This window comes from Lagopus muta, chromosome 3, assembly GCF_023343835.1.
Source record: "Lagopus muta isolate bLagMut1 chromosome 3, bLagMut1 primary, whole genome shotgun sequence".
NCBI classification, from domain to species: domain Eukaryota; kingdom Metazoa; phylum Chordata; class Aves; order Galliformes; family Phasianidae; genus Lagopus; species Lagopus muta.
This window is the reverse complement of record NC_064435.1, coordinates 9,405,399-9,982,114: the sequence shown is the minus strand read 5'-3', so window position 1 is coordinate 9,982,114 and position 576,716 is coordinate 9,405,399. Positions and strand designations below refer to the sequence as shown.

At 40.0% G+C, this 576,716-nt stretch overlaps 2 protein-coding genes across 6 annotated transcripts; both read right to left on the bottom strand.

Moving 5' to 3' along the window:
• Positions 1-284,113: 284,113 nt before the first annotated feature.
• On the bottom strand, positions 284,114-357,653 carry CYRIB (CYFIP related Rac1 interactor B). Its single transcript, XM_048939837.1, is given in 13 exon segments — positions 284,114-284,915; positions 287,307-287,377; positions 288,156-288,282; positions 289,851-289,930; positions 291,054-291,170; positions 291,265-291,342; positions 291,961-292,097; positions 292,683-292,788; positions 294,426-294,547; positions 313,174-313,210; positions 326,320-326,399; positions 357,355-357,413; positions 357,415-357,653. Coding segments are annotated over 13 exon segments (1,302 nt in total). The 5' UTR covers positions 357,639-357,653; the 3' UTR covers positions 284,114-284,851.
• A 26,225-nt stretch (positions 357,654-383,878) lies between these two features.
• On the bottom strand, positions 383,879-552,200 carry ASAP1 (ArfGAP with SH3 domain, ankyrin repeat and PH domain 1). 5 transcript variants are annotated; one of them, XM_048939832.1, is made up of 32 exons: positions 551,777-552,200; positions 545,243-545,389; positions 503,007-503,093; positions 492,065-492,194; positions 450,641-450,713; positions 441,563-441,708; positions 438,851-438,925; positions 438,431-438,480; positions 436,024-436,153; positions 435,218-435,303; positions 432,820-432,895; positions 431,952-432,038; positions 428,640-428,740; positions 428,168-428,237; positions 426,511-426,598; positions 425,409-425,457; positions 420,274-420,437; positions 418,613-418,746; positions 417,215-417,306; positions 416,238-416,424; positions 414,932-415,017; positions 413,692-413,807; positions 411,390-411,457; positions 409,708-409,815; positions 408,270-408,498; positions 403,288-403,341; positions 399,155-399,316; positions 396,643-396,709; positions 394,100-394,158; positions 392,654-393,153; positions 388,624-388,746; positions 383,879-386,689 (listed from the first exon to the last, which is right to left on the bottom strand). In XM_048939832.1, exons 3-32 carry the CDS (start codon positions 503,063-503,065, stop codon positions 386,615-386,617), a joined length of 3,444 nt encoding a protein of 1,147 aa, XP_048795789.1. In that variant the 5' UTR covers positions 503,066-503,093; positions 545,243-545,389; positions 551,777-552,200; the 3' UTR covers positions 383,879-386,614. The 5 variants fall into 5 exon arrangements, with proteins under 5 accessions (XP_048795789.1, XP_048795788.1, XP_048795790.1 ...); XM_048939831.1 differs by lacking the exons at positions 545,243-545,389; positions 551,777-552,200 and adding an exon at positions 522,440-522,728; XM_048939833.1 differs by lacking the exons at positions 403,288-403,341; positions 545,243-545,389; positions 551,777-552,200 and adding an exon at positions 522,440-522,728.
• Between the last annotated feature and the right edge of the window lie 24,516 nt (positions 552,201-576,716).

Genomic DNA, 576,716 nt, shown 5'->3' with positions numbered 1-576,716 from the left:
ACATTCTTTACTGTGATGGTGATGAGACTCTGGAACAGGTTGCCCAGTGAGGCTATGAATGCCCCTCCCTGGCAGCATGCAAGGCCAGGCTGGATGGGACTTTGAGCAATCTGGTCTAGAGGGAGGTGTCCCTGCCTATAACAGAAGGGATGGAACTTAGATGATCTCAAAGGTCCCTTCCAACCCAAACCATTCTGTGATTTTATGATACATGTGGCACGTTTCAGGACAGTTGGTATACAAGGATTCACTACTGACCAGGAGTTTTTGAATATAGCATACAATTGTAGGCCATACTTTCCAACATCAGTTCAGTTCAATTAATGACCTCTTTCTTTACTGTGCAGATGCTGAAGAAGCACAAGATTGGTTGTGTACACTGCAAATGCATGAATTACAGACCTCCTGGTGGGGTTGTATCAGCCTCTGCCTGTGAGCCTTGACAAATGTTGAAAGAATTTTGAGGTATGAAAGGACAGAGGCAGTTATTTGGCATGAAAAATGAATTGATCAAAAGGAGCAGTGATTTTCCTCTGCTTCTTGTACAGTTAATGCTTCAGACTTTGTACAAAGGCTCCCACAGCAGACAGAGCATTTCTCTCTCTCTCCATATGTAAGTCTGGGAGGGAGGTATATAGGAAACAGTTTGCCTAAGAAACCCTTTTTTGTCTGTGAAAGGAAGTGTTTGAGTTAGAAGGAGATCGTTCCAAGGATAAAGCATCAGGGACAAATTTATATATAGCAGTAGAAACTGCTCTCTGAACTTCATATAGGAAGGAGTCTGAGATGTAGATTTTATAAACAGACCCCTTTGGATCTCTGGAGAGAGGATTTGAAAAGTCAAACACATTCAGGCCATGCCTATAAAAGTAGAAATTACACTGCCCAGAGCCTTTTAAGCAACAGACTTATTTCAAACAACAGAATACTATGGCTGTTATTCTTTTGCGCGCTCTCTCTCTCTCTCTCCATATAGATATACACTGGCAAAATTAATCCTGCCCAAAGATGCTGTTAGTTTAGAGATTTTATCCTTTACAGCTGTAAGCCCCATAGCTGAAACCTGCAATGAAAGGGTCACTCATTGAAAGCTGATGAGTAACAGGAAGACAGAAAAGTCGGATCTCAAACAGATGAAGGCCCTTTCCCTTCCTGATAAAAGGGTGCAAACTAGATGGACCAGTTATCATCTGCCTGTCACTTAATTAACAGTTTGGATGGCATTCCTTCCTTTAATGGAAGAAATAAAAGGAATTAACTTGAGAATGAATAGAGAAGAAAATTTATCCAAGACAATGGAGATGTAGGGTTGTTGCAACCTGCATTGGGTAGAGGTTGCAGACAGCAAAAATAACCAAGAATGTTGAAAGGATCTGTCAAAGTGAAGAGCAGAGGCTCTTGCTATGTCAGCTTCCAAAAGGATGGGGTGGGATGAGATCCTGTAGGACCTGATGAGATGATTTATGAAAAGATTAAACGGGGTGCCAATTGATAGTAATGACACTGGGCAATACTCACTAAAATGGCAATACAGGAACCGTAAACAACAGATGCTAGGAGAGAGATCATAGAAAGTATTTTCCCAGTCCACAACATAGCACATTCTAGTCTTATCTTCCTACATGGTCCAGAGCTGTGAATTTTACCTGCAAGAGAAAGAGTTTGATTTAACCCTTTTGAACTCAGTTTGCAAATTTTCCCATATGAGTATCATGAGAGTATTTATGAGTTTCTGAGGTTGTAAATGAACTTCTATGCATCTGTGTTGTAAGTGTCCTAAGAAATAGAGCACAGCTTCATGAATACCTATGTATTTTTCCTCCAAACCTCTTAAAATCAAGGAAACATCTGCTTGTGTAAGTATGCAATTAATATTTAAATTAAAATATGATACTTACATGAGAAAAAACTCCTGGTAGGACTGACAGAGAATTTAAAACAAGCTCATACAAGTAAAAGGTCTTGGTTATTTTGTCACATTTTTGGTATTAATATCTGTGCTCCTGGCCATGGCAGAACAAGCGAGGGCAATGCTGAAGCACTGAGATGTGTCTGGTGCTGTCAGTGACTCTCTGAACTTTGCACCAGAATGAGATAACTTGAAGAAAAGATGAAAATTCCCTTTTCCTTGACCCTTTCCTCTGTTTCCTTTTTTTTTTTTTTTTTTTTTTTTTTTAATTGGAGGAATTTTAAAGAAAAGAAAATTTTACAAATGTTCCAACAGCATCAGGAACTGCTGCCTCTCCTCCAGAAGGGTTAAGGATGCATGGTCCTGACCACTTGTCAGATTTGGCATGCTACAGCCAACAGCTGGTGGAGGTAGTTAATTAGTCCTGCACCCTGCCCGAAGTTCAGCATTTATTGGCAGGCAAAAGCAGGCTGCACCAGCCCACTTTCCTCTTTCAATTAACAAAGGCCTATGCCATCAGATTACCTTGGCTACATGCCACTGCATTCGTGTCATTTGCCTGCCTGAGCTTTGCCATGGCAACAGGAAAGCTAACGTTGCCAAAGCAGCATCTGGTCCATGGGTGGCAGATTACCTGCCAAACAGATTTACTAGCTGCAAAGTGCTACTGACTGCCCTCAGAAAAGAGAGGAAGGGGAGTGCACTGTAACAAAATGATTGCTATCAATTTTAATATTTCTTTCTAAGCAAAGGTTTCCGGATATCTGTCTGCTGATGTATGTGTGTAGAGCTTGTCTTTATTCTTTCTGGGCATGAAAGCCATTGAATGAATTAGGTTTTATCTTAGTCTCCAGGTCCTTTGGGCATTACAAAAGCAAAAGTCTTTGTTGAGGACTAATTTTTATTATGCAGCATCCAGGCTGATCTTGACAGAGCACTGCTGGTTTTTCATTTCATTTTATCACATCCATTTTGCTGTGTTGACATTAGAGATATGTGTGATCCAAAAATCATGGATCCAAATGCTCATAAACTGCAGGGAAAATCAGATCTGAATGTCAAAATCACATCTAGTTCCAATGGCCTATAAAACACATGGGCATACAGTAGCAGATTCATGAAACTGTGAGATATTTCCAGCGGACTGTTGGCCCTCAGTAGACAAGGAATCCTTTAGATGAATAGCAGGCAGAGGAGGAGGCTGCAAGCCATGCAGAACTGGCTTAATTTCTACTATATAATGCTTTAAAATAAGCCATGATGCAGAGAAATTCCATGAAACAACACACAGTTGTTTCTTTCTCTCTGTTCTGGGAGACAACTACTTTCTGATTCCACTTGTTGTTCCCTAAACTCTGAGTTGGCATAACAAAGGTAATATTCACAGCCTCAAGATTAATTTGAATGCAAGTGCAATATAATTATGAGTATGCAGCAAGGAGTGAAAGAACAAGGTTCCTTTTCAGTGACTCCTGGGTGGTTAGTAAACTCCTGAAATATGAGATTTATCTGAATCAACAAATGTGAACAAGGAAAACAATGATCAAAACTCATTTCAGCTCCTCTTAGAAATCTAAGCATTTTCTCATAATCTTTAATTTCTTATTCACTAATGCCTCCATTCCGTTTCCTGGATCTGTAGCATTTCCACGCTGAAAAATGTAATGCATTGAGTGGTGGTAGTACAGGTGGAGAAAGCAAAGAATTAATTTGTTGCAGCAGTGAGAAATTAGAAAGTAAGGTTGGTCTCAGGAAGAAGTACTAGAAAATATTTTGAGGAATTCAATGATCTAAATGCTTGTCGTCCCTTAGGTTTGTGTTCCTAAGTGATAAAGCACACTTGAAAATCTGTGTATGCACGCATCTTTCAATGTCGTGCATAACTACACTATGCTGAGTGAGTAAAATCAATAGCTATATGAGCATGAAACAAAGCTCACACGTTCTTGAGATACTCTAGGGAAGAAGATGGCCACATAGATCAGAATATAAATAACCATAGAGTTGACCTTTTGCATCTTAAACAGCAGTGAATGTAACAAAAAAAGCAAAATAGATCAGAAAAATTAAAAAAAAAAATAATTTGGCTGTTAAGCATGGTAGACGGATGGCACACTTACATCACTTTACCACACTGTTTTTCTAACCAGACCTTTCAAGTTTTCCTGTGTCAGTGTTGTAGCCTGGTGCAGTACATCACCTCCAGCATTCACAGAGTTGCTATTGAGTAACACCTATAATACATGTATTGAGTAACGCTGGGCTCCATCAAAAGAGGGGTGGCCAGCAGGGACAGGAAGGTGATTGTCCCCCTCTACTCTGCTCTTGTGAGGTCCCATCTGGAGTACCGTGTCCAGGTCTGGAGCCCCCAGTATAAGAAGGATGGGGAGCTGTTGGAGAGGGTCCAGAGGAGAGCCACAGAGGTGATCAGGGTACTGGAGAACCTCCCTGTGGAGACAGGCTGAGGGAGTTGGGCATGTTCAGCCTGGAGAAATGAAGGCTGCAGGGTGACCTCATTGCAGCCTTTCAGTACCTAAAGGGAGCCTACAGAGGGGAGGGGAATCAATTCTTTGAAAGGGTAGATAACAGCAGGACGAGGGGAAATGGTTTTAAGATGAGGGAGGAGAGATTTAGGTTGGATGTCAGGGGGAAGTTCTTTACAGAGAGAGTGGTGAGGTGCTGGAACAGGCTGCCCAGAGAGGTTGTGGATGCCCCGTCCCTGGAGGTATTTAAGACCAGATTGAATGGGGCCCTGGGCAGCCTGGTCTAGTATTAGATGTGAAGGTTGATGGCCCTACATGTGGCAGGGGGGTTGGAGACTCATGATCCTTGAGGTCCCTTCCAACCCTGTGATTCTGTGAACACATCACATCATTCAGCATGTTTACCTGGTTCTGATAGGCAGCCATCACAGAATCTCAAAAATCACAGAATCACCAAGGTTGGAAAAGACCTACAAGATCATCCAGTCCAACCATCCACCTATCAACAATAGCTCTCACTAAACCATGTCCGTCAACACAATGTCCAAATGTTCCTTGAACACCTTCAGGGTCAGTGACTCCACCACCTCCCTGGGCAGCCCATTGCACTGCCTGACCCATGAAAGGGGATATCGTGTACAGTAAGGTAAATGAAGGTATAGAGAATCAAATGACCTTCCCGTATTCACAGAGGAAGTTTTCCAGACTGCATGCTAGCTCATGACTTCTAACTCAGCATCCTAACTATGAATTGTACCTTCTTTTGTCCTTCTGGCTCTTCTTAATAATGAGCATAACATACTGCAATAGAAATCAGAGAACTGAAGGCTAAATACTGCAGTCTCTTTGTAGCTGACACACAGATACTCCATATTTCTCCTCTTCAACTGGATCAGTTATTCCCAGTTAGAAGTAAATGGACTGCAGCTTGAATGTAAGTAGTTGTGCTTCTGGGTAATGAGCCAGATGGAGGTTCAAGCCTGCGTCTGCTAAGGCACACATCGCACAGACATGTTACTATACCAGGCATCTTGCAATTTCCTTGCCCTCCCAGGATGAGGGAAGAACAAAGTACTTCCAAAGATGGAGTCCCATCACTTTGTATTATTTGTGGTCAAAAGGCCAGGATGATCAGGCACACTGATGAAAAACCTTGACTTCAGCCTCTGATGAGTTCACAACTCTTTTCTAAGTCTCAGACAGGCAGGACTTCTGTATGCAAAAGGCATCTGAGGTTGGCTGAACATACTTGTTTTCTCCCAGATTTCAGTATTGGTCAAAATGAAAATAAAAAAAAAAGAAATTCAGTAAACTCAAAAAATTGAGAGTTTCTTCCAGTTTTGGAAAGTTACCAAAATGCCCTGAGGTTACTACAGTGATCCTGCTAGGTTCTGTGAGTTCTATGGCCTCTGTTCAAAGGCACACTTGTCTCAGGAGCTGCGTGTGCCCTTTGCAACATGTGATGCCTGGGAAATGTGGTGAAGGTGCTAATATGCAAACACAACTCTTGGTTATTATTTTGTAAAGAAGACATTAATATTAGTGTCTAAGCAGAACTGAGATCTTTCTGGATCACTCATCTTCAGTGTCTAGCTCAAAACACTCTGTGCTTAATAGTAAGAAAGTCCTGCTGATTTTTGTGGCCCTTCCCTTGTGTGATAAAATCAGGCTCCATCTCTCACACGTGGAGTTTGTAAAAAACTAATCAGTAATTTATCATCTGAACTCTTTCAGTTCAGTGTCAGGTTATAAAACAGTAGCAGATTGGCTTGTCCTCCAGGTAAGTATGTTTTTTCCTGTATGATGGAAAGCTTCTCAGTTTAGTCTTAAAAGTGGCAGCTCTACCACAAGGGAGCAAAAGAATTAGCAACTAGCAAATCAATCACTATGTTTGGACTGCTTTTTTTCTTATTATTATTTTTTTTTAACCCTAACTGGTAACCCATAACAATTTTGTGACAAAAGAAGAAGGAAGCACACAGACTTCTCATTTAGCCATCTATCTGCAAACAGAGGTAAATGAATTGCAGTAGTTGCTTTAGAGTAGAATTGATCTGAAACTCTATCACCTGAAATATACTGCCGGGCTATCCTAGGAGATCCCAATAAATACTTCTGGCTTAATTGCTAAGCTCTCAAGGGAAGAAGGCAACAGCAGAATGCTAAATGACTTTCAGGGTGTCAGGAAGTCTAGGAAGTAAAACCAAGTATTTGTTCTCACTGAAAGCAGATCATGCCTGATCAGTGTGGTGGCATTCTACAAATGAGTGATGACACTGGTGTACCAAAAGCAACTGATGTTATCTACTTGGACTTCTGCAAGGCCTTTGACATGATCGCATACTACATTGTTATCTTTTAATAGGAGAGATATTAAGGGTGGACTATTCAAAGAATAGATAACTGGTTAGATGGTCACAGTGAGAGGGTTGTGGTCAATATATGATTTTATGATTAAGACTTTTTTTTTAGAGACTTGCTTCTATTACACTTTATAAGAAAAGCTTTAAGACAAAGCAATTGTTTCATTATTTGTTGACACGGAGATTCACCACAATGGAGTCAGCTTGAAGTCACACAGGAAAATATCTATCAGTCTGAGGAACATTTTCATATGCAGGACTGAATATTTCCCTGTTGTCTGAGAACACAATTTTACTTTAAATAAAAATACTGGCACTTCTATAAAACTCAGTTTGAAGCAATCTTGATGAACCTGTTCTTTCCTAATGCTGAAAACCGACTGTGCAACCCAATGTGTTATCTCATGTTAGGATCTTAGATTAAGAGCCCCTTTCTATAATGAAGTTTACTGCTTGCTGCCAAGAGTGTGCCCTGGACACCTTCCTCATTACCATCAAAGTTTTAATTCAGACTTAGGTCCAATCTTGCTACTGTGTCATTAAGTATTAATGTGCTTTAATTATCAGACTATTTTTAGAGGATTCAGCATTTTATAGTGCCAGGAAGTGAAGTGGAGCAGAAAGTAAAATCCAAGCAGAACACTTCACTCTTCCTGAGATAGGGATATGGATTACTCATCATTAATGCTATTAACAGAAAACAAATTATGTTGGTTCTAGGTTTACAAGCTGAACGTCAGCATAAAGAATTCACCTCCGCAACTATTGCTTCTTGTTTGTTTACTTATGTCATATTTACCGAATCCAAACATTACTGTCAAGTAAGAGAAGTTTCCAGTTAATCCTCTCATGCTATTTGTTTTATGTCCTCCTTTTCCCCATTACTAGAGCAATGAAAATACAGATCATTTTGATCTTCAGGTTCTCAGGAATGTTTTCTTTTTTGACTGCACTCATATGAATAGAACAACTTGAATTTTCCTGGGCTGTTATTCAGTTCTGTCAATAATTACAGTGATTTAAATGAGCACCAGCTCCCTCAGCCTCTACTTCAGACAATTCTTGTGTATTACAATGTCTGAGAGGAATCATCTGGAGACCGACTTTAAGTAGCAATTTGGTGGTTGATGCTGAAATATTCAATAAAAGAACATGCAGATACCTTTGAAGGTCCGGAGCCATGGACTTAGCGTTACTCATTATCAACTGCAACTCCTAACCGTTGTTCATTTCTATCTCATGTACGCGGATCAAGTTCTAAACTCTGACACGTATTTCTTGTGCATGAACTTGTCATCTGCATTCTCTATCCTCCATGTATAGCATAAGAAAAGCAACACATTATACACTTCTAATATTTCTTTATGCGGTGTTTGACAGTCCTCAGTACAATTATCAAGAATAAATACTCTTCTCTCCTGAAAGGAAAATAATAAATGATTCCATATCCACTTCTTAGCATGCTACCTTTGATTCTAGGCAAGGCATAGTCACTGTTGATTGTTTTCCAAGAAAATGGCAACTTCAGTTCAAATGAATTATTTATTCTTTTTTATTATGAAGCAAAAAGGGCAGTGTGGAATAAATTTGAACAGAATACAAAGAGAAAAAGAGAATAGACCAAAATGAATAATCCAGCTATCCTATATGTTCAGCCCTCTCTTTCCATCCTGTCCATGGGACAGCTGCAGAGATTCTCTTACACTAGAGAAATACTCGTCTTGCAGTTGTAAGAATATTGTGGTGAATTTCAATTTTACTTTTATTTGAGTGGATTTGCTGTCTCTTGCCAGTTTATTGTGTTGTGGTAGCAGGGATATTTGAACAGAGCAGAGTTTTGTAGGAGCTTCAGTGGGCTCTTGCTTACTTCATGTTCTCATTCATTCATTCAGTGAGTCAGAGCCTGCCAGCTCTGTGGGCATGCAGCCAGTTTTGCATATACTACTGGGTTTGTGCTGGCTGCCAGTCACAACGGATGGTGATAAATGGATTCAGAAGCACCTATTAGGATTAACTGAAGGCTTAAATTCACTTTGAACCTTCTTAATGCCAAAATTAATTATGTTAAAATTAACTACTCCATTTTATCCACTGAAGAACAGGCCACGGTTAAGGAAAAACTTACCTTAATGTTTAATGCAGCCTGGAGTTTAAGTAGTTAGTGGAATCTACAGGACATGGAACACATCACATCTACTAGAATCATAAGTATAAAGTATAAATACAAGTTCTTTGTAACTGACTCTTTTCAGCTTGTTCAAATTTTGGTTCATGTTGGCTTTAGTGATTCAGGTCAGACAGAACAACACCGGCATGGTCATCCCGAAAGTAGCTTAGAAAGTAGGACTGTCCTTGTATTTTAACATACTGTACTTAATTCACTGATATTTGAAAGAAATACATTAAAAGAAATTTCAATGATATGATTTCTTTACAAACCAAAGAGATCCTATTCAGCTGGCCCATTGATTGCAATTATTCCATTCAAAGTTGTGTTGAAGAACAGCTGCTGAAGAATAACATGTCATTTGAAAGCTCTAAAACTCTCTGCTATCAAAATAGAAGATAGTCAGATATGTGATACTGTAGAACCTACCATAGTGACAGACGTGATGAATAACCTCAGTTCAGTCCAGCTACGTCCATGAAAAGTCACATTTAGAACTTAAGAGCAACTTTGTTGAGACAGAGGTCCTTTGGAACTTTGGTCCTTTGGGATTTGGAAATTAGACACCAGTGTGAGCAACACTGGCAGAATCTGATCAAGGCTACACTACAAGCTGTACATGTAATGCTGATGTAATAAGAACAAAGCCATGAGAGGCACAGTGTCTCAGTAAATGAACTGACTCTTTCCTTTTGTTCTGTCTTCTATGTTCCTACATGCTATTAGGACCATCTTTGACTTATAGGCTGTCCAAATTACCTTGATCAGAACACTTGTCACTGAAGGGAAGAGCATCAACTAAAAAGATGGAGAAAATAAGGAGGAAAAAGTCAAATGAAAGCAGGATTTTTCAGATGTTTTTTTTTAAATGAATGGCATATTTCCCCCTCCTGCTGCTTCTTAATCATTAGATGGAAGGAAATCATGACTTCTGACTACTTCAGGCTAGGACCTGAGTCTTTTATCCTTTTCAAAGAGTCCTCTACAGTGCTTATTACTAGTGTAATTAAAAAATCAGCCACTGTGACTTCACTGTAAAATTCAGTAGTTACACTTTTGGGCTATCTCACTCTTTCAGTACATGTCAGACACAGGGATATTATCTTTATTCTTGTTCAAATTCCAGACAATTTTCTGCTTTTGTGCTGCTATCTATATGTCCTGAGCTAGCAGAAGTTCTTGCTTGTTTCTCCTGCAGACAAATGAGGTGAGACATAGAAAACTGAACATACTTAAAATTAAGTTATACTGCTCTGCCTACTAGTTGTGCCATGTTCAGACAGCTTCTACAGAGCATGCATTGGTTAAGAAATTTAAAAACTGCTATTCATTAGTTGTTGTTATTATAAAGGTAGCTTTTCAGCCACCCTTAAAGTAAAACTTCTTTTTCTTTCTTATATGTTTTACCAATAGAAAAAAAAAAACAAAACATTCCAGTTAAGCCTAGCTAGTCTAAGGATCCATATTCAGGCCATCTAAATAAAAATGTGTACCACTGTTTGGAAAGAGGAAGCCTGATGGGAGATTTCATTGAAATTTACAAAATTCTGAGGGTTGTAAACAGGATGAATGGGAGTTCTTATTCATTAAATCTGTAGGTACTAGAACTCTAGGACATCACTAATACCATTTGTAGACTGCTTAAAATTTCACTATCATTTTAAAGATTGGACTGCAAAATTTTGGAATTTTTTTTGGCCCACAAAGTTTTGGAAATGGCACATACTGAAAGAGAATAAACAAAATAATGAACAGATCCAGAACAGGTACTATAAGCAGTCAACAGGGATGTACCCTCCAAAATCCTTAATCCTCTCATGTATGCATACATAATGATCAGAGAATTGAAATAAAAGCTTATACTCATGTGAGCCCATGTATACACCACAGAGATATGAATAGCATTGAAGTCCTTCCTATACTTTGGCTTTTCCTTCTTTTTAATGACACCAATGTCCAACTTTTTACTGTCCTTGAAATTGTGCAGCATTTACAGAATTGCTCTAAACACATCGCTGGTCTGACTTCTTTACACGTGGCCTATTTTTAAGTTCTTGTGATATTCATTTCTTCATCTGCTTGCAACTTGTCTGAAATTTGTTCAGAATTTTCTGTGAGTGAATGGATATGCCTTGATAAGGTGTTTTGGGAAGGAAACTGTGCAATACTTGAACAGATTAATTTCAAGATCAAGATAACAGCTTGGTACCTTGAAAAAAATCCAGGGAAATGATCACCCAACATTGCCATGTATAGGAGGTAGGACTGGACTATGCCCCACAAGAAGACAAGAGTAATAGGATGCAGATTACTGGGGACTGTTTGTGGCAAGGGGTGCAATTCTTGGAGGTCTTTTCTGCGAAGCCCCAAATTTTAAGCAAGGCAGCAGGGGTCAGCTCATAAACTCCCTGCATGTTGTCACAGTTCAGAAGAAAGAAACACTATAATACTCAGCAGGGTATAATGGAACCTTTTGGTTGAAAGCAGAGCAATTAGCAACGTAACAACCAATTATGTACAATGCCCAGTTAACAACAACATAAATATAAAATATGACTGCAATATTTTGAGTCAAAACCTCAGAGAGAGTTACCACTTGATCTTACATTTTCCTCTCTACAAATAATACATTGTTAGTAAAGTTTTATCCATGTGTTTGCCACTACTGTTTAATTGCACGGGAGACACTTTAATAGGTCTATTAACAACAGCTAACCACAGAGCAAATATGATTATAGGTAATTACAGAAAGGAGGTAATCTGCTAATTCATAGTGATTCTGAGGTCTGAGAGAGGAGTTCTCAATGAGATTCTCATTACTGGAAATCAGGATGTTACTGCAGTGAGTCGATACGATAATTTATCTTTTGAAGTGTGAGTTTTATAAGCTATGGATTACCTTTACTAAGAAACAGCAGGATGAATTTTATTTTTTTTGAACATTTCACAGAATCACAGAATCACAAAATCACAGAATCGTAGGGGTTGGAAGGGATCTCCAGAGATCGAGTCCAACCCCCCTGCCAAAGCAGGTTCCCTACACCAGGTCGCACAAGTAGGTGTCCAGGCAGGTCTTGAACATCTCCAGAGAAGGAGACTCCACAACCTCCCTGGGCAGCCTGTTCCAGTGCTCCATCAACCGTAAAGAAGTTCTTGCACACATTTGTGCAGAACTTCCTATGCTGCATTTATCTGAGATCAGCTCATTTCCTTATTAAAAAAAAAAATAATAATAAAAAATGGGAGGGAACATCAGAAGCTATTGAATTGTGTAAGTGCTAATTATAGAATCATAGAATGGTTTGTGTTGGAAGACACCTGAAAGATCGTAGATGTTCAACTCCCCTGCATTGGCAGGAACACCTTCCACCTGACCAGATCACTCAAAGCCCTATCTGATTCACCTTTGAACTCTTCCAGGGATGGGGCATCCACAGCTTCTCTGGGCAACTTGCTCTAAGTTCTTACCACCCTCACAGTGCACACTTTCTTGCTTATACTTATCTGTATCTTTCTTATTTTAAAACCATTACCTCTTCTCCTAATACTACACTTCCTAATAAAGAGTCCTTTCCTATCTTTCCTACAGGCTCCTCTTTAGGTACTGAAAGGCCCTCGCAAGGTCTCCCTAGAGTATTCCCTAGTCCAGACTGAACAAGCCCAACTCTCTGATGCTCCAGACCTATGGCCATCCTCTTGGGCCTCCTCTGTACCCACTCCAACAGCCCCATGTCCTTCTAATCCTTGGAGTCCCAGAGGTGAATGCAGTAATGTAGGTGGGAACAAGGGAAGAGCAGAGGAGGAGAATCACCTCTATCTACTAGCTAAGATACACTTTTTTTGATGCAGCCTAGGATACAAGAGGCTTTCTAGGTTGAAAGGGCACATTGCTGGCTCATGTTGAGCTTTTCATCCTCCAGTACCCAAAAGTCTTTCTCAGCAGGGCTGCCCTCAATCCATTCTCCATCCAGCCTGTGTTTATAGATCCATGATCTTGCACTTGGGCTTTTTGAACTACACATTGTTCACATGGGCCCATGTCCTGAGCTTGTCATGGTCCCTCTGAATATGTGGCGTGCCTCTTTTCCAGAGTATTGACTGCACCACTCAGCTTGCTATCATTCGCAAGCTGGTGAAAAATGGAGGATGCGCTCAACCCATTATTTTTTCCTGGCACACAGGTGAGTCTGACTGGCCTGTAGTTTTCCATGTCTTCTTTTATTTTTTTTATTTTTTTTTCTCCACTCTTTTTAAAAATAGGGAAATTCTTCAATATAGAATTTATTCCAAGAAAACTAATAAACATGAAAGATTTTCAAAAAAATTATCACATTTCCTTACTGCTTAACTCCCTACTTCAATACTCTGAAAAGAAGATTGTTCATGTCAAAAGCACACATTTCTCTGTCTGTCATATATGTTAGGGTGGTAAAATAACTCAGCAATCCAGTGTAATTGCATAATGCTCATAAATAGTGCGATGTATTTCTTAAACATTAAAGAGTAATATGATCTGCCATTCTACTAGATTTTTTTCTTACCTTGCATATGCATGTTTTTTCTGAAATTCACTACTACGTCAGAAATCCTTAGTCCAGAAATGATCTTTTCTCAAGCATTTCTTTTGGCTGTTGTTGATCCCTTTCCTTCATAATCCATTTTTAAATAATGTCTAGCCTGAATGCTTAACCTGCACATTTGAAAGATAATCTGTATCCCTTGCAAAGCATTGGTTTTTTGTTGCTGTTTGTTTTTTAATGTGGAAAAAGGAAATGGAAAGTTGTTATGTGCCAGCTTCTAGCTGCCCTAGTGGCAAAGCAAAATGGGTTAAATTAAACCACATTAAACCCAATTACTACCCTGGCAGGCAAGAAGGTATTCTTACAAGAGGAAAAAAGCCTGAGACACAGCTACTTTCCAGATGTTGTCAGTACAGATGTTGTCAGAATTTCAAATGTGGTGAAACTGTTAATAAAACACCTCTAAAAATTATCCCATTTATGCTCTTCAAAATATCATTCGAAAAGCTTGGGCAAGAGCAGATCTGCTAAATGTTATTGTCTGTATTTTTTATTCTGGAATTAACTTTTTCTACAGTCGATACCAGGCTTGGAAATCATAGAATCATGGAACTGTAGAATTGCTTGTAATAGAAGGGACCTTTGAAGGTCATCTGGTCCAACTCCCCTGTAATGAACAGGGACACCTACAGCTTGAACAAGATGCTCAGAGGGCCAGCCAGTCTGACCTTGAATGCCTCCAAGAATGGGACATCCACCACCTCTCTGAGAATGAGATGAAAAATCTTAATTTCAATTTCTATTATTTGTACTTCAAAATAATTTTTTGGAAGACCTTGCTTACAGGTACAATTTCCATTTTAATTGTTTAATGCTGTTTTATTTAAAAAAAAAAAAAAAAAAAATTAAAAAAAAACAACAAACATAACCCAATATTTTAAATTGCTGGATGTTTCCTAGCATAAAGATCTTAACTTCCATAGGATTGAAATGCACAAACTTGTAGCTTTTTTAGGATCAAGGTAAGTCACCATAAGTATATCTCAGCCTACTCTGTCATAAAGTAAATAAACAGATAATATACTTAATTTGTATGGTCTGAAATTTATTGGTTCCTTTTCCTTTTTACAGAACATTCAGCACCCTGACACAGAAAAAGCATTACATTTCTACTTGCAAGAGTTGCTGGGGAGGAATACATCCCATTGTAATAGGAATTCTGACAAGTGAGTGAATACATGTTGGAAAGAATCACTTACCTCTTACTCTCTTATTGCTGGTGCTACCTGTGAAGCCCTAAGAGATATCTGATGCATTTTATATCAACTCCAAAGTAGAAGTAGGAAAAGCAGTCTATGGTCTGCATAAATTGTAAATGTAATTCACTCAACTGATGTAGAATGGATTCTCCAGGATAGAGGCCATCGAATGCAGCAGGCAGAGCAATATATCTTGGACTGGTATTTCTGCCAAGTTCCAGGGAAGTAACCCTACCTGTAGAAATCACTCATACTGAAACTCAGGGCAGATAATACAGTTTTTCACTAATCACATTTTCCTCTCTAAGTACTGGAGATTCTATTTAAAGGCACATTTAATGAAATTTGTCAGTATAGGGTACCTCCCAGAAGCTGAGCATTTGTTGATATACCAGGACTTGATAGACCAGCCTGCTATAGTGCTCTTATGAACCTGAGGCAGGCCTCATCACTCATTTACAGAAAGGGTTGTTAAGCACTGGAATAGACTGTCCAGGGAGGTGGTTGAGTCACCATCCCTGGATGTGTTTAAAAACCATTTGGATGTGATGCTCAGGGACATGATTTAGCAGAGGGTTGTTAGAGTTAGGGTAGTATGGCTAGGTTGCACCTGGTCTTGATGATCTTTCTTTTCCAACCTAAGCAATTCTACGATTCTATGGTTCGATACGGACTTACGGTGTGTCCTCACTTTGTACTTTCCAAAATATTTAACACCTTAACAGTTAAGAAGCTCTCTAAATAATTTCTGATGAACATTAGGACTTTCTGGGAGGACTGACAAACTTCAGAGAACCCAATCCTTTAGCTTGGGTTATGGGGAATGATGGGAGTTTAAAGTTTAGACTCATCATTATTCTTTAGTAGCATTTTGTTTTCCAGAATAGTAAATTCCTTTTGAAAGATTCACAAAGATCTGTGCTTTATAAAGGAATTTTTCCACAGTGCATTATCCCTCTACTTGGGTATAAACACCCAATACAATAAATACATTTTATGCTTTGGAAAGATAGCATTATGGAGAACTGCTTTTCCTGTGCTGGAGAAATGAGAGTAGGACTGGTAGTTTCCAAAGCTAAAGTTAATTGAAGTGGAGAAAATATCTGAGAATTAATAGAGCGATAGGATAAAATACATGATATAGGATAAAAACTGGACAATGGAACTACAGAAAAGATGGAGAAGAAAAAATAAAATAAAAAAAAATAATCAGTACAAAAACTACAATCAGAGCACAGTTCTTTGAATTTAGTGCATGGCTTCCTCATAAGTTAAACCAATTTCCGAATAAAGTGGATGCAACAGGATTGTTTCAGAATATACTGAAGATTGCCTGCCAAGCATGCTAGTGATTGTACTGATAGAACTAAGCTCAAGGGACTGAGTTCACATCCTGATAACATAGGGCTGACATCAGTGGAATGATAAATGGATAAATGTATTTTCAAGAAGGAAACAAACGAAGATCAAGGTGACTACAGGCCAGTCAGTCTTATATCTGGCAAAGATATATATATAAAGTGTCTGGAAAGATCATAGGGCATATCCTCCTGAAGACCCTGCTAAGGCATGTGGAAAATAAAGATGAAGTGATTGGTGGTAATCAACATGCTTTCACCAAGGGTAATTCATACCTGGCAAATTTGATGGCCTCTTATGATGGACTAACAGCATCAGTGGATAAAGGAAGAGCAACTGATATCTTACACCTGTACTTGCGCAAAGTGCTTGACACCTTCTTGAACAACATCCTATTCACCAAACTGGAGAAAAGTGGATTTGATGGATGGACCATTTGCTGGATAAGGAATTGGCTGGATGGTTGCACCCAGAGAGTTGCAGTCAATGGCTCCTTGTCCAAGTGGAAACCAGGGACAAGTGGCATTCCTCAGGGATCGATGCTGGGACTGGTGTTATTTAACATCTTTGTAGGTGACATGGACAATGGGATTGAGTGCACCCTCAGTAAGTTTGCAGATGACAAAAAGCTGAGTGGTGCAGTTGATGTGCTAGAGGAAAGGGATGCTATCCAGAGGATCCTGGACAGGCTTGAGAGGTGGGCCCATGCCAACCTCACAAATTTAAACAAGGCTAAGTGCAAGATTCTGCACTTGGATCAGGGCAATCCTGAGTTCAGGTAGAGGTTGAGCAGAGAATGGTTTGAGAACAGCCCTGAGGAGGGGAAGGATTTGGGGATGTCAGCTGATGAAAGATTCAGCACAAGCAGAGAATGTGCACTTGCAGCCCAGAAGGCCAGCCGTGTCCTGCCTTGCATCAAAAGAAGTGTGACCAGCAGGTTGAGGGATTTTATTCTGCTGGCTACAGATTCTGACATTGAAAATTAAATAAAGAATACAAGTTCTCATTTTAGCACCCTTGGAGGTAATAAGAGAAAATGGTCACTGTTGCAAAACAAGTAATTAGATTTTCTCAAATGGAGATTATTTATTTTCCCCTTCAAACCTAGTTTGTTGCAGTTCAATAATGGATGATAATACTACATGCAGTTTTTGTTTAAACAGTCCCTGGGAACTCCGAGAGATACAATTAACTGTTTTAAAAAATGAGGAATGCTTTAAAGCTGCAGGCTGCTAAAAAATACATTGGTTATCCCCAAAAATCTAAATGGTGGTTTGGCTCTCTTCATGTTCCCTATGAATCTACATCTAAGAAATTTCAGTCTCTACCACAAGAAGTATACACAGTCAGTAGGCTTTTATTCACTTACTCATTATTTAGAGATAATGTTCTTGTTGAAATTAACAAACTCTTTCCTTTTTCTTTCTGTTTACATACTAATATATACAGATGAGTTGTGTGAATAATAGATTCTTCGGTTCTCCATTTTTTTACACATATTTTTTGTCATTTGTGATGTCATTTTTAATTGTGATGAAAATATTAATTTAAAGAGACAGTTCAGTGTTCAAATAATATTTGGTATTTTCTGTATTCTGGCATAATTCACTGAGACTGATTAGTATTTCCTATTCTTTTTTCAAAACAGCAGGCTAGTTACAGAACCTGCTCAGAAATAAGAGGCTGAGATCAAATCACAAATGTAACCTGCATGCTACTCATTTCTTGACTTAGGTTATGCAAGTCAACAGCACAATGAGCACATCGTGTTAACCAAACTTATATGCTAACTTTGAGTTGAATTCACCACTATTTAGGTTATCTTTAAAATTGTCTTTTTCAGAAACTTGAAAAAAATTCACTGTGTTGTTCATTACATTAATGTAATACGATCCAAAATCGAGCCTGGGTGAAACAACGCATTTCCTTTTTCCTTTCCCCTTTTCCCTGGTAAATTTTGCTCTGGGGCATCCCAGGAATGTTGCTTAGGGACTTCTTTAGCTTTTTGCCAGCTGAATGATAATTGTTTCCTATCTCTAAGCCTTGAGTTCCAGGCATCCCTCCTCCCCATTATGCACTGAACTGAGGCACTGAGCTCCCTGTGAGGTCTTCAAGATAACCCCAAGGGCCTCTTCTGCCACCATATGTATTTAATCACTAAGTGAAAACTTCTCTACCTCTTAAAACACAGAGCTGCCATGTGAGATAACTATCTACAGATATCAACCCAAAATGGAAAAACATTCGGACACATCCTTTTTTTTTTTTTATCATTCTTCTGTGCTTTTTTTCCTTTCTTTCAATGTTTTAATAATTTTTAGTCATTGTATTTTAGAATTACTTGGACAAAAATGTATCAGTATTCAGTAAAACGGACAAAGATAACCCACCTCAGGAAGTTAACAGCATGCCAGACCTACAAATACTAAAAAACTTGCCCCACTGCTTAACCATAATCAGTTTAACAAACTGCTAAACTGGAAACCAGTGGAAGCTGTGTAAGCTAAGCTGTTATGGGAAGGATCTAAATTGTTTTGTCTATCTTATTCACACTTACCTAACATCATATGAACATATTTGCAACACAAGGGCTTAAAAGCTCTGAATGATAATCAACACCTTCCCAACTTGAGCCAACTCAAGTACCCACAGTTAATTTTGAAGGTGTTCTGGAGCCTTGTATCCAATTACAAGGATGTTTCTGTTCCTCACGAATCAGCTGCAGATCCATCACAGTTAATAGTGTGATGTTGGAAAGTGGTAAGAAAAATAAAATTAAACTGGTAATAATTCAAGCTACAAAAAATGAATCATTTTTTTTTAAAAATGTTGAAATAAATTTTTTTGAATAAAGTAACTATTGTATGTCTTCAACCTTTATAATTAAGGCAATGTAATACAGCCAATCTAGGTACTGATTCCAAGAAGCACAGAATAAATTAACTAAAATTAGAAAAATAAATAAGATAAATAAAAAATGAATTAGTTTAAATCAAGGCCAAAAGGGTAGCATTAACTATCCCTCAAATTTAGGAACCTTTGTGTTTTTTTCCCAGTAAATAAATAAATAAATAAATTGGATGCATCTGTGGGGACAACACTGTTCCTAGAAAAAGGAGATTATACTGCCTTTGTGAAAGACCTGTGATAAGTCAAGCTGAGCCAGATTTAAAATAACTTCAACTTCCATTCCTTCTTTATTCAAATTCTCTTAACTTGGAGTAAAAAAGTGGAGTTCCCATTGTTTTTTTTTTTTTTTTTTTTTTTGCTTTTGCTTTTTTTGATTATTTTGCATTGTTTTTTGCTTTATTTCTCCACAAAAAAGCATGATACTGTATTAAGACCTTAAGAAGAGCTCATGTTTTAAGATGTGTATTGCTAGTTCCACTGTAACTCATACTAAGAAAAAATTTCACTGTGCAAAATGATGGCCTCCCCAATGACCACAGTGCAACTTGCATTGCCAATGTAATGTTAAGTATATTTACACTTCTGTCATTTTCACAACATGATTTCATCAAGCATGTGTTTTTTTCGTTGTTCAAAATGCTAGACATGGAATTTTTTTGCTGTTTAACCCCCTTCTCTCCTCCTCTCCTACCCAGAGGAAAAGCAATTTTGCATGTTTTTCCTCTCCTCTGTATTTATGTCAACATTTTCCTTTAACAGCTTTGAAAACATATGCTTCTCATGGAGTTTTTTTCATCATTACAAATGAGTGATGAAATGATTAATGAATGTTGATAACAAATCAGATTCATGTGTATAGATATTGTTTCCCAGTGATAAGTAATTTGGTAATGAAATTGTACATTAAAACCATATCAGATCCAAGAACAAATTTCAGTTTGGGATAATCTGACTTATAATCAGATGACAAATTTTTACTGTAATAGGCAACTTGCCTGGTATACAAATAGTAAATGCTTCTTCACTTTGCTTCAGAATGGGCTATTTAACTGGTAGATGTTACTTCCAGCCGTGTGACAGTGACTTTCTGTAGGTCTAGGTTTTCTTGTAATGCAGAAATCTGAGGTGGGGTGGGAAACTGGACAAGCTACATACAAAATTTCTTCAATGATACTCCAAATAAAAGAACTTCATTACTTTGGATTTGCAAAACTGATGTAAAAATATGACCAGTGTTTGTAATCGTTCTGCTAATTTGAAGTGAGAGAAATGGGTATCTCCTGTTAAAAAATATTCTGTAATTCTGTAAGGACATTGATTAATATGAAATCCCAGTAGTTGAAAAGGGATTTTTTATGTATATAATCTCACTGAATCCTCTGAAGGATAAGTTACCAAAGCACATTCCCACTTGAACAACATTAGTTTGTTGTCATTTAACTAATCTCCCCTTATCTTCTATTTAGCAGAAGAAATTCCTCTCCCAGTTGGAAATGCAAGGTTTTTCTTACAAATCCTCCTGGCAGAAGAGATTCTGAAAGCTTAAATTCCACAGAGTGTTTTGTCTTGCTAATGACTTCAGCACACAATTAGATGCCCAACCGTGCATCTTTGTACCTCAGCTGGTTTGGGACTCATTTGTTCGCAGAGGGAAAGTAGACAGCTACAATTATGTCTCAGGGAATCTTCCTTCAGAGTATGTGGGGACTTGAATACTGCAGGTTTAGCAGCATGTTTTCTCTGCAAAAGGCTATAGCTGAAGAAGGGGGTTAACAATAGGATGAAAGGTTTTCTCTGAAGTCATTAAACTGTGAGGAAATGGTGATGGTCATGAATTGTTACATAAAAGGAATTAATGGGCATGAAGTGGAAGGTAGAAGTATTAGTGGATTGGTGACACCTAAGTTATAAAGTAGTCAAGCTGTTGGACTGATAGGATTCAGACAGATGCATTTCAACGTTTGTGAGTATTTCAAAATAGTTTTGACCAGTCCTACAGCAGTAATTGCTTATATCTCTTAAGACTCTGAAAAATGAAAAACAGCTTAATCACACTATGCATCTTCACATACTTGTCTGTAAATATCTGTTCCTATTAATGACTTCAGGAAAACAAGTTCAAGGAGTAACCTGAAATAAAAAGGGCCATCTGTTAGCATTAATTATACAAAGAAAAAACTCCAGCAAGATGAGTGAGACAGTTAGTGAGGAAGGAAGATAAGGAGTGCAAATGGATAAGCACAACACTATGGACTTAAAATGCAAAATTGGAGAAGAATGTGGATCAACAGTACCCACCACATCTGAAAAGCTAGCAGTTAATCTCTGTGGAGGTGTGAAGATACAGGGAACAAACTGTCCCACAGCCACCAGGAACTTCTGTCCAGCTAAGACTCCTTGGAATGATGACAAAATTCAAAGTTTGGAGATAGACCCTGAAATGTGTTATCTTTAATGGTAAGCATAAGAAACAGGATCCTGTGCTGGATAGTTTATCTGGGGACAGAGGTAGGGGGAAGCTTGGACTAGCAGGGCTGTTCTGTTTTTGTCAATTCCAAACACACAGACTGCCAACAGAAGCAAAATCCCCAGGATGTATATAATCTCCAGCCAAAAAGATGCAGCAATGACTACATTTTGATAACACCAGTTGGGATACATCACAACCATTACTGATTTTACTATTACTTGCTAATTTGCTTCTGTCAAAGTATCGGTGCTGGAATATGTTCATTTTCCTTGAAGACTCTACTTAGCTGCAGGCTAATAAAGTTGTTGAATACAGAGCACATTTATTATTGTGACTTGAAATAAGATTAGTCAGGCAGGATATTTATTTTAATTTCTTCCAGGTGGCATAAAGCCTCAGTTAATTTTTTTCCCTAATTTAAGAAAGGTTGTGGTTTCGGAATTAAGGGCTTAATTAAACTGCATGTCAAAAATAACAAAATGCCAACACAAATGATTCCTTCTGACAAAATAGCCTTTCAAATCTGGCATCACAAACTTGTCTAAGCATTAAATGTCATTTGAGGAGCAGCTTGTCTTAAAAACAAACTATCACTGAAAACTCTAGCGTTTCAACACACACCAGTCTACTCCTTCATACACTCTTTCACCACTAGTATGTATAACAAATAAAAATAAAAATCACTATGTGAAATTTTTGTAACTGTTTTCACTGTTTCGTATGCTGTAACACAATGTGTTTGAGAGATGCAATCTGGGGGTTTAAAAATATAGTGTGGAATGTCTGGATAATAGCTGTGACGACTGCTTGCACAGAAGAGCATGATTAAGAAGTTCTATGCAGGCAAATGGTGCAATAAAGTCTTAGCCTCTAGCTTTTGCACTACAATAACTCAGTTCTTTCATTTGAGCTAGGGCTTAGAAACTTCGATTCAGAAGATATAAAACATTCCTTTCTCAGTGTATGGAATAAGTAAATTCTTAACTGATGATTATCTTCTGCATCCTGGCTTTCCATGGGTTGCAGAGGAATATGTAAGTGAAAAACAGATACTAGATTTCACTGATTTTGAAACTTTTGCCATTTTGTACAAATTCACGTACAAATTCTCTGATGAACGATGTGAAAAAATAAAGATTTTAACCATGATTTATGAAAGAACTGGGCCAAATCCTGAAGGTTTTGCTCAGAAACTTCCTAGTTTACTTCCTGACAGGAATGTTAGGGTGTAAAGGAAGTAAAAGATGGGGGGCTATAAATTGGAGCAAATATTACAAAGTGCAGAAAGATACTGAATAAAAGCATTAAGCAAAAACATGTGAAGACAAATAGTATTACTTTGAAGGAAATTCTAGAAGTTTGCTTTGATGGAACACAGATTTTTGCTGTATAATAGTCTCTATAAAAAAAAAGTGAGAATTTTATTTAAGAACATCCACTCAGCTAGGATTTATGCTAAGGAAAGAGATGCTGACAATTAGTGGTACTGAAACATGTCTGAGATCTTGCTCTGGCAATGAAATTTGTAGGAAGGCTGAATTAAATTTACATGAAGTAAAGGTTTACAAAAAGTTTTAGGATGCATTTTCTTACAGAATCTAGTAAGGCACAAAAATGGAACAAATCTGGATAGGAATCCCAACTTGTAGTCAAATAGTAAATGGGTTACTATCAAGTTCCACAGCTGCAAAGTTATTAGGTGCCTGAGGTTGAAGGACTTCATGGAAATAATTATATCTAATCAAATACTGTTATGGTGTCTTTCTCAATACATGGCTTGTAGAAACACTTTCTTGACATCCTAAGTTCCAAAAGACAAAATATGATGGTTTGGAATTAGCTCTTAGTAAAACACAAGAGTAGATTCAAAAGTAAATTAGCTTACTAAACATTAAGGGAAACATGGGAAACAACATGACTATTTAAGATCTTCTAAAGATAATTAGGTAAAAGTTTCAATCTCTATTAATGCAACTAAATTAGGTCAATTACATCATCTCAAACACAGAGCGGTGCAAGAATTCACCTTCATTTGAGTGCCTAAGTGCAAGAAACAACTCCTCATATGCAGTAAGACACTCAGAATTCTAGCTTACAAGATGTCAAGTTTTCTAAACGAGAATTCTTAAGTAGAATTTGTACTCTCCTTAGAATTCTGAAGAGCTAAGTGGGTGCAGGGAAAATTGTGCATGTTATACTGAATTTTATTTATAGAAGAAAACAGCACTGGATTGTTGTTCCTGTTTCACAATCAATCCCAATGGTTCTTCTTGCATGTTTGGGTATCACTGTATTTTTCTATTGTCTTGTTTTTCATTTATTGGATATTTCACTTCTTATTCATCAAAAAGCAATGACTTATAAACAGTTATTTTTTTTCCTTTGGTATCACTTTCCTGACCTTCAACACTGACCTTCTCTGAGATTTTGTATCAGTCATTAGAAAAAAAAAAAAAAAAAGGCTCAGTTTCTAGTGAAAAAAGAAAACTACCTGGGGGCAAACAGCTATTCTTTCTGTTAGAAATATCCCTTTTTTTAATACAGGATTTTCAGAACTGGTAAATACCATAGTTAAATCAAGGCCAGAGATTTCTGTAAGAAATTATTCACTTTTATTCAGTGCTAGGTTTTAACTCATGCTTCAGTTTCATCCTATTCTCTTTGTTATCTCCTAGTTAAATTTATGTTAGTTGCATTTTTTTTCCCCTTTATTCACCAGAAAGATGTTAACTCACTTTCAGTAGCACCTCTCAGTGTCTTCATTATGGAACTAAATTTTAGGTAGTTTGTTCTATTTTTTCTACCCTTTTTTAAAGAACTTTTTCGATTTCATTATTTCACAAGGATCAAGCACTGGGAAATACCGGATGGAGTGCTGACCTGAGGATTCACCTTCCTTAATGCATTCATTTGCTGATAAATAAATAAATAAATAAATAAATAAATGCTTTGGACATAATTAATTTCTCAGGAAAAATGAAGCAGGACTTTTCTACTCTCCTGTGATGTCAGTAACTTCATTTTCTAAGAACTGCAAATATCTTAAAGCAAACATTCTATGGGGAAATTGCAGAGAGGTCTTTTATTTGCTGGAAACTCTTGACTTGGTGCCAGCTTTGCTATCTTCTCACACTCCTCCCTTAAACAAATGGCTTCTTGCAAAACTTCAGATGACATCCTAGGAACTACTCAGGAACCACTCTGCACAGTTCTGTGAATGAGGCAGATATGTGAGCCATGTTATTTAAAACATGTGCTCATTATATTGCTTTGGCAGTTGTACAAGCATTTCTCCTCATTTTATTCTGTTTGAAGCAGAAATGGAACTTACGTGGATATAGTGGCTCAGCATCTGATACTCTTAGAAAATTCACACTGCTGTAAAATAACTTTGGTTCTTACCAAGGTGACAACTATGGCCATTTTAGAAACAAGAAAACAGGAACCAAATCAGTTATGGATATAGAGTATTTTCTCAGTCTGAGTGTAGCAGGCATCTGATGAGATGGGAAGAAACAGTCAGTAATTACTTGTAAATGGAAGCTTTTCCCAGCTTTAACAGGCTTAGCTGGAGCTCAGGTTCATACAATTTGGAATGTCTCCATAGGTAGACGTATATGCTTTTATATATGTTTATATGTCTTGTATTTGAAAATTTGGACATCAACGTTAGCACCATAGAGATTTGCACAAAAATCAAAGGAATGATGGGATTAAAGCTAAAAATTTGAGGAAGGATGCAATTACAGTCTAACCTGTGTTGTTTCCCTCAAATCTCAGGCAAAAGTGCTCCTGTGCAACTGGTCGTTATTTAGTGTTTGTCACCAGGAAAAGAAAAATGAAGAGCATATACCAAGATCAAAACTTTTAATAGGTGCAGTTAAAATGAGAGAAGAGTTAGATTTAATGTCATTGGACTTGATCATCATTTCATCTTTCTTGTGGAAATTCCAGTCTTGGGTAGTCAACAAAAAATAGGGAAGGGAAAGAAATCACCCATCTGGGGCAATATTCCTTATCACTCTTCACACAGACCCTGGAGATCACGTAGGCCTGAAATGCAGCTTCAATTTTTGGAAAGCAGCACTAAAGCCACTGTGTTTTTTGTTTCAGTACATGGTAATGTGGAGAAAAAGTAGTGGGCAGGAAAGCCCGAGGCAGTAATTACTGTTTTGAAGCTATTGTGAAGGTTTAAATTTGGAGATGGTTGAAAGGAGGACAGTGGAGGGACTGAAGAGGAATGAAATGTCAGTTGTCCTGTCACAGTCTGACCCCTTTGGCTACTATGATAGATAGAAAAACAAAGAGATCAATGAGTTAGTGAGCTGACAAAATCTTTTTTTTTCTCTATACAGAGTCACATACTATTTTTAGGTATATGATGGGTGGGAGGCTCCATACCTGGAGCCCTTCTTTTCCCTTTTCTCTGAAGGAACTGTGTTGCAGTTATAGGATGTTCTGTTCTATATTTATTTGAATGTTTTTGAAGTTAAAATAAATAACTAAATAAAATGAGCACCAGAGAGTTTATACAGCATCTTATTTCATGAAACAGCTTTTTGCACTTTCCATTTTAAATGTGTTATTTATTTATTTATTTATTTATTTATTAGATATGGACCTGTTCTTTCCTGAAATAAAAATTCCAAGTTAGGAGATTCTGCAGAAGAAATAGCAGTCTTCTCCTCTTTCCACATTAATTTACATAATCAGAGCCTTAATACTTCAGTATCATAGAATCATATCATAGAATCATAGAATCACAAGGTTGGAAAGGACCTACAAGATCATCTAGTCAACTGTCCTCCTGTCAGCACTACTACCCAATAAGCTACTAAATCATACCATGGTCCAGACTTGAACACTGCCAGGGATGGAGACTCCACCACCTCCCTGGAGAGGCCATTCCAGCGCCTGATCACTCTTTGAGTGAAAAAGTTTTTCCTTACACCTTATCTAAACCTCCTCTGGCACAACTTGTGGCTATTTCCTCAGGTCCTGTTTGTTGCCTGAGAGGAGGCCAAACCCCTCTTCATCACAACCTCTCTTCAGGAAGTTGTAGAGTGCAGTGAGGTCTCCCCTGAGCCGCCTCTTCTAAAGACTGAGAAATCCCAGCTCCCTCAGCCACTCCTCATAAGACTTGTGCTCCAGACCCCTCACCAGTTTTGGTGCCCTTCTCTGGCCACATTCCAGGACCTCAATGTCTTTTTTGTAGTGCGGGGCCCAAAGCTGAACACAGTACTCAAATTGTTTCCAAGTATAATTGTCTCCAAGTAATGTAAAGACAGGGCAATCTCTTAGAGCCCTGGATGCACTTAGTCTTGTGAGAGAATCACAGAATCACAGAATTGTAGGGGTTGGAAGGGGCCTCCAGAGATCATCGAGTCCAACCCCCCTGCCAAAGCAGGTTCCCTACACAGGTCACACAAGTAGGTGTCCAGGCAGGTCTTGAACATCTCCAGAGAAGGAGACTCCACCACCTCCCTGGGCAGCCTGTTCCAGTGCTCCGTCACCTCACTGTAAAGAAGTTCTTGCGCATGTTTGTGCGGAACTTCCTATGCTGCAGTTTCCAGCCGTTTCCAATTGTCCTGTCTCCACTCACCACTGAAAACAGTCTGGCCTCGCCATTCTGCCCCCCACACCTTAGATATTTATAGACCTGGATCACATCCCCTCTCAGTCTTCTTTTCTCAAGGCTGAACAGACCCAGCTCACTCAGCCTTTCTTCATAGGGAGACATGCTTCAGGCCCTTCACCATCTTTGTGGCCCTTCGCTGGACTCTTTCCAAGAGATCCCTGTCTTTTTTGTACTGGGGAGCCCAGAACTGGACACAATACTCCAGACGAGGCCTTACCAGGGCAGAGTAAGGGGGAGGATCACCTCGCCTGGAGTACTGTGTTCAGATGTGGTGTCGTCAGTACAGGAGAGACATGGAGCTTTTGGAATGTGTCCAGAGGAGGTCTGCAAAAATTATCTAAGGGATGGAACACCTCTCCTATGAGCACAGGCTGAGAGTGCTGGAGCTGTTCAGCCTGGATAATTTAAGTCTCCGAAGAGACATAGTATCAGCCTTTTGTTATCTAAAGGGGAGCTACAGGAAAGAAGGGAACACACTCTTTAGCAGGGTCCATGGTCATAGAACGAGGGGAAATGGTTTCAAGCATAAAAAGGGTAGATTTAGGTTTGATATAAAGAAAAAGTCTTTTCACAGTGAGGGTGGTGAGGCACTGGACCAGGTTGCCCAGAGATGTAATGGATGTCCCATCCTTGGAGACTTTCAAGGGAGGCTGGATTAGACCTGATCTAACTTTTCCATGAACACCTGGAATTTTCCAGAGGTATGAGACCAGAATCAGATTTTCTTCATGCGCTGATAAATGTGAAGAGTGAAAAGTTGCTAGTGAAAAAAAGCATGTTTAACAAAAGACATAAAGTTTTGTTGCTGCTGTTTTATTAGTTTGTTTCTTGTTTAGCAAAAAACAAATGTTCAGACATACCCCAGAAGAACTGTATTTAGTCTTCTTTTTCTGTCTTTTTTTTTAAAAACTGAACTAAGTTAAATATGCTTTTGTTAAGATGACTGAAATGTCTACCATTATTTTATATACATTGTTAGCTCATTTAACAGAATAATAAGTAATAAAATCCCATCCTTAACATGGGTTATGTCAACATATTTCAGGCAGTTGCTATTCTATTGAGAAGATAAGTAATAAAATCACCTATTATATAATGAACATTCTGTAAATAACTCTTCATGGGGTATACCTGTGGGGAAGATGCTGCAGAAGTCACACTGTTTGCCACAGAACTTCTGCATGTATCCCCTTTTCTGAAGACCTACTTCATATCCTTGCCTGCAAAATACTCTGGGATAACTTCACAGAAGTTGGCCTTAAGGATGTTGGTCTTCATTCACACTAAAGAACCTCTCCCTGGGGAAAGGGTAGAAATTTCAGATGGCAACATTGCTTGCATTCTCAAGCACTAAAACTGAGGCTTTGATGTTCAGCTTTTTTAAACCTCTCAGATGTATTGTTTCCTCATTATCACCTCAGTTGTGTGAGCTTTCTAGTTTTGTCTTTCAGAAAAATGTTCTAGTACATGAAGAATCTAACTTCCCTCTTGCTGTTGTTTTAAACACAAGAGATTGTTTTATGTGACTTTTTATTTCTAATTCTCTGTTAGGTATTGTTAGGAAATAAGGTCCAAGAGAGAGTGAACCAAATTTCAAGCTAATTTCTTTAATTGTTGCCACACATTCATGCGGTGCTTCATGTAGGCATGTCTATGTTCCACCATGGTGGAAGGAACATAGATGTGTTTCATATGAGCACTGGTGTTTTAATTTGCTACACAGTGCAAATTGCAATGAGAGCTGACATATTCTCAACCAGTCTGATTGTATGGAGGAGAGAACAACCAGTATCTCAGTGAGAAAGAGCATCTTTCAGATCTGCTCATGCATGATTTCACTTGAGGATATGAACAAAGGCAGGAGAGTTGAGCTGATAAAGGAGTTAAAAGGAGTTGTCTTACAGCTTTTGCAAAACTTTATCTGAAATGCTCTGTTATCAGTTTTAGTCTAGAAACAATGTTTTAAAATGCATTAATCCTAGGAGGAAGTTACAAACAGAGTTTCTTTTTAGGCTATAGTAGAGCTACGCATCTCAAAGAACAAACAGGTTTTCACATGACAAGAAAACAGGAATCTGTACACTGTATGAGATACAATTGGTTAAGCATTAAACTTTTCACAGACTAAAAGTGTTGAGAAATAGTAAAGAAGAAGAAATTCTACCTTTTTTAGGAGAGAGAAATAAAAGATGGTTTGAAGTTAAGGATCAAATTCCAAGCTATGCCTTGTTTAAAGTAACTGAAATTCAAGCCTCAAATTATTCCAGTTATTCTTCAGCCAGTTTTGTGGGGAAATTAATGATGGTCACCAGTTTTTTTTTCCCTCCAGATTTCACAGACCCATTCACCCATTTACTCACATTTTTAACAAGAGGTTTTCCTTTTAGACCTTCATACATAGAGGTTATTAGCATACTGGATATGCAAGGAACTGTGGTTTATCATGCCTGGTTTTAGAAAGGACTGTCATAGTACAGAGATCCTTTTTTGCATCAATTTATGATGTTAACCAAGCAGGAAGAAAAGATTGCTTTAATACTCAGAAATTATTCTTTGTAAGACACATTCTCATAATTCTGTTCTTCATAAAGAAGTAGACAAGACCTTCATCGATAAAATTTCACTACATATTGAGTCAGGAACAGTTTGAATAAAGGAAGTGGTAGCTTAGTGAATAAAGAGCAGGCTTAAAGCTCTGAAGCTTAGAGGAGAAAGACATGCCAGTGGTGAAACACATGCTAGATTTCATAGTTGGCACAGTGTTAAGGAAGTCAGAATGCTGTGAAATGTGAGCTTGTAACTAAACACACTCATTACTATGCAAACACTGTAATGTATGCATAGTATGTATGCAAGCTACTTCATCTTCTTGTGTCTCACCTATGGATCAAGATAAATATTCTACTTCTCAAAAGTTGGAAGAGCTAATGAGTTAAAAAAACATCAGTCATAAAGAATTGGTACAGCTTCTAATACTGTTTTGTGTTTACTCATTTACTTTTGAGATCTTTCCGTGAGGACAGTGGTATGGGAATGATAGCAAAAAGTTGAGTAAGTACTTTTGTGCATGATCTGCTAAAGAGTTATAATCATGAAGGCATTCACATCCCTGTAGCGAGCAGAGATCTTTTGGATTCAGAAGGTTTAGTTGAGGTATCTCCAGGTTTTACCAGTTCATATAGTCAAATTTATGTCAAATTTCCAGTTTAAATCCCTCCTCTCAACTCCTTTCTTCTCAGAGGATTTCTGTTGCTCTCCCAACGATGTAATTTGATGGCATTTTCACCAATTCTGAAAGCGGTGAAGATGAATGTACTTTTGTTTCCAGGTCGTTATCAATGACCTGGATAGTAGGATTGAGCATACGCTCAACCAATTTGCAGATGACATCAAGCTAAGTGGTGCACAGAAGGAAGGGATGTCATCCAAAGAGACCAAAGAGGTGCTGAACCGGGGCTGGGGCAATCCCAGCTACCTGTACAAACTGGGAGAACTTCTAAATGGCAGCTCTGCAGAGGAGGACTTCTGTGTTCTGGTAGAGAAAAAGCTGGACATGAGCCAGCAGTGTGTGCTTTTAGCCCAGAAGGCCAATGGTATGCCGGGCTACATCAGAAGAGGGGTGGCCAGCGTGGAGAGGGAGATGATTGTTCCCCTCTACTCTGCCCTTGTGAGTTCCTATCTGGAGTTCTGCGTCCAGGCTTGGGGCCCCCAGAACAGATAGAAGTGGAGATGTTGAAGCAGGTCCAGAGGAAGGCCATGAAGATGATCAGGGGGTTGGAGCACCACTTCTATGAAGAAAAGTTGAGGGAACTGGGCTTGTTTAGCTTTGAGAAGAGAAGGATCAGGAGAATTTACTGTGGCCTTTCAAAACTTTAAAGGAGCTTATAATCAGGAAGGAGATTGACTTTTTACATGATCCAATAGTGATAGGAGAAGAGGAATGGTTTTAAACCAAAAGAGGGAAGATGTAATTTAGATGTTAGGAGGAAATTTTTTACTCAGAGGGTGATGAGGCACTATCACAGGCTGTCCAGAGAAGCTGTGGATATCCCATCTCTGGAGATGTTCAAAGGCAGGTTGCGTGCAGCCCTGGGCAGCTTGATATGGTGGGTGGCAGCCCTGTCTATGGCCGGGGGGGTGGAAATAGGTAATCTTTAAGATCACTTCCAACTCAAGATATTCTATGATTCTGATTCTATGAATTCCCTCCCTTTTGTCCTTCTTCAGTACTGGGGGAAAAATATTGTTGCAGCATTCAATTATCCTCTATATTTCCCATTATTCTAGATATGAAGCACTAACAACAAAATACAACTTCTTCATGTTGGGGAGAGTTGGTTGCCTGATCTTGCCCCTCCACTAAGATGTAGGAAGTACCTTAACTAAGGTTAGATGCTGCTTTCTTCAGAACTCAGAAGTGGCCATATCTGGGAATATTAAAGAAAATTTTTCTGTGAGCTCATATAGGTGATGAAGTACCTGGCCCTAGATTATTTTAAAATTCTCTTCCCTTTGACAGAGTACTTTTCATAATTTTGATTTTCGCACTTCTTGTTGATCTCTGAAACACTGAAACGGTGTTACCAAAGGATCTCAAAATGCTCAGCCATCATTGGACTGAGAAGCCTATTTGACTTTGAAAAACTGCACAAATAAGGTTTGTAGACAAAAAAAAAAACCAAAAAAAAAAAAACAGTTTGTAAAGTCTTATTCTTTGACCCTCCACCTGCTAAAAAACTTTTCTTTCTTTGATAAGTGATCAAAAATTTGTCTGATGAGCTATTTGGAGATATAATTTAAAATGACAAAAAAGTGCATTTAGTTAAAGGACATTGATCTCTTTTGAAATCAGATGCCGTTTATTTAAGTTATTACTTCATTTTTAATGGTCACATTTGATACATTTAAAACACCCAAGTCTTGCAACTATATTTGCATTAAAGTGGCCATTCATGCAAAAATGACAACAAAAACAACATAGTAGCTTACATGGAAAATTTGTATTTATTGTTGAAGTTTTTTTGTAGGAAACTGGGGAACGAAAGGGCAATTTATCGTGTGAATCAAAACTATTATTCCTCCTTTTGATATCTAGTCTTTTTTTTTTTTTCAAATGTTTTATTGTTGCCCTTTGTCTGTTTTGCTTTTGTAATGACCCAAGTACAGGAAAGTTTTAAAAAGTAGAAAAGAAATGAAATAGAAGCTACAAAAACCAAACAAATAGTAAAATAGGAAATACACACCTTTTTTTTTTTTTTTTTTTTTTTTTTGGCAGAATTTTGTGTCTACTACAGTATCAACATTTTTAATTTGCTTTCCTTCTTTCAAAATTCTTGGTACTTTTTTCTATTATGAGTGATCTAACACATATTTCTGTAGCTTATGGCTCCAATACAGATTGCATCTTTACTATCTTTCCTGTTTTTTGTGCTCAGTGCCTTTTACAAGCAGCATTCAGTGAGTCATTACTGTAGGCCTGTTCTAGGGGATGTATTATTTTACGTGTTTCACAGAAAGAAAACAGACCAAAATATATAACAACTGTGATGTTATGGCAGAATTTGGTCATCATCAGAATGAATCATTTCCCTCTTAGTTTTTCTTATTAATCTCCCATTTTGGCAGTCTGAGATCCTTGTACCTGGTCTGGAATATGAACTTCAGCCTTCCTGATTAATTCCAAAATTGGTCTTTAGCAGTCATCATCTGCAGTCAATTTCCAGAGCCAGGCCTTTTTCACACGTGTTCACACTCTCCTGCTCATTTCACACATCTTCTGAACCACAAGTTCAGTTTAGCAGGCTTAGTGTTCTTGACCTCACTTTCATTATCTTGAAAGTTGAGATCCACATCTCACATGCAGTCTCCTTTTGCTTTCTTTGATATACTTTTGTTATAACTTGCCACTGATTCTTCTGGATATTGGCTAAATAAAATGGCAAGACCACAGTGTGTTAAAGTCCAGCCAGTTATAAAAGTCTATCACTTGATAATGAGCTGCATAGGCATTTTTCAGTAATTCAGAGCAATATAAATATTTCTAGTAGAAGCTATAACTTATATGGTCAGAGAAAAATGGAAGATAGATGTATTTGGGCTTGGTACTCAGCACTATTGTTCTGAGAGTAAACATTTTACTTTTCCCTGCTCCCAGTCCACAAGCAAAATAGAAATGCCTTGTCTAAAATTAACCAAAGAGGCTCTTTTATCTTAAGAACATTTAGATTTGGTATTTCAAGTAAATGCTTTAAAAAGAATCATTTTGTTTTACAGCAGCAATTGTTTGGAATTTCTGGGCTGCATGCCCTTGGCCAGATCTATGTGAAGTCTTCGTAAGTGGGAAATGATCTTTATCTCTATTTATCCTTTTTTTCTTTCTTTCTTTCTTTTTTTTCCCCTCCCTTTAATTTAAAAATACATTGGCTGCAAAATGCCATTTTAAACTCTGTGATATGTTGTCTTGAGGGCTGGTATGTCTATTAATAGGTAGGACTTGAACATGTGTTCCCACATCAAGCCTCGCTGTGGGGACAAAAATGGATAGATGTAAAGTAGAAAAATGAAAATTTCAGCAACAGTTCATTTCAGGTTCTAATGTGCACTTTTCAAAACCTCTTTCTGAATGACAACAAGTTTTGTTTCCTTAGAAAACCACAGCGTTTCTTGCCGTAAAGACTTCAGAAAGACAGTCTCTGTATATTCAAATATACATGCTTTTTGAAATTCATTTTCTCAAGAAAGGAAAAGCTGCAAGGCTTATTGAAAATACCTAATAGCCCGGCTTTTGTATCTGTAAAGGGAATAGTAAAGACTGTCTTGAATCTCTTGTAAGTAGGATCAACTTCACAGATAGCTGAACAAATATTTATCAGGTTAAGAGGAGCCTGGTAACACCCTCCAAAATAAAAGTTGCAATTTTGCCTTCATTAATAACTTCCCGTTCTCACATGTTAATAAATTCCTCATACATTAGCCTTTCTGGCAATTCTCCATGCTTGGTGTCTGTCTGAAGGTGGTGTGCTTATTTGGAACAAATTCATACCACACTTTTGAGTAGGCAAGCAGCCAAAATGGTGGAGATTTGTTGCTTGGTCTAGAGGTAACTGTCCTTGAGGACTAGCACCTTCTCCTGTATGGGAAATAAATAGAATTACCAGAGCAGTTAAGTGATTTCAACATCATATTTGATTCAGTGTTGAATATTTTTGGAAGTAATTTAATGATGACTTATCATAATATTATTGTTTTGGTTTTTTTTATGTCTGAAGAATGTAGTCCACTTAAGAGCTGTTAGGGGTCAAGAAGTAAAAGAATTCATTCTTAGTTTCCTTATTCAGATAGCTTCCAGAAAAGTTGTCCTCCTTTACTTACATAAAATAGAATGTATTTCTTTTTGTATTGAGGAGAGCTAGCCATAAAGACTCTTCCTTCAAGTATTGAACAGGCTTAAAAACTCCACAGACCAACATACTTTTGAGCACTTCGAAAGGGTACAAGGCTTTGTGATCAGTTCTAAAAGGTTCTGATCTTCGTTAGCAGCAATAAATGAAGTCAAAGGTACTTGTTTCTCCTTTGTTCACTGCAGACACTAATCTGAAAGCTGTGAGTACACAGCTTTAAAGAGTACATAGAGTATATTATTTCCTCATTCCTCATTTCTTTTTCCCACAACAGGAGTCCTGTCTTCAAATTATTATTTTTTTTTCTTCTGTACACTACCACATCTATGTATATGATAGCAATTCTAAACTGGAATGCATGGCATTTCCTTGCTCCCATACAGGAATCAGAACAGGATATTGAATCAAACGGTCTGTAAAGCTCTCTCTTTTTCCTTACCATGTGGTCTAAGTCTCCTATACGTGCAGTGTTCTGAATATTGCTGGATACTGAGAGATTGTGGTAAGAGAGTATTGAAAAGCCTAGGATCTTTTTTTTTTTTTTTTCCTCCTGGCTTTTTTTTCTGCTATTTTGTTAAGAATGTTGCCTTAATCATCCATTTCTTCTTTCTTTCTTTCTTTCTTTCTTTCTTTCTTTCTTTCTTTCTTTCTTTCTTTCTTTCTTCCTTTCTTCCTTTCTTCCTTTCTTCCTTTCTTCCTTTCTTCCTTTCTTCCTTTCTTCCTTTCTTCCTTTCTTCCTTTCTTCCTTCCTTCCTTCCTTCCTTCCTTCCTTCCTTCCTTCCTTCCTTCCTTCCTTCCTTCCTTCCTTCCTTCCTTCCTTCCTTCCTTCCTTCCTTCCTTTCTTTCTTTCTTTCTTTCTTTCTTTCTTTCTTTCTTTCTTTCTTTCTTTCTTTCTTTCTTTCTTTCTTTCTTTCTTTCTTTCTTTCTTTCTTTCTTTCTTTCTTTCTTTCTTTCTTTCTTTCTTTCTTTCTTTCTTTTTTTTTTTTCCACTCATAAAGTAAATAAAAATACCAAATGGCACAAATAGAACAATCTTATTCAAAAAAATCATGTTTACAGTTTATAGCTATGGCATGTAACTGAATAAAAGGGCAGCCTTAGGCTCAGAAGGAGTGCACAGGTGTTCTGTCCTTTAAGGACAGGTACAAGCTCTTTCCAAAATATCAGGATATCAGTCAATTCTAATCCAAAAGTGATGTGACCTCAAGGTTGGAATGCTGTGTCAGAATTTTTCTGAAATAATTTTCTGCAGTTGATTACTCGAACCAGGCAACTATACCATCAGTATCACACTAAGTGGATGGAGATGTGTGGAGTGAGACTGGACAGCATGGAAAAGGTTAAGAACTGTCTCTTACTTCTCCCTAAAATTTAGCCTAAAGAATATAGAATATTCTTTAAAGAATTAAAGAATTTGGAATATGTCTGTAATAATTGGTTGGGTCATCTCTAAGCACTGTAAGACCCCCCTGAACTAATTCCTGTCCAGGTTAAAGCATACAGGGGGAAGTAAATTTTAGACTTACATGTAGTGTAAAACACCACACGTAAACACCGCACGTAAGTCTAAAATTTACTTACCCTGTACCTAAACTCACTAAGCTTGCCTTCATCCCATGTGGTTCATTGTTGAGGATGCCCATCCACACAGTTGAAAATCAGCTTGAATGTAAGGAGAACCATACACTTAAAAGTGCACCCTCTTTTCTCAATAAAGGAGGCAAAACAATGAAATTGGATTGTATGTTTCCACCGTGGATGTTTGTATTTGGTCAAATTATAGCTTTTAGTAAAACCAGGACACATGAAAAAAAAGGTAGCACAATATTAGAAAAGAAATATGTCCAGGCTTCTTTTACAGTTTACTTTTTCTGGAAACTGCTTACAATACTTAGCATTTTTTGAATGATTTTTTTCCGCCTTGCTCTTTATCCATCAGACTGTGTTAAATCTTTTTGTGCTGGACAAAAGAGGCAATTATGGAAGTTTTATTCTTGAAAAGGTACTAAAAGACTGTAATCAAGTCATTGATAAAATTTTTCTTTGATTAAACCAAACAAATGCAGATCCCAAACTTCTCTGTAAAGTTCTTTTTTAATCCTTTAATCACTTCAGTGTCTCTCCTCTGAACTCCCTCCAATTTAGCAACCTGGAGCCAGAATACTATGCATGATCTTTTTTTTCTAATTTTTTTTTGCATCATGAAATCCACTGACATCCAGCTCTTGGATCTGTTCCCACCAAATGCTGATATCAATCTGTGTGTTTGCAGCATGCTCTCCTTACGCCTCAGTGGAAGTGTGTTAACATGAGCTCAGTGTTTGGCTGCCTGCCTGGGTTGACATGAACTTTCCCCTGCAATCACTGCACCAGGACTCTTACTTGCAGTGTCAGGGTTTGAGGCAACCATAGTCTGAATGGAGAAAGATGAAGAATGGGCAACTGCAGCCATGTGTCTATAGCATCAACTAGTGATAAAGAATTGTGCCTGTCTCACCAGTAAAATCAAGAGGAAAAGTAATGAAACAGTTGCCTGCAGTTCTTCTTCTACACAGAGAAACCTGAACAATGCACAGAATCACAGAATCACAGAATGGCCTGGATTGGAAGGGACCTCAAGGATCATGAATATCAAACCCCCTGCCATAGGAAGGGACACCAACCTCCAATTTAATACTAGACCATACTGCCCAGGGCCCCATCCAACAGGGCCTTGAACACCTCCAGGGATGGGGCATCCACAACCTCTCTCAGCAGTACAGTCCTACATTGATTGTGTATAACATTCTTAATTTATGTCTTTTAATGTTCAAACAGCTTAATAGATTAGCCACACTGCCCTCCTTCCTATCATGGGATGTTACTTTTCATCATCTTATTTTTTTAATTATCCCAGTGATTCATAAGTGGCAAAATACATCTCCTAGGAAAACACTCCAGCTCAGAGAGGAGCACGGTCCCTGTAGGTTTCTTCTGCAGTTAATGGAAAAATCTAAACTTCCTCTAATGGATGATCCCCCAAAGGGAAGATATGAATTACTCTCAAGAGAGACATAGTATTATAAGATGCAAATTTGGCCATCTCACGTAAATCCCTACAGTAAGACAAAGTTGGTCTGAACCCTCATCCTGATTTGAAGACACAAAGAGCTTTTCCATTTGGAAATTTACTAATGGTTGTCCATCCTGTCATTTTGTTTTCTGTCTAAAGTATCTTGTCTTTGATTTTCAGCCACAAAATCTGTTTACATATTTATTTAGTAGATCAAAAAGTCCTCTATAACCAGTATTTTACTCCTATGAAAAGATGAGATTTACCACAGGATGGTGAGAAGCAGTGGAAGGGGAATGCAGCCTGCTCTTATTAAGTGCTAGTCTGCCAAATATAATATTATACAGCTGATCAGGGAATCTGCAGCTTCTGCCATTTACTGTCTTGAAATCATTAGGTAATATAAAAGCATACCACTGCCATCCACTAATAATTTGTGAGGTGTTACTTGAGAAATTAGAAAAAACAGCCTTTGACCAGAAACTGCTGAAAATGAATGTGGCCAACACTGCTTGTGGTGACATTTAGGGTCATAACTTAGTGGCAGAACTGGTAGTATGAGGTTGACTATTGGGCTTCATAACAATGTTATTTCCAGCCTACATGATTCTACCCTTTCTGCTGTTGTGAAGTCATTCCTAAGTCTCAAAAGCAACATACTGTATTCTCTTGGCATCCCTTTTTTGTCTCTTGCCCATGTCTGAATATAACTTTTGGGAAGATGTGATAGGCTCTTAATAGTTTTATTTCTGCTAAGAAATAAGACTGGTATCAAGTTAACTCGTAGTTCACAGCAGAGCTACTGCAGAGACAGGCAGAGGCAAGCTGAGTAAGGATGTGCCTTGAGATCAGACTTGACCATTTATTTGTATCAATTCTATGGTGTTTTCTCAGGGAGTCAGAAAATATGGTGCAAGAAAACATCATATTATTGATGCTTAAATTCCATAGTTTTTCTGCAGATTTTGGAATATTCTCCCTCAGTGTGCCTTTGAGTTGCATCCATCACTTCTGAAAATTTTCTTGATTCTTGAGTGCCAACCTATAGCGTTTGAAATGCCAGATATCCTACTTGTAAGTCCCTGCAAGCAGAGGAAATCAACAGCAGTGTCTCACAAGTTCTGATCACTATTATCTCAGTGAATTGTGCTCTAGGGACATGTGAGCAGCCACTTCGTTCATTCTCCTAACAACCTGCTGCCTGAGTGCACAGTCATTAACATCACTCTGGCACTCACCAGCTGCTACTTTGAGCAGCCCATGAATGAAAGGGTCAGCTGTACATGATGGAGTCAGCTGAGTCAGTGATCCTTAATCTAACCTCCCATTGAAATGCAGCTCCGATGCACATCCTCCGACTCAGAGGAGAGCCTACCCTAAACAGGTGCTGGGCAGCTCAGTCTGAAAAACTGCTGTTGGAACATGCACAGAGATGATCCTACGAATCCAGATACTTGGAACACTTCAGAATAAGTAGATGTTTTCATGAGACCAGATGCATGCGTGTATATGCAACATATGCTGGTGCTCTACAGACTAGAAACTATTCAATGCAATTAGAAAAGAATATCTAAAAGTAACTTTTCAAAAGAACTTAAAGGTGAAGATTGCAATGGAGAAATAGAGCATGCTAATAATATTTTCAACTACAGTCAATATTTTTATTCTGAAGTCAACATCATTTCCTCAAAAATCAGCATAATGTGCATCTCTTTAACAAAGCCAGCTTCTTCTGAGTGAAGATGCACAACATTCATAATGATACGAAAACACAGTATAATGCATAATCCATACCATAGCCAAGATATTTGTGTACCAACATTGGTTGGACTTATTAAAAATGTTATATTAAAGGGTATTCATATAGATCAACCTTTTTATCTGTCCATCATTTTCTAGCTCTTTACAAACTGCTGTTGTCTGAACAGATTGAATGCAACCTTCAAACACTGAGAAAAGTTAAACATTTGTATTTATTTTTTTACACTTCAAAAATTGTAACATTTCTTCACCTACTTCATGGTCTTCAGAAGTATTTCTGGGAAGTATCCACATAGTGTTGAATGATCTTTTTGGAAGGGGAGATGGCTGGAAGTATCTATGGAAAGGGAAGATCTTGAGGATGAATTATGTAGCAGCTACCAAGAGAGCAATAAATTCTGAAGAAAAGTGATATTTGTTCAGACCAATTAGCTCTGAAATTGTTCTAGTGCTTATTCAATTTCTGGGACTTATTACGTAGCTAAGAAAAAAGAACAATCTCTTAAAAAATTTAACATTCATGTTCGCTATAGCCAGAAAATTCCCAGTCCAAGTATCTGACTACGTTCTGTCAGTTAATATCTCCAATCAATCCAAAGGATGGCTTTTGCCTTTCGTTCTTCATCTTCCTAAAAACAAATTAGAATAAATAATTTATTTCTATTTATAGTAATAATTTATTATTTTCCAGGAATTCCGCTGTAGATATGTAGAAAGTCTCCTGGTTCCTGCAAGGATGAGGTTTATCTAACAAATTGTTTTAAGACACGAGGAATATTTAAACACCGTTAAGTGTATGCATACTGTGATTAACCTTTTGACAAAAATGCTTAGATTAGGGATGCAAATCCTAGTTTGTGTCTGGTCTGTACTTTGCTGTACACAAAGCAGAGCTGTATCTCCCTACATCTTCTGTAATACTGTCATCTTCTCATGAAAAAATTTCACCTTCCACTGTTTAACTGCTACTTCTTCTGTCAACTGGGAACCATGCATATCTCAGCTTATCCAGTTTAAGGTAACCGTATTGTATCTTATTTTTAAATGTAGGAGGAACGTGCCTCCTTCACCATCACTGTCTGTCAATCTGTTTCCACAGATGCGAAACATTTCAGAGTGTTTCTTTGAACCCGTCGGGAGGACAGAGAGATGCTGTGTTGGCTTTAAACCATTGTGCTCCTTGTTTCTGGGACCTTCTAGAGCAGTTACAATTTTGCTGGCTTTTCCACAAACAGTCTAACCAATCACCATTACAGTATAGTACAAAATAGGCCCATAACTCACTGTACTGAGATTTTCAAAGGTGTCCTACATAAGGCAGTCTCATACTCATTTTCTTTAGTTTAGAGAAACTTTGCTGTAGCAGACAGAGATGTAAGGAACTGCCTTATGTCACTTTTGCATAGCATAAATAAAGTGCGACAGGATGGGTAAAGAAGCAAGAGGCATTATCCTTTGCCTTTTGCACTTCACCAGTCAAGACTAGGCTTTCTGATCTACCTATACGATATAGTTCATCAGAAATAAGCATTCAAGTATACAGGCAGTTTAAAGAAAGATTTAAATATACGGTGTGTACAAAATTTAGTTTGATATAGTCTCTAAAGATGAATCAGATTTGTTCATGGTAATATGGAAAGTAAGTTAGAACACTGACTTCTCAGAAGAAAGATGAAGAGGGAGGCAAAAGAAAAAATTGAAAAGGCAGCACAAAGCACAAAAAGAAAGGCAAGGAAAAATGGTGTAAGAAGGAAGCAGTATGAAGATGAAAGAGAATAAAGGAAGGGAGAAAAAAAAGAGAGAATCAAGTTTGGGCAAAAGGGAAAGATTTAAGGTAAGTAAAGTGCACCAATTTCTTTGTTGTCAATAGCTCTGGGCTTTCGAGTCCAGTCAATTTGCCTTCTTCTCTTCCTTTCCCTTCAGCATTTCGCTCTGCATTCCCTAAAATCTATTGATATGAACAATTTGCTACTGTGGTGTGACTTAAAGGCAATGTGTATGGTAGGAAGTGTTTGCAAAATTAGGCCCCTATAATAGGAATGTCTTCAGAGCACAGACTTGTTTCTCAGGTGGTATAAAAATGAGAGTTCCATTGAATCCCCTTGCTCTTTAGTCTTGTATTAAGTACCAACTATGCTAGTGACAGAATAATGACAAGAGAATCTCCTTTTTAACTCCTAGAGGCCCTACCTGGGTCCCTGGATTGAAACTTTTTGTCTCTTTAGAAATTTAAACCGTATTTGTTCCATTCTTACATCCACTGGAATTTGCAACATATCTGCTTTGTAGTCTGGATAAAGCTTGAAGATTTCCCCAAACACAGTGTGAATCAAACCACACAGGAATATTTGTAAAGAACATCTTGGACCCTTTGAAAACATATTCAATTCTCAGAAGCACTAATGCATTCCACATTTGGTCATTAAACACTAATTGGTAACATGCTGTGGATGGGTTCACTCTCTAACCAGTCAGTATTTCCTAGGTCACAGCATTGCAAGACCTCAGTGCCCTCCCGTGACCTGCCCTTTCGAACTTTTAATCCTTCAACTCGTCAGAGAACATTAGCAACTCAGGCCATTTTGGAAACCAGGGGCTTATTTTTCCCCATCTCTTTCAAAGTTTGCTTAGTTTGCTCTCCATCTTTCACTTCTCACCCCCTCCTCACTGATGATTCCAGGATGTTTTCTGGGGGTCTTACTGAAGACTTCAAAGTGCCTGATAGTTTATTATGAAACTATTGTCCTTGGTAAGTGTCACGGGACTCATTGTTTTTATATTTATAACCTTTTCTCCATTAGTCTGCCACTTCCCTGAGAAATTATGACCTTGGATCCATCAATTTAACTATGCTGATTTTATATATAGCAAGTGTGTGTGTGCAAAAAAAAAAAAAAAAAAAAAAAAGAAGGGATGAAGGGAAGTTACCAAATGGCTTTCTATTAAAACAGTGCATGTATTGGTCCCTCCTAGAGATTGTTAAGCAATTTAACGGCTGTGATAAGGGAAGACATGAGGAAACAAATTATGCCAGATATTAAAAACTCATATGGCATCTATGACTGCAGTGGACATAGGCAATAGATTCTGCTTGTTGTCAGGTTCATTATTTAAAATGAATTTAACCTGATGTTTCTTATCAAAAGACACGTCTAGGATTTTCTACCCTTTCAATGTCATCCTCACTATTTGAGTGTCCACATTTCATCTTCAGATAAATTTAAGTCACTTTATTTAGCTAAATAAAATTTTTCATAGTCTGAACCTCATGATAGATTACTTACAAACTAAATCTCATCCTTCACAACAGCTCAGAGGATAACATCTGTTGGATTTCTGCAAGAATTTGGGACACAAATTATTTAGGCACACTAAATGCAAGATTCCAGGCTGGGATGGATCACATCATACTTTCCAAGCAGTAGTTTCTAGACTTTTCTAAGAGATCCTCCAAAAATAGCTAAAAAAAAAGGACAAGACTTTTGCCAGTAGACATATATCTCAAATACTGAAGTTTGCACCAAATCTGGAGAACACTGTGTGGTCCGTGGCTACTACTTTCAGTCAAGTAGAGATCCAGAGCCTTGTCTCTACTGGCAAATGACTCAGAGTCAGGAAATGTTCCCAGACGTGGTGACACGACTGTTTATACACTAATATAGTTGTACCAGTTGTGGTATGTTTGATTTACTAGTACAGACTCAGCCAAACTACTTGAGCTCTGTACATCTTATCTTGAGTAGATTGTTCTCTTACTTAAGAAAAGAACATACTCAACTGACATTGGTCCTTCTTGCCTCTTACTGAAGTGGGTGAAATCAAATTCATCAAATGTCTGATTTTGAGAAGGAGAATGCTAAGAAAATTAACTTTTTTTTTTTTCTTTTTTTTTTTTTTTCCTCTTAGGAATACTCAGGATGAGGGAGGCTGAGAGAGCTGGGCTTGTTCAGCCTGGAAAAAAGAAGGCTGCGGGGTGACATAATTGCAGCCTTTCAGAACCTGAACAAAGCCTACAAACAGGAGGGGAATCAACTCTTTCAAAGGGTAGATAACTGCAGGACAAGGGGAAATGGTTTAAAGTTGACGGAGGGAAGATATAGGTTGGATGTCAGGGGGAAGTTCTTTACAGAGAGAGTGGTGAGGTGCTGGAACAGGCTGCCCAGAGAGGTTGTGGATGCCCCGTCCCTGGAGGTGTTCAAGGCCAGATTGGATGGGGCCCTGAGCATCCTGGTCTAGTATTAAATGTGGAGGTTGGTGGTCCTGCCTGTGGCAGGGAGTTGGAGATTCGTGATCCTTGAGGTCCCTTCCAATCCGGGCCATTTTGTGATCCTGTGATTCTGTGAATACTCTCAAAAACTTTTGTGTTAAGGATTGGGAACCTTTTCAGAAGATTATGTTTAAGATTATAAAGTTGACAGTTTTGAAAGAGAATACTTGCTTCTTAGTACAAACTGACCCATATATATTGTACATATTGTTATTTTTTTCTCCACATCAGCAAGGGCAGAATCTATCCTTTCTTTCAAGGATTTCTCCTCTTGCTATCACCACTCCCACATGTCACTGGCAGTATGTTAAGCCATTAGAGTCATGTTCTTGGCAACAACCCCACTTTACAATGCTTCGTTCCCAATTCCCACGTAAGGGCTAACAGAGTTTGGTGACCTTTTGCATCAACACTTGTTTACTAAAATTAGATTTTTGCTTCCTGGCATACTATCAGACAGATTATACTCCTTAACCTGTCATCCATGTAGGTCAGGCAGCCCCAGAAATTGATGATACTTAGGAAGAAACTTCATGAAAAGGAAAAAGTGCTCAAGGGGAAAAAATATAAGAAAAAAGATGCTTTAACGGTTTGTGTGCATCTATCTTCAGTGAGTACACATGCACATAAGAGATTAAGTGATGGTGTCAGCCACAAAAGGTTGGAAGGTTAGATACAGGTCAGATAAGCATCTAGCTATTTAGATGTGCCTTGAAAGTCCATTTGAATTTAGGATTCATGGAAGGCACTAATAAAGCTCTCATAAAATTGAGCATTTCAGGGTTAGTGCAAATTTTTAGATGGCTGGAGACAATATTCAGAGAATCTGAATTTCCTTATATATTGCTGTGAATTCTTGTAGCCTGAAAGTGAAAAATAAAGAGAAGATTTGGAAAGGAAAACCTTCTGTACGATATTCTGAGGAATGAGACGGCTCCGAAGAGAAATGCTGCTTAATATTTCAGTGTTAATGAGCCCTGAGAAGTGTGCTGAATAGGAAACATTCATCTTAAGTTGAGAACTATATTACAGCTGGAACTATATTACATCTAGATTTATCTTATTTTAAAGAACTGTGGTCCCATGTTGCTTACCAGTGTATTAGAACATGGGATGTAATCTCTCCTACAAAGTTTATGGTCAAGCTCATTCTGAGATCCAAAGTGATATATAATTAGCAGAAAACAATGAGAAGATTAACATGAAGTTCTGGTAATTTGGGGCTGGCTGCACAGAGAAGTTTTTTCCTTAGCAAGTAAGCATTTACTTAAAGAGTAGGCTTATCTTTCTATGAATTAAGATGACATTTAACTTCTTTTGAAGCTCGTGGTCTGTATAAACCTGTGGGTCTCTATTATCTTTCTTTTCTCATTGCTCACATCCAACATGAAACTTGGTGCTGTGTGCTGCTTCCCTTAGTCTGTCAGTGTTTCAGCAACTCCAGAAGAGCCAGGCACTGCTTTGTTGGTTGTTGCACGTCATTCTTCCTTTAAGTCACTAATTCTGGGAATTAATTGAAAGTGTACTAACTATATCCTTCTGTACTGGGCAACATGTAGTTTTTAATGTTTCCATGAAATGATCTGTAAGGTCACCTTAGATATCTTAAAGAAAGAAACAGGCTATATTTTAACTGTCTATATACCAGTAGAAATTATGAGATGCTAACACAATTACTCTTTGTCTAAGTCACACATACATGCAGGATGTGGTGTTTGAAGGTATGTGTAAAGGGGAAGCGAGGACAACACTGTCTTTCCAGCAGGGCAGTGGGTCTGATTCTGCTGATTTTGCTGTGACGTGTAAGCAGCACTATCCTACTTTCCTCTCCTGTATGCAGTGCGTTGCTCGTGTGACTGCTCTGCTTGGCCAAACAGCTCACATGCTTTCCTATGTGATGCTGGGGAAAGTAAAGTGTAGAATGAAGTTTTCATTCTTTACATGTGGTTATGTTTGCAGTTGTGACATTGCAAGTGACGCAAAGGGAGAGGAAAAGACTGCTTTCTTAGCAAGATGCTAACACAGAGATACTAGCCACCCACTGATTTTAATCTCCTTTCACAAATCCTCATGTATCACTAGATTCAAGCCACTAATGTCATGCCTCCTTCTATAGCCCTGCTATCAGGTTTCTTAGTTCTGGATGGGTTGGGAAGGTCACTGCCTCATATTCAATTTAAAAAAGAAAAGAAAAAAAAAAGAGAGAGAATAAAGAAGGACATTATATGCTCCTCACGCTGCATTTGCTGCAGTATGTTCATAGTCCCTGGAGACACTATTATAGAACCTTAAAATCCAGCTGGCCGTTTACATTGCTTCAAAATGTAAGAGTGAAAAGTGGGAACCTTAACTAGGGAAAGAAGAATTCTGATCTTGTTCTGTCAAATTAAAAGGAAAAGCAGTGTCAGCAATATGCTAACATTCTTGCACTGGAAAAAAAGATGATGAAACGGGTATCAAAGGAAGAAAATTCTTTCTTTTTAGATATAAATAAATGTTTCTTTTCCTCTTAAAGTATGGTTTTCTTGGAAATGCTTCTTTAGTTATAAAAAAATAAGACCACTGACACAAAAATATCTCCATCAGAAAAGACAGAAACACTGCTCTGTGTTGGCTGGCTGAAGCCCTTCATATTTCTTCACCTCCTTTTATACATTCTCCTCAGGCATGTAATGTGTCCACATTGGACCTTCTTCTATACTCAGTCATAGTCCGATCTCCTTTGCATCCTTTCCACTCCTTAACAAGAAGATCATGGTTCATTAGAGAAAAGGCCATCAGCCAGAAGGGTTAACTTACTAAGGGAAACATTCCAGTTCCCACAAGAAACAATGACCCTCTCAGTCTGAATATATGTTATTACTTCTTTACTAAAAATGTGAGCCCTCCTGAGAAAATACCAATATGCGCTATTTTCTTTGAAAATACTTTCATGCTCCTGCATGCTCGTGCTCCTCCTTTCCATAGGCAAGGGCCTGAATGTTCTCTGGATTTCTGCAGTGTGTCATTGTTTTATTTTATTTTATTTCATTTCCACTGAAAAGTTCCAGAGAGAGAAAGCACCAATGATGATCTGTTTTCTGATCATATCCAGCCAGCAGCCTTGTGGCTGTGATTAGTATTTTCCACTCAGTTTTTCCAGTGGGTTTTTTACCTGTATTATAGAAGGCATTAATTTTAAGCAAATTCCATTTTATACTTATATATCCATGGTCAACAAAATCAGATGAATCTTCTCCATCTCTCCATTGTATTTGAAAAGTTGTGGCTGTCAGGTGAGGTCCCGGATGACTGGAGGAAGGGTCACGTCACTCCCATTTATAAGAAAGGGAGCAAGGAGGACCCAGGGAACTTCAGGCCAGTGAGTCTCACCTCTGTACCTGGGAAGATGATGGAACAGATCCTCCTGGACCACATGCTTGATCACATGAGGAATGAGCATGTGATCTGAGACAACCAGCATGGCTTCACCAGGGGAAGGTCATGTTTAACCAATCTGTGTGTGTGTGGCCTTTTATGATGGAGTGAAAGCATTGGAGGACAAAGGAAAGGTGACCTATGTCATTTACCTGGACTTGAGCAAGACCTCTGACATGGTCCCCCACCACATCCTTATCTCCAAATTGAGGGATGTGGATTTGATGGGTGGACCACCCGATGGATAAGAAATTGGTTGAAAAGCTGCAGACAGAGGGTGGTCATCAATGGTTCCACGTCCAGGTGGAGGCCTGTAATGACCAGCATCCCCCAGGGGTCTGTCTTGGGACCAGTGCTCTTTAACATCTTTATCAATGACAGCGATGGCGGAATTGAGTGCACCCTCAGCAAGTTCGCTGACGACACTGAGCTGAGTGGTGCAGTGACATGGTGCAAGGAAGGGATGCCATTCAGAGGGCCCTCAACAGGCTGGAAAGGTGGGCCTGGATGTACCTAATGAGGTTCAACACAGCAAAGTGCAGAGTTTTGCTCCAGGGCCGGGGAAATCCCAGGCATCTATACAGACTGGAAGGAGAGGTCCTTGAGAGCAGCCCTGCGGAGAAGGACCTGGGAGATGAAAAGCATGACATGAGCCAGCAGTGTGCTCCTGCAGCTCGGAAAGCAAATGGTATCCTGGGCTCCATCAGAAGAGGGGTGGCCAGCAGGGACAGGGAGGTGATTGTCCCCCTCTACTCTGCTCTTGTGAGGTCCCATCTGGAGTACTGTATCCAGGTCTGGAGCCCCCAGTACAAGAAAGAGAGGGAGCTGTTGGAGACGGTCCAGAGGAGAGCCACAAAGATGATCAAGGGACTGGAGCACCTCCCCTATGAAGTCAGGCTGAGGGAGCTGGGCTTGTTCAGCCTGGAGAAAAGAAGGCTGCGGGGTGACATAATTGCAGCCTTTCAGAACCTGAACAAAGCCTACAAACAGGAAGGGAATCAACTCTTTCAAAGAGTTGATAACTGCAGGACAAGGGGAAATGGTTTAAAGTTGAGGGAGGGAAGATATAGGTTGGATGTCAGGGGGAAGTTCTTTACAGAGAGAGTGGTGAGGTGCTGGAACAGGCTGCCCAGAGAGGTTGTGAATGCCCCATCCCTGGAGGTGTTCAAGGCCAGATTGGATGGGGCCCTGAGCATCCTGGTCTAGTATTAAATGTGGAGGTTGGTGGTCCTGCCTGTGGCAGGGAGTTGGAGATTCGTGATCCTTGAGGTCCTTTCCAAATCCAGGCCATTTTGTGATTCTGTGATTCTGTGATTCATCGAACTCAATGAAATTTTGGGAGCATCACATAGGAAAAATCTTTATAATGAGCAGAACAAATCAGGAGTAGAAGGCTCTTCTCCTTCTACCAAATCAGAAACTTGTATACTTAGTCAGGTATTCTCCTTTTACTACTTCAAAATATAAATGTAAGCTACTCAGAACTTGCCGTCTTTTCCCATACTTGCTCCTTCTTCTCAACTGTTTTCTGCAGTTCTTTTTTGACAGCCCCTGCTCCAATCCTGGACCATTATCAGCCATAATGCAGGCATGGTCCATACAAACAAGCACTTATTTCCAAGTATCTTTCAGAAAAGCAAATATTCATTTGCTATGCTTCAGGTTCTTTTTGAAAAAAAAGTATATATATATGCTCAATATCGATTGCCCTTTCATAACATACTTTACAAAGATTTCGCCTTGCTTTCCATTTTAAACATGATATCTGACGTTAGCAATGTGTTTTTAAAAAGTCTTAATTCACCACATGTATGACAATTGTTTTTAATTTGGGCATTATTCTTTCTCTTATTTTTTTTTTCTTCCTTATGAGGGGCACTTCATAGGTGAGCACTGATTGTATATGGTGCCTTTAATGGACCTCAGCTGAAAGAAAGTGGAAGCTGTGACTGGTCCATACCTGTAAGGAGTGGTTACTAATTTATGATCAGCCTACAGAGAGCCTTAGCATTGTTTGGTTCATGCAGTAATGAATCAGAGTTACAATGAAGTCAGAAGTTCTGAATTTCCTGAATTCAACTATTTTCCTCTTCATGAAAATGGAAGGTGAGAAAGAAATATACTGTTTTAGTTGAGCCTCAGTTTAGTGGCTGACTGAAAAGTATAGAAATCCTCAAAAATGTAACTAGAAGAGCAGTAATTGTTAGTGCTTGACGTGTTTTGAAAGCATTTCATTTATTTTTCAAGTTTTGATTTTATATACCAACCATGGATGTAGTTTGCATTCACTGGTTGCTAGGTAGGAACTCACAAGACATGAGCTCAAGGGTGACTTTACCACAGGTTTCCTGTGAGATTTTCCACAAGATGGTTATGCTCTTCTTTTGTGATACTTTCTTTCTTCCATTGAAATAAACCAGAGCTAAGCACTGAACTCCTTTGCCTTAGTTTTTCAGCTCAAATAATGGGCTTATTTTTTCTTCATTTCTTATAAATAAATGAAAATAAATGTAAATTCTGAAGATCAGCTTTTTCAACTGATAGAAAAATTTCCATTGTTGTGTAACCTACTATCAGTACTGCTCATTTTCAGTGCACATGTCCGGAGTGATTGGACCTCCTACTTTGCTTTATGCAGAAAAGTATTGCATTGTCCAATGAAGGCAAGTAAATGACAGCTTTGCAGAGCAAAGGAACCATTTCTACAGAATAAAGTAGGAGCACTGCATGGGGAAACCAAGGCACTGAAAATGAATATTGTGACATGAAGATATGTAGCTTGCTCCAAAAATAATGTCTTCTATTTATTACAACAGATATACAAAAAGCACAATATTTGTTACAACAGATATACAAAAATTTGCTAGAACAGATATACAAAAAGCACAATAACACTATTTGATAGAGCGAATTCTCAACCACAAAATTCCATTTTTCAACATAGTCACCACCATTAGCTGCAGTGATGAACAAAAGCCTGCATGCTACGATCGTAAAAATTGTGGAAATGACCCATCGTTTCACAGCTGCTTTATGGTGTCACTGCTAGGAGAATGTTGTTTGTGAAGTTCATCTTTAATTGGCCTGATCAGATGGAAGTCAGAAGCGACCATATCTGGACTATAGGGTGGATGTGGTAGAACTGCCCAGCCAAGATTGGCAACATTCTCCATGGTCTTCAAACATGTACAAGGCCTTGTGTTACTGTGTTTCAAGAGAAAGGTTGTCTTCTTCTGCGGCCTAACTTTGGGAGTTCAAATCTTCAGCTTAGTCAGTGTCATGAAGTAGCAGTCAGAGTTGATGGTTTGTCTGCATTCCAGGCAATCTGGAAAGATCACCCCTTTCATATCCCAAAAGACAGTACACATCCCTTTAGCCATTGAGAACTGCATCTTGAACTTTTCAACAGGAAATTCACATGTTCCTACTCCATGTACTGCTGTTTTGTCTGTGGCTCATAGTGGTGATGCTACGTCTTATCACCAGTAATAATGTGAACCAGGAAACTGCACCTTCAGCCTCGTATTGGTTCAGTAGGTCCTGACAATCTTGCGTACGGGGTTCTTTCTATTCCTGTGTGAGCACTCATGATACCCAACTGGCACAAACTTTGTGATATTGCAGTGTTGCCAGCATTATTTCCAATGCACTGATATTCATCTTTGTACACAGTTCCCTGATTGTAATCTGCCAAATTACATGGATGATAGACTGATCAATGCATTCTTCATTTTGTGGCGTGAAAGCTGTGCATGGCCATCCAAAATATGGTTTTTCTGTCATGTCACAGTCACCACTGATAAAACACACCTCTCCTCGGTCTGCATAAACTTTCAGCAAGCATCAGTGAATGTTTTTTTTTCTGCACGGAGGAATTCAATTCCACACCTTTACTTCATACACACATCCATGTCAGACACCATTTTGTCAGACTGCCCTTCTGCTGCCATCTGTCTCACAGCAACAAAACGTAATAGAATATTGGTGGGAATATTCAGCTTCTACTGTCAATACCCACCTCTGATTTTGTGGGCCAAAATAATAAAATAGCAGGCATTACTTTCAGAGCAGAGCTCATATTTCTTACTGAGCTTTCTCTTAGATAAGTTTTGACTGAAAGATTATCTTATAGTTTTATGAAGGGGTCCTGATTTTTTCTTCTTTTAATTCTTTTCTCTGAATGTTGTATTATCGACACATAAAAGAATATTTTGCTAAGGAGCAGTTTCTTTTTTTTTTGTTTTGTTTTGTTTTTTTTCTTTATCAGAATTGTACCAGACTTTGTGAGCTTAAAAAATGGAGAATAAGTTTTTTTGTTTAGTTAGTTGGCTGGTTTTTCTCATGTGATTTTAAAAGGGCAATTTATTCTCACAGTGGATTTTATTGCTTCCAAAATATCTTCTCACTAAAATTTTCAGTGATGGAATTTTGAGGAGAAAAATGTTTTCAGGGAACAATGTATTTTCCTGACAAAATTACTATCCTTTGAATCATAGAATCATAGAATCATAGAATCACTAAGGTTGGAAAAGACCTAAAAGATCACCCAGACCAACCATTCACCTATTCCCAATAGCTCCTACTAAACCATGTCCCTCAACACAACATCCAGTCTTTCCTTGAACACCCCCAGGGTCGGTGACTCCACCACCTCCCTGGGCAGTCCATTCCAGTGCCTGACCACCCTTTCTGAAAAGTAATACTTCCTCATGTCCAGCCTGAATCTCCCCTGGCGTAGCTTGAAACCATTCCCCCTGGTCCTATCCCTAATGACACGAGAGAAGAGGCCGACCCCCAGCTCACTACAACCTCCCTTCAGGAAGTTATAGAGAGCAATAAGGTCTCCCCTGAGCCTCCTCTTCTCCAGGCTGAACATTCCCAGCTCCTTCAGCCTCTCCTCATATGGCCTGTGTTCCAGACCCCTCACCAGCTTCGTTGCCCTTCTTTGAACACGTTCCAGGGCCTCAATATCTTTCTTGCAGTGAGGGGCCCAAAACTGGACACAGTACTCGAGGTGCGGCCTCACCAGTGCTGAATATAGGGGAACAATCACCTCTCTGCTCCTGCTTGCAACACTGTTTCTGATGCAAGCCAGGATGCCATTGGCCTTCTTGGCCACCTGGGCACACTGTCGGCTCATGTTCAGCCGAGCATCAATCAATACCCCCAGGTCCATTTCCTCTACGCAATCCTCCAGCCACACCGCCCCAAGCCTGTAGCGTCGCCTGGGGTTGTTGTGGCCGAAGTGCAGGACCCGGCATTTGGCCTTGTTGAAACTCATCCCATTGGCTCCAGCCCAGCTCTCCAGCCTGTCCAGATCCCTCTGTAGGGCCTCGCTACCCCCAGGCAGATCCACACTTCCAGTCAATTTGGTGTCATCTGCGAATTTACTGAGGGTGCACTCGATGCCCTCATCCAGGTCATCAATAAAGATATTGAAGAGGACAGGCCCCAGCACCGACCCCTGCAGAACACCACTCACGACCGGTCGCCAGCTGGATTTGACTCCATTCACCACCACTCTCTGTGCCTGGCCCTTGCTAATTTTTTGTTGGTTTGTTGATGTTGTTTTTCTGCTGCAGCCTTCAATTTTATTCATACAATGCAAAACCGGATAGCCTTGCATCACGTGCAAGTAAGTGTATTGACAGTTTGATTCCTGGCATATCCAGGTTTTCAGCTATGATATTGCAAAAGATGACCTGTGTAGTAGTCTATGTTGAGAAAAACAAGATCTCTTTCCCAAATAGTTGGCAGCCTTAAAACTGAAAACGGTAAAGAAGATCACAAATCAAGAACAAAGTGAAGTCTGCATGGAGAACCTGTCCTAAGTATTTTATGAGAAGAAGGGGGCAAAAAGCTGAGTTCAGACTGGAAGCAGCTCTGCAGCCTTGGAATAAACAAGTGGGGTTGCAATAGAGGGTCAGTAATCAGCCTTTTATGTAACACTGAACAAAAGTACATACTTTCCTGTGCTACACTTTCCCCCACTACAGGTGAGAACTGATACAATTTCTTCCCCTTTGTGAAGCATTTTGTGATGGATATAGAGCCTTCAATTGCCAAGAAAAAGAGGCAAACAAGATAGCCAGACCTCCCATCTCTGGTCATCAGGAAAGGTGCCCTCTTAGGCAAAACTCTGGCTCAGAAACTTACATTTCCCCAGTTTTCTTGATGTGCAGTGGAATTTGAGTTAAGAATAGGGAGATACAGTGATTAGAAAACACTTTCCCTGAAAGTCTTTTGATCTCTGACCTCCAAATTGTAACAACCTCATCCCTTCTGAGAAGAAGCTGTTATATTTCTTAGAAACAACCAGCAGTGAGATACTTATGAACATGTGCTATAATGGAGAAACTAGCAATGCTCTAGTTAAAGGTCACAAGGTTTACAGGTTTTTGTTTTACGTGTGGGAGATTGGTGATTTTTATTTCCTTCACTCTGCCCCATTTTTTGTCTAGTCAGTACGAGGAACAGATGTGGGCATTCATCCAATGCTGTGTAACATGATAAATATGCATTCTGAGTTTTAATGTCTGGCGCCATGTACTCTGGAAGTACTCTCGAACAATGACAACTATACTTGGCATTTGGTGGAATCAGCTGGACTATCTAGGGATCGTGAGGTCTGAATAGAAGAGCTGCAAGACCAAGAAAGCCTTTCTCCAGCATAGTTCTTCTGACATATCTGAAATATTCTGTCTATTCCTTGTAGTTATTAGACAAAAACAGTGAACACTGTAGAGGGAGAGCTCGGAGATTAAGCGCTCTTAAGAACTTTTCTTGGATAAAGGTCATTTTGTGTGCCAATACAAATTTATATCTTGGAGCCTAGCAGAACAATGAAAAAAGTGAGAACTTTCCTTTTAACTGCATTTGCAATGACTTATACATTTGGCATTCAGACCACTTGGAAATGAGCTTGTCAGATGCTGGCTGTGAAAATGATGCTGAACTAGAGGAAGTGATCTGGCTATACACCTAAGAGGTGAATCATGCTGCATCAAAGATGTATTTTTAATAGAGAGAAGGAACATAACTCCAGTTTTATGTGTCACTCCAGCTTCTTGTGGAGTGTTTGGACTCCGTTTCCCAACCACAAGTAGCTGGCTGCTGTCTTGACTGACATAACATAGATCTAGTACCTGGCTGCCCTATTATTTCTTGGATGCATTTCATGCTTATCTGGAAAAAAATGCAAGTGACTCACTATTCCTATTTTTCCTTTAAGAAATTATACATAATAAAAGTTCTCAGGAAGGAATCTTTATAGTATCCTTATCCTGTGTTGACATCCAGACTCTCTTGTTCTTTAAATGTAATTTCATTGACTAATAAGTTAGAAAATTTTGCACTTTCCCCTCTTACTCATTGCTTCCTGAGCCACACTAGTTTATACTTTAGCATGTGTACAGAAGCAGCCCAGGTACCTAACTGCTACTTAAGCAGTGCTGAAATCCAAATAGGAAGTGGCATACCACCAAGGCATTTGATTGACCATGGTGTAGCTGGCATAAACCCATCTTTGTCTTCAGCAACATCCTGCTGGGTTATGCAGCAGTAAAACTTCAGCCATCTGTGAAAACATACAGCTAAAATAGGAGACATCCTCAGAGATTAGATATACCTGCTAAGCAGAACTTTCCAAGTTCTTTAGAACTGGGCCTATTTAACCTCCAGTGGTATCTGATCTACAGCATGTAGATCTTCCTTTTATTTTTCTTCATCAGTAACCATATTTCAATATATACAAAGTTTTATGTGATGTAAGTGCCAGCTATCTTTGAAACAAAAAGCTGGCCTCATTTCCAAGGATGCTCATCACGTATGAGACTTCATCATTGATGACAATCCAGATTTGTTTAATGGTGTTGTGACTTATGAGCTGGGGAAGCATTTTCAGATGTTCAAGAAGATTTACCCAAAGGAAATTGCCATTAGTATTTCTAAACTTCTCTATTCCTCTTCCAACAGAAATACTTACATATTAATAATTTCCATATTTCAGATCTTAGAGGTTTTCTGGAAGCAATATGAACTTCAGACAGTCTACAATACTGATGAATTGCTATAGGTTTGCTTTCTTTTCTACCAGAAACTTAATTTCATACTCGTACTTATTTGTCAGTGATTACCATTAGAGGCAGAACAAGAAGTCTTACAACTTGATCCAGTCTGTCCAGTCATACATTCCTGTTCTTAGCATTATACATTAGTACTGGCTCTGGAATATGCAATTAATTATATCAGTTCATATTAGAGGATACGAAAATTTAATTTTACTAGAAATGGAAGATTATGTCATTGAAAATTTTAAGGTGGCAACATCTGAAAAAGCACAAGTAGTGAGAAGTTTTTCATAAGCAATATGTTTAAGACTTGAAGAATGATATTATAACTTACTCTTAATGTAGAATGAATTCATTTTCCTAATATTACATCAACACTGAAATCAACGAATGTTGTCTCAGCTGGAGTAACACAGAATGCCTACTGAAACAATTTAAAATGATGAGTATTTTTGCCTACTCATTAAAAAGCAACAACAAAAACCCACCACAATTAATTAGCTGATTTATGTATTTTTCAACCAGGAAAAGAAAAATATTTAATTAATACTACTGGATTAAAATTTTAGGTAGACTAAATGATTGATGTGTGCTTGCCATTAAAAAAAAAAAATACAGATGAGAGAACTGTGTAGCAATCAAATCAAATTTTCAATCCATAGGTTATATTTTATTTAACTATTTAAAGGCTATTATATTTATATTACATAGTTATTACATAAATTACATTTCATGAGTCTATTGCATACTTATTTAGCCTTGTATACTATAATCCTGTATCTACGTAACAGAAATGAACTGTTTCTTTTATTTAAAATTGGTATCTTACTTTGTGTATTTTCTAGAATATAAACCATTTACATTTATTACAAGTACGTAACATATAACTCTGTCCTTTCGCCAAAGAATTTTACTCACTTGTTTCTTAACTAAAATTCCTGACAGCAGGATGATCATAACCTTAGCAATTTAAGTTTGAGATTCATTTGATACGACTTGTTAAAATTAATTCTCTCAGTATGCTCAGACAAAATGTTCTTTTGACAAATACACAGACAAATATCTGCATCTTAATGCATTACTATATGTCAGAGAGTTTTCCAGGTTACAGTTCTGATCTGTGGGCATACATCTGCTCCATGTCATTACACTTTCCTTGTTTTCTTTAAGCCTCTTTGGACACACTGGATAAGTTCTAGGGAGATAAATAGACATGAACTTGTTTCATTCCTAATGTCAGAAAGTTCACTTCTGTATTTTATGATTTTGTAGCTGCTTGATCAAGATTATAATCCACATGAGCTATCATTTCAGTGTCCATTTTGTAGACCACATGAGAGAGAACTGAAATGAACTGGTCTTGGATATACTCAACTGGAAGAGAGAGCAACAGATCCCTTCAAAGGAAGTTCCTGTTTGTTTCTTTAACTAACAAGAAGAGCACAAAATTAATAAATAATACAATCCAGTACAATACAATAAATTCCACTGTAATTTGTTTTATATGCTTTGTTAGACAGATCTTTAGCGTGCCTATTGAGGCATTTTGATAGAAAGGTAATGGCTTGACTTACATTTGGTTGAATTTCTGTTACCTTAAACTATTAAAAGTGTTCAACAGTAAGTAATAAACATTTTAACAGTATTCAGATGAGTTTCAGTGCTGCAAATTTTGATTTAGATGAGGTATCATTTAAGGAATATTTGCCTTAAGTCAAATGCAGTTACAGACATAGATATGAAAGTTTGCTAGTTTGTTTTTTTGTTTTACTTCGACACACATGTATGTGTGCAAAATGTATATCAAACACTGCAAAAATGCTTACTATCTGTTTAAACCAAATGAAATGAAATAAGAATCTGGACTTGGTTATCCACGAGGAATGTTTTTTTTCCTTGGAAAATAGAGTTTTCAACAACCTTGTAAACAGAGAAAGAGCATCACATGGTTTGCATTATAATTTCTCCTACTAGCTTTAGTCTTTCAGAATGAAGTACTCTAAGATTTTATGTGGTCAACTTAATGTGATGGAGAAATAAGAAGAAAATATTGGAACTTCTGTGCCTATGATTAGACCAAATTAAGTCTGATCGACTAGAGCTTTAGGAATTTCAGTTATGTTTCAAATCTCCCATCAAAGGTAATGGAGAAAAAAATGAAGGGGAAAAAAAAAGAGGACAAAGGGAGAACGATCTAATGATCTCGTATTTAACACACTTGATTTAGATCTTGGCTCAATTTCTTCCTTGGTTGAATGATCTTACAGTTTAGCTGGATTTAATCTTATTGAGACTCAGTTTCCCATTATTAAAACAGGCAGTGATTAAAGTCCTTCCTCTGCTACTCTCAGTATTAGTTATAAATCTTCCTGAGCGGGAATCCATCCAGAATGAGTGCACACAAAGGAAGCTCAGAACACTTAATGTATTTTTGAAAATTGGTAATATATTTGCAGGTGCATGGAGACCTCTCCAAGCACGGAGAGACGTGTGCCTCTCTCTAATTTTGCATTCAAATTCTTTTACATGGAGACTAAAGACTAAATCTACAAAAAAATAGTGGGTGCCAAAATCCTGAACTGCAATACTAATAATCTTCTCCAAGGGTTACTTGAATAGGTAGCTAAAGCCTGCAAGAAGGTGAGTTATTAGCAGTCAGGTGAAGAAAAAGGAAATAGGATCTAATGAGAGATGGAAACAAATCTCTGGTATTTAACCTCCTTTCTAATAAATCTAAGTCTATAAAGTGTCAGACCATGCTTAATGTTCTACTTTGCTGAGGTCTGCAGATCCTCCTTGAATATGCTGGATATTTGAAATGTGTTGTACAGATGTACATGCTGTTCCAGATTTCGCTGCAAATCTCAGAACCGAAGTTAGATATCGCAGTAAGCAGATCTGACACAACTTTTCTATGAAAATAGAATTCTTTTAATTTCAGTGAGGGCAGACTAGTAAGTCCTGAAAGCCGATAATGACTTTACTGCTTGAAGAACAATGAGAGCAAAGCATGTCATCATTCAGGCTACTGGTTCATGGAGATGAATGAAATGTAAAATCAAACTTAAAATTTTGAAGGTAATATGCTTTCATTAGAAATAAAACTCTGGTTCTATTCATGTTATATCATCTGGTTGTTATTCTGGTTGATATGACACCCTGTTCATTGCAAAATACTCATCTTGAAGAATGTCTGGAATCACAGAATCATAGAATCACAGTATCATAGGGGTTGGAAAGGACCTCCAGAGATCATTGAGTCCAACCCCCCTGCCAAAGCAGGTTCCCTACACCAGGTCACATGAGTAGGTGTCCAGGCGGGTCTTGAACATCTCCAGAGAAGGAGACTCCACCACCTCCCTGGGCAGCCTGTTCCAGTGCTCCATCACCTCACCGTAAAGAAGTTATTGCACACATTTGTGCAGAACTTCCTATGCTGCAGTTTCTGGCCATTTCCCCTTGTCCTGTCTCCACACACGGCAGAAAAGAGAATCATAGAATCATAGAATCATAGAATTACAAGGTTGGAAATGACCTATAAAATCATCTAGTCCAACCGTCTCCTCATCACCATTGCCACCACAAGCACTAAACCACATCACACAGCACGTCATCCAGACACCTCTTGAACACTGCCAGGGACGGTGACTCCACCACCTCCCTGGGCAACCATTCCAGTGCCTGACCACTCTCTGAGAGAAATAGTTCTTCCTTATGTCCAATCTAAACCTCCTCTGATACAACTTGCGGCCATTACCCTGTGTCCTGCTTGTTGCCTGGGAGAAGAGGCCAAATCCCTCTCCACCACAACCTCCCTTCAGGAGGTTGTAGAGTCCAATGTGGTCTCCCCTGAGCCTCCTCTTCTCCAGACTGAACAATCCCAGCTCCCTCAACTTCTCCTCATAAGACTTGTGCTCCAGACCCCCCACCAGTTTTGAGCAGAGTCCGGCCTCGCCACTCTGCCCCCCACACCTTAGATATTTATAGACCTGGATCACATCCCCTCTCAGTCTTCTTTTCTCAAGGCTAAACAGACCCAGCTCACTCAGCCTTTCTTCACAGGGGAGATGCTCCAGGCCCTTCACCATCTTCGCGGCCCTCTGCTGGACTCTTTCCAAGAGATCCCTGTCTTTTTTGTACTGGGGAGCCCAGAACTGGACACAATACTCCAGATGAGGCCTTACCAGGGCAGAGTAAGGGGGAGAATCACCTCCCTCGACCTGCTGGCCACGCTCTTTTTAATGCACCCCAGGATGCCATTGGCCTTTTTGGCCACAAGGGCACACTGCTGGCTCATGGCCAACCTGTCGTCCATCAGGACATACAGGTCCCTCTTCACAGAGCTCCTCTCCAGCAGGTCATCCCCCAACCTGTACTGATGCATGCAATTATTCCTCCCCAGATGCAAGACTCTACTTGCTTTTGTTAAACCTCATCTGGTTTCTTACTGCCCAGCTCTCCAGCCTGTCCAGGTCTCGCTGAATGGCAGCACGGCCTTCAGGCATGTCAGCCAATCCTCCCAACTTTGTATCATCAGCAAACTTGCTGAGGGTGGCCACTATCCTCTCATCAAGGTCATTCAAGACCGGACGCAGCACTGACCCCCGAGGAAGCTGACCGCGTTACTGGTCTACAACCAGACTTAGCACCATCAACGACAACCCTCTGTGCTCTGCCAGACAGCCAGTTTTCAACCCACCTCTCCCTCTCACACTGTCTAATGGTTCTTAATCTCTCAAATCACCACTGGAATCACCACAGAATCACAGAATCACAGAATCACCCGGGTTGGAAGGGACCCCAAGGATCATGTAGTTCCAATCCCCCTGCCTAGCAGGGCCACCAAACGTACACATTCAGATCAGGTTGCCCAGGACCCCGTCCAACCTGGCCTTAAACACGTCCAAGGACGGGGCATCCACAACCTCCCTGGGCAGCCTGTTCCAGGGCCTAACCACTCTCCTAGTAAAGAACTTCCCCCTAACATCCAACCTAAATCTTCCCTCCTTCAACTTAAAACCATTTCCCCTAGTCCTGCTGTTGTCAGCCCTTTTGAAGAGTTTACTCCCCTCCTGGGTGTAGGTTCCCTTCAGGTATTGATAGGCTGCAATGAGGTCACCCCGCAGCCTTCTCTTCTCCAGGCTGAACAAGCCCAACTCCCTCAGCCTGTCCTCATAGGGGAGGTGCTCCAGCCCCCTGAAGAAGATTTCACCACTGGAGAAGATTTCTAATCAAAACTTTCCATCAGTGGAAAGGAAATAATGGGACTAAGCGTGTGTGAGAGGGAATGGTAATTATCATCTCTGATCTGCTGTGAAGGTGCATTTCAAGAGAGGGATTCTTAATGTTCAGGTTTAAATGGTTAGGATGGAGATACGTACACGGGCAGAAGGTACAATCATGAGCCCCCTTTTTTCTTGCAGGACATCTGTGAAGTTCTTGCTTTTCCTTTATAAATCTTAACCAGAGTTTTTAAGACAAGGTTCTAGTAGGAAGCAAAAAGCTAATGCACTTTCCAAGTGGTGTAGAAATAATCTTGTCTTTAAAGATATCTAATTTCTGTAACATAGAAGAGATTATTTTACACCATATGGTAGCTGTCCTGTGATGTCATAGTGATTAATGACAGGATCAGTTGGATACTCCAGTGTCATAACAAATGACCTAGGTTTCCCGTAATGGCAAAATGTACACGACTGTCCTAGGACTACAATTAACTGATTTCTACTCTCTGCACTCCCTGGATTTAAGGTACTGTAAAATGAATGCAAAGTCGACAAGCAATTTCATGAGGATGTAGGTCAGATATTCTGTGATTTTGGCAGATCCTTTAGTCTGAATAACTGCTTCTCCCATCTATAAAACTGATGTTGTAATTAGCTGTTCACAGGCTTGCTGTAAAACTAACTAGTTGAAGGTATGTGAAGCCTTCATAGAAGAAAAATAGTAAGTAGAAGTACCATATTTTAAGAAAAACATCTGTGTATTTCTAACTCTGTATCACAGGATGAAGAACCTGCCCAAAGTTCTCTCTTAAACAGTTTAATTGGTCTCATGATTATCTGTCAGAAAAAAAAGGAGAGGTCTTTGTTAAATTTTTTGTGCTCTACTTTCCTGTCAAAGATTTTTTGGTTAACCCTTTCTGAATTAAGTCTGGAAGTAGATAAAGTATTCCTACTGCACTGAAGCAAAGTAACAGTCAAGGAATAATACACTTTTCACAACACTACACTTTATTGATAGTGATGATTCATTCTAGCTCTTATTTTAGGTGATGGGTGAAGACATACATGATTTGCAATAGCTGATTTTATTTATTAAGGCAAGAAATCTGAAAAACTCTTTTTCTTTTCTTGATCCAATCTGTATCTCTGATGTTCACTCTTTTCCTGATCTTTTGGTCAAAACTACCATCTTTGACATATGCTCTATCTGGGATCCAGTTCTGCTTATACCAATCTTCTGAGACTCTTTGTACTCAGGATCCTCAGGAGACATATATTTTTGGTTTCTCTTCCTTTGTTTCTATTGATAGAAGTAGAATGTGTATTGGTCATTTCATCATATTTCAGTACCTTCTTTCCACTTCAGGTTACTGGATGGTGCAGTCAACAACTGTAACGAAAAAGACCCTGTTGCTACTGGTTTTACAAAAAAATGCAGTAACATCATTTTGGTTTGGCTTTGATTATTTTGTTTAGCAAAAAATGAAGTTAGTGAAGTTATGAATGAAATGCTTAAAGGCTGACTTGTTTGTATTCTCAATGTAGCATTTTGTGATTTTCTTGATTTAATCACATCTCTGACTTGATTATGAATCTTGCTATGAGGTAGCAATGAGATGAGGTAGCAGGAATGAATCTGAACACATTATCAATGCAATGCAGAACTAAACTTGTTTATTAGACCCACATAACCCACCATTTATAATGGAAACCCCATGTACAAATGCTCACTTGATCCAGGCTCTCAGTATGCTCTGGTGATCCAGAATTGCTCAATACTGTTACAAAAAGGAAAACTTTCTTCATGCCATCTGGTGGAGCCAAGCTTGAGCAGAGCTAAATTGCTACAGTTTGCACTGTTCAGCAGATATCCTGAACAAAGCTTTCCCCAAACAGAGGGGAGGTGCCCTCAGACTGAATTACAGCCAGGAACGTGGCTGGAAATATAAGGTCATAGGGTTTGTGTGCTTAACCCAGATTTCAGGTTCTTTTTCCGCTTGCAACAAAAGCATGAGCTCTCTCACTTTGTCAGCGCTGGGATGTGAAGGCAGAGGGAAAGGAACCTGTCACAAGTGTAGTCAGGAGATGCCACAGGTTCAGGCAAAGAGCCCTTGTCCTTAGTTCCTGGTAGGCACAGTTTGAGCGATGCTCCTGACGACTAACAAAAATGTTTATCCATTTATCACTTTCATTGCAAACAGGAGGGAATTGTGCGTAAGAAATCAGGGAGAATTTCCCACAGAAAACTTGGATTCAGTTTTTGTTGCTGCTTGTCACTTCCTGATTGCACTGAAAACACCATTTATTGTGGTCCTGCCTGAGCGTCCATGAAAATGATTTGATTCAGGGCCAGCAGTAACTTGGTACTTTTTTCCCATGCAGCTTTACTTGCAGAGTCTAAAACTCTGAAGGGTTCTACTGCAGAAATAATCTTAACTCTCAGCACTCAAAAGTTTCTAATTAAGGACCCTAAAATTGTGAGACATGCTTAAAATTCAGAGATTATATAATTAAATGATGGCTGATAGTACTAAATATTGATCCATTTTGTGTCATCGGTTTTTTAAGACTAAATTGTGTATATGAGCGATATTTTAAAACTTCACCCGTGGAGACAAGAAAGAAAGAAAATTAAGATTCTTTTATACTTAAATTCCAGGATTTGGGAGTTAAAGAGCAAATATTAAAGAAAAAAAAAAGTAAAACAAAACATGACAATGCTTATTCATTAGAGTATCTTATACCATAAACAATAAAGTGCATTCTTTTAGCTCCTTCATCTTCAGTAAGATATGGAGTTGAAGGCATTTCTCAACGTTACATAATTTTCAAACTAATTTATTCTGTTAAATGCTGAAAAATCATAAGGATTAACATGGAGACTAACACTTTCATAAAACAGGGAGACAGTGATCTGGGAAGCAATGTTGCTGTTGAAGCAATTTAAAGGAAATCTATAAACCAGTTACTAACTGCTAAAGGTTTAGAATGCCCTTCCCTATGAGAAGACTGTTTTCCATTTATCGCTTGGAGATTTCTTTCATCAGTTTGAGCAAGATAGAGAACTGTTCCTGTAATGTTGACAGAACCCAGCATAGCAATTGTAAATGCCCCAAATAAAATGTCAGGCAGATACTGGCTGAAAGACTGAGTCAAAATCATTTGCAGATTTTGGAAAAAGTTAGATGTTTGTTCACTTCCAGCTGGTAGCAACTTCTGCTATCAGCCAGGGCAGAGACCAAATAGCATCAAGCATGAATAAATTCTACTGCCAAACCTGACTTTCTCTAACAGGCTCGTGATTGTTTTGCTTAGATGTGTTTTGTACAACTGAACTACTTTCATCAAAGAGCATGATCAGCCTCTGCTGAATTACAGGAGAATATTCTTCAAATATACTCCAGCAAGGCAGACTAACAAGAAATTTCCTTATCTTCAGAACCACTGAAATTGCCCATTCTTTGCACTGCTCTTCTTTTCACCTCTGCTTTTGTTGATTTATTTTCTTTTTCATAGAAAGAAGCTGAGTATATTGATAATTTCCTATGTACAGAGATCTAACTCATACCTAAAGTAATGGCTCCGTCCTCAAGGTAGTGTGTTGTAGTGGTTATTAGGAAGCCTCAGAAAGGTAAGCAGAGAAAAAGTCACGATAGATGAAAACAAATGACAAGATAATCCAGTGCCATGGTCAGATTCCTGGTCTCCTGGTCTCATTGATTCTGGTTGTTTAGAAGTTCATGAAGACATAAATGGACAGCATTCAGAATTAATATTCCAGCACCTTTTTTTAAAGGTTAATCCTTGTTGCTGTAACTGAAGCAATGCAGTATTGAGAATATCTGAGATTCGTAAATGGGGATACATTAAGCAGAGATAAAGAGACCCCAGTCCTCTGCCCAGTATAAGAAACTCAGTATTCTTAGCTCAGTAGTTCAGACTGGGAGCGACTGACTTATCTGCAGAGATTTTAAACTTGATGGTCCCTTTTTTGATATATCCCAATATGGACAGTATCCTTCCAATATTGTGAAGAGGTGCTTGTGTGCATGTGATCCGGGTTTGCCAGCTGTGTGTGGGCATGTGTATATCTGTCAGCTACTGACTGCCCTCTGCTGCACAGAATCACATCTTCCTAGCAGCTCAACAACCAAAAACCCCAAATCAAAGACAACATACTCATGCTTTTGAAGATGGAGAAATTATTTCCCTCCTGACAGCGCAATGTTCTGGAAGTCATTCATCATGCTTTGCTCTGAGCCTACCATGAACCTTTTAGGAGGCCATTGTTTTCTTGTAGAATTATGGAAGCTGTAGTGGTTCATGCTATAACATTTCATTTAAAAGAATCCAAATTTTAAATATACCAGTTTCTTCATTTTATTCCTTAAGCTGAGAAGTAGGATGAGAAATAGTAGCTTTAAGTTGCACCAGAGGAGGTTCACTTTGCATATTAGGAAAAGTTTCTTCTCAGAAAGAGCGGTGAGGCATTGGCACAGGCTGCCCAGAGAGATGGTAGAGTCATCAGGGGTGTTCAGGAAACATGAAGATGTGGCATTTGGGGTCATGGTTTAGTGAACATATTTTGGATGGACCGGTGTTTGCACTACATGAACTTAGTGTTCTTTTCCAACCTTACTGATGTCTTGAAATAGAAGGAGGTCGTGCCAGCACTCCTGCTCATCTGTTACCACACCATGGGCTTGGTTTTAGTTTTGTCACTACTTCATGCAGTAAAGAACAACAAAACATGAGCATCACTTCTTTTGACAGAAGGATGGAAGGAATTTCCTGCCTCACTGGAGATTGTTGACAGAAAATACATCATCTTCAAAGAGCTCCCTCAATGGCTGTGTCTGTATGACTAAGGAGGTCTCCGGGGAAACTCAGCAACCTGGGAAATCTGCAAGTCTTAGTCTAGGTGTTAAGAGAAGAACATGTATGTTTTATTAAATTTGTGTTTTTGTCCGTACTTGAAGACAAGGAGCATAATTCGGACTGTTTGGAGAACTGTGAGGGATGGGAGTGTTGCATATAGAAAATATTTATATAGTACTCCTTTTCTGATTCAGATTTACATTGTCCACCTGGGGTGAAAGTGTGAATACCTTCAGTACAGAAAGTTTTGGCTGAGGCTGAAAAAAAATGGACACTCCCCAGACTACAAGCCAGCAGAAGATCTCATGGTCTGCTCTCTACTGCTCATTCATGAGTCTGCAAGAGGTTGCAGCCCTTGTAGTTCTGCCAGCCTGTTTGCTCCTATGAATGCACCCAAGCTTAACTCAACAGCAAATAATTTCACTTAGTGGAACTGTTTAAAACAGATTTACTTTCCTGGTTCAATTTTATTCAAATAATTTTGAATGAGTGAATCTGTTCTGAGCAACAGGCTGGAAGAGGCAAAGGTCAGTGAAAAATATCAAAGGTGATGGGCTAAAGAATGTCAGATTTGTTTGAATCTCAATTTCAGTCACAACAGGATATCCAGCACCCAAGTAATGTAGTAAGAATAATAGTCATACTATCCTCTAATCTATTACATTCCATAATGTCTTCTGATATATTACTTCCATAAAGACATTTATATGCATATTTGTTAAAGTTTACACATACAGAAAGAATACACACACAAGCCACGTGCCTGGACAAATGAGGGATTATGGAAAATGAAACTGTGTACAGCTACACCTTGCCAAATCTTCCAAATTAGTATGCTTTTTTGGTTACTTCAGGGTTGTTGTTTTTTTTTGCTTCAGATTTTCCAAATAGAAACCAGAGATATTTATCTGATGTGTGCTTTTCTTCTTATCACCTGCTCTCCCTTCAAATTATTTATAAACACAGCATCTGGAATTGTGAATACATTTGAACTGCATTAATGCAGTTTGGTGATAAGTATAAGGAATAAGAGTGCAAAGTCAGATTTTCTTGTATTTTCCATGTGATTAAAACAGGTTAGGATGGTCACATACAGTGGGAAAAAGACGTATTGCGGCTTTGTGAACATACTGAATTACTGATTACACATACAGCATAGCACTCTACTTAAAAGCTAAGGTTAAGTTCAGGTTGCCAAATGGAGCTCAGGAGCAGATAAGTCCTTATAGATATTCACTTCAAGCATACACAAAGGTGCAAACATGCATGCAAACATACTCAAAGGTGCAAAAAATAGACTCTGGAAATAAAAAAAATTGAAATTATATAAACAACACCCAGCTCACACACACTATTAAGAGAATATGTTTTTGATGATGGCAGCTCAAATAAATCACTCTTACTGAGGTTATAGTAGTAGTATACAGTCTGAATCTCTTCTCTGAATTAAGAGAAGCTAGAGTGTTTTTTGTGGGTTTGTTTTTAGTTTTTATTTTTATTTATTTATTTATTTATTTATTTATTTTTAATAATTGCTTTTGCTAATGTAAGGGTTTTTTAAGCTGCTGGAAAAAGAAAATGGAGAGGATGAGCATTATCTCTATGTGGAAAATTGCCCAGCAGACTGGAGTTCTAATCAGCTAAAGTGGTGATAATAGAATCTGTTTAGAGAAACAGGAAGGATGATGCTGTAGTTGCTGTGAAATTGTTTTTACAGGCTGTGTGTGGCTCCATGAAATACAAGTGTATAAAGAAAATTTTACTCATTTGTAAGACATCTATGGGAAGCATTAAATGCATGGACACTCTGTAATTATGGACATATTTAAAGGGTGGAGATACAGAACAGTTTTTATACTAGTGAATTGTACAGTTGTTTGGTTTTCATCTTCTCTTCATCTGCATTTGGCATCTCACTTGTGTCTTAGGAACATATTACTTGGCATCAACGGGTCTCTGATTTAATACAAACATTGGAGTATTACTACTTCGTAGGAAAAGAAATGCATCGCATCTGCTAGAAAGTTAAGCGCTGGTTACAGTTTTCTCTTTCAGGCATAGAAAAACCTTTTGATAAGTAATAAGGGAAAAATGGTTTTATTGTACCAACATCTTCCCTTCCCTTCCCTTCCCTTCCCTTCCCTTCCCTTCCCTTCCCTTCCCTTCCCTTCCCTTCCCTTCCCTTCCCTTCCCTTCCCTTCCCTTCCCTTCCCTTCCCTTCCCTTCCCTTCCCTTCCCTTCCCTTCCCTTCCCTTCCCTTCCACTTTCCATATTTATTGGTCCAGCTTTCAACATTTCAACTGTGCTATGTACTGTGAGAAGATACGTAAGAAGCATCCTCCACTGAGCTGTGTACATAAAAATCATTTCTCACCTTATCACTTATGTGTCTTTGAATCTACCAGATTTCTGCTGCACATAATAGCCCTTTCCAGTGATAATAAACTCCCTAGAATTCTATCCTGAATACATATTTTATATTTAGGGATTTTCAAGGAGACTAAACATAATTCAACATTGTATTGCTTATTGCTATTTGTCACTATGGAAATCAAAATAAAGTTAGTATGAAACACTACCACTGGTTCTGTAGCATTACAAGACTGAATCAAAGTAGTTTGATGTGACCACACACATTGCACTGAAGCAGGAGAGGAGCCAAGTGTTGGTAGCCTTTTGGTATTTCCTAGTAATGTGCTGGAACACAAGTTTCTCTTGTCTAAGAAGAAATGATGTCACTTATCGAATAATGATGGTTTGCATTTATTTATTGCTTGCCATGTAGAATTAGAGAGTATATTAATCTGCTTGTTGATGTAATTCTGATATTCATTTGCGTACCACTGAAATGCAGCCACCTCTGGGGAGATGTGTGGCAGCTGTGAATAACTTAAGGCACTGCAACAGTGTGGGAAACAAGTGCAGAACTGTGATTTAGTATCAACCTGGATTTTTTAACAGTTACTGCTCAATAAGTTCTTTGAAATGGTGATTTTACTGCCAGTTGCAGCAGCTGCTGGACTCTCGCACTCCCATACAGAGAAAATTAGAAATATCTAATTCCTACTTGATGCTTTGTTATTGCTGCTGCTTTGATTAAACAGGTGGCTAATTTTTCATTTGTTTGTTTGTTTGTTTATTGAAATAAAGACATTATAGCAGTAAAATATCTAGGAAAATAAACTATTCTGAGCTTCTAAGTTGACCCACATTTTGTGGTTATTCATTGTTTGCTACCCGCCAACTCTCTTATAAAATTATTCTGCAGCTACTCTTCTGCTGCAAGCATTCATCTTTCATTGTTTCTGCAAAGCTATATTCTGCTTGTTTCTCACAATAATCATTTACCTGATCTTTAGTTCACCATAGCTGATTATTCACATACTGCTCTATCTTTTCAGGTTCAATATTAAGAGAAAGATATTCTTAGAAAGAGTGGTAAGACACTGGAGTGAACTGCCCAGGGAGATGGGAGAGCCGCTGCCCCTAGAAGTGCTCAAAAGGTTTTCAAGAACTGTGGAGATGTGGCATATGGGGACATGATTTAGTGGGCATGGTGGGATGGGTTGATGTTTGAACTAGATGATGGTCTAGATGAATGTAAGATGGGCTTAGTGGTCTTTTCCAACCTCAATGGCTCTATGATCCTATGATCTTCTAATAAACCTGAGCAGCTGCAAATTGAGATACATCATACCAATGGAACAACATCATTTTCACCATAAAATTATTTGAAGCAGAATGATCAGAGTCCAACTCCTTGTAATAAAAAGTGTCAACAAACATAGAGTTTACCATGTTATATCCCATAATAATAGTTAAATATAGTCATTTGAGCTTCCTGTTGAAAAAGAAGTGCACCCAAAAAACTAGATCCCCACCAATGACCAACTTTGGATATTCTGCCATGGAATAGAATCCACAGACTGTAGGAGGTGTCTGTGCTCACATACTCAAAATCTAGAAAAGCTAATGACAAGGAAAAAATTCAGAAAGATTAATAAGCCATGGGGAGAGAGACCTGAATCTCTGATATTTTTTAAAATATCCAGTGAGTTTTTAAATATCCAGCAGAAAGATGCTGCAATTTCAGTGAGGGAACTTGTCCTTTTCCATCGGACTTTAGGGTCCATAAATTTGCACTCCCTTCAGAAAACACTCAAACTACCAAGCTGTAAGTCCACCTTTCCTCATTCAAAAGAGGAAATTTAATCAAGGTCTAAATCTTCACCAGAATACATTTGAATACAGTTTTATTCTCTAAGAAGTCCCATTACAGAAAATTCAGACAATTTCTGAGGACACAAAAGACCCTGCAGGGCATTGGTCATAGCACTGAACCTGCTGGAGTTCAAGAATTGTTTGGACTACATTCTCAGGAATCTAGTTAGAATTTTGAGTTGCCCTGTGTGCAAGCTTGGAATTGGATTTGATGATCCCTGTGGGTCCCTAATATTCTGTGGTTATATTGTTATAATTACACAGGTGCACATTAAAAATCAGACAGAAGAGCCCAAGACTCCTATCTGTATACAGAATTAATTAACAACCTGCAATATATTAAAATAGTCAGAAAAGAAAATTTCAAACACAGTTAGGAAAGGAACCATAATTATCTGAATTTTATGGGTGAGAAAACCAAGACATATTTTGGTTGACAGGTCTCAGCAAAAATTGTAAAAGTCATAAGCAGCACCACATCCTAGAATCACAGAATCACAGAATTGTAGGGGTTGAAAGGGACCTCCAGAGATCATCGAGTCCAACCCCCCTGCCAAAGCAGGTTCCCTACACCAGGTCACATGAGTAGGCATCCAGGCAGGTCTTGAACATCTCCAGAGAAGGAGACTCCACCACCTCCCTGGGCAGCCTGTTCCAGTGCTCCGTCACCTCACTGTAAAGAAGTTCTTGCGCACATTTGTGCGGAACTTCCTATGCTGCAGTTTCTGGCCATTTCCCCTTGTCCTGTCTCCACTCACCACTGAAAAGAGTCTGGCCTCGCCATTCTGCCCCCCACACCTTAGATATTTATAGACCTGGATCAGGTCCCCTCTCAGTCTTCTTTTCCCAAGGCTGAACAGACCCAGTTCGCTCAGCCTTTCTTCATAGGAGAGATGCTCCAGGCCCTTCACTTCCTAAATCTCAACTCCACTGTTCCATGCTGAATCTATGTTAGCATTTTCTCTAATGTTATTTGAAAAAAAATTTTTTTTATGCATTTGATGATTTTCAACTAAGCTAGAACTAAAGACAAAATGTCTGGAATCTAAACAATATTAAAAAAAAAAAAGATTTCTTATAAGAATTTCTAATGAATTCTAATATTCAGTAAGAATCAAATGTGATACTCAGTTGATGTCTTTCGGTTTGCATTGGTTTTAGCAGATGATCAGAGCAGTTCAATCTATGCTGCCTACCATTAGATTTGAAGTCAGTCCGTCCTTTTGTGAAGGAAGAAAGCACTCTTTGACAATTCAGAAGTCAGAATATTGCCACAAGTAATCATTAGCTAATGCAACATGTTGCATAAAATCCATATACAGGATGTAGCCCGTAAGCAGCACTGTTTTCATACAGCCTCAACATGCGATACATGAGAAAGCACAGAAGGAATGAGAAGAAAGCTTTGTGGTTGTAGATTATTATCGCTTAAGATTCTGGTCAGTTTTACAGTTCTTTTATACAGCAAATTCCAAACATAGTGATGATTTGATTTGGTTTTGTTTGTTAAAAAAAAAAAAAAAAAAAAAGACTGAGTGTATGGGGAATGGGAGAAGAGGGCTTTTGGATGTGAGTTCAGTTTGGATGGAAAATGTGTATGAAGGAAATTTTACGGCGAGTGCCAGTGTCAGGAGGCTGTCCCAGGATGGTTGTCTGTCCAGTGAGGCAAGTTCCCATTGCTTAGCAAGGGATTTAAGCCTATTTTACAGCTTCACAGCCTCCTACGAAGGACTCCATAGTAGAAAATTATGCTTTTGGAAAAATATAATGTTCTGAAATTAAGAGTTCAGTGGAAATTGCTTATCTAGTGCATTTCACTGTGCCTTTCTCCTCAGAGAAAAGTGCAATTGGCCATTACATATTCAAGCAATACCTAAATCAAAGGATGGGAGGAAAGAACCACAAATGGCTACTCAGCATTTTTATTCTGCTTAATAAAGGCGATAATTTTACCAATTCTATTTATGTGTTTGAAAACAAAGGTAATCAAATAATAAATTTTAATTTCCTATATCTTCATTTTATTCTTCACAAGGCTGGTTTTGAACTGAGCTTTCGAAAATATTCTAGGTGTTCTATGAGAGATTCCCATGGGTTATTTCCTGACTAAATAGTGTATAATTCTTCACACATAACTGATACCTTTCAGAGATTACCTTTGGGGAGTGTAAGTTGTTACTGCAGTAGCAAAAGCAAGACACAGATTTATAAGATGAAGAAACTCCTGACTCAAAGTTTCCAGTTTCTCCATAGACTTTTCCATATTATATATATCCTTTGGATGATATCCTGCTCCCACTGAACACAGTGGGAGTTTACCAGTAGTTACCACAGAAATAACATTTAACCTAAAGAATTTTGGAATTGATGTAAGCCATCACTCTTCAGGACAGCACAGCCTCTAACACTAGAGCTAGGAAGAGAATTTTCACTGTGGACAGGTCATTTAGAGTATGGTAGAGCTCCAGTCTCCATGTCGCAGAACATAGCCACACAGATTGACTTCAGTCCTAACAGGATTGAAGGAACACACAGCGGTGCTCCAACTCAACTGCCTCATCAGGATCAAGAAATATCCTCCTGGTCTTTGAGAGGTAGACAGATACAAGCCTCATTGAGGGCTGACTATGGCTTTTTTAAACATGCCATGTCATCATCCTATCAAATCATCCTATCAAGGATGATGATGATAACATTTGCTCCCTGTTTTCTGTTTTTTGTTTGTTTGTTTGTTTGCTTTACATCCTTTATTTTCATTTGTTTAGTCCCTTCTCAAAACAGAATATTAGACTACGTAGACCCCCAAATTTAGCTCCATATCATTCTTGGAAATGTTTAACCAGTGTCATGTTTGAGATGTGGGAAACATTTCTTATTCTGTGACATCAACACCAAACTCTATGGTGGTAGAGAGTTATTATCAGCTCTGCGATTCTATGTTTCTCTGATCTATATCCAATTTACACATTTTATCTAAGTGTCACCTAGAATCATAGAATCATAGAATGGCCTGGGTTGAAAAGGGCTACAATGATCATCTAGTTTCAACCCACCTGCCATGGGCATAGTAGCCAACCACTAGACCAGGCTGACCAGAGCCACCTTTTCCCATTCTCCATCTCTCCAGCATTTCTCTTCAACTAAGTACAGGGGCTGGAGAAATTTCTCCTGCTTGACTTATTCTTTATTTAGGACGGATTTCAGTTGTCTGTTCTCAGTTAATGCATCTGACAACTCTAGATGCTTCTCTGTTACTTCTCCAACCTTCTGGTGCTTGTAGCGCCTCCTAATTTAGCAGTATCTGCAGACTTAACAAATGTGGTGTGTGTATTAATAAAAATTTTGAATAACACTGGGCTAAATCCCATCACCCTAGAAGTTTCCTATGCATTGGTGCTTTTACTATACAACAGTGAGTATTCCACTGCATTATACATCCTAGTGCTGAGGATGTGCCACAGTGTAAAATCACAGATCATAGAATCATAGAATCATTAAAGTTGGAAAAGACCACTATGATCATTTAGTTCAACCACCAGCTCATTCCAAAAACCTATCCACCCATTCCAAAGACCCAGAAAGAGCATACTAGAATATTCTGATGTCTTGGGCTGAGTTAAGTTGCATTTCAGAAGTTTCCTTGTATCTTTGAAGCTCAAAGTGCAGGTGTTCAATGTCTTAGTAGACAGAGGAGTCATATTAACAGGTCTGGCAAAGCTTGGGAATTATAGATTGAGCCAAATGTTTGACTTTGGGAAAATGCCTAATGTTTTATTAGCATTTCTGCTTCTTTTCAAGAGAAGTCAGTGGTCATTTGGGAGGTCTGATGAGAAATGTTTCATGAACAGAGTACTGGCGTTTCTAGGGAAAGAAATTAAACTCATTTTGTACCCCAAAACATGCCTTGTTTACAAGTACATCTCATTCATTCTGAGCTGTAGATGCAGTCATAAAGTGCACTATGAGGAGATTGCTAGTGTAATAGCCATCCCTTTCCTCTCTAGGCACTTCAGCAATGTGTAAAGCTAAGTAGCTGTTCCTAATAGTTGACTTTACCTGGGATTTCTCAGTAAGGTCAACCTCTTGTCAGATAGCTATTTTCTGAATGCAGCCTAACAGAGAAACTTAATGACCTCTATTTACTTCAAGTAGAAATCCATCAAAGGGACAATTAGCTAATTTTAAACAGAAATTGGCTCCCTGGTGAGAAGCAGGCTTATAAATAAACCATTCCATTTGTTCACTGAACTAGACTGTCATGCAAGTGAAATTGCTGACTCCAAAGCAGACAAGTGATTTGAAATGTTTACATGAATGACTTCAAATTGGCAAATTTTCTTGCCTTAAGTGCCCTAAGAAAAGGACTTAGGAGAGGTAACTGCAGGAAGCAGCTTCCTTTACCACTGCTGTTCTGAGGGCAGGTGGCAGCCAGGCTCGGACCTGCTGCACCTACTAAAATCTCTGAAAGCAGCCCAAGCTCCCACCAATGGCTCTGCTATGAGACAGAGTCGGAAGGCAGACATGGTTCCTCAGTTTCCCAGCCTGCACAAAATTAGTTTGCACCTTAGAACTACACACTGAAGAATGAGCAGGTTCATGCTCCCAATCAGACTATGCAAAAACACGAAGAGTCTGCAAGAATGCTGAACTGACTACATGCCGATTTTCTCTCTTACATGTTCCCTGTCACCATAGTATTAAAGTATTTCTCATCTCCGCACAATTATTTTTCCAGTACAAAACAAGTTCCTGAAGGAATGGAGAGGTTGTTTTATAATAGTGTTATTTCCTAAGTGATGTATTTAGTGGGAGTTCAGTTTTTAGAAGAGAGAAGCAAGGAAGAAAGGTTTGTGTCTGAGGAAGCTGCTTTCTGACACACATTGCAGTCTTTCATTTTTCTTTGCAGAGCAAAACTCTTGAGAAACATCATGTACATTAAGCCTGTGTTGCCAGTACTCACCATCACCGTATTTCCGCAATATTAATTTTGTTCAAGGGATGAATATATGAGAATAGCCTGGAGGTATTTAAAAGATGATAGATAGTGCAACAGAGAAAAGCAGAGACACTGCAGACCACTTTCCAGTCTCATGAGATATGGGGACTGTGAAAATGTCTGAATTCTCAAGCAGAGAACAGGATAGAGCCTTCCTAGGTCAGATGGGGGACTCAGGAGGGAAACTTTATAGCTGTCTTCACTCAGTTTGAATAGAGGTCTCCAGTCTGCTGTGTGAAATGTTATCAGCCCAGAGATTAATTGCTTCTAAAGGCAGCCAAGTTACTGCTAAAGGCAATAAAAAGGGGAAGAAAGAAAGGATCCTTTAAGTAGAATTTAATGACCTTCTCCTCCACATTGTTTTACTTTGCCAGATTAATATATACTTGCTTGTATAAATTCAAGTGTGTGTGTGTGTTCATGCATGCGTGTGATACTGTGTGTGTGGTGGAACTGTACTGGCCTACCCAGTTTGCTCACTTTTTGCATTATTTTTCCTGAGATGTACATGCCATGATTTCATCATCAAATCTCATTGGAACATATAGATAAGTTCCAAGTAACCAAGATGTACAATTGTTCTCACAGCTGGGAAACAAAAAGCTTCTATTCTGAAGTAGATTTTATATGGTCAGTAGACTTTTGAGACCTTCATCATACATTTGAAACAGATGGAAGTAAGACCCAAACTGGTACACCTTGCTTTGGTCTTCGAGTCTTCCAAACTGACAGAAAGGTTTACTCACATTGAAGATTTCTCGCAGAAATTATATATAACCTTGAAGGAATTTTATGGGTCTGTATCTCACATATTAACACATTTACATAATTTACTAATTTTGTGACTGGATCTACTTCAACAATGATACTAAGGTATCAAAAGTATTTTCAGCTGTTTTTACTATAATCATTCAAATTATCATCACAGGGCAAGAGACTTCACTAGAAAAACACAATAGGCAATTTTCCCCCAAAGAGATCAAACATAAAATTGTACTGTCAACATAGCTTATTTAATACCTTATTTACTACCTGTAAATATTCTTAATTAAATATATATTTATTTTTATATTTTTATGCACAAAGGGAAGAAAGAAGGCCAATGAACAACTGTCCTACTGTTGCTAGGATATTTCCTGGGTAGACAGTTAAGCTTTCTCTTTCCTTGATCTTTGCACAATCTGAGTTGATAAGTGCCATTACTGAAATGAATAGTCATTCTTCAGAAGTTGCAGATGTGATAGAAGAAACCAATAAACACAATTAGTTCATTCCTTATCTCACTCGCACCAACATACATCAGACTTGTAGTTAATGGAGTTACCTCCCTTTACAAACTATTTACAGATACAATCAGGCACAAGAAACACCATCACTGATTTTTTTCTTCCACTTAATCTCAAAGACAGAGAACCCTTTAGTTGAAGCACGAACAAGTCTGCTACAAAAATGAGGCTAAGAATAGAACAGAAAGTATGCTTGTTTAGAAGAGAACTCATGCTCCCAGCATTTTGTGGAGAACCACAGCTGTGGGTCAGCACACATTCCCATAAAATGGTTATCAGATGCAAGTATGCAGTTTCCCAGCAGTACTCTGTGGTTCAGAGTTAGCAGCTAGCAATTCTCACCACACAGCTGAAGTCATTTCCCTGGGTTTGCCTGTTTTTTAAACAAAATGAAACACACCACAAATTCTGGAAAGCTGAGGAGATAATTCATGAAGCTAATGCTCAACTTGGGAAATAAAGAGGAATTTTAAGGACAAACATGCGCATAGTAGGAGTAGCCATATTCTATCTCTCAGTTTATCTTCATTGTGATAAAACAAAACAAACAAAAAAAAAAAAGTAAAAAAGATCAGTTATTTTCTCAAAGGCACATCATGCATGCCATCCTATTCTAGTCTGAAAATTTTTATCTCTTGTTCACATATAGGAATGGTTGAGGTATTTGCATTAGGTTCATGAAATGTGAAAAAAGTGCCTGTCCACCTAGAACATTGTCAGGGTCTGAAGGGGTGCCACAAGAAAGGCTAAGGCCCTCTTGAAATTAAACCTTGCAAAGGATTACAAGAAAGGCTTCTTCAAGTATGTCAACAGGAAAAGGAAGATGAGGGAAAATGAAGTGGGTGCCTACTAAATGAAGTGGGTGCCTTGGTAACAGGGGATGCTGAGAAGGCAGAGATTCTGAAAACCTATTTTGCTTCAGTCTTTAATGCTAAGACTAGACCTTGGGAATCCCAGACCCTGTAGGTAACTGAGAGAATCTGGGGGAAGGAAGACTTTCTGTTGCTTGAGGTGGATCAGAGTGTCTAGCCAAAATCATCCATGGGCCCAACGGGATGCACACACGTACTGAGAGAACTGATAGAGGTGATTGCTGAACCACACTCTATCATCTTTGAAAGATCTCTGCAAATGGGTAATGTGCCTGAAGACTGGATTTTTAAATATCTGAAGGGAGGTAGGATGCAAATGGATGAGGCTCTTATCAGTGGTGCGTAGCGATAGGACAATGAGTAATGTTCTAAAACTTTAACATAGGAAGTTCTGCACTAACACGTGGAAGAACTTCTATACAGTAAGGGTGACAGAGCAGTGGAACAGATTGCCCAGAAATGTTTTGGAGTCTCTTTCTATGGAGATATTCAAGACCTGTCTGGATGCTTACCTGCGTGAACTATTGTAGGGTACCTCCTTTGGCAGGGAGGTTGGACTTGATAATCTCTTGAGGTCCCTTCCAACCAGTGCTACAGGACCTCTGTTAAAGCAAGGATTAAAGCAAGGATAACCAATAGGATGTTCCCAGTATTTAGAATCAACTTTGATTTTAGTGGGAAAAAAGTCTGCCTCTCCTCTGTCTCCTACTATTAGTTGATTTGATCTTGCATTTGAAGGATAACACCTGAAGAGTACCATATGAAGATGAATTGCCATCTATATCAAGAGTTGTCTTAGACCCTTCTCAGGAAGCTGAATCTGAACTGAAATAAAATGCAAATCTTATCAAACTCACTGACAAAATAATATAGCTTCCAGAAGGGAAAGTGGTTCAGCTTATAGTGATGGAGAGAAATGGTAAAGAGTTTAAACTACTCTGGTGCAATACAAATGTAGAAAACCACTGCTTTCTTGCAAAGAGGTCAAGTTGTGTTGGGCCTTTTTTGGCATCGTCATTCCCAGAAAGCACCCATGCAGGGAATGCTAAAATTACAATTTCTGCTATGTCACCTTCCTAGGGAGATGTTTAACCTATTAGGTTGTTTTTGAACAGAAAGGATGCTGTCAACACAGCAAATTGTTTGTTACAGTGGCAAGAAAAGGAGGAAAAAAAAAAAGAAGCTTGCTGCATTGGCACCAAATAGAGCAAGTTAATTCCTCCAGTTAGACTTGCCTGGCTATGGCTCTGGTAAAAGACAGAACTGCATATCTGGGAGCCAATTCAGGATAGTTAAATGAGGCTTCTGTGCAGAAACAGCTTCTAGAAGAGTCTCTTCTTTTATCCACTGACTACAGCATGAGAGACTCTATCTCTGTTTGGTAAGGTTAATACCTCCTGACTGGTAGTATCACCAGAGGCAAAGCGCCGTAAGATCACAACTGCTTCTCTTTTCCTGTACACGTCCTGTACTTCACTCATTTGCCCACACAGATTCCACTTGTGGATGAACCATACGATCCATGATGTTTACAGTACTGGAGCATTTGGATTCATTTGCCAGATTTACCCTCAAGACCATTAAAAAAATACAAAAGCTCTAGATTTCGTTATTTCCTAATGAATGTATTAGTACTAAATCTTGCACCACTCACAACAGAAGGAAAGCAGAACCTCATACATGTAGACTATGAGATCTGTTAAGAAAAAAAGAATATCTGAGAAGCTATCTACATATTCTAGACTATTAAAAAAGTGAGGAAACTACAGAAGCAAGGAATTAGGGAATGCAAATCCCACAGACAAATCCCAACATCTACACTTTATTTTTGTGTTTGCAAACATTATTATGTGTTTTCTTCATTTCTAAGGACCTTCAGTAACAAAGTAACAAATTATAATTATTACCTAAATCCCAGGTAACACTTATATCCATTAGTTTCTATCTACATTACCAATAAAATAACATTGTTTTTCATTTTCCAGCCTTAGGGACAGGACTTTGGCAGAGAGAGGCAGAGGGACTTGGTCGAATTTCCCAGCAGATCAGGTTGGGACAGGACATTCATCTGGCACATCAGGTTACTCAGGTTATACTTGATAACCTCCACTTTGCAATTGTTCTCTTACCTGCAGTCAGTTCTGAAGCTAATTTAATTAAAGTTTGAGAAGCCTAGTGGTTTGGAGATGAATGAAGCAATGTACACTAAGTGCACGGTAAATATTTTATGCATTGTATCTATAAAATATCCAAGACTGCTATATCCTTGTTCAAAATACAAGTAAGTATTTGCTTGACAGAAAAGCAAAAGTGTTGTTTCGTGACAAGTTTGTATATCTTGTCAGCAAATAGATTTTCCATCCATGGGGAAAAAAGAAAACAAAGTCATACAGAATTCTTTTACAGAAAGGTATGCTCTTATTTCAAGTGAATGAAAACATTTTATTCTGATAAACTGAAAATACTCACTCAAAGGAAGACTTTAATGGGTCCTTTCAAATTAAAAATATACTTTTTTAATATGTCTTTCTTCTGACTTAAAAACAAAACCAAACAAAACAAAACCCTCAAAATTGATAAGATTTCCCGCTAGGTTATTCCTTCTCATAGATCAAAAACTGTCAAAGTTTCCTGGCCCTTTTATTCTCCACTCTTCATATTTCAGGTAATCCTTGCTGTTCAACAAGGAAATAGGTGATGGGTATTTTTTCACTTGCAAAAGAAGCTTTTGCACAATGCTGCAGACATGTTGACTGGGAAGATTTGCACTCTGTCATTATACTTGGGTGTGAGTGGAGGAAATTTTTTTAAAAGGTGAGAAAAATGCTGTTTGTGGGAGGATGGATGTCCAAAGAGCTTTTGAGAAGCTTTTGGTTCTACCCTTCTCACAAAGGTCAATAGACAGAAGTTGTGAAGAGACTGTGTTTTCTCAGGTATATTGCTTAATTCCACCAGGAAATTTTGTCCCAGTGTAAACTGGTAGTGCATACAATTTATCTGAGATTTGTGGATAAATGATAACCTATTAAAAAGACTGCAATCTGACTCAACTGATATATAGCTGGAAACAGCTGCTTCTCCAACATGCAGATCAGCTGTCTTACGGATAGTCACTGGACTTCATGTTAGATCATGCAGAAGCTTGTCATAAAGTGTCATCACCACAATTTATTGCTGCTCACTCCCTTCCCAAGTGACAATGTGCAGCAGAAGATATGAGACTGACATAGATTGAGAAAATTACTCTCTGAAATACTATGCTCAGACACAAAATCTCTAAGTTCTGGGCAGAAACAGCAAATTGACATCATTTTAGGCTTGCAATTAGAATAGTTAGACTGTTTCAAATATATCTGGAGAATTTTTCTAAATATCTGTAAAATAACTTATCAAGTATTTCTGAATATCCTACAGAATATTGTAGTAGTGAGCAAAAATCTAACTAAAACATCTAGTGGCAAGCCTGTTTCTGTTTCAAAAATCATTTGACAACTTGGGTGTAGAAAAAGTCTTTTGCCACTGTATATGCAAATGCTTGATTTTTAGTATGTGCTTTTAAGCACTCAGATCTGCCCTTTTACAATAGTTTCTATATTATTGCTTCTATCTCTTTAATATTTTTACAATCAGTACTGTAATCTTTTCTTATCAATGCACTGTAATAATTTACTCAGTTCTAGTTAATGACATACTTTCCTTTAACTATATTTCAGGAATTTTTACTGACCTAGTTTCTGTTTAACAGTAACAGTTGTAAGTGAATCCAAGTACATTAACATTGCTTATTTGACCTTGAATCAGTGCAGCACTGATTCAAAAGTAATCAGAATTAAGCTACATGAAGCCTTAATGGGAGAGAGTACTCCATGGAGTTGCATTTTTCTGACAACAGAAATTTCTTTCCATATTTGCTGAAACGAAAACTGCTACAGTGGGAATCTCCAGACACTAACAAAAATGATAATTGGTAAATCCCACCTACCTAGTCCCTCAAATGTTATTACTGTCTATTTACATTATCTGGTTACTAAGCCTGTGTGATTTAATTTTCTGTGTATTATGGCAAGTCACAAGAAGTAAAAGGCAACAAAGAATTGCGATTTTTAAAGAAATCTATTATTATCCTGTGTCTGACTTCTGATACTTGAGCACTGGAGTTTAACTACACTGCTATGTCTTTTCACTAGAATTAATCAGTTTTCTCTTTTGGACAAGTACTCTGAATTAGGAGCTGTCAACCTTGAAGACTACAACGTAGACAACATAGACTAAATGTTTTAAGTTTCCATTTGCCACAAAGTGGAGATCTACAATAATCTACTCAGACTGAGCTTTTCCCCTTGGGATGCTCTGGTTAAGTGCCTGTTCTGCATTACTGTTTTTGCATGTAATGGTTGCAAAAAGGCTCACAGGCAAAAGTCAAGTGGTAAAAGGAAACTTTTCTTAAAAGCAGTAGTTCAAGGTGGAAAAGAGCTAATAAGGCCTGGCTTTCAACAGCCCTGTCTGATAGCTAGTAAAATATGTTTGTCTTTCCATCCATGGAGACACCAGAAGTAAATCCCTTTTTTAAGAAACTGCCTACTTTTCTGAAAGTCTTTTGATAGTTGGGATTTCTACTTCATCAGATTTTCTTGAAATTAGTAAAAAATCTCAAATGTTACCAAGGTCAGACAGATAGACACATGCACACACAGAATATGGTCAAATAAGCCTCATTTCCTTACAAGCCTGAGGTAAAAATAACATTTTGGAATTTCCACTGCCAGAGTTTGAGAACTTCTCATTACAGGATCAGGAATGAACCTTGGCACTGTTGACTGGAGCCATTTATTTTAGACAGCGGAATTATTGTTTATTTTCCAGCAAAATGTTTCCTGCTTCTTCCAGACCTCACGTGAGAAGTAAGTTGCTTAAGAGCAGAAATCTAAATCCCACCATGGCTATCAGAACTTTCCTCAACTTTCGGAGGAGCACCAAAGGAGTCATGCGTGCGGAATAGTTGGTTTGACATGCTTAGTCTATTCATTGTGCAAGAATATGTGTGAGCATGTTGCAGTTTCCTTACATTAACTCGTTGATTGGAGATAGTTCAGTTACTGTCAGCCAGAAATAATAGAATCACAGAATCAAAGAAACATATTATTATAGAATGGTGTGTGTTGAAAGGAACCTTAAGGGTCAGTCAGACCCAACCCTGCCATGGGCAGGGTTGTCACCCACCAGACCAGGTTGCTCAGTGTCCCATCCAACCTGGCTTGGGGCATCCGCAGCTTCTCTGGGAAGCCTGCACGAGGGCCTCACCAGCTTCTGAGTAATGAATTTCTGCCTCACGTCTAATTTAAATCTCCCCTCTCTTAGTTTAAAGCTGTATCCCTTTGTCATAACACTATCATACCAGATTAGGAGTTGATCTCCCTCCTGTACATAAGCTCCCTTTAAGTACCTGTAGGCCACAGTGAGGTGTCCCCACAGTCCTCCCTTCTCCAGACTGAACAAGCCGAGCTCCCTCAGTCTGTCTCTGTAGAAGAGGTGCTCCAGCCTTCTGTTCCACAGGGCCCTCCTCTGGACCCTCTCTGAAGTCTCCACATCTTTCCTGAGCTGGGGGCCTCAGGCCTGGACACAGTACTCCGGATGGGACCTCATGAGGACATAGTAGATGGGGACAAGGGACAACTAGCTCCCTCTCCGTGTTGGCCACCCCTCTTTTGGTGCAGCCCAGGATACTATTATTGAATCATAGAATGATTTGGTTTGGAATGGACCTTCAAGATTACCTAGTTCCAATCCCACTGTTGTAGGAAAGGACACCTCCCACTAGACCACATTGCTCAAAGCCCCATTCAGCCTGACCTTGAACGCCTTGAGCATCCACAACTTCTTTGGACAGCCTGTTCCAGTGTCTCATCACCCTCACAGTAAAGAATTTCTTCTTAATATCTCGTCTACATCAACTCTCTTCCAGTTTAAAGATGTTTCCCCTTCTCTTGTGCTACACTGCCCTTTTGAAAAGTCCTTCCCCAGCTTTCCAGTAGGCCCCTTCATGACTGAAAGGTCCTTGGAGCCTTCTCTTCCCAAGGCTGAAGAGCCCCAACTCTCTCAGCTTGTTCTCACAGAGAAGGTGCTCCAGTCTTCTGATCATCTTCATGGCCTGCCTCTGGACCTGCCGCAACAACTCTCTATCCTTGTTGTGTTGGGAGCTCCAGAACTGGATGCAGTATTCCAAGAAGGAACTCACAGAAGCAGAGTAGAGGGGCAGAATCACCTCCCTTAACCTGCTCGTCATACTTCTTTTAATGCAACCCAGGATATAGAAGGCCTTGTGGGCTGCAAGTGCACATTGCCTGCTCATGCTGAGTCTTTCTTCAGCTGACATCCCCCTCGTTGCTGATCTTAAACCATTCTTTACCCAACCTGTATCTGTGCTTGGGATTGCCCTTACCTAGATGCGGGACCTTGAACTTGGCCTTGTTGAACTTCATGGGGTTGGCATGGGTCCACCTCTCAAGCTTGTCCAGGTCCCTTTGGATAGCATCCCTTCTCTCTATTGTGTCAACTGCACCACTCGGTTTGGTGTCATCTGCAAACTTGCTGAGAGTGCACTCAATCCCATTGTCCATGTCACCTACAAAGATGTTCAATAACACTGGTCCCAGCACAGATCCCTGAGGAATGCCACTCGTCAGTAGTCTCAACTTGGACATTGTGCTATTAACCACAACTCTCTGAGTGTGACCATCCAGTCAATCCCTTATCCAGCAAGTGGTCCAGCAATCAAATCCATTTTTCTCCAATTTGGTGAATAGGATGCCATGTAGGACAGTGTCAAATAGTTTGTACAAGTTCAGGTAGATTACATCAGTTGCTCTTCTTTTATCCACTGATACTGTTAGTCCATCATAAGAGGCCACCAAGTTTGTCAGGCACAATTTGCCCTTGGTGAAGCCATGCTTATTACCAACTGTTGGTCTTCCCAGGCTACAATGCACGCTGCTGGCTCACTTCTGACTTTTCATTCTCCGGGACCCTCAAATTCTTCTCCACAGGGCATGAGTTGAAGCTGATCCTGGCATGATATCAGCACAGAAAGCTTTTGCAAGAAGGTCTGTGAAATCCTAACAGGCGGAAAAGGTGAATACAGAGAAAAGAAATCAAGGGCTCCCAGTGTAATCTGCAGATAGCAACACTACTACCAAAGTTAATAAGAGGACAACCTTTTTCACACATATTGCACTTTCAAAGTTATAGTATACATAAACATAAGAAAAGTCAGTCACGTTTCAGTGAGATCACCTATCCTTGTCCTGTCCTTTCTTGCACTATATTCCTGCCTCCTATTTCTGAAAAAAATGTGTCTCTCTCTCCATCTGGTTATACAGCATCTCTTTAGCCAGATAAGGTGGTAACTAAAGATGGATACAGGTTGCTCATGAATAACATCCAGCTATCAGACAGCAGGATTCAGTGGCTTCAATGACATCAGAAACAGCAACTGAATTCAAGATGGAATTTGTGGTCTCTACTTTGCAATGGTGAAATATGAGTTTAACACAGGAAAAGTCTGTGATTATGGTTATTGCAGAGAGAAATACCTCCCTTGTGTGTAACATCCCAGTGAAATGGTTTTGCCAAGTACTATTGAGGTGTTCACTTGAACAAGGATCAGTGTTAATAGCAACTGTTCAGGCCTACAAAAATACAAATCAGAAACTTTCAAGGTGACACAAATTAGTACATACAGTTATAAAGCCAAAGTCATCCAAGAATACTTGTAAAACCTCAGGCAAAGAGATGCCTGATGTCTTCTTACAAAAAGTGATGAGCTTTTCTTTAATTATCACCAGCCTAAAAGTAAACTCAAATCTTGTAGAAAGTAGTTTATACTTCATTGATGAATTCTCTTGTGTTTGGAAACCCTGTAAGAAGCACAGCTGATAAAGCAAGTAAAAGAGGATTGATTATTCCTAGTACCACACATCTGGAACAGAACCTTATGCTTGTTTCAAGTGATTTTTCTAATTGAAATCCTTTAAAAAGCATGAAGGGGTGCCTCTTGAAATTTAGTCAAGAGGTATTTTTGTCAGATAACTGAAATGTATGTGTGGATAATAATGAAGAGCTATATTGAAATCCGTTGGAGGGGGAGTTATTCTCAAAATTGCCTCATCTTTACTAGTGGAAAAGCTGGCAAAATATTACTGAGTTGGAACCTGTCTGGCCATTTGTAGAAACTGGATTAAATTACTACAGTCATGTGGCAATCAGTAATTATAGGTTTTGATCATTTTTACAAAACAAAAGAAAAATAGAGAAAAATTTAAACTTTCTAAGATAAAGAACTATGGAGCATTTTCAAAAAAAAAACCTTGGGTTGTCAGTGACTGTAAGAATGTCAATTAAAAAAAAAAAAAAGTTTCCCAAGCATATGCAGGCTGAACTAAAGAAGGAAGATCATGCCAACATTTCAGAAAATTGATCTGATGGAACTATGCTCTATCTCCTAATGCCAACTGTGAATATGAAATGGTATGAAATGTGCCAAAAGCAATGATCTTTTCAAACACAAAATCTGGCATATGCTTTAAAGCAACCAAGTTGACTCAATTTTGGTAAGCATGGTTGAAATTTTGTGTTGCTCTCCCATTTTCTAAAATTGTATCAAATTATAGCACTATTTCTTCATCAGGCAATAATTTAAAGTGTGCTCATGCTGCCTCATACTACTATTAGCTCTTTAATGAATTTTTGTGGTACCTGATGAAGTAAATTATGCACAGATGTATATGAGTGTTTACATTCAAGAAATTTGGTCTTCAGAGACGTGCAGTTTACCTCAGACGAACAGAATTTAGAATCATTGAATCATTAATGTTGGAAAAGACCTATAAGATCATCTAGTCCAACCACCTACCAGTGTTTCCCACTAAACCATATTCCTTAGTGCCACATCTACAAATTTCTTGAACATCACCAGAGACAGTGACTCAACAACCTCCATGGGCAGCCTGTTCCAGTGTCTGACCTCTCTTTCTGTCAGTAGTATGTAATATTTTAGCTACAAAATTCAATCACCACATTTTGGAAGGCAAAATCCTAATTTGTTCTTTAGCAAAAATCAGGAGAGAAGGTTAACTTTGCAGGTATTTTTTTGGTCAAGAGACACAGTTAAGAAAATATCTGAATATTCACTGCTGGCACTGGAAAGGATAACAACCACTCCATCATATTTACCTCTTGATTACAGCCTGATAGCCCTTTCCTACATAGGATTAAATCTCTAAATGGAGATCTGTATCTACATCTTATGGAGCAGATTGTCTTGAAGGAGATCATGCGGCATGTACAGGGTGACCGGGGGATCAGGCCTAGCCAGCATGGGTTTATGAAGGGCAGGTCCTGTTTGACCAACCTGATCTCCTTCTATGATCTAGTGACCCATCTGGTGGATGAAGGAAAGGCTGTTGATGTGGTCTACCTAGACTTCAGCAAAGCCTTTGACACTGTCTCCCACAGCATTCTCCTGCAGAAGCTGGCAGCCAGAGGCTTGGATGGGTACACTCTTGGCTGGGTAAGGAGCTGGCTGGAGGGCCGGGCACAGAGAGTGGTGGTGAATGGAGTCAAATCCAGCTGGCGACCGGTCGTGAGTGGTGTTCCGCAGGGGTCGGTGCTGGGGCCTGTCCTCTTCAATATCTTTATTGATGACCTCGATGAGGGCATCGAGTGCACCCTCAGTAAATTCGCAGATGACACTAAATTGGCTGGAAGTGTGGATCTGCCTGGGGGTAGCGAGGCCCTACAGAGGGATCTGGACAGGCTGGAGAGCTGGGCTGGAGCCAATGGAATGAGTTTCAACAAGGCCAAATGCCGGGTCCTGCACTTCGGCCACAACAACCCCAGGCGACGCTACAGGCTTGGGGCGGTGTGGCTGGAGGACTGCATAGAGGAAATGGACCTGGGGGTATTGATTGATGCTCGGCTGAACATGAGCCGACAGTGTGCCCAGGTGGCCAAGAAGGCCAATGGCATCCTGGCTTGCATCAGAAACAGTGTTGCAAGCAGGAGCAGAGAGGTGATTGTTCCCCTATATTCAGCACTCGTCAGGCCGCACCTCGAGTACTGTGTCCAGTTTTGGGCCCCTCACTGCAAGAAAGATATTGAGGCCCTGGAACGTGTTCAAAGAAGGGCAACGAAGCTGGTGAGGGGTCTGGAACACAGACCATATGAGGAGAGGCTGAAGGAGCTGGGAATGTTCAGCCTGGAGAAGAGGAGGCTCAGGGGAGACCTTATTGCTCTCTATAACTTCCTGAAGGGAGGTTGTAGTGAGCTGGGGGTCGGCCTCTTCTCTCGTGTCATTAGGGATAGGACCAGGGGGAATGGTTTCAAGCTACGCCAGGGGAAATTCAGGCTGGACATGAGGAAGTATTACTTTTCAGAAAGGGTGGTCAGGCACTGGAATGGACTGCCCAGGGAGGTGGTGGAATCACCGAGCCTGGGGGTGTTCAAGGAAAGACTGGATGTTGCGTTGAGGGACATGGTTTAGTAGGAGCTATTGGGAATAGGTGAACGGTTGGACTGGGTGATCTTTTAGGTCTTTTCCAACCTTAGTGATTCTATGATTCTATGATTCTATCTTTCTTGTGTTCTTTCACCACCTAAAAACAATGTACCATGACATACTCAATTTCAGATCCCAGCCAAGTTCATCATCTCCCTAGCTGCATTTTCTATCATTATTTCATCCTTTTTAGACATAAATAGTCCCTTTCAAACAATTGATCTCCCAGATTATAGCCTTGTGAGCTCTTCACATCAGATTGACTCCTTTCTGGATGCACGCTGTAATGTGTACTAATTTCTCAATTTTAATCTTATTCAGTTTAGTCATAAATTTGCTTATGCAGATCTTGTCTTTTTCAGTTAAGACTCTCTGGAAGGCTGTAGTTAACATCATTACAGCAACATCTTAGTTATAGTTTAATGTATCTTCAATTTGTCTTATTTCTTGGTGCTTTTGAGATCCCCTGTTCAGTTTGTGATATAGTCTGGATTTCAGCATCACCTCCCTTTAAGACAACAATTCCATAAAATTAAGGTATTAGAAATTGCTGCTAAAATGACATAAGCAGCTGACTACTGAAAAGAAGCTGCATGAATTCCGTAGATAGTAATAGCAGACAATCCATTAACAATAAAATATTTGGTCTTCTGTGATTCTTCCTTGCATAATAAACTTATTTGTCATATTAAAATTTCTTGTGGGGCATTTAATATTTTCCAGCTACAGACAGTATGAAGACTTTTTTTGTTTCTGATCTCATGTCTCATCCACATCACAGTTACTGATGGAAAATCAGGCACTGTTGTAAAATATTTACTGTATGATGCTGAAATCTTCAGAAGAAAGAAAAAGAGCTACTAAACAAAACAATGACAAGATTGCAGGTCTTGAATTCCATTAGGAAGAAATTTATTTATTTAATGTACAGTAGAACACAAAATAATGAACTGAGTTGTACAGATCAAGAGTTCAGATTGTGGGTAAGGTGTCTGAAGTTAAAAGGAATGAAATGCCTCAGAGGCGCTACTTCAGACAGCATATTTTTAGCCAACTGAGCAAGAAAAAAGAAAAGAATAAGGCAAATATTTCGCAAAGATGTTAATTTTTGCATTATCTATTTGACTCAATAAATAGAAAATACTTAGAAATAACCCTGTACACGCTTATGCTCTAAAATAAGGGGAGTCTTATATGCAGCCTCTTGGCATAATTACTCAGGATCTTGAGATTACCCATAGGCACTTGTGCTGGTGGAGTATTTTATTTCACAAGAAAAATCATGAGGACATCGTTCTTTTTTCAGTTTTTAGTAGATCCACAGTCAGGCAAAATTTGTACTTGAACTGAGCAAAGGTTTTTAAGCTTAGAAGCCAGTCAGAATCAAAATATTCCATATTTAGGGGTGAGCTAAAAGAAATCTTATATTCCCACTCTGAGAACACGGTGTGAGAACATACGAAGAGCTGAATCAGGTTAGACCAACTCAGTGGCTGATATGGATAGTGGTGTATTTGAATATAATAAAAAATCTTCTCTTTTTTCCTCTCATCATTTTTTCCAATCAGTTTTGAGACCACTGAAGCTTCCAGCATCCACAATGTCCAGGGAGCAAGAAGTTTTTCACATCTGAGTGAAGAAAAAATTACCTTTCGGTCTATGAACCTACTGCCTGGTAGTTTGATGTACTAGTTGTTGTACTGGAAGAGACAGTGAACAATAATTTCCTATTCACCTTCTCCATGTCATTCATGCTTTCACAGATCCCATTCCATCATCTAATTTTTCCAGACTGAAAAGTCCTGGTCAATTTATTTGTTCATCATACAGAAGATATTTTTTGACTCTGATTATCTTTGTTATTCTTCTCAAAAACTTTTCTACTTTTACTGAATCCTTTTTGAAGGAGTAGGGGGAGGAGTGGAAGTAAAGTCATCCTAAATTGAGTGCAGTAATGAAAATGTAGGTGTACGTGGCTTTATGCAGTAGTATGATGCTTTCTGGTTTGTTCCCTATTCCTTTCCTAATCCATCTTGGTATTCAGTTTGTCATTCTGAGGACTTCTGAGTGCTGAACTAACATTTTCATCAGACTATTTATTGTAACCACTGAATTTTGTCTCTTGGTCATAATTATCATTTCAAAACCCATCACTCTATCTACAGAAGTTTTTTATTATTGTTCACCTTTGCTGTGTTTCATCTTAAAGACATGGAAAGATCTGAAAAAGTAATCTTCAGCTGTGATACTGCAGAGGAATCAGGCAGTTATTACTATATGACATGCCACATAATCTTCTTCCTTCACTCTCTGGGACTGTCTTGAAAATTTGCCCAGGATTCATATCTGTTGATGATGGGAATGAAGGATCCCATTTCGTTCCGCATTCCACCAAAGTCTGGGGAAAGAGGTGGACAGCTGTTCCCCCTCCCACCAGGCAACAACAGCATTTATGAGGGTGAATGAAAAAAACAATCTCTGGATCTTCTTATTGCACAACATTTTATGTTCAATTGTGAAAAAGGAGGCAGGTGAGTAACAAGCACCATTTGAAGTCCATGAAAGACTTTTGAGAAGAGGAAGTTTCACCAGTAATTGTGAGGTACAGAAGTGAAGTGTTGATTTAGAAAGTGTCTGTGTAATAATTCACTGTTTTATAACTTGAGTAACTAAGCTTCTACCAAATGCATATCACCTGTTGTCCCTTATTAAACATGCCTCTGATGTTTTTCTGATGATGATGATTCTGATGATTCACTTAGTACTTTCATTCCTGACATATAAAACAGCATTGGTAGGCCTGGTGTCACAAAAGCAGATCATTAAAGCCCTTGGGTCACAGGAAAGCTGCAAAGATAAAGGCCTTACAGGTGTTGTTGTTTTTTTTTTTTTTTTTTTGGGGGGGGGGGGGGGGGGGTGTTTTTTGTTTTTTGTTTGTTTTTTGTTTTTTGTTTTTTTAAAGAAAGAAAGAAGGAAGGAAGGAAACTAAAAAAAGCCACATGATCTAGCACAGGAAACAAATGTAATGAAGGAATGCCTTCAGCTTTCACAGGAAATTATTTTCATTTTCTGCCATTTTCTGCCTCCATAAAAAGTAACAGATCTGACCTCTGTGCTCCTATCTAGACTTTCAGCATCAAGGACTGGAGAGAAGTGTTGTTTCAAACAACGAGTTGCTAATCCACTGAGAGTGTAAATGGGAACAGATTTTTTCATCATGGGCAGCTCAACTGTCACTTCGCTGACACTGTTTTCTGAAACTGAGCTTCGTAAGAGAGTGGGCAGTATGCACTATTTTGTAACCAAATGGAGATACTTAAAACATGCTTTATTTCTATAAAGAGCACTGAACACTTCTGTTCTGGCAAACAGATCCCAACCAGGGTATTGAAAATTGACAGCTCTTCCTTAAATCTTGATACTCTGTAATAAGCACTGTAAAACAAGGCTGTAACAGATTACTGGCAGCTGTTAATAAGTTTAACTCGACGCATTTTGTCATATGCACTTGCTGATACTGTTTGGTTTTGATTTAGAGCAGAAGCTGAGATAATGTTTTCGTTTCATCTCACTCAGTCCACACCTTACTTCACTTTAGCCTTGTGAAAGAGCTAAATATCTTCCTGCACGATACACCATGTACTCATATCTTTATGGGATATATGAGGTAGAAATTGTGTTAGGTATAAGCTGCCTCAAAGAAAAATAATCCCAGATTATCCTCAAGTTGCTTTGTTAATGCTAAAATAATTAGCATTTGAAACTTTCATGTTTGTTTTCTCATGATAGAAAAGCTCAAGAAGGTACAAATAATAGCCATAAAACTTCCGGATATTAAAACACTATTTCTTAAAGTGGCTTCTTCTGGAGATAATTTTACAGAATGCTTTTTGTAAGGGTAAGGAGGTGAATGGCCACAGCCTTCCCTTTTGTTAGTTAGACATGCTAAACTACTAAAAACAGTCTCATGGAGAATCGATGATCACTCTTAAAGAAATAACTTTATATGCACCACATTCAGTTTTTCCCTAACTTATTGCAACTCTGAAACTAACATGACTGCAATGAATCTTTGTAAATGAGTGAGTTTAATGAGCAAGCAAGTATCAATCAGTCTCCCTTGTTTCAGAACCACTAAATGAAGCTTAAACCAAGTGTACACCTCTGAGTCACAGCCTCTTGCTAATAGTATGCATTTCTCTTTGAAGAGAATAATTAAATCATCACCACATTCCTTTTTCTCTGTAGAACTTCCTGTATGATATGAATTGAGATCTAAACATGCCCTTTCTCCCCTAAGGGTTCTTTGTTGTATCGCTTTGGAGAATGATTTCACGAATGACTTTTGTCCTTGAAGGCATACAAATCAGGCAGGGAAGTTAGCAGTGCTGATTGCCTGAGCCTCAAAAGGACTTGAAAAACCAGTTACACCCTAATATTTTACAACTATGTTAGATAACAATGATCTATGCAAAGCTTGCTATAAAGTATAAGCTGTAAATATGTAATCACTGACATAAGCAGTACAAAAGGTAGATTAGCTCAGCAGTAGAGAGGTGCGTTGACAAAACAGGCATATTTGAAATAACAAAGAACATCAAGAATCAATTTAGCACTGTAATATCCGACTCTTAAATACACTGAAATTGAATCTAGGTCAGTGACATAGGAGATTGAGATTTTGTCATAAAGATGGTGTAAGACTCTAAGAAAAGTAAAAATTTAAACGAAAAGTGCATTAGAAGTTCTCTAGGGCTGCAGAACATGGGTCATAAAGAAAAAAAATATATTATAGCTGGTTAATATTTCCATTCTCCAGATCGGGTAAAGGCTATTGAATACTGAATGTGGAGAAAGATCAGAGGCTACCAGCTCACATAAAATGGTGATAATGTGTGACCTTTGTAGCCAGCGTATAAACTGGTCAAATGTCACAATGGGAAAAGGTTAACAGAAGCAATTTCTTGGTACCTGAAACGATTGCATCTTGGAATATCTATTAACCTGCTGTATTTCCATTCACTGATATGTTTCTAGTTCAAACAGGTAGTGTATTATTATCAACAGCTGCATATCCCATGCAGTTACGATGAAGTTCATGGAGTACAGTTAGGTCAGAGCATCAGGAAAATGAATAAAGCACAGAAACACACTTAAGGTGACCTGGTTTCTGTTCCTTATCCTACCAACGATTTGCTGAGTGATCTTGAATTTAAGTTTGTTGGCTTCTTTGGGCTTTCATCTTGCCATCTGTAAAGCAGAAGTATTGTCCACTCATCAGACTCAGGGAAGTAAAACTCACTGCTGTGGAGAGAACTTTGAGGACCTCTAACAGAAATGGTGGTTAAAAGTGTAAAACATTGCTACTCATGTTAAACAATTATTGTTCATGGTCTGAGAGTGCCTCAGAAAGATGTCATCTTTCAGCAGATGGTCTACATCAGCAACATTGTCTTAAATTAGACTAAAAATATCATGACTGAGACCAAATACATGAAGTCCACTCAGCTATTGACATCATGGCAGATTAATCTTCTTTAACAAGGGAAAAATATGCTCTTACTTCAAGTGGTGACGGAAGGAGTTTGAGAAGGCTCAGCTTAGTGTCAAGAGTATCAGGGAACTATTTCCATGCTTGCTGTGGTGCACAGATGGAGAGAGATGGACATCCTAGCTTCTTGTGGGAAGGAATCTGGAAACCAAGAGCTTTAAGTTCCTCGTAATGTATGATTCAAACCATCAGATGGTCAACAGGTTTTCTTCTCCCACACAGAAAAGGGACCCCTTTATTTGACACTAGAGTTTTACTGTGGCTGCCAAACCGTGAAGTTATACCCAAGCAATTTTTATCTTCAAGTAGTTTATGAATTGCCCCACTTTCACACTTTCCTTCTATGTTTAGCATGTTGACTTCTGATTTCTGTTACTGCAATACATACAAAAATAAAAACTATAGATCTATCTTATTATTTCCATTTTATTAATGATTTCATAGTAGAAATTCAAAATATGTTTGTTACCTCTTATGCATATAGCTTTTAATTTAGCAGTTGAAATATTAGTGAGTGCAAAGTAGTAACCTCCCACAAAATGGATTGCACAGTACATTATGCTATTTGACTCCTTTTCCTTCTGCAACTAGCGCCAACCATAGACATACATTTTTTAGAGCCTTTAGTTTTGAAATGTCTATGCTAAAATTCAATTTAGTAAATTTGTCTTTCTGCATCTTGAGCCAAATTACCAAAAGACAGCCCTGATTCATCTTTGACCACAGACAATTAATCCTCTTGCTGGATGTGGTTTAGTGCAACCAGAACCCGTTCTGGGGAGAAGAAACATTGTCTTTTTCTGGGCTATTGCCCTGGGAAAGGGGGAATTTTTCAGACTGGTATGCTTTTCTCTGACGAGTGTCTTTACTGTTTAATTACATTTAAAAATGGAAGAATTTATAAACAAATCTTTTAAAGATGGGCATGTTGAAAAGGGATTTCAAATCTATTTGTGATCAGTTCCTACAAAAAACGCATGTGTGCTTTGTGATAACTTCTGGCCAACACTCTGCTTATGCAATTCAAAGCTCAAGTATGATCAGATCTTTCACTTTGAAATAAAAATATTCTCATCTTGTAGAAGACTGATGCCAGCGGAAGTTCAGGTTGGATATTTGGAAAAATTTGTTCTCTAAAGAGTGATAAAGTATTGGAACAGACTGTTTAGGGACATGGCAGAGACATTGGCCCTGGAGGAGTTGTGATGTAGATGTGTCAATGTGGGAAGTGACTTAGTGGGCATAGTGGGGATGAGCTGATAACTGGACTTGATGATTTAGTGATCTTTTCCAATCACCATGATTCTGATTCTGTGATTCAATGAAGGCTATTGCCTTCATTGCCTATTGCCTTTCCACCTACTGTTATATTTTATTGTAGGAGGCTAATAGTAGTTGCCCCAGCTGGAAAATAACACATAAATTTACAAGACAAAGATTAATTAAAGGTGCATGTGTTCAGCAACAAACACATTTCTACATATGCAGGTTAAACTGCAAACATTTGCAAAAACTGTAAATGTTAAATTGTGGATCCAACTCCCTATTTGTTCCAGTGCAATCCCAGAGCCCATACTTAATTTGGGAATGTACTTGTCCAAGAGTTGCTCTTTATGCTACAGTTGTATTTTCTATACATAATCAAATTTGGAACAATAATGAATGGGCCAAATACAGGGGAAAACCTGGTTGCAAAGATGAAGTTCATTCATTTCTTCACGTATGTATGACACTCACAGGTGTGAGTATGACACTCACAGCCACAGCGCATGATCCAGTGTTCTTCTGGGACATGGCTTCAAGACCAGAAAGTCAGACAGTCTTCAGGATAATTAATTTGAGCACTGTGCCCTGCTAGTTATATTGATTCCTTTGTGCTTGGACAGATGTTGAACCCAAACACTTCGCTGTCAGAGATGAGACCCAGGAGTTTCTATCACCCCTCACCCCTTTCTCAGAGCTCTCAGACAATGAGAAAGATCTCTCACAGCTCTCTTTTCAGATGTGTGAATGGGCTCTACAGAAGTTGGAGAAGTTTGCAGCTACCCAAATGGGTCTATGTAAGAGGTTGCACTTAGCATCAGGATAAGTATATTTATGAGAGAATATAAATATGATGCTCATAAATATGTTTTACAATCACTATTCAAAGTGTGACTGCTCTTTAAAATATTTAGAGATATTTTTTAATATTTTACTGAATATCCCGATTTACAAGTAAGTGTTTAATAACCCCACAATGTAATTCTTAACGTTTTCCTGCCAATTTCTCTAGCTTCTTATGTTTCAAACAGTGTGTTTCAGCAATAATATCAGCACAGCTTATTCAACTCAGCTTGCATCTTCTGTAAATGATATGAAGAGACAGAATGAGGATTCCAGCAGAGCAATGCATACTCTAATACTGGCTGAAAACCAGAAATCCTTTCCCATTAAAAAACAAAAAAAAACGAACAACAACAACAAACAAAAACAAACAACCACACACATTTTCAGGGAAAGAAAAAGTCATGCAGTGGGATGTGAAGACTGAAATTTTGCATGCAGACTGGCTCACTTCTCTTCATAGATATTTTGTGTTATTAATTATTCACAAGGGAAAATTCTGTAATTTAAGCATTGCACTCTTCATTCTGTAGTCTAATTGTCAGTTGAGAGGGGTTGCATTCTGTTTCAATGCCTCATATCTGTAAGAAAACATCTCAGGAAAAAAAAAGGAAAAAAAAAATCTTTGGTTTACAGTACAAAATAGCCAATGGGGAAGAAAATTCACCGGGGAAACTACAGAAAGTGAGCTGATGTTAGCATTTCTTTAAATCTAACTACTTCTTCACTGTTTGTTTCTGCTGAACAACACAATCTCAGTAACTACTTGCATGTTTTACTGCTATGGTGTAGGAAAGAGAAAAATGTATTTTACTTCTGTAATAAACTCCTAGGATGTGTAAGGTGCTGCATCTCAGAAATGGTTAATTCTCTTTAAAAGCATGCTAATGCTATTGCAAGTAACCAAAGTAAGAGGGTGAAAACAAAGTCAGAAGCCTTTTGTGATGAAATCTCTGTCCAGCCAACAGCATCAACAATGTACACCAGGAAATTTTCAGAACAGCAGCCAAATTTGAGTATTTCAGATCAATAAGTATTACTGGCAAATCAGTAATTGTTCCTTTTTGAAGTCTTGTTTTAATTTCACTTGCATTTTTTTAAATCCAAGTGTTTGCATTAGGGTTACAGAATCACAGAATCACCAAGGTTGGAAAAGATCATCCAGTCCAATCATCAATCTACTACCAATATTTCCTCACTAAACCTTGCCCATAAACATAAACATCTAAACATTTCTTGAATACCTCCAGGGGCAGTGACTCAATCTCCACCCTGGGCAGTCCATTCCAGTGCCTGACCACCCTTTAAGAGAATAACTTTTTTCTAACGTCCAACCTAAACTTTCCCTGGCACAGCTTGAGGCCATTCCTTCTCATCATATTGCTGGTTACCTGGGAGAAGAGGCCGACCTTCACCTCACCAAAACTTCCTTTAAGGGAGTTGTAGAGAACAGTAAGGTTTCCCCTGAGCCTCCTCCTCTCCAATCTAAACAATCCCAGCTCCCTCAGCTGCTCCCATAAAACTTGTGCTCCAGATCCCTCACCAGCTTAGTTGCCCTTCTCTGGACATGCTTTAAGTCCTCAATGTCTTTCTCGTAGTAAGGGGCCCAAAACTAAACGCAGTACTTGAGGTTCAGCCTCATCAGTGCCAGGTACAGAGAGACAATTACTTCCCTACATCTAGTGGCAATATTATTTCTGACTGAAGCCAGGATGCCATTGTCCTTCTTGGCTACCTGGGATCATGTTTAGCTGAGTGCTGATCAATACCCCCAAATCCATTTCCTCTACAGAGTCTTCCAGCCACTCTGCCCAAAGCCTGGGGTTGTTGTGGTCAAAGCACAGGACCCAGCATTTGGTCTCACTGAACTTTGCCCCATTGGTCTCAGCACAACAATTCAGCCTGTCCAGATCTTTCTGAAGGGCTTTCCTATCACCAGGCCTATTGATACTTCCTCCCAGCATGGTGTCATCTGCAGACTTACTGAGGATATACTCAATTCCCTCATCCAGGTAATGAGTAAAGATATTAAACAGGACAGGCTTTCTAGGAAATACCTCTCATGATTGTTAGTTAAGACACAGTTAATTTCAGCAACTTTATCAAAGAGTGGACTGAGATAAGTTAAATAGAAAGGTGAAAGGGACAGTCAGAGATTACAGAGGATTTCTAATGAACATCAAGAAGGTAGTTCGGAGATCTTCAGCCTTAAACAATGATGTGGAAGAGACACACTTTCCAGCTATCAACTACCTTTCTGAAAATGGCTTTGGAATGTTTTCCAAGAGAATCAAAATGAAATTGAAAGGACTCCATGATGTCCTTCAACACTCACACTTTGGAGAACTAAGAATATGTTTTCATAAATGGTTACTGACCTTCTCAGCTTACAGAGAAGTAGCATTTTTTCTGCACAAGATCATGGAATCGTAGAATTATAGAATGGCTTAAGTTGGAAGGGAACATAAAGATAATTCAGCTTCAAAACCTCTGTTGCAGGCAGGGTTACCACTTTCCAGATCCTGAAGTACAACCTCATTAAAGAAAGACAAACAAACTGCATTACTCTTTTCTCTTGAAGGTTACAGAAAAAGCAGAGGTGTTTTTGACTGCCTGTCCTTTCCTCCTCCACTTACTCCAGTTTCCCACTCAGTAATGTACTTTATGTTTTTTATCACTAAGCAAAGATTCTTAAGTGAATGTGGGAAGAGAAGAAAAGCATCAGTCAGACTGCAAACAGTAAAGGTACTCCAAACATTAAATGTACTCCACTCTGAGTGAGTATCCTTAAAGATCAACACGGGATGTGAATAACAAAATCTATGTTTTTAAAAACGTTAAAGATACATCGAGCCTAAAGCCAAACTCTGGAACTGGAAACTTCCATAGTGTGGGTAAGACCTCTCCCTAAAATAAAACATTTGACCTCCATTTGCTCTCATCGTGCCCTCGTCTCAGATGGCTGTGGCTCCTATGCTTGTTGTGGCACATTGATTCAGAACAATACTGTGGCAGAGAGCTGTGAGATGATGAAAAGTAGAAGCAGTAGGAATCTTCTTCTAATGTGTTATTCTGTGGCAAGCTTTTTCATTAGAGCCTGAAAGAATTTTAAGTAAACAACTCAATGTTGTTAAACTATTATGTCTTATCTATTGAATCAGACCACAGTAACAATAACTGAAAGTTTCAATGATGTTTATTGCCATTTGCACACAAATTATCATGATTACTTTACCAGCTTTATTTTTATGATGGTCATCAAGATCTGTTGCTGGACATTGCCTACTGTGATGATTAAATTAGCAAATTTTCTGTTATAATTTACAAAGGGCTACAGTGATTTTTCACTAGCTGGTCTTTGCAGTTCCTTCCAACCCAAGCCATTCTATGATTCTGTGATTCTATAATCTTGCAAAAACAATACAAGATCAAAGACAGTCAAAAAGCTCCAGATTTTCACTGAAATCTAGTTATCTATAGCCTACTGCATGCCAATTGCCTTACCCAAGGCCAGAAAGTTTTGTAACAGAATTGAGACCTAAACCAAATTAGTGCCCTACTCAATAGAACATTTTTCTTGTTAACCTCTATAATAATGAAGTTAAAAAAAAAAAAAATTAAAAATAATAATACATATTTCTGTCACAGTAAAGTTCTCAAGGAACTGAATACACATACTACTACTTTTTTCATTCCCAATGTATAAAATAACATCATTTACAGACAATGACCCTTTTGGATCATTTGACAGTGTAGCAGGAGGGGAAAAAGCAAATCATAAAAACCCACCAGAAATTAGCAGATTCTAGAGGATGCTAAATAGTTTCAGAACACGGATATAGAAAGTCACATGGTCAGCAATGTGTCAGATAGCTCTCTTAATCTTCATTTTATATGCTGGAATGATTACAGTTTTGGTTTGTTTGTTTGTTTGTTTTTTCCTGATATCCAATTCCTAATTTATCTGAATAACACACAACAAATTCTTGCTTACAAGCAAGACAATGAAGTTCTTGCTTGTAGTTCAGACAATGAAGCTCTGAGCACAGTGGAGTTGTTATCCTTTGTGCTCCAGACATAACCATAATATCTGTCTTGATTAATCTGTTGCCTTTGTATGGTTTATTTAAAATGTCAAATGAATTCTTAATGTGGGAAAACATTCTGGGCCAAATTCATCTTCCAGCTACACCTGTGCTGCCTAAGCAAAATCCTAGGCATACTACAGCTGTGAGGGGATCAGAATCTGTAGCTGAATAACAACAAAAAAATACTCTGTTCTTCATTAAATTTGCCAGTTCTTGCTAGAGCTGAATGCCATGAAATTGTGTCTGTCATTGGTTTAAAGGAAGTTCATGAAAGTTATAAGAAATCTCACAATTGGAAGCTTGTTGACTGAGATTTAGAGGATCAAGATTATTCCTTTCACAATGGCTTCATACTCACAAACACCAGGTTCTACCTTTCACTTTTTCACATGTAGCCACTCATTTTTCTATTCACTTGTAAATATCTGTATTTGCATTTTTCTTTGTCAGAAACATTTGCATAACCACTATCCTTTCCACCTAAACTGCTGAAGGAAAAGAATAATATAAAACATTCTATGTAAGCAAAGATCAGTGAAAAGAGAGTAGAACATCAATAAAGATGAAAAAATTGTGAAATTAATTCAGATTAGTAACTGATGTTCAACACTTGTGGAAAGAAAATTCAGCTTTCCATCTCAGACAATGAAAGTTATATCATCTTCCAAGGTACTTCAGTTTGAATGAGCTACTTTTGGTTATCCAACCTAAATCTCTCTCTTTTTTTTTTTTTTTTTCTTTTTGTGTGTGTTTCTTTGTTTAATTTGTCATAAATAGTGGCTGTATATGGCTGTATAACCATAGCTAAGGTCACAGCACTGGGTGTCTGAACACATTACAGTTTTTGCAATTCTTATGTGCTCATGGTCTTCCAGGAGCTTTTTACAGATGGAAAAGACAGAAAACCTCTCACGCTTGAGGTAGCGTGAAGAAGCCAAATAGGTAGTGGAAACGATCCAGTTAGAGACACACATAGCTCCAACTAGTTTAGAAATAACATCCATAGACTCATATGATCCTGTACCTGAACACTATCAAAGCAAGAAACTGAGGCACACTACACTGAAGGCAGGCAAATAAGATTTCACACTCCCAGGACTGTCACTAAAAATTAAAGCTAAACTTAGTATTATGGGTCAGTTACTTACTAAATAGATGATCTTTTGGGCTGGCTCAATATTATTTTCTTTAGAGATTGTTTTGAATATGAACATTTGCTATTCTCAAAGATGATGCTGGTGAATTGCATCTCCAAGCATCCCTTTTAAAAGCATCCCAGGAGGATGTGAAATATCATGTTGTAAAAAGCTGTGAGCCAATTGTCCATTTCAAAGGAAGGCATTCCTGCTGACCCAGCAAGCTTTATATGCAGTGCTGATTTACACTGACAGGGATTTGTATACAAGGGGTGAAGATGTCTTTCTTTTACCATCAGAGAAAGGCTCTGATGAGCATACTGCTGCAACCATGATCTAGCTACTTAGATCCTACCAGCTCATCTTCACCTTCAGCAAAGAAACCATAGATCAGCAATCCAATTACTGGTCAGAAAACTTTGCTCCAACTTCAAAAACACAAGCTGTGTACAGTGCAAGCAATATGAGGCAAATACTACACAAAGTTCATAGAGAAGAATATTAGAAAGACCCATTTTGAAGGTTACCCAGAGAAGTGGTAGATGCTCCATCATAGAAGACCATGCTGGATGAGCAACCTGGTTTAGATGTAGGAGTCCCAGTCTATTGCATGGGAGCTGGACTATATGACTGAGATCTCTTTCAATTCAAATGATTCTTACGATTCTCTGATTCCATGAAGGACATGCCTTTGATAGTCCTTTGGTTTGAAGATCTTCCCTTTCTCTTGGAGGTTGTCCTGTTTGAAAGTGTTTTTTAGGCCAGCAGTAAGCCCAATACAGCAGGTTTGAGTGACTCATATTGCATATATGGGAACAGTGTGAGACTGGCAACTTTTGAACTTTCTGCTGTGAATTCTACCCATGAGCAGAAGTAGATGCAGTGGGGTGGGGTTTTTTTTGTTGGTTGGTTGTTTTTTTTTCTTATGCCTGGTACAGATTATACATATGAAATCTGCTCTTTTGTTGATGCCTCACTTATTTTGTAATCTTCCTTTAAACTACAAGTTCCAGGATAAAAGATGAAGTTAGGAAGAAACTGTTTATTTATTATCATTGATCTTCACGTTGTACAGCGCTGTCACTCCATTTGCTAACCTATTGTTCATACAGTAAATGGAAAGATTCACTGCTTTCATATTCAGTGGCTGCATTGTAGTTTTCTCCTTTTTTTATGTTCTCAGAAAATACTAAACTGAATCTTTCCAAGTCCATATACACTGTTTTTGCACAGAGTTTATCATCTTGCAAAAAGATAATATGGTAACACATCCGCAAACAAAACTGTTATCTGAAAATAAGAAGTAGTTTGAGTTTAATGTATTTAGAGGTCTGAATGTGATACTTTTTGAGATCCATTTCTGCTTTAAGGCTTGACAGTGTGGATGCATGGGACACTTGCTTGTTGCTCAGATTGTCTTTTCTCCATCAGTTGGTGATCTGGGTGTCTAAGCTCTGAGTCCAGAAAACTTAGGCCTCGCAAGCTGTACAGATAGAGAAGTTAAGATCCAGCAGAAAATAAACAGGAACTTAACTGAGATTTGAGGAGTTGTCATACAGACAAACCTGTACAGAAATACAACCCTATTTAATTAGATAACTAGGAGGATTTAAACACTGGTTTCATATGGAGAGTGAGCTTTCATATGGAGATGGATCTTTTGCCCTGAAAGCAATGGGTGACAATGTCAAGGAGAATTTTCCAGCTCTGCCTTCCACAGTGGCTCCAGGCCTGATGAGGGGGTCAGAAGGACGAGTTCAGACTCCTTTGCCTTTCAGTCCTTGGGCTGCTATCTAAGGCCAACTTCAGGAATGTTAATGGTGGTGGAGGTTTGTATGATGTGGTGTACCCTCTCTGCTGCTCCAAAATGGTCTGTGCTTCCCTTATTCTCTTGTATTCTTGGAAATTCCAAGACTTTTTCAAAGATCTTACAAGAGAGTAACCAGAAACATTACATAAACCAAGAACATTTTTCCAGAAGTGCATTTTGCTGCCTGGTTTACCCACATTGCCTCAGTGTCTAACAACAGTTGGCTTTTGAGGTTGTGTTGCTCAGTGTGCCTAAAGGTGCTCAGTCATGTGGTTTCCTGACCACTGCAGTCCGTAGGGACTGATGAACAGAATCAGTTCAATACAGAATTCAGTGCTGACAGGAACATAAATGCCCAAGTTCGTCACTGCATGTAAGGGAATCCTTAAATCACACAGAATTTAGTGCTATTCAAGCACGGTTTTCTTGTCAGCCGCCTTTGGCTGCATTAGTCATCTCAGCCGCTTTCTATTAGCGAGGCACATTCTTGACTGCAATTTGAAGACCCCAGAAATGTGGCCTGTTTAAAGATCCTCAGGGCACAGAAGGGATTTCACCAGTAGGCAATATAGCAAATATTGCAGTGATTGATAGGTGGCGTGGAAAGCATTAGCTCATCACTAGGCAGGCAGAGGCAGTTTGAAGAGTAGATACAGAATCATCAAAACCAGAGAGGGTGCTGCTAAAGCAATTTTTATAAATGCCCCCTCCAGCCCAGTTTTTTCTAGGTATCCAAGGTAAATTACTCCTGTCTAATTCACTTCTGCAGCAAAAACAGAAGTATGGGATTTTACTTTTTGTTCCTACTTCAATTACACTGCACCATAATTTATTGGTATGGACTCCCTAATGATTTTTCTCTTAGAGAATATTAAGAAGTCACTGACTCAGAAATATAACTGACTGCAATGATCTGTTCCACCACCCAATATACTTGCAAAGGCATTTGTTGTAGTAGTTCAAGAGAATTGTCCTTTGAGAATGGCATTTTAGAGTGTTCACCTAAATTACAGTTGCTCCATAAATATGACAGGTTTAAACTAAGGCAGCTGAGAAATTACATACATGAAAAATTACAGGGATACGATCTTTTTGCACTGGTGCATAAAGATTTAATCTCCTGGGTTAAGTACCCAGAACACAGCAGTTGTGTCAAGATAATAGTTAGAAGGATGCTCAGAGAAATGCTTCTCATGGTTATTTCTCAAGACCTTCGAGGCATTCTCTGAAGGAAATACATTTTGTGGAGTTCAGGTGCAAAGATCTTGCGGTGGCTACCGGATGAATGCGCTTCTTGGGAAATGCTGCAGTTAAACAGTAGAGGCAAGTGATCACTGTAGGGCTCGCCCACACACCAGTTCTTACCTCAGCCCCTCACATTCTAAGAATAGTTTCACTTCACTTACTACTTGAAACCATAATAGTAAATACCAGGAAAATGGTAGCATGATTGCAGAATTTGGCAGAGATTAGGTCAAGAAATGCTAAAAAATTCCCCTGAATATCTGCAGTTATTCCAGACTACCCTAACAACTCTGGGATAGATCTAATTATTCTGGAAAATGTAATATGTTGAAAATCCAGGAAAATAATAGGACTGTGACAGGAAATACCATTTATTTTATACATCTTAGAGTAGATATTTTATAGGTCCTCCCCCTTATACCCATTGCTATTACTCACCTTAAAACTTGAGTATGGTGGAAAAAATTTTAATATGTGTTCAAGTGCAGATTTTGGTGTGATATTTGAGCTACCTCTGTTCGGCATTCTGGCAAAGCATTTGCACTACATGACATCAGCACAGCAGATAGGAGCTGACAGTAGATGTGAAATTTTCAGTCTTACATGGTGCTGGGACGGATAGCACTGCATGGGGACTAGACACAGTCCTTGTATTATTAAGCATTTTGATCAGTAATGGGGAGGATTCCAAAGCTATACCACTTACAAAAGGCCTGCAGACCTCTCCTACATAGAGAAATGTCTGAATTTAGGGACAATGAAAAGAATCTGAGGGGCATCGAATGCGAGCATCACATTCTTTCCATGACAAAATATGTTAAACCATCTTTAGCATGCAAGTGAAAAGTACCAAGCCAGTAGAGTGGTAAGCATGGTCTGTGTGTAGCACAGGCTTCTGCTGCTCTCTGCAGTATGATGCATACTTGTCTGGTGACTGCATCTTTCAGTTGCTGTAGAAAAGCCAGAGAGTGTTCAGAAGAAAGCTTCAGACATCATTTTGAAAATGATGAAAACTATGTCCATAAAGAGACTTAAAAGATCACAATCTGTTTATTTGATCATAAAGAACAGTAAGTATGAGCCATTTCCCGAGGAGAAGAAAATGGGTTGTATGAACACTCTCTGATGTAGCAGAGAAAGGCATCACATCACACAAAAAGTTAGGGGCAAATATTTAATGGGAACTGTTAATCACTATTACAAACCACTGACTAAACTGGTAGATTATCTTTCTGGAATATGTATTTAAACTGAAGTAGAATCAGAAATTATAATTTTTATATAAGAGTAAGTAGGTGATAATTAAAGGCCTGTAATGCATAGGAGTTCTGGGTAAATATTCCAATGGTACCTCTTGGCTGTAAACTGTTAATTCATTTCTCTCGGGAACACAGTTCGTCTATTTCATTCCTACACAGCTTGCTGTAGTAAGACGTCATTTTAAGTAATAAAATTCAACCACGTGAACAAAGTCAGATCCTAAAGAAATGTAATTACACAACAACAAATGTTATCAAGCCTTTCTAAAAGATCTCATTTCAGAAATTACAACTATAGTTTCTTTTCTTTTTTTCAGACAAAAATGCTGGGCAATTTCTTTTTAAGTATCTATGATACTTCTCATAAACTGTAGTTGATATTTCTAGTTGTTGAGAAATTGCTACTGAAAACAAAATTAGATAAGAGCTGTTGGGGTTGGAGCCATCCTTACTTAATAGATTCTTCACAACATCATGTGGTGCAGGCATGTGCCCTACAGCTTTCATTTCAGAGAGAATGGTTTTTTGTTTTGTGGAATGGTTCTCCCAATGTTATTTTGGATAGACTAGTGTACAGAATTCAAATCCAGATATAGCATCACAAATATGCCCAATCAATGTGTTTTAAACTATATAAATGGTAAAGACAACTCTTTAAATTTCATGTTGCAAAATGTCAAAAATGAACTATGAACATACAGTATTTACTAGAAAAAAAAAAGACAAAACTAGATAGTGTATTCATCTATATTCTCTGTATGAACTCTGTATGATTTATTCCCACATTTATACAGGAAGAAATCTGCACAGTTTTGTCCAAAGTAACCACATATATTACTGCTGAAGCTGGGAGATATCCTGAATGTTTGTTTGCTACTCTGCCTCCATGCAACTTTATAAATACTTTCGTTTTATGTTTATATGTAAAATCTCCCTCCATTTCAATAAATCCTTTGTTCTTAAATTTTTTTTTCAGGTTGGGACTTTCTCAAAGATTTCTTTCCTGTATGTATTTGTTCTATGCATACTGCTGGCAATGAGAGGCGAAAAGCTGGCCAAAATTCAGATATTTTACTGTACATATGGAAGCTCATTTTGCAGACCTGGGGTGAAATTCTGGCCCAGCTGAAATTAATGGCAAAACTTCAGTGGGGCAGAATTTCACCCCTGAGAACTAAGTTAAAATATTTCCTCCCTTACAAGCTGAGAACAGAAACTTGCTTTCAACAGGACATAATTAGCTACTACTTATTCCGTAGCAGTTCTAAAGAGAGTTTTGTATTCAGTCCAGCTAGGTGCTTAAAGGAAATAAGAATAAAAAAGAATAAAAATCGTTGTAAATTCCATTTCACTGACTAATTTAAACAGAGACCAATTAAATCATGTATGTAGAAAAATCATGACAAAACCTTACACCTATGTTGCAGAGATCTTTTTGTTACTGTCTGAGTGGGGCTATTTCTGTTAACCTTCCAATTATTCTAGATTACACAGAGAGATTTATCTGGACTGAATTTGGAAAAGTTTACTACTTACAGTAATAATTCAAATTAAGTCATAGAGCCCTCTTACTAAATCATAAATGAACAGATTCCAATTCCAAAAAAAAAATGTCTTCAAAACTTAATGAAAAAAAAAAAACAAAAAACAGAAAAGGAGTAAAAGCTCATTCTTATTTCAAATAAATGTTAATTCAAAGCTAAGTGGAAAGAAACACCATAATTGCCTGTAAGGCTTATATGGCTTGGCCTCACTTGTATGGAATTTTCCAAAATCTTTCAGTACTGAGGAGCTAAAGTCATTCTGCATCTATTGTCTGGATGTAACACAGCATTGATATGACACAAATTTTGGTCTGTACCATTAAAACTGAAAGAGGACATAGTAATTTGTCCAGGCGCTCCTTTTTCTTCCATTTTAAAATGGAGACCAAAAGGATGAGCACCATGAGATTGAATCCTTCTTTTGTTTTTGCAGAGAGTGAAAGTAGTGAAATTTTTGAAATCAGCCCAAGAAGGCAGTATGCAACAAAACTGATCACTGTCCAGGTGATTAACCGTGCAAATTCACAGGAAAGACTTAGGATGTAAGATGTATTTTACTGCAGTCTATTAAACTGTGTTATTTTCCTTTTACAGCTCCTTTTCTTTTTTTTTTTTTCTTTTTTTTTTTTCTTCTTCTTTCTTTTTTTATTTGTATTCTCTCTGGTCAGGTTCCAAGCCACTCACTTCCCTGCTTCAGACAAAGCATTTGTCAGGTGGTGTTGTCCTAGTAACCTCAGTTAGTAATTGATTCACATATATCACTTTCTTTGATGGCAGTACTAAGATTACTCTAGGAGATACGAACAAGGAGGGCTATAAATTACAGCAGCACATTTAGTAGGGATGTGGGATCATAGCATAGCATAGCATAGCATAGTTGGCTTTTTGCTTATGTCCTCACAGCATTTTGAAAAAAGGAGATATAAGTACTCATCATGTTCTGAGTGATTCAAACATACTAAAACATCATGCTTTGAAATGCATTAGATACCTGCCGGAAGGGCTAAAGTTGGCATATACAACTTTTGGATCAATTTGTTTCATACAACATTTGGATATTGTGTGGATGCTGGTAGAATGAGATTACGCCATTGTTACAAAGTTCAAGGGGATATAAGCAGAGGGATGTGGACCTATCCAAAGAGCAGTCACCAGTGTCCCAGTCAACGCTTTATTTGTCAGTCTCTATGAGGTAATGTATAGTGTTTCAGTGTTCCAGTTCAGGTAATTGGAATCAAACAATTGAGAATGTTCAGAGCTAAACGTACAGGTCTCTACAACAGGGGACAGACCTCAGAACAGCTCAGCTCAGGCTTTATTGTGGCATTTCTTCAGCCTGATTTTGCTTCAGAATTATTTTAGGATTCTAATATCTTTTTTTGCTTTTTTTTTTCATTCTGTTTGCTTATCTTTCCAGTTTTCCTTTCTTCTAAGTCTTTCCCATTTATGATCTCCTCTTTGCTCTTTCTCCTAACACTCTCTCCATAAGTAATAGAATCATAATCATAGAATCATAGAATCATAGAATGGCTTGGGTTGGAAGGAACCTCAAGAATCATCAAGCTCCAATCCCCCTGCCGCAGGCCTCAATCTCTATGTCTAATACTAGACCATACTGCCCAGGCCCCATCCAACCCGGTCTCAAGTTATTTCAATTGATTCAGTTACTGTGTTTTTATTTTCAACGCATTCTACTATTAATAATGTATATGAATGTCATTCAGTGTAATTCATTTTCTTCTGCTCCCAGCTTCCCCACCTCTTTGCCTATCTTCAATTAATATACGAAATACAGAGGTTGTCCAATCCTGGAATTTGGAGTAAGAGAGGGGGATTTAGATTTTATGATAGCTGGAGCTGTTTGCTGAGAGAGCATGATTCAGTTGAGGCATCCAAGTTCTGAAGAGAGGTAAGTGCCAAACACAAGTCATTTTATGAAGACAGGAGATAGTTGATAAGAAATGCTTAAAAGAAATCTCTTGACTTCTCTTTCTTTGACAGCAACAGTGCATTCAGACAGGTAGGGAGATGCCTTCACAAAGCTGTAATTAAGAAACTCAAACTGCTTCCTTCGTTGTGTATCTGGGAAGGAACAATTGGGTTGCTGTTCTGGTGCCAAGGCAGGTGGTCCAACTCTTGCACTTATTCCTTCCCAGAACATGCTTTGAAATGGCCTGAGGACTTGGAAGGATTGAGGAGGCTTCAAAGTATGTCTACATTCAATTATTGAAGCTCTGTGTCACTTTAGATGAGCATTCTGGGATATGCGTTTTCTTAAGTTAAGATGAAGAGAAGGCAAACTGACTAACAGTTTAAGATTTTACTCAGACGTTACTATTAAATGGGAATATTTCATCTGGCTTATATGGCAGGACTTGACTCACTGTTTTGCGTTCAGTGATCAACATTATCCAAAATGGAGTGGGTGATCTTGTCCATGGTTTACACATTTTGAGAGCTGGATCCTAGTAGGCACTACTGACTCCTCTCATGTGGCTATGAGTGAACAGATCATATTCAGCATGAGATCAGGGCTCATGCTCCTCACAGATTCTTGCTCTGTCAAAATAAAGGCAAGAAAAGCTTTCATTTGGATATAGCTATGAAGACACATCCCCATAATTACCCAATTGTCTGTACAAAGGAACACCACACTGAGATCTGGAAAAGAATTGCATTTTTGGGAACTGTTTCGAAACAGACCAAATTTGAATCAGTGTCCATCTGATATCACTTAGTTGTTGTGGTAGCATTGTTTGAAGTGGTTTCTTTCAGCATTGGCTTGGGCTCATAAAACAGTCAGCAATGTTACATGCTGCCACCCACATTTAACTCAGATGCAAGCAATGCACAGCTGGAAATAGTCATTGCTCTAGAAACAGCAATAAGACTGGAATGAATGTAGAACTTGCTGACTCACGTCCTTGGCTAGCTTGGTTTTTAGGAATTTCATGGTTTATGAAGGGATGAAATCTAGAACTGCCTAATTATACTGGCAAAGATGTCAGGATCCTGTCTAAAAATTGTCAGTCCAAAAATACTTGCTGTTTTCTACATATAGCATTCACAATGTTAAGTATTCATCGGTGCAGAGCTTCGTGAATTTTCACTTTAATTTAGAAAGATACAGAATGTACATATGCTAATTGTCAGCGAGAACTGCTGAGATACTTAAAGAAAAGGTAGCTTTATGAAAAAAACTTATCTGCAGTAAATAAGCTGAAGGGTGAGGAGTGAAGTTTTTGCTGAAGTCTAATAACAACACAACAGAGCAACAAGTAGAACAGTGCAGAAAGCAGTCAAAAGTAAATGAAGCATAAACTAAAAAAGTGCCAAAATCTATACAAAAATAAATAAATAAATCCAGTGGATGAATGACTCTATCTCCTTTTCTACTACAGCACATTAAAAGGAATTGTGAAGGTATAACAAATATCATCTATTTAAGTTTGTTTATGTATCCCCCCTGCAGTTTTCTAATAATGATTCCTGCAACTTGTTTCCTATTTTCATTACAGTGATAGCATGGTGGATATCAGAGGAGATTGCACTCTCACTTTAGTGGGTTGTTCTATGCTAGTAAGCCTCAAAAATTAAAACAAACAAATAAACAGAAACAGACAGCCAAACAGACACAGAAGGAACACATCAACAAGGATGAGGAGGGAAAGGAGGGGTCTCCCTAGTTTGAAAATGGAGCAGTTCAAAAATATTCCATTCATTTCTAGATGGATCAGAATGGTCCCTCAGACCTTTTGACTTCAGTCATCACAATCAAGGTTGCAGAAGGGATAGGGTATCTCAAAGCTGAACATGAATGCTCAAAGCAGGGAAGGTAGAATATAGCACTACAGTTTCATATAACTAATAAGAAACTAAATTAAAAAAAAATGGAATCTTCAAATGTGATTTCATTCCTACTAAAAGGGAAAGTGAAACTTTTCAGAATTTCTCACCAAAAGCAAATGGGATGGAAGGTCAGGAAGACTTAGCATGGGATGCAAGAGACCAGGTTCACAGATGCTCCAAAGTGCAAGTGGGAACTTGGACTAGAGTGACTTGTGTTCCCTATGAGGGCCTGTAACTCTGAATCAGTCCATGTAATCGTGCAGTCATACTCAGCCTGAGAAAAACGGCCTTCAGAATTGATGGGACTTTTTGGCTTTAATAAAGAGTCATTTTTCACCAGGCAACTGTTCCATAAAACATGTTTTTTTCACCTTCTCAGGGTCCATGTTTGCGAGGGTGCAGTGAAGTTTGGCAGCAAATTTTTGCTGATAAAACTTGGTAGCATTTTGCTGATAAAACTTTTGTGCAACAACTGTTAATAAATATAATGTATTGGGATTTGAGAAAGACAATAGAATTGCACCACAAGATAAAACAGAACTGCTTTCAATGCTAACATCTCCCAGTCATTCCCAGTAACATTTACATCTTTTATTCCTTAAATGAACTTTAAACGTTTTTCCTGCAAATGAATTATGGAAGGCTGACAACCTGCAATCACTTTTCATATTACCAACTAGCCTTTGTTTTTACACACCACTCACTCCAAAACTAACAACAAGAAAGGTCAGGTAGGTCACGCTTAGCTAGTCCCAAATGCCACAGCATATTATCACAGAGAGAGAATATAATTATCTTTTCACGAGTGGCAATTAGTAAGAATACCCTCCATCAATTATGTTCAGCATTCAACATTGGCAGTGTGGCAGAAGCCAAACCATTAAAACAGCAAGGCCAAGTTACCCTAATAAGCTTAAAACTAACATGAAATTCTGAAGGCTTTTGTGTCAGCTGAAACATTCAAAACACTGAAATTTGAAGAAAATACTCTTGCAAAATGTTTCTGTATAATTCTCTATTGTGAAAATATGCATTTGGTTAAGATGTTCTCTTCACATCTAAGGAGATCTTACACCTGTAATGCATAACAAATAAGTAGCAAATCACTTAGTATTACTATGAGGTAGAATGCTGAGAGTATTATTTCTACAGAAAAGAAGCTTTTTATATACAGGAAGTAAATTCTTTATCATTAAACCTATTTATTTGGTGTAGGTTAAATCAGAAGTGGTGAGATGTTAAGTCAGCAGTTAGGAAGGAGATAGTTAAAACCTGGGATACCTCTGTTTGCCTGATGTAAGTACTCAGGATTATTTCCTGAAGTTTTCAATTGTGGTCTGGCTTAAGCCCTGATCTCCTCTCTCCCAGGTCTGTGCTTTAGCCACAAGACCATTCCCCAGCCCCTCTAGAGCGAATAAAATGAAATTATATAGATAATGAAAGTCTTCATTTTGGTATATATGGACTAACACTGAAAGTATCCTGGATCACCAACAAAGAGTTCATACACTACAAATGCTTATTTCCTATCATGCCATATCCACAGGACTGCTTTTCTGCCAAGTTAACTTTCCTATATGTAATGGTCTCCAATTTCAGCAATGAATGAAATGGTCTTGGACTTGAGCATCTGGAACTTTTATGCTGCAATAGTTTGAGTGTATCTCATTGTTTTTTTCCAAGTGATGTCTGGTTTTCTGCTATTTGTCTCAAAATTATACAATCCTTTTCTGATGGATTCACAGCTGAAAATCTCTGAACCTTTCCTGGTATTGTCAAAGGGAGCAAATATACTCAGTCTGACACCAAATCCACAGAGAATTCCAATAATTCCCACAAAATTTAGCCAGAAGGCATGGTCACGGAAATGCCCATGGGAGGGAATGAACTAAAGCTCCCTCACTCCTTTCAAACCACTCAAAAATACAAACTTTCATTTTTCAGAGTACATGGCCATTTCCTGACAGTAAACCCAGCGTTCAGAGCAGACTTGAACCATACATTGAATCCAGGAAAATCAGCTTTCTGTTTGTTATCTAGTGGCATAAAAGTCATCAGTTATTTGAGAAAGGAAATACAAAGGCAGGATGATCTTCGTTCCTATGTTCTTTCTTGTCTAAAAAGTACTGGTAAAACCACAGAGAATTAATTGGAAATAAATGAAACACCTGTAGAATAGTCATTGTTATACAGTGCTTGAGAAAATATGAAATACTTCCTCTTCAGATGATGATGACACTTGAACTAACAACACAGGGTTAAGGGTTACAAAGCACTAATAGATTTATGCACTGCATAAATTATTCTCTCAAGCATTCCATAAGGAATCAGCTCTAGAACATGCTCACACATGCAGTTCTGTAGACATGGGGATGGCCTCTGCCAGGAACTAAGTAAAACACACTTGATTAAAAGCTTTATATATTTTCACTGTCACCCAAGAAAATTCCAGGTTTTCACTCAGTAATTAGCAGAAAATTATGCAGAATATATTTTTGCTGGTTTGGGGTCAGTAGCCAGTAGCCCATAACAGACATTTCTACCTTCTACCATAAAGACTAGGATAGTAACTCAGTGTCCTTTGGCTTATCGCTAAATCAAGGCCTTTCACATATCACATTCACCAAGAAATTGCTTTCCCTCCACAGTATCTGATAAGAATATATATCATAACTTCACTGACATGGTTTAAAGAAATCATATTGGCCCTTAAGAATGAAGAGCAAGCCAGAAAAGTAGTCCCTTGACTACTTACAGACAGAGCCGCTTGTTTAGCATCCTCAAAGCTTATGAATTCTTGTCACTCCTTTTGCTGTTTGATTATGTTAGCACATGAGAGAGTACAGTCAACTTCAAGCCCTATGTCTGAGACCTGAGGAGCTCATGATATAACTGGCAAGACATCATACAATAGGTAGGAAGCAAAAACCGATAGATTTTTATATGCATGGGCTTAAGACAGTGGGATATTTGCCTCGAGCCACAGGGAAAGTCAGCATCAATGTCAGGATCTGAGTCTTGGACCTGCAGGTACGTTGATTTAAACTCTTTCCTTGTAGTTGCAAACCACAAACTCAAAGGAAAGGGCTGTTCAGTGCTTACCACTGAGAATCTAACAGAAGTCTGAGAAAGAACCAGTTAGTTACTAGCAGTGACCGCACTTTGACCCTTATTTCAAATGCATGTAACATTAAACATTAACCAGGCAAAGAACTAAAACCTTGCAAGGGGCCAGTCTGAAGCATGAATCAACAATAGCATGCAGTGTGCTAGGGACAGACATGCAAACGCCAAAGATGCTCTCATCTGATCTATTCTTAGGCATTTGGCTTTCACTTAGATATCTTTAAATACACATAACCTACATCTCTGTCCTTCTTCGCCTCAGATTACTACAAAAGGCAAAAGGAACTGCACAGCAAAATAAATGGAAAACAGTGGAATTCAACAGGACAGTTTTCACTGTGAGCATCACTGATGGCACCATTTTAAAGCATAAAGGTGAAAGAACTTTCATTATAGCTGCCGGAAATCCTGGTAACACACTGTCTTTGTTTCCAATTGACTGAGGCCAGAAAAAACCTTGTCTGACTTCTTTATGTACAAACGTATAATGTCCTTGTTCCTGGCTCACAGGAGGCACCTCCTAATGCCCCCTGTCAACTCATTTGTGATGCATAACCGTAGTTGAGAAGTGGCTGAATTGCCAGTGTTGTAATGCACGCATTGTTCAAAATCATCTAACAGCATCAGCCTGTGGGAAGAGGATGGCTTCAGGGTTCTAATTAAAAGAAATCATAGGCGATTAAGTCAAGTGCTTCCTATTTGGTTTTTATTTAATAAAGAAGGAATGACAGAGATAGTATTTCCCCCTGCCTTGCCTATTCGGTAATGGTGGGGGGAGCAGTGAGCCCTTCAAAGCTCTGCAACAGCTGTAAACAAGTCCCAAATCGATTGCTATCCCCAAGCTCCTTCTCTGAAGGCTTAATGGTATTTTCACATGGGATCCAAAGCAGGCGGTCTTCAAGGAAAGTTATTGCATCTGGTGAAAAAAATGAAGTTGACATTTTTTGACAAGACCCTTAAGTACGCCTCTCCCTAGAGGGTTGTAACATAGAAGAGGCTGAGCAGGTGGTAATAATCAGCATTACATACATTTGAGCATTTTCTATAGCATGGATTACCATGGAATTCCTTCCTCCCCCTCCTCTCCTTGGGGAGACTTGTACAAATTGCAAGCATTTCCAATGCCCTTTGATAAGCATTTCTATCACCAGTTTCACAGCTGTATCTGGATTGTTTAAAGCATATAAAACACTGCATCACTGGCCCTCTGAACTTGGATAGGATAGGATGGGATGGGATGGGATGGGATGGGATGGGATGGGATGGGATGGGATGGGATGGGATGGGGTAGGGTAGGGTAGGGTAGGGTAGGGTAGGGTAGGGTAGGGTAGGGTAGGGTAGGGTAGAGCTTTCTCTCCCTTTTATTCTCAGATCCTACTTAGCCTATTTTCAAAGTGATACCTAAAAATATTCTACTCATGGGGTTCTGAAGGTGTTAAGCAGCAAGAAGTCATTGTTTGTATGCTTAGGAGTGGAGAGGAGATGCACAATGACATCTCAGAGCAAGTCAGTGAGGAAAGCTAAAGGTAATTAAGTCAAGCTTTGTGTGTTTTATAAGAAGCCAAGATCAGCCCCAGCTCTCTTCTTGCCTATGTCAGAAAAAAAGTAAATAACAAAAAGATTTCCAGTCTGAGGAAGGAAGAATCCTACAGGGAAGTCAGATGTGATGATCTTCCTCAAATTTATGTAGCTTCATGCAAGGTCTGCACTACATGTTCTAGGGAGGTCAGCTTCAGATGGTAAGGAAAAGTTGTCTGCTCTGAAGACCTTGCTGTTTAAGGTGAGATAATAATGCTAATATGTGTGTGGTATTAGTAGCTAACACTAATAAATGTTTTTATAATTAGAGATGGATGATGCATTTTCACTAAGCAGTGAATTGATAAAAAATGCAGTTTCTGGAGGTCACTGAAGCAATTAGGAAACAGTGAGCAGTTTCTGCAACAAAAAGAGGGAAAATATGGTCAGTGGAAGTAAAGGGTGGAGGAAGAACCTTTAAGATAATGAATTTCAATTCAGAAATTATAACCAGCTTTTAATTTTTAATTTCTGAACTTTGTTTTGATATATTGAGTTTACAGTTTTTGAATTGATTTCCCCCCCCCCCCCCCCCCCCCCCCCCCGCCCGATAAGCATAATAATTGCTGGAGAAATAAAATACTGGCTAAAGTGTTTAAATAAAATAATCTTTTCATAGTCAACATAAACCAATTAGTTTTGTTCCATTAGAGATATCCATGTCTACTTCTTCATGTAATTCTCTGTATCCCCTTTAGGTGTAGGATTTTTTCTTAAAAATCCATTAATAAAACAGTTTCACCTGCAATAGAAATATATTACACATCTTTCTCCATTTTATACTATTTCTGTATCTTTGTAGTTTATTTATGAATTTTTGTCGTACTGATCTTCAATACTTGAGCAGCGATACTGAAAGGGACTTTCTATTCTATACTAACATTTATGTCACCCTGATGAAATAAAACTTCAATATGCATGTTTATTAAAGGATGTAAAGGATTCTCTTTTACACCCTCTTTCTTTTTTTTTTTTTCAGAAAAGTTTTCATTAACTTTTCAGGTAGCTACCAGATTTATTTCTTGTTTTTTTACTATTATTAATAACCCTGAAATTTCTGATGCTTCTTAGCTAAAAATCACAGACCAGGTTTTTTCTTTCATCACAGGTATGTTTACCCTCCAAAGAAAAACTCAATCAGCTGCCTTCTGGTTTCACACATGGTCATCTTATTTTCTGTTTTTGTTGTTTTATTTTTACCAGAAAGCTGTGACACATTTTCATTTTACTTAAAATCTAGAAGGGCTTAAACAGACATAAGCCTAAATAAAACCACAGTGTGCTCTCCCGTGGTCTCCTCTGATTGGATTATTTTCATGTCTCAACACAGTGAGGGCTTTATTTCCAAAGCACACAAGCAATTTACCCTGAAGCCAGAAAAAATAAATGATAATTTTACTGGTTGATTTCTATCACTTGCATTGCAGCTATGTCTAACAGCGTGATTAAGACCAGCTTATTAGGACAATATATTCTTATATGAAGCAAGTTAATATCCGTTTTTGCTTTAAAAGATCGTTTTGCTAATGATATTTGAATTGCTTCATGGAAACATTAGGATATGTCCAAACCAGACTGTGTGTGTGTATGAGAAAGAGGCCAGGGAGAATGTAATTGGGAGAGTGTAGCTCTTGGAAAGTGTACAAGATTGTCTCCTGTGTTTCCACATCTCTGTAAATTTTTCTTGTATTTATGCACTTGCATACAGGGAAGAAAACTGGATTATCATAGAATTATAGTATTATAGGATCATTAATTTTGGAAAAGACCACTAAAGTCACCCTGTCCAGCCATCAACCCATTCCTGTAATGCCCCCTGAACCATGTCCCTCAATGCCACATCTCCACATTCCTTGAACACCTCCAGGGATCTGACTCCACCACCTCCCAGGGCAGTGTCTTCCAGTGCTTCACCACTCCTTCTGAGAAGACATTTTTCCTAATATCCAGCCTGAAATCAGATATCAATGTGGACTCAATAAAACAAAGCATGTCCAGTGAACTTAGAAAGAACTCTCCATCAGAAGCCAGATTAAAATCTCAATCACTGTAATTGCAATGTATACTGTTAGTGTAAAAAATGCCCTGCAATTGTTCCGTGTCTCTTAGTCTTCATATTTCCCTTGAGTGAGATATATCAGCTATGTTTAAGCACCAGCTGTTACCCTCTGGAGTATTCTTTACTGCCATCCCAGTTTTCAAGAATGCTTTGAATGAAAAGTGCAACTCACTCAGCCCTACCAGTCTCATCTCAAGATTTGGGAAAAAAACTTGAAGAAGAAACTCCAATAGTATTAGCAGCTATATATATCAGTTTTCAGGAGTCTCTAACTTCTAGGATCAGTAGCACCTCTGGGTAATGGAGCCATAATTAATTAAGCCAATTAGTGGAAGAGCTCTTCAGACTCACTTACTTCTACTTCCTTTTACCTTACTATACAAGAGCAAGTCCCTTATTAGGCATCTTGTTCCTGCTTGATTTCACCTGAAGCCTCTGCATAGCCACAGCAGGACTCAAGTCTCTGATTTCCATTCACATACAAAGTTCCTGTATATAACAGGGGGGTTGTGAGATCTTGGACATCAAAAGGGGAATACAGGGTAATTTCACAACTAAGAAAAGGGTGGCTAAGAATGTGACCTGAATTATCATGTCATTCCAAAATGCTGACTTTGGTTGTTGTCTGTCTATTGGTACAATAGTGCCTAGCAGTAAAGAAGGCTGATCTATATTTACAGGAATACATCCAATGATGCAGCTGTCATCATTGCTGCAGGCAGTGTACACACTACCAAAAATTTGCCACGCACCACACATTGATTAACATCTGATCAACTGAACTAATGATTTTATATTAAATCTCTACTCTGGAAATACTTCTGAGTCCAACTAATGTCAGTGCTGATAATGAATAAGAGAAATGTCAAAGTTGGCATTCGACTGCCACCATAATCTACTACTTTGCAAAATTAGGTAACTATAATGTATTGAACTGAGATTGGACCAAAAAATATTGCAACAGTCTGAAGAGTTTAGCAATAGAGTTTTCACAATCCACATAGGGTAAATGACGCCTGTATGGGTTTCATGTTTACATGTAGAATTAAACATTAAAATGCATGAGGCATTTATTGTTGTAATGGTACGGCCCTTTTAAAAGACATTTGTGTTAGTTTCATCTGGAGTAAAACTAGTACAAATTTGTGCTCAACATGTCAAGATGTCTTTCTAAATTATAATGGATATCTCATATAGGAGCAGTGAGTTTCATTTCCAGGAGTGACATAAACCAGCTTTTGGAGTTGACTTCTCATTTTACAATTAAGAAACCAGATTTGATACTCTTACAATGCTAGCAATTTGTTTTTGCAGTGCTCAAGAGTCTATTCTGGACAAACAATGAAACAAATTCAGAAAGATTTGAGTATGCTATGGAAAATATCCCAGCTAATGATGTGCTGGTTGAAGATTCCTCATCTTTTATTTTATGGGATGTATCACTTGACCGAAATGAAAAAGATATGCTGATGCACCATTCATGCAGAGAAAATAGTTTATACTCCCAGTTTGCCATTGGCAGAGATTCTCCTTTTCTTTCTAGCAACATAGCTGTCATCCACAGAAATGCTGATTTGTAATTGTAAAATGGATGGTCTAAATGCCATTCATAAGTCTATGGTGACTCACAAGTTCTAGACATTTTCAGACCATTGCCCTAAGCCAGACAGGAGGCCCAGATTCCTTTAATGTTAAGTGTGATTGAAGAGAGCCTTTACCCTGTTACTGGAGCTGCTAAAACCAATTGCACAAGATGCAACATAAGGCATGTTTAAAACATTTCAGGAAGAGATTAGCTAAATGGCATACTGGGCCTTTTCCACCAGCTGGGCTCACAAGCAGTGATAGCAAATCCAGACTTTTCACTGAGGTTGGTAATTAGCTCTGCTTCACTCCCAAGAGATTAATTCTCTGCAGAACAGATTATTACAGTCCAGCTTCTGTATCCGTGGGCAGACTCAGTCAGCAGGCTGATTTCAATTAGAGAAATTAAGTGCTATTGACTTCTTCAGTGAACAAGAAGAGGTAGGCATGGGAGTTGGGAGCCAGATAACAAACCAGATTAATGAGTTAATCTTACACTTACAAATATGAGAAAGAACCTTACTCGGTTATCTCTTACAATATAGGTGAAGACATGCTTTTTCATTGCAATCAGCTGAACTCTTACTAATGATGACTTGCAAAGGAAGAAAAAAATGTGCATTTTTGCTCTACTTTTATTTCACTCGAGATGAAAGAAAACACAAATGCTTTGCATCAGCAGTTATAGTCTTGGCTACGTTAAAACACCCAATGGCAGTGGAGGACTGATGGAGTAATAGCCAACTAAGAACCAGAAAGCTGAGGTCATGGTTTAGTGGTAGAGAAGCTCAGGCAGCATTCATGCTTTTCCGTTTCCTTGCTGCTGGTGACACTTTCCCACACTGTTAGTACAGAACACTGCCCCTTATTTGTGACAGGAAACAGTTTCTCTTTTGAAGTATGTGGTTAAAGAGAGGTTGTGGGCTCCCTGAGTTACATTACAGTTGGACCAAATGTCAATACATTTGTTGGCATTCAGCATTTTTATCAATTATCTGGGTGCAGGAATTGAACGGATACTTAGCAAGTTTGTTGATAATAAACTGGGAGTGCTGTTGACTCTCTCAAGGGATGAGGCCTCGCAAAGAGAGTGGAGCATTAAGCCATCATCACTGGCATGAAATCCCCACGTACTGGGGATTCATTAAACACAGCATAGTCAGAAGGTCAGATGAGGTGATTCTCCCATTATATTTGAGCATGTCCAGAGGAAGACAACAAAGCTGGTAACAGGGCTGGAAGGCATGTCCTGTGAGGAGAGGCTGAGGGCACTGCTTTATCCGACTGGAGAAAAAGAAGCTGGGAGGTGACTTCACTTCTCTCTGCAGCTTTCTGAGGAGGGAAAATGAAGAGGGAAGTGTTGGTCTCTGCTCATGGTAATCAATGACAGAAAGTGTGGGAATGGCACAAAGCTGTGCCAGGGGAGGTTCAGACTCTAAATTAGGAAATGCTTCTTTACTATGAGGACAAGCTTCCTAGAGAGGTAGCTGATGCCCCATGTCTGGCAGTGTTCAAGAGGCATTTAGATAATACTCTTTATAAAATACCTGAACTTTTGTTTAGCAGAAATGGACAGGTAGTTGGAGTAGACGATCTCTGTAGGTCCCTTCTAGTGGAGCTATTTTAATTCTAATTCTAATTCCAATTTGTTCTCCATAACAATCATAGTCAAAGCTGGAATATGTCAAGGGGGAAATCATTGCATGTTTATGAATATGTATCTTTTTTCTTTGGCCTTGTCTTGTTAATGTGTCCTTCCTGATGGTTTAAAATGAATACACAATTAATAACTCTAAGTGAAGCACTGCGGATGAGTGAGCAGTAGATTTTATTTCTACTGTGTATGAATCCTGCTGAAAAAGAAAATATATTCATTTTGCTTTTACACCAGTAATCAAAATGTTGGTGCTGCTGCCCCCTTTGTACATACTGAGGTGATGTATTCCATTGCATTTCTTACAACATCTATCCAGGAGGTAAGAAAAATGTTCTCAAAGGGGTTCACACAGTCTCTATATCAGAGAAGGCAAGGACAGATGTAGAGGAGGGGTTGATGATATTTAGTGCACTGTTTCACTTTGTTGCACTGGCAGAAAAGCCAAATGTTTTCTGTTTGGTGACAGCAGGGGTTGCTGAGCAGGTGGAGAAAGATGTACAGGTGGGGAGATCACACAGGTTTCATGAGCTATTTCACATCTGTGTGCTCAAGGTCCCTCTTTCATCACAGCATTTATCTCCTCTTTTGAGCACCCTGACAGCAGGAGGTTTTTGCAGCTCAAGAGTGGTGCACAAATAACGCATACCGTTTTGTCCCTCAAAATCATATACAATCAACAATTAATTCTCCATTAAACACTCCTATGAAGTGGAAAAGCACTTTCTGTATTGTTTGCAAAAGATGAAGGCACATAGATACAAAGAAGTTCAGTTCCTTCAAGACACACATCCAGATATTGGCAGAGTCTGGACTGCAGCTTGGAAAAGCATAGGTAACATCCCTACAGAGTACTGCAGCATGGCACCAGAAACAGACAACACTTGTACACTGATATCTGCGTTGCAAACCCAAGTTTGACTCCAAACTCAAAGTGTAGGTAACACCATCACAAAGCCAGAGAAGTTTTGCTTTCTACAATCTCTTTAAAATTCCTTGGGTATAACAGGCAATAAGCATGATAAAGTCATCGTTACTGACTCAGAGGAATTACAAGAACTACAGTAGATAATTGAAATTATCAGGTATGAGAATTGCTGAACACTCACTCAATTCCTAAATTGTTTGATTTATATCTATTCCAGTAATTCCTAGTGGTCAGTATGACTACAGTCACTCTGTGTGCTAAGCAATTCTGCTATGAATAACAGTTCCTATGCCAAGGAGTTTCCCTTCCTTAACAAAAGCAGAAATACATGTTCTGCAAAATTCAATATAGTTCTTCTAAATTAAAGCTGAATTCTAAAATACAATTGAAAATAATTCCCAATAAAGTAATTCAGAAAAGATTTTTAAAATATATTATTAATCTACTAAACCCATAACATTCAGTATAATATAAAACCTATCTTTCTATTGCAGTTTGTGTTTTAATGTTAGAACAAAATTGAAGGTATTAAAATACAATCAGCATAATTTGTGCATATATCAGAAAGACGCAGTCACCTTATTAGGATGAAAAAGTTTTTTTTTTTTTTTTTTTTTTTTTAATATTTTTACTCCTTCACATTACTAAAATTCACACTGTCCAATTAAATTCCTTTATATTGGTCAGAGCATATTTTCTTACCGTGGTCAGTGAAAATGTTCATTGTGGTTCTACATCATACAAGTGATGAAATGTAACAGATACATTTGATGAGGCAAGGCTCACTTGTCAGACAATCTACTGGATACAAACAGCCAACTAAAAGTGACTATTACAAAATTTCTCTTTGGGGACATTTTGTTCATCCTGCTCTATGGACATGCACACCCATGTTCATTCTCAGCTGAGGATATCACATTTCCTTTTACATTAGCCCCTTTCTGGTGCTGACAGAAGATGATGAGTGCGTATGTTTATATCAACCACTTTACTTTAAAGCTAATAGAAAAAGCTTTTGTTTGTTGAGTAGGAGTAGAACCGCCTTACTTCATCATGGTTACAGGGTATTCTAGTCCATGAATTTTCATTTCAATTTAAGAAGAAACACTTGGCATCACGCAGACACAAAAATCTCAACTTTCTAACTCTGTAATAAGTTTCTGTCAACTGTCCCAGTCTCTCACCTTCCTGCTCCTTTCTCACCTATTATTCAGAAGATCCTGGAACTGTTTGGTCAATATCTATCCTACCATGCACCAATATGGGGTCATCGTTTCTTCAAAGGTAACCACTGGAAAAGGAAATCCATGAGGTTTTAAACTCAACTAATAATCTCAGTGCCTAACTCATGACCTCAGAAGCTGGCAGTAGTGATAGACTCTTCTCTGTGTCTATGTATTTGCAAGTCCTTCCTGTTCCCCTGAATTCATGGTGCCCACTATTTCTACTCAATTCAGAATGCCACTAAGATTTACTTGGATTTGTGATCAAAGCAGGATAAGTATCTGGCAATCAGCCAAAGTCAACCTGCCACATTGAAGTGCCATGATATTATTCATTCATTTTCAGGGGCATCTTCTTCCTTCCTTCATCAGTGAAGAGAAGGAGGGTCTTCCAGAATGGTTTACTTGAATCAATATAGAGTGCCTCAGATATTCTGAATTTCCTTCCAGGGGAGAGGAAGAGACAGTGTATGTCTCTCCAAACACAGAGAGTTTAAAAGCATTAATTCCTACATTTAGGCAGTAAACAAAGTACTTAATGACATATACTGTAACATTGAAACAATTAGGGTCATATTCATATTAGTTAATGCAAATGGCCTTTGGCTCCCTCTATTCCTTAAACAACTCTCAACATTGTTTGGAAGAGACTGAGTTGTCTCAGGCCAAAACAATGCCAAGTGCAATTCTAACAGCACAGCAACATATGAAATCAAGCTTTATGGCCCAAGAATATTTTTGGTACTGTTCAGTTTACTAATTCAGGCTTAAGGTCACATTTTCCAAACTTCAATAAATACAGTGAGTCAAAGAAGTTTTGCAGAAGGCCACGAGGGTGTGAATCCCACATGTGACACCAACACAAATTGCTCTCCAGGCTCACATCTGAAGTTCTGAGGCTGCTCAGCCCATTTCTTACAGTGGGTACAGTCCCAGGTTTTGTTGACAGCTGTCAACATCTTCCCGTCTGGGAAAGAAAGTGACTTCACAAGATGCTTCTGACCTGCTCTTGGCGTCTTCAAACTGCCTCTGACATTAAAGCAGATTGGGCTAATCTTGCAGCTCTGAAATCTTGATTGTTTTCATGTGTCAAAAATTACCAGTAATGCATTGAGAAACTAAAGAACGTCTGTCACAAAGGCTTGAAAACTGTGTTCTGTGTCTCTCTTGTAAAAGAGAACCTGCTTTCATTCAGTGTGGGAAGAAGCATGAAGATGATTTACTGATTTAGGAACTGGGTGGAGTAGACCACGAAGAAATAAACTGAAAACATATGGTGTGAATTATTTGCAGAGGAGGCTAGTGAGAGGGGGAAAATTGTAGATCTCTATAGATAGATTTGGATATATAAGAATATAATGCAGAGTACCAGCGAAACAAAGCACAGATGATTAGGCCAAACCAAACATTCACATTAAACGCTGCACTTGGCCTCATTTCAAAACAGGCAGCAGCAACAGCAGGGAGAGAAGACTTGCCAAAATTGCATCAGACACACATTAGGGAAGGAGGAAATGAGTTTACTTGAGCCAGCTGTGACATCAAAGGGGCTGGTCTTGAAATGGATTGTGGGAAAGGGTTCCCCCTTTGGTAAAGTTTGCAAAGTTCAGCCAACCCCTTATAAAGTGACCCAATTCGGAAGAGAACTTGAGTTTCTTTTTTTATTATTTTTTATTTTTTATTTTTCCCCCAAAGGAAAACAGCATTCTTACCCAGTGAGAAGTGTGAGGCTGGGGGCTACAGTAAGAGGGGAATAAACCACAAGAGAAAAGGTGGAAAGAAGGTAGAAAGACTTGTTCTGAAAGAAAAGGGCTGAATGCTGGTTGGAATATTTCTCTTGCATATTAAAAAAAAAAAAAGCCTTTAGTAACAAATATTGCTCAGTGTTAAAATGATTGCAGTAACTTTTCTTATAAATGGTTTTACTGAGATGAATCAGGAGGCAGAAACTTTGAGGAAACCGTTCACTGGGTTGGTAATTTTCCAGAACTGCAGCCAGCTTCATGGAAACTGTAGATAAAACTTAGAAAACAAAACAGGGTAAGACAACAACTGGCATCACTGAGATCAATGTCAAAAGTCACACTGGCATCAGGGAGGCAGCCACACTTCCATCTACCACAATCCTGCCTTAAGGCTTCCTGCAGATTTTCACATCTGTAATTGCTGCCCAAAGACGTCCTATTAAAGGAAGTCCTGATCCAGTCTAACCTCACTGATGACAAGTGCTGCAAGATCACTTCAAACAGTACAGCTTCATACCCAAAGCCACATGGAAAAAAGGCTTTGGTTTAGTTGCACTGTCAAGTTATAAAAGTCATTATTATTATTTACTTTTGAGATCTTCAGAGACAAGCAGTTAAAATACTGTGCACATGCATTTATTAACATTGCAAAGCTCTCCTGCCAATGTTTTAGCAGTTAGATACAAAATTATGTAGGGGGCCAAAGCAAGGACAGTAACCAACATGCATCGTAAACATTATAATAAATATAAAGAGAGAGGATGATACAGTATAAATCAAACATGCAATGTGAAGTGCTTGAATGTATTTTCACTCTAAGAATATAACCTCGTGTAATTGTTACTGATAGTTTCTCTGAACTTCCTCACTTGCGAGTTTTGTGGTCATCCCTCAATCATAAAGGTGAACTGACTTCCACATACATACAATAATTACTAAACATTTGTTTCCATTATTGGAGCTGGACTATAGACATTGTAAGAACTTGACAAAATCGAGACTAAACTGAACGCATGGGTAATGGAGAAAACTTGATTTGAGGCAAAAGTTTCCCCATTCCTTACCCAACTATACACTTTCAAACAATTATCACCTCACTTTATCTTGCTCACTTTTACTGTTAGATTGTAGCTGGCCCCATGAGAAACAAAAGTTCTTGTGCCTTTTAGAGTGTCACAATAAACGGAAGACAGATGTATGCTGGTATTGTACTATCCTCACATCTCATTCTTCAACTTTTGACTCAACAGTAGCCTCTGTGTATTTCTCAGATGTTAGAAGTTAATTCATCTATCCCTGCTTTCTAACAGGTCTTCCTTTCCTTAAGGCAAGAGCCCCTGGCAACAACATATGGTCGCAGACACAGACACAATGGTTGTTTCTTTGGGCATAACCTCTCCTTCTTAATTCAAGTTGGAGAAATACCCATGAAATTTTATGTCTTTCAGGCTTTCCCTGTAGTATTTATTTTTACAGAAACTTTTATTCTTGGTTCCACATTATTCTTGGGAAGCAGGACACTACATTTCCTTAATAGGTTGTTAACATGAAAAACTGCATTCAAACATGGACAGAAGGTGAATCGTGTCTTACATAAAGACTATCAGAAATCATAGTGATGAGGTTTTTAAAGAAACAGATATATATTTCATAACCCTAACACTAAAATCTGAAGCTAAGATCTTGATTTCTTTTCAAATTTTAAATATTCCTTCTTCTGTCTTTGTTTAAAAATAAGTATATTTGCCTTTGCCCTCTGTTGCGTAATTGAGATATTTTTTCCACTCCATTTAGTGAGCATGGAAGCCTGGTATATTCCTGAAGCAATTTAAATACAATGATGTCTATAAAAATGTTGTACTTCATTGCCCTCCTCTAATCATCAGTTTTGAGTGAGAACTTCAAATCCTTGCTGCGAAGATTGCGTCCCAGTAATACTAAAACACACTGAATTTCTTCTCATGGTACTTTGTGTGATACAGAGTTGCACCTGGTGAAATAACCTATCACTTCACATAAAAAATGCAGGCGATGAAATGAAGCTTCTGTGCAAGTGTTAACTTACCTTTTTATTTTCCATAATCAACAGGCTGATGACTGTTCTGCATAGTGTATAGGTCTCAATGTTGTAATACCACCACTGTTTCATGGTCATACTTGTTGAGACAGAACAGCAGTGGAATTTACAGCTAGTCACTTGAGCCTGCCATTAAACCAATGTTCTGCAAGTCCAGAGAAGATGTCAAAATTCTTCTGTAGGATATAAAATCCATGTCAGCAATATTACACTTCATCCCCATTCTCATTGGTCTAAATGGATTCCCTGAAATCTGAAAGAGATGTTTGTATTCATTTGATAATAAGGTTCTTTAGAAGATATAGATATACTGCCCAGTACTCTTTTAGAACTGCAGCTTTATTATGTGTCTTGACTTTAACTATGTATTGATCCTAAGATGGCTTATGTTATGCCTGGGTATACTGGTTATATTAACACTACCTAATGCAAAGTATGTGATCCAGGCATTTTAACTAAATATCATTATTTGAGCAGTTGAAATACTTTCCCATTGTGTAAAAGAAGCTGACTGATTTCCTTCTACAATCTGAAGTGACTTCCATCTGTTATAGACAAAGAATGAAATGTCCTTTAATTTCATTTTCTCAGTACACGTTTCAAACACTAATGTAATATGGGTGTAGAGGTGGGAAACTGGCTTAGAATCGATGCTCACTGTTGTTAATAATGTCTTTTCCATTTATTGTGAGCAATTAGGGCCAGACATGGAGACCAGATTCTGTGTTGCCTATCTGAAAGCCCTGAGCACCAAGTCTGAGCTACTGGTTGACTCCCTTGTATTTTGTTTCACTTCACGTACAGGAGCAATCTACTTCTCCTTGACAACAGTCTGTGTTCAGACAGTTCTTTATGTTTTCCTTAAAGCCAATGAGAAATGCAGGCCTCTCTGTAGAGCTTCAAAAGAATTTCAAACTGAAAAAGCCATTGAGACTTTTTGAGAATATTCTAAAGATTTTGTATCATAGAATCATAGAACCCCCTTGTCCTATCACTATCTACCAGCATAGAAAGTCATTTGCCCTCCTGCTTGTAAGTACCTTTCAAGTACTGGAAGGCCACAATGAGGTTTTTGCAAAGCCTTCTCTTCTGCAGGCTAAACAATCCCAACTCCCTCAATCTTACATCATAGGAGAGGTGCTCCAGCCCCCTGATCATCTTCATGGCCTTCCTCTGGAACCATTCCAGCAGTTCTGCACCATCCTTGTACTGGGGGCCCCAGGTATCCAGAGCAGCAGATTCTCAAACCTCAGCTTACCCTGGATGTTGGTCTGCCAAAGTGAATACCAAAATAACTGGGAAATAGTTCTTGAAATATCTTTACTGTTTGTCCCTCAAAAATAAATTTTCTAAGTTGCAATTCAGAATTCTGAACCTAGTGAAATCCCAGATAAGTTCTCAGGAATGGAAAGTTAACTTTTAAAACATAAAACATACTTCTCTGCTCTGTGTGAAGTGAAACCCAAGAGCTTTATTTTCCCTTTATTTTCCTTTTTCCTTGGTCCTGATCAACATAGTTCACAGGAGGAAAAAAAAAAAAAAAAAAAAAAAAAGCAATTTATTTATATGCTATTTTAAAATGTCATCACTAATTTTAACCCTTTGAGTACACAAATGAAGCTAGTGTCATTGGCCATTTTGCCATATGTTTGCTAGAGCCCTGTTGGAGAGGAAGCTGTCACAATGAGACGGCATCTGTGTAGGAGGGAAATTTCTAGTGCTACAGTAGTAAATGTTGAACTGTTTCTTTGTGATGAAGCCTGCTAGCATTTCCTGATTAAGTTGGCTTCTTAAAAGATACTTAAGGACAGACAATGAGCACATTGTCACTGTGCTTACTTGTACCACGATTTTTGAAACGATTTTAATGTCTCTTGCCCAAGGTTAGTATTAATATTTATTCCATCTCATAAATAATGAAAATAACTTGGTAATGTAATGCTATACACGTTTAAATTGTTATTATTAACAAATTAAGATTTGGTTTCTGGAGTTACGCCTTTATTTTTGACTAAAAGGTAGTTCAGCCAAAGAACACATACAAGATCTACCACAAACATATTTTCTTTACAAGAAATAAAACCTCTCTTTTTCTCTAAAGGAAATTGGGAGAATTTTCCTCTTTCCTAGCTTCTCAAGGGCAAAATACAAGAAAAATGTATTCATTTCAGATGTGAAAATCTTATTAGGAACATCTGTGCTAATCAATGTTTATAAAAATGTAAATAAATTACACAGGAAGGGAATATTAGAAAAGATAGTTGTTCGTTTTCACACTCTTCAAGATATTTCATAAATAAGAGCTGATCCTCCATATCTGAAATCATGTGACTGATCTCTTTGATGCTGATGGATTCACTGAACTGATGTGAATAAATTGCTACTTTCATGACTCAGAACTTGGATCACTGAAGGTCTGATATAAAAAATTTTCTGTCTTGTGCTTTGGGTTTAATAAATCAGCAAAAGTTACTTTTCATTTTTTGAAAACTAAGAAATCAACTATAGAAGAGTTCAAATTTGTTACTATTCCTGGCCTCTACTTAGGCTCCAACCCTAATGTTGCTCCTATTTCAGAGAATAATGGAAGTTTGGACACTGTCCAGTCACTAGAATGAGAGTGGAGCATTTTGACACTTTCTTCATTTGACCCCAAACATCCCACATATTAAATGACATATAAATGCCAGCACAGTTAAATCAAGGAAATCTCTTTGTGCCTAAGTTTTATCTAGCCCTTACAAAAGTAACCATTTTGCAAGTATAACTGAACTTTCCTTGCTAAAATTTAGTTGTGTTTAAAGACAACTATATTGTTAGAATTTTCAGAAAAACTGGGAGATCCCTCACCTAAAGTGTCCAGTTGGACATTTTCATCTTCCTACACTACCCAAGAACAATTTGATCCCAAAATATGTGGTACTGAAAGAAATGTTCCTAACATCCATCATTCCTTGGACAATTTTACTAATCTTGACTCAAGCACATAAAAATTTGTCATAAATTCTGTAGGATCTCAAAAAACAACATAATTTGACCTGACAATTCAGAAAGTTTTGCTTAGGTGGACTGACAAAATACTTACAGAGGTGTAGCCAATATGATTCCACAGGCATCCAATAGGATACGCTAGGCATACAATTTGGATTAAAATGATGGTTGGATTTGAGACACTATTTCCATCATTTTCCTTCTGCCTAGGTTTTTCTGACATGGATGGTCACAAGTGTTGCTAAACATGAGTATGGATCAGCTGGTGAGTTCACCAGCAAAAGACAGACCTGTTAAATCAATTCACTGTCTGTAAATATCAAAGGTCAATCATTGTTAAAAGGCATCACTTAGTAGACTACCTCAACATTTTGAAGTGTTTCAAGTCACTAGATTTTTTTTTTTTATACATAAGCCAAGAACAACATCAAAATTTTGTGAAATTTTTGTGTTTCAAAAAAGATTTTTTTCCACTTGTCCTTCAGATTGTAATACTTGACCTCTGTTAATTTCTATTTTAAGGAACTTCAGCCCTATGATCCTAAATTACTGTTTCAAATTGAACACTTACGAATTTCTAAAAGGAATTACTTTACAGAAATATTCAACTATTCAGCAGTTGTATGGTTATAGTAGGTTGTTGCTGTGATTTCACTGGATACTTGTGTTTAGCTGGCTTATCTTGGGTTTGATTTTCCAACCAGCATTTAACAATTTCCTTTTTCAAAACAGGCTATTGGATATTCCCAAGTCAGACATTCAAAGTAAGTCGTGACTTTTGATAATCTGATCACCAGTTCTTACATTTTGTGCTTTCCACTACGGATGTTACTGGTGTCCACTTCTAAAACAGAAAACATATTTGAATCTCCTTGTCTCCTGGCTTTTGACCATCAACAGCCCTTACTTTTGAGAGCAGCTACACAGTCAGGAGAATTTTATTTTTTTTCCTCCTCTTACGTCATCACTCCAGTTTCCGCTTCTACTTCAGAAGTGCCAAAGAAGACAATTGGGATGTTGCTTAACTCACAAGAGCACGTAGCTCTGAGGTTGATGGTACTTCATAATCACAGTACATTCACATTTGTGATACTTATTCTATGCATGTTCTTCACTTTTGCAGAGAAGTATATAGCCCATGTTGTGTTCATAAATAAGGTAAGAATACTAGAAGCCTGATAGTAAGGACTTTTAAATCAATTTTATTTACAGGCAAGTAACGATCAGCTATTATTTATGAAGCTGTATTGAGGATTGTTGAACCTTCTTAGAATATAAAAGAAACTATAATCGGTTACAGTCCCACTCTGGAGCTTCCAGCCAAGAAAGTTTCAAGCCATGTGATTTGCCTGCACTATTTGTCAAACATGTTTCCATGCCTCCTAGAAACAAATAATCTTGACGCAGTGGAAACATAAGAACTACTCTAAATACAAAAAGGAGGAAGGCTGCTTCAGCCAGCTTCATCCAAGCTGTGAGCCTTTTCAATAGACCGGTTCTGTGGTGTAAAAGAAAACAGGGGTTGCACTGTAAATAGGGTGAAAACTCGCTCTTGTTAATCCCTGTGCTGCCTATGCAAAGGGACTCAGACTCCTTCCCTCCATGGCCTGAGTCCAAGGGCTCACACACTGGGGAGCTGTGAGGTGTTTTGGCCCAGTGCTCCTACTTCTTTCTTTTAAAATAAAAAATAATGATTGTGGTTTTGCTTAGCGCTTGAAACCCTCTGGTAACCTAGTAAAAAAATAAATAAAATCCTTTTTAGCAAGTATAACACTTTGTTAAGTAAGTTTGCTAGAGGAAGAAAAAGATCTACTCTGGCTTCCCCATAGAGCACGTGATGGAGCAGCTGGCTCCAGAGCCTTTGCCTGGATACTAAAGGGAGTGAACAGGACGAGAGCTGCTCTCAACTCCTGCGTCTGAGGAAAAATCCATCATTAGCTATACAGTCGAGTCTCCCCTGGATCCCCTGGTAAAAGTCTGCCATAAATCAATTGCTTTACTATGGCAAGGATCCCAAGACTTCTGGGAAGTGCGCTCAAACAGCTGTTGTGCCAGGGAACTCAGCAACACTTTAGGAATGGATGGTGAGCAAGCTATAATTAGGATGTCGACCTACTCATGGTTGTTTGCTCAGAAATCCTTTGGAAATCTTGGACAATAGAAAGAGAGTTGCAGTGTACTTTCTATTTAGGGACAGAGCACTCCCACTAACCTCCTTCAAGTGTGAGCTAATGATTACTTTCTCATCTGGCCCTTTGCTTTAATTGTCTTGCTCCCTCCTTTTGCTATTTACACAGTTTTTAGATAATTCTCCTACAAGACAGAGCTATTCAGAAACCAATTTCCGACCCTCCTTAGTTCACTGTCTGTCCAAACAAAGCCTGCTTCCCTGCAACTCGACATCAAAGTCCTCTGACTTGTTTACATGTTTCTCGCATGTGCTGTGGTTGTTGTTTTATCCCTTATAGGCTATTTTCCCCCGTTTCTTATTGGATGACTGCATTTCCTATTAATCAAATCTCAGAGGAAAAATTTAATGAGCAAAAACTGACATGATGTGCCTTGAATCAGAAGAATTCTCTTTTTCCACTAATACCTCCCTCCTAACAAATGACAAACCTGTAAAGGAAGAAACGCTCATCGCTAGTGAGGTAATTCCATCCACAGCAATCCTAATCCACTGCAATATTTCTTCTACTGTTTTTCAGTGGATTTTTATTAAACGGAAGGGCACAGGAAAGCATTCTGACAGAGTTTACAAAAACAAGAAGCATGATCTGTACTACACATCGGAAGGCAGAGAGGCCAGGTAGAGAGCTGAGAGCATCTGAAGTAGTAGTTACCTCACAATGTGTAAAATTTGAGGTGGCATCTCTGAGTCTCATCCTCTCAACCATCCTTTGAGTGGCAACTGAAAAGCCAGACTATCCTCGGCTCTGGTCCCACCTGTCAGCCCTATTTCTGCTTTGCCTTCAATCTGAGAAGCCTTATGCCAGCTCTTGAGAGAAGTTAGTGCTGGGAACAAGAACAAATCACTTTGGTGTGAGTGTTCCCAGCACACAGTACTGGGCTTTGCAAGGCAGTGTAATATTCACAACACAACAAGCACCCCAGAAAGAATCACAGAATCATAATGCTGGAAAAGACCTCTAAGATCATCTAGTCCAACTGTCCACCAACCACCAATATTGCCCAGAAGGGCTTCTCAGGGATATGTCCAAAGTACACAAGGAAAGCTCTTGCTTTGGAAATTTTTTCTGTGGGAGCCTGACTCTTTCTTTTAAATAAGGTGGAATCCTAGAGACAAAGATGCAATAAAAGTTGTAGGAAAGTACTTACAGGAAAGTATGGTATCCTTGTAATGTGTGTCATTAATTTCAGCAGGGCTACATGCAATAAGATCCCAACCAGATTCTAGCCATAATAATTTACACAGTTTTGATGGTTCAGGAAGATTTAGTTAGTCATTATAAACATCTTTAAGCTAGCAATAGCCAGCATGTCTGGTTGGTTGTGCTAGCAAGCAATTTCAGTGTGTGACCTTTACCTGCTGCTCCCAAGGATATGGTGAGTTTGTATCCATTTCAAAGATCAGATAATTATTAGATGGTTCTCTAGAAGTAATTCTATAATAAAACCTTTGGTTTTACAGCTTAGGGGCATGACTGAGGAGATTAGAAAGTAGTAATTCACACTCTTGATACCCGAGATTGATCTTGAAATGAACAGCTGTTCCTCCCGACCCACCCCTCAAATTAGACACTTCGCATGTATATCATACTGCTAGGTTTACCCTCAGCAATAGTTTCCTCACACATGTTCTAAAGAAATCGTATTGTCCATATTTCAGCTAGGAATATAGTGGAAAAAATAATAAAATAACACAAAAGTGAGACATTTATCAGTCAATTTTTCAGAACACCGAATCAAAGCCCACAATTCAAAGTTCACAAAAATAGTTAGAAAAGAGTGATGAAATCTGCTAATTCATCATTTTCATTCTGTGAGATTGTTTCTCACAGTGTCTTTGATAGTGCTCTGGTACTGTCTAGACTTACATTTCATAGAGAACAAAATGACTGACTGTGTAGAATTGAGACCATTTTTGAAAGTACTTGCCTATAGATGCCAAAAGTATGATGATTTCTAGTGTTTGTCCCACTAGTCTTCGTAGTGAAGACAATTTTGTACGATGAGAACACAATAAGGCAACAATTCTGAATAAACATAAAGGTTTGAATGTTCAAGTTTCTTATTTTATGCTTCACTGCAAATATTCTGAATGCTTCTCTGACTTGCATCCTGGAGTCGAGGGGTTACAATATGAGTTTGCTGCATCCTTCAGACGGGAAAAGACAACCTCTGTTTACATTAAAGGTCCATACAATTTACTGCTGAGGGAGATTCATCTCTGAAATCCATAGTCTTACAATAAGATGATGATGTCCATTAATTCTGAGAATTTAATTTTCCATGAAATGGTTACAGAACATTTTCACTGTTACACAAAGTAAGTTCCTTGTTGTCCTTGTTCAAGCTACTAGCATATCAAAAGCATTCACTGAATATTAATTTTAACAAATTATTTTCCACTATTAGGGAACTTAATTTCTTTTTTATGTACATGATTTGTACTTGTCTATCATATTGCAAGAGTATGGAGGGCAATGTGTAAGAATCCATGTTGATGTCAATATAAAGATGATTCATATTTCTACATGTTAACTGAGAAACATATTTTAAATGTTTTCAACTATTAAATAATGTTCCAGCTTCAGATTGGCTTCACAATTGCACGTGATTTACTAATTATGTATGATGAAGCTTCTTATACTGCTTATATTTGGTTCTGTAAGACTAGGTTTTAGTGCTCTTGGGTACTGAACAAGATGTAATTCAGTCCTGACAGTGGATATGGGAATTCCTGTATCCCTTACATGTCTGAGATGACCAAACTTGCAAACTGAAATGTCCCAGCCTACTAACTGTGGTTTTAATGGTAATCCTTGAGGATAAAAGTCCAGTGAAAGAAAACAACACACTGATGTTGGTATAATTCCAAGGGCTGGTAAGAAATAAGTCATCTGAAACATTATTTTATTCATGCTGTTATAAACATTAAAAGCAAACCAGAAGAGTTAAAGCAGCAGTTTCCATTACTACTAACTGGTTAGAAGAAATAAAAACAGAGGCCACAGGATCTGCTTAAAACATTCACTTGCACAATTCTGTGGATGTTGATTATATTTATGTGCAACTGCAAAGCAGGACTAAGGTTTTGCCTACTCCAAAAGGTATTTTACCAAATAATAGAATCATGAAATCACAGAATGGTTTAGGTTGGAAGAAACCACAATGCCCATCTCATTCCAGACCCATGCCATGGGCTGGTTACCACTCACCAGACCAAGCTGCCAGGGCCCCATCCAACCTGGCCATGAGCACCTTCAGTGACAGGGGCATCCACTACTTCTTTGGGAAGACAAAAGACAAAAATTAAGATGACGAAATTAAGAAGAGTATATTTTTATCTATATTGGGGAAGGACTATGAGGTGTTTTCATAACTATCAACATAACTATAAGAGAGTGATAGCATATATTTTCAGTTGTTATCCAAGATCTCTGCTATTATTCTGAACAGTTTTCTACACTAGTATCCAACTACTTCAGCACTTGCTTGGCTGGAAAACACTGCTTGCACAATGTTGAATTAATTGTGTTAATTGAATGAATGAAAACTTGATGCATATGCACATTTCACAATCCAAATGTACTTTGTTATCTGGAATTGGAAGCCCAAGAGCCCAGGTCTCTGATGATGACTGGCTATTGCAAAATCATGTGCTGTAAGAGGATGTTCTGCTTGGTGACTCAAAGATTGAGGAACAGAGGTAATAGAGATAGAGCCACTACAGAGCCTCCTCCCTTGCTGAACTCACTGGTGGGAGGACAAGCAAGGAGGACAAGGAAGAGAAGGAAATACTTGCCAACTTCTGCTTGACTGGGAATAGTGTGTACTTGCTACGATTAATGAATATCCGGAATCCGGACACCAGTTTCACTGCCCTGCAGTGAAGTACTTCAGACATAGCTGCCATTAACATTTCTGTCACCAAGTGGATGAATGACACTGCTGCTCTCCATAAGAACGGCCATCTTTCTGCAAGCATAGTCAGCATGTGAAAGGAAAAAGAATAGAAAATCTCTATGGAAGATATACACGTTACCTTGCCAGTTTTTCAGCTGTTGGCGTCTGCATCATTCTCAATAGCCATTTGTTTGCTATGAAATGGAGTCATTGCTCCACAAAAAAAAACCAAACACGATGTCAGGAGCAAAATTACTTCCCCAGTGGGCTCTAGCCTATAGTTAGTGGGATATTTAAAAAAAAAAAATCTACTTTTTAGGGTTCAAACCTCAGAGATACAGCTGTCTCTCATAACTCCTTGCAAGCCAAGTGGGGCCACCAATGTCTTCTGCTTATTTAAGCAGCATTACACCACCTGTGTGTGAGAGCTATTACCCCGAAAGCCATGTGGACATCAGTACTGTTGCAAACTATAGATCCTAGAGCTTACCACGACCACGGACGAGTTCAGAGGCATGCTCTGAAATTAACAGACACGTTCTCTGATTGCAAATCTTCATTACTTTCTAAGTAAGCCAATAAACTGTAAAGCAAAATGGCATTATCACTAATGAAATAAGATAATTACACTAATGGCATGACCGGTGATGCTAGGTTCACATTCTACAAGTTGTAATGAGGCTTCTGAATCAATAAGCAGCTCTTTGGCTGGTCACATCAGGCACACAGGGTATAAAATTTGCAAGAAAACCCTTAGGAAATGTACATAGTTAACCCCAAAGATGCTGAAACAATTCTACTTAAAAGTTTGTTTTTTTTTTTCCCTACTAATTACAGTTATCTGTCTTATTATATGTGTCATTAAACAAAGTGATACGATTCCATGTTAGAAATGTCAGCAAGTTTAATGGTCCTTGTTTTCTCACATTACTTGAAAATTATGAATGGAACCATTTATTTATTTATTTATTTATTTATTTATTTTCATTGTTCTTTGGAAAAATTAAGCACTACTATTCAAACAGGAATAGAAAATTCTCTAATTTTATTAGTAAAGTCCTGTGGATGGGAACTTTCCCAAATGGTGAGATATTTTTCAGTGTTCTTCCATGCTCTTTTTTAAAAAATCAGTTAAATTGTACTTCACTGGCACATCAGATTAAGTAAACAAAGCATTGCTCTGTGCCTCTGCCAAGTGCCACTGCTGTTGGGCAGGAATATGAAGAAAAAGATAGTGTAATCTTTTGTCTGCCTATTTCCCTTGGTAGTAATATTTTTCTGTTCTTTCAGTAGATAAATTCTGGACAGTCCATAAAACTATGTTCTCCTGCAAGAGCAAGGCAAGAAACAAATAAATATCTAAAACAACTGGTTGGAAAGTAGTTTTGCAGCTGTCCCTGCTCCTACAGAAGAATACCACAGTGGAGACTCTGTGCCAAGCTCTGCATTGCACCCTGGCAGCAACACAAAGGGGATATAAAGCCAACCATCTTGTCCTCCTGGGATTTTCCCTGGATGTTCTCCATGAACACTTAAAGATTCACAATTACAGGGAGAAAATGGATGTGGAAGAAGACAAACCATCTGAGCATAGGAACTGGCCCTACAGATCAAGATGACCCAACATTAATCAGACAAAGAAGCCTCTAGGCTGCTTTAGCTGTAGTTCTTAATGGTCTCAGGATACAGCTATTGATAGAAGTAATATAAATTCCCTTGGCAAGTCACTCGTGGATCTTCAGGACATTCACAGATTTTATGCTCTATTTCCACCCCCCAAAATTAACAACAAAAATAAATACAGGGTACAACTAAAGAGCTGTTAGTTGTTGGTTTTGTTGTTGTTGTTCTTGTTTGACTGAAGACCTTCACAATATATTTCCCATGAAGCAGAAAAGTTTACAATCTGCCTGAGGAAAGTGATGCTCCAGACACTGTGTTAGGGTTTCTTGGAATGCAGGAGGCTGAAGCCATAAATAACTGCCAACTTTACTTAATAATAAACTAAGATAAGTTCAAGTAATGTTTTAGTTCATTTTCAAGACTTTATTTGCTATTATTCAGTTGAGTTGGAAGATGATTGCTTAATTGCTGTCCTGCTGGGCCTGAGAAATGAGATGTATATCTTACAGTCTATCCTTTATATCTGTGCTTTAAATAAGTTCCATGTCAGCTAGGAGATTTAGCTGTATAATGGATGCTGGATAACAATACAAAATGAAGGTGATGGAAAAACTGAGTTTCCAGTTTTCTGAAAAAATTCTTTCATAATTAGATGTATTTTCATCCGGTTTCAAAATATTTTAGTGACAGGCAAACAATGAATTTTTTTTTAATTGCACAGCATTTTGAATTTAGAATTTGATTCAATGTTATTTATATTCATCTTCGTCATTACAGGAAATTTATAGTTAATGATGATTGCTGTAAGTGGAAAGAAAATTTTTTCTCAGATCGCTTTTATGTTCTGTGCAAAGAGTTTGCTACAATTTAATAAAAAGGAGGAAGTTTGGTCTAGAGGACAAATATTAAAACTTAAGTATCAATTCCTTAGTGATTCTGATCTAAAGTTAAAATAATATAAACTGTCATTACAATAAGAGGCTGTAATTAAGTGATATAACATAGATGAAATTTCCAAGTGGAACTAAAAATATCAAGAATATTTTTTTTCCCAAACAATTTTCAGTTTAATTTTACAGATTTTCCCAGAGGACTTTGAACTGAGATTGAAATGCTTTCGAAAAATTGTTAATTTCAACAAAAGCTATTTTTCAGTAGAAGATATAATTCCCACTGCTATCAGAGGCACAAACCATGGCAAGGCCCATTACATAAGATGCATCATTCTGAGGTGTCGTTCTGCTCTTCTTTGAACCAAGAAAATCACAGAAACCAAGAAAAAACACTCGACAGAAGAGCTGAGACTTTGCTGTGTGTTATTACCCGTGTCATACCAGAAACTAGTTTTAATATCAACAAACAAAAAAGCAATCTTCAAATTTGACAGAAACAGCATAGCATAACATTTCTAGATGCAAACACAAGGTCTAAACTCTCTTTGTGTTCTTCACAAAAGACATAAGGGGTAAAACAGGTAAAAAATGTCAGCCAGAAATTTTATTATTTGGACAAAATAATAAAAGAAGTTTTGGACTCTCCCCCTATGGTTTGCAAAATGAGGCTGGAGTGTGTTCAAGATGAAAGCACTGTACAGAAGGACAAGCTTGTTGTCTATCTGAAACATGCGTTATATGGGATGCTGGAAAGGTGGTTATTTATTAGGTTTGTTTTTTACTAATATCAAGGAGAAGATCAGAACAATCGCATTTTTCTAGACCAAAGAGAGGACCAAGAATCAAATGTTTACCTTCTTACCTAAGCATTATCTCTAACAACTACAGCTCAGCTAAAGGCTAACTATATACCTATTTCAGCTAAGCATCAGCTTAGGCTTTTTGTGTTTTTTTTTGGTTTGTTTGTTTTTGAATATTCAGTGATACTTCTTTCAGGAACTACCTTTCTGAAGTCTGTGTCTTAAAGGTTTGTGTTTCATAGCTCTTGAGTAACTTTTTCCGTGAATCAAATTGAATTTTAAAGCAATTTTGACTTTGTCACCCAAAACCCATTTTGTCAGCCAGAATTTGTAATCAAGATTATCATTACACTGACATTCAAAAATTGACTTATTTTCTCCACATAAAAATTTAAAACAGAAAATTGTCTTAAACGGACAATCCAAAATTTTTATTTTTAAGCCCTCAGTCTTTTTTAACTCTTCCTTCCTTGCTAGAAGCTATTGCATAGACAGCCAGATGCCAATGGCAATTCCCTCATGCACAGTATAAATCTATCAATGTGAGCCATCTTAATAATTTTTTTTCTCAAATTGTAGTCTAAAGAATTCCGAATGTATCTACCATTTCAGTTATCCTTATTAACTGTATTCACAGTGGAAGCTTAATTCAGGAAATGGGAATGCAAAGCTCTATAACTCTTGGTAAAGTAATTTTTTATTTGAGAAAAAAATCTACTCAGGTCTCAAGTGAGAAAACTAGAATTGGTCTTGATTGAAGGGCGCTAAGCTAATTACATTCCACAGTTATTGAGGACACTAAAAACATTACTTATAAAGTAATAATTGTGCAGATTATCTTATTGAATCCATTTGCCAATCCCTAATTATTTTTTTATTGCTGATCAGGGGAAATAGCTTTGCTATTGGCATCAGCTTGTCTCTGCAATAGATTTTAGCAAGAAACAGTTAAAAATCCATATTGATCTACCAGGCTTTTCTTCTACAGACATTTCTTAAAAACAAACAAACAAACAAACAAACAACAAATAAATAAATAAATGAGATTTTTGAGCTTTAGCCTCCACAAATGAATTAGTTTTATTCAAATCCTGATGTCAAATAATTTTCAAGTGTTTGATCTTTATCATCTTTTAAGTGTTTTTTTGTTACATATTTTTAGATAAACTTATTAATGTTTATGACAGCCGGGATCAGGAAGCTGAGAAAACATCCTCTTGTGAAATACACACAGATTAATGCAATCTGACTGGTTACTGTGCTACTAAATCTGGTGTTTCTATTCCCATGGTAACAGGAGGAGTTACACCTAGCAGCATCTCTCACTGTGAATGAGTTGGAGGCAGCCTCTTGCACCGAAGTAGGTCTAACCTTTTGTATTTTGAATGTTCTGTATTTCCTGCAGTCATTGCAAAATGTTTTTCTTCTTTTCTGACAGACCAGAAAGATTTCTCTGTGATGGCAGATTATTGTGGAGGGAGGGTGGTGGGATGAGAGTTTTTAGTTTTACCCCGAATTTTCTCTACAAAATCCTTTACTGTCACCAGCAGGTTAATTCCGCCCCTTGCTTGAGTTTGTCTGTCTTGCCCCATGCTGTGACTTCTTCCTTCCCCATGAACTCTGACTCCCTCCCACTACCAGCCTGGCCATCCCTCCACCCAAAGGAAAGAGAGTATGCATGGAGTTATTGCTCTCAAATCCTCTTCCAGCTGTTCAGGAACTTGTTTGATTTGTCTTACAAAGGTTATGGTCAATAAATAAGTTATGGCTCAGTGGCAGTTAGGATAGAAGGCAAAAATTCCCACTACAAAAATGCAGAATCCCAGTTACTAAATTTAGTGAAAAACCCTTGATTACCTCTATTATGGTGGACTGGTTGGTTAATATTCTGTGTCTACTAGCAAGACACATCAAAACACGTGAACAATATATTTACACAATAGCTGCAAGTGACCTCTACTGAAGGAGGCAACACAGACTTTGAAAAATCCTGTGTTTCAGAGGAGCCTGAGTTCCAGGAACCAGTTATCAGATCTAATTAGCTCAGTGAGAGAGAGACATGAGCGTCATGCTTAGTTAGACTTAACAACAGAAAGAAAAGCATGAACTGAATAAATCCTAGTTAGCTACATATACATTAAACTCTATGTTCTCTGTATTCTGCAGTGAAGGTCTGTAGTGAAGGTTACCTAAGTTTGCCTAATTGGGAAAAACAATGCAATTGTGCAAAGCAGTCTGTATATCAATGACATATGTATGTTTCTTATGTCATTTGATTTTAGAAGCCTTTCAGAAAAGCAAGTATCATCAATCAATCCACAGGAAAAGAAAAAAAAAAAAGTATTAAATGGAATTGTAAATAGGTGAGATATGTGACTCACAGCTCCAGGAAATGGGGAAAAATGTACAAGGAAGCAAAGCAAATAAAGGATGTAAAAATTATCTTGAGTGACAGAGCTGAAAAATTACAAAGGATGCCAAACCTCAAGAAGCAACTGCAGACTAAAACCTGTCAGCATGATGGAGACATTGGATGCTAGGGTTTTCAAAGCCATCTAGGAGATTTAAATGTATGGCAACATGAGATTATTATGACTTTTGCCAAGGGTTACAGAGACGTGCTTTGAAAAGCAGCAGGGACTCCTGAGAGTATATTACCTTACCATTCAGTCTCAACAGGCAGTTTGAAAGATCCTGCAAACTTTCCCGTGAGTGATCATCACGTTTTAGTGAATGGTACTTAGTGGAATAGCTGGAGGCTAATTTTTAAATCCCTCCGTGTCATGGTGAATTGTGCTGCTTGTAACTGGTAAAAAGAAAATATACGGAGCAGAGGCAGGACTGGTACATGAGGAATTAGTAAGACTTACAGTGATTTTATGTGTATTGCATCATTCTAGTTTTCTTCAGCATTTGTGGTGTCAGTAGTTCATTTTTAACTTTCTTTGATCTGTTTGGACTTAGGGTGACCCTGTGTGGTAACATTAACTAAGCACAGTGCAGGATAGCTTTTTATGAGCTAAGAGGCCAGACATACATAATACACTTTATCCTACAATAACAGCAAAGAACAAAGAAAGAGTCACTTTCCTTCCAAGGACGAACAAGGAAGAACAAAGGAGACCATGCATAGCCCTCGGGTTTACGTTTCTCCATTTTTTACTATATGCAGAACCTTTTTAATTATTATTTTAGATCTACAGAAATAGTAAATGTCTCCTGCGAGAGGTAATATTTCTGGAAGCCTAGAGAAACAGCCAGTAGCTGCCAGGCAGTTTATGTGCCTTTGGTTCAGAATGGCTCAAGTGTTTTTTCTTCTAATACCTATCTAATGCTGCTGTAATTAGAAGCTTCTGAAGACAGCAATATGGTCTTGCAGTGGTATTTGCTGGGTTCTTTCCCATGTTAGTCTGCTCCCCAAATTTGACATCTCATTTATATTGCTGTTTTTCTGATTCTACCATGCAACATTATTTTGATCTATTCTACAGGCCATAAAAAGCACAGAAAGGTTGCATGTACAAGTTCCTTTGAAAACATGGAAGCTGAGCTTGTATCATGCCATATCCTCAATCTTGAGTACATCTGACTATTTTGCAGTCCTGGGTGGCTGCATTGCATCAGTTCTATAAGGAAATGCATTTTTACTTCTTTGATCCCAGCAAAATGCTTTGATGCAAGGTTGCCTTATTTTCCCAAAGCAATTGTATAGAATGGAACCTGAAACAGATTTGATGTTAATATCAAAATTAAATGAATCACAGGTTTTGACTTACAACAATCAATTCACACCCTACCTATAAAGCCAGCCTTACTTCGCAAAGGACTGTATGAGATTCTTACAAATAAACTAGCAAAATAAAGTCAAATAACAATCTGGCCAAGCTGTTGATACAGTCTTTGTGCATAAAAAGGAAAAATTTTTTTTGCATACTTTGATCTAACAGCTTTAATGTGAAAAAATGGAGAGGAAAGACCTAATTTGTTGGTTTAGAGAAATAATGCCACTCATTAATCAGAGCACTGGAGAGGGAAAACATAAAGTGACTTGAGCTGGCTTTTATCACATAGGTCTGACGATGAAATACCCACATCTACTGGGAGCCACACTATCCCAGTTTCACTGAATACACAGTAATTCAATCATGACTAGGAATAATTTATTTGTAACAAGGAAAGCTTCTGTTTCTCCATAATGAGTTGATTATATCTTGTCAGAGGAACCTTAAACCCATCAAATGTCAAATGAATTATATCAAACATATTATTTTCATAGCAGCTGGATATGAGTAACTGATAAAACTGAGCTCTCTATTTTCATTTTGCACTATGCATGAGAAAATATAGCTCATAAAATGGAACCTGTGACACGAATTCATGCAGGCCCCTAATTTCCTACTTTAAAAAGGTCTGTTTCATAACTGTGATCTATTCATTTCCTCAAAATATTAAGCCATAATTTGCTGGGCAAAATGTACATCAGAACATTCTTCTATAAAATATTTATGCTTTTTTATTACTATTTTTTTACATCCCAGTCAAAGTAACCCCTGTTCATGACACATGGTCTGATAATGCACTTAGCCCCAAATTAGATTTGAGATAACATTTAATCCCACCTATCTTTTAAAAGCTCTTCCAGGAAAAAAGGAGTGCAGCACCAGGTCTGCTGCAGGGCCTGAGGGTGGGAGGCGGTTTCTGGGTGTCCGTCCCAAAAATCCAGACGTGTGGGCGGCCCGCAGGGATTGGCTGCACCTCAGAGCCCAGACCAGGGCTTTAGAGAGCCTGCCTGCACTGGCATGTGGCATTTGCCTATGGCAAGACCGCTTGGACCTGCCTTGCTACCCCGACTTGCTGAAGCAATCAGCGTGGGGAAGACATAGAGGAATATGTTTTCTTGTAGGCAGAAATGGAAGAAGAATAAGATAATGACATCAAATACTGAATGCTATCTCCAGCAGCTGTCAGTAGATTTTACTAAAACAGATCCCATCCACTTTCAGAGCCATGCATTCATTGCTTACTGTTACATGAAATATCTCACTTTGCTAATACTTCTGTTGCATCAGAGACCATCTGCTTTGAAGGGGACTGGGTTCAAATACCAAAAAGAAGGAAGAGACTGCCAGATATTTGTAGGGAACAATTTCACCCATAGAGTTGGAGAAAGCAAGAAGAAAAGGATGTCTCATATCAGTGCAGTCTCAGCACTCCTAGCTAATAGGTAATGAATGCCAGCATCTTGCTTTTTCTTTCCCTGTTAGATGTGTGCAGAAAATGTTTGGTCACATTTGAAGTAGAAAAGTCCAACACTTTTTTAGTACAGATTTTAGCGTTTAACTTTTCAGGAGTGCTGTGACACAGAAACTGTAATTCTTCTTTATGACTCTGGGAGTTGTTTATTCCAGAAAGAATCACAGAACCATTGAAGTTGGGAAAGACCTCCAAGATTATCTAGACCAACTATCAGTCTGTCTGCCATGCTCACTAAACCATGTCACTCATTGCCACATCTATGTGTTTCACCTCCAGGTACAATGACTTCACCTCTTGCCTGGGCAGCCTGTTTCAATACCTCACCAAACGTATCCATCTCTACCTAAATTTTATCTCTCAAACTAATAGGAACTCAGAGACGGGGAGGTAGCAGGACCAAGTAGGGTAAAGGAAGGGAGAAGAAGGACCCTTTTTGTGTTGTAGGAACTGATAATTTTCCTTTGGACATATCTCCAGCACAAGTTTAGCAATGAAATTTTCTGAAAACGTCTGGACAACAGGAGGTAGCACTGAAGATGCTATTGGTTCCACTACAGATGACTGCAACAAAACTGACTAAAATCAGTAAGAATACATTCAGTATCAGCAAAGCTGAATAAATTAATCATTCCAGTAAATGCAGTTGACTCTGATGGTGATTTAAGCCACTCTTCCAGAAAATACAGATCTTGACTGCTTGGACAATACTAAGAGCTTCAAAATTGTGAGAATGTGGCAGAGGAAAAAAGGAAGCAAATGGATTCTTCTTCCAGGAAATCCACACCCTAGTATAGGAAACTGAAATAATGTTTCAGCATGCTATGCTACTAGATCCCAATGCACTTCTGATTGATAAAGTATTTCCTTGTTTTATACAGAATTCCTGTCCTTATGTCTTAAAGAAATAGCACTTCTTAAGAGAATGTGGGGGTGGTATTTCATTTCCTTATGTTTTGTTGGTTTTTTTTTTGGGGGGGGGGGTGAGTCTCACGCTAATGGCATTTCTTTGTTTCATATAGAAACGTAGGCATTTTGAATTTAACTGTTATTGTTTTGCATAATGCTTTCACAGAAGTACATATATTTTGTTGTACAGTTAATTGATAAAAAATATCCTATTTTATTTATATGATCACACTCCAATAGGTCTAAATGGTAGTAAGTTTAAAGAATTTGTTGTTATCAATAGATTTTTTTTTCCATAGCCAGCTTTAAGAAGCAATGAAAGGCAACATGAAGTTATTGCCCAACTCTTTCTGTACTCTTCCACCTTAATTTTGGTGAAGTCTTGTGGCAGATCCCAGAATAGGAGCAAGAAGGTGCCTTGCTTCGTCAGTTGTGTCAGAATAGGGGCAAGAAGGTGTCTTGCTTCATCAGTTGTTTGTTAACATACTACTTTCTCAGTTTACAGGCTTTACTCCAATGTGTTGTAAAAACAATATTTTTTACTATTTCCAGAATTTTTCATGTATGTTGTTCTATAAGACCAAACTACCCATCTCAAGAGACAATAGTTATGAAGGTATCTGATATTTTTTATTACACCTGTAGACTTGAATTCTTCATTAGGACAAAAAAAAAGAACAAGCCTGTAGATTTCTGTGAGATCTTCTCTGTTTCCTATACCCTGAAAGCAAAGTGGGCCTCCCACTTGTAGAGTCAGCTCTTCAGGAAGCCTAGACACCACTACATTTGAACTGTCTCAAACTAACTGAACTGTGGTTATAGTCAAGTATTTAACAGCATTTCACGCTTCTACTGTCATCTGGATTACATAACAATGTGCTGATTTTATAAACAGCAACTACTCATTTTTGTGGTTGAGTTTTACTGGATGCACAAGAGAAACATCTGACTAAATAAAGCTGGAGACAGGAAAATTGAATGCAGAGGAAGGGCAGGCATTCTCAGGCACATGCAAGACCAAATGGTGCCAGGATTTGCAGACTGCAGTGCCACCATGCAAGCCCCCCACATATATTTCCAGCCAAGAGACCATAAGAACTTACTTTCTTGTGGTGTTGAAAGTGCTTTTGCTTGGCACGTGCTCTTAAAGACCCTGCAAATGCCACTTATACTATTAAGTGCATAGAAGGAAGGATATTTAACTATTCAACTGCAGGAGGTTATTGATGCCAAAATGCCTTAAAAAATCAAAAGAACCCACATGTATAAACACAAATGTTGGAAATGTAATAAAACCAGTGAGGCAGACATTCAAGCAGTGTAAATCAGATGGCTCTACTGGCTCCAGTAAAGCTATGTCAGCCTGTATTAATCTGGGCTGTGCTTTGGTAAATACCTCCAAAACAGACACCTGTATCTGTGCTCTACTTGGGCTCTGCTGAAACATCTCTCTGCAAGCTATTGTTCTAAATGTGTGCTGTATTACCTTTTGTGATTGCTGTTTGAGTTTTAGCACTATGCATCCATATGGAAACTCAGGAAAACCTTTTCCTTCTCTGCTTTATACTATAATGAAGGACTTTTATTCCTATGTCATTACCCTGTGGAGATGGTATGGATATACCTTTGTTGGCTACAGGTCAGCTGAGAAGAAGCTGGAATGTATTTACAAACTCTGCTTCTTCTAAGAGGTAATGAACTACCATTTCTGCAGATTCCTTGAAAATCTTATGAGCATTCTGAATTTGAAGCAATTTGGAGTCTGTGCTTAGAAATCATTGATACAGATAAAATGTTCTTTTTTTTTAGACCGATAAAGGAGACCATTTTAATTCCCAAGGATTAGACTGTGTCTCTTTAAGATTAATCCTTAAAGATATAGAAAGGCCCTAATACGGTTTTCATGTCTCCCAGAACTTTTAGTGGTTCAGAGCTGATGATCTGGGAAGGCACAGGCTGGCTCTTGTCAATGGTAGGACTTGGATAGTGTGGGTGTCATCTTCATACTCATACTTGTGCATGTGCATACCCATACATAACAATAATACACCAGCAGAGCCAATTCCTCATTCACTTGCACACAGACTTGCAAGTAGCATCGCATACACCCCGTCAGTAAGTTAAGAGGACTGTGACATTGGTGTGGCATTCATCTATCTAACTAACGGTGTGCGCACTGTAGGTATCCGTATCTGAGAAAATAATCTTGGCTCCCTTTGTAGTCATCAAAGATTCTGCCACTAGTTAATAGAGTTATCTCACCTTAAACAGACGTTGATATGGGTCACATGAATGCCAACCAGCCTCCACTGGCTGTATTGATTTCATCTTAATGAACTTTAGCAGGAGTCAAGAAGGCAGCTCAGAACTAACTCAAGTGAAAATGACCATATTCCAGACATCTAGAGAGAGTTGAAATTAATCTCAACTAAATATTGTAAAAAAAACCTTTAAATTTATGTAGTTTAAGGGGAAACACCTTTGTCCTGTAGGCTCAAAATTCAGAGAAGAGTGGAACTGAGATGAAGCTTCTGCAATGTACTGCTACTGTAATAGGTAGTCTGTAGATCATTTTGGCTCCATTGTTGGCTCCTGTTTCCCATTACTTGACTTCCACGTCAGGATGCAACCTCAGGGACGCTTCACTGTCCATTCCCTTCTCTTATTAATCATAAAGCTTGAATCTAATTCACATTCTCACATTGTAAAAACGAGTACCCAATTCAGTTTCATGCATCCAAGGAAACAATATCAAAACTGAGTTTTCTTTCCAGAAGCATAGTGGTGGTTCTTTTAAGGTTCAAAAGTGGGGGCTCCAGAGTTCACTCTGGACTGGGCAACTTAGACTCAGACATAATCTTCCCATGTGGGAAAGCTATTACATGTCAGTTTACACCTTTATGGGACAGTGGAGTAGGAAATGCCTTAAGGACAGTAGCACAGTAAGACAGTAATTCTTGTGTGAATCTCTAACGCTTACTGGATATTGTTTATCTCTAGAGCTCGATTTAAGCTGCTACATCCAGACCAAAATTCTTAAAATTGACGCAGAACTCATGCCCTGAGGCTTTTCCTTTCCTTGTTTGTTTGTGACTCATTGCCAGACAACATGGAAATGTTAAGTAATCTCAGGAAAGCTTATAGGAAATGTGCCGCTAGGAGAACTTTCAACACAGTAGGAGGGGAAATTTTCAGCAGAAATAAGCATCTCTTTTTTGCTTTTCTTTTTGTTTTAAACAATACATGGCTGAGCTTATGGAAAGCACCCAAGTCTATGATAAATATGTGCAAGAGACTTCCACTTGTTGTCAATAGATTTCTCTTTGTTACAGCTGTCTGCAGCTTCTTATCCTTAAAAAATAATTTCTTTTGTTGCCAAAGTTTTTGGCTGTGAGAGAAGTTTCACCTTGTTACAGTAATTTAAAAACACCTGTTGTCATATATTTTCATATGGCAGTTAGACTGGAACTAATCCCCCCATAATCTTCTTAGTACAAGATACTATGTGCTTACTTTACTGTTAGGGGTTTTGCATTTCATGTCTCACTACATTTAGAACTATGTTTTACTTCTGATACTTTTGCATTATGCCTAAATTCATCTTTCCTTGCAATATTTGCAGTTGCTTTTCATCAATTTTATGGAAGAAAATTAAACACTGCAACTTTGTTATTTCTTTCAAATAATAATTATTTGCCCCCAAGTGATTAGCAGTAATTACTGGGCTTCCCTTTAACCTGTTTGAATCCCAGTCTTGGTAAGCAGCTCGATTCTTCCCACTTGCTCTCAGTGTTGAGATGTGTGTGTTCAAGCAATCATATTTGCACAATTTCAAGGGTAAAGAAAAGCACTTAAAATCATGGTTGATTTTAAAATGAGTGCTCTTACCCTGCTGATAATAAGACACTTTCAGTGTTATATAAAAGCAAGTAAACAGTGAGATTACAGACTTTAATTTAGAAAACAATTTCCAATATGTCATTTTTTCCTGTAATAGTAATGTACCATTATCACATTAAAGTTGTTTATTCAAAGTCCTTTTGCCTTCCTTCCTGATTGAAAGTCATCAGCCATTTGAACTCTCACAGGCATAATTTTATCATGCACACCGTGCATTTTTCACGAAAATCCTTATTTCATGTTCATGCTGTTTTGTGGATTTAAACCACTAGTTTTCTCTCTTTTTTAATTTTTTTGTTAGATATTTGGTTATCTAAATTTTTTATTTATTTGTAGGTCATGATTATTTCCTACCTGTGCATGGTCTGAATTCAGAAACCCAGATAGTTTAGAGATACGTGCATATTTTAGAATGCATAAATACATTAAAACCAAATCTTTGATTTAAAGAATAATGAAGTGGAAGATTTAGTAATTATCAGTTAGGAAATGCCATCATTAAGGATGAATATACAGATTCAGTTAAAATTTGTTGTGTGCATGTTATTAAGTAGCCTTTAATTATATAATGACAATTTATTTTTTTCCAGTGCCCTCTTTACTATGCAAAAGCAATGATATTCACTGAATACACATGTTGTATTTTCTCACTTTAAACTCACTGTTCAGTATCTGCTTTCATGCTTTGCTGAGCACATCATCTTCCAACACTGCTCCAAGTATAGCTTGTCAGGCTTACATCTGTGTTGTTTTTTTTTTTTTACAAACATCAGGCTACTATATTTTTGTGAAGGTTGTTAGAAGGCATATCCCAAATTGTGGATTGAGATCCTATGAGCAATACTCAGACTAAATGCCAAATGGAATAATGCTAAAATTTCTTCACTGAACAGCTGTTAGAAGAAGAAACACTAATTCTTCTTCAGATAGAAATAGTGATTATAGTTTTCATGGTATACCAACCTCCTGGTGCCCACCCTTGTCTTTATACCCAAATCTCTCCCAGACCCTGAAAACCACTTTCAGTTTCAGATCTCTCTCGGGAGTATTGGTTTCATTCAAACATAAGAGTACGTCTGAGCTCCAGACATAGTTCTTACTCATAATGCTTGGAATGTAATGACAGTGGACATCATCGTCCATTCTCTTCAGCACCTCGCTCAATTTCAGTGAGAGGAAAACCCAATCTATATAGACTAGAGGACAGAGTGAGGCACTCAAAGCAGGCATCTGATCTGGAAGGGAAGCTGAACCGCAGGGGTTGAGCTCTTGAGCACAGAGTATTGTTGAACTGCTCATCATTTCAGCTGTCTGTCCTGCAAGTCTTATTCTAAATTAACAGCTTCTTGATGAGCCCTAATGGCTCTTTAAATAAATGTCAGGACAACTTCGTTAATTTACCTCAAGTCTCCCTGGGTTGCTTACCTAGCAGGAAGCAGCACTACAGGTTTCAAAGAATCATAGAGTCATTAAGGGTGGAAAGGACCACTAAGGTCATCTGGTGCAACGATCAACACATCAACTAGCAACCCTCCTTTTTTTACAAAGGTGAACGGTGACAACACACTGCAGCACTTCATGGTCAAAAAGAACAGTAAGATAGATAAGGAAGAAGAGCTGAATTTCTAGGAAAAATAAGAAATATCTATATATATATATATATTGTTCACTGACCAAATTCAGAGTGGCCATTTCCTTAACTATATTTATAACTCCGGAGACATTTCTTGTACCAGTATAGTGCCCTCGTTTCTCTGTTGGTCTGTCTTTCATCCCACTTGTAGCTAAAAGAAGACATTTGCCTCTGACACCATTCCATGGTTCAGACCACAGGAGGGGGGATCACTGCTGTCAGTGCTGATGCACGGTGACGAAGGATTCTAGAGCAGAAGTTGTGGGGAGAGGTGAACTCAGCTCCTGCTGTGCCAGCATAGCATGAGATCAGTGAGGAGAGAGCCTTTGGAAGGTCACCTGCCCAAAATAAAATTCAGAGCATCTGTTAACTAAGATTCTTCATTTATTTATAGCCTAACTACTTATGCTGAGATTTTCAACTTGACAGCAGCAAGAGATGTAACACTCACACACTGCCAAATTTGAAACACTTATTTCCAGAACTTGGTCACTATAATATGTTGTTCAATGGGGACAAAACTTACTTTTTCCATTATCTTTTTTCTTGAAAGCATATGAACTTCTTTTTGTGGGAACTTAAAAGTAAATCCCTCTGAGATGTTCTCACAAACTGTGTCGTCTGAAACACAGAATTGTCTAGCAACAGAAAGAAAATTGCTTACCTTTGGCAAAGCTAGAATGCTGAAATCAGAAACTTATATTATGAACTACCAGGCAGACCTGACTATATGTTTCTAAACAGCTCTTCCTTTACACCCCATAAAATGCATATGATATACAGTTAAACGCACACACATCCATGAACATGTGTACACTTACATTTTTAAGTTTAAACTGATCCTTTTCTTTCATGGTTTCTGTCTTTTAAAGTGCAGAAAATTGTGTTTCCAGCACAGTCGGAAATGCTGCAGATAGATAGATGCTTCATATCCAGGTGTGTATATGGCTCTCATTCATTTTATGGCATTGCTGTGCAGGGAGGAAGGGTATGCTGGCAGTCTTACTTGAAAGCCATCACTCCCCTGGAAGACAACTAAGAGCTATGAATGTCATTTCAGCAAATGGCCACAAATAAATGGTACTGGCTTCTGTAAATATCCAAGTACCTACTATTGATCACGTTATACACAAGCTGCAATGCTTAAGCCTTAGTTTTCACTGGAAATTATAGCCTTTGTAACAATACATTGCCATTTTCAATCAGACCACTAAAATAAGGACCAGTTACCACCCTCCTCACGTTTGGATGTCAAAAAAAAAAAAAAAAAGCCAATGAAATTCAAAGCTAAGAATGGCACTACTACTTTCTAATCTGAAGAGCACTGAAGACCACGACTGGTCTGAGTTCAAGATTGTGAGTGTGGACCAAGGGCAGATATAGCACACAGTTTTACAATTTTGGCTTTGTTTCCCTTTATTGCCAGGGTCCTGAGCACATACCTAGGGCTAGAATTGAGAGTTGTCCCTCCTTTCCCTATAGAATCGCTTTTAAATTGTGGCTTTCTCACTGATCCTTGCCTTGTATGAGCCCTGTTCTTTGGTCACAGCAACCTTGTGCAGTGTTACAGGGTTGGGTCAGAGTGACTGGAAAGCTGAACAGAGGAAAAGGATCTGGTGTGTTGGTCAGTGCTTGGATAAGCATGATCCATCAGTGTGCCTATGTGGATAAAAAGGCTGATGGTGCTGCCAGCAGGAGCAGGGAGGTGATCATCCCCCTTTATCAGGCTCTGATGAGGCCTCATTTTGAGTACTGTATTCAGTTTGTGCTCCTTATTGCAAGACAGACATTGAGGCCCTGGAGTGTGTCCAGAGAAGGGCAACAAAGCTGTGGTGGGGTCTGGAAACAAGTCTTATGTGGGACAGCTGAGGGAACTGGGATTGTTCAGTCTGGAAAAGAGGAGGCTCAGGAGAGACCTTATCACTGTCTACAAATCCCTGAAAGGAAACTGAGATGAGGCCTTTTTTCCCAAGTAACAGCAATAGGATGAGAGGTAATGATTTTATGTTGTGCCAGAAGAAATTCGGATTAGATATTAGGAGAAACTTTTCTCACAAACAGTAGTGAGATATCGGAACAGGCTGTCCAGGGAGGTGGTGGAGTCACTGTCCCTGGAGGTGCTCAAGAGCCATGTAGATGTGGTACTGAGGGACATGGTTAATGAGCATGGTGGGGATGGGTTGATAGTTGGACTGGATGATCTTAGTGATCTTTCCAACCTTAATGATTCTTTGATTCTGTGCTACATTGCAGGGGCATTCCAACTATGTTTGTGTCAGGTCTATCCCTTTTTTCCATTCACTTTCTTCACAGCAGCTCTTATGAGCAGAGGTAGGCTCAGTTGCATGAACTCCTTAACTCCTGAATGGGGATAAACTCATGGGTTTGAGACTTAGCACATGCACACATTGCAGTAAATTAAAGGAATGGAAGAGTCTCATTTTGCAGTCTGAAGACTTTGTTGATTTTCTCAAGCTCTGTTTATTACTCTCAGCTTCACTGATGTTGTGGCCTTCCTTGACTTTACTTCAAATTACTCACCCTTTATCTTATCGCTAAGTGAACATTCCATTTGAGATATCCATTGGTCTTCCAGAACTTCATTACAGTTTCTGCCTTCCTCTCCTAACTTTTTTTGCCTGCATAACTAAAGGAACGTCAGCTCTCCACAGTAACCAAGGTATTAAATTTGCAGGTCAGCAATGCCTCAGGGTTTTGCACAGTTCGGTTTTGTTTCTGCATAGCATATTTTATAGGAAGCTATTTACTCTGGCTGTAAAGTCTAAGCCATTGGTGATTTAGAGCTATAACAATATTGATGCAGATGAGACTCTGCGGAGATATTTGATGACATTATGTAAATGTAATCAATGGGCTCAATAAAGCACAACAGCAATAAAATATTTTTCCCATTATATATAAATAAGTGCACATGGACACACGTATATGCTTCCTACATAATTACAGTAACTATGCCTATTTATGTTACTGATTTTTCAGCTATCTATATGTCGACTCCATAGTGTTTGTTTACACAGGCTTACTGAATCCATAGATCTAGCTAACTGATTAGGATCCTGACTTATGCCAGAAAAACATAAATCTTCTAGAAAAAGGTGAAGGAACCTGAAATTAGGGTAACTGCTGCTGTTCAAATTTTTCTACTATATCTTTATAAAATTAGAGATACTTCAGTATTTATTGTGATATTCTGTCCACTTTTTTAACTTCAGTTTAGGAAATTGAATTTCTAGTCTTAAAAAAAGAGAGAGGAGTAAAGAGTAAGATGTTGTTGAAGAGGATTTTTTTTTCCCAGACTATTAAGACTCTCTGATCTAAAATTTCTGCAATGAAGGGTTTGATCTGAATTATCAGGAAGCATAATATCTGGGTACATGAAGGAGAGAAAGAATGGAGGATGCTCACACAGACTAATGCCAGACCAACTTCAAGATACCTGTTATCTGAAAAGGCTTCTGGAGAGTATAAGGGCAATCAAATGTTTATGTGTAAATCCTAATCTCACAGCATTATATTAGATCTCCCAACAATACCTCAGTTCCTTCACATTCCTTGCTGTTAACTACTTAGGCCCTAGTTCCATGCAATGTGTATTTTCATCTTTCTGCTTCTCTTTGCACTGGAGCTGATTAAGCTTGGAGCTTTAGCGGGGGAATAGGGGTGGGGTGATGTTGGGTGAAGTGATTTCCAGAGGTCCTTTCCAACCCCTATGATTCTGTGATTCTGTGATTAATAACTTGAGTCTCAGTGTGATCATAACTAGAAGATTACACAATGTGTATTATATTATGAAAATGGCATTTCTCAAAACATATGGTGTGATATGATTCCTATCATGAAGGTCATAAAAAGATGACAGCCACACAATACTACTCTTGGGACAGAAGTGCAGGAAAGCTAGTCTATTGATTAAGGCTGAAACATAAGAAAAGCATTTGGAAAAATGCTGATATTTCCACTTTTGCTTCCATACTGCTTCAGGATATGTTTTTTATAATACGCTGTGAAAAACCAAGAACACACCATCATGATTAACTAGATTCAAGGAATGATGACTTTCATTTGGACAGCACTTCTGAACTGAACTCCCGGGGACCTTCTGAATATGAATTCATAGGGTCTCCAAGTGCTAGGTGATCAGTGAGGCTGTATAGCCAGTCACGCTCTAGCCTAATTGAAATTTATTGAGCAAAATGGAACAGGTCCTAGAAAGAGGCAGTGATCACAATCCTACTATTAAAGACTCTTAGGTGGAAAGTCAGAACACTTATTTGCTCTGTAATAGCCATGGAGTTTGCCCAGGATGTCTTATGTTCCACTTTGAAGAAAAAGTACATGTTGGCACAATTTTATTACAACAATTTGGCATATTCCCAGGTCTTTGTCTTTGAGTTATATGAGTTCAACTACAACCTCTTATTTTTCTGTAGGTATTTTATAATAGACAGGGGAAAGCAATAGTAGCTGACAGATCTAAGATTCAGCTGGGCCAGGTGAGTTTCCAGAGATAATTATCTCTTTCTGATAGCTATTTAGTGAAGTGGTGTTGATTATACTCATAACTTAGTTGTCTCCTTTTGGTGTAAATGTTCTCAACAATGATTTTCATCTTTTCTCTTTAGTACTCACTCCCTGACAAGGATACTAATAACAATCAATGTAAAAATGAACATGAAGCAGAAGATAGATGCTGTTGTTTCTGTACTGGTATCAGAGCAGAGGAAAAGAGAAGCAAAGTATTAATGTGGGGAACACATCTGAAATGAACACTGAATATTATTATGATGCAGGACAATAAAAAAAAAGTGTAATTCAGAGCTAAAAAGTTTACTGATTTCTAACTGAATAAGTAAGAGCACTGAAAAGGAGAAAAGCTGAACTGGAAGTAGGAAATTAGATGAATCACAGATGTAGGACAGTGCCCTCAGTCTGTTAAAAGACAAGAAAAAAAGACCGTATTCCAGTATCACTTCATCTTCAAGTGCCACAATGAACATAAACAAAGGAAAGTGTTAAGTAAATTTTCCTCCCTTTCCTCCAACCCCTGCAGGAAGTATTTGGGTCAAATTTTAGGTGAAGATCTGGATAAAACTGTTCTCTACCCAAGTGAGTTGCTTTTTCGTAGCATCAGTTTGAATACCTGAAGGTAGCTCTGTTACTATTATTCACGTTTATATCCTTTTCTTTCAGAGCTTAAGTATCATGGTAGTAGCAACTTGGTACTTTATGTATATCTCAAGGTAGAAATTACTTGAGAAAATTTTGGTCCTGTGACTGTACTTTCTTTAAAAATAATAACAATAATAATAAAATGACAAGGAAGAGAGAAAAGAAAGCCATATGAGTCTTTGAAACAGATGAAGTCAAAGGAACTGTGCTTTCTCTAATCGTCCCAATAAATTTTAAAGATGTTATTACTCTGTAGTGATTAAGAAATGGTAAAAAGAGATTTGATACTATAACATCAAGGCCATCAAGCTTAATAGTCCTTAACTGATTGTCACCCTGCCCCAACAAAAATAGACATGCTGCTTTCTCCCTTCCTGTCCCTCCTCCGTTCCCTTCCCTCCTCATTCAAAGGCTTCTAAAAGCACCTCCAACCAAGCCAGGGGGAATTTATACTTCCTGCAATAAAATCCAAAGAACAGAACAGCTGGCAGCTGAACTTAAGATTGCTAAAGCAAACATTGTGACATTGATGTGGGGTGGGATTTGGTTATTATTACAACACGGCATGACTGATTCTGCAGGGAAAAGATGCAAGGAGAGATTTTTTCCAACATGCAAACAAATGACTTAAAAAAATAAAAAGCAAAACAAGAAAAGCAGCACAGCACTAATTACTCTAAAAATACCTAGAAGGAAAATAAAATAAAATAAAATAAAATAAAAAGGGCAGGATTCACAATACTGGCTGCCTAAATTTTAGAACTGAGAAGACTGAAATTGCATAACATTGTTCCACAGAAGCTGTTATAAATAAGCCAGACAGGATCACTATTTATTCATCTACTCTGACATGTACAAAATATGCAAATGAATGCATTGCATCATAGCATTCCTATAGATATCACACTCAATGTCTCCCTGTTCTCTGTGATAACTTAAAGACGTCTTCCATAAACCTTGGCATAATTTGAACTTCATCAAACAGCCCACCACTGTCCAAATTATGGTAGTGATAGAGTGAGAGTGATAATAATTCATCAAAAGTCTGACTGGTAACAATAGTTGGTAGAATTAAAACAATAATAAATTGATTAATAGCAATTCCTCCAAACCTACATGAATTTTTTCATATTATTTCACAGCAGAATTTCTTAACACAGTAGATCTCGATGCAAACATTCTTGTTTCAACAAGGCAAAGGACATGCTGTAATGTTTGTTTTGCTCCAGACACCACAACTAGAATTCCCAAGGCAGTGAGTTGGGAGATATAGATTCCTAACTACCATCCATCCCCACTGAGGTTAGGAAACCAAATTAACGGTCTTTTTATTAGATACTAGATAAATATGATCACACTTCACAGATAATTCTTCATTAAGAGCAGTGACAGACTTTCTCCCCAAATATGACACTTTGTATTGCTTACTTCAAAATCTGATGATGTTTTTGTCTGCAGAATCCTAACATAAAGAGCCTAATAGCTTTAAATACTGTGTGCAGGGTTAAAGAAACAATCTAAGTTATCTTGTTTTTGACAGTTGCTATTCTTTTATCCAGTGTGAAAAGTTACATTATCTGGCATAATTTGCACTGAGTTAAATCAGTGCGCCTGGATGAAATTAAAAGTTTGACGTGGTATTGCAAGACTGTACATGCTGAAAAAATGTAACATTAACAGTGTAGAAAATTACCAGCCATCCAAAAAGGTATGAAATAAAATGTTTCCTTTTTTTGGTGCCTGAGAAAATGTGTTCAGGTTACAGTTAATCAAAGATTTAATCAAAAATGTCAACATCTCAACTGAAGAGAGATAAAGAGTATGTGAAATACAAGTGGCTATTGTTTGAAATGCATTAAAACCAAAACAAATGAGAACAAAAAAGAATTCTTCCCCTCCACATGCACATGCTTCTTTTCTAAGGTCAATCTGTGTTTGTTCACTTCTATCCCAAAGCTAAGCTGGCTTAGCAGAAAAGGAAATGTTCTGCTTCATATTCCAGCTATAACATCCTGCTTGTTTACCCCCATCTTCAGTTATCGATTCTCCACCCAGGTCACTGCACATTGCAAAGTCCTCTTCCTGGTAGATATGTTAGATGACAAAGATAACTTAATCTCTGAATTGTGCAAGAAAGGAGTGGTGGAACATACTTTAGTAGCCTAGGAAAAAAATAACACCTCTACTTCCTACTTGAGCGGTGAATCAGCAGTCCCCACAACTCCAGATGATGCTTTTGACACCCAGATGTTCCCTTGGTGGTTTTTACCTTTTCCGAACAGGTGTGAAATATCTGTCTGATGAAGAATTGCACTTCAGTTTTCAGTTAAAGAAGAGAAACCCACTGGTGCTTTATCCCCTGAGAAGCTTTGTCAGGGACATTGACACAGCCCAGATATTAACCGCATTATCTTCCAAGTTCATTGTTTAAAATATCTTTGTAAGCTTCAAAACAAACATGTGAGGCTGAAGTAAGACACTTCAAAAAACAATTCTCAGACTCACTATGATTTAGAACCAGCTAGCTGCAATGCGGTCCTGCAAATGTTCACACAGAGAAGGACACATGCCATCACACTCATTGGTGCCTTTGAAACCGAAGTTTATGTACTGGTTTATCTTATTACAAACTTCTATAAGCTTCAAGGTTGGCATTAGTTTCAATGGAGCTTAGCATGTGCAGGAAGCTGTCTACAGATAACTGTCTTTCTGAACTGTAACATAACACAGATATCCTGAAGTATATAGCTTTACAATCATCATAGCTGAGCACTTTTTTCTTCTGAATCCAGACTAATTTTGTGATTTAAGTACACAAGAACAGCTACATAGGCTCATACCAAAGGTCATTTTAGCCCCACTGTAGATCCCCATGGAAGATCTAGGGAAAGCATTCAAGGATACTTTCCCAGAATACTGTCCCAGCTGCCAATAATTTGCAATTCAGTGATGTTTTCAACCAGACCTAGAATTTCTGCACTTAATAGTCCTCAGAGGATTTTTCTTTCATGAACTGGTCCAGTTCCTTCCTGAACACAGATAATCTCTAGCATTCCCTGCATCCTGTGGGGAGCACTCCTACAGCTTAACAATATGCTGTGTGAAGAGCTGCCTCTTGGTCTGGTTCCTGATAGTTATACTGGTGTCCTCCTGCTATTTTCCAACAGGCAATGAAGAATCATTGCTTTTTCACATTCCCTGAATTGCTTAAGATTTTACAGACTTGTATTATACTGTTCTTCAGCTGTCTATTGTTTGGACTGAAGAGTCACAATCCCTAGTAGTTACCCAACAGGAGCTGTCCATACTTTTTATCATTCATTCTCCAACCTGGTGCTCTTCTACTGCTAAAAATGTGATCTCAGATTAGAGTCAAACTGTAAAGCCGAAACTGCTCTGTCAGAAAGATGTTTTAGCACTTCAGCTGTGACCTTCCTGTAAAATACTTGCTGACTTTGATTCTTCTGTGGAAATTGTAAAACTAGTGGTACTCTAGCTGAAGAAGTCTTTACTGATCATCATGCTCTATCTTCTGCTGGGATGAGAAGCAAAAATATTCAGACCTTACAAACTAGTTCTGTGGGGAGAGGGAGGAGATTAGACCTTGCTACCATAACATGCTTAAGAATATTCATAAGAATGTTTAGTTTGTTGAAGAATTTGATATGGAGATGGTAACATATCTGCTTAAGCATTCTGGTTTGGATTGCAACTCTGCTGTTCAGAGGAACAAAAAAAGAATGATCCAGATCCCAAAGAGATAATTCTAACGTAGAAGACTGGAGATAGACAGTTGAAGGCAATCAAACTTACATGGATAAATTAGTACATGGAAACTACTTTGGAAATTATCTATAGGAGATCTCAGCAGCAATGTTAAAGTGAACAAGATGTGCAGCACTAAAAAATGTCTCTACTGCAGTCCTGGGTTGTGTTGTTTAACAGGGGAAAAGCTGAAGCTTCTTTAAGTGTGTTTAATAGAGGTCAAGGAAAAGAACTGTTAAAATACTGAAGATAACTTCCTAGCAGAGATCCTTGAATTGAATAAGCCTTGCTGGATTGCTTGTCCGAAGACAGAATTTTTGCATTAAAATTTAGTGTTTGTTCTTGTCTTGTTCTTGTTTGCAAGTAGCAGACAATGTCAAAAAATTTCACCTGGTCAGGACAGTTTGTTGAAGAATGACTAGCCACTAAACTTTCTTAACAGTGTGTCAGGACTGTATCTTACTGACACATGCCATAAAGGATGAGCTGCATCAGCCAGAAAACTTCTTGGCAGATTTCAGAGAACTATAAGTGCAGTAATTGTGATTCTGGCTATTATACATAGTAGAGTTTCACTTGGGGAGTGGTGGTTCAGCCAGATGAGTGAGTGGTTTGCAAGAAAAGTACAGCAGCACCAGCTCTTCATCTTAGGCCTACTGCATTTTTTAGACAGCTTCAGTCAATAATAAGGAATGGGAATGGGGAAAGAGGAATAAGATTGGTTAATGGGATTCTGAAGAGCCCTGCTCATGAACACAAGCTGAAAAAGTTCTGCATTTTTTAAAGTTACAGTCAGTTCTTCTTACCAGACATTCTGGAAATTTTCTTAAGCCATTTACCATTTGAACTCAGGCTATAAGTTTATTAAGTAAAGGTCAATGTCTAATTAGGTATTCCCTCTTCAGGGTTATTGAACAGTATTTTTAAAAAAGTGATAAATTATAAATTGCAGAGGAAGCAGGCTTTTGAATACGCTGATTTTCAGCCATTTCATCTGAGTTATCTCTGCATAAATTTGTTTGTGAGAAAGTTAACATTTTATCCATCATAATATCTTCCCCTTTCAATACACAAGGAACCCGTTAATGGAGATTATGACTTCCAGAGGAGATCCATATAGCCATTATTATAAATGGCCTCCAGAGAGCAACCAGCAACACACAGGTAGTCTTGTGTGACAGAGGGAGAAATGTCAAATGAAAAGTTAAACCCTTCTAGATAATCTGGTCACAAGGATTTGTTTCATTTCTCCCTCTGCATTAGTGGCCTCACAGGATAGTTCATTAGGGTCTTACAGGATGGCTTCTTGTGGTGGGAAAGGAAGGAAAATACCTTTGTAACCTTTGAACTGTAACCCTACATACTCAGGGATCACTGGACTATCATCAGGCAAGGAACCCTTGTTTCTGCGGTTATTTTCACTGGCATGGTTTTGTTGTTACTTACCTTTGAGAAAAAATCAGTGAACAAGGGATGTTCCACACAATCATGAGGAAATATTGAATATAATTTTCTTGTAGTGAACTTTGAATTAAAATTTGCTGAATAGCTTATGTAAAAATAGAATACTTAGAATTCTACATTAGAATTTATAACACAATCATGATGAAAAACTTCTTTACTTTGAGGGTGACAGAACACTGTAACAGGCAGTCTGGAGGGGTTGTGAAGTCTCTTTCTCTAGAGATATTCAAAGTGCATCTAGATACTTTCCCATGTAACATATTGCAGGGAACCTGCTTTAGCAGGGGGTGGACTTGATGATCTCCAGAGATCCCCTCCAACCCCTACAATTCTGTGATTCTGTGATTATTTACCTGTTTGTTGGTTTGTTGGTTTTTGTTTTTTGTTGTTTTTTTTGTTGTTGTTGTTGTTGTTGTTGTTGGTTTTTTTTGTTGGGTTTTTTTTTTTTTGCTGAGAAAAAATTATCTTCAGTATTTTCAAGCCAAAGCCTGTGCAGAGGTGTTAACACTGATTACTAATTTCAATTAATTTTGTGGTAAGACTATCAGTCTGTGAAACACAAAAACAGATGAAGTGGTGCATGTTGTCTACTTCTGCATCTGTAGTGTCTTGTAGATGTCCTGCCATGTAGGCTGACCAAAACGTGGCAGGATTGGAGACTATCCTGAGGTTAACTGTGACTATAACCTTTTAAAGTGAATGCATTGTAGCCTAATTGTGAAAGCCCATCCTTACTTCCCAGTACCATTCACATGCTAACAGTTTTTAGGCTTCCATTGGATTTCTCAAGTGACTAAACTGGTTTATCTTTGTCAACCAAATCCTAACTTCACAACTCCCTCTTGGAGGCAGGCCAAATGAGGATCCTAGTACAGAGCTAACTGCCATGCTAAGTTCATTAGCAGGGAGCCTTGTGCCCTCCTCCCATGTTCACGTAGCAGTCATGGTGCTGTGCTCATGAGCCAACATGGGTTGTTGTTGGATTAAGCCAGTTATGACAGCATATTCATTGCCAAAACAGGTGTCCCTGTCTACTCTGAGTGGATTTGTTCAACAGATCAGAGCCAACCAGCAGTCCTCCAGCTCACCACCTTGACTTAGACCTTTGAAAAAGCTCCATCTAGGTAAATAAGTGCTGTATTATTCAGTAGAAGCTCTGATCTGCAGATATGAACAGAAAGGCAGTTACTTCTAGGCTCAATTGAAATTTAAGATATGGAATCATATGGAAAGATAGATCTATTTCTTACACAAAAATCAGGAAAATGCATGAGTACTTCTAATGAAAAGAAGATATAAAATAGTCCCTCCTGACTAGAAAGCAAAAATAAAGTGATGGGAAACATTTATTTATTTATTTATTTTTTCCATAAAAGCTTGCAGTTTCTAACCTGCTGGGAAGAAAGAAATGCTCTAAATTCTTCCCTGGTTAGAGTGTTGCAACAGAAGGGGAAGATGCTGACCAAAGGGACATGGAAAGTCCTGCATTTGACATTTATGAGTGGAAGTCAGCATTACCAGATGTTCATAAAATGCAGCTTCCAAACTGAGTTCCATGAAGACAAATATCCCGTTTCATTTGGATTTCTGTTTCCTCTATTGACTAAGCTACAGCAGAATCTACCAAGAGTATAATCCCATTCTGCAGGGGGTTCGGCAACCAAGAGGGCTTTTCCATCTCTGACTGCAGTTAATCCTCAAACTTTTATGTGACAAAGTACAGGAGACCTCAAGCTGCAGATGGATGCATCTTCATATATGACCTATGTACAAGTCCATGGCAGCCAGTATGTGATCACATCCCACTTGGAGAAAATCAGCTTGGGTCTCATATCAAGTCATACAATATTTTTCTGGACTTTTGCCTATTATCTGGAGTGGGGCCTGTGGAGGGATTGGGCTTCACACACTGCACTATAGGTAGTGCCTCCTCAGCAAGTATCTGTAGCTGTATGCCCTCCCTGTCTGGGCTGCATGTTGGAGACACCAGTGCTTTGCAGATTTTGTGTAAGGAGCAAAGGCAGTCTAATTTTCTGGTTCTTAGTCCACAGATCTGTGCCCTAACTGTCAAGAATGGCAGCACATTAGTTCTAGGCTCCTAAGTTTCTCTTCAAATCTGGCCTTAACTAACTCTGACATCTAAATGGTAATCTTACTGATAAGCAAAACAGATGACCTCATTATCTTTTGCTTCCCGATATGTGGTATGTGAGGGATCTATTAAAACACTTGGCATGACTTTGTGTCGTGTGATAGCAAAGAAATAATACCACAAATGCAATTCCACATCCATAAAATCTAGAGAAGCCTTGTACATGGACCCCACTATTTCCCTCACCTTTTCTCTACCTCACATATAGAGCTGAACAACACATACACAACACAAATCTGACCAGACTAGTTGCCTTGGTGTTAATATGATCCCAGATCCATTTATTGTATAGTCTGTTTCAATGAAGCATGTGTACATTTGTGCATGCACATGTGTATGACATAATGTGCTTGAAAATGTCTTCCTTTGTGAATTATTAGTCCCCAGTTAAAAGATTTAAAATATCTCTTCTGACTCTTTAAGCAGACACTGTTCCCTCTCATTTTTTCTAACAGCTGTGGCTGCATCCTGCCAGCTGTTTGGTAGATGTCTGAATCAGCTGTTGGGGCTGCATGTCGGCTGGAGCTGGAACAGGGCCTCTTGGCTCAGCTACAAATGTCCTCACATATCATGGTTAGAGCTACTCCTAAACAAGCTTTGCGTTAGCTCTCAAGATTAAGGGGAGAGTTTTGAAGTGAATTAATCATCTCCATGGGAAAACAAGGAAAGGAAAAGAGTTGCTTCAGTGATGGATTACTCAGAAAGTGAGTTTGGGTTGTGTGCATATGTGTCACCACAGACAGATTTTTTTACATCTGTGCAACAAATGTTATATATTTCAGGTAGATACTCTGGTTTGTCAAAACCCAGCAAAACCAATTTGGTGGAGATATAGTGTTGAACTTTCATAACCAGGTAATGATAGCTTCAAATTCCTTAAATCGCCTTTAATTTATTGTATACAGTCTTCACAAATCAAGATTGCAGTTCAGTTGGAGAATGAAGAAGACTAGCCAAGGCAAAAGTAGAACTCTTCCAGCTTTAATCTGCCAACAAGTATAAAATCCACACCAGAGCTGTAATTACTAAGAGCAGAGACGAGGCAAATCTGCATCGTGCCCCCCATGATACTTTTGGACTCCACCACTGTGTAATTCATCTGATAACAAGACAGAATACGTCATTGCACAGGTTAGTTGGGAAACAAATATTGGAGTACGAGCCAGGATGATGATGGTTTTCTGAAGACATTTTAAATCCCAACATTCTTAATAACTTAACTATTTTGCCAATACTTCCATTCAATGTACTTTTCCTACAGCTGCAAACTGATTCCCAAGGCGTCCTCATCAGCCTAAAGCATTGGCTGTTAACTTTTCAACTGTCAAATCTTATATCTTCATCTCTGACGGCTTCTTTGATGCAGTTTAAAAAATGTCAGTGCAAAACTGTACGACGTTGGAAAATGACAATGCATGGACTGCAAAAAATAAGCTCAATATTATATGGACATCAGTAACCATTTACCCTGTCCTTGGAGACACTCAAGACCAGGCTGGATGGGACTCTGAGCAGTCTGTTCTAGCTGTAGATGTCCCTGTTCAATGAAAGGGAGTTGAACTAGATGACCTTTAAAAGTCCCTTCCAATTCAAACGATCCTATGATTCTGTGATTCTGTGAGTTACTTCACAGAAAGATGGAGCTCAGAATGAGCAAGCCTGGGAGGGTAGGCTGGATGTTTGCCTTCTATTCTTCCTTCTCCCTTCCAAATGCGTGCTTGCATGGTGCTTGCACTAGCAAATTGCACCACTGAGCAGAGGTGACAGATGCAGCAGCTCATTCTCAGCTGTGTGTAGTCTGTGTTGATGTGTATACTCTGTGTTGATGGGATGCATGTCTTCTCTGAAGACTTGCATTTAGGAACTGTCATCTGCTAGATCCTCTCCATATTTTTGTCACCAGTATCAGTCAGTCAGACATGCCAACTTGACCTTTCCTCTCTTTGTTCACTGTACAAGGCAGATGTGGCATGAGGCCCCACTGCCAGGGACTGCTTTTTGCATGGAGAAAGCAGGGCAGAGCATGTGTCTGCACAGCTGGATGGAGACGTGGTGGGGGATGGTTTGTACAAGTCAGAGTAAAAGAAAGTCTCTGTTCAAAATCTGTGTGAACTTCGTAAGTATTATGCAAGCAGAAGAGGACCTATGGAAAACTGCTTTGGTGGAAAGCAGGATACTAGCAGAGCCCACGCATGTGGCCAGAAGGAAAAACAAAGAGGCTCAGAGAATTAAATAAAGCCCATTGTCTTTCTTACACCAGAAGATTTTTTTTCTTTTTCATTTGTTTCTAGTGGCAAGCACACAAATGTGTGAGGCAACCTCAGTCTTGTCACAAACAAAGCCTCTGGACAGAGATGAAGGGAATGATGACGCCTCACAAGAAAGTGCAGTGGCAACTCTTGACTTACGAGGAGAAGTCTTAAGTCTAGAGAGGTTATGTACTTTTGCATGTGTGGGTGCACATATGACTAAGAGAGGTTTCAGGTGCTTTCCTTTATGTAACCATGAGCTCCATCCAAGTGCCTGCTGGAGCAGATCCACCCAAGTGCATAAATGCAACAAGGAAACATGCAGAGGATGATGCTTTTAATCCTGGGAAACTTTCCATTGTTTTCAATTTCTCAGCTCCAACCCCTCCCAGCCAACATTTATCCACTTATCTTCTGCTTCACGAGTTTTTCCCCACTTCTTCAAGTGTCAACCTTCTCTTCCACCTCCAGAGCCTAACTTTGATCTTCAAGCTCTGCAAAGCTCTCACCCAGACAAAAGTGCTTTCAGAGATGTCCATACCTGCTCATGCCTTAAAATCCCACATCTGTTTATTTCATACCACATCAGCTGTATTTCTCCCTCTCTCACTGCCTCTTTCAGAGCTGGCACTCCTCATGTTCAGCACACAGAGCACAGCTGAACCAGTGCTATGATGACTTCATGATTGTAATGCCTGCACACTGTTGCCATTTCTCCCTTTACTTACCAGCACTGCTTTTCTGCAAACCCAAAAGGAATGGTTATGGCATGCTCGGTCCCTCTCCCTTCCGCACTACACATGTGCATATTGTCACTTAGGCTTTGAAATTTGGGTGCTAGGTCAATGCATGTCAGGAACAGGAATCCACAAGCTTTTCAAACAGGGGCAAGGAGGATCTTGTACTTGCAGTTGAACAGTTTGAATAGAAACAAACAAACAAAAAAAAAAAAATCGGGATGAAAATGGATATCTATCTATCAAACATCTCTGGAAATGTTCCTATGTGTAAGCTCCTTCCAAATGAAACACTGTCTAAAAGCAGGTAAGGAGTCAGGAGCTGATGGCCTAATCCTTTAGCTGTTTCTTCCAAGTCTCCATAAGTGTTCATGCCCCTGTGGCTTTCACAACTTTTCCTTTGAGACTAGTCAACAACCTGGTAGCACTTCAATATCAGGTAGTTTGTTTTCTGTTACCTTCACAAGCCACAAGAATGGGTTTTCTTCTCCTTTTCTGGTTGTATGCGCCTTACAGATACACTTGTTTTTTTGTCTGTTAAAGACTGGCAGTGGCATACTTTAAGTGCTAGTTTGTATACCTTGGTTGGCCATTACCTAGTGAAATTTTGCTAATGAAAAAAATCACCAAAACCAGAATTATTCAATATATAGTCATTGTTGTTATAGTCTTCCTATAACTGCTACTTTATGACAGCTTCACATCCAGTTTGGAGGGGCTTTTTTGGTCCATCCTCGTTTGCTGTCCTGTTTGCATACTGACTCCCAATTTCAAGATCAATCCTGAGTTTGTTTCTCTGCTTATTCTCAGATAGCCTTGCACTGTATTTTCCAAGACTTCAGGTGACACAATCCGCTCAACAGCTGGACTTTTGAGTGCACTTTAATTTAGAGTGTTTTTCCAACTGTTATGAATAAAAAAACAAACAAACAAACAAACCACCTTTTGCTGGAAGGCTTAGGGCAACTTTATGCAGCACTGTCCCAATGCCATCTCATTTAAAAATAAACAAAGATCAGACTGAATACTGAAGTGTTTTTACCACTTTTTGGCAGCTGTGATAATGAGGTGTTTCCTTTAAACATTTTTGCAGTCATTTCATGGGTTATCATGTTGTGGCTACCAATCATCAGTCAAATACTAATCAACTATATTGATCTAAATCAGAGTTCCATGCACATTTTCATTTGATTTTCATAGAATCAAGGTTGGAAAAGGTCTTCTAGTCAAATACATCTCAACCATTCCAACTAAATCACATCCCTTTTTTTCTCCTAGAAACAGCTACTCTTAAGCAGACCAGAGACTTAGTTTCATCTCTTTCTTTTCTTTTATAGAATGCTTCAAATAGTTTGACATTTTAACATTACTGTTTTCAAGAAGGGAGATAAAATTGCATAAATAAAATTAGGAGATTGGTTGTTTGAGGACTTAACTATAAAATGAGTATTTCCTGACTAGCTCCAGCTCAATCTACTTGTGAGAAATTCTTGAGTTGAAAAAAGCATTTTGGGTTGAAAGAAGTATTTTTGTCTCTTCAAGAAAAACACTATAATGAAGTGAACCAATAGATTTTCACAGCTATTGTGTGTGAAATTCTGTACTTTGGAAGTTATCAGAATACACTTATTGGAGTCATAGAATCATAACTGAAAAGGCATGGAGCAGTGGGCTCCTGTTGACCAGTTCTGTCAGCGGTGCTGGGTTCCCACAGACTGCTTGCAGTAGGCAGGATGTATCACCTGGCTGAGTAGGAGCCAGCGGAGCTCTGATGGGGCAGGTCATCAAAGCAGCAGGGAGGAGGTGATGGCTCTGGGAGAAGTCCAAGCTAGAGTTTATTATGCCTATGCAAAAAGAGCTTAACTCCGGGGTGAGATTGACACTGAAGTGGCACAGATGAGTAGCTGGAGTCTTCTGAAGCAAGGTGGAATTTTTTTTTTTTAATCCTCTTATGCAAATGCATAAAGGAGAATGGTGTTGTGGATCAGCTGGCAGAAGGGCAGTATTACTCCCAGGAGATCCCACTGCAATAACAGAAGATACATTTCAGTGGATGACCAACAAGAAACTTCCTCCCAGGCTGTGACTAATCCTTTATAGCCCAAGAAAATCTTCCTTGTTTATATTTAACTTAACCAAATACTTTCTGCTTATCAGTGGGAAAACAAAGCCTCAGGCATCAGCTGATCTTCTGCTGAAGACGACACACTGCACTGTAGCTGGGGAGCCAGGTACAAAGTACAAGTCTGCCAAAAAAGTCAAGTCAGAGTAGTCAGGGATCAAAGAGTTAAGGACACTTCTGGGAGCACCCTACTCTACAAATCATGCCAACCTGCACGCAGAAGGTGGCCCAGAATCAGGGAAAGACCTCTGCAGGAGGAGTTGAAGATTTGCCTTTCCCTTGACTATAAACCATTGTAACACTTCGGGGATCTTTGATCTCACTACCAGGCATGGAAGGGAGGGAAGTACTGGGAGGACTCTTTGTTCTTCTTAACACTATCTCAGCTCTTCATCTGAGATGCAGAAACAAGTTTACTTCAAAGACAATTTGTGTGAACTCCGTGTACGCTCCTAGCCCCAGAATCAAGGATATTCTCTGATGAGAATAAATTACAAAGCACTAAGGAAAAAGGGAGTGAAATTTCATTGCTTTTAGCAAAGTTATAACCCGATAGTCTTTAATAGACTCATATTGTAATTTCTTCTCAAAGCTGCTACTTTCAGTGCAGACAGAGGACAGACAAGATGGCTTTTTAATCTAGCCGTATCCCCCCTGGCATGATGGGAGTGACTGTGATGTCAGTATAATGTCATGAATAATAATAATGAAGATTCAAAGGAAAAAAACTGTTGTGACCATGGCTTGTGACCATGGCTGTTGTGACCATGGCTCCTCACCCACTGTAGAAACTCAGCTGCAGAAAAGGAGGAGGAAAGGGGTTTGCTGCACTTTTTTGAGCCTCTACTCAAGATCATGAAACCAAAATGTCACTAACTTAAAAACTGGATGTATGTGAAGTGGAACAACAAAGTTCCTCTTTCTGTTCCTAATTGTTCCTGTGTGAACTTTGTAACATAAATCAAGAGGATCAGGCTGAACCCATCAATTGCATTCACATATGCAAGTCATGGAACCATGTTTCCTCTTCACACACTTTTGCAGCTAAGGCAAAATTTAATGAGGCATACTGTGGAATAGTTTATGCTCAAACAAAGCCAACCATGAGATGCATCTTGTGGACGGTACAATGGAATCAGTGAGGAAGAGATACCAAGCTGCATTTCATATCTGGTACAGGATTCACACTGCAAACTAGTGCTGTGGTCATCTGACCTTACATTGGAAAGGAATTATTTCACATCTGGAAAAATATGTGTGTACATACTGTAAACATGCTTGAAAACAGACTCATTGCTAATAATCTTGTTCTCAATAAGGAGTGCTGGAGAAAGGCAATCTGGACTATTAGCAGGACTTGGTAGGAAGCAGTGGTTTTATAAGCTCCCAGTTTTACAAAGTGTCCTGAATTCCACATGATCTCAGCTTCTTCAGTTTCTGCCATCTACTGAAAACATAGGATAATTAAAATGTGCAAAAAGGGCTTGGTGTGATTCAGTTAAACAGATAACATTCCTTAACATTTGTAAAGGTTTAATTCCTGTCTAAAACTATAAAATAACTCAGATCGAACCTTATTCCAGTTCTTTCATTCAAATGCTGGAACTCTAGAAGAGAAATGTGTTGCTTGTTTCAATGAAATCAATGGAACTGTGATTCCAGATGTGTTCTAAAACTCAGAGATAAAGGAGGGATATTTATGGTACCAGATTTCAGGTATCTAAGTAAGATCCTTAGAGGAATGCTCAAATTTTCATTGACCACAGCAGCAGCCTCGGCTCCAGAAGCATAGTAAGCCAGTGTAAATTCCAACACATGTAAACTGCCTTAAATTAACAGAACTTTGCAACCTACAAGGAGCACAAATGAAATCATCCCCAGTCACAGATATACTTATGCAAATCTAACTTCAAATCAACATTTTGCGCTTCATGAGAGGCTGCTTAGCTAATAACAGTTACTGAGGTCCCGGGCATGGGACTTGACTTGTCAGGAGAATAATAGTTGTTGATGGGGGGGAGGAAGTGTGCATAATTTTAAAAGTCACTATAATTCTCCATTCTCCCCTAACCATACAAAACATACTGTAACTTGCTGGCAAGTACCTGGAATCACTGGAAGACTCACAGCCAACATCTGGTGCCTTTAGAACCTATTATTCCTTTTGCCACCTCTGCTGAACTAGAGCTTTCTGGAATAGCATGAATTAATTCCCAAAAGTTGTAATCCTGTATAATTCATTTATTCATGTGCCTGTAAAAGACATAAAAATTTAAGAGTCTGAAATAAAAATGAGTGTAATTGCACCTGTTTTTAGATTCCTTCCCATTCCACTCTACCATTTCACTTTTACTGCCATTTAAAAGGCTCTATGTTTAATTGATAGCTCTGAATTGCTGATTGCTCTTACAATGAGACTTCTCAGTAGGGAAAAATACACCCTTTGTAAATGATGTGGAAATGAGGTAGTATCTTCACTATGTATAATCTGAGATATGGATGTGGAAAACCAGAATTAGAGTTGTAACAGTGCCCACAACTTGTGGCCTAATGAAGATTTATAGGGCTGATTTTAGTGAGCAAATTCTGAGCACCATGAGAGCTCTGATGTGTACAGCACACATTTCACCAGGACTCTTCCCTTTCTGGGTTAATTAGCAATCAGTAACCTTTAGAGATTTGTTCACATATTAAACCATAACACTGAGAGTCAAAAACAGAAAATTTCTTCAAAAATGGAATTAAATTTTTGGTATGTAATACAACATTAAAAAGCACTTCATAAAAGGTGCTATGACCAAATTAGCTCTTCCTTAGAAGGTACAGGAACACAAAGATGAAGCCATGTGAGAAGTCCAGTGAAATATCCATGAGCCGGGCGTTATATATATACGTTTATACACTGATTCCAATTTTGCATCTCCAAGTAGTTTGAAACCAATGAGAAAGGCTTTCTCAACAATTCAGTGGTCTGTGGATCAGGCTGTTTTCTGCCAGATATCAACTGTGGTGAGAATTTCAAATGCTTTGGAATAACTAGAGATAAATTGTGAAGAATAAGACTTAAAAACTACTCTTAAATCAGAAGTATCCAATAGGGACAACTGGGATAAAATACGCCCTGTTTGTGGTCAGGAATCCCCGCACACTCCTAAATAATGGAACTGCTTGGGCTGCTTTTTAACTTCATTTCTAATCCAAAACTTCTGCCAGCATTTGCAAGACCAATAGATACCTGAGCTCTATTTCAAGTTGGCTCTGACTAGTTTTTGGTTTTAATAATTCCATCATCTTCGCTAGACCTGTCAGAAAAAAAAAAAAAGAAAGAAAAAAAAAAGGCAAAAATTCGATACATATTTTTTTGTGTGTTTTCCTTTTAAATTTAGAAACACTGGGTTCACCTGAATGGAAATCTGACGGAAGAGGTTACAGGGGGTTAAATTTCATGATAATATCTCTAGGAAATAGAACCACTGATACTTTCACATAGCTCTAGTTTCCAGCCACTGTTACGTTTTAATGATATGATCAATACCCATATAGATAGAAGGGACATTTCCTACCACACAAAAAATAGCTTGAAACATGATAAGTGGTTTATGCATCCCTTTAACTGGTGGTTAACCTCATCAAATTACTGCACCTGCTAAGGCTGTGAGAACTAAATACAGATGGTGTCAGCATCTGGCTCACTGAACCCAACCCTATGTTAATTTGAGCAGATCTAAAGAACCACATGGTTGGCTCCAGCACAATGTGTTGTGACTGTGCTTCATCACAAGCTAGAGTGATTGGTCCCAAGGTGCAGAAATCAGGCCAGTTAATTGCTTCCCCCTTTTTGCTGAATCCAGCATTGCAAAACCCTCCAAAATAAAGGCGTAATTAAGTCTGAAGGGGGTCATGTTCAGGAAGAGTCAGATGACCAAAAGGTCCCGTTCACCTCAAGAACTCTCAGAATGTTTGAGTCGTCAGCAGAAGCAGAGACAAGGAAAAGACAAAGGCTCTAATCCCAGTCCAAGGCATCCCCAGATCAGAGGTATTGTGCAACCTGTGCATAAAAAATAAAGCAAGGACAGTGAACAAAGTCAAGCCTGAAAAAATGTGAAAACTAAGAAACCATGGTCTTGAAATCTAGCAGCCAAGGAGAATTTTGAGAATGAAAGTATGGAGAAATGATATACTGTGAGGAGACCTATATGAGATGCCAGATTATGTTCCTGTGTTCAGTATTGTTTTCTTTCCAGGAAAAGATTAGAGGAACTAGTTTGAAAACAGCAACACAGTGAAGGAGAACAAGAGGAAAACTCCATTTCTTTCTATCTGTTACCCAAAACATTTGACCCATACTGATTTCTTGAGTGACCATTTCATAAAAGACTGAGTCAGTGATTAATCCCTTTATATAAAAAAATTCTCCTGAACCTCTTGCACGATCCCAAGGGTCTCTTGATTGTCCTAAAGCATGAAAAGAAGGCCAGGAGAGGGATACAGATCAAGATAAACCTTTATTCTAGCCCTGCATGTAGTTCAGCTCCCATTGACTTTTCTGGGAGTGGATCATGTTAATATTTCTTGAAGTCTGGAACAGGAACTTCTCAATGAACATAAGGAATACAGTCAACCTGTCACTCTTTCACCTCTGCTTAATTTCCTACATTATTTTTTCAGGCTTTTTGTACAGTTTTAAATGGCATGAAGTGTAAATTTAAAAGATCTCCAAAGTACTCTTAGTTCTACAGCAACAGAGGGAATGAAGTAAGTAATAAAGGACATTTACACAGCAACTTGTGCTCACGAAACATGCAGACACATACATAGGCACGTAATGCCTTCTACTAGATGGTAAGAATTACATGTTTATCCATGAGATGTACTCTTTTATGCATGTACAGATTATGCAGAAATATAGTCATAAATTATACAGACCCACAAACAAGCATCATCAAATAAATTCAGATGAAAGCAAAAAATACGGTCATGGACCGTATGTGTTGACGTGTTTGCATTTTTTTAAGTTTCTCAACTGAGGCCACTAAGTCATCTATGCATAACTTTCTTCCTCTTGCCATGTGTACAATAGGGAATATGCAAAACACGGATGTGAATCCTTATTGCCCTTCCTCCCTCTTCTCACAGAGTCCCATGACTATATTGTTTACAGATTACTCAACAGTATTTTAAACTCTAATTTAAGAGTAGAGGATATACTGAGGTTGTACTCACTTCATCAGAGCAGGAAAATCCTCAGGATTATACCTCAGATGGAAGAGATGGAAATAATTGCAATATGCACATAACATGACACCTAATATCAAGAATGTTTTTTTTCAGAGATTGCCATGGATAGGTCAAGAGAATGTCTGTATGAACTACAGGACACATATACAGGAGGACACATATGATGGGACTCGATGACATCTTAAGGTCTTTTCCAACTTGAATAATCCTAGGATTTTGGGTCCTTTGACTTTAGGAGCTGAACAGCTAAGCTGGATGACAACAGAATGATAATAAAAGAAAGAAGCCCTTCCTTGACTATTTGTCTCTTCTTGAGTCTCCCACTGTTTTATTCAGTCTCCTTTTCTTGCAAAGTAGCCTTGCAGGTTTACTTAAATGAGATTTCTCAGGAGGAAGAGACCTGTGAGAACTGGAGATTTCATCATGTGTTTATTGACATCCTGTTTCTGTTAACTGCTGTGTCAGAGTGAGTTCAGCAGTCAGAAATCAGGAGTAGAGCCAAATCCTCAGCTGTCCTTTTTTCCTCCTCATGCTCACATTTGGCATAGCATTAGTATCATCAGTGCAGAAAGCAGCTCAGGTTTCTCCACACTACAGATGGCTCTGTGTCCTCCTTTCTTAGTTGACACCTTACCAGGCACACCTATGTTTGATCTAGGTCTATAAATCTCAGCCACGTATGCTGGTTAGACCACAGTACAAAAGGAAGTGTACAATCATGGGAGAAAGTCAGATATTCTGGAGTGTTTCCAGAAAGGCCATAAAGAAGTATAGTGTTACAGCCCAATTCATTTAAGGTGTTTACCAGCAATGCAAGAAACCGCCCTGCTTTAGAACAGGTTGGCATTAAGCTGTTTGGTGAAAAACTCCAACATTTTTCTGTTACAGGGGTTTCAAATCTGTCAGTTTCTTCTGAGCATGGAAGCACTTATGTTGTTGTTGGCATTTTTTTTTTTTTTTTTTTTTGTGTCTGTTTTTGTGTTTGTTTGTTTCTGAGGATCTTATTCAGGGAAGCCCCGTTCAAAACCGTATTCCTAAGGCTGGTGCTGTGCAAAACGACGTGGTGATGTATTAAAACTTATCTGTGTTGAGAATTTATGTACTTACCACTCTCTGTCCCCATGAATCTCAAGCTGAAAACTTTGAGCAGTTTGACGGCTGAGTTGATGCCCTTATTATCACCCATGACCCACTCATTACAGGCTACTTGTATTATAAGAAATCTGCTTTTCACTCTTCAAAGACAATGTAAGAAGCTGGTATCATGATACAGCTCAAGAAGATTTCTTGAGTCACTGGACTGTTATTTTCTCCTCCTGAGGCTGTGTAATTTTGTTTAACGGAGGAAAATATCCAGGAGCCCATAAGACAGAGACTTCCTATCAGTTGTGTGTGGTCTTTCATTGATATAGGCCAAGATTCTGCCAGGGTGAAGAGTAATTCTACATTAAACGAAATTCTAGAAGGAGGGAGATGGCATTCAAGCCCTGCTTCTAGTCAAGCAAAGGTTGAATTTGAAGCTCCCCTCTCCTCAACAAGCTAATTTGGCCTACCTGGAGAAAAAATATATATATATTTCTCTTATTTCTGGCAGCTGATTTGGAGACACAGAGTTTACACTACTTCTTAGTATCTTTACAACCAGCTCAGCAGCTGGCCGAGTTGCACACTGTGCTGCCTATTCCTGTTCACTCACTCCTGTAAAGAGAGCAAGTGTATGAGATGACCTCAATTCTCTTTTGCAAAGGAATAAATCCTAGCAAACTCATGCCTTTCATGGATGTTGTGAAAGAAGATAGAGACATGATCTTACACTGTAGTAATGAAGACTGTATAACTATCTAAATGAGGAAATTTCCCATGTTTCACTGTACAAGGAATAAGTAATATTACCTGGTTGGATCCTTAGATAGTACAAGTTCAGACTAATTTAAGACAACATCAAACTGAATTCATGGTAATTTAGGATGTCTGTAGTATTCTGCAAGGAAATACTGATCTGTAAAGAAAAGGAAAGTAGAAAAAAGTCCTTATCAGATAACAACTATGAAATCTTGCCGTAATCTTAGACAGTTATTGATTAATCTCAAAATGATCCAACATTATAATTTCACTTCAATTTAACAAATGAGTTGTTTAGTTTTGTTTTGTTTTAATTTTATTGTCCTAATCTGTAACTGAAATATATCAAGGTACCTTTTGCCAGAACTGGATTTTATATAACAAAGTTATTTCCACACAAAATTCCTGTCCAGTTCTGTACATAAACTAGGGACATATCAGCTCTCCATCAGCAGAGATATCTCAGTAGCTTAGTGGCATGTTCAGCAATATTAATCCCTTCTAGACCTGTCTCTGGCATAAGTCTGAGAAGCTTCTTGTAATTTTGGATAATAAGAATTCCATCTATAAATGAACTTGTCTATTACACATTTTTTTCCTATGTGTCACATTAGAAAAAAAAGATAACAGCAATTATAAGAACTGCTATAAGTTGCATTTTAGTGCTGTCAGCATCTGGTATAGCAAACAAGATAGTCAAGGATGGAAACATCATTAAAATAATGTTAGTAACTTTTCCTGGACTAGTCTTTTTCAAATGCCCCAAAGGTAAAGGATAGTTCCTACAATACTAAGTACTAGAAAAGAAGAACATGAATTTGTCTTTTTTTATTTTTATTTTTATTTTTTATTTTTTAAGCAGTCAGAATGCCATTTGTTTTGTTCCAAACAGTAGTTTTGAAAGAGCTATTATCTAAATACAGGTAAAAATATTGTAATCAGAGCTTACATTATAGTAAGTTTATGGCTCTCGAAAAATACCTTGTTCAGGGATTTGTTCAGAGCATACAGAAGTTCTGTCAGAACAGATGGGGAGGGATAGTAAAAGCTACATGAGGAGACTATAAAACAACAATATCACTGACTGTTAATGTACTTTAAACTCCTGTCTTCTGCAGATGCCGCCTTTATTCCATATTGCAAAATTTATCGATTTTACAGTCCAGTCTTGTGCAATAAAGGCAATTCTACATGATCCAGTAACACGGGTCAAAATGGCAAAGCCTTTGAAAGACATTTGCCAAGTGTGACTGCCCAATCTAGTCAGCTTTTAGGTATACTAAAGTAGCATTTCGAGCTGTACTTGCAATTATAAGTGTCTGCATACAACATGGTGATGGTCTCTGAAGATGAGGAAGACGAAAGGGCAGAAAATGAGTAAAAAAGATCACATTCAGACCTCCTGCTGAAGGTGCCAGAGTTGGGACTGAAACTAATTCCTTCTTGACTGATTAGGGAGCAAAGGTCTGACAGTGCTGGATAACAGACAGCCACAGCAGCTCATGGTGGAGTGTAGATGTCAAACTAGAAGTGATAGAGTTGTAACACGCTTATAGTAGGAAGTTTATATGCAGCCTATGTAGCCTGAAGCTGAACTGTGAAGCAGCCTCCTGCTGATTTCAAAAGGAATATTAAATACTTTGGAAGTGCTGAGCCTAAATGACTCCACCAAAGTCACAAAAGAAACCTCTGGCAGAACAAAATTTGGATCACCTTTGTCTTCATGCAGTGCCTTCATTCATGACCATCCTTCTTCTTTAAAGATGATCACTGATAATTGAAGTGGTGAAAAAAAGTTAATAGCAAGGATATGTCACGAGCCCTAAAGATTTACAATCTAAGGACCAAATGCTGCAGTTAGCCAAGACTTTTTTTCCTAAACTTTGTTTCAGTAAGTTCATCCTGTGTGACATTGCTCACACTGACCAATAATTATAACACATCTTTGGAAAGATGTGCCGTCTTCAAATCAGATGTTGAAGAGTCTATCGAAGAGCACTTGAGAGCATTCTTGTGGTTGATAGAACCCTCAGTTCTACACAGACATTTCAGCTGCAAGCTTCTTGCTTTTAATATATTTGTTATACACTCTCAGTTGTAAAGTAATATGGTATTACCAGATAGCCATGTCCTCTTATAACCAATAAGCAAATCTTTTTAAGATGGCCAGGTGAAGATTTTTCTCATTGCAAAGACTTTCTCTATGCTTTAAACAACACATAGTTATCTAAAAGTAAGCATTGAATCTAATCATATTATTCATATCACCTCTACATTTGGTAGATAAAAACATTTCAAGAGAATTTTCCCTTATTTCTGGACAGCTAGATAATCGCTTTGAGGGATACCAATCTTTCCAGTGACTGTATTGGAGCCTGACCAACAGATTTTGACTGAACACTACATTTTTTTCAATGAAGATAAAGCCTGTCCTTTAAGTGGTAAAAGTATTTCAGTGGTAGCTGAAATTCTACTGTGATATCCCATCTCCCAGTCCTTTCCAGAGCAGCAGACATTATTTCCCAAAGAGATCGTGACTGGCCCTCATTTCCTAATAGCTCGTTCTGGCAGGAACGCTTGTTTCCAGCCATAGATAAAAGACTGAAGCTGATGGAGAAAAAAAAGAAAGAAAAAAAACAACAACAGCAACACACAGGCTGCTCACACAGCCTTTGTGAGGCAGCAAAGTTAATTGCTATGTAATTACCAACCAACTAAATTGTTTAATGTGGTAAAATGTGACCAGGGTTGTTACTTCTGTTGCAAGTAGTGGCTCGTGATGCCATCTGCAACCCATCAAGATTCACATAGTGAATTTGTTGCAGATGTAAGGCAAACTCTCGACATCTCCAAGCATGTTGTTAAAAACCCCCATCAAGTGAATACTAACATTTCTGTTGTTTCAGATGTCATTGTGGCTATTTACACAGGGCTCAATGATGCCGCACTTGTTCATGTTGATGAGGGAAGAATATGGTTAGTTAAGAGAAGAGCAGGTTGGCAATGGCTTCTGAGGTTAGAAACAAAAATAAATGAGAGATAGAAGGCACATCAGTGTTCAGCCATAATTGGAAATCCAGCTCGGCCATGTGGAGAGGAAAGCAATGAGGGGGAAAGGAATGTGGTCTGTCATGAAAGCAGCATTCTGACTGTGGGATCAGAAGCATCTTGTATAAACAGCAGGCAACTGCTGGATCAGTTACTGACTCCTGGGTGTGGCACACTCAGTGCCCAGTGCCAGTTGGTGAATATGCCAGGTTAGAGTCACAATTGCAACAGGTGCTGATGCTTTGGGCTGTAAAGTTGGGATAACGCTGTGAAATCTGGGCTGTAAAGCTGAAAATAGATTGAAACCCAAGTGCATGGAGATTCTCTGAAAGATGCTGCATAGCAAGTAGCTCGCAGATCTGCAGCATCTTCAGCAGAATAGAAAGAGTAGGATAGGTCTCTGTGAGAATCATAGGGTCTGAGCACAGTCTCCTGCCGCCAGCATCCTGGGGACTGCCACTGCATGCGGAGAGAATCGTCATATGTTTTTTAACAGTCTTCTCCATTATCTTAAATCTCCAATTCAAAAGTTCATTGCAAAAAACACAAATAATGACACTTCCAACCTGTGCTTCAAAACATTGACCTATTTCCTGATGTCTCCTCACACTGTATCACTTGTCACATGTAAGCAGCTGGGTTTGTTTCTTTTGTTTTTAGATTTTTATTTATTTATTATTTATTTTACAGAAGCGGCTCAGGGATCCAGGAAAGCCTTTTGAGCTCCTTGGTACCTGAGATGACTTCAAAAATGTCTCCCATGGCTCACAGTAACACAGATACTCAACAAATCTCATTTGAAGCAGAAAGTAGAGCCCTAAAAAATCTGTTCCTCCTGCTGAAGTGTATCTAGGATTATCAGCACACATTACTTCATGAGAGAGAAATACTTCCCAACTCCACTGGTTTTCACACTTTGAGCTATCATGTCAGCGGCTGTAGCCTCGTTTTGCTCTTTTGGTTATTTTACACAGAGTAGTAAGGAACATGAAAGAAAACAACCAGCAAAACAGTTTTGTTTTGTTTTGTTTTGTTTTAAATCCAGATAGCTGAACTTCCCTAATATCAGCTTTATATGTCAGGTGTTGTTGCTGAGCTTGTTGAAGAATCTGTATTAGTACAAAATTTGGAGGCTTCTCAAGCAGATGTGTTTGACTCTATGCATCCAGAACAAATAGGCTTCAGTATATGCTTGATACATGCTTTGCAGGAGCAACATGCATGTATGCTTCGAGAAATTGACCCACAAGAACATTTTGATCTCTTAAAAAATGAGGCTGAACAAAATGAACATACATATTTCCAAGCTGTTTTCTTGTTTTCATGGAACAGATGAGCTTGGAGGAAGAACTCATATGCATAAAGCTGCACCTTTATCACTGTGAGCACTGTGTCTTAGCCAGAGAGTGTGAGACAGAGAGCAAAAGAAAGAATAATTATCACAAGTTTTGAAGGATAGCAGCAGCAGCAATGAAGTCCAGTCGGTGGAGCAATGTGGCATCCTTAGAAGACCTAATTTTGGTCCCCAGCTTTGTACACACTGCATGAAACTAGAAAGCACAGCACAGGGTGATAATGGCTGACATACTCTGAGGACACTGTGACTTCAGGCAATTGAGATCCATCATGTCAGATGCTGCAGAGGTTGCAGAATCATATTGTCGACTGGCAGTGGTAAAGAGGTGTGAGTCAATCAATCAATCTGTTTTACAACATTTTATTTCATCAGTGGTCTTTAGGCTTTTTCTATTTACGAAGACCAAAATGAAAAGCAGATATTTCAGAATTCCACATAGATTGTAAATTCTAATTTCTGAAGACAACTGAAATAAATGAATTCAAGTGTCATTTTTTTTCCTACTGAAAATATATTGGTTTTGCTTAGAGTGTAGATCATTACATGGTGTAAATAAATCCTTACAATAATAATTTTGAGGAAGAACAGAAATAAATAAAGACAGATATGTTTATGACATCCTCATTTTCCTTTCAAGAAACAACAACAAAAAAAATAAAGCCTTCATAGCTGAAGGCCAGTTTTGCATTCTATTTCCTCCCAGATATCATTTTAGCATTTATTAAAGTTCACAAATCAAGGCAAGGTCATTTTCTCTTATTCTCAGTAGGCAAAGCATAGGGTTTTACTGCAAGGGGAAAAGGGCAGCAAGGTTGATCTGCAAATCTCTTACTTGAGCCTTAGTAATTTTAGACAGGTGCCCTTTGCTTAGCAATATTTTTTCTTTAAAAATGTGTCTTGGCACAAAGAGGGAAAAAAGTAATTGTAGACATCTGGCCTTTAGAAAGCCAATGGCTTACAAATTAATTTTATTGGAGGCTATAGCAATGATAGGACTTGATACTGCCAGCTGGAGCTCACCTGAACCTCACTGCAGAGTACATTCTTCTGTCCAGGCTTCTTTTCAATATTCTGAGGAAAATCTGTAGATCCTAACATGTTCTAAAAAAAAAAAAACATCATGTTTCTTCTCACCGTCAAAGGGAATCCATCTCCAGGTCATTGTTGGTATGCAGAGCCCTTCAGACGTGGCTGCTCCTTACGCTGGAGATCATCTCTTTATTTGCAACTGCCATTCTTTCTTTTGGCCATCTACTAGCTCCAGGGAAAAGTCTATCAGTAAAGATCAGAACAAGGGTGCAATTTCTTCTCAAAACTATGAGAGACTGACAGTGATCTGAGAACAAATCAATAACCAAGAAAACTGTATTAGATCTGTCCTCTGCCCAGTGATCACAGCAATGCTGAACTCTTGAGTGCCCAAATTTACCAGATACGGGCACATTGCCTGCTGCCTGCCTTTTGCACAGTAGAAAGAGAAAACAACAACAAAAAACAATGTCAAAGGGTAGAGGGTCTTTTTCTGTATAAAGCAGAGCTTTTAGCAAAGCCATGAAGGATTTCGTATGATGGAAAAGAACATTTCCATCCATACTCAAATGCTAGCACATTTTTTGTTGTTGTTGGAAACTTAAATTTCTCAGATGTTGAGTTTCCTGTTACTTATATGACACCTTGGCTTCTTAAATTACCTTCCTGTGAAATGTTTTGCTCTTCTTGTTGTTCTTGTTGTTTTTAGCAAAGAAACCTTAAATTTTAATAAGAAATAAGAAATAATCCACTAAAGAAGATAGCCAAGGCATGTTGAATTAAATGAGGTTTATTTTCCATAGAAAATTTTATTTTGAGTTAATATTCCATACTAAAATCCACACTTAAGCCTAGTTTTCTCAAATAATTGAGTTAATATTAAGGGAACTGTCTATCTGAGAAATATGTAAGATATCATTTTTCATTGTCTAAAGGTTGCTAAGATGATAACTGTTTCTGTATGAGCATAGGTCCTGATTCAGCTTCTGTGGGAAACATGAGATTTTGCTATTAATCATTGTTTTACTGCTACTCAGTTTCATCTATTAACACCCAGAAGGCTTAAAGCACAGGGAATCTGACTGCTGCTGATTTAAAATCACCACTAAGAGGATGGAGTCTAAAAGACCTGCAGCAATTTGCCAAGATATTTAGCAGATAAGCAGAATCCAGATGGTAAATAATTCTTAAAGGTTTTGAAATTTGTGGAAGTAGTTATAAATTCTCAGCATTAATATTGATAACATTATTACAATATCTTATAGAAAGATGCTTACACTCATAACCTGACTGCTTTTCAATAGCAATGAAATCAGCAGTGGCCTTGAATCAAAATTCTGGATCTATATAGTTTGAAGTAATGACATATTCAAAATGCATCTCATGATGTTGATCCTTCTGTTCTCTAAACTTCAGATTAATTTTGCCCCATTGGCGTCCCAGATTGAAACCTTATTTCACAGAACAGCCATCCCATGAACACAGAGGAAATAGCCGAGCAGACAGCATTGCTGTGTTCTGCACACCAAGGCAGACAAGAAATCTTAAACTCTATTTCTGAATGCTTACCTGGCCATTTCTCAAAGGAAAAGAAAATCCTTTAAATCAAGAACTGCATTTTTCTTCATACATTGAATCATATTAAATTGTTTATGTGTAAGTGCTGATAGTAATATCACCTGCATCACAGAAAACCATCCACATTTTTTTGTCTGCTGCCTGGCTACCATAGAGTTGATAACAACCCTGGCCTGAGGTGAGATCCAGCACTTCCATTTTAATGGGAAAGAATTGTGTTTGGAGTAGGAAGGAAAAGATCCCTGAGATATTCTTTCTTTTAGGTGAACCACTCTGATGCACATTGTTTCTGCTCTCTTTCACTGCACATCATCAGACTTTCTCATAAACATTGATAAAGATGCATTATACCCTTAAAGGAAGATCCATCAGCTGTGTCTTCCTTGGTTAGGAGTAAGGAAGCTGTCATGTTAGCTGGAAATGTCCTTGCAGAAGGTCAACCAGGAATTTTGTGGCTGGTGCTGAGACACTGGAGTGTGCTCACCTTAAGCAGAGCAAATATAGAAATGAGTAGGTGGTCCCAAAATGAAGCAAGGGTTTCCTTATGCAACCTTGTATAAAGCCAGTGAAACTGGGGACATGTTCCCACAGAGAAGGAGACACATGCTTAAGTGAACTATTCCTCATCCCTTCATGAGGCCATACTGCAGAGTGTGCTCACCATCACGCACTCAGGCAGAACCCAGTGCTCCCTCATACTGCTCTGCACTGCACCAACACTGCGCTGATCTCCTGGCCTTCACCATTAATCCAAGCAAGACCTCAGTAAATATCTTTTGGCCTGCAGCTTTGCAGATGAGCAAATCTGAGCACATTCATAAAGTAATTAACTTCCTTACAAATTGCTTAGATTTGCTTCTCCAATCATAAAATCCACAAAATACAAATAACACTGTCTTTTTCATTACAGAAATGACCCTGTTGCTATACACTTTGTTGTCATTCTGCTTAGCTAGGCTGTAAGGATTAACATTTGGAGTCATAACCATAATTCTTCATTCACCCCTCCTAAAGGTACACTTCTGAGACAGATCCCCAAGTTCAGGGAGACTGTGAAACTAAAGTAATGCTTTGTTTCCACGGAGAGAGAGAGATAAAGAGAGAGAAAGAGAACAAGAGAGCAAATATTACTTTGTTGGCTTCAAAAGCAACTGACTCTTCTTTAATAAGAATTAACACAGACCAATAGTTCATTTTCAGATTTGATTGTTGATTGCTGAATGAATCCAGAAAGGGGATCTCCAACTTGAAGACATTAATAAAAATTATGCAGGTAAAGCAGTAGATTACCAAAAGTTAAATATAGTGTGTATCCACTGTTTTTATTGAATACTAACACAGACTTGAATAAATAGATTGTTCAAAGGAATGGATAGGAAAAGATAAGGAATTAGAACTAGCTTTTCCAGATGTATTTTGATTGCTTTTCATAAGGGTTTCTGTTACAAGAGTTCATTTAAAAGTCATATATTGTGAAGTATTCTGAATAAAGACTCACATAAGCATTTATATTTATGTACCAGTTGACTATAAAATAGAATTAATAAAACACGACCTTTATGTCACATGCGTGTCAATTTTTGCCATGCTTATTCCAGAGCTTTTTTCCTTTCACTATGATTTGAGTTACAAGAACCTAATGAAAGTATTTATTTCCTTTTCACACAGCTCTCACAAAGTTTCCTGCTTAAGTTTCTGCTTACATTGTGCCCTTTATGTTTCAACTTCAAAGCCATGCTCCATCAGTCAAAAAATTATCATTAGTATGAAAAGACAACTGGATGTAAATGGAATGATCATTGCTTAATAGCGTTCTTAAATAGAATTTTACACTCTGAGCTGTACTCAGCACAGAGCCATTTCTAGCTGCATCATGTCAGAAATACCCTGCTGAGACTTCTGTGCTACTAACCACATACATCTTTTCAAAACAGGACTTCTCTTACTTTCGAGATTGGGAATACTGATATGGAGACAGGAATTTTTGTGTCCTACAGCTGGAGCTGGCAGAATTCTCTTCGCTCTGCATTTTCATCAAGTTTTATTTACATTCCACCTAAGTGATAGAAGTCTGAAAAGCAATGAGTTCTGGAAAATTCCGTGGGGATCAGAGGGAGAGTGGGGTGTTACTGAGTAGATAATGGAGAAAAGGGTAAATAATCCACATATTAGTTACAGTACAGTATAGGTGCTATGCAAAATTGCCCCATTGGATCTTGGACAGTACAGGCAAAGTTCAAGAGAGTAACTCAACATTTCAAAGAGAATGAAATAGTTGTAAAAATAGAAAGGTTACTAAGCATGACTACTGGATATTGGATACCCATAAGTATATTGATTAAATCAATAAGCACCTTTAAAAATCAATTAGAATATCATCACTAAGTACAGCAGACCAGATGTTCAAGACAGACAGGCATAAAAACTGCAACAGAAAGATTTGTGGGATTGTCAGCAAAGATGAATTGTATCAAAGTCCTTATGTGCAAAAAACATATGTATTTACTAAAAATAGTGCTGTATTAAAGATGAGACAACATCATCTATACACCATTATTTTAAAAAAAAAACCTCTTATATTTACTAATGCAGTCCTAGCACAAGTGATTGAAAAGAGAATGCAGGAAGTATCATAGAATCATGGAGTAGTTTAGGTTGGAAGGGACCTAAAAGATATGTGAGCCCCAACCCCCTGCCATGGGCAGGGCTGCCACTCCCTAGATCAGGTTGCCCACGGCCCAACTAGGGCTTTTATCCAAATCCTGCTCTGCAATACAGTCTCCCCAACTTCAAACTTCACCAGAATTTCAGGCTTGTATTCAGCCATGATTCTGATTTGGAATGAGATGAAAATGGTAGGTGGAAATGGTCTTGCTTTACATACAGTGTCACTTATCTATTATTTCATGTGACTTGATTCTGATCCTAGGATAACGAATAGTACTGAAGGATCTAAAGAAAAAATAGATGTCCGAATCTCACCCTGCACTTCCAAAAATCTTCAGATTGCATTATTAATCCATTCTCAAAAAAATCATCTTAGAGAGTGAAAATAGTAAACACAAACATTCCTACCAGATTTACAGTGCTCTTAACTATTGTTGCACACATGCTTGACTGTGATAAGAGTCCTGTTTGAAATGTACTGATTGGACCATCAGAGATAAATCACAGTGCTCTGCAATTAACTCAAGATTTATTAATTTATGAAGATTCTTGAATCAAGCATGTCTAATGGCCTTCTTTATTAATACATTCAAGAATGTTTCACATTTTAATGCCATTTAAACAAGAGTCCTAATAAGATACAGCATCAATTAATGGTCCTGTTAAAAGTCAGATGGTATTTTTACAATAGCCACAGATTACTTTTCCACACAATAAACACCATGGAGCAATCATTAAGGCTTGTGGTTTTGTTTGGAAAGGTGCACTGCAATGACATGCTGCCAAAATTTAACAAGCATCTCCTACGAGACACTTCTTCCTTAAGATGGTTAAAAAAAAAAAAATAAAAAAATCCTTAGTTATGTCTTGCCCAGAAAAAGAGAATGAGGAATTAGAAATTCCATTAGAGCATCTTTTAAAAGCAGTATGCTTCTCCAAGTCCCTAAGGATGTAAGCTCCCTACAATATCATATTTTTATTTCACTTGGTTATTCAAATACGTTGATTTTACAGTCTCCATTCAGTTTTCGTGATTTGTTTATTGTTTGTTTGTTTGACTGTTTGTTTCTATGAAGATCATCAACTTGGACCAAAGTGAGATTAATATAGATCTCCATTCTGATGCTTCTCACTCTCAGAATTCTCAACTTCAATTTGGATGATTTTTTTCTTATTTGTTGATGTTATAGGTACAACTACACTGTTGACTACAGCGTCAGCTAAAACAGTGGCCTATAATGTGAACAGTGCACCACAAATATTCTACCCTTGGTTTTATATTGACATTCGTCAGGACACCCACAAAGTAATAAGGCCAAATGAAGCATGATGATTTAGCAATGAAGCTCAATTTTTACTTCAATACTGGCCAATAAACCCATATATTTACTTACTAAATAGACTTAACTGAAAGGATTGATATAAAATTTATGCATTATCTACAATAAGTAAATATTTTGATTTTCTTTGTGAATATGTCAAATTTCCATAAGCCACTGAACAATAAAGAGCTGAACACAAAAAACAGAAAAATTACTTGGTCACTCGGGCACAGTGAAGATTATATTCAAGTACTACTAATACCAGGAGCTTCTGTTTCAGAAGTAGTAATCTACTATACATTTCATGTACTGAGAAAGCCATTTAAAGCACAGAAGATCCCAAATTTGTCTTCTCCTTCCTGCTTCTGGTTGTACAGCAGACTCTTTTTGCAGAGATATTAGCGTAGACAGACTAGCTGATATTGAAGGAGGTAAATCTTATTAATTTCTTACTCCATAAAGCAATTGTTCCACAATTGCTAAAGGCATTCAAGGCCAGGTTGGATGAGGCCCTGGGCAGCCTGATCTGGTGGGTGGAAATCAGCCTACAGCAGAGGGTGGAAATTAATGGGCTTTCATGTTCCTTCCAATCTAAGCCATAAATATGATTGTTAAAATAATTTTCTCCTGTGGATTTTACACTAAATGGACGGTACTGCCATGGGACTAACAACTACTTCAAGTGGAGACAATACTGCACTAGGTTAAATAGTTACTTGATTTCTGAGGCTTCACAAACCTACATTTCCTTTACCCCTTCTCCCAGAGGTAAAGAGAAGCAAAAACAAACTACTTAGCTTAAGGAGTGACTTCTGCTGTTTTAAAAGCCATTAAAGAAAACTTAGTGATCCCCTTATCATCCAATTATGACACACTGACCTGTAGAAGGGATTGACTGCCAGAAACACTGTCAGCTTTTTGTAACTATTTCAGCTGCTCTAAGACTCTACCTCTCTCTATAAAATATGCTTCTTGCATCTCTCACTCCCACCCATACCAGCTAGCTCCTCAGTTCCATAAATAAAACCACAGCATTTCCCTGGGGCTTTCTCCAGTGAATGAACCTAAGTACTTGACAGGATATGATCACGCTTTCCCAAGTGATTTTTTCACTGTTTTTGACCACTTGTACAGCATTTTGTTTGTTTTTGCCTTTATTTCAGATTATTAAGGCAAAATAAATAATATTATTAGCTGATAGCACTTTAGATAGGCTTTTAGATTATTTCAGTTTATTTCCTTCAAGGTCATACCTGCTTCTGTGAAACTTAGTCTTAATCCTTCAAATCCCCTTCAGTAAGGAGGGCATAATAATTTCTCTGTCAGTCTAGTCCATTTGGATTAACACCCTGCAGAAGCCCGAATTTTTCCCTGGCAAAGAAAGCTATACTTTTGCCTGGGGCCTGAAAGGACCTTTACAATACTCACAATTATTAATACAAGCTTCTTATTTTCCCTCAGAAAAAAAAAAAAAAAAAAAAAAAAAAGAATTTAGATTTACAATTATTATTGAAGTTTCAAGTCTTCAAAAATTTTATTTTGACTATTAAGATTCAGCATGCAAATTAAACTTCAGAACAACTATTTGTGGTAGGGACATGCTAATAGAACCATGTATGAGCAGGAGAACATATGCAATTTGATTCTGAACTCTGATACTTCTTCAGTGTTGTCTTTGCTATACTTAAAATGGAAGCAGTAACAAGTACCTTTCATATTAATTGCTTTGGACTATAGAAATGTTAACATCCTCTGAAAAGCATCTCCCTGGCAGCTTCACAGCGCAGGTAAGCACCCAGGTTGTCCATACTTTGAAAGAGAAAAGTCACTCATGGAAGAAAGCAATGTGATTGGCAAGCTGCCTGGGTTAGCTACCACTGAGCAGCAGAAAGATGTGGTTCACATTCTGCTGGCTACTTCATGGAATTATCATCTTACTTCAAAGCTATTCCAATTCTAAACCCTGCTGAAAATTGTGGGGTTTTTTTATTTTTTTTTTTTTATTATTATTTTTTTTTAATTTGGGGGTCAACCATAGAGATTTTTCCACTTTCAGGTGCTATAGCTTCTGTTAGAACTAAAGATTTCCCTGCAAACTATGGAAGTGATATTTTTAGTGTAAGTGCTAAAGTGTGCTTTGTTTGTCACAGTACATCTGAATGTGAAACTTGTAAAAAAATGCTGCAGCATTATGAGGATTTCACAGAACAAACTGATGAATCAAAAATCTTTTCCACTCCTCTGTGAATCCCTGAACATCCCTCCGCCAATGGATACATTTTGTCCAAGTCCATTATGCCTTGGCAAGAAGAGTACTTTGGTTTCTACGCTCTCTGCTTTTTCCAGAGTTTTTGTGATAAGAAATTGCTAACTCTTATGACAGATACCACAGACTGGAATGGCTGTAGATAGGGGCAAACCTCAAAATTACAATGAGTGTCTCCAACCCTGCCCACTTATTCTTCACATAGCCATTTTTTGAACCAGCAACATCAGAGCAGCAGCTAATTGGAGCAGTCTGTACTTGATTCATGGCTGCCTAATTCACACACAAAATTTTGTGGTCAGGAGAGCACTCGCTGGTCATTCTTACGATGATGTCTTGTAATGATGGCCTGTCCTCAGGGTATTTGATGGGAGGAGAAGAGTTGATGCCACTGACACAATTATGTCTCACAGGAGTTGGGATGCTCTTCAACACAAAAGGGCTAAAAATATTCTGCTATTTTCCTTATATCATTGTGCTGAGGGTAAGCTGTTCTGTTCATTCCAGTGAGAAGTAGATTATGTCAGTGCCAAAGCATTGCTCAGCATCCATTTCAATCCATTATTAGTAAAAGAAAGTCCATGATGAATAAAATTTTGAGAGTCATTGTAACCTAGTGGAAGTTGTGGAAAACCATCAGCAAGTCAGTAAATACCTTGGCATATATTCAACATAATGAAAAATGGTTAAATGTCAGTTTCTGATGTTACTGCTTTCAAAGATCTGTGCCTCAGAAGTGTTTAGAAACATAAATAAGTGAACAAATGGCTATCAGTAGATCTACCACAGCAAAAAAGGACATGAGTCACTGCACTGTCAGGTGCACTAAGATATCCTGGATATCCACTAGGGTGAACAGGTATAATGCAAGACTTTCAGTAGACCATGATCTGAAATGGCCCTGACACTCCACTCAGAAAGCAATGAAATGACAAGAAGCTTTCCTGTGGGAGATGTTCCATGCAACAAGAGTGTGTGTCTTCCTTGAGAAACTTAAAACAAAAGAGCTACATGAGGAGTGAGGGAAAAGTGATTATCATACTTTTTTTTTTTTTTTTCGCGTAAATAGGAAGAAATAAATAGTTGTTAGCTTAAAGTAATGGCAGAAGTCTATGGTTCATAAACCAGCCTCATTCTGGTGCATCATTCATCAGACCACGCTCATATAGTCCCACTACAGACACACCGTAGGGATGTGTCATTTGGCAAAGGGGTGATGACTTACCCAACTGTTTCTGAAATGCTGTAATAGGACTGTGTTTGCAAGGGAGCATACAAAACAGAGCCTCTTTTGGGTCATCCAAATTTCACCAATGAGAAATTATGTCAAGAGGACAACCTAGAACAAAGAAAAATAAATATAGCCTTAAGACTGCTTGGATCCCCTCCCGGATCTGTGTCAAGTATCTCTGACACAACATGAGAATTATATCCCTTTCCTCCCTATTCTCCTCCTCAAACAGTGATGCTCCTGTGTTGCTTTTAGGACACTGCACATAACTGTCAGGACGTCCTGACTCAGGCTGTAACACAAGCTCCCATCAGACAACATTTATTTGTGGTTAACATGGACACAGAAATGCTCTTCTACCCAAGCCAAAGAGACTAACTAGCTAATTATTTCTTTTCCTTCACAAACTTCCCAGGGAGATAAATGGCCATGGAAGCTCATGCCATTGTTTGGACTTCACATAGCAGAAGACATGGTTTCTTTGAGTCCATTCCCTCAGGACTCTCAAACCCCTTTCATGAACTTGGCAATGCCCTGCGGACAGGACAGATATTGATGGATTGTGGATCTTCAATGAGTTATTGAAATCACTTATCCTTTTATAATAAAAGATTTTCTCTCTTTGAGTTCGAATTTACTCCCCTGCTAGACATAATTTTGCTGTTTCACATACAGCAGTGAGTTTGCCTCCAAGCAGCACCTCCCCTTCCAGCTGCCTCCTCCCAGGACTCACAGTGCATAAGATCTCTCTATCTGAGGCAGCAATCACTGAAGAGCCTCAAGAGTTCTCATTTCACATCCTCCTGCTCTGATGCATTGATTATCCTCTTGTTGGATCGATAGCCCACCTGCTTTTGGAGTTTTCTAGCATTCTGATGGTAAATTAAAGCACAGATAATCAATCCTCAGTTAATTTCCCCAACCAAACAATTTATATCTCTCTTCTGAATCCTTATGATGTGAATTATATAATGCTGACATATTATCAGGCTTCCCAGACAAAGTAAGTGCTTCAATAACACTGAATTACCCTCTTTATTAGTAACACTCAAATGTGACAAACCAGCAGATTTATTTTATAATGTTGTCTAGATCTTGTTTGAACTCCCAGCTATTGTAAAGGAGTAAATTGCTAATTAACAGTGGGTTTTGCTTTTTTTTTGTTAATGGACTTTGGGGATATATTTCAGACTTAGATTAAGATTAGTGCAAAACAGAGTTCTTAATTATTTCAAATTGAGTGTTATGCTAATGGTAAACAATTAGTTCTTTCCTGACTGAAAATTAATGTTCTATAAATAATTACAAAACTAAGATGCTATGTGAGTCCCAAAAGGAGCTGCCAGACTCAGTGGTTAACCCACAAGAAAGAGGCATGGATCTTTTCCATGCTCTCACACTTCGTGAAAATTAAGCATGTGCTTTGGCAGTTTCCTTCTGCCCTGACTGAAGTCTACATATGCATACATACATACATACATACATATATACATTATATAATAATATGTGTGATATGTGTGATATGTGTGATATGTGTGATATGTGTGATGTATATAATGTATATAATGTATATAATGTATATAATGTATATAATATATAGCCTGCAGAGGGTGTTTTTTAAGGCAGAGATGTGTAGTCTTACAGTCTGTTGATTCTCAGGTAACTTCTGAAATCAAAGTATAATCAGCATATTTGCATCTGTCCCAATGAAAGTTTCTGCTTTGTGATGCTTTGTAATCACTTTTGCACAATGAAAAATGGGAAAATAGAAAACTGAGTTACCTTAGCTACTCCCAGGGGAAGTTCCATGAGGTCATTGTATGTTATATTCTAGATCACCCTTTTCTCTTGCTGAACTCCAGGGAGTTTATATTTTCCACTTTATGGCTGGAAAACTTTGTTTTTTTACACATCTTAATTTATATTACCTTATGATAATGATCCTGAATTTTTCAGTGCCTTAACATGACCTTACAAATCCCCTCTGCCACCAGCAGAAAGAGACAGCCATCCCCAGTTCATAAATCTGTAAAAGGTGGGATTCCTAGACTCACACACAATAAGGAATTTCTTCTCAATGAAGGCAAATATTGGCAGGAGAAACAAAGCAGCGCCACTGGGCATCTTCATCACCTAAATAACTCTGGATAAAAGCGAACAGAGCCTATTCTTTACAGCAGTCTACCACAGTCCTGCACTACCTGTCCCAAACCCAACCCTGAGCCTCAGTCAACAGGGCTCACACCATTCTGTGGGGTGAAGGAGTGATGGACGTTACTTCTTCCACACCTCACCTTCCCTGCAGGTGCAACCCTGCAATATGTCCAGTATGTTTTCAGTGTGGGAAGGTGAGGGCTAGGGTGGCAAACCTAGGGGGTGAGTACATTAGCACTTAGTGATGCTCGGTGTTCACTCTCTCCTACTGCACTTCCATGCATGCTGGGGAGTCACAGAATCACAGAATTGTAGTGATGGGAAGGGACCTCTAGAGATCATCTAATCTAACAACCCTGCCAAAGCAGGCTCCCTAGACCAGGTTGCACAGGTAGGGATCCAAGCAGGTCTTGAACGTCTCCAGAGTAGGAGACTCCACCTCTCTGGGCATCCTGTTCCAGTGCTCTGTCACCCTCACTGTGAAGTTCTTACACATATTTGTGCAGAACTTCCTATGCTTCAGTTTGTTGCCGTTTCTCCTTGTCCTATCACCACACATCACTGAAAAGAGTCTGGCTTTGTCCCTTTGCCTCCTACACCTCAGATATTTATAGACATTGGTCAGATCCCCTCTCAGTCTTCTTTTCTCAAGGCTGAACAGACGCAGGTTGCTCAGCCTTTCCTCATTTATAAGGCACATCTGTCATCTATCCAAAGCCCGAGGATCATCCTCTCCCTCCTTTCTGCTGCCACCTTCCTCCGCTTTGAGGGAAGGAATCAGAAATCCCTCAGAGCAGATGTGACTTTCTGTTTTCTGTCATCTCCTTTCTCCACCCAGCCTCCAAAAATTCCTCAGACTGGACTGTGCACCTCATCTCTTGCCTATGTATTTATCCAAGGAAAATGTCCCTACCACCTCCCATAAACCAGCACTTTGGAGTGCTCAGAGCCCTCTACTAAAGTGCTGTTGAGTCTCGATGTGCAAGGAGTATCCAAACCACAGAACCCCCCTGCCCCCCTTTCATCCCCACATCCACACAGCATTAATTTTGAGTTCCATAAGCATGTGTATTTTCCTAACATTACTACAGTACCTCTGCAGACCTCTTCTAAGCTTGAGTTCTTGGAGAGGTAAATGACTTCTCTCTGTCCTGCAAATAAAATAAGATTTCAATTTGCTGTCAGAGCTTTAATTAAAACACCTATAGATCAATTTTAGCGTGGCAAATTGTCTACACCACTACTGCTATAGGAAGATGAATGTTAGCTGTGGAAACAGGCGAAGTACACTCCCATAGACTAATGAGTAATTTCATAGCCATTGATTTTTGACTTTGAAAATTCTCCCATATGCTTCTGGGAATTGGACTTGTTACAGGTGATCTGGCAGCAGATTTTGCCATTTTTTTAATTTTTAATGAATGTGGAAGAAGAATCATTTTGCCATTTGTGTTTTTCCATGTGAGGCAAGCACCTATAAGCACCTATCTCCCAAATTCTGAAACACAGACTAATTGTAGTGTGATTACCTTCAACAAATAATACATAATCCATACATTTTATTTCTATGGGATACTGATAAGCAACCACTATCTACTGCTGTAAAACTAAGGATCTAATTCTGCATTCAGTCTGCATGTTAACATTCTTTTGGGTAATAATGAAAAGTCAGATTGTATATCAGGCAAAATCTAATTACTGGAATCAATCTACTTATACCTGTGAGAAGTATTAAAAAAGAACAGAATACAGGCAACTATTACTGACTTGATGGCAAGTGTATTATTTAGTATATAACAATCTATTTGCAATGATCACATAACTAAATGGGCGATTTTACTATCAGAGTTAGACATTTAACCTGGATAAATGTTGCTGTGCTTTTGGTAAATGCTGACCATTTGAAATCAGTCAGTGCAGAATCTGAGTACCTCACAGCCCATAAGGCATTGTATTTAGATCACTTACTTGGAGCAGTTATGTTAAATGTGGTCATCACTGCTCTCCATTGGCTCTGCTCTACACTCAGCCCATGCAGCAAGAGGGGGATTCTCAGCACTTCCTTAAACTTGGGAGGCACAAGTAGTCATGAAGATTAGGTTGTGAACAAACAGTGTGAGTCATAGACAGGCAGACAATTTTCTAGGGGTCTTGGTTCTCTATAGAACCTGCTCTACACCCCATAAGGAATCAATGGAACAGCAACAGTTTTTGTTGAGATCCTGAACCAGTTTTTTACCAGACAGCTGAGCAAAAACTCAGTTTTCAGGTTTCTTCTGGGACGCAGATCTGTCATCTGCTCCATCCTGAACCTTCCATAGGGTTCTCCCAAAAAGGGAAGATACAAGGGATGAAGACAATGAGAATTAGAGAGACAGTGAGAAAGGCAAAGATTAATCCTTACTAACCAGAAGAAAATGCAGTTGGGACTGTTCATTGTTTTAGATCTGCGCCACAAAGCTGTACAACAGAGATGGGACCATTTGTAAGTGATGGTAATTCACACATATATCCTGGCAGTCTCTGTTAAAGTCCACCAGTTAGACCAGAAAATACACAGACAATCAAAGTTTGAATCAAAGAATCAAAGTTTGGGTCAGGTATGTTGTTGCTCAGGGATGCTGGACCTGGTAAAAAGAGAAGAGTTTGTCCTTTGCACAGCTCACAGGACCCTAGGCAAGTGAAATAAGAGGAATTCTAGAATCCCAGAATGGTTGCAATTGGCAGGACTTCTGGGTCCATCTGGCCCACCCCCTGCTCAAACAGAAACACTCAGATCTGGATGGTCAGGACCATGTCCAGGCAGTTTTTGAAAATCTCCTGGAGGAGACTCCATAGCCTTTCTAGGCAACCTGTGCCAGTTATCCATCATGTGCACAATATGGAAGTGCAGTTGCCATACCTCCAGGAGTACCCACAGCCCACATTAACCCTGATTCACCTGAGTGTTCCCTAACCCAGGTCTCCATTTCAGGCCTCCCAGGACCATCAGTTCCTGCCCTGGCAATGCTGTAGGACACCAGGTCTCTGACTGCCCACTGTCATGGACTCCCACAGCCCAGTGTTCTATCCTGTCCTCAGTTTGTACCAATCCCCACGCAGAATTCCAGTTTCTGGGGCTCTGCTGCCTGGCCAGCGAAGGTTCCAGTCACCTCAGAACTTCATCTCTTATGCCCCAGTGAAATAACAGTGCCTGAAGAGCAAATTAAATTTCTGTCCTAACACCCATCAGACTTACTGTAACTACAATTATCTGAGTCAAGAGAGAAAAACTGTGCAAGCGCAGACATCACCAGAGCCCAACAGACTACAGGAAGCTGGGAAGACAAACTGGTGCACAGGCAGCAATATCTGCCATTATCTGGTATCCATATCCAATTGAGTTAACTGTGTACACACACCAGGCATGCAATTCCATTAATCTCATCCATTTACTTTATTTGCACACACAGCTTCAGTAGCAATTTTTCCCTTTTGCTGTGGAGTTGTCAAAGGCGTTCTATCAGTCAGTATAAGGACTTAATTCCAGCTCCTGATGAGCAGGAGCTGGGAAACAATGTGGTTTGATTAACCTAGTTCCTGTCTATGTTGTCAGCTGAGCCCCTTCTTCAGCAAACATAGTCCAGCTGTTTCTTGTGATGTTATGCATTTAGGTTTGCTACTCTTATACAACAAATGAGAAATCGAGGTTAAACAAGAAGGTGAGGGCTTTATTAAGCTCCTTTACTGTGACTACTGCTTCTATTGGCATTTCCTTTGACTTTTGACCTTCCCTGATGCAAAGGTTCTGGTCTCCTTGCAGCTATGCTGCGGCTTTCTCTGAAGTACACGGGTTGTAATGTGATACCTGCGGATATGGTACCTAGGGTAATTAAGATGTTTGTTGACTTTGGTTCGGCCCCCATCAGTGTATAACTATGTTCATAGGAAACCTATGTTTGCTTTCTGATGAAGTGCCAAACATTGGTGCATAAAGTAACCAGAGTTCCTAGTTTTTAACATTTCATGCTTCTTCATTACTAATTGAATAATGCTGAAGTCAGGAGTCTGGCAAAGAACACATGAAGGTGTCATTTTCAGTGCAGGAAACAAACATTTATAAATTGGTTATACAGTGAGTGCAGTACTTGGCTTTCAGTCTGAAGACAAAAGCCTAATGCATCACTTCATTATGCAGATATCTATGAATGGGACCAGATACAATAAATTTGGCCAAAATCAGTGGTTCCTACTAGTTCACACTGCACCCTAAATTCTGCTAAGGTTACTGACCATTTCTCCACTGACTGCACAGGAGCTAGCCTTCATCTAGTCTGATGTCTGATTTTTCAGTTAAAGTGATTTTAACCCACTCTATATATTGTGGAAATTTTCAACATCATGTTCTCTTTTCACTGCTCAGTAATTGAGTTCTTACCATAAGTGAAATAATCATAACTGGTTTCATACCATATGTGAAATATCCTACTAATTTTTCATGAAGCAGATGAAATTTCCACTTTCCACATCTATTAAATTCCTACCTCAGCCTCTCCGTTTCAATATCTTCCCAATAATTCCATATCTCCTTCCTTCAATGGTTTGCACTCATCACCAGCTCCCAGTCTCTAACGTTCACACCAACTCACAACCTCCATTTCCCTTTCACATCCACTGTAATGACCGCTTCTGCCACTGTCTCATAATTCTTCCAATCCTGGTGTTCAAACCAAGAAGTTATGCAATGTGATCCAGAGTCATGAGAGGGAGAAGAGGATATGGAAAACATAAAGAAAGAGTTCTCCTGTTTTCTGATTCAATTCAAAGATCCAAACGCAGGGAAAATCTTGCCCAATCCTGGACTGCAGCATGTCAAGGATACGCTAAACACAATTCAGCTGCCCAGACATTCAGACTCACACCACAGACTTTCAAAGCGATCCTAGGATACCTTCTGAAACTGGCACATATATGACACCTGTTAGAACAGATAGTTTCTCTGAGTGGTAAGAGAGGGAGTTTTTATCATATGACCAGTGGGTCCATGTTTGCAAATTCAGACAGTTCTGCCCTTTCTTCTAGAAATCTGTGTCACAAAGGTGTATGACTGTTGTGAGTTTCAGAAAGTGTCACGTAAAGTGTGAACTGATGAAGGCAGTCTGAATTTATCTCCTGACCTAAAAAGCTGGGTATCAGACATTAGAGAATTTATCGCAATATAGGTGTATTGAAGATCTGTTCTTATTATGATTATCTTCTTTTCTTAATTACCACATACATAGAAGTCACTCTTGCTTTAAGACATAGGTGTCTGAAAAGTCTATTGCATTTTTACTATGCTTTGACTGATAGTATTATTCCACCTTCCACCCAAACCATTAACACAGATTTCTTATGAAAACAGTATCATAAACAAAGAGTGAGATACAGAGCACAGAACATAATCTGCCCACTTCACAACACAATGTGGAAATCTCTTCCAGACCACTGTTTTGTATGTAGGATGGAAATGTTTCCTGAAGGGAAAATTTTGGAAATCTCAGGACAAAACACAGTGGAAAAAAAAGTGCAGAGAAAGTACTATACTGTATTGATACAATCTGTCAGGAATGGGGCTAAATAAATGCTACATGGTCTTTCCTTACCCCTGACTCCAAGCCTAGTCTGAATCACCAACATTATGTTTGCAGTCCAATGTATCTAATTGTAATGGCACCTTGGGGTATCTATTCACCATCAACAGGATCCTACAGGTCTCAAAAAGAAAGGAACTATGGGTATCAGGAATGCTAAGAGTGGTTAGTTAACTTTTATAACACCAGAAAGATCCAAGATATTTAAGTCCTTCCTTTGAGGCACAAAACTACAAGAAATAGTTACAGTTTTTTAATTGCTCCTGGAAAGAAATATTACTTCAGAGAAATTAGACAGATTGAAATCTTACTCACATGTGACGACCCCAAGGTGCTACTGTTTGGCCGAAGCATGACTATTTCTGCAAACTGATAAGACAATACCTCTGAAAATGGACAGCTTAGGAGATGGATTAGTTAGACAGTGGCTTACTCATAGTGTAAATGATAATGAGATCAGAGAAAGGCAACTGTAGAAATGGACTTGACATTGCAAAGAAAGATTATATTAAGAGGTCAATTCAAAATTTTGCTTTTTCAAATGAAAGTTCAGTAAGACCAAAAAGATTTGATTAAAAATGCACGTCAAAGTGTAAAGATGGGCTACAAAGGTCATCAAATGGCTTGGACTTCATTAACTTGCAGAAAATGTGGCATTAATCATGATAAAATGCAAAGGGTTCCAGTGTGAGAAGAATGTGGCCATGCAGAGAATACATTCAGCTTGCATCCATTGGATTCACTTTTCTATTTGTTCTTCCAGGTGCTCCCACAGGTTCTGTTTAATTGCTTGTCTAAGCTAACCATCAAGAATTTGTTTATCACCTGTGGAGAGAAACAGGCTCATTTGGGCCATATTTCATCTCACAGTGAGGTAGACATTCAAAATATATCAGAGGAAAAATGTTTTGGAAGTGACTATCTCCCTCCATTGACTGAAGAAAGCCATGAGTGACTGACACATACTTGTGTTTCTGTACTGCAGGCAACTATAATCGTAGAATCATAGAATATCCTGAATTGGAAGGGACCCATAAGAATCATCAACTCCAATTTTTGTGTGACAAGATGGGTGTGGTTAGCACATCAATTCTGTAATGAAAGGTTGCATAACCCACACTGCACCTAAACATTGCAGAGCTTCTGAATTTGTGAAGGTAAGGATTACAGCGATGTCACCACACTGCTCAGGGGATGTTTTTTTTGTTCACATGCACACAGAACTTATGTAGCTCATAGGTTCTGTTTGTAATCTATTTCTGGACTGGAAATGCCTACATTTACGTATAATGAGTCTTCTCAGCTCCACCTCTTTTACTCTCCACGTGACTTCCACGGGAGGAGGAGGATTCTCTATTCTATTCACCCCCCTATTTCTGGGGGTGCATCTCTATGGCCTTTTCTGATGTTTCTGTCCAAAACATTTTCATCTCTGCTAAAACTCACTCCATCTTTTACAGTAAACAAGTCTGTACACCCTGAGGTATAACACTACGTAGAGCAATTCCTGTAGCCTTGCTACTGCACTGCAGCCTACTAGTGAAGCAGATGTTGTCCAGATAATTCCAGACTTGATTTTTACCTACCAGTCGTACTTGGGTGATCACAAGTTTAATAAGATTTAGTGATAAAGAAGATAAGCAGTAAATTACTGCTTTTCTAGATAATCAGCAAATCTACTTTTTCTAAATTTTTCATTGGGATTTTCAAAGTTTTCATTTAACACTCTAACCAAGCAGTTCAAATGTGTATTTAAGAAAATGAATGAGGAAAGAGCAACATGCAATGCACAGAGGCAAGAACATAAAATGCACAGACGCTTATCTGATCGTACTCACAGAAGACAGTACCACTAAGTCCAGTGCAGTTAATGAAGGTGCAGGAGTGCTAAACCCAACACTGATAAATAGAATCTAGTTCATGCTGTTTCAACATCACTTCAAAGTGACTGTTGCCCAGTCATATTTGCTGGGGAAAACAATCATGTGCTTAAGAGAAGTAGTATGCGCTGGTTTGGGCTAAGCTAGCTAAAAAGAGAAGAGAACAATTGCAGCCTCCACTCCCTTTGAGTACATAAGCTCATTCCAATCACTGACATATGGATAGCATATGTGGTCTATGAGGCTTCCACTGAGAAATGTTTCTAAGAGGCTGATAAAAAGTGTAGCAAAAAACGCACCAGATCCAGTCCAGAGAAGACTGTCAAATAAAGCTCATAGACAAAAAGGGAGCATAACCCAGGAAGTGGAGAAATCATCAGAGCAAATAATGTGTGGGGCAGGTAGTGTTTGAGCCATTGACTTTAGGAATCTCTTTTAGGAGATCTGATTTCTCTATTGAGAGTCTATCCATTGCCTATAGAGACGTTTCTGGGCTCCACCCAGGTGTGCGTACAGGCAGAAGCTGAATAGTTTGTCTTCCCAAGGAGGCCAAAAAGGCAGAGACTTAAAGTGAAACATTGTGAGTGCTCCCAGTATCTCTTATTGATTCTACCAATAAGGTTGTGACAGAGAGAAACTTGACATATCCCTAGTTTCTCCTTTTAACTGGAACAAGCAGTAAGACTGAAATTTTGTCCATTTCTACTGTCAAAGATGGACTCCTTACCATGAATGGCAATGATGCTTGGCAATAAATGAAAAAATAAATAAATAATGCCTCACTAAGAAGAAAAGAAGTAGTGAAGAAGAATGAAGGAAAAAAGAATAAAAAAATAATTCTTAATAATGGTGGTAGGTGGATAGATGAACTAGATAACCCTAAAAATCCTTTCCAACATTAGTGATACTATGATTCTCATCTAACTGGGAGGGTGTCGTTTAAATTCTGACCAAAATAATTTTTAAATAGTGCAATTTAAATTAAATTATCCCACAGAACTATGATTAAAAGTATATATTTCTCCCTTTCTATTTTTCTAATCAGTCTTTGAGACCTGAGTAATTCAGCCCACTGACATGTAAATCTGTAGGAAGATACCTTTCCCAAGTACTATATAAAAATCCCCAGAGATCAGCCAAGAACTGTGTTTTGGCAGAATAATCTCCTCCAAAGTGTGTTACAAACATAGAGGACAGATGCAAATGATTTACATGTTCCCAAAAATTGTGATCACCAGGCTCTCATTCAGTCTGAAGTATACTTCAACCTTTTGATAAAAGACTTTTTATAATAACTCTCAAGCTTATTTGGGTTAATTAAACCCAACTGTCTGATGATCTTGTGTATATGAAATAGGTAGGTGTTACCATACTGACAGATGTGACACAGAAGTAACAGTGAACTTGTGCCCTTGTCAAGCATCTGAAGGTCAAGTGGGACATGGCAAAACATTTGAAAAGTCCCTGGATCCCTATATTTAAGATAAGGACTGAAGTGGAATACAGGTAAACTGAAACTTCTCCTAAGCAAAATCCTTCTGTGCCAGCAAAGATGATTCCCTGTATCCTACACGAGGAGCTTAATTTTCACCCAGGACTCCATTTAGAAGCACATCAATGGAGAGATACCCCAAGGAAGATTTTGCTCTTTAATTGGCCGTTGCTACCATTTTGTCTCATAATTACTCTCCATAAGCTGAAGACATATCAGTGGAAGATATAGGTAACTCCCTTCATCTGATTTTCACTGAGTCAAAGTACAGCCTGGAAAAGACCATCTGGACTGTAATGGCCACAAGCTTTTAGTTTAGTGCCTGAATTAACTATATAAACCTGGGTGGATAAATGCAAGTATTAGAGCTTACTAATATTAGGTGAGAGTGCTATGTCCTTGAGAAATTTTGTCCTTTTTTTAATTCAGAATTGAAAATAGAGTAATTGTAAGGTATGAACATATATCTAGAAAAAATATAGTCTGAGACTGAATTTCTGTTTCTCTTAACAGGTACTTCACAAATACACCCACCTCTAAGGAATCGATATCTGTCAACTGATGAATGTGACTGGAGTGAAGATTGTACAGGTTGTGTTGATGGGTGTGATTAATTGCTGAGGGTCAGCTCAGATATGTTCTGCAGCTGGGTAAAGGTGGCACTAATGCAAATTGGTCAGTTGGGATTAAACATCATTAATTCCAGATAAACAGCCAGTGGAGCAGTATGCATTTACAAAGCATCAAAAGGCTAACTTTGTAGAGTTCATTCTAAGAAAGCAATAAAAGTAATCAATTAGGATTTAGACAGGTTCTCAGAGATATGATGAACCAATTGAGATAAGCGGTTATAACATGTACCCACAACCTTACTTGAACCATCATAACACAGTCAGTCAGCAGTAACTGGCACTGCAAAGAGGAAGGCTTACATTGCACACTTGGACATCAGCAAATTTTTTTTCCACTGGAAGCATGAGAGATTCAATAATATATCAATAATAATATAATAATAGTAATAATCCCCCAAAACATTCACAGGTCTGAATGTCCCTATCCACTCATTCCCAGAGGACAATGTATGCCATGGACAGTGGATGCCAACTATCCAGAAAACCTGATTTATATGGGATTATCCTGCCCATCTCTTCTCCTACTGCTGAGCTCCCAGCTCAGATGTAATACAGAGTACTTCCTTGTCAGATGTCTGTGAGAGCAGCCGAACATGCTTCTGCATTTCCAGACCATTAGGCAGCTCATCATCACTTCAGATTCCAAAAAGAAAACTCAAAATTTTTGTGCAAAACTTACATTTTCTCTAATGTGAATTTTAATTCTGCAAAATGAGCATCTTCTGATAGGAAAGTTCAAAATCATCCCCATACAGAAAGAAAAATTCTGGGAAAGAATTTTAGCCCCTCTCCCTTGGACTTCTGTTTTTTATTTCTCCATCAGTATAATCCCTAGGACACATGCACTGAGTCATGGCTGGAACTATTAAGTACATATCATTTGATAAAAAATAATAGTTTCCCATGGGTAATAATTGCTCTCCTGCAGCATGATCATATTAATGTAATTAGTGTAATTCTGGTTGGGGGTCTCATCTTAGAACAAGTAATAAGGCAAGATGTGACACTGAAGCCTTTCACACAATTCATGTCTTTCATTAATCTCTCAAGAGTTAACTTGTTTGTTGGGGTCTTAAACATTTAAAAACAAATTAAGCCTTCTAGTACTGTCCACATGATAACTAAGCCTAATTTGCTACTAGAAGTCAAGCACAATTGATCAAGATCTCCGCACAATTAAAACATATGCCATCAGCTTGTTTAACTCGACATACGTTTTGCAAAGCGTATGCTACCACTATCCTGCATTTACAGGACCCACAACAGAAGTACTCTGGTCCATCACTGACCTCCAGATCACCTTTGCTTTCCATCATAGCTCTGTACTTAAATTTTTGTTGATCTGAATGCGGTTATTTTGTAGTTGGAGTATACTGACAAAGTTGCACTTGTTAGCACAAACTATTTTTATTTTGATTCATTTTGTATTAACTGACTGTTTTCCAAGTTCTATAAAGCATAAGAAATGTGGTTCTGTAATAGATCTTTGACTCAGCTGCTTGAAATTGGAGAGACCCGTACTTACATAGCAATTGAGCGATGAACAGAGAAGCCTCTCCGTGCAGCCCTGAAATCGCTATTATCCCATTAACATATTCCCATCTAGGAATGTGCACCTCCACTCGATATCAACATATCAAAGTAAACAAGCAAATGCTTTACTGGGGATGGGAACAATTTGTCATATGGAGTTTTATATGGACTGGAAGTCTCTTGTTCTTTCTCTAATCCTGAAAACTGATGATTGAGAAAAGACAAATGGTGTTTTGCTTTCCCTCGGAAACTGTTGCAATTGCAAATAGAATAGTGAATGCAGATACTCAATTGGATCTCTTTGTCCTCCTCATAACAAAAATGAAAGAACTAGTTCCCTTCTGAAACCTCACATTCCTACCTAGGTTTATAATCAAAAATGTACAAAGAAATTGTGTTTATTCTATTCTGCTTTGAAAAAAGCCATATCTACCATCTTTCCCTGTATTCCAAAAGGGTTTTACAGATTTTATTTACCTCTAATACAGATATAGATATTTGATTTCTAAAAACTTTACAAGGAGAAAGTAAGAAGGAAGTCTATAGCCATGTCAAAGACTCTTCTGTTTCCTGCACAAAGAGGAAGTCTAAAATATTCTGAATTCCAAGAAATAGATATAATAAAAATGTCACTTCAGCTGACCAGAGGCACAAGGATGAGATTTCTCTTCCCTAATTCTTTCTGTGATACATGACTTTTCATCTGAGCAGGCTGTCCAGGCTCTCTTTCTGGACAGTTTCGGGAGTGCAACTCTTCTGATCAATGTGGATGACCACTTCAGAAAGTGCCTTAGGATCCTGAGCTCTGCTGACAGCTCTCCACTGATTGTCAAGGCAGTCCATATGACTAGCTCAGATATAGATGCTTGCACTGAAGACAACCACTTTAAGCAGATAAATCCCACCCTAGAAGGCCACACACTGCTCTGAGGCCCTGTACTTCTGGGAAGGGGTGGGAAGACAAAGATCTTGTGTGAAACAACTGCTTTATAGAACTTTAAATATCTGCGTCTTCTAAGGGATAAGATATTGAGAGGAAGCTTAAAAATGGTCATTTGTGACTTTGTCATAGGACTCTGTCCAGGTCGTGGCCTGGACAGAGTGGATCTGGATTTTTAAATTAGGTGGGAACTGTGTAGTCAAGGGTAGTGGCGTTTGGAATGGAGGTTATAACTAGGGGTTAAAGAAGAGTCCTTAGGGCTGTGATCAAGTTGAGAAAGGGAGAAGGAACTAATGTGGAAGGGGAATGAGGCTGAAAAAGAGAAATGGATTTAGAGACAGATATTAGATAGGTTCAGGGAAACAGCTGCCAGAGAATGAGCAGAACAACTTGCTACTTGTAAAATAATCAGCAGCCCTGGGTCCTGCTTGAGGATTCTCTCACTGTCAAGGTAAATAAGTAAAAAATAAATACATAAATCAATAAATAAAAATGGTCTGCTTTCCACCTTGCTTCAAGCACAAGTAAAAGCACCCAAATGGCCAAATGGCCAACTGCTGGAGCAGCACCCAGCTGCAGGGGAGAGACAGCACTTTCCAAACACATATGGTAAATCAATGCCTGTTATTTCACATTTCACCTAATGAGAAATCTCCTTATGAAACTCACATATGTCACCACTGATCCCCTTCTCTTCCATTATTGAGGCTGGGATTTGCTCTTTTTGTGTGGCTGATTCAGTAATGCAAACTGAAGTTGCACTGGAAATTAACGACTGTACAAGCCTGCAGCAACCATTGCAGCTTTTCTTTTGTTCCAAAATTAGGGAGAGCTTGCCATCTAGAGGGCAAGTAAGTCAGAAATGTTGACCCGTAGAAGAAAGCAGCTTTCAATTTGAGTACAGGCAGTTCTGTATTACAAATTGGGCAGCACGATGACAGACTTGCACTAAATAAGGAAGAGAGTGGTTTCCTTCTGACTGAGTCTGGAAGGAATATTCACTTTCTTATCTAAATTGTGCAAGCTAGAATAGCCAGACAGTTTAATTAAGCTAGTTAGATCAATACCATTAACACCCAGCAGAGTAAAAACTTTTCTAGGGCCATAGGGCTGTACTTTGGGGGCCAGTATGCCTCATTGTGTGTGTAGACAGAGTTGGGATTATAGCTGGTGGTTAGAAGCTTGTCTCTGATGCAACCAGGTACAGTTCACAAAGTACTGCTGATCCTCAAACTTTCATGCCACGGAAGTGGAAGCCTTCCATTTTTGCAGCCAGGTTACAAAGAAAATGAATTACTTTTTCCTAGTCCTACTGCTTCCCCAGTTCACCAAATGATCTCCATGATAGATGTTAAAATGTGTGCTTGCTCCCATCCATACACTGGCTTTGCACTTCACTTGGCAATAATCCTGCTCCCTGGGGAAAGAAGGAGCATACGACCTCCAAAGTTCCTTTCTACCCACCACTTTATGGATCCTATGAAGCACAGGCAGAATCAGGAGTGGTGCCTAGTCCATCCAACACAACATTAAGCATCTTGGCCCCATGCTGAACTGGGTTCATGGGTCTGCAAATTGGGGATGGTGGTTCAGTTAGGCTAAAAGTCTGTGAGGCACCAAACTGCTGAATAAGCACCACTTTTGTAAACTACTTGCAAGTACTGAGGTGATCAAAGACTTGTTGAATGGGGCTCTGGGCAGTCTTATTTATTAACTATTTAGTGATTGGTGACCCTGCCTGTGGCAGAGGGGTTGGAACTAAATGACCTTTGAGGTCTCCTCTAATACAAGTCATTCTATGATTCTATGATTTTATGATTCCACAATTCTATGATAGAAAAGGCAAACACGAGACAGTGATCTCATCAGCCACGTAGAAACTATATATTAGAAAAATAAGTTTGCACAACAGAAGAAAAATAGCTCTTCATACAGGCTTCAGCTTTGTCCTACTCATTTTTACAAGTTTTACAAACTTGTCTTCACTTTCCCCATCTCTACTGGCACTCAGTTCAGTGTGCTTATGGGCTATTGTGGGCATTGCTGTCATGACCTGTGCAGGAGTAATGAAACCATCTGCTGGGTCAAGCTGTCATTTCACATGCCAGTCCAGGCTCTGACTGCATGAGATCACACGGGCAATGCAGCCAAAGGCCTCACTGCTGCACCTCAGATGATTTTAGGAGGCCACTGAGCTACAGGTGTGCTACTGGATGGGGCATTACGCTGCTGTTTGGAACGCTTCTAAGCTCTAAGGATCACAAATTGCTTTCTCTATTGAAAAAAGCTTAAGTGAGATATCTCACTTCTCACTGAAGAAATATAAGTTTTGTCTCCGTTTTCTGTCACATAGCACAGTAAGCTGCCTTCTGAAGTGCATCCAAGGCCTCCTTCTGGCTTATAAAATGTGTCCAGGGACAGCTAAATGAGATAAAAATATAGCTGTTTAGATCTTTTCCACCTACTACCTACACCCTTGGACTTGGGTGCATGAGTGAATTCAGGCAGTTAATCAAGATACTGATTATCAGTTAAGCCTCAGCAATGGCTGGTGCCTGACAGTGCATGTCCTTAGCATGAAGGAACTGCAAAGTAAATTGTGATAGCCTAGATCCTAGTAAAAACAGAATCCACTGCAGAGACAGTTTAAACACACACTTCTCTCTGGGTCAAGTTCATGAACAAGCTTAGTTACGAAGTTTGATAGGATGGGCCTCTTTAGTAATTCAGTTTTTTCCTACCATGTGCTCAGAACTGGGAATTCCTACATTTGGAATGGTGATGTGAGGGAGGATTAAACTGGCTGTAACTGGTCTGCATAAAGGATTTGCATAGCTTTAGTTACGTCTACATGTAACCTTAACTAGAGACGTGGCAAATTCATTGGAAGTCTTTTAAATGAAGACTGAGTTAGTCTCTCTAAAAATACACAGGCACTCAAACAGAAACTATGAGGCTGGTGCAGAAAGTTTGATGGAGCATCTTTCACCAGTGTGACACAGAAGATCAGCCTGGATGGCCACAATGGCATTAAAACTTATGCAGTTAGGATTCCCTGTGGTTCAGTAAGGAATACCTCACAGATAACACTGCCTTCCCATCCTATTGGCATCTGGTCTGCTGTGCTGCAGGACTGTCAGACAGCAGTGCACCTTCAGTCTAGGACAGATGAATGGGAGAACCTGATGGCTTTGCAGAACAATGCTGAAACACATCAGCTTCCACTCCCTGATGCACTGGTATGTGGAACATTAAAGGCATTTAAAGCACAATCCTCAGCTCACATATCCTCTCTGAACAGCAGAGCAGCATTTCCATTTCTTGCTGCATTGGTGACTTGCTCAGCAGTATCACATCCAAGCTCCCTGACACCAAACTCCGTTATGTCCATGCTATCCATCCCTGCTCCATTCCCCATGTTCTGCCCAAAGTTTGCACTGGAACAGCATATATAGGAAGTAGTTGTTATTTCAAACAGAAATATAACACAGAAGTAAGCGTTTTCAAAATTTTACAATAGGAGACAGAGGCTGGGAAGTTATTCTTGTGTCTCAGATTTAAAGGAATTTTCTTTTTACTACTAACGTTAAGCTTTACAAGGACTATGAAATGAACTCAGTTTCTGCATTTTAGCCGGTATTTTGCAATTTTATCCCCAGCCTACTTTTTTTTTTAATTGAAACTTTCAGAACATACACTTTCTGTTCAGCTTTTGCAACTTCCTGCATGAATGAAATATCCCCTAACCCTGACCAGAAAACCCTTCCACATCTCTTTCAGAAATTCACTTCAGCAAATGTAACATCCCCACCAGAAGGAAACACCAGCTATAAAACATGCTGCAGCCTTCCTTTCTGTCTGGCTTGCTTCAGACTTCATTCATTAAAAAAAAAAAAAAAAAAAAGAGAGAAAAATGACAGTTGATTCAGAAAGTTGTAAGATGTAAACATTTGTCCACAGATGATGCATGGAGGTTTGGCGTTGCATATCTCTGGGGACAACATATGCCTGTCTTTCAAACTTGTCAAATCCTAACGGCCATTGTTATCAGCGTGCAGAAGCTTCCAAATTCCTACCTGTCACTGAAATTCTTAGAAAACAAGAAACCATAACAGACTGAGAAAATGTAACTATGTTCTGCCCTATCCTGCTGCTCGTGTCCCCAGCGCTGACCGCAACCATTGTGCTTACTCACAGAGCCATTTTATTGATACCCTCACAATTTCTGGTTCCTTCTAGTGTTCACAAGGCCAAGGAAAGGTTTTGCTCTTTCCAAAGCCTGCAGACACCGTGGTGGGTTTCATCCCTGTCACCTCAGTGATATTTGTGGCAGCTTCTGGTCCTCCACAATTCTCAAGCCTTTCCTGTTCTAACCCACCCTGCGTGACAGAGAAAGAAAGCGCTGTTATTGATAATTCTTCTAATTATTACTATTAATGTTTCCACTTTACAAACATGTGAATGAAGGAAGAGCTGCCTTCCTCCTCAGTCCTGCTCAGGATCAGAGAAGCAAAGTTTTGCCAAGCTGCCAGGGTCAGCACAACTCTCCTGGGACAGAGAAAGAAAAGAAGGAAAGAAGGAAAGAAGGAAAGAAGGAAAGAAAAGAAAGAAAAGAAGGAAAGAAGGAAAGAAGGAAAGAAGGAAAGAAGGAAAGAAGGAAAGAAGGAAAGAAGGAAAGAAGGAAAGAAAGAAGGAAAGAAAGAAGGAAAGAAAGAAGGAAAGAAAGAAAGAAGGAAAGAAGGAAAGAAAGAAGGAAAGAAAGAAGGAAAGAAAGAAAGAAAGAAAGAAAGAAAGAAAGAAAGAAAGAAAGAAAGAAAGAAAGAAAGAAAGAAAGAAAGAAAGAAAGAAAGAAAGAAAGAAAGAAAGAAAGAAAGAAAGAAAGAAAGAAAGAAAGAAAGAAAGAGTCACTTTCTCCTGCATTTAAGACCTCTCTGCCCATCTGCCCAGCAAATTTGCAGAATTAATTTTTACTACACTAAAGGCTGAAAGCCTGTGTGCATCCAGCCCTGGAGTGAGATTTGTAACTCTCCAGACCATTTCTCCCACCGCTCCCTAGCTCTATCTGTCCCCAAATAGAAAGGAATTCCTGGCACAAAGTGCACAGGGAACATGGGCCACTGTGAAGGTTCCCTGCAGCCTCCCTGCCGCTGGCCCTGCCTTCTGAATGGGCTCCGTGTCAGCAGGCAGCAGGAATTCGGGGAATGCTAAACTGCAGGGCAGTCCTCTTGGGAGGATTAATAAGGCACATGACTCACAGACAGAGCAATAGCCCTAAAGGCCAACCCAGGCTCCCCAAGTGAGGGCCCTGCTCTGGGCAGCAGGGAGGAAGAAGGACTGCCTTCCTCACACTGAGCACTTCCCATTTCTCATTGAGAAAAATGAGAGTGCGGTCGGTATCTGATAGATTATCTCTCCACAGGCAGAAGATGGGGCCAGGAGATGGGTAGGGACAGGGGAGGTATTTCTTCAATGAATTCAGTTTCCCACTGCGTGTGAAGGTTACTTCCCTCCATCACCTCCCTAGATCCTGTCACAAGCTTCCCGCTCTGAATGAAAAGCAGAAACGGCCTTTCTGAATGAAACCACTTCTTGCTTTGTCGTGCTGTAGCAGCTGGGAGCCCCTCCCCAACACTGGCCCTGCCACAGAACTTTTCAGCATTAAAATTCTCACATCTTTCTTGGAGGCAATGAGGAGGCAGTGTTTGGGAGCTGCTAAAAATGTCAGTTGAGCCATGCCGTGGAGGCCAGATTTGTTGGATGGTGCCATGCTGCGTGCACCCTCCAAACCACGCAGTGGAAGAACGTGGCCTGGTCCCTCTCCATCTCTCTTTCTTGATAAATCCCACAGCCCTCAGAGTGGATGTGAGGTTAGATGGTTGCACTCAAAGAGATATCTGAACAGCACAGGGAACCCCAGGAGTCAGTCCCAAGCTCAATCTTAGAATCACAGAATCATCTGAGTTGGACCCTAACAGATGATCTGATCCAAATCCCCTGCACTGAAAAGGGACACCTACAGCTAGAGCAGATTCTCAGAGCCCCATCCTGCTTGACCTTCCTTGATCGTCTTCAGAGATGGAGCATGCAACATCTCTCTGGGTAACCTGTTCTGGTGCATCACTAACAGCTTGTGGCTACACTCCAGCGATGGGAATCATCCCACCAGGTTTCAGGGATGGCAACTATGTCATGGAAACATCAAATTCCTCAGCTGCCAAGGGCTTCCCAGCAGGGAGGAAAACCTCTTTCACCTGATAACAGCACCTAAATTATTCAGGGTGATTGTGTTTATTAACACGTCATGTATTTGGGCCAGCAGTAGATGCTGGCACTGCTTTGAGAAGCTCTCACATGGTCAGGTGATGACCAGGAAGAAAGCAATGCAATCAAAGGTGCTGGTCTTTTCAACTGCAAAACATCTGTGGTAGGGGAGGTCATTTTGGTTTGTCTGTCCCTTTTACTTAAGAAATCATAGAATCCATACAATGGCTTGGGTTGGAAGATACCTCAAAGACCATCCATTCACAACCACCTGCCATGGGCTGGTTACCACCCACCAGATCAGGGCCTCAGGAGATGAGGCATCCATAGCTTCTTTGGGCTGTCTGGTATATTTTTTTTTGTGGAGCATTCGCAACAATAGTGATTCAAAATTTGCTAATTGCCACTCAGAGGCTAACCTGAGCTACCTGCAAGATGGCAGAGGACAGTCAGGAGGAATCCTTTTTTGCTCTGCTGCTTCTGGCACCAGGGTCCTGCTGAAATACCATGGCCTGACCCTGCTCATTGACACATTGCATCCACTAACCGCAAAAGAATCATCCCCAGTTGATCCCCATGTAAAGAAAAGCATATTCACTCTCTATATATTCCCTGGAGATTTTCAGTTACATATATTCCTTTGTACAATAAATAATTAATTGCAATTAAAGCCATGAACTAAGGAGATCTCCTTTCTCCTTCTCAAGCTCTTGGTGTCCAAAGCTGAGTACCAGTTGGAGTAAATGCACCGGAAGCTTAACATAGCTGCCCTTATCTGTGTGGTGCAGAACTGGATAACTTCACATTTGTAAGCTAACACCCAAATCTTATTCTTGCCTGACAATACATGACCACACAGCTTGGCAGATAAGCAACTACATTTGCAGATGATAACGCATGCACAAAGTGTGACAATGCATATGCTTGTGTTAAATTTCATTCACAAATTATTAAAATAATGCTTAAGAAGAGTAGGAACTTCTGTTCTGGATTAGACTTGAAGTCTAGCAGCTCTATGTGCTCTCCTGAACTTTAGCCTCAGGCAGATTAAGGGAAAGACTGAGTGGGTAGATTAACCTTTGAATTAGAGAATAGGTTATGCTAAGAATGATCCCTTTTCCATCAGTTAGCTGATAGCATCCTTCCTGAGATCATCATATAAAATAGCTGTCTCTATAGCCCCTGTCCATAAGTTATCTAAGACTTTTCTTCTTTTTTTAAAGTTCCTTTAATTTTTTACTTCCATAACATCCTCTGGCAGTGAGTTCTGCTGTTCAGTTCTGTACCCTTTGAAAATAGTATTTTCTTTTCCTTGCTTCAGATTTAAACCCGTAACTTGACAACCCTGGGCTGCAAAAGAAGCTCAATGGAGGACGTGCTGCACTGACTGAACTGAACTGTCCAAGATGGCACAGAGCTGTAAATATGGCAGGGGATCTAAGACAGAAGACCTCTTTTGCTGCCATTTAATTAATGGAGTTGATTTCCCAGCAGCGTGGAACTGAAGCAGGAGGAAGTTTTGGTCTAAATGGCTGCATAGGTAACTTAACCTGGCACTTCACGCTCACTGTAAACCAGCATAAACCAGCACCATGGCCAGAAGAAGCAGTCCCGGACTTTTCCTTGCTGCTCCCCAAGATCTGCTGAGTCACGACCTGCTTGTACGGATCGGTATGGGCAAGACAGGAAAAAGCAGAGCTGCTGAGGGATAGAGATGGGTTGATAGTCGGTCTAGATTATCTTAGTGGTCTTTTCCAATCTCACTGATCCTGTGATTCTATGATTATCTTGGCGGCAAAGTTAGCTCTTGCTAGCTTACAGTAAGCTTGGAAATGCAGTGTCTGCTTGGCTGTGTGCCCTTTGATCACAGAGAAGCCCAAGGGTCACCCCACTGGAGCAAATGGACAGGCTCTGGAAGCCTTCCTGATGACATATGGTCCATGCAGAGGCACTTGCTCCCCTTTGATTTGTCTCCAGCAGAGTTTTTCCTCAGATCTTCGGAACTGCATTTTGAGCAGTTAATATACTTATTAGGAAATAACTGCTCTTTATTGGCACTGAATGAACCTCTTAGCCTGGCTGAGACTTGGGAATGTAATATGTCATTTACAAAGCTGTCCCAAGAGAGTACAGACAGATTACAAAAATATGCCTTGTATTCGCTCCATTTAAATGAGTAAAATGACAGCACTACGATTATGCATTGAATTTACATGCTGAATGGTCACACTTAGAAACCTGACAAATTGCTCTGGAAAATGAAATAATATTACCTTAGAGCAGGGACACTATCAAGTGTAGGAAAAACAGAAGAGTAGAAGGAAAACTGCACATACCGAGATAACCTTATCTGCTCCACAGGAATTGCACAGTTTTAAGAATGGTGATTTACAGGTATACAGGGCACAGCCCTCTGCTGCAAGTCAGCCAACTCCCAGCTTTGAGATACTAAAAGGAAACAAGAAAATTCATTCCTTTTTAAACATTAGCCACTGATCTGAATTGGGCTTAATAAGCACGGGGATCTGGTTACACAATTGTTCCTGTCCGTTAAAAAAACAGCCCTCGTGATAGCTGACATTTTTAATTCAGCCCATGCACATTGAAAACAATACCCTGCATATTGCTTCACAGAGCTGAAATACATTCCTACACACTCCCTGTATAACCCATGCTGGGTCTGCAGTAATTCAATCTACACCCAATTTTAGTATAAAATACGCTATGTGATATCATTAGCCTGGAATAACACTGGTGACTACACAGTGACAACATCTAACTAATCTCCACACATTTCTCATCAGAAAACAAAACCTAACAACATGCCATTTAGGAAAACATCCACCAAATCCACTGAGACACATTGCCCTGAGCCACAACCGTGACATTTCTTTTTTACAAGAAAAATAGTTACAAGTCAAAAGCAAAGGTTAACTACTGAGTCAGATGCTTGAGTTTGCTAAGATGTTGGTCCCAGGCCTTTGTCCTTCTCCACAAAAAAGTCCATCTCTGATCTCATTCAGAGTTGCAGCCTCTAACTTCTCTGGTCTCAGTTACTTCAGTTGTGATGGAAATGAGAGCAGGGTCAGGATGAGGGAAAAGACTGATGCCCCAAACAAAGTGCTGGGGAAATGACAGAAGCAACTTAAGTCAAAGCTCTTCCCTCCTTTTTTAATGTTGGTTTACAGAAGGCCCATAAGGTTTCCCCAGCTCTCCTAGCCAGCAGTGGAAGAACACAGGGCCACTGCAGTTCGGCTCAGACATCTTTCTCCTGTTGCTTACAAGAAGGCCAAAGAAATGAAAATGAAGTTATTTATTTACTGAGGACCCTTAAGAGCTGACATGATTGACAGCACGTTGCAGAAAGGTGCCAACTCATGAATCAATTGACTTTCCTCCCTGCACCGCAGTTCAGAGCAGGTCTGGAGAGGAGCACAAAGGTGGTTGTGGCTTGCTAGGGCAACAGCACCCTCTAATGATGGCTGAGTTCTTCGGAAGCAAGGAGAGAGCCTTGCTTCAGTTTAGGAAATGTGTCAAGAAGATCCAAAGGAAGCAGCTCCTCTCCGTGTAATCTGGCACCCAGATGGAGCAGGACCCTCCATTTACTGGTCAGTCCTTACTGACAACTAGCAATAAAAGATATTTTAACAGGAGGAACAGATTAGGAGTTGAACTGCTATAGTCACACACATGCACGTTTTTACGACAGCCTTAGCAGCTAGAGCTGACTTTCCTTTAGTCACTGATGGATGTCACCCCTTTACCCACACAGAGAAAACTAAGCAAGCAGCAAAGCTCCCTGTGAAATGAAAGAAAAAACAACTGCTATAGTGATTTCATAGAAGGAATTCTCATTGCATACACTGGAGAGGGGAATTGCTGAACAGGCTAAATTGTTTTTTGACCTAGCTGCCAAACAGTATTCCATCTTCAATAAACGCTTTTTTTTCCCCTCTTTTTAAGCTCTGCTCACAATCTTTACAGCTCGATCTCACATCTATAGTAATCAGCAAGAGTAAGCCAGACATGGTTTTTGGTGGTCCAGGTGTGGGGCCTGGGATTTAACTCAGTGATCCTCATGGGTCCCTTCCAACTTGGAATATTCTATGATCCTATTATTCTATTTCTAATGGCCTCAGGGCTGACAACAGTTCTTCATTTACATAGCCAGGGAGGGAAATAACAAATAGGTAGAGCTGGAATTGATGTTGTGAGTAAGGAAGACTAAACAACTCATCACATGCACAACAACTTCATTGGTTTTCAGTCTTTGCTTTGTTAATGACTTTAGCTATTTTACAAGGTTCCCTTTCTAAATTACTTTCGAACTTTTAACATCTTGCTCTATCAAGGTTTCCAACTACACAGCACTACTACTTTTATCTATATTAGCAATTGGTATATGGTGACCACTTATAATTTAAGTGGTCTGAGATAAATAGGGTGCTATTTACCTATAGGAACTCAGTTAGGATGACTAAGTCAAGCTTTTCTCCTTAAATTTTTGTCCCCGATCAGCTAAGTAAGATAACCTGTAAGAGCAGAGCAGGCCACAGAAACTGCATTCCTAAGTCTGGTGCCAAAAGGTAGCCTAGATTAATTGTGGTCTGTAGGTCGCATAGGGTCCTTTACATCAGATTATGGTGGAAGCAAAAGTTTGTGATTGCAGTCTGTCAGAACACCAGCACTTCACATCACATCTGCTAGAGACCATCCATTGGAAACCATCATGGCCTGCCAGGAGAGGATCTTGTTCAGCAAATCGCCTCAAAAAAAAAGCTCTCCTATCTGAGCAACAGCTATCTGTGTTGAAGACATATGAAACCCAAAGAAGTTAAAAACAGTCTCCTGAAGACCCCATGACCTCCACTTTGAAGCAGATCTTTTAATAAATGTCTGACTGTATAGAGACTGCAGGAGTAGGGATTCAATTAGAAATTGTAAATTCCCTAGAAATAAGCGAGTTGTGGGGGAGATGCTTGCTTCTAAGATGTGTGGAAACCTCCAATCAAAATTTAAGGGCATTCTTTGTAGGTAGTTTGCAGCATGTGAAGGAATTTTTGTCCACCTTTCAAAAGAAAAATGTATGTAACAATTAAACATGAGCTTCACTCACCTGGTTTCCAAATTCAGTCTCTTGGTTGGCTTTGGAATGGAAATCAGAATGTGAGGATCAGTCTTATGTAGAGTAGTGTTTGGTTCACTCACAGAGAAGGGCTTTTAATAAACTGTGCAACAAATCCTTGAAAGAACAGGGTCAGTCTTTATGATAACAGTACTTTCTTCTTTCAAAATCAATGAATCCTAGAAAATGCGATCATATCAGTCATGTAGCTAGTGGATTGCATGTTTACCTTGCACATCATTTAGAAAATCAGATACAACTACAATGAGCATCACTGCACAGAAGGCTTCTACAGAGAAGGCAAATGAGCCAACATCCTCTGTCTGTTCCTAAAAAACAACACAGCTCTCAGCGAGCACTGATATGGAGGTATGAGGAAAGTGAGAACAAATAATGAGCAAAGAATGTAAATACCAGGCAGTCAAATTGTAAAAGGGAGCTGGTTTCAACAAGCCATGTTTTGACTGGAGTTGTTGGAGGGAAGAGGGCATGTACCTTGAAGAAATCACGTTATCACAAATGGACACCAAAAAGCAACCCACAGTTACTGCAGCTATTTTGAATCATTCATCTCAGCAATTCAGCTCCTCTCCTTAAAGGAAAAGGCTAATGTGGAGGTGACAGTCCTACAAGGCTTACATTCACCATCCCAGCTAACACCTGTTATATCTTATTGTGCATGTTTAGTATCAGGCGGTTTTGCCATCCTAAAGAAGTAATGTGAAGCTTCAGTAGAGACTGCACTCACGGTATTGCCAATTCCTTCTGAGATCACTGAGCTCTGCACAGTGTAAGAACTTCCTTTCTTAACTCTCCTTGCTTCTGAGATGAAGATGCAATTAAGAAGGTTATATCATGCACCTCTCTGATCCCGACCAAAATATTAAGGTCCAGAACATTGCCTAGTATTTATATTCATTTTTCAGTTCATAAGCAACAAAAATCATATCTTAATCTGTGTATTTAAAAAGGTCAGTTAATTTTGTCTCGTGCTGGATATCTGCCTGTGGGAGCATCATCTTCCCATACTGTACTGGGAATAAACTTTGAGTTTGTTCCATCCTGGGACCCAACCAGAAGTAGTTTGTGCTCAGCAGCAGTTTCATGAGATTTTTCTGTGTGCAGGCCCACACACAGTGGTGTAAGTGGAGCAGTAAGGAACCACCTAGAAGGGGAAGCCACATCCCAAGGGGCACAGCATCAGAGCATCTCATCCAACAGGAGGAAAGGAAGTCAGCACAGCACTGAAGGTTGAAGATACTCTCAAAAGGGAGAACCACAGTGAATAGACATGGGAGGTATCAGGTTAGACATGTCTGAAACAAAAGGTAGGATAACAAGAAACAGGGCAGATTTACTTCTTTCTGAGACCTGTTTGGCTTAAGGGTCAGTACTGCTATTGCTTTTGTCTTCACTGTAGTGAGAGAACTCTCCTAGGCGGTCTGTGGAGCTGATTCTGCAGTGGTAATGATAGCTCCTCATGTTTATGAGCACTTTTAAAAGCCCAGCCTAGCAATGCCAAATCGCTTGTCCAGCTTTGCTGCAGACAAAATAAAATAGCTCTAGCAAGATAAGCATATCCTGGAAGGCTGGAATTTTCCAACAGAAAGGTCCAAGTCTCCGTTGGTGGCAATTGGCAGAGCTGTGCTCCACTCCACAGGCAGATGTCAAATGACCACAGCAGAGATTTTGGCTGTAGAACTGCAGTTATAACAAATGACTCTACGAAGCCTTATATGCACTTCATCCAAAGTATTCCAGCCTGCCCTGTCCCTCCAGAGCACTCCAGAACTGTGGGATTGCTCTTAGTAGTATGATGAGCCAGCAAAAATCACATCAAGAAGATTCACTGCCACCCTCAGTGATATGAAAGGAGCAGCAAGGAGAAATTGCATCTACCCTTTCCAGACAGATCCCATTGCTCCAGTTCCTGAAATGCCAGCCCAGGGGAAGAAACCATATGTCTGGATTGGGCCTCTCATGGGGAAGGCTGGCATAGCGATGACAGCCACAACTGAGCACAATAAAAATATGAGTAGCTTTTGTTCTTCTGAGGGCTCCCAGATGGTTATGCTTTTCCATCCCTCTGGGAAATCAGTGTTTGCAAAGAGACAATAATCACAGTGATTCATCACCAGGCGTAGGCTCACCAAAGGATGCTAAAGAAGCTGTAGCACTTATGGGTATACATGGCTTGTGCTTGCGCTGACGTATTGGAGGAACAGTCATGCTGCTCCACCAACTCATTGCTAGTGAGGCTTCCTCTTCATACAACATTGTTCTGACATTTCCTGTGCTCAGGTGTGGTGTAGGCCATGTTGCTTTCTTCATTAAATCCCTCTGCACTGTGTATTACCAGATTACCTCATATGTTTGGCCTGGGTATCCTGGATTGGTTTGTTCCAAAGGTACAAAAATACACAGATCCAAGAAGAATTTTTCTTCTCTGTTGCTGACGCAGTCAGCTGCTACTGTGTTTGCCTGGCAGAATGGGTAGTGGGGAATTGAGCAGGAGTCAGACTTGTCAGTACTTGGCCATTTCATGAGTTTGCCTTAATATGTCAATTCTAAACTGGAACTCTCTGAAAAGTACAAAAATAATGCGCCAATGTACCTTTGTGTGGTGGAGCATTATTGCCTTCTATCAGTTAGTTCTTCACAGCCCAATTATACTAAAAATATTTCTTTGATTCTCCAGTTGCCTGGTCACACTTTCAGCTGCCTACCTGCTCTTAGCTGTCTGTTCCCAGCATCCTGTGAAGGCCAGGTTCACACACAACGACTTCCAGCATGATTTTACTGTATTATCCTCAAGTAATCTCTGCAGGAAATAAAGAGCCATTCCTGGAACCAGATCATTAGCTGGCAACTCAAACTTCACAGAAAGAAGCAACATTACAGTGGTAATGAAAACAAGACAAAAACAAAAAACTGTGAACATTTTTATTGCCACTGGAGCCATCAGCATCCACAGAGCATACACAGAGCTGTCAGCAATGCCTCTCCTCATTTGGGACACAGTCAAAACAAAGTTCCAAGTTAAATTTCTTGCCTGACCATTGCATCAAGTTTTAGTTTCATTCTCAGCAGTGGCCTGTCACTGATTACATTATGAAATTCACTAGGGAAGAGCAAATTGCAGTTATTTCCTTGATGGAGCTGAGTGGTGCTATTGTAGAATAGCCAGGAGCAACCAGGGAAAACATGCCCATGAGAGCCTAGTGTAACTCCACTGGGATCACAGCCAAGTGGTCACAGGACAAAGCTGCAATGTGAAAGATGCACTGACAGATCACGGGGCAACTTTGGAAACAGAAGGGTGTTTTGCAAGGCCTGATCTTTTGGGTCATATGGAGAAACAAACATACGTAAAAGCCTCAAAGAAATGAAAAAAAAAAAAAAAAGAGAGAGAGAGACTAACTATACTAAGAGCTTCTCCTGCTGTAGCTGTGTGTTATAATAGAAGAAGCTGGTGGCATCTCCTATTGCTATTAGTGGTTTAAAAAGGAAACATGCCATTTCACATCACCCAATTCCCACCTCCCACTGCCATTAACTGGTTCATTTCTTATCTCCTCACAGTAAAATTAATGTCAGAGCAATTATACAAATGTGCAGAGGATGCCGTTTTTTTCCAGAAAGCATTATGTGGAAGAAGGTGCCAAGATCTTCATTACAGACTGCCATCTCACATGCTAACAGAGGAATAAAAGAAAAAATTTTAAAAATCTCAAGGGAAGCTATGCTTCATTCACACAGAGTGGTTGTGATTGAGCACATGCAGTTTTCACAAAGCAATGGTTTTCTTTGTGGGAATACTTTGAACAGTTTCCCACAGAAAGGAGCCTCTATGCCGGAAAGTTCGAACCCGTAGGCTAAGGAACCCAAATTCAGAGTACAAAATGTGCATGCTCTGGTCCTGACTGCATTGGATAAGGGCACAGCGTAATTCTCACAAACCACAACTGACAAGGTGCACTGGAAGATTGGAGGGAACTTGTTTCTTCTGTTAGTAACCACAGGAGTTTCTTGTGGTCGATAATTCTGAGAACAGGAAGCTGGACAAGCCGTAGGTACGGGAGATTCTCGCTGCCTTTTGGGTTACCCACCCAGCCAGAGCTCAACTGATTAGGAGGGTATCGGGGTTACATAATGGCATTTCTGGGCTGTTTTACTGTAAAGATGTGGAGGGCCTCTTAGAAGCGAGGATTGGGAGTTGTAAATAGCAAAACCACAAGAAATTGAATTGAAGTGGTAAAGAAATTTCATTAATTTATGTAATATAGAACACATAGTAAAACTCTAGTTTAAGTAAAATATTACAAGAAAGTATCTAAAACCTTCTGAATTCATTGGTGTATTTAAACTATGAGTTCTGTTTCTTAAATGCCTGTAAAATTGGATCCCTAGTGATCCATCTCTCCTAACATTAGACGTCTGAAATACTGACATCTATCTCTGATCTAATCTCTGAGAAATCCAGCAAAAGAAAATTAAAAGCCCATGAAAAGAAATGTGCACTTTTAAAATGTTCTAAGAATGACACCTTTTGATAGTTTGCGTCAAAGTCTTCTCTGGTATCCAGTGACTACCAGGAGCATGTGATTGCTAGCCCAGGTGTAGATATCTGTTCTCTAAACTTCTATAATTACCTAGAGATATCCCATCCCAAATGTCCTAACATACATCTAACAAAAACATCATAATGGTAACTTTCAACAGTGTTACTAAAACTGATTCAGCTTCCTATAGGAAGTCCTTTTCTGAGTTTTCAGAAGGCATCAACAACCTTCAGATTCCTTGTCAAATTGATGCTTTGTGCAATATGCAGTCAACAAGGCCACAGAAGTCATGTTTCAGTATGCCAGTAGCTGTCAGAAGACACTGCCGTCCCTTCCTGTGGAGGCACTTCATATCATTTTCACAGCAAGGCAGTGGTGTAGCTCAAGTGGATTTGCAAACACAGTGGTGAACCACAATCAACTTACAGCTAAAAATGACTATGAACTATCAAACTACCAAACAGGTCAGAGGAGAGTCAGGCTTCATATTCATTCCTGACTCCTAAAGCCAAGTGTGGCAAACGTTTTGCTAGTGTACCTATCTTTTTTCTTTTTTATTTTCCTGATAAGGATGACTTTGAAAACACTCATATCTTCAAATGAGCACCCAAATCTCAAAAAAGGGCTGTAAGCTCTCCAGTGTGTCTCTTTCCTGCTACGTCCTTCGTCTTAAAGAAGTCTTGTTTAATATACCTCCTACAATATTAAAATGATATATGTATTTCAGATAACAATATCTACTCACATCAATATGAAAAAAAAACATCCATAATCACACTGGATATTGAAAAGCTGCAACTGTTTGGAGATTTTGTGTCGCACTTTGAGAGACAAAACTGTTATCCTCTGAGCTCGAAAGCTATTGAAGAGATTTTTCTGACGCACTCTAAAATGATTTATTGTAGGTCAGAGGGCAGTCACGAGAGAAAAAGATCAATCACAGAGGAAGAGATAAGTTTTTCCCTTGATCTCTCACTCTCTCTCTCTTTTTTTTTCCCCTTGAGCAAACATCTCACTTGTAGGGTTCTAAGGATTACTTTAGGATTCTAATTTCTACAGTGATCACATATTTTAGGCCTTGCTTACAGTTATTTTATATAAGAAGAAACAAAAGGAAAAATTCAACTGATGCACTGTAACAAATAATCAGTTGAGGTACTATGAATACAGCAGTGTTAGTGACTGGTAAAAGTTCTATGTGGCTGAAGAGAAAAATATAAACTAGTTTGCAGTTTACTCTGAAAACACAGCCCAAATGGATTCTCATAAAAATGCACGTTATGGCCCCACAGATGCCACTCGAATTCATCATGATTAATGTTATCACAGGCAATCCCAAGGGTTGTGGTAATGATTGGCTACTTTTCATGAAGAGCTGTGAAATGGCTTTTTTGCTCTGCATGCTAAACACAGAAATCATTTAAGTGCAATAGATTGAGCAAAGACAATTACCTTCACCTACAAAGCTTGCAAATGTTTTCTTCCTTCTTTCTAGTGTTAACAAAGAGCATTGTCTTCCACTTCTCGGGGAATTAGACATGTAGATCCCCTTGCCCATCAGGAGAACAGTGTGTCTGATTCCTCAGTCACTATATTCAAACATAACTCCACCTGATAATTTATATGTGTAGTACTACCATATTGCAAATCTCATATGAATACAGTGGTTTTGTATTCATCACAATGACATCAACAAATGGGAGGGCTTTTATTAACCAGATGTTATCAGCATAGCTGTAGCATCTAAAAGTCACAAACAGAACTGTAAATGAAATTTCAAGAGACAAAATCTCTTCCGAATTGTTTTAAATTCAAGTCCTCAGAAGAGCCTTAGTGTGGAAGGTGTCACAGAAGCCACAAAAATGATGCACCAGCCAATGACAAAGACAGTCACATAACATCTGCCTCTAGCAAGGAAGTGGATCTGCTGTGTTAGTTACGATTCTGGTAGTGCTTCTAATTCCTACTTTTTCTTTACATGTTAGGCATCTGGTGCTATGCTTTTTGTGGCACAGACTGATCTCAAAAAACATTTGAGAGCGCTGAAACTGTGCAGCACAAGATCTGGGTAAACACTTTTGAAGAGATGGGTGCATTTTCTTCTCTGAAAGAGTGGTCAGGCACTGGAATGGGCTGCCCAGGGAGGTGGTGGAGTCACCGACCCTGGAGGAGTTCAAGGAATGTTTGGACGCTGTGATGAGGGACATGGTTTAGTGAGATCTGTTGGTGATAGGTGGATGGTTGGACTGGGTGATCTTGTAGGACTTTTCCAACATTGGTGTTTCTGTGATTCTGTGATTCTGTGATTCACCACACAATGTAATTAAGATGGATAAGCATCAGCATAAGCCTGGAGCCAGCCTAAAATTCTCTTCCCAGATCCATAGAGGAATTCTTCACTTTTGGCCCATACGACATTCAGACAGAGCAATCCAGAAATAAATTCATCGTTTTCAATCAGATGAGTTGATAACAGAGGCAAAAATACAGATTACTAAGACTACTTTATGCACTTAAATTGCAATTTCAGGTGCAGTATCATTAGAGTCTCCACTATTTTTGCTCTAGGAAATGTGTGGTACATATTTGTTGGCTTGAACAACATCTGACATGGAACAAAATCACACCCTCACCAAAAGCAGGAAGAAATTGAGATTTTTTATGCAAACCAGAATTTTATTCAAAGTTCAAACTGACAATCATCCAGAAAAATTATTCAGGTCCACTCTGCTGGACTGGACATTCTCTGAAGAGGACAAAACATCCTCCAAAGTGGCTTTTAGTCTATAAGTACTAGGAGTCATTGCTTTAAATATGGACAAGAAGTGCAGGCATATATAAAATTTATTTTATTTGAATCTTTGTGAACAGTGGAAATATACTGAATGGCAGAGTGAAAGGAAGACTTCATGAATGCTCGTTTTCAAAAACAATTTTCCCCATGCACACACACAAAAAAAACGAAACACGAAGTCTAAGATTTTGTTTCACTAGAATCAACCTAGGAAGAATGGAGCCAACAGTCAATAGTGCTCTTCATATTTCTCTTACGGGATGGAAAAGTATTTTTCCTTGTTTTCCAATTGTACAGTATATCTGCAACAGCAACTGCTATCAGTGTCTCATTTTCTTCATGATAGATCATTACAGCCTTCCAGGAATGTTTCTTTTTTCTAGCTTTTTTTTTTTTTTTTTTTTTGGTTGTTTTTGTTGTTGTTGGCTTTTTTTGTCTGCTGGAAAATACTTGAGTATATAATTTATTCTCTCAGATTTTCAGTAATGAAATAAATAATTAAATATAAGCTAGTAAAAGACTTGTCTCCTGTCTCTGAAATGTATTGTACACTGGCTGCAGGTATAATGAAATTACAGCAAAGTCAGTCCTCATCCATCAGTGACCATATTCTCCTAAACATGGTTGTGCTGCTACTCTCTCATCGCCTGGCTTTTGGAACATCAAACACGTCTTTTGATAGCACATCTATGGTAACTCAACTATTCCACTTTGTGGTTGATTTCTTATGGGAAAACTAGGGACAATCTTTTCAATGTAAAATTCCATTAATGTGTTTCCCCAGTATTACATGATGTACATCAGGCAGCAAGTCTGAAAGCACTATGAGATGGTCAAAGGGAAGGGAAGAGAGCCAAGTTAGTCACAGTCCAAGAGGAACCCCTGCTGATCGCTGGAGGGATAGCAGTGAGTGCTGAGAAAATTCAGTTCATGCTGAGACAGGCAGAAATTGTGTTAATGTGATTTAAACAAAAAAAGAGATGAGAGTTCAAAAACAGTTGGAAGACTAATTCAAGTGCATTCTTTTATAAGCCATAACCTAGAAGACATATTTGATCCAGTGATCATTTGATCTTTACCTTCACTAACCACCCAAGTTAAATATTACTCACTAGACAGACATAACAAACTAAAAGATGAACATTTGATGATTTAATATTGACTAGATAAAACTATAGGAAACATCACTTGTGTATAATGATTTCATTTCCTTGATTTTCTATATATTGCTGTTTGAATACTCTGTACTTCTCTTTCTCCTTTTTAGTTCTAACACATCTCTTTTATTTCATTATAATTCCTTATGAACATATCCGAGAGCTTCTGAAGGCGCATTTCCTCAGCACTGCAAGCATGGAACTGGACTTCTCAGATGATACTCCAAAAAATGTTCTTTTTACATATAGGCAGAACAATCTTGATTCTATTTGCTTAGGACTCGTACCATTCTGATAGTGCACAAAAAGTAGAAAAATTATGGATTTATCTAGTCTGTCTGAAAAAAAAAGAGGGATTCAACTGTGCTTCCTCTTCTAGCGACTAAGATCAAAAATGAAATCTGTGCCTTAGGAGAGAATAAAGCCTGGTTTCCATTTCAGCGAGCTCAGTTCTCCCACAGGGCCACAGGCAGTATGTGACTTTTGTACCTAATGAAAGATACACCTGTGCTGCCACAGATGATGTAGTGCCTAAAGGATCTTCAAAGCAGATGGATAGAATAGAAGCCATGGTGTTCTTCAGACTCCCTTGCTTCTCACATGAACTTGAAACATATGGGTTTATAATCAAGATAAAACGGAGAGCATCACTGCATTTACATAGTCATCACATCATCTCATCACTTGCTTACACAATACCTGTTCCATCTAAACATTATTGCTCAAGTATACATACATTCCACTATCTGCTGGTTAAAAGACTACATGATCATAGAATCACAGAATCACAGAATCACAGAAATCACAGAATCTTTAGAGTTGGAAGGGACCTCTGAAAGCCATCTAGTTCAACTCCCTTGCAGTGAACAGGGACATCACAAATAGATTAAGTTGCCCAGGGCCTGATCAACCTCACCTTGAATATCCCCAGGGATGGGGCATCCACCACATCTCTGGCAACATGCTCCAGTGCCTCCCCACCCTCAATGTAAAAGACTTTTCCTTATATATAACCTAAATCTACCCTTTTTGAGCTTGAAACCATTTCCTCTTCTCATATCACCAAGACCCTGCTAAAGAGTCAGTCCTCTTCTTTCCTGTAGATACTGAGAGGCCATTCTCAGGTCTCCCCAGAGTCTTCTCTTCTCCAGGCTGAATAGCCCCAGCTCTCTCAGCCTGTCCTCATAGGAAAGGTATTCCATCTCTTGGATCATTTTTGTGGCCCTCCTCTGGATGTGCTCCAACAGGTCAATGTCTCTCCTGTTCTGAGGACTCCACATCTGAATGCAGTACTCCTGGTGAGGTCTCACCAGCACAGAGTAGAGGGGCAGGATCATTTCCTTCACCCTTGATAATTCCTTGACCGAGTTAGTTTTGATGCAGCCCAGGATAGGGTTGGCTTTCTGGGCTGTGAGGGCACATGGCTCGCTCACATCCAGCTTCCCATCTACCTGAATCCCCAGGTCCTTTGTGGCATGGCTGTGCTCAATCTTTTCCAGCTTGTATTGTTAGTGGGGGTTGCATTGACCCAGGTGCAAGACCTTGCACTTGGATTTATTGAACTTCACATGGTTCACTTGGGCCCACTGCTTACACCTGTCTAGGTCCCTCTGGATGGCATCCGACATGTTGACAACACCCCACAGCTTGGTGTCATCAGCAAATTTGATGATAATGCCTTCAAGTGATGCAGTACATAGTTTAGGAAAAAGTAACAGGAGATTGTACAGGTAGTGTAACCAGGAGGGATTGTAACCATGGATTAGATACAGACTATACCATCTTTTCAAATTTTGCAGGTAAAATTCAATTTATTTTTCCTGCAGGTGAAATTGAAAACTTTATTAAATTTGAAGTTATTAAAACTTCATCGTGGAAAAACCTTTAGAATTTTCCTAAATAATATGCCATATTACCACTGCTTATAAAACAAAATAGAACAGAAAAGCTAAAAACTAAGCACATTTTTTTGTATATATTTTTAAATCAATATCAGTAACCAACTCACCTTTCCTTAGTCTTAATTTATTTTCTACTTCACTTTCACCTCTGAAATAAAAGCAAACTTTAACTTCTCCTAGGGAATGAAAGATCTGTTTCACTCAATTCATGTCACTCAAGTGTGCCTAAGCTAAAATCCTAAAATTGCAGAGCACATTTCTGAGCGCAAGGAGATGGGTTGCACAACCTCAGGGCTCACTTTATGTGGCCAGAGTCCAGTGGGATGTAAAAGTGCAATTTTCATAAATAAATAAACTACTTCTCTTTAGACTTCTGCTTGTTCTTATAGCTTTACACCAACTAAGCACTGAACAGAGCAGGAATGGCCTAGGCACCCAGAACTGTTGAGAAAGTCTCATGATGTTGGAAAATCTTAAGCGAAGTGGAAAATTTTGGACAAAAATATGTCTCAGAAAGTCAAATCTGAAATGAATGCAAAGATCTGGGAGGAGAAAGCCTCTGACATCAACAGCTGTTCTTTGTTCTTGTTGAAGTATAAGGAAAGTATGTTTATGGATAGATGTAATTAATGTACAACTCCAGCTGTTTAAAAGGGAACATGGAGTTACCTTGCATATCCTTAACAAGTCATTTCTTGTGAAACAGCTGAACCTGGATGTCCTTATCCTCAGGAGAGCCAGTGGTAAGTGTACTCAGAGCTAGCCAAACAAATGTGAGCTAAGGTCACCTTAGCTCTCAATAGGAGCTTCTGTCCTGGCATTTAGTTCCACTTATTAAACCCATTTCTGTTTCAGACCTTTCTTAGTTTTAGATTCTTCTCCTCATCTCCTGATATCCTGTGGTCAGGGTGGGGACAGGAATAGCTTCAGTGAGTGAAATGCCATTTAACCACAGCCTTCTTTATCCTATTTGTCCAAATTTAGTAACACCCATCCTATTGCAGTCTCAATGTTAACATTTAATTCGTGACCCTTACTCACTTTATTAGTGTATGATCAACAGCTTTGGTTTCCAGTCTGCTCTAGCTGTATGAGGTTTTCTCATGACATACTGCATTTATGGTATTAGGGTCTTTGCTAAGACTAAGGAAATTAAAGATAGACTTTCAATGAGAGAAGCAGAAACCTCATTTGATAATATGAATATAAATTCAGAGCAAGCTGGAGATGAGATTGTGATCAAGACAGCTGAAAAACGTCATTCTTCTAGATGAAGAAAAAATTTTTGTGAGATCTTGTGATGATGACAAAAATATCACATGAGAACTCAAAAAGATGGGAAAAAAAAAGACTGTTGAGGTTTTGAGAACAGAATTGTGACTGTTGAATCAACTGTGCCATTTGGAGGGCTTATGGAATCCTTAATTTGAGGTAAAAATTGTAACAGAGAGCCAAAAGAAATAACAAGATTGCAGAAAAGATTCTAACTTCAATTTGGGAAAGGCAATTAGAGCATAAGTGGTGAACATCACTTGCTGATTGAAAGCTCTGAAGGAAAGCAGATCCCGTTCAGTGGATTGAATTATTCAAAGGAGCAAGTTGAAGAAAACTGAAACCTCAAAAAAGAACAGGCAAGCTGCAAACAAATGTTTGAAGCAAGGAGCGTGAGGGACTACACAACAAATGGAAGGAAATAATCCAAACTGATATTTAACAAAATAATTTTACAAAAGCCTGCAGAAAAGACAAAATATACCAAAGATGTTCTAAAATACGTTACTTCTACACAAGCAAGGATAACTTGTTTTGAGAAGGATTCAAGACATAAACTGAGCAGTTTTTCACCAGTAACACCGCCAGATCCCTTGTAGGTTTTAGTTTGATGTTATTGCACAGATCAGTCTGATAACTGATTTACACTATTGAGGGTGAAGGCAGAACAACTCCCATCAGTGTTCAGCACAGACAGGGGACGGCTCATAAAGAGGTGGTGTGCAGGCTGGAGAGGTAGGGTCAGGCTGCCCAGGCTCTTCCCTGCGAGAACAGTATTACCTCAAAAACTGCTTCTTTGCTTTTAGTAAAATCTCGACTTCTTAGATTAAGAAATCTCACTTTGGATAGAAAGATTGATGCTTACACATAAGTCTCTCCTGGCCATGTCCTCTGTTGTCCTTGGGTTTCTCTTGAAAGGTTGTTCTGTTTCTTTCTTAGGCCTATCGAACTCTTCATAGTCTTGGCAAATGCTGCAGCATAGCAAAAGCCACAGCCTCTGTATCCACCTATGCCCTGGGTTGTTCCTGAAGGAAGGGATATGAAAGGGCCCAGGGGTGAGAAATGTATGAAGACAGTCTCCTTTTTAGATCATAAACATACCTCTGACAATCAAACCAAAATGAACACCACTTGCCATGGTGTAAAAGCTGAGCTAAAACAAAACTTTTTAAAATAGAAGTTTGGATTTACTTTAGGAGAAGCACCTGTAGTCTATAATACAATATCACTGGAAGAGTAAAGATCAGGACAGCGGGGGAAGGGGAAACAAGAAAAAGAAAAAGAAAAAGAAAAAGAAAAAGAAAAAGAAAAAGAAAAAGAAAAAGAAAAAGAAAAAGAAAAAGAAAAAGAAAAAGAAAAAGAAAAAGAAAAAGAAAAAGAAAAAGAAAAAGAAAAAGAAAAAAAAGATAAAGGTTAAATTAATTAAAATTTAATTTAATTAATTTTAAATCTTTTTAAAAAAAGATTTTTTTTAAATCTTTTTTTAAAAAAAATCTTTTAAAAAAAAGATTAAAATGCAGAAATTGCAAAAGAAAGAGCAAAACTCAAAATATCCAACATGTAGACAGATGTCATAAAGAAAACAATGCAAGCTAAATTGCACTGAATAATGCTGTTAGGAAGAGGCAGCTTAAAAAGACTAAAATACTCAGAATCAAAACAGCAGTCTAAAATTATAACAACATAAACTTCAAATCCACAATTCAATACTTACATCAATTCATTTGTATATACTGAAAAAAAAAAAAAACAACCCATGTATTCATCCTAGATTATTCCTCCATTTATCTGTAAACAGCATTATTAGAGAACATAGCTACCAGGAACACGATCTCATATTTAAAATCCTTCTTTGTGAGACACAGTTGCAGTAATAATAGGTCATAGATCACAGTTGGCATGACTGTTCTGCAAAATTACTTTATTTCAACTCAGAGGATGTGTTCATTTTATTGCTGCTGAAAAGAAAAAAAGAAAGGGAGAAGGAAAAGAAAAAAAATGTAGCAAGAGAGAGAAAGTGAAAAAGAGAAAAGAAAGAAGAAATTCAGAAAGAGAAGGAATGTAGGAAGGGAGGGAAGGAGGGAGGCAGAAAGAGAAGGCAGGCAGGCAGGAAGGAAGGAAGGAAAGAAAAATACTGAAAAGGTTGAAAAGGTGCTTGAAATAGATGAAGAATTAAATCTAGAACTTTATTTGATGCTGTTTGATTTCAGAGCAGTAGCCTCTGAACAGGACTATCATCTGCAGAATACACTTCAGCCCATACTGGCAGATTATTTCAGGTAGTAATGCTAAATGCTGGGGCTTTTATATGAAAAAATGAAGAAAAAAATCTACTGTGATAGTGGATAATGTTAATTTAATGGGGCAAGAGGACCTCAGACTAGTGCATTACAGCAGAGGACAGTAGTCTCTGGTGAAGTAGCCTCCCTCCCATGAGGTGATCATTAATGGAAGACAGACCTACAGCTTTTGTAACAAAAGGAAGAAAGAGAAAAAAACAATGAAGCATGAACCATTGACATCAAAAGCAGAATTAAAAAAAAAAAAAAAAAGAACAGGCTGAGCAAAACAGGGCTAAAACTCATGAGATGTTCATGTTCCCACTGGATAGATCAATAGGTTCCTCTCAACAAGTTTAGTTCAAGCTGGGCCTTGGCTTTCCTGACTCCATCCCTACACAGCCATTTCCTTATACTCTTTCCACAGTACCTGTCTCTGTTCCTACTGCTTGTGCATTTTCTTCTTGCTCTTTAGTTTGACCAGCAGGTCCCAGTTCAGCTATGCTGGTCCTCTTACCTCCGTTTCCTGACTTGCTACACCTGGGGATAGAGAGCTCTTGCACTCTGATGAAAGCCTACTTAACCACAGATCTGAATCTTCATTGCCTTTGCAGTTTATTTCCACCTATGATAAAATGGGTGTAACATACTCTGTTGATAATTACTTACAGTGCCCTTTGAAAGGGTGTAAGAGATGAGTGTAAATGATTGCCAGTAAAGGGTGTGGTGAGAGATGCATTGACCAGGTTCCAGCACTAGAAATAGCTCTTTCTTCTTTGTAGGTAATAACTTCCCAGAGGAGCATGCCACTCTCATTACTAGTCCTGTGAAAACACATTTTAAAATTATGATATTATTATGTATCACAAAGCTATTTTGCATCATTTATTATTTATTCACTGAGGCCTTGAGAGCACTTGAGTTTCATCCATGCATGCAGAAAAGTCCCAGTCCCAGTCCCAAGAAATGAATTAGCTAAGACATTTGCTGTAACTAAACTTGCATCAGATTTACTTAACAGATTTCTAAATTGATTTCAGTAGTGCAAACCATGCTGCAGACTATATAAACTTAGTTTTTTCAGAAATTTAGTATTCATGTGTAAAATTGAGTAAGCTGAACTGAGACTCTTAAATATAAGGGTTTTATTATTGTTATAGTGGAGAACTATCTAACGTTTGCAAATGAATCGCATGCAAAAACTTGCAAAGGCAATATTTATCTAAAAAAAATAATTTTTGAAAGAAATGATCTTTTTTTTTTTTTTTTTTTGGTCTCTAGAAAATCTTCTGTAAAACATTAACCAGATTTTATCTCATCATTTTATTGTTGGACTTCATTCTTAGCTACAGCTGCCCGGGTTTTTATAACCTGCTAGTAAATCTAACCATATTATTTTTAAATCACTTGTCAGTTTTCTCATTCAGGCTGTATAGACAAAATCTGTCTGGGAAGTTCTTGGCTGCCATAGAGATAGGTATGGAAGAAAACCCCTTGATAAAGATATCTAATTATGCTGTAACCAAAAATAGCTTCTGCCTATATTAAGGGCACACACTGAATGGAAAATCTGAAAGCAAAAAGGTGCTCTGCACCTGTGCTTCATGCTAATCGGAGCCAAGCCAGAAGTGGTTTGTAGCTATGCAGCCTCTCTGCTCCTCTCTGCTCTTCTTCATACACAAATTTTGGTAGAAGTGGAATGGACTAAAATCCCCATGAAAATTCCTCAGGCCCAGTTTCTATTGCTCTACACTGAAAAATTGATCTTTCTTAAGAGATAAAATAAAGCAGAGAGAGGAAAAGAAAGATTAACCTGATTAGCTTAACCTGCATGGCTTCACCAAGCGAAGGTCCTGTCTAATCAATTTTGTTGCTTTTTATGACATTATAATTGCTTCAGTGGATGGGGAAGAGCCACTAATGTCATCTATCTGTATTCCTTGACACAGTCCCTACAACATCCTTCCCCCCAGATTGTAAAAATATGGATTTGATGGGTAGACTGATCAGTGGGAGAGAAAATTGTTGCAAAATTGCAAACTTGGTTGGGCTGTGTTGTTCCTGTCTGTTACAGGGGAGTTGGACTAGATGACTTTTAATTGTCCCTTCCAAATTAAAAGATTCTGTGACACTATGATTCTATGGGGGAGTAGTCAAACAAGCATAGGTACCAAGGGTAGGTGATGGCGGGAGAAAGGAAGGATATAAATTTAGTACAACAGCCTCTGTCTTAATAGGGACACGCTTTGGACAAGGTGTATAGAAATGCTACTTCTCTACGTGAAAAACATGAATGAGGTCTATGGACATTCCCCAGAATTTACTGGTGCTCACTACAATGTCCCAGAGAATCCCATGTATGGGTAGCCGAGCTTTGTCTTGCAACCTTAGTCTTAGTCCTCTGCACACATCATTAAAGGAATCAAAGGCCTTTCCACAAGCCAGGTTCGTAGCTGCAAACTGTGACAGTGAGTAATACCTTCTCCTGTTTGTACACAGGCATGGGGAGAGGTACATTTGTGTTAGTCTATGTTAGTCTACTGGTGGTCTGCTTCTTGATAATGAGATTTGTGGATTTAATAGCAGTTTAATAAACTCCTTTTTATATTACCAAGTACTTCAGTGAAAAATATTAAAATTAGAAAATGACTGTATCAAATGGAATTTAAGCACCAACAAGGGACAAAAAGTGTACAAAGAGTGCTCAAAAAATATTGCTTTCTCCTTTATTATGTTTGCCCACAGCATCAGAAGTGTTTGTTGGTAGTAAGGGATAAGAGGTTGAACCTTACCACCAAAGTTCCATTACATTTTGTTGCTGTATAACAGATGGCAAAATAGCTTCTGACATGGAAGTGAGTATGAAGAAAAGGTGTGTCTCTGAATTTCTCCACGCAGAAAAATGGCACCCACTGACATTCCTGGACATTTCCTGAATGTCTATGGAAACCAAACAGTGGATGTCAACAGTGAGGCAGTGGATGGTGCAGCCTAGTAGTGGCAACAGCGACAGTAGGTCACCTCCACTAGTACAGATTTTTACACACACAGTATGTAGGTTCTTGTTCATTGCTGGCAAAGTTCATAGATAATTGTGGTGATTATACTGAAAATGTTATTGAAAATAGTGCTTTGCATCTGCAAATTTACTCTATCAAATAGTGTAATTCTGCTATTTGAATCTATTGCAATTTCTATGGAAATAAATAGAGGCATTACTTTTAGAGTGGCTCACATGCAATTTGGAGAGGCAGGGTTCAGAACGTACTTACAGAGATATCCTGGCCTGATTTTTCTCAGTGCCTTTGTTTCACACTCCAGACAGCTTCTGCATTAATCCTTGTGCTTCTGATGGAGCCGAGACTCCCACTACCCAGTTCCAGTCTCCCTGCCCAGAGCCATGGCCAGCAGGTTGCATGGTCTGCTCATATTCCTTCTCTTCTGGAGGACATGTGACTCTTGCACTCACTGAGTGCAAAAATCAAACTGCAAAATGCACCCTGTGCCCCACCTTGTTGCAAATGCCCTGGATGCCTGCTGAATAAAAGTTTGCCTGAGGCATGAGAAGAATAGATCCCAGTACCCCAGGGTGAATGTGTGGGAGTGACTGGCTGTCAGTTTGGTCTCATGTGTCAAACAAAAACACTGGCTGATGAAATAACTCAATAAACAGCCACAGTCAGAGCTGTGCAAACTGTGAAATGGCACAATTCTGCACGTGTTTGTAGCATGTTTTATCTGCTTATCACGTAAACCTTTCTACGTTCTGTTTACAGCAATGGAAATGGCTCCAACTCTCACTCCCAGGTTTATGGCAGGGGGGAGGAGGGTGGAGTTGGGGAGGAGGGCAGCATATTCATGGAATGAACATCAGCTGTAAGAAACAACACCCTTGGTATTTAAGGTTTCCTACTGAACAAGGAATATTGAAGATAAAGTAAGTATTCAACAAATGTACAGCAATGGCCATACAGGTGAGCAGCTCCCTTGGGCTCATGCTATCTGCCCCTTTGCACTTCCATAGTAGGGGATTGATGTTGCTTCCATTAAGAAAGATGGAAAATCTCCAATTGCTTTTGGTGGGAGCAAATGCCTGCCTCTATACGCTCCAGCCTCCTGGGGTGTATATATTGTACTCTGTATTCAAGCTACGTGCCTGCATGTATTTCCTATGCAATTTCAGCTTTTATAAACCACTGGAGTTTGCAGTTTTGTCAGCAATGACAATGATGAGTTTTGTTCCAACTGGTGTGTTCCCAGGGAAAGTTTTTGTTTTAAAGAAATGTCACTTCCCAATTGAAAAAAAAAAAAAAGAAATCAACTGAAAAATTCTTCATTGGTTCTGTATTTTGAGTTAATTCTCAGGTTTCTCTTGCCTTCAAGTGCTTTGCACACTCAGGAAATATTGAATCTGTAGTGACCATACTGTATGGTCCATCTTATGACAGAGCTGAAAACACCAATGTGGGTCCCCATTCCAGTTGGAGAGGGACAAGAAACGGTCCCTGCTCATTTACTCTTGCTCATCCTGTACATGGAGTTTATCACAGGCTTCCAGTTCTTCTGGCTACTTTTTGAGGCAGAAGTTAGCAACCTTCAGAAGGTCCTCTACAGATGCTGCTGGTTCAGCTCTGGCTATTTCTGGACTCTGAAGTTCAAAGTGTAATTCAAACGGCTTTCTCTAGATTTGCATTCTTGTATTCCTCTTCATTTGCATTTGTATTCTTGACTTTGTCTTCTTCTACTTATACTGTTCAATCCTCCATGTATTTCTCAGTCTCTGGATGCTAATATATAGCATATGTTCCCCATTTAACTCTTCCTTAATTCTTATTGGCATCGTTTTTGTAACAAAGGAGAAACAAAACAGTTGCTTTGAGAGAAAATATTTACTTGAAAAACAAACTTTTCTTTGTATTTACATGTGAAAACACGCAAAGCCTTTGTGCTCTGTTTTATGAGTGTTACCAGGAAGAATATCTTTCAAGATTATACCACTCAAGATAAAGCAAAGTTCATTTTTTAGTGCATCTTATCTAATGAAAATTAAAAAGCACATGTGCAAAGGTATGTTTATAGTCTTTTATGTGTTGTGTGAATAGAATCAATATCTGTAATGATAATCTGGAATTACAAAGATGGAAAAAAAAATTATAAAATAAAAATAATTGTTCTGCCCACAATTTAATTTTTGTGTGTGTTTTTTTGAAAATGTTTTTAGCTATGGTTTCAATTTCCATTACTGATTTGCAAAATACAAGTTTACATCTCTAAGTCCCATGACAATTAATCCTGCCTGGACGGCTTCAGAGAGGATCAAGAGCTAAGGAGAGAACTGTGCATGCTAAGTAAGCATTTGTAAATCTCAACCAGTAGAAGGGGAATGCATGTATTCAAGAAAAAGAGAAAGGGAAAGGGAAAGGGAAAGGGAAAGGGAAAGGGAAAGGGAAAGGGAAAGGGAAAGGGAAAAGAGAAATGGAAAGAAAAAGAAAAAGAAAAAGAAAAAGAAAAAGAAAAAGAAAAAGAAAAAGGAAAAGGAAAAGGAAAAGGAAAAGGAAAAGGAAAAGGAAAAGGAAAAGGAAAAGGAAAAGGAAAAGGAAAAGGAAAAGGAAAAGGAAAAGGAAAATGCAAAGGAAAAAAAGGAAAGACCTACCACCAAGTAGAAAATGAGACTGGAAGAGTTTAGAATAGATTTGAGACTCTTTTTCTCAATGGTCATAAGCATATACTGTTGAATGATTGCATGGTTTTGCTATATCCTATAATGGATGCTGATACAGACTAAATCTGGGATGTTGTTATCTGGAAATAACAATCTAAGTGTTGCAGGTGCTTTTTACTTCCCCAAATCTGGACAAGAATTACATTCATTTCAGAGGAGGAGTGTTCTGGTAAAAATACAAAAGAAGCATCAAATGCACAGGTATATGAATTACTTTCTTTTCCAGGATTAGATAACACTCTGGAAACATGGCTCTATCTTCTTCTGAAGGAGATCTTTGTAGAAAATGCTGGTAGAGAGTTACTGTACTTCAACCCTCCATACTCTTGTCTTCACAATATTTCATGATGCCAAGCCAAGGAGGGGTAGTGGGGTCTCTCCAGGGGAATGAAGGGGGACAGCAAGCTCTCAATTCAGTTAACGTCTGCAGGAAGTGGTTTGTCAGTTTAGAGGTAGTCCCTGCTCAAAGCCAGTGCTCTTCTCAGAAATGAACTTGCAGTTCTCTAAAGATAGATTACGCAAAACACCAGGGGACCCTCGGGAACCTGCAGCCACAATTCCCCTAGCAAGGAGATCCAGAACAGCAGTGAAATGTCCCCTTTGTGCAGCTGCTTTGTGGACTAAACCAACGCTCAGTGGAGTGGGACTCTTATGCAAGTTCTCAGGTTTCATATCCGCAGCGAACAAACTTTGTTAAAAATATGACAACTACTCCTGTCATTTTTTTCTATGTAATTTTAACCGTAACTTCAAACTGCAAGTGTATTGTCTGCCCACCAGAGATGGCAAAGGGAGGTTTGTGAAATGGAGAGGGCTTCTCAGAAGTTGCCAGCTTTGGTGCTAAAGGGGTACTTGGAATAACTCACAGAATTAGACACAAGAGTTTGTTAACTATAGCAAGTGGTCAATAGCTGATATTCAGAGCAGACTAGTCAGGCCATTTTGAAAGATAGGACTCAGTTGGGTATAATTGCAGTGAAACTGGTAATTGGGAATAAAATAAGATGACACTTCAAGGAATAACTCTCACTGAGTACCTGATCAATGTAACTATAGAGTACCAGGGTGTCCCAACCACATTTCCAGAAACTGTATAATTCCTTTCTTCAGAGCATCTCACAAGTCCTGTAATACCATGTTATTCAACTTGTAAAGAAATACTCCAGCTAGACTAGCTGAATGACTCTATTTTGTACTGAATTATCTACACTGATGTCAACAGATTGACAGAGTTTAACATCCTTGCAATTGGAGAACAGATTTTTTGCCTTATTTTCAATGCAGCAGTCCTCATTTAATTTATGTTCCTTTTGTTTTAACCAAAACCACAGAAAATGGCACAGAAGTGAACTGATATAACCAAATATAACCCAATCTCCCACCTCAATCAGAATGAGAAGACGTCCTAGACTCTGCCCATTCTTCATGCCCCTTTCCTGGAGGCATTCAAGGCCAGGCTGGATGTGGTGCTGGGAAGCCTGGTCTGGTGGTTGGTGACCCTGCCCATGGCAGGGAGGTAGAAACTAGATGATCATTGTTGTCTTTTTCAACCCAGGCCATTCTATGATTCTATGACACATAACCGCAGGCCAAACCTGGCCACACATCATGCAATGCAGCCATGTAATTGGTTTCATTATGGTCCCATTGCTATTGCTACTACCATCTCAACAAGTACGTATCTGTCCTAAGGCAAAACTGTAACTGTCTGGTTGTCCCAGTCTCAGTAGTGGTGGTTATAACTCAAGAGAGGAACATGTCAATCCATCACGACCCAGTCACTCTGTTTCAGGGGTGACTTCAACAGTGACCACTTGTTTATTATTTTCTGGCACAGAACTATTGTAGGACGAATGCTTCAAGAAAAAAACAAAACAAAACAAACTAAACCAAAACAAGCAAAAAAATGACAACCAGGATTGTGCTTTTTTCCTTTTTGGGAGTTGTTTTTGATAGCTTTTTTTGTTGTTATTGTTAGTTTTTTGTTTTGTTACCAGTAGGATCTCAAAATGCCATATGGCAGAGAGAGATGGGCTTGTTTTGAAGATTTTTAGACAGAAAGTTAACAAAGAATGGCACTAGCTCTTCCTCACACAACTCAAGCTGGAGAACAGCAAACACACTTTGCTGTGCAGACACTTTGTGTTGCACCTGTGCAAATCCATAGTGCTCCTCCTCTGATGAAGGCAGAGTTCACCCTAATAACAGTCCTTAAAGTAAAAGCAGAGGTCTTCTGAATTCTTAGCTTCATGTTAGTAGGAGTATGTTTCATCTCTAAAGGCAATGTACCTCCCTAATTGCTCACTGTCCTGTTTCATCTCTTGATACGGACCATATTGATTTATTTCCCCCCATTTTATGGGTTGCCACTTGATTTAATTTCCTGTGGCCGCAGCACCATGAAGTCTCCTTTTCTGCCTACTAAGGCTGGTGACATGGTTCCAGGAACCCACCGAAGGAATTCTGCAAGGAAAAGGAAGAATGTGCAAAAAATAAAAAAGTCAAAAAGCATAGAACAGAAATCAGTTCATTTTGAAAGGATATTCCACAACAAATGATGAAGTAAAACTCCAGTTGGATTATTAAAATATCTTTTCTCCATAGGACACATACCATCTCAGTAAATTCCCAGCATCAAGGGCCTCTCATGTTATCACTGAGTCTCTACATGCACTTCTCAGCACAGGAAAATGTTCCAGTCTTGGCAAAGGAGGTGGTCTGAAATGGTGCTGGTAGACTCAGGACCACAAAAACCCAGGTAAGTTATGGTAACAGCACATCACACTGTCACTGTGATCACTTCCCCAAATATTGTTACACAAAGATTCCATGCATGTGCTCAAGTGTGCTCCACACACTTGCCTGATCTGGTACATGATGCAGCTAGCAGATGTGCCCTTGAATCATCGGCTTGTTTGCTACTGAACCCTTCCCGTGCACCTCCTGCATTCTTTTAATGGAAAACATTAGCTTTTAGGACAACTCATGATCGTGTATAGACCCACAGAGGAAGGGAGTCTGCTGTGCTCCCCAATGGATGAATCAGTCTAGAGAATGAGTGGGCTCTGTCTTTCCAGTTTCCACTTTCCCACTCATGGCCGGTCCTTGTGTTCCTCACTTAATGTTAAATTCCCACACTGGGGCTTTCTTGTGTAATTTAGACTGAGATTTTCTCCCCTTTCTTTTCCCTCTCTCCCCTCCGCCCCCCGCATCCTCTGTACAACAGAGCTGGCCACACAGCAACAGAGGAAATGAACAACATCTGGTGAGATTGATTCCTTGCTCTTGTAAGCAGTGTGAGCTAACAGCTGTGTCAGGCATTTCATCCAGCTCTGGAGTAGGAAAGAAATCAATCATGCATTCCCCTTTACCACACCTCCTCATTCTGGCATCTGCACTGGTCCTGCAAGATAGTTGCCTGATTCACTTTCCTGAATATACACTGGAATCCCACCCTCTGTACAGAAGACACTCCTTTATGTTAATAATAAAATGATTCCTTTAAAATGCAAGAGAGGGAAGGGGAAGGACAAGGGAAAAGGAAGGGAGTTCACAATACTATGAAAGGTTATGTTTGGATTGAAATGAAATGATGTTTTTTTTTTCTATGTATTTACATGTCTAATCTCTATTGTATCCTATTGCTCTTGGTGGTACTTAGGCTCTAAGAAAAACTGCTTTAAGGCTCTTAGGCATAGGCATGAGCAGTACATCATGCATAATCTTATAGTAATGATGGCAACATATTTTCTAGGACTTAAAACTTAATGATGACTTTTTAGGAATTCAGAGCACGGAGGCACATGTAATCCAAGGCAGTAGTGGCCACAGGATGAGCAGTAACGGTAGCAGGAGAAGGGTAATTTTCTTATAATTAAAGGGTGCCTGAGCCAGCTTTGGAGTTAAGTATTACTCTCTTCTTTATGAGTGATCCTGCTGACACTGCAAAAGAGCTGCCAACTATCCTCAATTGCCTGAACAGTTTCTGTGATGTAAGCATCCAACTGCTAAGAACTCAGCAAAGATCCACTATGAAGGCTTCAGTAATAATTATTGTCCCACAGCCTCAGCTGTGACCAGAGAAAACATAGCACAGCTCAGGGAAGAGGATTCCGAGGTAATTTTTAACAGTCTGGGACAATTGAGCATCTGGTGACTCGTCCTGTCTGTCCCACAACACTCATGCCGATGGTCTTGTAGATAAGCCAGCAACAGAGCTCCAGGCAGATGCTATCTTTGTTCTAGGGTGCCATTCACAGGCGTGCTGGTTTTTATTCAGTTTTACTGGGATTTTGTCAAAAAGCAAGGCTTAAGTGATGTAGAAATAGTTGACTGTTTATCATCATTCTGCTCAGATATTTGATCTGTAACCAAAGCACAAATGTGGACCCTTCAGCAGATCAACTGTCAAAGGCTTCATGCTGGTCCTTTCCACCAGGACTGAAGCAATCTGTACTCCTGCTACCCAAGTGCTTTCCTTTGGAGCCCTTCAGAGTAGTGATCCCCATCTCCAGATATGCAGAGATGCTAACTGAGGATTCTACAGCATTAGCCATGAGAACTTGAAAAGAATAGCATGATGCTGAGAAGGACAACTCTGTGTGATACTGCATGCAGCAAACTATCCTGAAGTTCTGCTAACACTGGAACTTAAGAAAACAAAAAAGTAGAAAGAACATTGTTTGTTTGTTTGTTTGTTGTTTTAACTCCAGGTTTTTCTAGGGGCATCTCATGCCCCAGGTTCAGTCAGTGATCTTTGCCACCTTCAATCCTGAAAACACACTGAGCAGTAGCGAGCATACAATCCCTATGTAAAAAATGCAAGACATTTGATATTTTTGAACTTGATGCTCTTTAAGGTCTTTTCCAACCTGGGTGATTCTATGATTCTATGATTTTTTTTTTTTTTTTTTTTTTTTTTTTTTGCCGACCATCTGCATGTAAAAAAGTCCTCAAAACAGTGAGATTCACTACTGTAAAATGGCAGAGAGTTTGGAAGCAGAGAGAGAGAGCAACCTAAGAGAAAGTGGGAAACAGACAATAAAAGACATTTGTAATCAAGGGAAGCAAGCTGCAGTGCTAGGGGTTTCCTAGGGGTTGAAGATTTTCCAATAAGCAATGTAACAGAACAGATTTATGATTTCACCATAAAGTTGCATGATACTATTTAATGAATTAAACATTCGCATACGGGTTCAGAGAAAATATTACTGACTGGGAGAGCATGAAAGCATTGGGACATTCTTCACATTTATTACTCATGAAAAGCTAAAGAAAGAAAGTAATCACAATAGCAATGAAACATACTTTTCCACCCACGTAGCATCTGATCAAATATTCACAGATTAAATTTATATAGAGATTGATGGTAGGTTTTTTAAGCTGCAGTTGTAAGTTAGATTCTGCTAAAATCCAAATACACACATATATCTCAGGTATTCATAGGAGTCCCATCACCACACTAATTGAGCACTTCACCTCTTTTAATGCATTTATCCTCATAACATCCTTGGAAGGGAAGACGGGCTACTGTTCCCAACGATCAGGTGGGAGCTAAGGCACAAAGAGGCTATGGACAGTAATGTGCTTTTGTTGCCTTCAAGTTTGAACATTGAAATTCCTAAAAATCAGGCATTTAGCCGCATGAGACTGCTTGAGAGAGCCAGAGCCAGACAGCTTCTTAAGCAGCCAATAGCAAAGACTCTCTTAGACAGAGCAGAGAGAATCATCTAAAATAAGATGAAACCCTCTGGGATGTTTACATTTCCCTAGAATTCAGTTCTCCTGTCAAAGCTGCATGATAATAGCATCTGGCAGTGTGAGACGCAGAGCCTGGGCTCCTCTGTTAATTGGGCGAGGCATGTGCTTAAAAACACAAGTGTGGTTTCAAGCCCTATTCACACAGCAGAAGAACCAAACAGGTGAGAAGCAGGAGTTCTGTGCTAGTAACATCAGCATTTTTGATACAAGTCAGATTTGCTCATTCATTGGCCTAGAGTTGCCTGGTCAACATGCTGTGAAAGAGTATTAAGGAGGACCATGATGTTGGAGTTCAACTTGATGATCCTTATGGGTCCCTGCCAACTCAGAATATTCTATGATTCTATGATTCTGTGGCCATGCAAACATACCCACTGTAAAATAAGGAAAATGGGGTTAACAAGCCAGAAGGACTCTTTGAGGTCTCAACATATCAGCTAGGATTCTTCACCAAAACAGATCCAGCAGATTGCAAGTAAAATATGGCTAATGAATATATAGATGCAGAAACAAGCTGATTTTCTATTATTTTTTTTTTCAGACCACCTCAGCATGGTCACTGAGATCACTAAACTCCTTATTGACCTTAAATTCTGCCTAGGTAGCCTCTACGTATGTCTGCTTTAAAACACTCACTACAGGTGAATGAGGAATGCTGTGATGAATTCTCAGGCTCCCAGGAGAATAAACAGCCCCATCAGACAGAATGGAAAAAGCACAGAGGTTACGATCACGCCCCATCGCCTCCAGTTCCACACCATCACACCGGTGCCTTCCTCACACCAGCATTCAGCCATGCAGGAAACGGCTCGCTCGAGTGACCTAACTCAGCTCATTCACATACCTAAGTGTTTTCCACTCTGACTCTCGGTCCAAGCAGGTCCCTGATGAAATATATTTATAGAAGTGGCAAGATTGATATTTCTGCTGAACAGGAGCGAATAGCTCTCCTTGTACAGCTTCCAAAGTCTTGTTCTTTGTTTAGTCCAATGTCACTGACTTGAAAGCATCTCATTTGAGCATGAGACAATCTTGCATAATGTGAACTAGTCTTTAGAAGTATAATTCACCAAAGTAATAAGGCTGAAAAGAAAATCTGAGAATCAAGAAGTGTTGCTCAGTTGGGTTCATACAAAGATGAGATTCAATTCAGATTCATTGCACTGGGACATGGCCTTGCGCCTACAAATTTTGTTCCAAACAACAGAAACCCATAATCTCACAGGGAAAAACAGCCCAGAGTATCCAAAAGTAGTAACTGGCTCAAAGCACCGTGGAAACAGGCCAGAATTACATTTGCTTCAGATGTGGTGGGAAATCATTCAAGCCTTAGTTTGTGTTCTGGTTGGTTTGGAAATCTGGGTAAATTTGACACCACTACTGTGTTGAAAACATTCAAAAGACTCTTTCCTACTCTTCTCCCATCCCCACCTCTAGAAGAAGAGCTCAGAACTGCTCAAGCCTCCAACTTTGAAAAGGGATATATGTGTTACCTAAATTCACTTTGACAGCCAAAGATTAAAGTGTCTTTCTGCAGCAAACTCCATCCAGTTCCCAGTTACCAAATGGAAGTTATACAGAAAGATCTTGAAAACACACAGGCAGCTGGCTAGAGTACTGTATTCTCACCTCCCAGAACAAGGGCATCCTATTCAATCACTAACCAGTCTGCTATAGGGAGATAAGCACTGATACACTAGGAGAAAGTACAATTTTGATACTGTGAGGTGCTACAAACTCAGTTGTGATTGAATTCATCTATAGTTGATCGTATGTTCATAGTTGGCCAATCTTCATCCCTGCTGAGTTCAACTTCTTCAGGACAGTGCTTCAGAGACAGATTTTTTCCAGCACAATCGGCCCTACAAAAGCTTGGACCAAGGGTTTCATGGTAATTGGCAGGTTAAGCAGTTTGGGGACTGCCAGCTCTGCCTGTTTTCTAGAAACTGCTGCACTGCAGTAGATACGGTCTGTACAGATACAGATACTGTATTGTGATGCAGTTCCCAACTCCAACAAGGATGATTTCTACAGAGCAAGATGCAAATGGATGTGTTCCAAAAGTTATCTCACATGCAATTCAGCTTCCGTGTAAAGGAAAGAAGCAGCCTCTGGGAGAGGAGAGGAATGAAATATTTGGAAAGACAATTATATCTGCCATCTAGGTTTAATCTTCCCATTCTTGAAAGTCAATATCTTCAGGAAAGAATCCATTTGGAGCTTCCAATGATCCTACTGAAAAACAATCCATGTGTTATTTTTTTTTTCAGCAGTATAGCTCAGTGCATTATTTGTGTCATCTTATTTGTTATTCTAATTTTATTTTTCTTGAGTGAAGAAGAAAAACCTCCAGCTTTTTTTTTTTTTTTTTTTTTCCAGTTCATTGTTTCTAGACTGAAGTTGAATATACAGAAATTAGTTCAGCTGGTTTTTGTCATTATTAGAAATAAAATAATGACTTAATGACTTAGTATCACATGGCATTCAGATTACAAAAGCAGTACTGCACAAAAACCAATGCAGTACATATTAAATTGGTTAAAACTTAGCTAGATTTCTAATACTGACTGTCTGATGTGGTTACTTGAAATAGTTAGGGATTAGACTCAGTGACCCGGGAGGTCTCTTCCAGAGTTGTACTCCTAAAAAGTAATTGTTAATAGGGAATCATCATCAAAGGGGCATATTTTCTGCGGGTCCAACAGAGATCTCCTTTTGTCCAGTGTTATTCAACATCTTAAGCCAGGATGGTACATTTTTCAGAGGACACAAACATTTGAAGAACAGTAAACAATAATGGGAATGTGTCAAATATGCTCATAGCTTTGTAAACTGCATTATTTTGAACATCACTCTGCAGTCAAATGCAGTAACACAAAGTCATTTTTAGACCATATTCAGAAGTAGGCACTCCCAAAAGCCTGATTTGCTGTCCTGTAAAACAGAATATGTGATTCTTGGTTATACAAAGAGCATATTGTACCAAAGCAAAATGTTATTATTACCTCTGCATATGCTGCTGGTGAGACTATTAGTGGAATAATATGCATAATCCAAGAAGGCAGTTGAAACACTGGAAAGGGATCAGAAAAAGACTGCAGGAATGACTTGATGTCTGGAAAAACTGCCTTAAAATGAAAGACTTAAGAAACTTGACCTCTTTAACTTGTCTAAGAAGAAAAGAGTCAATGGCATCACAGTCTGTATTAGGAGAATGGAAAATATTTCTGATAATAAAGAATTGCTCAGTTTAACAGACAAAAGGCATGCAATGTCTGAAAATTCCTTTCAAACTAGGTAACATATACATTTTTAATGACAAGTTCAGATAATCACTGATAGAACTTATCAAGGCAAGTGGTAGATTTGTAAATCTCAGGAAACTTGAAAGGCCAGGTACCTTCCATAGTAACACGGCCTGGCTGAAGCATGTATTCATCCTGATAAGGGAATGGCCTTGCTGAGAAAAAAGCAGTAAGAGAGATCCAAGTCCCTTTACTGATTTTAAAACCTGAGAACAAAGTGATCTGACCATTTTTATGGACCATCACATACAGCACATACATCTTGGTCGGAATGTAGAATCTCATAGGAATCTCCCCATCCACAGGGCATGCTTATTTTGGCTTCAGTGAGCTACATATTGGGCCTTTCTTCTTTCTAAATTTTTCCACTACTTGAGCTCTGTTTTCATATCTTCATTTAATCCAGTGATTCCTCTTGTCTTCCCATAAAGTTGTCATTTCCTTCAGCTGCTCAGACTGATGAAAGAGCCATCCTGAAATAAAAGCTAAACGAGGTGAAAATATATCCCATAAAACCCCCCATTAAGGAGTTTACAGAGAAATTTCCTAGTTTTCTGGCTCAGATAGCCATATTTTATTCCTTTTAGGTAACAGAAAACCCTTAATCCCCTAAGAATGCAGACAGAATCAAAGAGCACGAGGAGGCATTAAGCTGCAAGAAGAGAAGGAAAGAAGGAAAAAAAGGAAGAGAGAAAGAGAAAGAAAAAAGGAAGGGAGGAAGAAAGGAATGGAGGAAAGGAGGAAGGGAGGGAGAAAGAAAGTTATGGTTGTCTCTAGCAGAGTTTGAATGAATGGACTATCAATGCAGCTATTGTTGGGAGCACAGGCAACAAGAGGAACAGAGAAGAATGAAAAGTATGATAAATTGGGAATCTACACAAATTCCATGGTCAGATAGCACAAGGCTAACATAGCGGAACAGACCATTGAGCCCTTAAAGAGCCAAATGCTATTAGAAAAAAATATTCTTTAAAGAAAAAGAAAAGAGAGAAGAAATTCATGATATGCTTGTGTTCAGTCATGATTAATTAAGAAATCAAGAGAAATAGTATATTTGATCATTTTTTATTGCCTAGATAAGAAACTTAGAGCAATATATATTCTATCCCCAACCAACTCTTAAGCTACTGCTTCCCCTTGCTTGCTTGTCCTGCGTACCATAAATGTGTGTTTATCCTTCAGTACTATAAATTGATCACTGACCAAACAAGACCAGCAATGATCTGATATAACACCTCAGATTATGAAAAACTAGTGCTTTGTGAATGTGCCTAGTAGCAATAACACATCCTTTCCTAAGGTTGTTCTAAGTAGTTAATGACTTTGTAGGCTATTTAATTTCTACTTCTGATTAGGGTATCTTATGTGTTTCATTTTTTGTTGGTCTACATTTACACATGTGAGGTAAATATAATTCTCTTCTCTACACTTTCCTGATCTTCTCAAGTTATTAAGAAACAGAGGGATTAAAACAGTATCTTTATTAAAAAACAGAGGGATTCAAACATTTTCTGTACTTCAATGAATCAGTGCTTCACTATACGACAGATGCAGCTTTTCCTGGACATTTTTACACATTTCTGGGACAAATGCTGCCTGAAATTCTGACACATTTGTTCAAGTTAAGTCCAGCACTGTATGGAAGACACTTGTCATCAGGATTTGGGCTTGTACCATGTAAACTACTTTTCCCAAAAAAGGAGTCCTCTTTCTTTTTTGGAATTTTTCTTTGCGACTGTCAAATTGCTTCTAAGAGACAAACACATGGAATTCATTGAGCACACAACAAAACCCACATTCAATTAGATATTGATTGTCTGGAAGGATAACAGTAATAAAACACGACCAAGGGGAAAACAGTTCATGGGCTGTAATATACTGACCCTCCATTGTGGGCAGAGGAGAATTTTACATAATCAAAACAACAAGGAATGGCATTGTCTCCTCCACTCCCTGTGATCACAGCAGTGTTCCTGGAAACAGCCTAGCCTTTTGTGAGAATGACTCCTTGAAAATCAAGCCTCCAAATTTTCATACTGCTTTCAGTCATGCGGACTACAGCTTTACCTGAACTGAGTCTAGGTAGCTGTCTGCCATGAGCAAAACACTTTCTCACTCCATCTTCCAAGCTCATCACAACTATTCAGAGTGCAGCAAACCAAACTGCCATCTGTTGACTTTCGTTCCATATGAAATCACACCTTTGGCCCACACAATACGGACTGACTTGAGTAGATTACCATGCTAGGATCTACAGATAACTCTGACTTCTAGCATAGCTTTAAGTGGTCTGTTTTCGGCTGTTTATCCCATCTAAACTTTTTCTATGCACTCCACGTAGGCAAAAATGATTTATTTTAAATCAGTTCATCCCACCCAACAAAGCTGTCTCAGAGAGATGCCTGACTTGCTTCTTTGATGACAATGGGCACTGACTGTGCAGATGACTGACTACATTAGGTGGACTGAGTTATATCCTTACTTTCTGACTTCAGTTTTCAGTGGGTGTGACAGTAAGCCTTCTGAAATCCACTTTATTGGCTTTGAACCAAAGCAAACATGAGCTAAGAGCATGAAGGAGGATGCTTATCCTCTGTGAGACCACCAAGATCTCTACCATTCACTGTCTACACTGGTCTACAGTTACTAGAGCCCTAAATGAGACACCTCATTTGAATGACTGATATGAGATGAGTTTAATCTCTCTTTCCTGACACTCTCTGCAGTTATTTCCTTGCAGCACCCAGATCTGTCAGCTGTACAAATTCTGTAATATAAATTCTAATTAAAGTCCCAATCCTTTGCCTGTTTTTGCAGAGATACATTCTCCAGAAAGAAACAGCAATAACACATGTGATCATCAGGACTGTCACTAAGACTCACGTACCTTAAAGTGTATTTTCTTCTTCATTTTCTTCATCTAATTAATCTAGTCTTTTCGTCCCTCTGACACCTTCTATGTGTACAGATGATGATGTTCCCCTGTCAAACTCCTTCCTCCCACTCCTTTGCCATGCCTATAGGAAATGTATGTTAAAGATTTCAGCACTGTTGTACTGTGGTCTGAATCACACAGCACTCATAAGGAATGTCCTATGCAAAATACTCCCATTTCTTATAATTCAATCCCAATTTCAGTATTTATTTGCATGGAATCTTTTCTGTGGAAAATTACAAATAATTTTATTTTCCTTTCTCCTATCTTAACACTGCCATTGATAAAAACTATCAGTAATTCCCTTTTTTCTTCTCATAATGTGTCAGATCTGTACCAAGAGGAAGGCAAGCAGGAGAGGAGCTGAATTTTAAACAATCTGATATTGATAGAACAAGGGGGGATGGCTTTAAACTGAAAAAGGAGAGGTTTGGATTAGATGTTAGGAAGAAATTCTTTACTCAGCGGTACTGACAAAGGCTGTCCAAAGAAGCTGTGGATGCCCCATCCATGGAGGCATTCAAGGATATGTTGGATAAGGCCCTGGGCAACCTGAGTGGGTGGCAATTCTGCCCATGGCAGAGGATTGCAACTGCATGCTCTCTAAGATCCCTTCCAACCAGCCATTCCATGATTCTACGATTTATTCTGAAAACAGCAGAGAATTCACCATCACACAGGTCTTGCTTTAGCATCTCAGGAACAGGATCACTCCATTCCAGGGATGTTTTGTGGTGCTGTTTTGTCTCATTTTGGAATGAGAACATGCTCCAATTAAAAGTAACGCGTTCTATCTGAATGCATGTCTGCTTACAAGTCAGTGTAACAAGTCCTGGTCTTTGCCAGCTACTGCTCCAACACAGCTCCAACACCAAGGACTCAGGTGAAAGCTGTCACCTACTGCAGAAGAATTTGGCATGTCCATTCCTTTTAACAGAGATTTTTCAGGTTGGGGGTATACATTGATTGATACACATACATTTCACCGACATTCTGATCTCATCCATAATTTTCACGAAAGCTAATAGACCTAAGTCATAAAGCTGAAACACTTTGAGGATATTAGCCTAACGGAGGTGTGTGAAGCTCTTCTGCTTCAGATTCACCATTGGAAACCACAATGTCTCCCATTTAGTTTCCCAGTGGGAAACTACAGATTCTGCATCATCCTAGTCTACAAACCTGGGACACTGCCAATAATTTCTGCATTCTGCAGTTTATGCAGATGTTCAATGTGTGCTCTTCTCTGCAAATCTGTGCTAAGGATGCACAATGCAGTTTGCATCAAAAAACTTATGCGGACTTCTATCTTCCATTGTAACAATCTATGGCTTTGGTGTGTATGGAAATGCAGACACAGAGCAACCACCTTGACACTGGAATCAGCTGTGTTACTCCAATGCTAACATCACTTTCTAATAACTTCCTACTGTACTATTTCAAGGAGTGCTCTAAATACCAAATAATTACAGAATAAGAATGCTGTGGGGGATATAATTAATCCATACTGGAGTAGCCTCATTCCACAGTTACAGACATAAGGCACACAAATGGCTTTCTTGTATGTGCAAGTTACCAGCAACGCTGTCTTTCGCAAGGACAAGACAACTTCAATGTGCTCCACAGGCCAGGCACTTCCTATTTAAAATCAGTGGTAGGCACTGCTCACACTATTTGCAGCACATATGTCTGTTTTTAAATTTCCTTTCGCCCACTGAGATATGTAACTGCTTCTTCAGGTTGTTCACTATTTCTGTGAGGTAGTGTGACATCTCTGGTTTATAAACGCTTTCTAAGATGCTGTGACGTGTAGCTGCTTAATGAGATCAAATAATCTATTTTAATTTACTCACAAAAACCTGGATTTGAGGCTCCAAACAACTGGTTTTCACATGTGATCACAGAAATACAATTACTCACAAATGCATATCAAGAAATCAGGGATGGCTCAGGCTGAATTCTAGTTTAGCAAATTGAACTTTCTTCAGGTGCTCTTACTTCTCTACATCCAGAATCACATGCTAGCAGACAAACGAGCATTCCCTGACAGTATTAGCTAACAAATGACATTTTTGAACTGCTACAGGTGAGACCAACACGTTCCTTGCCTTCTGAGAATTTGGACATTAACAACAGGGGACAAATGTCCTAAAACTTTGCAGCTAGACCCAGGGAAGTCTCATTTGTTGGTCTTTCCTTCTACAGATATTTATTTTCTGAAACATATGGAAATCTACCTATTAAGATCAGCTGTCACTGAATCAAATTTTATGAAATGCTTGCATTTCTTCCTTGTGTTATTATTTCTTCCAGAGCACAAGGGAAACTTAATCCAAATCCCAGTGCGTGATGAATCTGGGGAACCAACACTTCTTTCTTTAAATGTCTTTTATCCTTTTTGTAACTTTGCATCATGTTTCAAATCTTAGAGAGTGATCCTTCACTGCTATCACGCCCTTCTTGCTGCCACTCATATGCCATGGACAGTCAAAGTAACGCTGTTCTAAGACACAGAAATTGTCCTTCTCCCACCAAATCCCATCTCCTTCCCACTAGCACTGGATGCAAACCACCATGCAAATAATTAACATGCTTCTCTCCCTTTGGGATGACTGATAAAATGGAATCAGACACATGAATTTTTGGTCTCCACTGATCTTTGAGTGCCCCGTGTTATGACAGGGTGTGAGGTGACATGTCAGATAATGTATCATGTCACACTCCATGACTATTTGATGCCATTTAATGTAATGCATCCTGGCATGCCATGATGGGATGACACAAAATGAGAAGGAAGCTGAACTGGAAATACCAATTACCCACTCTTAACCCTGAGGCAATAGGGGAAAAATATGCCTGTGTCTGGGTGACCCTTGCTCTGCTTATTGCCTGAGCTTCATAATTCAGGGGGTTTGTTTCGGGTATTCCATAGTCTGAGGTCACTGCTATCCATTCAGACGGCCAAAGTGTCTGTAACCTCCGCCTTCATCGCAAATCCAGGAGAAGCAGCGGAGAAATCAACTGGAAAAAAATGTAAATCACTGTTCCCAGAGTGTCAAGTTGAGCTGATATTTTGTGTCTAATGAGCTGAAAAGCCACAGGGTACAAAGAATAAAGAAAAGGCAGGAGAGAGCAGACACAGCACCAGCAGTGAAGTTGAGCCTGAGAGCAAGCTTACAACCAAAGGCTGTACAGGCAGCCAGGGTCAGGGCTTGTGTCGTGTCCAGCAGAGTGAAACAAGTTGGAAATAGGAACAAAGTGCACTATTCTGCTGTAGGTCAGTCCTGTGAGAAAGTTTATCTCACAATATCCATAATATCTCACTGTCACCTTTCCCTCCATCTGAAGTCATTGCTCCTCATCTGATCCACAGCCAGCCTGCCCAGGGAATTACTCCTAGACTGATCTGCACAGATGACCCACATCAAAGCACAGCCTCATGTTCAGATCCTTGGGCACAGAGTGAGGGCACGATTTCCCGTGTGGGTACACTGGCAGACATGGGACCAGTAACATCCCACGTCCCGATATGTGTTACCAGTGTGATCAGAAGTGCTCAAAATATTCCTGGCTACTGGCAAGCATAGAGTGATGCAGACTCTTTGTTTCATGACAGCTGAGCTTATTCCTACTGACAAGACAGAAGTCAGCAAGGTTGCAGAAGTTTTCACTCTGAGAATCACCTTCCACCTTCACACCTTCGTGCCTCTCTGCTACACATTCCTAAGAGCTACAGTTTCCACTCACGTGTCAAAAACCCAGATTTCAAATTCATCACAGCAGGAATGAGCTCAGAACAAGAATACTGCTTCTGCTTGATACAAAAATAGTTTACTTCTTCCCTTCGTAATCCTGTGTGAGGTTGTGCTTTCCAAACACTCCTCTGTCACTGTTAGTTACCAGGCTTTTCCATCCCAGTACTTTTTACTCCCCTATAACTAATTCCTGGGAAACAATATCTACAAAGTCCCCCTGTTATACCACTTTATGTGTCCATGTATGGTTAAATGTACCCAGTTACCATTCGCCTATCATTTTCCCAAAAGCCATTATGATGGGTTTGCTATGGATACTTGATTCTTCAGATTTTTTCAATGGGAAGAAAAGAAAGTCAAACATTTGCATGTCATAAAACACATACTTTGTTGAACACATACTTTGTTGAACACATACTTTGTGTTTCAACACATACTTTGTTGAAAACTCCTAAAAAAAAAAGATCTGTGTAGGAGAAGTTATACATTACTTTATTCTTGGAAAACAAACAAACAAACAAACAAACACCATCATGATTCAAACCAAAATTATGCCTCTATGAATAATGACATAATGATTCAAGATCTGCCTTTAGAATGTCCATCTGAGGCTGCCTGGATCCGTTCCCACGCAGCCTTTAGCGCATTGGAAATAAACTGCTTAATGGCATATTTTCGTCAGTTACCTCCATGGTTCGAGAAACACTACCCTTACAATTGAGAACTATTTTACTGTGAGAAAGATGGAGAAATGCCTCCAGAGTGCTTTCCATTAGAAGTGACAATGAGCATATCTTGTTATATCATTTAACAGCTGGCAGCTACAAATATGATATGGCAGATCATAACTGCACTGGACTTACAGATGGACAAAAAAATCCACATTGTTCACAGATAAGCAAAACTGGGAGACTCTTTATGGTAAAACTAAGAAAAACACTGCATTTTAGAGGGATGTGTATTGTAATAATTATCTTCACTTTACTTCAACTTATTATTTTTTAAATGTAAGTTCCCCTTTTTGCATAAGAGAAAAATGCCAACCAGTCTCACAGGGCAACAAAACTGAACAAATTTCAAAATCACCATGGCGTTCCCAGAAGAAAAGTGCTAAAATGATGCAATCAAATTCCAACCAGATGGAATGCTGGGGGAAAAATAAAAAATTAAAATAAAATCAGACATCTGAAGCTGCTACATCTAATCAGTGGGGCAACTGGGGGATTTAAGATAACATCTCTGTGTTAGGTCCTGAACAAATGGTTGCGAGCAGGAATTCAGATATAAAGCACCCTCAGAGACATAGGCTAAGCCGTGTGAGTGGTACAACTCAAAGCTACAAGATATATATATATATATATTTAAATATAATGTACCTAAAAGTCTTACACAAAGTCCATTTAGGACAGCAATGAAGGTTAACAGAGAAAGGAGCTGCCTGAGGTGACAAATCTGTGCTAGCCCAGCCCAAGCACCTATCAGTACAGCATGCTTTCTGATGCAGTGTACATATGAGTTAAAAATGGTTATTTCATAGAATCGTAGAAACATTTCAGTTGGAAGGGACCTGTAAAGGTCATCCAGTCATTGACATACACACGTAAACATTTCTTTATAAATAAATAATTGAAGCAAGCCTCATCTAGCTCGTCCTCTCTTCCAAAGCATATTTAAATATATTCGCATTTTTCCTTTTGACTCCAGACCTTCCTGTGTTCTGATTCTCCTGCAGTTTAAGCAGAACAACCCTTGTGCTTGATGTATAAATTTTACTCTTCACAGGCTACACAAAATATTGTTAAACCATAAAGGACAGCCACTACAAGAATAAGAATAATCAAAAAGCTTCCACAGGAGCCTATCAACTGCCTTAATTTCTTATTTTATTGCAGTAAAACTGTCCATGATTGAGTCATTCTATCCTCAGCAAATTGGTAACTGCAAATAAACAAAATGCTTAAACAGCTTGGATGGTGATCAAAATCTCAGTCCTCCATCGATTGTATTTGTGTTGTTAGAAGTGTTGGTGCAATATTGATGCATGAAAATTCATTCAAAGCAGAAAAACAGAGAAAAGACATTTTCTGGTCTGTTAATGAGCCTTTTTCTGGCAACTGCTACTTTTGAACATTTTTTCCTCTTGAAAAATCTTTCCTTTTTGTCTATCACTCAGATCTTTATCTGTTGGCATAGACAAGGCTCATTAACACCCAGCTCCAAAAACTACAATAACTCTGCAGTAACACTGCTCACACACATTACACTGAACTTTGTCCATGAGGTAATTTTGTGCACTTCAGTGAGAAGGAGGTACGAGATGTGGTCTCAATGTCTGTGTAAGAATGGTTCTTCCTAGAGCATGAAGCCTATATTCACATTAGCACAGCCACTGGGGATTCAGCAAAAATAAAAAATGGAATATAAATGCCAGAATAGAAGAGCTATAGTTCTGTCAAGAGCTTTTTCCAATCTCGGCGTCACTAATCCAGTACCTGCTTCTGAGTTTTCAGTTGGTACATTTTAGAGAAGGGCTTGGATTTCTTTTAAACCAATTAATTTTCCTCTTTGTTTAAATCAGGAGTAGAGCAAAAAAATTGTGCCACCTATACATTGTAGCTGAAAGGGTCTAAGTTACTTGGTTTGAAAAATCTAATCCCAAAGTTTATATTTCTTTCTATTCTGGCTCATTAAATAAATAAGGATTAACAGAACCATGTTGTCTGTCAGGCAGTTCTTCACCAATAGCTTGAACATGTCAATCTGCATCAATCAAATGTGGGAAAGGAGTCACAAGCCTCAGAGGTGCTGCATTCCTACAGATTGTCTGGATACAGGAAGCTAAGTGGGGAGTAAGACTTATTAACAACAGCAAGGTCAATAGGCAGTAATTTATTTTAGATGCCAAAAATCCACTTCAACAGTAACTCATACCCTTCAATTGACAAACACATAAGAAACTAGGTTTCCTTAGTTATATTGTTCATGTTTTCCTCCACCTGTCACGCAGTAGACAATACTGAGAAAGATCAAAAGGCAAACTGTCTTTTACGTTAACCCAAAGCTGAGCGTCTCCCTTCTCAATGAAATTTTATAAACAGAGGAAAAGCAAGTTCAAGATTGTATCTTGCAATGATAAGTGGCTTTTAACTCAAGGCATCGTGTGATATTGCAGCTACCATCCACACCCGACTGCAGCACATAGTGAATCCCCTGGAAGAAGATGTTATTCAGTATTCAGTCAAATATCAGGTACTGACCCACAAACGATGGCATCACCGGTAATTGTTTTATATAGGCATAATTTCTAAATGAAGCCATGTGCACTATGGTCTTGATAATTCCTGTACGGAGTCCTATCACAGATGAACCACAGACCACAGCCATAAATATTTTTATATAACAAGTTTTAATTGAAATATTTTCCACTGCAAGAACAAACAGCCCTATCTAAATTAAGAAATACTGGACACAAAACATTGTTACTCAGTGAGAGAACTCTCTATGTAACATCACCTGGATAATTATCAGCAGCACCTCTGTTGCTCAGGATTTTAGCAGAAAGATATGTACAGGGGTATTTGTACCACTCCTTGATTATGTTCTGCAACAATATTAACTTGTTAAAACAATACACTACTGGAAATGCAGGACATTCTCACAACAGCGATGTATCAACTTGCACCAACGGCAGAGTTACCTGCAGCTTCACAAAGCCCAAAGCACTGTGCATGTAATCCTACATGTAGGTCTCTGATGCAATATTTTCTGCCCAAACCTGATGATCTGCAAAGCATTAGGCCAGCAGAAGCCCATCTGCATCTTTTCAGATGTCAGTCAGGGCTCGCCAAAGTGACAGGCCACAAACTCATATCAGAAGATAACAATAAGATTGTTATGTGACAATGCAGACACCTTGAGGCATTCAGAGCAGCCTTATTCTTTCTACAAGGTTTATGAAATACCTACCAGGGAGGATTCTGAATTTTGACTAGGTTCATTCACTAATAAACAATATGTCACAAGAGTGCTTAACAGTTCCTAATCATCAAAACACTTTTTTTCTTTCTTGTTACCAGACATCTACATGCAACATTGCAATATGCAGAATATTATTTGACTCTGGAAACTTTAGATCAGTGTTGAGCATTTTCCCAAAATGATATGCACTGGTTGCATGGTGCATTTGATTGATGAAGTCTTTGCTGGATGATATGCTATGAGCTGTGCTATGAGCTGTGGCACAGGACTTTAATGCACAGAGTCTGGTTGGGTTCATTACTTACACCATAGGTTGGCAACCTCAGAGTTGGCTCAGATCTACACATGCAGTTCTGATGAAATGGGAAGCCATCATATTTTCTATGGGCACAGTTTAGTAGGATGCTGCTTTATAAACAATCTGTGTTATACTAAAAGAGAGAACATAGCCTGCCAATGCGACTCCTTGATGTTACACCACTTCACAGTAGCTGGTAGCCTTACTGGATACTAATAAAACCCAGAACTTTGTGCACACAGCTGAGAAACAGTGTCTTTATTACTTATCAGTACTCAGCTGAATTTTGGAGACTGCCCAAATGATTGCTTATGCACAGAGATGTGGAAAAGTAGTGTAATTTGAATGCTTTTATGAAGTTTAAGATAAGAGACTTGACCCCGTAGGCCAATAGCACGTGCTCTAAAGGCTCCTGGCCTTCAGTGTACTCAACTGCCACATCTCTATTCTGTGTTTGAGCTCTAAGACTACATAGGTTTGATTTAACCTGCTGGATCTCTATCTGAGATCCCAGTGCAACACAGAGGTCCACCTTTCCACACCTTCCAGCTCACCTATGTAAAATCACAGATATCAGCTTTGATTTTACAGAGATGGTAAAGGAATCTGTAAACACAAATATATGTCAAGATAAACCAGGACATCCCAAAGAAATCATGTTGTGCAACTGTTAAGAGCTAATGATGATCTACAGTCAAGGGTCTGCAAAAAACATAACAGCAATTAGAGCCACTGCTCTTTCTGTTCCCCTGAGCATTAGAAAACACATCAGATACGCAGCAAGAATTATGTAATAGGAAGCAATAATTTCCGGCAATTTCCACATCAGCATATTATATAATGAACACATTGATGTGGAACTGACCAACGACCAAGCCACAGAAGGATGTAACTTCAGCAAGTGGATTTATAACTCTCCAAAAAAAAAAAAAAAAAAAAAAAAAAAAAGAGAGGAAGAAAGAAAAAAGGTGTTAGCTCCAATGTCACGCTTTTTCAAATAGAAACATTCCGGGCACTCTGCAAACATTGTGCAACACAGTTCTATGAAGCTCCAAGAAAGGAACTGAATGGGTACAACTGTCCTCATTTCATATTTGTGTAAAGGAAGAGGAGGATTGGAAGTTGTGAGATACTGGAATGAGACTGCAGGAATTTCTACTCTTGTGCCAGTTCAACCAGAAATACCCAACCTGACATTAAGAAGGCTGCTTTACTACAAAATTCAAAGGCATTTTAAAAACTTTGAGTATCCAGTAAGATCTTCAAATACTGCATAGCTGGAGTTTGTTGGTTTTAAGGAAATTTAGTGCAGAATCTTTTTAGGAATCTTTTTAAAAAATACACCTTTGGCATCTCCTGACTCTGGCACTGGTGCTTAGCCCCAAGAGTATATGGGCATTTCATATTGTACATATGCCAACCTGAGGTCTCACCAAGTTTGTACTTAGATCTTTCTTTGCAAACTTGAGTAGCTAATATTGTCTGCTTATTCAGTCGTCTGTTTAGGTGTTAATCTTTCTGAAGCAAGGACAGTCAATAATCTACATATTTATTCCATGCATAAAATTTATAAAGAAATAACAATTCTATAAATAATTAGAGGAGGTAACATTAGAAAGGCGAGTCTTGTTGTCAGTCTTTAAAGTGTCAACGAATACAGACTGTGAAAGCGGGGCCTCACGATCCTTCTGACTTTTTGGGTTAACTTAAACATGCTTATTTTCTGACTCACACAACTTTCCCCAAGGTCTGATTCAAAGAGAGGGGAACAGCAGAGGAATAGTTAATATTTGTATATGTCCTCTTATCTCTCTAGGATAGTAAGAATTCCTAGGATAGATCATAGGAAGCACAATCACTGAAACCTCAGTCTCACATAAAGAACAGTTCACTGCACTTGATTAACATATGCAAGAGTCCTGGCTCTTCTTCTATGAAGGAATGGAAGCTTTGCCACTAGTGCCAGCAGCAACCAGCCAAAGGAAAATGTCCTTGGCTTTGTGCTTTTTTAGCAATGATTTCTACAGCCAAGACACGATGAACCAGAAAAATCAGTGTATAAGTATTTATTTTGAAATGACAGCATCAGGTTTGACAAGTGACAGACTGAATGCAACAAGTCTTTGATTCTGGCAGACCATCCTTTATCCAGAGTCCTGAAGGTTACACAAACTAAGAGGCAATCATTTTTATATTCAGTCTACAAGTCAGAATTCCTGGGAAATTTTTTTGTTTTACCTTAAAGTCTTTGGAACATTAAACTTTACAGACATATTCACATCTGCTTCCACACTTCTAAGACATTTACAGGTGATCCAACCCCTTTTCAGCCTCATTAGATTTACCAAATAATTGCAAGCAAACAATCAGACCCTTTTGAAGGAGAAAAGTATCCAGACTATGCAAGTAAGATGCATTCTTAATTGGTACATCCATGCACCACTGAATATTGCTTGGGCTCATTGCCACTGTGTGATTTAATGCAGCAGTCTGTACTTCCCCCTGTCTGATAGTAACGTGACAAGGGATTTTAAAATGGATGTGTCTGGGAAGCATAATAAAGTAAAAATACTGGGGAGAAAGCAAGGAAGGAATGTATATTTATAGTAGGTTTTGTATAAGCAGAGCCAAATCACACTTCTATTGAAGTATGAAACTGGGAAGAGGGTATTCTGTGATTCTATGAAAAGTACATGGCGAAGGAATAAGAGAACCTGTGGATACTTAACCCCACTGAAAATGAAACCTAAGAATTTCAAACAGGGAACTTAAAATACAGGAATCCAAAAACAGAGATTGTTTGAATATAAATTTTGTCCCTTGCGACCTTACACAGCTGAGAGGATGTGCACAAAGAAGTGAAATTCAGGGCTCTGTAAACATTCCCAGTTCAAACTGGCAATGTTTCTACACACGTTTCTCTCATGCCATAGAATCATAGAATCAGGTTGGAAAAGACCTTAAAGATCAAGTCCAATCACAACCTGACCATATTACCCTAACAACTCTCTGCTAAATCGTGTCTCTGAGCACAGGAGGTGATAGCAGCAAAGATATCCATAAAGCATCCATTGCATCACTGGAGGGAAAAAGATAGAGCCTGGAGGAAAGGAGACATCTGAGCAGGTGGGAGGCACACAGAAGCAGTGCTCCAGGAGGTATGAAGGAGGGGACAGAAACATGAGCAACTCAGGCTCATTGTATTTAAGCTCTGGAATGCCCTTGCAGTTGAAGACTCAAAATACCTTAAAATTTCCTTCAGCTCTCGTGAGGACAAAGAAGGTTAACAGCAAAACTCTGGGAAACCCACACCCAGTACTTTGAGTTAACAAAGTTAGCCTAAGTTAACAATATTTAGCCTAGAGCAATAAGAAGAAAGAAAGGACTTTCTCTGTTTTATGGGGATGAGAAAATGAGGAATGTGAGAAATATTTAATTCAGCGTAAGATCTGGTGTCCTATCTTGGGCAGCAGCCAGAAGCAGGAGATGGAGGAGCTGAGAGGACCAGGCTGGTCCATGGATGTGAAGTAACTTGCTTCCTGCAGGCCACGTTGTTCTCTGCTTTCTAACTATGCAAATGCATCACAAATCAAAACCTGTTCCGAGTGCCAGAGCATACACTTGAATAAATTCCATCTTTTTCTCTGATATTACTTCTAATTCTTAGGGGATTTGGTGGAGACAGTCACAACTTACATTTCTTCTTTTTGAAAGTGAAAGGTCTAAATATGACTGCAGTCAAAAGGAGCTTTCAGCCCTCGGTGGGATCTGGAGAGCAAACAGCAGAATAAGGCTTTATTTCAGGGGAGACCCAGCAGACACACCGTGACAGTGATCAATGGGTCCCAAAGCAGAAAAAGAAGAAGATCAGGAATACTGATCTCATTTGGCATGCAGACAGCATCTTCATTTTGCTGCATGTCCTGCTCAGTGGCAGAGCGATGAGTAAAGGTCGCCCTGGTGACCCCAGTCTGGATAATGTCCCCATATGGTGCACTGACACACAGACCTGTACAATGAGCTGTCAGGAGGAAAGACTGGACACTTCTTCACATTCAAATTGCACTGTCAGAAACTTCAGACAGAAACGTATTTTCAGTCTTAAATCACACTGCTCAGCACATACTAAAAAAAAAAACTTGGTGCTTGGAAGGCTTTTTGAGGACTTCTCTTAGTAAAAGAGCATTTTCCCTCACAGAAAAAAAATATTAGAGCTGATACAGTAAGATTAATTGGATGAGATTATGCAGAAGTATAGCATCATTTATATAGATTACTCTTAATAATTACTGATTTACTCCAAGAATGAGATTCTTAATAGGGGTTCCTGAAATCATCCAGGAGAAGTCAATAACAATACAAATATCAATTTTTCAGTCACATAGGACAGTCAAGGAAACACAGAAGATGCTAAAATCATTCTTCTTGCTCGCTGGGAAAGGCTCCAATTATGAAGACATGTGCATGGTGGCAAGGGCTTATGGATTTCACCGTGAGGCAGTGCTGGCAGGGAGAGGAGCAATGGAGGATTCAGGGTGCTTGGAAAACCTAGCCGGTTTTTCCAGAAAGCACTCTTTAACTCTGGATGTCCCAGAAGAACCATGGGTTCTGGGGAACCCATCTTGCGTTCCTGCCTGGCAAGCAGTGGCAGTACCTCTGTCTCCTGTAGGCTGGAGAAGAACTCTGTGCCCAATAGCACCAGCCAGGACATTTCTGTGGGAAGAGGAGAATTCAGGGCATTGCACCATGGAAGGTTTGAGGACAAGAAGCAGTTTCCAGCCTATCTAAAATGTCGTCTGAATTGTAGCAAGCCATCTAGCTGCTGGCACACAAGGGAGAGAAAGGTCCCCTCTGTGTCTTTCTAAACCACTGGCAAAATCTTCCTGGGAACAGGTCCTGAAAGAGCAGGCTGGAGCCACTTGCACTACATGTTCACTCTTCATGATGATTAACTCCTCCGTCACAGAGAGGGACACAAGCATCCATCTCAGCTCGGCCAACTGGAATCAGTGGCCAGCACACCCCACGCCATTTATCACCAGTACTTACATGGGAGAGACTGACAGCAGGTGCCATTTGTGTCAACATCACTGCGTGAGCCAACTGATGAATTAAAGTCACTCGTCCCCTGGGCTGCCAGGAGGGCGAGGAAGAGAAGGAAGGATAGTTTGTTAGTTCTCCCTTAGCGCTTGCTGTCTCCTTCAAAGGCCCTTTGGGTAGAAGCACTCAAGCCCCACAGTGTCTTGGGGTCATGGAGGCAGGCAGGGTAAGCCCCGTGGGGAACAGATATGGATGTTTGTGGATGTCCATATCCAAGAAGGGACATGTGGGCTCCACAAATTTATCCCACATCCCATAGCCATAAACATATGGCTGTAAAGAAGTGTCAAAAAGGAAAAATAATCCCAGAAAACACTGTGATGATTAAACAATTGCCTCACATCCTATTAACCAGGAATCTTTATTATTCAAAGACCAGAGCTGATGGATGCAATAACATTTCTTTTTGTTCTCACAAACACAGATGCATCCGTCCGATTTCACACTCTCACACTACACTCAGTTCAATCAGTCCCAGAAAATTTGGATAGATACTGATGCAAACAAGACCATCACCAGACTCTCACACATCTCTCCAGCCTGTTCTGGATGGGTTCTAAGTGACAGTCCACTTATCCCCAGGCTGGGTAAATGACTGCAGGAATCACTTCTAAGTGATGTGTCACCTAGGGTTGCACAAAAGAATGAAGTCATATCGGTATGAGGCAGGTCTGACTCACGTAGGATAAGACACACATTGCACCAGAGCATCCATTTGGGACTGTCGTTCATTCCTGAGGTAAGGACTCACACTTGTGCAGCATAATGTCCACGTGGGACACAGAGTTCATCAGCACCATCAAAAATAGGGTTCCCATAGTTCCTAGGGGCAAACATCATGGAGTTCAATATGGAGCACTGTGTTCCACTCATGGAATCCCTGAATCTGACAAAGGAGACATGGCTCAAACAGCAACAGAGGCTGAAGCACTGGTGAAGAAGACTAAGGGAGACCCCACAACTTGAGTCTAAAGCCAAAAGCCACTTTTAGAGGCACAGGACCACAGCATGGATGAAGTTAGGAAGGTAGCTTGGCATCCATCTGGCCCAACCCCTGCTCAAGCAGGGGGCCCAGGACCACGTGCAGGCATTCTACAGATCTCCAAGAAGGAGACTCCACAGCCTCTCTGGTCAACCTGTGTCAGTACTCTGCCATCCATGCACTAGAGAAGTGCTTCCTGATGCTTCCAGACAGAAGCTCTTGTGTTTGTGCCCATTGTCTTTTGCCCTGGCACTGGGCACCAATGAAAAAATCTTGGCTCCATCTTAGAGTCATAGAATTATGAAGGCTGAAAAGATCAATAAGATCATCCAGTCAACCATCAACCAATGCCTATGACTCTAGACAATTTCACTCAGTGCAACATCTACACTTTTCTTGAACACTTCCAGGGACTGTGACACTACCACCTCCCTGGGCAGTCTGTTCCAGTGCCACACCACTCCTTTGAGAAGAAATCTCCCCTAATACCCAACCTGAAGCTCCTCTGGTGCAGCTTAAGGCCATTTCTTCTTGTCCTACCACTGTTACCTGTGAGAAGAAGTCTTCATTGCATTCTCCCTCCAGGACAATAATTATGTACTGTATATGCTTAATATCTGCATATCCCATTGGGCACTATCACTGAAGGGGCCCTGGGCAGCCTGGTCTAGTAATGAATGTGGAGGTTGGTGGCCCTGCATGTGGCAGGGGGCTTGGAGATTCATGATCCTTGAGGTCCCTTCCAACCCCCTGGCCATCCTGTGATTGTGTGTGAAGATGGGGGAAAAAAAAGCATCACAAATACAACAGCAAGATAGACAGTTTGCTGTGTGTTCTCTGCAGTCCCTGAGCAGCAGACAGGACCTTGTGCACCTGGGAAAAGGCAAAGCCCTCCATGATGCTCTATGCAGTGCCTCACTGTACATGTGCCAACACACTGTGTGCAGGTTTGGGTGCTATAAAATCAGGAAGACACGCGACTATTCGAGACTGCCCAAAGGAGGGTAGAAAAGATGGTGAAGAGTCTAGAGGCAAAATGTATGAGGTCCCTTGGTTTGTTCAACTCTGGCCCCAAGCTGCCAAAGTTCAAGAAACATTTAGACAACACTTTCAGAAATGTGGCTTGAATTTTGTATGCTTCTGTGTGGAGACAGGAGCTGGATCCTTCTGGGTGCCTTCCAGGTGAGGATGTTCTACTGTCCTAGGATTCTATGAACAGCAGCGCAATTCCAGGTCGCACCTGGCTTACCCGGGCAAGAGACATCCACAAAATCAGTGCACTCTGTCTTTAGGACGGGCTCTCCTCGGTATCTCCCCATGGCCTCAGCGCAGCCCACCCCAACTCTGCGCCCTCCCATCCCGCAGCCTCTGCTGCCACCTACAGCCCCTCCGTTCGGGGCCGCCGTGCCCCCGCCGCCTGAATAATTCATGGCAGTGATTTAGCTCGGCCAATTCGCCCTTTTTTGTCTGCAGGTTTAATCATTCGGAGATAAATCGCCCGCATCCCCAGCTTCCCGGACGAGGAATCGTTAGGGGCCAGACCTGCAATTCATTATATTTCGGCAGAGCGAAGGTTTAACTGCTGCGGGGTGGGGTGAAGAAGGAAGGAGCTCTCACAAAGGCCGTGAATTACTGCTGCTAAATACCGCTAATCCCGTGCCTTCACAGGAGGAGACATTTCAGTTTTGTGAGGAAAGAGGAGAAACATTCGTTGTGTTTGTTTTTTGGTTTTTTTTTTCTCCTGGATTCCTGGATTTCCTGGTGTTTTTATCGTTGATAGAATATTTCATAGGGATTGTAGTCATCACCTCATTAAATATAGTTTGGGTTAAACTCTTTGCACGAATTTCAATCAGTGAGATACAAGAAATTGTAACTCTCCTTTCTGGCTGCTCCTGCATCGTCCCTTAGCTGCTGCCCTGTCACTGTCAGCAACACAACCTGATTCTCTCTTTAAATGCCATACTTCACTCCGTTACCTGAAAGATCACAACAAAAAGAAGAAAGTGGAAAAAGGCACTTAAAGGGTCTAAAAGAGGAGAGAAGAACCCCAATCTCAAGGCCATGGTCCTCACCATCATTAGAGCCCTACCGTGTCAACAAAAACGTCAACAGCTTCTGTTTGTTGCTGCCCCAGCAAGGCGATGTGCCATCATGCAGTACTGAATGTAGGCAAAGACCAGTAACTGAAAGGGAGGTGAAGCCAGGGGGAGGAAAAAAGAAATCTCTAAGGAATGACACTCAGCAAAGTGTATAGATCTTGGAATTGGGGCTCTCCCCCAATGAAGAGTAGATGGACAAAAGCAAATGCTTTCCCTTCACAAAACAATACCAGAAGTAACATAAAAAGTGAGGTAACTTTGCTAGAGGATCCCTCACACTTGTCTGGCCCTTACCTGATCACTGCACACTATCCCAACATGAGCACATCTCTGTCAGACTACAGTAACCATCCACTGCTGTCACAGATGTCAGCACTGAGATATCCCTTTGACAGTGGCCTTTGCTTAAAAAACTGCATAAGGCAATTCCCTTCATACCTGTGTCTGTATCTCCAGAAAATGCTTTCTGTACTCTCCTTTTAGAGTAGGGCTTGTTGCACAGAACTATCTCCCTTGTACTTCTAACCAAGACTGCAAAAGCCACAGGCAGCCATCGGATCCTGGGAGATATCCATCGTTGGCAGCCAAGCCCCCCTGAGAGCAGCTTGAATCTGATCCCAGCACTTGTGCTGATTTGGCCTGAGCTGGGATCTGGATCCAGACACTTGCTTATGTCTTTCTTTTCTCCGACGAGAAACCAGAGGAGAGGGGAATTTCTTGCCAGGCGCCCCAAGTCTCTCTTAATGGCAGCTGAAAGGCATTAACTGCTAGCTGATCCGATGAACTCTGTCTTGTCCATTTTGGTGTCTTAGGTGCCAGCAGGAGATTCTCACCTTTGCAGAGGAGCAGTTTCTGGTTTCTCAGCGGTTCTGGGGAGGGAAATGGGTGTCATCTGTGGATTCCAAAGTGTACAAAACAGACACTGCCTACATTCAATAGTAAGAGCAAAAAATGGATAGTTTTAAACACAGTAGGAAAAAATTGGGAATAATGTGTAATAGCAACACCAGCAGCACCTGTCCAAATAGGTGTGCTTAATCCATTCAACTGAAAAAAACAAAACAAAACAAAACAAAAAACCACTAAAAATCAAACAGAGTAATCGCTGAGTATATGTTTTATGCACGATATTTCTGGGACAGTCAAGTTTTCCCAAGTCGATTCACAATAATGAATTCTTTGGTTCCAGACACTCATCTCCTGTAGGAGGAAAGATTGAGTAACCCAGGTCTGTTCAGCCTGGGGAAAAGAAGACTGAGGAGGAATAAATGCTTATAAATGTTTATAAATATCTAAAGGGAGGTAGGAGGCAAATGGATGAGGCCAGGCTCTTCTTGGTGGTGTGTAGTATTAGGATAAGGAGCAATGGCCTAAAACTTGAGCATGGAAAGTCCCATACAAACATGTGGGAGAACTTCTTTATGGTAAGGGTAATGGAGCACTGGAACAGATTGCCCAGAGAGGTTGTGGAGTCTTCTTCTGTGGAGGTATTCAAGACCCATCTGGACACCTACCTGAGTGACCTGTTGTAGGGAACCTGCTTTAGTGGGGGGGTTGGATTCAATCTTCTGAGGTCCCTTCCAACGCCTGCAATTCTGTGATTCAAGTTCTCATTCAAGCTGCAGGTGATCACAAAGATCATCAGCCAAGTATCAGATTACATGAGTTATCTTCAGCTTCTACTCATTAATGTGAAATAAAGACTTCAGGGTCAGTGAAAAAGACAACAAAAGAACACATTGACCCATCTGGCCATATGCATGTTGGCATTTGTCACTTGGCTATGTATAGAAGATGTAAAGAAGAAAAGAAAGCTTTAGGGAAACCAGAGTTATGTTTAGTTGTATATAATGAAAATGCTGTGCCTAAAATACTAGACTTCTCAGATCTTCAATTAGCACAATCATAACTTTAGCTGCAAGAAATAATTTCTCTCTATTGGAGGAAAAAAAAAAAAAAAGCATGTTTTGAACTAAGGGAAGAAATTCTCTCTTATGCTTCTTCTTTGCCAGTTTAAAGAGGCAGAATTAAGACTTCAAACCTTGGATTATCAACAATGCTTGGTATTTATGGAGCCTTTCACTACATCTAATTCAGTAATAAAGCTGTGTGTAAAATACCATGATAAATCCTTTGCTGATGTAAATTTTCATCACTTCATTAATCCCATTTTAAAAGAGGATTGCCTGATTTTCACTGAGGAGAATGACTGGCCATTTGCTTAGCTGGTAGAAAGCTGGTGGGTCAATTGTAGGAAATTTGTCATGCCAAATAGTAAAACTGGAGTAGTGAGAAAGGCAGATAAAGGCATTTTGCACCTGTAGTGACACTAGTCTGGTTTGTAATTTAATTAATTTATAATAGCAGGTACTCTGCGCTCTGGAAACCAGGCAAAAGTAAAAAGTAACAAAGAAAAAAACATTTATCTTAAGCATCACATCTAAGACTTAAAGAATAAAATGTCAGCATTTGCAAGTGGGAGAAAAAAATCTATCATCAAGGAGGAAAAATGTTTACCCTAATTTTCCTCATTTTCAAACTCACATTTGGGCAAATCAAATCACATGACCCTTGGGCTCTGTAGAAACTTTCTCTGCCAAATACAAGAGCAAAGGTTCCCTCACTGGAAAAGACATTTGAAAGTGAGCCACATCCACCTCAGCATTGTGGAGTTTTGCACAGGAGTCCCACAGCTGGAGGGCCAAAGATATCTCAGCCAAGTATTTTCACTTTGGCACAGTCTCTGAGATTGTCTCACATCTTGCTGAGGATGTCACGTCAGAGCTTCAGTATGTGTACTTGCCTAACATCTAACCTAAACCTCCTCTCTTTTGGTTTAATGTCACTCCCTCTTGTTCTACCACTATTAAACCATGTAAAGTCAGAACCTTTCCTGCTTGTAAGCTCTATTCAAGTAATTGGAAGGCCGCAACAAGGTCTCATTGAAGCCTTTTCTTTTCCAAGCCAAACAAGCCCAACTCCCCCAGCTTTCCTTCATAGGAGAGGTGCTTCAGCCCTCTGATCATCTTCATGGCCCCTCTGTACCCACTCCAAGAGCTCTGTGTCATTCTTGGGCTGGGGGCCCCAGGCCTGAACACAGTACTGCAGTTGGAGCCTTACAGTCAACAACAAGGAGCATTATGATGCTGTTCTCACAACACAGTTCTGCCCTGTATGTGTGTATTATGTACCCTCAGGAACATAAACTACAATAGAACCAGATATGAGTGTCACTGCTGTGTGGGAAAGAAGCTGCTGAAGGATTAAATATTCACCTTAGCAAACGGGCAGATCACTTACAAAGCCCAAGGCTGTATATTCCATTGCAATATAGAGCTCTTTCCTTGTGGAGAGGGAGGCAAAGTCAGTGTCATACAGGCACAAAACCTATAATCTCTGCTTTGACCAGCTTGTCAAATATTCGTCTCCAAGGCTATGATTATTATTATTGGCTATTTCTGCTATTTGTTTCCCACATCTCCTACAGATGTCAATGGCGTTTAGCTCTTGCTGGGATGTTCTTGCTTGCAGCTCCAGAAGATTCTAACGCAGCCTCCCTGGTGACGTGAGGAGCTCCCTACACATCTTCCTTCAGACACTGAACCCACAGACCGACCCAACCCCCCATCGATCTTTGAACCGAGTCCATCCCTTCGGGGTTTGCACAAACACGTGTGCACGAGAGGGCGGAGGAGCCCGGGGGAGCGAATGTCTCCCTTCACACACGCTCAGCTCAGAAGGGGCTGACAGAGGCCTGCGTCACTGCAGGAAACAAGCAGTGGACCACAACAAACAGTGCGGTCTGCCATCCCCTTGGAGGTCTTGTGACTTCCATCTTCCCCACGAGGCGAGAGTCCCCTCTTTGTGCGTCTGCCCTGTGCTGCCGTGGGGGTCCAAGGCCTGATTCAAAGGCCTGACAAGTGCGCAACACAAGCACGAAATATAAGCAAGAGCTGGCAGCGATCCAGGGATGCGTCTGGCGGCTGTGTCAGCTGTGCCAGTTGGAGTTAGTTACAGAGGAAGAGCTGCAGAGCCACCGCAGTGCTGACGGGGCTGGAAGCATCATCCATGGCGTAAACAGGAACTGCAGTGCCTCAGCAGGGCCCTCTTGGTGGGGAGAAGATATGGTGCAGTTTGCTTGGGCACGCTCTTCATCCTGGAAGAGAGCATTCAGGGACTGATAATGCAGATGGTGCTGGGGTAAAAAAGGAGGCATTTAAAAAAAAAAAAAATCCATAATTTTTGTCATCTTATTGTGAAGCAGTGAGCTTCTTTCCACCTGGTTCGTCTCTGACTTAGGCCAGCTCTCAGGTCTAGAGCAGCCACAGGTGTGGGTGATGGACAGACTAGATGGTCTTAGTGGCCTTTCCAAACTTTAATGATTCTATGATTCTTTGCCTGCTCTTTCAGGCAAGGGCATCAGGTTTGGGATAACAAGCCAAAAACAGGTCCTGCAAACTCAAGGTTCAGTCGTGAAACTATTTTTGAACCTCAGACCCGCATTAATGCCATCCCTGAGAGCTGCCAGCACCTAGGTATGCAGACAGTTTCTGGGGGTGAACCATCATCAGGTTTCACTGAGGTGGGACAATTCCTTGCCCTATACGCAGAGATTCTGTGAAGTCAGTCTGATTCTTTATGGAAGGGGCAGCTAGAGTCATAGAATCAGACTCATTTGAGTTGGAAAGGACCCTCAAAGGCCAGCTGATCCAACTTCCCTATACTGAACACCTACACCTAGAGCAGGTGCTCTGAGTCCTGTCCTGCCTGACCTTGAGTGTCTCCAAGGATGGGGCATCCCCCAGTTGGTGTAAGCAGGAACACATGTTCTCTGTAAACTCCCCTAAGGCACATTCATGTGACTTGCTGGAAATGTTCCCAGAGTAGACAAGAAGTGCTGAAGTTTCTTTATGCCTACCTTACTGCAGCATCATCAACCTGCAAGCAGCCAACCAGCCCAGATGTGATGGGTGAGATGCAGCTCTCAGACAGCTTTTAGAGGCTTTCTTCAGGCCTAAAAACATGTGCCCTGCAGATTCTAACAGTACTCATATGCATCACCAGCAATCATGGGCCAGTGTGAAAAGGAACACTTTGACCTTCTAGATGCTTTAAACTCTGGGCAGCAGCAGAGAAAACATATTAGTCAATAATATGATCTTCTTGGGAGATCTAAGATGAAAAAGAGTAAAATGCACCATTTAAGTCTGACAGTTGTTACCAAACCTACACATCTCTCCTTACCTCCCTGCCACTGATTTATGAATCAGATGCCTTGTCCTCAGACAAGCACACATATGTTTCACATTGACACAGGTTTTCTTTCCCACTCGTCTCTGCTGCGGATAGTGACCATTTGAACTCATTAATTTACCATACAAAGTGAGTGTGTTCTCGTAGCTGGTGCCCTACGGAGCTCAGGTTAAGGGCAGGAGAGTGGAAAATACTCTTGGTTTGAGGAAGAACAGGAGGAGGGAAGAAAACACGCAGAAAGGCAATACTTTAACCCAGAACAACTTGCCTTCTCTTCAGCCACAGCATATGGTGTACACATGACTTGAATGCAGCAAAATATCTAGTTGCTTCACACGAACCAAGTCAAGCGTGTCTGTAGCTCTGACAGTAGATCTCTTGGTCACCGTGAGCTTGGAGATGCAATCATCTGCAGCTCTTCCTTACCAGAGATATCTGGATGACTCCCAGAATCTCACATACTGCTGCTGCAGTTGTATCACAGGCTACAAACTCTGAAAGCAGAGGTGGCTCAAATCAGCCAGATGAGAACAGATTTCCCTTGGCTTCACCCTTTACTTCTCCTCTCCCTGTCACCCACACACCCTCAGGAAGTCCCACTGATGGGACGCTGGCAGACTATGAAGAACAAATGAGGCTGCTTCACTCTCCCCTCTAACAGCACACATTTCGGTATGAAAAAGGGGAGAAATTGTGATGGTAGTGGAGTGTAATGCAGTGTCAGAGGTGAAACAGAAGCTCCTGGCTGCCAGGACCCCACTGCTTTCTGCTTCACTTCTCCATGTCCACAGCCCATCTGAGATCCGTCAGCATGGTGTCTGGGTCCACATAAAGGGCTTTTAATCATACAAGAGGCTAAAGGTCACTCAAAGATCATGCATGATATCCTCCCTTCTTCCCGGAGAAGTTGGTGAAAAAGCAGCATATTTGCACTAACTTCAGATTTATTCTCAGAAATCACTGATATTAGAGGTTGGGAATGAGTGTACTTGTGGCCAGCAAAGTAATGGAGGGGAGGAAGCAGCAAGAAATAATTAGTGGGTGGATGCCCCTTTAAGGAAATACATGTATGGTTAAAAGTAATTTCATGGTCAATAAATCATTTTTTCCAGGAACTTCAGAGTAGAAGACATGTTCACAAAGAACCAGGGAAACAGCAAAAAAAATATGTGCATGCACGTCTTTGTTAAAGCCCCTAACGAGAGCAAACGCCCAGTGAACTTTGGGGTTCCATGTCAAACTTCACAAAACAGTGTCTGCCACCTCCAAGAGGGTTAGAAATGAATGGCATGAAGATGTTCCATGCTCTTGATTCCCACTGCCTGAAAACCAGGCCATAATTATTAGCCATATGCTGTGGACGGAAAAAGATCCTGCCAACTATTACTAGAATGTAGTAACGTTATTTCCAAATGATTTTGAGATACATCCAGAGAGAGGCAGACCTGACGCATTTCTTGTATTTTGTCTTTGGCAGGAAGGAGTGGGGAAAAGGGGCTGGACTAAAAGGGCGAAATAGCAAAAGAACAAGACAAACTTGCCATGATGAGCTGGACATAGCAGGTCACACTCTACAAAGCATGCAGGGAAATCACTTGTGTCTCTTCCTCACCGGTTCACAATGCTGAAAACCTCAGATGATGTAAATTATCCTTTCTCCTCTGACTCCAGTGGCATTGTGCCAGTTCACAGCAGCTAGGGATGTGACACAACCATTTCTGCACTCTGTGAACATTGACAAATTTATGCAAAAATTCAATAAAAAGCATTTGAAAATTAACTGATTGTGAATTATGTCCTATTTAGGGAATTTACTTTTAAACTCCACATAAGAATTTGAGGTCTAACATCCTGCTGGAGTGATGCCGCTGGTGGCACTGGTATTTAAATGAGCCCATAAAATAGGCTTTTAAAATCTTTTTTTTTTTTCCTGGCCTTGTGTTTAAGGCATTAACAGGGGTGGGTGATAAACAGGCAAATAAATTGTTATAGTCAACAAGCAAGGGACCATCAACGCCACACTGCTGCCGAGTTGGGTGTTATCTCAGGCAATCAAAACTTTAAAGGGAAAAAGGCAGCTGCAGCAAAACTGCAGGCTGTGAAAGCCGCCCTGTCCTCACACCCATATGGCTGCAGCATGCAGAGAGAGGAAATGCCTGTAGTCGCTGCCACCAGCCCACACGGGCCCAGCTCTGCTGGCACAGCTCTGTGTTAGGAGGAGTGGTATGTGTCCTGCACAGCCCCCGCAGATGGAAGATAGCCTCTTGGAGAGAAGGGTGGCTGCAACCTTCTGGGATAGGGTTGGCTGGAGGGGCTGCAATCCCCATCCTTCCCACTGCCCATGGCCACTCCTTCTGCTAATGCTGAGGTGCTCTTAGCAGAATCATAGAGTCATTAAAGTTGGAAAACGCTATCATCTAGACCAACCATCAACCCATCACCATCATGACCAGTAAACCACATCCCTAGACACCACATGTACCTGATTCTTGAACACCTACGGGGACAGTGACTCCACCACCCCAGGCAGCCTGTGCCAATACCTCACCAATCTTTCTGAGAAGAAACTTCCCCTAATATCCAACGTGAACCTCCCCTGACACAACTCGAGGCCATTACCTCTTGTCCCATCGCTGCTACCTGGGAGAAGTTGCTGACCCCACCTCACCACAACCTCTTGTAGAGAGCAAGAAGGTCTCCCCTGAGCCTCCTCTGCACCAGACTGAACAATGCCTCAGCCTCTCCCTTGCAGCACTGGTCCCAGAGATGCCCTTCTGAACGAGAAGGTGAGCCCAGCACACCTCCCTGATTGTTGTGGTTAAATCACACTTGAGAATTCAGTGGTGAGGAGCTCATTGAAACATCCCAGAAAGATGCTGGTTTCACCATGCTGCAGCACTGCCTTCAGTGCCTGTATTTCTGCAGCCAGACAAATGGGGACTGAGTGGCGCATTCCTGAAGTGGGTCAAAAAATCTGGCTTTATTTTCCTTATAAAGCAGAAATCATAGGGATATAAAAGTGTTTCAGTGAACAGTCAAAATTGGATAGACTTCTGGTACCCTCCTCTAATACTCTATTGATGCAACTCTTTTCACCACCTGCAAGTGAGCACTTTCTCCCATATTTCCACAACCTGTGAACTGGAAGCAAAGCTAACCACAGTGCCACAGGAGTTCACACGTTAGCAACAAAGTGGCAAGAACAGAGGGCTCAGTGCAATAACCAAGATAACAGTAGAGGCTCGAGGGAAATAAAAACCGGTAGTCCTTCCTTCCCTCTGTCAATGTAAAAGGTATTTCTGTTGTAAAGCTTTCCTTTGTACTTCTGCAGTATCCTCATACACCTGTGAAAGAGTTCCAGGAAAAAAAATGATTCACAAAATTCAACATCAATTGTGTTATCATGTGTCGGGAGCACCAGTGGCCCACCCCTAACATCTGGAAGGGGTAAGCCCTGACTTTGTATACTCACTTGAATCAAAAGCATCCATCCACCCATCTACATATGCACAGAACAGTTACTTAGGAAGAAGGGAACCCCTAGCACTTGGTCTTTCCAAACATCCCTAGTGTTGTTTGTTTGTTTCTCCAGGGGCACAGGTTTCCTAGCACGTTACCTCCTTTAGGATAAAGGGAATTGTTGGAGAGCCGCCATGTGAATGAGCATCCATTTGTGGATGAAGAATGCAAAGGGCCAGCACCTCCAGCCGGCCAGGCGGTGGCTCAAAGCACTGCAGGAGGGACATGAATCCAGCCCCAGCCTGCAGCCAATGATCTGCTGGGCACTCTGTCCCACTTTGCAATTCTGCAGCCATACTACCTCCTCACTGCAGCAATTTCTCATCTCTGGCTTTCTTGTTCTGCATTAATGTCAGTGCCAAAACTCCTTCTCCAAAATCTCTTAGACACAGCCACAATACTTGCCAGATGTCTGGGGGAGCCACTGACTTCATGTGGTGAATACACAGCAGAAATTCTGCCTTTTTAACATAATGTTTAATTTTAAAATGTTGTTTTTCCTCACATCAGCTGCATGATTTCTCAGCTGGACAAAACCTATGCAGCTGAGACAAAACTGCTGGACACATGAGATTTGTGTGCAGAACCCAAATGCAGTGACAGCAAAATGCAGTGTCTGAAGGGCTGGGGAGGCTGCTCCATCCCTGGGTTTTCTGTTTGCATCACCATCTCCACTCCAAGGCCTGTATCCTCAGCCAGCAGATGCTTGTTTAACTCATGTCAAGATTTTGGCAGGCAGTCTGACATTTTCAGAAGATAACTGCAGTTAATAGCACAGATCTACTTAATCACTTCAGTCGGGACAGAATGACCCAGTGTCATCTTCTGATCTGATTTATGAAATGATGGCATCGAATGGTAGAAAGGAACTGGCTGCTACAGTGTCAATGACACGATGTTTCTGCAGTGCTCAAACACATGGGGAGAGGCAGGAGGAGAGCTAATGAGGCTGCAGAGACAGACGGTCACATCTTCCTCAAGAGCCCCAGCCTGCCACATTAACATCACAAGAAATAACACTTAGAAAACTTTTGCTCCCCACAGGGAAAAATTTTACTTTGGAAACTTGCATCACTATTCTAAGGGAAAACCTGAAGGCAAAAATCAATAAGGGTAGAGACGATGTACTAATTGTTTCCAGCCCTTCTTTCCTTTTAATTCTCCTTAGCTACTGTCCATAGGACATCAACCCCATTGTGTTCAGCTCACCATCATCCCACTGACGGTTAATAAACATGGTTGGATCCTCACTATGGGGATCATGGTCAGACCTGCTCCTTCACAGAAGGGACCCCGTGAGCTCTTCCATAGACTTAGAGATCCTCATAGATAGTGAGTTGGAAGGGACCCTTAAATGTCATTTAGTCCAACTCCCTTACAGTGAACAGGGACACCTACAGCTAGAGGTGATCAGAGCCCCATCTGGCCTGACCTTGAGTGTCTCCAACAACAGGGCATCCATCACCTTCCCCTGTACTCAGCACTGTTGAGGCCGCACCTCGAGTGCTGTGTCCAGTTTTGGGCCCCTCACTGCAAGGAAGACATTGAGGCCCTGGAGCGGGTTCAAAGAAGGGCACAAAGCTGGTGAGGGGTCTGGAGCACAGGGCTTATGAGGAGAGGCTGAAGGAGCTGGGAATGTTCAGTCTGGAGAAGAGGAGGCTCAAGGAAGACCTTATTGCTCTCTGTAACTACCTGAAGGGAGGTTGTAGTGAGCTGGGGATCAGCCTCTTCTCTCGTGTAAGTGGTGACAGGACTAGAGGGAATGGCTTCAAGCTGCTCCAGGGGAGATTTAGGCTGGATGTTAGGAAATACTACTCTTCTGAAAGAGTAGTCAGGCAGTGGAATGGGCTGCCCAGGGAGGTGGTGGAGTCACTGACCCTGGAGGTGTTCAAGGAATGTTTGGATTTTGTGTTGAGGGACATGGTTTAGTGAGAACTATTGATGATATTTGGATGGTTGGACTGGATGATCTTTAAGGTCTTTTCCAACCCTGGTGATTCTGTGATTCTGTGATCACATCTCTGGATAACTAGTTCCATTGCCCCATCACCCTTACTGTAAAAAGCTTCAATTTATTTCCAATAATGTAGCGTGCTTCAAGCAGCACATCCATCCTTGGCTGCTCAATACCATGAGAAGCACAGGGCAAGCTCTGCAATAGCCTTTTGTTGGCAACAGTCAAGCAGCAAGACGCAAGAACTAGGAATACATCCCATCTTCCCAGAACACCATTGTGCAGAGATTTCCTCATAATTGGCCTTTATGGTTTTTTTATTAAACCGTGATTAATTTTTACTGCCTTTTTTTTTTCTTTTTTCTCTGAAAGAATCAGCGTTTTGCTAAGCACACTGAAGTGTTTGGAGACCACAATCACCAGAAGATTATTTAAGTGCAGTTCTGAATAATGAGAGTCATGCTGTTGCAACCACTGGCTATTACAGAAATATAAGACAGAGGGAAAAATATTTTTCATTCCAGTTCAAATGCTGCCCTAAAATGTGGAATGGCCTTTTTGTGTTCTCGTTTGCTGAATCTTCAAGTTTCATACCATAGAAAACCATGCGACGAAGCCCCTGAACAAGATGCCAGACATTTCCAGGCAGGCTGTACAGACCACAGTGTCATTAATTTAATCTTCCACCACTCGACTCTTCTCCTGACTGAAAAATCAATGCTAATAAGGAGCTTTGGGAAAAGAGAGTGTTGATGTCTGATCTCGCATGGACTAATTTTAACCTGCTATCAAATGACTAAGTGGCTCTAAAGAACCTATAAACCCAACAAAGAGATTTTTTAAATGTCTCTTTCCCAAACGGTGCTCTCTGCTGATGAAGACATCTAAATGCATGAGGAAAGGTTTATGTGCTCCTGCAGCCTCTCCGTCAGGAACGTGGGGAACGAAGACCAGAGCTCAGAGCCTCGTCCCTCAGCCGTGCCAGCCCTGCGCCCGCGTGCATCCGACACACAGCAATTTCAGACAGTCACAGACACTAATAGCATCTGAATCAGCTGTAGCTGGAAGAAAAGAGCGTGCTGCTATTTGCTCATTTGGATAAATTGCCTGCCAGAGCAATAACGGGAGCCTGAAGAACAAGTGTGGTTTTAAGCCATAGTTAAGGTGGGTTAAATAAACTCAGTGTGAACAGTCTCATCCCTGAGCATCTCCCTCAGCACTGATGTGCGGTGTCTGCCTTTCCCCACAGGGTTTCCGGCAGGCATCCCAGGGGTCACAAGGCATCCAGCAAACAATTTCCCAAATCTGGGAGATGCAAGACAAAGCTCTGCTGGGTCACACACCCTTTTCTCACCTTATAGCAAACTGCCCAGCAAAAGTAGCCACCCGGCTCATTACCCTGCCTTAAATCATGCCACACCACCTGTTCCACCTGCAGACACAAAGTCACATCCAGGAGGCAACAGTGAGCTGGATGAAGATGATATCTTTTCTGAAAAACGCTCTTCATTTTACAGCCAGTCAGTTCTTCCACTTCATTTGTCTCCTCTGCTCTACCCTGCATGCCAACGTGTAACCACTGATCATGTTGATCTGATCGCCAGAAGAGCAGCTCTATTTCTTACCGCTTTCCACAGCCGCTAAAACGATGAGGGCTCAATCTTTAAATCGAAAGTCGTGAGGTACTGCCTGAATGCAAATAAACGCAGACACTGTGAACAGATTTGTAGAAAGACACGGCCAGTTTTGTTTTCTGAATATGCACTTACTGATATTACAAACACAGGAAAGTGCCGTCGTATTTTTTGAGCAAATGCAAGGCCACTCTTACGGTGAATGGATTATTCACTGAATATTTAATAAACTTCAAAGTTGGATTAATTTTCTTCTCTTTCCTCTTCAGCAGCTTTGACCACAAAGAGAAGGGAAAGGAGAGATACAGGTATTCATTCAGCCAGAGAAGAGCACAGATCCTGTTTCCCTCCTGGCAAAAGAGGCCGCCCGCACCCGGTTTCACAATTCCCTCCTGATAGGGTACAGAATCACAGAATCACAGAATCACCCGGGTTGGAAGGGACCCCAAGGATCATGTAGTTCCAACCCCCCTGCCTAGCAGGGCCACCAAACATACACATTCAGATCAGGTTGCCCAGGACCCCGTCCAACCTGGCCTTAAACACGTCCAAGGACGGGGCATCCACAACCTCCCTGGGCAGCCCGTTCCAGGGCCTAACCACTCTCCTAGTAAAGAACTTCCCCCTAACATCCAACCTAAATCTTCCCTCCTTCAACTTGGATCCATAATAATGGGTAATGCATTTATAATATCGCTTGAAAATAATATGAAAATAAAAAGAAGAAAGGAGAGGAGAAGAGAAAAGGGAAGGGAAAGTGGAAGGGGAAGGAAAAGAAACATTGTGGAATACTGTATTTTATCCCAACTAAACATCAGTGCCTGAACCTCTGCAGAGAGTGAGAGGAAGACACTACATCAAGCTAGCTTTTAACACTGAGATCCCTCACTGATAACAAGCAAATAGTTCATTAGCAAGTTCTCACCCGTTCCAAACATGGAGCCTACGATGAGGTTATCGTCCCGACAGAACCTGACTTCATTTTCCCTGTGTCTCTCTCTCATCCCAGTAATAACAGTTCTGGCAGCGACCAGCCCAGACTGCACAGGGTTAGGCCCAAAGACGGAAGGCTCCTCAAAGGCTGCAGTTGTCTTTTTTCTGCTGCTACAGTAATTACATAGTATAGAGAAGAACTACATACAGGAAAATTTGGTTATTCTCTGATTATTTCCCCAAACAGTTACCATTCTTTTTTTTCAGTCATCATACAAATCCTTGCTCTCAGCCACCCTTAGCATCTTCATGCAGCAAGAAAAATGGGATGAAGCTGAAATATGACAACACTTCGGCAAGACTCCAACCATGACTGGGCATTTCAATGAGTTATAAACACAACCAGAGTTACAATACTAAATATCTAAATTATTTTTGAAATGAAGTCTCCAGAAACATATAAACTCTTATGATGTGAGGCATTAGCTAACCTCTAATTACAAAGGGAATGGGAGGAATTGAAACTTTTCTGAGATAAGAGGTGACCTGATTGCTTGCTGTGTGGTTTCTTGGAACATCTCCTAACAACCCTGTTCTGGTCATTGTCAAAGGCCTGGGCTAGAAGGCTCACTGCTCTAAGATGTTCCTCGGTTCCTAGAAAAGCAATTGTAATTTACATTCTACTTTCTATAAACATTGATTTTCTCAATGAAAATACAGAAATATATGATTAGATATAGGAGATGTTTTGCTGCAGGCAAATGATTACCATAGCAACTGTTTTTTCCCTTTGGAGCTGCAATGAATAATTTGTCCATGACAAACATCTGCTTTTTATTTATCTAATATATACATGTTATATATTTATATAAACAAAACTAGATAGTGTAAAATATTAGTGCATATAAGATAGTTTTTAGTATATGAGACAACTGAAGTGTAAAAACAGCACCCCAGCACAGAACTGAGCTCAAATACCTTTATTTATCTTCCCTGTACAATTTATCTGTAGTCCCTAATATGTAGTGATTTACAACATGACCTATTCAATCCACCAAAGCTCTTATAATAAAATCTGCTTTACTTCTTACTTCTCCGTGTAGTTTTGGAGCCATTTATTGTTTCATTCTAAACTTTTTGGAAACTTACTTTCAGTACCGATTTTGTAATAGTCATGGCAGCTAATACAAATGTCTCAGAATGAATCTGGTCAGGTCTTGGGATGAAGCCCACCAGTGTCTATGATGCCAGGAATACCAAGGCCAGGACAAGACAGATAAAGCAGAAGTCAGCAGAAGGCAGGGAATGAAAGAGAACTCACAAGTTCAGCAGCAGCCAACCAAGAAGCAAAGATCAACTCAATGGATTACCTGTGATCACAGAATCCTTAGTCAGAAGGGACCTTTAAAGACCGTGTAGTCCAAATCCCCACCAATGAAAAGGGATACCACAGCTACATCAGGTTGCCCAGAGCCTGATCCAGCATCACCTTGAAAGTCTCCAGGGACAGGGTATCAACCACATCACTGGGCAACCTGTTCCAGTTGCTCAAGCCTTCTATAAAAGGGGTCCAAAAGATGCTTCTCACACCTGGGAATATTGATGGTGATCCTCAAATCAGCGTTTCACCACTAGTCCAGATGTGCTTTCTCTCACTGTAGCAAGCCAAAGGAATTTAATGGTCAACCACAAACTTCAATTCCTCAACATCTAATGATCTTCTGGTGATCATAGTATGATCTTTTAGGAATGGTGAGACATTGGAACAGGCTGCCAGGGAGGTGATGGAGTCACCATCCCTGCAGACGTTCAAGAAAAGAGTGGATGTTACACTGAGAGATATGGTCTGGAGCAGTCACAGGCACGGGCTGACGGTTGGAGTAGGTGATCTTAGTAGTCTTCCCAACCTTAATGATTCTATTAATCATAGTGAGCACACTGGCCCAGGAGAATGGGTAGGGTGAGGAACCAGCACTTAAGGCAGGAGCCAGAATAGACACGCATGGCCAATGAGCACTGGCCCTGTGTCACAAACTAAGGTTTTCACACTGATGAGAGGCTGCACTGAGCTGTGCAAGGCCAGGCTGGATGCGGCTCTGGGCAGCCTGGTCTGGTGGTTGGCAACCTGCCCATGGTAGGGGGGTTGAAACTCGATTATCATTGTGGCCCTTTTCAACCCAGGCCATTCTATGATAGTATGAGCAGTGCTCAAGTGGGAGTAAGTCAGCAGTGGATGGGCTTGCCATTGCTGTTCACAGTGAGAAGCTGCCTACGAAAAACTCAAAATGTTCACCTGGAACACTTCCTCTGCAAGACAGTCAGCAGCATGAGACACCTCCTATGGGATGGGAAGCAGCATTTATCACCTATCAGTACTCAGTGCAAGAAAAAGAAGAGGACCACTAAAGAAATATCGCCCCTTTCACCTAGCCTGAATCCAAACTCACTATGTGTAACAAGAGATTCACAGCATCCCTAGAAACTCCTACAGTGCAAGTTTGTCTGTTTTCCCCATTTACAGCTCACCCCACACTCCGCAGCACGTGTTATCCTTGTACAAAAATGAGCTTACAAAGAATGCCCCAAATTGATCCACGAGATACGCACATGGACATCGCTTGGATTTCAGCTCCTACAGTCACCCTCCTGCAGCGGAAGCAGTGCAGACTGCCCAAATTCTGAACCTCTTACGCAGCCCCAGAGCTGCTCTGTGCAGCCCAGCACACAGTTTGCTCCAACACCCAGCCCTCTGCACACAAGAGAAGCCAAGTGTCACTGAGAGGGAGATAGCACTAACCGGGCTAGCTGGGCCCAGTATATTCTCTGTAGTGGGTATAGTCTTAAGCTGGGTCTGTTGTTACTGACATATAAAATGTAAAGGAAAAAAATATTAGTTTGGGGAAAAAATGAGGCCAAAGTTCCAGCACAGAGGTGGGGAGATGCAGCACACTGCTTGCAGAAGTCACTGGGGTGCACAACATCAACCCTCCCACATCTGCAACAGAGGTTTTATTGTAAGTTTAGTGCTTATGGCAGGCTGTTTAAAAAATAATGATCATATATATGTTTATACATGTGTGTGCACATAAGTACATAGGCATTGCTGTTCGCTGCATGAGACCCTCTATCAAAAATTCAAATTATTTCCATGCATTTTCCTGGAGCATTATTCCTCAATGAGACAATCAGCAGTACTCACGGACTGTATCTGTATCTGTGTATACACACAGTGTTGCAAGAGGCAGCATCCCCAACACCTCACTGATGAGGCAGCCATCTCTGCTAGGGGTGTAGGGGAACAGACATAAAAGATGTAGGTGCCCTGTGAGGCTGAAGGTCCTACAGCAAAGCGCCTGATCAAACCTCCCCTGAAAGAGCTTCCCATGCCACGAAGACCAAGACAGCAACTCCCATAAGCAAACCCATTGCTTATAAACTAATTAAAATATTTAATCAGTCTCTGATTAACAGCATGTTTCAGAATTAGAGACCTACAGAGGCTGAATTTGGGTCGGGGCTGCTGGTGGTGTACACGCATTCCTTGTTTCGGAGCAGACACGCAATGACACCACAGCACCAATCGTCCCCCACCTGTGAAGGCAGAGGGTGAAGCAAGTTGCGTTAATGTGTCAAAGGGAGGGGGGAAATAAAGAGAGCAATGGATCAGCACAGCACGCCTTTGAAGGGAAAAGTAATATTGCAGTAATTTATAGAAGGGAGAGTTGGTGGGTGAGACAGCCGATCTCAGTGACATTCGGCCAGAAAACAAGGCTCGGTTGGGAAGAGCATCACTGCCACCTTCAGGACGGACGGGCTCTCTTTGCTGAGATGCAGCAGCTTTCCCCGGGCATCTTTTTATTTGTGCAGTACCATAGAAAGCATTTCCTGCAGCTCCTGCCAATGTTCCATTTGTTGTTATTATGGGCACTCTGCAGGCTTGGTCCAATGCCTCTCTGCTTCTGAGTTTTGACACAGAGGAACAGAATCAGTTTCCAGTGTAAGCTTCAGGTTACGATGGAAGGGGCTGATCCAGCCCGTGTCAGCACAATATTGCTCCCTAACAGGCAGCCCTCATCTTTTATTCAGTCTTGCTGCAAGATGCTTACAGTAGTGTAAGAGATGTGTCACAAAACTTTTGACACCGGCCACCATTCTTTCCCTTGGTTTTAAGCCATATTTGTTTAGCCTGAGCACAGCTAGCCAGCTGGTGAGCACAGAACGCCCTCCTGGCCTGGGTCTCTAAGAGGCATCTGCCCAAAGCAGCTGTGGGTGCCCCATCCCTGGAGGTGCTCAGGACCAGGTGGGATGGGGTCCTGAGCATCCTGAGCTGGTGGGGGGCAGCCCTGCACTTGGGAGGGGGTCATTACTTGGGAGAAGACATGAAAGGAAATAAATTGTGATGAAGAAAAAAGTGTTTTGCTTCCAGGTAGGGCTGCAGCAAATATTTTTTCTTTTTTAACCTTACAGCATTTCCAACAAAGCATACTAAAGCAAGGTGACAAGCAGCACTGCCTGAGTCAGCACTGCAAAATTGCTTTTTTATCAAGACACCTCTGTGCTGAACACCAAGAAACAAAACAATGTATTTTTTATTTTATTCTTTTCTTTTTTGAGTGGTAGACAACTAGAAAGGAATAGAGAGTGAAGAGCTGTCCCTGAAGAATGGACATGAGGAAGTCTAAGCAATGTAATGTACCTTCTACAGGTATATCATATCAACCAGAAAAGGAAAGTCTAAGAAAGCATACCCTCTCCCCCCCTAAACAGGCAGGATGATTATATGGAGAAGGCTGATGTTCTCATAAACTTTTTTGCCTCAGTCTTCATTGGTGGCTGCTCTTCACTCACCCCTGAAGCAAATGGGTTGGAAAGTGGGAACTGAGGGACCAATGTCCCTCTTACTGTACGCAAACATCAGGTTTGTGATCACCTGAGGAACTTGAGCATCCGTAATTCTATCCCAGAGTCCTGAGGGAACAGGTTGAAGTAGTTGCCAAGCCACTCTTGATGATATCAGAGAAGTCATGGCAGTCAGGTGAATCCCTCAGTGACTGAAAAAAAGCAAGTCACATCCATTATTAAGAAGGATAGAAAGTACGACCCAGGGAACTACCAATCTCACCTCAACTTGCTGATCTCACTACAGTGTCAGGGAAAGTCATCTAAGAGATCCTCCTGGAAGCTATGCTAAGGTATATGGAAGAAAGGAAGGTGACATAGGATTCCAAGCATGGTTTTGCCACGGGCAAGTCGTGCCCGACCAACCTTATGGCATTCTACAATGGCACAAATACATCAGTAGACAAGCAAAGACCCACTGATGTCATTTATCTGGACTTCAGTGAGGCTTTAGACATGGTCCTCCACAATAAGCTTCTCTCCAAATTGGAAAGATAAAGGATTTGATAGGTAGACTGTAAGATGAACAAGGAACTGGTTGCAAGATCCTATCCAGTGAGTAGTGGTCAGTAGCTCAATGTCCAGATGGAGATTGGTCACAAGTGGCCAGTGGTCTGTACTGGGACTGGACCAATGCCTTTTAATATCTTCATCAGTGAAATGGACAGTGGAATCGAGTGCACCCTCAGCCAGTTTTTGAATGACACCAACATCTAACAAGTCCCCATGCCTTGCTACCAGGCTACCACACACTTGAGTACTGCCACTGAAATAACTGCAGCCCTCTGAAAACTTTAGTCTGTTGCCTGCCCTATGTTCAGGAAACTGCACCATACGAAGCAGGTGATCATCTGACCTTCCAAGTTTCCTTATACTGCAGCTGCCACCAAAGGAGACCAGAACATTTCACTATTCAGACTCAAATAACACAAAGGATCAGATTTTACCTGGCTAGATTTGTTCACTGAGTACAGCGTTTCTTATGTTTTAGTTTCATGGATGTGATAAGCCTGACTGGGCTCCTTTGTTTTACAAGAACAACAAAACCAACCTCCAGAACACTATTAGCAGTGAAGCAGGAGGAAAAAAAGACATTTTCCAGATCCACAGCACCAAGCAGGATGCCATCACCCAGTTTCAAATACCCCATGTGACAGCAATTCACTACGAAGTCACCTGTAAGCATACCACATTATGTTTGCATTATATGCCAGCATATATGCTGCCATTGCTTTATTTCTTGCTTTGCTAAACCCACATGGAGAGCCACTGCTGTTGATCAGCAAACAGACATTAGACTGGGCAGCACATCAGGAAAATGGGAAAAGGTATGGAAGAAGTTTGGGGACAGTAAAAAAGACCAAGATAAAGGCCACAAGCAAACAGTCCTGCAACAATAATGCAGGGTAACTCAGATCAGAGTTGTTTCCACACACACTTTTGAAATTTGTACTAATTGCAAAATCAGAGAAGGCACTCAGGCTGTAAATTTACATGTGAGAGAACATAGCAATAATTCTTCAAGGTACTCAAAGAAAGAACATAAGGAAAGGGTCCACCCAGAGCAGCTCCCAGGCAGCTGCACCAGCCTGTATCAGAGGAAAACAGCTAAGTAGAGCGAAGCATTTATCGAAGGCACCTCGTGCCAGCCATCCTAATGCTCTCAGTCTCCAAGCTACGAAAAATTAAAACACGGGAGAAGATGAAAGAGTGCTTTTGCAAGGAACATGCAACTATGCTCAAGTATCAAACACCCAGCAGTGCTAGCCCAGAAACGTGAGCAGCTGATACCTCACGCAGCAAAGGCCTGATCTTCTTCTCTTGGAAGGCTCACATGGGGAGAAGCTCGCTGAGTTGCAGGCCAGCCAAACAGAAGGCATGCCAGCTGTAATCTCCTTTCTCAGCTGTGTACACAGAGAAACTGCAGAATGCAAACACTGGAGGAAAAAAAGGAAAGCTCCAATTATTCTCAGACCACAAGAACAACCATGTCTAAAAGCAGAGATATTGGCAGGACAGCAGAAAAGAAGAGCTGTCCAAAACAGTCAATGTAAGAAATTGTATTGTTTTCATCCATAGTCACCGAGGCAGACAAAGAAAAGGAAATCTATGTTGCTAGTCCTTCAATAACCAGTCTGGATTTTCTGTCAAATACCCAACTTATACTTAAAACTTAACCTTTGGAAAATACATTTTCTCTAAAAAGCTTTAAGAACAGGACACAACAACTGCTGTTCCTGCAATTATTAATTTTTTTTTCCATAATGAGGTTGAGAAGAAACATCTTTTTCCCCCCATCAGCAACGAACTCAGGAGGCCAGTTACCCTTTCAGATACACACAATGGATAGTTGCATGCAGAGTTCAACATTCATGCAATTCTGGGAAATATATAATTCAAAAGAAATCAAACCAAGTTCTGTCCTATCTCAGACAGTTCCAACTATGATACTGCCAGAAGGATTAGAGAGTAGTACCAGGTCTAAGCAAGAGAATTTTATTCCTGCATGTAACACAGCACATGGTTTGCTTTTTCTTTAGGCAGGACTTCTAGAAAGAATCCTTTACATTAAAAAAAATGAAAAAAAAATAAAAGGAAAATCTTTCCTGATGGTGCAGAAGTGTAACCACAAGGCATTCAGCATGGTCATACTGGTATGTTAAAGTTGGAGCAAGCAGGAAATTTACATCATTTGTCCAGCAAATAAAGCTGAGAGTGTTCTTGTTTGCCTGCAGGTTTTAAGACTCCTTTCCAGAATGCTGACAACTTGTTTTTAGCATAATCACAAAACAGACAAGGTGCATTAAGGCCCACTGATGCAAAACCGTGCCATCTTTCAGAAGAATTCTCTCCAGCAGTTTTCATTTCTCGTTTCCCCATTCCAGCTTGATTTTCTTCACCAAGCCTTAACACTTATTTTGGAAAAAGACTGCACTAGCACCAAGGCAACATCATTTAGTATGCTCAGACAACTCAGAATTCACACACTGTTCCAGTATCTACAGATTTGTAAAAGTTTACAGTCGTATAAACCAAAAGAGAAACTAATCTCCCCACCACAGGTATGGAAATAGCCAGACTGGTAGCCTGATCTGGAACATTATTCTGATGGCTATGCAAGCCAGTATGGGTAGTCAAAATGCAGTTTCTTCAGCAATGACCACTGGGACCTATGTGGATTGGACAGTATTCTTCCCCTCTCAAAACCTGGTGACAAGGAATCAACAGGAAAGAAAGTAAGAGCCCTGAAATGTGCTAGGTTTAAGATCAGTGCACTAGACTCTAGTGGTTACTGGTAATGAAACAGCAAAGTTTTCACTATATAAAATCTATAAATTTATTTTTTGTAAAAATCCAAAGAGCACGAAGACATCTCACTCAAAATACTGGCAAATCAAACCACACTTAGAAAAATGAAAGCTGATTTTATTATCTTATCCACAGCCAATCATTTGACATGAACATGCATACGTAATTTTGCTACGCACACACCACAGTTTAACGTTAGTTATTAAAGGTTAAACATACAACATACATCCTTACAAAAATGAGTCAAAATGCAAACGTAACTTTTAAACAAAACTGTTTTTACTCATTTAAAAAAACCTTTGTGTCGGGTACCATTTTGTACAAACACAGTTAATTTAAACAAATCTGCTTTTAGTTTCCTCATGGTTCAACATGAAAATAAGCTGCAATAGAAAATGAAGTCATCAAGGGATTTTTAAATAGCAGAAGTAGGCAGTCTTGCCATGCAGAAGAAGCAATATTAAATATTAGTTTTTCAAAAAAAGAAAAAACCACAAGTTTAAAAATATTTAGTTCAAGTCACAAATCTTTCCCCAGTACAGAGAAATCCAAATACAACGCATAATTAGCTGCCACTTAGGATGGCTATTCTGAAATGTAGAAACTTTCCAGAATTGTAATTTTTGATTTGGCACAGAAAAGAAGTCTGAGCTTACTTAAGAACAAGAAAGTGATTTTAAAAAAAAAAAAAAAAAAGGAAAACAGGAAGAGAGAAAAAAAAATACAAAGCAAGAATGAATGAGATAGTAGTTGCAATCACTAAAAAAAAATCTGTGCATCTCAGTCATTGCAGAATACTGTCTGTCTACAGCAGGTGCGAGTTCCAGGTAATTGTTATTGCAACATGGATTTAATTTGCTTGGAGGTAGTCTCATCATTCAAATGCTTTGTTGTGTACCTAAGCAGAAATAAAAATCAAGTTTAGAAAAACACAAACTATTTTGTTTCGGTACAGACAGGCTGAGGCATAACTGAACAAACTGAGTTTATGCTATAGAAACCCCTACAGTCACTGATCTACACCTATTCCTATTACCAAGAATAGATTTTCTCTTCTGGAAGTGCTTCTGTTATCAGATCTATACTCCAGCAGCCTTACACCAAGATGAAATAAAAAAGCCTCAGGTGGATGGTGGCTCATTCTCATATGCCACTTCACAGCAAAGTCATGTGCAGTTGTGAAAGCCAGCTGTGAGCACTGATTGAGTTCATGGGCAACACCTCCAACTAAAACAATGCCTCTGAAATCTTTCTTCCCAACTTCCAATAACTAAACTGCTTAAAGATCCCTCAGAGGCAATGGCTTAATTCCCTGTTTACTTAGCTGTGCTAATGACATCTTTAAAAGGTACAGATACAAGTGTTTTCTCCTTTCTTTTCCCTCAAAATTCTCTAGGGTATTTTTTTTTTTATCACCACAAAAAACTTTGCCAGATCTTATTTTAAAGTACTGTATACACTCCATATTGCAATCCGTGCACAGTTCCTTTCCCTGATCTTATTAGAGAATCTTATTCTGTAATTCAAATATTTAACGGGTTAAAATTAGCACTTTGACTGTGATCCGTAACTGCACTAATATTTTACATGTTCACTAGCAGAATATACAATGGCTTAGTTTTGAAAATCAGTATCAATATAGATTTCAGGACATTTTGGGAATATATAATTCCCACAAGAGCTCCAAGCTTTTCTAAAATCTAGAGAAGTTATTACACTTGGTATTTTGCCCATGTGAAAAAGTTGAACATGATTTAAATACTTATAAGAATTTAATTCCAAACAGCTGAGATCTTTCCAAAATCCATACTACCTTCCATCTGCTTTTAAGAGCCATGATTTACCTCTCAGAAAAGAAAACTTCCAACCCAAATCCTCCAAAAATCAAAGAGTCAGATTGACTTAATTTCTCATGACATCATCTTGAACCCCCTTCCACCATGCAGGCACACAGCAGCTCAGCATCACTAGTCAGCAATTGCAAATGTGATTTTAAAAAAGGATTTCAATATCTTACCGCAATGAATCGTCACATACATGAAAAACCTGGATTGTTGAAATATCTATGTATGCATGAAATGGGTTAGCGTGGCAAAATGTCAGCATGACAGCACAGCTCAAGTTCACAGAACTGAACACAATGGAGTGAGGACCTGAACAACATTTTGTGTACTTTGCTGGGCAGAAAATAAATATTGTGTTTTCTCTTTAGAAACTTGCCTTCTTCTACTGATTACCATCACAAAGACTGATTAGTATCACAAGAAGTTTCAGAAATGAGTAACCAAACCATGTAGGTATGGAAACACTCAAAACTTTCCAACAGATTTTTTTGCTCTCTTTGGCTAATAATCTGGAAAAAAACTTGCCCAATTAAACCACCTATAATACTATATTATTTCCCTTCTTACTACAGCTGGACATGAAGAAAAAGAAAATTAAAGCAGTTTCACTACTGATAAGAAAAAGCCAAATGAGCAACATTAACTAAAGCTTCCACATTTCAAAAGCACAAATAGCCATACAGAATTATAGTTAACTTGTACTAATAAATAAGGTACAAAAAGCACATAAGCACAAAAGAGAGGCCTCCGCTTATCTATTATGTTTCATTTTATCTTGCAAATCCTCCGATGCTTGACATTAACATGAAGAACATGAAGAGATGTAACTGTATGACCAATAAGCAGTTTTTAGGCTTCTATAGTGAGTTACTTGCTCTTTTTCATCTCTCTAATTTATGCATTAATACTTGTCTTGTATATTATACAGCAAACGCACTGATACTCGCGCTGCAAGTACCTCTTCATAAATACTTTGCAACAGCTTCTCGTATGTAAGTAGAAACTGCTCCTCTATCTACCCTGTATGTCTGAAGCTACCTGTGAAACATGAAAATTGCGTTAAATTACTCTCAGACTCTGCTAATAATACATAAAATCATTAACAATATCAAACCACACAGCCAAGGATATGGCAATACTATCTTATTAGTCAACAGTTTTGCCTTCAGGTACAGCTGCTGCTCTGTCACACACACCTTTTCACCCACTCTTACCCTGTGTGCAGCTGATGCATGTAAAAAGCTATCTTAGAGCAAATTTACAACATAGCCTCGAAAACACAGCAGCTTCTTCATGTGTCCATGTGTCCAAACACAGTGGGAAAGAAGCCTGCAATAAACACATTCGCCTTTTACCTCCAGCACTAAACACTTCACTGCTGAAAGGAAGACCCTGGATAATTTCTGGAAATTTACAAAGATTTCAAATAAAGAAAAAAAGATTACCTGAGAGCATTTAGAAGGCCTTCTACACTGTTAGGAGGCTGGTCTTTAAGAACTTTGATGCATCCTTTCATCTAGGAGTCAAAAAACATGATTTTTTTCACACAAATACTTTGTAAGCTTACAGAAGTGTTATATATTATTTGCCACGGTGAGAAAATTACTTAAAAACTGCAAGAGTGCACTTCCTTGATACTGGAAAGGAATTAAGCTTTCAGTATTATGTTTTCTTATAACTGAATAACTCAGATCATTCAAAATCTGCTTATCTTTAGACAACACAAAATTGATGTGAAACTCTAATGTATCAATATTAAGAATAAGTAATTGTAAGCACAATCTTTGCCTACAATTGATTTACGGAGAACAATTCAATTCAGCTAGTGAAGTAATGACAATGTGACAACTGGATAATACTCCATAACAAATAACCACTAAGCAGCATATGTTAACAGCATGCATTTCACAGACTGCTACCAAACAAACCAAGTTAGAGCTGAAGACTAGCAAAGAATGAAGCATTTCACAGGAGTGAGGAACAAGTCAGATGCCACCATTGTTTTCAGTAGTTTTGATTTGTACCTTTCAACACAAATGACTGTTCACAAGTATTACAAGTCACCACCCAAACTCCATCACATTTTTAATGGCTTGACAGTAACCACTATGTATCTAAACCACTATGTTTTAGATTTCTCACTGCTTACGCACTTGTTTTGTTCCCAGTTAACACTACCTTTTCTCTATCAAACCAAAAGGCACATCTGCTACTATTAAAATCCACACAGAAGAAAAATAAACCTACAAAACAGTTCAAATACTCAAAAGATTACTCAGTAACAAAAAACTTACATCAATTTTAGAAGTTTTGGCAAAAGCGCCCACCGGATGCACGTGGTCATAGAGTATGATGACACCCACCATTACTCTCAGACAGAATGATACTGTTTCCTCATTTGTAAACCTGCTTCTATATTCACTGTAATTGAAAAACAGGGAAAATTATTCAAACAAAATAAAGATAATCCCTAATAATGCCCAAGATAAGTTTAAAGAGAAAAACTATGCACTCTGCTTTGCTCTGGTGCATTCTCATCTTGAGTACTGACTGCAGTTTTGGGTACAACATAAGAAGGACTAAAACTATTAGTGTCCAAAAAAAGGCTGCAAAGATGGGGAAGGTTTTACAGGGCAAAACACATGAGTAGCTGAAGTCTTATGGTATGTTCAGCCCAGAGGAGACTGAAGGGAGGTTTTGGTGCCCTACAGCTCTCCCACAAGGGGAATGGAGCAACAGGACCCAAGGAAATGGCCTGCATCTGCACTAGGGGTGGGTCTGGCTGGGTGTCAGGAGGAGGTTCTTCACCAGAGGGTGATCAGGCACGGAAGAGGCTGCCCATGGCAGTGGTCTCATCCCCAAGCATCCAGAGTTGAAGGAGAGTTTGGACAACACTCTCAGACATAAGGTCCGAAATTTTGGGTGGTCCTTGCGGAACCAGAGGCTGGGCTCAATGATCCTTTTGAGTTCCTTCTAGAGCAGGATAGTCTATAAAATCCTGCCATAAATCCTCAGAGAAAGAACAGTTCTGAGAGTTTTCCTTTTTCCTTTCAGCAATCTGATCACAAAAGCAAATCCACTGCTTAGAAAGCAATAGCTGGAAGTTACAGATTCTCAAATCTAAAGTAGCACCCTGTTGCTATGTTTCAAGCTTCTCCCTCCCTCAGAAAAACTTAAACAAAACACACCAACTTTCCTTTCAGCATGCCTTATCCTTTCTCCCTCTGTACTCCCTAAAATGCAAGCAACTCAAACTTCTGATGTGGGGACAGGACGGAAATGAAAGCCCAATGGTACACTACTTTCTTGAGTGAGATGACCATTACAAAACAGAGTAATGGTATAAACACAGGGAGATATTAATGTATTTCAAAACATATATACTGAGGTATTTGATCTGATCTTCTTTTAATTTGACAGTGTGCCTCTTGTCTGAAGAGTTTTACTACTGGGAAATGATTTCCATCACAGAAAAAATACAAAGCTCATTTTGACTTTGTTTATACTCCCAAAGCCTCCCAAATTTGGACTAGACTATAGACTGTCCTTATGCCTGAATTCATCTTATCCCCAGGCAAGGACACTGTAACTTTGTTACAGCCTTCAGCCAAGTCAACTTGCAAGGAGACACCATTAAGCACAGTTGCTGATAACCTCTCTTCTAGGAGGCCCTAGGCAATCATGCTCAAATGGTGTATTTTCCTGAATTATATATGAGAAAACCATTTATAAGTACCACCAAGAGGTTGTCTAGCTTTCATAGCTGTTCTATTTTAAAATATTAATTTGTTCAGAAAAGTAGACCATATGATTTGTGTGGCCAGCAAAATAAAACAAGTTAGCTTCATGTCAAGATTAATAACTAAGTTGGTAAAAAGATAACACCAAAATTCCTAGTTATTCAAATAGTTTTCGTCATTATGAATCACAAGTCACATCTAAAAACATGGATATGATTAATACACAATATTAGTACTATTAATACTCACGGGGTTTCCAGCATGACCCTACACACACTGGCCATGGTGCTTAAACAATCTGTAGTATTCTCTATTGGTAAATTTTTATTCTGCAAAAGAAGATAAACAGTTTTCAATTTTTGTAAAAGATTATCATATAAAACATAAATCAAGTCACTGATCTGTTGGCATGGCGATATGGAAGATTTAAAAACTTCAGTACAACTATGGTAATATTAAGTTCTTTTGCACTGTTCTGTTTTGTACTTTTGCTTTTGTTGTTCTGGGTTTTAAACATTACATTGAAAGCTGGCAACCTAAAGACTAAAGTCTACAAAATTGAAGCCTACCATATCTGTTTTGCTTGCAGAAATGCACCAGTGAGACTATTGATGCTTAGGAAGTTCTAAACGAAAAAAATCTAATCTGTTCTCTAAGGACAGTCTTCTGTAGCCAAATATGTGCAGCAGATGCATGTCTTTCTCTTCGTTGAAGACTTATTGTTTCAGAAGAATATCTCAATCTCAAACATTTAACACGACAGGTAACTTTTCAAGGCATTTCAAGTGTAAAGAAGAACGAATAAAGAATTTATTGAAATAGAAATAAGACTTTGTATTAGTATTCTAACACACGTACTGTTTTTTAAATTAAAAATGGTGTATTCTATTTGAGACAAAACATAATTATCAAGTATCCATCAGAACACAATCACTACAATTAAAGTATCATTGATATTTAGATACAGTGAAACAGGAATGCTTTACAACATTGGAATACTTTTCAGGATCCATTCTCTCATTAACGAACCTTAGTTGACTTTAAACAGCAAAAGACAAGTGCCTTCAGAAGGAGAAAAGGAAGACGCACTGCAATTCCCTCTCTATTTTTAGCACAAAATCAAACTGTTTCCCCTGAAATTTTATGAAGTTCCTGATTCAAGTACCAAAAAAAAGCAGGGCAGCATGGTATTCTAGGTATTACTAGAGGAAATCTTTCACTATCAGTGTTGTATTACTTCCTGCTTATTTTTTGCAATGCATCCACAAGGTGGCTAGCTGACACTGTTCACCTCTACAGCTTCTAAGAAGGGCACATCCTGTTTCTTGAGGTTCCAAAAAAACAAGTTGGATTTCTGGATACAAGAATAAGCCCGACAGTTCTGTTTTCAAAACAATGTCTGGCCCTGGAAAGCTTGCGTACGCTATCCAACCCATAAATGTATACTCTTACCTCTGACACAAATTTTGTTGTAGCATCACTTAAGGTTTTCAACATCGGCGTTGCTTCAGCATAAAATAAAGACATTCTGTTTGCCAACTCGTTATTTACTTCATTTTCTCCTTCTGCCTAGAAAGCAGGAAAGAAGAATTCAGTTTTTCTTCATATGGAAAACTAGGTAGTAGCACAAGGTGACATTTCGTACCATCTAAAGGTTACCTACTGGGACATTATTAATCCTCATACGGCTCAGAGTTCTTCTGTAGTAGCTGAAGTCATTCTGTATAGCAGGATTTGTCATCTATGTAGATATGGAAGGAAAAGAGTTAAGACAAACTTCTCAAGAAAAATATAAAGACAAGATTTCATAAAATTTAGTACCAAGAAAAAGAAAATACTTAAATTCCTGAAATAAAAGACTTGTGACGCTGTAAATAGAGATACATAGAAAAAAATCTATCTTATCAGATTTTTCAGAACAAGATCTAACAAGAAAAGGAGGAGGTTTTGTAATAGGAATTTGAAATTAATGGGTTGAAAAAGATGTTTTTGTACGTTTGATTCCAAGGATCAGATCAATACATTGGTATTACATATTACGAGCTAAGTTCTTTTCACATCAGTAAGAAAGTACGTGCCCAGCTATTAACAGTAACACCAGCATCATCCCAAAAGATGTACCAAATTCAAGAAGAATTTGAAGAAACACGACTAAGATGAACTCAAATGTAACAAGTGTCTAAAGATAACATTTCTTCTGTATTCCAGTTTAATCTAACTGTAGTTCATGTGAACAAGCCATCCATAGCAGACATTTGAATATTTCCTAAATGCTCTGTTCTAGAACAGAATGCGATCCAAACTTCACAGAGTTGTTTTCCTTTTCTAACCTACTTATAAAATTACACCAAGTTCTTACCTTGAGCTCATCAAATCGGAGGGTAAAGTGAAGAATTTCTGCGAACTGCTTAGCAAGAGCCTGCTCTCGCTCCAGGTGTTGTGTTGGTGAATATGGAGTGCTTGTCAGGGCTCCCAACAGACCTCTCAATCCTGCCTCTTAAAAGAGGAGAATGTTTCACATTATACAACTGCACCTGCTTCTTGTGCCCAATGCTCTACACACTAGACTTAAAATATCAATCTTCCAAAACACACGGCAATTAATGATAGACTTCGGGAATGGTTTCTATGTGTCAATTTTATCATATTTACTTACAAACCACTATGGAAACTATGCCTAATCAGCACTAATGACAGTGATGAAATGTTTTTCAAAAAGCTTTATTCCAGCTTTGTGCAAGTTATCTTCAAGAAAGTAAACCAAAATTCAAGATTGATACCTATCACCAGAAGTCATGTTTTATTTGTCCGTTTTTAAGATAAACTCACACTCAATATCTTAGTGCCCTCCCAGGTTAACTACAGGGACAGGAGATGTCAAGTATACTCCTATCCTCTCTTCTCTCAGGTATCCACTGAAGTAAGTTTACTTTCACATGAAAAAGGTGGTATACAAAAAAAAGTGCATGGAAGGAACCGTGCAATAAGAGCTTGTAACAAATGGTTGACCTGGATGTGATCTGTATTTCAAGTGTACAAACCTAATGAAGACAAAAACTATGTTCATACCATTCAACTTACCTAGTCTTTGAGAAAATTCATAGAATTTCTTTAGTTTGCCTACTAATGGAACAACTGCGCCCCATGCCTTCTCTTGCAGTTTCTCATCATTGGGATGCTGTATTGCCTTATATTAGGAAAAAAAAGAGGAAAAGAGTATGTTTAGATAAAGAATATCTGAGACTTCACTGAAAAAGAGAAGTAATCTAGCTTTCTAAATACTGAGGACTTTCTAGTAATGAGATAACCGAAGACTAACCAAAGACTGTTCCAAAAAGCGCTAAACATTTGCGTTGAAAGTAAGTATCCAGCATAGAAAAGCAAAACAAAAAACACCTTGAGAAAGTATAAATAAATTGTTAAAAATAAAATTACTCAGATTATGAAACTTTACATAACCAGATGTAGTTAATTGAAATTAACAACTTCACTTGCAAGCAAAGCAGGTCAGTGATCAAATTCTCTAATATTATCTATCACAAATTTCAGAAACGATGAAGAAAACAAACCACAATGCATTCCCTATGAAATTCAGGCTAAATATTACAGTAGGGACATTGTGATACAATCAGAAACATAAAGATATGTCATATGTCAGAACATTAAGGCATATATGTGTAGACCTCATCTTTACAGTAAGTTTTCAAGACAGACAACACTTTGAATTCAATCTCTTCAAGTTTTTAAGACAGAAACTTCTGACTTTTCTGCAACTGAAATTTATCAAGAAAACAGAAATAAAAAAGTTTGTAACTCCCTAGCTCCCTTCTTCAGTCAAGTCCTTGACTCCAAAATCCATTTCAGTCAGCTCTGGGCTACAGGTTTTAGCACACTTCTTTCTGGCCCTTAAAAAGCTTCCTTCTGCTTTGTCTACCTCCTCTCAGCTGCAGGTCTCTTTCTGCACAGGAACTTCAGGCCTTGGTGCTGTGACACACATTACTGCCAGATCCTAGAGCCTCTGCTTGAACATGCTCTTTCTTTAAAGAAAGAAATAAGCTATCTCCCCTCCCAGGGCTGTGTGTGACACAATTACCATTATGAAACCTAACTTACCACTTCAGAGAGACTGAATAAAAACACATGGTACTTATGAGCTGAATAGCTATGAGTTTCTCCAATTTACATGGAGCGAGCAGAGACTCGTGTCTAGTAAGGTTTCTCAAAGAACTCTACAGTGGGAATTCTCCTCACTTTAGGAGCAAAGCAGTCCCAACTCTTCCATCTGAACCAGAAGAAGAGGGAACTGAAAGACTATTTATTCTACTTTTCCTTTAAGTTAAGTAAGAATGGAGTGACATGCTGTTCAGAAACCGTTTCCATCCAAACACCTCCTTCCGTAAATAAAAGCCACCTTGAAGGTACTGAGAAGCCTTTCGCATTAGGATTCTCACACATCAGACTTTTCCAATCAGCACACAAAAAGATGTTGATATTATTTAACATTGCATTGAAGTCATGCTACGAGCTTGTCAAATGACTACTAACTTAGGAAAAGCTAACGTGGAAATATAAAGAAAACCAACTGCAACAATTCCATAAACCTCTGAGAAGTGTGCTATTACACGTGTGCGTTAATACTGCTGAAACAAGTGACATCCATTTTGCTGTTAAAAGGAACATTCCAAAGGAGAATTTCAAGACAGCAATTTTAATAGGCAACATGCTCTGCCAAGACAGCTCCTGCAAGCAAAGTTAAATTCCAGTGGTACTGTTAGGATCAATGAACAATCACAGGCTGTGCACAATCATAACGCTCTGGCTCACCTCTCGTATTTCATGGCCAGCTCCTCTATATGACTGCAAGTCTTCCAGTATTCCTTCTGCATCCTTTAACACTACATTCACCTGATTATAAATTTCCTTTTCAGATTCTGTAGGTTGGGCATCTAAACAGTAGAACATATTAAATATATATATATATTTAACAACATAATGGAATTCAAGAGGCACACCACCACTTAGGGGACAAATTCTTCATACAACTCTAATTATTGCTATGTATTAGGAACACCAGAAGAGAGCAAATTGCATTTGTTTTAGTAATATTTTACCTTCTTTTAGCACCCCAAGAGATCCCCCTGGAGTCTACTCTGACTGATTTACTATTAGATTCAAAAAAGAAACATTGGCAGGATACCTTTATGAGTGCTGTGTAATGATAACTGATATTCACCATAGGGTGCACTGCAAACTCAGTGTACAGTAAGGGACTTAGCACGCTCACTGCACATGTACTAACAATGGAAATGAACACCTGAAGGTTATCTAGGATTACTGCATAAGCTTATTTTTCCTCTCTTCTGCCTCCCCTGTTTGTTATTGGTAGGGAAAAGAGCTGCTGTATCTTTTACTTCTATATAATTAATTCACAACACATTCTTTATTGCACTAATTGCAAAACCACAGTTGAGAAAAAGATCTAGTGTAAACTTGTTCTCTTCCTTTTTTTTTTTCCATTTAATTTTAAGGATACATTGTCTTACCAGCAGTATATTCGATTTTATTTCAGAAAGCTCTATATAGGTATGCATCTAAAGAAATGTCATTCAGTAGGAAGTATGTTTTGAGAAAACCAAAAGGCTTTAACGTTTAAACATAACCACTTCAGTATAAATATCTCAGACTTGTTTTACCTTACTTTATCTTTTAAAATTCTGATGAAAGCTCTAAAGATAGGTCCTCTTAGACTAATACAAAAAAGGTTAATTAACAAAGCTGTTAGTGCAGCTATTTACAAAAAAAAAGTACATTCATCCATTTAAGTGGGCAAAATACGATATTAAATAAATATCAGGATATTGTAACTCAAGGGTTTTCAATAACAAAAGTCAAGGGATTTATTGTTAATACCCTTCTACAGGGACAAACAAAAGCTGTCTTATGGGCAATACAGCATCATGATTTTATGCAGTTTAAAAAGCCCAGAAAAAATCTTCAATGAAAGTGATTTCTCTATGATCGATATATACAACACTCACTAATGGTGATGGAAGTCAGAGACATTAAGTTGAAAAAAAGAAAAAATCCCAATATGAGTGTTACACAATAGAAAATCATTATAAAGCAGAGTTTGCATTAGAAGAAATTAAGTTTCACATGCATTGCCTGTCTGGATTTTGTTTTAATTTTTGCATCATATTTCATAATTTTATGGTTCATCAGATAGACAGAGTAGGCATTATTAGCAAACATGCCCACACAGATTTTGCAACAGTTTAACTGTGCTATTTTGAGAACCACCAAGAATTATCATGGGTAAAATTAAGCAGGTCACGCCTTTAAAAAAAAAAAAAAAAAAAAAAGCATCTACAAGAGCACCACATTGATTAGGCATCGAGTAAAAGTGGCCAGTGCTTTTCGGATCATCACAAAGGTCACATTTATAATTTTGAAAGCTGCTGAAGACTGCTGTAAGAAATGAAGACAAAAAAAAATGAAGGAATATAGCAGACAGGTAAGCACAAGTTGACTGGCAGCAGTTCATGCACAAACATGAAACGCTATAGTGAAATACAGACTACAATGTGAAGCTCTGTAGCATTCCAGATTGTGTTGTTAAATAATGCAATCAAGACTTGCCACTTGGATTGTCTCACGCTGAGAACCCCTCTTGCCTTTTTAATTTTTCATGACATTTTTTCTTTACCCTCCCTACTAAGAACAGTCATTTTTCAGCACTGGGGGATGAGGGGCTGCACAGCAGAAGGGCTCACAAGAGCTCTTCCTTTTTTCAAAACCAGCAGACAAGCAGAACAGATGTGATACTGTGACCTTCCAAGTTATAATAAATGACAACCACCCTCTGAATACAAATTATGAAGTCTTTGTTGAGTAGCTGGCTATGTATGGCAACCCCTTTATCTCCACAACTCTGCTTCACTTTGGATGTAAGGCAATTACTGTACCTTGTTTCCCTAGAATGTTTCAGGAAACCTAAACCAATGACTTTATTTGTTGGGGGGGTAAACATTTTATTGTTTATAAGTAACAAACTCCTAGATCCACATTTTAAAATCCAGTAAAATCCATTCTTCTGGCATGTATCTTATTTTGGTACACTTTCAACAGACAAAACTATATCTTGTTTTGTCCCAACTAAGCTCCTCTTCCATCTGTAATTCTTCATTGCCAAGACATGCAATGAAGAGCTACATTTTTAGTTAGAGAACAGTGCAAATATAAAAAGTAAAGCCCATAGGACTGTGAAGTGAATGTAAAATAACTTAAGATGGATTAAGATGGGTTTAAAAAAATACAGTGTGGAAAAGCTTCAAGCTGTGGTGCAGCCTGGCTCAGAACAATTGGCCTATTGGCTTTGTAAGACACTGTACTGTGAAAATTTATAGATAAAAAGGGACAGCCTGACCTCTCCAGCGCCCCTGGAAACTCCAATAGATGGAGGGAGCATTTGCACACACTTGTATGTACGTGAGGACTCAAGCTGTGGGGACTTTATTTGAGTCACTGACTGTAAAACTTGTTTTCCTCACTATGGAAGACACGGACCAGGAATGATAGACGTGCTTCTGGAACTTGTCTTGATAACTGAGAATGAACAGCCAGCAATGCTGGGCATCCAAATGGCAACATGAAGGTGGTAACTTCAGGGATTCCCCCTTTCCTCTTACAGAGAATGTAAATTCATGTCACAACTGCATGACAATGCTTTACTTTTACCTGGCAAAAACTCCCATTACAAGAGCAAATAGAGCAAGCACAGCACAGCTTGCTGAGCGGTTTTGAGGTTTGACATTGTTGCCAAGGGAGCTAACCCCTGGTTATTCAGGGCAGCTTTCCCATCTTTAATCCAATAATAAGTGCAGACTGATGTCCTCTGAGCAAATGAGAAGTAAATTTCACATTTAATTAGAACATTGCACTGAATGCAACATACATTTAGAGTTCATAATGCTCACACAGTAACATGTTAAAGACAAGAGACTGGACTTAAGCAACGTACAAACGCTGCCATGTGAACTAAACGCTGTAAGAGTATGACAACGTGTTGCATGCTAAAAACACACATTTTGTGACTACTTAAAAGCATCCTGGTTGGCCTACAGAATAAAGGAGGGACGGAAAATAAGAGTTGACAATTAATGTTTGCTGTGTGGTATAAAACTGGCATTTTTCTCAGGGAAGAACACATTAATCCCAGAAACCAGATGGGATTCACCAACAGGGTAGAAATTCCAGCCTGCTAGAAATGAACAACCTGGTGTGGAGGGGGGTGACCCTGCAGAGGGATTGGAACTGGATGATCTTAAAGGACCCTTCCAACCCAAACCATTCTGTGATTCTATGAAATGATTTATGTGTCTCTACCATAAAGACTCAGGAACAAACTGTCTTTGTGGCTTCTCTGAAACCTAGCCAAGATTTTTGGAGGTAATGCAGAATACTTTTCATACTGTTAGCTTGAGATCACCACCTGCAAGCAAAAGTACTCTGCAGCTTAGCTACTATTCACACCAGTAAGTTTGAGAAGCATTGCACTGTGACAGCAGTGGCATCAATATAAGCTTCCCATGTTGTACCTGGCTGTTGAAGTGGCACTACAAAGATCTGAGTAGAATATTTTAAATAATTATTTGTTTCAAACAGCTGAATTGAATGACCAAAGAAAGCAGGAGCTTAACCTGCATTAATGCAGGGAAAAGCCCACAGCCCATTGCATCATTTTTTTGTCTGCGTTCTGATAGCCAGTCACTGACATCACTGCAAACTAGCACCAAGCTAAATATCTGAAAGTCCTGGAAACCAATTTTAAATCCTTCTACATTCAGCACCTGTATTCCTATAAAGCTTTTCAGAGATTAGATTCTGTTGCTACGGTATTGTGCTAAGGAACATTTAACTGGTCTGCTCATTCCAAGGACATACCTGGATTCAAAAACAAAACATCTAGGCCTGTGTATTATTGAGCCAGGCAGGTAATACAGCACTGGGAATTTTGTTTTTAATACAGAGCTTACTTGCTCTTCCCCATAAAAACATAATCTTAAGTATCCCAAGATTAAGTGCCAAGTCTTGAAGAAAGATCTTGACTGTGTCAAAGTCAAGATTCTGTCAAGGCAAGCTATCTGAAATAGAGTAGAAAGAAGTATGGGTACATAGTACAGCAGCAGAAACACACATAGGACAGAGTTAAAAATGAATAAAGAACAGTCTAACAACTCAGCCACAGTGTAAGTCACTTAATTTGACTGCATGTATAAACATTTCATGTCAGCAACCTCCTTACTCTCATGCCAAATCATGTTCATGCTCAAAACATGCATTTAAAAAAATGTGATGGATAAAAACTTTCAAAAAATTAGCAGCAATTGTTATCACAAATGATTCCAGAATTATGCCTCATGTATTCAGCTACCTTGAACTAGTGGATAATCCTATTAAACAGTTTGTATTTGCAGACTGAACTGGATTTCCAGCGCTCCAATATTCTCCTGCACCATTTCTCCCTGCTTCACTACCTCACATCTATTTGGAGATATGTGAAACTTGAAATGTTCTTAAACAAATCTTGTTTTCCAGTTCTTGAACACAGCCCTTGATTATCTCCCTTTCATGGCTAACTTGTATAGCTACTGTCATTCAGTAAACTAAATGTTAGGAAAAGACAGATGATGAAATCAACACTACAGGATGAGGGTTTAGAAACATTCCAACTTCAAATGATATTAAAGCATAACCATATCTCTCCAAGCATTCTCTTTTATTTTGCAAATAATAAAACCAATTGGCACTATTTCACTGAAAAATAATTTAGGAGAAAGAAAAGATAATGAATCTTGTATTATCTATATCATAATATTTCATGGTAGGGCTTTGATTTCTTTTTTTTTTTTTTGTTATAGTATTCCAATGTATTTTGTTGCAAGTTAAAATGCACTTTGAACAATATTTTTCTTATTTTATGCTAGTTGATGCACAGCTGGGGTAAAGCACATCCCAAAATAAAGTGATTAAACATGCATAGCAGCAGCCAAAACCACTTACCTGCCATTCTTAGGCTACATTATATCATGCAACAAAAACTAAAAGCAGAAATACCAACAGCACGTGAACCTTCCTGAACTCTTGGCATTGATCAAAGGTTTGCCTCTCTAATCTTCAAAAGCAATTTCACCTCTACAACACTTGCTGAGCCTCCATTTGAGGAGGGATGAGGTTTACTGTCAAATTTCAATGCCAAATCAAGTAAGGTTCACAAACACACCTCTACCATTGCGATGTTGGAGAGCTATGAAGAGCTGTTGTGAGCCAACCAGTATGCGCTGCATTCAGCATCTAGAGGCATACTAGAAGTGCACAAAGAAGGAATTAGATTTCATATTTTGTCCTTCTTTAAGACACACAACCTCTAGCAATTTCAGTATGTCTTCAAAGAATTCAAGTTCTTTTAAAAATTATTTTCAAAGTTTTGGTTAAAAAGCAAACAGAATTTTGGTTTTAAAAAGGAAACTATATCAGATTCCAGCCACAAAATGCAGTTTGAAAGTATTCCTGGAAACAAAGATTTTACTTTTTAGAAATTTGGGTTATTTTAAAGGAGATTATTACTTCTGTCAGAAGTTCACTGAACTTTTCATAGCTCAGGCATGCAAAGCTGTTAGAAAGATGGCAAAGTGAAAACATACATTTAGTACATGACAAATGCAGTCTACTGCAGGCAAAGAGTAATAGATATATAAAATCATCTTCTCACTTTCAAAATCAAGGAAAAAATTTGGCCCCTGCTCAAGGTCTGTGCATGTCAAAACTTTAAGAAGGTTCCCCATGTTAAGGTACCTGCCAAGACAAGAATGAGAGAAAAGAAAATTTTCCTTTATAAGAAGGAACAGCCCAAATATAGTTGATTGAAGTGGTGGGGAAGAAGACCAAGGAGTTCCATCAGGCATGGACCCGTCCTTCAGGTTCCCTCTTTGCCAGGGGGAGGAGAGCCCACTTCGGGGCCGTCCAGCTGGTGATCCCAGAGATGCAATGCAGCTTTCCTGTCAGAAGTGACGTACATCAACATCTTCACAGCCTCCCCTTTGAGAAAGGGGCACAACTCCAATTGGAGGTCTTGTGACTAATTCTGTCCTGGTACACCTTAGCACCAGTGTCCTGAGCAGGAGTACCATACTGAGGGCTAATACCACATTGGCCAGCACTGACATGGTAGTAACACTACAGGATTTTACCTGATGGGACAACAGAGGAAAAGTGTTTTAATTTTGTCAGCTCCCATAATTTTGAGAGATGATCATTATAGAAAGCTGAATCAAGATGCATCATTTCATTGTGCAGAAAATGCCAACACAGGTAATCCCCAGTTCTCTTGCACAAGGTGCCTAGAAGATTTGAGAAGATCACACAGTTCTACATCGGACTTTTAGATGTAAAAATATACATTAACTGCACCATGAATGAATAAACCAGAAACAGGAATAATTTAATACTTGCTGGTATATAAGATAGGATTACAGACAACAACTGCTCAGTACAGATTACCATGGCATACTGACAGAATTTTTCATCGTATGATTACTTGATTTGCAGGCAGATGGATGGAAATCACTGACCACAGAGACCCAAAATGACTAAGCACAAGAAAAGAAAATTTACACAGTAGCATGATGGTGGCTTGGCTCCTACTGAGAAAAAAAAAAACAAACAACAAACAACAAAAACCACAACAAAAACACAAAAACAAAGGCAAAAAAACAAACCACATGCAACCCTTTTTCAATTTGCAGATTTGCAACTGAGTCCCCTAGCCTTCATTGCAGCAGGTATAAGCAACCCTCTTCATACCATTTCAAATGCACCAGCTGTGAAGGGCTGAGAGACTTACTTTCAAAATCCAAGAAAAAATGTGCTGCATTGTGGTCTATGTCCCTGGTTAGCACCTTAATGAGATTACCCATGCCAGCAAACCTAAAAATAAAAATGGCAAAATAATTTAGTTCCAATAACCATTTCCTATTTTCAGTACACGCCTGGGTTAGCTGGAGCAGGGCTTCCATCCAGGTTTGCACACTGCAGATCCATCACCTTCTAGTGGGAAGTAGTGGATGTGCACTATACAGTGCATTTCTTCTCTTCTTCTCATTGATTATCGAAAATATGAAGAGTAATAGTTTTGGCAAAAATGAAGTTCTGAATTGCCATCTCCTTCTTAGCTTAAGAATTATGCTACCTATGATTGTTTTGCTGCAACCTACAGCCAATAAAGCCATTGGTACTTAGGAGAACAGTGACCTCAAAAAGACTAGAGCTGTTTTAAGCCTGATTTTGACTCTTCCCCCATCACTCAAAACAAAACTTGGGAAGTGTCTCAGTAGTAGTTATCAGCGGCCAACAAACAATTCTTCCCATCAAATGAGGTAAAGTTACAAGTCCAATACAAGTTGAATGCTTTCAAAAAAGAAAAAAAAAAAAGAGAATCAAGTTGCAACAGTTGTTCTTATGTTTGCTGTCACACTGCAGCTAAAAAGAAATGAGAAGTAGAAGGAAAATTACACTGTCCAAAATTAAACTAGGTCAGATAAGACATTTTCAAACATGAGTAAGTTTCCAAAGTAAATAAATACCTTCAGTAGGACAATGAAAATAACACTTCATGAAGAGGCAGCCTTTTCAATGACTCTTCAGTGTCTCACAGAAGCTAAAAATACTTAAAATCAGAACCCTGAAATATCAGGAATTCAGCGAGGTACTGCTGCAAGGCAAACTAAAGGTATTACTGATTCAAAATCTTTTAAGAATAAGCCATCAATCAAACATTTGGACTCCAGCATAAGATCTAAAAATCAAGCTGCAAATTAGTCTAATTATGTCAGTTGACCAGTGTCTTCTCTTTGTCTTCTGCTTTGAAAGCGATGGTTACTTGGAGGGAAGCAATATGTAAGAATTGTGAGTTTATGAGGAATTAAAAAAAAAAGGCGATGTGATACCTAAACAAAATATTTGGCAGACCAAGGCTTTACAACTTGTGCTGCCAGATTTCTTGAGCTCCTTAAGGAAATGCAACTGGTGTAGAAGAAATACCAAACCATCAGAAAGTGACTGATTTTTTAGGATCCAAAAGCTGGAGAATCAACAGTGAATTAACCCCAGTAAATTCCTGAAAAATACTCAGGGCTAAATTAGTAACATTAGTAACATAATCTAACAACTTCTGCAGAATGACCAAGCAACAGGTACAAATCTAGATTTGTAGAAAAGCAGCTTTGATTACAGCGGCTTCTGCTTATAAAAGTTCATCACTGCATGTGCTCCTTTTTGTGCATTCAACTTCTCCCTTGAAATGTCACAAAAGCAAAGTCCTGTTTTCAAATTACTTCACTTCATCCAGAAGTCTGATCAGATCTCTCAGCCTTTATTTAAGGAAGTTTCAGGTTAGGATGTTCAGTTGAGACTCATCTTAAAAATAAATTACCAAAACAAGTGCTTTTCTACAGCTTTCTTTTCCAGAGCTCTGTGCCAACAGTGCATAAACAAGCAGTGCCAGAAAGCAGACAATCATTTTTTTTTTACTATCTCACAAGCATATTCTGAAATAAAGGACTGAAAGAGTCCTTTGGCCCACACCTCAACAGGGACGTTCATAAACTAGAAAATGCTGAAATAAAGACATTCTTTAACACTTTCAACAAGGGCACTACAACAGCAGAAGTACAAGTTGCCTAATGCCAGCTGAGCCTGTAGATTCAGACTCAAGAGCCAAATCTCAAACAGTGCCTTAAGCATCACAATTCCAATGTTAACAGAAAAGTAGCAAATAAAAGTAAAGGGTATTAAGAGCCTATGGAGAACTTCAGCTACACCTAAAATTACAAAGTATTGGCACATTCCAGTTTATCAGCTGCAACATCTGCACATTCACAAAAATATTTTCAATACCTCATAGGAGTTCTTCTGTGTAGTTCTGCCTTTATTTTGATATTGACCAGTCTCACAACAGTTTAAAGGGTCATACACAGGGTTTAAACACTGGGTAACATTACTTCTGAATGTCAGATGGGGAAGATTAGTGAGGTTACAGAAAAGCACATAGCTAGTGCAGAACAGTCTGTTTAATTGATTCCAATTCCTACCAGTTCCTAAAATGGAGGTAAGGGGTCAGGGTCTCAGCTTTGCCAGACAAGTACTTTCATTCTGACCTTCATCTCCCAGAAAAGTTTGCTTATGTTCAGATATCATTTCTTCTCTAGGAACAAGGTTAACCAATACACCAAACCCTACTGTGAAACAACAGATATAAAACAGATTGAAGCAAAAGATGTAACTGATCTACCTGATGGCAACAGTTCAGTGAAACATTTCTCTCAGAACAGGAGAGCAATTGAAAGTGAGAGTAAATTAAACTGTGACAGCAACAAGACGACATGCTGGAAGAATACAAAGGGATGTAAAGCTGTACATAAATGTCTTAGTAATAAAGTTCTTAACAGATCTCTCTTGTGCATTAAGCATACTCAAGCAGTCTGAAGTCTATATAGAGGCAAAAGCCAATAGCAGGCACTACTACTGACTGCACTTTCTATCCCGCAGTTTGGCTTTGCTGCAATGCCTAACAGCTGACTTAGAACTGGAGGTGATTTTTGTGGGCATTAACACTTTCTGATCCACAATCATTCCAGCATCACTGGAACAAAATCCACGATTACATTATCAAGAAGGAAATTTGCTCATTGAAACCATAACATCAAAAAGTCCAGTCCAAAGTACAGCTTACATCACTATTCTGAAGCTGTTCTTCTTCAGACCTTCAAGCTGAGTCAAGTTTTGTTACTCTCATTCAGAACACAGTTCGGTTATAAACCAGCAATTTTTTTTCCCCTCAGGGGTCTTTATTAACTTTCTGAAGCACACTGGTCAAATGTTTCCTAACTCATTAAGAAAATCAGCAGTGTAAGATTCAGCAGATCAGACAACTGAAGTTTCCATCACCATAAAATCAAAAAGAAAACTACATTCCTCTTTTGGGTCCAGAAGCTGAGCATCACTGTGAAGCTGCCCAGGACCCGCCTGGCACGCTGTGTGCGCCAGCACAACGCATGAGCCACGTGGAGCAGGTTGTGGGAAATCAGAGCACTAGCCAAGAACATGGGTTAAACTTGACCTACTTGCACAGAGTAAGACATACGGAATGCCACATTTGATTACAGTGATTTGGCCCATTACAGCCTTGTGGGGTTGTATGATTTTGAGCGTAGTGTCATGATCAGACAGGCGGAAAGCAAAGGCATATTTTCAAAACAAGTCTTGCACGCATGCCCTTCATGCTGAAAACATCTCTGACACGTTTCAATATTTTTTTTCCCTAATCTAAGCCCAGGGGAAATTTAATAGAAATCCACAATGCAACTTAATTCAGGCAAGCACTGAAGACATTTCCCCCTCTCACCTGAAAGAAAAAGTGTACATTAACAAAGATCTTGTTTGCAACTGGTGAACAACTGGAAAACTAACTGACTGTTAGATGTAAAATACTAGAAAGATGATCATGTGACATTTTGGATTTTGCTTTGTTTTCTGTTAGACAGACAGCATGCTTCCAAACTAATAAGAAATTAAACATTAGAAAAAACACATTTGTATCACCAAGGAATGTCTGCTACAAGAAAATACCTGCTCTGCTTTTGAAAAAGCACACACTATTCCCATTATTTCTTCTAATGAAATTTACAAGTAAACACTCAGAGCACCAAAACTGTACGCTGTTAAACCTTGTATCCATGCTCTGGAGTTCAGAAGAAGTTAAGCACAACATCATATGCGAAGAACACAAAGCGCAACCATTTTCTTACACAGATACAGGATTTTCAACTGGATGTACGTGGTACAGAACTCTCATCTAGGAAGATTTTTGGTAAAATTTCAAGTGAAAGGCACAGCGTGAAAAATATAACATCACAACGTGACACTAAGTGCTATAAATGAGGCTATAAACTTAATGCTACCTCAAACTAAAACCTAACTAGATGTCTCTCTGTAGTGTTCCTCCAGAATAATAATCCCATTAGCCCAGCAATTGCTTCAAGGTTTACTGAACATTCCCTGCCTACAGTATCTGGGCAGTAACAGGAAAAAGCCAGCAAATAAGTGGTTGCCCACAATAGTGGAATTAAAGGAAGCCCTCAGCAACAACACATGAGATTGCAAAGCGGATGGCCCATTGGATCAAGTGTTATTTTCTACTCCAATGAAGCAGTTAAGCCTTGCAGTCAGCGAGAATACATCTGCCCTCAACCTTAAAAGCCAGCAAAGGCTGCAGAGCTGGAAACAGACTTGTGTACTACACCAAAAGTATTGCTCTTTTCAGAAAGTCTGCATATTTCCCTTGGTTCCAAAGCTAGTGCAGATTTCTTTCTTTTCTGACTAGTGCCAGGGAAGTACAGATACCTTCTGACACAATCTAATCCCCACTACAGTTAGTGATCAGAGTGCTTAAAGTAATTAAAAAACCTGGCTTTAAACAAAGCCCCAAAATGACATTGTCCAGACAGTAAATAATTAATGAAGTAACACTCATTATCACTCAGTCTGGAAAAAAAAAAATACAACAAAAAACATGAAAGGGAAAACTATCAGGTTTAGACTCAGAAGTCTGGTACTATTCATGTGAAATGAGCTAGATTTTGAAGATGGTTTCATATTCAAGATTCCTCATAGCTATATTAATGTTATTAATATCCGATGTATCAGTTTGATCCTCACATCTGATTCTCGCTGTTGAATCAAACATACAGAAAGTGCCACTCCAGTCACCAATTCTACATAGAACAAGCTATTTCATTCACCACTAGACAATCTAACTAGAGAGCATTCATTAATTTTATACAGACCGTTGCCTAAGATAGAAGAGAGCTGCAAAGATCCATGTACTGCTTTTCACTCCTGACCTCTAGTGGAGATCCCTTAACATATCACTCACCAGTGAAATAAGCCAATTTTGTTCCCTCTAAGAAACTGAAAAGGAAAAAACATACAACACTGAACTTCTGGGGTTTGAATAACCATAAAACAATTTGTACTAACAAACAGAATTGTATTTATTTATTTATTTCGTATGGAAAGTAAGTATTCAGGCCATTCAATAAAAGCACAACTAAAAAGGTGTCCAGGGCTGCCTCTGACTTCAGGTTTTTAGGCTAAGCTGACTTTGGTACAATTAACTACTTCAGCTAAAAATGAGGCTACTTTCTGAAGATCACACATCATCAATAAAACCTGTTTTCTGAACAAAAATGAGTTAAAAATCTGTCATATCAGGAAAACAGAGCCCTGCCAGGGAAAACAGTCTAGTAAAAAAGGCTCACATTCCTTGAAACCAGAATTGTAAAATATGGTCAGGTCAGTGTTTATTCAGTCCATTTTTCCACTTGGAGGAAATTAAGGGAAAGGCACTGAAGACTCTGCAGTTACTTTAGAAAAATCACCCTTAAAGTCTTGTTAATTCAGGAAAATTCCAGCAGCACAGCTGACACTGAATAACTTCGTTATTTTATCATAGCTCACATCAGGTAAACATGTCATAAAATTTCGCAGCCAGACCTAATTTGCTTCAAAATATTAATCTTATTTTAAAAGCAAACTGGACTGAAAAGGGGAGTGACCTGGCTCTGGAAAATCTGCCCTGGTTTACTCTTTGGTAACTGAGCAATTCTTCCAAGAGAAAGGCTAGAGGTAAAAAAAAAATAAAAAAATCATCATTATCATTAGATGTGTTTTCCTTTTTCCTCATAGAATCATAGAATGGCCTGGGTTGAAAAGGACCACAATGATCATCTAGTTTCAACCCCCTGCTATGTGCAGGGTCACCAACCAGCAGACCAGCCTGCCAAGAGCCACATCCAGCCTGGCCTTGAATGCCTCCAGGGATGGGGCATCCACAGCCTCCTTGGGCAACCTGTTCCAGTGCATCACCACCCTCTGCGTGAAAAACTTCCTCCTAATATCTAATATATTTTCAATGTAAATCAGTCTGCTTTCAAACTTAATTCTGAGAAACGCCACATTTAATTTATTTTATAACTGTTAGAAAGAAAAAAGACTTTCTTTACAGCTATTTACACTTGCGCGCAATTTACACTCTGCTTTGCAATCTTAGAAGTCTTTTGCAGAGCTGCAACTCCTCCAACAGAGGTCGCTGCCATACAATATGATCTGCCAAATGAAGGGAAGCTCCTAACAAACGCGCCCATACCGTCTCTGCTTTCATGTCAAGCAGCCAGCAATTCCCTTCCAGCCCAAATATTGCACTTAACCAGCTGGGACTGCTACAGCCCAATTGGCTGATGTCCAAGTTTGTTTGTTTGTTTAAATCTCAGCTTTCTTATCAAAAAGAATGTGAAAGGTACATAAAGAAGAAAAAACAAAAATCCACATTCAAGGAGAGACCAGTAAAATTTACAAACTTATTTTACAAGGCAGTTTATTGTACATAAGATGGCATTAAAACGGTGCTATACTGCCATATTACTGAGTTTAATATTCCAAAGCTACCATCCTTTAGCCAATGTAGTTCAAGAGCTACTAAACTCCCTCCATCCTCTCTCCCTCCTTCCCGCCCCCCCAAAAAAAAGCAAAGACCCCACACAACTAAAACACATTCCATGCACTAAGTCCTTTTCCTGCCAGATTTTCATCTGAGTGTAAAGTAAAAAAAAAAAGCACTACAGAAACACCAAATCTGTAAACCTTACTTTTTTTTCCTGGACACTTAAGATATTTTCCATCTCTAACTTCAAAGTCCAAAAGAATTGAGTCACCACATTTTAGTGTTGCACTTGTGAAAACACACTCCGCTGTGATCCTGTTCTTAATTGGGAAATGTATTTTCTTTCAAAGTAACTAAATTCCCATCTATGTTAATCAGACTGCCATAGACTGCAGTAACCAAGCTGGATGATTTCCCTTGAGGCTCTATCAAAGAGCCTGGCTACTACTGCCATCTAATGTGCTACTGCAAGGAGTGCACTCAGCTGCACTGCTCTTGAAGTTCCAATTAAACATTCTGCTTGAGCTTGACTCTGAACTACTGCACAGAACCCCTTTAGTGCCTTGGCTCACATCTCCTACACTAACAATGTTATGATATTACCTATTACCATATTACATCAAGCTGATGGATATAAATATTCTTTTACATATTCTATCTGAAAAAGATTTCTTGGGCATGTCAGTATTGAAATGCAAATCTTGTGTGTATGGAGCCAGTGCTGACTGTCAATTTGATAACTCATTTCAGTGACACACTTGCTCTGGGCTCCCGAGGAGGAAGAATCCCTCTGGCCTTCCAAATCACATAACTGGAAAGACATTTCAGGAAAGCTTTCTGATCAGCCTATAGAGCTTTCTTTTTCCAGGACACCAGTCAGACAAAATATGTTTGACCAATATGGAAGGCTATTGAAACACATCAGGACTTTTTCCCTTATTAGAAAGCAAGCGTGAAGATATAGATCATATTTGGTCTAGATTCCTCTAGCTATACTTTTTCACTGCACTCTCCAATCACCTCTTGGCGTTGTCTGCAGACGTATGTCTGCTATTTTCTGGTGATATTGTACAACTGGCAATCCAGTAAGATCAGTACAGATATGCAGAATTCTACGTACTGATCTGATTCCTGCACCAGTTCATCAGTGAATTCTTCAAGCTCACACCACCTTGCACCACAAAAACATTTGCTCTGATCTACCTGTCTGACTGAAAGGGAACTGAAGTCTCAAAATCAGTAGGTACTTCAGAGGAGGCCCTCCTTGGTTTAGCTATGAGAATGCAGAAATAATTTAACCTTTCAGGGAAGGACAACAGATTACAACAAGATCTGTTCTGGTGATATGACTACAAGGAAAGCTATCAAAGTACAATTCATTGAACCAGTCAGTAATCCAACACAAATAAACCATCTGGATTGCCATTTTGTTTGAATTACTCAAAAGACGGCTTTTAAAGCAAATGAAGAGAAACTGGAATGAGAAAGAAGATCTTTGGATAAACAGTTTGAATGAACAAAGAAAAGGAATAAGTGATCAGTTCCCACAGCGGAGAGGAGTCAGCGGAGGTCTGCAGGAATGCCATCCAATGTACTGGCAGATAACCTAAGAAGGATCAGAGCAGCAGGAAAATAACCAGCAGGCAAAATAGAAAAGAACCTCACAAGGCTAGTGCCACTCGACAATAAAACCTAACTGTGGAAGTGTGAAGTGATGTATCAAGAGAAAAACAATCTTAGTTTCATGCTTAAGATTATCAGCTCCGAGCTGGCTATTACAGTTCTGGAATGAGACCTTGGAGTCATGTTCAATTTAGATAAGGTTTGCATATAATTGGGCTCATGAGCAGCTAAAAGAAATACCAACTACATGTTCAGAAATAAGGAAAATCATTAATCAGCAACACATACAAGGAAATTCTGGTCCCTAAAGCTCCTTAAGGATACGGAAGAACAGGAAAAAAGTTAATGAAGGAGTACATTGATGATTGAAACTATGATATGACTTCTACACAAGAAACAGCTTGGCTGTCTTTCACTTCTCATCTGAAAAAGAAATATTCAGAATTGAGAAAAATACAGAACTACACAGTCACTGGAGATATGGGGAACACAAAGATGTAAAATGCAGGCTTTTAACGTGTGCCAGTTTCACTGAACAGAACTAAAAGAAATTAGGCTAAAGAATAAATAACAAGCTGATGACTCTTCCTATGCAGGTCGATTTGCATGGAAAGGGTACTACAAGCCTGCAGCAATTTTAGGGGAAAACAGGGACATATCTTGAACTGACAAACATTAGAAAACTGAATATAGTTAATAATTACATCTGACTTGAAAATAATACATTAGAACCATCACAAATACATTTTCTTCTCATTTCTGCTTTCCTAGACATCTGGTTACATTAAGGGTTCAAGTTTTACTAGATTTTCAGCTTCAACTTTTAACCTTATTCAGAAAGAGCCACCTGCTCTCATTCTTTGAGGCTTTCCACAATTTCCAGAACTTTACCATTGTTATCGTATTGGTGTTTTCCCACTGAAAGTCTTGCTTGGGTAGGGCTTCTGCCAGTCCCTTCAAATCTCTTACTCTGCTGATTCCCAGCTGGTTTAAGATGCTGTCAAACATGGCAGCTGTTTTGTCTCAGCACAGCTGGAATAGGTTAAAACAACAGACAGAGAGCTGTTTAGGGCTGCTGATGTGGCCAACATCTCCACCTGTAAGGTATTTCCCTTCAACACCAGAAATATTGATGGTTCAAAGAAAACAGAAATTTCTTGCCATATGATGTAGCTGTTCTCTGGACAGCCTTCCTCCTGAAGGCAGTACCATTTTCAGCATTGCCCTGGAGCTTTGCGAGATGCTCACCTTGCTGAGCAGCTGAAGCACAATCCCAGCAGAGTAATAAGTGAGTGTGGAAAAAATGAGCAAAAGCAAGAGCACATACCCAGAGGGAAGTAAAAGGGTGATTCCTGAAGAAGGCATACTTGGCAAGATAGTACCCATTGCAAACACACACATACTCTAAAGGTTTGCACTAGTTGAAACTATAACTTTGCTAACATACTTACCCATGACTTTGGCTGTAAATGCTACTGAATGAACCTGCTACTACTGCTAGCACTAAATGTTTTTCCAGAACTGGGAAAGTATTACAGTATGCCTGCCCCAATCCTAGACTCATTCTGTACCTCCAAAGAGGCAAGACAGTAGGCTTGAGGGACTGTTTTTCTGATGTAGCATCACGATGAGCTCTCCTAAGAGCTACAACAAAAAAATTGATAAAAATCTCAACAAAATCAGTGATTTTGGAAAACAATTATTTCAATATATACATCAGGTATAAAAATCAAGGGCAATTATTTTAGTGACATCTATAATAGCTTATATTCTTCATTTCTAAATGGGTTATTAAAAGTTTTAGACATGGAACTCCACATTTTCCACCACTGTCAACAAAACTGACATGTCAACAAAAATGACAAATCAATTTAATCATCTCCTCAGAATTCAGAGAGCTTTTTACCGATTCATCAGAAGTGTAAGGTAAATAAATACTACTTCACATTTGGGAGCATTACCTTTCCAATGTGACAGATGAAAGATAGCTCTGCTTGCACAGCACAATAAACATGAAATATAATACAAACTCCATGAAGTAGCTTAGGTAAGCAGAAATAATAAAACTATGTAAGGGAAAAAACTTCACATGAGCATTTGCCACCACTTCAGACTTACAAACCTTCTCAGGGTCTTGGTTTCTGGTTCAAGGCACATGGTTCAGGAAAGATTTGAAGTTAAATAGTAACATTAATACAGATACAAAATCAGTATTGGTAAAAAAAAAAAAAAAAAAAAAAAGTCACATTATTTCTGCATTCAAATTTCCAAGAACTTTAAACACGATCTTCTAAGATAAGTTTTAAATAACAGAATGGCTTGTGTTGGAATGGATCTTGAAGATCATCCAGTTCCAACTTCTCTGCCATAAGCAGGGACACCTTCCACCAGATCAGGCTGTCTGGGTCCCCCAACCAACGTGGCCTTGATTGCCTCCAGAGATGGGGCATCCACAGCTCCCCTGGGCAGCCTGCATCTTTAACCACAGAGAGATATATACGGCCACGACAACGCCAGGGAACACTTCAGGCTGGGGCAGAGTGGCTGGAACACTGTGCAGAGGAAACAGACCTGAGGGTACTACTGGTCAATGCTAGGCCAAACATGAGCCAGCAGTCCAGCAGTGTGCCCAGGTGACCAAGAAGATCGATGACATCCTGGCTTGTAACAGAAAAAGTGCACCCAGCAGGAGCAGGGAGGTGACTGTCCTTCAGAACTCAGCCCAGGTGAAACCACACCTCGAGTACTAAGTTCACTTTGAGGTTCTCACTATAAGAAGGAGACCATGGCACTGAGGCCCCAAAACGTATTCAGAGACAGGCAGTAAGGCTGTGAGGGCTGTGGAGCACAAGACATATGAGGAATGGCTGTGGGAGCTGGGATTGTTCAGTCTGGAGAAGGCTCAGGGGTGACCTTGTACCTGAAGGGAGGCTGTGGTGAGGTGGGAGTCATCCTCCCACATAACCAGCAATAGGGCTAGAGGGAATGGCCACAACCTGTGGCAGGGGAGATTCAGGTTGGATGTCAGAAAATACTTCTCTGAGAGAGTGCTCAGGTGCTGGAATGGGCTGCCCAGAGAGGTGGTGGAACGTTAAAGAAATGTTTAGATGTTGTACTGAGGAACACGGTTCAGTGGGAAATACTGGTGATAGATGGACAGTTGGACTGGATCATCTTATCTGTCTTTTCCAACCTTGGTGAGTCTATGATTCTACATTGGCCTCAAAGTCTTCAAAATAAACATAACAGTTCTGCAGAAGTAGCTTTTACAACTTGGAGAAAAAAAGTACTTGAAAAGAAAACTGCTGGTATTCAGCATGGTTCATTTTCCTGCCCATATTACACAGTTTTAATTCAGGAGAGTTTTCAAGCAGGGTAAGTTTCAGTTCTTACCTACAGCCAGTGCTGCACTCTGTTCTTGGCCTCCACTCTGTTTCAAAAGAAGAACAGATTATAAAAATACATTCTTTTGCACCTAAAGTCTTCAGTGTAATGCTATGCAGCCCTACAAAAGTAAACACACATCTGTTTCAGACATTGCACCCTTCTTCAGAATCTACTTCTTAACTATAGTTCTGGACTCATATGCCACTGACTTTAGAACAATTCTGCATTCTTGTTTTTTAATGCAACTTTCAATCTCAAGGCATATAAATAGGGAACATAATCACTGAGTCAAGAACTTGCTTCTAGGAAAACAGGCTGCTGGTGATAGGTAATTTGAAAGAACACATACTGTAACAAATTTAATTACTAGAAGGTCAAAGCTACAATAGAAAAAACACATTTAGATTCCCCTGAATTCCACTTACCCTAACTGGATAACCTTACCAATATTTTTTTCCCCTCCCCATGACAGTAGACTGCTAAATTCCTATTTTGAGACAAAGCAACTAAAAACAAAACTGGAAAACATTAATTATGTACAGGTCAGGGCCGAACACAGTGCATGTTGTTAACAGATATCAAAACAAAAGACCCAACAATAATACACCTTCAAGAAGCTCCGTTCCTGAAAGAAGAGGAAAACGATATAAAAATCAAATAGATGAATGCTAACATTTAACAACACAGAAGTTTCTTCCTGAAACCAGACTTTTCTGTAGTCAGTAACACCAATTAAGATGATTCTGACCGAAAGTTAATTAAGTTCATTGAGCTATTAACAATCAGTACAAGTCCAAAATCATTAGAATGACTACACTATATAAATAAATATGAAAACAGTAAAAAAACACAACAGCAGCAAAGGCAAGGATTTTTAAAAAAAGCTTTTCCAAAAGCATTAGTTGATTGTTATACGCACACCTGGAAGCTTCCAACTGATAGAATTATAAGAAAAATCACAAACTGATCAGCTCTTTACATCTTTTCAGACAGAATATTGCATTTATCATCATGAGCACTTCATACTGTTAAGAAAGGCATGCTGATGCTCAGATAGTTTGTCCTGAGTGAAAAAATGAGTGAAAGCTGATTATAAACACACGCAGTCTTTCCAGGACTCTTATGCTAAGGAAGGCAGAGGACAGACGTTTAGAGCCATCAGGCAGAAGGGAAACAACTAGGAAAGCTCTAACTCTGTTAGATCAGTACCAAATAACAGACAAAAAGATGCTAGTACAGGAATCTACTAATTGGATTCCCATATGGACTCATTTAAGTTGAAACAGACCTTCAAGATCACCAAGTTCCACAAACAATCTGACCCATGGAGTCCCATCGCTAACTCATGTCCCTTAGTGTCACATTCACATGCCTCAGTCCAGGTATGGGGACTCCATCACTTCCCTGGGAAGCCCATTCCAACGCTTGAGCACTTTCTCCGTGAAGGAGGGAGTTAAACTGGATTCTGGGAAGAATTTGTGGCCATTTCCTCACGTCCAGATACCCTCTTCACTGCAGCCTTCTTTCAGGTAGCTGTAGAGAACAACGAGCTCTCACCTCAGACTCCTTTTCTCCAAACTAAGCAGCTTCTGCTGCTTCTCCTAATTCTTGTTCTCCAGTCTTTTCACCACACTGTATACGATCGAGCAGCTCCACATTCTCCTTTTAGTGAGAGGCCCAAAACTCAACACAAATTCAAGGTATGGTCTCACAAGTGTCACATACAAGGGCACAATCCCCTCCCTAGTCCTGCTGGCCAAGGTATTTCTGCCAGGATTCCATTGGCTTTCTTGTCTACCTGGGCACAGCGCTGGCTCACATTCAGCTGGCTGTGCACCAGCATCCTCACATCCAAATTTAGTACCAATCTGTATGCCTCCATGCAAAACAGACTGAGCACATCTGATGCTATGAACTTTGCTTACACTGGCATGCTGACAGTAATGAAATCGTATAGTGCAAAAATCAAATATCACATAATACTCTAAGTTTTAACGTTTGCACAAAGCTATATAATAAAGCATCGTCTAAATTAGTAAGGACTAGATTTGTACATCCCTAGTTGTCAGTGAGGAATCATCACTGAACATCCATTAAAGTGACAGGATGTCAGATTAGAGGTGTGATGGATTTCTTACATGATTAAATTTGTTTTTCCAGAAGCACCTCAGTTCAGACACAAGAGTATCTGAATAAAGAACCAACTGTCAGCTTCAGAGGGCATCACCTCTGTTGTCCCACTTAGTGGAGATGACCTGTAATATATGAGCTCCCATCTGATTGTGATTCTCAAGGTTTGGAATAATACTAACAGGCATAAAACAAGGCATCTACTACATAATAAGTAGTGAAAAAATAATATTTTTTCCTAGATTTTGCAACTCTGATTCAGCCAAGTACTGAATGTTATGTCGCAGAGAACGCAGAAACACAGAACTGTAGGGATTGGAATGGACCTTTAGATATCACTGAGTGCAACCTCCCCTGCAAAGCAGCCCCCCTACAAAAGGGACAGATAGACGTCCAGGCAAGTCTTGAATATCTCCAGAGAAAGAATCTATAAACTCCCTGGGCAGCCTCTTCCAGTACTCCACCACTCTCACTGTGAAGAAGTTCCTTTGCATATTGGTGCAGAACTTCATATGCTCCAGTTTATGGCCATTTTCCCTTGTCCTGTCCCCACAGACTGTTGAATAGAGGTTGGCCATGTCTCTTGGACTCCTACACTCAAGACATTATGAGCATAATAAGATCACCTCCAGGTCTTCTTTTCTCAAGGCTGAACAGACCCAGGTCACTCAGCCTTTCCTCAAAGGAGAGATGCTCCAGGCCTTTTATCATCTTTGTGGCCCCCAATTGGATGCTCTCCAGGGGATCCCCATCTTTTTTGTATCAGGGAGCCCAAAACTGGCCACAGTACTTCAGGTAAGGCCTGACCACGGCAGAGCAGAGGGGAAGGATCACCTCCCTTGACCTGCTGGTCATGATCCTTTCAATGCACCCCAGGATCCCACTGGCATTCTTGGCCACCTGGCTCATGGCCAACATGTCATCCACCAGGACTCCCAGGTTCTTCTACACAGAGCTCCTCTCCAGGAAGTCATGCCCCAACCTGTACCGATACTTGTGGTTATTCCTTCCCAGGTGCAAGACTTTACACCTGCTTTTGTTAAACCCCATCTGGTTTATTGCTGCCCAGCTCTCCAGTCCATCCAGGTCTTGCTGAATGGCAGCACAGCCTTCAGGCATGTCAGTCATTCCTCCCAGCTTTGTATCATCTGCGTACTTGCTGAGGGTGGACATAACCCCCTCATCAAGGTTGTCGATGAAGTTAAAGACAAGCAGCTGCTAAGAAAAACTGCTTATTATTCAACAGGTTAACAGCTCACGGATTGTTTACTTTTTTAAATAAAGAGACAAACAGCAGAGAAAGTAATGCATCTCATTTCTGGAGCCTTTATTATGCAGAGGCATAACACCTCTTGGTCTGCAACCTAACTTCAACACAGCAGAAAGAGGCTAAAGCACATGTGCTAACTTCCGATGCCAGCTAGAAACTGAAATAGTTATCAGGACAGTTGGGAAATAGATGGGGAAAAGCACTGACAGATTGAGACAGGTAGTGAATCACCCAGTCAGTAAAGGCCTGGAGCTGACTGAAGTCAAACATTACTCAAATGTAAGATGAACTAAGTAAACTTCGCATCTTGTGGACAACGGATTTTGAAAAGACTAGTAACAGGCCAGCTGCTGAATAAACTCTAGGTTTGGGGTATCCATCTCAGATTGGAACTGATACTGCTCAGCATGGAAAGATTTCAGAAGAGGTTCACCAGTAACTTCCAGTAAGGAATCAACATCATCTGCTCAGCTCCCATGGAACTTACCGAGCAGTCCCCACACATAAGCACAGCTTTGGCAGCAAGCATAGCAGATTTTTATGTATAAGAAAGGTGATTTTGCAGCTCTTCAACACTTGCGTGTTACTGCCTATTAAGAACTCCAAACATCAAGCACAAAGAAACCAGTTTTCTAGTAAGAACCTAAATTACTTTCTTTGTACTAGATTGGTACACTACAGCTCATAAGGAAACTTAAACAAAAGAATTACCTCATGAAGCCATAAAGCTTACAGAGCTGTCAAAGAAAGCTCACACAGAATCCCTGTACTTCATATGAAGCATAAGGCACCCAGGCTTTAGCATTCTTCAGAGAATAACTCACTTTGCTACCTTCACAGAGAAAAATGTTTAAATTACTCACTTGAAGTTCAAGATCACACTGGGATCTCCCCTGCTAAATATTGCCAACTGGGGCCTTGCGCGAGCCAGAGATGGACCATGGTAGGCATATTCTGAGTCACATCACAGTGATGAGAACAGGACCTAGCTTAAAAACAGCACTGCTCAGGCATTTTGCACATACTCCTGCTCTACTGCTTCAGATACAAGCTTGAAATTAACTCCAAAAACTGGTTACTCTTAGAACTGGAAGTACACACTGAAAATATGAGAACAAGCCCATTTCAATACAGAACTGCAAGTCAAATACATCCCACGTGTTGTGGGTATTAAAAAAAAGAACAGTAAGAAATTTTTAGCAATAAAACTTGATTTTTTAACTCAGTAAAAATAACAGATGGTTAAGCTACAGAAAATAAATCATAGCTAAGATCACGTTTCACAAAGTTTCAGGGCATCAGCAGTTGAACCAAGATTCAGTGCTAGGTGGACACAGACTCCCATACTAACATCTGTGATGCTAAAAAGATCCTGCAAAAACTGCATGGCAAACTGCAGTGGTAGTGTATCACTGCTACAAATTCATCCCGGTTCTTCTGACAAAGCAAACCCAGTAGTAGCCTGCTATGAAAGTACCTTTCTGACCACAGGCTGGAGAAAGGTCAGGATCCTTTTTCCTCTGCTGCCTTCCTATTACCCTTCTAAAGCTAAATTGTATCTTTATAGTTCATGTTACACTAAGCCCTTCACAAATGTATGTCATTTCTCAATACTGTTTGATACTATTACATATTACTTGCTACACTCAAAGCTGTACTAAGCATATTTCAAGGCCAGGCTGGATGGGGCTTTGAGCAACCTGGTCTAGCGGGAGGTGCCGTTGCCTATAGCAGGGAGTTGGAACTAGATGATCTTGAAGGGCCCTTCCAACCCAAACCATTCTATGATATAATTTTACGACAAAGATGGTAGTCTGATATGAAAGCTTTCTTGGACTGTGTTACACACCTGGCAAAAGCATGTGAAACTTTATGTCCTCTGTTGGCTGAGAAAAATGCATTTACATCAACATAACTGACAGGCTGTGCAGCTGTATTAGCATTCAGCACTTCATCCAAACACGCTGTTAAGCTCAGGCTCATATGTCCATCTAGAAGCTTAGTTAACTACTCAGCATCTCAACTTCCTTAAGACTAAGCCCAAAGACTTGGCTTCAAGCAATGTGGCAGAGAGCTATCAGGTTTGCTTTGAATAAAATATTTCAAGGAAGTAGAAGTGCTGCACTACAGACTCAAAAGGGGGGAGGGGAAAGGATGTCAATGTTTACTTAGGAAAGAAACCTAAGTTGAAGTCCGAGTACAAAGAATCTTTTACCCAAATGAAAAAGTTAATTTCCAAACAACCCTTAAGACTTCTCTAAGCAAGTGAGGATATTCACTATTAGACAATGAGAAAACCAAGCCAGGGCTTTTAGGAAAAGAAATTGGCCTTTCAGAGAAAAAAAAACTGAGTTGGGTGTGGGGGAGCATGGCGTAGGTCACAGGAGCTGTTATATTCCAGGCTGAGCATCTACATGTTTTACTGCAAAAAGGGAGGTTAAAAAAAAGGCACGCAGTAAGTTTTGAAGCAAGTCCTATGCTCAATATAGTCAATTATACAAACAACTGAAGTGCTCATTCTGGTGGCATATCATGTCCTGCATTTCTTTCAAACTATCCTAAGTTTAAATTCTGAAGAGTTTTAGTACCACATACTACACCCAAGCAGAATTTTGAAGAGATATCTAGCATTTGTGTTTCCCCCCCTCCAAAAAGTATTCAAGGTATTCATTACCTTTATAACATTAGGTGATGCTGCTATCTACTGCACATCTAACTTCCCTATAGCTACTTAACATTGCTATTTTTCTGCAATTAATGCTTCCTTTGAAGTTACACCGTTAACACCCATTTGTGAAGTGTTTCTGAATACCGGCCAAGTGATTCAACAACTCTCTATGTGAGCCATACAAAAGATGCAGGTTTTTTTTTTTTTTTTTTTTTTTTTTTTTTTTTTTTTTTTTTTTTTTTTTTAATATGACAGTTACAGAGTTCTGACTCACCAATGTCAGAACAACAGAACAAAACCCCAGTCTGTCCCAGGAAGTTTGCAGTGATACTCATACACTTGTATATTAAGACAATGGAAAACATTAAGGAAAGTGGAAAACATTAAGACAAAAAAAAAAGTCAAGAAAGCCTTTCCTTTCAAAGCTATTTATTAGCAGCACATTATCAGATCCAAGCAGCCTAAGAATTTGTAGCTCCATTCAGTAACATTTCAGAACGGCCCTTAAAAAAAACAAAAGTCACCTAGACTTTTCTTACTCCAAATATAGAACTACACTGCAACTATACATCAACTGTAGGGAACCTCTTTTTACTGACTGTTTTCCTTTTGATGAATTTTAATCTATAATCCTCAGTACAATTAGAAATTGAGAGCTGAAATGACCCAATAGGTAGAACTGTAGGATGAATCCAGACCAAAGCAGATTAGGCTGGAACTAAAGTACCAGAGGCAGCATGCACAAGCTAGAGGCAATACCATGCAGGAGCCCAACCACGTGGCACAGCCCTGGAAGAGCAGTCTGTGGTGCGAGCAGTGTCCACAGCAGCTCCACCAGAGCAGCTGCTGCACTATGCTTCAGCCTGGAGAAGTGACCTCATTGCAGCCTTTCAGTATTTTAAAGGGAGCCTTCAAACAGGAGGGGAATCAACTCTTTGAAAGGGTAGATAACTGCAGGAGAAGGGGAAATAGTTTTAAGTTGAAAGGAGGAAAGATTTAGGTTGGATATCAGGGGGAAGTTCTTTACAGAGAGAGTGGTGAGGTGCTGGAACAGGCTGTGGATGCCCCATCCCTGGAGGTGTGCAAAGCCAGGTTGGATGGGGCCCTGGGCAGCCTGGTCTAGTATTAAATGGGGAGACTGGGGGCCCTGCCTGTGGTGGGGGCTGAGGGGGTTGGAGACTCATGATCCTTGATGTCCTTTCCAACCTGGGCCATTCTGGGTGATTCCACATTGAGAGTCCCAAGAGCACCTCTGGTCTGCTCAGCTCTGCCTGCAGTTCCACCTTGTCTTCTGTACTGAAAGAGCAACTGAAAGTAGCAACTGTTTCAGCTAAAATTAAAATAAAGGAAGCTTATCAGATCTGCTGAACAGTAATATTCTACTAGCAGAAGATCAGGACCCAACAAAAAGAAAAGCAGGCAATCATATGCCAGTAAACACTGATAAATGAGAATACTCGAAGCAATCATATCAATCACATTTGTACAGAAAGGAAGAATCTAGTCAGATCATTTTAACCTGTGACCTCAACTGCTTATTGAGCAGCACTGAAGATGAAAGCATGCACAGAAGTTGCATAATGCAGGGTAGCAAACATAAGACAGAATATGGGAATACTGAAGCCTGGGTTTAGCTTCCAGGGACCGTTACGTGTATTAAACAGCTTTATCAAATAGACAGGGAAAAAAACAAGGAGCCATAGGACAGGGTTATAATTGCTGCACTGCAATTTAATGATACTGAGCAGAACATTTCTGCTCAGTAATTTCCAAAACTACTTCTAAGATGAGATTAAAAAAGGAAAAAAATAAAACTGCAGTTGTGGCAAAGCATTAGGCTGAGCATTAACGCACTCAGAAGGAGCACGTGTGAGCAATCCAGATCCCTGTGGTGCTTTTAAAAAAGTAAAAAACATGTAAAAACTAAAAATTTCATTTAACAAGCATTTAGAAGGTCCTCCTGTAACTCAGGAAGCGAAAAAAGCAACATCTGACATCAGCCTAATAGAACAGACCCTATAAAACGTAATGTGAAATCTCAATCACCAGTATCAACAAACAGCTTTTCATTAGAGCAACATTTGGCCCGAGAAAAGTTTACATATTTTGCAGGTCTGTTTAAAAGTGACTTTTTGAGAAGTCAAAACAACCCTTAAATTAATGACTTTGATTTGAAAGTTCATTGAACAAACAGAACCAAACAGTTGGTGTTGTCCTGAGTGATTATTTACAGGTGAAGAAAAAGAGCAGCTTTTCCTACATAAACAAAACAGCACAGCTCGAGGCTCCAGCAGAACACGGGGCCTGCTACAAGACTTTAAATCAGATTCAAAACTCACCTCTTTTTCAACTTACTCGACTAAGTGATGAAGCACAACTGCTACATATAGTCAGAGTATTCTGGAACAGCCCTATGGTTGATGAGTCAAAACCCTGTCACTGATCATTTGCAGGTTATTACTACCTTCATTCAAGGTTTTAAATAATTCTATATCTGCTGTGAGAGAAAAGATACCATGTTACGCTGCATCAGCAAGGCAGACTATTAATATTCATTACTGATGGGTACCTGTTAAGACTTTAACAACAGGATTGCACAGAAGATTTAAGCCTTCAATCTATTCCCATGCTATTGGAACCAGCCATATTAAGCCACATGAAACAAGGCCTATGATAAAACCCAGCAAATAAACAGGAGACAGCTCAGTTAGACCAAAAGGCTGTCAGCCATTCCTCTTTCTTGCTTCAGACAGCAGCAGTAACACAAAATAAATGCACGCTGGTAAAACATGGTAGAATTCCTGATTACTCTATTCAAAATATTTTCTAAGTAAGCAATACCAGAAAAGGTGTCTTAACTCACCATCATTTTCTTGGTAAAACTTCAACAAACCCACTATCACACAGACAACAAATCAATTTGAGCTCATCTGAACTGCAATTGGTAAGCAAACCTACCACAGTATATTCAGAGCAACACTACCAACAGATTTTATTCTTTTTTTTCAACTTGTGGCTCAAATGGGAAGTAAAGGTGGTTTCAGTTGTCAGAAAGACATTCATTTTTCTTTCTGTATTTACAGTGTATGACCTCATTGTGATGGATCAGTCTGTCATCCTGGTGGTTCTCACCCTGTCCTACTGCTGCTATCTGGTAGTTCTGCAGTGAAAGCTTTTCTTGCTTGTAGCACTTGTAGTTCCACTATCTCTAAATTCATTACGTGAGGCTGTCCCAAATGGAAAACTTTCTGAAAGAGCACATTAAGAGCTCCAGGTTGGTTTTTTTTTTTTTTTTTTTTTTTAAACACTTATTTCCTTGTTTAGTAGAGGAAACATTTGGCACTGACCAAAACAGAACAGAACATTGCTTTCTACCTCCAGCAGTACATTAAGTTTTGCATAAACTTCCTGACAGTCAAAGACACGCAGAAGTCTATAACACTACAGCCTAATTCAAGAAAAATCCATCTTCTGGATCACATCCCTCACTACTAACCTTTCGTAGGCACACAGGTATTGGGACAGTTAGAAAAACTTCCCCTGTTCAAGTCTAGTGCTTTCCTGCTCTACCTACTGTAGAGAACCTGCATTCAGCAGGGGGAGATGCTCAATCTCCAAAGTCCCTTACAACACCTATGTATGATTCTATGATATCAAGGGATTTACACTTAACAGCAGAAATAATTACTGAAGGAATTTTAAAGACTCTACCCACAAGCAAGCAGAACATATGAAATTATGTCACCCAGATAAATGCTACTCTTGTAAGAGCTATTCAAGCCACAACAAAGCGTTCTCAAAATTAATACTAAGGTGACACGTAGGTATTTGCTTCCACTTTGCAAACAAAATACTGAAGGTGTTTCCAAATTGATTAAAATTAACATAAATGCAGAACCTGTTAATCCACAAACAGTGCAATATCAGTGCTGGGGCAGACACCACAACACACCGAACACTTTACTTGAAACACCTCCCCATTGTCATTCCACCATAATTACAGGGGAACCATTCTAAGTTGCACAGAATGATTTTGATGTTTTCAAGCATGTAAACAAATTCAAGCTGCAGGTGAGAGAATGCAGCTATAAATTAAGAATGAATAATTATCAGAGGTTACACTCAGAAGTAGGAGATAGATATCAAGATTTGTATGAGTGATTGGCGCTCAAAAAATAATCCTTTATAAGGTAACATTCTGAAAAAATTACCACCAGAAAAATAAGGCAATCACTAAAATGTTAGATGTCTTTAGAGTCTGTGATAATGGACTTCTGAAACATAGCCAAAAGAACATGTGTATCTAGAACAATATCTGGATAAAATAGGCTCATGTGCATCTCATAGGGACACTTGGTCTCCCCCACACTACGAAATATTCAGTCAGCTGCAGCTTGCTCAGCACCAAGATCCACCAAGATCCAGCAAGATAAAGGCACTCTTCCCCAAGCAACGTGGTTTTCATAAATCCCATTCTCTCTTCAGCATATTCCCAGAGATGGGGGCTGAGCTGAGAACTGGGTCAGGCCTAAAATGTGCTACAGCTCAGCATGTCTCACCTGCTGTTCTCCCAGACTAAAACTAATGCTGGAAACAGCGAAATCAAGTTTAACTTGATTTCTCTACTACCTCTACACTACCTCTGAGCTAATAAATCCTGCCTGGTCTTAAAGGTCCATAAATACTGAAGGCAGATGACTATTCTACCACAACTGCAGACAAAGAGCTCAATTCTGGAACTACTCAGTTTCACTCAACCGTTTTAAGTTCTCTTGGTAAGAGATGGGAGTGACGGTGTGGGAAGGGAAGCAGAAGTGAGAAAATGGACAGCTGGCCCCCAGCAATTCCTTCACTGCTAGGCCAATGAGCTTTTCAGTTCTGTGTATATGCCGAGCTGTACACTCAAATTTACGTAGACATGCATAATTCGTTCATACCACAGAATGGCTTAGGTTGGAAAGGACCTTAAAGATCACTCACAAGCTGTAAGCAAGGATGCCAGCCACCAGACCAGGCTGCCCAGGATCCCACCCAAGCTGGCCTTGAATGCCTCTAGGGATGAGGCATGCACCGTCTGTCCGAAAAACTTGCTCCAATGCCTCATCACTCTTTTGGTAAAAATTTCCCCTCCAAATCTAACAAAAAGCTCCTCTCTTTTAGTTTAAAACTATTTCTGCTTGCTCCAGTGCTATCTGTCCATGTAAGGAGTTGGTCTCCTCGTGATTATAAGCTCCTTTTACAGCATTGGAAAGGCCACAATGAGGTCTACCTTTCTTCATAGTAGTGTCCAGCACTCTGATTATCTGCATGGCCCTCTTCTGGACCTGCTGCAACAGCTCCACATCCTTCCTGTAATGGGGGTCCCTGGCCTGGACACAGTACTCCAAGTGGGGCCTCATGAGGACAAAGCAGAGCAAGACAGACACCTCCTCACCTTGCTTATGGCCATCCTTCTTTTGATGCAGCCCAGGATACAGCTGGCTTTCCTGGCTGCAAGAAAGCACTGCTGGCTTAATGATTATAATCTGATAATAATAACAGTGCTGTTCAAAACTGGTGGTAAGAATACAGTGTTTCAGTATCTCAAGCTGTGACTGCTACAACTGCAGGTACCTTCTGTGGTAAACTGAAGGGACAAAGCTTTAAACTGGGAGTATGGGAAGAAGTTTCATACACATTTTAGAGTCTATTTTTTTTATTTAAACACAGAGCTAGGCAGGAAAGTTCAAAGTATAGCTCACAAATAGCTGTAACATGCAAACCATCTTTATACAAAAAAAGAATTACATGAAGTCAAATGTTTTCACTGTTGTTTCCACCAGATGGATATGCATTAATAATACCAAACTTTTAAAGGCATGTAAGATTAGTAGAGCAACAGAATGAAATACGTTCAGTCAACTTTGGTTATTAGCACAAACTACACAATACAACTTCATATTAGCCTCAATTGTTAATAAAATTTAGGTAAATTAACTCATATGGAAAGCTTAATAAAGCATCTGTTAAGTATTTGGGTCATAAAAGCTTACTGTTTCCTTACTGGCTAATATACTGCTTCTTTTCACAATTTGTCCTTGGATCCATCTGCCCATGCCGAGATAAGAAATGTCTCCTGGTTTACTTAGCCCTATACCTCAAAAAGTAGGCTTAAACTTGGATAAAAGGTATATGGGAAGGGGTAGCTGGATGAAAATTGAATGCAGGTTTAGTTTACATCTTGTGGATATTTTCCACGTATGCTAAAGACTTCATTCAGTGAGTATTTGAGAAGTGAGATGCAGACCTAGCACCACCCAAGGATACATACATGCTATAGCTATGTTAAGCCAGATGTCCTAAATTCTCCCATTTCTTTGTGACTGGCTTGTAACAACATGGCTCAACCCCTCAACTTACAGAATGATAAACTGTTAGCAAGAGGTTATAGTTCTTCACCAACAATTCTTTCACTGTTCTGAACCACAGGTAACCTACATGTAGCTTTAAATGCCTGTGAATTAGGGTACATCTTCAGTTACATTATCATGTATTGTTTCCAGCAAAAGTGATGCCTCACTGAACACCCTTCAAATAATTTGAAGAACACTAATGACATTTTCTAAAGCACCTGGAAATTTTAATTAGCATGCTTAGCATATTCAGCTTCTAAATCAGCTTTCTTTAAAGTCTTCTTTTTTCTCTCCCGCAAAGCTCTGGAGAATAACAGTTGAAGTTTCAGTGTTTGCACCATTACTTCAAGTAAATAGCTCTGGTACAGTAAAAAGGTTCAGACACGCATTAATCTCAATGGAAAAAGCAAAAAAAACCAATGTTTAACATTCCACCACAGGCAAAAGACTCCTCTTTTTCCTCTACTACAGAGAGAGCAGGAATTGAGTCACAGTGTATTCTGTTTAAATATCTGCATGCTGTCCAGCCAATATTGTGCCTTTTGTCTGGTATGCTACTGCTAAGCACAGAAGAACTACTGCATGGACTACTTTCTACTTTCAATACATCAAAGTAATCTGTACTTCTTGTCCTGGAACATCACAGAAAACAGACACAATTGACAAGCAGACATCTGAAAAAAATGGTTTACCAGTTGGTAGTATCTTCTTGCAGTCTTAACAGAGAACTCCTCTTCCCCAGGTTACCGATGCAGCAGCTTGTCTTCAGAATCTGAACAAACAGGAGAATACCATTAAAACTAAACAATACACAGCACTTGAATTACATCAGTCAGTGCAGGAGGTAAATCAATGTTAATCCTGTAATGCCAAGGAACAAATGCTGTTCTTTAGGAATCCAAACAAAACAAAGCACTTGTAATTTTATGGAACTGACAGCGCAAGGAAATAAAGAGGCATCCTGACAAACTCTTCTGTGAGTCAGCAAGGCAATTAGCTGTGATCATAAGCATCAGAAATAGAGCATTACATCTCAGCATTACTGAGCCAACTTGCATTTAGTTGCAGCAGAGAGAAGGAGGTCTCAGTTTATATACACTACCACATATTGCACATAGAGAAAGATGGTTCATGAGTACAGTTTCCAACAGTTCAAGACAAAAATGGTCAATGACAGCATTTACCCTTTGGAACTTAATGTAATTTTGAAGTAAGATATGTAAGTAAAGCTTTTGGCTTAGAAATTCAGTCTTGTGTAGTACAACAGAAAAGCATTTCCCTGCGGTAATTTTCCATTGAGATCTACTGCAAGCATCTTTTGGTTCATCTGGAATAGGTTTATAGAAACATCTTCCTTTTTATACTGCAGCAACTGGCTGCAGTAACTAGCTAAAGTGAACACCTTACCACTGTTGTATTACATAAGTTTATTCCATCTGGGATCTGGAAGGCTTCTTCCATTTCAGGGTTTTCAGCAACTGTAAATGTTTAAGTGTTTTCACTTCACCTGCCCCCAGAAAACCCACTTTAGCTCCTACCGCAGGCTCTGCTCCTGTTACCAGAATCCACCTTATCAATATTTCACATTGGGTCTTTTTTTTTTTTTTTTTTTTTAAAGGAACAACCCTCCTATTTCATACTTCGCAAAACCAACCTCATTCTGCAGTGCATCTGTTTTTAGAAATTAGTTTACAAATTGTTTTTAGAAATTAGTTTACAAATTGTTTTTAGAGATCTGGTTTAGAAATACAGGATTCCTGTCGTGTCAATGACTTCTGCAGATCCAGCTGAAGAGGCACAAAATACTCAATGTTCATTTGTACTACTTCAGCTACCAACAGCTCCTTGAGGTTACATAATCCTGATTAATGAGCATTTAGCACAAAAATACGCTGCTTTGCAGTGAAATTCCCAATCAAATAAAACACAGTCCTACCAATTTTCCCCTGCTTGAGAATGAGTGAGGGAATGGGAAGTTCCCTGCAACATGGAGGCTCTGGGATGATTTTAGTTTTACGAAAACTATCATCAAGAGTTCCTCCCCTTTTCCCACAGAAGAATCCTGTATCCCCAACAGCACCATTAGCAGAAGACAAGGATTCCAAAGATCAAGAGACCATAATGCAAAATGTAACTGATAAGTCAAATGATCTTACTCCCATCCTGCAGCAAGTCTGCTGCAACAGACAGTTCAAATGTTAAAAAAAAAAAAAGAGTAATGTCAATCAATGATAACTTTTGCCAATTTGTGTCAATGGCAAAATGAACAGGTGCCTCAGAACTTAATGTTTTTGATTTGACTGATTATTTTACTAGACCAAATATTTGTTACACTTCCACTGCATGAACTTACAATTCAGCACATTTCCAGTTTCATCCATTCAAACTTCACTTTTACCTGAAGCAGCATGTAAACGTGCTGAATTTTGTTTTAACAAAAGCTACATCCAAAGCTGCACAGAGACCCTCCTGTTCCCCAACCCCATGCTTTCCCTGCACAGCCCAGCAGTGTTGCCCTCTTGCTCAGCAACTTCCACACCATCCCTGATGAGCCATGCCTGCATGCTGACCCCTTCAGCAAGAAGGGAAAAAAGCGCCAGGAGCTGGAGCTCAAGAGCAAGCCTGGGTGGGAAATGGCAGAAAAACCAACAGGTACTGCAGAGCAGACAGCTCATGGAAACATCTGCTTCCATAGGAACTATGTGATCTGCTGGGGCTGGACAAATAATGTCTGGTGTCATGTGAGGTAGGGCACTGCTGAGGGTGTGTGTGCCTCCAGCAGCTGTGCAACACACAGCACAACAGGGGCTGACGTGGGGGCATACACAGAGCTACAGATGTCTGGCCCCTACAAAAACATGGAAAAAAACCTCCAGTTTTCAATGTAACAATCCTTCACTTGTGTTGTGTTTCAGTTGATATAACCTGTTAAGAGCTCATAACTGTGATATAAACGATAACACAGGAGAATTAAGCAGTTACCATCCTAGCTTTTCAGTGTTGATTCAAAAATTAATTTTCTTTATTTCACCAAAGTCTACTGAACTAAATTAACACTGTTTCTTTGACAAGCTGATTAGCATAGCTAGCAAACAACAGAAGAATTTGCGCACTCTCAGAAGACATTCCTGCTTACTTTCACATGCTGTGTTGGCACAGCTTCGTAATGATGAATCCAAAAGGACACAGAGCATAAGCCTAAATTAGGGAGACCTCACCTATCCATTACAGTGATCATCCCTTCATTTGTTTTGTCACCTAAGGAGAAGGTGGAATTTAATTCTGCAGTACAGCACCTGACTCAATCTTGTTCCCATTCAAAATTCACACTCAAGAAAAATAACCACTAAGATGCAAAGAGCCTTCCGTGAGTTGGACCATGTTTGTTTTTCTCTGGTGTACGTGTTTCAACAGGCACACACTCAGCCACAGCTTCCTTAGCCTCCAAGATGTTGCTCTTAGCTGAGCTATAAGGGACAACACTTCTAAGATTAAGGCAGCATTCTCAGGAGAAAACAAGCAACAGCATGCAGAGGCTAACATCTTACTGAAAAAACTGAGAGTTCCCTATGCAAGATAGTTTGCTGAAATACTATGGAAAAACAACTCTTACTGCCAGACAGAGCAGTTTCTAGGCAGAGATTTCATGTTATCCCTACAAGTTTTTCCAGTCTTTGCTACTATTAATGCAGGAGTCACAGATCAAGCACACTCTGTGTCAGAGCAGGCTCCAAGTGCTCACAAGCAGGTAGCAGGGATGGCTCAGGAGCAGAGGGAAGGTGAAGTCCAAGTATTTCCTTCAATTCTGCATAAGCTGAGAGCTGCCAACACAATCACATGTGCTCCAGTTCTCTGCCTTGCTCTGGTTGGATGCTCATGACAGTACTGAGCTGACAACCTGCAATAGCTTGAGCTGCCATTTCTGTGATTAGCAGCTTATGCAGCACATTCAAGAACCCACAGAAAAATAAATTTCACAGCTTAATGCAGCCAAGTAATTGTAACTAAAAAGCTTTGTCTAAACTATGTTTAGGAATAACAGCAGCTGGCATTAACCTATATACCCAACGCTATTGTACATGTATTGCACATGAATCACATCCAGAATCACTGTGCTGCACACATCTGAGTCTGAATTTGCTTAGGCCCAAATGTAGAAAGCACAGGAGACAGCAACGGAGATTTGGGATGATGCATCCTCCCCAACATGGATCTCAACAGGCCTGAAAACCCATCAACAGCATGTCCAGAGAAGGGCAACAAAGCTGGTGATGGGTCTGGAGCACAAGTCTTGTGGGGAACAGCTGGAGGAGCTGGGATTGTTTAGTATGGAGAATAAAAGGCTCAGGGGAAAGCTTATAGCTCTCTAGGACAGGCTGAAAGGAGGGTCTGATAAGGTGGGAGTCTGGTGAGCCTCTTCTCCCACTTAACAAGGATGAGAGGTAATGGCCTTAAGTTGCACTAGGGGAGGCTCAGGCTGAATTTTAGGAAAGATTTCTTCTCTGGAAGTGGTGAGGTGCTGAACCAGCACCAAGGAGCTGGTAGAGTCACTGTCCCTGGATGTGCTCAAGAAGTGTCTGGATGCTTTACTGCAGGACATGGTTTTGTGGGGACATACCGGTGGTAGGTGGACAGTTGGGCTTAATGATATTGGAGGTCTTTTGCAATCCTGATGACTCTAAAAAAAGAAAAAGCAACGCACTGAGTCCTGTAAAAGCAGGAAAATCTTTACATGCTAGAATTCATACAGACAGCTTTAACTGAAAACAAAACATGAGAACTCTATTGGTCACTTAAATAATACGAAGTTGTGCGTTTTTTGTTTGCTTGTTTTTTCTCCTTTCCAATTTACTTCACCAAAACAAAAGTTTATAGTTGGAAGAGGAAATTGTCCTGTAAATTTATGAATTGCCTGCCAGGGATCTATTACAATGTCCCCAGTGGTTTGCTTCTACACAGCTGAAGAGTTCTCACTTCTCTGCTTCCAGGAGAGTAATGAAACTGGATAAGATCAAAAGAAAAGATACTAAATGTCAGTAGTTACAGCTTCAACCAGAAATCGTGCAGTCAGTAACAATGGTGCTAAGATGCAATACATTGTAGGTGAAGATTAATTTATCTTCACAAATTAATAAAGTTGCGAAGGCAGACAAAAGACACTCATACAACACCTTCCATTGCTCCCACAGCAAACATTTGGCACAGGTTTCAAGCATTATCAATCCAAGACAATGCTTTAATTGAGGTGTAATTTACCACACTTACACAGAACCCTGATCAGCTTTTCCTGTTATTTACTCTAAAGTCATTGAAAAGATTTTAAATGTAAGCATTTTCTATGATTGTCTCTCCTCTTAGTGCTATTTTTCTGTTTTCAAATACCACACGACATTTTGAGCTCAGCAGAGCTTCATGGTTTATCCACTTTCCTTTAAAATACAAGTTCCCAAAACAACTTGAAGTTGGAGGATCTTAACAGAATAACAACACATCTCTCCATTTAGGGGAACAGCATATGCTCAAGATCCAAGAGTTTGCTCACACTTCAGAAGATTCAAATCTGTAAGGAACGTCTGGATTTTGTGTTGAGGGACATGGTTTAGTGAGAACTACTGGTGACAGGCGGATGGATGGACTGGGTGATCTTGTAGGTCTTTCCCAACCTTGGTGTTTCTGTGATTCTGTGAAATCAGATCTTTACCTTTAAGCCCTCATTCACTCACTGTCTTGGAGTTCAGGAACTTGTGCCAAGATTTACAGTAAATGCAGCAGTAGAAACAGAACAGATCTCGAGCTCAACATACAATTGAAACTGTAAATATCAATTTCATCTAACCATACAATGAGCATGTTTCTCTGTTTCACAAAGAAATGTGGAACTGTAAGAACAATTATACTGATAATCATTTGAACATTCTGACATAAGACTATTTAACTAGAAAAAACAAACAAACAAACATCAGCAGTATTTCACTGTTCTCCTTTAAAACAGTTACTCCTCACAGAGCAACTCAACTCCTTAGTGTCCTACTCAGAAGAAGACAGGCAGAGTGGAGATGAAGCACTCCCCAACTTCCTTACAAAACAGGTTTCAGTAGCAAGATGAACACAGCAAGGTTCAGTTATACAGACTGAAACACCACAAAGACACACGGAATCATAGGGGTTGGAAGGGACCTCTGGAGATCCCAATGCTAAAAGCAAGTTCTCTCCAGTAAGTTACGCAGGAAAGCATTCAGGCAGGTTTTAGATATCTCCAGAGCAGAAGACTCCACAGGCTCTCTGGGCAGCTTGTTCCAGTGCTCTGTCACCCTCAAAGTTCTTTCTCGTGTTTGCATGGAACTTCTTGTGCTTCAATTTGAGGCTGCAGTCCCTCATCCTGTCACTGGCACCACTGAAAAGAGCCCTACCCCATTCTCTAAGTGTTGGTAAGATCCCCTCTCAGATGACCCACAGTAACTGTGCCCTATGCCATGTTTTCTGTATGCCACCACAGAAATAATCTTTTCTACTGCTGTTGAAAGGATGACTCTTGATACAAGGCAAAATAGCAGGACATATAGGATGAGAAAACCTTGAAGATTTCTTCATTCTGAAGCAAACCTGTCATGTCTTCATAATTCAGATCTCAATTACTATGTTTGCTCTTCAATTTTATCAGACCTGGCCAGGGGACCCAGTAAAATACTCTGCTGAAACCAGGAATTAGTCCATGGGATGAACACAGGACTGACCTTAATTCTTCTACTCTCTGAAGACGTAAACTAAAAGAAACTCTGTACATGACATGAACCAGCAGACCAGCACAACTGCTACTGACTCTACCTCAATGATTAAATACATAAGCAACCAACGAGAACTCTTCCTAACTAAAGCTTACAGCAAGACCACCGCAGTTGCCCATCCAGGCTCCAAAGAAAAGTTTCAGTTTTCCATTAAACAAAGATCTACTGTGAGTTAAGACTTAAAACCAGGACTTACCTGTGCCATAAAAATTCCTCCTCACCAGGCTGTGCTCAGCCTTTCCTGGATCCACCCCTCCAACCTCTATTTGCAGAGCACCCCAGCTGAGTGAGGCACCCGCCTGGCTCACACACCAATACTGATTTCAGGACTCCACAAACAGGTCGGAGTCAGGCTTCCCACATGCTACAATCAGCAGGCAACTATGCAAAAGAGCCTTCCTCTTTTCCACGAGGTGCAATTTAAAACTCTTACTACTGAAAGCAGGTAGCAGGGGATAGAGAAGGTACTCTGAAGCCCTATATGTGGATATCTGGTGAGTATCTTTTATTTTTTTTTTCCCCGTTTCCTAATCATCTGGATTTAGACAACTTATTATTTAGTCTACAGAAGACCAGGCATTACTTCAAGCTCTTAGCCATGTTTAGTAGACCTAGCTTTCTCTACCTGATGTTTAAGTAGTCCAAGCTCTCAGCCCAGGTGGTCTGAATGATGTTTTTAGGGTTCAATATTTAAATTTTCTTGTTTTGCTTAAAAGATACCACAGTGCTTCTGTTTGCAACCTTGAGAAGGAAGTCTCACTCCCAGAAAGCTGTTGATAGACTGTCTCAGTTTTTACATCCGTTTCTCACTAGACATTAAAAGCAAGTGGACTCCTATGCTGCACAGGAAATCTGATGAACTTTAAGTCATTCTTACACTCTCACATCCTCCCAAATCTTCTGTCTGTATCTATGAAGTAAAAGACCTTTGTTGAAAACACAGTTGGAGGAGCCATCATCAGAGGCTTTAGCACACCTTTCCTACATTTGATGCACATGTTATAACCTAAGTCAATACAGGAGTTGTACAATTATTCTACGCTGCTTTGAAGTAAGAGTACTTTAGAATAATTCTTATATTCTCCTGCAGAAGAGAAACACCAAGATTCGAATGGTCACATATAGGTTCTACAGGCTGCAACAGGGGATTCATTTAATAGAATCCCCTATATATAAAATATAAATAGAATATAGAATATATATAGAATAGAAATAGAATTAGCAGGTATGTAGAAAAAAAATCTCTAATTCACAGACTGGGTCCTGTTTTTTTTGCTCCTGTAAGGCTAGAAATACTTGTTCCAAGATTAACGGCTTTGAGGGTACAGAGTTTCTCATGGGCAAATGGAGTCCAAAACCTAAAGTTAAATACACATATGAAAGAAAGGTGCTTCAAATAATAAAATTCACATTGAAGAGTCAAGCCCAGCACATACTTAGGTAGCTACAGATAGCAACTTTGCTTTTTAGAGTGCAAAGAGAGACATACAGCTCTTTTTCATCCACTTGCCATTACCTTTGTGAGTGGAGGCAAGCACGTGCAGCAAGACTATAATCAATACCAGCACTGCATCTGCTTACAAACTTTCAGAAAAGTTCCAGGTCCGTGGATTTGAAGAGTAACAGAATAGGAATAAACGGCACTAATAACGCATAACTAGACTTTAACCTGAAGGGCCTAACTTCTGCAGTTCCCAAATTTACATCAGGGACCTCATCTGCAAAGTGCTTTAAAGCCACGTGACAAGTTAGCTGCTCTATAGGTGAAATGTGCCTTCCTGAGAAACCCATAGAGCCATTACCCATGTTATCAACCAGAGGAGAGGCAGTACTACATATGAGCCAGTGTTCATCCCAACAACAGGCAGAGCCTCCCAAGCTCCTCAGAAGCTCATTATCTAGGAGTGTTGCTTGTATTGTGCAACACAAACCCAGAAGCAAGCTTCAGCTTGGCAAGAGGTGCAAACAAAAACGTGCACATGCACTGTACATGCATACCTTCTAGGAAGAAACTGGATCTGTCATGTGGTGCTGTGTACTCATCTGCTCAAGGACTGTGATTCAGCGCCTGCAGAGCTGTACAAGGACTATGATTCAGTGCCTACAGGGTGTGTTGGATTTGGTACTGCTGCTCTGATTAATTGTACACAACAGACGTGTCTGACTGCTGACAAGGAAGGGCTACACATACAAAGTTAAGAGCACTCAGAGAAGTGCAATATAGCCAGGTCTCTCTGCCTTCAGAGTTATTCAGTGTAACTACAGAAATCTTCTGTATCATCTGGTTCTTTTTCTTTTTTTTTTTTTTTAAACCTCAGAATAAATGAAGCTAGTTAACTTTCATGATAGGCAAGATTTAGTTCAATGCCTGTCACGCCTAGCATGGGAGAGAACAAACATTACCTACTATGGAATTATCTGCATTGCCATTCATGAACTAATACAATTTATCAGGGACATCTCACGTTGCACAGACACTGCCAAAGAACGGCATGATTTATTATTGGTGATCCTCCAGCAGAACTTCCTATAGCAGGAACCTTCTGACACAGCAGACATTTGCCAGTAGTCTCTAACTATTAGAATATGACACAAACAAGACAGAGGAAGTGAAAAGATAAACATAACTATAAATCTCATTAATGAAGATATGCTTGTCATTGAGCCTAAGCTAGAAAGTTACTTTAGCATTATGGTACTGTCATGAACATCACAGAAAAACTAGAACAAGTAAGAATAACGTAAAAATCACTGGCCAATCAAGCACCTTTTAGCAGCTTTTTTCAGTCTTTCAATAAATATGGCTTTCACAGATTTAGAAACATTATGAATATTTTGATTTTTCTTAGTCTCTTATCATGCAAATACAGAAATGGATGCTGTCCTCCTGGGATGGTATCTCCCATATCAAAGAATCATAGAAAGACCTGGGTTTAAAAAAAACCTTAGAAATCATCACGTTTCAACCCCCTGCTATGTACAGAGTCACCAACCAGCAGACCAGGCTGCCCAGAGCCACATCCAGCCTGACCTTGAATGCCTCCAGGGATGGGGCATCCACAGCCTCCTTGATCAACCTGTTCCAGTGCCTCACCACCCTCTGAGTGGAAAAACTTCCTCCTAACATCTAACCTAAACCTCCCCGTCTCAGTTTAAAACCATTCCCCCTTGTCCTATCACTATCCACTCTCATGAACAGCCATTCCCCCTCCTGTTTATACGCTCCCTTCAAAATACTAGAAGGCCACAATGAGGTCTCCCCATAGCCTTCTCTTCTCCAAGCTAAACAAGCCCAGTTCCCTCAACCTTTCCACATAGGAGAGGTGCTCCAGCCCTCTGAGCACCTTAGCGGCCCTCCTCTGAAAGGGCTCCAAGAGCTCCATGCCCTTCTGTGCTGGTGGCCCCAGGCCAACTGTAATATAAATAACAGTTATATACTTAGAAGTACAAATATCAGCAAAAGTAGTATTAAAAATTGACTGAGATCTACCAGGACTAAGAGAAGTTTTCACTTGGCTATACTTTTAGTCAATGCATAATTGCAGAGTAAAATAAAGAGTTTTCCACCGATAATTATTAACATTGCTCCTATCCTTGAAGTCTCTTATTTAGGAGCTATTGAACTACAGAAACTAAGAGAACAGTAACTAGACAAACATGCATTTCGATAATTTGGTTAAAATTTTGGTTGCTTTCAAGTAATTAACACTGCTGCCCCTATTAGCCATAGTGAGGCTAAACATACAGCACCAAGCATCACAGGACTTAAGTATAGAACTCTGCTACAGCGGCAAGCCTTGGCAAAGGTGAAATTGGACACATCTGGAGGTGGATAAGCACAGAAAAGGCTGTTTGCTGACCCTTCAGAGGGCCACTGAGGATACACTGCATGAAGTACACACACTGAGATCTCTAAGATCTTTACATTATGAAAAACAAAGTGCTGAAACAGCATTATATCCAGGTCAACCACTACAACACTGCTGGTGATTGCTGTTGGATTATTAAAGGAGTGCCTTAAAATATTAAAAAGTAGTTAGAAACTAACATTGAACTTTTATTAGGACAAATTTCTAGTATCAAGAATGAGTGCAAAGTACAGTTTAAATTTTACTAGATGTATTACCAATACTCAAAATATATATAAATGAAATTAATTGCTCCACAGGCAAGCCCTAAATTTGAAGGAAAGTTTGTGTAAATGTTGAGCAAGACTCAACCCATCAACAGGATCCACCACCTGTACACTTTTCTGTGTACCACAAGTCTGAAGAATCAACCACCCCTAGAGAATACAACCAACTTCTTGGTCTTGTGGTCACCAGGGCACAGTCAGGGCTCATGAACACCGCACCTACAACTGAGAGCACAACTTTACAACGACAAGTTATTGAGCAGCTCATAGAAATGTGACAGTTCTCTCAAGATCACAAGCAGTCAAGAAACAAGGCAGAAGAATAAGGCAGATCCAGACATGTGGTCTCTCTCGCTAACCCTCGGATCCATGCTGTGATCCTAACAGATGGCAGAGGCCATCAGCTGCTGTGCTTCCTTTGCCAACTCTGAAATGGACAAATGAAGTGCATACTCCATTCCTACAAGTAGCTTCCAAAGCAGCACCTTAAAGCATAGAGTTTTCCCTGGATAGCATTAAATCCCACTAATGCTGGAAAGCAGCAACACACAGGAAAGCCATTGATAAGAACTAACTCATGCAACTTGTAAGAAACCCGTGTTTGTTTAGGCAGCTTCTCAAAGCCTCATTCACTGCTTCGGCACATCTACAGCACCAGGAAAGCAACCCGTAGTAGCAAGCTCAACTATGAGGAGACAGCTTCACTGCTGCTATAAATTCCACTATACATATTCAAATCTTTGATTATCGTAAGAAATGTTACAAATATTTTACAGATGTTTCTGCAACTGAACACACTGAGGTAATAACAAAGAGCTGCATTAGCACTAACTTACCTCAAGGACCACAGTTCTGAAAAGGCACAGCAGGGTAGGGCTGAGCTAACGAGACTTAAAGAATATCACCAGCTCTTCTACTAGCCAGCAAGAGCTGCTACCCAGAGGAGTGGCTCAACCTTTTCCCAACCGCAGCTCTTTCCTACTCTGTCATAAGCCCATATGCTGTAAGGCCAAAGGCAAATTACTTACCTCATTTTCTTTTAGTCTTCTTTCTCTGGTAAGAGCAGCTGAATGGCAAAAAGGCCACCATTCAGCAGCCAACTTCTAGAAAAATTATGTCACATTTACACAGAAGGATGGAAATCTGAGAGAAACACAAAGCCAAAAAAAAAAGCACACTGAAGTCCAGAGAGGGGCACAAAGAGGACAGACGCACAGACCTCCCGATAGATACACCTTCATGTGTAGAGACACTGTGATCTATTCTACCCTTCTGAATGTTTCTGTTGGAAAGGTTTTCACTCTGGAGTCAGTACTTGACAGTATCCTGGGCTTCCACAAAGGTCACACAAGAGCTGGAAAACTTTCAATTAAAATTGAATTAATGTTTCACAATATCAATTTTAAAGAAATACATCAGTGAATAAAACACATAAAAGGCAAACCAAGTTTCGTATCTTATGCCATTTTATAAATTTCCAGTGGAGAAAGAGAAACAACCCTAAACAAATCTGTGTTAAGATATGGTTGTTTAGGGATGTTTCTTTTTTACTCTAAATTACTTTACATTTCACTCAGCCACATCAGTAACTTTCACAAGCTGACAGTCAGAAACGTGTCAGAGAACATAACAGTGTGGTGCTTTCATCAGAACTTACAATTGCAACTCATCACAACTGAAGAGCCCCCCCGAGTTTGTTTTTTTAATAATGTTTAGAGATCTTACAGGTTAACAGCAGCTTTAAGAGATTTTTGTTGTGTCACTGCTGTACAGCCTGTCAAGAGCAAATGTTATCTACCATCAAGCTGCACACTTACCCTTACTGCGCTTCTGACGTGCAATCACTGTTATCAGAAATGCTGCTATCGCTGAGGCATTCAGAAGTGTTGCAACAGTTCAAAGTCACTATTACAAACAACCCCAGCGTGCAGATTTGTAGCTTTCAGTCTCTTCTTTCACTTACACTCCTGTGCTGAAGAATAAAAGCTTATTTCTGTCCTGCTTACTCCTTAAAACGTCTGAGTATTTAAGGAAAAATGAGCACTTCTGAAGTAATTGATCTTTAAGGCTTTGTTTCTGCTCTCAAAAATCCTAACCAAGTGCATTTTTCCCCATTTACAAAACAGATACTCTAAGATACTAAAATAGACACTTACTATAATTTTGAGAAACCAAAATCTGTCCACACATACAGCTTTGGTTTTTTTCCTCCATTTCTGGAAGCAGAATGCAAGCAGTTCCAGATGCAGCAATTCTGAGCATGAATGTACAAGTAACAGTCACCTACACCCAGTAATTTCCACTCTTGTCACTTGGAAATCAGTGAGCTCTAACTAAGCTGCCAAGAAACTCAAGCCACAAGGCTGGCTGTAGTTTGGAAAGACAAGCAAAAACAAATAGACAAGAAAACCCAACCCAAACAAACCTGTCCTTGAATTATTTGAAGAGAAGTGATCGGACCAAAACAACACAATTGTGGGAGAGATCTCAGTGTACCAAAGCTTCACACTTTACAAAGCTTTGTCCAAAATTTCATGACCAAAAAAAAAAAAAAAAAAAAAAAAAAAAAAATCAGTCAAATGACTCACGAAGTCAACTCAAAGCTTACCTGAGTTGCTACGGAAGAACAAAGAGGTATGTGCAATTACCAGCCTTGCTCTTACTAATCCTCAAACTTGGAGCCATTTAAAACAAAGTCACACAGCTGGACTGTACTAAAAGTGAAACACCTACTTCTGTTATGTTGATAAAAGGAAGTTATGACCCGTTATCTGCTTCTTCAGCCTAGATTAATCTGCTTCTGTTTCAGAATACTGGTTAATTCACTCAGTTTTTGTATAACTACACTCACAGAGAATTGCAGAGAAGTATTCTTTACTGGTAGGGAGATCTTGGCAAACAGTTCCTTCCACTAGTTAAGAGATGAAAAAATAAAGGAATGCCACTCGTGATGTTTTTAACATTAAGATGACATATGAGCTATGAAAGCAATCTTCAATGTGTATGAACACCACTCGTTAGCAAAAGGCTTGATGAAATACCTCCTCAGGGGATCTCCTAAAGCAGATGTAAAGAACAGTACTGGAAAACAAGAAAATGGTACGCATGCTCAGAATTCAAAGGCAGGCATCAAGGCCATCATGATTCCATCAGTCCCACCTTACTTTTGAGTTCACGCTGAAAGTGAAATTGCTTGTGACAGGGATCACAGGATTAGACTTATCTAACTTTTACATAAATCATTTGCCTTCACAGCCCTGAAGGGAAGAGAGCCCTTAAAAGGTATTTGCAAGACACTAAGTGTCTTTCTTAAAGCTGTTCTGTTATCAGAACTGAAACCACCTGTTTCCACTGTACAGAGAGGAAAAAAAAAAAACAAAACCAACAGTTGGCCAAAATGACCAACTTAAAAAAAAAAAAAAAAAAAAAAAAAAAAAAACAAACTAAGAATTGTCAAAAAGCCAGAATGAGGTTGGAATACAGCCAAAGACAGCTGTAGACATAACCCTTTCAAGAGTCCTATTTATCAGAACTGGATTGTTAAGAATTACTGTTGCTTCTACATAAGGCTGATATTCTCAGAAGCCTTCAGAAACACAGATACTTTCTAAAAGTATCTAAATATAATCTAAGTTGAAAAATAACAAACTAAAAAACTTTTAGAAGAAATGCTAAAAAACACGTAAGCTTAGAACTGGACAGTGACGTTGGCATGAGGTAATACTAACCACTTTATCACTTATCCTCATTATTTCCTAAGGGAGACAGGAAGGCACACATTTTATTGCTGTGTAGAACACAAAAAGGTTCGCTGTAAGAAATAGCAGGAAATTAAAGAAATAACTTGATAAGAATTTTGGGGGGGAGGGGAGGGTGTTATACCAGGAACACAGATAAAACTTCAGTTAGAACAGGATTGTAACCAGTTCCAGTACAGCAGCTGCAGTTACAGGTCGAACAGTACTCTGCCTCTTTACTGGAGCCAAGCTCTCTCACTGGCCTCTTGAACAATGTGGTATAATGCACAAGTCCTGCCTGTCAACCATTCTTGCAGGATTTAATATCTGTGTACACTTAGAGCTTTCCTTCATCTTACCATTTAAATAATCTCCGCTTCCTTGTTAGAAACTTTCATCACCCCCTTTTCATTTGAAAGGCTTTATCATTCATACAAATAGCCATGCTTCAGAGCAACCTCACTCACAAGAACACGCAGCCCCAAACTCACAGCACCTGACATCCAGTCAACACATTACCACTACATATACTCAAAGAGACTTCTGTTTAAGCATGCATACTTCATTCAACACAGCTCCCCACAGCTCCCAGGAACAACTCAGAACTGTCCTATTCAACTTAACCTTTAAGCACTGCAACAACACCAAGACTGTAAATTCCCTGAAGTTCCTCAGATAGCACAGTTGCACCACCAGGAACACCAAACTCACACAGTGAGACTGCATCTTCTGAATTTCCAGACCACAGCTTTATTGTCAGCTACTAATGTTACTCATTTAATAGCCTTCCACTCTATCTCCCACAGAACTTAGCCCAGCCTTTCTAGTTAACGTAACTTCCAGCTTTATCGTGGAAAGAAAATATCGTCGGTTCTCATGAGATGAACCCAATCAAAAAATGTTTAGTGAATACTGAGATACACAACAGGGGGAAAAAAAAAAGTTTGTCAGTACACAGAGAATGAATTTGCTGAAATATGTAGAACCACAAAACATTTTGCCCAGCACCATTCGTAGCACTCTTGTCAATTACTCCAATAGGAGCTGGCATGATGGTCTGCTCCACAGTTACAAATGCAGCCATGTCACACCTTTATACACACATACACAAAAAAGCTAATGCTTTATAGCTTAAAAGAGTGTTGGCTACTAAGTTCACTATTAACAGCTTTTTTTTTTTTTTTTTTAAAGTACTGTTCTTATTACTGATACAACTTAAGCCAGAGTTGAACTAAGATGCAGCGTAGAGTTTTGCTTTCGGCTTCTTTGTGAATATGAAGCCACTACAATCTACTCAATCATCATTAAGTTAAGCAGTTTGCCAGAATTAACCAAGGAGGCCAGTACTCATCTCCAGTTTGCTTTGAGGTGACAGTAAAACATCTTAACAACCACAGCACAGAGGAAAGTCACACTTGGAACAGATTTCTGACCTGGATTAGAAGCATAGCACCACTTTAAAACAGATCTGAATCTGAAAGAATATGCAGTTTAACCTCCCAGCAGGTTTCATTTACCAATGCAAAATGTAAGTCATTAAAACCTTGCATCTTCAGGATGCTCTTTTCCCACCAACTGCCAGCACCACTTATGGCTATGGTTCCCAGTTATGCTACTTACACAAACAGCATGAAAAATGAGAATCAGAATTAGCACCTGCAGCAGAATTGAGTTCTGGCTTACATCTTACTGCCTTTTGATGTCCTTCAGAATGGGACAAAGCATTCAGAGATTTTAGTAGGAGAAAGGCTAAGTTTATTTTGGTTTAGTTGTATAGGCATGTTCAATTAAGTGTTCATTAAACTGCCCCCCCTTCCCCTTACTGATACTGAAGTCAGTAAAAATCAGCTCACACAGCGTTTGAATACACGAATTACTTCAACAAAACCAATCAGAACCAAGCCTGCTAGAAGTAATGTCTCATTTTCAACCAGCAAAATAATTCCAGTTTCATGCAGATAACATCAACAATCGAGCTTCATAGTATTCACATAAGGGGAGGAAAAGCGGAGCGCTGACACTGGAGAGTAACCGCCCAATAAGCAGCGTGTTATCTTTAAACTAAGCAGAATTGTAAAATTCCAGACAAAACAAGTGTGTTTAGCATGAAAGAGCAGCCCTCTGAAAGCTGCTGGTAATTGGCACCTGCATTCTTGCTGCCCCCAGCCCAGCTCACCCTCTTTACAGCTGTACAGCTCACCCCAGCTTTACATACAATGGAGAGAACTTCTTTCCCTCCGTTCAGCAGGTTAATTTGAGCTACTGCTGCTGAATGCAGCAGCAAAAAGACAAAGAAGCCTAAATTCCATCACAAAGTTTGGATTTGTATAGAGCAAGAGATGCTAGCTAGTGCACTAAAGAAAGCAATGCGAGGAAAAAAGATGTATATATAAACAGCCCCATATCGGCAGCTTTGCAAAGCCACCTTACACACACAAGATAGTGGAAAAATGAATAACTCTTCAGCACTAACAAGTAGACTCTACTTAGTTCTGATTAAGAACACCCCAACAAGCTGCTCTAAAGGCAAAGGGTTCCATACCCAGTGCACTTTATGAAGGTAGGACAGGTTTCCCTGCTACATCTTTTTTGGTGTTCGAATGAAGCCTCACAACTGGTATCACAATGAGCACTTACTTCAAACACACTGATTTTCAGCACTGCCAGGAGAACTTAGTAGTGAAGTGTTCTTATTTTTACAGAAGCTATAAATACAGCATCACTTACAGATGATTTCTTCTCATCTGAAAGCTCTTTTTTTTTTTTTTTTTTAAACCTAAAATATCTTTTGCTTTTTATTCTTGCTAAAAACAGAGGACAAACCCGAGCCCTCAACTTTCTCCTTAAATTAAAGGATTTTTATATTGCAGCACAACACTGACAGTGAACTTGGACCACTCTCCACTACTCACATTGAAAGAATCCAGATGGGGGTTTCTGGCAATGGAACAACAGCCAAAACGATTCACACCAAATGTCCACCTAGCCCAACAGCAGGCATTTAACAACAGATGCTTGGTACTCTTTTGGAGGTAGTTAAAAGACTTTTTGGACCAGAAGCTCATACCTGCATCTTGAATAGCTACCAACATCTTCAGACTCTTCAACCAGCAATGACAGCAAGTGCCAAAGATTTTTTCCCCCACACTATAACTTACTTAGAAGTCTGATTTATTTTAAGCCTACTGCCTGAAAACTGGATGTCAACTTCACCTTCCATGAAGAGCTATTCATTTCCCAGTAGCTCAGGCCACTTATTTATTTTCTATACCTTTATTACATTACCTCTCAAGTGCCTTGAAATCTAAGCCTAAGGTAAGTAGGTTAGTATCCTACCTCTTATGTTTCAAGATTTTCAAGTTTTCAACATCAGTTTGGTCTATGAATAGCTTTTATTGAAAGCAGGCACATACACTAATTCACCAACCAAGAAACTAGGTCAGCCATTTTCTGAACAGCATGCAGTTTCTCTACAAACAAGCAGAAAAAGGTGATAATGGCACAATGGTGTACTTTTAGTGAAGCCCCTCTTCTGCCACCTATTCCCTTCCCATCTCTGCTTTTCTGAAGGCCTCTTTCTTCATCTGTTCCTGAAAGAACAAACTTGCCAAGCATCAAAACAGATGAAGAATAAGCTCACAGTCCTGTATCAGCCACTCAATCATATCACAGTTTTGTTTAAACACCAAAATATTGAGCATTTCCACTTTCCTCAGCTGCACTGAATGCTAAGACGATTGTCTGCATGGCTCAGAGGAGCCCCCAGTCATGTCTTAAAAAGAAATAAAATCCTACTTTCAACAGACAACTTCATATAGCATTGTTAAAGGTAGTTTAGTAACTGATCAATGGTCAGCAAGACTTTGTTGGTACAGCTAGCAGAGCCATGTTTTATTGGCATCTGTATGCTATGCATGAAAATCCACTTCACACCTTGCCCAAGGAGTGGGAAGAGCTAATGCTCCAAAGCCAAAGGGCGTTGGGCTTTTTGATTATTTGGGGTTTTACTGATTATTTTTCTTTACTGTATAGCTGCACTCAGAACGCCATCCACTGTGTTCAGACTTGCAAATGAAAGTGATTTAGGACTCCATAAAGGAGTAGAACTTGTGCTATTGCTGTCACCCTGTCCACAGCTTACCTGCTTGCTGACATGTCAGCTGTACTGGATCAGCCATCTCCAACTCTCATCTGACAGTAAGCAGGGTTCATGGAACAGTGTGGGGTATGTGTATGTGTGGATTGGAGAGGGGGAACAGGCTTTCAGACTCCTACAGATTCAAATGATTTGAATAAAGGGGGGGATGCTTTTTATTTTACTTGCATTCAAGATGGCATTAATGGCTACGCCTTCTTTTTATAAAAACAACAACATCCACACAGCTACACTTTCCTTATTTCCCATGTTTTACATTTTTTAGCAACAGTGCTGAGCCCTCTGCAAAGGTCTGCTGTAAGCTCAGAACAGGAGAACAGCTACATCTCATGTTTCCTTCCTTCAGTAAAGTTGAGTCACATCCTTAGGTCTCCTTTTAGAAAGCTAACAAACCATGTCGAAAGAAAAAATATCTTTAATGGAAAAGCTTCACATTCAAGAGAGCACAGCACTGACACAGGCCACAGTTCAATCCCATGGCTCACTTTCCACAGTGACACAGACAGAAGGACTGCACACCTTTTTGTCTGTCAGAAGCAAAGCCTGCCAAAGGATTCCACAGATAAATGAAAGGCTTTAACATTTACCAGGAGTGAATTAGTACAAGCCAATTCCTTGTAATTACTTCATTAAAAACAAACATCACATATGGGAGAAAGTAGGAAGTTCAACTATTGCAACAGAATGCCCTTCTAAAGAGCGTTTCCAGTATAAAGTTGAGATATATTTGTTTCCTTTGGTCCCTCTGAAGCTTTCACCCAGTTTATTTTAGGCAGCAGAAGAAACACTGTCTTGTTTCCTCCACTGCACCAAGACAAACACACCTGGATTAACATGAGTAGAGTCCCCTTGTTTGGTATCTGAACCAATTTCCCCAGTCAATTCAGAGCAGGGTAACTGGCACATGAACCGGAACAAGCAAAACTATTAAGTGAAAACAACTAAGTTTATGCCTTTGACAGCTACCTCCATTTATGTAATATACTGTTATTGTTCATTTCATCACACCAGAAAGGACAGATCTCTTCAAATCATCCAAATTACCTACTTGTATGATCAGAACAATTCAGCCTTTGGGATTCACCTTCCAAAGAGTCAACACACGGGCAAGGAGACACACAAATTAATCACTTTCTTATAAATGTGATAGCTAGACAGAGCTGATCCCATTACCCGCAAACAGACAAGGCGTTTCCATCCTTCCTACTCTGATGAGCCACTTCAGTCTCGGGATGTACTCTGCTTTTCTGCACACAGATTTAGATCAAATTGATACACGTCGATCAACTGTAATTGGTGCATGGCTCATTAAGCATGAGACACTTCTGGGGCTGCAACTTTCAGAAGTGTTTTCCAAATTTATTTCTCTGAAGTTACTGAACAACAATGCAGTATATTTAAAACAATGACCACACTATTTCTATTTAGAGACTAAAGCAGTGCCACTTTGCAAGGTACATGGTCAATTATTTGGAGCAGGTGCTGCAGTGAAGGAGGAAGCAGTAGCTCAGTTTCCTGTACTGTGGACACGGCTGCTGTGTTAGAAACTTCCTCAAAGTTCTCTCTCCATAATTAACCTACAGAACACGGGTATATAAAAAAGCCATTTAAACACTCAGCCCAACCACATTCTCAGAATGTAGCTCTGATGCAACTCAGAACTTTGTCATTATGAAGATCAGGAGATAACAAAAGATCTGCATCTTTCAACAAGTATTATCTACAGCCTGTGATAAACACTACTCACCCTAGTTCATGAAAAAATAGGATACTGACTTTGTTTCTCCTGCCATTAGAAGTTTGAGTTCTTGACCTTGAAAAATTGGTTTCACTGAAAAAGTGAAAATTATCTTCCCCCCCCCGCCCTCCCCCGGAAACACTGCTTTGGAATGGATAAGAGCAGTGCCTGTTGCAATTCAGAGACAAATAAATAAAGGCTCAGTTCTGTATCATAAAACCTACTCAGACCTAAAAAGAGTACCTGTCAGAGAAGTAGACTCCTGCAGGCACAGTCTGCCCCAATTACAAGTACTGAGAAACCCTGAGAACCACAGTGGAAAGGAAAAAACCACCTCCAGTTCAGCACACAGCTATAACAGAACCAGTCTGACCTTCCAACTGGACCTGTCCCACATGAGGAACTGAAGAGCAGACCCCAGTATGAATGATGCTTCTATTTCCAAATGCGTGTGGTCAGAAGGTGGCAGAAATAAAATCAGAACAGAAAGGTTTAAGCCATTCAACTCAAACTATTTCCTTTTTCAGGCAGTTCTAGCCTCAGTTCTACTGAGATGATCACAAGCATTAACAATGCTCAATGAAGGAAGTGCCTGGAAAACAAGCAGGCTTATCACACTACCAAATTAGCTAGGCAAGCAGCAGCTACTGCAACCACTCTGTTGCTAAGAATATAAAGAAGAGAACAAAGCAGAGAAAAGTCTGGTGGGTCAAAAGGAAAGCACAAGGAATGTTCCCTATGACAGACATTTCCTGAGGTATGAGCAAGAAGAACATTCTAAATAAATGTCCAATAAAAGAGGATTAGAAAGGACAGAGCAATAAGAATGAAACTACCCGACCAGACACGAGACAAGAGCATGAAGCCTACCTTCCAGTTACTTCCATTTCACTGCCCACATGCAGCACAGACTTCAAGTTTCCATTATAAGCCCATCCTGTAACAGCAGTCTCCACAACTTATGGAGCTCAGCACAGCTGACAGCAGTAATGAAGAGATGATGTTACACACGTAACCGGCTGATGAAATAAAAAACACTTCTATTAGGTGCTCTCCTTCAGTGAAGGGCAGCAGATGAAGTGTAGGAAGTAGAGCTCTGATATCTCCTAAGGAAATGGGGAAAAAAAAGGAATGCCTTAACTAAACCAGCTTTAAATCAAACAAAAACCAACACAAGAGGGTCCAAAGTATTTTGGAAGAAATAGGTCATTTATAAAAACTATCTTCAATAAGATGACTATTCAGTCATCTAACAAGGATTGTATTCATTATCTTCATTTTTTTCCTCTGAACTTCCAAAGATGAACTGAAACAGTAGCTCTCATTAACACTGAAAGCTGTCCTCAGAAAAAAAAAAAACATACTTAAGAATCACCACAAAACAGAAATCATAAGAAAAATAATATAATTAAAAGTACCTTGCATTGCTGCACGAAGTTTCTCCTAATTCACAAACACGCGACAAAAATGAAACGCTGCCATTTGCCGAGAGCAGCATTTTACCAGGACTAAAGCAAATATCTTCAGTTGTCTTTTTGTTTGCTGTTTGCTTTTCCGAAGCTCTGATTTAAAGCCAGGAATCAGACCAATTCTAAGCACAACAACTGTGCTTTTCATTTTAAAGAAACCATTTGGCTTCAGTACTAGGACTGAAGATGATGCTCTTCAAGTCAAAGTTTTACAGTTGTGGAAATGAAATACAAATTACTTGAAGGTAGAAAGTGATTTTTAGTTGTTATTCTGAATCTATTACACATACAACAACAAGACAAAATTAAGCAGCATTGAATCATTGTGGCAATGGCGTAAAACTGACACATTGTGAAAACTGCACTTTATTGCAGTCAGGGTGTTTTATTTCCTGACAACTGTCAGCAACACACAGCGTGCTCAGATGAGTGCGCACACACACTTGTTCCCTGGCAAAAAGGACCTGCCCCCAACAGATGGAACAAGAGCATAAGCAAAGCCTACATCACTGGCACAGCAGAATAGAGGCCTGAAAATCACTTCAGTATTTTGTCCAGCAATTACAATACTAGTTTTCTAAAAATATTTGTGGTTCTACATCAGCTCAAGTTTGTCTGGGCTCCAAACTGCCTTACTGGAGTACCTGTCCCCCTCTATTCAGCTCTTGTGAGGCCACATCTGGAGTACTGCGTCCAGGCCTGGGGCATGGAGCTCTTGGAACAGGTCCAGAGGAGGGCCACTAAGGTGATCAGAGGGCTGGAGCACCTCTCCTATGAGGAAAGGTTGAGGGAACTGAGCTTGTTCAGCTTGGAGAAAAGAAGGCTCCCAGGAGACCTCACTGAGGCCTTCCAATATTTGAAGGGAGCATAAAAATAGGAGAGGTTACATGCATTTATGACAGTGGACAGTGACAGGACAAGGGGGAATGGGTTTAATTTGAGACAGGGGAGGCTTATATTAGATTTTAGGAGGAAGTTTTTCCACACAGAGGGTGGTGATGCACTGGAACAGGTTGCCCAAGGAGGTTGTGGATGCCCCATCCCTGGAGGCATTCAGGGCCAGGCTGGATGTGGCTCTGGGCAGCCTGGTCTGGTGGTTGGTGACCCTGCACATAGCAGGGGGTTCAAACATGATGATCACTGTGGTCCCCAGGCCATTCTATGATTCTTTGATATAGCTACCTATACTTTACAGTACATGGACATATATGCTAGCACATGGGTGCATATCTGATGTCTATATATTCACATATGTATTTACATACACTCTATATACAGAGAGTAACTATAAGATAGCAAGTGTATTAGTTTATTGCATTCCTATCCTCTTTTGACGGATGGCTGCTGAGTTTGTTTGTTTGTCTTTTTTTAAATGAAGTTTTATAATGACTGTACTTCCTCTTCTTTTTCAGGGCTGCTACTCCTGGCTCCTGCCTGACTCACCACACGTAGCTGTGCTTCAGCATGTTGCACTTCATGTTCCTTTACCAAGTGTCACTACAGTTCTTACTTGAGCTGAACATACTTAAACTGCATAAATCCACCCACAGGAGTGAAGGTGGGTAGAGCTGACAGATCACAGAACTCAGTACACAGGAAGCCTGGGTAAGGCCAGAAAACAGCACCTAAGGCTCTGATTGTTTAAAATTTTTGTTTCTGTGCCCTTTACAAACGTAAACATTACTATTCATGAAAGTCCCTCAATTTGCTTGTCACATGGCCAGTATCACACCAGCAGCCAGCTGTGCTTCTAGAAAAACCCGGAGTACCGCCTGAGCTTTCTGATCCAAACTACTCCTGTGATCTTTTCCTCCCTAACAGGGCACAGAAATTTCTACTTTAAAGACTCAAGGTATTTCTTGCCAGTGAATGCAAAGCCCTCAAGAGAAACCTACAGCCACAGCGTTCCTAGCCCTGCTAGCTTCAGAGCCGATCAGCCAAACATTAACTGAACAGAAGCCAACACAGTAGGCCTGGCAAGAAAAGGCAAAAAAACCACAGCTCCATCAGCAGAGGCTGCTGTTCTTTTCTTTACCCAGGAGTAAACTTATTTTCCTCTCTTTAAAGTACTGTGCAGTTTTCTAACCAGAATAAGCTGCATTCACAGGACTTATCTTAAGCAGAAGCTCCCCAGGCAAAACTGGATGATGAGTTAGTAGGAGGATCCAAAAAAGAATAGCAAAGGCGTTTTACCCTTCCTTCCAGTGACAGAATAAACAGATATGGTTCCCTAAGAGAAACGTGAGAAGCCACAGGGCTCTACAAAACAGAAAGCGCTCACAGCTCCTCCCTTCCAGTGACTACATCCAGCAAGACTGCCTATCTAACTCAACAGCCAAGCAGAGCAACGTGGAAGACTCAAACAGAGCCTCCACTGAAAAATCAAAACAAGCTCATCCCTCCTTCCTTCACCAAACAGGAAGAGAAAGGAATTGGTTACCCCAAATTCTGCTAATGAAGCTGCACTACCAGCACGACTTCGCCATACCGCCTGAATACCAACATGGATCTTTTTACAGCACCTGAAAGTTTGACCCTTCAAGTCTGGCCCTAAAGCTGTGTGACTGCAGTACAGCTCAAGAATGCAGGAAACACCACTATCTGAATCAATATCAAAGGTTTGTGAGAGTTCCTAATACCAGAGTATGAGTTCTTGAGAGTCACATAATGCTAGAATTAATCCTTCCTCATTGCTCTGAGCAAGAAAATACTTACATGAAGAAAAAAATAGTTCTAGAAATAAAAAGTTTGCCTTTCTAGCAAAATGAAACAACCACGTCCTGCTTGATGCAAGACTTTGCTCACTACTGCATTCTCCAATTCAGTTACGGTATCCGTAAGTCCAAAGAGACAAAGAAAGTCTCGAAATGGAACTGCAGCAAGAGAACAGCAGCACATCTGATAGGGATATGGCTGTAATACATAAAATATTCTAGAAGGGCTGGGGTTCCAGTCATTTCTAGCCACGCATGCAGAACTATCTGAACTTCTCTTCTTTGTGCCTTTGCTCATGCGTAAAATAGGAAGCAAACCACTTCCTCATCTCACCAGACCGTTCCGGTAACAAATAACTGTACAGAAATGAGTACCAGACCAGTACCATCCAAGAGATTCATTAATTTCTGAAGCAAGATTTTAAGAGAATATGGCAAGGTACTGAAGGACAGAATGAAACAAGCACCGGTCACTTTGCCCTGGGATAAAGCAGGGGTCCTAACCAAAGCAATAGATACAGCAGTGTATTCAAGGCTGCCTTCTGAGTGTTCTGTTCCCAAGATCACAGAAAAAAAAAAAAAAAGCCAAATATATAACCTTAACTGGGAGATGAGTCCAGTCAGTCTGTCCTTGTAGCTAAGTGCCACATGAATGGAATCAGAACCATCTGCTCACTGCACTGGTTTCTATCACTTCACCACATATCAGGTAGAAGTGGCAAAGATATGTCATCTATGAATGGTAGAAGACTGAAATGTTTTATTTAACTGTTGTCCAATCTCTACAAGTTTTCTGGCCCTAATTTTTCTTCCAAGATATCCTTGTCCAAGAGACTCAATCCCTCTTGGTTCTCCTGTCAATTCTTCTCATCTCATATTTTCTTGTCCAGCAATTTCCTGTCTTCCCTGATGACCCCAACCTGCTGACAGATTAACATCATCATTCCTACACATTCCCTCAATCAATACCATGCTGACAGCCTTCACACAGCCCACAAGCTCCCAGCCTTCTCTCCACAACTTGAACAAGTTGTCCCCAACTCAGATCCAGACTCCAGCTCTCATTTTTTTCCCTACTTTCAGCTCAAAATGAGCTGCTCCTCCTCCTAGCTTACTGCTACAGCTCCTCACCTCAGACATTATCTCCATCCCAGCTCTTTTCTTCCCCCATACTGCCTGACTGGATAAATGTTTATTAGAAATGAGCTTTCATAGGATTGTAATGGGGTCAAAACAAGGCATATTCTGCACCAGGAAAGAGGAGCAAAGCAGGAGGCACAAACCCTGCAAAAACACCCTGCTGCAGAGCTCAGGCACACCAGAGCTGTGTGAAGAGCTGTCAAAAAATGTCAAGAATACAGTTAGAACATCTGTTCCCAAGTCTCACTTTTGGCAGCTACTGAAGTACTTTGATTGAAATTCTTTTGAACACCTGACACAATATTAACATCAATATATAACAGTATTTGCTCAACGTCTTAATCAATAGCATACTATGCTGCCATTTCCTAGACATTACTGCCAGTCTCACCTGCAACAACAACCTCCTGGGACACAACTCTACCCCATGCTTATTAAGAAGATTCTCCTGGACAAGTTTGAATGTCGCTAAAAACAGATTTCTGAGAAGAAAGCAACTCTGGATTTGTTTAGATGCTTTTGAAACATGCCTTTGGAACATCTCTGAACTTCAGGCTAGGAGATACCAACTAGCTCATGTCATGCTGTTACTACTGCTGAGAAATGAACTCAACACTGAACTGAGACGCAAAGGTAAGCCCTGCTAAAGCACATGGAAGTACTGCTGCAGCACTCACAAGAGTACGATTTTAGCCAGCTGCCTGCGAGCACAAGAAGCACCCAGTGTAATAAACACAAGCAGGAAATGTAAATACTAAATCAATTAAATACTGTTCCTTATCAGTCCCCACACAGTGTTGTCTTGTCCGTATGATTCTCACTTATACAAAAGGTCAGCAGTTTTACCTCCAAGATAAAGCTTGGTAAAGTCTGGTGGTTACACATTTCACTTCCACATTAGGAAGGAACAGTTTCAAATAACCACATGCCTCAGCACATTAAAGGTGCAAATGTAACAAAAAAGAAATGAACTGGCTTTTCAAGCTCTTGCCCAGAACACACTTCTTGAGAGCAAAACCTCTCAGGCAGACAGTAAACAGGGAGAGAGGTTTGCTTTGCTTTTAAGAAATATATCTACAAATATATTTTAGCCATTCTTCTAAGTTGATTTTAGTCTATCGGTGCCATTGAACAGACAGCCTAGAATTCAGAAAACTACACTTTTTTGCACTAAAAAGATTAATGTTGTACATAAGCAGAAGCAAGCACCTTGCTGTCCAGCACAAAGACAAAGAGATCCGTGCATGTGAGGATGTTACCCTCTGGAGTCCTATAAATCCAAATAAAGAGAACCAGTAGTCTCCCAGTGCCACACCTGACTGGAAGCACACTCAGTTACATCTGACTTCTGAAGTTACACAACTGCCAGACCCACTTGTCACAGAAACAGGGCTTACCAGTCAGCTAATTTACAACTTGGGTTCCTAGGAACTCATCTATTACCTTGTATAGCACACCAGAAGTTACTCACCCTAACACTCCATTTAATTTAATAATCAAGTGCTGAAGGAGAACCAGAATTGCCTCCTGGCTGAATTTAAGAGGCTTTTGAACTGCTCCAGTTAAACAGAACTCGCTCACAGGGCAGCTTCGTGCTACCAGAGAATGGTTAAGTACGCAGGCGGATGTAAAAAGGGCTTTTAAGGATGTATCTGGGACAGCCTCCTGCCCCACTTCCTCATACATAAACTGATTGCTGGTACAGAACTGCTTTTGCCTAGTGGTCACCAATTCAGGTGGAGCATATGTTGATGAGAATCAGCCTTCCAGACCAACGTATTAACTCCCACAAGATGAGGCTTTAGGGTTTGGTGTGGGTGGCAGACAGAAGGCCTGTTTTGCAAGGCAGGCTATTTTAGTAAGTACAGCCACACCAAACTGAATGCACTCAATCTCACAAGCTAAGCTGTCCCAGACCCAATTACTATTTGCATTGAGATCACCTGGGAATCTCAAGTCTGCAGATCTATAAGCATCTAGAGCATCAAACACCTTGTAAATAAGATCACAAACCATAGTGCACTTCTACTAAAACACGAGAAAAAAAGCCTCCTATAGAAACATTATTGAGGAAATCAGTTTTTATATGCTTGGAGTTTGCACTTTTTTTACTTCAGAAATGTTCAGTCTCTGATTTTTCCTACAGGTCCATAATGACTGTGTGTAGATGGAAAAACAGTGACTTTGATCAGTCACATGGTATTCCCCAAATGCAGTATTAGAATTTAGGTTAGAGTAAATCAGGTAGACAAAAATACTTCCCAAAACGCATAAAATAGTTACAGAACTAAAAAAACTGCCTGGCACCTTACCTCATTTTAGAAATCATAACTTCATGACCAGCCTTTACACTTCTGGAATTAACCGAAGATAAAAAGCCATTAAGCATTTAACTAAGACCATACAATACAGAAGCAACAGCAAACAAAGCTGACAGCACAAGCAAACAACAAAGGTTGGAAGACTGGAAGGACACTGTCAGCCTTTACCTCTTATCTATGACCGTCTCTGAACTACCTTAAGACTCAAGTCATCAGGAGCAAAAGGCAGAACGCACCACTTTCACCTTTCAATTGCTCTGCCTGCTACTGGTTTCACTGTCTCCACAGTGAAGGTATTCTCCGTGCATCAGGCTTCCACATGACAGAGGAGACAAAATGCTCGTTCTAAAAAGAAGAATGCAATTAAAACCACAGGAGATGGGGAACACAGGAGAAAGCGCTGTAACTAAAAATATTTCCAGCTTTACCTCGTCAATTCTAAAGCTATTCATCGTTTGTTAGTGGTTTCTGCTGGGCTCTGCTGTTTATATAATTGCTGTACCTCTACCTCCAATAGGCAGCGGAATAGCAAATGTAAAACTCCACCTATAGAAGACAGCCTGTTACTCTCAGCAAATTTCAGACAGTTTGAAACATTCTGCCAGCTGCAGCAGCCAGCTTGCAGCACTCAAGAGAACATTCCTGAACCACAGAAGAGAAACTGAGGTGGATTTACAAAAGGTCCTGAAATCAACAGCAAACAACTTTGCGCACGTGAGAAGCAGACTTGTATTAGAGGCATTAAATTATCCAGTGACAAGGAAAACTTTATAAATACTCTTTCATTACAGATTAATATTACAGGAAGACTTATAAAGATTACGTCAGTGGTCCTTTTGCACAAATACTCTTGATGCATGCAAATGAATGGGTGTTGAAAAAACATCAAAAGGTACAGACAACTGGTCATTGCTTACAGCTGGAAAATGCTTTGAAATCAATCTTACCCTGCCTGCCTGATTCACCACTTCCAGGTGCCAGGGCTATTCAGTGCCAGTGTTTAACTCCTGGCATCATCCCATCACTGTCATCACCCCTGAAGCCATTCTGATAGAGCTGGGGGGACCATAGCAAAAAAAGATTCCTCATCTCTGCATCGCAGTGCTAACTGCAAGAACACAGTGCTGACACTCAAGCCCTACGTGGATTCAGCACTTACATTCACTTGGGCTTCATACCTCACCTGCAGGATGTTTTCTTAACAGCTAATACTCCAGAAGAAAAGTTGCCATTTGACAACACTCAAAATATTCAGCTTTGAAAATGTATTTCCATTATTTCTTTCATGCCTCATATTTATAATATACTTCAGGGTGGTTAGCGTGAGCTTTAAGAGTCAGGAGCCGCGCTCCAAAACTTAAGCCTGCCAACATCAATGAATACAACTCTTGCTGCAATTTAAAGAGCATTCAGAAGAGCAGGCAAAGATGATAACCCTAACTTACTTCAGTACTATTTCTTTAGAAGCAACAAGTACTCAATGACTGCTAAAAAAAACAATCTGACCTCCTGCATGTAAGTTTTACCTCTCCTTGATGATTGTTCCCATCCATGCCCCCAGCTGGCAGGCAACAACACAACAGTGCTGCAGGCTGCCTACATATCTGTATTCTTCTAGAAACAGCACAGAGGGGGAAAAGCCTACATTTATCCCATCCAAGCAGGTACAGAAACCCAAAAAGGGCCTCCTACATACCCTTTCCAAATGACAGGCCTCTACTACTGTATCATTCAATAATACAGTGCTTAGCAACAAAATACTCCCCACCCTTCTGTCTCTTCATACGAGTGTTAAGGTACCCGTCTCCAGACTTCTATTGAAGCTCTCCACATACCTTTCCCTGAACTATTCGTGCTAAGTATTGCATTCAATTCATTTCAAATTAATACATCTGCTAAGATGTATACTAGCTACCACTGCACAAGGTATAATATTTTTTTCTTATATGAAGACGTTACAAAGATGATGCAAAACTCTAGGAAAGAGAACAGTACAGTTACATCTGCAAGAAAAGAGCCAGCTAACACCGTATTTCAAGAGACAGCCAGGCCCCTGCAGGAAAGGCTTCATGTGAGGAGGTGGATGATTTCAGAAGAATCTTTCAATAATCACTCACCTCAGGCGGCCTCAGCTAAACTGCAAACAATGAGGAAAATCTAGAGCACCTGATGCCAAATGGGAGTTATGTAACAGAAAGGATCAGATTCGTTCCTCACTTTCATACAATGGCAATGCTTCATGACAAAGGTATTCTGGAACTGATTCTGGGATTGCTTCTTTCCACTGTCCCTATTCTCTGACAGCTAATGTATGCAAGAAGAAACCTCACAGCTTGACTTCAATAAAATGCTATCTACGCTTCCACTAAAAGCTTCTGTTTCAATAATGCAGCGCTCTCTGTATGTCAAACAAAACACATTCCTATTCCACAGAAGAGCAGTATTTCATTCACGTCATTTGGCTTTTTACCATTACCTTTACAACACAGAGCTGAAGACGTTTTCTGAAGCCCAGCGACGTGTCTCACGGTAACAGGGTACGGCAGGCTGCAACTGACAGGTTGGTGCAGGTTCCAACTCTGACAGCAGTAACCTCAGTTGAGTGGCTCAATTTCTCCTGTCCAATACCTCCACCTGCCACAGCCCACTATAGAAAACACTCATTTATTGTATAAACACCAAGAAATCAGCAGAAATAAAGGAAGCTGTCTGTGCAAAGGAAAAAAACTAAGAAGTTTGAGGAAAGCAAACTTTGCAGAGCTGGTAATAGGGAAGGTGACAGATCACTACCTTAGCCTCAACGTTTTGCTGGCTTAAGGATCAACACGCATGTTGACGTGACACCTGTATTTCTACTTTACATCACGAGAAATTCGGAACGAGGGATTTAAGAGGCGAGATGCTGCTACAGCACCTGAAGAGCTGCCACACTGACATGCGCATGCCATGGAACAGGATAAGAGGAAAGCTCCTCACGAACCTCCAAGGCCAGCAGCATCTCCATTTCTTTACCTGAGATGCACCTGTGAAGAAGGCTGTAGTATTTTAAGACCCCAAGAAAATGCTATTGCACCAGTCTACAAACTAACAAGACAGAACCGAGATGCACACGCCACTATTCCTACATCAAAATCCAGACCTAATTACAACGTGATTCTATCTGCTGTTTCACCAACAGACGACAACCGCCTCCGAACCGCTGGACTCACCTTACCCAAGGCTGGCGGACAGCCCCAGTACCGCAGCGGGGACGCCCGGTCCCCACGACAAACCCCTGTGCCCCGCAACGCTCAGCGCACGTCCCCACCGCTCAGCTCCCCGCCGCGCCGGCCGCCCCGGGGCCGCTCCTCGGAGAGGGGGGGGGCGGGCAGAGCCGCGAGAAGTTGCGGAGGAGCAACAGATGGGACGCAGCGCCGTCCCCTCCGGGCCGCGGCGGGAACGTGGGGTACGAGGGAGGTCGCGCCGCCGAGGCTGAGAGGCGCGGAGGTCGCGGCGAACCCGGCCCGCCCTCCCCGCACGCCGCCGCACTCACCGAGCCGCCCGGCGATGCGGACGGAGCCGGAGCCGCCGCCTCCCTGGGCCGGGCCGGGCCGGACCCCGCGCAGGGCAGGGGCGGATGGCGACAGCGCCGGAGCCGCCCGCACTGAGGGGAGGGGGGAGAAGGGGGAGGGGGCGAGCCGCAAAGCACCACAGGGGACCGGCCGTGCGGGCGGGCGTGCGGTGACCCGGATGTACCGGCTGGGAGGAGCGCGGATGGAGGGGGGGCATCCAGCAGGTGAGTGCGCACGCGCGCCCGGCTGCCAGCACACTGCGCATGCACCTGCTTTGACTCCGAGTGTCTCGGGCAGGGGCGGGGGAAGCGAAACAGAAGCGGGCGGGCGAGGCGGCCGGCTGCGGGTCGTGCTCCTTAAAGGGGCCGCCGGGAGGCAGCTCGTGCTGGGGACAGCCATCTTCCTTGAGGCGCCCGAGCTTCCAATGCAGCTCTCCAGGCTCCGAACTAAACGTGTGGGGAAGCCTATAGGAGCATTCAGGGCATCTCAGCTAGGAGCCTTCTGCCAGGCCTCAGCCTCCTGCAAGCTCAAGGAACACATTTATATATATACACTCATATATACACGTATTTATCCTGTCCCTATTGGGTCCTGTCCCATCCTGTGAGGTGCCTGCAAAAGCAGGAGGACCCCTGAGCTCATCCAGAGGTACAGCACAACCTAGAAGGTCAACCATATCCTGGGTTGTATTAAGAGAAGTGTGACCAGCAGGGCTAGGGAGGTGATTCTGCTCCTCTGCTCTCGTGAGACCCCACTTGGAGTACACAAGAAGGGCATGGAGCTGTTGGTGCAGGTCCAGAGGAAAGCCATGAAGATGATCAGAGGGCTGGAGCACCTCCCCTGTGGGGATGGGCTGAGAGAGATGGGGCTCTTCAGACTGGAGAAGGCTCCAAGGGGACCTTAGAGCAGCCTTCCAGTACCTGAAGGGGCCTACAGGAAAGCTGGGGAGGGACTGAAAGGGCAGGTAGCGACAAGACGTGGGGAAAGTTTTCAAACTGGAAGAAGGTAGATTGAGACTAGATGTTAGGAAGAAATTCTTTACTGTGAGGGTGGTGAGACACTGGAACAGGCTGTGTTCACAGTGAGGCTGTGGATGCCCCCTCCCTGGAAGCATTCAAGGCCAGGCTGGATGGGGCTTTAAGCAACCTGGTCTAGAGGGAAGTGTCCTTTCCTGTAGCAGGGGGTTGGAACTAGGTGATCTTAGAAGTCTCTTCTAACCCAAACCATTCTATGATTCTATGAAATCCCAGCTGGGATCGCCTCAGCCCAGAACTTTGTCCTCGTGTGTGAAGGGACAGCATCTGCTGGTAATGACCTTCCTGGGTAAGGGTTAAGGCTTAACACCCTGAAACAAAAAGCCACCATCATGCCTTAAGTCAGCTGTGCGGCTTATTTATTTATTTTCTAAGGCCTGACTCAGGGGTTTTAAACATTCACTGTGGGCAAAACTGTGATGGGAAAGAGCATAAACCTCCTTCTTAGCAAAAAACAGGATTGCTGACTAAAGAGATGTGTATATCTTCTCCCAGGTGGGTCATGTTTTAAGACATAAGCGGAAAAAAAAAAAAAAGGGAAAATTTAAATCCTCTGGTGAGCTCTGAGCTGCCAGACCCTCCTGCAGAAGGAGCACCCAATGGCCAATATTGTGCTTTCTATCTCCCATAAATCAAAAGGTATGCAAGTTGTGCTAAGGAATACAAAAATGTACTTTAATGACATTTTGTTCACTGACTTAAGGACTTGTCATTTCCACATACATATCTTCATGAAAAAAATAAATTCTGAAGGTTTCACCTTTTGCACACTCACTTCATCACTCAGGTTGTGGTGTCATTGAACACCGAACATCATTAAGGTTGGGAATGACCTCTAGGATCATCTAGTCCAACCATCCACCTACCACAATATTGCTCACTGAATGATGTCTCTCACTGCCACGTCTCCAAATTTCTGGAACACCTCCAGGGATGGTGACTCCATCAGTCACTCTGCAGAGGATGCACATCCCAAACTACCTTTACTTCTAATTTGCAAAAACAGGGGGATAGCATCAATATCCTGTTTTTGGGCCTGCTTCTATAGGAGCATTACACAAATACACACAGAGAAAGAAAAAAGTTATCTGGAATCTACACAATTATTTTCAAAACAGCCCCATGAAATCTCATCTGACCTTCACTACAAATGGCTGAAGAAGCCAAAGGCTCAGTTCACATTTGGTGAGATTGCTCACCTGATCCATACAAAATAACTACCTCAGTGAACACAAAGCAACTTCTGATTTCAAGGCCTTGCCTCTAAAGATTTGGTGCTGCCACTTACTCTATGCTAGGAACAGTTCTGAGAATGAGCGGGACAGCCAGAAGGAATGCACAGATACAACCAAGACAAAACAGGTGGCTGGCTCTCCTTGAAACCCCACAGAATCAATGTGAAGAGAGCCACACGAGCCACCTGAAAGCCTAATCACATCAGCTACTTTCTCTTCTGAACCCAGATGCCAGTTTGAGAACTGTAAAATAAAAGTGAATGCTAAGCTCCCCTGAACCCAATTTGAGAAAGAGGAAAAATGGAAAGGACTTCAGAGATTAATATGCAACAGTGTATTTCTCTTCTTTACATTCTCATAGCTGTATATATGTTAACTTAAACTGAACTCAGTTTCTCTCATAACTTGGTAGGATAAGAAATACGGCTTTAATAAACTTTTTTTTAAAAAAGTATTACAGATAAAATAGCCTCCTGGGATGCAAAGGATGCAGGCTGTGAGTGCAGTCTAGCTCTAGAATCTGCCTGATGAAATCAAAAGAATTCATTACATTGTAAACTGCGTTCTCAAATAGTGTTCAGACAACACCAGGGCTGGTAAACCATTTCCTAACTGTCTGCTGCCTCCACCTAAGCAGGGAAAGTGCTGAGAGAAGCCTGGGGGGCTGTTACAGGTTAGTGCAGATTGAGCAATAGGTGAGATGTCCAAAAAGATAGGAAAGATTTTCACAGCAGAAGTTTATGAGCAGATTGGCAGAAGTCCAGAAGTCCTAGTTCTGCTTGTGTTTGATTTGTATAGGTTAGGCTGAAGTGCTTGATGCGACCTTTCACTTCTGCTGCAGGAAGAATTTTTTGCAATCAGCAGATAAAAAATCTGCACTGTAGGAGATGGATGCAGCCTCCTCCCTGAGATGCCAGCAGGTCACTACCACATTTTCTCTCGTCTCTGTAGTAGTCAGCAGTCTGTGTGCCAGGCAAGGAGAGATCCAAGTCCCACTGAGCTGCATTCAAAGGAAGCAGAATCATGCTCCAAGTTTATCTTGGACGCATCATCTGTAGGTTTAATGTACCTCTCTTATAGAGAACTTTGTTCTGTTATACAGAGCTAAGGAAACAATGCAGTCAGCCTCAGGGGTGAACAATTTTTGATGTTCATAACATTATACACTGCCTGGGGAATGGAGTGTTGGGGAGCGAGGGGGAGAAAAAACATCCTCTTCTACTGCTACTATAAGCAGTTTTATAGCAATATTTACTCTTTAGGGCTCTCCCAAATTTTGAGTTGGACCTCTCGTCTTGAGTTGGACCTCTCACCTTTCAGGAGTACAAGTAAGAGTGCCTAGAACCTAAGTGTTTAACAGCAGCTGCATATAAGACATCCACGCTGCACATAATTGAAGCATAAAAATTACTGAACAATCTGGAAAATGTTGCATGACTTAAAACCCACTAATTTTCTATTAGTTCTGCCTTTGCTTTTAATTTCTTAATTGCTTCTCCTGAATAGAAAATGACTTTACCAGGTTATTACTGCGATAAATACAAAAAAATAATAACAGGAGATGATATTTGCCAGTCAGTATTGTAAAATTAGGAGTGTTAATAGAACAAAAGTGCTCTTATGCTCCCAAATGCATGTAGATTGTTTTGTTAATAGGAGTATTGTTGCCAGGTAAGTAAACTGACCCTTAGGAGAGAAAATAGGTCAGAGCAGGCTCAAAGAGCAAAGATTATTTAGCTCTAAATGCAGTACTGGAAATGCACATCTAGTATGTGTGTGTGTGTGTGTGTGTGTGTGTGTACCAGTGACAAAAGATGAATTTATTTTAGATATAGACAGCTGCATAGATAAATTAAAATAGAGAAGCAAAGCTGTCCTTGGGTACCATGCACAGTTAGAATAACTGCTACTTTTAGGTTTAATGGTAGCCTAGGGGGGAAGTCCAAAGTAAAAAAGGAAGTCATCTTCTCTCATTTGTACTCAGCAAAGACAACAGCCTGCACCGTCCATTGGCAACAGTATTGTCTGTATGGTGGGGGAACAGCACCAACTTTACCTTGCTGTGGATGAAAATGGTAAGCATCTCATATCCATACAGATATATGTACGCATATATTTAATCTCTAAAGAGACAAGATTTCTTATAGCAACATTTCAAGACTGGAAAAGTGCAGCAGCTCAGAGATTCTTTGTTACGCTGCTGTGGTTCATAGCACCTTTCAGATCAGATAAAGCTGACATCAGGTTCTGCCCTCCCCCTTCCAGATTTCTTCATCTTAGATGAGGGATTGCAGAAGCAGTCACATTCACACTACAGTGTCCTTAAGGGCTCTCATTGTAGGTAGCAGAAATTCTCTGATACAAATGTAGCTCTTCAGAAATATAAACAGTTGCAACAAAATATGGATGATCAACATAAATTTCAAAACAGCACAGACAAAACAAAGAGCCAAGGTCAAATCATTCTGTGCTCGCAAGGATGCCTGAAGTGCTTCCAGATACTGTAAGAGCAAACAATTACAATGTTTCACACTTGCATAGAGACAATTACTTGTAATCTCAAAATGTCCTTTTTTCCCCTCAAAGGTCATTTTGATATTTAAGTGGCAAGTGGGGAAACCAATGCATTTCAGTTCTGTCTTTTTACAACTAACTTGGAGACACTTAAAATCACACAACCATAGGACCTTTAAAGGCAGCTAGTCCAACTCCCCTGCACTGAACAGGGACACCTACAGCTAGAGCAGGTTGCTCAGAGCCCCATCCTCCCTGACCTTGAGTGTCTCCAGGGATGGGGCACCCACAGCTTCTCTGGCCAAAAACTGACTGTATCCCAGTGCTGTGCCCCAGTCACTTCACGTGACTGACTATGTGAGTCATCTCCTCTTCTGCCTCTACAACGTCTCAGCTTGTTTTCAAGCTTTCTCATCTGTTGATGCAGTTGCTCCCTGCAAATGATCAGCACGGCCTCTTGGTGCAGCGTGCCTCAGCTAAGATCTGTAACACACATTCGATTAATGAACAGCTCCTTGAAGTCAACATAGGATAGTACAGAGTTGGACTGTGATCAAAGATTACGGGGATTTTACAAAATAAAGCTCTTTTGTTTTTACGTTTTATTGCCCTTTCTCAGCTTACCCATATTAGACAAGGAAGCAAAAAGAGGAATAAAAAGAAAATGGCAGGTGTTAAGCTTGCATTAGAAAGAAGACTGCAGATCAGTAAGCATAAGGGAAGGTAAAAAGAGGAACTACAGCTTCTATTTTAATTATATTTTATCTCTGCTGAAAATTGAAAGAGAAATTACAGTAATAGACCAGTTACAGAACAGAGCAGAACACAGCATTAGATGCTGAGATTTTCAGGCTTTTCTTTTTTTTTTCTTTTTCTTTTGTGGAATACAGTATTTTTTCACTAGCCAACTTATGGATAGCATTGTGCTCCATACTTGGAGTAACTGCAGTGCAAAAAAACTCTGTTAGCAAACTGGTGAGCTGGACAGCAAGAAACCTGCCAAGCAGTGGGGACGATCCAGCATTACCAAAGTCAACATCATTGCCCCTGACTGCAGTTTACATCTTATGGCACTCGGATGTGAAGAATAACCTAGTGCAATGACTTTGTGATCTGTTCAACAGAAGCCTGCTTCAACTCGGTGCAGTGGCAAAACAACAACCTCTTCAAGGTGCTGGATTATCACTTCTCTCTGAAGGCACCCAAACACCACTGCACTTATTTACTCTGGGTGGCACTAAGAATATTTAAGTGCTTCAGCAGGTAAGAAGAGGCTGCAGAATTGAGGTGCAATGGAGAGTTCCAGGTGCTTCACTTCAAACCCTCAGTCAAGTTCTTAAAACAAAGCTGACCACCAGGAGCACCATGAGAAGCAAACACTGCATCTGAGCTGGAAGCTCTGCACCAGCCTTTTCCCTTTTTGCACAAAACGTTTCGGGTCAATCAGCAGTGTAATGGTGTTCCAGTTAATGGACAGAATCAATGTTTCAGAGAACAGGAAAGGCAATATTTAAGAAAGCTAGACTGCTTCATTACTCTCTGGAAGAGAAACCAATTTTTGATTTTAAGCAAAGGTAATTGTGCCACCCCAGAGGAAACCAATATTCATCAATTTAATTGAGAATTCTACCTACCTCAGGAGCATGAGACTGGTATTTTGCTTTGATCACATTACTTGTAGCAATGTATCCATCTTCTTTCTTTCTTTTTTTTTTTTTTTTTAAATTATTTTTTCCCCCTTTTCCTAAAGTGCTTAGCCTAATTGTCATTAGGAACCTTTAAAACAGCATCTGGTTCATAAATGATTTTTGGTCTGTATCTAGTGATCACCAAGGGACACTGTCAAGAGACCATTTCATGTTGTCTCAGTTGATCCCTGCAGTGACAGTTAGCTTCCTCTCTGGATCACAGGGGATGTTGAAAACTTTCAGCAGGGAAACTGGTAAACTAATTAAAGCACCTCAGTGAAAAGTTCTGGAGAGTCACTCCCAGAGAGGCCAATTTCTGAATTCAACATACGAATGCAGACATTTCCACATGAGAGTGTAAAGCATTGGTGGGAGCAAGGACAAGCTTAGGTCCCCCTCAGGCTGCATCCCCTTCTGCAGGTCACCTTAATGCCTGGTGGCCGTGATCTGATGGTGCTCAGCATCTCACAGGGCTGCAGTGCCATTTCTGAGGCTGTTCTGTCCTCGTAAGGATCTGGCTGCTTGTTCCCATCTGAAAGGTAGCATTCAGTTGAGCTGATCAAAGCTTGGGACATCCACTTGAACTACTATAAACTTCATTTATGATCTGAGTGATGTTAAGTACAAGGCTGCTGAATAATAGAAGAAAAAAAGATGACAATTAAGTTATTGGCTCACCAACTATATCTCCCTCTTAAAATACTGTTATGCTACAGTCATCTGCTGCATCTCATTATACCACGATCTTCGCGCAGCTCCACCATTGTGCTCCTAAAAGCAACAGACGTTAAATAACTGCAGTATGTAAAAAATGTTGAAGAAGCCCCTCGTACACATTTTCCTGTAGACCATCCAGTGACGTCAATAAGCAAGGAAGCAGCAATCTTATCAGTGGGAGAATTTCCCAATCCAAAGTCTTGGAGAGTGATCATTTTAAGACACCTGCGTAGCTCAAATGACAGAGTCCTAGTGCTCTTACAAGCAAAAGTCTCTCTAACTGCAAAGACAAACGTGCTAGCAGAGGAAACAGAAAGCCAGGACTTCTTCCCATACTGTAATCTGTGAGGAACAGACTGGAAGCTGATGAAGGCTGCAGTAAAACAAAGCATTTAGGCATGCACTGCAGCACTTCCTTTGTTGACCAACAGAAACCCTGCACACCAGACATCTTTTTCTTCTGTTTTCCTGAGCATGAACATGGCACCTAGGGCTAAATCTAGCACCAAGCACAGCTGTGTAATATTCAGTTAGCAAGAAAAGGGAGTAAAGCTGACACTGCACATTTCAACCGCATAAGCATATTCTGAGCTCACTCAATGAATGGAAAGTTAATATTCTTTCACATACAGCAGATGAACTCCTTGCATGGGCTGGGAAATATTCTGCTTACACCGAGCTGGATGCAGTTCCACTAGAGATGTGTGGGTTCCTGAGTCATAGCTGAGGTACAGTTTGGTACTGATCAGAGCAGAACGAGAAGCTTCCCACTGTGACCACACTGCCTCTACAGGAATGCGTCATAAACCCTTTTTTTAATAGGTGGTCATGCATTCATCATGCTAAAGGATTCCTGTCTCAGGCAGCAAATGAGCTAGAAAAGTTAAAGAAGCAAAACAGTCTTCTCCTGTGAGGTACCAGCCTGTTCTCAGAAGAGCTTTGACCATTTTTCACAGAATCACAGAATTGTAGGGGTTGGAAGGGACCTCCAGAGATCATCGAGTCCAACCCCCCTGCCAAGGCAGGTTCCCTACAGCAGGTCACACAAGTAGGTGTCCAGGCAGGTCTTGAACGTCTCCAGAGAAGGAGACTCCACCACCTCCCTGGGCAGCCTGTTCCAGTGCTCCGTCACCCTCACTGTAAAGAAGTTCTTTTTTTTCTGGCACTTGGATTCAATGTAAATACTCAGTAGGCTGTCAGTGGTACCAAAATTTATACCATTAAATTTCAGTAACTGCATATGTAAAAAACTAAGCCATGCTGTTGACACGACCTTTTATTCCTTAATTGCATCTTATTCTCTTCCAAGCAAAGGCAAATAATAACTGCTTCTCCATGCTTCTATTACGTTCACAGTTTTACTTTAATCCTAACTATTTGTTGAACTTTACTTTTAAAGGATGGGAGGGATGGATGCAGGCAAAAATAACATCTCTATCGTTTGCTGAGAGAAGTCTGGCAGGGACGTGAAACGATCAGGGGAACCACGTGGGAGCAGATGAACGTAAGTCCTAAGTATGCATGCTTCTGAGTGGTTTTAATGGGGTCACTTCTGTCCTAAGGCACAGCACAACACGGTTCGGATGACAGATTCTGGCCCTGAGCTCATCAAAGGTTTTGCAGATGAGTTTAACAAGCTTGGGTTTAGCGCAGAGGGGGCTGTGCTCAAAGAAGACCCGAATGTGGCCAGATGGCCAAGAGGGGGATGTGTCCCCACCAGAAGATTGAGTGGTGACCATGAAAGAAGACTGAAAGATTTCTGGGTGGGAAAAGCATCATGCTCAACTTGGACAAAGGTTTCAGAAGAACAAATGGATGGCTTTAAAAAGGCTGCAAAGGGAGAAAACATTAGAACATAATGACTGTCACTGAGAAGGAATGGCTGCTGGTTATTCTGCAATAAACCTTTAAGTTATTCAATACAGAACATTTTAAGACCTTCCCCACCCACCAGAAGTTCAGCTATTCTTTCCAATGATTCAGTTTTCCCTTTTCAATACTGTATGTTCTTCTGTTATTGTAGAGAAATAGAGAATATACATATAAATTAGGAAGCTGCACATGGGGTGGGTAATGTTCAGCCACCTAGCAGCTGGGGACTCTCCTCCTTCAGAACCTTTATCACAAACACATCTGTGGACCCTGTTCTCTCTGCACTATAATCCTCCCTGCAACAAAACACCGCAGACAGACACCAGAGAATGTTGTTAGAATTAGTCACTGATCAACGTCTTGGAAAGGCTTTGTTTAATTCTGAGAGGTGCTGAGGGAAAAGCACATGCATACACATGCACCCAGAGCTTTAGGATAAATGGATTAAAATCCGATCACACGAGGTTCTTCCCCAGGGAAAAAGGAAATATACAAATATTTAGAAGTCAATAAGGTGTGGAGTTGTTGTTGTTTTCTGTTTACTTTATGTAATCTTTAAAAATGCTTAATACACTGCTTGGGAGATGCCTGTTTCACTTTAATGCAGATTTAACCATTGTAATTCATTAATTGAATTTTATGTTCCCATTAAATGCTGCAATCAATTCACTCTTGATACTCTAACTCTTTTATCTCTGCTATAGAAAAGCTCTATTAGCTTTACTTGGCTCAAAAACAATACAGTGAACTATCCTCAATTATTAATCATCTGTTTCCCCTTCAGTAAAGCTTTTTGGTCCTTTACTACAGTCTGATGATGTATTTATTTGGTGCGCAGGGATCAGAGCAATACAGCGCACTCTCTCTCTGGGAAAGGACCCAAAAATAACTATCTACTTGATATCAACCCAAGGGATTTCCTAAGGGAATGCGAGTATCATTTCAGGGCAGGTCATCAGCGGTGTAGGGAAATTGGACAAATCTGTGTCTGGGGAACAGATGCCTCAGGGTTTGTATATGTGCGAGGGAACCTTTCCCCTCTCGGTCACCAGTTCAGATCCATCGAGCACAGCTCTGACTGGAAGCTATTAAACATCTAATGAACTTCTGGGGCCTCCTAAAGCAGGGAGTGGCATTCCTATCAAACACTTACTTACATCTTGGAGCCGCTCCTACTCAAACTGCAATCTCAAAAAAAATACACAGAGACAGGAACTGAATGATTCTATCTGGGAAAAAAAAAAAAAAAAGGCAGATTGAAGAATGTTTCAGCTGCGAAACACAGAAAGTAGGCTTCATCTGGGCTGGTAGATTTACTACCACCCCACCGTGGCCTTGAACACCTCCTGAGATTTAATCCACAACTTCTCTAGGCAGCCTGTTCCAGTGCCTCAACATCCCCTGAATACAGAATGTCTGTCTAATATTTAACTTAGATCTCCCCTCTTTTAGTTCAAAGCCATTCTCCCTTATCCTGCCATTCACCTGTGTAAAAAGTTGGTCTCCCTCCTGTTAATAAGCTCCCTTCAAATACAGGAAGGTCACAATGAGGTTTCCCCACAGCCTTCTCCAAGTTGAACACCTTGCACTTGGCATCACAGAATCACCAAGGTTGGAAAAGGCCTTACAAGATCATCCAGTCCAACCGTCCACCTCACTGGGTTCCTGAGGGCCCATTTTTCAAGCCTGACCAGGTCACTCTGGATGGCACCCCTTTCTTCTATTGCGTCAACTACACCACCCAGCTTGGTGTCATCCATAAACATGCTGAGATTGAACTGAATCCCACTATGTCATTGATAAAGATGTTGAAAAGCTCTGGTCCCAAGACTGACCCTTGGGGAATGCCACTTGTGGCCAGCCTCCACTTGGACACAGAGACACTGACCACTATTCTCTAGCTGAGACCATCCAGCTAATTCTTTATGCACCTAACAGTCCAGCCTTCATATCCATCTCCCCATTTCTCACCAACTTAGAGATAAGGATGTGGTGTGAGACCATGTCAAAGGCCTTGCACAAGTCCAGATAGACAACATCAGTTACCCTTCCTTTCTCCACTGATGCCATCACACCTTTGTAGAAGACCACCAGATTGGTCAGGCACAACCTGCCCTTGCTGAAGCTATGCTGACTGCCTCAGGTCACCTCCTCATCTCCCATGTGCCTTAACATATCTTCCAGGAGGATCTGCTCCACAACCTTCCAGGCACAGATGTAAGCCTCATCAGCCTGCAGCTCCCTAGACCTTCCTTTCTCCCTTTCTTGAATATGGGAATGATGTTTCCCTTCTTCCAGTTACCACGGAATTTGCCTGGCAGCCATGACTATTTGTCAGAACCTTTTCTCACAAACCCCATCAGAAGGACTCAGAAGACTTGCAAACCCACACCTGCAGCATCTCAGATCTCAGGGAAGATAACAGTATAAAGAAGAATTTGATTTCATGCTCGGAGGGCTGCTCTGGGAGGCCTGGGACTTCAGAACTGTCACACACTGATGCAGGTCTCCCTGCACAGAGGAGACAAATGCTGAGCTTTACAACCACAAACCACCGCTATCGATGGGAATTGGCAAGAGCACAGGGAATTCTGGGAAACATAGATGGCCTACAGCAGAAGACAGGGAACTGAGTAAGGCTGACACTGAAGCTCCTTTATTCAGCTCCTGGTGCTCACCATCCTGGCATTTGTTTTCTGTGATAGCGCATGGGAAGGACATCGCGGTGCAACTCTATGGTGTGTTCTCGTAGGTTATGCTGGCACTAACTCATGTAAACATGCCTTAGTGCAGGCTCAGATCCACTATGCCCCTGGGTTCAAATAGTTTGTAGCCACACTTTCTACCTTAGCTGGCTGATGGCTCATTGCAGTCGCCTCCATGTTTCATATGAGAAGGAGAGGACTGAAGTTTGCCAGTTGTCCCCCTCCCTTTTTCTAACATAAGCCAGAGCTGTGCTGAGTTGCACAGATCAGCTGTGGTGAAGCCCTGTGGGCCATCAGCACAGCTGCAAGCAAAAGAACACATGATCAGGCTCACAGCTCTGTGGTCCAGTACAGGAACGGGAAAAGCTGGAACTGGGTGCTGTGGCTGCTGCTCAGCTACAAAACCTCAGACATGCCCTGATGCTCCGGTTTCTTTACACCTTTTAGAGTGGAAACTCTTCAGGGCTCACTCTGCACTTCTATGGCACGTAATTAAACTGTGCTCGGATTCATGCAGTGGCTTCTGAGCAGTGCAGTAATACAAACTACAAAGAGCATGCAAGTTTCCATGGCAAAAAAAAAATAAAAAAAATAAAAAAAAGAGGAAAGACAAGGTTTTCCATGATGCTCACCCTCTTTTGTTACCCGTATGTGCACATCTAGCTATTCCAGCCCATTATAATCAACTATCTTGCACTTGATGCAGGTGAAATGTCATACCTCGGGGTAAATTTTCACTGCAGTAGGCAGAGAATTTGTCCTTTAAACACCCTTAGTATTAATGGGAAATTGATCCAGCAATTTAAACTCAAGAGATACAAACGTCTCTTGTGGGACTGCTTTCAGAAGCGTTGACATTTTGATTCACAGAATGAGACATTTTTAAAAACAAATGCAAATTCATTTCATTCAGGATTTGAGGTCAGCTGGGTGCTGGAAGAGAAGTGTGCGAGGAATGTTTAGTACATTCATCAAGTGTCTTTTAATGTCTGTATACTCAAAGGTTTAAAGCGACATCAGAGAAAGCAAGAGCAATTTCTGAAGTTCTCTGTATTTACTGGTGCATCTTCAGATGAGGCTTGAACCTAAATTCACCTATTTTACTTGCAGTAGTGGTGTTTAGGGCAAAAGAAAACATCGAGATAAAGGATTGAGTTTTAGTGACCTCTAAAAATACCTCTTTTGCATGTTTTTATCTCCTAAGATCCCTGATCCTGCTGAGCAACACCTGGGGGATTTGACAGTGTTTTGCTAATGTCAGTGCAATCCACTCCAGGACTGGAGCCCAAAAAAAACCAGTGCACAAAACAAAGTGTACCAAAAGGGGGAAGCTCATCTGGGTCCCAGGCAGGGCTCTGGCCACTCTTCCAGCACAGCCATTATTCAGCACACTGTGCAAAAGACAATCTAAACAGACATTTAGGACAGATCCACAACTGACTCACAGACAGTGAGTTCCTAGTAGCTCAAAATGTAATTAACTTCACCTTCTGACACTTGTGCATTGGTTTGGGCTCCATCCTGCAGAAGAGGGGAGGACAGCCTAGGAGACCTGGTCAACTGGCTGAACCAACTACCAGCACCTTGCTTTGACTGGCGTGTGGACTGAACTGGCACAGCTGCACAACAGGCGAGCTGGGGGCAGAACACAGAGCTCGTTTTCCAGCACACAGGGGAGAGAAAAGGCTACGATCTTGCCTATGAGGAACCAGCAGAGGAGAATAAGCACTCTGTAAGTTCCCCTCCGAGGTCCCTTTCCCCAAAGGTGGTTGCATTTCTGGGAGCTGCTGCTCAGAGGAAGTTGCACAAATTTAGGCTGTAACTGAGAACAATACTTTCCTCACAGACATATAAACAGCAGCACCCAGCACAGTCAAGAGGAAGTGGAAAAGCCCCAAACCCTCTGCAATATGCAAATGACCTTATTCAGCTCTATGAAAACAACTGCCCAGGAACAACCCCAACCCTGTGCAGTGGTGCGTAACTGATCGCCCACGATCTTTATGGTGGCTTTGTATAACATCTCCAAGGGACAAGCCATGGGCTTCCTGCACTTCAGCACACCGCTGGCGTGGGCGGAGCTACAAAGCTGACAAAATCAGACCTTTCCCACAAGACATGACGTGCTCACCTGAGCACAGTATTTTCCTCCAGGACCTTGACACCCCTTCTCTTGCTGCCTGAGACTGGCTGCTGTGCTGCTAGGCTCTGCAGGAGAAACATTTGCTGGTCCTGCATCAGCTGCACCATCTCCCGAGAGCACTCTGCAGAAGCATGACAACACACTCCTAAAATAAAGCATGTCCTTTCAAAGCAGAAAAGAAACCTGGTCCCAACTCTAAGAGATTTGAATGGCTTCTTCATTCACAGGAAATTTGACCAACGTTCCCATCTGACAGGCTGATGTAGGCCACTGCCAGCAGATCTCTGCAACGCTCTGAGCACACTAAAAAGAGAACACTGACACATACAGTAAATACTTTCTAACGCTTGAATGTAAGCAGGATGCCAAATGTTGATGCACGGCAGATCATATTTGGTCATTCAGTCAGTACTTCAGAGGGAGGTCGCCACCTTAGCTTTCAAAGAGAGGAGCACTTGCCCTATTCAGTTCCGTGACGGACAAAACAGGATGTCATAGCATCATCAAACAGCTTAGGTTGGAAGAGACCTTAAAGATCACCTAACTCCAACATCCTGCTGTGGGCTGGTCACCATCCACCAGCTCAGGCTGCCCAGGGCCTCATCCAATCTGGCCTTGAATCCCTCCAGGGATGGGGCACCCACAGCTGCTCTGGGCAGCCTGCACCAGTTCCTCACCACCTCTGAATAAAGAATTTCTTCCTAACATCTAATATAAACCTCATCTTTTTACTTTACAACCATTCATAGGATTTGGGTGCTGCTATTTCTTTTCACTCCTCTAACTTTTTCTGATTCGTTCAGACCTGTCACCACGAAAACCCAAACCCATCATCCTATGTCTCTGGCAGGGCACAGGGCTGCAGAGAGACACAGGCCTAGGGCAGCCTGCAACACAATGAATGGTGGGTGCCACTTTGGGACGGTCCCTCAGCACTGCCCAGGCCTGTCACAAGCCTCCATCACTGCCAGAGGTGGGGCAGGCTGTGGGGTGTGCAATGCAGCCCTGCCTGCTCCTGCAGTCTACGTGTCTTAGTGGCAGCAAGGTGACAGAGCAGGAGCAGGCCTTGCGCGTCGGACTGTCGGTGGCTGAACCGCCTTGAGCTGCTCCGTGAGGCGGCTCTTTGGTTTAACTGTGCTGGAACAACGCCAGCAACTTGAGTAAACTTTTCAAAGCTGCAGTAAGGCATTGTTTAATTTTGATTTCCAACTGACCTCCACTTCACTTGGAGGGAAGGCAGAACATCCACTCCCAAGAGTTTCACCTCCTGGCCAGAGCTCTCGCTGCCGGCTTGCAGCTCTGTGTAACAGCTTCCCGCTGCCCCCCAGCACAGATCAGTCACTGAGCCCTGTCTTTATTTCAGATTAATACAGTTGCAGACTAACTGCAGCTCTCCTGGCTTTGGGTTTCAAGATCTCCCTGCCTCAAGCCTATACACAACCCCCCCCAACACTCAAACACACACACTGACACCATATGAGCCATATGTCACTTCTACCAGAAGCACCAAATAACTTCACCACCTCCTCACCACTACAGCTCCCTCCCCAGCAATCAAGATCTCTTTTTTCTTATCATCTTTCCCTCCACTGGGAAGCTTCCACTCTTTTCTACCAGTCTATTGCCCCCTAACTCATGCAAATGAAACTGGATGGCTCACGCTGCAAGTGAAAATGATGGCAGGAGGTAAAGTGAAAAGAGAACCTGCCAGGAACCAAGCAGACCGAGAGTTATTCTTGTAACGTGAATTATTTCAGCAATGGGTTTATACTGCAGCCCCATTAATAGCAACACAGTTACAGTGGTGGAAAGTGAACCACATCTGGGGAAATGAAAGAAGAGCGAGCGTGTGGGGGACGCTTCTCGCCCAGGAAATGGGAGGTAGAGCCCGTATGGGCTCTGGCAATGAGTGACCCTGTGTGTGCATCCGTTCATGGCACTCAGGCAAATAAATTGGAGTGGCAAAAACACCAGTCACTGCTAACCTTAGCTTTGGCACAGTGTTAGCAGCTTTTGTGTAGCTCTCCATTAACTACTGGCAGTGCTCTGCAGAGGAGAGACAGCAAGGACACAACCGGGACAAGCCAAGGGAAGTGCAAGCTGCAAACCTCTGCCTGCCCTCTTCAGCAGTCAGCTGAATATTAATTCTCAGCTTATTTGCATAGCCGCAGATAGGCCTGTTCCTTCTAATTTTAGCCTTTGTCTAATTTAAACCTACAGGCATGCTATTTTCATGGGGTTTTCTTCTCTTTTTGATGGATTGTTAACTGCTATATGCACCCTGCATAGTTGAGAAATTGGTCATGTACAAGGAGAGGTGGGAAACTTTTGTTAGAAATAAGGAAATGGAAAAAAATTACCCATGAAAACACACTATCAATGTGCTGAGCTAAGGAAGGGAGTGAGGCCTCCAGCCTGGCTGCACTCTGCTAGGTGCCTGGGGCTGGTGCATGCACTCCCACATTCTGCACACAAGCCAGCCTACTGCCCTGCCTTCCACAGCTGCATGCACACACGCGTGATGTGAACTCACACACTGCTATCCTTCCTCTACTATTTTCATTCCCTCTGTCCTGCTTCCCATCACTTTAGGGCAAGGTCTGTTTTAGGGCAAGAGGAGCAAAGGCAACCCACATCTCCTCTCCCTGCTGCTCACCTTCCGAAAATTACAGCGTGGTTGAGGCTGGTAGGGAGCTCTGGATCCATCTGGTCTACCCCTTGCTCAAGCAGGCACATGCAGAGCAGGGTGTTCAGGACCACATCCAGGCAGCTTTTGGTCTTCTCCAAGGATATGACCCCACGGCCACTGGGCAACCTGCGCCAGGGCTCTGTCACCTGCACAGTGAGGAAATGCTTCCCTGTGCTCTGATGGAACCTGCTGTGTTCCAGTTTGTGCCCACTGTCTCTTGTCCTGGCACTACTGACAAGAACCTGTTTCTGACTTCTTTGTCAGGAGTCTCTTGATTCCTTTCAAATATCTATAGACACTGATGAGATCCCACTGAGCCTCCTCTTCCCCAGGCTGAACAGTCCCAGCCTTCTCAGCCTTTCCTCACAGAAGAGATGTTCCAGTCCTTTGACCATCTTGGTGACCCAACGTTGGACTCCCTTTAGTACATCCAGGTCACTTGCCCATACTGGAGGTGCCAGCACCGGACACAGCACTTCTCAGCCTCAGCAGGGCTGAGCAGTGGGGAAAGGATCCCCCCTGACAAGTGCAGGTATCTTCTTCCTGCCTCTGCTCCTCCTCTTACCCATAGATCCATTTCCCCTCTTCTGTAGGAGTGAGTGGATGGCAAAGTGCTGAGCCCACCTGAAGAGGCAGCAGTTCTACACATAAAGAGTATGTGAAAAACTAAGGGCAAAATGTTTGGGAAAGGAAGCAAGCGGGTGGAGGGAAAAGTCTGGAGTGAACAAAAATAAACAAATAATACACTGAAACATGAGCACTGAGTGCCCAGCATGGGTGAAAGGGCACAGAACTTACAAAATACTATGCAAATACGTGTAGTCTATGCAGACATATGTCTAACGGATGCTAGGAACCAGGAGGCTCTCCGAGCCCCAGCGGAATGATGCCATCTCACTGAGCACAGACACAAATTTTAGCTGTTATTAATGGACTGCCCCTGTACATTTTAATTTAGTACTTTCAAGTAAAGAATTTTAAAGATAATATTTTTAAAAAAGGGAACTGTTATTTCTAGAACAATCAAACAGGAAGCCCAGCTCTGCTGTCAGTTATTGATAGAGCAGCAGTTCCTCAGTTAAGATTTCTCCCAGTCTGATGGAGCAGCGTTCAGGCCTAGGGACACCATTTCCAACATATCAGCCTATTCCTCACGTGTTCCCAACCTGTAAAACTTTCCTTCCTTGTCCTTGTGGAACCAGATTGTCAGTGCTACAGTTTCAGTAACACAGAGAATCAAAGAATAGAATCATAGAACCATCAAGGTTGGAAAAGACTGCTAAGGTCATCACATCCAACCATCAACCCATCCCCGCTGTGTCCACTCAATCACTGCTCAGTGCCACATCTCCATGTTTCTTGAATACCTCCAGGGACAGTGACTCCACCACCTCCCTGGGCAGCCTGTGCCAATGTTTGAACTCTCTTTCAGAGAAAAAATTTTTCTTAATATCCAACCTAAATGCCACTTGAGGCCATTACCTCTCATCCTGTTGCTGCTACCTGTAGCAATACTCACAAGAAATGCAATAAAGGAAAAGCAAAACATTACAGAAAGTGGACTAATTTTTCTAGCCAACCATAAATAACCAAATTAGTAAATAAATGAAAGCACACCATAGAAGCTCTTTTTTTGTTCTCTTTTTTTTTTTTTCTCCCCTTGGAGAATAACAAACTGGACTAGAAGGGACAGCCAAACCTCGGCCCAGAACGATCTGAGATCAGCCCATGAAAGGTGAGCGGTCAGTCCCACAAGTCACACTTCTAACCACCCACCAAACCAGCTGCTTGGGTGCCACAGCTGAGCAGAAGGAACAACCACCAGGTAAAGAGCAATAATGACACGCACACAGAATTGTCCAGCTCTGGTTGGAGCTCATTTTCTTCCTCATATCTCAAAGCAGTCAGATCTGCAGGGATTGCCTGCACGAGAGGTTGTTCCACACACAGGAAGGCCGCCTGCACCACTTTCATTTTAAAAGAGTAACAGAAGTGAGCTGAGCATTGTCTGTGTATTAACCCTAAAATTTGGGAGTGGAGGATTTCAGTCATACACGCTCGACCCGGCACTGCTGCCTCCAAGGCTGCTACACGGAGAGCTCTTGGAAAGCAGCGTCTGCTCCGCGGGTTACAGTGATTGCTCCTGACAGGTTCTTCATGGTATCACAACAAATTAGGTCACAGATTAGATTTTCATAGTGCAGATTACATCTACTGCCTCTGATTTTTTCTTAAATAGAGCTGCAGCCGAGAGGTTTGAGCTCAGGATTGGAAACAGGCCCCCCCGGTTCAGGCTGAGACAAAGACTGTCCTACTGACACTCATAAAACTCCTCTTTCACCACTGCAGTTGGGAGGTTTGACAGTCTTCCTTTCCACCCAGCAGGCCTTTGAGAAAACAAGAGTTTGTTCACTAGATACCCTGGGGAAGATCTTACAGCATTTCTGCAGAGCAGATATGAAAAGCAGCATTTTTGTGTTTTGGTTTGGTTTTTAATGCCTTTTTTTTTTTTTTTTTTTTTTTCTTTAATGATGGAAAAACTTCTGTGCCACACTGGGAATGGAAACCAAAGCTATCTGCTACATTTAACCCACCTCAATCTACAAGGTCATGCATATACTCCTTCTAAGCATCTTCAGTGCAGAAAGAAAGAAAATTAAGGAAATAAATTCACGTGTCCTGTATTGAAAATCCCAAACAAATACATGAATAAATAAATAAACACAGGGTGAAAGAGTTTTCAAAAATACACCATGCGCGGATGATGAAACAGCTCAGGATCCAAAAGAAAACCCATGCTACATCCAGACCCACACAGAGCAGGGCAAAACAAATGGTTCTGAAGAGCTGGGCAACTGCAGGCACTGTGCAGTGTGCTCCCTACCCATCACAAAGCACAGCCTGGATGCAGGTGGGAAATTCCTGCTCCAACAGCTGCAGTGCAGAAGCCTGGGCTGCTCCAAAACCACCTCTGCACCCACAGCCACTCTCCTGCAGAATCACAGAACCATTTGAGTTGGAAGGGACCCTTAAAGGCCATCTGGTCCAACTCTCCTGCACTGAACAGGGACACCTATAGCTAAAGCAGGTGCTCAGTGCCACATCCAGCCTGACCCTGAACATCTCCAGGGATGGGGCACTGAGGCATCCACCACCTCTCCGGGCAACCTGTTTCAGTGCTTCACTACCCTTATTAAACAGAACTTCTTCCTTATGTTCAACCTAAAAGTCCCATCTCTTAGTGTAAAACCACTCCCCCGTGTCCTATCACAACATGCTACAGAGCACATCCCCTTCTTTCCTATAGCCTCCTGTCAGACACTGGAAGGAGTGAGGCTGCACAGTGGTTGGAAGCCTGGTTCAGCTCCAGGGTGGGCTGCAGCTCTGCATGCCTGCAGTGATGCAGCTGATAAGCAAGTTCACAGCCACGGTAAGCATTAAAGGAAAACCTAAACCAGGTGATCAGGAAGATAGATCTCAGATGGAGTTAGCCTCAGGGACAGACACTGTAGGAATGACCTTCAGCTTACAAGAAGAGCACCACGATAGGACTAAACTCCTGAATACCCTTTGCTTGGGTGGACAGGAGACCCTCTGGAGCAGACATGCAGCCTCAGCCAGTTTGTGCCTGCAGAGCAGCCCAGCTGTGTGCTGACCAAGCGCTGTTTGCAGCAGATGGAAAAGAACTCTCCTCCTGCTCTGGGTGAACCAAGAGCACACGGTGCTCTCCAGCACAGGCTTGGACAGGCAGCTCTCGGTCCCTTTGCCAGGTGCCAATGATGCTGTCTGAATCCTACAGCTGCCCCTCCAAAGTGATTTTACCCCTCACTTCAGCAGAAGTTCTTCACAGGAAATAAGCTTGTGCTTTCAAAATTCTCATGTTCTTCCCCAACAAGCACAGGAAGTGTTTCAGCTGAACAGCAGCCTTTATTCTTGTGTGCCCTGACACCTCCGAGTAAAAGCAACAGCAAAGAGCAGCCATGCCCTGCACACCCCAAGTGCTGTTAAGGAGGCCCTCAGCACATCACCTCCTCATGCTGCTGCGACATTCAGAGCCCCAGAATGAAGCCTAATTATTTTTTCTCCTCAAGCACCACTGTGTACGTTATTGAAAATCCATGGTACGTGCTGCTTGCTGAACAAGCCGCGCTATCGATCTCGGTTAAGGAGGCAATGCCCCACACAGCTCCTCTGCGCCCAGCAGCACGGGGCTCTGGGCCCAGCACCCTCCCAGTTCTCTCAGTAACGCGGGTTTGGGCCAAGCACTGAAACAAAGACCTTCCCATGGAACCTCACATCTCTTCAGAACGCTGCTCGGTTCGGGTTTCGGGTGAAAAGGCAGCGTCTTTCCCGCTGTAGCCACCCGCCTAAGGAAGCACCTCGTCGGCCGCACCCCTGCGCGTTTCTGGGGTCGTCTACGTGAAAGAACGATTCGCTCATCAGAGATTTCTGAATAACGGGGGGGTGCTGCAGCTCGGCGCCCCGCAGCCGGTTAGAGTCACGGGTTGGGGGCTGCTTTGTGCCGCTTCCTCTCGATTTCACCACGAACCCTTTTGAAACGCCACCATTTCCTACGAGCGGGGGCGGTTTTCGCACAGCCCCGCTCCCGCCGCGCACCGGACCGGGGGGCGCCGCGTCCCCACCGCGGATCCCCTCAGCCCGGCTCCGCGCTGGGCGACAGGTGCGACATTTGCATGAACGACGGCGACCGCGAAGCCCGCAGCCCGGCCCCCGCCCTGCAGAAAGGCATAACCGAACCCGACTCATCGGCAGCCAAACGAGGCCACGGCCGCCGCTCGGAGCCCACCCGGCATCCATCGCAGGTGCAGGATGGGCCACCGCGCCGTGGCCTCCTCCCAGCGCCGCGCAGCGCGGCTTGGTGCCGCTCCGCCGCAGCACACGCTTGGCTTCCTAACGCCTGGGAACGGTGGGGCTGCCGGGCCGGAGTTTGTCCCTTCCGACGCGCGGCCGCCGCGGGCTCAGCCCCGCGCTCTGCCCGTCACGCACACGAGCCCCTCGGCGCGGCCTCGCGGCCGCCCGGCACTCACCGCAGCGGAAAGCTCGGCGCCCCACGACGCCCGGGGAGCGGCGGACCCGCGCGCACAGCCCCCCGCGGAGCACAGACCCCCGTCCCGTCCCTCGGCGCCCCCCGAGGGCCGCTCCCCTCAGCTCGCGGCCGGTGCCTACCTGGAGCGGGGCAGCCCAGCTCGCAGCCCGGCCTTCCGCCTCGGCTGCCGGCGTCACTGCCACAGGTTGGCTGCCGGCGGCGGGCTGCGAGCGCCGTGCCGCATCGCTATAAAAGGAAGCGGTGCGGGGGGGAGGAAGAGGAGGTCCCGGCACCTCGCTCCGCCGCCCGGCCCGCTTCCCCGCCGCCCTCGCACCTGCCTCGGCCCGGCGAGGAGGGACTACGAAGCCCCCCGGCACGATGGGCGACGCGAGCGCCCGGATGGGGCGCGGCCTCGGCGGGCGGCTCGGTCCCCGGGGCCGCGTCGCAGCCGTGGGGCAGCGGGTCTCCCCGGGAGCCGCTCCGTGCCGCAGAGGTCCTGCGGCGGCACCTCGGCCCGGAGCTGCTCCTAGGAAAGGCGCTGAAATGGGGCCGGGAGGAGGCAGGGCCTGAGGGGCTTGAGGTGCCCGGGCTGGGGCGCGGCCCCAAAGCCCTGACCTGAACGCGTCGCCATGAGGCTGCTCGGCTTCCCAGCCAGGACGCTGGGCTCGGTCCCAGCCTTGTCCCGCTGCTCCAGAGAACACCAGGGCAGCCGGCAGCTCTGGAGCAGCACTGAATGCGGAGGCAAGCAAAGCCATCCAGTACCTACCAGCTGTGCTGGCCCATGAAGCACCTCAGTGATGTCTTTGAGCCTGATCCTCCTCACCTATCAAAACTTAACCAAAGCTGAACTCTTCCTTCAAACCCAGACTGCTCCTTTAGTCTCTGGAGCTGCTCAGGCATTTTGATGCGGATAGAATGGATCAAGATCTGGACAGGCTGGATGGTTGGGTTGAGGGTGATTGTATGAGCTTTAACAGGACCAAGTACCAGGTACTTCATTTTAGTGACAACAATCCCATACATAGCTACAGGCTCGGGATGCAGCAGATGGAAAGCTGCACAGAGGGAAAGAACCTGGGGATGTTGACAACTGGCTGAACTCACTGAGCCAGCAGTGTGCCCACGTAACCAAGAGGGCCAATGGCATCCTGGCTTGTATCAGAAATAGTGCAGCCAGCATGAGCAGGGAGATGATTGTTCCCCTTTACTGAGCTCTTGTGAGGCCACAGCTTGAGTGCTGTGTGTGATTTGGGCTTCCTCATTACAAAAAAGACATTGTAGCCCTAGAGTGTGTTCAAATAAGGCATTGAAGATGTAAAGGGTCTGGAGCACAATTCCTATGATGGCTGGCAGAACTGGGGTTTGGAGGAGGCTCAGAGGAGACCTTATTGCTCTCTACAACTCCCTGAAAAGAGGTTGTGGCGAGGTGGGATCAGCCTCTTCTCCCAGGTAACAACAATATAGAACTAAAGGCAGTGGCCTCAAGTTATGCCAGAGGAGATTCAGATTGGATGTTAGGAAAGATTTCTTCTCTAAAGAGTAGTGAGGAGCTGGAACAGGCTGCCTAGGGAGGTGGTGGAGTCATTATCCCTGGAGGGATGATGACTCAAGAGCCATGTAGACGCGGCACTGAGAGACATGGTTTAGTGGCATGGTGGGGAGGGAGCGGTGGTTGGGCTAGATGATGTTAGTGGCCTTTTCCAAACTTAATGATTCTGTGATTGCAACGTCCCTGAGGCACCTTGCAGTTTCTCCTTGGCTTTATGCCAACTGTGGATTGCATCTTGCTTGCAGTAGGGAGGACTCACCTAGGAGCCAGCCACCTCTGTCCCCACTGACCACGGGAACAGCTGTTCAGGGTGCACATGAGCTTTCCCTCCAGCAACAGATGCTGTTGTTCTCCTGGGCCACCAATCCAATTCAGAAAGGGACAGGGATTAGAGGGGCTAACACCTCTTAAGGTAATTTCTTTAAATGGCATTTTTCTGCCTGGCTTTACTGGCAGCAGTTTGCCAAGGGTTCTCTTGCCTGGCAGCTTCAGCAAGGCTTTGTGCTGTGGCACATGGCTCTCACATGGAAATGTTCACAATGGCTACAAATCCTGAATATCGTCCACAGATTGAAAGGCAGCAACAAGGCTAGAAGCAGAGTTGCAGACTTTTTAGGAAGATCTGTTGTGACAGATGTGTTGAAGTAGAGGGGTTCTTTCACCCCAAAATTTATTCTGCTTTTCAGCCATTTCCTCTGCATGCAGGCAGGGAGAAAGGAGAGGCTTTTCTACTGGACTTGGTAGCATCTCACTCAGTCAGACCTGGCAGGAACACCGGTGCTAAGCTGGATGAACCTGAGAAAAATCCAGCTTTAAGTAAGGCAAATGTTCCACTCCTACCCTCGAGGCAGCAGTTTACAGAACCCCATATAGTAAAGCAGGTACGGAGTAGACCTGGGCTCTGTGCCTCACATATAATAGTTTTGAAGGCTGTGAAGTCATGTGGAAGGACAGAGACGCCACTTCTATGACTTAGCCCCAATGTGGGCTGTGTGCAGCAGCAGCACCTCCTTCCATACAGCCCTCAGCTCACACACCACCTCAGGTGCCTTCTGCTCCCTCATGGTGCTCAGCTGCAGCAGCTGCTCTGATGGTCTGACTGGTGTTACTGCTACTGAAAGTCTTGTTGCTTCTCCCAGACAGCAGACCTGCACTTCTCATCGCTCACAGAGCAGTTGAGCTCTAGGTGAGTATAATCACAGAATGGGTTGGGTTGAAAAGGACCACAGTGATCGCGTAGTTTCCAACCCCCCTGCTTTGTGCAGGGTCGCCAACCCACCTAAAGGCAATGCTCAGAAGAGAACTGCCCACCCCTTTCACTAATCTTCATGTCAGTGACGGAGTCCTGATTTTTCAGAAGGGCCCAGGGTCACGCTTGTACTCCTTCCCTCCAGCCCTTCTATTCTTGTAAGCTACCCTCTGCTGCACACAAAGCAATTCGATTTCTTCTAATCAACTGCAGAAGTCTTAGAAGTCCCCAACTTCGGTTCATGCAAAACTCAATGCTGGAAGCTCCTTGCTCTCCTGCTGTCCTAGACGCTAAGATTCCCTCATAAGCTCAGCATTTGATAGAGGCAGTTTAAGCATTTCCTCTCTGGTGGCTTTCTACAGAGGTTGCTTGACTTCCTTATAGGAAGACAAAGGCTAAGGAACTTCCTGGATCATCAATCTGCCTTTCTAGCACAATGTCCCACGAGTTGCACTACACACCTTTCTCCACACAATAAGATGTCTCAGCTGAAACATGGTGGGCAGTTTTGGGAAGGAGCTGCAGCTTGCTTACTGCTTGGCCACCTCCAGCTCAGGGGCATGTGCGCACCCAGCACGGACATGGAGGAAGGGAGGGACAAAAACTCTCTAAGTTTTACAGACAGCTGTAATAAATTCTCCATACAGTATTTCCTGGGAATCAGGCTGAGGAAATTAGTTACCAAAACAACCAGGTTAATGCTACCGTGTGGACTGAGGTAGATATATTGAAGTAATGTCTGTGTGCAGCCATTCTAGGGCAGCCTTGAGTGCTCAAGGGTGAATCATTTACACAATATGACTACAAAAGAAAATCAGATTTCTGAATTTTTGGTGGTAACTGAAACACCTTCAGGCCTCAGGGAAAAGTGCAAGAAGAAAAGGGTCTACGCACAAGTAACAAGCAAAGGATCTTTAGCACAAAGTAACAAAGGTTAAAAAGGGAGAGGAGGTTTCTAGTCACACAATGCCTGAACCAAGAGCAGACAGGCAGGAGCTGCACAGCTGCGCTAACTGGATTTCAAGTCCCAGGTAAGTCTGCAGCTTACTCCAAACACTCAGCTGTCAGGCAGGACAGCACACCATTGAATAGTTGCTCCTCTGCTCTAGTGAGACTGGCAGATGTGATGGCCATCACTAATTGTTTGTCCCTCACCCCCACCACCACAAAAGACCGAAGCAGACGCCTGCCTCACTGCATACACTGGGGTCTGTTCTGTGATCCGCAGAGGAACAAGGCAAAGCCTGTGCACTGACACACTATCTGTTTTTTTGTGCTGCTTGAATGCCAGCTGATGAGAACCAGCCCAAACTCACAGGTCCCACGAACGCAGTGCAGGGGGCTGTGAGCTGAAGGACAAGTTGACAAACAGCAGCCAGCTTCTCTAAGAAGAAACTCGAGCGCTCTCTCAGCAGATGGCTGAGCTCTAAATCACTTTCAGTCATTTTCTCTGTAGCCCTGAAAGTATCATTAGCACAACTTGAAATAGTTTGTATTAGATAAAATTTTTGGCTTACAGCTATATAGATGAGAGTATCTTGCAGTCCTGTGTGCGTTCTGTAGTGATCTGAAAAGCTTCTGTGTTTTAGTAGGGCTAAAATAAGTGTCTCATAAAAGCATCTCCAACAGCTTTAAACTCAAGAGTGAGCCACTCAGTTGTCTGTAAGAAACTGAGGTCTGAAGCTGAACTTCATATATGAAGGGGACATTTGCAGCCATCATGTTCTGATTTCCCAGTGCCAGAGTGCCAGACTGCAGAATGGCAGAATCATTTATATTGCAAAAAACCCTTAAGATAATCAAGTCCAACGCTCCAACTCCATCACTAAACCATGCCACGGAGTCGGAAGGCAGCGCAGCCAAGGGCCAAGCTGGGCAGCTCCCCCCAAGCTGAAGGGCCACACCAGCACAGCGGGCTTCACACAGCGCCTGCCAGAGCCACATGAAAGCATGCGGAAATCCGTGGACAAAGTGCTTTGGTGCTAAATTCAGCAAGTAAAGTTTTCCAGATAAAGGCAACTGCATCCATATTTAACAACTGTTAAACACATTTAATTGCATTATATAAGGGGTGCTTTATATTCAAGAAAAAACATTTCAAGTGTTGAAGTTCTACCTGCGTGGAATCCAGACTTTCTCCCTGGACGATATTCCAGTTGACAAAAGGGCCTTGTTCAGATATCTGGGATCAACTGAATACATTTATTTAAAAGCAATTTTAAATATTAAAAAAGTAGAAATTAACACATACAGTACTCGAAAAACTGTCACATTAAATACATGTGAATAGACATGTGTACTGATGTTTTACCTTAACATTCAGTGAGAAGTCAAGATTTTAACTAGTGGCACAACCAGATCTGATTTCTGTACATGTTGATGTACTATGCAATAAAAAAATAAATAGCAACTGTTGTTCAACAGTAAATAAGACATCATCTGCAGAGCATACTTCCCCCTCGGGGGGCACCTTCCCCTGCCCACCCCCCAGCCCCTTATCAGCTAGTTTTCCATAAAGATTTAGACTTTCCAAATACTATGTCATATACAAAATTGCAGACAGTGGCTCATTGAGTTCAAATATAATACTGTACTTAAACTCAGTCAATATCATACATTTTCAGATTTCTTATGACCCACAATAAGCCAGAATAAACAGAACTATTGTTCCCGATGGAACGCATTTAAGTTTATAAAATGCATATGTATACTATTTTAAAGAGCGTAGAAAAGAATAGACATTTGATTCTACATAATTTTACATGCCTAGATTTTCTTTATATGGTTTGCTTTCATCAGTTTATTTCAAGATCATTTAAAAATACAATTGACCACAAAAGTGAATAGGTTTTGTTCTTTAATGCAACTTAAAACATTGTATTAAAGGATAGAATGGAATGCTAAATAAATGCTAATCCTGACTTCCTTTCCATAGAAAACAGAGTAGAGTCTGAAATACTGGAACTGGTAATACTGAAGCTTAGATGCCAGCAGGCTCGCTCACTCCTTGTGCAATTTCTTTATTTCTATTTTTTAATAAGCTTTTGCATTGAATGATAAAACCATTAACAGCTGATATATTTGTTTCCATTTTCTCCATTTGGGGTTTGGACTGTTATTTGCTTCCATATTAACCACAAACAGAATTAAATATTCACTGACTACAGTCTAGTAAAACTGAATTAAAACTGAAAGCTCTCGGAAAGCCTGAAATGTGCTTTTATGAAATGAAAACCTTTCCATGCAGCCAAGACAATCTGCTTTGAAATAACAGGGCCAGGTGCTGAAGCCAACGTAACGTTTAACACAAGTAATGCAAAGCTACATATGAACGTTATGGAACTGGGTACAGACAGACTATGGAACAACGCACAATTGCATTACGCTTCAAAGGTAAAAAAAATAATTATAATGTTGAAAGTAACATAGAAAATGAACATTTTTGGTAATATGTTTAAGTGTTTTCTGGCAATGCAACTTGTATCAACTTTCAAGAAACCTCAGGTCAAATGCAGCCTTTAATGATTTTTCTACAAATTAGCTTTCTATTAGTAATAATAATGTTTGCTAGCTGGTGCTTTGAATTGAAACTACTACAGCTACTGCTTGGTGAACTCTCCTAACAACAACTTGATAGTTGTAATCTGAGTTATAGCCTAACGGCCTGATCAAATGCACAAAAGGTCATATTAACTTCCACTTTTTAAAGCAATTAAAAATATTTTAAATTTATCCTTATACCACCACATAAGAAATTTTATTCAGATAACTGACTTCTAGTGAGGTTGAAGACAGAGGAAAAAGAACCACAAATCATTTTCAAAGAGCCAATTTAGCTATGAACAAATACGGTTGCAAGCTCACATTAATCTGAAGAACAATTAAGTTAAAATGTTTTTTTCTTCAAATGTAGCTATATGACTACAGTACTACTTTTGTACAAAGGCAGGTTTCAAGTAAGCATCTAAATGCATGCATAATGTCAACAGTCAACGTTTTATATAAGTCCTTGGTTACTAAGGATTCCGTGAAAGAAACCAGCAAATTTCACATATACCTACTAAAGTACAATATGACTAATTCTCATTAAAATAAGTTTTTGAGTGAAATAATTTTGTAATTTTTCATAGTGAGGTAATATCACAGGGGAACTGCAATCACAGTTTGGCATAGGTCCACATAATATAAACATGAAATGCTGTATGCACACCATAAAACACTACTGTTATCTGTAAAGTCAGTGAATATTTGTCTTCGTAATTACACTTAACTGAGCACTATATTAAATAAATAACAAAGTGGGTTTCATAGCTGTAAACTGCATACACTTATAAACTGCAGACTGATTTATAAATTGCCCAAAACCATTCACTCATTCTAACTTTCTGCTAATTGTATATTGAGAATACCGAGTTATTAGGAACAGTCATTTCTGTACACTTACACGGCTGATGGAGATCACCTATGTTTGGAAAGCTGGCAGTTCACACGTATTTTGAACAGCATAGACAGAGATGTAAGTGCTAGATGCCGAGGATGGCTTCAACAAACCCAATAAGGCGTGCCAGGTTCCAAGGCTACCATAATACTGGCAAAGGCAGAATAACACCGTATATTTACAATACATATAACTCAACCTCATGAGGTGAAACTTAAATGAATTCTTAATTTGTAACAGCAGCTATATATACAATTGTGCACAGGATTACAGGGAGGCAGCAGCGTTCGCTTTTGCTAAAAAGCCCGTCTTGCATGAAGAATGTGCAATGCTCAAGTTTGGGGATTTTTATTTGTTTTCACTAGTCTGACAGAATGTGCACAAAGGACACTGGAAAGACCCCTTTCCTCTCTGGCTGTCCTTCAATGTGTCCGATCTGCAACACAGGAGAAATAAACAGACAAATAAGTGTCCATACACGCACAGAACATTCACAGATAGCATTAACTCTATTCAAAACCAGCAGAATTGCACAGATGCCATGGGAACTCCGCAAGTTTTTTGACAGCTTAAGGCATCCTCAGTTAACATTTGAGTTTGTGTAAGTGAACAAAATAAAATCCTACAAACTTATAAGACAAAGCAACTGCATCCAAAGAGAACAAAGCAGCTACAGTTGAATTCAGAAACCTACAAAAGCAATACACACCACTGCATTTCAAGAATCTCCCCACAACAAAAGCCTGACTTTCTTTCATCCATGGACTGACTTGCAGCAACAGGTCACACCCCTCTCAAAACCATTCATCTTAGTTAACTGTGTAAATCATAAACATCTCATGTGTCAGCTTATGGCTGTGAAGTTACTTTTGATGAACTGCATGGCTGGACAGGAGAAATCCTAGAAAACATTTCACTCCAAGTGATACAGACCCAACTGTTTTCCTCAATCAATTCCTATGACTTCTAATGATTTATGTGCATACCAGTGCTTACAACAAATAACAGCACTGTTTGATTAAGCATCCTCCACATACAATTTCTTAAGCACTTCACATAATAGCCATTTATAAGGAAATATCCAAGCAATCTCTAACAAAAATGGCGCTTTCTATATGAACTTTCCATTTTTAAAAAGCCTTATTATCAACAACTCAACTGACAGCACTGCACTTGGCTGTCCACTCTTGTCCTGCTGCGGCACTGCTCACTACTTCCACAATAACATACCTCCTTCCTCTGCCATGAGCTAACAGAATGGGAAGGGGAAGCGTGCAGGGCTGGCCATTTCCTCTTGTAAAGCCAAATTTTTGAAGCAAATGAGTCAACAGCCCTCATTTCCCTTCACAGAAACACTCGAACTGAAGCACTTCATGGAATTTGTCAGGCACGTGGCTTTTTAAAATACCTGGGTACTTCACAAACAGATTCAGCAACTAATGAAAGTATAATCAAGGATTGGATAACGTTGCTAATACAGCAGCTTTTCACTGCACGCTGCTCTTCTGATACCATCTTTTCAGCCAAAGCTTTTCCGCACTTAAATGCCCCGCTGATGAATGGAAGGAAACTGGGACCACAGCAGCAAGGGTTGCATTGCACTTACATTAAGAATTGGTAGGCAGCACTGCAATAAGAATTTGTTTTAATCCAATCTGAATTAAATCTGTCTATTTTTCCACAGTAACAGCTCTTAGGTAGGGAAGCATGAGGCAGGAGGCAGCATGCAGACTGTCAAGGGAGGGCTGGAGCCTCCAAGCAGGGCTGAGAAAGCCTGAGGCTTGCACTTCAAGAACTAAACACAATATGCAGTCTAGAGAAGGGATGGTTATGATATAAAACTATGCCACAGGAGGGACAAAAACGTTGATTAACTGCCTCTCGTTTAGGGAAGAAAATCAGCAGCTTACGGCGCTAATTACAAAGTTTTTCAGGCTCCCAGCAGCCTCTACAGTTAAAACTTAACATTTCTGCAGTGCTGGAGATAATTACACAACTCATTTTGCATGGAAAGTATATAAGCATGCTAAATGGAGGGATGATATGACACCATCTCTCTATTTGATGGAAGGCCAAGGTGCATCACTGCCTGAACATAAATACAAACGTGTTACTGTCACCCAGCAGTGAAGCCAAATCCAGCCAGGATGGGGCTAGCAGACTCCTCAGAAGAGGAAGACCCTAAAAAGGGTGTCTCCTCTAGTATGAATTTCAAGGCTGGATATTAGTTCATACAAACTCTTCCCTCTCCCCTGAATAAACAAGCAAAAAAAAAAAAATAATAATAATAAAAAAATTGGAAAAAAAAGAGGCTTTCCTTTAAGAGTTGTAAAGAAGTGATGTGGAACTATAAAAGCAACAGATACATACCCACCACTCTTGGTCCTCTTCCCCAGTTACAATAATTACTTCTCCTTCAACAAAGGTGAGCTCATCATCATTATCTGCCTGGCAGTCATAAATTGTCTTCACTCGCCTAACCTTGTTCTTTCCCTAAAAACACAGCAAAGTTTTAGATGGAAGACATGAAGGAGACAGGAAACATATCATATGAATTCTGCCTTCTAGTTCTATTTTACAAAAAGGAGAAGACAACCAAATTTCCTTTTTCTCAGTCAAGGTATAAAATAAAAAAATCCACTTCAAGGATTAAAAAACAAGAGTGAAAGGAAAAGATCTGTACAAGTCCAGTTTTGGTTTTTTTTAAAACGATTCAGAACTCAAAGAAACTTCAGTAGTAATCACATTGCTTAAGTTTCTTACACCTCCTCCATCAAAGCTTAAATAATGTCTTTACGTTACTCCAATCCACCACCACCCACCTTCTTTCTCCCATCATACATGATTAAACAAAGAAAAGCCAAACACGAAACCTCAACAAAAAACAAACAAAAAACAAACACACAAAAACACCACCACATGAACAAACTGAAATCCAATCTCCTTCGAGCGTTAAGAGAGGTAAAGGCTGAGGAAAATGCCACATTGAAATCCCAGTGTTCCTTGCAATTTTGGGATCTACCAGGAAAATACAGTGTTCTTTGATTTCAGATGTGCTTACAGGAATGCATCAGGAAATTATTTTCTGAATGGCTTTCAATCCAGAGTGTTAGCCATTTCTTAATAAATAATTCTTAACTTCAGATGGCAGAACACTATTTATTATGATTTGTCATCACAAAATTCTCACAACTCCGCTATTCTGCATCCAAGTGTTTTCTAGGTCATATTTTGCTGCACACTGCTAATTCACATAAGAAAGCCTGAGCCATGGACTCCTCCCCAAACATATGTTTCTCATGGCCGGAAAAATGCTTTAAATTATTTCCAAATAGAGTAAGTAAGCAACGCTAACTGAAATATGCTGCTACTTTATACTCACTGAAATGCACTGCTGCCTCGTATTCCTGTATTTTTATACTGCGTGCTTCTTCAATAACTACAGCTCCTCTTTGAACAGAGGTAGTCAGATAACAAGAACACAAACAAGAGGAGCAGAAGGAGATGAGAAACAGGAGGGTATGAAGGAAAAGTCAGCAGGTTTAGAGGGATTTGTGCCAGAAGTAACTAGACAGAGGAAATTTCCTAGGGAGTATTCTCTTCACTGTTACCTTCCCATTGAAAACACCTCCATGTTCCAGGAGAAAAGCGCCTGCAGCTCAGCAGCAGAGCAGGCACGCAGCAAGGAGCACTCACATTGAAGTCAAGTTACAGAAAATAACAATTATATATGTAAGGGCGATGCAGTGAACGCAACATAAGATGGGAAAAATGTACTATTGAGACAAAATGAACAGAAATACCTTAGGTGAAATTTGTATGAGATCAAAGGACTTTTTTTCGTCCTTTTTTTTTTTCCCCAGCAAGGATTTACTGCAGCAAGTTACTTCAAAGAATGCTTTCTTCTTCTTTTTTTCCTTTCTTTTTTTTTTTTTAAACAAATTCAGATAATGTGAACAAAAATCTCAACTATCACAAGGGACTGGAATGCAATATTAATATGGATGCTTGGAACCAGTCCCTGCTTTCAACTCCAGAGAAGCTTTGCAAACTAAGAGAACTTCCAGTCGATGCTCCAGCGATGAAGGGAAACAACTTCTGCCTCACAGAAGTTTTCCTGCAGTCAAGAGTGTGAAGAAAGTAATATTCCTCTAACCTAACCTTGGAGGACTGTAGGCAACTCAGCTCATAAGAACACAAAAAATGCCTGCAGTTCCTCTTGGCTCCGATTAGTGCCACAGATGAAGGTTTAATATTCTGTCTCTTTCACCTAGGAGAAAGGAGAACTCAAGCCGGGGCTGCTATTAACCTTGGAAAGGTTCACAGAAGGATGAGGCTGAAGAAAGTATAGGTTCACCAGAATAGAAGCTGGGGCACTGGTGTGTAAAAAGTAAAATGAAAGCAAATACAGAACATCTCATTTGGAATTATAAACAAACTCACAGAAGTAATAACAAAAAATCCCTCACAATTTTGCATCTAAATATTAGTACCCATTCAACAGCACATTTTTTGTCCAAGACCAAATAATAGTCAGTTGCTGTGGTTTTTAAACAATCCCTCCACATTCCTATTTATGCTCAGTGTTTAAAAAGAAGTATTTTATCTCCTTCATAGTCCCTTCCAACCCCTACTATTCTGTGATTCTATGAAAAAAAACCCCACTCAGGTGTTCAGTGACATTTCACAAGCTCTCAGAATCAATTTCTACAAAAATATCCTTTGAATTCCCTATATAGGACCAGTATGTATATATACACACACACACACTCACACCACCATACCAGTACTAATACTTATACCTAATAATTTTAGGTAACTGACCTACAAATTCTAGTGCAGGAATTTATGCCATTTTTTCCCCCTTTTTCTTTCTTTCTTTCTTTTTCCAGTGGCTATCAAAATCAAGCCTGCAGTACCGCAGGCAATGCTGGCTGTTGTCACAGTGCTTAATGCATTGTGACACAGCATTTCATCAGCTTGTGCTGAGAGGACACAGCGACAGGCTGAAAGTGCAAACACAACACGTTTAAGATGAACACCTTCACATTACTGCTTGAGAAGACTGCAGCAAACAAGCGTGCACACAGTGATATGTAAAAAATTGCAATAATTATCATGGATACATCATAATTTTGATCACTTTTTCCAAGCTGTGAAATTATTTAATTTGCTGCATATACAAAAGTGGCTCAATGAATTTTTACTCATGATTTTTCTGCACAAAATAGGGGAAGAGTTTAAACAATATAAAAAAAATAAACAAAATCCGCTGTTTGCTCTCTTTCACTCAGTCAGAAGGGAGCAATAGCTGAGAATGCCCAGTGTCATTTGCTTCCTTATATTCAAGTACATAAGAAATTGCAGTTGCAGACACCTTTTGATCTTCATGCTTTCTTTCACCCAATCTCTACAACAATCAGGAAATTCAAGCAACAACTCTCATTCTCTGTTCCAATACGAACGTACAGAGGAGTCAATCACAGAAGCCAAGCAGAATAATGGCTCTGCAGAAAGTGTTCTTTCTCAGACAAGCACAAGAAAGGAGAAACTCACCCTTTGCTTTCACTACCAGAACGGAAGTCACATTTCCTTTCACATAAGTGTTTTGCATAGCCAATTTGACAAGCAAAAACATCTCCTTTTTGATGTATTCTTAATGATGAGAAATCCTGAGAGCACTCTGGAGTTTCATAAAATGATTTCAATATACATATGCATGAAGAAACCGCTATTGGATGGAAATTACACTGGCTCACAAGATAAATCGCTAGATGAACTGGGGATTGAACAAGTAGACTTGGAGTCTAGTTATATTCCCAGCTCTGTTACTACACAACACACAGCAACATTAATTTTGCCAATCAAGCAATATATCCAAACCTTTGCCAACTACTTAAGTACACCAGCATTAAATATTCAGGACAGGAACGTTCACCCATTTGTCACAGTTGACCTAGAATCTACATTTTTACCTACTGACCAGCAGGTTAGCAGTAATAGGAGCTAGCACCCTTTCCTAACACTTTAAAATAGAATCAAACAAATATTCTAGTAATCTATAAAGCAACAAAGTCAAGAGAGGGAAACGCTTATTAATTCAGAAGTATGACTGGCATACACAAAGATGGCCAAATACTCTGGTGAATTCAAACACACCAGCATTCCCCCAAGACTATCATTTGGCGTTATGTCCTTGTGTCAGCAGGCTAGAGGTCTTGTAAACACCAAGTGTTTGCTGAAGCTACTTGGATGTAAAGAAAGAACAAAGTTCCCCGTCCTAGCCCATAACATTACTGTTTTGTTCGCACAGCTCAAGGGCTTCTTTTTTGCACAGACAGTCCTAGAGTAACTTCAAAGCCTTGCATGGAAATGTTGAAGTAGCTGCAATAATACCTACCATATTTATCTTCCTGGGAAGCGGCACAGGGGTTTCTGGCAGGGTGTGTGTTACGTCATTAGACTCTTCAGATGCTTGCTTTTGGACGGTGTCTCTAGATTGTACGTTTGGAGAAAGATCTAAGGAGTGAGATTTCTGATTTGCCTCTGAGGGCTGAGGCTTTGGTGATGCTTCTCCACCTTGTGTTTTAGCCAACAGCTCTCCCAGCTGAGGTTTTGGAGGAAGGTCCTTTATTTGCGGCTTTGGAGGTAAGTCTCCAAGTTGCGGTTTTGGTGGCAAGTCTCCTAGCTGAGGTTTGGGGGGCAGCTCTCCAGGCTTTGGGGGTAAATCTCCTACTTGAGGCTTCTGAGTTAGTTCCAGAGGCAGAGGCTTCGGGGGCAGATCTCCAGGTTGTGGTTTCTGTGGTATATCGATGGACAGCGAGGGCTTAAACATTTCCGTGTGCTGATTGGATTTATCTATTGAAAGATGATGACTGGTTTCTATTTTTCTTAGTGCCACTAAAACAAAAAGAAAGAAGTTTATTGACAACCTCCTTTAAACATTACAGCACTGAGACGCATCAATTCAAAGACAAGCTGCCGAGGGTGAAACAGTGTGATTGCTTTTTAGACTGAACAAACATAATGCACTAAGAAAAGATGCATTTTACAGAAAAGCCTAATCAGCCCATCGACGTGACTGAAAATTCTCGTGAATGCCGGTTACTTTTACGTACACACAATTGAACTTCATATAAAAAAAGATCAGGTCTCAGAATCGGTATCTGTAAAATCTTGAGGAGGAAAGGAAGTGAACACGTATGTGTATGCAGGTCTGCTTACTATTTTGTAGTCTACTGATGATGAAATGCAAAAAGCCTTTGAACTCATAAGGCAGGTTTTATTTAAGAGAGGCTAAAGCCATTTCTAAAAATAAAAGACCACTGAGGAGGGATGATGGTCTCAGCAAGTCACTAATATATTTAAGTAAGCATCTAACTACTTGAAAGGAATCAAGTACTGTCAAAAGTACAAGCCTGTTTCCTGAACATGACGATGGACACAATTTAAAGATGTTAAAAAATTGGACACGTGGTTATCAAGAAAAAAAATTACCAATGAGATTGGTCAGAGATGAAACAGGAGCCCAGAGAGGTTATCCACCAAGACTTCCAAAACACAATTACTAAGTTAGCCCCGTTCTGAGGGGCAGATTGGACCAGATGGCCTCATGAGTTCTCCTTCAACTTCTATGACTTTTTTTTTTCCCCTTCACTACATTCTGTAGGTCTCACTCCTTTTTAGTTTAATTAAAAAGTCTCCTGATTTCAAAAATTCTTTCAGTTTTGCTGAAGTGTCACCGTTTGTGGTAATTTAAAAATGAAACCTGCTGAAAACAAAGTATTTATTCTCTCATGCACTTAAGGAGAATTATTAAAACACCCCCAAAAAAGAAATCACTTACCTTTCTGAGGTAGTTTGGGAAGAACTCTAGGGCCAAGTGCAGTCTTTGCAGTCCCAGTGCTAAATCAACAGATGTGGTTGTTAGTGCTTACAGTTGTTACTAAGTGTACCTTTTCTTTCCTTTTTTTTTCCTCTACACATCCATAATTTAGAGAAATCCGCATTTGTTTCTTTTGTGTAATCAACTTATCATCTAGTCTGTGCATCAAGCCCTCACTGCTCAATGTAAAAAAACTCAATGCTCCTATAAGAACAGACCATTTGTTCAAACAGAAAGAGATACGCGAACCCCACAACAGCTTTCATTCTGCAAAGTGAACTGCGTGCAAAAACATACTCCGAAAATGGATGAAGCTGAAAGACCAGCTCAGTGGGCAGATCCTGAACTTAAAAGAAATTCTGCTCTTTAAAAATTAAGATAACTACCCTGAATCATTCAAAACATCCTCTGGCTTTTATGCCAAGGGTTTGAAGTTTTCCAGGATTGAGCCGTTGCCTCGTATGAGTTTTACAACACACAGTCTGCAACTGCATCAGGAGACAGAGTTTCTGCTGCTCCAGGGGAAACACAGACAGCTGTGGCAAGCAACATGCTTCACCCTGTTAAGCTGTGTTACAGTAGGATAAGCTGTTCACCATGGTACACAACAACACAAGTAAGACAGGAGTATTTTGGAACCATTCTTGCACTATAGAGTAAGAAACACAAAGCTGATGTTCATAAGATGACCACATCTTGGAAGACAGCTTGGAATCTTCTAGTAAAAATCCAATTTTAATTTGGTTAATTTGCATACCTCCAAAAAGCGCATTTTAATGCATTAATTAGATACTGAATAGTACTGCCATAATTTGTTGCCAACAGGTAGGTCAATGCATGTCACAGGTAGCTCTCCTTTGGACACACACTACTCTATCTTAAGCTTAATCTAAGAGGCTTTGAAAATATCAGTTACGAATATGTATAAATGGTTGCAATTCATTTTACTTTCTGTACTCAGTAAGAAAGAGGCTCCACAAGAGTTCTACTTACTCTAAAATTTCATTTTAAAGCTCAAAAGAACTGATCATTAAGAAAATTAGCTATTTGTTGAAAATGTTCGGCACAAGAGTGACATCTGTTTCCTCAAACAAGCAATCTCATAAGATACTTGCTTCCTTAACTCAATTTAATCCTCAACTACCATCTGGCCTGGCACCATTTAACCACGCCACATAAAAGAGAAAACGATGGCAGGTTATTCTGCTTTTGTGAATTACAGTTCTGAGGAGATCTGTGCCTTTGGACTCCAGCTTTCTGAATGTTTTGCTAAGGGAACTCCAGTTCTTCTCATTGGGAGGCTCTTAAAGCACAGGTGATGATTACTAGCTCTGCTTCTTGGGGAGATATTTAGGTTCATACCAACCGTCTTAAAAAGTTACAAATAGGGAGAATCAAGGCATGAAAACTCAGTGAGTAAAAAAAAAAAGAAAGTATTATTTCTGAAAAATTACTCAAAAAATAAGGAAAAAAGTGATGAGCTTGTCAGAATATGTTCAAAGGAGAGAGTGTTCTGCTGTATCAGCAGCCCTGATTCCAGTACTATTTTTCTCTGAAGTTAACTTTTCAATATGAGTATTATGAAACACTAAAGCTTAATCTCCGTGCTTTTTTTTAGAAGTTAAAATGCATCATGACATAAAACTGGAAGAACAGCCAAACTGAATCTTTAATATATAATTACCTAGGCTTTTCACTATTACCATCAAGACTCAGATTTGCACATTTTCTCTCCACTTGTAAATGTCAAGTATGGCAGCAGCTCTGTGGCACAGAACATCACCACCTTTTTCTTTCTATACCAAATGATACTGGAATGGATTCAGATGAGGCAAATCAGCTGTGCCACCAGGAACGCACCCACAGCCTCTGCAGACAAAGCGAAGCACACACTGAGGATGTCCAGAAGCTCCATACACGTGTGATTTGCATCCACCTCCAGTTATGCCCTGATCTCACACATGCACATGGTCAGACAGGTGCACCACCATGCTGCTTGAGGCATGTTTATCACCATTACCTTGCACTGAACCTAAGGACTTTGGAACTGCCTGCCTAGTTCTCTGCTACAGAACTAGCTTCTACGGATAGCTATGCCAAAATTGACACTGAAATGTTTTGTTTCCCTGCAGTTACAGATTTCTCATTAAAGTAGCTAAAATGAAGTGCCAGGAGGCATGAAAATTAAACTTCTGTCTTGCTGGACAGAAGTGTGAGATAGCATTCCCTAGCTCAGACCTGACTTCTGTAGGAGCCCAGGCAGATTCTGGTACAAATCGTTTTGTCCATCCTGTTCAAAGAAGGAATTGGGCATGGAAAGCTATAAATGAAGCATAGGAGGATCAGTGAAGCCAGAGTATTTGTACAGCAGTAATACATGCAGGAAACTAATGAAGAAACTTCGCTAGAGTTTTTCTTCATATGAAGGGCAATTTTTTCTAATTCACAAATTAATCACATCTAAATAAGTTTTCACCTTCACTTTCATATACACAGACTTTTACCTTGACTGCTGTGACATCCCCTCAAACTTGTTTGCAGCCTTAGTTGAAGGTGGGCCCAAATCATTACCTGAAATGAAAAAAACAATTAAAAAAATGAACATTAGGGTAACTGAACATTATGGTAACTGAAATATCATCAGCAGAAGGTGTGATAAGTCCACAGCCTTTCAAGTGCACCCTACATGACATGTCCGAAGATTTTAAAGATCATTCTTCACTAACAACTTTGTAACTGAAAAAGCCACAGGGACCATAATAATCCAACCTGACCTTTCATATAACACGTTTCAGAATTCACTGGTAGCTCACATCTGCTGGCAAGGGAAGACTGAATTACACTGCTGAGTTTCTGCTGCAGGGCACTTGTTTTGAATATAGCGTTTCAATTTACTCTGAATGGGAGATACTGCAGGCAAGTGTCTGAAGGTATTTATGGTAGATGTGCCTTGTAACACAACAAGTATCTTTCTAAGTAATTATTTTTGTGAATAAAATCAAATTCAAGTTTTTGAGCACTGCTATTTTATTGAACAGTCATTAAATCAGCAAAGGCTATTCTTCAAGCCTTGTTACCATAAAGTTACCATAAACATTAACTTCTGGTAAACACAAGAGCCTAGGCATATTCAACTTTATAAAAAGGTAACAAAATGCAAACCCAAGTGATTCTGAACTCCTTCGTGGAATCTTGAAGGTTGAAAAAGATCCCTAAGATCATCTCGTCCGACTGCCAGCCCAGCACCAAAAGAACATTTCCACATATCAGTTAATTCCTCTTTTAGGGCCTTGATCATTCCCTCTTCCCTAGCTCATCAAACAGTCTTTGAATCAAACTCATAAACATTATATCCATCTCAGAGATAAAATTTACTGAAGTGACATTTAATGATTCAAGCATGCAAAATGCTTCCTAAACAAAAGAATAACATATCTTGCTAGATATCATTCTTTGTGCTGAAGTCTAAATGAAACAGCAGAGAAGGCTAATACTGAGCCTTCCTAAAATACTTTTGTATGAAAAAAAAATGAAAAAGTAGAAAAATAAAATTAAGAGTGAAACAGACAATAGACCTTTCCCATGTAGGTCCTGTGCATGAAAGGAAAATCTCATGGTTGCCATGGAAATCCAAAATAATAAAGAAGACATTTCTAAAACATATGTAAGTAATAATTTGCTTACACACAAGCTGAAGATTGTTCTGTTTGAAAACTCAGCACAAGGTAGCTCGACACTTGCACCTTCCTGTCCTTCAACTGTTATACAGGATTTTCAAAGAACAGTTGCCACAAACTTCTCAGCTTCCACCACACCTTTCGTTCTGCTAGAGTCACATTATATAATATCTATCATAGTATTTTAGGTGCTGATTTGGACTTAACAGTTAGAAAAACAACAAAAAAAATCTTTGAAGTCCAGTGTTTTGACTGCCTCTGCAGCAGTACAGAACTGTTGTAGGAAACATTTCTTCCCATGTATCGGAAAAAGTAGGTAACTGAAATTTCTTGAGAAAAAGGCTACACATTCAACTCCATTCTTTTCAAATCATGCACTTTATCAAATCACACATTCTACACATGTGCACTACGTGACTTAACACGTAACTGAACTTGCTGGGGGAAAAAAGTGCTTTTAGGCTTGATCTCCTATGTTATGTCTACACTAGAACAAAAAGAAAATAGCCTTAAGATATAACCAGTATATGGATGACCCCTATATGTAAGTATTAGACTCCAGTTTATGGATTTAGGAAAATTCTGCCAACAAAACTAGAATTACAGAAAGTTACAAGGGCCCAAGATTTACAGCTGCAGGGAGAAGTTGCATGCATAGAGAAGAGATGGATGCAAAAAGGAAGGATTTGAGTAGAACAGAAAATATTTCCTAACAAGCTTCTGTCAGAAAGGTATCCTGTTAAAAAAATAAAAATAAAATAAAGCACTGTTTCTTTATAACTTCTGCTGATATAAGGATGCAAACCTATCAGTCCTTGCACGTGCACAGATACCATCACACGACCTGAAAACATAAAGACAACACATCCCACCAGTCAGCTGTGAGTACTTCAGAGGGGAAATTTGGAGCAGAGCCCAAGGAGATGAGCAGTTCTGGGAACTGGGTGAACTGCACACACTCACTGAGGCACATCTGCCCCAAACCAAGATCCATCCAGATCAGTGAACTGCTCAGAACAGCAGCAGGGCTGAGGGAAAAGATGCAGGGAGGATGCAGCAAATGAGGGTGAAGCAGTCTGGGAAGCTAGGGCAGAGAGAGGGAGGTGGCAGAGAAACTGAACGGGGGCCCAGGGAAGTGTGGAGTATTTTCAGTTTTCTCAAGTGAGACATAGAAACCTGGAAGCTACAGTGACAGAGACAGACTGTTGATTTCTCTAAGTTGACATCACATCAAGCTGCAGGAAAGCAAGCAGCAGGTAAAAGAAACAAAAGATTTTATATATATATTATATATATCATCATTAAGGTTTGCCCCTGCCCTTTTGTCTTAAAAACTCACCCCAAGGAACTGGGCCCTTATTCTGGGGTCCGTGAGGTAGTGGGCTTGGTGGGTCAGAGAGGGTTCTTTTGTGTCCTGGGGGTGGGGGAGGTGGTCTCTTCTTGGAAAGAGTGGAGCTGCCACTAGAGGGTTGAGTGCTTAGAGGGAGGGTTGAAGGTGGGCCTGCAAGATAACAAACAACCTTCTTACAAATACATGTGCATCAATGGCAAAGCAGCACAAAAAAAAAAAAAAAAAAAGAAATCACAGTCAGACCACAGTGAAGTGCAGTGAAAAAAAATCAAAAGACAAGCCATGCCAAAACACTGTTGGAATTAAACAACATGTTCACCACATTTTTAACCTGTTCAGCTGTGGGATTCTAAGCAGCTTGACAATAGGATGACACACATACCGTTTAAAAATACAGGATTAATCACTCCAGGATTTTTAATTTTAGGTGTTTAAAAAGAAATCTTAATTTTAAGTAACATTTAGCAGTTGGGTTTTTAATCACTATTTCACATCTGAATGAAATAGCTTTCCAGACGTTCAATTACATGGCTGTTTTTTGGGTTTGTTTTCCTCTATGCTATATCAATTCTGTTAGTAAATTGGAAGGGGTTGTAGAAATACATATCTCCATATTTTCTTTGCTTTGTGTTTTGGAAATAAACTACGGAAAATTTTCCATAGTTACTTTCCATTTCAATTTTCATCTAAATACACCAGAATACACATCTGTACAGCAATGCAAATTGTGTAGGCTGCATATATAAAATAAACACTAGACAGGCCCTTTATCTGTCTGAGATTATTTGAAGTGCTTATAGCAGTGTCTGCAGTCACCTTTATCCTAAACCCTGTATTTCCCCTGAATCAACGTTGGCACAGGCATTGTTCAACACAACACGTACTTTACAGAACATGGGAACAAATACTGGTTAAAAGGAACAGTTACCACAGGGGAAAATGAGTTTTCCCTATCAACTTCATCATTCACCTTCCCAAATGTCATTGCAGGAAGTTAAGAAAGCAGGCAGTGCTGCACATAAACATGCAGTGAGAAGACAACTGCTTGAGTCAGCCACCATTACTGCCAAAGTAAATGATTTGTGAGACTTACTTAAATTCATTTTATGTTAGTTTAGATTAGGCTAAAGTTCATTCATCTTTTAATCTCCTCATCTGGCAACATCTTACTGCACTCACGATCTTACATTAAGTTTTGAACGTAAGAGAGCTTTGCCATCACAGGCTGGATAAATGAAGAACACTAACCATACAGTTTTAAAAGCAAAGTTTATTTATACCTGAAATTTCATTTCTAACATCAACTATTTTGTAGCACTACAGAATATACTATTTCTGGAAACACAGCTTATTTGAATGGAATTGAAGACAAGATTTCCTTTCGTTAATCAGCATGTACCCTAACCTGCAAACAGAACAGAATCTGCATCTTGACAGGTTTAATTCCTTGTTGCTTTCTTCTAGATAGAAAAGTACTTAATTCTGCGTACCTTCCCAAATACATATCATAGAAGCATGAAAATTGGTAAAGAAGAGTCTTTCCTAAAGTTCCTTAGGTGAAATACTGAACATTGAAGAAGAAAAAAAAAAAAAAAGATTCAGTTACACATAAACATGCACACATTTGCCAAACATTCTAAGGTGATGACCTCTCTTCTTCACCCAAAAGAAAAGATTAATCAGATTGCCTGTAGGGAGCTAGCCATCAGTCTCATCTCTTCCAGATTCAAGGCTTTTTGTCACTTAGCAGAATCCCTCAATCACAATGCCAGCAAAAATTTAGATCTTGGCTTTCCATTATTTGTGAATCAAATTATTAATCACAGGGGTTGGGAGGGATCTCTAGAGATGACTGCATCTAAATCCCCTACTAAAGCAGGTTCCCTATAGTAGGTTGCATAGGAAGGCGGCCAGGCAGGTCTTGAATATCTCCAATGGAGACTCCACAACTTCTCTAGGCAGCCTGTTACAGTGCTACATCACATTCACTGTAAAGAAGTTTCTCTGCATATTTGTGTGTAAGTTCCCACGTTCCAGTTTTGGCCATAGCTCTTTGTTCTATCACTACACACCACTGAAGAGTCTGGCCTCATCCCATTGCCTCCCGCACTTTAGATGTTTACAAACATTGATCAGATGCCCTCCCAGCCTTCTTTTCCTCAGGCCAAACAGATCCAGGTAACTCAGCTTTACTCATAATAGAGACGCTCCAGCCCCTTTACCTCTGTCGCCCTCCACTGGACTTTTTACAGAAGTACCCAGTCTTTCTTGAACTGATGAACCCAGAAATGGACACATGATTCCAGATGTGACCTCAGCAGGGCGGACTAGAGGGGGAGGAGAACCTCCCTCAACTTGCTGGCCACGCTCTTTTTAATACACTCTCAAATACCATTGGCTTTCTTGGCCACCAGGGCACACTACTGGCTCAGGGCCAACCTGCTGTCCAGAAGAACACAGAGCTCCTCTCCAGCAGCACATACCCTAATCTGTACTGATGGCTGTGGTTATTCCCAGGTGCAGGATTCAACATTTGCTTTTGTTCAACCTTAATATGTTCCTCTCTACCCAGCCCGACCAGGCCCTATTGAATAGCAGCACAGCCTACTGGTATTTGTGGTTGGACTTGATAATCTTTAAGGTCTTTTCCAACCTGAGCAATTCTACGAATCTATGATCCTATTAAAAGAAGTAGAAATACAATCTTAATAATAACATCATTTTAAAAGAATGTAGAAAACATAACTGGTATGTCAGAATGGATCAGATGTACTCAATAGTATATTCCACACTTTGAAATGTCTGCAAGTGGCAACGGCCCATGGATTCTGGTGTGCCACCACCTAGTGCCCTGTGGGTGAACTGCACTACAGCCTCACCAGCACAGCCTTCCCCTGCCCACGAGTTGCAAATAACACCAACTTTGCTTGAAGTGTTGGAAATGTAAAATACTATTTACACTTACTGCTAATCAAACTTCAGAAATAAGTAGAACTTGTGCTTCTTATTGCTAACAGAAGAGAGATTTCTTCTCTACAGAGTTTTTAATCCTACTAAGTTTTATGATCATAATGAAGTATTTCATACTTCATATACCAGTAGTATGTCTCCAGACAACGCAGTTTAAAAGCATTATTCCCTCATAGAATTGAAGAGTTCACATGGTGTACTGCAATTACAGGGAAAAGGCAATAAGGGATTAAAAACAATGCAGGTTTTCTGACTCCTGGCACACATTCCTGCATTAATTTCAAAGGCACTTAAATGGAATGAATAAAGAACAGCTTATAAGGCATGCACTAATGACTGGATGGCTGAAACACAAAATTTACTTTCAAATAAACAGCAAATAAGGGAAAACTTCAAAGCATCTTTTCAGAGAAAGGTGTAAGTCATATGACTGAACAGAGTAAACGTGGGAAATGTTCTAAAATTTGAATCAGTCCACACAAATAGCTGATGAAACAATAGAAAGATCTGATGCTGCATTAGTTGCTGGTAAAATGATTCTAAAATACTCTGTATTACGTGAAGTCTCAAAAAACTGCTACTTTCTTTTCTTTCGATATACAAATCTAGGTAGGTGTTTCTAGTAATAATCAGAGCAGTTTTCTAGATCAAAAGTCTTGTGCAATTCTAACCAGGCAGCAAGTCAGTCAGCCATTTCTTCACCACAGTCATCTTAATGTTGTTTTATCACATCATCATGAATTTCACATTTTAGGAAGAACATTCCCCTCCCCCCCTCAAATAAGCATAGAAAAAAACAACCCAAAAACACCTTAACATTGAACTCTGCATCCATTGGGCTCTTTTTTCTTTATTTAGCTGGGCAACAGATGCTTTCTATACAAAATACAAGCTATTTCCATCTTTCATCACTTTTACTCACTGTAAAGATCACAATTTCATGTATGAGCAGACCTAATCATCTCAAACTTACAGTACTATGGTAAATAACTAGACAATATCTGCAATTAACAGTGCATTTCTGCATTTTGGCTTTTGTGCAGTTAGTATATTAATTTGTGTACTAGTGAAGAAAACATGCAAAGCTGTTCCCATCCACTTAAATCGTGGTTTTATAGTGTAAAAACCTCACATTTGTATGTATTTTTTACCACTTAATGAGAGATATGGAAGAACCAGTATTCCAGTTAATGGTAGAACAGGTACTGCAAAGGAAAGTAAGTTTATATTAAAAATAATATTTTCATTAACAGAAGTTACTGCTATTTTTCCCACTTATAATGATGACACTTTCTGCAGATACTACCAAAAGCCATCTTCATTTTGTACTTCATTGCTGTAGAGAATGCATCTTTGGTACTGAAAATAAAATCATAATCAAAGAAGCTGATCAGTCATTCCACATAAGAAAGCTAGGAAAACAAATTGAATCAATATTAGCATATAAAGAACATTCCATAATTACTGTTAAAAAAAATCCTGTTTGAAAAAAAGTGCCAATATTCATATTAAGCAATTACGCAGTTTGGGTTGTAGCACAAATATAACTACATGAAAACTAATGGTTGTCAGCTACCCTCCCCTTCCTATTACAGCACTGTAACATACAGAGCTGGACTGAGATTAGTAGCATTGTTTACTAAAATATGCACCAAATTTATAAGAATATGTAAAAAAAAAACAAGTCTAAGTATACGCAAGAGAGCTGTAGAATCCTAACAGCATACAAAATAAACAGAAGAAAGTGGATGACCTCAAAGGCTGAAGTAAGAACACAAGATTATACAGTGTTAAAATTCCAGACTAAGAAACCTTCTTGAACTTCCAGTTACATGTATGCCAGAAAGGTGATTTAAACAGCAAAGTACAAAGAAGGGTTTAGTACAATGAAAAGAAACTTGAGTGACGCAAAATTAAAATACTCCATTAAAAAAAAAAGGGTTATTTTGTGTAGTTAAGAAAAAAGACCTACATGATTGCTCTCCAGGTAGCACCCAGATACAGGGACCAATGGCAGAAAAAAAATAATCACTGAATGCTGATGTTGCATGAACAAAGCAATTTACTGGACTTTGGAAGATTTCTGATCCTGTGAGCAATGCAGTCTGACCACTTTCAGAAGTCATGAGTAAAGGAAAGTTAGTTATTTTGTGTAGAAATGGAGTTTGATCAAGTAACACAGCAGATTATCTGACACAGAATCATAGAATCACCAAGGTAGGAAAAAACCTACAAGATCACCCAGTCCAACTGTCAAGGCTGGACCAACCTGGTATCTGCAGCTGCAATGGAACGAACTGCGATGGAGGAGTCCTCTGGTTCTCAGCATTTATACTTAGAGCTGTTAGCGCAAAACTTGCAAGCTTTTAATTAGTAAAGATCTAAACTTAACTTTCAACATGCAATTGATCCTTGACCACCATATTTATCCCCTATGAGAATAACAGGCAGGATCACTGAAGATAATTAACTTTCACTTAAAATTAAGGAATCCTGGTTTAGATTGCCTAATCCTTCTACAAATCTAGCCCTCACTTTGGATTTGCAATTAAGTTTGTGCAAGTCTTTATCTAGATACTGTTTAGTCATATAACTACTTAAGACATAAAACAGATGTAAACTGGAGAGTTTAATGAAAAATATGATTTTCAGGCTGTTAACCTCCAAAGACTGGACTAACAAGCTGAACCCGAATAATGTTAGATAAACTGCTGGAAGAGGCACAGCCATGGCAGCTTATGCAGTGATTGTAGTCACTCTGCACTCTTTATTCTGTTAGAATTAACTAAATCCAGGGGTGACAAGTAACACGTCCACAAATGAGTTGCTTTAGTGTACAATACACTGTCATAATATTGAACCCACATCCATTATCAGCTCAGGCTCACTCATCTGCCTTTTCAGAAGATAAGCAGGTGGGTAGGTACACCTTTAACTCCATTGCCGGAGGAACCTTCACTTGAGACCTGATACCAAACGCTTATGATGTAACAAATTAATTATTCTGGCCCACTGCTTTAAGAAGACAAATAAACCCAAAGATAAATCATCTGGGCTCATGCATTTTTTAAAGTAATGGTTATCAAACTAGGAAATCTAGTCACAGAATCATAGAAGGGCAACCTGTCCCTGTGCCTAATTGTTCTCTGAGTAAATAATTTGCTCCTAACATGTAACATAAATCTCTTCTCTTGTAGAAGCAAGCGGTTTTTCCTTGTCCTATCACTATCAAACCACGTAAAGTCAGTCCCCATCTCATTCATAACTTTTCTAATACAGAATCGATATCGCAAAATACTCTGCGATGTTTTTACATAAATTTAAATCATACAGATAGCTACCAAAATGAACTTGCGAAGGTAGAAAATCTCTAACTCAGAGTAAGCCCTGCTCTTATGCAACACATGAAATGTCAGTGTTAACAACATCAACTCGCCCTAAATCCAAAACATAGATCCATACAGAAAGAAAAGAAAATTTAGTCTATCTCAGATGCCAACAGGAAGGTCAACAGATTGAAGTCACAAGCAGTACAAGTGAAATCCAAATTAAACTGGTACAACCAAGCTCAGATCGTGAAATCTTACGAAGAAAGTATACTCTGGCCAAACTGCTTTGTCTTTTAGAGGAAAACAAGCATTTTTAACTAAGGGTTAAGGGATTCTGAAGTTGCCAGTACACAGCAAAAACAGACAATGGAACAGTAGTTCTTGAACACAGCACCTGCATTGTGTAAAAGCAGACACCTGATGTCAACAGATTCTGTTCCGTCCCTTTTAACCCTTATGTCTTATTGAGAGCTCTTCACCATTATTTCTAACAACGAAGTCAATTACAAGTTGAAGAAATTAAACAACAACTTACAACCATTAAAGCATTGAACTACATTGTAGCCTTCATAACAAATAATTTTTTCACAATTAGGTTATTCCTAAATTAAGTTGAGGGAAAAAATGAAGAAATGCATTTTTTTTGTCGTTCTCAAGTTAGATTTGCAGACATTATATTACAGCAACAGGTTTCATTTCACATGTATGTCCTCTAATTTCAAAGCTTATATCCAGATTACAGAGCCATTGTCCGTTACAGCTGCAAAATAAAGCCTTGTAAAAGCAGTTCACTTCCCTTTCAAGCACTACCAAAAGTGTTTTTAGTCACAGAATAAAAAATTATTGATTGAACATATATTCCCAAATCCATCAACTTGTAGCACATATTTTCCTTAGAGGTAATTCTACAAGACCATAACTGTTGTTTCTCTCAGGGAAGAATGGGTGACATTTCATTTAGCTTCTCAATATGTCACTCATTAAGTATCTGGCAATAGAGTGTATTTTTAGTATTTTTTTTTGAAATAGTATTTTTTTCTCTGACATTATTCACACTTCTAAAGCGCTCATCAAGATGAAAAAGGAATGTCTTGATGTAGAGAGGGAACAAACTTTCATACCAACCTGCTTAGCTCTTCCCAGGTCATTCTGGTATTTTTTTCTTTATCCACACAGTGACTGCAAGGAGAGGGAGTCTTCTTGAATCATATCACAGAATCACAGAATGGCTTAGGTTGGAGGGGACCTTAAAGATCATCTAGTTCTAATCCCCCTGCCATGGGCAGGTTTGCCAATCATGAGGTCAGGCAGCCCAGGGTCCCATCTGAACATGGATTTGGATGCCTCCAGAGACAAGGAGCCTCCAAAGCCCCTCTGGGAAACCTGTGCCAGTGCCTCGCCACCCTCTGAGTAAAAAAAAAATTCCTCCTAACATCTAACCTAAATCTCTTGTCTTTCAGTTTAAAGCCATTCCCTGTTAGTGATAGGAGACCTAGCACTAGGAGACCACATAAAAAGTCAATGCCCTCCTTGTCTGTAAGTACTGGAGTACTTCAAGTACTGGAAAGCTGCAATGAGATCTCCCCAAAGCCTTCTCTTCCAAGCTAAACAAGCCCACCTCCTTCAACATTTCTTCACAGGAGGGATGCTTCAGCCCTCTGATCATCTTCATGGCCCTCCTCTGGAGCCACCCCAACAGCTCTGCATCTTTCCTGTACTGGAGGCCTCAGGCCTGGGCACAGTACTCCAGATGGAGCTTCACAAGTGCAGAGCAGTTCAAAACAATCACCTCCCTCTCCCTGCTGTCCACTCCTCTTTTGAAGCAGCCCAGGATACCATTGGTCATCTGGGCTGCAAGCACACATCCTCAAGTCCTTCTCTGAAAGGCTGTTCTCAGTGAGTTCTTCTCCCAGTCTGTATTCAAATCTGGGATTGCCTTGACCCCAGTACAACACCTTGCACCTGGCCTTGTTAAACTTCATTTGATTCTCACGTGCCCACTTTTTGAGTATCCAGGTCTCTCTGCCTGGTATCTCTCCCTTCTATTCTGTCATCTGCACCACTCAGCTTGGTGTCATCAGCAAACTTGCTGAAGGTACATACAATCCCACTGTCTATGTCACTGATAAAGATGTTAAAGAGCACTGGTCCCAAGACAGACCCTGTGGGGGACACCATTCGTGACCAGCCTCCACCTGGACACAGAGTCACTGACAACAACTCTCTGGCTATCATCATCCAACCAATTCCTTAAACACGTAACAGTTCAGTCTTGAAATCCATCTCCTCAATTTAGAGATAAGGACGTAGTGCAGGACCATGTCAAAGGCCTTGCACATGTCCAAGTAAATGACATCAATTGCCCGGCCTTTCTTTGTGCACCAATGCTATCTTGCATCTCCTTTTCTTCAATGCTTTTTGGCCCTCTGGCAGATACTGCACGTCATCCTACAGCATTACATACCAGCAACATTCTTCTAAAAGATTCATGGATTTGCAATGAAAACTGATTTACAAGATTCTGCTTACATTTTGGAGAAATTTCTGCGTAAAATGAATCAACTTTTATTTGTCGGTTTTATTTTATAATCTGTAATCAGTTCACATATACTGTTATGAATGAAAATTTGTTACAAAGCACCCACTCTTTGTTTCTTTTCTTCTAATTATGAGAACATGCATTGGACCATATTAAAACGTCAGTATAGTAAGAAAACTATGCTACATCTTAAATATAATACACTTGAAAGAAAGGACAATGGAGAAAAATTACTGCTTGCACCTTAGTTTCAAAACAGACTTACCTTTGCCAGCATTTCGAGGAGGAAGAGGAGGAGCATCTGCAGTTGGAGAAGTGGGTGAATCTGTGCTTGTAGAAGCAAAAATCTGATTGGTAAAAGCTCCGTAGGAGAGTCTCTGTTTGTCTCTAGGAGTGCTAAATCCAGGAAGAGTCATTTTGTCTTGGGGGGAAATACTTGAAGAGTGACAAAAACTTTGGGGTCTTGGAGATCTTTCTTTTTTTATAGGACTAGGCTGTGAATAAAAGGACATGTATTATATGGCTGTCTAAACACTAGATATAGTTCATACGGTTGGGAAAGAATAAAATAGAACATATTCTATTAGACACAAGCATACAAAATAACCTCATTCCTCTCCTGCTCAGGACCAAATTTCTCCTCTGTAACTGAAAATTAAAGACTGTAGCATCAAATCAGTATACTCACATAGTTGGATTCATTTTTAAAGTAATAGATATACTATAAACCAAAACCTGGAAGTTTTCAGAAACTAAGGGCAATTTTTCAGTTCAAATAGCACTTAAACAAGATGCCTTCAAAGATCAAAATACCTCATTATTAAGTACTAAAAATTAACTAACCACTTCTGACATATCAGGTTTGTTTACTGAACCTACAACACATTCAGTTGTACAGCTCATCTTTTAAATGCATATAATAGCTAGAAGTAGAGCTACACAATCTGTCTCATTGTAGTTCTGGATCAGGCAGGCTTTATTACCTCCAATACAGTATTACATATTCTCCTGAGGTTCCTTGCACTGATAATCATTTTGTTCTCTACGGTCCTTGAGGATATGTAAATTATTTGGGATTCTAGATTTTTCAGCCCTAAATGTCACAGATAATAAAGCTGACCGCATTTCTTTCTACAGCACTCATGGAAAATACGAGATGTGTTTTTCCATTTACTACAGAAAGACAGCACAGAAAAATTATCTCACTTGCTAAAGTAGGACACTGAAGCTAAGTTTTCACATCATCTCAAATGACAATTATTCTATGCCCTCAAGTTTTGCCTTTCCATTACCTCTTTTTCAATCGGGAATAAAATGCACAGCATAGTTCTGGAAAAATACATCAAGTTACTAATTTGATAACTAGGATTTTAATTAAACTACGAAAGAACTGAGTATGTTATCTCTGGATTTCCTTCAGCTAGAAATGCAAAGCCAAGAATTCAGTAAGGAAAAAAATGACCACAAGTAATCTACGTTTACCGATTTGTATCATCATGTATGTCTCATTGAAGTAGAACTTCTGAAACTCCATTCTGTAATAACTAGGTTAAAAAAAAGTGTATTCAAAAAGCACTTTGTCAGTCTTCAAACAGAACTTGAAACTAGCTCTCTCCCTGCTATTTTTGATACAAGAAAAAGAAATTAATACGCATGTGGAGTTTACATCTTGTTTGAAGGCTACACAAGGACTTCATGCTTACCTTATCATCTAAGTCATCATCACTTTCATCAATTTCTTCCTGCCGAAGATTCCATTCATACTCTACGTGGACATGAGGATTTAGCTTTCCAGCCTTGGCTTGAGAAAGCTGAAACAATAAGAATTCTCATTGGCATACCTGCTCTTCCTTCAGTGCCCCTGAAGTCAGCCTTGTAATAGCAAGAAATTACTAGAAATAATTAGTTTTAAAGTTTTCCAGGCATTACAAGTAAAATTTTAAGACAATCACAAAAGTCTCCTTCTATTTGAGGAAGAGAACTGCTACAAGCCAAAAAGAGAAGATTTTATCAAAATGGGTAGAAGTTGGCACGTTTGACAAGCATTTGAAAATGCTATGGTATGAAGAAAAGATATGTGCACAAAAGCATTCTCATATTCAATGCTTTTATATCCCATCATTATTTATTCCTTCCCATCCTTTGAGGTGCAGGCTACTGAGCCAGGCTGACTCAGGAGTGTCTGTAACCAAATGAGATCTCCCCTAAATAAAATTTAGAAGAAAACTATTTACAATCTGTTATGTAACTATGAATAATTACCTATAAGAAATTAATTTAGTTGAAACTGAATGCAATTATATACTTAAGACTCCAAGCAACAGAAATCAGTATGCCTGTGAAACTGCAAGCATTTAGATATTTATTTCATCCTCCCCTCATTTCATTGTCCCTTTGGACCAAAAACGCAGACATTTTCCTCTTCAAGAACAGAAAATATGGAAATGTTGTAAATGCTCTCATTCCTTTAGGTAACCATACTGAAGTTAGGCATTCACAGAATTTCAATTACAATAATTAAAGCAATTAACTGGTAGATAAGCTCACTGGTAACATCCTATTTTTTTGTTCTTTACCACAATCAGCTGGTGCACAGTAATGGCAAATGTTACCTTATTAAGTATACCCTACAAATAAAATGCATTCCAATCTCATGTTGTACAGCTGACCTGCTTTTCAGCTGCTGGAATACTCAAAAGATTGAACTGGAAACAGTACTTACAGCACACATGGGAGGAGAGAGCAAGAGCACTGCCTGCCTGTCAGCCATGGGAAAAAGTGCACTTGCATTCCAAGAACTAAGAAAAATGATTCTGAACTATGGAGGATAAGCTCTTCTGATTCCATACTAATATATGACAAGAACTTTCAGTTGTTAAATAAAACATTAAATTCACCACAGAAATAGTAAATACCTTTTTGGGTTTGTTAAAATGAGACAGGAAAGTTCTGAGAAATAGAATAAAGCAGTAAACGTCTACCACTTTTGCAAATTCTTCTGGATTTGTTTTGCTTTTCACATAGATTAACTTTTCAAATCCACTGATAGTACTTGAATTCACTTGTCTACTAAACACGTTGGTCTAAAGCACTTTAGAGGGCTAAGACCAAACATGCCTGTTTCTCCGATCTGGAAATCTTATTCCTGGCTATAAGCTCCAGAAGAATAATTGAAAAAATCCTTTAAAACCTTTATTTCCTCAAACTCCAGTGATTTTCTTGAGTGTCCATTCATAAGTTCCGAGGATTCCAAAAAAGGTTTGTTTTGACCATGTTCAGTAGAGGGACAAAGTCCTACAGAACCTTGTGTCTGAGGTACCATGGAAGGGATACATTACGGAGACCTTTAAAGATGTAAACTTTCTCCCGCTCACCCCATTCTTACCAGTTCCTCACACTGGACAGCTTTCAGTCTTTTTGCTGTGTCTAGAGCCGTCTCGCCAGCTTGATTAACTACAAAAATCAACAATAAAAAGAATAATAATTGAGATGCTTACAGAATTAATTCACTGTGTTTCACTGTTCTTAGCAGAGTAACTTCTAAAATTGATCAAAAACATCTATTTACACTAGAAGCACCTGCATCTTGAAGAACTTCAAGTATTCATGCATTTAACATGTCATCAGGTTCTTTCTGAACAGCAGCACATGCTAGGACAATTCCCAAATCCCCTAACCCTCCTAATTATTCTAGGAGAGAATGTAAAGAAATACATCATTTAATCCTTCACTCAAGTCCTCTGCCAGTAAAAGTAAGCAGAAGCAAGCAGACAGTGTAAGACACATACCATTGATCCAAGCACATTTTACTTGAAGTGATTAATATATAGGTATTTGAAGTCTGAATGTGAAGACAAGTTCTATTCTAAAGATGACAAGAATCACTGACAACCTTTCCAGCTGTGTTATCCTTACAAAGACCACAATATCTTTTACAGTTTACAATGATCCTTGAGCAGGCAGGCAGAAGGTGCCGAGCCCTCCAGAAGGTCTTTCAGCACGTCTAGTGAGGTCCTTTCTAGACGTCCAGGAGAAATTCTCGTAAAACGAAATGCAAACTATCACAGCCTATAATCTTTTGTGAACAAACCCTTGGTAAAGATTATTCTTATGGTACCTCTGAAAATGCTGTGGAGCTTGAACAGAGTACAAGTTTTGTTTACACCATATTCAGACGGTGAAACATTTTGGTGACTGAGCAATGAAAATAGTCAAACTGAGCTCTCACAGGCAGACATGTTGGTGTGTATTAGAGTAGAATATACATAAAATAGAAAGCAGTCAAACAAAGGCCACTTTAAATAAATACAAGTTCAACAAGGACTTCTACAAATTTCAAGGAATTACAATCTCTGGAAGAAAGAAAAACGTTCCATATTAACCTCTCCGTGGACTGATAGGTTTATCATAAAGAGAAATGAGAATATGAGTATTTCTTAACACGTGTAGATTACAAGACTACATACATTCCAAAATTTCAGATGCAACATGATGCTTCAAGGCCTAAGAAGTGCTGCTCCTATTCGGCAGATCAAAATGTGGAGATGGGGAAAGCAATTCTAAAAGCTAAGAACAGACTTCTGACATCTGCCTGGAGAGAGTTCCACAGAACGGCCAATATAGACGTTCAATTCAGTGCAGATAGTTTTCTCTCTCTATTCATTAGGGACATATCTGCTAAAAAAACCACCACATCATGTTCTCTGGCATGTTAATATTAGAATATCAAAATAATAATTTAAGGGTGTACGTAAAGGTGAAGAAAACCAATGAATTCTGCCAATGAGATAAGAACTGAACTTTGGAATAGTCTGTAGCCTGGCCAACAGGGAAAAAAAATGATGGAAATGATGGCATTGAGGAAAAAAAAGAGAAACAGAAGTGCATACTCTCTAGCTTGTGCTGTGAAGGAAACTTCCCTCTTACACCAAAACTGACAGAGAGCAAAACTCTGTGGACATGATGACACAGCTCCTCAGCCTAACAAGCGAGATTCAGAATACACTGCCTGCCACACTCTGAGACAGGAAAAAGAATATCTGGTAAATAACAGATTATATCAAGTGTGAGTAAACAGTTTGCAGAGTTTCCACTTTTAATGAAAACTTCTGCTAAGACATGATGAAAAATGGACTGATGCAGGTACAGAAAGTCTTACATCACACAAATGAAGACTGTAATTAGAGGAGGAGGAAAAGCATCTCAAAGCGAATCTCTTCCCTCATCACCTACAGTGGTGTATTGGAAGTGCTGAGTAAAACCACAGTGCCAACTAACATTCACAACAAAAATAAAATTAACTGTTCTGTACAGAAAGCCCAAATGCATCTACAGTGTACTTAACGTAAGAAGTCATTTGAAGCATTTTAACATACAAGCACAGGATGAATTTTATGTTACAAACAACAAATCTAAAATCCAGTACATTCAGAACATGCAAGACGTAACACTGAAGAAAAACTAGGGATTATCAATTAGTTTTTCTACTTTTTTTGTTGTTGTTGTTAAATTCAATATTTTAATGTTTCCTTTAGGCTTGTTGATGAGGAAACCTTCATCTTTCTAATACACAGTTTTTATTCTTCCTTAAGAAAAGCTCAATTAATAAAGTAGGATATAAACAGAAGTGGTTAAAAAATGAAACGTTAGGAAAATTTTTATTTCCTAGTGTTAATTAATTCACTTACCTACATCAATAGTTGGCTTCCCCCTCAAAAGCAACTTCAAACACTCAGGCTTATTATATATACTGCAGTAGTGTAGAACTGTATTACCCAATGCTGTTTGCTTATCCAGGTTTCCACTATGTAAAAAAAATAAATAGAAGTCAATCAAGAAAAATGTAATACTCTGCACAATTGCAGAATCAAATGGCTTACATATAGCTGGGTTGGTTGTTTTTTAAATAATACTTTTATTATGGTCAACATTCCACTTCACGGAGTAGTGACAGAATGAGGTTTAATTGATATGAAGGTTATGCAGCTTGCCTGCACAGTGCCAGAGATGGTGACACAAACACTTACTCCAGGTCTACTGTTACCAGCAGACAAAACTTCCTGCCTAACACTGCCTAAATGCAGCATTCTATATACAGTCAGAGAGAGGAAAGAAAAAAAGTAAGTATTCTTTCCACTGATTTTCAAATAATAGGTATGTTGATTTCATATGCTCGGGGGAAATTATTCCTCAAACCAAACACCCCACCCCTCCTCTCTCATCCCTCTGCAAAAGTGATCCCCTCACTCTGAGAAAGCAAGCAAGGGATGCCTCTTTCACTTAAGAGCATGCTAGGAGTGGACTGGAATCTATTTCATTTCATCATTACCTACATTGTGACATAAATAAAAGCTATCAATGTACCACTAGATCATTCATTAAAAAAAAAAAAAAAAAGTATATATATGTATTATTTTACTCCTGTGAATATTTCTTGACAACAAAGAACAGCTCAGCCAATAAACTAGATGCTAAAAATTTCCAGTTAAACAGACTACGCTCTCAACAGCTTCAGCACAGTTTCCAAACTACTACAACATCTCTTCCAAAGTTAATGCATCTTCTATTTATCATTTTCTGATAAAAAGTTCTCCATTCTTGCAGTTTCTTCTTTATCTGAATGATTTGTTTTTCGTTTGCATTGTTTCACATTTTCGTATGTTTTACATCTATGTTCTATACCAATATTTTTTGTTCCACATTAATGTTATTTTTAATTAAAGGAGAAACTACATTCCATATCTTATCTCCCCACTCCCTAGTGACTACAAGCACAAAGGTCAACTCAAGGTATTAAATTATGCTTCTCTGAAACATATCTAAGGAGAACGATTACAAGTGATGAAGAAACAACCCAACATGTTGAAATGACGGCTTTGAACATCTTCATTTTTCATTCTAAACTGAACAAAAATATGCAATCCATACCAGTTTTGTACAAGGAAGTCAACCAGATGGAGAGAGGTTTGGTCAGCAGTCCGGACTGCTAAATGAAGCGCTGTTTCACCTGGCTCCTAAACACATGTAAACAGAAGTTAGATTATCTCAAATAGAATCATGCTTTATTTCCTATATATAACTTTTGTCTTATACGTGTAAATGAGAACAATTCAGATTAAAAGGTGCATGAGAAATTACTCTAAAACCAAATTTTAACAACTCCTATGAATCATTAAGTGCATTTTAAAAACTTAAATGAGAATATATTAGAATTAAAATTTATTAAGTAGAGGATTTACATGGGAAACTGCTGTTACAAACATCCTAACTGCAGAGCACATTTCAATTGGTATTCAAACATATTACTGACTACAGAAGCTGTGAAACACTAAGGGCTAATGCTTTGGTTCTCCTTACAGCTGACACAAAGTTAAGCCCATAGTCAGAGGATCTGTGAAGTGCTTCCATGACCAGCACTCTGTGATATCTCAAGTGCTGAGACTGAACTCCTCCACTCCACACAGACAAGCCTTTGCCAAAATGGCTGTTTTCATATATCTTACTGAAAACTCTCTGAGATCTCTCTAGGTTGAATTTTAAAGTAGAAGGAAAAAATATTGCTGACCAAGTGGCTACACAGCATTGGTTCTTTACAAAACTAGGTTACATTGCTCTGGAGCAATGTTTCTACATGGATACTTTAGGTGAAACAGGACTTATCTTCAGAAAACCTGCTACAGATTTTAAGGAGGAATTGGAAGTATTCAGCACATTATTAATACCAATTCAAAGCCACAATTCTTGTCCTGAATGAAAAACTGCACTTTTGTAAATGTTTCATCACAGTCTGTGAAAGCACCACCTTTGCTGCTTCTTCATACAGCATGCAAAGACTTGTGTACAGTAGGTGATGTGTCCCTTTGGCAGCTACCTTAAAAGCAGACATGATACTATCTACGGTATCAGATGACCCTAGGTTAGCAAATTCAGCTATCTCAGGTCCTTTTTCTAAAAGGAGCACGCTGCAGAACAGGTGCTTTTCAACATAAAATAGCTGCAATTAGAACAGTGTATCATAGTACTGTTGCATTTCACTCTTCTTCAGATTAACTGCTGGCAACATATATGGTCTCTCTTTCTCCCCCCTAAAGGATGCCTAATCAGGGAAAGCATTTTTTTAATCATATTAATCTGTTTTTTCTCTTAAGTATTAAAGATAACAGCCCGTGGTACTTGACATTGTACAGATATACTTTACTTAAAATACTCAATCCTGTTTACCTGATAGGCTTACCTGTCCAGGCTCTAACAGTGGCTCCATTAGCTCTACTCCCTCTGCATAGACTTGAATTAGTGCAAGTAAATCCCTGGATTTGACAGCCTCAAGTAATTCATTCAGTTTAGCTGCTGCAGATGCACAAGTCTTCCTAGAGAACTTATGATCTACATACTTAGCAGTTATAAATTCTTTACGCGCAGTCCTGTGGGGTATGAAAATAGACCTTGGTTTAAATGTTTTAAGAAAAAATAGGTCAATAATTTAATATCATGTTATCTAACTTGAACTCAGAAGTTAGGAGAAAAATTATCAGATAAAAGCTTATTACTATAACGCATGCTTTTTTCTTCCTCTCAAGCGAGTTCCAAGTAAGATACTCCTTCAATTGCACTATGTCTTCTTGTTGCAAACAAAAGTTTGTAAACTCTTTGAAAATAAAGACAAAACACAGCCTGAAATGTGGTCTCTTGTGAAAATGTACCTACGTGTTATAAAGATAAGCATGAAAAACAGTAAAAAACAGGATTAAAAAAATAACAGTACCAAAGAAGCTACAGGAACACATAAAACACATAATAGATTAGAATGCCTTCTAGCAAAATCACATTTGTTATGCTTTCTGCACAACTCCTGTGCCAGAAAAAGGAAGAGAAAATTTGTCATGATATCAAGACGGTACTGAATTTAATGTCCATTTAGTCCAACAGTTTTATCACCTGATGGCATATTAGAAGAACTGAAAAGCTTGCAAGATTCAGCAGCATGCTCTAAAGAAACCAAATACACAGTTTTCTACACTGAGAAGATGAAGTAGCTAAAATGTGACTGGAGGGCGTAAGACTGAACTTTTAAGAAACTCCATTTTGGAGTTTGAATAAAAAGTGTTCTGTTATCCTAGTCTGCCCCTGGCTCTTTATCTTCAGGCATTTTCCATCACAAGTACATTTCATATTAAACTTAATATTGAAAAACTTAAGATATTCACAACTTACATATCACTCGATGGACTGGGTTTAGGTGAGGGACTAGGTAAATTCCCTTCCATAATATCATTAAAACTATTGTTTCCTACATTCTTGGCCAGCTGCAAAAAAAAAAAAAAAAAAAAAAAAAAAAAAAAAAAGGAAGGATAAAAGGGAGTTTTTCCAACCACCGACCATCAGTAAACTAAAACCTGAACTATTAATATGCATTTTGCTCTCTGTTATCTAAAAATAACACATCAGGTTACAAAAATGAAGCACAGTAACTACACTGAAATTGAAAGTTATCAAATATTTTCAAATGTGAATTCTATCAGCCCAGAATTTGTTGTAAAACAGGCTTCACAACCACAGCTTATTACTCACATTTCAAGTTTAATTACCTCAGATACAAAAAACGGATGTACTAACTAGCAACAGGACACCGTAATAGTGCCTATACCCTAATCAGATACCTTTATCAGACAGTCACCTCTGGAAAACAGCTCAGACCTATTGGAAAGTCACACTCAGAACTTCTCATGTAAAAAAAATAATTATAGTATGTTTGTGAGCAACTCAGTATTTCAAGAAGTTTTTGAATTATTAATATTTCACAACGTTTCTGCATTAAGTCTTCTCACAGGTCAAGCACAGATTGTGGCATAAACCTGTTGTTTATTAATAGTTATCCTTACAATTTCTTTCACAGAATCACACAATCACAGGACCTCAAGGATCATGAATCTCCAACGCCCTGCCACGTGCAGGGCCACCAACCTCCACATTTAATAACATGAATTGATCATAAATGTTAAAGGATTTCCTTCTATGAAATTAAAAAGATTCATCCAATATTTTCCTGTCATAAATAGCATTAGTCATTCTCAATTGTTAAGTTAGATTCACAAGACATTTTTATCTTGATTTAGAGTCAAGTAAAGCAAGTAAAAGGTAAGATTCTAACGTCACTATTCACAGCAGATATTAATATTCATTCTGTAAAGCCTTGGGAAATGAATAGAAATGACTAACAGACAGATGTATCAACAATACAGAATAGTAAAAAAACCTCACAAACGTGAATAAAATATTCTGCAAAACTTATATATTGAAAAGTTCAGGTGTTGAATTTAAAGGATTCTATTACAGGTCAACATAGAATCATTAATGGTGGAAAAGACCAGAAAGATCATCTAGCCCAACCATCAACCCATCTTTACCACGTTCACCAAACCATTCTCCTCAGCACCACATCTCCACATTTCTTGAATACTTGCAAAGATGGTGATTCTACCACCTCCCTGGGCAGCCTGTTCCAATGTTTGACCAATCTTCCTGAGAATATTTTTTTTCCTAATATCCAACCTAATACCCAACATGTAATTAAACACAATGTTTAACATATACATAATGTAAGAAACTTACCAAGAGTTCAGACGTTCCTAATTTATCTAATTCCAAAGACTGGATTCGAGAAATATGGACACCCATTTCTCTATGTATTCCAGAACACTCTATGCAGGTTAAAATGCCCAAGTTAGTTGATAGCCATGTTGGATCTGTGAAATTAATAAACAAAATAGTTAAAGAAGTTAGAGGAAGTTTTCTGTGGTGGTAAGAAATGCAGTGTAATCTGAAGTAATTCCTTATTTAATATTTAACAAATGGAAATGAACCAAGTATATCTCACACTTTTCTCTAAACTGCAGCACAAGCGACGCATTGCTACCAACAGAATTCAGTTTTTCAGATTTAGTAACAGCCACAATGGCACTGAACTTAGAATTCTAAATCCATACTGAATGACCAGACTGAATGCATTCAAGGTTTGTTTCTTCTAGAAGGAAGATAGGCGTTTATTTCTTGTTTTTAAAAATCAACGTACTTCTTATATTCCACTACTGACAACTTCTGAAGTTTTAGTATTTATTTCTTAAATAGTCTTTTTTCATTAAAAATTGATGATAACATATTGCAACATGAAAACAGTAATACGTGGAGAATATGAGGAACTAAGAGGTTAGTTTGAATTTTTTTTTTTTTAAATGCACTGTCATGGAGTAGATCTGCATTTTTACATTACAAATACTATATAAGGAACATGATCAGTCTTTTGAAGAAAAATAAGTGAATGCATACATATTTTGTATACATATTTTCAAATAAATCTCTTCCCCATCTTACATAGCAGCTGACAAAGTCAAGACTTTAAAGCTGCAAGCTGGGATAAAGAAGCTTGAAACTTCACCATTAATTAGGAGATGAATGAAAACTAGTACAAAGTTGCTGCAGCTTCACATACATAAATTAACCCAAAATAATAGAACAAATCATTTCCAGGACTTGACATAGTGATTTTGCAATATTCTACTTTATACTTTTATCTAGGATTTTCTTATTTGGATCAGTTCTGCATCAGTAAGCATCTCCAAGATACATTGGAGATGTCTACTCAGTTTCCCATGAACATTGTCTTCTTGAGGAATCTCTTTAGATCTGAAAGCTGCAACAGCTCTCAACTACCTTGTCAATTCAGTAGTTTAATGACAAGTTGATTCTTCTCAAGCTATAACATGTAACTGACCTGCACTTCTGAAGATACAATCTGATAGGATTCTAACTCTGGGTCTCCCTTCTTAGCACAAGACTACTTATTCTATGAGGATTTTTGATACTGAAATCCCAGTAGTCTCATACCAAGACAAAACCTCAGAGTACGATCCGGGCCAGGTCAATTTTTCCACAGTCATTGTCTAAGCATTACTCACTTCTACTTAGTAGCATGCACAGGATCAGTGATGCCAAGCAACTTCCATTCAAGTGCAACAAGCATCTAGAGACAGTGCAACAAGAACAGTTCAAACTCCAGAGGGGCTTGAACTGCTGGAAGTAAGCACAGACAACACACAAAAATATTTTAGTGAATTAAACAGAACTAATGTATGAAAGTCAATATTTGTTCTTTTAAAAGCAGCTTGAAGACTGATCAATATATTGCTTAAAAATTAGTTTGCACTCTACAAACACCTCTAAAGAAATCACTGTGCTCACAACAAGAAGTTGATGACATGAACAAATTGAGATACCTGGTGAGCCACAATCACAACAGACTTCATTTCCGGGTAATCTCTGTATGTCATCAATAATGGCTTTTGTCAGATCCTCTAAACTGTTCTCCCCTGTGCTCTGCTCTCCACGGAATGCCATATTTAATGCTTCTTCTTTGCTGTTAGTCAATACTGATATCCATCTAGCACAAGATAAAGACCTTAATGAAGATCTGCATTTGCAAATACAAGTTTATCTATAAACTGTAGAAAAATGCCAGGAACAAAATATTAGTGGGAATATAGGGAAGAACCATTGTGAGGCAAAGCAAGTAGGAAAAAGGCAAGAGAAAGGCAAAGAATTCAGAAAAAGTAAGAATGGGAAAAAAAGAAGGAAAGTCTTAATTCTGCTGTTGCTTTGGCAAACAAATTTCAAGTCAAAGCAATACAGTTCTTGGGCTCCTTAAAAAAGCAGAAGCTGTGGAAGAGAAAATGTGCAATTAAGCTCCTGTTAATACAGCTACCTTAGAAATAAGTGTCTAAGATCATCCTAAAATCTGTTAGTAGAGGAAATTATAACCACTACTTTCTCACATGTGCACCACTCCTTGCACAGGAGAAAGCAAGTGCATTTCACAAAGTGTGAGCGTGTCTGATTGCCTTTCAAAATGCCAGTCTGAGTGCTCTAGCTGGAGTTGAGCAGTATCTGAATTAATGAAAACAGCCAGGGCAACAAATGGAGCAAGGAGTTCCAGAAGAGAAGATAATAAGAGAGTAGCAATACCAGCAGTTAACAAAATTTCAAGAGCACTTGTCACCCATAAGAAATCAAAATTCCTTAGTGGTATGACAGGCATTAGCCTTCCCCCACCCAGACACTCTTATCAGTTTTTGAGTACACAGTTATGTTTAAATTAACAAAAAATAAAACTCTCTGGCTGCTGCCTTAAGGTTGAAGAGGAGAAGAGCAAATAAAAATCCTCTCGATTATAACGATTTCAGACGTTTTTAGCACCACTGCAAATAAACATTTTACACAGAAATATTTTAGCAGTGTTCTTCCTGTGTACAATATTAAAACAGTCAGTTTCCTGAAATGAGCTAAAATGGCTGTGCTCATCTAAACACATTGAGAAAAGTTCAGGCTAATGTTTATAATCTCTTCTTGAAATAATAACAGAAATTCTGAAGGATTTCAGAGGCAAACTTATAAATGTAGTGTTGCAATGCAGATTCAGAACCTGAACTAGTGCATGGGCAGTGTATATTGTATATATAATTTAAATATGCTTCATAAAACATTTATGAATTGAGAACCACTGTACCTAAAAGAAAATACTTTAAGATAGGTGGAAAAAAAAAAAAAAAAGTCAATCTTTAAAAGAAACTGAAATACTGGGAAATAATAATACCTTATAGTTTATATGCTGAAAAAAATATATTTACATAAATTCCTCTTTCCAGTTACATGATACAGTGTAAGAACCCACACTAGATGGCACCCTTCTGCCATTTTTCTGACTAAATGTCTTGTTTCTAAAATACAGGGGAGGCAACGCTTTGCTTCCAATGATACACTGATGTTGTGTTAAACACATAGTGCAAAATAATTATTACATTCAGAGAAGCAACATTTATCCCGACTTTCATTGGCATTTCTTTTCAAGGTTACAATGTCATCAATTTGTTAAAAAGGAAGAATTTGAATAAAACTCATTTGCGCAGTAACAAAAGAACCATGAGATGTAATTAAAATAAACATGACATGACTGAGCCAGCTGTTAGTTTGACACAGATTCCCATATTAAAAGCTTCCAAACTTGTAAGAGCTACAAATTATTTTGGTATTATTTCAGCTAGAAGGAACCTACTGCTGAAGACTACATCTGCAGTGTTATCTGTGGGTCAGTCAAAGACACCACAGTGTCAGCTCGTCTGAGACAACACCATTAGCAGTTGAGTTAACACCAACACAAGCATGGACATACTCAAATGGCTAATGCCAATTATTCAAGAGGCTCCCAGTTGGTGACTTCCTGGCATACTTTCCATTAAAAAATTCAAATCAGTAAGTGTGTCATTAATTCAGAGTCAGTAAAAGAAAAGATCCCTCACTGCTGCTCTTCCTTTTATCTGTACCACACACATTCATTTTTAGCACCCTTCCCCACTGCTTTTTTTCCCTTGAGTACATTTGTTTTCTTTTACAATATACCAGCATTAATCTAGTAGTGGAAAAGCTTATGTTAATATTTCATAGTGTCCTTCAAAATAATTTTTCAGTTACTCAAGTCTCATGTAATTGCTTTGTCTTCAATCTAACACAACATAACGTGCTGTCCAGTCTTCTACTGCACTTTTTCTGGATCTCAGCTATTCCTCCATGGTCTTTTAATGCATTCTGTTTGTTGGATTCCCAACAAACTCGTGTAGCTAAACAAAAATAAGATATCATGGGTAAACCTTGACTCCAAAGAAGGAAGCAGAAGTATTCTTTAACTGCAGGTAGAAGAGACTCATACTCAGATCACACTTATTTCTTCAGTATTTGCAGCCAACAAAAGTCTTCACAGTATAACCCTCTCTTATGAAAATTTCTACTGCAATACTGCAGGTAAACACGTAAACCTTAACGTGGTAGCTATCAAACTTCCAGCCACAACCTTTTTTTTTTAATATGGAACAAGGAACAGAGAACATGAAGACCTTCCTACCCAGTCTTCTCAAGAAAACAAACAACAACAACAACAAAAAAAAAAAAAAAAAAAAAAAAGAAAACTAAAAGCCCTCTGACAACCATTGCTCAAGACCAGACTGAATTGGGATGGTATTGCATTGTAGTGCAATTCCTAAATCTGGCTTTATTTACTTCAGTATTTTCCTACACAAACAGATATACTCTTGACCTTCAATAAAATGAGATATAAAGAAAACTAAAAAGTCACGTCCACAGTATCTTTGGCCCTATCCACAATTATCACAAAGTAGAAACCATCTACGATTATGTATTAAAAAAACTTTTTTTTTTTTTTTAAAGAGGTCTGCAATTATGTTTCTTTTAACACACACAATTAAATACACACATTTACCTCCACTCTGTAAACACTGAGCTTGAACTACTGGAGAAACTAACAGCTCACAAAGAAGTCTGACATACAGCTGAGCACTAATTAAAGGTCAAAAGCCAACTGGTTGGGTAAGAATCAAGAAACACACTGAGCTAAGGGAACTGTCAGAGGGATGTAGTAACAGACCTGCAACAGGATGTAGGCATCAGTGATTTGTGTTTTAAAGGGTCTGCCATTCTTATTTAGGTATTTAGTAGCTCTCTGGAAGCGGTTCCAAATGATCACTGGGAAAAAGTGTACAATGTAATTTAAACTAGAGGATAAAGAAACATTTTGATTTGCTCTTCATTTAGATGTGAGGCTGGAAGGGAACGGAAAATCTACTTCCACATTTATTTATCAGTTGGCACAAAAAGGAAAAAAAAAGTGGTAGCACCAGAATGAGGACAAAATGCAACAAGGTGGAGGAAAAAGATGAAACAGACTGTGTAGCACAACAGCACCTTTTTGTCCCTAGCCTATACTGCCAAAACACTGGCAAAATACCCTTTGCTTACATTAGTTTGTCAACATGTATCCCACCACTGGGACACAACTAATGTTTCTTTACCTAAACAGGAATTCTAAAACACATTCTGGAATATTTTTTAATGTTGCCGCAAGCAATTTTTTCAGCTGCCTGATTTTGAAGTGATAATCCAGACTCCAGTACAAAGCAGATGGGAACTATAATTGTAACGGGAAACAAAACCAGCTTGGAATTCCAAAACAGTTCAAAGGCAGCCAGCTAAACTGGGTTTATTGACCTGTCAATAATAAGTATTATTTTACTAATGCATTCTCCCTCACACGCATCTTACTCAAAAAAAATCTTCCCCTTTTAAACCAACAAATATAATAAAAGCTAACTTATGGCAGAAACACAAAAATCTCTGCCATACTGTTCACAAAGTGCATTAGCAATGAGAACTAATAATATTTTGTTCTTTACTACAAAGCTTACTGGAACAGTTAAGTTTCTGAAAGAATGCAATAAGCATGTCTGGGTGAGCCAGTATTGCACTCATAACTTATAGCACCCCTGACAACTTAGCATTCAGCTAACATATTGCCATGGAAGCCACTGCAAGGACCTCACCACATGACAAAACTCTCCAACCTTCTCACTTCATCTCTACCTGCAATGATGAGTTGTCACCATTGCTGTCTCTGAGTGCTACCTAACAACTTGAATACAGTACAAATACTCCATGTCATTTCAAAAATAGATAAGTAACAACTCAGCCTTCCAGTAGAAGACAGATGTGTGACAAAAAGTACAAGTCCTGAAGAACAAGCCATCCTGAAGGTTCTGGCTTGCTTACTGCACTTACTACTTCATTTTTTCATAGTCCTGTCAGATCACAAATACTGAATAGTGATGTTCTCCACAACACAATTTGATGACTGAAAGCAATATTCAAATGGAAAAAAAAAGAATGGCACAAGGTTCTTGGGACAATGTGTATCAGGGTGCAGAGCAGGAAGGAAGACTGTTTTACAGGAAATTGTCTGTTGGGAAATGTGCATTAATGAAGCAAGTTACTGGTTCTGAAGTAGTCATTCAAATATGCTATGTTGCTCATTTCTAAGCCCATAGTAGAAAAGATATATTACCTCTAAATTTCTCTATGTTAAATGGAGGTCTTTAATTGTTATTTTTAACTTAGAGAAAAAGATAGGATCAGGAGGGAAGGCAGTAACTACAAAAGAGTTAGTAACTACAGAAATAAGGAAGATGAGAATTTCAAAATATTTCATTTGTACCCTAATAGCTTCATCTGCTTTGCACTAAGCATCCGCACATGAAAAACGTACTAGAGAGGTACACAATCCAAATGGGTTTCCAACCGATCGTTTTGTATTTTCAGTGTTACAGGGTTTTCAAGGCACCTTGTAGAAATGTAAATGCAAACACAAACAGCTTACATTTACACATTCACAATAACAGAAAAAACAGTGGGCACTACTTTTGCATGAAGTGAGAAAGCTAAATTTCACTGCTATAAATGATTTCATAAACGCATCTACAGACAAAAGCTTGAAAAAGAAAGTAAGCATTCTTACGCTACGTATTCTTGTTCATCTTCTGCTTGAAAATGGTATGTTCTGTTATCTGTAATAAATAAATACATCTTTTCATTTAGCACGTGAAAATTTAATATCACACAGCTGTTACTATGCCTATTCAACCCTGAAGTCTAAGAACAATTTCTCTTAGCCTGTGACATTGATACATAAAGCAAAGAAAGATGAAGTTGTGAAGATTGATTCACATTAAATATATGTAGTTCTAAGCTTTGATATACTAAGTAATAAGCACATGAATCAAACTGTTCCACAAACTCTTCTGAAGACAAATACCAAGTGTAAGCTGCAGAAAATGTTTACTCTGTTATTGTATGTTAATATTTATATACAAGTTTTACTGCTGTTTGAGTTAAAAAACTTATCTGCTAACTGAAGAATGAAATAGAACTGGGTGTTAAACCTCATGTTTAAAGGTTTCAAAGACTGTTCTTACAAATATATAGTATTGGTACTGCTTGTTATTGAATATTTTTCTTGCAAAGACTGATAACATTACATTGACGTACCCTACTTCAAAAATGGTTTAAAATCCAAGACCAAAAGAGGGAGAAGATAAATCACTGACGCTCTAATGCTGAGAAAATATGAATCACTATCAATTTTAGACAAAACAATGAATATTTTGCAAGGAGGATAAGAGAACAAGAGAAATTGGGTTCTCTTTGCGTCTTCTACCCCCTCGCTTCCCATTTGATTATTAAATAATACTCAATAAACAGAACAGACAACGAATTAGAGTCCAAGCGTCTTCTCCATTTCCTGGTGAATACAGCTTATGGACATCACTCTAAGCTCTTAAACATCTCTCCAAACTTAGGGAAACAGGCATTTCATAGCTTGTCACAGATTAACAGTATTAATGTCACACACAAAATAGAGGTTCCATATTCATTTGTCTCTTCATCCTGTCTTCAAAATTAGAGTCACTCTAACGCTCATGAGACACTGCATATATCTGGACATAGATGCAAATGTTCAACTGCAGTCTTATTTTCAAGGAAAATGTCTTGTAATTACATGGCTTCAAAACATTGTTAGAAATCCTATAATGTTAGACAGTACTAAAATTGCCACATACGTGATATTAGATCAAAAGACTTCTTATCTTCAGCATTTGGCTTCACCTGGCAGGTTAATAAATTCAGTTTAGCTGGCTGCCTGTTGGACTGAAAAAAAAAATTATTTTACTTTAAAAAGGTCTTAATTTAGGATTACTTTTTCATTCTGTGGAATGTGCATGTGTGATATTAGTTTAAACTTTGGACATGAAGACGTGTAGATCCTCAAAACACTGGAGACTAGCATGACACAGATCTGGACTGAATGACCAGATGCAAAACAAAGCTAAAATCTTCATGGCAACTCCTCCTGACTACTTGAAAGGCCTTCAAGGAACAAAGCCTTAGTTTACAACATGCTACTTTTTTTTTATTGTTTCATAAACAATGCTCATGTTATTAAGCATTTTTTTTTTAAATATATAAATAATCTTAAAAATTTTAAAGGGAAGTGGGAAGCTGGAGATTTGGAGTTTCAGAACTTTGAGTAAATACACCTACTAAAATAATTTAAATATAGCATAGATTTTAAGGCGTAATAGGCTAAATATGAGTAAAATATTTTGGATATACATAAACTCGTGAAAATCTATAGAGATACTGAATTAAATTTATCATAGCTGGCAGATACAAACTAAACAGGAGACGTGATACTTATCAGGAAATACTCCTGAACAGAGTTTTGGAAGTTGTTCATGTTAGAAGCTGCATAAGCAAGTGCTAAGTAGTGCCAAAGCAATAAGACAAAAATATCTACAAAAGTATTTCCCACACTGTCAAGCTTGTTTGGCAGAACCAGCTCATCACCACAGTATTTCTAACACTCAAGGAGTAACAGATTGTCATGATCTGAACCTTTCATAATTACAAACAAGAATATTACTTTCCATTGGGCACTGCTTTTAAGCAGTTACAAACAAGAAAAGGAAAACTATAGCCAACTATGCAATTCAAAGAATTCTAAATTGACAAGACGTAAGTTTGACAAACATATTTTTTAAAATGGTGATAACTGAACCATAACCAACCTAAGAACTGCTAACTAATCTCAAGTTATTTGAGAAAATGAAGTTATCTTTAGGCACTGATAGTCTTGGTCAGTGGAATTTGATAGAAGATAAAGGAAGTGTGATGAAATGGATCCATCTCCTTTAACAATAGTAACAGGGGAAAGAAGTTTTTAATTTTAAATAAAAGCAACCACGCTTTCTTAAAAGCAATTGATGTATTTGTCATTTCTTTATCAAAGGAAATCAAATCACTTTAAAAAGAATTTTAAAAAATTTCAAATGACTGTTTTCAAGTCACACTTATTAGCTGGGTGATTGATTGCTTTTTATTTTTTTTTTTTTAAACAAAATAAATGCGTGTGCATTTAAATGCATCCTATGTTGAAGTGAAATATCTGCAATACAGATGAGCAAGTTGACCAGTCTTCTTGTACACGTAACAGCTAGAATCACCGTTCCCTAGTGATCATTAACAGACAAAAACGCTACTATGAGAGCAACAAGTATAGCAATATTTTCTTAAGTCAAACTCCAACTTTTGGTAAACCACAGCTTTAACAGCTGGAAGCAGCAGCATCTTGTTTTGCAAGAGCAGATATTAGCACCAACAGATCCACTGTGAAAACATTATTTACTATTTTAATGAAGAGGTATAAAAATAACTTACCGTTGCATGTGATATGGTTAGAATTCCATTTTTAACAGTGCACTTTCTTCTTTGCCATACTTTCCTTAACCTACACAAGAATATCAACAACAACAACAATCAGTAGCTAGGCATAATTTAAAAACATACTTTCATGTCATGAAATTTGTAAGACTGTCCTAGGAAACAGTAACAGACAAAGTTACTAAACATCTTAACAGACGCTGGAGATTTATGACAGATCTTAATCAGTTTTTAGAGATTTATAAAGACAAGGGCTTTTTTTTTTTAATTTGACATAGGATTTTGGTTTTTATCTTTTTGTATTATATTTATTAGACTAATCTCATATCCATTTTCTGATAGCAAGTCTCAAGTATTATAGCACATGCATTAGGACAGTGTGCCACGATACAAAGTCCACGATACAAAGCAGTTAAAAGCAGTGACTAAACACAGTAAGAGCTCCCAATTATGCACTTTGGGAACATACCCATCACTCTTCTTTAAAAGATAACCTTTCTTCTCACTGCCATATTCCTTATTCCCCTGAAGTTGATGCATACTATATCCTCCTTGCCTGCTCTGTGAATCCTAGAACAAAAACACCATTAACATTTCCTAAAATGCACAGTATGTTTTCCTCATCATTACGCAATACCTCTACCAAAACCTCACATATTATTAACAAAAAAGAACTCCTAATGCATGTTTTACATCTATATTAGAGCTTGCTTTTACATCAACTGAAGTAAAGTTAACTGCATGTTCAAGACCATTACTTCATAAGGAGTTTTGACTATACTACAAATGGCAAATACCCACCTAAACATAGCACCTTTTTAAAATACAGAAGATTAAAGCTGCATAATCTTATAAACAAATAATAAAATGCTGATAGCAAATTTCAAATAGAAAGCAACACAAAGCATGCAGCTATACACAAATTTACCCAATGAAAACAAAGGGCAATGATCATTTTTATCCAACTAAAGATATACGCGGTGTTCACATGAGTTTTAGTCAATGAAGTCAACTGATAGTTTTGTTTTTTGATTCAGTGAAACAAGAGAGTGAAATGAATAAACACATTATAAATGCATCTGAAAAAGCCCACAGAAGTTCATTGAAACAGTGACTTACTCTCCTAGACTTCAATCACGAAAGGCAAAAACAGAAGAAAAAGAAAAAGCAAATAATTTAAAACATGAATTATTTTATTTAGAAATATACACCTTGAACACAAATCTTGTAATCCTCACACCTAAAAAGACAATTATCCTTTCTAAAGGCACTACTACAAATAAGGAAATAACTCTTTAAATGGCTCATCAAGTACAAAAGTGATAAAATGACAAAATTCTGTACAACACTGCATGTATGACATTGGCTTCATAGAAGCAATTAAAACAACTGCAGGATCAAATGTTAATAAATACCATCCAGTCTTCAAAATGTCTAAAATGAAAGCTATATTGTATCATTCATGAAACCGAAATTAATTCTGAATTTCTATTAAAGATCAAGCCATTAGTTTTAAATATTTGCAAAAGAAATATAATTAAGGATATACTATTTTAAATGAGACTGCAAAACTGTCCCCTCACAAAGCATCTGACAAAAATTCCAAAGAACAAAACCAAATAAACCACCACCAGCACCAACAGAATGGAAATGAAATTACTTTCCTGGCAATATTTCTCAGTGTTTTAAATCCTACAGTCAATGAATATTGAAGATTGCACTCCCAAATCTTATACTGTGTCCTTACAAACGTGTTCTGTTTTGTTTTTCTGCAATAAACATGTGTTTAGAAAGAAGTGATTTGGTAGAACTGTAGTTGTGGCAGTTGGAAGCAGCATGAAGAACACTGCATACAGTGCAATGGCATCAGTAAGTGTTTGCACCATCACAGTAAGCAGCTGATTTGTTTTAAATCAATTTTGAACCCCCACTGAAATGAGGGTTCTATTGATGTTAGCATAGGTTATGCTTATCAAATGAAGAGTTAAGGAAATAAAGCATCAAGAAGCAGGTATGAAACATGAATGTAAAAATGAGCTAAACTGAAAGTAAAGCTGTCAGCTGCATTTGTAAAAACAGTTGAGCTGTGAGAATACCAACAGAAATCTGCATTAAAGGTTTGCTTTCCTTTAAAACTTAAGTTTTTAACGTATAAGCATTTTTAGCACATCAAATAACTACTTCCCATAATCATATTATCACTTAGATTTTTTTTTTAACCAAAAAATTGAAACCATAGTCATTTTACAAAATCAGCTATTTCTTGTGCAAAATTACATAAATTTGTTACCAAAATGCTGTAGCAAAATGAGACGTTCTATGTAGCAGAGTCATGGGTAATTTTGCTTATTATTTGTGAAGCTACAACACTGGTGCTTCTGCACAACTCCATGCACAAAGGCTGTTAAGATGCTCCCAAAAAACAGGTAATTGCATGCATGGCAGTAACAAATTCTCACTGATGCAAGGGACAGGCATACCAGCAAAGTCTCTAAGAGCCTTACAGATGTAACACTACATGAACGCCTTGAATATGAGCAAAAGTAAAAAGAAGTGCTGCATTATGATCTTGAAAGAGCAGGGAACAAGGCAATCACTTAAGGCATGAGTGGTTCTTCCAAATAAAGTACGATATGAGTATCAGCTTTTTCATACGAGATAAAATCAAAATGATTCTGAATGCTTCAGTAGATTCAACAGCCATGCACCGATCTCTCTTGAAATCCGTGATGGAAAGTCAGCTTGAGATGATGAGTAGGAAGTCTCATTTATCTAATGAGAACTCCAGAGAGATTAACAGTAGCAGAATGTATAATCTGGGTGGGAATCACAAGTTCAAGACTTGCTTCTTACACAAAGTCACACACAGCCAGAGCTTCAACTTCACAGATTTTGCTTGAGTTAGAAGGGAAAAAAGTACATCTAGTCCAACTCCCCTGCAACAAACAGGAACATCCACTGCTATGTCAGGTTGCCCAGGGCGTGATCCAGCCTCACCTTGAAAATCACCAGAGATGGTGCATCAAGTACATCTCTGCCAGTGCCTCACCACCCTCACTGTAAAAGGCTTTCCATATATCCAACTTCAATCGCCACTCGAAGTTTGAAACCATTTCCCTTTGTCTTATCACAGCAGTCCCTGCTAAAGAGTCAGTTCTTTCTTGTAGTCCCCTTCAGTTACTGAATCGCCATCCTCAGGTCTCCCCGGAGCCTCCTCACCTCCAGGCTGAACAGCCCCAGTTCCCTCAACCTGTCCTCACAGGACAGATGTTCCATTCCACGGATCATTTCTGCGGCCCTTCTCTGGACACGCTCCAACAGATCAACATCTCTCCTGCACTGAGGACTCCACATCTGGACACAGTACTCCAGATGAGGCTCCAGCACAGAGGGCCACAATCACCTCCCTCACCCTGTTGACCACACTACTTTTGATGCAGCCCAGGATTTGCTTGGCTTTCTGGGCGCATGGCTGGCTCAAGTCCAGCTTGCTATCCACCAGTACCCATAACCAATTTATATTTTGTCCTGGATGCTTATTCTTGATCACTGACAAGGACAGGACACTGGACTAGGTTAACTATTTATCTGATCAAAACAATTGTTGAAGTAAGCTAAAAAGTATGCCTCAAAGAAACATGCATTTTTGTATTTTCACACTGTCTCTTGAAATGCAGACCAAAATTCTAAATATCAGTTTTGCAATTGTCATGAAGTACGAATTATTTTCTGAATTCAGAATTCACATTATCTCCAAAAATAACACATCTAAATTATTTACCTCCTTCTGGTCAAGCTGCAGAGAAGATTTTATCAAATCACGAAGAGCAGTAAGTTGTTTCTTTTCTTCATCTTGTGTCTGCTTTATCTATAGAAAAAGAATATTATCCTCTAGATGCTACTTAAAGTTGCTATGCATTCTAATATATTATTATAGTGTTCTGAGCAACTTAATACATCAGTTTATTTTCATAAACTAGTTTCTCATAATGCGTTCACCTTCTACACAAGTATTAATTCAAAAGCAAGCTAGAAAGAATGCACAATTCTGTATACCTTTTTCTGTTAGACTTTAGTGGTTCATTATGCCAAATGTAACTAAGTCAGCCACTGAAATATTAATTTAATAACTCCAGTAAGCTCGACAATTACTTAAGGAATGAAAATACTGTTTAATCTCACTACCAACTAGAACATCAAATAGAACTACTGTAATTCTGATTATAGAACAAAAAAGCACTTGAGTGACAAATGAAGTTTGATTCTACATTATTACATGCCTCCCATTAACACCACAGCCAAGTTAATTAACTCAAACTGTGATGCTATCAAGCAGATTGTAAAAAAAAAAAAAAAAAGTGGCAGCCAAAATTGGAGCTAGTAAAGGAATAGAACTTAAAGCCTCCTGTATTAAGCTACGATCATTTGAGTGCACCATTAAACCAGTAGTAGACTGACAGATGCTTTTCCTTACAACTGTACCAACAGAGTAGAAGGTGTAAAATAGAGACAAGATGCATTTCTTTATTTTAACTGCATACAAAGTTTCAAAGAATACACTTCTAATTTAAAAAGATATTTGTATTTAATATCTAGATGAAGAAAAAAATTCCATTTTTAGACATTAAAATATTTACAAGTCAACTTACATTATATAAGTCAGCAGCCAACTTTTCAATATATTGTTTAAGTTTATCAGCTGTTTTCAAGCCATCTTGGAAGAAACTGCAATGAAAAAAGACCTGTGATTCATCAGGAATACAAATAATTCATAACAAAGTAATCTGGCTTTGCTTCACTATACCCTCCCCAAAGACAATAAAACATTTACAGCTCTTGCCATGTTCAGAGCAAAACAAACCTGACTCAGTTCAAACAGTTTTACTATCAGTCTAACTATCATCAGATGGGTAGAGCTCACATTCACAGAATCACAGAATCACAGAATCACAGAATTGTAGGGGTTGGAAGGGACCTCCAGAGATCATCGAGTCCAACCCCCCTGCCAAAGCAGGTTCCCTACAGCAGGTCACACAGGTAGGCATCCAGGCAGGTCTTGAACATCTCCAGAGAAGGAGACTCCACCACCTCCCTGGGCAGCCTGTTCCAGTGCTCCGTCACCTCACTGTAAAGAAGTTCTTGCGCATGTTTGTGCAGAACTTCCTATGCTGCAGTTTCTGGCCGTTTCCCCTTGTCCTGTCTCCACTCACCACTGAAAACAGTCTGGCCTTGCCATTCTGCCCCCCACACCTTAGATATTTATAGATATTTATATTCCTCTAACACTGATACACTTCAGATTGAGTCCAAAAACATTTTATTTACTTTGCAGACTTTAGCTTCACCATATAAAAATATAATGAGCTAAAGAAGAATTTCATATGTTAGTATATGAAGTGACAACACCCAGAATATATGCAAGTCTTGCCAGTTAATACTAGTAAAAGTTTGACCATTAGCCTTGTAAAATGCTATATGTACCACACATTCAAATTAACAGCACTGCTGAAATCACTACTTAGAAGTTCATTACAAGGCACACATGCTACTGGAGATAAACAGAAGTCTGACTTCTATCCTCAAGTACTTACTTTCAATTGCATATATGGAGGAATTTGATACTTGTCTCTGAAAATTTCATGGAGTGGTTTGGGCTGGAATGGACCTTTAAGATCACCAAGTTCCAACTCCCATCTTATAGGCAGGGACACCTCCCTCTAGACCAGGTTGCATTTTTTTGTTTGTTTGTTTGTTTTGAAAACTGTTCGCAATAGTTTTCCAGGCACTGTGCCTTCCAGAAATGGAGCTACTCCATTGTAACTTCAAGAGATAAAGTAGAGAGAACATATTTTGGCTTATTTTAAATCACTGCTAGCCTACATGCTTCTCTAGCTGAAGTCTAATTCCTGTATTTAAAATACCTCAGGTGAAATTCCCATGTTTGCCTTGACGATTAATGACTAGTTCATAACTTAATCGTTTCTCCTCAAAGGATTTCAAAGAAATTACTGGCTTTCACAATGATTTTTAAATTTACATGAGACTATTTAATTGAATAAACAATAGACTAATTCTAAAGTTCTATTCTAGATCTACGCCTCAAGAATCATAGAATATCCCAAGCTGGAAGGGACCCGCAAGGGTCATTGATCCCAACTCCTGGCTCCACATAGCACCATCCGAAATTCAGACCCCATGTCCACACTCTCCTTGATCGCTGGCAGCTCTGGGAAGCCTGTTCTATGCCCACTACTCTCTGTTGAAGAACCTTTTCCTGATATCCAATCCAACCCTCCCCTTTTTACCCACTGTGGTACCCAAGTGGGTAACAAAGAAATAGCTTTAACACTCAAGGCTTGCTATCTGATGATTAAATCACAAGCTGACTTCAAATTTAAAGCCTCTCTCTAAGTTATGCAAAAGTATTTACAAAAAAAGCTGTAGCAATGCACTGTATTATTTCCTTTTGAAACAGCAACTCTGAAGAGAGAGGTGAGGGTCATAACCCAGGGGGAAGCAAGGTGTGTAGACAGCATCCACCTCATTTAATCTTTATGTCCTCTTAGATCCTGTAAAATCAAAGGAAAGGCTAAAAACTTTGCCACATGCAGGTGGAACCAGTCAGCCTCCAGAGGTTCTACCTAGGCACTATGCAGTGTGCACAACAGAGAAAGCGAACAATGCTGGTGGGTCTCTGGTCTGCATTAAGGACTCAGGAACTTAACTCTGTATGCAACGTGCTGGGCTTTTTCCTCGGCCTCTCTCTTCATTGCTCCCCTCTTCTCTCCCTGTCACAGCTTCTTTTCATACTGATTTCTGAGAGACTGAACAACTTGATGTAGCAGTAGATGTCCAGAGGAGCTGGACATGTAACCTTAAAAAGGCCCCTTAGAATCATAGAATCATTTGAGTTGTAACAAGTCACCTGACAGATCACAATTATGAAAAGTACTCCCAATGTCATCAGAACAAACTCAAAGCAATGAGGAAAAAAAACACTTGTGTAAATGAAATACTATAAATAAAGCTTAAAACTACTGCACTTACTTGCACTGTGCATGATAATATTTAATAAGATTCTGCAGAAGGTCCACACCTTTTTTCGTCTTGATTTCATTAACCTTAATAAGATACTGCAGATAGTGAAAAACATGCTGATTATCATACATTACAGCATTCAACTATTTTCAAACAATACAATATCATTTGCTTAATGAATCAATCAATTATCACCGTGTTTAACTTGTAGTTTGTGAGTCAACACAAGTCCAACACAGTTAAGCACAGTATGAACTAGGCAGCAGTTTCTATGAACACTTCTAAAAAATTAAAAACCACCAAATACAGGAAATGGTTTCATTTTTCACATCTATACAAAGACACCTCCTTTTTAAATGCCACTACAGTATTTGTAGATTTTCAGTAATTACAATTACAATGCAATTTAAAGCAATTGCCATTAAAATGGAATAAGGATAACTATTAACACAAAAAGCAGTTCTACAAAACTGAAGTACCACGTCACTTGTCAGTTTATTCAGAATTTAGAAACTTCAAAAAAATAAGTGGAAAGAAAGATATTAAATACAATTTCTGAAAAATAAGAAATCTCTCTAAGGTGGATTCTCAGCCCACAAACCTTACTATATTAAAGGAAAAGAATAAAACAAATGGAAGCCCAGTTTTACGGAGTCACTAAAAAAATTATCCCTGTGTTGCTGTATTATGTTACATGAAAATAATTTCCTGCCTCTTTTCTCCAAACAATAAGGTACATTTTATCACTATTTAAGACTCACAAAACACTTTGTATGTTCTAATGTCAAAATTAGAGGATTAAACTTCTGCCTTACTTCACACATCTGCAGCTGAAACAGTCGCCTTTCCTTCTCCATTTCTTCTGCAATCTCAGCTCCTGTAATTTCAGTTCGTATCATCCCATGTTGTTTTGCATGTTCTCTTTTTTCCTTTTCAATTTTTGTACTGAAATGAGTTAGAACAGATTTTAGAGAATTTCTTCTATCATGGGATATATATATATATATATATATATATATAATATATATATAATTTTTTTAAGAAAAAAACAAAGTATTAAAGAAGATGAGTTCCTCTATGATGTCAAATTTTCTTTCTACTCCCCCTTCCCCCTCCCTTCTTAAAAATGTGTCTGGTAGTAACAGTTATGAAGTTGCCCTTCTTGCCTTCAGTTCTTTAACTCTTTCCTGTAGTTTGTATGCTGTGAAGAGGGAAAGGGGAATCTGTTTTTTCAACATCATGTTCTCCATAGCTGTCATCTCTATATACTGCAGTATAAATCATACATATCAGAACCTACTGACTTGACCAGAAAATGGCAAAATATCTAAACCACACAATTCCTACTTTAGGAAATATGAGTCTTAAGAAAAGTAAGAAGGCAGCATATGAAGTTTATCACATGTACTAAATGGTTTGACTTCCATCGTTACATTTTAAGAGAAAGTCAATGCTGAAAGTGAGTACAAAACAGTGGAATACAAATAAAGAACTAAGAAGTCATCCTGCAACTTCTTAATTGTAGCGTTACAGCATCACTTCCTTACTTGGATTTCAGAGCAGTTTCTCTACTGCTGCTCTGTATTTCTCAAACCAGAATAGAAAAACCGAAACAGTGTGTTTTTCCTATCTAGCAGCCTTTCCAAGATACAAATCCTGATGAAGTTCAACAAGGTCAAGTGCAAGGAGTTGCACTTCAGACAAGGCAATTGCAGATGTGTATAGACTGGGAGAAAACACCTGAACAGCAGCTCTGCAGAGAAGGACAGGAGGGTACTGGTGGATGAAAAGCTGGACATGAGCCAGCAGTGTGCAACAGTATCCTGGGTTGCATTAAAAAAAAGGGGTGGCCAGCAGGGAGAGGGAGGTGATTGTCCTCTATTCTGCCCTTGTGAGGCCCCATCTGGAGTACTGCGTCCAAGCCTGGGACTCCCAGCATAAGAAAGATGCAGAGCTGTTGGAGCGGGTCCAGAGGAGGGCCATCAACACCATCAGAGGGCTGGAGCCCTTCTCCTGCGAAGAACAGTTGAAGGAGTTGGACTTGTTTAGCTTGAAGAAAGCTCCAGAAATACCTTATTGTGGCCCTCCAGTACTTAAAAGGAATTTATAACATGGGCACAAAGTGATAGGTCAATAGTGAATGGTTTTAAACTGCAAGAGGGGAGAACTACGTTAGATGCTGAGGGAAAAGTTTTCACTCAGAGAGTGGTGCTAGAACAGGTTGCCCAGAAAAGTGAATGCTTCCAGGGATGAGGCAATCCAAACCCATGTTGGATGGTCAGGTCACTGAGGGCCCAAGCGCCTGACTTAGCGGTTGGCAACCCTGCTCATGGCAGGGGACTGGAAGTGGAGGAGCTTTAGGATCCCTTTCAACACAACCCATTTTACAGTTCTATGAACCCGATGAAGCATTTTGTGTTTCAGACTGGCGCTCTCAGACTGGTGTAAAAGAGAAGGAAAAAAAAAAAAAGAAAAGGATTTGTTTGCTTGCTGAACTTTGACCATTAAGCAATGAAAACTCCGTATTTCTTTCACTGATACACTGAAAAAATTGCAAAAGAAAGGTTTTGGTTTTCTTTTTTCCCCCTCCCAGATAAGAAAGGCAGGAAGTTTGCACGTATAACAAAACACTCTTCATTTTTAAGGCTATCAATAAACTTGGTTGGACATTTGACTTCAAACAAATTTTGGGAAATAAGTGTTCTCTGGAAATTTTAATTGTCATATGTCCCTCCTTCTTGGTCTGAATAAGCTTAAGGTCTGAAAAGGCATCACAGTGAGAAAATATTTTTTAAATCCAGAGATATTTTTCCATTTTTCTTTCTTAAATTAATCAATACATCTTACACATATGTTTATAAGTTTGCATAAATGCCATCTGAAATCCCCACAATTCATTGTACAAAATTCACTAAGCATTAAACACCTTCCTTACACTAAAAAAGTACTGAGCACTCAGTATTTCACATAGGATAAAACACTTTATTTTCAAGTAGTAAAGAGAGACCACAATACAAAATAAATTAAAAAAAAAACAACAAAACAACAACAACAAAACAACACAGCTGCCTTTCACATCTTTAGTTTTACATCCACAGAAAAAGTACGCAGTTAGGAGCCAGGAGGAACAGGGGAGGTAAAGAGAGATGGAGCGAGAGATGATCTTTAAGGTCTTTTCCAACCTGAGTGATTTTATGATTCTATGAATATGAAAACACTTACAATTTGGTCTCATAATCCTTCCAGGCTTTGTCAAAAGGCTTTTTGAGGTCCTTCAGAAACAAACAAACAAAAAAAATGTCCTTAAAGCATTTTTTACAACTTTAAAGGTAAGATAACATCGTAAGTAGCAACAAAATAATTTCTTTTTAACTAACATTTTTCTAAAAGCTATTAGAAAAAAAACCTTTGTTTTTTTTTTTTTTTAAATATTGTCTTCCTGTGCATCTTAAGACAAGAACTTGGAATGAAATTCTACACCAGCATTTGAAATTGCAATCACTTGAATCTTGAGGTTTTTCTGTAGACAATTTATATAAATAGATAATAACGGATGCCAACAGAAGAAAATGTCTCACGGCAAGTGGAAAAGCCATAAGAAAGTTGACAATCATTTCCATTAATTCTATTTTCAACACTTACCCCTTTAACACCTTTTAGGTCTCCTTTTAAGAGAGAATCCAGGGTGAAAATAACATTGTGGCTTAAGCCCTGGAGCTGAAAAAGAAAAATTACAATACTGTTAGCATTTAAAATATTCCTTCTGATTTTATCAAAACATTGCCAATATGCCTTATAACTTCACTAATGAAGTTGTAACCATCTCAGATTTTCTAAATTAACAGCAAATACAAGTCTGGAAAGAATTAATATACTTTCACACAAATCAGATAGAAAAGCATTACCATTACCCTCTAGATATTTAGGGCAATATAAATATTTAATTTTAAAAATAGCACATAAGAAAAGTTCTGGAAATGCAATCAGGGTAACCTTCAATCTCTTCTAAGCACATAGTTGAATGCTGCATAATCAGGTTTTTATGAATAAATGTTTCTTATAGGTTCCTGAATGTGAGGCAAGGACCTGCTATGCTACACTCAGGCAACGTGCAAGGCATGTGTTGACTCACGTATGAGCAGCAGTTCGATGAGTCATCAGCTCTGTGGCTGCTCCTAACTACTAGAGAAATCTGTTCTTCTCACCTGGTGTGGAAACTTGGCATCTATTCTAACTCTTAGTAGTTTAAATTTCATGCTATTCAGCCCCTGCCAAGTTTAGAAATGTTCATTTTTTTTCTGTGTCAATGAGGGTAGAAAAAACTGCCACTGTGTTCCTATTTGAACATATGCAGACGTGTCTATAAACACTGAAAAATCAGGATGATAGGAAGGAGATGTCTATTGACATTGCTGTAATGTAGCACCCACAACAAAAGCTTATTCATTTCCTATTCCACCACTCCATTCGCTTCTTCCAAAGATACTTTCCAGCTCCTTGCTAATTCTACAGCTTCACCGTGAGTGGAGCAGATGGTTACACTCTCTGGTGACAGCAACGGGACCAGAGAGAATAGCATGGAGTTGCATCAAGGAAGATCAGATTGGGTGTTAGGAGAGGTTCTGAACCAGAGGGTGGTGGGCACGGAACAGGCTTCCCAGGCAGCTGTTATGGCCCAAGCTGCCAGGACAACTCAGATAAAGGGTTTGAATCTTGAGTGGAGCTGTGTGGAGTCAGTAATTGGCTTGATGATCCTTGTGGGTCCCTTCCAACTCCAAACAGACTATGTTGTTTCAATGATCTCAGAAGGAAGAAAAACAGGTCACTCTACTTCAGTGGCTCTGATACAGGCTGGTTTTGGATGACAGCCCACTGAAGTATAGTGGCACTCTCAGCTGTTTTTTCACTGGACCTTAACTTCAATTCTGATATATTACAGGTGATGAAGACGAGACTCAAAGCAGAAACAAGCACAAGCATTTGTGCTGGGGGCCCTCAGATATCTGAAGCAGAAGCAGTCATCAAGCACTGTGTGGGCTAAGGGAGGGACTGGCTTTCATGTAATTCTGCTTTTACAGCAGTTGAAGGTCTCTCATTCAAGAAATAACGGAAGAATAGAAAATAACACGGGAGTTCATTTGTGGAGATACAGAATTCTGAAGAAATAAACAAGACCAAATCACCCACAATGAACTATCTGCTTGTTTGTCACAAAGACACCAGCTTATTTGCACTTGCCTATGGTGGGACAGTTTTATTCACAGTAGCTCTTAGGGTGCTATGTTTCAGATTTATGATAAAACGTGCTGTTGATTACACACCAGTGGCTTAGCATTCATGAGAAGTTCTTATGCCAAGTAAAGGCCAGAGAAGCTGAAGAAGTTTGTAGGACATACCGCCAAGACTGCTGATCCTATCTGACCAAAGAGTTACTCATAGAAATCACAGAACCATTTTGGTTGGAAAGGAACTTTAAAGATGATCTATTTTCAATCACTCTCGGCAAGGACAACTTCCACTAGTTTAAGTTGCTGAAATCCCTGGAACATGACAGGAATGCCTTCAGTGATGCCAAGAAAGATCCCAGAAGTTTTAACAGCTAAAAGAAAGTGTGTAACATTGCTTAATACTTTACACACCAATAAGCTCGGAGAGAAACCAAGCTAAGAAAAATATGAAACTGATCCTTCCCCTTTCTGAACATAATGGCATTTAAACCCATGAAATATGTATTTATAAGAAATGTGTATGAAGAAATTAGTTTCAGTGTTCAAAGATCTGCTCGCTGCTCTCATCTGAAGTAAAAGGCTTGAGACTAACTTCAGATGAGAAAGAAAACTTCCTTTTTATAAAAAATAAAAAGAGGAAAAGCTTTAAAACATCTTCATAAGCCTACTAGTTAAGCAACAGATATCCTGCAAGTCACAGTGAAAAGGGACTACCGACATCCCCAAATCATTAAGTTTTCTCCAAAGGTGAAACCTCCTCCTTTTGAAGAGAAGACAACTGTAACTAGTGGCATTGAATTTTTAACTGGAAAGATTTCAAGTCAGGGAATGACTTGGAATTAAGTTCCATAGAACACCTTCAATCACTTCAGAATTAGACCTCAGTTGCCATCTCAACATTTTCATCTTTGTCCTCTCAACTGACAACTAAAAAGGAAACACAGCAAGTTTGGAATAACACCCTTTTTACAGACAGCCTCTGAGACAACATTATGTCAGTTTCTGAAAAAAACTTTAAGCATCTTTACAATTATCATTAATCATAAGGAATGCGAAATACAGTGTGCAAGAAGGTTTTGTGATTTATTTTGGAAAAATTAAATTGAGAAAAATTGAAACTCCTCACCAGGTTCTTCAGCAGTGTTGATAACTCTTTAGTAAGCGTGGAAAATTTTACAAAAGCTGTGCCAAGATCTGGATTATCCCGACTTAAAAAATTACTTCCAAATTTGTCCAGCACTTGTGCATAGTTTTCTTCATTTTGAACATGATCTGCAAAGAAAAAAATTAAGAGTCAGGAAGTTTCTTTCTTGCAGTCCATTACTTTATGCTACTGCAATATACTGTGAAATATTAACAAAACAGACAGCAGTATTTAAAGAAAAGCCACAGCGTAATGCATTTACTAAAAGCTGATTAAAGTAATTTTAATATTAAAAATGATTTAACAAATAGATAAACAAATCAGCCACTTGGATTGCTTGGGAGTAGTTTCATTAAAAAGCTCTGTAAACAGTAATAAAGATCAAACAACATTTTGTGCTGTGTAAGTGACACAGGAGCTCATAGTTGTACATACTTTGATGTAAGCATTACTGCTTGTAATAGGGCTACTTCAACAGAACAAGAAGTCAATGGCATCAGATATAACTAAGCAAAACTGATGTGAATCAGACTGCAAGTTTCCAAGAAGAAATTTGTCTTACAGGAAAACATTCCCTTTTCACCTGTTTGTAAAACAGTTTGAGTTACCCCCACAGAATGGAATGTCTGTTAGCATACAGCCAAACACTCGTTTTAATACACAGCCAATTGGACAGTGAGAGAGGACAGAACCAAGAAGATGAAATTGAAGCCAATATAAACAGGCAAAATTCTTAACTCAAGGATGAAGGAAACTCTGAACTACAGATCATTGTGCTGGAAATGCTTTTGCTGCTTCTTTTACCTTCCTTTTTGGTATCCCTGCCTTTTTTTTTTTTTTTTTTTGTCATTTTACAGACACTGAAATGCAAGGAAAATCTACCACTTGAGTTATTTGAAGCTGATTTTATCACATCCATCTCTCTATGGAAAATTTTGGTGTTAGTTAGGTAAACATTTAATTTCAACAAGATTCCCAGTCTACATTTTGTTCTGTAAGCCACAGACACAAAAACACAGAGCTATTCCAACAATTGCACATTCCTTCAGTGAAAGAAAACAAATATACTTATAAAAACTATACTTGAACTACATAAAAACTCAAAAATGTTTTATATAGAAGTCAGTTGCCAATAGGTATTCTGTTTTTCCCCAGCAGTCCTTCAAAACTGTATTTTCTTCAAGTTGCTGTAATGCCAGAGAGCATTTGTTTTTACTTTTAATTCAAACAGAAAACAAGAAAAACAAAATTAATAGCACAAGCTTCAAAATCAGGCTTGTGGATAATGTTCCACAATAAATGGATCTACATTAACATTAACTAAGAACTGGTTAAGAGATAAAGAACACTTCAGAGGTTTTACAGATACCCAAAATAGACCACTAAGGGACCAGTGGAAAAAGAAAAGTGAACCACCTACTGGAATTAGAAGCAACAAACACAACAATACCACCAAACAATGGAACTGCCAACTTAACAATCCCCATGATGACAGAGCAACATTCTAACACCAGTCATTAACACCACGGTTTTCAAAAGACCAAATATTTAATCACATATCAATATGGAATTGTAGCTTGAACAGTATGCGTTTTATAATACTGTTTCAAAGCATATAGTTGTAATCAAATAGCTTAGCATTAAAATCAAGGAAGCTGCTATATAATAACAAAACATGCATTTTGTTTTGATGCAAAAGCTGCTGCATAAATGTATACAGAAGACTTGAGCTAAGAAGGAGCTTTGGCTCACATAGTTCTGAGCTAATAAAGCTGAAGAGTACCCTACTGTTCTTAGGGAAGGGAAGGATAACGGAACACAGAAAGAAACCTGTTAGATCATGAAGTCCCTGTTTCGGTCGCAGTGCAGCACTTCTAACTCCAGTATATTTCCTACCAGTTTGATTTTAAGCGCCACATTGTTTCATAGAGCATAAGAGACATCCTAGAATAACTACTGAAAGAGAATAAAGAAGAACAAGCTCAAGGCTATTTTCTTTATCTGTAGAAAGGGAAAAGATATTCCCATTCAGAAAAAGGAAGTAGACCGTTGTCCTGGAACAATCCATAGGAAGTTACCCTGAGCAACCTGATTTAGCTGTCCCTGTTCATTGCAAGGAAGCTGAACTAAATGACTCTTAAAGGTCCCTTCCAACTCTAAGGATTCTATGATTAAGTTCTTTGGAATCCCAGATTACAGATCACTAAATCTTGACATGAAACTTATGACAGATGTATTCCTTTCACTTTGTAATCAGCAAACTCATATAAAAAACATTGAAGCTCTGTGTAATAATGAAATATTTTCAATTTCTCCATAAGTATCAACACAAGCCTTGTAAAAGCAGCAGAAATATTTTCAATTTATGAAGGGCACTGTAGCTCTGTATGTGACTTTAAAGATACAGATGGAAAATTAAATCTTCTTTGAGACCTATTCTAAAATGGAACATAGGAAAATCCAGCATTCTTTCAGCATCAAGTATGTCTTGAGCTCCCCATAGGCACCTCACAGAAATACAGAAATGAGTTCCCAGTGTCCTAACAATTTCCTTTGGATAAAGAAAGGTGTAACATGCACAACTTGATGCTCACTTCCTTAGATAAAAGTACTGCAGGGAGGACTTCAATAAACCTGGAGAGACACTAATACTGACAGCAGCATACAACTAATGATATTTTCCTTTGAAAACCGGTTCATATCTTCTTATCATCACGAGGAAAGCCCAGCACTGTAGTGAAGCTTCACTGTAGTGAAGCTTCCCCAGATATCCTCCTTCTTCGGCATCTCCCAGAGAGGTACCAGGAAAACAGACATCAGGCTTTGCTCCCTTCATAGCAGGACAGGTTCCATGACTATGCCCTCCCCAGTGGAACCTGACAATTAAAGCCGTAACTTCCCCTCATCTTAAACAGTTTCATTCCGACTTACAAACCTGCAAATACTGAAGAACAGAAAAGGAGCTAAATAGTTTACAGAAGGAAAACACACAAACACAGCAACTCCTTGCTGACATTGATTTACTACTTTGGCATATCTGATTAAGTCTGACAAAGAAGAATCACAGTTCACAATCTTGGTTAACCTGACACTGTTCTTAAGTTGTACTTTAGAAGTGATTTGTTCTCTGAGCAGCCAAGGGGGAAAAAAAAAAAAGAAAAAATGAAGGTCAGAGCCAAGCCGCATTTATGAATGGAAAAATATACACATGAAAAAGACACAAAAGAACAAGAAGCTGAGAAAGCTGGCAAGGTTAAAGAGAACAGCAAAAGACAACATCTGAAGTAAAGCATGCTTTATCTCCATCCCTCAAAAAAGCTGAAGAGAAAGAAATAGAAAATAAAATCCTGGACCATCACATTCTTTTCTTTGCTTCTGGAATGAGATTGTTGGAAACAAAGGTTACAAAAGTCTCTTTTAAAGTCAGTGAGAACAATGTGCATCTTAGTGAGTCATAGGTTCCCTAGATCTGACATTATGGGAGAAGACAAGCTAAACCAGAAAAGTAAATGACCTTCACACCTGTGTTCATCGCTAACACGTTTAAAGAAGTTCTCACGTAAAGAATTTCTGTCAACATTGCTTCAGAATAGAGATGCTTCACATAGAGATGCTAAGAGCTGAAGTCATAAGAGCTGAAAAAACAAAAAAGAGCAACAAGTAACAGAAAAGTAAACTATAAATTGTCAAATCTCATTTATGGCAGCCTCAGTACAATATGGAAAACAAGACACTGTTTTTAACAGGAGCTCCAGAGAAAGACTGAGAATTCAAGTACACATTGCCAGAGCAGCAATGCTGACATATTCCTCCTCAGGCAGAGTTGTAAGAATTACAGGGCAGAAGAGAATTGGTGGATAACGCGGATAAATACAAAATGCTAAACAAAAAACAGGTTTCACGTCGTGGAGTTCTACTTCAAAAACTATTTTTCTCACACAAAATCAACAGGAGGGGAAAATTGGAAATTGAACCGTGTTGAATCTGAAAAGGTGCATCCTTCACCAAAACCCCAACAGGAACAAAGCAAACTGTGTAACAGGGATGAGCCTCACATACAGAACCAACCACTCAAATAGATGAGGTAGGGGGAAAGAAAGCAATGCAGTTACTTTTCTTAAAAGGAGTTCACCAATGAGGCACTTCATGATAAGGCTGACATTACTTAACAGCATTTAATGAGCTAGGAAAAAAGCTTCACAGCACTGCTAAGCTTATTCAGAGCAGCAGAAACAAAAGCAGACTCCAAATCAGAGATATCTACAACAAAAATACCCATATTGCAATTTGAGGTATACCCTTTTCTTCATGCCCAGTAGAGAAGGAGTTACAGTTCAGCTCATCCTAACATGAATGCACAGTAAAGCCGATGAGGCTCATCCCACAACTCCCCATTCCGATGTGTTGAACAACAGATGAAGCTGTGCATGAGGCAACACAGCACACAAGTATGTTATAAAGAAAACCAAGTACTGGTGTTACATCACCTCAATATTCAGTAACCAAGCAAAACAAAGGTGAACATTAGAAATGAGAAGACAGAAGATGCAACGGAGCAGCATAAAACATCATAGTATGCTCACATCCTGAATACACAGTGTGTAGTCCCTTCAGTCTCTCTGCAAAAAGGAAAGGCTATGCTGCCATTTTGGAAAAAGACAATAAGGATGACTGAATGCACGTGACAGTTTCTGTAATAATGAATTAAAAACAGACTAGGGCTGCTGAGCTCAGACATGAGATACTGTGGCTGAATGTGGAGAGTCCCCAGTCTGACACCAAAACAGCCACATGAGACATGCACAAGACCAATTTTCTTCTCAGAGAACTTGAGACTGATATTGGACTTTACAAGCTAAACAATTACATTAATGTATTTTGTAGAAAATGTACAAAAAATGATCTAAAAAGTTTAAGTATTGAACATCACAGAATCACAGAATCACAGAATCACAGAATCACAGAATCACAGAATCACAGAATCACAGAATCACAGAATCACAGAATCACAGAATCACAGAATCACAGAATCACAGAATCACAGAATCACAGAATCACTCGGGTTGGAAGGGACCCCAAGGATCATGTAGTTCCAACCCCCCTGCCTAGCAGGGCCACCAAACATACACATTCAGATCAGGTTGCCCAGGACCCCATCCAACCTGGCCTTAAACACGTCCAAGGACGGGGCATCCACAACCTCCCTGGGCAGCCCGTTCCAGGGCCTAACCACTCTCCTAGTAAAGAACTTCCCCCTAACATCCAACCTAAATCTTCCCTCCTTCAACTTGGATCCATTTCCCCTAGTCCTGCTATTGTCAGCCCTTTTGAAGAGTCTACTCCCCTCCTGGGTGTAGGTTCCCTTCAGGTATTGATAGGCTGCAATGAGGTCACCCCGCAGCCAATCACCCGTAGCTTTGGTAATTCTAGACCTTCATAAAACTGCAAGTTGAAAAAAAATAATAAAAATTATTCCATCTTTGCACTGTTCTTTACCTTCGAGTCTATTCCATTTATAATTGTAGCAGACCAGGTGCACTGTTGGTCTCATTTCAATACTTATGGCCGTGCATGGATTTCATGACTTTAAACAACAGAGATATATATATATATATATAAATATATATATTATATAAATATATATATTATATAAATATTATATATAAATATATATATTATATAAATATTATATATATATATAATATAAATATATATATATTAAAATATATATATATATATTTATTTTTTTTAATCTGGAAGTTATACCAGTGGACAAATAAAACAACTATTGAGAACACACAGCAAAGCCAATTGTACAACCTACTGCTGTTAGAATTCAGATCAAAATACTATGGGAAAGTTAGTCAGAACAGATTCTACATTAAATTCAGGCACCAGTCATATAAGACAAGATCCTATCTACAGATTCAGTGTATCATGACAGAAATAAAGAGCAAGCTATGTAAGAAAGAGGCTGTATGAAAAATATACGCATTTGGGTGTCTAGGTTTCATTAAAAAAAAAAAGTACATCCGTACTTTCTTTTAAGAAAAAATAGCATGGGACTTTTCTATGGGATTTCCACGTTTCTGTGCTTTCATTTCCACTGCAATAGGTCCAAATCTAAATCTGACAGATGCAGGAGGGTGACAGTTAAATTCTCTCAATAAGAGAGGTTCATAATAAAGCACAGAGTAAACCAGAGGGCTGGGGTGTAAGCTCTTCTGAAGAGCTGTGTATGAGATACATTACATGAATAGCACTAAGTGTTACTTCAGAGGAAAAAAAAAAAACCTATCAAAAACAAACAAACAAAAACAACACTGTGACCTGCTAAAATTCCCTCCCTGACTTTCAGTAGAATATGAATCATTTTACTGATCTCAAGAGAGAAAAAAATGTATTATTCCTGAATAAGCATTCACTACTCTGGCTCGTGTTCTCAAAGGAGATTAGGAAGCAGGGGAGCAATGGAAAGTATTCCTACAAGTAGACATGGTCTCACCTTCTAGCAAACACTGTTTATAAAACAAAATTCCAAATTCATTTTCTCAAAATTCAGAGGCTTTCACTTTTGTTCCTACTAATCCTAGGATATCAATTACTGTATGAATCGCTGCCTGCACACCTCTGCAAAGAACACTGTGGGCTATTACAAAATCTTTCTGAAGAGGGAGCTAGAGTATTAGGTATGGAACATTCTTTATCAAAACAATTCATACTATCTATGGCTTTTGATAGCATACTTGTTAAAAAAAGAGAAAAGCAGCTGCTTAATTATCTGTGGTTCCTTTTAAGTACTACAACAGCCAACTAAAGCTATTGACTAACTTCCTATGACTTTTACACAATATGACAAGTTCATAATACAGAATGAGCTACTTACAAACATTTAAAATAAAAACTTCATTACAAACTCAAATCAAATGATACATAATGATTCTTTAGACTTCACCTATTTCAAAACATGAAAAAAACTTCTATGATCTTTAAGCAGCTTTGAAATTCAGTAAGTAGACACTATCAAATAGAAAGAGCTGGTGACATCGGAATGCATTTAAAAGCATAATAAATCTGTGCTTTAAGCAAATACTAGACCAGTCGATGGATAAGAAATTGGTTGAAAGGCTGCAGACAGAAGGTGGTGATTAATGCTTCTATCTCCAGGTAGAAGCTGGTAACGAGTGACACCCCCCAGGGGTCTGTCTTGGGACCGGTGCTCTTTAACATCTTATCAATGACAGCGATGGCGGAATTGAGTGCACCCTCAGCAAGTTTGCTGACGACACCAAGCTGAGTGGTGCGGTGACACGGTGCAAGGAAGAGAAGCCATTGAGAGGGACCTCAACAGGCTGCAAAAGTGGGCCTGGGTGAACCTGATGAGGTTGAACATGGCAAAGTGCAGAGGTCTGCACTTGGGCCAGAGGAATCCCAGGCACACATACAGACTGGAAGGAGTGATCCTTGAGAGCAGCCCTGAGGAGAAGGACCTGGAGGTCCTGATGGATGAAAAGCTTAACATGAGCCAGCAACATGCCCTTGCAGCCTGGAAAGCAAATGGTGTCCTGGGCTCCATCAGAAGAGGGGTGGCCAGCAGGGACAGGGAGGTGATTGGAGTTACTGTGTCCAGGTTGGAGCCCCCAGTACAAGAAAGACAAGGAGCTGTTGGAGAGGGTCCAGAGGAGAGACACAAAGATGATCAGGGGACTGGAGCACCTCCCCTACGAAGACAGGCTGAGGGAGCTGGGCTTGTTCAGCCTGGAGAAAAGAAGGCTGTGGGGTGAGCTCATTGCAGCCTTTTGGTACCTAAAGGGAGCCTATGAACAGGAAGGGAGTCAACTCTTTGAAAGGGTAGATAACAGCATAACATAACAGATAATTGCAGAACAAGGGGAAATGGTTTTAAGTTAGGGGAGGGGAGATTTAGGTTGGATGTCAGGGGGAAGTTCTTTACAGAGAGAGTGGTGAGGTTCTGGAACAGGCTGCCCAGAGAGGTTGTGGATGCCCCGTCCCTGGAGGTGTTCAAGGCGAGACTGGATGGGGCCCTGGGCAGCCTGGTCTGGTATTGAATGGGGAGGTTGGTGGCCCTGCATGGGCAGGGGGGCTGGAAATACATGATCCTTGAGGTTCCTTCCAACCCTGGTCATTCTGTGATTCATTGGGGAAAAAAAAAAATCATTAAGCGAAGTTGTGGGTAAGTGTAGATCAACAATGTTAGTGACTGGCAGACAAATTAAGAACCTACAATCCACTGTAAGCTGGAGGTAATGAGGCAGCAAACACTCTACTAAAAGCAACACAAACAGTCTTGTTTTTAAACTAAGGTCACTAAGAAGTGGCTTTGCACAAGGAAAATCCTTGCTAAACTGATTATTTCTGCTGGGGAACAGGAATTTTCTAAAACCCCGTATTTACAACTATGTAATTGGTTATCCGAAGCTCTACAACTCTGCTAGCATACTTTTGGCAACTTTAAAAAACAATCTGTATTTTGGTTTACATTTGATCATCACTTGTTAGTGAATTCAAAATAATCAGTTCATCCTTCAGCTGCCTATCAAAGTTGTTACTATAGCCTCAATACAACCAAGTCTGCAAATGAGGAAAATAAACCTCCAATGTTTTAGCTAATATTGGAGATAGGCAATTTTTATTATATGTATTACTAGGAGAGAGTAAACGTAGATTTTGTTTTTACTGAAAGGTTTTAGCAAGCTATCCTCCTGATTTCACCTAGAAGTGCACTCCATAAATTCAGTCTAGGATACCACCTAGGACTCTGCCCTCAATCTGGTCTAGTCCAATGTAGCTGCTTTTTTTTCCATGGCAGCAGGAGGATTCTCCTAGAAAGCCTTTAGGAAAGGCTATGTGGGTGAAAGAATCAAAGAACACAGTAATTTGATGTAAAATCAGCAATGAAAGGAAGTTGTTACACATTTAACCCCAACAGTGGTAAACAGATAAGCATCTCTTATGCTGTATACCTCAACAGAACAAACTGCAAGATGCTTTCCAAACAAAGTGAAATGTTACATAATCAAATTGGAAACAATGCCTTACCTTGCCCCGAATTATATATTGCTTTCACAGATTTCTTTACTTTCTGTAGTGCAGTTCTATCTTGATCCAATGCCTAAAAGGACAATAAAAGAAACTTTAAATATCTGCTTCATTGATCAGAACACCACACAATATTGAAGAACACAAAAATACATAGTTTCACAAGTTGGATAAGACTGTCAATACATTCAGCCTGCAGGAAGGTCTCAGGTCATTCAGCCCCTTCAAGCTGAATTAAAGAACTGATCTGAAAATGGTCTGAAGGCAGAACAGAGCAGCACTGACAGAGCTGAGAAAAAAATACCAGTTTTGTAATGGGACAAAGTATTTAAGATGTAATATATTTTACACAGAACGGAGCAACAGTAATAAACAGAATCTTCCACTATAGCCCTACAGGTTGTACTATAACTAAGCTGCTGGTTTATTTCTACAGGTTAGTCACGCTAGTCTTCTTCAACCTGGAGACACATAATAGATTCTCATAAGTATGTAAAAAGTATGTAAATGTAACCAAAAAAAAAAAAAAAGATGAGTTTAGGATTATATTTCTTGGTACTTTCATCTTTGTAAGCGACTGAGCTTCTCCCCACCCCTCTTGCAATCTGATGTAATAAACTGAGTTCACATTAGAAAGAACCGTTACAATGAAGCAAGAAATAAAAGCCAAGCAAGCAGTAGTGTAGGCTTGTAGAGCAAAGATCTTTACAAGTACCGCTATCACGTGCAGTGTTCCAGTTAATTTAATTTCACTTACATGTGAGCTTTGGACATTCTGCATTCAGAACACATTTAGCACAGTTGCTGCTACACACTGGGAACATGTAAGAAATAATTTAAATGTTTCTGTGTTGTTTTTTTTTTCTGTTGTTTGTTTTTCCATTTAGGCCATAGCCAATTCCATGCAAGTAATGCTAGATCAGTCATCTCAATCTTCAGTGAAGTTGCAGTGTTTACCATACACTCAAATCACCAAAGATTGGATAACTTGTGCTTAGAATTTTTGTCAGGACAGCAGCACAGCTAATCTGTTTGCTGGAGCAGACCACAAATCTCACATTGCAGAGATGCTTGGGCAGCCAATATTATTTGCTGGAAGAAACAGCACAAAGTTTAATTCTCCTGTGGGTTTGCTATCTGAAGACAGGCAGACCGATGCACGACTTGATTCTCCACGAGGCTCGAGGGTAAATTTACAACACTGAAAGTTTCTGTGTACATGCATTTACATTATGAACCCACAGAGAGAGAGACTTATCAAAGTCTCTCAGCTCTATTGTAGAGCAGTTCACTTAACCAAACCAAGTATTGCCATCACAGAATCACAAGGTTGGAAACGATGTGCAAGATCATCTAGTCCAACCGTCCTCCCATTACCACTGCTACCACAAGCACTAAACCATATCTCGCAGCTCCTCATCCAGATGCCTTTTGGACACTGCCAGGGACAGTGACTCCACCACCTCCCTGGGCAGCCATTCCAGTGCCTGACCAACCTCTGAGAGAAATAGCTTCTTCTTACATCTAAAATACAAATACATAATCACAAGAGTCTGAAACAAAAAGAAATGCAGTATTTCTGCTCTTTAACATGCAGTTGAAAACCATCATATCCTTCACCAACAAACAATTCTGCAGTAGCTAAAATCAGAATGTTCAGAAACAGAATTGACATAAATGTTTTCTAAAGCTATTTACCCCATTTTCATTTGCAGCAGAACAGCAGATCCAAAATTCCAGAATAAGAAAGATTTGTTTCTTTTGCTCCACAATACACTGCTGGCTTCTACTTGACTTGCATCTTCACAGAAAGAATTAAACATTTCATATTTAATAAAACATTAGGAACTCTTTGTTCCTTTTCAAGTCAGTGCACAGCACGCGATTCTTCTTAGATTCCATTGCAAAATCTGTCAAAAGCTTTTGCTTCTGCCTGTGTGCTATGCCAGACAGTTGCTACCATATATTTCCACTGAAGTTTTCTCCCACCTTCATCTACCAAAAGAGGTCATATGACTCACTTTTTTATTAGGAGTTTGATCACCAGGTTGAGAAACTGCAATCAACACTTGTGAATGGACAATTGTTAAGGTTGATGAGATTCAGAAGTTAAAACTCGTCATGATTTTTTAATACCAAAGCAGGCTAGACACTCAGTAGAAAACAAAAAGGCAAGAAAGATATCACTTGCTTCCTAAAGATACAGATCAGGAAAAAACTGAACGAATAGGCAAGTAAAATCTTGCAAACTGGATTTTGATATTCAATTAAATTTAGCACTAGTATGGAGTGGAAAAGAAGGGGAACATTCATTACTTTGAGAGCAGTCATTGAACAAAGCCATGTACAGAGATGACATCCACTGCCTGAAGGAGACAGAGACCTAAATCAGAATGACACTGCAGCTCAAGTTTTTAGTTTTATATTAGCAAATACAACCTTTCAGTGAACTAGTTTGTCACAATCCCAAATTCTGGCTGACTAAAACAAATCCAAAAGCTTTTGCAATTATATATCAGAGCAAAGCAGAAAAACCCTTCCAAAGACAGAATCCAAAACTACATCCAATTCTAGACATGAAAAACCTATTATTTAATATTTTTCATACTTGTTTACACGATTACACATAAATATAAATGCAGTCATTTTGTTTTTAAATACATTACATTCCCCTCAAATGACTTGTGCTAGTAACTTATAGCAGCATTCTGCTGCCAAAGCACTTTGCTGCACTCAACGCTCAATTTTTATTACCTTTCAAATACATTAAACTAGGAAGAAGCAGCCTTGCTTTCCTCAGTTACATGAAATCACACTTTCACAATATCATTTCATTTTATTTTCAAGTCTGTAGAATACTAAATGTTTTTATTTCCTGTAATGGGAAACACAAGAGATGATACCATTATAAAGCAAGATGTCTGACGAGATCCAAGGATTCTCTGAGAACAAAAGTATTCAGATGCACTCCTTCCTATGCTGCTACAAACCTGAACTGTTCCTCAACACCACCTCCAATCCTGCAAAGTACTTCTTCCTCTCCTTGTATGACAGAAACCTTCCCTGGGAGAACATTTTCTTATCCTCTGAGTACTTTTCCTCATTTTGAGATGACAAAAACTCCTCTACAAGTACCCGCAGCATCAGTTTCCTATATCCTTGTTGTTTCTCCATGCCAGGTCATCTAGGAAACAAGTCATCTTCATTCAAAGTAATATAAACACTCTACTTTAAAAAAAAAATAAAAATACACCTCTTTGAAGGGAAAATCACTTTTTTTTTTTTTATTGTACTGTTACGCACAATCCCTGAGACGTGTCCTGCCAAGGTTTAATCTTCCTGCATTCCACACAGGCACTGCTTTTGACTCTCTTCAACCCCCCAGGACCTCATCTCTTCTCAACAAACGGTATTTCATTTTTGGACCAAATTTTATTATAGTGACCACTGAATTTAAAACAGAAGTTACACTACCACGCAGTGTGTCAAGTGCTGGATTCCTACTTTTGACGTACCAACAACTGCCAAATGTGCATTTAGATAGGCCACTAATTGCTTATTTATAAGCTCACGCTTTTAAACTCTCCACATATGTACATACACACACGTACATACACATGCTTGTGTGCATATAGATACAGATCTGTATGTAAGGTTAGATACTAAAGAACATCATTAAAAACATTTGATGTACTTATTCCTAACAAATATGAAAACATGGTTTGATCAACATAAAAATCCTTCCTTGACTGAAGTATAAACTGCTACAGACACTCATCACAAAAGTGTTCCATGTACGTATAAATTCAGCTCTGCTAGAAATCAGCATTGCCCAAAAACCACACATCTGCACAGAGTGCTGCAGTCCCATAAACCCACTAAAGCCTCATGTGGTTTTTTTTCTGTGCTTCACAAACCTTTACAGTTGGAAGAGAAAAATAAAATTGATTTAGTTTAAGTTTACAGTAATGAAAAGATGAGAGGCTCATGACAGTGACAATCACATGTGTACGTCTGCAAACATTATTCATCATTTCAATTAGACGCTATCCAGAGGAAATGCTTCTTCCAACTGGAACAATCTGCTCATCTGTGCACCACAGGAGGTTTAGAATTGCACTCTGTTTTCAGAAAGTTAACCCCAAAAATGTTTATGCCTAAAGCCCACCTGCAAAAATAATACACTGAACCTAAAACATTTTAAACAATTCCAGTATCTCGCTCAAGACAAACCCATGACAGAAGCCTGAAGGTCACCTGAAAATGCACAATTCCTGTATTTGTGAAAACAAAACACTCCATGTACTGTAAGAAATGACTTTCATATACAGAATAATCCAAGCAAGATATAAAATCTTTCAAGTTATACATCTAAAAGGGAATAGTGAGCGCTTGATAGTCATGTGCATGTTCCATTGAGATTGAACTATTTCTCAGAAAATACACAGGATGAAACACTGGCTTCAAGAGTCTTAAAAACAAACAAACAAACAAACAAAAAGAAAACACAACAGCAATCAGTCTTTCACGCAGCAACCAATACATTACCCTAAGCCTGGCACTAATGTGACTGACATTACTGCTGTTTGTACTAGGACATATGGCTCCTGCCTGCTCCAGTCCCAACTGTGATATCCATGTAACTATGTCAAAATAACAGCCATAGCATTCACCAACAGACCAAGCCCTAGCAATTTCCCCTGAGAAAACTAACCAAATATCAAGGGCTGGTCTCCTGAAACCTACACATCCAGAAAGGGGCAGACCCCAAAACTCATTTACCTTGTGCATGGGAAACGCCCTCTTCCTTCCCACACCCAGCTTGTGCTCTGCCCCCATCAACCACAAGCTTGAAGCCTGTTTCCAATTGCTGCTCTCAGCATGCCTAAATGACAACAATAGGGGAGACATTTAAGCCTCTGTATAAAAGCTGGGTACAGAAGGGCATGTTCAAACTCATTCTGAATTATGTAAAAGTTCAAAGGGTCCAAATGAGAGATAAAATAAACATATTACTGAGCACTTATCACTGCAAAAGATACCACCTACAATTTAGTACACTGTTATTTACCAGCTAGTCCCAAAATAAGACCAAGATAAGACCAAGATAATCTTCTATAAAAGGAGATAGTGCAGTTTACTTGAAGTTTCCAATTTCAGAAAAGCATTTAATCACAAACAAGCAAAAAAAAAAAAAATCTTCAGAAAATGTTTTTTCAATTAATGCAAAGTTTGACAGACATCCATCAGCTGCACCTCCCTCTCAGCACAGCTGACAGCACTGCATCAGGCCACACAACAGCCACTCTCCATCCCGGTGAATGTGAGAAAAGTCGCAGCCTTTTAGAGCTGTAAAGGTCGCATCATATGAGCAACTCATTTGTCTACTCTCCAAAAAGAACTGCAAAAAATAGCCACTAAATTACTCAAGTACTTCTCAAATGGCAGCATAGCAGAGACTGCTTATGAAATCTCTCTAAAAAGTCCAGTATAGCTAAATTTTAATTCATCTTGACAATTGCCCTTTGGATTCCTCCAGGCAATCACACTCTTACCCAGACGCCTTGGCTGCAGCAGCACAAATGCAGCTGCTAATTGTTGTCTACTTATGATCACTTCTAGCTAACACAAATTTAGCTAATTTTGTGCATAAAGTACATTTAGAGTTAACTGGAAAATAGAGATGTTTCCAGATACAATGAGACAGCTCAGATCCACCTTCCAACTTCTGCTATGTAAGAGATGCTCAAATGACCACTCCTAGTGACAGCACTTGAAAACGTCCAGTCACAAGCACAAAATTTCCCTATAAGCAGTAAAACATCTGATCCTGGGCATACAGTAATCCTGGCAACAAATGTTCTTGCCTTTATAGAGGCAACTACATGCCTTTGGATGTAGACTAATGACATCAGTCTGAACATCTCTACTGTCACTCACAATATCCAAACTCATTTCATTATACTCATCAGCTTTACTGCCACCCATTACAAACCTAAGACAGCAAGAACAATGAAGAAAAACTGGCAGTTTTCACAGCGCTGCAGTAGTCTTACTCATTTCATACTCCAACACCAGAAGAAAACAATACCATGATGCATGGGGTAAAGTATGGTTAGAGCTCACCAACCTTCGGGACCCAAATTCATTGTGCAAGGTTCTCCCAGGTTGTAAGCACAAGCCCAATACTCTGAATAGTGCCATCTCGTTTTAAAAGGCCTAACTAAATGCTACTTAAAACAGTTCCAAATGGAACAAGATTATTTTCTAAAAATATCGGAAAATATGTGAGATGATATCCAATAGTTGAGGTAAGGTCTTTCAGAAGTAAGCAAGCCAAATAGAAGACTGCATGCAAACAGCATAAACGCAAAAACACTGTCAAAGAACTGATGTGATAGCTGACAAATATTATAAAAATGACTCTTTGCAACTCAAATTGGAAAAAAAATATACAGAAGTCCCAGTTGCTCCCCCTCCACCACACTTGACTGCAAATTTCCCAGGAGAGTCCTTCAGTTGCCACGCCACAGTTAAATACCACAAAATATTTTCCTCCTGTGTTAGCTCTTCTCTTTCTTCTTTTCAAGCCACAAAATATTTTGCAGCATGCTTTGTATTTGCTACGCCAGTAACTCATGGCTATCACTTAGCAAAGGAGGCAAGGGGAACTAGATCAGGACTCATGAGTTATGGCTATTGCCACCTTCTCAGGCAGGAAAATTTTTCAAATGTCATACAGAGACCCTACGATTTTTATTTTTTTTTTAGCAGCTCAAAAATGACATTCAGGGATGAATAAAGTACACACTCTTTCAGCCATCATCAGCATCACAGTGTTGTTGAAATTATTCAGTACACTTCCAGCTCCAAGCTCTATAAATCTGAATCAGCGTTATTATTTGCTGATATCTATTATGTGCTGGTACCAACCAGCAGCAGAGGTATGAAGGACACATTCACTGTAGACCAAGCTATTTCAAAATGTTACTGCTAATACTGCACACCTCTTTTCCTCTTGTAAATAAAAGCTGCATCATCCAGTCTTTTTCCCCCCTTGCTTCAGAACGAAAACAACCCATGTTGTTTGGTTGTCTTCTCCCATCCTTGAAGACATTGATGCATGATTCTATTTCAACACTGAGAAGAAAAGCAGGTTTGTAACAATTGCTGTATATAGAAAAGGTATTTTGATATATTTTGAAATATTTTGACTTGTTCCAAATCACAGATTTCAAGAGATTGAAAAGAAAGAAAACAGTGTTCCCATTACAGCACAGACTTGAGTGCTGAGACACGGCTCAGTTTGATTTTGTTGCTGGAGAGGGCTAAAAGACAAGATTCAGTATGATTTCACCTTATACCATGTAAACCTGTGGCCACCGCAACTTATTACGTCTACACTTGAGCTACACTCAAATTATCAGCTAGAATATTCCACCAGCCAATGCTGATTGGTGCCACATACAACATGCAGCAACACTTGTAGGAGCATAACAAGTCTAGAAACAGTTGTGATATAAGGCCACATTCCAGTAACAAACAAAAATAAAATCACAAAACAAACAAGGTACTTGTAGGTTAAGTTTTGCAACATGTAACAGCAGCTGTGTTTCTAATCATGATTATTAGACTGGCTTGAGATGACTTACAAAACACTCTCAAAGGGCTTGGAACTTTCACTTATAGAAGAAGGGAAAAGTACACATAGAAGTCAGATGTGAAGTTCTCAATTTCAGTGTCATGTTCATATCATGTCACGTTTACAGGAGTCTTAGACTAGACACAAGGAAAAAGTTTCCTTCACAATACAGGATAGTGAAAAACAGGAACAGGCTGCCCAGAGAGGTGGTACAGACAATCAAGGTCAGGCTGGACAGGGCTCCAAGCACCCTGATCTAGCTGTAGGTGCCCCTGTTCATTGTTGGGAGTTGGAATACATGATCCTTAAAGGTCCTTTCCAATCCTAAGGATTCTATGGTTTATTGATAACAAACATATTCACTGAATATATTTAGCTTTGTAAGGAAAGTTAGGCAACAGGAGACGTGATAACTAGAATAGTCATTTTAATAAAAGTCACTTTAAAAGACGCTCTTCTAGATTGGCTTTTGTTTCCTTCGATTAACATGCAAAAATAGCGTAAGTGTACATGACAACTAAGATGTGCATCTAACTTTCACTTAGGCATCGGAAAACCTAAAGAGACTTCTAAGAGCAATGTATGGCACAAAATTTGTGGAATACATATGTAAGAATATAAACTTTAATTAACAGAATAATTCTATATACAACAATATTGAGAAAGTAGATCTCATTCTCAGGCAAGATGCAGTGAAATGAGAAAGAATATCCAAGCCAAAATGAAGACCTACCATCCAGTTATACTCTCTGAAATCTTCTTTGGAGACACCAGCATATATTATGTTCACTGGAAAACTTGCTAAGTTTAGAAAGGCATTTAGGAAGGAATTTAAGTCTTCTGTTCATACACATCAAGCTATAATCAAGGATGAAAGAAAAGGGTATAATAACAATGCTGAAATCCTACAGCGTGAAGTAGTATAAAATCCTTGCAGGGCAGAGTTGCTTAAACTTTATGTATAACCTGAAAAAGTTATTAGGATGACACAGAAGCTACCCTTATTCCTTCCATAGGAAGGGTGTAGAACATGGTTAGAGTTTTTGTTTTTAGAATAATTGTTTTAAATCCACAATAGAACTTAAAGAAATTTAGCAGTAATGCTTCTAGTATGGTAGGAAACAGCATGGAGTTCTTTGCAACCTATTACTTATTTCATAGCCATTTTTTACAGTATCATGTTTCAGTAAAAACAGTGCTATCCCATTTTTCTTTTAAGAACAGACACTCTTACCAAATATTTTATATATTTTCTTAAGAATATCAAACGTCAGACATAATAATTGCATTATATTCCATTTAGAAAATGCTATTATTGTCTTACCAAAAATTTAACTAAATTTTAGTAACGTAAGTAATGCCCCACATAACCATACTGTTGTGTCAGTACTGAACAATTAATATTTTGTCAGGCAATACTTAATATCCTCCCCCTCTTTGAATAAGTCACAGTTTTATGATGCTTTTCAATCAGTTTAATCACTTTGTGTAGTATTATGAAGCAGCTTGTGATAGGAGGCGTCTGATGAGCTAGGGCTTCTAAAGCATTCAGATTCTGCAAGTTTCAAAGAAGAATTTCTCAAAAAAAAAACACATATGCAGCACCCAAGTACCAGGTTCAAATTCACAGGATGTAGAAAAGACCACATCACACAGAGCCATCCCCACCTCCCTGAAAATTACACAGATTTTTGCACTAGGTTCCCAGGCAACAAACTTTCTAGATAAGTCACAGATAGTAAATCATAGGCATAAGATACTCAGACACAGTAGTATTAACATCCTGGAAACCAAAATTCTTGCTCTACTAAATGGCAACGGATGTTTATTCCATAACAATCATATCCTAGCTGCAGCTACTTATTTTTCGTTTATTACTTGGAAGAAAAAAATAGAAAATGAAAGAAACTAAGAAATATCCCTATTTTATCACTTCACTCTAATGCTAGGTTTTCAGCCTGTTCATTCCCCTCTAACCTTTCAGAAGAGGTGTTTTTTTGTTTGGTTGGTTGGTTGGTTGTTTTTTTTACATCACTTCTTCAGAAAGTTGCTTATTTAAGAGCATCTAAAACAGAGACCCTGGACTACCTTTCCTGTAACAAGAAGCAAGCAAGGTGAAAGTAGAATTGGATTCAGTAAATCACTAAATGGCATTACCAGCACAATTGGCTTGAATATAAATTAAAGCTCTAAGGGCAAAACTGTAAATAACATATCTGGGTAAAGAAAGAGTAAGAAAACAGTAGTTAAAAGGAAAATACTACAGGTTTTTTTTAGTTACTACATTTTTCAAACAGCAGCCTTACAGCTGAAGAGAATATATAGTACTTCAAAAAGAGAACAGGTTGGCAGTACTCCTTTCCCTAAAATGGGGAATATGATTCAGAATTGAAAAAGTCATCTGGGAAAGATGATGAAAACCAGGAGTCCTAACACTGCTTTTGTGCGGGCAAAGCTGATCATTGCCAAATAGTTTTTCATTCTCGTCCAATATGTAAATAGAAAACACACATTAAGCTTCAGCATAGGATGAATCAATGGCACAGTTTAAAGCCCACTCAAAATAGACATAATTACATAATAAAATATATGTAGCTTGATACCAAGTTATTTATATATTGATCAAATGTTTCTACATTATTTTATGTGCGTGATTTGTCCCCCCCCAACACAAACCTTTCTGAAGGACAAAACTAAGACTAACACCAAAAATCATTAATTTACCTAAAAGTTACCTTGTTTATCAAAGATGATTTCTTAATTCCAGCTCACTCAAAAACTGTATCAGTTAATCCTAATGAAAGTAGTTAGTGCTTAAATAAATGTAACATCTAACTTCAGCCTTAAAGGTACACAAAAAGCTCAGTCTATTGGCCCATTAAACTTTTAAGTGAAATCAAACTTCTAAAACAAGAGTAGATTAATAGAGTGCAACATTTTGAAACTGCATTATGTCAAATAAACTCTCACAAAGATGAAAAAAGCAACTATGAACAGAGCATTAACTTCTATATTTATAGTCTATTCTCAAACATCCTTAAACTTAAATGATGCTGGATATGATACAATAATACCACCAATAAATGCATTACATTTTCATGACCACTTATACTTGGCTAGAAAGGGACTTCTTTCCCCCACCCCCCCATGCCCTTTAAGTTCAAAAACTTCTTTACTAAAAATGTAAAATGCCCAAAGAATTTAGTTTGGTAGAGCATATAAATATGAGGATAGATTTTTTTATTATTATTTTTTTTTAATTACTTTCCTTAGGAAATAAAAATAATTTTACCATTTCATATTTTGAATATATGAAATACATATAATTACAAAGTCAAATTACATATTCAAAATACTATTCATATCTTCGAATAAACACTACGTGTATGTGTAAGGTTAAAAGAGTCTCTCTAGAATGCAGAATGAACGTATAGAGAAAATGGTAATGACAAAATTTAGACAGGAAAGATGAAATGCTTAAAGAAAATGAAAGCTAAAAATCAATAGTATGATGTCAATTATCCCATATTCTAGATGGTGTACTACAACAGAAGAAAAAGGTCAGCAGCATGCCTACAAATTTCTGTGAGAAGTTGCAGAACTCACTTGCTCAGAAGATATCTGAAGGAGATATTTTTTCTGTTTCCTTCTGCCAACTCACTGCCATTACCACATACTACCAGCAGGCTAATGTTCAAAAAGTCACTAAGTCAGGAAATCTTAAGAAAATAGCCCTTCTGTTGCATTACTGCCAGCACAAAGCAGAACAGCTACGCACAGCTCTACCCGTTTAAATCTGCATACAAAGAATCATTGAGGTTGGATAAGACCACTAAGATGATCCAGTCCTACTGTCAACCCGTCCCCACCATACCACTCAGCCATGTTCCTCTCCACATTCCTTGAACTGCAGGGACAGTGACTCCACCACCTCCCCAGGCAGCCTGTCCTAATGCCTCACCACTCTTTAGGGGAATAATTTTTTTCCTAATATTCAACCTGAAATATAGAATCATAGAACGGCTTGGGTTAGAAGGGACCTTAGGGATCATCAAGCTCTAACCCCCCTGTCTCAGGTAGGGCCAGCAAATATATGTGTACCAGATTAAAATCCCCATGTGACCATAAACTGAGAAGACACTAATATTAAATATTTCACTTAAATTCAGAACTGTTCCAATGATATTGCTTCCCTTGCAATCCACGGACATTGGAACCATGAAAATGCACATTGAAATTGTAACGCTTTGCTCCTTTCTCACAGAGCTGATTTCTAAGGATCTGTTACATGAAGGTATAAGATTCAACTTTCTCCTTTGCTCGCAGGGGTGATTCAGGCTACAGCTTTCCTATTGTAATCTCACGTTCCTTCACCTGATTTGAAAATGGTTGTATCCCTTAGACACTCAGTTACTTAAACCAGAGTGCTCACTGGAATTGCTGATGATTTTTCTGACGATCTTCAGAAGCACATAAACCATTACCAAGGTATAGACGGAAGCTTTAAACCTGCAGCGAGACACAGAGAGTAACTGCACTTGAAAACACCAATCGAGCACCATCTGAAAAGCACACTATGCAACTTCCCACGTGCTCTGTCATTCACTCAGTACATGAACCGTAGAAGTGAGGAGTTTCCCTCGACAGAGCTCCCCGCTGCCCTGTTAGGGCACCCCATAGAGCACAAGGCAAGGCCAAGGCCGAGCACTGCCGGGTCTCAGAGGCCTACACAAATCCCAAAGGGCAAAGAGCGTTTGTTTCTAAGGTTTCTTTGCGCCCCTGCCCTGTTCCCTTGCTGTCTGCTATGGGCTGTGTCAGATAAGATCCTGGGCTTTTATCAGCTCCTGGTCTATCCCAGTACAGCTGCACCTCCACTCAGTAATGGTAGTGTTGTTACATATGCTGTAATGAAAGGAATTCATCAGAAGATAACCATATAAAAGCACACCACCAAGAGACAGACAAGCATCAATTAAAAAACAAACAAAAAAAAAAAAACAAACCATAAAAGCTGGAGAGAGCAAGAGAAGAACAAAAATAAAAACCAAAACAACAACAAAAAAAGCACTAACACAAACTTTTTTTTTTCTGTATTTTTTTTGAGATCTGAATCACAGAAACGCAGAGGTTGGAAGAAGCCTCTGGGGATCATGCAGTCCAACCCCCTATCAGTGTCATCATTGCAAAATCCCAAGGAAAGGTATTTAAGCACAGAGAGAAGGAGGTTTTCTGAGGGGACTAGCAATAGTTCTGCAGAAAGATTAAGTGAGAAATTTTGTTCACTGGATTACTGAAACACTGCATACATGTTGGTTTTTAAACATACACAGCCATTATGTATTTCACAAGTTACACTGATGTGCTTGAGCAAAATCAAATGAATAAGCTCAGAAGAGAGTAAACAATTTGTTCAAGTTTCCATTTCCTATCTTACAGCATGTCAAATTCAAAAGAAGAATGAAAGCCTATTTTGTTTCACATACAGAATGAGGAATGTTTGCTTTTACAGTCATACAAAAACAAGAACCATAGCTCTGATTTATTGCCAGTCTTAACAAGGACAGCTGTTTGATAGGGCATTTTTTGCACTAAGACTCACTGTCAATTAACTTTATGTTATTTCACACCATCCCATCTTTGAAAGGAAACTCACTGAACTAATGCATTCAACTGAAACTCTAAGCACATGGAAAATCTTTCGGGCAAGCCATTTTGTTTTGCTAAAATCCATAATCCTTTCCAGAAAAACAAACTGACTATCATTAAGCTGGCTGCTGGCTCCTAGCCTTTTTAGAACACCATTTTTATAATATAGATTTTCTTTATACATATATCGCCTTGGGAAGAATCTTGGTGCATCCACCACTGAATAATCATGCTGACTTCCTTTATTGAGTCCTTTATTGAAGTGAAATGTCCTTCCCACGGACCACAGCAAAGCATGGCATGTGAAAAGTAACCTCCTTGTAACACAGACTACTTTAACAACAACATAAAAAGTTATTGGTGATTAATAATCTACCAAGAAAATCATGACAATACTCCAATTCACATAATTGCAGGTTTGGACTAGATGAAGGTGAGGGAAAACAGAGATAGTAATAGGAGAAGGTAAATAGTACCAAGATGTTGCCTTTAAGTCAAAGTTCTAGCTCAATCCACAACACCTTTTATGGAACTCCAGCTCAAAACAACAGAACAGAATAGCAAGACAAGTATCACTGCATACTGTCTCCATCTTCTTTCCATATGTATCTATTTCTCACCTCTGTTAGGGACAGTGACAGATCTAACAAGCAAAGGTATTTAAATTCACATGACCATAAGTCTTTCCTTGCAATTCACACAAGGATATTGCAGGACTTTATTTTTGTCTTAGCTTATTAGAAGTTGCCACTAGTTAGGGAGCACAGAGTAAATCCTATACCTGGCAACTACAGTCCTTCAAGCTTTTCATGAATGTTGCATTGTCTGACTCTAAGCAGTGCACAGAATGCTAAGGGCTGCATTTGAGCAGGACACAAATAGACCAGAGCAGGAGAAAAGGAAGCTGTGTGCAATGATGCAAAAAATCCTATCGCTGATTTGTATTCTGCCTGAATAAGAGGAAGAAAGTAAGAAAACCTCCAGCTCATTCAAATAAGGAATATAAATAGACAGTTCAGTAAAGAACTATTTTTCTAAGCACTTGGAACATATTCAAACTTCAGTTATATATTTAGTTAACATAGAAGGTAACATTTGCTGATCACAAAATTAGAGCGTACCAAAATTCGAATATAAGCTGATTTAATGCCAATGTTACAAAGCTTGTGTTATATACACAAATAGAAATTAAAGTCACAGTACAGTAGGCAACAGCAACTGTTATCTCCCATGGTGGATGTGATTGTATGGTACATTTCATAATAGTTATCAAAAGATGAAAGAAATTGAGGGCCATTAACGAGGGAGTCTTCTACTGATTTTGAACTGAAAGTCACAGGCACTGAGAAAAAAAACTGTTGTTAGGAAAATTACATAGTGAATAAAAATAAGCAGCACAGTGGTAAAGTATTTAAATATGCACCATAATAAGAAAATGACGAAGGAGAAAATTTGCAATCCAGAGCCTTTTCAAGTTGTATTTTTCACATGCAGCTCCCTTTTCAGGAGAGTGCACAAATACAAAGCTGCCTTAGAGAGGGAAGCAACTCCGAGGTGAAGCTTTGCTGCACTTTCAAGGAGTGGATGAAAAACAAAAACACAGCGCACACATTTGAGCTGCGCTACGTAAAATAAAATATATATTTATACCACTGACTGAGCACATTAGATCTGATCTGGAAGAAACCTGACATGCATCAAAATCTGCTCTGTAGATTGCATGATCTGTACTAGCACTGCATTATCCAGTTTATTTTTACTCAAAGCAATCCAGTGTTGTCTACTATAAAATTGTTCCATGACATGAGACACGGCATAGCAGGAGGGATAACTAGGAAATTTGCTTCAAAACAACACTCAGGCTCCAAACATGAACACAGTTCACAGTGCTGAAAATTGAGATCGCCAAGATTTCTTGTCAGATGAATGTGATTTTCAGATGATAGACTACCATATGCTTACTCATTCTCTAGTTCATTAAGTTTCTGCTCATTTTGTAAATTCAACGCTCCTTGAAAGTGCAAACTGTGGGCTATATATCGGCTGCACTGAAAAGGTCTACAATCACCAGGCTACCCTAGGGTAAGGCAAGATCTCCTTTTGGTACTAGATACTATCCAACAACACCAAACCAAACCAACCCACCACGAAAGCTAAAGGTGGCTCTTGTTGCATTTAAGCATAATTTAGTATCTCTAACTCTAAACAAGCTTCATTTGAATCAAATTTTCTAACTAGCTTCATTGACATGCTGGCAACAACCCAAGAATCTACCACTTTCTACTTTTCACCTACACCCAAAAGAAAGCAGAAGAAAATGAAAGTCATACATACAAACTCCATCCAAATGGTTTATAGGTTGTTGATTGCAGCAGCTTGACAAGGCCGAAGCTGCTGTAGCTCAGCATTCTCAGGTCGAGGCAGTACCGAGGCTAAACACATAATTCCCACATGGTGCAAACAGCAACAACAGCCCCATCCTGCTCTCCCTTACAGCTGAGGGGACAAAAAGTGTATTTCTGCAGTATAACATGCCTCTTGCAGAGACAGGCACATGCAAATGAGCCTTACAAGAAATCCTGAGACCTTATGGTGCCTCTGCAGTTGGCTTCTACCTGCTGGTTGCTTCAGCAGCCAGCTAGCAGACCTTCAGGTCCCTGTCTCTCTTATGGATGCTTCAATACCTGTCTTCCAAGCATCTTATCTATCCAAAGCTTAATAATAGCCCTTCTTCAGATTTGTTAACTTAATATTGCAGGCTGATTTGCACAACAGTATACACAGTATGCATGCACTCCAGTCACTGACACCCCAAAGCATACAGGTCCCATGGACAAAAGTCCAACATTGGCACTTACAAAAGAGCACAAAGAACAGGGCCCCCTCACCTAGGGAAATAGTTCGAATTTAAGTTTAATAAGATGACAGATGGACTGTACTGTTGAAACGTAGGGCAGGCATGGCCAGAAATGCATGCTAACTAGCAATCCTTTTTACATGTGACCAGACCCTTTATCCCCTTACCCTTCTATTTTCCTATGCTTATCCCATCCCAAACCACCTCAAATCTTCCCTTTCCCTAACTTTGGTCCTTCCCCTAAAAATTCCATTATATCTTTACAATCCTGTGTTGCTTTTCCTCCCCATCCAATGAGACTCATGACATACAGTACAGTCTGTAAGGTGATGAGCTTTTGATTCATCTTGAGGAGGTCTGACATCTGGACAATAAGAGCTATCAATTTTTCTGTAACAGACTCAGGAGGAATCGGGTCAGGAGGTTCCATTTCTGCAATTAGTAAGATTTCCCCACTTGCCTTATAGTTCCTCTGACTCCCTTTGTGTTTGTGGAGATGAGTCTTATCACATAATCTATCATTATCTCCACTAAGGTTAAAGCCAGACAAACTGCACTGTTGTATACTTTGTACCTGAAATACTCAGACGTTATGGTGCTGTGATACGAAAAAAGTACTTATTTTAAAACCCAGAAATCAATTCAGAACCTTACTAGAATGTACATGACATTCCAGACACCCTTCAAAAAAAAAAAAAAAAATTGAAGGCAAATTAATTTGCAATGGGATAAGGACTTGCTCTGTCCCATTACATGATAATGAATGTTATTCCATAGATGGTGTAGTACAATAATTTAAAAAATAGCAAAATTATCAGCTTTGGGAAAGGCTGGAGTATTCTCTCATACTAGCAAAGTATCCAATCACAAGCGAACTTTCTTTGGGTTCAAGAACCTTGCAACCACTGAACAAAGGCTCTGATCAGACAATTGCAACACATGAAAGAAAATGAATACAGTTTCTGACATAAAAGAGGAGTACAAGCACTACAGACAGAAGTCTTTTCAAGTTTCTTCTGACATCATGAAAGAGAAATATGTAACATCAGAGCGAGTTATAGGGAGTTCCTAGCAAACATAGCAGGTATCACAGAAGTCAAAGAAAGTTCTGTTAAGTCTACAAACAAATGTGGCTAGAATTAAGGATGGGCACAAGTCAGCAAGTACAAGGCAATAAGAAAAAGTAAAAGCTGTAAGAATACTCCTCCCTCTGAAAAAAAACAAAAAACAAAAAAACCCACACAGCTGAAAATGTTTATACAGGCTACCGCAGCTATTTTATAAGAATCATGAGACACTAATTTCTCATGAGAACAATCTTCAAGATAAAGCACGTTTCTTCATCTGTATCCCACAGACCAATACATATGCAAAGGACTGGATAAAAAAAAATCTCCTTAGAAATCCCTGGAAAAGCAGAGATTCCCACTCTTGCTATAGCCAGACCTCAGCACGACCCACAGACTCAAGTTTCTGCATGTCACACACCTCTCCAAGCACTAAGTACCATAGCTTCCTCCTGCCTGCCTCCTTGCGTGTCATTCAAAATTCACCACCTTTGGTGATAAACCTTTTAACTTGCTGACCTGCAAGATCCAGTCCACTCACATAATCCTGTGCAGTCTTCTCCACCTATCCTTTTGAGGGTTTCCACTTTTTTTAAAACCTAAAACCTGTCCAAATAACCGTCCAAATAACCACGACATGCACAGTCTTTCTCCAGTCCTCCTCTTCCTCCCACTTTTAGGATTTCATTATTACTCCCATCTTCTCCCTCTGTTTAAGAATTACCAGCGTGTTACAAAACACATTTGGTTACAAAGGTCTGACTGAGAATTCAGTGAAAATCCTTCCAAAAACAATTTTCCCATATTAATTCCCCTGAATACCAGCTAAGTGACAATTAACACATGTATCCAAGAGAACTGCAAACTATCCCATGAAGTTACATTCTCAAAGACTAACAAAACATAATGGTTAGTCTTTGAGTATATAATGAATATAATACAGTAGAAGCCTTTACCTACAACTCTAGTTAAAAATTCAGTGTTCCGTAGGTATCATTAGAGACCCAGCATAATTAGTAAGTTAAAGGGAAAATGCAAAACTTCTTCAAAATTTCCTATTTTTTTGAAGCAATGGTTTTCAACTTGGCCAACCTGAAACCACGCTGCTGCTCACTCTTGCTTCCATGTGCACAGCAGAACCTGCAGCCAGGTGCTCAAAAGCAGGCAGGATTGTGCAACTCAGTGCCAGCACAAACACCCTTCAACTTCAGCCAGTCATGGTGCTTCATACTACAAGAGCAGATCCTATAGAAACTTCCTCTGTGAAAAGCTAGAAAGACTAAAGTAAAACTTCCTGTGCAGTTTGTAGTACTATGCAGCCTTATTTTGTCTAGGATACTGAATGTATGAAGTGTTATTGCTGTGATGAAGCATCAACATACTTCAGCTATGTTCAGATAATGCAGAGAATCCTTACTCTTATAAGAAGCTTATGTGGAGCTGAAAGAATAAATAGACTAAAATATTCAGCTGGAGGCAATTTTCTACTGTAGCAAAGATTTTGCAAGAAACAACCAGTACCCATTTCTGAAACTTGCAGCTAAAAATCAAATGTCTTGCACATCTCTCAGTTTTACAGTTCAACAGCTAATCTGAAAAACAAAAAGATGTTTTTTCCTGATTCTCTGAGGGCAAAACTCAGGGCTGGTTCTATTAACATAATGAATCCTAAATGCATTTCTGTTTGGTATGAAATGGTTGATATAAAACTGACACTTCAAATTAAAATAGTCTTATTAAACCATTTTGCAATTTGGAACAATCCCAGTGGAAGGGACAGCCATGGCACCGTGCCTTTCTACTATGGAAACTTGACAGACTTGCTTTTGAGTAAGGGATCTGTACAAAAACCTACCACTACTTGGTATACAGAAATAACACTACTTAAAAACCAAATTCTCCCCTTAATGTCTTATAGAACCCAGATGTCTTGGCAAGGTTGTTACTATGTAAGAAGAAAAAAAACCAACAAGCTATTCAACCAACTTTGTGTTACGCCTGAACAGTCACATGCTCATTTGAGACCTCTATTCTGCTCATGCCTCAAGCCAGTATAAAGCTTTCTGTTGTTTATTTGCATGAGCAGCAGTTTTCAAAATGTTTTGATTCTCTGCATCACAAAAAAATCAACTCCTGTAGAATTCATTCATCCCAATCAAAATAAGAGCAAGTCCTGAAAACCAATAACTTACTAATATTGCATGCATTTCCATACAGTGCAAGTTAGGTGGTTGTGTGCTTTTTTTTTTTTTACTTTAAAAAGGAAACCTTAGACACATAACCAACATACAGCGCTTTGCAAAAACAAACCGAACTGTTACTAACAATCCCTGTACATCCCAGCCTGAAGCAAACGCAAAGTAGCTCAGCCCATATTTTCACAGGTTCCTTTGCATTAACACCACCACACAGTCAAATGCAACTACCTACCTTAGAGGACTTAACTACATCTGCACCACAGATGACAAAGGAGCATTATAACCAGAAATCACACTTTCTAAATCTCCCAGCAGCTCCCAGGCAACTCAACTGTTATTATTTTCAAAAAATACCAAGACAGAACTGAAATGTATATGCCCTAAAGGTATCTTTCATGCTCTCTGAAGATGAAAGATAATTGTCAGCTTGGAGCTAGATCGATCGAAGCTGCTGGTAGAAGGGGATATAAAACCAGAGGGCCACTGATTTGCCTCCCCTGTAAATACTATCATCTGAGGTGTCTTAAACACATCTATTTGGTCTGAACATCAGAGAGGACATTGCTGGTCATGATTTGGGGGGGTTTCTTTTTCAGTAAAAAAATAAAAATTAACACTGGTATCAGCAAACATAAAGGAATAATTGTTTTAAAAGTTTGTACTATAATTCATTCATCAAAAATGACACGAGATCAGGAATATTCTCTATACTGGTTGTGGATGCCCCATCCCTGGAGGCATTCAAGGCCAGGCTGGATGAGGCTCTGTGCAGCCTGGTTTAGCGGTTGGTGACCCTGCCTGTGGCAGGGGGTTGAAACTAGATAATCGTTGAGGTCCTTTTCAACCCAAGCCATTTTATCATTCAATAAAATGTTTATTAATATATTTTATTCCTCCCGAATTTTGCACCTTATTGTATAAAGTACCTTCAGAGTATGAGAACTTTTGAATGAATTACTCATTTTTAAGACCGTGCTCTTATTAAAGTTGCACTAAAAGAACAGGACACACATGATCCTGAGAGAAAATAGACAACGACGGTTGAAAGCAAATGATTTTGTTTAGTCAAACCCAAGAGATAGATCATTCCACAGCTCCCTTCATACTTGATAAGCAGGTATGGGTTACTGCCCACCTTTGTCTTGAGCTCCAGAAAAAAGCTGGCAGTCTATTACTTCCTAAAGCTACAGATTTCATTGAGGCTGGAATTAATTCAGTACCAGTAACAATACGTATTTATTTCAATTAATCACTGGCATTAATTATGGTCAGCACAGAATACAACGTTCAATCAAAAAAATATCTGCAATGTAGCACGCTTGTAGCAATTCACCAAAAAGAGGCAGGAAAATTTTACTCCACTCTCAGGCAGACATTTGCTAATTAACTATACAACAGGCTAGTTTGCAGGGTACCCTGACCCATATGTGTATCTCCAAGAAAGAAAGAAAAATCTGGAAGAAGATTAAAAGGTGAGACACCCTCCCCCTTTTCTATCCAGGATTTCAAGGCTATGATATACCATGCCCACAACTCTGCATTGACTGGCTGTCCTGTGTGTTCCGCCAGGTGCAGCAGCAGCTAAGATGAAAGGCAGAATCCAGGAGAGGCACACGCTGATGCACTGTGCTAGCACAGGAAAGAGGGAAAAAGCACTAAGTGAAGGATGCCGCAACATGATTAAATATCACTCTGTATCATTTATTTTACACACACTGTTTAGAAACATCTGTAATATTTTTTTGTCTTAGTCACGACTAAATGTTTTAAAGTTTGCACTTCACTCTTAATTGAATAAAGTGTTGTTTTCAGGTAAATAAGTAGCAGTAAGTTTCTCATTTCACCATGCAGCAATTACAAAAGAGCACACTCCAGCTTCCTACTGGATCCTTCAGAGTATGCAAAGGTTAACAGAAAAACACAAGTTGCATTTCAGCTGAGAGTGCAGGCAGCAAAATGGTACACAGGATGAGGAACTCTGAAGAACTCTAAAGCTGTGTCCACACAAATTCAGGTTCTTCTGCAGCTGTCCAGATTTCCAAAGATTTTGTTACTCAATGTCACCCACGGTCAGCCTCAGTTTGAGCAATGTGTGCAGGTTTGGGCACCACCTTATACAAGGACATAAAACAATAATATTCCCAAAGGAGAATTCCTTCAAGCACTACTTTTATTATACATTTGCAGACCAGTTCCTACAAAAAGCCATAATCTTCAAAACTCTCAAACTTGTTACTTTTACAGTAACTTTGGAGAACTGACTTAAATGCCATTTAAATACTCTTTCAGCAAAACTAGTTTCTGGCAAATACTTGCACACAATTTCACATTAGTCTTATAAAAAGCATTACAACACCAAACTGTGGCAGCAATCACTAACTGCTATCCATTATTAAAAAAAAAAACAAATGAAAGGCTAACAAGAATCCTTCAAAGACATCTCCCTAACAACACATTTCTGACTGGAGGAACACCACTGTTCTCAGTTACCCCAGTAGTTCCTTGTGACCTGTTAAGGCCACCCTGGCTCATAACGTGAAAAGAGCTAGGAATTTCCTTGATCAATCATGGAATGGCTTTGGCTGAAAGGGACCTTAAAGATCATCAGGCTCCAGTCCCCTGCTGTGGGCAAGGTTATTCAATCTTAAAGCAGCAAGCCTGTCAGCCACACAAAGTAAACTTGATATGAATGTTTCCTCTGCTTTCGGTCCTAAGATGAAACCTGGTAACTTCCTACAGACACAGTCACATTTCACTCATGTTACTGCAATACTGTGACCTTCTATGAAAGCTCATTTTTCTATTTCAGCTTCCTTTAATCTGCTTAGTAAGCACACTTAGCACCTGGTTGCAGTGACAGCACACCCATAGCACCAGATACAAAAGTTTGAAATCTGAGGATTGCCCCTGGAGAAGGGCAAACACTGAGATGAGTACAGGACAAAAACCAAATAACCATGCAAATTTGTGCAAGCTAAAAATAATGAAGTTTCTATTTGTTGTCAACTTGCTAGGAATAACTTGTCTAAAATTTTCTTCCTAAATTACAATTTAGTTTAAATATGTCATGAAATGTTAAGGTCTGCTAATTTTACCAAAAAAAAAAAAAAAAAAAAAAAAAAAAAAGCTTAAAACTCGAAAGCAAATCCATTATACCTAAAAGCAGATCTTTAAGAATACTTGAAAGTCAAACCCTGAAATATTCAGAACATGAGAGTAAATAACATTCATCTAAAGTTTACTAGCTATCATAAGAAAAAAAATAACAAGAGCACAGAGCAAGACATCAAGACTGTAATATGGTTACAAAGCCAGCATTTAAAATAAGTGAATAATCCATCCACCTATATGCAACTTCAGTACTACCATGCTGTCAATACAGTCCCTTGAAAGAAACTGAAATAACACTAATACCATAAAAAAAAAAAATCCATTTTTAATTTACATAAGCTAGATTATCAAATTTTCTAATACATTGTAGCCTGTCTGAAAAAGAAAAAATAAACAAAAAACATTAACAGTTAAAGAAGAAATTAAAAGACAGTAAGACTGTAGTTCGTAAAGGAAATGACAAAAGCAACCAGATAAAGCAAACACTGCCTGGCACAGAAACAGAACTACTCCCTAATGAACATCAAAGGTTCCCCAAAAGGCAATGCTTTCAGTACCTTCAGGCCAAGCACAAATTCCTAGTTAAATCTATGATACATTTTGCTTTCTCTGTACAGTAAAAACAAGATAAGGAAAACCACATACTGAAGATAACATGGAAGCATAAGGAACTCCAGTTCCCTTTTCATCCCTTCTCCCTTTTTTGTTTCCCAGAAATGCACTACTCCACATTTCCAGCACAATAGCACTTAAGGGGTAGAGTGTGCTTCTTGGCATTTTCCTATATACTTTAAAATTGGCAGTCAAAATATTTGCTTCAGGATACAGATACTCTACTGGAAGAGAGCTGCATGCATCCAGTCATCAGGAACAAACACAAGGAGAGGCAGGAAATCTTCAGCAGCAAGGGCAGAGGAGCTGGCCCTTGCAACTGCACTGAGCAGTACTGCCCATTCCCTCTGCAGGCATCACAGCAAGTCAGCAATAGCAGACTGGGGAAGAAAGGCAGTAGACACATGACCACTGCTAGATACAGGAAAACTCTGTCAAACCAGCATAGCAGCTCGCCAATCCTCTGATGTCAGAATTTGTGCTGTTACAAAGAAGGAAGAAAGGCACTGGCTAACACGTTAAGTTTGGAGGATATTTGACTTCTTCTAGATCAACAACACAAAAAAATGCACAAAGGGAATACGAGAAACCAAAATTACCCTTTTTATGACTCGGTGAGAGTCGGTTAAGTTACTTTTACACGCCAAAAAGTCATCTCCATTTCAAGGTTTAACCAAACCATCCTACCCGATCAGCGCTGCTCAGGAGCAGAGCAGGCACCCTCTTCCTGTCACAAGGCCGAGATTCACGAGATTCACAGCAGCAGTACCACCCACACAACCCATGTCTTCTGTGGTGCACGTGTGAAAGGTGCCATTTCCTGCACTGGTGCAGCTGCTGCAGCCCTAGCAGAGCAAGAGTTAAAGACAGGCAGGTGCTGAGATGAGGAGGGGAAGAAAAGAGCACAGTATACTAGGTAAAGACACAAAGAAAACACTGGGAACAACAGAAGTTTTGTTGTTGCGGGCTTTTTTTTCTTTTCTTTTCTTTTTTGAATTCAACTCATTTAAGTAGCTAAGAGAAAAAACCAGCTACAGCATGAACTTCATTTCCCATTTTACTGAACTGACTTCATCATCTTGAAGAACTATTGTTTATTTAAGCACCTGACTCTCAGACCATTTTTTCTGTAGCAGGATATTCTAATAACAGAAGCGCTATCTAATTTTCCACAGGGAAAGCACAGGAAGTTTGCTGGCATTCTGATTATCAGCTCAATGGACAGGGACAACATAAGGAAAGCATGTTCCCTCATCCCGTTCTGAAGATGGATGACAGATGCTTTTCACATAAATAATTAAAGGAAATGTAGACGTTGATCTCTACAGTGTACTTGTAAGATAAAATTCTTAAATAAGCATCCCAGCCCTGCACCATAGTCTTGTGGATTAAGATGATCTTTTTTTTTCCTTGAAGATGTACCAGCATGGCATTAACCCCACTGTTACACTATAATTAGACAAACTTTTTGGAAGTACATGAAAGTTAAGCTTAGTGCTAAATGAAATTCCTACTGAAATAGTACAAGTGTTTAGTTTAGTCAGTTTAGATATTTAATACCAAATTGGTGCTCACGTGTAATTTTCAATATGACAGTGTTTCAGGAAGATATGCTGAAGGAGACTGTTTCCCTTTCTCTCTGATTGACAACAATATGGTAAGTGAATGTATCTAAGAAAATGAATGGTTGTCATTTCAAAAACATACACTTTCAGAAAGATGACAATGACAAAAGAGCCAGCAAAGAAGGCTACTAAAAGAAAGTACTATTCAACAAATAAAAATGGTGAGAAAACAAATAGATTATATAAGCATCTGCAAATTAAACAATAAAAATCAAAATCAAACCACTAACAGGAAATTTAAAATAACAATCCTCCAAAATACTAGTGTACTTACCAAACATTAATAGGAAAAGTAATGATGATGCACAGCCTTAATTCTACTGTGCATCATCTCCCACTTCAAATGGGGAGTCTTGGACCAATAAATTAAATACCAAACCATGAGTTCTGTAAAGGGATTTCTCAAGATTCAAGTCACTTAATATGTCTCACCCACTGGTTGACTGGCAACCTTCCTGAAAAATTATTTGAATTTCCAAAAACCATAACAACATTACCAGTGAAGGGTCTTGAAAAAAAATAAATAAATTGACAGGAAATGAGAGGAATCCATTCCTCTGGAGCAGTAATTGTTTAAGCAAAAAGGAAGTCAACTAGGAATAAATTATTAATTTTGTCATCCAAGGGAAGTCATCAGGAAGTAGTTCTATCATCGGTGCAGCCCAGTTTATTCACAAATATTCCAGAAAAGGCTGTGAGTAGTGAGGTGACAAAGCTTGCTAACAATATAAACAGTTCCAGTTAAAAAAAAGAACCTGCAAAACTATCCGTGAGTGGTAGCAGATAACATCACAAACACTAGTTAGCTGCCCATTAAGACAGTAGATAAATATATATATACACACACACAGGCAATGCATGGGGGAAATATGTTTCTGTAAATTTGTATATACAATGCCGGTCTCTGAACCTTTACCCACCACTACCAAGTAGACAAAGAGATACTTCAGTATTGATCTCAGAATATTCAATAACGTCAAGTGCAAGGTGCTGCACTAGGGTCAGAGCAAGTCCCAGCACAAATACAGCCTGGCCCTGCAGAGAAAGACTTGCTGAGCTTCTCACCAGCCAACATCTCCATGGGCCATCAGTGTTCTCCTGCAGTCCAAGAAGCAAATCATATCCTGGGCTACATCAAAAGAGGAGTGGTCAGCAGAGAAAGGGAACTGTTCCCCTCCTACTCTGCCCTTGTGAGGCCTCATCTGGAGTACTGCATCCAGACCTGGGACTCCACGCACAGGACAGACATGGAGTGATTGAAGCAGGCCCAGAAGAGGGCCAGGAAAAGTTTTCCTGAACTATTCCCTGAATATTAATGAGTAAAGACATCAAATCAGAATACTACAAGTCATTAGGGGTGGAACAAGAGCAGCACAAAGGGGATCATTATACCAACAAGCAAGTTCACAGCAGACCTGCCTTTTGTTCTTTTCATCTTAAAAAGGCAAACATAAAAAGAGATTAAAGGAAGGCAGCTACAGTGACCTAAACTACAGTGACATTTCCTAAGAGAGGAGGATTTAAACATACATATTCTAAGAATCTTTAGTCTCCAGAAGAGATGTAGAACAAAAGAGGCAGAAAGAATCTGGAAAGAACAGAAGAAACAAAGAGGGAACAATCACACACTTTCTCAAACTACAAGAACTAGAGACCTCAAGTTTTATCATTGAGATTCAGGCTTCATTTAAAAGGCTGCATTTTCCCCCACCCAGCTAAACTGTGAAATGTAGATTGCCACAGATGCTAACGAATTCTTTCTGAACTCAAGCAAACAGACAGAGAAATCCAAGATACCTCTGCTTAATACCTTAGCACCTTCAGCTAAGGATTTTTCTGAAGAGAATTTTTTTTTAGAATAGTATCAAAGTAAATTTATCTGTTCTTTGCACTCCTCCCACTGCATTGCTATTGATCGCTGACTGTCAAGAGGCAGAATGCTGAGACAGGTAAGCTTGGAGTTTGAGCGAACAAGACAGTTGTTTCTAGTAAAAAAAAAAAAACAAAAAACCTAGAAAACTGTTACAAATATCATGTGCAAACAAAGATTGTATTGCTTCAATCATAACAGTTCAAATACGTTTCAAGCAGCATTTTATTCTCTGTCAATTCACCTGCCTAGTTATTAAATGCAGGTGATCGTATGCATGCAAGTCAGTGAGTTTTAAGTTCTTTTTGTTGAAGCAGATTTGAAAAACGGAAAACAGTAAAAATTACTATAATTTGGAGGGACTGAACTGACTGCCAGAACAAACAAAGCAGCAAAACAGGCTCTGCAAAGTTATGAATTAGATTTTTTTTTTTTTTTTAAAACTACCTGCAAATTAAAGTATGTTTTTAAATAAAACACTCTCAAGCAAGTCTTTTGGAGTTCCTCCTGTTAGCACTACAGCATTTCAAATCAGCCTGCAATGTAGATTTGGTATCACTCAACATCAGACTTCTCTTCAAAAAAGGAGAAGACAAAAAGTACAAGAGAAGGAAGGAAAGCTGGGTGAAAAACATTCACAACAGTGTAAAACTAAGTCAGCAAAAGAAAGAATATTCCTCCCTGTAAGAATTTGACTTCTACACTTAGTAGCAGATCTATTTATATCTTACATAAATCTCATACCTGAAATGAAACTATTTACTATTGCCCACAAATTGGTACCATCCAAAAGCTCTAGTCAGATCCTTCCTTCGCATTCACTCAAGGGTGCTGCTCCATGTCAGAGAAGAACTTCACAGCATTTTAATATGAAGGAATGCTCAAGGTAAATACTGGTCAAGTCTTTCAAATACAGCTTCCTTTTCCTCAGCTGAAATTAATTTTTTTCTCCCCCTCTGACATTACAGAGAATAGCATGATGCTTCAGCTTAGAAAGTACTTAGCTCTATATAGTCCCTAGCAGTTCCTGGAACATGACCATGTTGTTTTATTATCTAGTTTTTGCATTATATTCCACCATACACATCATGCCATTTTACTTTTTGGAATTCAAGATCGTAAAATCCATTATAGAAGTATATCATAAACACTTCAGCAGCACATCACTTGGTCTGCCTTTGATCTGTCACTGCCCCACCTGAGTTTTCTGTTCAGATCACATTTTCTCCTGTTCCACTTTGCCAACTCTATTATTAAAAAAAAAAAAAAGATACGCTTCAAAGGCTGCAAACCTGATGTGGCCAAACAGTTCATCCAAATCAGGCTAAGGGCCATCCAAAACACACAAAGTATGCATTTAGCCACATTTGTGTTTAGCAACAAAACTGGGCTTCAGAATCAACTGGAAGTTACCTAGAAAGGCTGAAAATGGATGTGATGGTGAATACATAACACCAAAAGTCAACACAAATAAAACTACTGATTACTTCAAGTCCACCTGAGCCCACAGCATCATCCAATGAACCGGAGCACCACCCCAAACTGATAGACTGTCCTTCAGTTCTAGGAAGGAAGTAAAATCCCTCTGGCAACACTTAGTCTTTACATATCAGCTTGATTCAAACAAAATGCTTACACCACCCAAGAAAAAGCACTGTTTCTCTACATGCTACATTTGCCTTGCTTCACAGGCCAGAAACAGGAGCTCCATTCAGACAGTAGTTCTGTACTGATGCATGCGTGTTTGTGGGGTTTTTTTGTTTTTGTTTTTGTTTTTTTTACACTCACACAATAGAGGTAAACAATAAGGTTAAAGAACACAGAAGCCTGATTGCAGACTCCATTCACACGGTACTCATTACCATGTAACACACATACACAGTCACTAAGAGACCATGTATCTTATTTTAACCTGGCACTGGCCCATTTTGTACAGATAGGCTGGGTGGTAAGTGAATGAACAGGTTTGTGGGTTTGGTTTTGTTTTTAAGCATTTTCCATCTACTATGATCATACACATTTGGGCTTGCCATCTCCTTTCTTCCAGTTAGAAGGTCACACTTCTTATTCAAAACCAGCTCAGAAAACAAATGTTAAGCATTCTCTTACACTTTTGCGTGCCTACTGTACGACTGGAACTGCCTGCACTCCTGTCTTCTTGTTTTTGACAACAGATTAGAGTTAAAAGCTTCCATTAACTTTAAGTGTCCTGTAAACAGGCTTTCCATATGATTTTATGCATTCAATGAATATATTCAGCTGTCTTCAGGCCTCCACCTCAATATTCTGCCCATTCAAGTAGACCACTCAATCTCAAAGGGAGTTCTCAGACATAAGAAAAACCAACCACTGACCACTTGGAAAATATATTGTTTACATGAGTTTTCTAACATGTTAGGCAGGTTCGTTATCCAAACCAAGTTCTCCAGCATTTGATTGATTTAAAAATAAAGAAATATTCGTTTATTCTTCCCCAATAACTTCATGTACAGTTTTTAAGGCCAGAAAGCAAACAACACTAAAGAGTTTCACAATAGTTTAAGATTCCCCCTATCAAAACCTAGGGGTAAACCTAGCTTAGTTTATCTAACCCTGGTTTTAGGGTGATCTAATCAAGATTTTAAAATTTTTCAACGATCATCAAGCTGTAACTTCCTGCATAAATTGCTCCAACAGAAGCACTAGGAACTCTCCACTTGGTGGAGTTCCTCAACAGGCTGCTAGCTCAGGGCACGCTCACGCTGGCTGGGAAGTCCTTCAAGCCCTGACCTAGATGACACTTTTGAACTCCAGAGCTCAGGGATCACTAACAGCTATCACATCTTTTGCACCGAATGCATTCTCTACGGGTACCTCCCTGTACTTCTAAAACCTTGAGCAAAGCTCCAGCTCTGCTTCACAGTGCTGTACATCCAATAAGTTCAGGTTTTCTCACTCTACCACAGATCACAGGACAGTTGATGGAAGACACTCAAAATGCCCTGTTAAGTCATAAATCACAACCTCCTGCTTTAACTGTTGGCATGTGAACAAAGGTCCAGTCTGGATGCTTAAGCTCAGAAAAATTTTTCTATCAGGGAGGAGGCATCCATCCAAATATCATTGTCTTCAGAATAATACATCTACCAGCAGAGAATCATTCCTCCATTTAGTAGTGCATCCTTACAGCCTGAATCATGAGATCAGTGACTACATACTAATCCCTGAGTCAGTTCACACTTAAACTGAGGCAAGACTGTGCTCTGCACTCTGACCAGATTCTTTGCACTTACTCTTCCTATTTCCCTTTGTATGTTCCTCTGCCTTGAAGAAAAGTGTTTCAGAGAAATATACATAAAAAACATAACTACACTATAAAAAAATAACCACACTATGCAATGCTCACTGCAAAACAAACAGGATAATTTTAATAAATACTTCTGCATGTCGATTTTATTTCATGATTATCTTAGACTATTCCAGCAGTGCACACATCTGCACTCAATGAAGTAGCACAGTTACTTGAAAGAATAAATGACAGCAACAATAAAAAGCTGTCCTTCTTTTTTCTACCAGAAGTCAGCAACAGAGAGTGAGAATATATCCAATGAAGTTAGAAGGCAATACACAAAGGAGAATAATATCTGTACCTGGGTTTGGCCTTCCGCAAGAATAAAGAGATAAAACAATGTCAACAAATGTTGCAAAAGTCAAGAAGACAGTAGCTGCTTCCTTATTTAGAATATGCACGATATCCACTGATTCAATTTGAAGGAAGCTGCTTTGCTGGAACTTGTTGCCCAATTAAATGAGATGACAAAAACAGGAAGCTGCACTGAACTACAAATGAGTTCAGCAAACAGTCTGGGCTTTGCAGACTCCAGCAAGACAGTTACAGACACTTCAACCAGAACCTACCACACGCACTGAGAAAAAGCATTTTTGAAGAATGGTGGAATAAAGCAAGCAAGGAAACATTTAAAGTCAAACTGGATGCACAAAAAAGGTCAGGCAGCCAATCTGAGGATTTAAGCCAGTAGCACAACAGAGAGCTTAATTACCTCTAAAGCATCAGCAAAGAAACAAACTGAATTTTTTCTTAATGTTTTCTTTGCCAGCTTATAGAGTGGCTCCTTCCAAGCACTTTCTGTGACAGCAGTACTAGCTTGGCAACAATATTGCCACCAAAGGATTACAGACATTTCCTAAAATGCAAGTTTTAAGAGAGAACTAGCACCGTCTTACCTACAGCTGCACTTATGGTATACAGGGCTCTGCAGGTGACTCTCCCAGAGAGATGCTATTTATCCTGTATGCTGAAGTTACAACAGCTACTGAAATCCAATATACATACTTTATTCCCCGAAGAAGTCTGTTCAGAGAGCACTGGTATCTTAACACTAAAAATGAATAGTTTTTTCACATCAAAGAGCTTTTGTAGGCTTCTTCCATCCCTTCAAAATGGGAATTAAAAAAAAAAAACAACAATCTTCCCTAGAAGGGCAGTGAAGCTGCTGCAAAAATGACAATACACCAAAATAAATAAATAAATAAATAAATCCCAAAACAGAATTGTTTTTTTCTTTTTTGCAAGACTTTATAACAAGAAATATTTGTAAGAGAAATGAAAGCACTGCTTACAAGGTTGAGAAAACACAATATTCAAGACCAGTGTTACAGTAAAAACAAACTACTTGGTCAAAACATTCAAGGCAACTTCATTCAACTTTCTTTTTAAAGTTGGCAGAACTCTTAAGATCATGTAGCTATTGTCTTGTTAATTAGGCACCTTCACCTATGATTTAGTTACTGAGTCCTGTCTTTGTGACCAAGAGATAGTATAAACATTCTTCAAAGAGGAGAGGTTGGATTAGACAACAGACTTAGGATACTCCACTCGCATAGCACCATCCCTCTTATAGGCTTCTGTATTGACATATAATTTTCTATTGACCCCACTTAGTGAGGGAAGAAAAAAAAAAAATCAAAGCATTATAAAGAAGTTAACATGTTGGTATATCTTATATTTAAACCGCCTCCTTATAGACTCTTAATTAGAAGTCACTCAATTTCTGCTCATTTCCAAGACCACTTACCAGCAACGCCGTGTGCTACATTAAGAATACAGGAACAGACAACCACAGTCCCAAGCACTGTTCAGTGCAGCACAGGCTTGCACATTCTGTTAAACTTCCTAGAGCGCCTTTCTCGAGTTCCCAGACAACAATCCCAGTGCAGAATGGTTTGTTCAGCAAGTCAAGGGACTTTGAATTCCCAGCCTCATTCAACATTATTAAAATTCAACAGCTTCATAAGCTGGCTCATTGCAGTGATAATTAACAAATTGGTTTTGAAGGTCATAAGCAGGCACACCGTCAGCACTGAACAGAAACATTGGAGTTTGTGTTAACCTCACTGCTTCCACTTCTCTAATAGCTGTCCTACCTTCCCTGACACATGAGACAACACAACAGCTCAACCGCTTACAATGTCCACTCAGCATTAAGAACACTGCTTGTCTCTATGCAACCCCAGGTACCATTTCATGACTAACCACCACCAATAAAAACTCTTAAAAAAAAAAAAAAAAAAAAAAAAAAAGCCATGCCATCCAAATTAAGCATAGCAAAAGAATCACTTTTCCAGGCGGTATGTAAGAATCTAAATATTGCTTGGCCAAAAATAGCCTTAATTAACTAAAAGGCAAAGTGTCTTATGAGTTAGAGTCTTAGAGTTAAATGAGTCACATGTAATCTATTAAAGAGTTTCAGTCTTCTTTAAGGAGATGGAGTCTTAAGAATCAAATCCAAAACAGGTTAAACGCCAGTGGTTTCTTAACAAGCTCACAGCTACCCTGGCAAACAACTGGCTACAATTTATTCTCTCTTACTCTCCCACCTATGTGAAACTTCTCTGAAATGCTATGGAAAATACTAAGTTTCCTAACAGGAACACTTCAGGAATTTTCCTATTCTGAGCTCCAAATTGATACTTCGTGAACCCCAAAAATCAAAAAGGCATTTTACCTGAAAAACAAACTATACCACAATAAAACAGAGCACTAATTTCAATATGGATGCTGTAGAATCCAAAGTTCACATCATTCTCCTTGTGCAAGCCAAGTTAAAACCGCAGAGACAACTAAGCTGCAATGATCACTGAAGGATAAAGCAGTTACTTCCTATAGATGCAGGTTGATTATTCAGGGAAAAAAAGAAAAAAAGAAAAGAAACACATGCCTGAGCCAAAAACTCAGTAACCAAATTATTCCCAAAATATAACATACAAACCCGCAAGTTTCATAAACTTTTTGAAAAACAGCTTTGTAGAAATACGACCCCATAATATCTCATTTCCTCTATTTAAAAAGGAGAATAACTTTTTCACTGAAGGGGGAAGTTATCAACTTGGCTTCCAGTAGTTTCGTTGGGCTTAGATGTGTTTGTTTTTTTTTTTTTGGCCAAGAACAAGCCCAGTACAAACTTTTAGTTGACAAACACAAAAATGCATTAATGAAACTAAATAACTGATTTACTCTGCCTGCGTATCTTCAAAAAGATTCAATGACGCAGCCCCATTGTAAGGACAACAGCTTTTACCATCAAGTTGAGTTTTCAACATCCCCAGCCTCTCCATACAACTGATCATCAGACACACAATTAAGAAATACAGAAGACAACAATAACTGGGTCGTTAGTTCTTACACAAGGAAGAAAACAAAAAGATTCCCTGTGCTTATGTAGTAGAAATGTTTCTAGGTTAATAAGCTAAAGACTCCATTACCTTACTGAGTCACTAATAATTTCCGCACCAAAAAGACTGCTGTGTTTCCCTCAACAGCAAATGCAAAAAGGAAGGTAAAAATAAGTAAGGTCAAGGTAGAGGTGATGGTTAAAAACAAACAGCAAAAAACAAAAAGCATACAACATCTGGCTTAACCATAGGAACAACACAGCTTCAAGATTGTCCTTTCACTGAGGCTGAAAGAGTAACTGTAGAGGGCCATGTGGTCCCAGCACGGTTTTTCCCCAGAAGCCTTAAAGGAGAAGTTTCTCACTCAACACAATTAAATCTATTGGGCTTTTCAAAAATGCTGTGATATTGCTTATACAAAACCTCAGCATCAGCCCGCAGGTATTCAAAAACCAATATGTACCAATGAAGATCAATAACATCTCTTTAGAAATAGAGTATAAACTGCTTGTTTCATTCTCAAGCAGCACCTTCAGCTGCATTCCTGCAGGAAATAAAATCTCTGTGGTTACCTGAGGAGCTTTCCTTCTTACACACCAGCAACAGAACATCTCCACCGACTTACATACTAGAACTAACTTTAAGTCATATAATGTTAAGAGTCTTTCCCTTGATGATGAGGGCTTATGTAGAGCCCAAATTCCCATGATGTGCTATACCTTCTATTGTGATCTATCCAAACAGCAAATGGGGCACCACAAAGCACTTCCACAGTTTCCTAACTGCAGCCTGGAAAGCAAATGGTGTCCTGGGCTCCATCAGAAGAAGGGTGGCCAGCAGGGACAGGGAGGTGACTGTCCCCCTCTACTCTGCCCTTGTGAGGCCCCATCTAGAGTTCTGAGTCCAGGTCTGGAGCCCCCAATACAAGAAAGACAGAGAGCTGTTGGACAGAGTCCAGAGGAGAGCCACTAAGATGATTAGAAGGCTAGAGCACCTCCCCTATGAAGACAGGCTGAGGGAGCTGGGCTTGTTTAGCCTGGAGAAAAGAAGGCTGCGGGGTGACCTCATTGCAGCCATTCAGTACATAAAGGGAGCCTACAAACAGGAAGGGAATCAACTCTTTGAAAGGGTTGATAACTGCAGGACAAGGGGAAATGGTTTTAAGTTGGATGTCAGGGGGAAGTTCTTTACAGAGAGAGTGGTGAGGTGCTGGAACAGGCTGCCCTGTTGCCAGGTTGTAGATGCCCCATCCCTGGAGGAGTTCAAGGCCAGACTGGATGAGGCCCAGGGCAGCCTGGTCTAGCATTAAATGGGGAGGTCGGTGGCTCTGCCTGTGGCAGGGGGGTTGGAGATTTATGCTCCTTGAAGTCCCTTCCAACCCGGGCCATTCCCATGATGAGCAAATATGAAGATTCTTGTTGAGGGTTCAACAAAGAAACAAAAGCCTTCTTTAAAACCTATGAGCTACACGAAGATGTAAATACTTACAAAAGCATACCTAAAATGAATACAAATTATCAGAATGCAAAGCTAAATAACACGCCATGACCAAGGTTTAGAGAGATATCAAGAGTATTTTCCTGTTTTTAACTCACATCAGTCACAAATCTGCAAAAGGAGAATGCTTGCTTGCAACAGTCATTTCAATTACTGCTGAATGAAGGGCAAAACTGATTTCATGCCACATGAAAAAGAACTGTACAGTGTTAAGACAGAGTGATGTCAAACACCTAAATGGGACAAGAGCTGCAAAGGGCTGTGTGTGCCTTGGAATGCTAGAATTAGGGACTGTCCAAAGGAGGGCTACAAAGATGGGGAAAGGTCTGGTGGACAAGACATATGAGGATCAGCTGAGGGCCCTGGGTTTGTGCAGCCCAGAGCAGAGGAGCTGAGGGGAGGCCTGATGGCGGTTGCAGCTCCTCACAGGGACGGAGGGGCAGCGCTGAGCTCTGCTCTGTGTGACAGCGACAGGGCCCAGGGAACGGCATGGAGCTGTGCAGGGGAGGGGCAGGTGGGGGTCAGCGATAGTTTCTTCTCTAGAGGGACATGGAACGGGCCCCCCAGGGCAGTGATCACAGCCTCACGCTGCTGGAGTTCAAGGAGTACTTGGACTGTGCTCTTAGACATGGGGTTTGGGTGGTCCCAAGTGAAGCCGTGTGAAGGGCTGCAGTCAGTGACCCTTGTGGCTCCCTTCCAGCTTGGGATACTCTATGACTGTGTAAACATAAGAGTATTTACAACAATATTTTTTGTGAAACATGCTATTATAAATATATGATACTGCTGTCCATTCTCTTTCTTCACATTTTCAGTAGCCTGATCAGAAGTCAAACCCCGTAACCTATTACTGTGGCTTCTGTTCTTATTTTTCCTTCTTTGGTACAATCTGTCGTTCAATGTAAGAACAGCAGTAATTATCCTAATGTTCATTTTTTGAAAAAGAAGCTTCTCATGTGTTTTTCCTCAGGATGCTCTGCTACTAAAAGCATACTTCTTATCAAACTGAAGGTTGCTTGTGATCAGTTACATAAGAATCCGTCCTCAAGTATGAAGCTCTCCACAGTGCAAGACTTCCTAACTGCTATATATAACAAGCTAGGGGTTAGGAAAAGCTGGCTTTGGGTCCAGTGCTGCTGGAGTCTCCCAGATTCCCTCTCCTTTTTTTAGTTTTATAACAATCAGAAGAACAACTAGGATGCTGTACAAAAAAGACAGGGAGCTGTTGGAGAGGGTCCAGAGGAGAGACAAAAGGTGATCAGGGGACTGGAGCACCTCCCCTATGAAGACAGGCTGAGGGAGCTGGGCTTGTTCAGCATGGAGAAAAGAAGGCTGCGGGGTGACCTCATTGCAGCCTTTCAATACCTAAAGGGAGCCTACAGAGGGGAGAGGAATCAACTCTTCGAAAGGGTTGATGTGTAGGACGAGGGGAAATGGTTTTAAGTTGAGGGAGGGGAGATTTACATCAGATATCAGGGGGAAATTCTTTACCCAGAGAGTGGTGAGGTGTGGAACAGGCTGCCCAGAGAGGTTGTGGATGCCCCGTCCCTGGAGGTGTTCAAGGCCAGGTTGGATGGGGCCCCTGGGCAACCTGGTTTAGCATTAAACATGGAGGTTGGTGGCCCTGCCTATGGCGGGGGGGTTGGAGATTCATGATCCTTGAGGTCCCTTCCAACCCTGGCCATTCTGTGATTCTGTGATGCTGTGATTTATCTGTTACAATTATACGCAGATGATACTTCAATGGAAATGAAGAGAATAATCACAGAAAAAAATATTTCACTCCAAACACACAAAACAGATCGCATGAGTTTTCACAGCACAGGCCAGTGAACTAAATCTCGAGCATATTGCCAACTAAAACAGAAAGTTGGTTTAGAAACAAAGTGCTCCTGTTCTCTTGTATGGTTTTTTCTGCCTCCCTAGATAGAATACCTTTTCACTTGAAAAGAATCTTATGACAGAAACACACATGCAATCACTGTAGACAAACTGACTGTATGGCAGTTTTAATGCTAATAGTCCTACACAAGTTCTGAAGTCACAAGCAGGCAAAAACCTGGTTGCCTTACCCTTGTCCTTGAAGTCCCTCCATGTAGTAGAATAAGCAAATCTCAGTACAGAAACTAAGGGAAAGGTACTCATTAGAAACAACGAAAAATCTTTGCTACCCTGAAAACAAACAAGCAAAAAAAAAAAAACAACAAAACCAACCCTACACACAAACAAGAACACTTTCCCAACTCTAACCTTAGAGAACCACCCATGACATGATCAACAAGAACACTTGAAAAAAATCTTCTCCCTTCAAGTTGCATTGCAAACAAAAAGAATTGAGCATTTGGCTCCTGCTCAGCTAATGCAGTTATCTCACTGATGCAACATGTGTATCTGTTACAGGACCAGCCTACCACCAACAGACCTTTCAATTCTGGCAGATCAGCACAATGAATAACAAAATGAACAACAGCCATTGCAGGATATATATATATTCTTTAATATATCTGCAGCCATATCTTCTACCCCGCTCATCAGTAAACATTTCTTTAAAAAGTATCTGACAAAATCTAATTGTCAGAAAGCATTTTTGAGTTTGCAACTCCTCAATAAGGAGTAAAATAATATTAATAACTGAAAATGCTGAAGTAGTACAGGAGCTTAACAGTAAAATGGGCATCAGAAACAACCGTGACTATTTCTTGATCATCAGCTTCCAAGTGACCCAGGTACTGCCTCTTCTTTTCGAGCCTGAATGCCTAAAAGGGAATTTAAGCTTTAACCTGTATTTCAGAACAATGCTACCAAGCAATTGCCTTAGAACTGCCTGGTCACAATAACTCAGTTATTTGTCCCTTCAGAGTAAAGTTGTCCCATTTCCAGCTGAAAGGACACAACAGACTGGTAATCGAGTGCTGTGTGGAGACCCTTCGTGCACAGCACATCCTGTCTGAACAGAAATCATCGTTATCTAGGAATTAAAACTGGTTCCCGCAATAGCAGCAATTCCTGGATTAAAATCAACTCTCCTAAAATCTGTTTAAGTAACGGATCAGGGAGATACTGTAACTACAAAAGCCAGTTTCTTAGAAGGCATCCTCCGCTTTCTTCTTAAGATACTGTATCAGTGATATGTCCACACCACTTCAAAGAGAAATCGTCAAAACCCTAAGTCATCAATGATCCATTTCCAAATGTATTAATCACCTCTTCACGTGAATGGCATTAGCAAAACTTCTCCCAGTTTTACACAGAAATGGGAAGTTAAAAAATGTCTTCACTGCATGACTGTAACACCACAGAAAACAACATAGAAAGGAGTACAGATTACAAATTCTCCTGAACTAGAACACAATGTATGGTTTTGTTCCCTTCCCTTGGAGTTTGAAAAAACTTATTATTTTGGCTTTAGAAAACATGAACTTAAGAATCTGTGTTTACTGATAGCCATTAGATAACTGGAAAAAAGAGTTATGACTAAAATACTTCTGGCAGTTCTCTGGTAACTACTCAGGTGGTAGGCTCCTAAGCCTAGCTACAGGTCTTTTTGCTGTTCTGGTACAAACTGATAACAAAAAGCTCGAGTTCCGTCTTTTCAGAGCGTGAGCTTTTTAACCTGCAAGCTTCCACAGATTTAAATAGCATGAACAAAGCTTTCTAGTCAATGAACTGCTACCTACTAGGACATACTTCTCTCATTTGATAACATTACAGACTTGAATAAAGTTTAGTTTTACTATTTAAAAATAAGTCACGTGAGTCCCTTAACCAGATCTTTCCCAAGCTTCTGATTGTTTGAGCTGTTCCTCAGCATTTTGTTGGGCCTTCCATCAACAACTTACAAAAGTGAAGCCACCTTAAGCAGTAAAAATACTTGCACTAATATTTTACCCAAATCTAATTGCATCTATTGGCATCCCAAGTTTTCTCACAAAATAATCATATCTGAGGAGTCATGACTCATCCTAAGAGAGGATTTGTATTTATCCACTTAGCTGAATAAACTCTACTTTTATAGGAAGAAAATAAATTGGGGAGGAAAAAAAAAAAAGAAAGAAAAAAAAAACCAGCAAGTGATTCCATAATTTATTATTTCATAAAACTTTTTAATTGTGATTAAGGAACAGTAAATCCACAGTTCTGTAAAGCTTTCATGGAACTAGATACACACACACACACACACACCCCTCTATTTCTTTTTTGCTGCATTCTTAATGAAAAGGCAACTCTGATCTAACCACTACCCTAGCTCCAGCAGGAATAGCATCAGACTGAGAAGCAATGAAACAGATCTAACTTTTGATAATTTTCATTTCATTTAATTTTCATACTGCTTCTGTTCAGATTTACTCCATAATACAGAAAATACTTAGTTTATCCACGAACCACCTCACAGTCACTGAGGTAGGCACAGCTTGTTTTGAGCTAAGTTCACTGTACAATAACCAGCTAAGATAGTTTGGGCTGCAGAGCCCTAACAGCACAGTTTGATACTGTCTGCAGAGCCCACTGAGAGCTCCAACCCACATGCAACATTAGCGTAAAAATTAAAAATTTGCAAGGACAGGATCATCCCGTTTGCATTAATACAAGGGGGTCAGAATTGAAGCTCAGGAGCTGCTTCAAGAGCTCTTCAGTCATCCACAGTGCAGGGATAATAGCAGCTGCAATAAGAACCATGTAACAGGCACTTCAACCATTCAATTTCCATCCACTGATTCGTATGAATCACAGCTTTGGGTAAGCAGATGTACAGAAACCAAGAGAGCTTTAATGTTGGAGCAGGAGAGCTGTGCATAAAAGCATAAGGACGCAAAGACTGAGGGAGCACATCACTTGCCACGTTCCAACTACTTGCATTTCTTCATGCAAATTAATAAAGATCAAATTGAGAGAGCTGCAGACCTTCTGCAGTGTATCTGTATCGTTTCCCATTAAGCAAAGCTTTCCTATATTGACAGATAAAAAAAAAACAATTCCAAAATCAATGTAAGTGTCAAACATGCTAAGAGGAGTATGCAGAACAGTTACAGAAAAGAAATTCAAGAAACAGCAACATAAGCACTAGAAGCGCATTATTTCTATTACACAAATTTATTACTGTCAAAATGGATATTAAACTTTGAAAACATGCACAATCTACAAAAATGGTGCAGAAAACTGTACATTTATCTTCTAGAATTAAACCAGCCTAATTTGGTTTTATTTGGAAGGGCATTACTACATTTGTGCACTTTGAGCATACATCCCAAGTCACAAAAGCTGCATCCTTACCCTGGAAATTACCAGTGATGGGACAACACGTATTGTTATTTAACTCCACGAATGCTGTCATTTCTCCTAATAAACATGCAGTGGCTGCAGCTACTGCACACAGCTAAGACCAGGGGGCAGTAATACTGCCAAACACAAAACAAAACAGGTTGATTCCTTATGAACCTACAAGTAACCATGGCTTACAGGGGAAAAAAAACAATCAGAAAAAGCAGCTAGCATTATGGAAGTGTTGCAGAAATTATTCAAGGTTACATAATTAAAGTACATAATTTTAAATGTAATCTAATAACCATTCCACTACCTCATCAGTGCTGCAAATATTTTGAACGTGGACACCTTCTCTACTAAGTCAATGCTAAGTCACGTTAGTTCTATGAAATCAGATTTGCCTTATTCCAATCCATTAGAAGGCCATGACTTGTATATCAAATGCTTTCCTCACACCAACAGTTCAGCAAAACTAAGAAGAATCTCTGAAATCCATCTCTGACGTAAGCACTGGCTCCTCAAGTACTGCCAGATATTCAAGCAACTAAGAGCATAATCCAAGTCCACCACAAATCGTTATCTGCGAAACGAAATCTGCCTGTAAATGTCACAATGCACCTTCAACCAAGTGCAGGGTAAAAAATGAGCTATACTTTCTTTTTTAAAAGCCTTTGGGAAGGCAATTTCTTATAACTGCTGATCTCGTCCGTAAGAAATCACACTGAAACCTCAGGTAGGATGCAATGAGTGGTACCCTATAGAATCCAGCTCCGTAACCCGATCCATTCTGACTCGTTTGTTTCTTGATGTGAAACAGGATGAGCATTTAAATGATGGTAACAACAAGCACTAAGAGAAACACAGCACTGAGGCTTCAAGGTTGAGACAATGAGACAATGTGACTACTTCCAGAGCATTACTTCGCTCTCCTTCCAACAGCTATTCTGTTTCGATGTTATTTTCCTCAGTGCAAATCTTGCAAATTTTTCTCTGTCCTCACCTCAATTCAGAAGAGAGCTTCCCCAGCAGCTTCCCGCAGCCAGAACTCAGCACTGCCCTGATCTAACGAGTGGGGAAACCTCTGCTACCGCTCCCAGACACGACACAGTCTCCATCCTCTCTCTCAAAACCCAACATCCACAGATTTTCCTACCGCGACAACCACCAAAATCACTTAGAAGCGCAATGTTGGTCCCAGCTCCAGGCACCAACCTTCAGAGCAGGAGAGCTTTCTCCAACGTGCTTCAAGTCCCACAATTAACACACCACAAATTACACACATGCTAACGCCTCCAGCTCCGGGCTCCCCGATGCTCTTTCTCAAAGCTAACGTAAAGAAAAGGGAACGAACAGGGCCGACCGTACCTCTTCCAGCAGCGTGACCGTGTTCCTGCAGTTCTGCAGCCGAGTGGTGAAGCTGGAGGTGGTGGGCGAGTTGTAATCCTCCGTAGTCTCGGCGATGAACTCCGAGACGGTGATCTGGTCCGGCATGATCCTGGCCCGAGGGAGAGCCCAGAGCGGAGTAAGCCGAGCGGTTTGAGGGGGAAAAAAAGAAGCAGAGGGCAGACGTTAGCAGGCAGCGCAGCGCAGCCCCGCAGCATCCGAACGCCGGGCCGGGAGGTGGAGGGGGCGCGGCCGCCCCTCGCCCCGCCGCTGGGGAGCGCTCCTTCGGCCCCCGACGGCTGCGGGGACGGAGCCGCCTCCGAGCAGCCCGGCCCGGCCCCGCCGCGAGCTCACGGAGAGAGGGAGGGCGGGGAGGAGCCCCCAGCCGCCGCCGTATCCCCCTCCAGCCGTCCCCGACCCCACCGAGCTCAGCACGCACTTGGGCGGGCTCCGGCTGCGCCCCCCGGCCGCGGGGATAGGACGGAAAGGGGCCGGGGGAGGCCGGGGCTGGCGGGGGCTGAGCCGCCGCCGCTGACAGTCACCGCGGAGTGACACGCGCTGCCCGGCGCCCGCCCGCAGCTGTTACGTGGGCCAACGAGGAAGTGCCGCGCGCATGCGCCGCCGCCGCCTCTCCCTCTCCTCGCTCCCCGGCGGTGCCGCCCCCTCCCCGGCCTCGCGCCCCCTCCCCTGTCCCGGGAGGGGGCGGCAGCGCGGGAACGGGGCTGTGGGGCGCGGCCTGCTGGAAAATTGCGGTGGCCGGTACGGTGAGAATTAGCCGTGAACTCGAATTAGAACTGAAAAATTTGTGTTTTTAAAAAACAAACAACAACAACAAAAAAAAAAACACCGCAGAGCAAGGGGGGGCACTTTGGTGGAAGCGCACAAGGTCGGCGAGTGGTGGGTTTCCAACTATAAAAAAATATGGAAGAAGTAAACAGTGGTGGTTAAAGAAGTAAATAAGCGAATAGCTGTCGTCACGGCGGGTGACATCCGACGCCCCAGGCTTTGGGTTTTACAGCCTTTTGGCACATGCAAGTCCTCATCCCCCAAGCACCGTGTGACACAAAGCGTGAGGATATCGCGTACCGTACGGCATTACGGATCAGAGCCATCCGTGCAAGCAGCTATTTTCACCCTCCCCATACCCAGGTAACATATCAGAACCCCTGCCTTGGCTCAGCACCAACCAGCGCCTCCCGCACCGCACTGCTGCCCCACTTCATGGCCAGCACACAGACCCCGTAGCCCCCATCTGCCCCGGCTCCTCCCTGGGTGCCACTCATTCAATGGGCCGGAAGGGAACCTGAAGATCAACCCGTTCTAACCAGCGCCACGTCCTTCCAAAGCAGCACTAATTCATAACTGGAACTACCCTTTATTCATCACTGCATCATACAACTCTGAGAACTGACAGACAGCAATAATGAGGGGTTTTTTTCCTTCGACTTTTTTTTTTTTTTTTTTTTTTTTTTTTTTTAATGCTTGATTGTTGGGGTCCATATGTGCCTTTTCAGATGCGGTTGGGTCTCAGGAGGCCCAAGTTATTGTGGTCAGTTCAGCCTGATTTACTGAGCCTTACTGTGGGTTTTCCTTTTCTTTGTCTTAGGGATTCTCTCCACAAAAGCCCCGAATTTCATGACTCTGACATCAGAACAGCTGAAAATGAGCCATGTAATATGGATGTGTCCAGCCCAAGGCTCTGTGTGTCAGCACCTACTCCTGTACTTCAGCACCCTGTACATGTCACTGTAACAAAGCTCTCAGTACTAGTTTAATATACCAGTAAAATGTTGCGATGCCTGAGGAAGCATTAAAAGGAGAGACCTGCTTTGTGTATACCCATACAAATGGTTTCCTTAGCAGAATTTGCATGCAGCCCTGTCAGCAAAAACATGACCAGTGCTCCCAAGATGTGGTGCTGCCTGCACATTGCTGGGTAGGGGTGAATAGGGATAGGGATAGGGATAGGGATAGGGGTAGGGAGAGGGATGGAGATAGGGATAGGGATAGGGATAGGGATGGGGATGGGGTTGGGGATGGGGATTAGGACAGGGATGGGGTTGGGGATAAGGACAGGGATTGGGATGGGGATTATTATGTGTGGGAATAGGAATTTAATTAGGAATGGGGATAGGGATGAGGATGGAGTTAGGGATGGAGATGGGGATAACAGTGGGGACAAGGATAGGAATAGAGATAGGGTTAGGAATAGGATGCATCCTGTCTCGTAGGAGCCAGATTTCAGGGCTGGCCAGTACTGCATGCTGGGAGACTCGAGGTAGAGTGGGCAGGAGGAGGAGGTTGCTGAGAAAAGAAGTGTGTAGGAGTTGCACTGAAAAAATGGAGCAAGAGGAAAAAAGAAGATTGAGAGAGCAAATGGAGAAGGTAGGAAGAAAATCAATTGATGATCGTGTTCTTAAGTGCGGTGGAGGAGGAAGAGAGAGCAAGGAGATGAAAATGATTTCTGACATGAAGAGTGTGGACAGATTGCAGTGAGGATAGGTTCTTTCATACTATTTAGAGAAAATGTGAACTGCAGCGTCAAAGAACATTCTCAACATAGGAGGGAAGAAGATGGGCAGAGAAACTGGAGCGGCCAAGAATGGCAAACTGAAGGCATGGCTGGGCAACCACCACTAAGCATACGTTTCCTTATCAGGAAAAAAAAAGTCTTCTAAAATGTAATGCCAACTATATAAAAAGTAGAATGAATGCAGGAAATAAAGACAACAGAGCTAAGAGATGAAAAAGGAAGATCAGATGCTACCGATCATAACTGCATGTTAGTCTGATTTTTTGATAGTTCTTAAATTGTTCACTTTATTAAAGGGAACATGGTACACACTTCTGCTGCTTTGAAGCAGCATTTGATCTTTCCCTGTACAAATGCTGATACAGAAAATAACCCTATGGGCATGACCTCTTTAGGCTTACATTATCTCCATTTAAACTCACTGGAAGAGGGATTAGCTAATTAATGTCATGATAATAATAATAAAAAAGAATCAACTTGCCTATCAAAATGTGCTTGCTTGCATTTTAACTAGTCAAATTATATAACTGTTTCAGCTGGCATAGCAGATTTCAGATTTAACCACGTTTCCTGTTTTGAGCATTTGAGATTCACTTCTAAACGTGTAAGATGCTCCTCTCTATAAATTGTCACTAACTGAAATCACTGTTTTGCATCACAAATGGTGTAGAATAATCAGCAGGATGTGAAAGTTCTCTTTCACAGCGTCTGCTCTCAGGATGCCTGTGCCTGGGCTGGGGGAGGCTGTGCTACCTCTCCTTGTGCTTCTCTCCCAGTTGGAGAGGGAAAGGCATTGCTGCGTCCATCCTTGGATGCGCCGGAATGGGGAAGCAGGGTGCAAGCAGCCCTGGAAACACGGCTGTTGACAATGCATTGCAGTTAAGGAAGTTGTTCTGATTTCCATCCCACCCAGTGATTCAGTCCACAAACCCATTTGATTCCCTTGGCCTTCCTTACTGTGTTTGCCAACAGGAGAGTTAATTACAGCGATTGTACCTCAGCAAGTTGGTAGCATTTCTGCAGCATTTGTGATACCGTGCTCAGGGAGAGGCTGGCCAGCATAGCAACAGCAGCAGAAATTACTAACACAGGTGTTTTGCAATCAGCTGAGTAGCAACCATGGCATTTTTCGTTTTATAGTACTCCAGTCATCTTATATTTAGATTGAGATCAACAGTTCATTCACATGAGCCAAGCACTCGTCATCAAGTGACGATGACTCGTCAACACTGCCAACTTTCAACCACCACCCATCTGGGCCAGGGGTGAGCAGCTCACACAGCTCCTTACGGCTTCAGCCCCACAGACAGCAGTGCGAGACTGAATGGAAGAATTATTTGTCCACTGGAGTCCAGGAGACAAATAGGGGAGATTGTGGCCCTGCTTTCCTAATTCAGGCATCCCACACAGAGCAGCCCCAGGCCCTGAGGCCTCAGACGCTGCTGCAGCCACCCAGGCTCACAGGCACCTCAGGTGTGACTGCCTTTTGGTTTTGGGAACCTAGTGTGACCCCGGCCAGGCACAAAAGTGGTGCCAGACATGCTCAGGCAAGCTGCCACCCACACAACATGCGAACTGCTATGGGGCAGGGGAGTGAGCTGTGAGGTGGGAAGGAAATGGCTGTGTGCATGGTTGCTACGGATGTCTCTCCCTTGTCAATATGGACATCACCATGCCAGGACCTCATGATAATTTTTTTTTTTCTTTTTTTTTCCTCAAAGTGGTCATTGCACTTTGCACTACATTCTTTTCTTTACTTCTGAGTCTCCCGTCTTGGCTGTTACTGTGGAGAAAACTGGTGTAGATCAGAACCTACTGTATGGGAGCTCTATGGGGCACGAGGCAGCTGTGGAGTTTGATCTCCCAGAAGAATGCATTTGTTCTGTCGGATTGAGCTTCCCTGGGAAGACATATACATGCCCATTGCTGTTCTTATATTTCTGTAAGTTTATTTTCAGGCGACTTCTGACAAAATTAATGAGAAAAGCTCATTTAGATTTATAGCATTACATATTATAACACGCACAAATGTTTCCTATTCAACTCTTCTCCTTTGAGATGAGTTATGAGTTTAGAAGATAAAAGGAGCTTCAAATTAACAAAAGTCTTAGCAGAATGAGTTTGGCTGCTCATTTTGAAATAGCTCCTGTGCTGAAAGTCAGGAAACCTTTTTTGTTAATGGAACTCCCATAGCTTTGTTATATTTAACAGAACCACCCAATTTATATAAGGATGTGGAGTACCACTCCTTCATGCTGCAGCTGGAAACATTCAACCAGGAGGACCTTCATCCTCAGAGGACAGTCCCATCAGCTCACTGAACCTTCTATGGAATGTAAAAACTACATACTCTAACCTGCAGCATGTTTGAGCTTTTAATATCACATAAATGTATGATGTACTCACAGGAAAAGGTGAAGTCTATTTTAAACAGCAAAACCTACATCACACATTGTGACTGGCGCTAATTTGCTGAAGGGAACTTGCATGGTAAACTGCAAAACTGTTTTACTTGAGAAAGAATGCAGTTGGATTTGACATTTGCAAACAAATTTTTAAAATGATTATGTTATTTGGACAGAAAGTCATGTAAATTTCCAGGCAAGGAAAACCATTCATATCTAAATAATTTCTCTGCGTGAAGAAAGCCAATATCCATATCCAGCAAACGTACTGGTTGCAACTCTGTGTTTTTAAGCTACAGTATCTAGCAGTAAGGCTCATGAAATAGATGAGCTGCATCAACAATTTCTGTTACCACTGTGACTGTTTTGAATAAAAGAATCAGCTGATTTCAATTTTCATACTGGCATTTCAAAGCATTTTTCTTCATCTGGTATTTGAAATTAGTTAAGAAAACATAAGAAGCTGCCTTAGAAACTACAGTATTCATTTAATACCCTTTTAGCACTAGCAACATTGGCTTAAACAAAAGGTTCTTTTTGCATTCTTTTAATATTAATATGATAGCAATAAGAGAATCCATTGTGTTCTCATTGTAAGTGACATGTTGGTAACATTTGCATTTTTAACACTGTATGTACCAAATGAGAAACCAAAATTTTAGAAGCACAGAACTAAATGATATATTTTGAATGTTCTGTGCAAGGAGCTTAGCTGAGTGATGAGTAAGCCCAAACAGTTATCTCAAAGGCCAGCTGAAAACAACACTGAAAACAGTGCAGAGCATTGAGTTACACAAGATTAAGCCAACTAAATTGCTGATTCAGTTTTGCCTTTGTTGATTTGGTTTTGTCATGCAAGATCAAGAGCCATATGGACAAACACATAATGGCATTCCTGGCTCGCAGTAACAACAGCAAGAGTGGCCCTGGAACCTCTGCATCCTCCAACGAGAAAAACAGCAAAACATCAGCCTGCAGCGAGGGGCAGTGGGCTGGTGACAGGAGACATGCTCGCTTTTTGATGCAGATGTGATAAATTTAGTGCTTTTATTTCAGGCAGGGTCTCATTTAAGAGATCTTAATATAAAAAAAAATTAAAAATAGCAGCATATTCTTCTATGAGTACTATATTTTGGAGCTCTGAAAGAGGTCAAACTCTTGGGAACATCATAGAAACCTCTGGTAAATCTAACCCTTGCCTGTGGTGCAAGCATTAGCCTGTTGCTTGCTGATGGCCCAGTGTCACCCACTGATGCTGTAAGCGGTTCTCCTGGTTATCCATGGTCTGAGTGCTTGCAAGATCACTGGGAAGAGCATGACAGAAATATTTGAAGGAAACCAGAGGAGTTAAATGTTGGTTGGCAGGAGAGAAGGGGCTGCAACGAGCAAGACAAGGCCAAAGTAGCATGAAGGAGTACTCCGTGATTAAACTTACAGAATCACAGAATCGTAGAATCACAAGGTTGGAAATGACCTGCAAGATCACCTAGTCCAACCACCCTCCCATTCCTATTAGTACCACAAGCACTAAACCATATCTCGCAGCTCCTCATCCAGGTGCCTCTTGAACACTACCAGGGATGGCGACTCCACCACCTCCCTGGGCAGCCATTCCAGTGCCTGACCACCCTTTGAGAGAAAAAGTTTCTCCTAATATCCAACCTAAACCTCCTCTGGTATAACTTCTGGCGGTTTCCTCGGGTCCTACTATTTGCCTGGAAGAAGAGGCCGGACCCTTTTGCACCACAACCTCCCTTCAGGAAGTTGTAGAGTGCAATGAGGTCTCCCCTGAGCCTTCTCCTCCAGACTAAACAATCCCAGCTCCCTCAGCCACTCCTCATAAGACTTGTGCTCCAGACCCCTCACCAGTTTCGTTGCCCTTCTTTGGACACGTTCCAGGGCCTCAATGTCTTTCCTGTAGTGAGGGGCCCAAAACTGAACACAGCACTCGAGGTGCGGCCTCACCAGTGCTGAGTACAGGGGGATGATCACCTCCCTGCTCCTGCTGGCCACACTATTTCTAATGCAGGCCAGGATGCCGTTGGCCCTCTTGGCCACCTGGGCACACTGTCGGCTCATGTTCAGCTGAGCATCAACCAACACCCCCAGATCCCTTTCCTCTTCACAATCATCCAACCACTCATCCCCAAGCCTGTAACACTGCATGGGGTTGTTGTGGCCAAATTGCAGAACCCAACACTTGGCCTCGTTAAACCTCATCCCATTCACCTCGGCCCAGCGATCCAGATTATCTAGATCCCTCTGCAGGGCCTCCCTGCCCTCAGGCAGATCGACACAACCTCCCAACTTGGTGTCATCTGCAAACTTACTCAGGGTACACTCAATCCCTTCATCTAAGTCGTCAATAAAGATATTAAACAGGATGGGCCCCAGTACCAAACCCTGGGGGACACCACTTGTAACAGGTCTCCAGCTAGACTTCACTCCATTGACCACCACCCGTTGAGCACGGCCCTCCAGCCAGTTCCTTATCCAACGGAGGGTAAAACTGTCCAAGCCACGGGCAGCCAGTTTCCGCAAAAGGATACTGTGAGAGACCATGTCAAAGGCTTTGCTGAAGTCTAGGTAGACTACATCAACTGCCTTTCCCTCATCTACCAGTCTGGTCACCCAGTCGTAGAAGGAGATGAGGTTGGTCAAACACGACCTGCCTTTCATGAACCCATGCTGGCTGGGCCTGACCCTGTGAACATCGCGCACAAGCTGTGTGATCTCTCCCAGGAGGATTTGTTCCATGACCTTCCCTGCCACTGATGTCAGGCTGACAGGCCTGTATTTCCCTGGATCCTCCTTACGGCCCTTCTTGTAGATGGGCGTCACATCAGCAAGCCTCCAATCCTCTGGAACCTCTCCAGTCAACCAGGAGCGCTGGTAGATAGCCGAGAGCGGCTTAGCGATCACCCCCGCCAACTCCCTCAGCACCCTAGGATGAAGCCCATCCGGTCCCATGGACTTGTGATTATCCAGATGGAGGAGGAGCTCTCTAACTGTCTCCACCTGGATCTCCGGGGAGACATTCTGCGTGTCAGCCCAGATATCCAGATCAGGGCACAATGTGCCCTGAAGATAGCTGGTCTGACTATTAAAGGCAGATGCAACGAAGGCGTTGAGGACCTCAGCCTTCTCCTTGTCATCTGTGGTCACATTCCCCGCCGCATCAATTAAAGGATAGAGATTATCCTTGGTTTTTCTCTTGCCATTGATATATTTGTAAAAGGATTTCTTATTCTGCTTTACTGCAGTGGCCAATCTAAGTTCAAGATGGGACAAATTATAAAGTAGGAATCAGTAGTAGCTGAATACATTTTTTTTCTAATGTAGAAAATGGCAATGACTAAGATCAGTAACTGATACTGCAAAAATGAACATGTTGCAGAGCAGCTGGCATAGCAGGCTCTCCAAAAACAAAAAGAGAATGAAATAAAGCCTCAACCCGTACTGCAAACATTTCAATATTTTCTTTTTCCCTCTGCAAATGACATGGCTTTCTCATTCTCCAGGCATAATTTCTGGTTCTAAGCTACATCCAGCTAAGCTGCTAGATATATGCTGATAGCAGTATGCATCTTGCCTGAAGTGAAACTGATGGTTCAGAGCAAAATAAACCTGGGAAGAAGTTTGAAAACTAAATAAAGGTATTGTAGACCTGGTATCTTGATCTAAGCTGCCATTCACAGGTGTGACATGGCATTTTATTGCTATGTGCTTTGTTTCTCTATCTGTGGAACGCAGACAATTATTGTTTTTCTGGGTGAAAGCACACTGGGATCCCCAGCTGAGTAGTGCTATAGCAGGACAAAGTGTTTTTACTGTATATTTTATTGTGTGAGTTTTAAAAAACAGCTAAAGGATAAGAAGGCCTTTCAGGCCAAACAATTTCATCAGCATTTTATTGGATAAAAAAAAAAAAAAAAAAAAGGTTTGGAAAGCAAATAAGAGGACTTTCTGCTAGTTGTTCATGATATGAAGATGAAGATATAAAGGACAGAGATTTGGTTGTTAGTTTTTTTTTTTTGTTTGTTTGTTTGTTTGTTTTTGCCCATCTATCTCTTATGAATTTGCCAGCACTTGAACACTATCTAGTGGAAGAAGTGAGACCGAGACCCTGCCACATCTTTTCTAAGATAGTCTTATAAATGTGCACGTGTATGGATCTACCGAGCTGAGGTTCAAAGGCTGGCTTATAGTGTTGAATAAATATTATTAGTTCTTTAGTTTTCGAAATATTTTACTTGCTTTAAAGCTCAAAGCATGAAGCAAAAATGCCTCCATTTTAAAATTAGGGTCTGTCTGTCTTGTAAAGCAGACATTTGATTGTCATAGTTGTGGGGTTCTCTTAAATCTCAAGACAGCTGAAAGAGTCTGGAAGCTTTTGGAAATTGGTTTTGCCATATGGACCTAGTCCATCAGGTCTGTGTTCAATTGATGCTAAATGAAATAAAGAGCTTCAGAAGATCAGTCTAGAATTTCATCATAGCATCTCTTCTCTCTGGATAGTCATTTGTTTCTATTTTTAACCATTTTAGGCCACTGAAAATGAGCTTGCTACTTCCTAAGTTAACTGGTTTTCCATTGACTACAGTAGAAGATGATACATCCTTATAATTTTTTAATACATTGCCAATGCCTGACAATTCAATAGAAAAGCAAGAAAGCTGTCAAAATTCTGCAGTTACACAAGTGTTGTGGGAAGATAAAAATGTGGAGTGAAGTGTGGAAAAAGATGCTTATTGCCCTCATGGACAAAAAAGCTTTGCCCTCATTTTGCTCTTTATCAAGAGAATGAGTGTAGGAAGAAGACCCTGTAGATGCCCCACTGATGTTTTGCACCTTCACTGGAGCTTTAGTCAAGACAAATACTCAGGAAATAAGGTTTCATTCATTTCAGTGATTTTACCACTAATTTGTTTGTTGGTGGCTGTGCTTTGTTTTATTCCTTCAAGAGCAGTAGGACATAAAAACCTAAATCTTGTTTCAAAATCAAGTGGAAATACCCAGCTTAATTGCTTCATACTTTTCAAAAGATAATTGTCTGACATCTGGACTCTTGCTTATTCAGGCATCCTGGGCTTAAAAAGCGAAAACATGCATAACCATGTGAAAAAGCAAACACACCAATGGAAGATTTATTCAATTTTCAGATCAGCAGCAATGATTCACCCCCCTTGGCAGAACTGGAGTGCAGTATGGTCAACCCTTTTCCCAGGGAAGAAGAGAAGATGAAAGACTCACGCTGCTGGGTAGAGAGCAGTGACCTGTGCCAGGAGAGCTCCATCCAGAGCACCAGGTACAAAGCAAACCATTGCCTGTACTGCCAATGTTTTTGTAGGGAGTTCAAGTCAGGCAATCCAAATGTCATTCTAGTGGCTCAATAAAATACAGCAAAAACTTTAAAACAAGAGCACTCACCATCCAGAGACTGAATAAACAAAAGCATATTTAGACAACTGTGTGCTATTCTGTGTTTTGCATCACAAGAAGAGGAGACTCCCTCGTCTTTCAAGCCCCCGCACAAAACTTGCCACAGAGTTTTTGGGCTGATCTCATAGATGTGTTGTTTGCAAAGTTAAAACAACATCTGTTACCAGATTTGGATGACTTGAGAGGACCTACAAAGTGTCCTTTTTATACCCCGCTCTCCCCATCCAACTTGGAAATTTATGAAAGCAAAGCAAAGCAAAATACAGCATAAGTATTATCATTTGCTCCAGTACATGCATGGGCACTCAATGCTCTGTAAGGATTTACTGACTGATTGAATTTTTTGATCCTCGGAAGGATCAATAGGTTAGATGTTTTCTGATAAACGCCTCTGTGGTCATGTCCAAAGTAGCACATATTGCAATTGATAAAAACAATTCATTTAGGGCTTTTCACTTTTTATTTCTTTTTTCTTTTTTTTTTTTTTTTCTGCTTTTTATATTTCAAACCTGTTATTTAGACACTGGTCTTTCTTCTTTCTTACCGATTCCATAATGAATCTCTTGAAGAAAAACTTGAAAGCCTGGAAGCTGAAGATCTCATGTCTCATCTGTCACGACCAGAAAACTACCTAGATGAGGAGAAAAGATGGTGCAAGTAAATAAAATTGTCCAGAGCTGTGAACTGACAAGGTCATTTATTCACAGTTTGAAAAAAAATTTTGTTAATTAATTCTTTGGGGATGTCGATTTATCATGGAGTATTTGATTACTGTATTTGATATTGTGAGCTTCATTAGAGTAAACAGACCCATTAGGAATCCTCTGAGAATAACACCTTGCTAAAAACTGCTATGTGAGAGCTTCATTTAGCTGACTAGGAAAACTCGCTTTGTGTAACTAAATGTGGCAAGTACTCGCTTGGCTGATCTGTGCGCCGAGTGGGAGCGCAGCCTGCCCAGCTCCTCTGACACTTCTCACTAGAAGACCCTGTTTTCGGCTATAACATCATATCAACCATTCAGGCTGAAAATTTCCGTGTCAGGTGCATGCATCAGACTGATCCTTTTTTTTGGAAGATAGAGATATGATTTGAAGGATAAAGAGTTTGGGTGGAAAAAGTGGATTGACAGGCAGGAATCCTGCATGTAGAAGAATAGAAGAGGAGAGATCACAGAATCGTAGGGGTTGGAAGGGACCTCTGGAGATCATCTAGTCCAGTCCAACCCCCCTGCTAAAGCAGCGTCCCTACAATAGGTTGCACAGTAAAGCATCCAGGCGAGTTTTGAATATCTCCAGAAAAGGCTTCCCAAATAAGGAATCCACAGCCTCTCTGGGCAGCCTGTTACAGTGCTCTGTCATCCTCACAGTAAAGAATTTTTTCCTCATGTTCATATGAAACTTCCTATCTTCCAGTCTGTGCCCATTGCTCTTTGTCCTGTCACAAACAGGAAGAGCCTGATCCCATCCACTTGGCTTCTACTCCTTTAATATTTATGCGCATTGATAACACTGATCAAAGTGCTGTGCTGCAGGACCCCAGAGCTCCTCTCTAGTAGGTTAGCCCCCAGTCTGATGCATGTAGTTATTCCTACCCAGGTGTAGGACTCTGCACTTGCCTTTCTTGAACATTATTAATTCCTCTCTGTCCAGCTCCCCAGTCTGTGGAATTCTTGCTGAATGGCAGCACAGCCTTCTGGTGTATCAGTCACTCCTTCCAACTTCATACCATCAGTAAACTTGCTGAAGGTGCACTCCACATTGTTGAAAAAGTGTTAAGACCAGATCCAGTGCTGATCCCTGGCGAATACAGGTACTTACAAACCTTCAAGTAGATTTGACTGCCAATCAGTCAGCTCCCAGATCACCTCTGTTCATTCATCTCTCCCACACTTTCTAAGCTTACCTGTGAGGATGTTATGGGAGACAGTGTAAAACACTGCTGAAATCACGGTAGGCAGCACCCACTTTTCTTCCCTCATCTACCTAGACAGTTATGACACTGTAGAAGGCCACTAGAGTGGTCAAGCATGATTTCCCCTTGATGAATCCATGTTGATAACCTTATTTTCTTCCAGAAGGTGGTTGTACCAGGACATAAGCCTTTTCATCAAGCTTTCATCCCACCACTATGTTCCATATTATTTCCAGTTTAAGACTGATGGGGAAGAAAAGCGATAGAGATGCTGCAGAGTCTCTGGAGGAGGTGGACAGGACTGGGACACTGAGTATCGACCACAACCCATGTCTCCAGTTCACATTCCTATCTGAGGACTCCACTTAGTTCTTCCATCAGTTTTTGTTTTCCTCACTGAGAGAGCTGTCTTGTTACTGCTGTTAACCTATTTCCCTAGAGGCTGCTGTTGTTTGTTTATGGGTTTTGTCCTGTTTGTTTTATGTTTCCAAATTTGTCATGTGGGTCTGGAGGTCTGCCAATCCTTAACATTAAAAATAATGTAGGATAATCCCAGGCTCCAAAACATATGGGATTCAATTAAAAATTGCGACATACGTGTTTTTTTAATAGAATGTTACTGTCTTTCTTTTCCCTTCTGTTTCTGAGCCATTATGATACTTTCAAATAATGTGGTCAAAATCTGTTTTCCCATTAGGAGGACAAGGCAACTCCCAAACAGATTTGGGATTTTTACATATATGCATAATGGATCCACATATGCCACCAGTTTGGCAGCAAGGGAGAAGAAACAGTCACAGCTTTGTCCCTAACTCTATCAGACTAAACTGTTGTTTAAAGGAGGAGGTGTGTTCTTTGAAACTAAAGCAAGGATGTAAGGTATCTTCTAACTTATAAACAGATGAAGTATAAGTTATTTACCTTTTACTCAGAATATTATGCTTGAATATTACATTACATGTAATGGAAAAAAAGTATTAGAAGAAGATATGATTATTTCATGAGCTGGGAAAGTCCTCCCCCAGCAAATAACAGAGACCCCCAATCTTACAACAAAATCACAGCCGCTGGCAACCTTGGATCTGGCTCAATCCACAATGACATGTCTGTTTGTTGTTTAACACTGCAGCACATCTGTTCGTTTTAATAATATTATCCATCTCCTTTGCAAAACAATCACCTTCGTGACTGCAAGTTCATGCTTTCAAATCTAAACAGTGTTAGGTTAAAAAGGGAAAATAGAATGGCTCGATACTTTTTAAATAAAACACTGATGTAGGAACACAGGTAATTGTGATTTACATTAGATTTACAGTAGATTATGTCTTGAATTTGTGGTAATTTATTTGTATTTAACCAGTTTTTCATAAATCCAAAAAAGTCACAAAATTTCCTTAATTCTGCTCTAAAAAGGAACTGAAGATTATTTAATTATCCATGTGTTATAGGCAGTTTTACAGCATTCAGTAGAAACATAGAATCATTAAATGGCTTAGGTTGGAAGGGACCTTAAAGATCACCTAGTTCCAGTCCCCTGCCATGGGCAGGATTCCACTTACCAGCTCAGGCTGCCCAGAGCTCCACCCAGCCAGTGCCTCACCACCCTCTGATTAAAAAATTTCTTCCTAACATTTAACCTAAATCTTCTCTCTTTTAGTTAAAAGCCATTCCCCCCTGTCCTGTCACTATCAGGCTGGCTCCCCTCCTGCCTCCTGTGAGCTCCCTTCGAGTACTGGAAAGCTGTACTGAGTTCTCCCCAGAGCCTCCAGGTCAAATAAGCCCAACACCTTCAACCTTTTTTTCACAGGAAAGTTTCTCCAGCCCTTTGATCATCTTCATAGTCCTCCTCTGGACCCTCTCCAACAGCTCCTTCCTGAACTGGGGGACCCAGACTTGGATACAGTACTCCAGATGGGATCTCACAAGGGCAGGACCCCCAGGTCCTTCTCTGCAGGGCTGATCTCAGTGAGCTTTTTTCCCTGTCAGTACACATATCTGGAATTACTTCTACCCAAGGCACTTGGCCTTGTTAAACCTCATTAGATTCTTGTGTGCCCACTTTTTGAGTGTGCCCAGGTCCCTCAGGGTGGGTGGTGTCCCTCCCTTCTATAGTGTCAACATTTGTGTTTAGATCTCAGTGGCTCAGAAATCAGTCAGATTTCTTTTCTAGTTCTCCTATGCATTTCTGCACATCTCAGTCCTAAATCAGCAAATAAAGAGAAAAATGGAAAAATCCAGAAAAATATTTATAAAGAAATCAAGTTGACTGAAGATATCAGGAGTGACTGATGAGAAAGAACAATGAGAAGGAAATGTATGTGGGTTCTCCAAAGAAGCGTTAGCCTAGTGATGAAGGTGCTCAAGCAGATTCAAATCCCTATCTCTGTGACCTTGGACAAGTTACTAGAATTTCATTCAGATGACCAGTTCCTCAGGCCTTGCATCTATGAGAGTGTTTAGTCTGACTGTGGGGTGCTTCTGTCTAGGGATACCTACACCTGAAAAAGAAAGACTAGCTGGGGCTTAAGAGAAAGAGACCTAGCAAAGAACAGGATGACATTGAAGACGCTTGAAATCTGGGTGTCAGCTGAGGTGTGTTAATACATTAGTATGGTCTATTAGTCCTCACATGAGGAAAGCACTTGTTTTTGTGCCTGATTATGAATATATACAATCATATTGAATTAATTGGTACAATCTAAGTGCTTGACTAATCCTAGCTTATGACTAAGTAGCATAAAGAGTTGAATCTCCATGTTTTTAAGATCATAGAACCAGTAAAAGAGCATGAAAAGGCAATCAATTCTCAGAGTAGAATATAAAAATTACTGAGTATAATAGATAATAGGTAAGAAGAAAATCTTATGGTAGGTATTTTACAGATGAGAAAAAATATCAGGAGTCTTTTTTTCAGTCTTTAATTACCTGCATTTGATATTGCTTAACCTCTGTGTGATTTCAAGCATAAATCACTTAATGACCAATTTTGCTTTTCTTTTTGCTTTGGAGGATTTATTTTTGCTTTAATAATAGAATGCACAGTTAGAACAACCTGGGGAATATATATATATAAGTATATATTTTGCATGCCTAATGAATATTTTAGGAGAAATATTAACCAGCCAGTTTTCATGAATGTTTGAACTGGAGTTAACCTAACTAGAAAAAAGCAAGCAAAAGTTAATATTGTTTCTACAGGCACTGATGTGGCAATAATAGTAGTTGTACACCACTATGCTGAAAATCAACTCCCTTTATGTCCAAACAATAGCATGAATCACAGAATTCTGACCTTGATATACAAATGTGATCATGGAGTAATTATAGCTTTTGTGCTTTCTGTATAAACAGACTGCTTCATCTGGAAGTGCTGTAGGGCACTGCTTCATTCTGCAATTCACAGCTAATGACTGAGCAGGCAGCTTTGATATCCCAAGAAGTTTTAAAACTGAGCAAGTAGAAAAAATCTTAATTCTGCAAATGAAATAATTAAGCTGGTAACTTGAACTACAGGAAAGCAATTTATTGCCTTATCTAAACTATGTTGAAAATCTTCTCCTATAAATTTAAAGATTATCTTCAAAATCACATTTTGAAAAGGTTATTGAAGCCATTGGCATATCCAAAATGCAGACTTAAATTACTCAATTGATGTAATAACTGATATGTTCTTGAATAAACTATGAGATTAAAGAAAGTATCTTTCATTTTACTCCAAAATCTACTGAAAGGTTTTTTTGTTTGTGCCTATGTTGTTATCATCCAAACAGGATGTGAGAAACATATGTTCTATGGTTTCACTTTAATCCGTGATTTGGATAACACTGTTAGCATGTGGTCTAATGTCCGTCAGTGGAGGAAATCTGAGGATATTTGTCTGGACATGTCAACTCAGACCTTTTTAATGTAGCCAAAGGAATGAAGACCCCATCTTGACCTCATGCATTAGCTGTATTTTCAGTGTTTTCACAGAACTCAGTTAGAACTAGCATTCTTATGGGTATGAGCTGAATAGCAAAAGAAATAATAACAGGAAAACTGTCATTGAATTGCACTAACCAAGTCTGTGCATATATCTCTTTAACTAGTCTGTTTTACTCTGGATATCCATGCACAGCTATCCTTACAAGAAGTCTTGAACAGGATTTTTGTAATTGCTGTAATTACCATCTGGGAAGCCAAGGGCAAGATGAGTTACACGGTCGCTGCCTGGTCTGACTGCTCAAGGCAGGGAAAGCAGCGCTCAGCAAACACCACAGGAGCTCACAATGATTCAGGACGGATTTCTTCTCACAACATCTACAACTTGTCTTTCGGTCTCATATCACCTTGAGCACTGTTACCTTCCCTTCTTATGAGCAGATCGTTGCAGACCACCTGCACTGGTAGGGATTCAGGGGTGCCCCCATTCAAACTCCACTCACTTTACCAGTGATAATTCTGTGTTCCTTACAAATCAGACCACAGTGTCTAATAGCTTACAGCCCTGAAGACCTGACTGATACTCTGAGTCCGTATCTGACGGTTTCTGTGAACTGTCAATTGCTCAGTTATCTGTTATATAATTACACTGACGTCTTTAGACATCCCTTGTTTCTTAATCAAAATGCTGTTTGGTGCTAAAAGCTCTGCTAAAGTTCATACTTACTACATTGATAATATTGATTTCTTTCAAGAAAATGTAAACTCTCAAAAATATCAGGACAACTTTCTTGAAATAAAATAAATTTCCTGATTGCCATGAATTACACTACTTTTCTCTAATTCTTTATGAATAGTGCCTGGAATTAGCCATTCCTGTGTTTTATGGTGAATTGATGTCAAGTTGAAAGGATTACTGATCCTCAGGTCGTTCTTTCGAGCTTTTAAGTACACTGGCAAAGTAAAAGCCCTCTTCCGTTCATCTTGGGATATCCATATGTTTGAATATGTACTGAGAATACTGAAAATCAACTTTTAAAATTCAAGTATCTTCTTGGGCAGTATTCTTTAACAGCTGATTAAAAAAGAATCTAGTTTTAGGAGATGTCATTGCTGTTAGAATGGAATTTCATTACCTGTCCCTGTCCAATGAGACAATCCTCCTATGATCATGAAATGACCACGATATGATACCTGAACTGTGCAAAGGGCTACAGAAATTTGCATCAGACAACATCAATCTGAGTTAGAAACTCATGCTGCAAAAGATGATAATTCCAAAGCTCAAAAGTTTTGTAATATATCACCTCTATATGATGTTACAACACGCTGCTATACATGACCAGAGGGTTTAAATGTACTCGTTGGGTAATTTTCTGCAACCTCATTTAAAGATGAATTTTCTTTAGAACTTAGGTATATGACATAGAGATTTGTATACGTATTTGGACTGAAGGACTCTCCAGTCCTGCCAGTCTTTTGTTATTTGTCTAAAGGCTTCAGGATAATAGTGTTATGACTTAAATCTCCTTGGATTCACTTACAAGTGACCTTTTTTTGTCACTTCCTACGATATTCATCAGCTGTTCCTTGGACTCAGGGAAGAATTTTCATTTTGTGGAAGTAGCAGATAATCGGAATGTCTGCATCCCAGCTTCAGACCTCTGGAGAACTTTCAACTGATCCTGACAAGGGCATTTTCTTATGTTTGATGACAAAGTTGCCATCCACAGTCCAAGATTTTGAGTCACTTGCAACATGCTTCTGAAGCCTGTGAGAAATTCATGACATGAGGATGTTTCCCACTTGCTATGCAAGATTGGTAGCTGTTTAATGATTAACTTCATACAAAGTTTGCAGCAAAGCAATCCTGTACCGAGAATATGGGTAATAGATATATAATATAATTTGAATATTACATAAGAGTCCTCTTGTCACTGTCCCCATTCATTCTCAGTAGCTACTGAGGGTGGGCAGAATCAACGACTTGCTAAATGTATCTATAGGATGGAGTGATACCATATGAATCAGAAACAACTAAACCTGTGGTAGCTGTGTTAAAAATCAGCTTCTCCCTGCATGAAAAATCTGCTGCCTCTGAACTCTCCACATCCTCTCTATAGTGGCTTTTCTGCTCTACGGTGGGAGCTCCCAGGCAGAGCAGAGAACACAGCTTGCTGCCTGTTGATTATTCAGGCACTCATCTGATCTGGTATTGTCTGAATACTCCACAGATTTAATGAATGTATTTCCTCCTGAAATGATCACTGCTTATTTTCCTCCAGAGACAAGTCCCACACAGTCTGTGGCTGAGCCAGGAACCAGAGGCCCATGTGTTCACCTCAGTCTCAAGCACACAGCCAGGCTTTGAGCAGGATGACTCCTTCAAGCTGCTGGGCTGTTCTTCCTTCCCCTTTGGCATGTACCAAATAATACCATTTCCCACTTATGAACCCTGTAACGGTGTCACATCCTTTAGCTGGCACTGCTGCTGGTCATTCTGTCCTTCAGCTGAGTGCTGTCAAGTATAGAATTATTAAAACGTTTCTATGGAATATCCAAAAACATGAGGCAGATGGAAACCTCAACAAGAACACAAAAATGTTCCTAAATATCCTAAATATATAAATAAAATTTTGTTCCTTGTGTGTATCTGTAACTATACTGAGACATGCCCAGATCCATGAGCATGTCCTTTGAAATGTTATGTTCTCTTTGCATTGAAAAATGAGATCATCTCAAACAAAGCGACTGAATAGCCTTTAAATTTTGATCCAGACTCAGTCCATGTAAATGAGGCTCTTTACACCCACTTCAGTAAGCTCTGACTCAACTTTTAGACTTCAGAAGTGGGACATCCCTGACAAAGTGGACAAAGTGCCTTTGTCTGGGCTGTTCTCCCCAAGTTCTCTTTATAGCTACTGAAAATAGGTTGCAGCTCACCTCATGCTGGAAGAGCAGATGTTTAAAATATAGATACTAAAGGAGATATCTACAAAGGTTGGATGAATCACAGCCTAAACTGCCTCTTTCATTCTACTGACTAAAAGAGAGAGTGAGGAGCTAAGCCTAGAGGTAGACACCTACCCTGAAGGTGCTGCATGCCCCAAGTGCATCGTGGCAGGGTTTTCTTATTTCTGCTCAAGCCATACTCTGACTACATACAGGACTATAGCCCTCATCCTACATTCAAGAAGAGGTGCCAAAACAACAACAACAAAAATTAAATGATAAGCTTTTAATGGAAGCCCCCAGGAAATATTTAGCTGTAGATGTTTGTTGCAGAGGAGTTGGACTAGATGACCTTTAAGGGTCTCTCAACTCAAACGGTTCAATGATTCTATGATAATTTTATCTGTTGGGTGTGCTACCACAAATGTTGCCATACCTGCCAGTGGCAAACTGATGAGAACTTTTAATAATCTTAGATTTCTTTTGTCTAGAAGAAATTTCATACATAAAATACAATAAAATCATATGCTGTAATATGCATTTAGATATTTTTACTGAGAGAAGAATGATGCAGCTGAAAATTAAACCTCATGTATTTCATTTTCATTTGTATCAGTTTCCTTTCTCAGCTCAAACGATTATGCTGGTACTGTTTTTTTTAGTGACAGCATGAATTTATGCTGAGACAGAAGCAATCAAGTCACATAGCTTTCAGGAAGGTAGGAAAGCATCAAGGATTTGTCTCACTAGGCTCTGATAGTTAAAAATACTGAATAACTCATGCATTACCTCTCTAAGCCTTTCCTATTACTTAATAAACCACTTCACAGAAAAGTAAATTTGACCAATGTATTAATTAGTTTAATTGGCTGATGTGTTGCTACTTTGTCAGTGGGTGACAGATGAATATTTTGTATGCACTCATGGTGCACATTTTTCTCATTGCAGAAACTGGAGATGTACATGGTGGGAAACTTGAGGTTTCTTCTGCTCTTCTGCAGCAGCAGAGCTGAGCTGCCTGCTAAGTGAACACTTGCCAAGTGCCAATGTTAAAAAAATAAGAAGAGGGGAAGATAGAGAAAGACAACTATTTCAAGGGACAATTATCTACATGAGCTGGAGAAACCTGGGCTGACTAAGTCCTTGATCTTGGGAGAATTCGTTTCTGAGAACGTTTATGAATATCAAAATGGCATTAGATTCTGGCTTTTAATAATGCAGCCTTTCTCTTCTTCTCCTGCCTCTAGGCAATTGTTGTTAGGTCCATTTTTTTACAAAAGCCTAAGTAGCAGAGAATAAGGCAGAGCCACTAAAGCACTGCTGCCAGGTTCCCAAGAACAGATGAGAAGGCAGATGTGCAGTACCTCCAGCACTGCACCTCCTGACTGAGCCTTTTTATCTTCCAGGTTATAGACCTGCTTCACTTTTGGGTCAGCATACGATATTAATTAACTGCAGAAAAAGTTTTGATATCTTGAACGCAGTCAGTGACTTACACAGCTTTGATTTCCTTCCTCCATTATATTCATGAACTGAGTCTGAATCTTGACAAAAGAACAGACATCTCTAATTAAAAAAAGCCACCAACACGAACTGGAAGATTCAATTCCAGTTCCTGGCTTAGAGTTTTAAGTCTGCCTCTTCAGTGAACTGTGTTAGAAGCATAAATATTTTGTTGCTCAGGATTAGAGTCATGAACAAATCTGGGACTGAAATACCAAGTCAAATGGTAGCTTGGAGCCAAAGGAAGGCTGGACACTTGAAAGCACATTCTCAGAGAAAGCCCATTGAAAAGCCACCTGAGCTACCAGTGACCATGAGTGGCACAACTGGGTTTTGACTGCAGACTTAGCAATCCAGGGGGCTCTGTCTTTGTGGCAGAGCCATACTCATGAACCTGCCCTTGGATGGAGGAACCAAAGCAAGCCTCTAACATCTTATAAGTATCTAATGTTGTCTATCATACACTAACAGATAATGAAATTGTGGAGGCTCTGAATTCTGTTTCTGCTATTTTTGATCAAGACCAGGCCGCTAAGAGCACTTCGACTGGTCTAGAAATTGTTAGTGGTTCTGAAGCAATCAAGCTAAATCTTCCTTTGCAAAAAACAAAAACCAAAGAGCATTGTGAATCTCAGATTTTTTCTGGGGAACATCTGAACCAATTTAATTCAGTAACTCACATTCCAGTCATTAATCCCCAGCCAATTTTTTTTTTTAAATTTTATTGTGATTATGATTTACTGCAAAGCTCTATGTTCATCATTTCTTCAAGAAGTAGTTGCTCAGATCCTCAAGCAACTCTTTCTCTTGATTGGGAAAATACTACAGAGATATAAGTCTATTACTCTTCTGAGAGAACTCTTCCCCAGTTAAAAATAGTGTCTGTGAGGGAAATTATGATCTTGTTAATAGCTTCTGCTTCTGAGAAAGACTACATTAACAGCATAAATTAGGCTAAGTTTCTTTATATCTACTAGATCTACTGTTTGCTGCAATACCAGCACAGTAACAAATATTAAAAATTAATGTTGAATATATATCCTGGGAAGGCTTAAAAATGTTGAAATTCCACATACGTATCTTCTGATTGTTGAAAGAACCTGATCTGCCTAGTGCATTCAAGAATGAACCTATTTCCTCCTCAGGAAGAAATCCCAACAAATATCTTATTTGTTTTTGACACACACAGGAAAGGCCAAAACAGAAACACATTTTCTCATGATAACTGCAGTCAAAATCAGAGGGTGTTGCCAAGGTTCATAGAGATGCTGCCTGGTCACTGTCATCTTCCTTTCTTCTGTCTGTAGGAATCAGACCAAAACCCCTGAAGTTTGCATCTGGAGTGGGAGATGGGTGAGGCTGCACAGTTCTGGTTTTCGTGACCAGCTCTCATCTCCTGCTAAATCTAGTCAACTAAGTTGCAGATAGCCGGAGGTGCTAGGGAGTAAAAACACTCAAGTGTGCCTTCTGGGGCTTTCTGTTGCTTTTCTTTCTAAGTTCACATTCTGGAGGGATCCAAGGGTCTCCAAGGCACAAATTCACTTATCTTCATTGATCTGGCCCAGCTGATGAATTTAGGAAGGATTTGGATTACAAAAACAAATGTTCTGCAGTTCAAGACTGAGCTATATTGTTCTGCGCTGGGAAACTCAAGAGGAAGTGCCCTTGTCTGCTGAAATCCTAATTACTGAGCTAAAATACTTGACCTCACTTTCAAAAGAACTTTGAAATAATTTATTCAGGACTTTATATGATCTGAGGCTCTGAATTTTAGGCAACAAGCTTCTGAAAGTTAGTGATTTAAGCAGCACAGGTGAGCACAGTGATTCAATCCCATGGAAGTTCTCTCTTTTTCCCTTTTTATTTCTTTCATAGAGGTGGCATTTTTCTTGGGGAGGAGGTAGTCAGGGGTCACAGACTGTATTTTTCCATTTGCCTGTTGTTACAAAATATGTAGGAGCACTCAGGTTCTCTGTTCCTCCATCAGAATTGACTGAAAGGTCTCAAAGTCACAGAAGGGCACATACACATGTGGTGCAGTTGCCCCAACCCTGTAAGCAGAGACTAGACTACAAATGCTACAGATTTCTAATTAACACATGATTTCTCATTAACACATGATTTAAACTCCATTTCAACATTTTCTGTGAGTTAAGTTCCTTTTTTTCTTTTGTTTTTCTGAGAACATCAGGGACAACAAGAAGATTCTCTTCTCTTCTCTTCTTCTAAATGAGAATTTGTACATCATCCAGCATCACTCAAGTCTAAGACTTGTCTAAGACTTCCTGTTTTAGCCATGGGTTGGGGTTATGCCCCCTAATGAACAGATCTATCATTGGCATTCGTCTGTAAACTCAGCTCTCTTACTCAAGCTGCAGAGATTGACCAGCTTTGCTTGGGAAGCCCCAGTGTGACTCACGGCATGAGCCTATTGCATAACCCAGCCCTGAGAAGGAGTTGCTTAGGACTTAGGGCTTCTTCTGTCTTTTTGGGAAAGGAATCACATTTAAAATGGTGAAAAGCAGCCTTAGAAATGATCTATGAAGCAAGGAGGGATTTTGCTGAAGAACATTCTCACAGACAGGCTGTTCTTTGCACTTGAAGGTATAAAAAGGATTGAAGCACAAGAGTTTACAATCATATGCATACATGCATCTACTACCTCATAGAGGTAACAGTATAATTACTATTCTAAGCTTCCCAGGAGCTCTGGGAAGAAAAAGATTAATCCGAACAGCCAGGTGATTTCTCTAGCTCAGACCAGGAGTCAGGTAGGTTGTCATGTGGCTCCTGGACACAGGAGCAAACATGACTTGCAGTCGCCTACTAATCCTTAGTCCTTCCCTTTAAGTCTGATATTCTCAATGGTAAGGAAATTAGATCTGTCTGAGTCCAATTCCAGCTACGGATGATCCTGTGCCACAAGTAGATTCAGCACATGAACACGTGGCTCCTTCTCAACCACAACTTCATCAATACAGAAAGCAAGAAGATAAAGTAGAAATGATCCATGAGATCTAGGGCTTTGGCTGACACCATTGATTAAATCTGGATTCAGATTATGACATTAATCCAAAACAAGTGTAAGATCAAAATTCTGCCTTGGTGGCTGATAATTTTAAGACTGTACATTCGATATATAATTATAGTACCTATTAGTCTTAATGAAGATTTTCTTTATTCATGAATATAGATAACTTCTGAACTGTAGGAATTTCTGATACTAGCAAGTTTTACTAAGTACTCAGCTACTAATTATGAACAGCAATAAAAGGACACCTGCTGAAATAATTATTAAAGGATGTGCAACTATAACCTGCCACTGATCAGATGGATGGAGGCAGTATCCTACACCAGCAGAGATTGCAGTATTCCACATTTTATGGGAAATGTACCATTAGGTAAATGATTATATCAGTAAGTATGCTAATTTGTGTGACTATTAAACAACTTGGATTGGAAAGCAGAAGGAAAGCAGCAATATAGTTACACTCTAAATTAGAGAAAATAAATCTATGCACTCCACGGTGCTGGCATAGATCTTATTTACTCACAAATAAATCTGGAATATTTCCACAAAACTTGCTTTGTAATAGTACTATAAATCAGGCAGGAGATAAAGATTGGACCCTGACTGTTAGTAGTGATTTAACAGCTGTAAATTCAAGACAAAATTTCTTCCATGAATGTGTCTAATTGCATGTTGAACTCAAACAAGTTTTTTCATGGATGCTAAAAATGTCTGTGAGCTTAAGGGAAAAATAACACAGATCCATGTTGCCAGTGTCGATCCAGGATAAGTACAATGTAAGTACAATCTCTGACTCCAGAAGTCCTTCAGACAAGGTTCTGGGAAAATGGGATTGTCATCTGGGCAAATATCACTGCATATAGTCCTGCTTAGCTCTTGCTTTGTAGGCATAAGTTTTTATCCACTACTGGGACAGAGTCCTGAAGCATTGGCTTGGGCAGTTTTATGTTCTGATATGGAACCATAGTATGATGCTAAGTCCTTGGTGTTATACTGAATCTCGATAACATAAGACTTGTCCCAGTGACTCTGGCTGGCACTTCTGGCCAGAACAAAATTGATTTCTACACATTTGGCCAAGTGCATTAAAAACAGCATGCAGCTGCACCAGCCTTGGCAGGAGACACCTTCCTCTTTCTGACCCAGCAGTGCTGAGGAGCACCTCAGCTGTGTGTCTCTCATTTCTCACGTACTTGCTCCCTTCTGGCTACAAGGATGAATGAGAAGAGAGTGGGCTGTGGTTTGACCACTAACAGCTGACTTCTTTTTTCCCCAGAGTGGTGAATATGAATGGCAAAGAGCATGCAGTTGTAGGCTCTCCCAGGACCCTGGGGACACAGTTTGGCTTCCAGATGCAATCTCACACCACCCTCATGCCACAAAGCCACTGCTCCAGTCAGTGTAACAGGCTAGCCCTTTTTTTGCTCTTTCTCCAAAGCAGACTGAATAAACAGCTTGAATTGAAATGCTATTTTCCTTCTTAAGTTAAGGGTGATTCTGGTGATGGTACAAATGTGTTATTTTTATCTGCTGAATTACAAATGAGGCTTGCAGTTAGGTGAAGATTAGTTGCACTACATTATTTGCACAGGTATCACTTAGAAACATGCATGTTTGTATTCAAAGAGAGGTCCTCCTTTATATAGAATTATATGATGGCTTAGGTTGGATGGGATCTCAAAGATCATCTCGTCCCAGCCCGCTGCCTTTGGCAGAGCTGCCACCCACCCCGGCTGCCCAGGGCCCCACCTGGCCTTGAAAATCTCCAGAGATGGGACATCCACAGCTTCTCTGGGCAGCCTGTGCCTCACCACCCTAACCATAGACTGGGGGTACAAAGAAAATGAGTGGAAATTAAAAGCCCATGAACTTTAGGGAGCTACAAAACACTCACAGAGCGTCTCACAGAGATCTCTGGTGTGGAAGTGCAGCAATTTCAAGTTGTATTGGTTTCTTTAAGCACCAAATCTTTTAAGACTGGCTGTTACTCCCAAGTCTGTGCTGTGGCACCATGCAGACATAGGGCCACTTTCCACTACACACTCAACTGCTCCCATTTGCTCTGTGCAAATCCTTCCTCCAGCACTTCCTCTCTGCCCAACGCATTCAGGTTTTGTGAGACAGAGCTCCACTGGGGCATTTTCCACCCCAACCTACACCATGCCCCTTATTGCCCCTCAGCAGTGCCACCTTGCTTATCGTTCAGCCCTGCACTTCTCTTGGAGATCACCCAATGCTCCTAAGAGTGCTCTGCTTCACCTCAAGGCTCACAACTTGTTTGTTATTTTTTTATCCGGCTTTATATGTGAAAGCTGAGGGTTGAAATGCTGTCTCCTGGGTTGACACCTCTTTTATCTGCCTCATGCGTCCTGCTGGGTGCTTTGCCCAGCACACCGTTGAAGACATCTGCCCAGTGCTGCCATGTAGTGACAGCAGGGAGGCTTGAAGACGTACGAGTATTGTTTTGTTTTCCTCCTTGTGCTGCGGGCTGTACAGGACTTCCTGCTGCAGCCCCCCACTCTCTCTACTACCACTGCAGTTTTTCAGAGTTAGCCACATGCTTTGAATTGTTCTGTGGTTAACCACTGAGAACAACCCCCCACACAACTACCTACAGATTGACTTGCTTGAACCAGGGTGGTAGCAAAGGGGACAGAAGAGGAGGTGGGGGGGGCTTCCCCATTTCATTTTTGATGAAAATAAAATCAAGCTTTTTCTGACTTCTCCAAGCTGCTCGCAGCCACTGTGTTGGGGTGTGTGCTGCTTGATGGCATTTTCCCATTTGTTCGCATTTCCTGCTGATGAGAAGAGACTCGTTTGACAGCCCTGGCCCCGAACACTGGGGGTTGCATCGTCAATTTGGTGTAAATCATCCTGCCTGGTGAATGGTAACAGAAAATACGACCTCCTCCCAGTGCATGCTGTGTGAACCCAAAGCTGGGGGAAGACTTCTGCACTTTGACATTGCCCTATCCCATATCCCTTAACTCTTATAAAAGTTGAATACTTTTCTGCTGACTCACAGAGGCAGATGGGTTTTGTTAACTCCAGCCTTGAGATAGGCGAGGATGTGGGGAAAACATCGCTGTGTCTCAGGGAAAGCTCAGCCAGGCTTTGTAGTTTAGGGGAACCAAGCAATGAGTTTTGGTATGGTATGCAGTCCAGGCTGAGCCCTGCTGCTCCCCATCCTCACACTAATTAGTGCCTGGATAAGGAGACAAAGAGTGCTTCCCTCTTTACCTGGTACCCTCTATATTACTGCAACCCAAAGCCCAACTTCAAAGCCAAGGGCAAGGGGAAAACAAATACTCCAAGCAAGCCTATAGCTCTAAAATTCTTGGCAATTCCGTTGTCTCTACTTAGGTTTTCTTGATTTATAGAATTATTTAATGAAAGTGCTCTCTGCTTGTATTTCCTCATATTTTTGAGGACTATGAAGCCACTGAAGGAATTATCTTACAAACTAAGTCCAATATTGAGACAGCTTTCAAATGTGATTGGCATATCTGTTCCATGTAGTACTTATGAGAGCAGACTCAAATGTAAATACAGATAATCATTTCACCATGTGCCTTCAAGATCCTCCTCAGCGGCCTTTCGGCATATAAAGGAGGCTATAAGAAAGAAGGGGCAGACTCTTTAGCAGGGTCTGCTGTGGCGGAACAGGGGAAGTGGTTTCAAACTAAAAGAGAAGAGGTTTATAAGGAAGAAGTTTTTTTACAAAAAGGGTGGTGAGGCACTGGAGCAAGTTGCCCATAGAGGCAGATGCCCCACAGTTCGAGACACTCAAGGTCAGGCAGTGTGGGGCTCTGAGCAACCTGATCGACCTGTAGGTGTCTCTGTTCATAGCAGGGGGGTTGGACTAGATGACCTTTAAGGGTCCCTTCCAACTCGAACGATTCTATGATTCTATGATAAAGTTTATTTTTGTTTATAATGGCTGATTACACACCCTACAAAGTGTCTAGAAGAGGTTTGAAGAAACAATCCAAAAGTGATCTACTTGCTGTACTCGCTCAGATAAAAGACAAAATTGTATTCTTTGCTTTTTCCAGAAAATAACATGAAAAGAAGGAGTTAGAACCTCACAGTGTGCAGAACAATTTCAGGTAAAGAGGCTTAGTTCCTCTGGTCCATTTATCTCTGAGCAAAGAAACATCACCACATGCATGAAGTTAGCTGTGCAGGACTCTTTTCCTGTCATAACTGTTTATTTGCACATGCCAACAACAGTATGAAAGGCAGAAGGGCCAGCAGTTGTGATGATGAGTGTGTTGGAAATTTGGAGGAAAGGTGCATCAGTTGAACTTCCTCAGTGATGCAGAAAAGGGAAGAAGAATGAGAGAAAGAAAGAACAGGACATATCTAATCTTAGAAAGTTTAATGGTGTGGTTGGTTATCAAAAAGTAGCTATTAATCTATTTATCTATTGGCAACTGGACAGATAAATATTCATGTCCAGGCAGACCTCATCCTGCTGAAGGTATGGGAGTGAATGGCAGCAGAAACACAGAAAGAGCTGCTGGGGAACACTGGCACAGGAATCTGGGGGCATGGAGAGCTGAGGTGGGAATATTGCATTTAGATGGTTCAAACTAATGTGATAATTATTTATCAGGGAACAATTTAATGCTTGGTACAGATATGTAAAGAGGTTCAAAAGATCCCGTAGTCTAAATCTAAGTGAGACTTAAACCTTTGTAAGGGCTATTAGGAAAAAAAAAAAAAAAAAAAAAGCTGAGGGGAAGGAGGAAAGAGAATTCACATTTATAAAAAGAAACCTGCACACAATGAGCTGAAGGTTGTGCTTCTGCACTTCCTGGTCTGGGCGTGAGCAGAAGAGGAAATACCAAAATACCACCAGAAAAACTGTTCCCACAGCATTTCCAATCTGACTTAAACCAGAAAGCTCTGACTGTCCTGCAAAAAGGAGGGAAAAACCAATTGAGCCAATTCCAAGGCTCATCACTCAGTGAACCACATTTCCACACCCAGAGTTGGGAAGACCTACAGAAGTCTTTACATTTCCCCTTCTGTCCTCATCAGTGCACTGTTTTCTGCACTTAACTGATGTTTAATGATGCTTTGACTGTTACGCCATCTTTGAGACATGCTCTAGCCACTTCAATTGCAGCCTTGGGCAGGCAGGGCACTAGGTCTAGTCTAACTCAGGTAAAGGGTTCATTGCCCTGCCTCTCATTTTGGAGGCACACAGAGTGTGCCCACCTACGTACACAGCAGGAACCAACATTTCAATGCATAAAAAACCATCAGTTTCAGTGTTGCTCCATGTTAATAACTAAATTCCTGAAGGCTTGCAGGCAAAAACAAGGCAAGGGTTTGGCCAGACTGCTCTCATACAAACCTTCAGCAAATTCTGAAGAAAATCCTAAAAAAGAGCAGCAAGACCACATTCAAAGGATTGTGCAGAAATCTGCAACACCAGATAATTATTAAGTTTAAAACTTCAAAATTGGAAGCTTTGGAAAAAAATTAGGAAAATGGTTCCTTTTCTTTGTTGGTATGAAAAAGTAAGGTATTCTCTCCCGTTAAATCAAAAAAAATTAAGTATTAAAGTCTTTTGAGTATGCATAGATGCAGTATATTATATGCTACAGATCAGGACATTTTCAGTAGTCTAATGAAAATCAGGACTAAAATAAAGGCTGTTTTCCCTATAGGTGTTTCTGAGTATATAAGCAATTCCTGAATCGAGTTTTTCCCTGAAATTAGAGAACCAAATCCCTGGATCAGGTCCAAGGAGCAGCTCAGGAATATGTAGTGGAAGCATGGCCTCCTGCTAAGGGACACAAGAAAAGCTGCAGCAGTGATGATGCTTTATCTTCCACATCATCCTGCCACAATGCTTCCATGAGTGCTGGCAACAAATCTGCTCCAAAGAGGTCTGAAAAGAAGAACCTTTTTCCTTTTCAATGCTGATTCACTGATTTTGAGACCAGACAAACCATTGTGCTCATGGCCATGGTTTAACAGAGAACACCTCAGGCTAGCAGTAATGCTGCCAGGGGCTCTCACATTTGAAAATGAAGTTAAAACCTCAGTTAAGCCCAGTGTTTGAATGCAACTTTCCAGCTAGGGCAGCACAGCGTTTTCCCTCCTACAGCAAAAGCCCCTTTCTGGCCTCCCGGCACACTGCTGCATGAAATACATTTCCAGCAAACTTAGTTAAGAGACAATAGGATAAATAGTTGGAACGTGAGTTTTCTGTAAAATTTAAAAATAGATCAAGAAAAAAACATGAAATACCAAGAAAGCACACAATACCACTCGTAAAATTCTCTTTAAGATGATTTTTACAGAGGTTGAGACGTTGCAGTTTACTACATGTGGTCCTAATGCTGCAATACTTTTCTTATGGAGCTCTTCCTAAAGTCACTGAGGTTTTCTATGTGAGTAAAAGTTACTTACATGGGTAAGGACTCACAGAATCTGGCCTGATATGTAAAGGCTTACCTAGCTGTTATCTAGGCTGTAGAGCAACATGCATTTTAGGAATGAAAAATGGACTTTGGTGATTCCTTTTGAAAAAGTTTTCCCTTCAGCTTCACCCATCTGCTTTTTGCAGCTCTGCAGCCCCGCTCAGCCTTTGTCCTGCACGGCACCCAGCACCCTCCCAGCCCACGCCTGCGACTCACCGGGATGTGTGCAGGCTGAATTCCCATGCCAGATGTGCTCCTCAGACCTAAGGCCATTATTCCATCTCAGACTAAAAAATATTCTCCCATGCTTTCCTGGAAAAGACCATGTTTCTTCGGGTTTTATTTCCACGAAAAAGAAATAGATGAAATAAAATAAAAGTCCAAAGTAAAAAACGACAAAGAAACAGAGAGGAAATCCAGTGCACGGTGAGCCCAGAGTTCTGCAGGCTAAGGGTGTTGCTCTGCATCCATAAATGTCCTGACCGGTGTGCAGACACAGGCACTACAACTGGAAAGAGAGCAGGAAGGAAAGCCAACCATGTGAGCAAAGTGAAAAAAAAAAAAAAAAATGGAAGTTTTTTTCTAACAAAAAAAAAAAGAGAGAGAGAAAAGGGTCTGCTCGGTGGACAGCACTTGGGCTGATAGCAGGGATTTCAGGAAATCCAAACACTCAGACAGGAAATCTGAACACTGGATAAACACGCCATAATCTCCACAGATACAGCTAACGTGCTGCCTCTCCAGTTAACCCTTCGGCTGCCCGTGGCAGGCTGCAGTCCTGGCTGCAGTGCCTGGAAACACTGAGCTGCCCCAGGAGCTCCCAGCCCTCCCCTCGCTGCCTCCAGCCTCACATCCTGGCGGGGATAGTTTCCTTTCTTTATTCCTACATAGTGATTTTTAGGTAGGGTTTCTTCCTCTGGGGGTGATGTTGCACTCAGGGTGCACACACACATTTGTGTGCTGTCAACCTGAGACTCCTGAACCGGTTTTACTTCTCCCTCTGCTTTCTCCCTCTCTCTTTGGCTGTAACAGAAGATTGATGTGCCTGTCTGGGGGACACTGGAGGGTCCCAGTGATGATTTACTGTAGGGCTGGTGCAGGGGAGGGAAGAGCACCCCCAAAATTAGGGAGGTCTTAAAGGAGGAGGGGAGTTTGAAAACTCTCATGTTGTCAAGGAATTTAGGATCAAACTCTGCAGTCCTTAGGAAAATTAAGATGAAAAATGTTCGGTTGCTTGTTTCTGGATTATGGATTTGGATCTTTGTGTCTTCTGGTTCACTCCGTAACAATGAGAACATCACTTTTTTTTCCTTTTAGTCTTTTTACCTGCTTTATTTATTTACATAATCTACCTTGGTTAAACTACGAATGTAAAACTCTTTATCAGCTACAACAATAAGAGAAAGCAATAGCACTTCCTATCAAAATAGAATAATAGAAGATTGGAAAATACCGTTAAGATCATCTAGTCCAACTGTCAGCCCATTCCCACCGTGCCCACTCACCCATGTCCCTCAGTGCCACATCCACAAATCTCTTGAGTGCCTCCCTGTGTAAATCAGTGACCTAAAGATAGACAGATGTAGAACTGACCCTTCATTCCCACATATGTAATTCATAAAATAAAATTTACACGAGAGTTGTCCCGTTGAAGTCCATAGGGATTTCAAAACCCAAAATAAAGCTCTGGGTGTTTGCAGGATGAGGATTTCACAGGCATTGGTTACAGTGGTCCCTGAAAGTGTTCAAGTTTGGAAATCCCACCTGCTCTGCTGAGATAGGTTATATATGGTCCAGGTGATACTGTGGGGAACCTGGCAGTGAAACTGGGGTGGAAACAGGATTTTGAGACATCTTTGCCTCCTGTATCCTCTGGTCACCAGCCCAGTTCTGAGTCAGGACACGACTTCCAGGACAGATCCTCTCATTCCCAGTTGTTCTTCCACTATTTTCTAGGATGTGTGAGGCTGCTGATGGAGGTCAACCCCAGCAAACTTTGTTGAAGTGCAGGCGGCAGCATCTGTGCGCAGGGCTGGTAGAACAAAGGTTTTGCTTCGCAGGCATGAAGTCATTCCCTTTGCCTAAACATGTGATACATGAAACAAGTAACAAATGGTTACTTGATGATGTCAGGAGGGAATTGCTGGAAAAACGGAAAAATTAAAATCTTGGGGAAGTTTTTTTTTTCCCCCCCTTTTTTTCCACATATTTTGCCAGTGAGCTATTTCAGTTATTCACTTATTTCCATAGAAGTTCTTCTGCTGTCACTTCTTCTCACCTTTCCTATTGTAATCACCTTTTATTGCCACTCTTTCCAGTAGCAAAAGGAAAATAAAAACAGAGGAAAAGAACAAAGCATTGCCTTTGTTTTCAATTTAACTGGAAAAAAAAAGAAAGGAGAAAATAGTTATAAAGCCTCAAAATATATATTTTAAGAAATTGCCTTTTTAAGTTGAAGAGACTTTTCATTTGAAAACATTCAAGCAGTACTAGGGGAAAAAAAAAAAAAAAAAAGAGCTGGGGGAAGTGGGATATAATTTATTGCCACTAACATCTGCTGTAAATCAGTTAAAGGTAGGCAAACATTCCCTGCCAGGACACAGTTAGGTCAAGGTGAGAGGGATAAAGCAATAATTAAAAGCCCAGCGTCCTCCAGCTACCTTCAGTGAGCTGTGAGCAGAAGAGCAAGTGCTTGCTGCAGAACTGGCTTTTGTCTTGAAAAATTCCCAAGTGGGAAAAAAATTCTTTGTTATGTTCAATGGGCATCTATCAGTTTATTAAAAGGTTCCAACAGCTTTCGTGCAGAACCACAAAAAGTGGTTACAATTTTGTTTCCCTAGTAGAGAAAAGGTTGACAAAAGGTTGTGCTGACTGTGAAAAGTATCATTTGGTGACAAATGCCTCTTGAAAAGCTTCATTGTAAGGTATTGTACCTTAGTGAAAAGGAGAAAAGGGATGTGGTAGGTAGAATAGCAAAACTAAAACAAACAAACAAAAAAAAGAAACCTGAAACAAACTGTACAGAAATATTTGGCAGAAGCAGAGTAGAGAGAAAACTTCAAACTCAGGCCAGCAGTTATCAAAACTAAAAAAGTGGATGGGGATTCCGGAGGGGGCGCAGCAGCTGCAAGATCTCCACTATCACCTGAGAAAAAAGGCAGTGGCTTTACCTAATGCAGATGTGGAGATGCTTGCTCTTAAACTAAAAAAACCTCCCTTAATGCATCCACAGGAAGCAGCTGAGCTTCCTGCTCCCTGGTTGTGTTTCCCTGGGCTATAACTTTCTGTAGACCAACAGCAGAGAGTGAAATTCTCACTGTTTCAACAAAGAACTCTACAGCTACCGAATTAAGACAAATCAGTTCATTAAGGATTAAAAGGGTTTAGCGATGTATATGAAAGATAAAGCACAGGAAATTATAACTGACATTATGAGCAAAATGATTGTGGATGAGTTATCATTAACCTGCAAAGCCCCAAGCTCTGTTATTTTTCATATTTCAACCACAAACCTTATCATTATAAGGAGCTGTGAAATTGTGGAAACAAAGATCGGTTATTTAACTTCTACCACCCAACTAATTGGATTTGGAGAAGACTTCAGCAAAACAATGAAAACATTTGGAGAAAAAAAGCTTCACCCTTCCGTCACATAGCAGCTTTATACCCTTGAAAAAATGACTTCATATATTTGCATGAAACTAATTGACTTTTCCTTCTGAGTGGGGACTTTCCCTGTGCACTCAGAAATACCATATCTTTTGATAGCTACCAGAAACTGTCAGAGAAATACTGCAGCACAATTGCACTGACATCCATATTCACACTCTATCTGTATTTCATAGAACCACAGAATGGCCTGGGTTGGAAGGGACCTCAAGGATCATGAATCTCCAACCCCTGCCACATGCAGGCCCACCAACCTCCCCATTTAATACTAGACCAAGCTGCCCAGGGCCCCATCCAACCTGGCCTTGAACACCTCCAGGGACGGGGCATCCACAACCTGTCTGGGCAGCCTGTTCCAGCACCTCACCACTCTCTGGGTAAAGAATTTCCCCCTGATGTCTGACCTAAATCTCCCCTCCCTCAAATTAAAACCATTTCCCCCTGTCCTGCAGTTATCTACCCTTTCAAAGAGTTGATTCCCCTCCTGCTTGTAGGCTCCCTTTAGGTACTGATAGGCTGCAATGAGGTCACCCCGCAGCTTTCTTTTCTCCATGCTGAACAAGCCCAGCTCCCTCAGCCTGTCCTCACAGGGGAGGTGCTCCAGTCCTCTGATCACCTTTGTGTCTCTCCTCTGGACCCTCTCCAACAGCTCTTTGTCTTTGTTGTACTGGGGGCTCCAGGAGGATTTACAACAACGTACTTGTCTTAGCAAACATTAGAACAAATTGTTAGAAAATGCTAACCAAAAGGATTTCACTAATACTGATACAGCTTCCCATAATCTATAAACATTATTTTTCTCACAAAACTTCAGTAATTAGCTAGTTTAGAGACTATTGGCCTTTTGATTGAGCTGTTGTTCAATTTGAACGTTTGCTTGGAGATCCCTGCCCATTTCATTACGGTCTGCTCCTTCCTAAACAAGCAGTCAAGGAGGTTTACTCCTGAGAACTGCATCCCTGCTGGCATTCCTGCATCCACCAAGGCACCGTGCCCCTTCATCCAGCAGCAAGCCACGTGCTCTTACATTAAACAACAGACATTGCTGTTTTTCCCACTGTTCATTCCGTGAAATATAGCAGAAGCTGTGTTCCAACAGGTTTAACAACGTTTATTGGGGGCACATTTATTAAGCAACACCTCTTGACGTTAGGAGAAGGTCCAGGAATTAGAAACTGCCTTGACAAGAAGCACTTGACCCATGGTGGTTACCATATGCTGTACCAATGCATGAAGGCTGTGTGCACTTCATTCTCAGTTGTTTTTTATGTTTTAATAGTTTTCTTTCTCATAGGAAAAAAAGAAGGTCATTTTTTTTTCCCTTTCCTTTTCATTCTTACTTCTTTGCTATAATGACAAAAAAGGGAGAATTTTTTCACAGGCTGTATCTTCTACCCTGTTTATGTTTTTCCAAAGTGACAAAGGGGATACTGAAGCCAAATTCACAAGTACCCACACCTCTTTTTAATCAGTTCTGCTCAGAACAGAATATAATCAACAAAAGGTACTAAGGAAAACAGCTTTCACTCAAATATATTCTCATTTTGTGAGCATGGCTGCTGGTTCCATCGTTTATGTGGAAATTCCAGATCATACTGACATACTATCTGAATCATACACCGCACATACCAGTAGCAATTAAACGCTGCTGTATGAGTAAAAAGCTGGTATCTGAATTTTTGAGTGCCACTCTGCATTGTTCTCTATAGGTCTCCAGGCTGGCAGCTGTGCTGAAAGGGCCACGTTAGGATATTTGGGATGCCACGAGCATTTCATCAGGCTTGAGTTGCTCTCACTTTGCCTCCAATGCCTTCCTGAGCTTCATTTCTAAAAACTGCTGAAAAAGATGGCTCCTCAGTATGTTGTCATTGATTTGTGGCAGGAAATTTCTAGAATCACAGAATACTTAGAGTTGGCAGGGACTCTTAAAGGCCATCTAGTCCAACGCCTCTGCAGTGAAGAGGGACATGCTCAGCTGGAGAATGTTGCTCAGTGCACCATCCAGCATGACCTTTAATGTCTCCAGAGATGAAGCATCCACCACCTCTCTAGGTAACCTTTTGCAGTGCCTCACCACACTCACTGCAAATGATTTTTTTCTTATATCCATAAAAATGACAAACACGTCATGTGAACTCGTGAATAAACTATGACAAAGCCCCAGATGATCACAGGACTTGTTTAGCAATTAGAGAATTCTTCTAGAGAAATATAAATTTATCATGATCTGAGCCTTTGGAAGTCATGTGAGCAATCAATCATATTTTTTTTAGGAATGGAGAGGAGAGACGCATGAAATTAGTGCTAAAAATACTTGTAAATCTCTTGTTATCACAAGCTGTACATTTAAAAGTATGGATGGGTGCCATGAGGCTCGTCATAAAGATGTGAGAGTCAACACTTCTATAAACAGTACAAATTTCACATGCTACAAACACTGTATATCTGTATACAGCACAGACTGGGTATAAGACTATTAACCTAGTGAACGTCAGTAGGATCTGGGAAAGGAAAGGCCACAGGAAAATAAATGTATTTCCAATTACAGCTTTTATTTGGAAATAGTTGATGACCATCATTACTGTTATAGAAGGACTGCACCCTTTCCCCGAAGGAGGAACATGTTCTGTAGATGTCTCATTTCCCTGCTCAGCCCTATTGCTTCACTCTTCTGGCTGGTCATGTGTTCTTAAGAGAGATGCCTTCAGGTCTGCAGGAGGCAGTGGCTGCCCTCATCTCACTCGCTTGCCCACTGCGGATGTTTGCTGGCTGGGCTGTACATCCTGGCTCATTTGGAAACACATACCTCTGTCTCATCTGTACTGTGCTACTCTGCTGCAATTTCAAACACTGATGTGTACTACACTGGCTGCACGTCTGTTTTAGGGCTATATAGCACATGTGTGGAGGAGGGCTATACAATATCATGCATGAAGTCTCCTTCTGGCTGCTTTACATCCCATTCTGCAACCTGCTGTGTTAACATGTTTTCTGCTGAGCAAGAAAATGTTGACTCTTTTTGAGGTAAATATCTTCCTTTTCTACCTTTTTTTTTTTTTTTCAGCATACACTACCCCACTGGCTTTATGCTTCAGAAGGAGGATCCTATATCCCAGGTGCTCAAGCAATCATGCAGTAGTGTTCATGCAGTGCTTCTCATACAAATGAGAACATACACAATTTTCCTCATGTGGCGGTCAGATGAGTGCACTGCAGTTTGATCTTTGGTTACTCAGTGACTAAAGGCCAAGGGTTTATAATCTGTTCCTAACAGCCTCACACCTTCAAACCAAACTTCCTGTTCTCTAGGACCTGGAACATACTGCCACAGCAATGTCAATAAGTTTTTGAAGGCTTCTCATTTCTTACCCCTCTCCAGTTATCTCTCCTTACAATGGAAGTAGATTCAGTTTATATGGACTGAAATTTAGAATAGAATAGAATTTAGAATAAATTTAGAAATTTAGAATATTGGAAGGGACCAATAAAGGTAAAATAATGACTGCCTGACCATGTGAAGTCTAACCAAAAGTTGAAGCATGTTATTAGGGGCATAATCTAAATGTAAAATTGAACACTGACAGGCTTTGAGGCATTCACAGGCTCTTGGAAACCTGTTTCAGAGTTCAAGCACCCTCACCACAAATGTCTCCTAATGCACAGTCTGAAACCCCCTGATGCAACATTGTACAGCTCTCACACATCCTATCATCCCGTACCACTGAGCAGAGACCAGCACCTCCCTCTCCACTTCTCAGGAGCTGAAGAGTTCAGTGGTTATTTAGTGAATATTAAAGAGTTCAATTTCTTCTTCTGGCCTTTGGCCCCTCACCTAGGCTTCATTTAGGTTCACAAACCTCAGGCCACTTCCAAACTTTTGTGTCCAGTTATGTTTTCACTTCTTTCTAACTCAGAACCAGACCAGATGTGCACTAACACTCTCCCCCATTCCTCCTGCTCAGGGGGCACTCTGCCCTGGTCACTCTGACTGTCTCTTATCATTATGAACTATGCCTCAGGGTTAGGTTGATTTCCTGCTTATGTCTTTATGTTGGTTATGTTCACACAGTCAGTAGGGACTACATTTCAATTTACACCTTTCATCCTGAATTTCTCTTGGTGGTGAGCCTGTGGTCTTCCACCAGATTGAAGCCGGAGAGAAGACCAGCACCTCTGTGATGCACATGATCAGAAATATCAAATGCAAACTAGAGCCCTAAGCCAAAACAGAGGCACAAACGTGTTTGCCTCAATTCTACACTGACAAATGGGAATTATCTCAATGTAGGACCTTACAATGCACGACTCCGATATGCTGCAGGACGCAGGCTGGACAGGTGCTCCAGGAAGGGGATTTGTGAGGACTAAGCAAGTACTATAAGCATGAGATGCTATCTAACATTCCTACCATTATTGCTCTAATGGTCAAACTTTGCTGTATAGTAAACCAGAGAAAAATGTGTATAGGGCAGTCTGGATGACATCAGTTTTCCCTTTCTCGCTTCAGCACTTTGTATACATTCAATATGAAAGCTTGGCTTTGTTTCATAAAATGTACGAGAAGTCTAAACAAAAATACATTCTTGTCTGGGGGAGCTCCAAATTAAATGATTTCTAAAATGGGCCTGGAATCAAGACCCACTGCTGTTTGCTGCAAGAAAAAGGAGACGAATATTAACTTCTGCGGGAGGAGGAGCTGTACCTTAAAAAAAGAAGCTGCTATTGAATGCAAAGCTGGTTTGGAAAGCTCAGATAATTGGAAACACATGTTCCTGGCTGCAGGCATATAGACTATAAACTGCAGAAGAAAAACAATAATAGGGAAGACACAGAGTATTTGAAAATATAGCTAGAGAAGTCAACGTTTTACAACTTGTTAATGGTGACTATGCCTGAAATATTGTTTTGCTTTGTTATTAGCCTGAAGACTACAAGTGTATCAGTTGACTTTCCCATGTATGCTAACTTTATAATAAAATAGAGATTCCAGGTAAGTTGGATGATAGTATTACATAAGGAGAATATTTTAGTAAACTATCTGAGCAGAAATGACTCATAATGATACAGCTGAATATTTTATTTTAAACACAAAATGTGAATTACTTAGCACCTAAAAATAACACGCCCCCCTCTTCTAACTTTCAATGAACTGTGTTGATGTTGCAGGAGCTACTAACTTTTTCAGTGCAGCAAATCATCCTTTTTCTGTAGCCTACTAATGCAAATATCTCTTTTCAGGCCAAAGCTTTGAAATCAAAGCACACATAAACCCTCTCACTCCCACACTCCCTTTAGTTTGCAGCTTTTTGTGCTGCCTCTCCAAGATGATTCCTTCTTGGGTAGTAAAAGCCATGGGAGGAAGTAAAGGCTGTGAAAATCTGCACTGATAAATGTAGATTCGATGCATGCAGTGGAACACTCTATATCACAGCCATACTGTAGAGGAGAGTAGGCCTGTCATTTGGAGCTGTGCAGGCAGAGCTGTTACAAACCCAGCTCTTCCCCATCTTGACCACTGAGTTTCTTCCCATCCCTGTTGGTTATGTGCTCCTCACTCCTTCTATCATTCCTGGTTTTCCTTTGACAGAGGTCAGTTTTGCAGCTCTCAGACAAGTGCCCAACAAATGCTATGTACCATGAGTACTTTGAGCCATTTGGGTTGTTATAACCTAGTTTTGGCACATTTATGCTGGTGTTCAAAGATCTGACAAAAGGCACACCTCTGTCTGAAAAACAATTTTACTGTCAAACTTCAAGTTCTTTTAATGGATGGAACATGGAGGTGGGAAGAGGGGGTGGAGAGGGAGTTTTCCCTCTAACTTCATCATCTGGAATGACTCAAGCTTTTAAAGTTCCATGAAGAAATAACTATTTAAAATAGATCAGCCTCAGACAGAGCTAATGCAGAAAATGTGACACAAGTAGATGCCATTTCGCGAACTAATTTACTCTGGATTTTGATGTGGTGGAGACTATTTTAGTAATAAGTGGTGCACCCTGCAAAAATTATCACCCAAAGGCCCCTGGAGTCAGCAGGAAACTCTTCCTCAACTTCTGTGATCAGGTCAGCAATCCGAATCCTCTTAGTTCTGTGCTTTTAATTGTATTCGTGGGCAAATGACAAACACGGTCATTGGAAAAAAATAGCTTGGTGAATCAGAAGCCAAATCTAGCGCTGCATTTCATACATTAGCATAAACTTGGATTTCACACATTTCATTGCCTCGTTTTGCTAATATTATTCAGTTTCTCTTCACTGTGGGCCACCTTAACTGCATCGTTTAGTGTTTTTTCCTCTGCTAGCATCCACATCAATTTTCTCATCTGTGAAAAAAATAAAAAAGGCCTTTTGGAGAACATACAGAAATATATGCTGTATGCTGAGACCTTGAAAATCCTGTGCCATGTCCAGGGCTTTTTTTTTTTATCCCAGTAAGAGCAGAAACTTATTCCCACACCTGCAGGTGTTTTCCAGCTTTTCTGTGATGAGCTCTCCATCTCAGTAAAGAAATTGCCTCATGGCCACTTACCCTCCGAGTCATCATGTAACATCCTTGTGGCAATTTACATTACATGGAAAAGCACACTGAAAAAGCACTTATGCCTCTCTTTAAGGGATCTTTAGAGGAATATAGGTATTGACCTTCTCGTAAAAGTTGATCATGGTTTCTGCTTTTGCTGTTGATCTCATCTCATCCTTCTTTTGGCTCTGTTCCTTCCAGGTGAAGTCCAGGATGAAAGCCAGCATACCACAGAACAGTGAGCTCACCAGTGTGCTATAGACCACAGCCCAGGAATCTGCTTCCCAGTCTTTCTCTGGTGTGAATCTTCCACTTGACATGCAAAGTGCTAACAGAATCCTAGATCATGTCTGATTACCAAAATAAAAGAAAGTGGAAATCTCCAGTGGTTACTTAAGAAAGAGCTTTACAGCCAAGCGTAATTCCTCTTCCTGGTGTATTCTGCTGTATTTTTCCAGTATCATTTTCCTTGTTCTCACAGAAACAACAGGATGGCACTGGGACCTGAACTCTGACTCTGCTGTTTCTGCTGTTCTGGTTGCTGATGCTGCTACTTTGCAGCAGCTAAGTGGGATCCAGATGGAAGTGTGAGTTATCTTTCTTCTGAAGAAGATACATTAGCAAAATCCCTGACACTTTTATATAGTTAAGAAGTTACTTCTGTCATCTCTTGGTGTGATAGATTGTAGACTATTAACATAGTCAAATTGCATGCGGAAATACCAAACTGTTTTTTGTTAACATAACAAATTAACATCAACCCCCATTCATTTTAAACACATGATATTCAGCACTTTCATACATTTATGTATGGAATGTGTAAAAAAGGACAATTTTTCAAGGACTTGTAGAGATGGGCATGTTGGAAATTTCAAAACAAAATGATACACAAAGTTGACATTAGTAATGACTGTCTATGAAAATGTTTTACTACATGGAAATGTTTATAACTTCTGTGAACATTGTTCACTTCTTACAGCAGAGGCAAATCTTTAACGTCTGGTCTATTCTAGAAGGCTTCCTTAGGCCTGTCAGATGTCTGATCCTATGATGCCATGTAGAACAATCTGGGATAAGAAAATAATGTGACAGCGATTAAATGTTGAGCTATATTACATGTAGTAACAGCAGGGACTTCCTATTAGCTGTTGTCTATCCCTAACTACTTCATGTCAATTTTTGTTGTCAGAATTTTTATATTTATTTGTCATAGAATCATAGAATCGCTCAGGTTGGAAAAGACCTTGAAGGTCATCGAGGCAAACCACAAGCTAACCATACTACCCTAAATCTAAAAACCCTACACTAAATCATGTCCCTGAGCACATCCAAATGATTTATGTTTTCAGGAACTGTTTTTGAATCAAACCAAATGTGTACCTGCATCATTGGAGTAAAGCAAAAGCTAGAAGTAATCCAGTCAAAGCTTTGTCATTTGGGACATTCTCTCCAATTAAAAGGACTTTCATGAGCTCATAATAATAATTAATAATATGAGGAGAGTTCGTCAGAGCATTCCTAGTCTAAGAAATGTGGTGAAAATTTATGAGGGCTGCAGAAAACAGGCAAAAGGAAGGAAGCCATGAGTTCCTTAACTTCAGATAACCTATGACTCAAGAGGCTGATTCCTGATCTGAGATTTTCCTCCAGAGGAGATCCTGATGCTTAAGTAGGGCTGTGCAGAAGGGCATCAAATGATGGCGTTGTTGACTCTGGAGCACTGAAGGAGACTGGCCAGTTCCCAAGAAACAGAAGCCTCCCAAGTACTGTGTGTGCTGACAACAAAATGCAGCAGAGAAATTTTCCTCTTATATTCATGAGCAGGAGAACACAATACCTGTGTTACTCATGCAAGATGCTGTACCATTTTTAGGGGATTAAATGGAACTTGTTATATGTAGCGCAGTAGTTATTTCAACATCAATGAATGCTGGGGTGCAATTTTGCTGGAAGCAAGTGTGCTGAGCAATGTCTGATTTTAATGTAAACCAAAGCAGTACTCAATGCAAGTGAGGTAAGTAGTGTTATTTCTTCACATCACGCTCATTCTCTGATTAATCCCAGGTCATCTGTTGTGTATCCAGAGGCATTTTCCTCATCCATCAGAGCTGCAGTAGCTGCTTATTGGTGTTCAGAAATCCAGATGAAGCTGTGAGAGAACAGGAGCCCACGTGGGAAGTGTGAACCAGAAAGCTGAAATTACAGCAGCTGGATTTTGGCCAGAAACACTAGGGCTAAAAACTGAATTCTGAGAGAGCTGCTGAGACCTTAAGTGGCAGTCACAGGCAGGATGTTTGTTTTCCATCTCCTCCGGGGCACGGCACATCCAACAGCACTTTCCCATCTTTAAGACAGGCTGAGACTTTTGTTCAGGACTGACTCAGAGGAAAGGGTGCCACTAGATGAATCACTGCATGACTTCCCTCAGTTTGGGGGTATTCTTTAGAGACCTCAATGCTCGCTCCAGAGCCATCCTGCTTGATGAATGGGAAGCACTCTGATGAACACATGCAGAATGTTGCTGCAGGCCCAGCACTCTGAAAGTGTACATGCTGCCCACAGCCTGCTCCAGCAAATGAGTACACATGTGCTTAACTCTACACTTCTGAGGCACAATCCCATTAATTTAAATGGGATTACTCCTGGGCTTAAATTCCTGCAGGATCAGCACTGAGCTCTGTGGCTGCAGCTGGTTGCACAATGAATGGTGTAACAGGAGCTTGGCTCGTTCAGGGTTGTTGCTGCCCCAGTGTTTTGGACTTGGAGGCTTTTGACTCTCCCATGTGCTTGAAACTCGGGGAATGCTGAGGAGGCCCCACTGGCTGAACATTCCCATTACTCATAGTCTCAAACGTGAAACCTCAATTCTAAGATCTCCTGAATATAAACTTTACTTGATCTCCCCTCACCTGCAAAGCTATTTCAAATCTTCTATGGATCCCATCTCTTTGTCTACCCCAGGCTTCCTGGAGGATTTTTGAGTCTGCCATTATTCATGGATCACCTTACCCGCTTTCATCAGTACAGTACAAGGAACCCTTCCCCCTTGCTTATCCTCTCTAAATATTTCCTACTTCTTAACATCTTTCTGCTAATCTCCTTCGTCCTGCTGGAGCAGACTGCCTCTTAAAAGAAATATTGTCTTTGCTCATCTTTGGGTCATTTTGGTCAGTAGGCCTTAATGGCAGCCCAGGATAAACACGTTGTCTGCAAGAGGAAAGTTAGTTACAGCTGAATATGAAAAAGTGCTTCCCTTATAGCATGCATTGATCTTCTTTTCTATGCAGTTGCTGATTTTTGTTGGAAATCATCTGGCTGCTTTTTTTTTTTAAATGAATCAATAAGCTCACAAGGGTAGCAACTGTATGTTAATAAATAGCTGTATAAAATAATTAATAAATAGCTTACAGTTAATGGCTGATATACAACATGTATATGTATGCCTAATACAGATCTGGGAGAGGCAGTCTCTGAGGGAAGTTAATTTCTTTTGTTTAACTGCATGTATTTTAACTTTTTGGTTTCAAGGAAAAAAAATCTCCCACTGGAGACCTTTTATGCCAAGTCTGAGCCTGGAGCAAATTTTTATGGCTGAGTTGCAGTAACCCCTTGAATATAGGGGTTTATAACGGAAACTCTGACAAACCCTTAGCTAGAGCGCTTCTAACAGATGTTTCTGTAATGAAAGCTGTGCAGAACAGGCAAAGAGAGCAAACTGTATTTTGTATTTTGCAAAGATCTCGAGTGATTGTGCACAATTCATACAGTGATGGTGGCTTTAACCTAAATCACAGTACTCACACCAGGCTGCACACTGGGGATGTGCATAAATTAACAATAATTCTGTTTTGGTAAAGCAGCTTGCTGTTGAAGATAACTTCCTGCCTCTCTTGTATAGATTTGAAAATACAAGTCATTCTGCAGTCCTGAAGAGCAATTCAACCATCTGGTAGTGGTGGTGATAATAGATATGATCTTATTCATTGTGCCCTGGAGATGGATGCCATCATTGTTCAATTACACAACTGGTCTGAACAGAAACCAAATGTACTCCTCCATAACTGAGAAGAGTATTTGCTGTTTCCTCATGCTATGGCATCTCTGGTAGTCTCTGACCACTTTGTCTCCTTCCCTGGAGGGTGGATGAATACAACTGGGTGGGTGGGTTGCACAATGCTGTCTTGTCTGCCTGGGCTCAAGAAGATGGGATGCTCTGAGGATGAAACTGGGCAGAGAATCAGACAGCCATGCACTCACAGCACACTGGTAACTCAGAGACCCAGATGTTTTGGCCCATGTTCACTGAGAAGTTGAAGCCTGGCTAAAACAGAAAAAGAGCTCAACTCTATAGCTTCTTCAGAATGGAGATTTTAATTCTAGAAATGTTACCAGAGTGTGTTTTGGTTTTTGTTCCAATCTTCCTGCCTGCACTCATTAAGTGGAGATCAGAGTCACTGGACCATCATCTGAGGGTGTGTTTGATGGTGCTGCAGAGATCTTGGCAGTCAGCTGCAATCCACACAGGGCTTGTGGAGCCTTCAGTGGCAGGATGAAAATGACATTTATGTATGTAATAAAAGCATAAATTTGTTCCACTGCCTTCCTCTTTATCATGGAATTTTGCCATACTGAATTCCTTTTGAGTAAATAGAAAAAATAACGTGTAATTAGTATTCTCCTGGTTAATGCTCTATTAATGTGCAGTACTCAGAAAAATGCAGTCCTTGGGATCGTATTCATAGAATCATCATACAATGACAGAATGATTTGAGCTTGGGGGAATCTTAATGATCATCTAGTTCCAATCCCTGCTGTGTGCAAGGTTGCTCAGGGCCCCCTCCAACCTGGCACTGAATGCCTCCAGGCATGGGCCATCTTCAGCTTTTCTGGGCAGCATATGCCAGTGCCTCAACACCCTCTAAGCACAAAATTTCTTCCTAACATCTAGCCTAAACCTTCTTTTCATTTAAAGCCATTTCCCCTTGTCCTTCTATTCATCATAACCTTGCAGGTTGCTTGGAGTAACTGTGTACCCTGTGTGAAAACTCCACTCTCATCCATATATACTCTACTCCAATGAATAGAAGCATGTGTAGGTACTGAAAAACAGAAATGAAACTGTGGTTAATACATCCTTCAAGCACTAATGACAGAAACCAGACCCCTAATTACAGAATCTCAAACTGAGCTTAGCAGAGACCTCTGGGTCCATCTGGTTCTACCTTCTCAAGTGGGGCTACCTAGAGCAAGACCACATTCAGATGTTTTCTGAAGATCTCTAGATTGACTTCATCAATCCACTTCTGAGATCGCTGTCATGTTGTTTCTAGGGCCATGATAATACGAAATCATGTGTGTTCAGGACTGCTTCCTGGAGTGAGTTCCTCAATGTCATTTGTTGTCATTGCATTGTTTGTGGATTCAGAAGGGTTCAAGCTACCTGCCACAATTAAGCTGTTCTGGACTTTCAGGATGGTTCAGGGCAATAGCATGTTGTTGTCTAAATTAAGATGTCCATTGAATGTCCTATCTTGCCACCTGCTATTCATTTCACAATTGTCCACTCCTTGGATACAGCTTGGCTGCAGCTTTTTACAGTTTTCCCTACTTTCCATCTCTGCTTTTTGTATGTCATGGTCCGGACACAACTTGAAGCAATGACCTTCCAAATGCCACCTCTGGTGCATCAGAGCTGAAATGGTATAACGGTTGCCCCAGCTTCCCTCAAGCAGAGTACAGCCTACCCTGGAACAAGGAGCTTGTCATTATATGCCTGCCTCCTGACCACCAATTTGTTGTTCTGAGAAGCTCAATGTTTTGAGAAGCTCAGTGTTTCTACCAGCTATCCCTTATCTTTTTGTGGTGAAGCTATCAAGAAGCAGCATATAACTTTCTTCTGAGTGAAACTAGTAAATTTGTTGTAACAGATTCAAAAGTGGGGAATTTATGTTTATCTTAGCAGAGGGACAAATAATGCAGTTGTAACTGTAAGCAGAGAGGAAAGGAAAAGTGGAGAAGTGCAATACAGGAACAGTTTCATGAGAACACTCTCTCAAGCTTACCTTTCATCAGTCACTCTGGATTAAACAGGTAAATATTTCATACTCTCCTTTACCTACACCACAGTCACCTCATCTCTTGGTAAATTTGGGCCTATACTTTCCTATCCTTAACAGACCCCTAATAATCCTACTCTGGAAAATGTGTTTTAATATTTAAGGGAGTTACACTCAGAGGCAATAAACTGTAATCAAGTATTCACTGTTTGGACTTAGGAACCACTGAACTCTGATTTGCCTGCCAAAACTGACTTCCCCCAGAATCCTGGGCAAAGCACAAGTGTGCAAATTCTAGGTGTCAAAAAGTCAATAGCTGTTCTGGAATGAAACTTTCAATAGCTCTGTTTCTATAACTGAATGTCCACGTGGACAAATTACAGCTCACAAAAGCATTTGGTCATTAAAATACATGGGCACTATGTAAATGCTACAGGGATTGTTTTAATGGGAAACACTGAATAGTGTATTCTGCTTATTCTTTAAGTGGATGATAGTTACATCCATCCTGAATGATCATCACTAGGTCAAATATGACCCACGGCAGTGAATAACTTTCACTACATAAATAAATATATTTATTTCACCCAGTGCAATGCTCTCTCTCATGCTCTGTATTTTGGCATCTATTCCACTGTCTGGCTTCTTGGCAGAAGGCTGTGCAGGTTGTCAGAGGAGTTGGAGTGAACTGATACATCCATTTGCTGGCCATTTGTAATGCTGGCTATCTTCCAGACATTAATCTGTTCCTCTCACTTAGGCTCATGTATGAACAATAAATTAGATAGGAGTGAGCAGTGACGTACTCTAAAACTTTATATGTGTGCATGTATAATAAGACCAGTAAAAAGACATCAGAATTCAGGATATATTACTGCATTCAGTCTATACAAAGGGAGACTAAGGTGCAGAGTGGTAGAGAATCATACCCTTATAGTGCTCAACCTTTCAGATCATGAAAAGTAATGACAGATTTTAATTAGCAATGCCATCCTGGTTTGTGATATCTTTATCTCCAACAATTTATTGTATCAATTCAGTTCATGGTAGCAAAGTGGCTATGAAAGACATGGACCAAGGGTTAATTTCGGGCTGCCTTTAAATCGATGGCAGAACTCCCAGTGACTTCAAAGAATGAAGATCTCACCTGACTTCTCAGCCAGTATAAGCTAACATACCTCCTTATACTTCAATAAAATCAATGAAGTCTTGATGATTTATTGTAAGTGAGAATCTGGCCCTCAAGCTATTAAGGCCTATAATTTATAAAGCTGTAATTATGGAACTATAATTCCATCAAGGATTTCTGGCAATATCATGGACCAGAGTTAAGTGAATTTTGCAAATAAATCTAATGGTCTTGCAGTGCAGTGGAAATACATCCCTCTTTCTAGGTAAGACTCTCAACGCAAAGATATTAAAATGTATTTTATCCCACTCACAGCAATAATTGGAAAGGAAATGTTAGCTGCAGATTTGAGATACCCTGAGCAGTGAATCAAAACATGCAATTTGAAGCAGCCACTCTTAAGCCATGGATGGTCCAGAGCACTGCTGTGACAACTCTAGGCACAAAATCTCCACTTGAATGTGATTTTTCTTTTAGCTGCCATTATCTACCAGCTTTGATATAAGGTTCTAATTTCAAGGCTAAACACATCCAGATAGCACATAGGTGGTGTCTGGACTTCTTTAAGCTTGTGATGTAAAGTATCAACTGTGTGTTCACGAACAGCAGGAGTGGTTGGAACCTCACAATAAGGGGGGAAGAGCAGAGGTGTTTTTGAGGTATGAACACAGAGTGTGAATGAAGGAAATGATATTACACTCTTTTGCTTCTTTTCTGCCCTCTTTCCCCATTCTGACTGTAAATCTGTGTTTGGATAATTAGTCACCCAATTAGACACAGTTATATGTGAACAATAAATGTCCTTGCATACTTGAACTAGGCCTACAAAGCTGAATGTATACTATTGTGTCTTCTTTCAACTAAAAATCTGACTCTTCTGGTTTCTCTGATGACTGTTAGGTCTCTGAAAATGCAGTGAAACACATATGCAATTGATCTTCATTGGAAAGATGTGCCTGAAACTGAAAAAGTCTGGGACTTGGAAGAAGAACGTGCATGGATGAAGGTTACATTTGGACCAAGTGTGGTAATTTTGAGGATACGTGACTGTTTTAACTAGGAAAGGCACACTTCTTCAGACTCAGAAATAAAGATAAACAAAAGAGGAAATTAAAAAAAGAACACACACACAAATTTGAGTAACACGTTGTGCCCTTCACGTTCACTCATGTAACACAGGATTTGTCAAGAAACATGCTCAGCTTTTCAGAGATAGCAGTCACAGGTCCAGATATTTGTAACTTCTAGTGATTGAAAAGTGACTTCAAATATAAATCTCCCTTGTGCCACAGTAAACTTTATTTTCTCTATATTTGCTCAGTAAGGACCATAAGGAAAATAAATGACAGATTTCCTCTGTGGAAAACTCCTGTTGAATTTAATATTGGTGATTCTATGAGGATCTTCAAGGACAAGGGACTGTAAAAAAAAGTAAAAATTGCTCTCTGCATTCAGCAGATTTTCTGTGCTTTAAATAGCATTCTATATGTAGTTTTCTGTTAAAATTAAAATGACAGACCTTCCTCCCAAAATCTTACTTCTAATTCTTGTTGAAGTCACTGAAAATGGTGTACATGGTTAAAGTTTATTACTTGCTTGAGCAGCGTTTTGCTGTACCAGGCTTAGGCATGATTCTGAAATTAGAACATGGTTTTTTATTTTCTTCTGGAACAGGTGCTATCACAGTATTTCCTCCACACTGGGATACAGATCATGTTATTCATCCCAGTATATTTCTCCCAGGAAACACTGTTGCTTAAGGCTGAAGATGTGCTTTAGAGAGATGAGGATCGAATCTGGGAATTTGCAATGATACTCCCCCAGTTTATACAGCTGAAGAGTCAATCCTTGCTAATAATAAAAGACTTAATCTAAAAATCTTTTCAGTAGTCTATGCTGAAGGGACCAAAGACTGACAATTAGCTGAAGTTTTTAAATACACCAAACATTTTTTAATACATGCTCCTAATTGTGGGGAAATGATTCATAGAGATGCAGGCAGATCCGAAGTGAAAAACAGCTCAGAATAACTTGGATGGATGATGGCATACATCAGTTCCTTGTAGGAACAGGAACCTAATAATTGAAACCTCAAATAAGGAAGCCTATTCTTTTTATGGAAATCTTGCCAGAAGGCCTATGCTTTCGTACAGGCTTGTTGATTTCTCTTACCACAGTAGACATGACTGCATACTGTACTACTGCACACTGTACACTACTGTTTACTGTCATACTGTTGGTTTAATTGACTGCAATGTGTCATCTGATTCACTAAGCTACAATGAGGCAAACAGATATTTAGCTGAAATATTTCAACATAGCTCTAAATTAGCTCAAGAAGAAAACTCCATATATAAATTTTCCTAGCATTTGGGATAATTTATTTTCCACTATATGAAGCAATTAATAAATCGTGCAGGCTGAGATTGCCCTGAATTCCTGCTCAGCCCACTCTCAGGTTTAGTGTGTGGTGAATGCACAGGGATTTTTCATGTGCAGTGCAAATGCGTGATGTGGGAAGTGAGGGCACATGGTGGCTTTGGCTCAAGCAAGGACTGCTTTCCCCAGATAAGCAGTCCAACACTATTCTGCAAAACCACTTGTGTTGCAGAGCTGCTATTTCAATCACAGAAGTCTTGTAGTCACCTGAATGTACTGAAGACACCTAATCTACACCTTGACCAATGAATTATATATTGCCAGGGGATTGTCTCAGCGCTGGCACTTGTCAGAACTGTTATACTGTTAGAAAAGTCCCCAGCAGAGCGCAGGAATAAGCATGGGTCAGCTATTCCTCCCAGTATCACAGAATCACAGAATCACAGAATGGCCAGGGTTGGAAGGGACCTCGAGGATCATGAATCTCCAACCCCCCCGCCACATGCAGGACCACCAACCTCCCCATTTAATACTAGACCAGGCTGCCCAGGGCCCCATCCAATCTGACCTTGAACACCTCCAGGGACGGGGCATCCACAACCTCTCTGGGCAGCCTGTTCCAGCACCTCACCACTCTCTGGGTAAAGAATTTCCCCCTCACATCCAACCTAAATCTCAACCCCAAACTTAAAACCACTTCCCCTTGTCCTGCAATTATCTATCCTTTCAAAGAGTTGATTCCCCTCCTGTTTGTGGGCTCCCTTTAGGTACTGAAAGGCTGCAATGAGGTCACCCCGCAGCCCTCTTTTCTGCAGGCTAAACAAGCCCAGCTCCCTCACCCTGTCTTCATAGGGGAGGTGATCCAGTGCCCAGATCACCTTTGTGTCTCTTCTCTGGATCCTCTCCAACAGTTCCCTCTCTTTCTTGTTCTGGGGGCTCCAGACCTGTACACAGCGCTGCAGATGGGGCCTCACAAGGGCAGAGTAGAGGGGGACAATCACCTCCCTGTCCCTGCTGGCCACCCCTCTTCTGATGGAGCCCAGGACACCATTTGCTTTCTGAGCTGCAAGATGTACTCCTGGTTCATGGTTAAGTTTTTCATCCATCAGGACCCCCAGGTCCTTCTCTGGGGGGCTCTCTGCAGTAGGGCACCTGGAAGAGGTTACAGTGATTTGGAGGTCCCAACCACAAAACACCCTCTGAGTAATCATTTTGAGCATCATCTTTAAATGAACCTGATGCAGGGCCAGGCACAAGGGCAGAAAAAGCACATTTTAATGAGACTGCTAATGTGGAGCTCCATGCTGGGCTGCAGGCAGCAGCAGGGCCTGAGGACCAGCACAAAGGCCTGATCGCGGTTCCTGGGGGAAGCCAGGCCTTCTGCTGGTGCAAACCTTGCGGGAGCGCTGGAGGATTACCCAGCTCCACTTGGGCACGTGCCAGAGGCTGAACAGCAGCACCCGAGCAAGCTCAGGCTGCATCCCTTGTTTAGTTTTTGTCTCTGCTTTTGGAGGATTAGTGAGGATTTGCTGTGGAGAGTGGCACTAGTCTGTTCTGCTCTGTGTGGATGCACATGAGCAGCCTGTCCCAGCCAGACTTCCTCCAGCCTTTCAGGTCACTGCCAGCTCCAGCAGAGCAGTGTGTATGCTTTACTACTTTCCTCTTGCTGGAGAAGCCCCTGTGAGGGCATAAGCAGGGCTGAAGGCTGCCCACCTTTGCCCCTCACATATTGGGAATGAGCAGCCACTCAGCACTCAGTGTGCTGGTACTCCTGCCCATTCCCCATTGCCTCTTTTCCACCCACTCCAAGGCCACACTATAGATGCTACAGCACTTTTGTTTTCAATTAGGGCTTGATACTAATTGCCTTCAATGAAATTATTTTCACACCACAGCTGACCAAAGCCAGAAGACGTTAAGTCTGTTCCCTTACAAATCATTTCTCCTGCTCCCTAGGGTGGAGACAGAGTGAATAGGCAGTAGGCGCTGCCTTGGCCTAATTGTCCCCTAAAATATGCAGGCAGCTCCCACAGCAGTAATCAGACAGGCACACGTGCATCTGGGGGGCTGTGTGTTGCTATCCATGCCCTCATGCTGAGGGACAATTGCCAGCATCCCCCGCCTACTTTAGCCCTGGACTGTGAAGAAGAGGAGAGGGTGTCTCCTTAAAAGCAGACAAAAGAAGCCTCCCCTCACCCCCAGCTACAATACAAAAGCTGAAAATAAATCTTCCCTTCTTACTACCCAGGCAGATTCAGGGAGAGAGATGCCAGCTAGGGAACACTGACACAGTTAAAAAATAAAAAGGATTCTGTGAATCAACACTGGCTTGGCACTGCAGCCTGACAAATCCTACCCTAATCCATGCAAAACCTCCCAAACCAGTCAGTGAAATGCACAGAGAAATTCTGCTGGCCTGAATTTGCCTGTTACCTTCATCCTGCATGGCCCTACTTCTCCCGGAGCTCCTGGTAACCACTTCCACAGTTCCTGGCCCCCAAAACTGAACTTCATCCTCAAAGCTGTGCCTGAACTGAGCCCTCTGCTTCTACGACACACTGCCTGGCCTCGGGTGATATAATTCGTACCAGCAGGGAAGACTTGATTCCTTGTTAAATAAGAGACATCATAGAAAAATAGGGCAGGGTGGGACTAAAAGGAGCTGTCTAGCCTCTTTCCATCGGCTCCAGTTAACATTAGTGAGAGCAGCCTGCTCCTGGCAGACCTGTGCTCACTGTCACCAAGATGTTGCCCCTTGGAGCTGAGACAAGCAAACACCTTTCCTTTTTTGAGCTCATGCAGCTGACCACGCTCTCTCTGTTTTGTGATAAACACATTCTGCATCTCTGAATTACAATGATAATTAATGGAGGCTGGGGGCTAGATCTTCACCTGGGAGGAACTGGCAGGGCTCTGGGCAGGCGGTGGAGCTGTGCTGTATCAGTTCAGGCCAGAGCCTGACCATGCTCCTGAAATCAGCAAGTCCTGGAGTCAGTGAGATCCCAGGCTTTGCTCTGGTGTCAGAGGTGCCAAGGAGGAAGACCACAATAGGTGCTCAGTGCTACAGCTAATGCAGTGCTCTGCCTTGAACCAGAAGCAGGATTAAGGCAGTGAAATCAAGGAAGGCATTGCTTTCCCCAGACTACCCAATTACAGTGAAAAAAAATAGACCTCGTTATTACAGAGACGAAGATTAAACACACACACACACAAACACACACACAAACACACACACACACACACAAAAGGAAAATATTAACAGTACCTTCACATTTTCACAACGTTGGTGTTAGGTTTCTGGTTCTTCTATTTCACAATACTGCAAAGGATCTTAAAGGGATTGATGGTTCTGCAGGGCAGAGGCTGTGCCTTTATTTTCTTTGGGAAGTACCTTGAGCGCTGTTGGTTCTTGCTACCAGAGAAAAATAACAAAAATCTGAAGGCATAAGACAAATATACTCCTTCAAGAGTTTCTAATAAAGTGATAATGTTGAGCGAGGCTGCCAGTATATTCTGTGTCCAGATGCACTGCAGCAGAAGGGAAGAATTTAACATGTTTTGAAAATGCCAATTGTCTGTTGCCAAAGATGCTTATGATCCCACTGCCAGCAGGGTAGGCGGCGGGGATTAAGATGTCAGAGGAGACGTCATTCTACCTAGGCAACACTGGTTTCATTGAAGAAGACAATGCAAAGACAGTACTGTTTCCCACAAGGAAGATTCCTTTTCCTCGTCTTACATTCTGAGTTTTTCATTGTCTCAAATGAAAAACTCAACTTTTATAGAAGCCCTTTGTATTCCTTGGGATATATTTATGGCGATAGCAGCCAGGACATTGGATGGAGGTATTTTTCCATCTACAAAAGGGACTTCTGAGCTCTCATGCCTGTGAGTATTTCCTGGTCCTCCACTGCCACACGGGTGTCTGGGATGGGTGCTAGGGTTGCCACATTGCAGAGGGAACGTAGCCAAGGTCATGTCCAGTGTGTGAATAAGAACAACAAATGGATCTCTAGAGTCCCAGCTGGTGTCCTCAGCGTTCACCTAGCCCACACTGTAAGCAGAGGTTCCATGCAGGTTGGTGAAGACCCTGGTGTCCTCATCTTCTAGCTGTGCTGCTGCATCCTGGAGAAGAGTTATCTCAGTGTTTTGCAGACAGGGTCAAACCCAGATTGCATGTTTGGCCTTTCTGAAGTATCTCCTGATGATCCTGTTTCCTTAAAACTTTTTCTTTCCCTTGTGTCTTTGTCTGGGACGTTCACTATAGTCTGGGTGTGAGTTTAGATCCCTAACTTTGTCAGTGCAGATTTGAGAGGCCTTTTTGTAACCCCTGCCCAGTTCAGAGGTTTTAAGCATTTGCGTAAATCCCTCCCCACTGGGCCAGTATTAACCACATGGTTAACCTGAAATGTGATTAGAAGCCATATTCAATGGAGTTAAGCGTATGCTTAAATTCTGCTCTAAATGGATACTTTCTTGAACTGGAGCCTGCATTTTTTTGTGTGATCTATCTTTGTTCCTCCACATATCTTTACTGCAAATTATTCTACAATACACATATGGCTCAGAAATTATATAACTCTGTGGCTTTTACACAAAAAGCTCAGTTGATACATCACATACTTAACCTCTTGAACAAAGGAGTTAACTTTACAGGATCAATTTACATGCAAGGGCCAAAGCTTTTGGATGGAAACTAGCTGTCATGTGGTGTGCAGTCGAAAGAGCAAACAGCTTATTCATTTTGATAGCATTGGATTCAGAAACAAAACACAGACGGCAGGAAGAGTCTGCCTGGATTTCCAAACATAACGCATGTCCCTGCTCTAAAGCATATTTATTTAAACCTTCTCTCTATGCTTGCAGTTAGTTATTAGACCTAACTCCCAATTTCCTCACATCAGATGGTTCAAACTGGCCCTACAGATCATGCTCTGCTGTCCATCGTGCATGGTCAGCTCATACTGTAGTGAAAAGGAATAGTATTTCTGTGTGAACATTGATACCAGTGCTCAAATAGACATCACTGGAATCACCTCATTGCCACCTCATTGGAATCACAGACTCCCAAGCTTTGAAGATGACTCTGAATGACACTCACATACTCTTCATATAGTTTCTTCACTTTACATGTTATCTTTCCTGCATTAATCATTTGCAACTCTAGGCCCTGAGATGTGCTCATTTTACTTTCAATGTAATGAATGTACAGGCTATTAAGATGATGACTTAAGTCTGTTAGTGCTTGGCCATGCAAACTTAACCCCTGTCAGCAAATACTTGGTCACAGAAATGGCCTCATTAATCTGTTGCTGCTGTCTTAACAAGTGCTTGCTCTGTAAAGCTCATGTGGGCTTATCCTGCAGGGACTGATCCAAAACCTACTGAAGGGAGTAGGAGTTCTGTCATTTCGTTGAGCATGGCACCAGGATTTTAAGGAAAAAAAGAAACACTTTGTAAGAATGAATTCAACTGCTTTAGACAGACATTATTTATAATGTAACGTGGCATCATCAGTTGCCTCCAAAATTAATTCAGCAGGACCTACAATTTTTTTTTCACGTCCACCTACAGTTGTATCAATTAAATATAAAATAAAGTGACATTTGCAGGTTATTTTTTCCTGTTTTCTGAAGATGGACTTAGTGAACATTTCTATCAAATTCCTTTACTACCCAGTTTTATTTTACTGATTGGTACTGCTCTGTGATACTGCATAGGATCAAACTCAGGTGTTAAGTACTGCATTTATGGATGTCTCATTACATCTGTGTGACTGCAGTGAGCAAGGAGTCACTGCTGGGTGAAGCAAACATACGAGTGGCAGAGAGGGAGTGACAAAAATAGGGAAAACATGTTTTGTATCAAAACCAGCCATCTGGGCTTTCTGCCTGCCCAGTGGAAATAGGCTGTAAATGGGACAGTACGCAGTCTCTAGACTCTCACTAACTGCGGGGCAATTTTGACCCCACTGGGAATTCCCAGTTTAGACTAACATGCTCAGCACAACTCACAGTGCTGAGAAAATTGAGTTTTGGATGCGATTCCTGAGTCAGGCCCTTTAGCTACACTTAGAAAGCCACTCAGGGCCAGGGCACAAGCAAGACATTCTTCCTAATCAGTTATTAATTAGCATGCTCACTTGAAGGGCTTTGATGTGACCCAACCAGCATTGCCCAAGGTCTAGTGGCACAGCTTTCACAGAGGAGAGCAGGGGCCACCGGGTAGCAATGAGGTGGCTATTCTGGTTTGGAGGTGCAGAGCTCAATGGACACAAGCTACATCACTCTTTGCACTTAAGAACATAGAATCATAGAATTACAAGGTTGGAAAGGACCTACAAGATAATCTAGTCCAACTGTCTTCCTATCACCATTACTACCCACTAAGCTACTAAATCATATCTCATAGTACCTCATCCAGACATGTAAATCTTAGAATGGTTTCGATTGGAAGGGACCTTTAAAGATCCTCAAGCCTTCTCCCTTGCCATAAGCAGAGACATAATTCATTAGATAAGGTAATCCAAAGTCCCGTCCAATCTGAACTTGAGCACTACAGAGGTGGAGCATCCACAGCTTCTATGGGCAACCTTTTCCATGCCTCACCACCTGCATAGGAAGTAATTTCTTCCTTCTATCTTCCTTATATCTAAACATACATTTTTTTAGTTTAAAAGCAGTACCCCGTGTTCTAACACTACAGACTTCAGTAAAAAGTCACTTCCTCACTTCCCATGTTTCCTATAAGCTCCCTTTAAGTATTGAAAGACTTCTATATTGTCTCCAAGAAGCCTTTTCTTCTCCTGGCTAGAAACCTCCAGCACTTTCAGCCTTTCTCTGTGCAAGAGATATTCCAACACTGTGATCATTTCCATGGCCCTCTGGAACCAAAGTGTCCTGTCTTGTTTTATTTACCAATGCTGATTTTGCCTTTGACCCAAGCATTGTTTTTTACGTCTAGGTTGTATGACAGCACTGCTTCAAAGTGACACCTTGAGTTTGGCTCGTACACTCATGAGCATTAGCAGAAGGATGATAAGACAGACCATGAAGGATGCTTGGGTTCCTTTGTCCATACTTCCCTGCTCATTGCTGAGGTGACTGTCCACCTGATGAGCCAAAGTATTGGCACTAACAAAGCCCATCAGCCCAACAGCCCTGGTTACACGGACCCAGGACAAGGAAACAGGCTTTCTACTTCAGCAGTTAAGACATAATGCAATAGGGACAGATTAGGTTTTTGAGTTCTGCTTTCAGCACCAATACTTGGATCATCACTACCAGATAGAAGCCAAATCTAAATGCCTCTGTGCATTTCTTTTCAATACCAGGTGAATGTTTATCCACACCTATAACTAGTTCCTTTCTGAGGTTTTCTTTCTTGCAGAATGAGAACAAGAACCTCTGCATGATTTTGGCACAAACCCTACACATCTTGCCCCAGGCCATGTGATGAGTAGGGATGTAAGCATACTCACACAGGTCAGTTCTCAGCATGCCTGAGAGCATCCTTGTCAGATGCTGTCTGCAGAACTGTCCTCTCTTTCTGAAAAACATGAGGAAGTATGCACCTAACCCTCCACATGTTTGAAAATCCCAATCACAGTATTCAGCACTTCTTCAACACTTGTATCAGCATGAGTGTTTGTGAAAGGTCAGATCTTTCAGGACTAGAAAGTGTTCCAGAAGTAGTCAAAAGCAAAATAATAGCTCTAGCTGTGCAGTGTTGAAAGCTGTTGCTAACAGGCAGAGTTCAGAAACTGGGCCCTTTGAATGAAGAGCAGCCTTGCTCAGCAAGCTTTGAAATGTTGCAGAAAGTCACGAGGGTTGAGCCAGGAAACCACATCTCAAAGCAAACTTTTCTGGGGGGCAAGAATTTATTGCAGAAGTGTTTTGGGTATTGCACAGGTGAGATTTGCTGCAGCAGCTTCATGTGGTTAACATTTGTGCTTGGGGGTGGAAGCTACATGTAACAAGCAGCAAGGGAGGGCTGCTCTGTGCGCTCAGCAGCTGTGTATGATGTTATTCCTTTACTTTTACTGAAGCTTTGCCCCATCTGTCTCCTTCTGGATGGATATAACCTCATGACCTTGTATTACTGAGGGGTGACAGCTCAAAGGCCAGCTCTTCTCCTTGGTCTTTGTCCTCTGCCCCATTCTGCCTAATCTTTATCACTAAGGTCTGCTCCATGTAGTGCACAGAAATAAATTCATCCTAGGCTGGCTGTTCTGCTTACACATTTGCTTGCGTAACTATTTAGAAGTTCTCAGTATGTTCTGGGTAGATCCACACAGCTTTTATGATTGGGAAGGAAAAGAAACAATTTCTAGTCATTAAGTGCTGATCTCACAGTCGCTATATGACATAGGCAACCCTCGCAATGAAATATCTGTCTCAATGGCTGCAAAGAGATCACCAAATCAATTATTTGCATTAACATTTTATTCCTTTCCCTACTAGACATTTGTTCAGCTTGTTTATACTCAAACCACATGGCCACAAGCTGTGCAGTTGGTAATAAATGAGGGAACACATTTATCTTTGGAAACTTAGGCCAAGCCAAAAACTTGATCGCTTGTTTTTCTAGGAGAATAACACATGTGAGATTTAGTCAGATAAATCCCATTAGCAATAATGGGATTGCCTACGCTAATTGCCCATATAATAAATTCCAGTAACAACAGTTAGGATTTTACAGTATACAGCAGGTTTCTAGAAATACAGGGAAGTACTGGGGCTTTATATCTCCCCAGTGGAATCTGAGAAGTGGACTCTGCCTGTTGGACACTAACACCTAAAGCAACATCTACTTATCTCCTTGTCAGACCAAAACCCAGCTGCAACTTCCTGCTTTAGTGCCCAGCAGTGTCACTCTCAGTAGCTACAAAGGTATGAAGATCCCTTAAGTAAAGAATAAAAGCACAAGTCTTCCAGAAATTCCCACCTTGGCCGCCCAAATCGTGGCCAAACTTAAGCCCACTGACTGAGACTGCCTAGACATGAGGGGCCACTTTGGGTGACAGAATTTCTTGCTGTGGCTGATGAAGATTGTTAATTTTTGCAGCACTCCATTTCTATCTTGCTTTATTGCTTATTTTGGAGTCAATTCAGGAAAGCTGGTACATTTGGGTTTTCCTGCCCTGCCCCAAGGCAGTCCTGCTGGTAGATGAATGGAAGAATCTCAGCAGCTTTGCATGAAAACTGCTGACATACATGCTGTGCTTCTGCTGAACCTCTGCATCTCTCCTCCATTCCCAGCACCAAGCCCTTTTTCCCCTTCTTATCAAACTCAACTTCCTTGTTTACTTCTCTGTCCCCTTCCCATGCAAAAGGATGCATGGAGCAGATGCATGGAACAAGAGGGGTCCAGTACACGTCAAATACTGGAGCTTACGTAGGAAAAGCGTTATGCAGTTTTCCCTGCCTAAGCTGCTTAAATGTTGTGAGAACAACACATTCCAGTAACTTTTTTGGAATAAAGCCCTGTAATCAAGAGAGAGCACGACAAGCCATTTATGTACACAGACCCCGCGTTGTCTCCAAGCTGGTTATTTTGCCAGAGTATGGTTAAACTGAGCCCTCCAGAGCTGATGTGCTGGTAGAGACATACACCTTTCCTCCTTTCCCCCTCTTGTAGCTTAGAGCAGCCAATTTAAAATTTAATTTCCTGAAAATCACCATTCTCACAAGCACGCTGCAGGGTGCTCACTCTCCAATGAATCTATTTATATCTCCAGTCTGAGTAAAATGAAGCTACTATTTCAAAATCTATAAGGGTAAGTGGATCCAATACTCACGTGGACATGCTCCTTTTCTGCTGGGAAGATTTTACACACGAAAACGTTAACAGGATTTGCAAAATCCATCTGTTTGCAAAACCAGCATCTTCAAGTGCATTCAGTGCATTCAGATCTGTCACAGCAGGTGCATAGACTGTGGCTGACTCATGCAGCATGCAGAGAGACTAGTGCTGCTCCTTGTTTCCTCTCACTGACAAAGAGAACGTTTTCACCCCTTGGATCACAGTGAAAAGCTGATTCGAATTTGCAGAGTCAGAAAATTCAGAACTCAAATTGTTTGAATCAGTGGATTCAATAGGGAAATTTTGAAAGTCGAAGCAGAGCAACAGCATTTCCACTGGCGTTTCCAAAGCCCCGTATGGCTAAGGATCTCTAAGCTCCTTATAGATATTGATGAAATAAAGCTGCAGCATTCCCAAGTGCTGGGTAATTTTATTATCCCTTCTGCTAAGAGGAAAATGGAGACACGAAGAAAGTGGCTGGCCTGTGATTTGTCTGCTCAGCTGCTGGAGGAGGAGGTTGCAGGATTTCAGTCCAAACCACAAGGCAGCATTGTTGGAGGAAAAGCTGCTGTCTCTTTTGAGGAGTGGGAAAGGTGTCTAGAGAGTCCTTCCCCTCTTGGGATAAAGGCAGCATATTCTGCCATTCTAATGAGAGCAGAGGTCTTCTCTCTCCACTCGCTGTGGTTCCCAAAGGATCACAGTAGTTGGTGCAAGTTTGCTCTGCACAGACTCCTTGGAGAGGCTGTAACAACAAGGGACACCTTTTTAAGACCATGAACTTACATAAGGGACAGCTGGCATTTATCTGTACTTAGTTCAGGAGTAGGGGAAAAAGAGCCCTTTCTATCTGTTCAGCATTCTGAAACTGACCAGGGGATTTCTCTTTCCAAACACAAGTATGAAAAGCACAAGGCTGATGAGGCAGTTTCATTTTGCTGTTTTTCCGTACTGTGTTTTCTTTCCCCTCCATATTTTTCCATTTTTCTTTCAGCAAGTTGCTTTACATGTTGGATTTTGGATGGGTGTCCCATTCCAGGCCCTGCAGAGGAAGGGAAACCCCACTGCTTCAAGCAATAGAATAAAGAAAAATCTTAAACTGGCAGAGATATTAGGAAATTATGAAAACAGACAAATCTAGCAATATATTTCCATTCCCCTGGATCATTGCTGCCTTTGATTTAAATCTAGTGACCTGGATCTCTTCAGAGCAAAGGTCTGTGGTTTCATGGGCAATAGTACTGAAGCTTATTCCAGCATGTGGGGGATCAGCCCCTCCTTATCTGTACCTGAGCTTGTGAGTGGGCTCCCTGCATCACCAGTGCAGAGACATCAAATCCCCAAGCTCACCTAGATCTGCTGCCTAGTATAGGATGGGTGTGCTACTACTTCCAATCACCGGTTCCTTTCCTTTCATTAATACAGGAGACTTAATGGTGAGCTGAGATGCACTCCTCTAGATACTACTTACTTTCATCTCTTTGGATGAATCCCACTCTTCCTTTCCAAATAAATGCCTAGCTAAACCAGAGCCAAAGCCTTTATTACAGCCAACAACAGTACGGGTGAGATATGGCTTTTCATAGCTTCATGGCTGCTGCTCATGTGAGTTCTGCAGGCAGGAGATGGGGCTTGGCAGAGGCGCTCAGCTTAGTTTAACTCTGCTGCTAGCAGGATATAAGTTGCAGTGACACAAAGCTCAGAAGCTCATTTACCCTCTCTCTTGGATGCTTTTTGCAGGTCACTAGGATGTTTGCAGTCTGAATGTGGCCTGACAGATACCTTATTAATAGCAGCCTTCTGCCTGCTGAGATCCACTACCCTCTTGCATACAGTAACTTGCATTACACCATGCTGGTGTCAGTATTTACAGTGCTTCCTCACAATAACTTTAGATGACAGTATTGTAATTAAGATTTGTAGAGTTGTCTGTAACATGCAGTTGTTTTTACATCTTCAGCGCTTGTTTATTTTCTTTCTGTTTCTGAGAGTTTCTTCTTGCTGTATTTCCTTATTCTTTTTTTTTCTTCTCATCCTGGGAAAGAGATCTGTAAAGAAAGTGAGTCATGTGCCATGTGCACAGAGGATGGTCATGCTCACAGGCTCATTCTGCTTTCTGGTCAGGAGTTTTGAGTCAAGAAAATGCTTTTGACTGGAAATACATCACCAGCATAGCTGGGTCAGCAAGTCCTGAATGAACAAGCTGCTGAAGTAAGAGCAGATCCTTCAGTTGTCATCTCAAATGGATTGGAAACGACAGAGCTCTGAGGCAGTGCCCTTCTTTGGCCCAACGGACAGTTAGTGTTTGTTCCTCCACCTTTTAATTACCATGGTCCAGCCCTTGATATCCTCTAGCTCAGGTTCCCTTATCCCTGCCCCATCCCTGGAGGTGTTCAAGGCCAGGCTGCATCGACCCTGGGCAACCTGATCTAGTAGATGGCAACATGGCTTTCAGCAGTGGGATTGAAATTAGACAATTTTTAAGGTCCCTTCAATCCCAGGCCATTCTATGACGGTATGATTCCCTGTGTAATTTGCATTGGTAGCATTTCTGACACCCATGCCACAGTATGGCATGCCCTGATGTCTTGGCTGCTTGTACTCTGGTGTCATCTGCAGATCAGAAAAGGAGAATCAGGTAGTTGTGTTGGGATTGTGGAGCAGCACTGGTGCCTTTTACTGTCCCTCTGATCCATGTGTGGAAACCTGGAGGTGAGTGCTTTGTTTGGAACCAGGTTGTTCCACAATCATATCTCAGTACCTCTCCTGCACTCAGCTTGACTCAGCTTCCTGTTCAAGGTGAAAGGAAGGAGTTTTTGATTATGCTGAATGTGTTGGGGGCCACTCCTCAGGGTTGGCCCATGTCCGTGCAGAATGAGCCCAAGGCCAAGAAGGCTTCACAAAGGTCTGCTGGCTGTCAGAGGAAAAGCACATGTCTCCAATGGAGAAGGTAGCCCTTGTCTGGGCTGTGTCCCATCTTACATGCCTTGATTCATTTTGAAGAAATTCATTTTCACCTCGCTGTGAGCTTTGCAGTGCTTTGCAAACTATGCTTATTTTCTGGATTAAACAGGTGACATATGAAACCAAAATAAAGCAACTGAAAGTCTTCATTTTCTATTGCTGTTTGCTAGATGCAAAATAGCTCTTCCGGGCATGTTCTCAGTCGCTGGTTTTCCGGCAACGAGGAGGGAAGAAATGCAAATTAAAGGTCTGTAGACACTTTCCCCAGCCACCACCACTGTCTGCTGTGGTACCCATGGAGAACAGCTCTGCCTCTGTGTCCTCTCTCCTCTACGCTGCCTGGAAGTACTACAGACTGCTGTGATGCAGAATAACATCTGAGTCCTTGCTCACATCTCAGAGAAACTTGACCTAGTTTCTCTGTCAACATACTTGCAGTACTGAGCTTACCTAACTGGCAGATAACAGACTGAGCAAGATTTTAAACATTGAGGCTTTTTTTCTTCTCCTCAGAATCAAATTTAAAGAAGCATGTAGCTGACAAACAAAGCCTTATTTCTGTTTGATTTATTCTAAGCTGCCCTAGATATTTTGCTTTGCACTTCTGTTGAGCACAGTATTTTTACTGCAGGCTCATGGTAACACTGCAGAGAACCGGGGGAGACTGGGATTTCTGGATGTGCAGTAACTATGAGAAGAAATTAAGCAGTGAGGAATATGCCCATGATAGTAATAAAGTTATTGTGAGGTTTCCGTTATGTTGGACTATGCAGAAAGAATTAATAGAATCGACATTTAAGTTAGATCTAACTTAATATTTGATTGTGATGAGATTACAGGAGGAGAAAATATCTAATCTGAATACAGGATGCAATCCAATTAAAGAGGTTCACATGTGGAGTAGTTACACTTTCTTACTTACACTTGGGTAAAGAAGGTACTTTCACCAGAAATTTTGTGTTAAATTTCTGCAGTTTAGATCTATGATTTGGTCCAGACTGCAGAACAATACATTTTCTGATAATGGCTCAAGGCAGGGAATTACAGGGCAGTAGGAACACCAGACCCTGCCTTTATGGAATATTTTGCCTCAAATGTTGTCTTAGACTTTATTTCAAACAATGACATTAAATAGTGGCCCATAAAAAAGGGGAGTAAAAGAGGCAATCTGCACCTAGCAGCACTATTCTTCTGGAAAAATCTGGTCTTCAAAGGGTAAGGGCTGTTATCCTCAAGGACTTGGTTTTATTATACCAACATAAAGGTAACTTTGGCAGCATAGCTATCAGAATAAGAGGATTTGACGAGCAAAGCAGTCCTGAGGTAGAGGTAACCCAAGCTTCTTCTCTTACGTCACGATGCACTGCAGTGACCTGGCAAAGACACTGTATGTGACTGCAGTGGACACAGAGTGTTGCTCAATCTTGGAGAACTTCTCCCCATGTGCTGCCTGGTTTATTTTGGAGTCTGCTGCTGCCAGGAAGTGCTGCAGCAGGGTCGTGAGGTTTCTAAGGCAGATGTGGGATGTCTTCATCTAGCATTTTGCTTATCTCATCCACCACCTGGTGTCAGACATGACTTCTGAGGGCTATTGTCTGCAGTATGGTAATACAGAACAGCGTCAGCAGTTATTTTATATGGTGGAGGTTATTTTGCCAGATAAACATGACTGAGTTAAGGCACAATGGGTTGTTTTTCTCCATGTTTTTGTGACAAGTCTGCCTAAGGCTATCTGGCCACGCTTCACAGCACAGCAGAAAGAACTTCTCTCTCACTCACAAATTCATCCAATTGTCCAAGTTCAACTTGTGTTGTCCCAAGCTAAAACCATTTGTTTTTGTCTTTAAAATACAAAAAAAAAATAAAAAATAAAAAAATAAAGAAAGAAAAAAAGAAAAAAAGAAGCAAAAGTAATAGCCAGTTTGCCAGTTCTACACATGTATGTGCTCATACTAGAAAAGAGAAAACGCTATTTAATACTCACATGCATTATTTTTAACAGCTGCACATTTTTAGCAAAACAGGAGTCAGACCAAAGTATAGCTCATTGTTTTTAATAAAAAGAATATCAGTCTTGCCAGATGTGCTGTATGTTTTTTCTAAATGAACTAGAACAGTGTCCACAGCTGGGTATGATATGGGCTTGTGCAATAACATCACTTGTTTTTGCATGCCTGTAAATGGCAAAGCACAGACTGGTGTTTAATAGAAGACAAAAATGGTTTTCCTCATGAGAACAGAATGAATCTGATGGAAATAGAGCAAAGGCTATTTGCAGTACTGCCGATTCTACCATGCAGTAGTTAGCCCTTGAATCAAGATATGTTTCTCCAAGAAAAGAAAAACAAGGCTGAAGTATCTTTTAGGATGGCCATTGTCATGTCCCACTGCTGAAATGGCACTGAAATACAGAGAACAAACAGAAAATACAAGATGGAGTTGTGCTTCTGAATTGTTGTTCTGTTCTCCTTGCAGTTACGAATACCAAAAACTTTCAGATGCATATGAAAAACAGACTGAAAAAAAGGAAGGACATGGGCTTAAAAAAGTACGTGAAGCTGAGCTGGCTAGATCTTTCCTCATTCCAAGAGATGAAGTAGGGAACACCAATGATGTAGCAGCAGATGTCCACCAGGTGTAAGCTGTGACACTTGCATGTCTTGATCTTCAAGTATAATAGCTTTTCTAGTGCTTTTCGTACTCGAGACTACAAAGCCTACCTTAACATTTTTGATGTCACAGAATGGCTGAGGTTAGAAGGCACCTCTGGATCCTTCTGGCCAACCTCTGTTCAAGCCAGGACACTCAGAGCATGGAGCCCAGGACCACATCCAGGCAGCTTTCGGAGTTCTCCATTGACGAGACCCCCACAGGTTCTCTGGGCATCCAGTGCCAGTGCTCAGCACAACAGTGCTTCCTGATGGTCATACACAACTTTGTGTTCCTGCTTGTTCCCAGTGCCTCTTGTCCTGGAAAGGAGAAGAGCCTGGCTCTGTCTTCATTTCAACCTTCCTCCAGGTATTTGTATACATCAGCAAGATCCCTTGAGCCTTCTCCACTCCAGGCTAAAAAGTCCCAAATTTCTCAGCTTTTTCTCATGATGTCCCTGAGATACACTTGAGCTTAGTTTGAATTTCACAACAAGCTGCTGTCCCAACATGATCCTTCCTTGTAACTATTCATGCTCCTGTTTGATATCTTCATTCACTGACAATCTCCTACATTTACTGGGAATGAAAACAGGAATACTCTAATAGCACATCACCTCTGAAAATCTAACCAGACTCAATTTCTTTCCTGTTTGAAGTTAGGATTTTCTTAAATGAAGAGAAAAGGAGAGATGTTAGGGTCAGTTTGTCCTCACTGACCAGCGGAGTCCCATGTTGAGCTGCAGAGCAAATGGGTCCTGGAAAAAGGGAAATGCATTCAGGAGGAGTTCAGGTACTACTGCACTGTAAAGAAACTTCCCCTTTAAACAGCATGTTTCAGTGCTGGCTCTGGATAAACATCATCTTGTTTTAATCAGTTGACTCGCATGGCAGCAGCAGCAGCGCCCACTACAACCACTCCAGGTCTTGATCATGACATCATATAAAAATAAATATTTCCTCTCCTTGCTGGTGCAGTGGCTCCAAGTAACTTCACAGCTTGAGGATGGATGTATTTAATTTTATGGTTTTATGGTGTCAGTATGCTAATGTGGTTATTATAATCTTTTTTTTTTTTTAAAGCTATTTGCCATAAGGGTAGCCCAGGCAGGCCTGGCCTCAATGATTTCAAAGACAGGAGACAGGATCCCTGCTCAGGCAGGAGCTAATTGCTTTCAGGTGGCCTCACTGCAGCCTGTCGGGGAGATCTAGGTCCTAGCTCCTTTTCTTGTACTGCCTGATTTATTGGATCAGTGCTTGCATGCTGTGTTTGCCTGTGAATGCTGTTTGGTGGATGAAAAAGAAAAGTGTGTTGCTTAACAAAGACATGATTGTTCAAAAAAAAAAGGAGTTTTGGAGGGACATTAGCCCCATTGGGCAAAAGCCAGGTTCAGTATTTGGCACGGGTGAGGGTCAGGTGAGTCTTCAGACTGGGAGTTCAGACTCTGCCAAAGACAAGTGATTCTTCATCAAGGATTTAAATGCCTCTGTGTTATCTGAGCTCCTTCTTGTCATCAGAGACATAATTAGCAGCAATCGCAGATAACTCCTCTATTCTGGTCTCTTGGGGAGCTTGGGTGTGAAATTTTCCTTGCTGTCATATCACAGTGTCACTCCCCTCCAAGGCAACTTCAAAGAAGTTTACCGGGAATCAGGGCACACATTTAGAGACCTCAGGGGCTCCCACCCCAAGGGCTTTGCTTTGAGTGCTCAAATGTACCAGCACGAAGGAAATGCTGCTGCCACAACTGCACGCTGCCAGGGCAGAAGTAAGCTGGACTTTCTCAGGGGAGGAGGAAAATTGGTTTATACAACAGTTGTCTGTTCTTATTGATGCTGAAGACCATGGATGATTTTATTTTCATATTTTTTTCCTGTGCCTTTTCATCATGGTCTGACAGACCAACCTTCAGGTTTGCTGCACCAGGACTACCTTGAGAGATGTTTGAGTCACAGGATGGATGACTCTGCCCTTCACACACCTTCATGTTTATTCTGCAAGTTGATAAATCAGTATAAGAACATTTTAAATTTGTTTTCGGGTCCTGGAGGCAGGTTTTGAAATGAGTTGCATACACAACTTTCTCCATAGTAACTTATATATCGTCCAAGGCTGAGTAGAATTTTGCCTTAGGTTGTGTATGTTCCTGTTTTATGGCAATGATAGACAGCAATGAGAAAAGCCACTAATATCTCTTTAGAGTAAATGTATCATAATTGTAGGCCACGGCAAAATAAAAGTCTCTAAAACAACCAGACTAGGCATAACCTAAACTGCTCAGAACTCAGTAGTTGCCAGGCACAGAGAGTGAATTTCTCCTGCACTAGTAGGCTAGTGTGATAGAATGCCTCATCCCTGGAGATGTTCAAGGCCAGGATAGATAAGGCCCTGGGCAGCCTGATCGAGGGCTTATCTAGTGGCTGGCAGCCCTGCCCATGGCAGGAGGTTGTAACTAGATGACCTTTGAGGTCCCTTCCAACCCAAGCCATACTATGATTCTATGATAACCACTGAAGGGTAGACATATTACTTTAGTTTTGCTACAGATATTGCTCCATAAAGCTTTTCCTACTCTTTTTTTCTCTGTATTGCTACAGTTGTCTACTCTCTGAATATTAGCCTAGGCATTTTACGTGTGTTCCCATTCAATGTGCAATAATGCAATACATTTCTAATATTGTTTTTGGTGTCTATAATTATCGCTCATTGTTTTTTTGTCCAGAAGACCATCCCCTTTTGAACAGTCTTGGAGTGGATCTGTGCATCTCAAGGATGTTTTCTATCTTCTTTAAATTTAACTCTTGACAACCTTTTAGTCTATAGAATCAAAGAATCACTCAGGTTGGAAAAGACCTTAAAGATCATCAAGTCCAACCACGACCTAACCATAAACTATGTGGGAGAAATAAGTCCATCAAGTTATCCACTGAGCTTGAAAAGAAAAAAAATATATGGTGACCAAATATGAGAAATAGCCCATGTTGCAGATCAGTGTACAGGAATATCCCTGTTGCCCAGGTAAAAAAGTGCACATGGCTTTAACAAGCTACACATTAAGGCTGATACTTTAAGCATCTTTACAGTGAGTGTATAATTTCTTCTAAATACTGTAAGAAAGTGAAGTATGAAAACTTTTTGAAGGAAAATGTACAGTGAAAAAAATAGAAATCTGCAAGGAAACATAAGCTGAATAATGGAACAAATGTACTGCTTGAGAGGTAATACGTGATAATGTTGTTAAAGACCATGCCTTTGAATCATAGAATCCTTAGAGTTGGAAGGGACCATTAAAGGACATCTAGTCCAACTCCCCTGCAACAAACAGCAACATCCACTGCTATGTCAGGTTGCCCAGGGCCTGATCCAGCCTCACCTTGATAGTCTCCAGGGATGGGGTATCAACCATATCTCTGGGAGCCTGTTCCACCCTCACTGTAAAAGAGCTTTTCCATATATCCAATCTAAATCTCCCCTCTTAGTTTGAAACCATTTCCCTTTGTCCTCTCGCATCAGTCCCTGCTAAAGAATCTGTTCTTTCTTCCTTATAGTTTAGATACTGAAAGGCTGTTCTCAGCTCTCCCTGGAACTTTCTCTTCTCCAGGCTGAACATCCACAGTTCTCTCAATCTGTCCTCATAGGAGAGGTGTTCCATCCCTTGGATCATTTCTGTGGTACTCCTGTGGACTCATTCCAACAGGTCAGTGTCTCCCCTGTACTGAGGACTCCACATCTGGATGCAGTACTCCAAATGAGGTCTCACCAGCGCAGAGCAGAGGGGCAGGATCACCTCCCTCACTCTGCTGGCCATGCTCCTTTAGATGCAGCCCAGGATATGGCTGACTTTCTGGGTTGTGAGGGCACATGGCTGGCTCATGTTCAGCTTCCCATTCACCAGTACCACCAAGTCCTTTTTGGCAGGGACACAAAAATTTGCAGCTAAACTGTTCTTACTATAGTCACAAGCTAGTAATTTTTAATTTTTTATCTTATTACTTCATTATTTTAAAATAAGTTGGGTAGTTCTGTGAAGTCTTGATTTCACACTGTGTACTAACATGGCTTCTTTTTCTTCTGGTATCTATGTATTTTTGTAACAAAAAATAAATGCAGTGTTACAGATGTCTTGGATCCATCAGTGACAGCTCTCTGAAACTGAGAAAGTCAATAAAATGTTGGGCATCATCAAGAAGGATATTACAAACATGGCAAAGAGTCATTTTGCTATTACATTTTTGGTGCTCTTACTCCTAAGTCTTGTTTGTGATCATGGTTTCTACACTGAAGGCATCAAAGAGTTAGGGAAGCTACTCAGGCAGGCACTCAATATAACCTGGAGAAGCTGCATTATGAGGAGGCACTGGGACTTTTCTATCTAAACAGAAATCTGAGGGGGAATCAGATCAGGATTTACAAATGCAGAGAGATGGTTAGCAGTGTGACTGCAGAACTGATAATGACTGCATCCCACAATACTGGAACTACGTGGGTAATCACTGAAACCTGAAATCCCACAGTACTGGAAATACTGGGTAAACACTGAAATCACTGAAAGTGTAGGAACTTTTAAAAACATACAGAAGAAAAATTGCTTTACATAGGGCATAGTGAACTTCTGGTGTAGCTGCTATGGAAGACAGTGAAACAGTTCATGAACATCAACCAAAGGGGACAGGAACAGATATGTGTTAAATATTTCTATTCCAGTGAATGTAGAAGTTGGGGAAGTATTAAGGGAAAAATCTACAAATAGTATCTGGCCTGTGTGTTCTCCCTAAATAGCATCTCTTACCATCACTGACTGATGGATGGCAGGTGTGACACATCAGGGCATTTCTGAAGAGCTGATGCTCTTTTGCAGAGACAGCTGATTTATTTTGACTTTTGGTGATGGAGTTGGCAGAGACCTCTAGAGGTCTCGCAAAGCAGGGCCAGCTTCAATGTTGCATCAAGGTGTCTCTTGTTCTTTTGCTGCACACCTCAGAGAAGTCTGGCTTCATTTTCTTTGTAATGGTCCTCTAAGGAATATAATCATTCAGCATACAGTATAAAAGTGATGTAATTTTATTTCCACATGTATTTCAGCAATAGGCTGTGACCTTTCATTAATACAAACTTTCTGTGCATGGGTAGATACAAGTGCTCCCTTCCCATCTTACTTCTCCATAGGATTTTCCCAGCGGAAGTGTTGAGTGAATAACTCATTTCCTTGGAAAATGCACATTCATTATATAGGAAATTCCCACAGAAACATAAAGAGGAACCTCAGGTCTCAGAACTATTTCCTCCTTTCTCTCAGACTTCTGCTATAAAGGTGGTGAGAAAACAAAGAGCAATTCTGATCTGTTCCATAACCAACTTCCCTGCATCTTGGAAATGATGATGAATGTGCACAGCCTGGTTCATAGCATGTGCAGAGAGAAAACTGCCAAAGAGATTCTTTTAAATAATGCTCTGACAAAGGAGAAGTGGAGTGGCACTGTCTGAGGTCCTACTGGGGTATCAGTGCAAATAGGAGCTCAGGGTGGCTGCAGAAAGGGGAACATGCAAGTAGACCACAGATCATGTCCCTCGAGTGTAGGATGTGATGATGGCTGGATTTAGAGTAAAACAGCCAAGGAGAGAAAAGACTTTTTATGTCTTCTCACTGTATGAACACACATAGAGACTTCTGCAGAAAAAGATCACATAGTCCCAAGGACTGTGGGGAAAAATGAAAATTACTCTTTGCTGTGGTTCTCATTAGGCACTGCAGGGCACTGAGAAGCAAATACAGCAAAATTCCACTTTCTGTGCTTTCAGTGCTTTCAGGCATTAGGGATATTTTCCAGGGAGCCATAGCCATGGCAGAATTTATACATTCATCACTGGATATAGCAGTATTTTAGTGCTTGGCTGTATAAAACCCATGCAGATGATTACATAGGATCCAATTACACAGGAGATAGAAGGTGAAAGGACAAAAGCACTGTGTGTACCTAACCCAGACAACCACAGTATCACAGAATCATAGAATCACAGAATGGCCTGGGTTGGAAGGGACCTCGAGGATCATGAATCTCCAACCCCCTGCCACATGCAGGACCACCAACCTCCCCATTCAATACTAGACCAGGCTGCCCAGGGCCCCATCCAGTCTCGCCTTGAACACCTCCAGGGACGGGGCATCCACAGCCTCTCTGGGCAGCCTGTTCCAGCACCTCACCACTCTCTCTGTAAAGAATTTCCCCCTCACATCCTACCTAAATCTCCCCTCCCTCAACTTAAAACCATTTCCCCCTGTCCTGCAGTTATCAACCTTTTCCAAGAGTTGATTCTCCTCATGTTCGTAGGCTCCCTTTATGTACTGAAAGGCTGCAATGAGGTCACCCCTCAGCCTTCTCTCCTCCAGGCTGAGCAAGTCCAGCTCCCTCAGCCTGTCTTCATAAGGGAGGTGCTCCAGGCCCTGATCATCTTCGTTGCGCTCCTCTGGACCCTCTCCATCTTTTCTGTAGTAGGGGCTCCAGACCTGTACACAGGACTCCAGATGGGGCCTCACAAGAGCAGAGTAGAGGGGGACAATCACCTCCCTGTCCCTGATGGCCACCCCTCTTTGGATGGAGCCCAGGACACCATTTGCCTTCCGAGCTGCAGGAGCACACTGCTGGCTCATGTTCAGTTTTTCCTCCATCAGGACCCCCAGGTCCTTCTCCGCAGGGCTGCTCTCAAGGACTGCTCCTTCCAGTCTGTATGGATGCCTGGGATTCCTCCGGCCCAAGTGCAAAACTCTGCACTTTGCCGTGTTGAACCTCATCATGTTCACCTGGGCCCACCTTTCCAGCCTGTCAAGGTCCCTCTGAATGGCATCCTTTCCTTCTACTGTGTCAACTGTGCCACTCAGCTTGGTGTCATCAGCAAACTTGCTGAGGGTGCACTCAATTCCGTCATTGATGTCATTGATAAAGATGTTAAAGAGCACTGGTCCCAAAATAGAGACTCAGGAATTAGTGTATCTGTCCCTGGATAAATGGTATGCAGCCTGTTGGTGTACATGGAAGCCTAACAACCATATGGGTGCCTGTACCAAGCATCCAGATCTCCAGCCTTATGGAGAAACGCCACTTGCTGGAGCAGGGGGCAGGATGTTATTGTCAGAATTTTGAGAAACATGGAGTTACTGCAGAAGTGCAGCTATTCCTCTCAAAGCTCACATTCATTGCAGAGCGGTGCTACTGGAAGTGATAACACTTAGCACTGACACAGCACTTCATACAAACATTGGGTAATTAATCTGTGAAACAGCAGGAGATGCTCTTTGCAGCTTGTTCTGTAAGTATGCCTAACGAACTAGAGTGAAGAATGCTATTTAAAACCATGCTAGCTTCCAAATTGTCCCTTGGCAACTAAAGAAAAACCTCCAGAAGTTGCCATATCCTCGTTCTTTTATTAGCCCTCTTAATATTCAAATGAAGAGAATCTTTTCCAGAGCTGCTTCTCAGCCTGCCCAGCTTGCATAAGATTCAATGGACTTCAAAGGAGCTGCAACAATTTATTGTGGTTCTCACTACAGATATTTTGTAAGAATGAAAAACTATTCTAGCTGGAAAACACTTGTCTTATAAAGATTATAAGATATTTCAGTTAGCAGAACACTCCAGATTATCTGTTTTTTGTAGATTTACCTTCTTCCTTGTCTTGTCCTTTCAGTTTAAAACTTGGAAACAAGATTTCTTTTGCTACCGAGTTCATTTTCCGTTTAGAAGCACTTACTGCTTTTTTCCCTCCCTCATTGAAGCACAGAGGAGCTGTGGGAGGAAGGAAGGATAGTTTTGTGGTTACAGCTTGTATTTGGCAGCTGGGATGCCAGGGCTCTGCTACAGCTCCTGATCCCAGTTTTAATGTGATGTGGAATAAATGGTGCAACTTGCTTCATCCTGCGACTGCATCCACTGACTGGAGTAAAAAAATGATTATCTGATTACCTCCTGAAAAGAGAACATCCATGTTACGAAGATAAAACATGCAGGGAGGGTAATTCTTTGCCCCAAATTTGGAAATTTAGGGTCTCATTCTGGTAAGAGTGCATCCTGAAGAGCTTGAGATTTCATTTCTAGGTGTACAGTCAAGACTATTTTAGGTCCATATCCTCTGCATCTATGGATATAGGTGACTGTTACTGTGCATTCAGAGCAGTTACCTTAAGGAGGAATGTAGCTGTGGCAAATCTTGTTTTAGATACTCAAGCTCTTCATACCATGTGGGTAGGTATGGAGAGCTGGGACTTGGGCAGAGCGCTCTCAAAAGCCAGCCAGGTGAAGTGTCATCTCTCACTGGTGAGGATAAATTACTTCAGGCATAGGAGTCTCATTCCTGAGTTTCCCTGGAGGAAGCAAGCACTGAGTTGCAGCACAGCACAGTGTCACATGAAAGAGGAGGTACTCTGCTCCAGTAGCATGTGAGTGGTAATTCACATCATTCAGTCAATTGGCGTTATATTTTACAGATAGAAACGTACTTCATATTAGAGAAGTCGAAGACGTGCCATCCTAGAAGGCTTTGCTGTGATTCTCTTCTGGTTAGCAAGAGACAGCATCTCAAAATCACATCCTTAAACTTGTAATAAGGAAACACATCATTACGGACTTTTCTGTTGCCTGCCATCGTGATAACTCTTCAAGCTGCTAGAAATTAGTAGGAGGAAAGTTTCTCTTAGGGTGTTGTTTCTTAATATCATGCTCAAACGTCTGCTTGCTTTTCAAGCTGCACTCTGAATACTTTCCTCCTTTTTGCCCTCCTTAGACCTTTGTAGACTTAGAAAACTCCTCAAACCTTTCTACATTCTTTCTTGGGGAGAATATTTAGAGCTTTCAGTAATCTTAAATTAGTCATTTTTAGTCACTTTTTGTTGCTGTCCTTTTCTGAATTTCCCTCTGATTTGTCAGCACTTCTTTTCTCCATTGCAGCTGTAATGATATCTAGCTTGTATAGCAGGCAGAAGAATCATTCAGGAGTTATTGCTCTTACCCTTGATCACCAAACCCCAAAGTAGAGATGCCTTCCCAAAGGATCTCTAACGAAAAAAGCAGAGTTGCAAAGTGCAAAGTGCTACACAGACCTTTATAAATGATTCTGAGATTGCAATGAAAGCCAATGATGTGACTGAGATAAGATTGTTGAGCTTCACACAAACAGTGAGCTCTGAAGGCAATAGAGAGAAATGGAGATTATTGATAGTGAAAGGAGAGAAGAGATGGAGATTTGCTTGGGTTTGTGATGAAGATGCCAATCTGTTTTGGTATTTGGGCAATCGTGAAGCACAAACAAACCATAGTTTTGGTGGAATGTGTGTAAACGGTTCTTAAAAGCAGAGCCCAGGACGCTGGCAAGGGACTGGGATGGGCTCAGCTCAAGGTACCTTACAAGGTAAGGAGGTGCAGAGACAAGAGAGGCACAAGCATGTTTACTTGGTTCCTCCTGCTTTCAGTTTGCCTTTTTCTGCAGTTGTCCAGGACCACAGAAACCATCTGTCACATGTTTGTGACATGCAGGGACAGAGCCGTGTTCCTGGGAGTGGGGTTTGTTTTCATAGGCTTCCTGATGTCCTTAAACTGGTTGTTTTTTAAACTTTTCATTTTCTATTGTTCACTGTTTCTTTAAGAAGAAAGCTATCTCTGTGGTTGCCATGGAAAGCCCTGCATATCTCATGAGACTGAATTGCAGAGTATACAGCACAGCCGCAGAAAAGATCTGGAAATGTGCTTGCCCGAGAGCTGCAGTTCTTAGGAGCTTGGCAGCCTTGTAAACAGAGATGTCCCAGCTGGGAAAGGGGATTTCTTTTCCCCGGGCATGGGGCTGGGATGGCACCTGGAAATTCTTTGCCTTCACTTAGGGGCAGGGGAGCACTGTGGAGCAGCTTGGAAATGTGGGTAAGGCATGGTGCCATCACTGCTGTGGGCAGTGAGCAAAGTCCAGGCAGGGGGTCTCAGTTAGGAGTGGAAAATCAAAGCAGCCTGGAAATGAAGCAGATCTCGACATGGTTATAGCTCAGTATGAATTTGGGTTGTAGGAAGTGAGGCCCATGCAAGGCACTGTCCTGCCCAGAGCATTTGCACATTGCTGAAGACCTGGCTGAAGGTGCGGCCAGGCCAAAGGCCTTTCTTGTCATGGAGTCAGGCTGGAAATCACCTCCCACAAAGCAATTTGCTCCAGAGAATTTGTATTAGCTCTCATGGTTCCTCCTGCCTGCTCAGTGCTTCAGGATGGGGCTCAGCACAGGAACCTCCTCCTGATGCAGCTCCGTGGGACCTGGTGGGGCTGGAGTCAGTGGCTGCCTTTGCATCCTGCTCCCCTCCTCTGGGTGATAACTCCAAAGCACTGGCAACAAAAATGCGCACAAAAACATGTACAAGCTCTGCTGCTCTGACCGCCAGCTGAAGAGCTGATTCCCACACCTTCCCCTAATCTAAAAACCACAGTTTCCCCTCACTCCAGCTGCCAACACCTACAAGTTTCCCCACAACTTCCTTAGCACAATGCTGTGTTTCATACAGAAGTGAGACTTGGAAGTGAAAATCAATTGGGATGAATACTGAATTAAAGATAGTGCATTGATCAAAACATCCCTTTCTTGTACTTTTTTTTTTTTTTTTTAAGCCTATTAAAACTACCTCAGTCAATGGCAATATTAAGGGGTCTGGAACAGAGCTGAGGCCAAGCTCTGCTTTAAGACTCCCAAACTGTCCTCTACCTGTGCCAATTTTTTTAAAGTGAACATTACTGGCTTATTTTTCCAACCCAGGATTTAAAGAAAAAGTTCAGGAGTAAAAAAAAAAAAAAAAAAAAAAAGAGAGAGAGAGAGAAAAGGCTAAACATTAGTGTCTAAGCAATCTCTTTTTGAGACTGGATTCACTAATGTTTTGGTGTATCTACTCTGAATGGCAAACAAAATTTAAATGTAATGCATGCACATATTTGCACAAGAGAAGCCTGGAGACATCAAATCCCTTTCCTAGTTTGTGAAGCTCTTAGAAAATTCCATACAGACAGAGCAGTTGTACAGCCTTCTCTGTTCTATGGCTGCCTCCAAACACGCTGTGTCACAAGTTTCCAAACAGCTTTTTTTGCTGAAGGTCTACCAAAAATGGCATTTTCTAAAAATGTTGACTAAGATAATTGAGCCATGCAGCTAGGGACAGACAACATAACTTGGGTGCCCTTCACACAGATCTTACGCCCCTGGAAGCTATTTAAGATGCCTCTTGTGTCCACTGAAGCATGAATAAAAGGACAAACAAGAGGTCTGAAAAAGACTAGTTTGCTAAGAAAAAAAATACGACTTCCTACTTCTGTAGCACAGAATGCTTTGCACACATCAGAAAACATCTGCAAAGGAGCAACGCACAAACCACCTCTGCAGGGGTCTTAGGAAGTCACTGAAATTACTTGGAAACGATGGCAGTGTACCCACTTACTGTTGCTACTCCTTTTCTTAAGCCAGCTGCAGAACTCTGCTAGATTCTTTATGTGAACACAAATGTCACACTGTGGCTTAGCATCCCCTCAGCCCACATCAGTTCCTGCCCCAGCTCTGTTTCTCCCACAGGAGAGAGGCTATAGTAAATGTTTTGGTGAAAAACAAACATTATTCCTGAGCTGAGCTGACCAGGTCTTTCTTCTGGTAATTCTGCCATCCACATCTAGGCCACACATGCTGGTTTTGGCCCTGAACCTAAAATCTCCAAGGTCCTAAAATCTCCAAGGTGTTTTTCAGACCCCCCTTTAACTCATAACATCTCGGGACTGGCTGGCCCAGATTCTGAACATGAAGGGACTATTTCATTTACGGTTTGAAGACTTGGTTTCTTCTCCAGACTGAACATTCTACCATTTCTAGAGCTCTAATTTGTTCTTATGAGCTTTCTCCCACCTTTGGATGCGGATGTTCTCAGCCAGATCTCAGCAGGCATGAAAAATTTCTCCAAAAGAGAGGTTGGGCACTGGAATGAGCTGCCCAGAGAGGTGGTGGAGTCACTGTCCTTGGCAGTGTTCAAGAACTGTGTAGAAGCAGTACCTGGGAACATGGTTTAGTGGGCAGTATTGGTGGTAGGTAGATGGTTGGACTAGATGACCTTGGAGATCTTTTCCAACTCAATGATTCTGTGATACTATGACCTCCCTCCCCTGGAATTCCAGATCATTCTAGGACCATCCAGTCCGTTTCAGGCTACCTCCCACAAGTGCATTTCCATTAAGTTAACCATAAAGCAGAGTTTTTGTGGGCCTGGGAGGAAGGACAACAAAACAACATACTTGTTCTGTTTTAACCAGACAGATTTTAACCAATGTGCAGCTGTTATGTGACATGTCACCAAAGTGCCCCAGGCTCAATGTCACCAGCTGGAAGGTGGGCGATTGGGCAGAGGGGGCTGTATACTGTGTCCCTTCCAAAGATCATTTATTACTCTCAGCTTTTGGAAAATGAGAACAGAATGAACACCTCGTGGCAATTTACTTTCATTTTCTAATGAGTTTTACTGAGGAAATGCTTTGGATTGACCTTGATAATATGACAGCATTATGAACGAGGCCTGAAAACTGTCTCCAGAAGTGCTTTAAATTTAAGAGGAAACAGAAACCATGCAAATATTCTGAAAAGAATATCATTGTGTGCTTTGAAAGCTGTTTGTGTGGAAATTCTTTTGTGTTTGTGGCCTTGGCTTTGTCACCACAAAATCACACATAGCAGCTGGAAGTAATGCTACATGCAGTAGGAGGCACCGGTTCACCTTCTCAGGCGCAGCCTCAGTCTGCAAACCCTTCCAAATTGAAAATTTTCCTTCCTTCACATTTCAGTAAATCCCCTTCCTGTCTCTACCTGCTGGACTTGAGGCTGCCCAAGGCCATCACATTTACATCACAAATTTTTCCTGATAGAAGCCTCTAACAGCAAGTATTTCTGACCACATTTAAAGCCTTTTTGCTGACTTGTGATCATGGTTCAGCTGCTCTCTTCTTTTAGAAGCAGTGATAACACCTTGGTAACACCAGAAGAAATTTAAGTCTGACAGCTGCCTTACCAGAAGCATACTACTTGGTGGAAAAAAAGCTTCATATGCTGTATGCAAAAAACAACAAAAAAAACCCCATTACTTTTGGCATGAATTTTCACACCAGAAGCCAATTGCCACTCAAATGCAGATGCAGAAATTGCCAGAACAAACATAATTGTAGTACTTGGGAGGTGCTTTATATTTTTCTTCCTAACTGGGTCCAGGTGTGTTGAATTGTTCAAGAAAAATTCATGGTATTGGGCAACAGAAAAAGGCGAACGGTTTGACTAATAATGGCAGTAACACATTCTGCTGATCATCAGTCTCCAGCTTGCTGTTTTGCTTTGTTGTTTATACTTTCAGTAGCATTAAACTAAATGAAGCACATTGCACATAACAGCTATCCTCTTCTGCAGTTCCTGGATACATCATATACATAAACTGGCTGATGATTGTTTCATAAGGCAGCACTAATATGTTAAAAAAAAGAAGTAGAAGGAAATTAGGTCAGGATTGAAGAAAATGTTTCTAAATACTTAGAATAAATCTTTTGATCAACCCAGAGACTTTTAGGATTTTTAATCTAAAAATCATATTTATTATTTTGTCTATTCATTTTGGTCTTTCTATATAACCATACATAGATATTTTTCTGAGTTCCTGAAAATATTTTAGTGAAAAAAAAAGTTGTCTTTTATCATTTATAGCAGTTATTACAGATGGGATAACTGAGAGATGAACAATCTTGCAAGTAAAATACCATCCTCTAGTGTTCCCCTCCTATAGTAGTTTCTTCACTGGTAACATGAAGATAACCACAGAATTATTCATTTGCCAAGTACTTTGTAATTTGCCAGCATACACGTGGCACACACACGGCTCTACTTAAGAACTGAAAAGTGCAATTGTTACCAGCAATTCTTGAAGAATAGAGGAAAAGCAAATGGTGTGGGATTGGGTAAAAGCAGGAGCTAAGGGAAAGGTGGAGGGTAGCTGCTTGCATGTGTTTAGACAGGGTTCTCTTGCAGGGGCTGTGCGCACACATGCGCTTTTCACAAAACTGAATCAACCAAATCAAACTCATTGAGTCCAACAGCCCATTCCAGTTTCATTTGCTACCAAAAATGCATTTATGTGTCTTCCTAGGGTGAACTGCCTAGATAGAAAAATCAATTAAAGGGCAGTTCCCAACTACTGTGTGATTTTCATCTTTATTTACCTGTGAAATTCTCTATTGGCAGGTGGCAGTCAAGGTAACTTTTCTGGTTGATCTCATAAGTAAACCTTTACCCTGACAGACAAAAGAAGAAGAAATCAACAACCTCTGACATTGAGCCACTGAATATGGAGACCTGGAAAGAGGAAAGTATTGGTATAGTCAGCAAAGGTCTCCTGCTTCCTCAGACATTAGTGATGGCCTTGGTTATATATTGTTGGCAGACAGTTTGATTGCATATAAAAATGCTGAGCATCAGCAGAACAGTGGGTATTTGCCTGTCGAGTTTCAGATTATCTTGTTTCCCAAAATGGTTATGTTACCATAGGGAACAAAAAGGAAGAAATTTGAAGACAGAAATGGTTAAAAAGCATGTTTGAGCAAAGCGATATCTTCTGCTCTTCTGCTCCTGCTCTGTCCATTAAGCTGCTGGCTGTGTTTCTCTCATCACCTGGCTGCTTGAGCACACTAATAGGATGCTGTGGAAGCGGCTCTCACTCAGTGCTGTGTAAGTGAGGTGGCACAGTGCCAGCTAACTCAACCCTGGCTTTCATCCGTGAACTTTCTGGGGTAAATCTGAAAGCAGCCTTGCACCTCACTGCGATGTAATCCTTAGTCAAAGTAAGCTGAGATTTTGGTGAAGATAATTGCTTGCTATTTTGGCATTGGTTCACTTTATCTTTCTAAAGTATTCCCTGGAAAAAAATTTCAAAAAGTTAGGAAAGAAGAGACCACAGTGAAGAACCTGCATTAATGTTTGACTCAGTAGCATTGATTCTGATTGAGACCAATCATAGAAACAAACAAACAAACCAAAAAAAAAAAAAAAAAAACAACCATGAGAAAGATTTTCTGTTGAATTAACTGAGAACCCACCATGAAGTTCATACTGGCTTTGTGTTTTCACGTTGGGTTAAAGCATGGCTTTGGGATGGCAAAGGTCTACCATCAAGTTAAGCAGATGATTACTTGTTCTGATCTGAAGCTTGTCAGGATGAAGTTAACCTGACCACAAGTTCTTTTTTTAAGAAATCTGAGATTGCACATTTTTTATCAAATAAGTATTTTGCATTACACAGCTGCAGTGGTCTTTATTTGGTACCAGAGTTGTTTTATTGACAGATCTTGTTTTCAATAATTTATGTGCTCTCTGTATTTTTTTCCATGCAGTTCACAGAGGCTCTAGTTTTCTCTGAAAGCTGAAAGCTTTTGGTACAAGTGAAGAACATTCCACTTTGCTTGCTCTTATGGTAATAGCTCTGCTTGGTTTGGAAAATGGCTTTGAAAACTCATTAGTTCAGGAGTATTAAAATGGGTGGAGAATGACTTGAAAGCAGCCCTAAGGAGAAGGGTTTGGGGATGCTGATTGATGAGAGACTCAACATGAGCCGGCAATGTGTGGTTGCAGCCCAGAAGGCCAACTGTATCCTGGGTTTCATCAAGAGAATTGTGACTGAGCAGATCAAGGGATGTGATTCTGCCCCTCTGCTTTGCTCTTTGAGGCCCCACCTGGAGTACTGCAACCAGTTCTGGGGTCCCCAGCACAAGAACAACGTGGAGCTGTTGGAGCAGGTCCAGAGAACGGACACAAAGATGATCAGAGAGCTGGAGCATCTATCCTGTGGGGCCAGGCTGAGAGACTTGGGGCTCTTCAGTATGGAGAAACTCCAGGAGACCTTATAGTGGCCTACCAGTACCTGAAGGGGGCCTACAGGAAAGCTGGGGAGGGACTTTTTATAAGGGCATTTAGTGACAGGACAAGGAGAAGTGGCTTTAAACTGGAAGAGGATAGATTTAGACTAGATATTAGGAAGATATTCTTTTCTGTGAGGGTGGTGAGACACTGGAACAGGTTACCCAGGGTGGTCGCGGATGACCATAATGCAATGTAAGCCATATGCAATGATTTTTATTTATTTATATTTAAAATTTTCTCCAGCAGCATTTACTTTTCATTTTCACAAGATAACTCTTTAGGAGAAGGTGAGCAGAAACCCAGCTATCTCTTCTGTTTCCCCCAAAGGCCTTATATATCATGGTATTTCAACAGATGATGCCATAGTAACATTTAGCAGGATGTTAGGATTTGGGCAGACTAGGAGACTATGTTGTTCTCAATCTTAATCAGTCTTTGAGGTTCCTCACTTCCAAGCAATGGTGAAGGAGCATCACCAAGGATGATTATTAAGTTATAGAGGCCAAGGATGCGGTTCCACCACTGTACAAGCTCAGACAACAGTCCAGATCAAAGTGTTTTCTCAGAGGAAACATGAAGACCCACGCCATATCTCCAGAATGTGCTCTGGTGTTTCCTCACTGGCTGCAGAGGCAACCTCCTGGCCTTGATCCTTTATAAAGGAAAGGTAGCACAGAAAGTAGAAGTTTCTGTAGTCATGGGAACACAGTGAGATCTTACTGAAGGTGTCAGGAAACCGCCATAATGGAGAAAAGCACGCACTTGTGAGACTGGCAGGTATTCCTCAGGACACATCTGAATGTTGCTTTATTCATTATCTGACAAATCCTTGAAGCTACTGAATTTCCTCTGCTGCTTACTCAGGGTAGTACAGACTGAGTCAGAACATTTTGCATTTTTTCTCTGCCGTGCAGCTTGCCAAAGTATTTTAGAGAAGAGTTAATGTTCATAGCACTGCTAGGCATAGCATCCAGAATAAGAAGACAAGCATGCTGGATAGAAACTGACTTTTCAAAAACAGACTACTATAATTTCATGGCTGGGTAATTTAGATGCCCAGATCCAGAGAAAATCTCAATCTTGATTGCCAGTACTCTCATTAAGGATTATTTTCATCATGGAGAAAAGCACAACTGAGTGGAAGTGGGGTCTTACTGACTGGTTCACTCTGGTGAATCCCTACCTGGTGAGTAAAAGCTGTAGCTTTCCCTGCAGAGAGACATCATTCTTTTCATTGACACTTAGCAATCTGGTGTGCAATTTAGTTGCTTGGAAACATCCTGTTGAGACCTAGCACCTTCTGGATAGAAGAATCAATGCCTCATGCAGGGCACTGAATGGGAGAGAAAAATCCTTATCACTTAGTGTCTCTCTTTTACCACTTTACCACTGGGCAATAGGTAAAATGTTATTTTAAAAGGAAATGCCAGGACTGGGATGATGAAATAACTGGAGATGAGAGAAGCAAAGAGAGCTAGGCTCTCATTTAGGAATGATCATCTGTAATCTTCCACCCCACTTATCCCTGCGGCTGCAGGAAATGGGATGCAAAATTTCAAGGCAAGTTAAGAGGCTGAAAGGGCTAAAAACTGGAACATCTCTGGAAATTTCAGAAATGTTAAATAAGGCTGAAACCAAGATGTTGACAGAAAGGAAATATTCGTCATTCTCCTTAGAAACATTTCTAAAGAGCAGACTTCCCCTTCACAGGAAAGCAAGAAGACAAATATAATTCTCTGTGGAAAACAAAATGAAAAATCCTTCAGATAAGCTTGGAGAACACTGGAGCTAAGTTTTGTATTGTGAAAATCGGGGTTCGTAGGTCTACTCTATGGCTGGTTTCTGTACTGCAGTGAGTGTGGTGTCATTTGGTTAAACTATAGGGTAAAATCCCAGGAATGCTGGAGGCATGGTGAGAATGCAGTCAGTCTTGCCAGCACAGGGACTGTTGCTCATCGTAAGTGGGCCCTACTGGGTCTGATTTCTTGAAAGCAACTTGAAAACAAGTTGTAACCTCAGGATCGGAAATGATGAAGCCTAAATTCCTCTTCTGCCTTGAGGCTTACTGATAGTTATTTCTTGATGTTGGTTCAAGCATTAATGAGATGTCCCTTCTCTATCCAGCAAGAGCTGAGCTTGCTCTGCAGCCTTTTTCTTACCTGAGTCTCTCATCTCTAATATGGATAACACTCCGAGATGTTTTGCCCCTTCTAGAATTAGCTGAAATTGTCCTGTGGGCTCAGAGGATGAACACAGGGACCTCACTGTGGCCTTCAAGCACTTAAAAGGAGCTTAAAAACAGGAGGGAGAACAACTTCTTTCATGGTCTTATAGTGACAGAACACAGGGGAATGGTTTTAAACTAGAAGAGGGGAGATTTATATTAGATATTAAGAGGAATTTTTTTACTCAGAGGATGGTGGGGTGCTGTCACAGACTGCCCAGAGAAGTTGTGGATGTCCCATCCCTGGGGCCAGGTTGGATGGGGCTCTGGGCAGCCTGGTCTTGTGAATGGCAATCCTTCTCATGCAGAAGGGTTGGAATTGGCTGGTCTGTTCCTTTCCTACCCAAACCTTTCTGTGATTCTATATGGACACAGACAGTCCAAGAAAATATGTGTCTTCAGAAAACCCAGTGATAATGACTAAGCAGAGTTGGCTGTTACAATGCTAAAGTCCATCAGCTCAGACAGTTACTCAGGAAAATGCGGGAGAGGTAGGTGTTAACAGGAGAACCAGCCTGAAAACATGGACAAAGGCAGGGAGGATAAGGTAGCAAGGCAGTTCGGGCTGAGGATGGAGTTCTTGGATGTGGTCCTTTTTCTCACTAATACTATGCTCTGTCTCATCCATCAGACCGTGATATCCATGACTCATCCCACTCTTCCTTCAGGTCCAGTAGAACCTGAAAGCTAACAGAGAGCAGAGAAACCATTTGCATATCACCAGTATAAAAGAAATATATGATCCCACACAAGAGTGAAAAGGGGATGTGCAGGAGGAAGGCAGGGTTTTGAAGCTTGAAATTAATGTGGAGAGACAGGAAGACAGAGTCGTGACACTCAGCGAGGGCTTGAGCAGCGCACTGGCTTGTTATTTGCTTCTCTGACAGCATGTGAAAAATGGCACAAAATTACACCACCTGGGGTAGTGTCCTGGTCTGTACTTTGCACTCAGAAAACTGCTTCCGTTTGGGGTTAGGAGAGGGTTGAGAGACTCTGAGAGGGGCTCATTTTTCCACAGCTGCAATCCTAGTTGCTGCTTACTGGAACAGTGGTGACCAAATACTCCTTCAGCTCAGTGGTTCAAAGAGTACAGGATGACCTTGCAATGTGGAGAATAACCTGCCAGAAAAATGACAAAGCTATGGACAACACAGTGTCTGGGGC

Bases quoted from the DNA above. Each gene is read 5' to 3' on its own strand.
- ASAP1 (XM_048939832.1), bottom strand. From the start codon at position 503,065: ATGAGATCTTCAGCTTCCAGGCTTTCAAGTTTTTCTTCAAGAGATTCA. The intron at 492,195-503,006 runs GTAAGAAAGAAG...CCCTCGGGCCAG, and splicing joins AGAGATTCATTATGGAATCG to GATCATGCCGGACCAGATCA. The intron at 396,710-399,154 runs GTGAGTTTTTAA...TTTTCATTTCAG, and splicing joins TAAGGGCCCAGTTCCTTGGG to GTAATGATTTGGGCCCACCT.